The 576,716-nt window shown below is 41.3% G+C and overlaps 15 protein-coding genes across 35 annotated transcripts; 8 read left to right on the top strand and 7 right to left on the bottom strand.

The window, feature by feature from the left end:
* The first annotated feature begins 108,736 nt into the window (after positions 1-108,736).
* Positions 108,737-284,730, top strand: ptprsa (protein tyrosine phosphatase receptor type Sa). 13 transcript variants are annotated; one of them, XM_036520647.1, is made up of 39 exons: positions 108,737-108,991; positions 138,960-139,033; positions 180,010-180,194; positions 192,373-192,518; positions 194,143-194,284; positions 210,468-210,656; positions 212,936-212,944; positions 217,897-217,914; positions 224,612-224,722; positions 227,391-227,402; positions 235,337-235,606; positions 235,906-236,487; positions 236,617-236,753; positions 237,215-237,359; positions 245,043-245,351; positions 246,845-247,038; positions 248,188-248,214; positions 249,603-249,720; positions 253,485-254,078; positions 254,979-255,073; positions 255,268-255,521; positions 256,006-256,093; positions 256,750-256,977; positions 257,198-257,358; positions 258,013-258,024; positions 258,412-258,527; positions 262,612-262,659; positions 266,263-266,360; positions 268,723-268,846; positions 270,308-270,483; positions 271,678-271,797; positions 273,911-274,065; positions 274,305-274,590; positions 275,903-276,081; positions 276,305-276,431; positions 276,581-276,706; positions 278,464-278,618; positions 281,855-281,990; positions 282,195-284,730. In XM_036520647.1, the coding sequence occupies exons 3-39, from the start codon at positions 180,101-180,103 to the stop codon at positions 282,261-282,263; spliced, it is 5,850 nt and encodes a 1,949-aa protein (XP_036376540.1). In that variant the 5' UTR covers positions 108,737-108,991; positions 138,960-139,033; positions 180,010-180,100; the 3' UTR covers positions 282,264-284,730. The 13 variants fall into 13 exon arrangements, with proteins under 13 accessions (XP_036376540.1, XP_036376533.1, XP_036376532.1 ...); XM_036520640.1 differs by lacking the exons at positions 245,043-245,351; positions 246,845-247,038; positions 248,188-248,214; ... (1 more) ...; positions 253,485-254,078; positions 258,013-258,024 and having other exon boundaries at positions 108,738-108,991; positions 258,415-258,527; XM_036520639.1 differs by lacking the exons at positions 245,043-245,351; positions 246,845-247,038; positions 248,188-248,214; ... (1 more) ...; positions 253,485-254,078; positions 258,013-258,024 and having other exon boundaries at positions 108,738-108,991.
* Positions 284,731-295,960: 11,230 nt separating this feature from the next.
* tbxa2r (thromboxane A2 receptor) lies at positions 295,961-306,658 on the top strand. Of its 2 annotated transcripts, none has more exons than XM_036522257.1 (3): positions 295,961-296,130; positions 299,899-300,780; positions 304,008-306,658. In XM_036522257.1, the coding sequence occupies exons 2-3, from the start codon at positions 299,983-299,985 to the stop codon at positions 304,326-304,328; spliced, it is 1,119 nt and encodes a 372-aa protein (XP_036378150.1). In that variant the 5' UTR covers positions 295,961-296,130; positions 299,899-299,982; the 3' UTR covers positions 304,329-306,658. The 2 variants fall into 2 exon arrangements, with proteins under 2 accessions (XP_036378150.1, XP_036378151.1); XM_036522258.1 differs by lacking the exon at positions 304,008-306,658 and adding an exon at positions 302,136-303,451.
* Positions 306,659-309,336: 2,678 nt separating this feature from the next.
* Positions 309,337-316,490, bottom strand: gipc3 (GIPC PDZ domain containing family, member 3). The gene is made up of 6 exons (XM_036522691.1): positions 316,203-316,490; positions 314,973-315,158; positions 314,350-314,530; positions 310,533-310,642; positions 310,159-310,240; positions 309,337-309,488 (listed from the first exon to the last, which is right to left on the bottom strand). Exons 1-6 carry the CDS (start codon positions 316,488-316,490, stop codon positions 309,337-309,339), a joined length of 999 nt encoding a protein of 332 aa, XP_036378584.1.
* Positions 316,491-320,171: 3,681 nt separating this feature from the next.
* si:zfos-943e10.1 (GRAM domain-containing protein 2B) lies at positions 320,172-336,767 on the top strand. The gene is made up of 12 exons (XM_036522505.1): positions 320,172-320,343; positions 332,502-332,642; positions 332,879-332,939; positions 333,177-333,249; positions 333,549-333,652; positions 333,913-334,011; positions 334,272-334,343; positions 334,460-334,528; positions 334,629-334,725; positions 335,294-335,374; positions 335,950-336,049; positions 336,420-336,767. The coding sequence occupies exons 1-12, from the start codon at positions 320,252-320,254 to the stop codon at positions 336,529-336,531; spliced, it is 1,101 nt and encodes a 366-aa protein (XP_036378398.1). The 5' UTR covers positions 320,172-320,251; the 3' UTR covers positions 336,532-336,767.
* A 6,004-nt stretch (positions 336,768-342,771) lies between these two features.
* gpr35.2 (G protein-coupled receptor 35, tandem duplicate 2) lies at positions 342,772-350,219 on the top strand. Its single transcript, XM_036522721.1, has 3 exons — positions 342,772-342,853; positions 348,020-348,075; positions 349,223-350,219. The coding sequence occupies exon 3, from the start codon at positions 349,232-349,234 to the stop codon at positions 350,171-350,173; it is 942 nt and encodes a 313-aa protein (XP_036378614.1). The 5' UTR covers positions 342,772-342,853; positions 348,020-348,075; positions 349,223-349,231; the 3' UTR covers positions 350,174-350,219.
* Positions 350,220-355,483: 5,264 nt separating this feature from the next.
* Positions 355,484-357,210, bottom strand: lim2.2 (lens intrinsic membrane protein 2.2). The gene is made up of 4 exons (XM_036522672.1): positions 357,033-357,210; positions 356,525-356,665; positions 355,911-356,045; positions 355,484-355,554 (listed from the first exon to the last, which is right to left on the bottom strand). The coding sequence occupies exons 1-4, from the start codon at positions 357,208-357,210 to the stop codon at positions 355,484-355,486; spliced, it is 525 nt and encodes a 174-aa protein (XP_036378565.1).
* A 3,030-nt stretch (positions 357,211-360,240) lies between these two features.
* ftsj3 (FtsJ RNA 2'-O-methyltransferase 3) lies at positions 360,241-371,158 on the bottom strand. The gene is made up of 21 exons (XM_036521355.1): positions 370,984-371,158; positions 369,647-369,752; positions 369,270-369,316; positions 368,997-369,076; positions 368,514-368,613; positions 368,144-368,338; positions 367,887-368,002; positions 367,696-367,800; positions 365,399-365,499; positions 365,200-365,286; positions 364,867-365,022; positions 364,542-364,677; positions 364,223-364,419; positions 362,899-363,028; positions 362,675-362,759; positions 362,222-362,384; positions 361,903-362,000; positions 361,652-361,754; positions 361,277-361,460; positions 361,051-361,145; positions 360,241-360,917 (listed from the first exon to the last, which is right to left on the bottom strand). The coding sequence occupies exons 1-21, from the start codon at positions 371,048-371,050 to the stop codon at positions 360,650-360,652; spliced, it is 2,619 nt and encodes an 872-aa protein (XP_036377248.1). The 5' UTR covers positions 371,051-371,158; the 3' UTR covers positions 360,241-360,649.
* A 1,445-nt stretch (positions 371,159-372,603) lies between these two features.
* Positions 372,604-374,479, bottom strand: LOC118771099 (phospholipase A and acyltransferase 1-like). The gene is made up of 3 exons (XM_036518980.1): positions 374,341-374,479; positions 373,985-374,253; positions 372,604-372,705 (listed from the first exon to the last, which is right to left on the bottom strand). Exons 1-3 carry the CDS (start codon positions 374,477-374,479, stop codon positions 372,604-372,606), a joined length of 510 nt encoding a protein of 169 aa, XP_036374873.1.
* Positions 374,480-381,012: 6,533 nt separating this feature from the next.
* Positions 381,013-396,658, top strand: LOC118773370 (mitofusin-1-like). Of its 2 annotated transcripts, none has more exons than XM_036522283.1 (18): positions 381,013-381,036; positions 382,519-382,642; positions 382,792-382,927; positions 383,842-384,004; positions 386,837-386,961; positions 387,654-387,762; positions 389,400-389,507; positions 390,094-390,247; positions 390,634-390,701; positions 391,840-391,961; positions 392,473-392,599; positions 392,762-392,866; positions 393,580-393,682; positions 393,872-394,098; positions 394,239-394,394; positions 394,620-394,816; positions 395,347-395,481; positions 396,000-396,658. In XM_036522283.1, the coding sequence occupies exons 2-18, from the start codon at positions 382,528-382,530 to the stop codon at positions 396,067-396,069; spliced, it is 2,220 nt and encodes a 739-aa protein (XP_036378176.1). In that variant the 5' UTR covers positions 381,013-381,036; positions 382,519-382,527; the 3' UTR covers positions 396,070-396,658. The 2 variants fall into 2 exon arrangements, with proteins under 2 accessions (XP_036378176.1, XP_036378175.1); XM_036522282.1 differs by having other exon boundaries at positions 381,019-381,156.
* Positions 396,659-400,794: 4,136 nt separating this feature from the next.
* Positions 400,795-431,082, bottom strand: LOC118769774 (guanine nucleotide-binding protein subunit beta-4). Of its 2 annotated transcripts, XM_036517093.1 has the most exons (11): positions 430,994-431,082; positions 418,831-418,917; positions 407,598-407,708; positions 407,366-407,404; positions 406,918-407,024; positions 405,988-406,051; positions 405,559-405,721; positions 405,304-405,370; positions 404,705-404,906; positions 403,654-403,870; positions 400,795-403,378 (listed from the first exon to the last, which is right to left on the bottom strand). In XM_036517093.1, the coding sequence occupies exons 3-11, from the start codon at positions 407,652-407,654 to the stop codon at positions 403,272-403,274; spliced, it is 1,023 nt and encodes a 340-aa protein (XP_036372986.1). In that variant the 5' UTR covers positions 407,655-407,708; positions 418,831-418,917; positions 430,994-431,082; the 3' UTR covers positions 400,795-403,271. The 2 variants fall into 2 exon arrangements, with proteins under 2 accessions (XP_036372986.1, XP_036372977.1); XM_036517084.1 differs by lacking the exon at positions 430,994-431,082 and having other exon boundaries at positions 418,831-419,047.
* Positions 431,083-432,266: 1,184 nt separating this feature from the next.
* On the top strand, positions 432,267-440,742 carry actl6a (actin-like 6A). Of its 2 annotated transcripts, none has more exons than XM_036521248.1 (14): positions 432,267-432,404; positions 433,258-433,334; positions 433,630-433,804; positions 434,889-434,989; positions 435,275-435,372; positions 435,783-435,877; positions 437,257-437,363; positions 437,793-437,882; positions 438,129-438,190; positions 438,379-438,493; positions 438,584-438,664; positions 439,348-439,443; positions 439,640-439,726; positions 440,018-440,742. In XM_036521248.1, exons 1-14 carry the CDS (start codon positions 432,380-432,382, stop codon positions 440,096-440,098), a joined length of 1,290 nt encoding a protein of 429 aa, XP_036377141.1. In that variant the 5' UTR covers positions 432,267-432,379; the 3' UTR covers positions 440,099-440,742. The 2 variants fall into 2 exon arrangements, with proteins under 2 accessions (XP_036377141.1, XP_036377140.1); XM_036521247.1 differs by having other exon boundaries at positions 437,257-437,378.
* A 112-nt stretch (positions 440,743-440,854) lies between these two features.
* On the bottom strand, positions 440,855-445,429 carry mrpl47 (mitochondrial ribosomal protein L47). Its single transcript, XM_036522418.1, has 7 exons — positions 445,299-445,429; positions 445,035-445,177; positions 444,745-444,805; positions 444,451-444,547; positions 443,458-443,588; positions 441,504-441,599; positions 440,855-441,277 (listed from the first exon to the last, which is right to left on the bottom strand). Exons 1-7 carry the CDS (start codon positions 445,427-445,429, stop codon positions 441,169-441,171), a joined length of 768 nt encoding a protein of 255 aa, XP_036378311.1. The 3' UTR covers positions 440,855-441,168.
* A 274-nt stretch (positions 445,430-445,703) lies between these two features.
* On the top strand, positions 445,704-450,672 carry ndufb5 (NADH:ubiquinone oxidoreductase subunit B5). Its single transcript, XM_036522214.1, has 6 exons — positions 445,704-445,835; positions 446,278-446,363; positions 446,774-446,840; positions 448,991-449,052; positions 449,627-449,733; positions 450,422-450,672. Exons 1-6 carry the CDS (start codon positions 445,718-445,720, stop codon positions 450,540-450,542), a joined length of 561 nt encoding a protein of 186 aa, XP_036378107.1. The 5' UTR covers positions 445,704-445,717; the 3' UTR covers positions 450,543-450,672.
* Positions 450,673-452,076: 1,404 nt separating this feature from the next.
* On the top strand, positions 452,077-482,922 carry usp13 (ubiquitin specific peptidase 13). Of its 5 annotated transcripts, none has more exons than XM_036521426.1 (21): positions 452,077-452,293; positions 454,617-454,742; positions 457,323-457,383; positions 458,770-458,891; positions 459,625-459,767; positions 461,642-461,826; positions 462,023-462,117; positions 462,338-462,525; positions 462,847-462,918; positions 463,273-463,345; positions 464,956-465,081; positions 467,474-467,627; positions 468,151-468,325; positions 468,581-468,669; positions 469,527-469,649; positions 471,224-471,250; positions 471,540-471,683; positions 474,912-475,072; positions 478,244-478,436; positions 479,056-479,140; positions 479,766-482,922. In XM_036521426.1, exons 1-21 carry the CDS (start codon positions 452,183-452,185, stop codon positions 479,860-479,862), a joined length of 2,550 nt encoding a protein of 849 aa, XP_036377319.1. In that variant the 5' UTR covers positions 452,077-452,182; the 3' UTR covers positions 479,863-482,922. The 5 variants fall into 5 exon arrangements, with proteins under 5 accessions (XP_036377319.1, XP_036377318.1, XP_036377317.1 ...); XM_036521425.1 differs by having other exon boundaries at positions 463,273-463,366; XM_036521424.1 differs by having other exon boundaries at positions 463,273-463,378.
* A 4,392-nt stretch (positions 482,923-487,314) lies between these two features.
* On the bottom strand, positions 487,315-564,699 carry pex5la (peroxisomal biogenesis factor 5-like a). The gene is made up of 15 exons (XM_036521414.1): positions 564,194-564,699; positions 522,897-523,001; positions 512,689-512,800; positions 510,228-510,437; positions 509,467-509,590; positions 507,507-507,600; positions 507,013-507,042; positions 505,358-505,453; positions 497,591-497,707; positions 496,807-496,950; positions 493,663-493,733; positions 490,177-490,386; positions 489,097-489,265; positions 488,212-488,369; positions 487,315-487,516 (listed from the first exon to the last, which is right to left on the bottom strand). Exons 1-15 carry the CDS (start codon positions 564,221-564,223, stop codon positions 487,315-487,317), a joined length of 1,872 nt encoding a protein of 623 aa, XP_036377307.1. The 5' UTR covers positions 564,224-564,699.
* Between the last annotated feature and the right edge of the window lie 12,017 nt (positions 564,700-576,716).

Raw genomic sequence — 576,716 nt, 5'->3', positions numbered from 1 at the left:
CTATGGTTGCGGGCGGCCTGCGCCTATATTCTTTGCACCGTTTGTCAGCCTGTGTTTCTGATTCAAGTGTGGAGGGCTCAGATCACAAGCCTGCAGGCACATCATTGTGACGGCTGGTGGAGGGGCTTTAATTAAGTGCTTCTTGTGGAATGGGGTTTATGTTGTTATTAAGAAGATGTGCTTCTCACTGCTGGAGAATACTAATATGTAATAGACCAAACCATGACAAAGAAAGTCTACACTTTTACAGTGTATTTAGGTATATACATACCAGCTCCAATATGCACGGGCATGTCTGTGAGTATTTTTAAATGTCAGGGAATGATTCTGTCACCAGAATGACATGCCCCTCAGGAATGCTGGCCAGCTCTGTTTCAAATTAGATGTACCTTTTCCTGTCTTTGACCCATTGTGCCAGGATAGATTTCTCTCCCCGAATGTTCTCCATAATTTATTCATGGGTGTTGTCCAAATGGTTCTCAGAATTAATAAGGGTTTTATTCTTCCGTGCCTCGCTTTCATAAGTATGGGGAGTTGGTGGTTGGTGAGTGTATTCTCTATGGATGAAATGGAGTAAAATCTGAAAGTTAACCACCAAAGGGATGGACCTTTTGAGGGTGACACTGTTTATTTTATCTGTACAATGTTGTGCTGTTTCATTAAAAAAAAAAAAAAAAAAACTGTACAGCAAACAGAAAGATTAGTAGCTTGTCAAAGAACATTCATCTTTCAACCTGCTAGATTCTTCCTGTCCCAATTTGAGAGTTCCGGTCGCTGCTAGTGTGTTTAGTGTGTTTCTGGCAAAGATCGTTCTCTGACGCTGTTCCCCGAATTTATGAATATTCATCAGCAGTATGGAATGAAACATATTTGTATTCTGAATGATTGGCATTTACAACGATTGTACACATATCAATAGCTGTTAGAATCAGAACCAAACACGAAATTGTTTCACTGCTAATGCATATTCATAAGCACCTGCCTTCATCGGAACAGTTCTGGTTCAACAATGCAGGGGCAGAACTATCAATACTAAGTGCTGAGAGACAGATATCTTGCTAGTGAATAAATCATCTCTGAGCTTGTCACCACTCTGAAGAGCATTGGGAAGAAGACATTCTGGAGTGACAAAGCACCCTCTTAGGGATTTGTGTCACAAATCCACACTGCCCCAGGGGACTCTGATTACCCAGCTGTCACCAGTTAATTAAATCTTAATTAAAGTAAATCATAGAGCTTGTATTCTGAAACACTGTACTGACATGAATGTTCGCTACTGAGAGTGAGGTGAAATATCTCCAAAGCATTCTCACTGGGAAGCCATCTTGAGTTGGCACAGTAGTGTTTCAGCCCTTCTGATCCCTCTTTGGGTTGAAATGACTGCTAACACAGAGAGAAATAGAGAGGAAGCAGTGCACAACACATCCCGGTGGTAATAACTGAATCCTGGTGAGTGCTTGTGCAGGTGCCCCCCCCCCCCCACCCCCCCACCCCATTAGTGACACATCACTGGCTGGGGTTACTGCAAGTAACTGATGTGTTTAAAGTATGGTGTACATTTATGAACATTTCCAGGCAAGACACTGATATTGTCATTTTCAAGCACTTCCAGTCATACTGTCTGATTTTTTTAGGGCTTAGAATGCCTGATTGATCTCTTTCTAACTTATTGAATCGATCATCAGATGACATTAAAAAATAATTTACAAGTAACAAAATACTGTACAAGTCTAGAGTGGTACACCAGCCAAATAATGAGTACTCTCATCTTGGCAGCAAGGAAATAAGGTACAGATGCCTTCTGCCTTCATATCCACTGTAAGAATATTTCTCTCAAAAACATAGGAGTAAGATTTTTTTTTTAAAAAAAAGCAATTAATATATTTTTTTAAATTAACACAAAACCACCCAAGAACAGCTACAGCCATATGACTCAAACAAATGCTCGTGTGACATGTGCAGCCACACACCTGTAATGTTACGCCGGTGATCGGGGCACAAGCGCGGACCACAGGATGTTCCGGTTCCAGGCGATTATTAGAAAGGGACAGGCAGTTCGTGAATCCAGGGACAGGCAGGGTTCAAAACACAGGGAGGCAATCCGGGGGCAAATCCAAAGACGGGAGTCAGGGAGAACAGGGTCCGGAATCAGGCAGGTGAGTGGCAGCGATCAGATCAAAACGGCAGGCAGGAATCGTGGTCAGGAAACAGGCAGGATCGGCAATGAAGAAGTAAATCACAAAAACAAGCGCGGGGACGAGACAGGTGAAACACACTGCAACGAACTAGCAACGAGACAGAGACACGTAGGGAAGATATAGGGCTGAGGTGACGAGGAGATGGGAGGCAGGTGAGCAGGCAGGCAGGTGCAGGCAATAAGGGAATCAGGTGGGCGGGGACCCGGCGGGGAGCCGGGCGGGGCAGGAACACAAGGAAAACAAAAGCACAAGGACAGGGAAAACAAAAACACTGCGGCTTAAGGGGGCGGAGCCCTGACAGTACCCCCCCCCCCCTACGGACGCCACCGGGCGTCACAGCGGGTTCGCCAGGGTGTCGGCGGTGGAAGTCCCGGATCAGGGACGGGTCCAGGATGTCCCTAGCAGGGACCCAGCTCCGCTCCTCGGGACCGTAACCCTCCCAGTCCACCAGATACTGCCGACCGCGCCCCCGACGCCGAACCTTAAGCAGGCGGCGCACGGTGTGAGCCACCGCTCCGTCGATCAGGCGGGGCGGCGGAGGAGCCCGGGGAACAGGGCAGAGAGGACTGCGGGCGACGGGCTTAACCTTGGAGACGTGGAAGGTGGGGTGGACACGGCGAAGAGAGAGTGGGAGCTTAAGCCGGACCGCCGTGGGGCTGATCACCTTGACGATGGGAAAAGGACCGATGAAGCGGGGAGCCAGCTTGCGGGAGTCTACCTTGAGGGGGAGGTCCCGAGTGGAGAGCCACACCCGCTGACCCTGGCGATAGCGGGGTGCCTGGGAGCGGTGGCGGTCAGCAAACCGCTTAGCCCGAGCCGAGGAGCGGAGCAGAGTGGTGCGCGCGCGTCTCCAGGTGCGACGGCAGCGCTGCACAAACGCCGTTGCTGAGGGGACCCCCACCTCCTCCTCCTGGGCCGGGAATAGGGGAGGTTGATAGCCCACACAGCACTGGAAGGGCGACAGCCCCGTGGAAGCAGAGGGGAGGGAGTTGACGGCGTATTCGACCCAGGGAAGGTGCTGGCTCCACGCCGACGGCTCCCGAGACGTCAAACACCGTAGTACCGTCTCCAGCTGCTGGTTGGCCCGCTCGGTCTGGCCGTTGGACTGGGGGTGAAAACCAGAAGACAGACTGACGGTGGCCCCCAGTAACCTGCAAAATGCCTTCCAAAAGTTGGACGTAAATTGGGGTCCTCGGTCGGACACCACGTCAGAGGGCAGACCGTGCAGCCGGAATACCTGGCTGATGAGTAGCTGAGCGGTCTCCCTGGCGGAGGGCAGTTTGGATAAGGGGACGAAGTGCACAGCTTTAGAAAACCGGTCCACGACGGTGAGGATAGCGGTGTTACCGTCAGATGGTGGCAGACCGGTGACGAAGTCCAGGGCGATGTGGGACCAGGGCCGTCTGGGAACAGGCAAGGGTTGCAGCAGACCGGCGGGGGGTCGGGTGGAGGTCTTGCTCTGGGCGCAGACCGAGCAGGCGGCGGTGAACTTCCGGATGTCCTCCGTCATTGTGGGCCACCAAAACCGCTGGCCGATGAACGCCGCTGTGCGTCGGGCTCCGGGGTGGCCCGCGAGCCTCGATGAATGCCCCCACTGCAGAACCTGCGAACGGACAGACTGGGGAACAAACAGGCGGTTAGGGGGACAGGAGCTGGGGCCCGGTTCGTTCTGGAGGGCGGTGCGGACGGCGGTCTCGACGTCCCACAGCGCCGCTGCGACAACGCATCGGGCAGGCAGGACTGTGCTGGGTTCCTGGGAGTCCTCGGCAGGGGCGTGCTGGCGCGAGAGGGCGTCAGGTTTACCGTTCTTAGAGCCTGGTCGATATGACAGTGTGAAATTAAAACGGGAGAAGAAGAGAGACCAGCGGGCTTGTCGGGGATTGAGGCGTTTGGCTGATCGGACGTACTCGAGGTTCTTGTGATCAGTCCACACCAAGAATGGAACACTCGCCCCCTCCAGCCAGTGCCTCCACTCCTCGAGCGCCAGCTTGATGGCTAGCAGCTCCCGGTCGCCGATGTCGTAGTTACGCTCGGTGGGCTTAAGGCGGTGAGAAAAGTAGGCGCAGGGGTGGAGCTTGTTGTCGGCGGCCGATCGCTGAGACAGGATCGCCCCCACTCCCACGTCCGAAGCATCCACCTCCACCACGTACTGACGAGCGGGATCGGGCTGGGTGAGGACAGGCGCCGAGGTAAAACGAGCCTTCAAGTTGCGGAATGCCTCCTCGGCAGCCGGAGCCCAGGTGAACGCTCTGCTGACAGATGTCAGGGCGGTGAGGGGAGCCGCTACCGTGCCGTAGTTGCGAATGAAGCGACGGTAGAAGTTCGCGAAACCCAGGAATCGCTGCAGCTCCCTGCGGGAGGTGGGGCGAGGCCACTCCTCGACGGCGCGGACCTTCTGCCGGTCCATGCGGATACTTCCAGCCGTGATCACGAAACCCAGGAAGGAAGTGGTGTGCTGATGGAAGGCGCACTTCTCCGCTTTCACGTACAGGTGATTTTCGAGCAGGCGCTGCAGAACGCGGCGGACGTGCTGTACATGCTCAGGCAGGGAGCGAGAGAAGATCAGGATATCGTCGAGGTACACGAACACAAACTGGTTGAGCATATCTCGGAGGACGTCGTTCACCAAGGACTGGAACACGGCTGGGGAATTCGTCAGACCGAACGGCATGACCAGATATTCATAGTGCCCCGAGGGGGTGTTGAACGCCGTCTTCCACTCGTCCCCCTCGCGGATCCTGACCAGGTGGTAGGCATTACGGAGGTCGAGTCTCGTGAAGACGGTAGCGCCCTGTAGCGACTCGAAGGCGGACGACAGAAGAGGCAGGGGGTAGCGGTTCTTGATGGTGATGGCGTTGAGGCCCCGGTAATCGATGCAGGGACGGAGGGAGCCGTCCTTCTTCCCTACGAAGAAGAATCCGGCCCCCGCAGGAGAGGAGGAGGGGCGAATGAGACCGGCCGCGAGAGACTCCCGGATGTATTTATTCATGGCCTCGGTCTCTGGTGGCGATAAAGAAAACAGTCGCCCCCGAGGGGGGGACGAGCCGGGCAGCAGGTCGATGGCGCAATCATACGGGCGATGAGGGGGCAACGAGGTGGCGCGGGACTTGCTGAAGACAAGTTTCAGGTCCATGTATTCGGGCGGCAGCGCCGACAGGTCCGGGAAGTCCTCGGGAGCGGAAGCGATCGACGACACCGGGGTAACGGCATCCCGAAGGCAGTGGGAGTGGCAAAAGGGGCTCCAGCCCAGGATTCGGTTGCCCTCCCAGTCGATGTGGGGGTTGTGTCGCGCCAACCAGGGGCGACCCAGGACCACGGCGGCTTGCGGGGAGCGGATGACGTTGAGAACAATCTCCTCGCGGTGGTTGCCCGAGACGAGGAAGTCGACCGGGGGAGTGGCGTGGGTCACGCGAACCAGGGGAGCCCCGGTGATCGCGTGGGCTTCCAACGGCGAGTGCAGGGGAACGCGGGGCAGGCGCAGCTGGGTTGCCAGGTTGGCGTCGATAAAACTGCCATCCGCCCCGGAGTCAATCAGGACGGAGACAGCGTGGCTCTGACCTCCGACGAGCAGGGTGGCTGAAAATAGAGGAAGGGTCTGGGGGGAGTGACGCAGGGGGGTTACACTCACCTGCAATCCCCCCGCTGCGGGTGACCGCTGGCCCTTGGCCGGGCAGTTCGCCACAAAATGGCCAGGCTGCCCGCAGTATAGGCAGGACTGGGTGCTGATTCGCCGTTGTCGCTCCGCGGGAGACAGGCGGGTGCGGTCGACCTGCATCGGTTCGGAGGTTCCCGGGGATGGTGGTGCAGGGCTTCTGGCCGGCATCGGGAGGGGTTGTTCACGGACGGAACCGGGCAGGCTGCTGGACGCTCTCTCCCTGCGTCTCTGCGAAAGGCGCTGGTCTACGCGGATGGCCAGGTCCACCAAGGCCTCGAAGCTGGCCGGCAGCTCCCGAGTAGCCAGCTCGTCCTTGATGGACTCCGCTAGACCGTGAAGGAAGGCGTCCAACTGGGCCTCCGCGTTCCACCCGCTGGTGGCAGCCAGGGTGCGGAAGTCAATTGCGTAGTCCGACACCGAGCGACGTCCCTGGCGAATCTGCAGCATTTCTCTTGCTGCCTCGCGGCCCTGCCTGGAACGGTCAAACACCCTTCTCATCTCATCGGTGAATCCGGCATATGAGGTGCAGAAGGGAGCGCCGGCGTCCCAGACAGCAGTACCCCACTCCCTCGCTCGTCCGGTCAGCAAGGTAATGACGTAGGCGATCCTCGCCCGGTCTGTGGGGAACGTGGAGGGTTGCAGCTCGAATATCAGGGAACACTGCGAGAGAAACGAGCGGCAGGTTCCCGGGTCCCCCGCGTACGACTCGGGGGGTGGCAGCCGAGGCTCCCGGCCGGGAGGCGTTGGCGGAGCCGGTGGGTAGACAGCCGCTGGCGGAAAAGGTCGGCTCTCCTGGCCGAGCTGCAATTGGTGCAGCCGCGCAGAGACCTCAGCGAGGCTGGTGGCGAAACCCTCCAGGGACCGGCCGATGGAATCCAGCTGGTTCTGGTGTCCGCCCAATAGAGCACCCTGGAGCTCTAGGGCCGTCCTCAGCTGAGGTAGGTCCGCTGTGTCCATGAAGGCTAGTTCGTTCTGTTACGCCGGTGATCGGGGCACAAGCGCGGACCACAGGATGTTCCGGTTCCAGGCGATTATTAGAAAGGGACAGGCAGTTCGTGAATCCAGGGACAGGCAGGGTTCAAAACACAGGGAGGCAATCCGGGGGCAAATCCAAAGACGGGAGTCAGGGAGAACAGGGTCCGGAATCAGGCAGGTGAGTGGCAGCGATCAGATCAAAACGGCAGGCAGGAATCGTGGTCAGGAAACAGGCAGGATCGGCAATGAAGAAGTAAATCACAAAAACAAGCGCGGGGACGAGACAGGTGAAACACACTGCAACGAACTAGCAACGAGACAGAGACACGTAGGGAAGATATAGGGCTGAGGTGACGAGGAGATGGGAGGCAGGTGAGCAGGCAGGCAGGTGCAGGCAATAAGGGAATCAGGTGGGCGGGGACCCGGCGGGGAGCCGGGCGGGGCAGGAACACAAGGAAAACAAAAGCACAAGGACAGGGAAAACAAAAACACTGCGGCTTAAGGGGGCGGAGCCCTGACATGTAAGCACCATTGACTGGTCTACAATTAAATAACACATGTCAGTTACAATTAACAATCAAATCAACCTGTTTGGAATGACATTGATGAAATGAGATCTGCCTGTTATTATTGTGATAAATGGGAAGGCAGATAACAATCCCGAAATACATTAAATCTACTTAAGAACACAACAAACATTTCAGTTCTTTGGGGAAAAGTGAGGATGAACTTCCTTCCCTTCAGTTTTCACCCTATCACCTTTGTTGCTTTATCTTATGTGGGACTTCTGGGACAACTGCATGCCTCTATTCCTAAGCAACAGCAAACCACACAGCCATTATGTAGCAATAGGTGATTTGCTTTTTCAGAATTCAGATCAAAGCTGTGCTTTCCCATATGCTGTGTTTTTCACTTCCACTACACATTTCTCCTCACACACAGCCACTGCAGCCAATATGTGATCTGAAGCTGCCACGTTATTCCCAGAACTTTCCACCCAGCATATTGCCATCACTGAGCCCCTTCCTTGTATTCAAGAATTCACAAAGATACACATTTCTAAGAAATGTAAATATTATTCCACTACAGCTCTGTTGATGGACATCTGTCTTGATGAAGGTGTAAGCAGGTGAGACTTATTAGTGTCACTGTTGCCCCATATAAACAGCTAAAACCTTCCGGACCCATCTCTAACGAAGTCCACTTGCCTATGCCCCCCAAGTCCAGTATGTGATCACAATGTCTCCAAGTGTGCAGAGGAGAAAGAGAGAAAAAAAAAGAGACACAAATGAGTCATGCATTTGGAGATGAGTCTTGGATGTACCAGCTGTACACATTAATTCTTCGATGAAATGGGCAGCAAGTCAGGTTTCATTTCGCTGTACCGCTGTTTACTGGAGACTGCCTCTGGCTTTAACCTTGTCACAAAGAACTGCAGGGCAGCAGAGAGGAAAGAATTACAGAACCTGGAGAGTCAAGCTTGATCATTACTGTTTTCTTTAAAGTGCAGAAACAGCCTGATCTGTTAAACAGTGGAGTAAAGTCAATTGTGTTGCTTTGAAGTTCACTAGACATATTAATGTTTGCTCTTTTTCTGTTGGTCTCTTTTGTTAAGCTAATGATAACCATTTTCTTTGGCAAATAAAGGGAAAGTTATTTGCAGAAAGGCACAAAAGAATTGAAAATGGTATAAGTATTGTTTTCTCACGTATGCAACATTAATGATTTACTCACCATGCATGCATTTCAAAGATTAGAAAAAAGGATCACCATGGAAACAGTCCACCTTCTGAAAGATTAAAGAATACCTTTTCCATAACCTGATCTGCCCCCTCTTGCTACAGCAATTGGAAACATAATTTGAATCATACCTCGTAATACAGTTGTACTTTTTGAAGTGTGAAAATGCTCATTACAATCTCTTGAGTGTCCGTGCCATTGAAGGAGGCTTCCCTTTCAGCTGCATTTATTTTAATGATGTTGAACTCCAACAGGCAAACGAAGAAGCGAATGTTCTCAGAAAAGAGCAAGAGCTGAGTACAGCCACACCCCATGCAATGCAGTCATTTTTGAGATAACAAAGCTGCAGATAACAGCTTCATAATGATGTATAAAAACAGAAAGTAAATGAACAAACAGAGAAAAATGGTTCCCAGAATATTAAGCATCTTAATAACTTCCCTTATGCAGAACTCTCAATGACTGAAGGGGACTCCTTCATGATCTTCACAGTATTTTAAGGAAAAACAAGAATGGAAAGCAGACTTGAAATTACCAATATACAATATACAGCAAACAAAAGACAATGTAGCTTAGGTCATGCCAGAAGCCTATGTGTGCTCGCTATACACTGCAGTTGTAGTCTTTGGAGTCGTGGTTCACTTGAGCTCTAAATTAGCTAATTAGTTACATAATTGGACAAATTGAAGTTGCAATGACTGAGGCCCCTGCTTTCATGGGTTCTGTTAGTTCCTTTAAATCATTGGGTGATTTAAACATTGAAAGCAGTACAAATTTGCCCAGTGAAGTGAATAATTGCTTCAATTGTGTGTTACAGGGCTTGGGTAAAGCAAACATAAGGGGATCCCATAGCCCTCCAGGCAAGCACACGGTTCAGCCACTCAGTCACTGCTGCCTTGGGGTGTGGCTTCATCATTTGGAAAAGCAGGCCAAAGGGCCTTTGTGTGTATGTGAGTGGAAGAGAACAACAGTCGATCAGTTCCCCTCCTCCACGTCTGGGAGATATTCCAGTGGCTAGGTGCCGCTGTATGGCAGCCATTTTGCAGCGTGTTACACTGGTTGTAAAAATCATCACAGCAAAACAAAACCATTAGAAATCCCTGCAGTTCCATTTACCCTCTCTTTATGCTCTTAGGCCGTCCCTTCCCAAAACGTTCTGAAGAGAATGTGAAGCATCTGTTACTCTTGTACTATTTCTGTTAGAGAAAAGACAACAAATAAATGAGAAACAAAGGAAAGAGGGAGTGTCTGCAGGCCCTCTGAGGCCTATATTAACATTTGCAGACAGTATTGTTTAAATATTAATTGATGAGCCACTAGGAGTCCACTGCATAGAAAAGGACCAGGGGTTGCTTCAAAACACACCCTTCTGATGATGAGAAAAACAGAAGTGACACAACACCACAATTGATTTTGAGGGACAAAAAAAAAAAAAAACGAGTTTTCAGCACCGTTAGAGAAAGCGATGATTTACAGGATGGCAGTATATAAATAATTAAAAGCTAATCAACTCGTTATCGCCTTGTTGGTTTGGCAGTGGCTGCATCAGGCTGCGTGTGTGGGCTGTTATCAAGCAGTCTCCATGGCTGTCAGCAGAACATTCCTTTAAAACTCTCCTTCTCACCCCCCCCCCCCCCACTGCTCCAAGGAATATTGACCCTGACTGCTAACATTTATGTTGTGAGCCACAATACAGCCGATTTGCCATTTACAAAATACTTCCAGTGTAATCATGATGCATTTATCTCTTTTTGAGGCAACCATGGGGAATTATCAAAATATTTGAATGTAATGTATGTTTTGTTTTTTTTTTTTGTTTTGACCATTTAATTAGTTTCTTATGACTTTACTGTGAATAGCATTAACAAAAACTATCAGTAAGAATGACATGCCATGTTATAGGGCTTTGGCAGGGGGCTCTCACTCCATCCCTCTGTTGTTGCAAGGTGGGATTTCTGCATGGGCCAGGCCTGCTCACGAAAGCTGGCAGCTCATTTGTTCAGGGCTTAATTACAACAAGCAGCAATTAACAGCCAGCTGTTCTCAGCCCCCTGCACAGTTATGTTGAGGTCTGTATTCTCCTCCAGTATACGGAAGGCATGTGGAGGGTGCTATGGTGTCATGTGACCTCAATGCAGTGACACATCAGACAGAATTTATCCACCTCCGCACAAGGTTCTCTGCCGAATTTCACAGGTGGGCCCAGAGGGCATGCGTGAGCGGCCGTCCACAAGCCCTGTGAGACCGCAACATACATCTGCTCATGCTGATATGCTCAGATGGAGCCCAGACATTATGCAGTGGGCTCAGGGCATCATCATTGGTTATTGCAGGAGAACCACGCTTTCTCAAAGGTCTAATTCTGCAGCCAAGTGCACACTGTTGCGCTGGGCCTGATTGATACTAAAACACAGCAGCCTAACATCCAGTCCTGAGAGAATGGACAGGATAATCCCAGACACAGCGGTGCGCTGTCAGAGGGAGATAAGGTATCTCACAGCACAGAGAGCTCCACTTGACTTGTTGCACAGTGCAGCGATTCACCACACAGCATGTGCATGCATACCATGTTGAAAAAATGCTGCAATTAGAGTGAAATGCGTCTTGAAGAAGACTTCTGGTTAAAAATGACAATTTGATATGTTTTATGATCTGCATCACGTGCACGCATGATTGAACATTCCGCTTAATTTCCCATATTGAGAAATGCAAAACCATGTTGGGCAAAGAAAACCTAGCCTTTTTTCTTTTGTCATCCTTGGCTGGAAGGATTTATTAAAGTTATCTTTCATATGGCAGTGTTTTGTTTCAGTTGTCTGGCTTTTCACTCAATATTGAAGTCGTGAAGTCATCACTACACAAACGGCACATTCATATAGTCACAAGATGTTCTACTACACAGGTCTTGTTGTCTTTAATGAACAGGGAGGTGTCCAGAGAAATATAAACTATTTTGACTGGGCTTCTCTGCTAACTCTAATGAAAAGCTTGGATCTGTACAAAGACTAGCTTGCATCATTGAGGAGGAGGGACAGGATTCTAGGCATACAAGACATGGTTCAGAATGTTCAAATGTGCAAAGACTTCTAAAATCAGGCATTTTAAGCATTATATTGACTGTTAAGTGAGTCAGGGAGAGACTTGAGTTGGAGACTGAAAAATGTTATTCCTAGCCAGTGGTATGCACAGTACATACTGTTCTCTGTGTTTGTTATGCATATCTGCTTTCACCCGTTTAAGCTCATCTTAGGCACTGTTTTACATTCCATACATATTTAAATAAATATGTTAGAAACTTTTTTTCATGAAACTCATCTGTAGTATGTAATATGTTTGAATTTTTTTATTGGGTTTGTTTATAACAACTTACTGTGACTTATGTGCAGGCCAACAAGCTGGATCAGTGGCATAGTCCAAGAGCCAGGCAGCTGCACCTGCAGCCTGAGCACATCTGGAGAAAGCAGGAGAGTCTTTGGACAGGCGTGAACACAGGTCATACCGCTGTCGAGCTCAGGCCATTCAGCAAAGATTTCTGGCTGTGACCGCGGCGCTCCGGGCTCATTCATGGCAGGCGTCTGGGGTTGTCCTGGAACATCCTGGGGGGGGACACAGGACAGCTCATCAAGTGGGTTTAAATTAGAGGGTGAGTGCACTCCAGGACCTGCCAGCTGCCTCCGGCCCAGCGCCATGTCATCATTCCTAGGGCATCCAAGTATCCAGGACATGTCTACAGTCTTTTTTTTATTAAACCCAGAATACTTAGCTGTATATGTTTCTATTATTGTGACCAGCAAGGAGCTGGCCCTTCATTGCCTGAGCTCATGTGTGTTTGTTTGGGGCTCCTCTCAGCGGTGTGACATTGTGGATGGCCTAAAATGAAGTGATTGTTCCATTAATCAGCAGCCTGTATACTACCGTGGCTTTTGTCCCGTTCACAGCTCACAGACTGGCAACTTTTTCTTCATCCTCCCCAAAGAAAAACTCTTTGTTCATTCTCCTGTGGTGGTGACAATTTGTCCAAAGAAACAGAATAAAGATTTTTCAAGCTGAATCACAATGAATGTGCATTATAAAGAGGACATAATAAAATACTTTTGATCCATACTTTTCATACTTTTTGACGTTTGATATGCAAGTGCACTACCCTAACATATGGCAAAGATGTAATTGTAATAAATAAATAGGGGATTTCCCTGAATAAAGATGTCTTAAAAATGAAGATCCACCCTCTTCATACCTTTTTTCAGGTTAGTTAGTATCTGGGCAACTGGCTCAAGTCAGCTGTATTCTCATGGTCAGGTACAGTAGGACTGCTTGCCAAGACATGATATCTGTTTTCAGTGATTTTTGGAGTTTTGAATTAAGGTCCTGTGAAAATACTAAAGTGATTCTTGAAATAATGTGGAGGGTCATTGTTTTATTAAAGGCTACCTGGCCAAGTATCATTTCTAAGTTTTTAGCAAACCACAAAATTAGCAAACCACAAAAATGTAACATTTAAACTGCTAGTGGAGAAAATCGGTGATAGAAATAGGTATTGAGGGAACACCTTAATGCTAGATAAATTGAGATAAATTAAATCCCTTTAATTCACATGTGATCTGTGAGGACATAGTAAGCTGCATTTCTTTTATGATATTGTTTGTACATGATGATGAAATTGTATAATCACATTAATCACTTCTAAAGACCTCCTAAATCCCCATAAAATAAATATTGTTTATTAGGAAAATCTTGACATCTGCAAGAGCAAACTCTCTGATTTAAAGAAGCATTTATTACAGTTGATGCTCCTCCTCCTCCTCTCTCTCTCTCTCTCTCTCTCTCCATATTTAAGTGTGTGTGTATGTGTGTATGTATTTGTGTGTGTTTGTGTGAGTGTGTAAATTTTCCCCTCTTTGATCAACATACAGCACCACATATCTACAAACTTCAAACAGATGCTCAGTCTAACATGCACGGAGAAAAACCCAGCCATGTAGCAATGTCATCAGTGTAAACTCCACATTGGAGAGCAAACTGAAACCCTCCTAGAGTAACAGTAATTTTTACATTCAGGGCATGAAGACAGATTTTGCATTTAATAAACAAAAATGTATATTCTACACATTTCAGCCTATGCTTAATGAACTTTCCTACTAATATAATGGCATTAAAGTGGAACATTGCTCTATAAATATGAAAAAGAAATCAAACATAAACTCTGACACTCTTTCCTTTTATTCCTCTTCATCCTATTGACGAATTTTCGCAGTCACAAGTACACACCCACACAACACCCTCTGTGTCACTCAGAAGGTGAAAAGTCATTTTCTCCTTCGTGACATAGAGCTGTCACAATTAGTGCAGCAAAGGCAACTCATTAACAGATTCCTGTCTTCTCAGCAAAACCCTTGCCACCTGTAGGGTTCTGTTCAGCCGGCAGTGCTAATTGGTGCAACAGCAAGTCATAAATTAGAATCAGGGATACAGTCCATTTCTTGGAGAACTGACGGCTCAGGCCTTTTAGCGTATAGTCATACAACTGGTCCACACTGAGGAGTGCGGCCTTTAAACTGTCCACTAAACTAGAACAAAAACAACTCTGATGTTATATTTTATTCTTGGTGTGTTGTCTTTTGCTGCTTTTTAGTTGAAATTAAAACAGTTACACACAAAAGCACACACACACATACTGTACACACAACACACACACACACACACACAAAGCTCTGCAGCCCTTGCCTTTCAAACACATGGTGTGCCACTCTCTCCTCATCTGAGCTGTGAGCTTCATTATGATTCTTCAATCTTAGAATGCTCTCTCTGTTCCAGCAGCTGAAAGAGGCAGCCTTGTTTGTAGTGAAACTTGGTCTAAATAATAATCCTCTTTGCACAGAAGTTCATGGACTTTAGCCCTTGCCATACTTTGATTTTAGAGCCTCAAGCATTCTATACTATTATCTACTCTGACCATTCAGAAAGCTTATATTTACTTCATCAGGTTTTGTTCAAATCAAAGATTTGCCTTGGAAGCAGGCGATTCTGTGAACATGAGCTCCCAAAGAAAGCGATAAATGGGGATGTCAAACACAGCAAACAATTCTGAGCATTGAAATGATGCCAGGCAGCCATTGCATTTCCAATTTTTACTATATGATACAGATGCACAAAGCAGCTAATACAAATATGAAAGTGATAAGTAGGCCTATGTGAATGCACTGATGCTTTGTTTTATAAGGACAAGAGTTGTATCCTTCTGACATACGTCAGCTCATACTCAGATGTTAATATAAAGTGTAAAATAGTCAAGTATACTGTAAGACCTGAATGACTACAAGACTTATTCCATTTGTTTAAAATGCAGTTTTGCTGAAGTATTCTGTAAACGATGGCAAAACAAAGTGCCACTTCACTGTATTAATCTTATTCCCCAGCTACAAGATCATATGTGCTAGTGGCCTAATCTATATACGATGCATAGATACACAGTGATAAGGTAGTGCTTACTTAAATAAAATGTAAATTGTCTGTTTTTGTCTGTTTTGTTGGCACCACAATATACAGATATGTATCTGTATATATACGTATATATACATATATATGTATACTGTTTTATTGATGTTTATTGTTTATTTTATTTAAAGATAATACAGTAATGGCTGGGCTTCTTCCATGAACACCTTTTTTCTTCTTACGCTAGCTTCAGACAATGCCTATACCTGACATAAGACAGCACTAGGATGAAGTCACAAGACTGCTGTGACTAATTCTAATGACATTATTATGATAACAATAACTTATTCTAATAACAATAAGGCACAAGAGGTCATGGGGCTGCATGTCATGAATATTGATACAGGTAAGAGGTTTGGAATGAGTTAAAAAGGACTACATGCATTCTCACACACGTTCCAATATTCATGATAGTTTTAAGTTTCAGCATGGCAGTGCAGCACAGTGAAACAGTATTGAGGCAAAAATCACTGTGGTTTAATGTTCATACAACCAGGTTTTTATATTGGGAACTGATGAGAGGTAGCTGGCTGGCTACCTAACTGCAAAATGTCTATGCCCAGTCATGTCTTCTAAACAATGACATGTAGGCTTATCCAGGGATAACCAAATAATTTCAAGCTCTAATTTCAACCCCCAAACTTGATTGTTATAAAAACATGCAAGAGTAAGGCTTGTACCAATCTGAACACAGGTTTGCTTTTTGTTTCTAGTTACAGCTCCAACATGGCAACAATTATAAGGACATAATGACACAATGATGACACAAATTTTGAAATACTTCCTAAAATCTAAGACTCATGGTCTCAGGTTAACCTGGCAATACATGTGAAGGAGAAGTGCAACGCTCATTCAAAATAAAGGCAACATTCATACACATGGCTCAATCCCTTATGACATGAACAAGGGATTTATTTTGTGCACAGGTGTAAAATTTTTCCCTCACATTTTGGATTTTAGTTGCAGCTTCTTATCATGTATGAGATAAGCACAGCATACTTTTGTTTTAACCAGACAGAAAACAAATATACAGAAAAATGTTGTTTTAAAACTGGGAAATACAAGTATTGGATAAGCCATAATGATTCCAGTATTTTTGAAATAGACTGTTTAAAGGTGTCTATGGAGTTGCTATATTTTTTTTTATCTTTAATGGTCCATGCTCAAAGCACAGGTGCATCAAAGAGGATTTATTGGAACTGGAAGCTGGAAAAAAGCCTTGGTTACTGAAAACACAATACATGCAATAACTACTACACAATGAACCAATGTTCAATTGTATTTGTTCTGATCAAATAAACTGATGAGTGAAAACTGAACTATAACAGAAGTTTTTTTGTGATTTTTACTTATTCAAGAAAATATCACTGAAAACAACACGAAGGCTGGGATAGGTACTCAGTTACAATATTTCCCCTGTGTTCAATAGGTCTGTACAGGGGACAGGAATCACTTTTTATGTCTTGCTTTGAGGAAGAAGCACTACCCTGCAATAAGCCATTTTTGTATCATTTTGTTCTTTTTATTTTGATCTCTGTAGAAGCAGATGAAGGCAAAAAGACACATGTTGTCAAGAAAGGCAGCCAGCACAGGGATACTGGAGTAGGAGACACATGAGGTAGTCAGCACACATTGCACAGGGGACAGACTGCACCCAACCAAGAACATTGGGACACAGAACATTAGATTACCAAAGCCAGGAAACAGCTAAGGAACTAACCACAATAAGGCTTCAACACTGTAGCCACAGATATATGAACAATACTGCTGAACACTGGTTGCCTATTCAAAAAATGGAATCACTAAACAATGTATGAAGTTTTATTAACTAATTGGGAGATGGGATGCCCAACAGCTTCAGTTCTTCTTATAATGCTATTATACAAGTTTTGAACTGTGTCAAGTGGCTATTGAACCATTCTTCAAGGAGTAAAGCTTCAAGGTGGAAAGCTACTACACATTCTGTGTTCCAGAACTGATGTTTAGATCTGATAATTGGGGAGACGAAAAGTATTTGACTTCATCCCCGAGTTCATAAAACCACTATTGAATCTGTTTGAAGTGTGTATGAGGGCATTATTGTCTTCCGAAAACATCTTCCGAAAACAATGTTTGCACCATAGTGTGCACCTGGTCATCTGAAATGACTTTGTATTCCTTGGCCTTAATTCTACCATGCAGAGTAATATGTGGTATCAGTGGCTCCCATGAGTTGGCTGCATTACATAGTTCTTTCGGCTTGCTCCAAACATAAACCTGTCCATATGTACAGCAGGAAAAAAGAGTAAAAGACATTTCATCATCAGACCATATTACTTCTTCCACTACTCAGAAATCAAGGTTTTGTGCTCAGTATACCTGGTTATACATTGTTGTGCACTGGCCTAGATTACGAGTGGCTTCAGAATGGCAGACCTGCCTAAATATCAGCTTAGGACATACAGTTTTTTAGGCTGGGAAGAAACAGAGGTGTAAGTTTGGTTCTGTGGACATTTTTGAGTGTATTATATTGTGGTTTTGAGCAATTGTCCTGAACTACTCTGACCATTCCCATTGGTGAGCCTTGATTTGTGACCTCTGTTCCTCTTTCCTGATGTCGTTTTTCCTTGTTTGGCATTGCTGTCTTGATTTTTGATTCAATTCTACTAGACACATTAATTTTGCCTTTTCTGTGACTGACAAATCTGCAATTTGGGCAACAACTACTGTCTTACATATTATAATATATAATATATAATGGTGTACAATATTATATGTGTATTTCCAATATATTCTTGTTCTGAACAACACATTTCTCAATATATTACAACATATTTCATTTATGGGTGATGTATGACACAATGAAAAAACCATAGGGAAAAAGGATATTCTCATTTTTAATCCTGGAGATGTTCCTTACAAACAAACAGCTAGCCACTGAGCTGGATAAATATATTATGTTGTAATTGTGATTCATCTGTCTTGAAAAATTTGATACATGATTTGTGATGATCTCTAAACCTTTAACTCCAATGATACGGATAGAAAATTCCATATATTTCCTTTTTATTTTCTGATGTAAAGATTCCACTGAAGACTCCCATATATATGACTCTCCATCTACTTTCTTTCCCACTTTCCTGGGGGGATGGTGGTGGGGGGAGTAATCATTTCTAATGCTTGTGTAAAACAATATGACACCATATCTACAAAATGTGCAAGTGTGTTTCCAAGACAACTGCTTAACATAACTCGCTCTGCATACATAATACCTACAGTCTACATGAATAAATTACTTTTTAACTACAAAAATGAACTAAACCAACATACAAGTTGGGGCAGAAATTGTAAGCAAATTAACCAAAAAACTCATGTCTTACACTTGTTGACATTCAAAGACATCTAGATATATTGCAGACAATAGTCAGTAAAAATTATAAGATTAGCAGGCTATTTATGAACATAACAGAAGATTTACAATCGTACCATAATAAAAATGTAATGATACCAAAACTGCTACAAAAAAGTGTCATAATGTCATGTTGATAACTGTGCTCTGTCCTGGTATTCAGGAGCTAGACATCAGCTTGTATAAATAGCTAGCTGAATGTTTTGTCTTTTAGATTGCCTGAATTAACTTTGCTACTCATGTAGGCTACTACTTTTAAATATCGAATTCCTAACATCCTGTAAGTCTTAATTACATTGTCACACATTGCATAGTGCCCACAAATAATTTTAAATTGAACAGGCCCTTGGAATGCAAACTTAAGTCTTCAAAATCTATATTTTCTCATCACAAAAGGCACCTTCCTGTTGCAAGTAGAACTCTCCTCTCCTGTTGGGGCCCTCAGGGGATGCTCCGACTACTAAAAATTTTGTCAGGCTGTGGGGACCTGTTTGATGATTTGGGTCCCATGCAATTCCATGTTCAATAACCAACACTTCAAAAACTTTTCTGCTGCATTTCATCTAGGAAATATTGAACAAACATGTTCCCTTGCTGGTAGTTAATTGAGATTTGGCAATGGTCTGGTCTTCTTATCTATTTCCGATTTCGAAGTGCTTTTCGAAAATCGCCCCAATAACAAATTTGTTGCAGTGTTTTCCTCTGCTGACACCTTCCGCAAATTTGATATCTACCAGCAGGCTTCTATTACCTCTCCCAGAGTACTGAAATTTGCAATATCATTTCTCTGCCACAGTAACAAATAAGTTTGTACCCTCTGCCTGTGGTATTCCCTGGTAACCTATTTCCTCCCACCTCAAATCAAAATGTTATTGGATAAAGTCATTCTGTGAGCAGGCATGCAATTATAAATGGAGCAATTGTAAAAGTTGTAAATGCCTCTTAGCATGACTATGCTAAACCAGCTCATTCTCTGCTGAAAACCCCAAGACCCACCTGTAAAATAAATAAAACACAAACACACACACACACACACACACACACTGTTTCAATGCCTTTATACAATGTGATTCAGACACCTTTCCCTCTTTTAATAGATATGCAAATTGTCAGGCAAATTCATTATAGCATATTATTACTGATATTATTACTGATGGGCCCTCAGAGAACAGCATGAAAGACAAGACAGTTTACCCCAGTAATTAATAATTACATTACGGAAAAGTCAAGGGGTGACAATCGCCTATTCTTTATGGACACAGGGATTGTCTGTGCTGTAGTTTACAGAGCAGTATATGCTGTCACAGTTCAGAATTAAATTTTTGTGAGGGAAACATTTCAGATTAAACTAATGCCCTTTAAATCTGTGCACTGCCAAAGAATACTGGTTAATAAAACTGCAAAACACTCACTTTTAAAATAGTGTCAAGTAGTGTTCCTGAATTCCCCATTTGCCTGAAATTATTTGTTTGCTGTTGATTTTGACATATGTGCTTGACTTCCACTTACTCATCCTTTTGGAAGATTTTTGGATGCACTGTTTGATGCATAATCTAATATAAATTGGAACGTTTTTTTAAAAATAGATGCCTACACTGCATCATAGAGTAATTTTTTTTTTTATCAAATCCCTCTTAATGCTTCTTGTTTCCCCATTGTCACCCACTTGTTTTTGAGGATTTAAAGCTGTACATGTATGATCTGTAAAGAGGCTGAATGGTTGTGATAGCGTGGATCAATATGCTCTGTGTCTGAGGGGAACTGCAGGGATGAGGCCTGGCTGTGTCCATAGCTTGGTGTGACAAAGGCAGACATTAACCTTGCAGGCCTTTTCATCTCCAGAGCAGCACCAGGGGGGCAAGGTGCAGACAACCAGGTGAGCCAAGAGAGTGCTGGCACATGGTGAGTTGCATCTTTAGGGTATTTTAGAGAGATTTATGGATTATTAAGATTTGAATTCTTGCTGTGCAGCCTAAAGCCCCTCCCCACCCCCATCCCCCTTCAAAACTATTACGCATAAAAGCAGCCTGAGCCATAGAAAATGGAGAGTAGAAGGGGCTTGGAAGAAGAATGGCCTGTTGTAGGTCCAATTGTCTTCTCTCTGAACCTCATCCAGCCTGTTCTTACAACTCCCAGTCAGGTCTCATAAGAACACCCCCTCACCCCCCAATCCCCAACACCCACCGGTGTGTGTCCCTGTTTAACAAAAGAACAGACTAGACGGCATGAATTATTAGCCTTACATACAGGTTCACAGCTGCACCCCTGGTCATATATGGTGTTTATGGAATTTAGTGGACCAAGATATACTGTTTACTCTAGATGAGAATTTTAATTTCCCTGATATTGTGCTTTTTCTTTAACTTTGAGAACATTTTTAATCAGGCAGTAAATTTAGTTCATATGTTTTTGCACATAATTGCAAGCTTACTGAAATTAATTGCAAAGAAGAGAAAAAAGGGGCAATAATAGTGTAAGAAGGTGCCATAGAAGCTAGACTGAATACCTCATACAGTCAGTTTTGAATAAAGAAAATGTTCAATCCATGCTCCAGGTACCTGAAAGAGATATGCATTTTATAGCCTCTTGTTACTTAAAACATTTCCGCTGTAAAATGCCCAAAGGTCATAAAACTAGCTATGCTGTATAAAGATGATTAATAGAGTGAGGATTATGCAAGTCTGAGATCTGGTTGGCTCCCCAATGACAAGCGCAGTTGATTTAGAAGAATTTATTTGAAGACTTTATCCACCATGTTCCCCTGCTGCACAAATAAAGCGGCTCATTTCCTGCGGCAGCTTTTTGGTTGTATAAGCCAGGTCGGCCTGGTCCTGCAGGAGAGCAGGGCCTTCGGGCTCTCTCTCCTCCTTATCTCACTTACTCATTCCTCCAGTCCAACCAATCATCTGTTGAGCGGAGCAAACAGCAGACTATATTGATATCAGGGAAACAAATTGAATTGTTTGTACTGTCATTCACCCTTAAGGATACAAAACCATCCTGACTAACATGATCAAAGGGCACACGGTAGTTCCAGAAAACAAGCACCGGCAGAGAAGCATCCATGGGCAGCCACTTCCTGCTGGCTGCGTACCCAGCTCTGCTGCTCCCTGCATGGATCCATCTGGGTCTTTCTCTGTCTCTTTGTTTCTCTGCTGGCTGGTGCTCAGCAGCCCTGACCACCTCAGGATAAAGGCCAGTCAGATCTCCCCAGTCCTCATTATGCTGTGCTGCATGGTGTAGTAATGGGAAGAGAAGGAGGAGACACTGTGCTTACCAAGCTTTCTCTCTCTCTCTCTCTCTCTCTCTCTCTCTCTCTCTCTCTCTCTTTTCTTCCTCTCTCTCCCCCTTTCTCTATCACTCACTCTCCCTAAAGCTATAGACATGGGATGCTGGAGCTGTTTTGTTTTGTGCTGTTTTGTATGAGCATGTTCAAGCAATGATGAGAAAAATGCTGCTGAAGCTGGCTTTAAACCTCTATCCCTGCCACAAGGCTGAGCGTGTTTGATAAGCACCCAGTGAGACTGTGCTCAGGGTTCGAGCCCTCACTCCACAGAGCAGCACACAGTGTACAAGGTGGAGAGTGGGGGAGGAGGGTAGGGACACATGAGCAGTCAGCTTTTTTGGGAGGTTTAATGTAGGATCCATAGTGTGTCTTTTTGTGTTTCCTTGCACGTGTATGTGTGTGTGTGTGTGTATGTGTGTGTGTCCTAAACTGCCTTGTTATCCCCTCTACACTGTCCATCAGCACAGTGCCCCATCCATAAAAACCAAACAAGCTGCGCTGTCTCCAACTAAGTCACTGCACCGCATCTCAGAATAGTGCTTCTTTTAGCTCACACATATCACAGTGTGTTGTTACAAAGAGGGTGATGTCAGATGCTCTGGGCTCCATGGATCAAAGTATTCAGACAAGTCCAGCCATCCCTCTGGTTTGGTCCCAGTGAGTCAAGCCGCTGTGTGTCAAGGCAAAGTGCAGAACAACAAACATCTTGGCTGGCACTCTGGACTACAGTGGAGATATTTTTAGAGTGCTGGCCCTTTGAAGACAGAGAATGAAGTACAAACCACAGGCTGACACATTTGAATCCCTCCACCTCTTTCCTCCTCCATCTGCCCCCCCCCCCCATGTGCCGTATGTTGACTTGAAAGAATCTATGATATGATAGACCTGCAGTCTCTGTTTCAAAGGCATTGCAATGTGTCATGGGAAGCTGTCTCCCATTTTGTACAGCCTTTTTTATTTCACATATACTGTGATAGGTGGAAAAGCAAAGAAGGGCACATGTTGTCTGACTAAGTTCCGGGACTGAATGACATTTGTTCATTTCCATGTTTATTTTTGAATGTGGCTAGATTTCACTGACACTTCCTCAAGTAAATAGTCCAGCTAATCAGTCACCAGTATTGTAATCCAGTTGTAAGAGTATGAACAGATCTGGTTTCTAACTGTTTGTGTAGTAGTTCAGAACTCCTGGCATTATGAGCCTTTATAAACAGATATTTTATTTCCAGTCCATATACAGTAAGCTGGCACATCAGGCTTAGATATTCTCCTGGTCTCCTCTGACTGCATGTGGCTCACTTGCATTGAGAAAAAGTCTGACCTTGGAGAGGGGGGATTCTCTATCTGTGTCAGGTTAATTCAGAAGTGGACTATGAGTGTTCTCTCACTGTCAGAATGCAAAGTGAAACAGCAGAATGAAAATGTATCTGGGCTGTTACAGCCACATACATTTATGCCTAAAAGGAAAATGCACAACACTCCTTTTCACGGGATTTGTGGTCTTTTTTCTTTACCACAGTGCAACCAGATTAAACAGATGCATTCTTTCCACACTGCTATAAAAGTTTGTTATCGTATGGGAACCCTGTGAAATGTGACCATAGCACATGAGGGACATTTTAATGATTTATTTGCAAATTAAATGCAGACAAGTTTTCATGAATAAACAGTGTTAATATCAACATTGTTGTAGCATTTGAACACTATTCACACTTTTAAATAGTTCTCCATCATCTGTGTGTGACTTTGTGCTTGGTGATTGCGGTAAGAAGGACTTTTCGAGGGAGAAAAAGTATTTGTTCATTTTCTTTTTTTTTTAGCGGGGCACCTTCCCTCCATCACTGTTTCAGCTCAGATAATACAGAGATGGGGGTGACGCTGAGAGGTGCCTGACTTCTCTAACAGTGAAAATTTGTCAGGGGGAAAGAAAACGGTGGAAAAGTGTTAAGCATCTACAACCACAGACAATGAGGAAGGCTCCATTCTGTGAGAAGAAGACTGCAAATCAAGAAAGTCTGTGAGAACTCATGTTCCTGAAACTTTCAAGTAAAAAATCTTTGTAAATAGTAATCAGAAAGCGGTGTACAGCTCTGTACTTAAACAAAAATGACCACTCACTACTATTCACAAGTGATCACAAGTACATCATTCTTTTTCTGCTTTGTCTCAGGGATGCATATTATGAACCACAGGAAGAGCCGCTGACTGAAATCTAAAAAACTGAAAAGCTGAAAGCTCACCTTTTGATTTTTGTTGACTGAAAGCTAAAATCAATGGGTTACATGCAACATGTGTTGTTACATTTACATGGACAGATCACATGCGGAGGTACTTTGAACTGTGTGTATACAGTCTAGACTACATTTCATAATGTAAAGTGCCTTTGAACTTTCAGTCTGTAACTTGCTATCACAACTGACCTATTCACATATCAAATTGACTGGTCTTCATTGGTTGGGAATATATCAATGCAGTTGCTTGGCAGATTCAGTAGGAAAATAAACTGCTCAAAAACTGAGTTTGTTAATCTTAATTATCTTAATTTAATCCAAATTCCTTTTGATGAATATTAATATTCCTGACAAATAAGAACTCCAAAGAGGACAATGTTAAAAGATGGTCTGTCTGTCTTCCTTCACTAATTGACAGATCTCCTCAAAGAGCGCCAAGACAATCATGCCAGGCCTGTTTTATTCAAATTAGCTCAGTATTAAAGATTCCTTCAGCTGAAACCATATAAATTATACATAATGAAAGCCAATTAACATTTTCAGTTTGATGATTAAGTAACATTAAGAAATCAGGTCTGTGGAAGGAAGGAGATGCTTTGTTGAAAACAACTACCTCTAGCATTTGCAGCATCTGTGATCAGCAGCTTAGACATTTACAGAACGATTACTAGTGGTAGATGGCCCCTCAATCAGCCCAAATGCCAGGCTCACCCTGAATGTTAAGCACCTTCAACTCAGGCCCGGACATGTAACCCTCACAGCAAACTGATAAGGACAACAACCCATGGAAGTCCAAACAACATTTTGTTTTAGTTTTTCTGATCTTTTTGCATTTTTTGAGGATTGCAATGGATTGCATTTTTCTTTACAACCAGGAGACAATTCATCAATAAGTAATGCTACAGATAGCTTTTTGCTGTTTTCTATAAGAGAGATACATCATGAGATACATCATGCTGTTACCTAACTCAGACTGATGTTGATTTTGATTTCATTCAGCGGTCAGTGGCAATGGCTAATGAAATGACTGCTTTTAACTTTTACACAAAAAATCTCCAGGTCATACTAGATTGGTGGCTAATGCAGCATTAAATTGATCAACCACAAAAGCAAAGTAGATATCAGATGCTATCTTGTGAGCATACAAAATGAATTCTAATCTTCAAGTGTCCAATATAGGACCTTGCGAGTAGATTGTGTGACAAGCTGTCAGCATTGTTTCTTTAAAGAGGAACTAAAGGGTTCAATCAAATTTTTTCTGAGATAACTGTGTCTGAAAACTGGAAAGTTTCTAAAGTCAGAAAAAATAGTCAAAACTATTGTGTTGCATTGTGTTTGTGCAAAGAATAGGCTTAGAGAGCATTGAAATAAGCAAAGAAAAAAACAACAATACCTTACTTTAAATTTGTAAGTTTACTGTATTGTACTCAAAAAGTTTTGAAAGAGAAAACTACAATTGTCTGAGAACAGTGGTGCCAAATTGGCTACCACTGCAAAAAAAAAAATATGATTTGAAAAATTACTGATGTGAGCTTGTTCTGTTTTCCTACAAAGGTTGCCTTTAAAGGCAAATACATGATGATTCAAATGAGGACAACAATGTAATAATAAAAAACGAGACATATTAGATTGCTTTTTGAAATAACTTTGCTGACAACAAATGGAATGCACGATTCTGTATGTATTCTGAAAAACAAAAAAACAAGACACTCAGGGTTTTATTTTTGAGAATCTATTTCTGAACTTTCTGCACACTATTGGAAATGTTTCCTATTTAAAATAAAATCTGGAGATGAAGGCAGAATAAAAAACTTTTATAACATTACACTAAGGTAAGGTGTAAAATGTTAAGGTTTAATTGGTGCGATTATCTAAGGTGATAATCGCACCAATTATGCCTTTAATATATTGTACAATAACAGAAGGATCTATTTACAGTGCAAAACCTCTCAACCACTTTGATAAGTTTTTATTCTGATGCAAAGCCCTCTGGCACAACAGAAAATCCTAAGCCTGGTTTTTCATTGCCCCCTCACATTGTAAATCCAACATAACTGTAGTTACTACTACTAAAGGTATTAGCACAGGTTATTGTCTTATATAGTCTTGTTTTCTCTCTGCTAGCATCTGGATTATGGAAGTTTTTTTCACCAAATTGAAAATGCAAGAAGGAAAGTGAAAAAAAAGAAAGAAAGTAAATCTAAAGTGGAAAAATAAGTGCAAAGTAAAAACATTGCATTTGCTTTTAATTTATGGCAATAATCATTGCACAAAATAAAATAATGAAAACAAAATGAAATATCCTCTTTCAAATTGCTAAACCACTTTTGAAATAATTTTTTTTTAAATTAAGTTTTTATTTAACCTTTATTTTACCAGGTAGGGTCAATTGTGAACCAACTCTCTTTTACAGTGACATTCTAGGGTATTTTAATCAATTGACCTGATTCATAGATGTCCCAAGTGGCTCAGTCAGCAAGGAATTAACTCTGAATGTGGGCTGTAGCCTGAGTTTGAAATTGGTTGTGTCATCTGCTGACAAAAGACTAGGACAGCATCAGCATAAAGTGGTTTTGTTCCACTGGGGTTAGGGGTTAGGGGTGGGTAGGTCAGCCAGGGTTTCCTTGTCTTATTGCATGCTCTCAGGCACCCTGCAATTCTTCAGGCTCATGTTACTGAGGTGACATCAGTGTAGTAGTGCCTGTCCTGACATAATATTCTCACTTCATTGTGGTGCGCTGTGTGACTTGTAGTGCCAATCTATTGGCCATAGGTGAGTGTATGAGAGGATTGCATACATTTTGTCCTGGTGCTCCTGCACAAGTGCAGACGTTGCTGCAGTGAGACAAGCCTAGAGTACACTTAATGATTCCAAAACAGGGTTGCCTAAAGGAGAAAAAAGCAAAAATAAACAGTAATAACAATTCTACATATATGCTTTGATATTTATCTAAAATCTGAGTGATGAAAATAAGAGATGTTTTTGCAGTGTTATACGTATGTACTGAAATTATGGATATTTTCTGTTTCATACATAAACAAAAGTTTATATAGAATAAAAAAGATCAAGCAATAATCACATACATGGAGAGAGAAAAATGAAACTTACTTTAAATAAACAATTATAAATTTTCATAAAGAGAGGGGATAGCAACATTAATATTTAGACGTGGAATGTGTCTCCGTGTTAGCTTGCTGTCTTTAGATGAAGTACAGTTGCACTGATCTCTAGTTTTGTGTTAAATTTCCACTGCATGGTCCTTGTTATGCATACAGTGGCCTTTTCACTTGGTGCAGATAACATCTAAGAGCCAACAAATTCCCAGGAACTCACTGGCCATTCTAAGTAACCTCAGTAAAGTGTTTGAAAACCTGACGGGTGTTTGTCTTTGAACTGATCTTCACATTATTAAATTACTCAAGCTTAGCCTGTGTGCTGCTGTTGACTTATTTGAGAGTAAAGAGTAATTCAAAGATGATGAGTCCCGATGGAGAAATGCATTTGGTTAATGAATTGTTTCATGCTTTTGGACTATGAAACTTTTATTTTAGTACCAAATAATAATTGTATGGATAATAGCACAGTTTTTATATTTTTAGCATTTTAGGGTATTAATGAATGTGTAAATTTAAAGAAAAAGTAAATATCAATTTTAAAATGAATAGTCATAAGCATTACTCTAACCTGTGAATTACATTGCTGAATTTTCTTTTTTCTATTTAAACATAACTCATTAAATCATAGCAACTGATTGAAATTCAAATCTGCATGTCTAAAAAATAAAATATCAATTTATTCAATATGAAATTATTTTATTTGACGTATTACATAAAGGACTATAAAGAATATGTCAGGCATAATGCAACTGAAAATAAAAAGTCACATATTTTCTTCCTTCAGACAGTTCTCAGAATTAACCTTAAGTTAATGTCTTCATAGTGAAAAACATCCACAAAACAGTGAAAGTCTTATAAACTCAGGCTTTGTGCAAGCACAATACTCCTTAATAATTAAAAAAACAGCTAAATTCACAGCATACCAAAGCATGCAATTTGCTTGTTGAGCTAAACACCCTGACTGTTTTGTAATTGGTGATCTTATCAGAGAACTCATCATTCTTGGATATTCAGGCATTCACTCATGTTACTGAGCTGTGCTACTGGACTGTGGACTGTGATTGTTTTGTGGGCATCATGAACATGGCCTTTTAAAGGAGCAACCTGTTTTCATAGCTATGTATGTAGGGAGCTGGCTATAGCTAGTCATCTGTAGTAAAACATTATGATTGAAAACTAGATAACAATTGGGTTCAATCTAATTTAAGACTCAGCTTCCATTTTCCCTCTTGCTGGTGCATACAGTAGGAAAAAAAAGACAATAAGGTCAGTCATCAGTAAGAGTTCAGTTTTACATACAATTAATACATGTATTGCTACCGCAAATCAGAGAAAAAAGTAGAACTCTAGAACAACTAGTTTGCCAAATTGTATCAGTCTGTTTCAGGAGTATCCGCACTAAAATAAGTAAGTGCACAGTTTAAGGCCAAAAGCCAAACTTTAAAAAAAAAAGCCAAACTTTATTACAGTTAGGTTTAAAATCTTACATAAAGGTAATTCATTTAAAGACAGCACACCCTGGAGTCACCCCCTTTTGTCTGCTCTCCCCACTGCAGGCCCTGGCAGAACCTTGCCCCCTCCCTCCCTCCCGCAGGATAGCGCCCCCCACAGGTAAGTGCACACACTCCAACCCACAGCACACGGTAATCCCCTCACACCACACACGCCACAGGGAGCTCTCACACGTACACACACACACACACACTTGATACGAAACAGGCGTTGCTGCTAATCACCTCTCCCCCGAGCAGCAACGCTAAAAATAAAAACAAATCTTAAAACCAAACACAAGATACAAAAAAAGAATCCCAAAAACACCCTTGTGTCCCAAATAAAATAGAGTCCCTTGGCTGTCCGGACGGCAGGCTCCAAGTAGTTCCATGCTGCTGGGTGGGGTTACACTGCCTCTCAGATCTAATCCCTCGCCATCCCTGCAACTCCTGTGAATGTGAAGAGGGAACTGAGAGAACCAGCATAGCCACCCCTGGTCACACTCACACGTATTGTGCAGGACTCAATGTAACACATTCCTTACGAAAAGCAAAGCGGTTGCTCCTGTTATTTACGCCAGTTGACCAGCTGGGCAGCAGCTTCTCCGTGGCGGGTCTGAGGTCGACAACCTTCCTCCTCCCTGGGCTCTCTGCTCCGGCTATGTTCCGCCCTACCAGAGTCCTACACAAACACAAAAGCACAAGTCCAAGAAAAGAAAAAAACCCAAAGAAACTAATGCAAAAAAAGAAAATAAAATCCACAAAAAACAACTTAATACACACCACAACAGAACACTTCCCCCCACACTCCTGCTACCTTTCTCCAGGCCACTCTCCCCCTTTACCACCCCAACCAACTGCTTTTTAAAGGCTGCGAAACTCCCCAACACGACCAGCTCACAGGTGCCTGGCATAGCTTGCTTGTTATTCAATCGATCAATAATTGCTGTGCCACACCCACATGCAACTCCCTGGGCTGCCCAAACCACCGCCTGACAGTACCATTCTATTAATTGGTCATAAAATGATTGCCATTTTGGGAAATAATAATAAGTACAGCCTGATGAATAATAACCAAATTGTTCCCTGAATATCAATGTACATTTTCAAAGTTGATGCAAAATCTGTTGCTCCTTATTTGTGTTCTGACATGTAAGCTTATTAAACTTGGGTGAGTTTATTTGTCATTTTCTAGCTGCAGCTAAGTACCCTAGTATTATCTTGTATTTAGATGTTTATAAAATTGACAAATGATTTTCATTTTAATGTTTGAAGAGGTTTATGAACAGTTTTGCTCATGTAAGCATGTAAATCTTTCAATCCAAAAACAAAACTCAAAACGCAAAGAAGGTTGAATAGAGTCCAATAACAAAAGTGCGGTCTGGTTGTATTAGATTTTCATGGGAGATAAAAAAGCACCCCATATTTATTAGTTTATGACTAGCCCATAATACACAGACATTTCAGAGGAAAGGTTAAAGTTTGAAAGTAGTTTGGATGAGTAAAGTTCTGTTGTCTGTCAGGTTTTTTCAACTTAAGCTTAAGAATACAAAAAACAGTCTCCATCTGTTTTGAATGAAGAGATCTTATGTCAAATGTTACATGTGTTTTTTTTTATGAATGGCCATTCGGTCATTCCTGGTTCCTGTCAGAATACACTGAGCTGCTGATTTTGCCAATAATTTTAGAATTGTTTTAGAAAGTTTTTCAAAGGCATGGCATCCTGGTAGAAGTATCAAATCTGGGAACCTGCTTGATGGAAGCCATTTAGTATTGCGCTTTCTAATGTTGAACTTAGTAACATTTGTCAGACAGCAGAGGTGTATTCAGCATCCCCTATTCTGGTTATCAAAAGACTTTCAAAACTCCTTAGTCAAGAGAAAGAAGCTTTGCCTTTAATGCAAACAGTCACTTTGGATCACTCTGGCAGCCATATCGATTTTATTTTCCAGCCTCTTTGAAATTTAAGTGTGCAAACTACAGGTTGGCAGGCACCGGAAATGGATCCAGTACCCTCAACCCATTTTAAAAAAGTATCTGAAAATCTTCCTTAAACAACTAACCTTTAGTTCACACCTGTGCTCATGTTCACATTTCAGCCTAGGCTCTAATAGGTTTTCTTTTTAATACATTCTACAAAAGGTACATAAAATCAATTTCCAGACCGCTTACACATACGCTGCCAACTTGTTACAAATAGTTACTACTCCCACTTTCTGGCACCCCGTATAAGAGTTGATTCGATAGTGCTATGTTTTTCCACCACTTTCCATTTACATAAAGAGCACAGGAATACATCCTTCACCTCCTCCCCCACTCTCTCCACCCACCTATCGATTATCTTCAGCACATTAGCTCCACAGCAAGTCTAAAAAGTAACACCAGCTGGCAAGGTTCAACTCCTAGCATCCAAGCTTTATTCAAGCATTCTTTCTGAACAAGGTTACTACACCAGGCTGACATCTTCTGGTCTTGCAGTCTTGATAAGGCAAGTGGGTCAAAACATGTGTCCGAGGCCTCTGTGTCATGCCCAGGTGCACCCGAAGCAGCTGTAAGGAAGGTGCCTTGATGTGGTAGCTATACAGCAAATCCTTTGTAAGAAGCATTCCGCCCTGGCTATCTGATCCCTGCGTGGACTAGTGTCAGGCAGACAGCCTCTGGGCTCTGTAAGCACAGGCATTGGTCTGGATTTGTCTTGGGAGATAAAGAGAGGAATCAGAGCAGAGAAGTTCAGTGCAGGGAGGACAGAGTGGTGTCTGGAGCCTCCCTTTGAAGGTAAGCCAGCAGCCAGCACCCTCATATCCCTCATCTCATCTCCCTCCTTGCACCAAGGTATCTCCCACATCAAGTCAGCTACATCTTTTCTGATTACATCTGCTAAAAGGTACCAGTATATTTAGCAACTACATCAACCGAGCAGTGATCTGCCCAGATATGTGAATGTTATAGGAGTCCTTTGGGCTTATCTTTGTTCTGCAGCAGTTTGGGGGGGGGGGGTGTTGAAAGCTACTGTGTCCTCAAATGAAATTAGTATTAATTCAACAGAGTTGGACACCACAGCAGGCTGTCTTGGTTAAAAAAATGGGCTCTGTTTTCTGGTTATCTGGAGACTGCAATTGTGTAAAAATACAAAGCAAGCTTCGCCCTGATTCATGTCCAAACTATCTGCAGTAACCAAAAAGACTTAACTCTTTGCAATTTTTAATAGGTTATATTTGATCACAGGTTGGTTAAACAATTTAACCCTCCAAAAGCAGTGTATGTCTAAATGGAATCACAAGATGAAGAGGATAAGACATAACTTCACAAGCTGAAAATGTGATGCCTAATGGTATTCATGGTCTCCATTTATTGACGGTGCAGAAAATACAAAATGTCATTTTTAGCAAATGAATAAGTAAAATATAAAAAGAAAAAAAACATTAAAGAACACATTTATTAAAGAATATATTTAAGCTAAATTATTTTGTTTGTCTACTGAAAGAAGCTGGAGAGATTTTAGAGATGAAACAGTGAATCTTTGGAAGTCATTTTTTGATTTTCAGCAGTTTGTTGGAAATGAAAGAAACCTCTTTAATGTCAGAAAAAAACACTGAATGTGTCTTGTGGTTGATAGGCTGGGTTTTAAATTGATTTGAAAAGCATGTTGATGCATGAACAATAAAGGCAAAAAAGGTGGGTATATTTCTGACACTTTAGTTTCCTCTGAGCCATATTGCATTATTCTCAAAGTGAATGCAAACAGAGTAGAATAGGGTGTTATACCCTGCCTCCTATTGTTGGGAAGAAGTAAAGAAAGATGCAGAGTAACACAAAGAGGGGGAGAAGACAGAGAGCGAAAGTGATCTGGGGACAGCGTGACTTTGATCTGGGTGAGTCATTCAATGGCCACTCACAGGGACAATTTTGGCTCAGACCATCTTCTTCCACTGCTGGAAAGGTTTGTTTGTCTGTGTGTGTGTGTGTGCGTGCGTGCGCGCCCGTGCATGTATGTGTGTGTCTATATTTTTTTGTTTGCACGTGTCTGTGTATGAGTGTGCATGTCTGTGTTGGAACACGTGTGTGTGTGACAATGTACCACATCGGGAGAGTAAGCCAGAACATGCAGAGACTTTGCTCACAGGTGGCATTCAGATGCAGGCTGCAGGTTAATTCTGCTAAACCCTATTACCAGCTGCCCAGGGAGCTCTTTTGAGTATACTGCCGCCACTAGTCTGGAACCAATGTTCAGTTGCATTACGCTTAGCGTTTAAAACATTTCAACTTACTGCACATATTATTGCCAAGTTATGCACATTTTTCCAGGGTAGTATTTACAGAAAACTTGACTCTGCTGCATTTTAGTGCACCTATCAAGACTGGGTTTCATTTAATGCCCTGAGGATCATAGCCTGATTCCAGGCTGCTTACTGTGACTTCAACTTTTTTTATGCAAGGAAGGGATAGTACTTATTGAGGTCCCAATTGATATTCAGTGAAGCATATTCAACCCCAATGAAGAGAAATGATGGATACATCCAAAAGTCAGAGCGGGAGATAAATTGCAGTGTTGTCCTTGGTTTCTGGACACTGTACTGTTTAATTAGCCACTGAAATTATGTGTAAGGGGAACCAAAAATGAATAGAGATGATAATGGCAATCAAAACACAGCCCAGAGCCATTCCAAACATGACCATCAAACAGCAGCTCTGTCTATAGATGCTAGCACCAGTGGAGGAATAGGATGGGGCGGTTGTATTGAGTCTGAGGTTTGATTGGGGCCCTGGTCATTCAATTTTCTTGTTTTGAATAGTTACCATTTGGTAATGTTATTTTGCAGAACTGAGAAAATGTATGCTGGCACACATAGCTGGGGGAGCTTGTTGTAGTTGGCTGTATTTTCTTGTGTGTTTTTCTCTGTCCATGAGTTTGTAATTACCTGGCTATTGCAACTTTTTTACATGTCTCATCCTTCTGCTCACATAGAGAGAACAGCAATACCCTAAAAGAGAAAATGAATATCTAGTTATCTAAAAAAAAAGAAAACAGGGTATCATTATTTTCCAGTGAGTGAGAATCAGAATTGAATCACATCCAGTAAATAGCATGAACAAGACTCGCAGACTTAAGATTCAACAGGAACAATCAAAGAGCTGTCAATGACAAACAGGAGAGTGATACTTCAGCCAATGTTTTGCCAGACTGCCACTGATGACTGCCTGTGAGATATGCACTGATGCAGTATTAAAGCAAATCCACAAAGAGTGTGTGCTAGATATGTCTTTGGAACTCTGAGGAGGCTCTTCTGGCATTTGGATCGTTTGCACAGTGACTTTTACCAGCAACCCCCCCCCCCCCCATGAGTTCTAAAAGTATTGCAGCAACTTCCGATGTAATGGTTGGTAATATTGGAAAACACACATAATCTGACTTTATTTCAAAATTTCTTTTGATCACTTTGCACCAGAAGCAGAGCCTCTGCTGTCTATTTTGAATAGCTGTCTTGCGTCTAGGTCCAGAGGTAAACACACACAGACAATACGGTTCGACTTACAGACCATTTCTTCTGAAAGGAACAAATGCATGGAAATCTGTGCACACCAGCAGGGGTGCATATTTTTACCGTGAAAAAGTCAGCGTTGTTCAGATTGACACATCTGACGTGTCGGGTCTTGGTAGGGTCTGGTGTGTGGGCTAGTGTCTGAATGAGAACGAGAGCAGACACTTCTCCATTTCTCACTTGGGCAATCTGCTGTTCCTTCCTCCTCTCTGAAGTCTCTGTGTCATGGCTGTTTTCACTTACCGCAGCCCACTTTATATTCTTTCAGTCATAAACTCCAACACCGTCCCTCACTCTCACCATTCAACCTCACATTTTATTTTTCTATGCTGTACCTTAGTCAGGTAAGAGACCCTTCAATAGCCCTTCAGTTGCAAAATACACAAGTCTTTCATTACTGTAGTCTTTCTAAACCTGTGCAAATTCATATCCTGCTGCTTTTCTGTTCTCTCCTCCGTTTTCTTATAACCCTCTCTCTCCTCCATCCCCCCTTCCCTCTCTTCCATTTCCCCTTCTTCCTTCTCCACAATCTGTTGGCAAGGAGATTAAACCTTCTCCAGAGGATCTGCTCTCAGAAGCCTTGCGTCTACCAGCAGACTTTGTATTTATTTATTTCCAGGTGGGTCTTTTGAGGAGAAGAAAATTCCATTAGAGTGTGATCCTTTGATTTGCCGTTGCAGCTTGGAACTGCATCTTGGACAAAGGGGAACTGCTACACTATTATAAAAGAAAAATAATTCTATGTAATATCAAATCATAATTGCTTCCTGAAAGGGAGCTCCACAACAATCTGCAATACATCTTTTTTTGTCCTTTTATGTATCTGCAGAAGTGGGTGGATATGGATGTGCATGTATGCATATGTGTATGCACAGGCTTCAGTGTATGTGTGTGTGTGTGTGTGTGTGTGTGTTTGTCTGTGTTTGCTTGTGTATCCTGAGGGAGGGAGACAGAGGGAGGGAGACAGAGGCATTCAGTGAATAGTGAGTTCCACAAGGTCAAAGGAGGTGTCAGCTACTATAACATGAAACACCAGCCGCAAAAGATCTTTTACCGATGTCCTGTTGACTCACTGTTTCACCAGGGAAAGAGAAAGACAGCCATACTCCTAGTGCCAAGCACACATTTGCATACACATGCATATAAACATATATACATGGGGAGGAAGAAAAGGAGAATCTACTATTTTGAGTATTTTTTTTAAATAGGAGACAGGTTTTTAACAATAATAAGAAGACGGAGGAGAAGAAGATACTTTTCTCGGCAGATTTAGGAGCCACTAGAATGTGATTAACTTGAAAAAAAGAAAATGCAGTTACCACAGTTTAACAGTTTACACATGAATTGAAGGAATTTAATTAATAACATTTATTTAAGGTGCTCTCTTCAATACCTGTGGCAATTCTCTCACTGTTTATCTCCAACATCATTTACCCTTTAAATGTGTTAATCATCTGTATTAAGCTCATTCTGTTAGCTTTTGTTAGTTCATTAATTTTGTTAACTTGTTGAAGATACTTGTGGCCAGACAGCTTTTATTAAAACATTGACCCACCACTTAATTTTAATTGCTAATCGAAGCAAAGTTTAATTTTCGGACTCAAGAGAGGAAGGGCAGTCATCTCATAAGGGGTGTGTATATTTTGCAATTAGTGTGTGGGTCATAGTTGTGATATTGCCCTGGTCCGAGTAATAACGGTGAAGGGAGTCAGCTTTGTTGTAAAGGCTGTTCACCTGTTCTGTCAGGGAGAATCAAGTTTTCCTTCCCCATCCCCCATGATTACTGGAGGGAATCTCCTGATAGATTGGGAAGGCACTTTAGTCCCACAGCAATTAACTCTTCTATTCCAAAGCCAAGGTGCCAGGGTGATGGGACCTCTCAGGCTCGGCCCTGCTCCCAGAAGGAGCACAGAATCGTAATTCATTTCACATATTTATACGTTTGCCTTGTGTTCCACCTGAAAGGAGCCCTGGATCTTGAAGGTCTTAGACCTCTTGGAGGCTTGTATGGGTTTTCTTTGCTGCATTAATATTGCAGTGTTATAGTGAGAAATGCTGAAACAGGACACAGTCCTTGTGAGCAGGTCCTCTTTTCCATGGCACCCAGCACCACTTTTCAGGACTCCGCTGCTGAAGTGATCAATCGGGCAGGTACCTCTGCACCCCCACCCATCCAACCCTCCCACCGTTCGCCACCCTTTGCCTTCAAAAGGATCTCAGGACCTCTCCCCTCAAGCAGAAATCATGCACATTTGAGACTCCAGCAGTCCTTGCCACTTGTATTAACGGACCCGCAGGAGAGGTAAGCCACTTAAAATGTCGTCTTAAATTGTGTGCAGACATGAAGACAGGTGCAAGTCTCCCTGGGACTCAGAGGGGTCCATGCCACTCAGGTGCAGGAGCAGTCAATACTCAACAACAGCGGGGGCCATCAAACGGGTCACCTAACATGACTGCCAGGAGGGAGAAACGCACACATTTCACAGACGTCACGTGGCAGTTTGTGATTCAACAGCAGCTTTAAGCGCCGCCCTCTCCTGACTGGACATGTACACGTGCCAGTGTAGGTGATTAACCAGAGCTCTTTGTAGTCTGTGTGATTCAAACGGCAGAAACAGTAGGTGTCTTGCAGCATACATGGTACAGGTGGTCTACTTCAGCCATTGATGAATCAAGCTTTAAAACTAAAACAAAAAGGTACAAATCAATTCTGTTATACTGTAAGATTACTACTATAAGAGTAAAGGAAGCATGAACCTGAGTTCATAGTAAAAACTGTCAGTGAAGACTGCATATAGATCTTGAGGACCAGTAAAGATGTTGTCCTCACCATACTGAATGGCTGATTTAAACTGGCCAGTTTATTTGCGGGGGTCATAATACTTGCATTGTTAAAGAGACCGCCACACTCAATGTTATCAACACCCATTAGAGAATCTGTCTTTCACTGTCTTGGGGATGCTCTTGTATTGCTTGTGCAAGACTCCCTCTGAGATATCCATCCTACACATAAGATTTAATGTCATTTTTTCAATGCCTTTTAATTAGCTCTTTTGATGCAGTTATGGATTTTAAAATCACCAGACACCTTCACACAGGCTGAGTTAGATAAATCATTATAGCCACTCTGTTCCCCTCAGAAATTCATATGAGCCCTGTGTTTTCATGCACCTCAAGGGTTCTAGCTTTGCTCTTCACAGCGCTTGAGTTCATCGCCCATGACATGCCTGTCTATATTGGCAGTGTGCCTTTGCCATGTTGCCAATACTCTTTCAACTCAATCTATTATCCTTTACAGACCCTGAGACAAACCGCTATCCCTGTCATCCAATCACTGATGCCAATCTCTTTGCTCCTTCTTGTGTTGATCAGTCAGGACAGGAACCCAAAGCAGCTGGAAGCAACTCCATGATGTTTCCGGTCACACTTTATATTAAGCATAACATGATAAAACCTCCATAACACAAATATAACCTCTTCATAAATATGGTATTACCACTTCATAAAGGAGCTATGAAATAACGGTCATAGTGTGATATACTACATGGTTTTCATATAACATGCACTGCACTGTATGTCAGCCATAATAAAGCTCTGCAGTTGCTCATGTATGCTTTATAAAGCAGTAATGCCATGCATAAAGGTATTATGTATGTTTTTATGTATTGTTTCTCTCACATCACATCCCCTGTGTGTTCTTTCTGCAGAATCTAATTTTGGCATATATCTATTGATTGACTGAGTCTGCAAAGCCAACAAGCCCATAGTTTTCCAAGGCCTGGTATTGACTCCCCCTCAGGTCTCTGTTCACGTGCCTCCTTGCCCTCACACTTATCTGCATGAGAGTAAAAGGAAGATAATGGCTTATCTGTGGACTAATCAGATAGATAAACAAGAGCCCATAGCTCCGGCATCCTGAACAACATAATACAATCAATACCCCACTCTGCGTGGCATCCTTCACACAAAGACTGTCAGAATGACATTTGTCATGTACTAAGGGACACAGAGCATTGTTTCCCAGCCAAAATGGGCATTACACAGTAAACCAGAATCTCTCCTTACATCAGTACAGTGCCATGTACCCTACTAGTTTAAACTTGTCCAGTAAAGCATTTTAGAATAGCTAAATTATAAATAGATAATACGGGCACAGTTGTTCCTTAATTATAAAACATAATTAGGAATTGAGCCTGTTTTCACCCCCTTAGTTCAGATGATGATTATGAACTACACTTTGAATTTTATTATAGTCTATTTAATTATCTTATGTTAAAAACTCTTTAACCATAATAGAAAATTATCTGCTCTTAATTACAACAAAAACAGAGAGCATGAAAACCAAAAGATCGAGATGAAAACAGCTTTGATAAAATTTTTTTGACAATAATTTCATTTTTTGAATCCCTGGTTAAAGATTCAGCAATGAAAGTCATGCTGTCTGTTGTAATGTCCACCCATTGATCTTTTAAATCATATTCAGTGCAGCATAAAATGAGTTTTAACTACATTTCTTAACAGTTTAAACTAAATGTCACAGTTGCTGTCACACAACAACATGCAGCATTTTGTTCTGTATTAAGTTTTCCATGGTTTGAAATATCAACTCTATTTCAACACTTTATGTGAGTTAATAAATTTGTTTATTGTGTATTCAGGCACAATGTAAGTGCCTGATGTCATCACTTCTTAATTCTGCAGAGTTATTCCTTATGGAGTGGTAGGAAGCTGGTACTGTGGGATGTCTTCACATGTTTTTTTTTTTAATTTCACGTGTCTGTCTTTTCATTATAGTGTTAATAATTCAACAGTAGCAATGTGTATATAGCAATATACAGTATATACATATATACAGTATATACCAGAACCATATGCACCTGTTATGTATTTGTATGTTATGTTAAATGTGTATAATTCTAATGAGTACTTAAAATAAATGTTGATTATTATGTAGTTTAACTATGAACCAGGTTTTCAATGTAGACAAATTCAACATGAACTACCACAGACATTTCTCCATAATTTTTGCAGAGAGCAAGTCTGACCATGAAAACCAATGAATTGCAATCATGTCTGCAAAAATCTGTGCAGTAGTTTTTGACAACCCAAATATGTTAGCATTATTATCAGTGCAAACTATGTGCTCAAATACCCAACAGTTTACTGAACAGTGTACTCTTAAAATGTCGCATGATGTGTATCATGGACCGGACCAATACCTTTCCATAACTGACCATAACTGGCTGTAGATTTTATTAAAATGATTGAAATGTTTATTTACCCCCCCCCCCCCCATTTGATTTAATTTTCTGCTTGGGTGTATTGACAATAAATACAATAATATGGGACATGTGTCTTGTTTTGCACAACTCCAAAATGAAATTTGGATGATGTTTCTTTCCACTTTGTTTTCAGAAATACACAGCTCTAATTGTCTGAATGTGATGGGTCAATGATGAATAGCCAACAAAGAATGTGAACAAGATTGACTAAAAGGAATTACCACACCATGTTTTAGGCAGAGTATATAGTTTGTTTTCACAGATAATAATTTTGATCATTTTCATCCACTGCACTTGCACCTGCCTCCATCCACTGTAAACTATGCATTTTATTAAGACTGTAATTATCATTCCACTATGAAAAATTAGTGTATAATATTAATGTTGCTCTCAATGTACCTACTGCAATAAATGGTAGTAAGCATTTGCCATTTTTCAGTTCACATACACACATGCATCTTTCATAACATGGTCATACTGGTATTAAATGAACACATGGATAACATCATCTATGATTTGGCTGTTAGCTAGCCAAGCAGGGGGTGGGTGGTGCCAAGAGAAGTAGGATAACTTCACAATGCGGAATTTAACTTACAAGAAATGGCTACTGGTGTTCCAGGAAGTGCTTGCTAGCTAACTAACCAGCAATAGGTGTACTCGTTTCCTGATTGTACCACACCTGTTGCTCACTAGCTTACATTACATTCATGATGTGCAACACACACTACCCAATTAACTGCAGGAGACGTATTAGTATCAGAATATGGTATAACGTGCTTACAGTGCAGCTCTTCAATTACTCTAATAAATCTTCTACATGACTGCAATTCAGATGACTAGCTAGCTAGCTAACACAGAGTAAGCATTCTTGATTCATAAGTACATCTGTGTTAACAAGATTCACTATTAAAGAATATGTATACAAAGAATAACAGTATGTTGCATACACAAGGCTAACTAGCACAATAACAGATTAGCTACCACATATGGTAGCTATGTTGAGTTGCAAAGCATTACTAAATGGGTGAGAATGAACAAATTAGTAATAAACATTGCTTAAACTAAATGCATTGTATTTGGTAGCAGGCATGTTCTTGCTAACTCTTCTGCACTCAATTTGTCTACAGATGGGATATCAGCTGAGCAGGTCACTAGAACCAAATTACTGGGCGTTAAATTAGATAATTTACTGTCTTGGTCTGATCAAATTGATCACATTGTCTCAATGATGGGTAAAGGCATTGCAATCTCAAGGAAATGTTCTGCATATGTTCCATCTTCTGTTATGACTGATGTAGACCGATCACTTGTTTTGTCACATCTGGAGTACTGCCCAGTTGTTTGGTCAAGTGCTGTTGAGAAACATCTAAAAAAAACTTCAAATTGCACAGAACAGAGCAGTCAGATTAGCTCTTCATTGTTCTTTCCGTGCTAATGTGTGTGAGATGCATAAACGATTATCATGGCTAACTGTGGAGGCAAAATTAAAATCTTGTTTTCTGTTATTCATGCAAAATATTATTTGGAATGATACACCACACCTCTTTTATGAAAAACTAGTATATTAAGGTTTTTGTCATGGGTATAATACACGTCAAGTGAGTACTAGTCATTTGGTGGTGCCAAGTCCACAAACAAATTGTATGATGAGAACTGTTCTTTGTAGGGCTTCTTTTGCTTGGAATATGCTCCCAATCAACATCAGACAGACAAAAATAGATTTTCTTTCAAAAAGTCGCTAAAACAAAATCTGATGAATCTTAAACAGATGTTATTGCGGTTATTAATGTTTCTGAACCTTGGATTGTTTTTATTTCGTTTTGTTGCTGTATAATTGTGACAATTTTGTTTTGGTTTTCAGTGCAGGTTATAATGTTTAGGGTTTCATATGTAGAGTAATTGTACTTAATTTTTGAAGTTTTGACTTTTTTTTGTTTTTGTTTTTGATAGTATCATTTTTCATATTGTTTGTTTTAATTGATTTTTTAATTGTTATTGGTGTTGAGTGGATCCCAGGAAGACTAACGACCACTATGTGGAAGCTAATGGCGATCCCAATAAAGAATAGAGTACTGGGGTGGGTATATCATCACTGGTTCTTCGCTGGTGTTGGAAGTAAATTCTCTATGGAAAATTACAATGGGCTTCGCACACTATCCATCTTTACTCAAGTTCGGATTCATTTCAAGAGCTGGGAATTTCCTGAATTAACCTGTTTAGTGTGATGATATATTTGGGCTCATCAAATGTTTCAATATTTTCCAAAAATGTTAAGATTTAAGACTTGTAGTTCGTTTTGTAGTCCACTTTTCGAATGACATATCCAATAGAGCAATGTGGGGGGAATGTCCTGACAAATCAGATACCACCATCTCATCCAGGCATTGTGGGATCTTCGGTTTAGAAAACAGTCCACTTAGCAAGCGATGGGTGATGATGTGGTAACCTGATTTGCTAGCTACTTAGCTGGTTAGCTATGCTACCTAACGTTACACTGGCCTACACTCACTGACACCCTGTAGGTCTTATCTCTCATGCTCGCCCTGACCAAACCAGTGATATGGCCCTTAAAACAACTGAATTCCTCCACATGCCCTGATATATAATGGTTTTCGCCCTGCTGAAAACTTTGGGTCTCATCCTTAAAGAAGAGGAGAATATGGCAAAGCGACACCATTGCTAATAACGAGGAGCTTGCTATTGCTGATAGCGATGACTGCTAAAGACAAGCCTGCAAGTTAGCCACTATAGTGATAGCTAATAGCAATGTTTAGCCACACTCTAGCTAGCAAGGCCGGAGAGCGGGAATGAGAAAGCTCCGTGGTTTCATGGGACGTGTAGTTTTTAGCCCGTGGTTGTACTAGCCTATGAGATAAAAAATTAAATTACGTAAAATTTAGCTCGAAACAATGAAAATAAACAATATAAATCACAAGTTGGGATCACAATATATAATCCTGAAATCGATGGTAAGCTATAAATCACTAGAAGTACTTTAAAAGTTTGTATTAACAAAAATGTCTTTGACTAAAATGAATGGGAAATTTCATTTCCGACACCAGTGTGACGTAGCCACCTCAGTACTCTATAAAGCTACCACAGGATTGAGGTGTTTGGCCCTCTCCGTCACCCGTTGGACTAGAGATGCAATCCAAAGAAGAGGCTAACCGAAGTACCTAGGAGTCTGCAGAAGGCCTTCCGGAACTGCAAAGTGAACTAGGTACCATGACCTGAGATGACATCCTGGGGAATACCATGACATGTTGCAACAGGAGTTCAGTCTTGAGCTGAGGGGAGTTTAGGCAGGTGTGCAAAGTGGCATGCTTTGGAGAATTGGTTGACAATAACCAGGATGACAGTGTTACCTTGGGAGTGGGAGACCTGTGATAAAGTCCACCAAGATGTGAGATGAGGGTCAGGAGTGTATGGGGAGTGAATGGTGGCACAGGCGGAACAAGCTGCCACAAAGGATCAGATGTTCTTCTCCATAGATGGCCACCAGATCACCTTTGAAGAAACTCCAAGATCCTAGTTGTCCCTGGATGCTCTGTGAAGTATGATGAATGTTCCCACTGCAGCACATGAGCACAGAGAGACTTAGGGACAAAGAGGTGGCCTGGTGGTCTGTTACCTGGATCTGCCTTCCTTTGTTGTGCATTCCTCATGGTAATTTTGATACCACAGTGCACTGGAGCCACAATTCTGGAACTTGGGAGGATGCGCTCTAGGATCTTCGGGGTCCAGGGTCCAGACCTGTTGGGTCAAATTGCCTTGAGAGAGATTCAGGTTTCTGGCTATTGGAACCTGGGCGATATAAAGACAAAATTAAAATGATTAAAGAAAAGTGTCCACCTTGCTTGCAGTTCTTGTGGTCTCTCCAGACAAGAAATGGATGCTTGGCTCCCTCCAGTGTCTCCATTCCTTGAATGCCAACTTAACTGCCAACAGATATCGGTTCCCAATGTTGCAGTTGTGCTCCACTGACAAGAGTAGGTGGGAAAAGGCAGCACACAGATGTAACTTGCTGTCCTTATTCGACCCTTGGGACAGCACTGCTCCAGCCCACATATCTGAGGTGCCTACCTGCACAAGAAATGGGAGCTCTGAGTATATGAGCACCAGGGGCTGATGAGAATCGCTGCTTGAGGTTGTTGAATGCTCTCTTCACTTCAGGTGACCAGCTGAACCTAGTGGAAGACCCTGGTCAAAGCAGTCAGAGGAGCAGCAATGGAGCTAAAGTTCCAGATGAACTTCCTGTAGAAGCTGGCAAACGCCAGGAAATGCTGTACCTGTTTGATAGATCGAGGAACTGGGCAACTGCTTACTGCTCAGGTTTTGGTGGGGTACATCTGGAAGTGCTGCAGGACTTACCTTGTTTTACACTCCAGGACTTTCTGATAAGGCACTGCAGGACTAACCTTACACATTGGACATGTTCATGGAGGGACTTTGAGAATATGAGGATGTTGTCAGTAAACAAACACAAAGTGGTTCAACATGTCCCGACAGATACCATTGATGGAACACAGCTGGAGCACTGAATAATCCAAAGGGCATGGCTCAATACTTGTATTGACTAGTGGGTGTGTTGAAGGCTGTCTTCCACTTGTCTCATTCACAAATACAGCCAAGATTGTAGCCATTGTGGAGATCTAATTTTGTGAAAATGGTTTCCCTTTGAAGCAGCTCAGTGGACAGAGGGTAGCTGCACTGGAGTCCACAAAGGCTTTAACAGCATGCTCCTCACACCATGAGAGAAAGATTGCTGGCAGAACCCCAGAAAGAGCAGACTTGGGTCACTGGTCTCCTGCCCCTAGACCAGACCTGGTTTTTCCTGAGAGCCCAGGGCAAGAGAAGCAGAACTGGCTGGACCATTCACGGTAAAGGCAGCACTTCTCATGCATTCATCGGTCACGCTCAGACTGAGAGAGTCAAGTCCTGCCCAACTGCACGGGCTCCCCTGGGTCAAGTGTCAATGGAGTCCAGGGATGGCTTGAGAGTGCTCAGGTAGTGTTCAACTGATATTGACGCTACGATCTGGGGCGGTGAGCAATAGCCCTTGACACTCTCTCCTCTTCTCCCAAAGGCAATTATCCACCTGGATGGCCATGTTGATGAGGGACACCAGATCTTTTTCCCACTTTGTGGATGCCAGATCATCTTTAATATCCTCAGAAAGACCATGGTGGAATGCAGTGAAACTTGATGGTGAAGTCCACAACACCATGAGAGCCCTGGCAAATATGGAGAATTCATTTCACTGCCTCCCGACCACTAACTGGATGACCAAACACTCTTCTCATTTCCTCAGTGAAGAGCTGGATACTCAAACAGGCAGGCATCTTTTGTTCCCAGATGGCTGTGGCCCAAGCAAGTACTTTGCTGGTGAACAGAGAGATGTAAGCCACTTTCAAGCAGTTGGTGGAGAACATGAATGCTTGCAACTCAAAAGCTAGTGAACATTAGGTCAAAACCAGCGGTGGAAAACCCCGGCTTCAGAAAGTAAAAGTCCTACCATGTATTTGTTCTAGCCATTCTCTAAACAAGGTGATTTCACTAATTAGCTCCTCTTCCTGGCTGAAGAGTTGTGCTAATTAAATTCAGCTGGTGTAGTGCATGGGTGGAACAAATACGTGGCAGGACTTTTACTTTCTGAAGCCGGGGTTTTCCACCTCTGGTCAAACCCCCCCTGCACTTTCCTGAATTGCTATCATTTTGTCTGTGCCTGGCAGATGTGGGTCTTTGCTTAGCTAAAGAGGCAGGACTGGAGCAGTTGGTGGTGATTCAGTCAGTGCAGAGACTGTTGAACCTGCCTGCTTCTGGCAGTTTTGAAATGCCATAGGAAGGGCCTGCAGATTCCCAAGGATCTCTTGCAGCAGTTGTTCCTGTCTTCCCGTCGTGCCACCCTGAATTGCCAGTGCAGATATAAGTTGAATAACCTCTGCTGAGTCTGTGATGGCTCAGTCATACTGTGACAAAGAGCAGGGTGAACCCAAACTCAAGACTGAGCAAATACATGAACAAGGGCAGGGTATAAATAACAGAAAACACAGGTATAAACAATAAATAATCAACACAGATGAAACACATTAACTAAGAGAACACAGGAAGTTGTGACTATCTGTTGGCCACCCGAGAAGCAGCAGCTGCATTCCTGACAACCCATTCCCTACTCCTGGGATGAATATGAATGAATATTCATATGTGCTACATTATTTAAGAGAAACAATGTATTGTTTTCACTATGACTGTGATGCAACGTATCCTGCTGTCTTTGTGTATGAGAAAATATATCTGTAAGGACTCAGGCAGGGACTCAGTTGCAGACCAAGAGAGCTTCAGGTTGCAGGCGGGTTTATTAATGACGGCAGGAAAGTAGCGAAACCAAAAGCAGGCAGGGTCGAAAACCGGAAGGCAGTCCGTGGACAAAAACAGGGTCAGTAACAGAAGCAGGCAGGATCAGGAACCGGGCAGGCAAACAATCAGGCAAAGGGACAAAACGGCAGGCAGGAAACGAAGTCGAAGGGCAGGCAGAGTCAGGCACGGAGAATACAGAAATCCAAAAAACTGCGGGAACGAAACAGGTACGAAAACGCTGAGACGAACTGGCAAACAAGACAGGAACAAGCAGGGTAGAAATAGGGCTGGGCTGATGAGGAGATGGGATGCAGGTGAGCAGGCAGGCAGGTGAAGATAATGGGGCAATCAGGTGGGCGGGGACCAGGCGGGGAGTGGGGCGGGGCTGGAACACAAGGAAAAACAAAAGCACATGGACAGGGAAAAACAAAAACACCACAGCTAGGAGGGCGGAGCCCTGACAGTATCATCCTGTTATCCTCCATAGTAATGTGATTAATGAAACACATCCAAGATACACCTGCTCATCTCCCTGATCTGTTCATACGCTATGATGACAGCACTCTGTCTGAACTGATGATAGTCTTCTAGACTGAAATGTTTGTGCTTTACTGTCTACATTTCTGTGCTTTATCATGCATTCAACATAAAAGATTTTTGCAATGCCTCAGCAGCTATAGATTGCTTTTCACTGCATCCACTGGATCTGTTTGAAATACTTTTTTGCCCAATCTTACTATCTAGGGGAAAGCAGGTTTTGGACAGATTTACAGCTTTACACAACTTGGTTCCTCTTTACTGTTTGCTGTTTGTCAGAGTCAAGGGTCAAACACATTTCAGATCATTTAATTTAGAAGATGAACAGAAATTCAATTCTGTTATTATTAACTCATTAACATTCATTAACAATTAACTGAAAAACTGGTTATGCATAGAAAATTGCACTTGGCCATGGTCTGATGCGGACCCATCTCTTCAGACTCTCGATTCCACCTCAGTCCCCACCCCTTAACACCTGCTACTTGTATTACTTGCTGTTTATATGTGTAGTATTGTGACATGTTTTGGATTCTGTGATGTAGTGACTGGGATGTATGGTAGTATACATGGCTTCCCTTGTCTAGTCAGTTGCACAATTTAACTTGTGGTAGGGCTTAAGTGTTATGTGTTATGCTCACATTCATTGGTTTGGGACTGTTGTTAGCCTGGTCTGACACTGTTGCTCATTCAACTTGAATGAATACACTTCTGTTCTTTTGTGCCAGAAGTTGCTCTGGATAAGAGCGTCTGCTGAATAAATGTAATGTAAATGTAAATGTAAATGCACTATACCAGCGTGCCTCTACTGTAAGTAAAATTATTATGTAGTTACTATGTAATGGTATGTAGTCAAAGTCCTGTAATTATTTATAGTGCATAACTAACTAGTTCAGCCTTATGATTTAAGTCATTCCATGAAGTGACTGAATTGAAAGGAAACTGACCCCAACTCTGCTGATTATATGAAACTGAAGACCTTGCTACTAGCCTACCAGGCAGTGAAAGCCAGGACTCCTTCCCACCTTTAAATCATCTTCAAACCTGCACAGATTCTCTGCTTGACAATTGGTTATCTGTGAGATATTCCCTTTATAGCTCCATATCCTGAACTCACATTTCTATAGCCTTTGCAGTACATTGATCCAAAAATCAAGCTGCCCATTCCAAAATGAGACAAACAACAGGGTCAAACTTTTGCATTTATTTTACTCTCTCTGAGTATGGAGGATTGGATGTGTGAAAATTAAAAATTTGTCAATGTCAAATACATATGTGTAACAAATACTGTATATCAACATTAACAAATGAATACAATTACATTTGATTCTTCATTTATTGATTTTTAAGTGTATTTGTTGTCTTCTACATGCATATTTTCATGTGTATCTTTAGTTATTTACACTTTTTCTTAAGATTCTAATATGATAATGATAATGACAGCTGTGTGCAATTTTGAGTTACTAAATCAAAATTATGAGGGATTATCGTTTGATCTGAGATACATTTTACTCAATAATGAGATAATTTAATAAATTTGGCATCACAAAAGTATGAATTATTAAAATATCTTGAGAAAGCATCTCATATGAATTATTTATTAAGTCATAATTACATGTAAACATCTAATGATTATGGAATATTTGTATATTATACAACACATGTTGTCTTTTCTGTGCATTTTTTGCCAGTTATGGTGTTATATTGTAATGATCTGACTGTACAGAACAACTTGGTTGAGCACATTTGACACCACCCATTGAGAAAAAAATCATTGTCATATCTGAAGCAAAAAATAAAAATAGACTATAAATGCAAACAATAATGAAAAAAAAGAAAAATTAAAAGAGTTATTCATGAAAATATGTATTCTAATCTTGAGTGTTTGTGCTGATTTATTTGTGACCATTGCAACTCATCAGAAAAAAAGCCAGTTGTAGGCATGTTGGTGTGATTTTATTTACATCATGAATTATAATTTTGTTCATGTCAATGGTTGTCAATCATAGACTGAAACAGAAGGATTGATACAATAAATAAACAAACAAAAAACTGTGCACAAGCCAGTGCTAATTGTTCATTTAGTCAGTTAGAGCTTGTTGTAGTTCTTACCGTACAATTGGAAAAGGCTTCATCACAATGTTCTCCCATGACAACTCTGCCTTTCTCTTTCTCATCTTGAATTGTAAGGCTTTCATTCTTTTGCGCCTGGTGTACCTTACTGCAATCCCTCTGAGCCAGGTGCAGCAATAAGAAAGAAGAAGAGTTTTTTTCATTGAGAATGTCTGACACACAGAAATACTCTGTGTGAGGGAGCGGAAACTGTATATTGGGTGAAACTCTTCATTGTTACAATTAAATTATTTATAAAAACCATTATTGGCCTTATAGCCTATGGGCCTGACTAATGCCATGGCACAGGGTACAAACACAAACCGCCATGGCATTGCCATATCTTCAACACACAAATAGTTTTGATTTTTAGATTTTTTTTAAGCATGTGGTCTCCTGCTATTTTATGATATCTCATAGTCTGCTGGAGTGGAGAGGGAGAAGGAAACCCTTTTGAGGTGTGATTTCAGTTGCAGTACTTTGCACAAGAATAGTAGCCTATCTGAGCAGCTCCTTGTTGCTGTGTGAAATAAGCCTGAAGGAATCAAATGTATCTGGCAGTACAAAACTATGACTGTGATTGCAAAACATGTAGCATGTTAAAGTCTGGAAGTGTGAAAACTAATTTCAACACACAGATCATGTCGCTAATTTCATCAGTCCAGATCACAAGCATTGATACTTTAATTTGAATAACAGGAGGTAAAACTGGCACAGAGTATACTGATTACTCCTTTGAGCCTTCATTTACTTGATATAATTAGGGAAAACAAACAAAAAAGAACATTTAGCTACTTTGTTTCCCACTCAATCACGCTAATGGTTCAGCTAATTTCCCCAGGTGGCTGATACGATTATTGAACACAACATTTTTCTTAGTGTACATTTAAGTTTACAGTGAGTTGTTATGGAAGGACAATGTCTGACTAGGATTCAACTCAATCACATATGACAGCATGTCTGTAACACAGTAGCCTACCTCACAGCTGTACAAAAGGGAATTTGTTCTACACATAAAACAATCATATTTTCAGTATAAAACCTGCAATATGCAAAAACAAATGATTAATATGTATGTTTATGTAACAATGCTATAAATGTGTGTGATATGCAAAATAGATGTAAGAGAGTGTGGGCTGGAGGCCCAGGAACACAGAGTGAAGCCAGGAACAACGACTGTTGCCTGATACCAGTATTTGAAACTGCAAATTACAGTTCTGGGAATGGCGAGGGTTTCCTGTATATTTGTGTGTGCTGAGAGGGGTTACAGTATGCCATTTCAATTTTTCAGTTAAATGTTATATTTAATGCTTTGTGTTGAGTACAGAAGAGTCTCCTCTGTTTGTGAGAATGGTGCCCCAGAGCTCGTTAATCACTAATGATGGGGTGATGTCATCCCCTGCTTAGAGAACTGAGATAAATTTGCCCATGTCAAGGAAGTTAGCCTTCGGACTCTGTGGGGTTATTATGGTGTAGAGGAAGACTGGAGAGGTGTGTGGAATGATAATTATTTCTGAAGGGACTGAAGGGTTACAGAGGACTGCCCCACTGCTGTTTCCAGCCATGTGCAGTTTTGTGGGTCTCAGCAAAGGCGAACAGTAAAGAGATTGCTTCCATATTTACCATATCCTTCTTCAGAAGCCAGACTGCCTGTTAGATACCACCAGGGAATCCTTGGGGGATAACTTTTTTCTTTCTTTCTCCTCTAAAGACAAAGATCATAAAGCAAGAGAAAAGTGGTGGGGGGAGAGAAAGTGAGAGGTGACATTATAGAACAAAGGCTCAGAGACCTTGTTGAATAAAACGCCTTAAATGTTTGTGTTTTGCACTCACATTTCAATGGGCAGGAGAAAACTCTGTCTCTCTCAACTCGGCCTCTGGCAAATTATTCTAAAAGATCTACTGTATTAGTTGGCAATAGATGAAAAAGATGTTATCATATAATACAATGTATAAAGATGTCTTTATGGGGACTTAAAAGCTTCTTCAAAACAAGGGCATGCACATCCCATCCTCCTCAGATAAAGGTCACCTTTGATATGATAAAGACATCACCAGACTGTTTGGTAAGCTCCATAATTAAGAATCCCAAATATTCTTTGCACATCTGTATTAAGTAGAACATTTACTTGTGTGTTCAGTTATTACCAAACTGGCCTGGCCTAAATATAAGGCTGGGTTTTCTTACCAGAATCTATCTATCTATCTATCTATCTACTCACTTTAAAAATTAAACTTGCCTTATATGATTTTTTAATTTTATTTAAGTGTCATGCACACTATGGTGCCCTGCTCATGAGGGCTTATAAAACACTTATACAACAGCACATTCATTAGTAGTTTCACAATTCATTTATATTGGTGTGTATAAAATCCATATGCAAATGATATACATTACAGGTTTCAGATATAACACATTTTTATGTGTGTCCCATACATTCTGAATATATTATGCCACCTCAATGATCTCCTCCTTTGTTCATGTAGATAAATTGGAAATCTACCTCTAAAAATTTCAAATACATCCCTTTACCATGGGCAGCAATGCCCATGCCTGATGTCCCAATTAAATATCTCATACTCACTTTGGTTTGGATACCTACCATGATTTGGTAAGTGTGTCCTCTGACATTTTAACAAGTCTATTCCATAAATGAATATTTTCCCTTTTGCCTGACCGCAGATGGTTCCCAAGCTATATCGCAAGTATATGAACACATAGAAAGGGAATGGATTGCCCTGTATCTGTGGAGTATTCAGATTGGCTACCGCTAATGCTAAATGGCAAAAGGTGTTACCAAGGTAGAGTAGCCATCCATGGATGGAATATGCATTTAGCAGTTGCAGTGTTTAACCAGTATATTAGCAGGAAAACAGATAGGCTTGTGGAAAAAGTGGATCAAAAGCTGGGCAAGTATCCAAGGTATTGAGAAGGAGTTATGATGCCAATTAAGGATAATTCAACTACAATTTTATAAATGTACATGCCCTTCCTCACCTATACTAAAATAGGAATCCACAGAGAAGAGCAATTACCTTTTTTGCAAAACTATAAAACAAGCTAATTTGAAATTATTTTGTGGTTCCACAGCAATCAGTATTTCTAAAAAATCCCAGAATGCATCTCTTTGGCAAAGATGGAACAACCTTGGTGCTGAGAACTGGAGGCAGATAGGAGAATGCTAAAGACAATGGTAGTTAATGACATGGAGGCATTCAAAAAGTGTGGTTTTGCATTTGATGAGACTGAAACATGCAATGTGACCAATGGCAGTATCAGAGAATGATGTAACACCGATGTGGTAGTGAGGAGTGATGTTTGACACTGACAAACACCAAGGCACATATTTTTGATTGAGGAAACTTCATTGGAGTTGCTGAAGCATGTAAACACTTTTTGATGATATATTGGATTGCAAGCTGAGCTCTACCAGACTGAATGAGAAAATGTTGATTTTTTCCAGCATTAACTGCTGAAGTTGTATTTTTTTTATAAAGTGAATTTTTAAATTTTCTTTTACCTCTCGTCTTTGCATAGCGGTGGTGGTGGTGGGGGGTAATCACCTTATATTCAGGATTTATTGTATTTGAGACAATAAGCACAGATGTTTTTCTTCCTTGCAGCTCCCATCCACTTTGACCATCCACTCTCACCCAGAGAAGAATGAATTTGTTCTGCAACCCCAAATATTTGGTTGTGTTCTAAGCTTGCTGCAGGGCTTTGCTATGTCCTATATAATAAAAAAAAATGCGCACATGATCATCTCCCCTGACTCTACTAAATGCATTGCTACTTTTTAAAACATTCTGCTTCTGAACACTGAATCACATTTCTACACCTACCATGTCCACATCAGTTCATGTCATTCTGTAGCTTCCTCTTTCCTGGAAAACAAATGCTGTGTATCAAAAGACAATGGGTGGTCTTCTAATGAAAACAGTAATCACAGAGACACTATTTCAACTACAATGGTATCCACTGGTAACTGACAAAAAGGCAGTTATTTGAAAAAATCCAGCCTGCCATTTAGACATACAAATAATTCAGAAAATCATATACTCATAATGTCTCATATTGAATCTTTTTTTTTTGGAACTCAGGTAGTGAGTGCTCTCAAAGGTGCAATCGGTGCGCCCATCCCCAGAAGTGTGTATTGTGGATCTATGGATAGGAAATTAGAAAAGATATCATTTGTTCATTACTTATCCACACATGGTCTGGAGGTTGTGTAACTGTGTGCAGCTACATCTATTTAAATAACAAGTTTGGGTTCACTTTGAGTTTAGGTTCAGGTTTTAGGTTATTTTACTGGAAGGATTAATGATTAGGGTGACTTTAATAATTTGTCAATTTCAATATGAAATTAGAATTAGAGTTAGTCTTAGGGCTAGGTTGTTTCAGATAGAAATACAGTTACGGTATAATGCAAAGGAATGATGTAATTTAATTACTTTGTATCAATATTTACATATGTAGTAATTACAGATCTGATGCATAGAGGTAACAGTTTCTGAATTGTTTGTCTTGTTCATTTTTATTGTTTATTGTGATTGTTCATTTGTGGGATACTTTGTAAGTCTTTATTTATTTATTTAGTTTTCCCAAAATTTACGCTGCTTTTGTCCGATTTAGTCTAATGCCTTCCAATTCAGTATACACAGGAAAGATTGAGGCATGCTGTCTTCAGTCCTCTGAAGGGTTTTATTGTACTATAATGAGAATTCTAACTGCTGTGGGTCTAAAAGCTTAATTGACTGATTTGACAACCATAAGAATGCAGTAGTTGGCTGAGTCATGCAGTAATGGCTAATCATCTAATTGCGTGACAAAAGGAGGCACTACCTAATCTGATGCCCTTTTTGGTGGTTGATGGTCATGGCAAATGCAAAGACTAATAAGGGTAGAGTTTTCAAAGTTTGCTAAAACTGTTTTAATGCAGTTTTTATATGTTCAGTGGAGCAGCTGTGCATTTGTAACAGATGAATGTGGTTGATGATAAAAATGAAAATAGATTTAGCATTTTAATAGCAGCAAATACTGTAATTACCTCTTAGCACAAACAAACAAACACAAATTAAATGTGGTTTTAATATGCAGAGCAAAGAAAGACAAACCACAAAGGCAACATGGATCAGTGAACCATCAAAACATCCACAATTTGGCCATTTTCAGCCATGCTGTACTGTCTGAACTTGATTGTAAATGAGGTCATCTAAATGTAAAGCACCTGTACAGAAAATACAGTCACTATGTTGTTGACAAAGGCCCCCTCAAGTCCTGTCTGTGAGTGCAGACATGGATTGAGACAATGGCAAAGGAATTGGTTTGCAGGGTCATGAAATGGGATGTTCAATGAAATGTTCACTTTTGGATTTGATCAAAATTCAGAAAACACCTTGGACAGATGGTAGCTGTAAGATATTGAGTAGTGTGTTGTTTACCTGATATTTACATGAAAACTCTGATGGAAAAAAGAGTAGTTATTTGTTAATGCTAAGACAGTTACTAATATATTTACCAAGAAATTTATAAAACTAAGGGAAACTACTTGAGTAATTGTATCACTGACACCAGGATTACCGACTTTTAGCATGAAATGGCAAGTGTTTTGTGCTTGACTTGTGTAATTGCCCATAATTCTACAGGTACATTTTTTGAAGCTAGCATTTACTTTTAGGATTAGGACTACATATACAGTATGTGCACACAAATTGGAATACAGAGTTTGTTGGGGGCCTTCCACAAACTGACTGGGTCTGGTAAGGCTGTATATTTTGGAGTCACCTGTTGATTTCATGAAGCCAGACTTTTTCCTGGTGCCTTTGTACCATTGTTGAAATAAAACTAAACTAAACAGAACAACCCAATGCTGTGGTGGCTATGGAGCCCAGAAGACAGCAGGCCTGTGAGGAGATCCCAACAGTTGGCGAGTTTGCTTTGGCTACCTTGGATTGTGAGATCTACCTTACTTTACTTATGGGTTTCTTGTTTGTTTTTTTTTGCGCACTCACACAACACAATTACATTATGCTGGCTATTCCCTTTACAGCCATCTAAATCAAATTGTTTTGAGTCAGGGGTAGCTAGTTCCTAACAGTACCTAAATGGTGACATTATTTCTGTTCCCAGTACTGTGACTGCATACCTGTAAAGTTTCCATGGCTGTCTTTCATGCAAATTACTTAGGAAATGCCTTGACACTTACTATTTTAATTACATAGTAATTTCCAAGATACATTCCTAGTAATTAGTGTGTAGAAACACTATACAGGCACAGTAATTACTGGTAACAGAAATAATATTACCTTTTAGGTCCATAATAGTTTCATAAAACATACCTGCAGAATTATGGGTAATTATTTAGAATGCAAATCAAGCCATACAAGTCTTTTGGTTTCACGTAAACAGTCAGTAATTACCAGTAACAGTGATTCCTAGTTTCCTAGTAAATAAATTTGTTATTAACCGTATTTGCATTGTCAGTTAATAATCATTAATTTAATCAGTTCCCGTGTATTAAGCTGGTAAATTAAACTGGTTAATGTGCGAGTGCGTGCATGCGTGTGTGTGAGTGTATGAGTGTGTGTGTTTGTTTGCGTGTTTTCAGGACAACAGAACTTTCCATTGTGTTGTTTTATACATTTTTTCTTTGTTTTCTCTGTGTGTATAGGTATGTACATGCTTGTGCAGTGTGTGTATTTGGTTGGCATATGTTTTTGCATGTCCGAAAAGCAACAAACCATGAAAGGCCGTGGTATATCAAGAAAATTGAGAGACTGTTGTAGGTGTGTTTGGTACAAGGCATAAATAAAGTTTTCATATTCAAAATCAATCATTCAAATTTTGAAATTATTGACTGGCTACTAGCAAATACTAGCAACCAGTATTGTTGACACAACACAAAGCAGGTAAGTGGAGGTTAGGTTTATAACATAATGCCAGAACAATTCTTGATGAAGTTTTTTCTTTGCCTTTAGTTTTTTTTCATAAACCTCATTAAACCTCATCTTAGTTGTCACAGAAAGCCTTAGCTTCATAGCCAGCTGGCTGATTCACAGAGTGCTTTCATCAATCTCTACTTTGCCATCATGTAGTTACATTCCATTTTCAAAAAATAATTATGCGGTCCAAACATTCCTGCTGGAATTATAGGAGAAAGCTGTGCATTCAGCTGACTGAATTACCAAATAGCAGTTTGATTAAGACAATGATGTAGTTGCCACAGTTGTGCACTAATCTCTTCAGGGCAGACAGTTCTACTTTAACAATGAAAAACGAATACAGATTACACATCTGTCGTTGTTTGACTCAAATATCTTTATCCAATTACAAGAGATTCAAGACAGTCCTTATAACTTTAAAAAACAAATATTCACTAGTCATTGTAAAATTGAATAGACATATATCTAGTACTAATGATGGTACAACAATTATTGCTATTTATTAAACAGGTATAATACTAACAGAGGACAAAATATCTGTAACAGATATGTGATGATCAGCTCTTTGATTAAAATAAAAATATCACAGAGCATTTTTCTTTGATGCTTGCAGTTTGCTTAACCTTATCATATTATCATTTTTTCCATACTGATCTTACTTGATCATATTTTCATGTTCAAACCAGTTTCTATCCAATGTAAATATGATTTCACTTTAATGTTTACATGTTTCAACAATGTGATTCACTGACAGCTGGCCCAATGAAGAATGTGTTTCAGATGCACTTCTGTGTTGTCCCACCCACTTCAGGTTATATCCCACTACATTAAATTTCTGAGTACAATTATTACTGTGTGACTATTACCTCACTGAATACAAATCTAATTTTGAGTACAAATAGTACTTTCTCTGCAGACCCCTTTCACATTCTGCCCAGCTGGTCTCTGACCTAACTTTAGAAAACTAAAATGTTAATATGAATCATGGTGTGAAATTCTTCCAGCAGAGCAATCACAGTTGTTCATAGTATTTCTAGCGTCACTATATCACACAGTTCCACATAGAAGTGTGGCCATTAAAGTGGCCCTCCTTCTGAATTTAGTAACCGTCTGCATTTGTTATGAACAGTGAGAAGCCACAGCACCTGAACATTCAAACAGGAAAAGGCCATGTTATTTCAATTTTTTAACAATGCTCCTAAAAAAGAAATGGAAATAGGTTGCTACCACCCAGCTACAGGATTTAGCTCTGTCAAACAAACAATGCAAATAAAACACACAAAAATGTTTAGCACAGATGCACGGAAGGATGCTGGGTCAAGGGAGACAGCAGCATCATAAGCCATATGTTTTTGCCAATGGCTGTGAAACTTCATGCGTATCACACTGTAGCTCATTTCTTTGCACCACCTTTTGCCCAGGCCAGGAAAAACAGCATCAGAGATGCATAACCATCCAATCATTACATCTTATCAGAAAGGATTAGTGTTCAAACATGACAATATACACATTTGATAATCAGCAGGAGCGAAAGATAAAGAAAATCGTAAGGGGTTCTTGTTTAAATGAATGACTAACAGGTGACAAAGTATGGTAGAGGTGTCAAGCAAAAGGTGATTGCATCTCCTTCGTTACTGCCGAGCTCCTAAGAAGGAAACAAAGAGGCGTAATGTGTGTGATCCACCTGTGCTACCGCAGGATTAGAATAGAAAGAAGAATCAAATATTGATTGCTTTGTCAGGAACTTCATAACATAAACTAACATCTTTCAGGAAGTCATTGAGGCGTGCCTCAATGTGATAATTATGTTTCATGTGATTGAACTGCTGAATGTGTGTCAACAAGATTGTTGTGGCAGTAAATGCAGCAACTCACAGCTAGGTTGGAGCAACAAGAAGCATATCAACTCTGTGCCAAGAGCACTACATACATTTATTTGCACAAATGAAGGGGAACTTTTTAATGAGTGATATACCCATTCCAAAAAGATGAAATGCCAGGGTATTTGAATATGTTGTCAAAATTTCTGAAATGAATGGTATTTATATGTGTATGTGTGTATGTACTAATATGATATCTCTGATATAATGCATAACATCTGCTGCTCTTATAGTTTCACACAAATAATACACAAATATTTATGAACTAAGAAGGATCTGGGCTAAAATTTCAGAACAGCCTCTGTTCTTCTTGGAATTCTGTTCTAATATTTGAACAGTTTTTAGTGGAACAGTGGACGAATCTTCAAGAAAGGAAGCATCCGTTATTTGAGACATAAATGAAGTGGAAATGTACTCTGCTCTCCACATTCTAGAAGATTCCTACAAAGGTTCTATGTTTAGATCTGTTAATTGGGAAGGCCATGCAAGGTGTTTGACTTCGTGAATCCAGTGAGCAGTGTGTATGGGTCATTATTGTCTTGTAATATCAGACGGTGCAATATTGAGGAAACAATGTTTGCACTATAGGGTGCACCTGGTAGCCAAAATGGCTTTGTTTTCCTCTGCCTTAGTTCTACCATGCAGAGTAACAATCCCTCCCTCCCACCCAATGACTCCCTCGAGATGTCTGCCAATACCATGGCAGATCCACTATCATGTTTAACAGTTAGAATCAGCTAATGTGTTCTTGTGCATTTGTTTTAGTTACAAGTGTTTTCCGAATGGCAGCCTTACCAGCATACAAAGCACCTTTATTATTGAGACTGTGACTGAGGGGTGTAAATTCCATATTGTGGTCATTTTTGAGGCTGTTGTTTTGTGTTTTTTGCAACTATCCTATGACTTGTCCATATATCCCTCTCAGTGAGTTTCGACCTCCAACCACTGTTCCTCTTTCCTGATGCAGATTTTCCTTATTTGGTGTATTTTTGACATTGTAACCCTTGATGTGTTAAACAATTCACCTGTTTCTTTGGGTAATGCACCAAGGCAGGCACCAACTATTTGACCTCCTTGTTAGACCTCTCATTTGATGAGCTACTTTTGAACACACCTGATTTCATATCTATGAATGCCAAAAGGAAGTGTATGATTGTTCAGATATTGGCTGTTCATTTAATCTGTATATGGAAAAGAATTCCGTTTCAAAACTGGAATAGCATCAGCCTATACACAATAGCTTGACTCAGATATAAGTGCCAATTATTATTTTAAATTTATGGTCATTTGGGCCCTGTATCCTGACCTAGAATGTACTGACTGCAGACGGCAGGTCTGCTTAAGAGAAAAGCAAAACATCTAACTCTGTGTCAGTGATTATTGGAAGTGTGTCCATACGGAAGAAACTCTTGTATGTACTTTTACGCAGACTAGTAGGATAGATACTCAATTATGTATTCTGTATTTGTTAATGAATAGAAGGGAACTCAGGATACCAGCTTCTTAATGTTGAATGAAATAAATATGAATTCATAAATACAATCATACTCTATTATGACAATTCTACTCTATTAAAATAGATCAATCCAATCTGGTTTTAGTTTATCAGCAGCTGTAAAAGTGTGTAACATTTCAAAGAATGTGCAAATCACTCAATACTGTACTCTGCTGCACATATTAGTAGTTAATTGCTCTGCACCCCTTTTGCACTGATAATTCATCTATTTATTTCACAAAATTATTCTTTGTAATAGCTCTCCCTTTTTCACCAAGTCTCAATACTGATATAAAAATTATGCTGTATTCCAATGCCTGAAACAGCACCTCTATAAATATATCCAGTTACCTATTGTCACATCTTACTTACCCTTTAAAATGCTTAGCAGATTTTGAGGTGATCACCAGTGAAATGCAATGTTTCTACTGTGCTTGATCTTACACTAATGTACATAAACAACAATACATATTTCACAGTATTTATATTAACAATTCGTCAATGTACTCTCTAAGGCCTAGATGTGGGAATCTTAAACTTTGTCTCATGCATATGACATTGATCTTTCATTTGGCAGGTGCACGTGAGTCCATATACCATGTGTCAATTATTAAGGATCATGTAAACATGTGGCAGAAGGCAGAGGATCAATGTTGCCACCTCTGCAGTATCTGCATGGCATTAAATGCAAGCCAACTCCCTTCTCATTCCTTTCCTTTCAATTAATCAATGTCCCACCTCCAATACAACATGTGCAGCAACAGCAGAGCAAACAGGATTTTTGAAGAATAATAAAAAAATAAAAAAAATTGAAAGAACATTCCAAGTCTCAGCTGAATGGAGACACATGGCAGCAATATTGCCCATTTCTATCATGTTCTTGTCAGAACTGCAGCAACCTTTTCCCCAGAGCACACCAGACTGAGAGTTGGGGAGACAGAGAGAAAGAGAAGGAAAGCATAAAAATGGGCATAGAGAAGAATAAGTATATGTAGTCTTAAGAGACTTTAGGAGGCTGATGGGGACCTCCTGTGAGGTACCACCCATATCATTCTCTCTGCTCCTGTTTAGTGTCATTTGTGTGTAGGGAAAAGGTTAGAAGGAAAAGGGAGGGGTGTCTCAGGGAGGCAAAGTGTGTTTGCTCAAGGCTGTTCAGAAATCATGGCCTAGCACCAGCAGGGAATATAGAGGAGCCGTGCTCATCTGTTCTGGTGACTGTCAGAGGCTGGAGCTACTTGAAAGCAAACAGGCTGCATTCCCAGGGAGCGCTGTGCCATTCGCTTCCCTCACTGCCACCTCTATTCATGCCAGCTGAAGGACAAGCAAGGGTGAAGAGAAGGGACACACAGGCAACAGCGTCAGCCCTGACCAGATTTAGATATTGTAGATTTGCCGTACTACAGCTTGGATATTCTGTGTTTGTTCTAAATTTTTGGAGTTTCTGTCAGCTGATACGTTTCAGAAAATATTATGGACCCTGAAAAAATATGGGAATGTGAGAATGCTTTTTAAGTTTTCCCATATCTTCACCCATTGATATGAGCAACTTCCTGTCAGTGCCTGATTAGACTGCACTGCGCAAATTGAACGGGAAGTGAGAGAGATTTTAATTACTGCAGACAGTTTTGTATGGTTGTATTTTTCTTTGCCTTCAAATTAGGAGCAGTAAATACTACTTAGGGTGCCAGAGGTTTGCATCTCCTCTTCAGATTTACATTGTATTTTGACGTTTTTATCAGAGGATGAGAGTAAAGAAGTGAGTAGACGGTTTTTGAGTGTAATGAAACAACAGTGGGGAGATATCTAGGGTAAAAATAGCATGGAGACTGGCAGTCTTACCAAATCCCACGCCTGGGAAATGTGTTTAATTTAAACATTTATTCGCAAACTGTTTACTCAGGTTGAATGTTCACACTGTTTCCCAGGCAAGGACAACTTGCCATAAGTCTGATACTCATTTATGAAACATTTAACTCCATAGCCAGTAAGACACCTCACATTATTCTGTTAAAATATACAGCATTCAAACACTGGACAGTGCAAGAATATTTTTTTCCAGTAAGGCCAATGCTAAGGCACAGTACTGTAAATTTAAAACAGAGTGACAGAGCATAGCAGTAACAACCTGACATGTTTACACAGCAGTCATAATTTAATGAGTGTACTGTTTCACAGTTTATATAATAAAGTGGGATTTGTGTTTATGGTGTGTGCGTGCAAGTATGTATGAGTGTGTGTGTGTGTCTGTGTGTGTGTGTGTGTGTGTGTGTGTGTGCGCAGCTGTGCATATTTGTGTGCATATATGTGCGTGTATGCCAGTTTTGTTCTACGTGTGTTCAGTTTGCTTTGTATACAGTTTTAATTTCTGAGAGCAGCTGTGCAACATTAGGCATATTAATCACATAATAAACCCTGTGTTGCAAGAGCCAGGAGAAAGGATCTGTCCTGTGCAACTGTGTAGAGAGCTCTATCAACATCCCCTGCTCCCACTTCTCTCTCCTCCTGCCCACCCACAGCAGTGTTGATGTTGGCACAAAAACACATTAATACATCAAACTATATTAAGTGTGTTCTATCTTGGCATACTTCCCACTGCACATGGTATTTGATCCTACCTGCCAGGAACTACATTATGAAAGAAACTGTAGGCCTGCATGTTGGTAGAGGGACATGTAGGTAAGCGTTTATACATTTACCATCTCCATTTGCTTCTTCACTCCCAGTGTAACATCCCACAATACATTGCTTAACCTGTCTAGCCAGCACACTGCTTAACCTTAACCCAAAATTTGTTGTTACCAACAAGCTAGCTAGCAAAGAGTTGTAGTCTATCTAGCTATAGCTGTCTACCGAAAATAACACAGCAGCTTGGCCAGCTACAGTAGTTTAATACCATTATTGTGTAGTAATGAGGAATCCTTATTTTAGCTAACAATCATGTTTGTTATATTTTAATTTAGTGATAGAGTTCACATCTTAACTAGTTAACAAGCTAATGCCATCTGTAGAGCTAGCTATCTCTCAAGTGGGACCAGAGCCTCTGTTATTGTTGCACAACTCACTCTAAAAACCTTCTGCCTCCATAGGCAATTATGCTGGCTATCAGGGAGTGTCACAGCTGAAAGTGGTCTACTATATGCTTACAATCTACCACTTAAGCTGTCCTACACTGAAACAAGTGTTTGGCAAACAGTGATAGCCAAACAGTGGCGGATATAAACAGATAGCCATAATGATAATATACTTCATTGAAACTGCCTAGAAAAAACTGTTCCATGTTGTGCCTTCTCTCGTGGATGGCTTCTTGGAAAGGAATGGTTAAATTGAAAGGTAATATGCTAGAGTCCAACAATGAAAATCTTTTTGTTGTCATCATTTTGTTGGATTATTTTGTGAAAATAAAACAAGAAGAAATGTCTTCTTTTTCAAGAAAGTCAGCTCCATGATTGGTGCTGAGTAATGTGCAATCACAATTGCCTGAGAAATTAAAACTGGAGAAACAATGGAAGACTGAGCTAACTCATGTAACTGCTCTCTTTGAACAGTGAGGATGCTGTTTATTATTTGAGACTAAAATAGTCATAACTAGCTAGCTAGGGGGAGACAAGTTCTTCCACTACAAAACAGAAGATTCTTAAATGTCTGAGAAAAAAAAATAACAGCCTATTGTTGCTTAGATGTACACATGGAAGAGTTAAATCTACTATAAACTCTAGAATACAGGTTGGGGATGGGGGCCATTTGAAAGGTTAAATGCTTCTAAACTGATTGTTCCAAAATAAGGCTCCACAGGTCAGTTTAAGAGTGTAATATTTATTTGATTCTTCCCTCCGTCCCATACTGTCTCAGGGGTTTTGTGAACACTCGAGTGCTACAACACTAAGAAGGAGAGTTTTGAATCTTGTTGAACTGCCTTTGAACCACAGCTTTAGGTGAGGCATTTGACTTTGCCATCTGCCTGAAAAGTCCCCAGTGGAGGTCGGGTAAATATTCTCAGCCAGCGATTCAGTGCTGCTGGAGTGGACAGCGCTGTTTCATGTTTCCTTCTGGGAACTGGGCTTTCCTGCTGACTTTGTCTTTGTAGTTAACCCTTCTGAGCTGCAGATGTGCCAGACAACTTGCTTCATAAATCATACAACAGGCACTCTTGTTGTTCTCAATTCAGGCTGTTTTCAGCAAGACTCTTTTTGAGGTATGAAATTCTTTATTATATGTATTGCTAATACCTGAAGAAAAAAAAAGCTTACAAGCTAATTTATTTGAAGATAGGATATCTGCAAAATAAAAAGGTCTAATTTAATCACACAACAGATTAAAGATGAGAGCTGTTGAGTCCCTCTGGCCTCAATTTATTTTTAATCTTTTGTGAAGCACAAAAGTCCTTTGTGGCATCAGTGACTAGTACCACTGAGACATTCTCTCTGCTCTTCTCAAAAATATGGCCATAATGACCACTAGTGAATATGTGAATTGCTTGTGTGAATAATAAGGGTCACTGTTAATTAAGAGTCTAAAGTAATCATTAAGCACAGTCTGGTTTTACACGCCTCTGCTCAGTGCAATAATCCAAATCTAGACAGAAGTCCAGAGCACTTCTCTTTCATAGTGTCCCCATAATTCTCAGTGTCCTAGAAGCCCGCTGTGAATTAAATCTCCCTCACATACCAACCCAGAATGGAATCCCCCGATCTATTTTTGATACACCGTACACTGTGTGTACTCAGATGATTTTTTTTTTTATTAATATTACTTTTACTGCATTTGCCTGTGTTTGTGAATCTGACCTAATGCCTCCTAATCTCAGTCCTTCTGCCACAAATCGGGCTCTTGCCCTCTTGCCTTTGGAAACCTGCACCTGCCCTGGCTCGTTACTGGCTCCTAAATAATTCACAGGTTTAAGTCTTTTTAAATGTTTTATTCATGCTGTAAAGGAATGCATACTCCTAATTTAGCCCTGTTGTCTGGTTGCTAAGCAGTGATGTCATCCAAGCTAAAAGGCATCAGGTTGTTTGCTGCCACACAGTGCTGCGCACAAAGGTATTTCTGTTAGCCCCCTCCCTTAAAATGGAAAGCTATCGCCATGGCCACCAATGAGGACACATGATGACAAAAGAACTTTCTAAATCTTTCAGGTTAGCTGTACAGTTGAGTAAACAGCCTACTAGCTAAGGACATGATTGATTTCTATTCCTTGTGACTCCCATTGGTTTGCATTTTCATCAGATTGTTCCCACAATAAACTCTCAAGTTGTTAAATGGCAGCATTAGGGATATCTTATGGAAGATAGCTCTTCATGAGTCTCTTTATCTCCCTTTGCCCATCTTGTGTTGGCTCTTACGAATGTACAGGTCACAGCTTAGAGGTTATGTGTGGCACCTTCAGGAATACGTTAGTCAATAACTGTGCCTTTTCACTTTACAGTCCAGATTCTCACCTCACATTAGTGGACCTTGATGTAAAAAGATTGCAGTCCACTTGGGGGTTGTATCTGCCATTCATCAAGACAGATGATACAGTGCATTTTTTCAAACAGATCCTTCAGTATAAACCATGATATGGAGTCCCTCACTGGCTACAGTTATGCAGGTATTATGCAGGATTGCAACACATTTAGGCTAAATGTTGATCAGCATCTATATTTTCCTTGGAGAAAAGGGTCATCTGCAGTAATCCTGCTTAGTGACCACTTTCATTTTTTCACTACTCACTACCAGAGCTAATCATTTTGGCTGTGACTGGAGGGAACAGACCTAGAAACACTACTGTCATGGACTGAGTGGCTCCCCCATATAACAGTACCATGTTTTCCAACTATATGACAAAAAGGGTAAAAGTAAAATAGGCACAGCCTCTGAACAATGCCTGCTCCACTGCAATGTGGATAAGATTATAAATCTTATATATAATCTAATATATCTTGCGAGATAGTAAGGGCTGGCCTGAGACTGACTAAAGTGTGAAAGTATGCGACTTTAGTGGAACTTGAAAAAACATGTATGCATGTCAGTGACAAGCAGATCCTTGGCCAGAAACATAAATAAGGCACCAACTTGTTTTGTAAAAGATGCTGTCACCCATTAATTAATGAAGAGTGACATAAATCTTATTAATAATTAGACACCATTTTTGTGCATGAAAAATGTGCTGTAGCATAATTACGTAATGTGGTTGTGACAAGTAAATGGTTATGGTAATCCTCCTCATTCTAATGAATGCCTGCTGTGATTTCAAGATGCTGTTGAGTTAGTATTGATAATGTGTTAATAAAATGAATAAATGAATAGAAGATGAGCTATCCTGCCAATTTTGTAATTTTGCTTACAATAGAAAAAAAAATTATTGGCAGGCTCATGCACCATGAGTAATTACTGATTTTTGCATCTGAATTGCAGCAGAATTTTCCAGGAGGAAGTTTGCTTAAAGTTTCTTTCGCTCGTATTCATGAGCGATGATCCGCAGGGAGGAGTACAATAATTTGTCAGGTTATCTGAAGTTCTTACTTATCGTGTTCCCTGTGACTGTACAGTGTAGCTCACACAGTCTTATCTTTAATTAGATTAAATTACAGTGCTAGGAACTGAAGACTAAGTAGTCCCCACAAGAAAAAGATGATGATTCAAATACACGTTAAGAAGATCAGTTCAGAGATTATGTTACATGGAGGTGATTAAATACAGAAATACCTTAGCAAGAATTTTTCATGGTGTGAAATGATACAGTGATTCAGCCAGAGCAAGCAAAAAGCTACATCATCATTACATGCAGGAGGAATGGGGCAGTACAGTCAAAGCAGAGGGTAGACTGAGCATCTAATTTGTGACTGGCAAGGAGTGGCTGTTTTGGGAAGAAAACACAGCTTTTATACCACCTAATCTGAAACCTGTGCTGTCTGAGTGAGGTTCTATTTTTCTTTACTTGGGAGATTATGCTTTGCTGCCCCCCCCGAAACCCTCTTCATTAGAGGGATTACCTCGTTAGTGGTTGGCTGACACAGTCCTCCTGTGACAGTTCTAATGAGGCTGAAGAACACAGGAGTGCAAGGAGGGAGAGATGGAAAAAAAACAGCGTATGAAAGTGTTTGTCACTTGTTTCCAGCTGTGAACTGCACAGATGTATTAATCAAAGGGAACGTGCTGTGTCTCTTGCTTGACACGCATGCCATACCAGCATCCTCCTCCTGACAGACGCATTACTGCCTGGCACAAATGCTCTCAGCGCGGCACTCTAACAGCACCACTGCGTTGTGCCCACAATGTGACACAGGCAATATGGGTCCAATTTGGCCCTAAATACAAGTCGAAGGCACAACTGTGTATGCAATTACCAGGAACAGTGACAATTCATTTTCAATGTGTTAAGATGCGTTATATTATGAAATCAACACGCAATAAGAAGACTTCCAAGTAAAACTGTCCCAGGTACAAGGTCTAATGATCATTAAGTTTGGTGTTCATAAGGAGGCAAGAGAATGCCATTTAGACACTGTAAAACAAATCCTTTGCATACGAACCCAAAGACTGTGACAGACTTGTTTTAACAGCTTATTTAATTGCATAACACAAAAATCCACTTGAATGTATTTCATGTACTCTGGTATGCATGAGTGTGATATGATTAGGCAGTGTACATTAATGGGGAATCTACACTCATGTGAATCGGAGGGACATGAATATTCTACTAGGCTGTGTAGCACAAGTTCTGTTGGAGTGTGGGGATGTTCACTTTTGTGCTCTGAATGCTGGTCAAAGTACATGCTGCTATGCATATGGAGAGCTCATCAGAAAATAAGGGATGTCACTGAAGGAAAGATGCCCAGTCCATCATGCGCGGCTCGCTGCTTGTGCGTGTTGGACCAATTCCATTTCACTGGGATTATTGGGCACGGGGATAACTTTGTGTCACTGTCATGGTAGTGCCTTGCGTTCATGTTCAGCCTGTAGCACAAACGTGTTGTAATTGCAGTCTATGAGGAGAGAAAGACGCCAGTTAATGACCTATTGACTTTTTGATGTTGACACGTCAATTAGAACCACTGCTCACAAATGAAAAAATATATACATGGATAAGGAATGTGAACAGTATTTACCCTCCAAGAATGGACCACTAGCCTAACCACAGTATGGTCACCAGAGCTGGGGAATTATAGGTTGTTCTTCTTTTCTGATCTGAATACATTCAGACTTCATTGAGTGTCTCTGATCTGAATAGAGCATTTCTCTTCTCCTTGTAACTACAAAGACAGTCATCCATCTCTCTCTGCCCTGATTTCTGGTAAGATGGTTACATAATTCCTTGGGAACAGATTGTGGTAGGATGCAGACAGTCCCTGCACATCACTTTCAGCCCACCAGAACCAGCTACAATTCAATTTAGCACTGGAACAAAATTTTTTGGGTTGTGTATTCACCCAAAGCCTCATTTACATCCACAAGGAAAGGAAACAATGAAAGAAAAGAAAGAAAGAGGGCTGGCTGAGCCAGTTTACACTCTGGAACTAAATAAAGAAAGAAAGAGCAGCGCATCATCATTGTCTCTCCCCACCACCACATTCCGCTGCCACACTCATTTAGAATTAATATATTTGCACCATGGGGGACGGAGTCTCTTGTATGCTAAGTAGCACATCCCTTTCAATGCTATGAGTTCTGTCTTGAGGGCAGATTCCCCCTCATTCTTGGGCTATAAGTATCATCTTTTGATAATGCCCCCACCCCCTGGCCTCCTTCAACCCACACGCCCAGCTATCCACGCCACCTCTACTGAGAGACACACTCTCAAGTGAGAACACACAACTAAGCATGTCATCAGAAGTGTTCCATTTGCATTATTTTGCTCCATGCTGCAGTCAGATTTGGCAGTCTCCATAACCCAAATTAGACTCATTATTTGGTATTCAGGTGTTCTTAAGCGGCAGGGTGCACTTGTAGACTGTCTACCTGACAGCTGCTGAAGGAAAAACTCTAATCCTTCCACAGTCAGCGTAGAGGTTAAAGCACTTAAACTGGCATCAGCCTGGCCACCTGGGGTCTCTTTTTAGTTGTGTATTATAAATCTCATCAAAGTATTATCTATATTTTACCTTGCGTTATGAAGCAAGCGCAGAATGCCCATCATCAGCACTGATACTGGTCTGCATGTATTTCTGGATTTCCTTTTTCCTGTGATTGTAATCATATCATGTCCAGAAGCCCTACATTTACATTTATTCATTTGGCAGACTCTTTTATCCAAAGCAACTTACTTACTAACTTACATAGGTTACAGTTCTTTACAATGTTATCCATTTATACAGCTGGATATTTACTGAGGCAATTATGGGTTAAATACCTTGCCCAAGGGTACAGCAGCAGTGTCCCAGCGGGGATCGAACCGGCAACCTTTCGGTTAAGAGCCCTGCTCCTTAACCACTATGCTACACTGCCGCCCCCCTAGTCAGGGGATCAGGTGGTCTCTGACTCCTGTGCACTTTGACTGCCGCTGTAACACAACACAGTGTGACACTCTCCACTGTTCAGTTTAAGATTGAAGCCCTTTCTATAATTTACCAATCAAAGGCAAGCTCTTTGTTCCAGTTCAATATATCACAGAACACTACATTTTCTGCAACGCAGCAAACATTTCAATGAGTGTGATGCAGCTCCTTCATTAACACGTTCTCTCTTCTTGCAGAAGGCAAATTGCTTATTTTCAAATTGTCACGTCAAGGATTCACACACACTGGCCTTTCACAGCACATCTGGTCCAGAGCACAGATAGTGACACGTAGATGTTACACTTCACATCTGTAAAAAAAGAAAAAAAATACATCTTGATAACTACATCCCTGTCTTGTCTTAGGGTCTGACAAGCCCAGACAATAATTAGAGTCTGAGTGATTTTATTCAGGTCTCTTTATTATGTCTCTGCCCTCCTTCAAGCCCTGCACACAAATTAGTTTTCTTTTTCTCTTTAACCTCAACTTTCTTCTGTCATGACCTTGGTTCACAGCTAACTAAAAGGAGGAAAAAAGTAATGAATGCATGAGGAATATTTGAATAAATTAATAGGCCATTTTTTTGTATTTGCCAGACTGATTAGATCCCACCTTACACCCTGAATCTGAGGATTAGTACGGATGCAGTGATTGTGAAGGACACTAGTGACCCTTTCCCTGTGGTTTTAACACAAATTGTGACTGAGACCATTACAGGGAAGATGACATCATTCAAGTGGCCCTTCCTTCTCTCTTAGTAGGCTTCAGGCTGATGATCGACTGTCTGTGTAAACTCAATGGGTCAACAGGAACAGGTTAATGGCCACATGTGATGGCATGGCACAGCGAAATGAGGAGCCCACATTCTGAATTTAACACCTCTTTGGATGGAGAGTTTACCGCCATCATGGTCTTTCTGTAACTATAATGAGACAGAGAGAAGGGACTCACCATTTAGAATGAAAGAGGCACAGTGCTAAACAGCAATCTTTGCAAAATTACCCTCTGAGACAGCTGCTGTCTATTTGCAGGTCAGCTTCCTGAAACCTTCCTGATGAGGAAAGGAGGACCAGAGTGCTTTGATGCGTTGGGGTTTGCCCACTTGTGATCCTGTGTTGGACTTAAATGTCAATTCTCCATTTCAGCTGAGCAACAGTTTCTTTAACTCTCAGGAATGTGAGTAATGGGAACCTGGGAGCAGCCAGGAGACAGAGCACGCTAATGGACTCACAATTTCCCCAGAATGTAAATGTCAGTACTGTCATTATAGGATGGATTATTCTCACTCTGGCAAGCCTAGCACACATTTACTGTAAGTGCAACAACAACGCAAAAGGATATAGCAATTAATTGACAATATCACATATTTGGTTTGGGGTGGCATTTCCATGAATTGGCTAAAGACATCAGACAGACCAATAACAAGCATTGGCTTTTTGGTTGTGTTTACACCTAAGACAGCCTGGCAATTTTGAATGTCAAGACAAGGAATCTCACAAGGATGAATTCTCTTTCTGTGTTTACCCACTGTTTCCCTTTTCTATTGATTAGTGTCTGAAGAGTAAAGTTGTGAAGGTCCAACTTCATTTATCCAGGAATTTCAACATGCTGTGCGGTAAAAATGAAGACGTAAAACAGGTAAAACACAAATTCCTGCAGCTGTTGAACCTAAAGAGCAAACAAAGCCACCTCTCCTCTCATGACTTTCATCAAGGATAATTCGAGACAGACTACTGTTTCTGTCATACAGATTGTCGTCCGTCTGTAATTCTATATTCAAAGAAGATGCATTCTCATGTTTGCCAAATCCTATTGCTTGAGGAAGAGTGATTATGATTTTTGCTTTATTAATCACATGCATTTTGACAAGGTGGGAGGGTGGGGGTGTGTGCAGAGGAGAGCAGCTGTTACTGCCACACAGCCATATGCAGGCACAGGGATGTTTGTTCTCCTGGACGACAGACACTCTGGCACATCTGCCATGAGCTCTGGGGACTGGAGCTCTCCCTCTGCTTCCTCTTCTCTATTCCCCCTCTGTTAGAATTTTCCCAAGCTTTCTCTCTCTCTCTCTCTCTCTCTCTCTCAAGCGCTGTGATGTAAAGATCCGTTTTGCTTTGTGGTCTGTTTAATATTGCAGTTCTGTGTGTGTTTTTCTTTTTAGCTATGGTAGCACAAACATAACACACCCCTGCGATTACGATAGTGTTACTGTGAGACAATGCCATTTTTTATGATATCACAGGAACATCATAAGGGAAACTCAGGCCAAAGGAACGATCCTTTCCTCCATAACTAGCTGTTGGTCAGATTTTTTATGAAAAGTTGACAATTATTTTATCTGCATAAACAACATTTTCATGTAGGGAAACAAGTAGGGATTTGGTTTCTCAGTAGAATAAAAATTAAAAGCAAAACCCTTGGTGCCCTTTCAGATATAAATGCCATACCTCAGACTGAGTGCGTCCTAACTGACTGGTACCAGAAGCACTACCACTCCTCTGAAAGGAGGGCTCTGTCCTTAAACACCAGTTCAGCCCAATAGTTGTGGGAGCCCTTTGCTCACTGATCAACCTGTGTAACTCGCGCTCTGATTCAGCTGTGCCTTGTTTTTCAAATTACCCCCAGAATGCATTCCCATTATCATCGCCGACATGATAAGAATATTCTTCTCTGTTTTCTCTTTTGCCGGCTTTCTGGCGGTTGTCGATCATTTCCATTACAATCAGTTCCGTGAAAATATGCGCCTGACACAAACACACCATTAATTTTAATGATCCACTCTTGCTCCCTTCAATTACTTTTCATGAAATATTCAATGGAATCTCTCTCTGATTTGGGAGTGTGAATGCGCAGGGCCCAGCGGGAGACACACAGCACACACAACGAGGGACTTTTTAACTTTAACTCTCCTCACATGTCAGCCACCAGTTCATTGTTATTGTCATTCCCTCCCCTCATTTCTCCCAGCATTTTCTCCTACAATCAGTTGAGCCAGTTGAAGAATCATACGGCCATGCTAATCGTGAGGAGGTGATGAAAGTGAGGAAACAACCTTTGAGAAAGGTATACACAATGTTCATATCCCTGAAATTTGTGCAAGAAGAGAAAATAATTTTGTGTGAGTGATTTGTGTATAATTCTGGTAACGCTGTGCTTTTGTACTGACAAAGCTGAGATGGTGAGGTTGGATGGGCCCTGAAAATTGTTAGTGTTTTCCATTTTGTGGTATGGGTGTTATGCATTTGTTACTGCTGTAAACAACAGGGGTTTATAACTTGTTTTTACAAGCAGACAGTTTGCAAGTTAAAGCAATGTGTGGGTCTGATGTGTATGTTGTCAATGCAACAGATGACAAACATAATAATCTTAGATGAAAAATTTATTTTACGCAGGGATATGTGGGATCTAACAAGATGGAGGACTGCAGGAAAAAAATTAGGAACATTCTTTTTCTTGAATCAAATCCCAAGTTCTTATATATTCTTATATATATATAAAATATAATTTTTCTGATGGAGTTTCACAAAGACCAGTAGGATGTGGACTTGTAAAACTAATCTAGTCAGACACATCTGGGGCAGACGTGCTTTACTGCTCACTTTTCTCCACAACAGTGCTTGGAAGAGTTTCCAGCCAAGAGGACTTTCCATAGCGCTCAAGGGCACAACATACATACTCTATATAACTGTATCATAAATATAAGAAGACTTAATGAATAACTAGCCTATGCCATGAAAGTGATTTGTAAAACTGTACATAGCATGGCAAGTTGTTTCGGCCTAGGTACGGTCCAGTAATAACTGTGTTTGTCTGAAAGAAGACATGACAAGACATCACGTTGTTCGGAGTGGAAAAGAAGCACGGTCAAAAACAGACAAAATACCCACTGATCCATTTTTCCCTGTTAAAGGACTCTACTGGTTGGACCTGTCATAACAGATTTGAGTTAGAATCCTCTTTTTAAGTCTAGTAATTTATTGTGGTGTAAAAGGGTGATTATGGGAATATGCAGATGCTGAGTATTTATTATGCCCCTTTTTCTGCTAACCTATAAAACACACTATCAAAACTCTAAAATGAAAAAGGCTATGGATAGTTTCAACTGTCTTAAAAGTGTAGTGTTTGTTTCAGAGGAAGAGCACAATATCTGATGCTCTGTATTAGAGGGATATCATAATGCAGGTTGCAGACTGAGAAAAATGCTCTATGGTGTTTTTTCTTTCTTTCTTTTTTCAGTGACCAAACTTCATTCATCTTTTTCTTTGATATCCTTTCTTTAATGTGCCAGTGGGCAGCAGAGTGTAGCTTGACACTGAGACTAACATACCAGTTAAGGTGAACGCCGCTTATTTCCATGATAGACCTTAATTAAGGCATTTTTGCAGATGGACGTTGGATTGGGACTGTCATTCAGTCGAGCACCAGTGGTGAAGGTTCAGTCCAGCCCCTGACCCGTGTGAGATATTCTCATTGTGGTTATGGCTGGTACTGAGGCGTGAGGGAGGAGAGAAGGAGGGGAAAAGGAAAGACTAGCTCTAATACAGAACACAGATCCACCCCATCTGTTAGTGATGCACATCGATTGGACTTCAGTCACTATAATGAGTTTGGTGTTTAGAGTACAGATTACAAAGCATTCAGCCACACTCTTTGACAGACTCACATGAGTGCACACACACATGCGTGTACACACACACACACACACACGCACACACACACACACACACACACACACATACACACACACACAAGCAGAAAAAGGCCCTGACCACATTAGTGGTTTTCCATTCCTGCTGCCCAGGATTCTGCTGGCGTGTAATTAATAGAGAACAACACTATCGATTTCTCATTGAGCTCAATTGCCGATGCTCTTTGTGCTATGCTGCTACACCTCTCTCAGGAAAAGACATCTCTATCTCCCAATGAAACCACAGAGGAGCCTCCACTGGGAGGAAACACATAGAACTAGTCTGTCCTTTTTGGTAGAGGAAGGAAGGCTGTTTTCAATGTGCTGTCTCTTCACAATGCAGCTACATGTATGGCAAAGCACAATCATAATGCTCAACTCATTTCAATTAAACTGCATATGAGAGCAGTCTTAGTTATGACATGTGAGAAAATGGAAACTCACTGACAAGTTAGAATATGAATGGTTTGCACAATTTCTGACAGCAACTAAGGCTGATAGACTTAATATGGTTCATGGTACAGTATCTCTCCCTGATGGTTTTAAAGGTGTGGGATACAATATGCAAAGCTACAAATGAATGACAGAAATGACAGGGAGTGAAGAGAAGCTGCTGCACAGGATAGGACAGTTTTTCAGGATTACACAATCAGTTTTTATGGAAAAAAACCTCTTTTTTTTGCAAACTCTTCCAGTAATACAGCACAGCAGGTATTGGCGAGCCATGCCTGTCATTCCTTGGCTTGATTAACGAAAGATAAACTGCTTCCTGTCCCCATCGCCACTGAGTGCCACCCTCCTGAGCCTGCAATAAATCACAGTCTCTGGGGGGGTGGGGGGGGGGGGGGGGTAGAGAGGGGCAGGCGGTGAAGAGTGGGAGAGAAATCCCTTGCCAGTACACACAGCCACATCAGCGGGTCTCCTTCACAACCACTTTCCGGTGGCGTCCCCTCCATCTTAATTACGTGTGGCCGTTCTGTTAAAGGAGATAGCACTGTCAGTACAGATACGCTGCGTCACAGCATGTCCTCTCCATGGAAGGGTACATCTTACCACTTTATCTGCTTTATCATTTTGCCATAGTTTTCCTTAATTATTTGGACGTAAAGAGTGTTAAGCGTTAGGTCTCACACTATCTACTCTTTGAGTTGCATAGTGATGTGTTTTTCATGCTGGACAATATCAGAATGACTATGACCAGAGCATGCTTGAAACCGATTGTTCAAAAATGTAGAGTAGCTGCAAGGCCCTGCTGTTTCACGTACCAAAATATTATTATAGGTAAAAAATATCATAAACAAACTGTTAAAATCTGGAATGAAAAGAGAGAATCCCACAAATAGACTAGGTACATTGTAGATGAATTAGTCTGTACATGCACGATAAATACTGGTACATCTGGGAGAAAACCCTGGAAAAGTGTAATCTGGTTATGAGTCTCCCCTTGGGTGAATGAATGTATTTTTAAAATAGTGGTGAATTTATATGGGGGTAGACTGGTTTAATATACATTTACTGCATATCCAACAAGCCCAGGCTTGCAGCATACACACGTGCGGGCACACACACACACACACACACACACAGAAATGATGAGCTGGGCGGAAAGAGGGGCATAACAAACAGACAAAAACGCAGTCACAGACACAGTCAATGCAGGTCATTCTGACACACTGTCCATCAAAACACAGACAGACTGACCTGCATCTAGGGCTTAGGACCCATTCCCCTCCCCCAGGTGGTCATGAAAGGCAGACAGGCACAGCAGGTATTAGTGTGCAGAGCCTCTGCCAGGGCCCCACCATCAGGTCATATCACACTGACACATGCACCCTTGACAGGACAAGCCACGGATCCTGTGTGGCAGAGTGTGTTTCTTTACTGGCAGCCAAAGTGTCAGGGTTTGGGTGAGTGCTTCTGTAAAATAAGTGGAGTGCAAAATAATGGGGAACAAAGTATGACAAGTCTCAGAACCAGCCACCACATATACGTCTGAATGGATGGCCTGCTCTGTGTACGTTTGTGTGTCAACAAAAGGCTCACTGAGATATGAGAATATAATGAGGCTTCTTTTCATTTCTCTACAATACAATAGAATGAAAAAATGTTTTTATTAAACATGTTTAAACATGAACAAGGAAAAATGAAATACAATGTAAAATGTACAAAATGATGAATAATAATGAGCGCTACTTTAACTGTGGAACTCCTGATGATAAAATCATTTGAAAGTCAAATTATTAAATATTAATTAACAGCAATTTTTGCAACAGCTTCCCCACAGACCCACAGAAACTGAGGGAGTAGCCTGCCTCCACCATTTGACAGGTTCTTATCACCAGGCACTGCCCCTCACTTTCATTGCTCCTGGCTGTAGTTTGATTCCAAAAATGGACACCAACACAATAACATTGGGAGCCCAGCACTAACACTGGATAGCAACATGATTACTGTCATACAGTATCTACCCAGAAACGTCTTTGATGTAAAAAGGCAACCTATTTCATGCTATTTCAACCCATTAAAGTTGCTGTACCAAAAATAAGCAGAATTCATATCAAATTAAACTTGAAACCACAAAAACACATAAACTATATCAGAAATATTTACAATGCAGTATACAGGTATAAGGCGAAACAAGTGTACTTGTTAATTATGTTGTATGTATATTAAGCATGTTTTTTAGCCATGAATAACTTGCCAAGGAAGAGCCTTGGTCATGATTTTTAATCAGTGCACATTCGAAAAGGTTTATATTCCCCTTTAGGTTATTTGCAAGCAATATTGCTCAGTTAAAACAAAGGACCATTTTCCCTGTGACTGGTTCATTCAAACTCACTGCTAATTTCCTGTCCCCAGATTCCTACCACTGATAGCCATTCATCATGTTATTACTTATCGCAATAATTTTATGAATCCCATCACTGAATATTAATGCAATAACCAGCAGTTGTAGACTGTTTGTATGAAAAACCCAACATTCCTTAAAACTTTTAATGTGATTGAAAGGTGAGTCTGATGCCTCGCACAGCTGTTAAATAAAATGTTCTTGTCAATGTTTAGTGGGTGTCTAACCTATACAACTCATCAAAAGGTTATTTGCTATAGTATGGCACTGCTGTTCCAACAGATCTGAATATGGAGACTGGCATTTGACAGAAGATGTGATATTGGCATAAAGCTGTAGATGCATGGAAACAGGAGATTTGGGGATAGTGAATTGGATGTAATGTGAAAGCATTCACTGCCTCATCCATCCATGAAAATATACATGCAATCTAAAAGGTTCGCATATATAGTTTTGTAATAGGTTGTGTGAAGTAAGAATGGGGCAACGTATGACAGCCCAGCAGGTTAATTAGGTCAGACAACAGGCAAAGAGAAGATGATACACTGTTTAGGCAGTCTCAGTCCTTCCATCACCGTCACATGATATTGTGAGCACCTCGATATGAAGCACTTTACGGAGTGTGGTGCTGTCTCCAGTGATTCTGCTCCCACCATGTCCAGGAACCCAATCCAAACAAATTACGTCTTGTCATCTGTACTTGAGTAAACCACAACATCACAGTCAAGTGGTGTATTGTGCTGTGCCTGTGTCAGACAGAAAGAGAAAAACACAAAATAACACATGTAGCACCCTCTGCATAATGGACAATAAACACAAAGGAAATATTTATATCCCCCTGACATGAAGAATTTGGTACTTTCACCTGAAGGTTCCCAGAGGATGTTTTACAGTCGGCAGTAAGAGAAGTGATGGATATTGGAGCGGGCAGGCTCCCCACAGAAGTCTTTATACTCCTTAAACAAAGTAAACATCAATAAAAGCTCTCTGAACTGTCAGCATCTTGGTGTCTGTGTAAATGAGAAAAAGGCACATATACACCCATTCTTAACAGTAATGCGACAAATGCGCTCTTTACATTGCAAAAATTGCTTGCCTTGCAGACTAAAAAAGTGTGTGACTATTGCAGGGATGATATTATGAGTTGTCAACAGTGTGTTTCCGTGAGAACTTTTGTAAAGATGGCTGGAGACACTGGCCATTTGTGACAAATGTGCAGTGAAAACGCTGTTAGATGAAATTTTGATTTGATTAAATTTTGACCGAGCCAGTAATCACAGATAATAAAGACAATGCAGATTGTAAGTCCTATAAATACACCACAGCTGTGTGAATTTTCTTGCTACTCTCAGAGCTCAATAGAGCTTACAAATCCACTTTCCGTAATTTGTCAGCTGAAAGAAGCTGTAGTTCTAATAATATTTTAGCAAGTTTAGATACAGCTTATTTCACAAGGAGGGCTATTGAATGTTTCACTTTCTATGACAGACATCTTCCAAGGTTAGAAGAGGAGGACATTCTCTTTAACATTTTTCTTCTTCCACATGCTGTAAGAGGGACCCACAGTCCTGTTAAGGTCCATCCACACAGCAGCTGTCTAAAGCTCTCTAAACTCCATCTGAACAAAAAGAAGAGAAATTTGACCTGCTGTACCATTGCTCTTACAATCACTCAGGTTGAAAAAGAAAATTTAATTAATTTAAACCTTCATCTCAGAAGTTTAGTATCAGCCATAGTGTAAGTAAGGTTTGTATTCAGTGAACTTTGAATAAACCACATCTTCATCATCCTTTTCCTTTAGCGTGGAGGTAAATTGATCTTTTCCATTAGATGCCATTACTGGAAAATCTTTGTTACCAACAAAAACAAAATTTCCATTTAGATTGGGTTCTTGTTATTCAAGTGACGTAATGTCCTCTTCAGCTAATATCTGCCCTGCAATAGGCTCTAATTAAACAAAGTAGCATTTCGGTAAGAGTGTGTCTTTCAACCCAGTCTCAGTCTTTTTCAGATAAACATCAACCTACCGACAGATGGGAAGTTGCCTCACAATTAGTTTCCTGTTCTGCTACTAGGTTTCAAACTGCAGTCTTCCTCAGCAGGTCTACATTGGGAATGAAAATACTTATATTTTCATTTTCTGGCTGCACTCATTCCATTTAACTCCCAGTGACAGCATATCTTCTCTCTCCCAAGATGTCTCAGTATATTGTAAATAGGTGTAAATATACAACTTAAGATCATCTCAGGTGCTGAAATGTTGCCCATTGCAGAGTAAAATGTAAAGGTTGGCACCCACAAAAGGAAATCCAGTGGAGGTAAATTAGAATGGTTCATTTTCAAGGTCAGATTACGTGGTCATTTCAAAATAAGTCAAGGAAAATTAAAGTTGAAATTAAAAGGTGAGTGCTGTACATCAACAGTGAAACTGCACCACATGTCCTTGATGAGCATGTTGGGCCGGCAGGCACAGTGACTGCCTCTCCCTGCTCCTGCTGGATGCAGGCCAGAGTCTGCCAAGACTGTTCAGATGTTGCCATGCTGGCACATCTGGACCGGGGCTTCTGCCTCCTGGTCCCCTGAGTGGTGAGCACAGGGACACTGCAGGCAGGACACATTACTGCAGCTCCAGCTCTCCTCTCCCTGGCACCCCGTCTGTTGTCCTCCTGACAGCCCCTTGTCACTGTGACACTGAAACTTCTGAGTGCTCGCAGTTCCTTGCCAGCACGCCTTTGTCGTTATTTCTATACTTAGTGATTCTCAGTGGCTTAACCTTTCAATATTTTAATTTCTTGTTTCGTTCTTCTAAAAAAACAAGTACGTGAAAAAAATCACACTTGACAGGGTTTTGACCTTCTGCAATCAAATGAATTATACATGTCTATTGTGTCTGGAGTTGTAGCCCTTACACAGGAAACTGGGCTTTGCAAAATGCACGAGCTTAGCTCAAGGTAGCCTGGGTGAGTTATTTGACTTCTGCAAATCCTGTTTACCGGATATATGATGGGGAAAAAATAGCGACTTTCAGAAACTGCGCTGAACTGCAGTAAAAGACCTTTGTGGCTTTCAGGGGCTGACTTTGTGAGAAAGCGCTGGTATGGCATATCAGTGTCTTAAGCTTTATATTGAAGCCAAAGACTTTGGATTGAACTGGGATTTCTGGTCCCAAGGCAGACTTGCTGTCAAATTGTAGCTAAAAGTGTTAAATCCCTGTGAGAAATGCGACAGACACGTCTATATATTTGAATTAAGTTAGATGCCCAAGTGTTTATCGCAGCGTGAAAGGGGCTGCTCAGGAAACAGGGCCCTTTTTCTGTGTCACTTAATGGCTTTCACAGCACCAGGACAGAAATGAAAGACTTGCAATAAGAAAAAAAGAGGGTACCGCAGTACTTTTTTGCTGCAAAAATGGGTGCTGGTCCACTCTGCAGTGTTTGGGCGTAATGCAATGAAGGACTTAATAAAATTTGTGCTGTTACATCCATTACAGCTGTGGATACATTTGAAATGTGAAATGTCAGAGGGGGTCCTCATGTATTTCTTACACAAACACCAGCCTCAGGGTTAATCTAGTGAACAGCTTACTTATTTGTGAAAGGGGGGGGGGGGTTCTAAAGTATTGTATGCTAAAGAATACATTTTTCCCTGAGAGCACTGGAAAAGTCAAACATATTATAACTAAGGTTGCCTGTTTAAATGTTTTCCTGTGATCATGTTTCAAAGAGGAACATGAATGGAGCCACAGAAGAGAGTAATGCAGCGACAGTGGCAGTACATATTGTAAATGGCCTAAATGCAAAGTGAGTTGTTCAGTCATTGTTCTTATCTTCAGACCAAGCAGATCAAGTATCTCAAGTCTGTTTGTATGTCAAAGTAAATTCTGATGTTTCCTTGTGCTACTCCCGAGCTTGTGGTGGCAAAAGGTGGTTAGTATTGTGAATGAGAAAAGCAGCAACACTTCTTAATGGATTAAAATAGTTTTTATTTATACAGTAAATAGCAAGATATATTTTTATATTCTGTTTTCTGTCAAGCCTCATTTTAATTTGACATCATAGGAGGTAGAAAGGTTAATAAACTGGGCTTATCGTCAGAAGGTTGCAAGTTTCAATCCTGGGGTGGGATTCTGCTGCTGTGTGCTTGAGTGGGATAAATAACCTGAATTACTTCCATTACATTCAGCTCTATGAATGGACAATATGTACAATTTAAGCAATGTAAACAATTTCACCATTGATAAATAGGTGTGCATAGCAAATAAAGCAATATTATACCTATGTTTTATCCATGTTGTTGTCCCACACCTTTTTTTCTCAAATTCTGGCCAAGAAAAGGTGAAACAAATGTCAGTCTATGTCTACTGTTTTATCCTCCCCACCTTAGAAGATGAAAGGGTGCACAGAAGGAAATGAGAACAGCTGTTGATGCAACAGAACAGGATGGAACATGTGAAGGAGAAAGAGAAACAATTGGTTGCCACTGGATACAGCCTTGCAGGGGAGCGGTTGACATTGTTGCTTGTTTCAAAGACCCACTGTCTTCCATCACCCTTAACAAACCCATCCTTCCCAGCACTCACAGCCATTTCTCTGCCCCAGGAAATCCTTGTGGTTGGATGTGAGTATGAAAGTCCCTTTTAAAGCTGCTTCAAGGTGCAGACTAATTGGTCGTGGCCTCATAAGGTTTCCGGTTCTACAGTAATACTGTTCTTAACTCTGGCTCCGGTTTGCATGACACCCCGATCTTTCGAGAGACACAGTGACAATGACGTCATTGATTATGATCTGATCTGTCTGCTGTGAACTATTTCCATACCGGCAAAGAATGGAGGAGAGCAGTAACAGCGGTCTCTAAAAGCAGGCCCCTGTCCGTCTGTCCATGTCCGCTTTAGGAAGGATGCCCATGGCTCTGCAAAACGCAGAGGAGGTGGATGGCTGTAATCTGCTATTCCATGTAACCTGCTGATAGACAGCAATAAGAAAAGGGGCCAGTGAAAGAGGTGAGGGGGTCACCGGTTCACAGATCACTGGCAGGAGCAGCCAAACTGGAAGAATAGCAGCCTGCCATCCCCCATCAGGGAGGCTGACTGGAGAGGCAGTGAATAAAGCTGCCGATGACTGACTGCTGTGCTGCCCTCCCCTGTCTCCACTCCTCATGCCTGAGAGCCTTGTGGAACCATTACTTCAGTCAGCAGTCTGGGGGAAGCACAGACCACTCGCAGCATCTGCACGGCATGGGAGCTGACACACTCAACGCTCAAGGACAGAGTAAGGGGACTGACTATATCACCTCAGTGGCTGAGTGACTACAATTTACAAACAACTGCAATTATTCTGTGCATAACTGTAGGAATGGTCTGGTAAAAACAAAAAGGACAACTTGTACTCACCACATTGGCCCAAATATAATGTGGCTTTTTCCCAAACTATATGTCTTAAAACTGGAAATTGCCATATATTCACAGACAAGTCTGAGATGGTTATGCTACTGCTTAGAGATGAAAGCTGACACCACTGGCCACGGTGCCTCAAGTGGATGAAGTGTGCACACAACACATGTGATGTTATTTCCATTTTTTCACAGAGGTTCTGAGATAAGCTGCATGCAATCCTCCTATCCACTCTTGCTGATCTGACAGCATACACTATAGGTCCGTGTAAATGCATCACTGGCACGGCATTGCTGATTTGGCATATCTTGTACTAACGACAAACTGATGAAGGTTGCCTTATAATCAAGATCCCCCTATACAGAGTATTTTTGACATCATGACAAGAAATTGATTAACCGTGAAACCCATTTGCACTAGTTTGTGCAATACACCAGCTTGTGCATTTTGCCCACATTTATACAGTAACCTTTCCCTGTCTTGCCCATAAGTACGATAGCGATAACTGCACACCGCAGTCCATTGTTATTTATATTAGCCACAACCCAATATAGCTTTTTGAGATATTTATTGATAAGAATGGAAGGATTTGTAGTCTTGACACTGAATCCACTATAAAAGTAGAGTGAGGTCTTTAACCTTTAACCTCCTGCAGTGTCTCCAGTGTGACACAACTCAGATGCTCCACATATTCCCTGCATCTGGCAGTGAACATCAGAATTTTCATACTCTCTGTCTGATATGCATGATTGGCTCCATCCGAGACGGAAAAACGTTCACAACTGCAGCCCAACCTGGGCCATTTCCTCCGCCAGAGAAAAGGGAGACAGAAGAACAGCTGGGGTCTTGCGATGGGAGAACAGTGCACAGCTGTCATCCAATCCCCAGCTGCTGCTCAGGGCTGAGTGCTGAGGTACATACAGGAGGAACAGCAGACAGACAACAACCCCCTGTCCACTGCACTCACCTCCTGCTTTGTCCCTTTAAGGGCAGTGGACTGTCAAAATATTATAAAATCTCCATCATGTCTACCTGTATCCATTTTATGGAGGAGTCAAATTCTCTCCGTCATGTAGGGGTACATGTACCAAGTTATATATAAATATAAACATCTGTTTGCTCTTATTATCTAGTGGACACCTTGATGACTCATTTCAAACTTTTTTTTTTTTTAAGCAAGACTGCACTAAACCTGATCATGTATTTATAAATCTCAGGTGGGTGGGCAATTACATAAAGTAAAGTTTGTGAAAATATAATTGAAGTCAGTTACAATAAAAAATATTGCAGTATGGTAAAAAAAAAAACAAAAAAAAAACAACAACATTCTGTGATTTTCTCACAGAATCTGTGGAGACCATCTGTGTCCATCAGAGTGGTATATTGGGATGTTGGGTTCTGGGGAAATGCTTGATACCTGAGGACACTGAGGCCATTACACAGAGACACAATGGCACAATTCAGCTGGCCTCCCGACCCATTTATTTCGCCTGCAGGAAACTTAGATCAACAGAGACCCGCCTCAGGGGGTGAAGACAGGGTCAAGTGAAATGAAACCTGTCACTCATGCCTGTAGACTCAAGCAGCAACAGAACAGAACAAGCAAGAGCAGAGCCTCAGTACAGGGAGCACACCAAATCAAAGGAGATCAACTATACCCACAGTAAATACAAGCATGATATGGGTAGCACTTAACATTAACATAAGGTCAATTGACATGAATTTTATTATTTTCTTCAAGTAGTGCTTATTACATTATGAACATGTGGTTTGTATACAATATTATGTGTAAAGTTGAATGTAGTTTGTTGTGAAAACAAGAAGAGATTATTTATGTGACACATGTATGCTTGTACCATTTTAAGGATTTATTTTATCCAGATTTTCAATGTTACAAAAATTATAATGCAAGGCCAGAGACATTTACAACTGAATTTCCAAAGCATGACATAGTGGCCTAACCTCTGTTATAATATGGTGAGGGTTTGTCACTTTTTCAGGTAAAATACAGTGTGAAACACTACAACGACCTGATGTGTTTAATGTTAGTAAAAGCACTACAGAAGTATGTCAACCACTGGAGATTCTCGTTTTCTTGGTTTCTAGGTTATGACCATCAAATACAACCTGTGTATATATGTTTTGTATTTTTTTCTGTGTGTCTGCTGAGGCCAGGAGTGTATGTGTGTTTGTGTGGGTGAGGGGGGCTGAGTGGTGTAGCATGCCAGCATGGGGATGGGGTTGGCCCAGCCATTCTCAAAAAGGTTTACTGGGCAAAATTATCCATTGGGAGGCCTTGCACAGATGGAGTCTTAGACCCACTGAACTGCATTCAATGTCAGCTGCACTTTTAAAGCCAGCCCCAGGGATTGTGAGGCCTTTGGCAGAGTTACCGTCTGCACAGTACATCTCTTTAAAGGGCTATTCTCCAGATAAAGGGTTTCATGGAGGCATGGACAATGCAGTAGGAAGATGAACACAAGTGGTATTACTCTCCATTGTGTATTTCCAGTATCTGTGTTCATCCACGTGCCCATGAATATATGTCTACTCCTCTGCCTCCCCGCATTCATCTGCCTGTCTGTGTTCATCTTTAATCCTACATATAAGATGGAAATTCAAAAAGAATTATGTAGATGAAAGAGTTGTAGTCTCAAGGATGATGTAGTATCTTCATTTAAAGTACTTCACCACTCTTATTGGTTTGCCTACCAAATACAGACTGAAAACAAAGTGGGTATGTTTTATACATTTTTTTATTTTATTCTTGTTGTTCATGGTTCTCTGCACACTAAAACAGCATTTTTCAACAGCATCGAAGGCATACACCATACCTGTACATACAGTCTGCTGTTAACTTGCTCCGCTGTGTTGACTGTGACTGTGGAGTACTGTTCTGCTGTCTCCACATGGCTGCTGAGAGGCTGTTTCCAGGACAGCAGCCTTGTCCTGTGTGGCCTGGATCAAGTTCGCTTGGCTGACCATGAAAATGTAGATCCAGATTTACACCTCTTATACATCCTCCTCCAGGGGGAGCTGTGTGCTCAATTTCCGGGCATGGGGTTGGGTTATTTTCTGGGCCTTTCCACACAGTGGAGTATGATTTGTCATTGTTTTGCTTTGGTAACCTTAAGCCATTTTGTCACTGACATAGTTGCATATGACAAGAGGAGAGTCTGACACTTGCTCCAAGTCCTAATTGCTGACATTACACTTAATCCGCAGCAGCCAGCTCAAAATTTGTGTTACATTGGATCTGAGCATCAGCCTGTCTTTGATCACCACAGCACACCAGTGCACACACACACTGTTTGACTTTTGCTCATTAAACTAATTCCTTTCTGACCTGTCTCTTACTGGCTTGGTGCCACCAAGTGTGTTTATGCTTTAATGTTCTATCACTTCAGGTCTCATTACTGAAACGTGGTTCCATGGTAGTTCTGAATGCCTAATGGAAGCCACAGCTCTCAGTATACATCATGATATCTTTACATGATATCTTTGGTCAGAAAGAAACTGTCAGCTGTGCCCGCAAAGCAATATGCTATCTCATGGGTATCCTGTGATAATGTTTTAATTATTTTTCACATATAGCCCCTTTTTGACAGCTTTAATAATATCAGTTTTCCTCTACGACCAACATCTCCATGTCTCACCCAGTACTGTTGGCAGTTTCCAATATTTCCCATTGGCCCAAAATACACAATATCCCCATATTTCCACCTTTCCTGATATGCCAAGCACACATGGAGGAAGACTTCACTGAATTCAGTTGCTACATAATTTGGGCATTTGCAAAGCCTGAGTCATCTCCATATTCTGATGATCTATTCAAATTAAATTGACATAAAATTTACTGCCCAATTTTCCATTGTCTGTTTTCCACTGGAGGAAAATAGAGATAGGGGCCTTCTGCAGCCATTTGATACAAATACCAAATCATCTCACTGTTGTGAATATAATACCATTGTGTTTTATGTTGCTACTTTCCACTATATGGAGTAAGAAATGTCCATATTATGAATGTAAAAATGGAAAAACAGAGACATTAGAGATTTCAAACATTCTGTTCAAATGAACGAATTGATGTTTTGAATGTAACTGAACGGCTACACAATATTGTTTTTTCATTTTAGAATGGTAATATGTCCTGTTGTGGAACTAAAATTTGCCTCCATAAAGAATAATTCAAAAGCAAGACACACCAGCACCTGAAAAGTACAAATGTCATGTGAGGATACCCTAGTGAAATGTAAGAACAGTTAAAATGTAATGCAGTTTATGTTAATATTAATATTATATAATTAATATTAAGCCATGGGTTACATTACTACTATTGAACCCAGTGCAATGGTCAGTCTAGAGTTTGAGAAGCACATTTTTTTCAAATTGATATTTTTAAGCACAGATGTAAGCATTAATTGTGGGGCATTCAAAATCTATAACAACACAGGATGGGTTCCTAAGATTCCCAGCATTCATCACTGGAAAATGTATTCACTCTGACTCTCATGGCTACTTAACTCTCACGTTAATACATATCTGTGGTGTATTTAAACACCCAGTAGCCATACAATTTTGGCTAGAACAGTGTAGAGGGAAATTCTTGCTCAGCTTGGTCTGTGCAGCTATGAAAGCAGTTTAATTCCCTATTTGTAATCCTCAACACATTAATCATCAAGCATGTCTAATTCTAAACCACCCTCTGGTATTTTTCTGAAAGACTTTTTTAGTAATGCTCAAATGAAATCACAGCTATATGCATTTTCCCCCTCCATGACTTTATTTGCAACAGTAAAGTGTTTGTCATGGTTTAATTGTCTGGGAGGTTCCTAATTGTTTTGACAATGTTTATTTTTTAATTGCACAGCATTAATATATCTGTTTCATTAGCAGGATACTCTGCTTCCTTTTATGCCAAGCTTCTGTATTTGTAGGGTTAAAAAACATTAAACTCTGTTCAAAGCATGTTCCACACAGAAGATTCACTGAAGAATTTAGATCTCTACAGTAAATTTGGATGAAGGATGTGTGAAGGTAAATACTGTAACAGCAGTGCACCTATCCAAAAGCCAGTTTTTCAGCCAAAATGATTATATAACTTATAATATATGATTATATAACTTATAATATTCACACAGCAAACACCATTATCCAAGGCAACTTATTTAGCTTACATTACATATACTATTATCCATTTTAAAAGATGGACAGTCATTTAAGCATTCCAAATTAAGCTCTTCTCTCAGTATTCAAACCTGCAACTTTCTGGCCAAACGAAAAGTTCCTAAACGAAATGCCCCACTGATGTCCCATTATACTATAGAAAACAACTCCAATGCTCCAAGGCACTCATCTGCTCCCTGTCCTGCACTGCTGTGTGTTGAATATTTGGTGTGCTTAGACCAGGTGAGGCACATCAGCATGCAGGATGCATACTCTCCCACTGCCTCTGAAGGGTCACCTGGTCAGGCAGGGGTGCCCTCCAGCTCTCACATACTCGGCCCCTTTAGTGCCTTGATGTCCAACCCGCTTTTCGTCTCTGCTGCTCTTTTCTGTCTCTTTTTTTCCCCTGACCACATCTAACCTTTTCCCTTTTTATCTTTAACTCGCTTTTCCCGCAGAACACCAGTCACCTCCAGCCAAGGTGTTTATGGAATGTTTAATGCCACTAGCTTCACCCTCCCTCCCCTGCCAGTATATGACTAAAAGCATTTCTACAGCAACTTTGGCGTGTCTCTCCCCAGGCCATCTGTTATGGAGGGCTCATCGGAATATCTTTGAATCCTGAAACACAATTCCATTCAGCACGCTTCAAAAATGCAATTACAGGGTGACTGACAGAGGTCTGTTTTTTTTTTTTCTTCAGAATATTTGACATGAAAACTGTTTGCCAGGTGATGACATCCCTGGTTGGTGGGGAATAAATATGGTGCTTGATCCTTCTGTGGCTGCATCTTACAATTCATAACTTCAGAGCTTGTCTGCTTGGAATAAAGGATAAAGTTTTGAGTTCATTGGTATCTATTGACATTAAGCTTTGAAACTGACATGCTTTCTTTCATGCATTGAGAAAAAAAGCCCAGTCTGCAATAAAATTGTAGCTCCTTCTTTTGTATATTTAAAGAAGAGAGCCATAGCACAGCCTGTGTGAACTGGTTACTTAGCATCCTCTGTTCAGCAATTCTTTCATCTCAGTTTCCATCAAGGAAATGAGGAAAACGACAGTCTCCTAGTCTAATGTTTTAGTTTGCATCTCTATTCATTCTCAAATTCAAAGGCCTTTCAACAGAGCTTGCAATCAGTTATGAAATTATCATATAAGGTATGTGTGGGAGGCAGTGACAGAATGTTCAATAACCTAATGGTATTCTTTAAATATTGCCTGTAAGGTGGGGGCAAAATAAACATAATTTCTCACCTTTTTCAATGAGTAGGGATTGGTGGAGTAGGTAATAATTGAGTTTACTGGTGCATGAATTTTCAGTGCATGCAATCTGTCCATGAGAAGTTATTTCCTCTTATGCAAAGTACCCATGTTTTTTGTCAAGCCCTGTGTATTGTGATATTCTCTAAATGAATGAAAATCAGAATGAAAAGAAAATGTGATTATTGGGCTTAATGCATTCAGCTATAGGGCTGGCAAGATCTTTATACGCTTCACAAATTATTTGCTTGGTATGCGCTTTAAAATAAGAAAACACTCGGCAGGTTTCAAGGGCAATTATTCTAGCTTTCAATCATGTCCTCATACTTCGAATGTCAAGCACGGAAACCTCAGATGTCTGAGAGTTTTGGGAGGCATTTTAGAGCAAATGGCAAGATTCCAAAATATTTTAAAAGCCTGCTCCTTGTAATGCCTGCCACCAGTGCATTGCCCTCCTGTCGCTTCACCTGTGATGGATGCCTCTCTGCATCCATGTTTAGACCAGTATGGACAACACGATCTATCATGTGTAGGTGGTACCTGGGGTGTGGCGGCACTGTCAGGAAGAGGGGAGGGGGGGGGACATGGAGAGGGAGGAAACAGATCCGGCTGTAAATCAAGAAACCAAATGACAGGCAAGTGTATGAGAATGAAGGCCTCCCCACCCTCCATTGCATCCCAGCTCCCGGCCCCCAGCCCCCCTCCGCTCTCCCCATTCCACTCCAGCTCCCACCCCCACCCCACTCAATTTTGAGTGTTAAGGTATGGAGGGGCTGTGTATATGAGATTCTCTCAACCTTCCACTGGAGTGGAAGGTTGTCATGGTGGCATGTCACTGCTTACATCACTAGGTTTGCTGATCAGGTCTTTAGAATGAAGTCAATGGTGACATCATACAGAGGGGCACTGGTGATTCAACGAGGGAGAGATGATGTGAGGCAAAGGGTCATGCTGCGTCAGGCTAACAAGGACCATCCAACACCAGTGCAAATATCCTACTTCCATTGAAAATCCCTGAGAAATCTCTAGGCATTACCAAAAGTTAATGTCCCGCATTGTGGAGACAGAATGTCCTCTACAAGAACGAAGGCAAGCCTTGGCGGATGAAAAGCAATTGTGTCACTTAAATTAAAAGCTCATTCAATGCTTGATGCCCAAAGCAGGCACAGGAATAGTTAAATCACAGCAGGGCCTCTGTGGGTGGCGGACACAGTCTGAAGACCAGCAGGGGTCCACAGTGTGACGGGGAGGAGAGCTGGAGAGCATGGAGGTACTGGATATCCTGATTGAAAGGGGAGAGAGAGAGGAAAGGAAGGGTAGGCCAGCAACAAGGACTCTGTTGAAAAAAGGATATAAATGTTATAATTGTGCTTGATGTCCCTTTGCCTGCAAAAGGTTAAGGCAAACTCCACATGATGTAAAATTAATGAAAGAGAGAGAAAAATGAGGAGTGAGTGAGTGTTGCTGTGGGTTTTGTTTCAGTTTGCTCTTCTCTGCATCATCTGTGTCCCTGAAATATTTTCAAAAAGATAATGGACCCTACCCTCTAACACAGAACTAAATAATCTCTAAAATAGATATGACATATCAGTATGGTTGTAAGGAGGTAGTTCATTTTTTAATTTTTTGCTTTGACTCTGATAATTTGTATCAATAATGAATAAAGTGTACTGGGTTCAGTGGTTATTGAGGAACAGATATAGAAGACCACCCACGTGTCTCACCAGCTGAGGGAGTAATTGTGAAGCAAGGGCCTGTGGTTTTGCCAGTCACGTAGGCAGAACTCACACAGAGGCTGGGCAGTAGCCATCTGAGGAGCTCTGACAACTGTGTCCGTGGTAACATCAAAAAAGAAACAAAAAGCAGTTAAGCACTGGTGACACAAAGCCTATCTTTAGAGAAAAGGATGGCTTATGTGAGGGAGGAAACATGGTTGCTACCATGTTGTTACCTGATTGAAATGGCAGTTTCCAGCATTTCAGAGAAATTGACGCTGAGCGTAAGGTGGGGACCTGCTTCTCTGTAGCACGTGCAGGAAGGCACAACACAATGGATCATCGTAGGTGAGGGGTGGGGTGCGGCATGCTCCATCACTGTGTTCTGGATTCATTGAATTAGTCACGACATTAGAGATGACTCAAGTACTCCCTACGCAGGCATTTTCAGAAAGTGTGCTGCATTTTTTGTTTTCACTAATTTATGTATTTAAATCTGGATGAAAGCTTCAGTGAAACCAGATGTACTGTAGAGCAAGAATGTTCTCTAAAATTAGACTGACACAGCAGCAGTTTGACAGTTTGAGGGTACATTGCTATGTTCATGAATTCCATCTACAGTATGAGCCTTCATTTTAATTTTTTACCATAAAACTTTTCCCATATCGTGAACTGTATCTTGTGGTGTCATGGCAGAACATGCTGCAGTCAGCTGGGGAACCCTGAATATGTAGAGGAGTGGGGAGTAAACCACAACAACATAAATAAACTACCACAGCGAGTTCTGAGGACTCTATTTCATCAAGCCAACTAGTGGAAAGTTGAGTGACTGCCATTTAGTCAAGGCTAATTAACATTAAAGTATAATTCAGTACAGACATAATACATCTACCTGCACTCTTCTGACAAGTCTTCCAACTGAGTTTACAAACGAAGAAGACTGTTAAAACTCCTCAACAATAAGACTGAAAGACTGAGAAAATTACATATGGACAAAGAGCGCATACATGACGAGGCCATTGTAATTCGTTTTGAGGAATTCTTCAGGTTCACCACTCCATTGTAATAACATTATTGGGTTTTGTTGTATAACACAAGCATTTCTACCGTCAGGTCCTCTAACTCTTTTTTGTGTCATCTGTTCTAAAGTTTGTCCTTTCTCCTGAAAACAAGCACACAGTCACACTAAGGAAGTATTAGAACAAATAACCACAACACTTTCACGTATTCTTCTTGAATAGTTCCCTCCATCTTCAGTAAATATTTCAATCATATCTCACAAATCCCTTGTGTCTTCAGTTGGCTCGGGGATGCCCAGGGAGCAGTAAAGATTCTACATGTAGAATCTTGGCAGGACAGGTCCCATCATCTCCCGTGGCCTTCCAACTGCCCTTTCACACTAAGTGCTCTGTCCTTAGGAATAGTTGGCTTGATGTAACAGAGCTTTAAGATATAGTAGTATAAACAACTAAAAGACAGCTTGTCTGTATGAGGGCACAGGCTGAGCTGCTTAAAAGCCTTTCTGCCAGCTTTATTAAGAGGCCCAGAGGGTAGATTTGCTGGTGGTCTTAAAGCCCTCTCCGTCACATAACTTTGACCAGGAGGACTTCTGTAGATTGGAGATGTGAACTGCACTGCATTGCTTGGAGGCAAATGGAGGAGGAAGCACTTATAATGTAAGGATTAGAAGAGATGATTGTGCCTTGAAGGTGAGACGTTGTGCAGAACAAAGACAGAGGGAAAGGGATGAGGGGAGGAACCTAAGGGAGCAGTAGACCACATTAATGTGTCTGCAGACCTTCTTTTTAATTTTCACTGCTTTCATGCTCTTTCTAACAACTTAGTTCAGATCTGTATGTTGGATCATTCACCAAATGTATGTGCCAGGGATGGTTTACTAACTGTCTGAATACTGCCAAGTTAAAAAATGAATTCTGGGTTTTTCACATTTGTGGTGCATTTATAAAACAGGATGAAGACGTCATTGTACTGGCCAAATTCACACAAAAAGGAAGGAGCCAGAGTTTTCCATAAAAAGTTAATAATAATGAGGACTGTGAAAACGGTTTGGGGAGAATACACTCCACATTTTTGAGCAGAACTCTCTGAAATTCAAAGTTCTACTTTCCAGTGAACATGACAGCCTGTTATCTAAAAAGGTTTTTTATCTTTAAATAGAAGGGAGAAGGAAATCAAGAGTGTGATTACTCATACTGCATCCATATAAAACAGATATTATTGTCAATTCAAAAGATAGGTGAAAAGTCAGAAAATCAATTACCTGTTTGTTACCTACATACATAAATTCCAGTTAGTCTTGGGTGAGTTTTATTGCACTCAAACCACTGAAGTTATACCTCAGAATACAAGCAATTCTAAACAAAACATAGTACTGCAAGAATGTCAACCCCAAGTTTGTCTGTGGTACACTCATTAAGCTTTATTATTCCCTTTACTATAGCCCTTTTCTGTGTGAAATCTTTTTCATTTGTCCACAAAGAAATGTAATGTCATGAGGAAAGTACATGTGTTATGAGGAACATACATGTGTCATGTATCATGCATATGCGATTTTAGATATGTATTTTTTATTCTGTGACAACGGTTTATACTTGTCAGTACAATGGAGTAATCAAAAGTAGTTGGATGGAAGGGATCAGAAAAAGGTTAACTATCGGGCTTTTAGAAATCTTCTGTCAACTTAAATGATTTGCCAAACATCTTTGGTATTTTACTCTGCTCAAGCCTTGCAGGCACATGACATTTCAAATGTAAAGTCTGCTATATTGGTTTGACTGTTAGACAAGCTAAGCTACCTCCAACATTGCATATGAAACATATATCATCCCTTTATTAGAGACACTCACCTTGAGTGCTAACTAACATTACCTTGTGATCCCAGTTGTCTCTTATGGGTATGCAGGGTCTCCTTGTTTCACTGCTCTCAGGCACACTGTGACCTGTCAGTCATCTGTGAGTTGCTCTGATGATGTCAGTAGTGACCCACAACCCTCCAATCACCATCCCCTTTACTTTGGTGAGATGTGGGGCTTGTGAAAAATAGGCAATTAATTAAAAAATTAAACACGCTATTTTAAACACTCTATGTTTACTTGGCAACAGTGTCATTAAAAGGTTGCCGTTTAATTGCCAAGTAAAATGACCTGTAGTTGCTGTTAGTCTACTATAAGGAAATGAACAATGACAGCCAAAGAAACCCCAGTGAAAAGGGGGAAATTTAGATTTTTGATTCTGATATCAAAAATCAGAATTTTGATCCACTTATATGTCACCATCTGTAACCCTAAATTTCTGATGTGAATCAGTCCAAACATCTGGATATCTGGACACAAAATGTTAATGACTGACACAATTCTATTCCTACATAAATGTTTATATTCCTAAACAAAATTCCCCAAGAAATGAAATACACAGTAAAAGAAGCTCATGGTTATTAGTGAAAGCTATAACTGTAAGTAAGAAATATTTGCACCTTAACAAATAATCATACCAGTGGTGAAATTTATATCACAAGTCTGTAATTACACCTGATGTTGTAAGAGTAAGTTTACAGATTTCTGTTGTTCATTGTGTGTGTGTATGTGTGTGTGTGTGTGTGTGTGTGTAACTGTGCAGAGATTGGTTCAGAATGATCCCATCTGAGTAATTAGATTTGTTGATATTAAATTATTAACATATTATTGTTCTGGGATTATTTTTAATCAGAGAAGGAATGTGTGGACTTTGAAAATGAAGCAAAGGGGACAAGAATAGGACAGGAGAGAGTTTAAATGGCACTGCCAAGTTAGATTGAATAATCATGATTCAATCAAATCTTATTTAGAATAGCACCTCCTCAACAGAATTGTTAGAGAGCTTTGCTGAGTGCAGCATGAAAAGTGATGACAATGATATAAAGACTCATACACAGCAACAGGGAACTAGGTATATTAAAAGTATAAGACTGGTCTGCTTACAGCTTCCAACAGCTTAACTTACAGCAACTGCAGTGTTGCCAAATGCTTCCCTAAACTTACATGACTGGTCACTATATGGTTGGTTAAATTACAAAGATAAATTAATTGTTGCACTAGAATAAATAAAGTTGTGTACATGCAAAATAGAATCTTTACTAAACAAACTGAAACTACACTAAACAATACTATACTATGCTGAGCTGCACTATACTATATGGTGCTATGGAATACTCTACCATACTATACTGTGCACACAATATTGTAGTATACCATATGGTTCTAAACTTTACATTAAAGTACTATACTGTACTATGCTGAACCCGTACTAAAGTGTGCTAAACTGTAACAAGCACAGCAGTACTACACCATACTGTACAAAAACATAGAAAGCTGTAAAGTATACAATAGTATACAGAAGTATACAATAAACACTGTATAATACACACACAATGTAATATACTGTGTGTGTGTGTGTGTGTGTGTGTAAAAGTATTGTTTTCAATAATCCAACTTAACCCAACATTTTTTTGCCCAAATGGTTAACTATGTGAAAGGTTACTATACATGGATGCACCCATACACTTGCACCTGTGGGTGTATTCATTGAATATTTATACTAATGAATAATAAAAGGATAGTCATACTATCAAGGATAGTCATCTCTCTCAATACATATCATCATTCTTGAAAATCAGTAGCAAGCATACTGGTAATTAACCTGACACATTACATGTGGGTTTTTATAAACTTGAGGCAGTAGGGCTGATACCCCCCAATAGTTTTGAAGTTGGGGTGTTGTGCTGTGTGTCTCCACCTTAGAACATAGTACATGGTGTTACCCGCTGCTGACTGGTGCTGCTGTTTAAGGTTATAAAGCACTTACCATAACTCCGGGACAATCGTTTTCATCAAACTACCTAGCTATTTCTTTCTACCCATCATGCATCTGTTGTTTTTGGTGGTTGCTGTTTGCAGATGAATTAAACAAACAGTCATGCTGTTGCCACAGCTTCATAAATTCCTCATCTTAAGTATTTCATCTTAGCATGTTTTCCTTTGCTTCCTATCCTTCATATTCCATAGCTCTCTTGCTGATGTTTGCTGCAATTCCACAAGATATCTAAATGGTGATCTCAATTCCACTGATATCTCAAAAAATGTTTTTTCTGCTCTTTTTTTGTGGATATTACCTTATTATTGAATGTTTATTCACTGATTACTGGCTGTCTCTAAGTGCCTGTGAGAGCCTACTGTGAACAGAAATCTGTGAAAATATCAAGACTGCTTAATATCCACTCACAGCTCATAAGGTGCTTGAAAGGGCAACTATTGTCACTCCTAGGAGGTGACACATTACATGATCTGAGTTGTTAAGCCAGGATATCATTTCAGCTTGCACTGAGTTTCACCAAAAACCATGGGAAAGTAACAGCAAAGTTGGAAGGGCAATTAAAGGAGCTGTGTGAGGCTAAAACTGTACTGCATGTGCAGTGAATTAGGCTGTCAAAAATCTTTTTTTTTTTTTCAAAAAGTTTTTTTGCTTCAATCATGTGGGCTAAGTGATTAAAAACTATATAAGTTGCCTTGTTTAAACAACTGCTACCACCAAAGTGGGTCTTTAAGAGATATCACCAAAACCCTGTATTTGCAGGTCAAAGCATTTCTATGTCGATTTCCTTCTTATTACCAAGAAAAACTCTCAATGTTTTTTTTGTTGTTGTTCTCAGTAATAATAGTAATAACATCAGATAATGTCCCAACATATCATTTACATACCTTTACATTACATAATTGGCATTTAGCAGACATTCTTATCCAGAGTAACTTACAGTGGTTATAGTGTTTTTACAAAGTTACCCATTCTGGATATTTACTGAGGCAATTTTGGGTTAAGTACCTTGCCCAAGGGTACAGCAGTAGTGCCCCAGCAGGGAATCAAACCAGCAACCTTTCAGTTACGACCTCCGTAACCACTATGCTACACCTACCTAAACAACATCATTCTTCCACAATCACCTGTTTCTGAAGGCATCTTCTGCAGAGAGGAAACAGGCGTACCGCGCAAACAAACAAAGGATCATAGTCTTCAGTCCACATTCAGCCAATGGATCTGACAAATACATGCCATCATAACATAAAAAGCCATCAAATTTTAAGAACCATTGTTTCAGTTGCACTTTTACTGCTTAAGATAAAGCAATGTATGGAAGTATAAAATGTGGGCATACTGCAATGTTAAGTTGCAATTACTTGAACTTCCCACAAAGTGCTTGGATAGAAAAGAGCAAAGTAACAATTCTGTGGAAATTAAGTGGTATCAGAGCTCTGAAGTAAAGTTCTACTATTCTTTTGGTAATCTTTCACATCACGCTCACTCACTCCCACCAAGAAGGAGAAAGCCCAAATGACTCAAGGCCAGACAGAATGTTAGCACAGCATGAGTAATCAAGTAATGACCGAAATATAACAGAACCCAGGAGCTCCCGCTCATACTGTCTGACAGGTGTGTGTGAAAAACAGACTCTGCATCCATTATGCTCCCATCGTAGGATCATGCTGTGGAACAAAGGTGATGTAATTACCCCTAGCCTGTAGTAAAAACATTTCTTCTGAACCTTCTCTGAGGTTTACAGTGACTGCGGCATCTGTGTCCTTCTTGCTACAAACAACGAAACTAGTCCATCTGTTGTGTTTAGGCTGTTAAAGGGAAAGTTTGAATTGTATGTATGCTAAACATATATACACATTAAACTAAAGTAACAAACCTTTAATAAAATTAATTTGAAGGAGACTAAACTGATAAACTATGTACTGTTTTATTTGTAATGGTTCCATAGAGTGAAAATAATATTCCAGCAATTAAAATCAAAATGAAATTCAAGACTGAAGTGCAGTTATCTTTGAAAATATTAATTTACATCTAAACATTTTCTTCTAATTGCAAATGGTAACAAGTTAGCTAGACACATGTATTATTGATGCACCTTTCTCATAGTTAACAGGCTGGGGGTATTCAATTTACTGATATGAGTTAAAAATTAAAAATAATCACGATCTTACAGTGCAACTGACCTCTTTGCTTTTACAAGAAAAAATAAATGTAGTTTTCAGGCACACATGTTGGCAGGCACAGCCATAAAGAGAACGGTGATATTTTTGAAATTGCATTACACTGTTCTGTAAGTTAAAACAAAATAAAAAAAATGAAAAAAAACTCATTTGTATAAAAAAACAGTCACAACTCACTGTCCATTGGCTGGTTTCACTTCAAACAAAACAAATTCTCAGAAGCCACTTTTGTTGTGAGTCCTCCGGTGCACATCTGTCTGAGTTGTGTACACATTAAAAATGGACTTTTTTCTTTTTAATGTTGTTAAGCTAGTAGTACATTTTTATGTTTTAATATTTTCCATTCATTTTGAAAATAAAATAATATAAAGAAATCAAACTAATTGCATTAAGAATATACATGTGCTACTCAGAATTAGGGAGAAAGCCCACTGCAGACAGATTGAATACAGGTCCTAGCAGTCCCAAGGAATTAAACGTGTCATTACCTTTGGAATGTCTTTCATTTAGTCACATATTAAGACATTTAACTTATATTTAGGGTGCTATTTTTTTAAATGGTACTTTTTGCAGAATATCATACATAAGGCAGACTCAGTGTTTAAAGACACCTGCAGCATGGGGGATCAAGCTGAATCACGAATGTGCAAACTGTCAGAGAGATTATCAAAAGACAGTGAAACTGCTGTGTTGCCTGTTGTTTAAAACACCTACTGTCTCTTTTACTGTATCTCTTTCAAGTCCTGAAGCCCCATGGGCAATGTGCTAAATAAAACAATGCGTACTGCACTGCCACATGACATTTGGATCAACCTTAATCAAGCACTTTATAGTAGACATGCACTCTGCTAAATAGATGAAAATTTTCCTTAATATTATTCAATATTACTTTATTGTAAGTGATATTATTACTATATCTGTTTTAGTACCTACCAGAAACATTTGTTCAGTTTGGTGAGAGAAAAGCCAGGAGCAGAAGATTGTATACCAATAAAAAAAGTTCTCAAAACTCATGAATGTAACTATGGATGTTCCACATAACTCAGAGGGGGTGTGAAGCAACTAAAACTGACAATAGTTATATGGTAAAAACAGGCCTGGGGATACCTTAAAACCTCAGGCATTGCTCTGGCCATTCAGACATGTCCTGATGTGCTTTGTGGGAACAGCTTCATAGCATTTGTTTTTCTGCATATGTACAGATAGCTCAGATTGCAGCTATCTGTACATATGATTGGATTGACTATATATATATGATTGGATCGACAGTATTTTGCTAACTGTGTTTGTCTCTGATTAGAAATCAGACTTTTGTAATTACATTGTGTGCAATTGATTTTCTTGCCAATGGGAACATTTTGACAGCATCAAAAAGGCAAAGCCTTCACATTGATTGATTTTTTTGTCAGTCACACGTTAGTTGAACCTCTCAAACTTAGCATGAAAACTAATGTCTCCAGCAAACAGTCTGAAACCTCAATATATTTCAAAGCGTAATTTTTTTATTGTGTTTCTTGTTTCATTTGTCATTTTTCTGTTTAGGATGTACCTGTTTTAATTTTCTCATACTGATTTAATTAATTTGCAATAAACAGGGCAGATGCACATGTTTTTGATATTTAAAATGAAAGTTTACTCATTCATTATATGATGTCATTGTAATTAATGTATATTTATCACCCTCCTTTAAGGAAATGTTTTAAGTTAATTGTTGTAACAAACATGTTCTTGATTAATCAGGAGAATTAAGTTACCATCACCTTTGATCATATGAGACCATTCTCATTTAATTGAACTAAATTAATTTCTCTTAATATACTGCATGTTCATCTCAGGCCACCTCTGAATTGAAGCCGCAGGTGCACAACAAACAATCTAAGGACAAATAAATGGAAATAAACTGTATAAACAGAAGAGGCCAGATATGACAATACTTCAACTAAAATCACTAGAATCATATCCACATTGTATTTGTTACTACACCAAAGACACAACATGATTTCTTCTTTCCCTCAACAAGCAGTTCAACTTTTTTGTCTGTTTTTTGTATTTTTACTAACATCTTTTTTTCTTCACTGACCTTTCAGCTCTCTCTTTTAGCCTGACTAATTACTTAGTACTTTGTAATTACTAGTTACTTAATTCTTTAAACTCTGTAATTAAATGGCCAGCTCAACACACATATAAGCATATTACTTTGAAACATTCAGCTATTAAGGAAACAGTAACATTTTTATTATCATTTCTGCCTTCCTCACCTATATTATCTTCATTAACATCATCATTGACAGTCTTCATCACTGAAACAGTACAGTCTTCCAACGCCTTTATCTCTATGATTTTTTTCCCTCCATTGTCATCATCTTCATTAAGATCATGCAGACAGCACTGTGAAAATATTGCTTAAAGAGAATGATTTATGGCAAACCTGTGTTAGAAAGACAACAATGTGCAGTCCATTCCACAAAGCTTCAACAAAATTGTGCAAGTTTTGCAACCCAAAGTTTAGCTTCCATAACATTTCACGTCTAGTTTTATTTTTCTTCATTAACCTGGGTTATTGATATTTACTGACAATTCTTCTCCCTGCCTTATTGTGAGCAAAAACCTGATAGCTAATCCTACTGTATGTGTCAGTCACTTTCAAAGAAAAAGGACTGGAATGAATTGACCTGCTTTCATGTGAAGGCGAGGGAGTGGAAACAAAAGTTATGAATTTATACAAGATACTGAGGGGAACAGAGGAGGGCAGGCAATGTGCAGTTTACAGGGGGAAGGCCCAGTCCTCAGAATTTATGAGTTCATCGAAAGCTAGTGAGGTGTAAAATGGACTAAGATGATAATCCAGACTCTCTCACATCTCTCCACATAAGCCTGGACAGATATTTTGTTGCTATGATGTTCAGTCAAAATCTTCAGGTAACTGGAGAAATAGAGATACCAGGACGTTTGACAGGGATCTGCAATTAATTGCCTTCTTAAAAATATATAACGCATACACCCGAATTGCTCATTGTTGTCTATTATGAGCACAGGTAACTGATAAACAAGGTCAAATTCTGAAGGCTTTTGTGCTCCTTTTGTTTCCAGACTTCGTTGCTAGATATATTGGTTAGACTATGAAATCCTCACCATCATTTGTCACCATAGTTTATTCTGCATAAGGCTCAGAATGGGTGGACAACATGAGATACTCAGTAGGAGCAGAAGCCTCAATGATCCAATTCAGCTAGGCTACTGTATCATGCTGCACTATGTGCTATGTGGACACAAAGCAGATGGCCAGTGTGAAAATCTGTCAAGGAGGCAGGGTATATATGGCATACTTAAGAAGATGCTCAGTGAATGAACTGATGCATTGTGGGTACATAAGATCTCCTCTGCTGTTAAAATGTAAATCCTTCCATGTGTCCTAAGTTAAAGCACCTTTTTTAAGACTGAACAATTGTTCCCCAAGCCATTGATTCCCAGTAGAGGACTCTGACCTGTCCCACACCCGGGAATAGAATGCAACCTTTCTCTTAATACATTGATTTCCTGTTCAACACAAATTAACTGTTAATGTTGTGTGTGGGGAGTCTGGGGAATGGTGGACAGCGGAGAAATGTGATACACAGCACTTTTTAAATACCGCTGCAGAAAAAAGGGCACCTTTCAATTTAGCTGTGATGTGAGTATTGAACCGACCACATCACCGAGAGTGAATGAATTCAGTGCTGCAGCCTAGTTAACGTGTCTGTCAGTGTTTCATGCCAGCACTCCCCTCCAGATTTAGAATGTCTTAGGTTAAAATTGTATGTTTTCCTCTCTCCATTGAACATATTTCCATCGCTTAGATCAAATTCCGGTGCAGTGGTTGTCAAACTTTCAAGCTTTTTCACAGTCAGTCAAGCTGCTGTTATAAAATGGATATTTATTGTTTACTGTTGACACGCTGTCATGATAATGACAAATCTTTGTGTGATATTATATGATAGAAGTGTGAGTCTCAGAGTAATTTTTGTATGGTTTATTTCTCGTATGCCTTCTTCTCACTGAATACTTTTTCCATCTGGCTAAAAAAGTATGTGAGATGTGGTTTAGGGAAGTTGGTTGGTTATGTAAGAAAGTGTCTATGACAAACAAGCAAAGGCATTTATATGTGAAAAGAAGGTAAACTTTATTTTGAATACAACCAGTGCAGACAATTCTTCTCTACGACGACAATTCTCTCTTGGATCAGAGTGACAATACTCTTTTCACCTGCCAGTATATAAGTTTTTACATAGGCCTACAAATTTTGACTTTTATTTCCATTCAGTTGTAAGAGAGCTGATATCCACAAAGGTTATTTCAATTTCAGTTTCAGCATCATTGGTGTTTTGGCTCAGAGACCAATTAGACATAAATGCTGTTGATCAGCCCCGGAACCTCAGATATTGTTATGTATGAGGGAGAATATGTTTGTTCACACTTCTATGTGTGTATGTGTGCCTGTGTACACATGTGTATATTTGCATGTTTTTATGTTTGTGTATATTTGCTTACATGTGTGTTAGTGTTTATGTGCACCTGTTCCCGGCCTATGTAGATGTAAAATGGCTTTCTTTCTTGCATATGGCAGTAATGGTGGTGGTCATGGTGAGTGAGAGCAATAGGTTCACTATGCAGGATGAGGGGATCAGGGGTGGGGACTCAGGGGTGGGGACTCCTCCCCTCACAGAGACTGGAAAAGCCCAGCAATCGTCTCCAATAATTAAGATTCTTAGGTGAGCTCTGCTGCCACTTTCAATTGGCATGAACATGGCAGCCGTATAATAAATTGGCTGTGGTGGTTCAGCTCGGAGACACAGGCACAGATCAGGCTACATCTTGTCAGCTGTGCTTTTGTGTGGTTGGGGTGTATTCGTTACAAAAAGCAATGGCGGTTTAAACCAGGTCAGGGGAGGCTTGAATATGCATGGGGTGTTCTTTGTGGTACATGAGGAGCAGGCTTTCCCCCCTCTACTCCCAGTGTTTGGTGAAGTGAAGGTGTTTCTGAGGTTTCGATATTGTGTATCACAATAGCCCAGCAGGGAGGAGAGGTAGAAGGGATCTCAGGCAAAACTCACTCCACATAAACATCACAGCACAACTCTGAAAGCAAGCCTGCTTAATGGGATTGTTGGCCTGTGAGGTGCACCAACTGCCCTTGCTAACGTCCTGTGACACTTTGCTAATCACTGTAACAGAATTTATTTTGATTAGAATTGATAAGGTTAAAGTCCTTAATTGCACAGAATTGTGCAAGTTAAAATGCAATGTAACACAATCATTATTTACCAGCAAAGTTTCTCTAGATGAATCTATTTGTCCACATACTCATTTGCCTACAGTAACAAAAGTATAGTATTATCCTGTGTCCCTTTTGGTATTTTTTATTTTAGCTGATAAATGGACCCATCTGCTCAGCTCCTGTGTGTCTGTGGCCAGGGTTAGGCAGTTAGGATGAAAGTATCTTGATGACCTTTTCGAAGTCTTCAAGTCCTTCCACTGCTGCATCGGGCATCGACAACTAGTCAAATCATTTTTTTTTTCTATCTCTGTCTATACTGGACAAAAAAGACAAGAAGGCAAGTTATTTTCAGCTTTTAAAAAGGGGATGTCTGCTAAGACTACAGCAGCTATCACTCATCATCTCACTATGTCGGTAACCTTTTCAGCACAAAACAAACCAGGAACAGTTGCTTTCCCGTGCCTCGGCTGATCTGCCTCATTGTCAGGCGCTGCTCATAACTGATGCCTCATATTGTGTATCGGCCACCTCCCTGGAGTGTCTAATCTCATACGACTACATTATCTTCATAGTTATAGTCTATGTATCTATTTCTTCAATAATTTTCAATGCTTACTGCAGAAAAAGCCATCACTTTTACCTTGGCATTCACCCTATAGGCATGTGGGTTTATGTCTGCACCTTATATTTTTTTGGGAAAGAATCACTGCCAATTTTCTCCTGGAGCTAAACAGGAAACCGGAATTTTACCTGTGTTGATGGACAGTGAAAAGCAGGATTGATGGGCACATGTGACTGCATCTAGACAGTGAGAATGAAGTGTCAAACCATGAATTTACTCAAAATGTATGTTGACAAGGTTTACATGCCAACCTGTAGAAATTGTTGTCTTCTAGCACCAGGCATGAATTAACAATTAACCAACTGTCTCAAGGTTTGTTTCATAGCAACGGTTCTCATTAAGAGTGTCATCATCAGGTTCTATATTCAGCACAGCACCCTTGGGGTGGGCAGACAGCACAGAGATGTCTGACACTGATAGGATGGAGTAAAGAGAGATAGCAAAAGGCAGAGAGGGGAAACTGATATGACAAAACATTTAAATGGCAAAGAGCTTTGTGAGAGTGGTAGTAAGTGCTTTATACAATACAAAGCAAAGTGTCCCATCCTCTTTGCAGGCCCCTGGTCAAGTGACATTCTGCCAAGGTGACAGGGTTGTGTTATTGTTAGAGGTGGTGTCGCCACAAGGTCAAGTCGGATTGTTTAAGGTTGAGAGTATGCTAGAAATGCACCTGGATACAGACCGATGGCTCAGTGAAAGGGAGAGGGTGAAACAGCTGGAGATGCAACATTCTCTGTCTTTCATTCTGTTTATCTTCATCTTATTCTCGCTACCATTAGAACAGTGGAGAAACCATCTGCCAACCTACTGGTTCCTCTGATGCAATGTCCTCTTTGACTGAAAAGTCTAACGGCTTCACACTCTATTAGGAGCATTTGTCTACTGTGATGAAAGACCCTGGTATCAGTACGGTTGGCTTCAGCTTTTCCTCTGACTTGGGAAGTGGTTTCACAATGAACAGAAAATACTTGCCAAATTACAGCCATTTTAATTTATGTACAGAGAATCATACATATACACATACATATGTACAGTACATCACCCATAACAATGACCCCATGCTATTATCCACTTGGGTTAACTGCTCTTCCACAAGGAGCCCTAATGAGCAGTGACACAACACTTGCCACCGCATTAACAAGAGTTTGATCTGCTTATGCATGTTGAATGTTTCATGTTTCTAAAGTTGTGCATATGCTGCTGAGCCTCCAGAGTGTGCAAACAGCCAGCCCTTTGGCCAAAACTCTGAAGATAGCCTGTGGGCTAATCAATTCCTAATGTGGTCCAGCACATGCTTTATCTTAACAGAAGGCCGGTGGGTGAATGCTGCTCTGAGAGCCAGCCCATGTCTCCTGGTGTGAGAGCACAGTCCCCATCCAGCTTTCATTAGGGAGTTTCACACCATCCCCCACCTTTGATTCTTGTCCGGTGTTGCTGTAGATATTCTAACATGGAAGCAGCAGGAGACAAAAAGACTGCTCCTGCAGTCTACCCTCCGGCCCACCAAACTGCTGTTGAGTCAAAGCACATCCATCTTGAGAAAAACCCTCTTAACCTAATGAGGCAAGTGTCCCTCTATTGCTGGTGTTTATACCTCCATAGCCATAGAGCTGACACGGCCCATTTGACATCCCACAGTTCCCCCACACTCAGTGTTGTTTTGCCTGTTTTGTTTTGCTTTATTATTGCAAGTTTTTCCAGCATCATTACAGGCCAACTGCCCTCACAGCAAAAGCCTGAGCGGTCCCCAGATCTTTAGTCCATGGCAAATGTTGGTCAAATACATCATTCTCTCTCTCTCAAAAAAAAAAACAACCCTCCTCCCTGATAGTACTTAATCAGCTGACCTTCAGGAGAATATGTTCCTCTTAAGACTGCAGTGTCACCAGTGTTAATGACGAAATGATGTATTGTGTTGGGTGAGATAGCACTCTGTCAGCCACCAATAAGAATCCAGGTCCTTGTACAATCCCTGTCCCACAGGCAGCTTTAAGTGGCAGCGGTTCACCTGGCCCCTGAGAGGTGACAGACAACTTCAGCTCGGGACTAATTACAACCCTCATCTATATTTGCCCAGATGATTGACACATGAGCTTCCAGAGGAAGCCTGGGTGTAAAATGGGTGAGAGAGGGGTCAGGATGAGGGAGGGGACAGAAATAGAAGGGTGTACATTGAGGGCAGGGAAGGTATTTCTCAGTCCAAGCAGGACATTTAGCATGTCAGTAAAGACAATGAAAGTCAAATTTCATGTGTCTCACCATGCCATAAAGGAAACTGCATGTTGCATTCTCGGATATTCAATCACGTTGCTTAATTTTTCTTGGTTTAAATTGAAACAAAACTTTGCATTTCTGCTTGTTTCAAAAAATAATTTTGCCACTTAACAAAATAGCTTGAAAAAAAACTAACAACAGAATTCCTTTGACAGTTTGTTGAACATAAAAGCTTCTTAGTGAGGAAATGCAATGCTTGTTTAGGCTACAGTTTAGAGATTTATTTTTGTTAATTGTTTCTATGAGGTTTAATGCAATAGAATAATGATTATATTGTCTTTTTTACACAATGTTATGCTTACACAATGTTTGAAAAAGGTCAACCTCATATTAATTAAGACAAGATAATGTAAGACTGAAAGCAAATGAACTTTGGATTCAACCAAGTCATTATTTGCAAGCCTGATACTGTAAGTGTCTGTCGGTCTTTCTGAGCCGGAATTGCAAATAAATACAACTATTATGTATATGAATATGTAGTTTGTGTCTGTGTGTCAAAGATTATCAATAATATAGATTTAAGCAATCACAGTGGTTGATTTCAGGGACTAGCTGTCATGGAAGATTATTTGCTTTTGCTTGAAATCTTCCTTTGGTTGGTATTATCAATTTGCATTTTAACCTTTTGTTTATTGATAGGGAGCACTTAGCATGACATTCCTCAGATGTTATATTCCTATGGACTGCAATGCTGAAATTGCATGTAACTAATGGTCCATAAGAATGATCCATGTAAAGGAAAAAAAAAACACCTAAAGCATTAAGCAGGTTTGTAGCTAAGCATGACATCAAAACAATGCCAGCCCTGTTTTGGCTAGAGATAGAAGTCATTATTTAATGTCCTATATAATAAACCACTTGCTCAAATATTTACTCTAATGTTCACTAAGATTTAGGTGTGTAGTTGTAGGACCAGTGTAGAACCAGGCCCCCATTCTTTTTGACTAAGTATATAAGTATATAAGTAACATCAGGATATTGAGCTGCATTCCTAGAAAATGTTGTACAGAGCTGGGCTAAAACTACGAATTGTAGATGAACCAAAGAAAAATCCCTCACATCGAGTAAACAAAGATGAGGAAGCAAGAAGTGTATAAAAGTTAATGTGCTGGCTTACTTGGGACTCTTAGATGGCAGCTCACAGCTGATCTGTCTTTGCTGATTCTATCTCATTTGGGTATCTCCATTCGTCATTGTAGGTAGATCATCCTCCTCTGTCACATTCACTTACTCATGTTTGCTCTCAGGGAACCTTTAATTGGTCATTCGTCTTTGAACTCTGTGGCATATGTGTGCAACAACCAGTTCACTTTGGAAAAAAAAAGCTGGACAAGTAACTTTGATGCAAGAGCTGGCTTAAAATTAAACTGAAATTCTGAAGACACGCTTACTTTTGGAAATGAGTTTGAGATTCGTATAAGAAGCATGTGTTCATGTTTACCATGCATGAAAATAGACTGCAATTTGGAAAATGTACTCTTGTGCAAATTCTGTTTGAACACTAATATATAATCAGCAACTGATGATAATGTACACAACTTCATAAATAAAAGTTATTAATAATACAACAAAAGTCTACAATTAATGGTGTGGACACTGTGTAGGCAGTAATCGATGCCTGTGTGCCTGTAATTTATCCCAAATGGTGTAAGGATTTCATTTTGCTTGTCTAGCACAGTGTTCAAGTACCTTAAATGGTCATTCCATGCAACAATTTAGTTTTAATAGAGTTTTTTACTCTATGATAAGCAGTGATTAAGGAAAGCAATGTTATGATTAACGCTAATAAATTTAGCGTTACTGTTCAGTGAACAGTACTATGCTTTAGTGCACTTTGTGCAGATAAAAAGTGATCTGTGACTGCCTCTATAATCATTGACTGTGTAGATGAATTGTAGATCTATCCACATATTACTGTCCTTGTGTACACCAAGTCTGTTCCTCTTGTGGCCTCTCCTTTGTACAGGGCACCATGAAGTCTGATGTTCTGAGAGCTGGATAATAATACCATTGTTGAAGAGCCTTACTGATATTTGTGAGTATTTGTAAGTGGTGCACATTCTCCCAATTATCTGCTGAGACTAAAAAGATTAAATGTCGTGTGTCTTACTCAAAATCAGTTTTGTTGCCCTCCTCTGTACTTTTTTGAGCACTTGCAATTCCTTTTTAATGTGTAGTACCTGAAACTGAGAACAGTACTTTAAATGTAGCAAAATGCCATTCACAACTTAGAATTGCATAATATACTATGCCGAGGCCAGTTTTGCATCCACTTTGACATAGCTCCTTTAATCCCTACTGATTTCAGATTGATAATGACTTGCTCATGAGGTATGTTATGCTTTTTGAAGACCTAAATGCATGACATCATAAACCTAGTCTGAGTTACAACTGAGACTCATTTTGCAGTCTCCTCAAAAAAAATCTAGGAAATTTATTAAGCAGGCTCTACTTTTGTGAAAACCTTCTTGTCTATCCCTAGTGATCCTATGTCAATTATTTTCATTTATATTGAAAATATTGAGTGGGTAATAAATTAGGAGACACATACATTATAAGATTAAATACATTCACAGTGTTCATTAATCCCCTAGATTATTGTGCTTCCAACCATCTGCATGCTAAATACACTGCTATCCATTTGTTTTTGAAGTTAACTGGTAAAAGTGAATTTATCTAAGTATGAAATAAAACTGTTTGTTTTTCTATATGTTTGCAAAGCTATTCATTCAGTACTTGCAGCATTTATAACAAGATGCAACATCACAGATTGCAACACATTCACCTTCATTATTAGTTCTTTTCCATCTTTTGATTCAATACAAACTATATACAGGGGGTGGACAAAATGATGGGTACATCAAACAATTTATGAATATTTATTGATTAACAAGCCGTTGGGCCACACTTTGCCTTCAGATCAGCTTCAGTCCTTCTTGGAATGCTGTTATATAAGTTTTGAACTATTTCTAGTGGGGTATTGGACAATCCTTCAAGAAGGAAGAATCCAGTTCTTTGAGAGATGAGGTAAGGTGAATATCTAATCGCACTCTATGTTCCAGAACTTCCCATGAAGGTTAAATGATGTTTATATGTGATTGGGGAGACTATGGAGAGTGTTTGACTTCTTCCTGGTGCTCATCAAACCAATTGTGAATCCATTTAGTAAGGTGCATGGGGATGCTATTGTCTCTGAATATGGGAAAATTTTGAGAAAACAATATTTGCCTTAAATGGTTTTGTATTCCTCAGCCATAATTCTGCTGTGCAAAGTAATAAGCGAATCCAATGACTCACATGACACGGCTGTCTGTAACATACTGTATCCACCACCATACTGAACAGTTGGGAACAGGCAAAGTGGGTTGAATACTTCCTTTAGCTCTCTTCAAACAGAGACCCATCCAGATGTAGGAAAGATGACTCAAACCATATTACATTCATCCACTCCTCATAAGTCCAGGTTTTCTGCTCATTACACCTGGTTATACATCATGTGAATTGGCCTTGGTTACAAGTGGTTTCTGAATGGCAGCCCTAGTCCTAGTCCTATCATAAATATCAGGTGTGTGAAACTAATGGTGTAAAGTTTTCATTGAGACTGGATGACAGAAGTGTAGGTTCAGTTGTGTGGTCATTTTTGAGGCTGTTTTTTTTTTTTTTAGCAGCTATCCTGTTTGTCAATGCCTGTTGGTAAGCTTCAACCTGTGATCACTGTTCTTCTTTCTTGTAGCAGTTTTTCCTTGTTTGGCACACCTGCAATTCGGGCAGCAACGACTTTACCTATTTCAAAATCTGTTACATCTCTCATGTTGATTTTGAAACACACATTAATGTGCTAATTTCAAAAAATGTTTTATATCAGAAACATACTGGTAATTAGTATTGACATTAATATGAAACATGTGCAGACACTTTTTTCAATTGTGATTTAGTTACTTTAAAATACCAGTCCTTTTTCATTTGGTGTCTCCATTATTTTGCCTAGCTCCTGTGTGTCGGTAGGTTTCTCTTTAACAGGAAACGATGGCACCATTGTCATGTGGGGAGGTCGCCTTCAAATCCCCGGTATTGGTCTGTTCCATGCTACTCATCCACAGCACAGGATGCTTGAGAAGGCGGGCGGACGTTGCTTTTGAAGGCGTGGAGAGTGGTATGACTTCATCACGTCAAGGGAGGGAAGAGAAAAGGGGAGGAGAGGGAGGGGCCATTGGGAGTGGAGGGGTGGGTGAAAAGGAGGGGGTGAGAAGGGAGGGCGGGGGTGTCTATGACATCACCCTCCAGCTTCCAACGCGGCCAGCTGTGCTTTCTCGAAGCGGGGCTGAGTAGCAGTCCTGCAATATTACACACGCCGAGCAACCAGCGCTATCGGGGGGATTTTAAACATTATTCACTGCTAGGCAAAACCCAGCTCCCTGGATCTGCTGCAGGACGCCTATATACAGGATTATTGTTTATATATTTATTTACAAGGAAGATGTGAGGGGTCCGTTTATATGCACAGTAATAACGAAAGGAACAGCGTTATCGATAAAGGTAAGGACCGCTGTATTTGGAAGAGGGGGGGGCGGGGGGGGGGCGGTTGTCATACTAAATTCTTTTTTTTTTTTCTTTTCTTTCAGTGTATTACTTACTAACTAATGCCGTGCCGTCGGAATGTGTACATAATTCTTAGTCGGAATGCCTGCTATTTACTTTGCATTGCAGCTCCCCGAGTTGGTTGAGGCAGAGGAACAAAAAAACATCAAATAAGAGCATTAAGAGCCTAAGTGTCGGCACAGCCACTCGCACGTTGTACCCAGTCTTTGTGGATTGCGCTTTGCGTTTAGGGTGAACATTCGATCGCATTCAGCTGGCGGGGTTAAGTTGATGCTGATACTGCAAAGATGATGCTGGTACAGAGTGCAGGCGAATGTACCCGACGCTCCTGCCACCCTGCTAGGTTCAAACTGTTTGTAGCCCACCATCTCACTGTATGAGAATATATGAGGCACCGCTTCAAAAGTGAGACTGTATTCGGGCTGTTCGTGTTGCCCTCGGTGTGCAAATCACTACGTTTAAATGGTATCATTGAACTATTTTTGAAAAATCTTTATACTCATACCATAATGTAATGATGCTGAAGGGACATGACACGAGCTTTGTTTCTTCATTTCTATGATTTATTTAAGAGCAGCAGTGCTTGGTGTGCTATACAGAATTAGTTTGCGTTGTACATTTCATCCGTCATAGAATCTAAATTTTTCGGATGTTTATGTAAATTTAAGTCAATTTATTTTTCGTCGTACTGTCCTGACACTATAACTTAATCCATAACAATTACAATATGATTGATTACATTCACGTTCACTATGACATTTTAGTGTTTCCCGGGTGTCAATCACGTTAACTTTTATTCACACCGTTGCAATTCAACAAGGTGGCTTTTAACGAGCTTTTTCGTTTTCGAATATTTCAGTATCCGTTTAATTAGATTACTTTTGGCACAAGGTTGTTTTAATATTTTGTCTTTTTCTATTTCGCTACCGTCTTTTATATTATGAGAGGTGTTCCACTGGAGGATAGGTCTGCTGTCAAATTAGTTAATAGACATGAGAAGGAAGGAAGGCTATTCTCTTCTGGAAATGCAGGTGACATCCTGCCATTGCCGAATGACACAATTGCAGCAAGTTCAATGCCTGGATATTTGCCAATTAAAGGCATTGATTCGATTACCAGGTATCGGGTTATAAAAGGGCTTGACAACATGATCTGGTATATGAGCTAAAATGAATGGGGAAAATTGCACTTGTTCCACACTAGGTTGCTGCTTACTTACGCGCGTGCTTGCAGTCCAAACAGATGCCTATTTTTATTGCTTATTTATATTCCATTTTGTCGTATCTTTCGGCGAGAATGTCATCTCCTATTGACAGCGTCGCACTGAGAGTAAATCTATCGCGTGTCTCTGGGAGGGAGATGGTATACTTTTCCACTGTGCAAGTGTGCTGCTCAAGAGACCAGATGTGACTTTCTTACCTAACTAAAATCAAACGGATATGCACAAAACTTGTTCAGAACAGCGTTATCGTACAGGAACTGTTTCGGTGTATATTCATTTCCTTCGTCATATGCACAATGTCTCAGTACAGCAAAGAACTAACCACTCCGATATACCATCGGTCATTATTGCAGGATGCTTTATGAGAAATAATACAATTTATGCTGAAATGAACGGGGAGTGATACTGATAGGGTTTCACTACTGATTAAACCCAATCAATGAGACCTTTCATTAATGACGAGTTTATTCAGAGTAGCTATCTACGTTTGCCTTTCACACACACTAATATCCTGGTCGGGATGGGTGTAATAGGTACTGTAGCCGAGAACATTACCGAGCCTGGCCCAGAACTGTTTAAGAAAATGGGTTTATTCATCTTTCTTTCTACCGGTAGTAATGCAGTTATTGCTTTTTTATGATGGTTGGAAATGGCTTAGGGGTTAGCATTGTAATGTAATTTAATCGTGTTTATGATGTAGATGTGTATTACAATTTCCCATTATGCTTCATCGCATGAAAAAATGGAATGGGTGCGTTCGTTTGTGCGCTTTATTATAACGGAAAGGCGTGTGCGCCCTGTGTTAGGAGAGAGACATAGTACCGTCTTCACATCGACATGGACAAGCGTTTCAGTTAAAACCTTAATCGTGCAAATGCTTTGTGTTATTCTTTTAAGCATTTTCCTAAAATTAAGAGGCACATTAAAATAAGCTATGTCAACATCCATGAATGAGAAATTGTCTGATGTATACCATAACTCAGCCACAATTTAAACGCGCGCGCGCGCACACACACACACATACACACGCATTCATATTAAATTCATTTTACGGGACTGCTTAAATGTATAGCCTACAATTGGCGATACCCAATTGTTTTAAGGTATACAATTCGTATTTCAATTAAACAGACTTTACATGGAAACGTTACGCATCTTTCCAGAACACACACCTGTACACACACAAACTCACAAAGGCGCACTCTCATGCAAACGGCTTGTATATAGGAATGTTTTGTACAGTCACAGTGTGAACTCACAAACCTAACAAGTTTCTTACAAAAAATCAGGATCTGCACACACAGTGCTTGTTAAAATAATCCCTTTAGTTAGTTAAGATATTTGGTGTGCAGCTTCAGTTTTGTAGCTTCATGTTTCTCACGGGGCAAAACACTGTTTATGTGACATTGCATCTTGGATTTAATTTGTATGATTTGTTTCACACTTTACACATTGACATTAAAGGTATTCTGTTTAACACATCCAATGTAGAGGAACCTCTCAGAATTTCTGAGCATTCAGCGCTGTCTGAAGGCATAGTCTACCTCTATCACAAAATGCGTTTGTCCAAGAAACAGCTGCTGTAAGTAACGTCTATCTATGTTCCATATCTCGTTTCGCTAGAAGAAATCATTAAATTGTCTTCTCCCGGCATTTTCAGCGATGGCACCGCGTTTATGTACAGGAGGGCGCTCCACTTCTGTGCCAGCAGTGGTGACATATTTGCCCGAATACGCTCAACTCCGCTAAGGTAGAGGAAAAGAAGTGAAGACTTTTTTCATTTAGAATTGTATTCAGCCCTGCCTCTGGCGATCGAAATAAGTTCCATCACATTTCCCCATTCAAAGGTACTTTTGCTGGCTTTAGTAGCTCCCCTCGGTGGTCATACCGAATAGCATTTTATTTGCAAGAAGTGAGTGAAAATGTAAGGGACAAGCGACAGAGAAATCTACAAGGCTGTTCCTCAATTTTTAAAGAACACTTAACAAAAACAAATAATAGTAATAACAATGATAAAAAGACTATTTTTATCTCTTGGTGTAGATGTGATAATTAAGAAAACTTTCACTCCATATATCAAAACAAGTATTAATGTATATTAATGTGTGTTAATGTTTATTAATGTTTATTATTAATTAATAGAAAACCCCTTGAATTGCCCACAAGGTTTTTTTTTATTATTATTATTATTTTGCTGTGAATAGCACTGCATATGCAGACCTTTGTAAATTGTGTGTGTGCTCAGCATCATATATCATCTGGGCTTCAACATGATTTTTAATTTAGTCCTTTTGTATAATTGTCACACAAATTTACGAGTTTGCTATTTTGTATTGAAGTCTTAGCGAGATGGCTATTCAATCCTTGAGTGGGGCCTCACATTGCATGGCTTTGTGCCTATGAGATATGATACCACATTAGAGGCCAGCTCTGAAACTGCTGTATGTCTCCACCTCTTGTCTGGTATATAAACCAGCTCTTGTCCAGCTGTGATAGGGACTCATTAGGGATACGCTTGTGTCAGTGTGTCGACAGATTCATGAGTGTTTCTAATGGCTGGCAGTGTCATTGAAATTACTTTGTATGCTTTTCCAAAACTCAATACTTTTGCGAGTGAACACCATACAAGATGCCTGGAACAACTTTGATCCCTAGCCGGTAAGTTGAATTAGGGATGCATATGGAAAGGTTACAATAATTTATTTCTTGTTCGTAGACACTTGCGTTCAACCATTGCACTTCACCAGCAGCAAAGGCAGTTGCATGGTGAGGTTATTATAATTTAAGGGAGCTTTACATGCTGGTAGCAAACCAATACAGGAACTGGCAAAAAAGACAGCTTTTATTTCAGGAAAAAAGAACAGTCATTGAAACCACAACTAAGGAACTAGCTAGCATACATTTACTAATTATATAATTCTCATAACTTATAAGCTATTTAGTTATCTTTGGTAAACAATAGCCATTGGCTAACTGAGGAATTAGGCAAAATGTTAACAATAGCTGCTGTATACATATAAAATCACCATACAAAGTTTGGTGCCAATAATACTCACATTGGCAGTTTAGCAATGTCAATCAATGTATTAAAAAAACATGTTTTATAAAAAAGCAAATTAAGAGCTTTCAAACCCTGGTAATCAATGAGATATCTTAATGTTGCTTTGATGTAAAAATCAATTACCATGACTGATGGGGATGACCATGTATGAAGCAAGGCTCCAGAAACTGAGACTTTCAGTTGTATGAACCTCAGTGGTGGGCAGTAAACCTGAGGATCTGGACATATAATGCACACTTAGAAATGATGGGGCATGAGCTTTTGCAGACATATGTGCATTCTACTTATCATAACATTTTACATGTCCTCCAAAAGTACAGTTTAACCGTCAGTTGATATATTATTTTAAACCATATTATAAGGGTTTAAAAACTCTTTCCTAATGAAATTTTTCTCAAAACTTTTTCTCATTTTTTACATTACATATGATGGCTCTGAACAGAGCCTCTTGTATTGATTCAACAGATAATTACAGTCAGGCACATGCACAGCCCTGTTTAACCATCAACCAGCTAATATTTATTAGTAATATTCTCAGATAAGTACTAAAGACTAAGAGATAGGGATTCATTTTTAGCCTTCTCTTAAAAACACTTTTGTTTTCACTTGTCCTGATGTCTGCTGAGAAGTTAGGTTGTGGTGCTATATTTGTAAATGCTTTTCCTCCAAAAGCATGATGTTTGGTGTCTAGAACAGACAGAAGACCTGAGATCCTGGACGTAGGGTTACAACTGGGTGTGTTTGGTGATACGAGCATTTGACATCTTATGTAAACAGAGAGATAAAGCAGATGTTGAAAATGTTTATTTTTTTGTAAATTCAGGATATCTGAAATTCAGATTTTCACATTTTTAATGATAATTACCTAATTAGCACATTTGTTTACAGATATGCACTTTTCCTAAAAATAGGTAATACCAAAAAGTAATTAATCACTTAAAACTGACTTAGTATGTATATTAAACCGGCCTTACACCTTATAGTAATAAAATTGAAGGAAAATAGTATCCCATTTCGCCTAGCTCATTGGTCTTAAACTGAGCTTTCTGTTGCCTCAGACCACTCTGCAATGCATTAAAGTTCTGCACAGAGCTGGCTCACTTTTTATTTCCAGTTAGATAATATGCTAGATAAGTCACTGGCTAGCTAACTATCCACATCCTTTAGGCTGTGATCCTATGGTTGGCTAGCTATCTTGCAAACATTAAGAGGCGGTAGAGATAAATGATGCTGTATAGCTACTGTAAATGCCTTGGATTTGGTCAGAAGGTACAGTTCTACAGATTAGTGTAGAATATATGCAGGTTCTTACCTCACATTTGGAGCCAAAGGGTCATTGCTGATTTTTGACTGGAAGGCCTTCAAGGCAAAATTGCAGCTGCCCTGCTTGCCCAATAGAGGTCACTGCTGAGGTAACCCAGCTCTGCCATTCTGCCCCACATGGAGGGTTGGCTGCAGCTGACTCATGGCATAGCTAAGATTCAATCCTTAGCACTCCAACACACACCCCCAGGACACAAACTCTTTATATTTCTGCTCTTCTATCAGACACTTAGACTGTATGGATGAGTCACTTGCGACAGCCTCATTATTTTCTTGCATTTTTTGAACAGTTGCAGCGCTGCTGCAGTAAGTCTAGAAGGAAAAAAAAACTAGAAAGCTGTGTTGGGGGAGCTTTAACATTACCCAAAGGAACCACGTGAAGTTTTAAAGAAAAAAAAAACAAAAAAAACACAGGCTTTATGCAAATTCTTTTTGCTCAAAATGTGGCAGCCTAATTATCAGGAGAGAGCTTGTTAGTTGTCACCTTCAGATAAACAGCCAGGATTTTTTTTCTTTAATGTTTCCTGCAAGTTAGAGAATTTGAATTTCTAAGCAGGAAAATGTCAATGTCAAAATATGCCTCCTTCCACCACAGACACACTCAAACACCCTCAGAACTCCTTTCTTTTCTCAAAATGTGAATATCTAGAGATTTAGTTTTTAAGTCCTCAATAAAACCTGGTCTGTAATGCATGACAAATGGACTATTTAGACATTGTAATGAAAGGGTCAATAGTGAGAGGGTATCAAGGAAATATATAGAAGAGATGTATGTATTGCTGTTTGTACAACAGATCTTTACAGGGACACCATATCCTCTGTTGCGAAACAGGGTAGTTTTCAGAATGTCAGACAGAAATAGAGTGTGGAGTAATAATGCAATTTTAAAGTTTATTTACACACCTTTATCCTTTCTTCTAGTACATTCAACATATAGTTGCATCTTTTTGGGCTGTTTAACAGATTTGCCAGATTGCCATTGTGGAATACAAACATGTCAAGAACTATTTGTCCTTCGATCTGTTCTTATACTGTATAAGCAAATCTCTCTAATCTCTCTAAGCAATGCGCAACTTGACATTAAAGTGTATGAGGGTTTGAGGTGTATAGTTTGTACAAGGAGGTTGCACAGGAATGGGTGGTTACAGTATGCATGAGAGTAAGCAGACTGCCTTCTTTCATACTGGCAAATAAATCAAGCACATTGTCTTCTGTACATGTAGAGAAGCAATGTAACAAGGAGGCAATGCTTTTGTTAAGAATTCTATAAGCCTTTAGCTGAAGCCAAGAATGTTGTAACAGAAAGCACAGGGCAATGAAAAGGTCTTGCTTTGCACAGTAAGGTTGCACAATCAATAAAGAGAGAGCAATATAGTTGCTCCCAGTGACAGCCAGGCCAAAATAACTCTTTGATCCAGAATTTCTACTCTTCTTAATGTTAAAAAAAGTAATGTTTGTATTTCCCTCACATTCCATTCCATTCTAAATTACAAGGCACCCTGGCTAGACTGAAAATAGAGTAGAAGTGTCCCTCAATGCAGACCAGACAGCCAGATATACTAATGAGGGTGATTAATCTAATAACATTGTAATTGCACACTAATATGTGGGACATTGTAATAAACGCTGTTTTATTCAAAAAAAAAATTTAAAAGATTCACACAGATTCGGTTTTATTTATGTTCAAGGCAGTTTATTATTATTTTTTTGGAATAAAACTCACTTAACTCATCTCTGAGTGGCCTAAAGCAATTGCAAATGATTACTGCTTACTCTTACAGACAGGTAATCACCTACTTGAGAATTTGACTAATTGAAGGAAAATCAGGCCCTGAATAAGAAGTGTACAATCCACGAAAAGCACTCGTGTTTGGAAACATTTGGAAAGAGGTAATCAAGACTTAACTGAATATGCAAGCCCATAATACAGCAGTTCAATGATCAGGTGGCTTGAGTATCCTCATGTTTGTTGCATTAAAGCTTATGTGGTGAAACTGGGTCCACTTTTTTGAAGTGTCACTGGAAGGGTGATTGTTGATTACGGGGAATATGGGTGGATACATGGATGGATTAATAGATGGAGAAAACCACATTAATGACAGAGGAAGAGGCTGATCTGAGTGGCTTTGTGTTCCAGGAAGCAAGTGTGTACTTAAGTGCTGCAGAATTCTCTTTATGAGTCTCACTGAGATTCAGCAAAGGATCTAGACTAGACTAGATGTTTTGCCATCTGGGTTTTATTTTATTGGAATAGAATAATGGACATTGGTCCTATTTTCAGTCTCCATCTGACACATAGAATTGTCTTGAGCCTGTGATCCCACACACAAGTGATGGTCCACACCAGTGGTGTGCACCACTGTCGGCAATACCAGTTTTGGGTTTCCAATAGAAGACAACGCCCTCTTTCCTATTCACAAAATTGTCTCAGTGCTCTTGCCTGTGTGTGAACATGCTGTGTGTTGTCCTATGTGTGTTTTTATGCACTGTTTGTCAGCAGGTTTTTTTTTTTCACGTAGCTGTCTACTGAGCCATTTGTGAATGAGAAAGTCCATACTGTGTATGGACAGACATTATAGGTGTCTCTGAGGGTGTATATTAAAGAACACAGTACACCCTGCTGCTGCTCTGGTGATTCCTTGTGGATCTCACCCACTTCATGGATGAATGTGTACAGTTTTTTTCAAATGGGTAGAAATCTGCTGAGAAGTTCAGGGAGATAGTGGAATATGTCCCTAGGAAAAGAGTCCCTGTCTTCTACATGCAGTCCCTCAGTGAGTTACCATAGTGTTTCAGCTGGGTAGAGGTGTAGTTGAACCAGGAAGTAAAAAAAAAAAAAAACCTTCATTCTGGCAGGGTCTTCAGGGGAAAGGAGCAAGAGAAGATCGTATCACATGCCCCTTCCACTGAAGGTCAACCCAGTATTACACTCTCTCCTTACCCCCTTAAATTACCATATAATAAAACACCCCCAACATCCATACCCAACATCAAAGCGTAAGGGGGCTATAGAGTTTGATTTGTTTAGAAGCCAAAGACAGAGGTTTGTTTCCGTGTTGTCATCATCACCGTTATTTATTTGTTGACATAATATTGATGAATGATTCGTAATTACGTTGAATTTCCTTCTTTGTAATTCTATGACAATGAAGGGGTGAAGTTACGTGTAGTGTGAACGCAGGGGGGTGAATTAGTGCTGGGGATCTGAGCCTTGTACATTTCATCTGGTGCAATAATAAAATCCTCATACCCTCGCATTGATCCTTCCTAGAATAATCCATTTAGGCTCTGTGCATGCTCGTGTGGGGCTCGTGAATGATTTATTTCAGTGTGGAGAGAGTGGTGTTCAAGCTTCCGTTTGGCTGTAACAGTGGTCCAAGAGAAAGTGGGCGGGGGGGTGGGGTGGCGGTGGGGGGGCTAAGGGAAATGGAGAGACTCTAGCCTTTGTGGAAGACATCAACAAATACTGAACAAGGTTATATTCCTTGCACTGTGGTGATTCCTCAAAACACATTCCCCACAGGTTATGATCATCATTCTAAACTTTTCCCCACCATCCTTGCAATTATATTTCTCATTTGAATGTTGTATTCCTAAATACCTTGCTATCACATCCTGCCCTGTCTTGATTCAGTAAATATTCCCCTCTCATCGGCTCAAACTAAGCTTCATGAATCTAAATGGATTTCTCTACCTCATTCATAAGTCATTTATTTTAACCACTGCTTGGAGCTTTAATACGGAGTAAGATGCTTGGCTTGGATCCATGCATGTGTGTGAATTCAAATTCAGGATCCTTTGCAGCAGATCAGGATTTCCTTATTATAACTGTCAACCATGTTTCACCAGACAACATGGTGTGCAAATCCTTTCTCCAAAATGCAGAACAGTTAAACAGTAATTAAGCATGCACTAATTTAGAATGCACTTTCCACAGCTGATAGGTACTGTATGCAGATTCATACATGGATGTCAGTGTTCCAAAGGTCCCAACACAACCTGCTAAGGGTTAAACTCCACGCCAGTGAAGCTATGAGCAAAAGATAACACATCAGAAGTATATAGCTTAATTCGACATGAACGGTTTTCCCCACTTCGCTGTAGCAGGCAGAATTTATTGTTTGTCCAGTGACATATATTTTGGAATTGTGGTAATTGTTTTGCCTCAGTCTGAGTGATGAACTTAAGGTTATCTACCAGTAAGTGCGATGTTGACTTTGAAGGCAATGGCCTAGCAACTATGTGGAGGGAGGGCTTGAGAATGTTGTAAAAATGAAGAAAGAAAAAAGTAGATGACACGCTCAACAGTCCATCCTTATGTTTTGCATTTTCTAGGTTCAAAAGGAGTTCATCAGGAAGAGGCAGGGTTAGCACATAAATTATCTAAATGACTCACCTTGAATCTTTCAGGTGCATTATGCCTGATCCAGGATCAGCTGAAACCCAAATCATAACCCAAACTATTTTTTTCCAAATGTTTGAAACTCATTTGGGGTCACTATCTGGAGTAGACTCTATTTATACTAACATTTCACGTGGGTGGGGCCAATTAAATACCGGGACAGTCAGGGCTTAGTGGGCCTTGACAAACTGTTGTCTCTACTGGGTGAAGAGAAAGCAACAAAAGTTTGGTTTTTCATTATTTTCCCCACACTTGTGTTAAGCAGGATCTAATGGACAGTATCTGGTGCTATGTAATATAATGGTGACCTCCTTATAAAAAAATAAATAAATAAAAAAGAGACCCTGGACAAACAAAACTATGAGCAATAACTTTGATTCAGATTCAGATATGTCATTTTGAATAAACAAGATTCTTGAATTATTGGATATATTTTTTTGTTTTTCCCCACTTCCTGTCTTGAAGGCGTAAGCAAGGGTATTAGTAATGTGAGTGCTCTGCATGCAGTGGCTGACTGCCCATAGCAGAAGGAGCCTGTCAGATAGGTGCTGGAGTGAGTGGTGAAGAGGAAAGCACTCGCCTCCTAACCGCAGCCTCTTGGTGAGTCACCGTCCGCTGAGGGTCAGCCAGGTGGAGGTGCTGGAGAGACAGAAGGAAAAAAGAACTGAGGTCATAGCCCCTCTGCTCTCCTGCTTTTTAATTGCTCTGCAAAAGACACCCACAGCTCTCCCTATGGCAGGACACATCACTGGGGTGCAGCGTGTTTCTGCAGCCTGTTTCTATCGCTATTCTCTCTCACTAACATTCTCCCTGACTGTCTTTCTCCTGGTCTATTTGCATTGCCCTATGAGTCCTCTCCTTCCTCTGCTCTATCCTCCATTATAATGTCAGTTAGAGCTGTAAAGTGCCCTTGAATTTCTGCGTCATTTAGAAAATGGTGGGAGAGCGAGTGACTGAGTGATGAAGAGGGATAGGTGGGTTTTTCCCTCGTTGTGCTCATTGTATGTTTCCTAAGGCAGTCATTTGAGATCTAAAGGGCTGTAAAGCATTCATCAGCCCACCCCCTCATTGCATTAGCAGGCAGGCAGAGTTGGGGTAAGGTTATAGTGCCAGATTGGCATGCAAGAGTCACGTTGGACAGCTGCTAAGACTGGACACTTTCCTCCACTGTGTTCCTTAATGACTTAATGAACATGCAAGGCTGACATAGTAATTTTGTCAGCATCATAGCACTGGGGATTTATGAATCAGTAAATTGATATGCAAGTCAAACCTTTATTTCCAGTGGCAAAGACAATGCCATATTATTATTCTCTTGACACTCTGGAGAGGGATGAAAGAGACTATGTGTGAATAATGTCTCCTGCATTGTTTCAGGGAAAGTCCACTGGATTGTAGGGTGTCTCAGTCATCGCCCACACGCCCCTGTTTCTCTCATCCTCACATGCTGAAGTCTCTTATCAGATTCAATTTCTTCATTCGTCATCTAAAATGCATGGTTTTCAAGACACTTTGTCTTTACATTTTTTGTTAGAGACCTGACAGCTCGTGTTTATCTTGGAGATATTTCCACTAATCTGGACCTGGAGAAAGGAGAAAGAGCTGTCAATCCCAGTGGTTGTGGTAAATCAAGACCACGGTGCTTGAGCACAGTTTGACTGGTGCTTCATACCTGCATATCATCATAAGTTAATCCCCCTCCCTACAAATATTTTGACAGCATAATGGATGCAATTTTGTGATACAGTCTTATTTGTAGAGAACTAAGACCTGACTCACTGTGTGTATTTTTTCTGTATTTTGACAAATTTGGTCTAATTTATGGATGTGTAAAAAAGCTTCTGGGCAATCCATTTTCATCTGACTCTCCAGAGTACATCACCTGATCAAGCACAGCCCATAGATCAAGTATGCTTGTGTGGCCTTAACTGTTTCATGTAATTTATGACTCAGCTAGAACTCTTTGTTGTCTGCATACTTTTATAGTATGTGGATTCAGAGTGTGCATGTCAGCAGGGAAAATATACCAACCAGTCATCTTAATTACTCTGATAATTCATGACATTGTAATGTGTATGGCAACTAAATGGTGTTTTTAAGGGATGGTGTTTTTAAACACTTTTAGCCAAACACACTTGCATTAAAACAACAAAATGTATTTATGATTAGTCAGAACAGAGACAAATGTGAAATAAAATGTAAAATGTTTAAGTTGCCTAGGACTGGAAAAATCACTGCTGCTATCACAAAGAGTCATTCATTATGCACAAAACGACTATTTACAGGATCAGCAAACAAAAGGGCTAAATATAGCCAATGTATGCTCTCTTTTTTATTTTTATGTTAATTTGGATTACATTTGTCCAATTTTATAAGCATTAGTTGTATAGTGACTAGCCTAGCATCCTCCCAAGCTTAGATTCCCAGCCAATGCAGATGTTATACAGTAGAATCAGTAGTGTGAGCAATAAGTAATACAGTCTTTTTGATAGTATTTTTAAGAGGGATTTGCAAAGACTATGTAAATGAAACTTCAAGAGAATAGGCAAATTCTAAAAACTGGAACATCTTCATCATTTCTCAAAATAGTGTAAACTATGTCTATAGCTGCTACAGTTAAATCAAAGTAACCAACCTAGTAAGCAAAAGGTTGCAAGTTTGACTCCTAAGTGGGACATTGCTGCTGTACCTTTGAGCAAGATAGTTAACTTGAATTGTTTTATTAATTGTGTTGTAAAAATGGGATAATATGTAAAAATGTGAGCCATGCAAGTGACCCTGGAAAAAAAAAAAACTTTGACCAAACAAATGAATAATGTTATAAATATTGTCTCATTTTGAGATTCTGTGTTTACCCTAATTTCCACATATTCATAGACTTGTTATTGCCAGGTTTGTCTGGTCCGATCTATGGAGATTCCAGGGGACAGGCAAATATGTTGAGTGTAGAAGCATCAGGCTCTCTCCCTGCATCCCCCTTCCACCACCAAGTTTGTGTTTCTCTGTCGCTTTCTCTTTTCTCCTTTCTCCCTCTGTCTTTCCCTCCTGGCTGCTAATAAAAAGGACATCTTAGCAGAACCACATTAACAAGGCTGAACTGGCGTTTTCTTTCTCTCTTCCTCTTCTCCCTCTCTTTCTTTCTCTATTCCTCTCCACTCTGTGAAGATTGTCCTTCAGAAAAACAGGCATTGCATTAATCTTTAAATGACTGTGGGTTCACCCCAAGACTTCCAGTCCATTAGCAAGAGGAATATGTTTTGAGAGAGAGGGAGAGAGAGACAGAGAGAGAAAGAGAGAGGGAAAGAGAAGACGAGAAAGGAGAATGATAATGGATGTGCCTTTGAGATATCATCAGTACTAAAAGAAAATTATTATACCCCTGTAAATTGTTTGACAGGCCCCTCTCTCCACAAGCAAATGTTTCAAGTTACCCCTCCCCCCTGCCCTGCCCTCCCTCACTACTCTCTCTCAAGGTCAAAAATGTCCTAGTGCAACTACATGCAGTGTGCTCCACGCCCACCCCTGAAATATCCAGTGTCTGACATCATTACCCTTGTTGTGACAGGTTTTGCTTGCACACCGTGGAGCCATACGTCACCTGAAATGATGGACTGGATTTGCCAATAATGTCCACTGAGACTGAGGAGCTGTCCTAACAAACCAGAGCGCAGCGTCCTGTCTGTGAGAGCTGAGAGTGATCGATCACGCAATCGCAGCTCCTTGGCTCCCACTGGTACAGCCCCTGCTGCAGGGACCAGGCTGCTTTGAGGAGACTTTTTTGCTAAATGGAACTTTTAGGGGTGCAGCTGTGCTATGTATTGTCTCCCCATATTAAATGCTACATATTGTGTGCTCTCTGTATTTTTCCATGGTTATCTTCAGCCACAATAACGGGTTATTTCTTTCCCGCTGTGCTTTCCTGCCCACAGTAAAACCACACGTTTACTATTTGAAATTCAGACCTCATTGATTTGTTGTTGTGAATGTTTGTGCCTGTGTTTGTGTGTGATTAAAATAAGGTGTGCCATCCAGTTATTGAACCCAATACAATGTAACTGCACCATGGGATCCACCCCCTCACACACACACACCCATCATCATCTAATTAAATATAATGGACAGAAAACACCAGTCCATCAGGACTAAATTAAAGTGAAAGGAGCAGAGGGTGAGAAAGGAATAATCAACCAGAATAGGAGTAAAATGCAAATACCAACATTAATTAGTAATTACACAGTAAATTAAGTGGAGCTGCATATGTTCTGGTTCCCCATCGATGGGTATGCAATTACATCTAATTCCTCCCTTTGCACACCTGGAGGTTCAGTGTGTGATCAATATTGATGATATTAATCCCAAACTCAATACATCCATGACCAATTTTCATACAGTAGAGTCTACTTAATGCAGAACAAGACCCCCTTATCAAAAGAGCAGATGATACCACAATCTTGTGAGTAAGTTAAACCCAGAGTTATGCTAGTTTTATCCTGGTGTCTTTCAGTCAATGCACATAGTATTATAAAAAAAAAATTGGGACCTGTCATTGGTTTTCTATGAACCATTTTCAGTCAGACCTCAGGCCAGTTTAGTAATGTATCTGTTATTTCATTTAGCTGCAATTTCCTCCCTGTCTCTGAGGCCCCCTGTTTAGCTAAATTCCACCCAATCAAGCCCCAGTTTGCTGTCACCAAGGGAACCTGCCCCTTTGAAGCCGGGCCAGCTCCCGGTCCCACATCGCAGTGATCTGGGGTTCTGTTGGAGCAGCGTGCAGCGCTCAAGTGTCGTTATCTGGTTACATATCAGTCTGCTGAATATTCATGAAGGAGCCTGTGTGGTGGACTAATAAAATTTGTACATCTTAGAGTGACAACACTGCAGGGAGACGCTCAAACTGGAGGCCAGGACACTGGCACAGTGACTAGTGGAATTCATCACCTGACAAATCTCATTTCAGTTTACTGTTCCCTGTGTCCACACACCAGGCTCAGTATTCAGATGAAGAATGTCAGGTTTCTGGGCAAGGTGTTGCCATTGAGAATCCTATTGGAGAATGTATTCTTTTATGGTCATATTTCCCGTACAGCATTGGTAGAATTCTTTAAACTAGTTTAAACTGCCACAATTAAATTTTGAGACAAGTTACTGTTTAGTACAATGAAAATGCAACAACTGGCATATTAGTTATGGGAGAATGTAGATAACATTATTAGCTCACTTGTGGAGGAATTCTTATTCATAATTTGACATTCTCTTCTGTTCATTGTCTCCTTGCCTTTTTTTGCCACTCTGGCACTCTGTAAACTGCTTTAAACAGGGGCAACTGTCACCCTTGTTAAACAATGAACAATGATGCAAGAATGAATTACACTTAATCATTTTCATCTCTTGAAAAGATAGGACAGTTGTTGAAGCCTAGAAGGATCTTTTCTTGGCTTAGTCAATGTGGCACTTTCTCCACTAGTACTCTCGCTCAACTTAAGTGTGCAGACAGGAGGGAGAAAGTTGTCTCTCTCCTGCAGTAAACCCACAGTTCATTGGTGTGGAAGTTCTGCCTGCGAGAACGATTGGACAGGACACCATTAATCACCCAATGTTTTCCCTCCACATGTTGTGCAAGTTGAGAGGTGATGGATGGTAGATCCATGTCGCCCTGCAATACGTGAGAGGGCTCGGGTATTGACAAGCTCTGCCTCAGAGGCAGGCTCTTTAATGCAGTGGACACATTGCTACTTTGAAACACAAACTCACAGGTGCTGAATCTTAGCTTCATGGATGTTCCATCTATTTAGGACATTTTGAGTATGACTGTGTCATACCCACTGCAAAGTGAGATAGCATTTTTCTTTCTCTTTTCTCTACCCACATCTTTCTGCTAGATATAGTCATTTAATTTCAACTGATGGAGGGAAGATGGATGGAACTCTCCATCCACCCTACTTCCCCCTGCTGTTTCTCCACCATGGGGGTAAAAGATTACACTTTTCCTGCTTTAGGATCTTCCTCATGTTCTGTGCTCAGGACAGATGCCTCTGTCTTTGGGTCTGTTTTCTCTTTTAATCATGCTGTGTGAAACTGTGGAATCTACAAATCAATAGCAGGGTGTTTTATCTACATATGTTTTTTTAAGCATTGTGTCATTAAACTCCATGATCTAAAAACCGCCTTGTCAATAGAGAGTGCCTGTAGTTGTCACTTGAGGTACTCTAATGGACACATGCAGAATTTTGTCTACCTCCCTGATATGTTGTATTTTTCACTTTTCACCATTTTTTTACTGTTTACTACTTCAAGGTTTACTAATATGATTCCCTTTTGGTTAAAATTCCTGCTTGATAAATGTCTGATGTCTGTAACCTAGCTGTCTGGTAGAGTTCAAGCTTAAAGGATCTTGAAACAGCTGGCCAATGTTTGTCAGCACTGGTCCATGTTTGCATGGCATATCTTTTGCTGGACTACACTGGTTTGTCACTGACACCCTTGAATCCTGTTTCTTAATTCCTTTTGACACAAATGCAGTTTTTTGCCTGTAAAGGTTCAGACTGTGTTTATTTCCCATGCTTATAAAGAGAGGTTCAGTCAAGTCTGAAGAGCAAGATGGCAGTTTTTTTGGGTCGTTTTGCATGTAGTTTAGCAGCTTGTGTAATCTTTACTTCTTGTACGTTTTTTCTCTTATGACTTGGGATTCAAGGAAGTCAACCATTTCACCCAGTAACACATTTCCAGGGCACTGGAAATTGCCAAGTAACAAGACAGACATTGCGCCAAGCTAGATAACTGCACAAATAGGGAATAGTTGCATGGCAAGAACAGTGACATTGCAGAAGACAACATTGACTTCAATCACATGGGACTGTATTGTTTTTAAATCCTGCAAAAATTGATCATTGATGTGGAAGGCATGTAAGTTGCCCATGTTGAGATAAGTATCGGCAGTAGGTTTTATCAAGAGAACAGACATTGAAGTAGAGGCCAAGACCAGGACTGCAGATCACTTGCTGCATTTCCTTTAAAGGAAGCCATGTTGGCATGCTGGGGTTTTTTGCTGTTTGGTCCTCAGACACACAGGAGGAAGGCTGATAAGTCTGGCGATTAGCAAGTTTTGCTGTGCGTATGTGGGGGATTTTGCTCCATTTTTGCTAGCGAGTGAGAGAAAGAGGGGTAGGAAATGAAAGAGCGAGGATGGAGAATCCCCTAGTTTGACCTTCTGTGAGATAATTCCCAGTCACTCTGACTCCTTGTCATCTGGTAATTAATAATTCAGAGGAAGCATTATCTGCCCCATTCTTAGAAGAGAGAGTGTGTTTCTTCAGGAAAGAGCTTACCCACATCTCTTCTGCCTCTACTTTTCTTTCCCTCTTTCTCCCTGTTCCCCCTCCCTCCAGATCTATATTGCAATGGCAGAGTTTTGCAAGCTCTCACAATGGCTGTCATTCAAATAACCTTGGGCCCACTACAATTTGTTTATGTGGTTGTTTGATTTTGGCATGGAAGGCTTTGTGCAAAAATTACCTACACTGTGACATGATGAAACAGGAGAGGATGGTATTGCAGATGGAATACTGATAACAGAGGGCAAGTTGTTACTCCATGAGTCTTCAAGGACAGGTTCTTAGAGGTGAAGGAGGAAGGTGGGAGACACAGGCTAGTACATAACCCTGAGGGGCAATGGAACCTGGGCCTCATTAGTAGAGTCATGGACGAAGAGTAAAGGTCATACCCTAAAGGAAGACATTATGTGACCATATTGACCCATGTGTAATTTACTGTAGTTCCTCTTTGTAGGAGCCAAGGGGGTGTGACAGATGGCCACTCATTACCGGTCCTCCCACCATGTAGGAATATACAGCATGTCGATGCCTTGGGCTGATGTTAACTGAAAACAAAGAGCAACTTGCCAACAGAAAAGGTATGGGTCTTCCCAGCACTCTCCAGGTGGAATATCAGCCAGTTCAGAAGTCCAGCAGTCTGTGTTCAAAGGCAAAGCAAGACACATACACTAACCTGGCTTGACACATCCAATTCTTTGTTAGTTGACAGGGTCTATGTACAAAGCTGAACCAAATTGCTTTCAGTAAAGAGAAAAAAGGCCTTTTTCACTACAAATAGAGCCATAAGCTTAATGTCCTTGGGCATGGTATTGGGGACATATTGATCAGAATAGATATTGACTACATCTACTGAAGGAGTGTACTTCACAGCCTTATGCAAGGTTTGTGCTATAATACAGTTAAAGACAAGGCTGATAGGAAAATGTTCACAGTGTACTTTGGTATAGGTGACCTCCACATGGCTAAAAGTGTCTTATTGGTTCTTACATATGTTTTCATAATCTCGAGCAAAATTCTAATTGAAATGCTATGATGACGGCGCACTGCCATTTCTTCCCTGCCCTGCCCTATCTAATCCTGTGATGACAATCACCAAGGTGTCATCAACCAATGAAGGCAAAACAATGCAAATGCATGATCACAGGGAGATCTTTGATGGTTTACATGTAAATAGTGGGTTTTCTCCCAGCTCAGCAGTGAAATGTCAATCAGACAACATACTACACATCTTGTTGAAGGTCAAATCCCAGCCATCTCAGTTTCTCATTCTTAATTCAGCACAATAACAGGGCACAATTTGAGTGAGCCAGGTAAAGCATTGCTATCTTGTTATTTACATTTGTACTTTTTTAATGAAAGGCACGGGCCCCCTTGTGCAATGGCACAGAGTGCCTTATTTATAACATTGAGGCAAATGGTTGTGTGCCCATGAAAGGCACTCTGCTGATTAACTTGCCCTGGATGGCTTTTTATCTGTTACCGTTTGATGTATGACATCTTTTTAAGGCTCGGTCGAATGCAATCACGGGTGCTTTCATTGCACAGGCCCGAGACGATCCAGATTGCCTACTGTCCCCCAGGGAGGTGATCCTTCAGAAAATATTGACCGTTGGACAGTGAGCGCCTGTGTGTATGGGGAAGGAGGTGGAGGGGAGTGAAAGAGGGGCACAAGAAGGACAAAGGTCACTTGGTCTTGTTTGAAGGACCAGAAATTCCTTCCCTCTGATTTTTTTCTGCACTTGATTTGTTTCTTCTCTCCCCCTTTATTTATTGATTCTTACTCCAGGGCATTTTATTTTTCAGACAGGCAGAGAGCCCATCAGATTTTTCCCCTGTGTGTTACTGTACATATTGTGGTTGTTGGGTTGAGATGGATCGATAGGAAACGTCTCACCTGTCAGCAGCATCCAATAGGTTACATAACAATCACGTTAATGCATCTTTCATTGGGGGTTAATCCAACATTCTTGCCTTTGCACAATTGTAGCCATTTCTTTAATCTATAAAGCAAAATTTTTCAGCCTGAGTTTCTTCAGCCTTGGCTTTGGAAGTTTGAGCTCAGTTTTCACCCCCTTTTCCCTCCTTACCAGCTATCCTGTGTGGTAGGAGAGCAAAAGCTATTTCTTTTGTGTGAAGAAGGTAGCCAAAGAGAGGGATATTGTTCCCAGGTCTGAAAGCCTTGGCAGTAAGTGGTGACAGCTTCAATGTCTCTCCTGCCACTGAATGAAGTGGAATGGCCAAGGCAGGTTACTCACAGCGGTTTGTATTGTTGGGTGTGGAGTGGCCGTGGTGTTAGTCCTCTTCAAGCCTGTTGCTAGAGTGCTGGCAGGGAATTTCCTGTCTCTCCTTGGCCCTGAAAGAGCTTTTTTTTCTGCCAGAGCACAGCTGTGTGACCTCAATGGGGGCTGTGGTCCCCACTCTCTGGTCCTGAGGCCTAGTGATTGACAGTCAAGCCTGTAGTACTTTACTATCTAAATACGAAATGCTGCAAAGTGAGCAAACCTACAAAGAAAACTCCCTTACCTTTTGAAGCCAGACTAAAGCCTATTTTTCTCTCATCACATTCAGGTGTAGGTGGAGGAAAACATTGACACAGGGCCATTCAAAATGGTGATGTTCCTTTTTCTTGAGCTGTTGCAGGTATTATTTTCCCAGAACCATTTCAGCAACATTAGAGATCATCAGCTGCCCCTCAGTCATAGTGTACTCACCAGCTATTTATAATAATGCATATATTAATAAAAACAATAATAACTAAACTCTTGAATGTTTTCAGGTTTGGTTCTGTTTAAGTCCTGCTGGATTGAACTTGCAGTCCAGTCAGAGTCAGTATCCTCCTCCATCCACCAAGGCAAAAAAGAAGCATAACTGGCCATTTTTTCCACTTGAACCCAGTCAGTGTCCTATTGGACTAATGAAACTAAGAACAACCTAAGTGTAAGTATATAAGTGTGGAGTGTATCACAGAAACACTGCATCCAGAAATAGCTGAATCCAGTCTTGAGTATGCCCATTAAAGTTTGGAGTTAAAATGAGCAAGGTTATAATGAAATAATTTTGACAGTAAATAAGGCAGAAGAATCATACACGTTGAAGGAGCTGTAACCAAAAATGACGCCAAAAATGTTGGCAGACCACCAGTTTTAACAAAACCAGAATAATTATCTTGTCTTTAAGCGTTCATCATAATGTAGTTCACATAATGAGGGATGCTAAATCACCAGATAAAAAAAGCCTGTCTCAGGCTTTCACTGCTCCCAGAAGGGAAACAAAGACATACGAACAGCCCAGGAAGACATTTTTCCTGACACCTTAATGTTACAATGAGGTACTCTGCTCTGTGGAGAGCAGAAAGCCTGCTGCTCAAGACCCTTGCGCACAGCTCTGTGTCATGGGTTCAGCAGTCATCTATTATTTCGTCAGAGCAGAAGGCTGGGCCTTGCCCTTTTAAACACTATTTCTTCTCCTGGGGTAATGCCCCCCTGGGGTAGATAATAGCCAGATAATCCTCTTATCTGTGCCTGTGACTGGGTGGGAGGGTACCTCTCCTCAAATCTCTGCCTGGTGCCTCCCGGAGGGGGGCGGCATGCTCTGCGCAAGGCACCCTGCCACACTGCCGGTGACACAGACTATTTCTGTCACCTCCTTGGGGAAAGACAGGCACGACGCACGGGAGTACGGTCACTTCTCAGACACGGCCCCTCGCTTACGACAAACAGGGCTCACAGTATCGGCCAAAGGATTGCCAGCTTTCATTTTGATCACCGGGGCTTTTGTTGTAAAATTAGAAGCGTGACCAAATCGTTTGCAGAACAGGCGGGGAAATGAATGGGCTCAGGGTTGTTTGGCTTTCTTCGCTCAGACATGTAGTCTGCTTTACACATACTTAAACAGCCATATTTCCTGCAGCAAAGGAAAGGGGGAGCAGCAGGGTAAGAAAATAAGGCTATATGTCATGATGTGTGTCACAGAACAGGCATCTGTCAAAGGGCTAATTGTCTTTGCATATTACCTGTCAGTGCGCGGAAGAGCTCGATACGTGATGACAAGGTAGGGGGGATAGTTCACAGCGGGATTATCGAGCCCCATCAGTCCTATTCTTCTCTCGAGCGTGGCGGTGCTCTGGCAGCCCCGCACAAAGCCTTGGCCCCTTCCACGCTACACGCACTCCTTGGTTAATATGTTGAGCTGTGTTGTGATATAATATCACATAATACAATCTAATATGGCTGGGAGACAGCTGGACGGAGAGAGATGTATTAGTTATTGGACGAGGAGAGAGGTGCTATTTGTCAAAGTGTTATCTGTGGCATCCCTGAATTTGTTAAAGTCACAAACAAGTCGTTCTGGTGACAGACAAGCATGTAACATATAGTGAAACTGTATTTTTTTCTGTAGGTGTCAGTATGTATACACTATATCTATATATTACTGTTCTACTCTGGTAGGGAAGAGCCTAGTGCAAGGCTTCGCCCTTCATGGAATACAAATGAGAGCAGTTTAGTTCATGCACAGAAGAATTCATAGTCAAAATGTCTTTTTTGAACATTGCTGTGTTCATAATAAAACGGAGGAAAATTCAGAGGATGAAGAGCATGTTGATTACAATGCCGCTAGCTCCCTCTGCATGCCACTTACAAAGATCCCCCCTTTTCCATCTTCTGTTTAAGTGCATGTGGACTGAGCAGAGAGAGTTAAGGTCTTGAAATAGAACTGTTCGTGTCAATACCTGATGTATGCATTTTACTTCTTCAAGAAAAGCCTTGATGAGGGTCCAGTTATCGATGAGCCACATGCATGATCAAAATGAGCCGGCTGCTACTTTTCATCTGTTGGGTCCTTGCATTCCCTGTTGTGAGCTTCTAAATTGCTTGGACCACCTTGCGTTTTCATTAAGCCTTGCAGCTTATTCTCACAAACAACAATTCCTCTTTAAAAATTGTCTTCTCAAGGGACTTGTGGTTGTGGAAGTTCAGGTAATGAGGCTACCATGTCCAGATGGTGTCTGGTTGCCCCCACAATGTGAGGTTAACTGTATTGTTATCAGTTTTGGTAAAAACTAACCCAAATAATAGACTGCAGTTCAAGGTAGCAAGTACCCGTGAGTGAATGTTTAAAGAATGATTTTTTAATCGATGGCTGAAAAACTAAAATGATCTGTATTGATGACATGTCTCCTTTAAGCTGTGGTATACAGGGGAAGAAGCCCAGCCCTACTCTTCAGTTTTTTTCTGTGGATCTGTACAGGCTTCAATTGGTGGAGATTTGCTTTGCCTCTCCGTGGTTAAGATGTTGGATACGTAAGCATTTGAGGAAGACAGATGGAGAGCTAATTTTTCTCTATGTTTTATTTGTTTATTTCACAAAGATTAAAGACATAGAGCTTTCTCTGAAACTCTCAGCACCATGTGGTCATACTGGCTTAAGACTACCAGGCCCAGGGCAACCTTGCTTACAGATTTTATCCCGTTTTAAGAAGTGAGCAAATGTATCACATGAAAACTAATTTCCAGTGGCTCTGGAGCAATCGGATCATCACGCCTTTAAATCCCTGTTTAGAGGGAGATTTTCTCTTAATGGTGTTTCATGTCCTCATGCCAAGTGCAGTAACAACGCATAGAGTACAGCAGAGTATTTAGAGTCAGTGGGTGTAGGCTGGGGTCCAGAGAGCAGACAGAAAAGCAGCTGGACAGTGGGAGATTACACACAGAGCCTTGGGATTTGGGAAAGAACATTCGTACACCTCCTGAACAACCTAAGAGGTGCTACTAGGGAGCGGAGAATCCAGAATGAGTGGCAGGAGTCTGAACTCTGTGTCAACAGAGCACAGGGTTGGTGCCCTCCGTTCCTCTGATTGAGTCCTCCAGCTATGCTACAGGTTTCCTTTTTACTGAACAGTGCTAACAGTGAGAGTCCTACTATGGACCAGTGAGGCAGTTAATGGCACCTCTGACTGTAACCTGCAGGACTTTGTGGTCATTCCAGTGAGGCCCTCATCTTGGCTCCAATAGCAGTTTTCCCTTTGAAATAAAAAACCTAGGACTCTACTATAAGCCTGCTTCATCAGCTATATTTTTCAAAATCACTCTGTTTCTCAGTCACACAAATTCACTTCCACAGTCAAACAGAGGAATAAATTTTGTTGATCATTTGATGGATATGATTAACTAGATTATAGCTGCACTACCCCATAGCAGAGGGGTTAGGCTGAATGGTTCAGTATTGTGGTGTGTGCTGGAGCTATCCTGGTACACATGGGTGTCAGTTTGTTTTGAAAAGTGCTGGGGACAATGACAGGTTCGACGTGTTCACACCTATTTAAAGTGGTGGGGACGAAATGGGCCATGACAAAAAGTGGTGGGGACATGTAGGGACAGCGTAAATGACGCCTATGCTGGTACCCCACCATTTCCAGGTGAATTTTCAAAGCAAGAAGACTGCTACCCTAAAGCATTCTGGCAGTTGATCAAGTGGGTGGAGCTATGGGAAAAAACATTTCCCTGCTCCTCATCCTAAATCTCTAGCCACCGACACTGCCTTTGGTGTTATCAGACTGATTAATCTTTTGATTAGCTTAATCTACCAATGCAGAGATGTAAATAAAAAGTCCCCTAGAAACCTCAGGCGCTGGTAAACTACTTCAGCAATCTCAGAGTCAGCAGAGTGCTGTCACCTCTCCTGGCCCCCCACCGCCCCCTTCCCCCACCCCCTCCGTCTTAGCACATAGACACGGTGTACTCTCCGATGGGAGATGAGGTTACCAGGCACTGTGCATCTCCCACCAATCCCCTATGAATATTCTCAGCAGTCACCTTCTGAGGAGGTTGCAAAAGATCTATAAATTGTAAAAGTGCACTAACTGTACATTTACGACAAAGGATATGTAATAAATGGAGAGTTAAAAAGCAGGTATTGAAAATGCAAAGAAAAAGGAATCCACATCCACAAAAGGAATCCACATGAGGCGATCTACTGGCAGAGTGAAGAGAATGAATGGAACCTTTAAAGAAGGTCAAATGATAAAATACTAAACTCTGGATTCATTCTCACCTCAGTATGAAAGAGCATCCTGGAAATCTCATTTATTTGGTAAACGGGTTAATGAAGGGAAGGCATTCTTTCCATGCTGAATCTCATTTCTCCATTTTTTTCTCTAATGGGCTTTTTTCTTTGTCACATAATTAGCTTTTTTCATGTCTGGAAACAAACATGCAGTGCATTGAAGGAATGCAGGCAAATGAAACAGGCAATCCCTTACCCTAATTAAACGCCTATCGATTGTTAATGAAGAGATGTTATTCATTGCAGGTAGCTTGCCACTTTGTTTAGCATGGCAACTCGGTCTGTTATTGGAACCAATTAATTTGCGATTAGGCTCTTGGGGCTTTGACTGGGGTTTAATTGGTAGCTGTCTAGTTTGCTTTGTTTGCACAGTCAGAGAAAACGCCATCCAGAGCTTTTATTTCACAAAGGTTTAATTGTGACATTCCTGTAGAGAGGCTGTTACTTTACCTGTGTAACAGGGTTCTCCCTATCCACAGAGTTTATAGCACCACTTTGTCAGTATCTCTCTTTGATGGATCATATAACCTAGTGATCCAATGACTGCTGGTACCTTTTGGCCTGAGGTAGTTTGTTCCAGTAGAACAGCCCATGTTTGAGATATTGGTTGGGTTGAGCCAGGCTACTCCACTCACCTTCTATTCATCAAACATTTTTTTCCTTTTCTCAGCACACCACAAAGCTAATGTGCCTAAGTCACCCACATGATCAACCAAAATGACCTTGGGACGGCATTGTCACAGTATTTATTGCTGGTTTCAGTTAGCTATATTTGAGGTTGTTCCACCTCTGCACAAAAATTCAAAACAGACCTTTGCTTTGATCACAGCACCCTGTGAAGGAGGATGCAGCTGTGGGCCTCACTCTCTCCCTGCTGCACAGTGCACCAAAAGATTCATTTGGGCACCCTGCCCACACACAGAAACCCAAACCCTGCAGGTCCTCTTTGCCTCAGCTAATCGGTCACCTAATTTCCTTCCTTCTTCTCCTTTAGGTTCTCAAGGTTCAAATATGACTCAGTAGGAGTGGTGCATTTAAAAGCTAGAAGTATTTCAGAGCTGGACAGTAATAACATTTCTCTCTCCAGATAAAGAAAGATAGGGGAAGAATAAAGAAATGGAGGAGGTACCAAGAATATTACCATTTCTGAACACAGAGCAGTCCTAGTTGTGGCACTTTATGGAAATATGCTGGGGGTTAAGAATAGAGACTGAAAGGATCTAAAAATAAAATGGCATATATATCAGTTACAGCTGGAGTAAAATCTTATGTCCTCTCCCTTGGCCGGGCCCTGGCTGACTGGCGCCATTATTCAAAAAGACCCTCATATACAGCTCTGATTGAATATCGCTCCTGCCAACCACACTGTTTCAAGTTACACTGGGGCTGGGCACTGTGCTAAAAGGGTTTAAATTTTTAATTTGATCTAGAATAGAGAGCACATGTTTGGAGGGTAGCATAACTGTAATTTACTGAAAGAAACCACAGAAAGTTCTTTCCAGTTGAAATAAGGAAGAGAAAGACACCTGCAGTCCTTCTGTTAACCCCTATAAAATGAAGAAAGGCAGTAACCATATCAGCATGTGGATGTTTCAACTATACTCTCTAGATGGGAGAGTGTTATAAGTTTAATGTTTCAGTTTTTTATTTTCTTTTTTTTTTATTATCAAGACCAAACCCTGTTCCAATTCCCTATGAGCGCCAATTGCAATTACTATTCTGCAACTTACCAGTAGTAAATTTGAGCATTGAGAGGAGACTCTCACAGAGTGGTGAGTTTATAAATGAACAAAATTGTCAATTAAGATTGTCAATTAATTAATCTGATTCGAGCTTGTCACAACCTCTACCCTTGTGCTGCTAGCAGAGCACCACAGCATGGAACCACTCCCCTTTTTCATTCCAGAGAAAGCTTCTCATTTCCCAGTGAAAACCCTCAATTATCATTATCAACGGAGTGTTCCCTCCCCCCTTTTTAATACAGTTATTGTTATTATAATCACTGTTATTGTTCCTGTTATTGCTATGTGGGTGTGTTATTTACCAGGCAGCGCAAGTAATGATCTAGAGTAATTTATTAAATTTGCCATCAAAGCTGCCACTTATCCGCAATGGGGAGGCCGGTGGATGGGAGTGGTGCGCTATCATGCAGCTCATCCTTAATGAGAGCGGATTAGAGGGGATGATCCGGGCTTTGCAAACCCCTGCTCCAAGGCTGGAGAGGTCAAAGGCAGCCTGGAATTTGGTGCCATAAATCCTGCACTAGTAGATAGTAGTAATAATAAACTAAATGACACCCCGCTGCCATACCTCAGCAAATACCACAGTCAGCACCCCTGCATTAGTGTATGTTTATTTTCACATTGCTGCCCTGGCTATTTACGTGTTTCATTTTGGAATGAAATAAGCAATGTCAAGGAAATTTTCAGTTTCATGCTGGGCATACTGTGACAAATGTCACCCTTTGGGGGTGGTGGTGGGGGGGGGGGGTACATTTACAGATGTGATCAACCGCAGATCAAGTTGTTTCGTGCTCCATATACCAGCTTTGTAACCTTTTCTTCATCCCTCTTTTTTCTTTTGTTGAGTGTGAAATCACCATACCAGGGTCAGGTGAGGTAAAGATGTAACAGCACTAGGTGCTCACCTTTCACTGGGAGAAATTTGAGCCATCCTTTGTGCGCAACTTCTTTGCCGTTGCTTAAACGCCTTGCTGGTCATGGACCACAAGTGAAAGAGCTTGCAGGGCATGCGCTCATAAATACAAGTGTGAAATGATTTATTGTAATTAATCTGCTGTGTCTGGCTCACCCTGCCAGAACACATCTGTGGTAGGGTACGAGCTCCAATGTCACAGCTCCACTTACGGACATCATGATTTACTCTGAGACAGAGAAGATGAGGCAGACACTCATTTAAGTGACAGCCCCCCCGCCCCCCCCACCCCCCTCCCCCCCCACTGATCATCAAATTGCATATTATTAAGACTACTTAATGTCTCTACTACTGTTCCAAATATTACTTTATTTTATGTTATTATTATTAATAGCAGTGATAGTATTTGTGGTAACTGAATTCTTTCTTTTCAATTCTTACTTTCTGAATTCTGAATTTTTCTTATTATTTATATTTTATTGTAATTAACACTATTATTATGTAATCTGTGATAATTATTATCTTTTCATAGGCTTCTTGCTTTGCGACTGACTTGAAGTAGACATGATGAGTCCAGAGAAGGGCAGATATTCTAATTGAATATCTCAAAGTCTGCTTTGCTAGGAGATGTAGTGCAGCAATGCCGTCTGGCAGACATGGCTGTAATTATTATTCAGCTTTGCTGAGAGCCAGTTAATATAATGGGTGCTGTTGCACTTATCAGCACAAAACAGGCCCACTAATGAAACTTGAGTCCGAGTGGCTGTCGCTGGAGAGCCAAGTCTCAGGGAAATTTCAAGCAGAAGCAAGAGAGTTGGAGCACTTGTGAAATGTGGCTAAGAGGAGAAAGATGTTCCACTACCCAGCTCAAGAAAGCCAGACATGATCTGTGCTTCTATTCTTATGCAGCAAAGTTGTTATTCCATAAAAACAGACAAAACCTGTGTCGTCTCCCCGAGCCAAACATACATCATACATATATAATAACAGAGGGTGTGTGTTTGTGGTCCCAGTATGTCATCAAGAAATTAAATTTAAATTTTTCTTTCCTTTAAAGAGGAAGAAAACATGAAAAGTTGACCTTCCTTCAGCAGACAATGGATGGCTGTCAAGGATAAAGATCCTCTATCTAGAAGATATATTAGGGAAGCTGAGGTGAGCATTTTCAGCTTCACAGCAGAGAAGCTGCCCTGCCTTCCTAGGTTGAGGAGCGGGAAAAGGGTGAATATTAAGGGTAGAGCAGCGCTGGGAAGGTAGGACAAAAAGTTCAAGGCAAAAACCTTTGTAATGAATTTGTAATAAATAAAACACACAATTTTGAATTGACCTGAATGTTGCTGGTGTATTTTATTAGAAAAAAATCACATAAGGTTGACATGAAATCTTCCAAAAGGTTCCATTAAATTTCTCTTCTCTCTTACTGAAACATTCAATCCCCAATAAAGTGGGGAATTTAGATCAATGAGCTGTCATTGTTGAGATAATCACCCTTTTTTAAACCATCTGGATAATGCTAGTTTTTCTCTTTCACACTGCACCTTAAAAAGCTGTCACGAGTAAACTGTGACTGCACACAGTAGTGGATGAACTGAGTGATTTTTCATCATAGCTCTACCATCTCCAAATTTGCCATGCACCATGATGCTCTGCCATCTGTCGCCATGGTGACTACGCTTCATGCCAACATGTTGCAGGGTCATGATAAACATGCTGCTAAAATGACCGTGGAGGTTTTTTTTTGTTTTTTTTTTCCTATGTGTCAACCTATGAATAGCCTCTCCTCCTTGTCTCAGAAAAAAAAAGTTTGCAACTTAACAATGAATATGTTACATGCATCACTGGCTCCTCAACCCTCTGCATAGGGCAGTGCTGTGGGGGTGGCACCCCACCACCACAGCCCTGGTGTGGCTCCAGCCCCAGCTTGTGGAATGCCATATTGAGACTGATTAATGAAGCTCTGGACTGCAGGAGTGTCCCGCGCACAGGAGCGGCGGTGTGGCGGCGTGTGTGCCGAGAATAAATACTGTACATTACACATATTCCCTGTGCGCTCATCTTGGCAGCAAGTCTGAGAGGGCTCCGAGCAGCCCACCCCGTGCCCTGGCACCACATGGGACTGCTCTCAACCATCGGCTGCTATGATTGGATGGGCTCGAATTAAAGCCGCCCGTCAGGATGAGGAATCGTGTCCGCCTGCTGGCTGGTTGTCGTGGTAACAATGCCCCCAGAGGTTGCTGGGGCCTGTCTACAGGCTGTGCTGAGAGATCGGGGGGGCTGAGGGGAGAGACAGAGGGAGGAAAAAATGTACACTGGAGCCAATTGCTGACAATGCCACAGAAAAACAATGCACACACACAAACACAATGTCGTGGGCAAGAAAACCTGCTACATTTTAATGCTGCTGCTTTGCCTGATGACAATAATGCTTGTAATCACACGTTGATTTAGATATTCACCCTTATGTTTGTGAAAGGCTGTGAACTATAGGATTGATTACTTGTATTCTTCAATAAGCTGACTGGCTGCTGTGCTCAGCCAACAGAAAACACAGCTCCGATGTTACTGTGAGTATTGACTGAATATTGAGTGAGTGGGGTGACGCATGAAAGCCATCTCTTGGAGCAGATTCAAGTCTCACTCATTACAGATGTGAAGGAGAAAAGATCAGAAAGCCAAACGAGAGTTAATGCAGATTTGCTCCACTACACTCTACCAGTCAGCCTGAAGCTCTCAGGGTCTAATATGCGCATGGGCAATGAAGGTAAATATGGCCTCCTTCATTAGCCACTTCTCTTAAAAATGATCAGCTCTTTTAATTAAATTTCTCTTTTATCTTCCCCATTTTTAAGGTATACTTGATCTGCCTAAAGAAGACCTGACCAAAAAATAGAAGATATGAAGGGGTTTTGAAAACAACTGAACGGTGAGACCTAAATCCATGTTTCATACCTTAAGTTTGTATTTTAAAATTCACAATAAAATATACAGCCTAATAATAATAATAACAATGATAATGTAGGCGACAACTAAAGTGTCCTTATTTTGATTAAAATTGATAATCTTGATAAACTTTTGTCACATGATTGTTTATTGATTAAAATATTTATTAAGTGAAGTCTGATTATTTGAGAACCTCTCAGCAGTTAATATGAGGAATACACTGTTTAGACTATAGTGCGTGATATGAATATGACAAACTGCTGTAGCTGATAGGAAGGGACATCTGTGAGTAAGGCTGTCATTCTCAGGTTACTTCTTCCTGTTAGTTGTCCGCGGGGACAATCCATCTGTATTGTCAGGTCTGACCAGCTGAAAGAAAGCCATCATCTACCTGTTGAAGAAGGTTAGCGTTATAGATTTTTCAGAGGATCCAATTCAGGTCATGTGTAGAGTGAGATAGTGGGCAGTCTTTGAAAAGGATTGACTGTGAAGCCTTCCTGGAACCCATTGGATTGTTTCATTTGAGGCTTAAGCCCCAATACAGGATCTTGGTAAATATAACAGATTTCGGTAATAGACTGATTTGTTATTGGGCCCTTCCTGCACAGTCACACATTTTGCACACATTCAACCTTTTCAGTAGAAAGCGTCATGCTCATCATATTGCAGAGAAAACCCAGATGGAGGGTGGACTCTGAAAGATGCTGGTACCCAGCATCAGGCCACCTTCCTGATACAGGCAGTCCAGATGCTAGCACCGCCTTCAGGCCAAAACTAACACATGAACAGCTGCATATTCAGCAAAGTGATACTGATAACCCACTCTCAATGAGCTGCTTCATTTAACTGTGTTATTAGTGCACAGAGGGCTGGCACATCCAGACCCCCTCCACGGGACAGTGCCCTCTAAGGGCGAGGCAGGTAACACAGGGAGGTATGTTTACTGTGGGACTTAAACAATGGGAATGCAGGACCTGATCCGGAGCACATTTGGAAGGGCGGGATATGACGTGGTATGAAACAGGATACATTTCTGCACAGTCTTCAGAGGTTGTTGACTTTGTGTCTGAAACCATATCATATCTACAGGGTGGGAAAGTAGCCAGTGTAAAAACATCTAAATCAGATGAATCTGTAGGAGCTGTGCACACTGAGGAGTATAAGTAAGAATACCTCAACCTGAACAAGCACATGGAAGAGCAATGCTGTGGTAGCCTGCCATTTAGAAGCACAATTAAACAAAGCTCTATTAATTTTTATGGCTTGCATCAGAAGCATTTTGTTTCAATGGACAGTGTTTGCATGTGATGCAGTGTCTGACAAGCTGTTTAATGTGCCTGTAAGCTGGCCCCTGTGCTGTGGGCCATACACTCCACTATGCTGGCTTTACACTTCTGCAGCACACATCATAAAGAAACAGCAATAAATTACCATTATTCACTTATGAACGCTTCAGTTATTTATGGCTGTATTTAAAGAAATGTAAATTAACCTCAAGTCTTGAGGTAATGAATTTTATTATACTGGCATATATAATTTCATGGTGTTTGGGAATCAAAGGCGTATTTCTTTTTAGATTTTCCAGTAATGGACGCAGTTTAAGTAGTGTGTCGCATTTTTAAAAAACCAAAGAAGACAGACTCTTGTTTGTAGAATATTTGTCATCATGCCAGTATGTATCACTCGTATTTATTTGTCTTATTTTGGAAATCTGCTAGGGGCCTGAACATCAAATTAATAGGACCGAGACCATTGTGGTGAAAATGCCTTAGGACTTAGATTGGCTAATTCAAACCAAATTAATTAAAGTAATTGATTCTTACCCAATATTTGGAAAGCCTGGTTTAAAAATGTAGCAGGGTGGTTCATTTTCTACTACCTAATACAAAAAAAGCATTACAACAGAAAAAAAAACCCTATAATGTTCATTATTTCTAGGGCTGCTACACGATTACAAGGTTTGAGCAATAATCAATCAAAATAGTGCAATGTACTTTTAAGACTGTATTTAAAAGATTAATAGTTATGGCCAATTGTGCCTGAGGCCCCACATAATCCTGAGCGATGACTATCAATGGCTGCGCCCCAGCTTGCCAGACAGAGTTAGAGCTGGTTCAGAGCACAGTGCTGTGTGGGCGAATCTGTACTGTGAGAACAGGGCATGAAAGGAGTGAAAAGCAGAGTACCAGGGCCCTGCTTAATTCACGCTTCCGTTGTATAAGCGTTTCCCTTTTATTGACTCCCATTATTATCAGAAATGATCCCGTGCTGGAGTGGCTGAGGACACTATACGTCTGTATGCACCTGAGTGTGACTGCCTCACTGCTGGGGAGGAGGGTGATTTTGGGGAAAAGGTGGCTGATGGTGGTTGCAGGCAGCTTTTGATCAGTCTAAAAACCCCATCCTGACCAGGGACTGTATTTACTCACTGTCCTGGTGTTTACCAGTCCCGTTGACACACTAGGTAATTGGGCGCACAGGCCGTTACCCAACAACGCCTCCCCACATAAAGGAGCTGGCACGGCTGTACAGAAGAGCACACCCCTGGCATATCTCTCAACTCCATCAAAAAGATGGAAACAAGAGAGGTCAGCACTTTGTCTTAATTCATCTACTTTAAAAAGCCAGCATTGAAATCAGACTGTAAAAATCCAGTAGATGAGAGAAAGCGAGAAGTAGGTTTGGGGGGGGGGGGGGGTAGTGGGGAAGAAAACAAGCTGTGTTTGCTTATAGAAATGTACATGAACTATATGACATCCAGCTAAGTGTCCAGCTATCATGACCATTGCCTCCTTCAATGTCACATTACAAGTGCACAGATGATGGCCCCACCTCTGTGAACCGAGAGAGAGCTTGGCCACACCATTGTGGCCAAGTACACTGAGCAGAAGCCTCTCAATACTGCACAGTGAACAGATTGTGTTGAACCAAAAAAAGCAGAGAGCAGCTCGAGATTGTGGTAACCCCTTGATTATCCGTTGCCTTTACACCAGTAGTCATGAAGGCTGTGTCTAAAATGAAGAACAGCCCCCCCCCCCCACCCCACACACACAGACACACACACTCCACTGCTGGGAAATCAAGGTAATGAATTCATAATCTCTGCAGAGTCCTTTTGTAGATTTTATCAGGGTGTGATAAGAAGGCATCATGGCACACTAATAGCAGTCAGCCCGCTCCTCTCCCTGTTATAGACCCACTCAGTGTCTTATCCTGTGAAACCTTAACCCGAGGCTGCTGTACCTGAGAAACAGCAGTTTTCACACAGACGCTCCTGCAGTAGCTGTTATCAGAGTAGAATGTCCAGAAGATAAAGAAGGTAGGGAATTTACTTTTCTGACATAAGAGAGACTGCAGTTGAGTGGTAAGTGTTGAGCATAGCCCTCAGGGATGTCTGACTCTCAGAATTGATGTGTTTTCCATGAAACTCTGTGCAGTGGGCCTTATCCACAAGCTGACAAACACTCCATCATACAAAGAGTAAACAGCACAGGGAAACTTCAGGTAACTAAAGTTTTGATATCTGCTCCTCCAGGGCTGCTCTTTCTTTTAGAGCAACTGTGCTCAGATGAATTTCTGCAGGGGTAAAAGCAATGCCTCCCATTAACGGTTCTGTGTAGGCACCTGTCCCTTTTGGGGGCGCTATAATGATCCGCAGTGATCCGCTGGTGGTTGAAGATGTTTATGCCGCTCCCCTGAAACACCGACAAAGAAAGTCTGAGGTGAATATGTGACTTTTAAAGATTCTCATTTGTTTTTACACAAAATAAAAAGACTCTGCATAGTTAACATGTACAGAGTATGAGGTGATGCTGGCCTTTGGGTGTCTGAATTGAGGCAATATATGTAGAGGAGATAACAGAAAATACATTTGTGTTGCTCAAAAATGAGTGATTCAGGGGTCCAGATTTCAACAAAGATTTCTTCATATGCTGTCTTTCCCCATATTCCCCATATGCTATCTTGGCTTGTTTATTGTGGCCACAGGCCTCAGACATAGACAGAGAGAGAGAGAGAGAGAGAGAGAGAGAGAGAGAGAGAGAGAGAGAGAGAGAGAGAGAGAGAGAGAGTGGTTAACTAATTGTGTTTTCCACTTACATATTTTCCTTGGCCTTACAAGGGTCTGGTTTTGTGCATTGATTTACATAGGCTATGTATGCACACAGAACAAAAAAGAATACTCAATAAGGGGAAAAGGATAAAAGGTCCAGTGTTCTGGGCTCATTACAGTGTTATGGATTGCACATGTCAAACAGTAAGTGCTCCTTTATCATTTCTCACAATAACCCGACCACAGAGCGCATTTTCATACCCAAGTGAAATTTACCATGTTAAAGCCGCACGTCACCGGGGGAAAGTGGTGCATGCTTTAAGATTTATCGCACTGATTAAATAAGGCATGGTGAGTAAGAGGTACCGAGAAAATAAATATAGAATCACACAAACGTTTTATTCACTGTTTAAACTGATTAGCCCCACACCTTTTACACTGCTACATATCAATGGAATATTGTGTGTTTCAGAAAAAGGACCATGGAACAAGTGTACATGGATTGTTTACCACTGCAGAATTCCATTCTGCACAATTGTGTGGTATGATCCTACAGGTCTCCCTTGTTCATATTTTTCCAGAACAACCTAAGGTATCCATACACAAATTCACTGTCATTTTCAACATCAATGATGTACCATCTATCTGTCTGTTTCTATAAATGTAGATATTTGATCCATCAACTAAACTGAAAATAATTTCCAATTTCCATATCCAATTCCATCCTTCTTCAGGAAAGGTTGATATGTATCATCCATCTACAAGAAAGGCTAGGGGGGGGCATGGCTTTAGTTGTGACCACACACATATCATCCCGACAATGCTCTGTGCTGTAATGACTTGGAGCTGGACAGTGGCTGGCATCTTCAGGGCATGAGATGACATGAGCTGGCAGAGAAGGGTGCATCCTATAGAGTGCAGAATAATTCTCAGATGTCTTAGTACAAACTGACTGGCTGTGGGTTGGGTTGTCTGATACATACTTTGTGTAACCTCATGTTTAATATTGCATAGATGTTCCTTAATGTCTTTAATAGACTGCTGTCAACTTTTATTTATAAATCAAATTATGAAGTCCCACTCACTTTTACCCCTTATTATTTTTTCAAATATTTTTATTATTATTTCCACTGTAGAGCTGGAACCAGGCTAGTATGAAATGGAGCTTAAGGTGGCCATCCATTGGCAGCAGTCCACAGTAAAAACACAGTATTAGTTTGCTCTTGGTATACCTTACTGAACCCAATCCTTAGGGTTCATCACCAAATACTCATTGTGAGACAAGGCTAAGCCTTCTGTCAAAAATTAAGTAAAAAGGCCTAATTTGAATAAATTTAGGCCTTCCTGCATCAGCTAGCTGAGTATAATGTCCAATGCATCTCATCTGTTTTCCTCCCTAAAACTGAAAACATCTCATGTACAGGATTTATAACAACTACTAATTTTGAATCAAACATTTAAATCAATTCAAGACAAGACCTGGCAACTGACAACAGAAAAAAGGTATGCTTATTACTATGCCATTATTAGTGTATTAGATAATAGTAAAGATAGAAAGAACCACTTAGTCTGGGGTTATCATAGCAGTAGAACAGAAGATCGTTTGCTTGCAGTTGCGCTCCTGTTGCTCTCTACAATCGACGAGAAGGAGCTGTTGCAAATAAACAAAATGTTCGCAGGAAGAAAAAACACTCGAAACGGGACGCTGTGTCTGGATACTCTTAAGTATTTCTCCTTGCCTCCTCAGTCATGTCCCAGTTCTTCCATCCAAATCTCCGTGGTCTCAAATAACGCCTGTCCTCAGACCCTCATCTGTTTCCACTCTGTAGTGTCATTCAGAAGAGAACGGTCACGTGAACGTAGGAGGCTGTACTTCGCTCGTTTTTTTTTTTTTTTGGAAGTTGGGGTCTCTAGGGGGGCATCTCGCACACGTTTCCCCACCCCCAGCCGAAAAGAGGGGGTAAAGGAAAGCGAATCCCAGGTTTTAGCGCACTCTCATCTCATAGCAACCGACAGGGTACACGTACTGTGCGTGTGCATTTCAACTAATTATTCTACACCATCAACAGAAGTGCATGTTTTTAAAACGGACTATACCCTTCCCATGAGCATGACTGTAGTCTAAACAAGGTTACCGCACAGGGCATTTTCGTTTTAAGGATTAATTCTCGAACTTCCCATTTTAATGGATGCAACATAAACCGTGGAAGTACAGACGGAATCTTAAATCCTGGCCGGTGGCCGCATCAGCCCCTATACAATCGGAGGGGGGCGGCTTGGAAAAGGATAAACCAGCGTTACACAGGCAAGTGCAAAACGTCTTTAACTATAGGTTTATTCGAATTTAAAATCGGATAGTTAAGGATATTTGCATTTTTGCTGGTACGCATTTGTTCAAATAGTATACATACTTTGTGCGCATTGATTTTCCAGCATCTTTCCCACTAAGCAGTTCCTCTGTTGCGTTACACGTTCGTATTTGTTTAATGAGCTCTTGTTTCCAAAAATCTATAATTAATTTGATGGTACTCTCATTTTTAATCCTATTCACAACTTTTTAGTATTTCCCTTGAAAAGGACGTGCATTTTACTTAGCCTGAAACTAGTTCTTCCATTTTTGCACTTAAGAAACCAACATCAAACAATGTAAAATTTCACCTTATGAGGGGAAAAAAGTTGAACCTGTCTAATGCCATGTTGGAAAGCTATGGATCTGTAGCGTAGTGCCGTGCGTTTCATTTAGCTGCTTGACACTCGTTTTTGATGGTTTACAAAAGAATGTTAATGGAAATGCAGCTTGATCGTCTCACCAAGGGAAAAAAATCAGATTCACTCAACTTAATTTTGTATAGAAAGCGTTTTCCTTCACTGTAAGGGACATCGTTCCTCTGTTTAGAAATCGCCTTGCATCAAAAAGTAGTCTACAGTCATCCTGACGGGACTCTAAACAAGAGAGACGACCATTTGAAAGTAGTTAGTGAACATTATCGCATTAGACTGAGACGTTTACTGGTTGCCCTATAACTCAGAATTTTCTGAGACTGCGCTCAGTGTCCACCTGGGTCATTAAGATACTCCTTGCCGGGTTGAAAACTTGTCACCTAGTCGCACGTCTGTCGAACTTGTGTTGTGGTCATACGTGGAAATTTTTAGCTGCATTGAACATGTGCGAGTTGTACTGGCATGTAATAAACACGACGCGATTACTGTGGTGATTAGAGTAACTAAATATAAAATCAATTGTAAAACCATTAACCATTGTGAACTATATAATACTGTCTACCTGTGCTGTTACACATCTGTTGCGAACAGGTTTCCAGCTATCAAACAGTATTCGCAAGACCTTTTTAGACATTTGTAAGGCAGAAAACGTTACTACGTGCTTTATAACTAAACCTTTGAAGTCCACCAGACTGGAGAACGCAATGTGTATGAGCCTGACTTTCACAGACAATGCAAGCTTGTGTTTGAAGGTGGAGGCACTGTTCTTCGTTCACTTGCAACTCATATGCTTTGCTATCATTTCCTCTTTGGCTACGTTGAATTTAAATCTGTAATTTCTGGAATCTGTGGGCATGCAATTTCTTTGGTTTTACCCAGACAACCAGATGCCCCGGGGTGAGCGTTTAAGAATTTCGGCGTACAGAATGCAAACCAGTTAATCTATGCGATACACGCTGAACAAATTCAAAGTAGTCTACTCGGTGAAATAAAACCTCACTGTGAAAACTCAAACTCAAGACTTTTGTGTCGCTGTTGATCTCATTTGTTTCGAATTACAAAGGAACCAACATGTGTGACCCTGGTAATTTAATTAAAGCAGTAGCTACTTAAATGCATGGAACGAGTGAGTCCGTCATTATTTTGCCAAGCGCAACACAGAGAATGCGTTGTTTCCAGTTTTTGATTTCTTACAGCACTGTATTCTGCATTGCTCCCTCTGCTTCCTGGATGAAACACTGTCAAGTAAATGGTTTATGTGTTGAAAAGTGCGGCTTTTCTTTTGAAACAAGGTCAGTCAGCTGGAATTTGCATGATCTGGTTGTACTTTTAAGGCAGTCCGTTTTTGAATTCCTTGTATTTTATCCATTTAGATGAGTTCCCTGGAAGAATGGCAGGCACAGAGTTCATCCTGTAGCAAAATTTCCTACCAAGCAAATTGAAGAGAGAGAGAGAAAAATTAGCCCTGCAATTTTGGTTTGAGGAGGATAAATAGCCAGATAGACCAAATTACAGACTCAAAGACCGCATAGTGTGATAACATTTCCTTTCTGAGTGAGACTTGATATAGCAGATATTCACAAATTAAGGGAAACAACATGCAATTGTTTCAAATAAGGCTATGAGTGCCTGTGCAAGGATGATTTCAGTTAAGCAAAACTGAGTATAGGTTGCTAAATGAAGGAAACATTTCATCCAGAACATTGTTTATTGGGTAGACTTCTGATTTCCCTAAAGTTTTCCCTTTCCTTGAAAAGGAAATTAATTAAGTTGAGCCCTGATATAAGTTTCATGCAAAGGTTTTTGTAGGTGTCATCCCCAAGGTTTTAAAATTCATTTCCCACCAGTTATTACCTTCAGAGCTGTTTTCTTATTCTCTTCCACTTATCATAAGGCTGTTTTTTGTTAGGGTCAAAGGAGAGGTTTGTGCACGTCTTCAGGCAGATTCAGTCACATTAGATACTCTATCACAAGGAAATGAAAAAAAATGTGTTTAAGTTGGCAACTTTGTGGTATTACTTTACCTCTGTGCCTGTTAATTATATGGATGTGCATTGGGGTGATGTTGGCAGTTTATTTGATGGTTAATTCCATGATTTTCAAGATTTGAATTCCCAATGGCAGGTTACTCTGAATTATGGAAAGGGGTTAAAGTGGATAAAATTTGATGTAAGCTGATATTTTAGAGCTCCCAGAACTTCCTTCATAATTAAATAGTTGATTAATGTTTATACGGTAAATGTCCATCGTTGTGTTGGAGTGTTGGATTATTGTCACTTCCGTGACTGACTGATCAGAGAGTGTGTCTCATATGTGACCTGTCTTTGTAACTGCATTAATTCAGAAGAGTTGTTTAAAGGACAGTTCACTCTCTGTTGTGTGAGGACCAGCCCTCTCCACTGCAAAGGCAGATTTCTTGTCTGCTCAGATCAGTAGGAAAAATGGGAGGCTAGGCAGTAGAATGGGTCTGACCTTGAGGGGAGGGCAGAATAAAGAGGCGACACTGTGGCGGGGCCTGTTTTCCACATCTACTGCTACCACCCCTTTACATCCCATTCAGGGGATGCAAATTCTGTATATGTGTGTATGTGTGTTTTTGTTTTGAGGGAGTGGTGCATTAGGTAAGCCTGAGCGAGACTTCAGCTTGCTAACAAGACAGAGACACATGGAAGAGGAGTCATTGTCCAGGGAAGCACTTGGAAAAGCAGATTTCAGGCACAATCAATGCTGTTTTACAATTAGCCTCATACGGGAGCACAACAGACAAAAAAAAAATCGACAAGCAATTTGAATTAAACATAGGCTAAATTCTTTTGTACAATCACAACCCCCCTCCTTTTCTCACATTTTAATATAATGAGAACAGTTTGTGGTAAATCGAGAGCTTTGCAATTAGTCGCGCTGCTCTTGAACAGCAGACACTAGGGTAGCAGGCAGCTGTAGTGGCAGGCGTGCGAGGGCCCCTTGCGTTATCCACCAGAGAGAGAGAGGTGCAGAGCACCGACTCCTTCACTCTGCCACTAATTGTGTTTATTCCTCTTAATTTGTCCTGAGTACTAAATCGGTGCTCTTCAGTTCACGGTGGCTGTAATTTGTCGAGCAGTGAGGGAAAAAGCACTTTGTTTCCTTGAAAGGTGCCCTCCTCCTTTGGATCTTTGTTTGTGTGCTAAACGGTTCCTGTAGCAGAGCGGCAGGGGAACAGAGCCATGCCTGTATAGCTGCTGCATGTTCCTCTGACCGAGCTTCCCACTGCATGCACTGCAGTAGCTTTTCTGGTGGTGTCCCGTTGAGTCCCCTTCATGATTTTCTACTGAACCATCGAACTGCAAAAGCCACCTTCCGAGTAACATTTCCATACCGTCTCATTTCGCCTTACACCTGCAACTGTGCCCAAGGGGAAAAGCAATTACTCTTGCAGAATTATTGACCGCTTGTTCCGATGGGTTGTCCAACTGTGGCTGCATTGGCAGATTGCTGAAGGCGGATCTTGTTGGAGGTAAAGAATAGCCTGACCCCAAGAAGAAACCCCTTCTGAATGCTCTTAATTTGTGAAGGTTGGGCAGGGCCCTTTGGGGGTTCCATGGGTTATTGATGACCTCAGAGTAGATGCAGCCAACCAACAGGATTGATCCATTCATTTCAAACTTTGATTTCATCACATGCTCGGCTGCTCAGTTGTGTGGTGTAGTAGGCTGAAATCACTCCTCTCCACTCTCCTGGATTTCTCCAAACCTTCAAACACAATCCCCCCATCACCAGCCCCCACTGCTTCAGGCTGTCTGAACATCTGAGAGTCCCAGATAGGTTGCAGAAGACTGAACGTCTGTACTGATGAGATGCCAGGATTAAACCAATGATATGCTTTGGTTGTTTTCTGATGGTATGTAAACAGAACTGCTGATGTTTTTCACCCTGGGAGCAAAAGTACCCACATGGATTTCCTGGCTGTGCAGCCCAGGGCAAAGAGGTTTTTAGGACTGTAATAAACACCCATCTTGGGTAAGTGTAGCTTTTTTTCTCATGTTCTTGTGTTTGTTCCGGCCCAGTCTCCAGCTTGTAAAGTGTAATTACCAGCTGGTACTCCCAGATTGATGGGCTTCCCCTTGGGGCATCTTGACAAGGTAGGTCTGTCATAAGCCTACCCCCCCTCACCCCCCACCCTCTTTTCCTGAATTATGACCCATGTGAGGTTTGGGAAAAGCCTGCTACCCTAATCACACTGATGAGGGTCAGGTTTACACACTTGTTTTCCTATTGGGATTCACTTGCTGGTTTAAACAGCCGGGAGAGTCATACAGGTTTAAGGGGAAGGGTAAAAAAAGTGTCATTAAGACATAGTTTTTACTAATTGGACATTACTTTATGCATTTTGCCTGTCTAATGCCATGTGATTTTATTGTAAGTGTATTGTTTTTGGTGTGCTTATCAGCTTAGAGATATGGCACATGCTCACTTCTGATAATTCTTTTTTTAGTGAGTTTTTCAAATGTGTAAACATGTGGAACAGTCAGAAAATTGGAAAACTTGTCTAAAACAGCCTAAGGGGAAAGCAGAGTTTTTACAGCATTCTATTCAGGGCCTCCAAACTTGTATGACTTCTGAAGAGCTCAACAGCAGTAACTTGGGAAAAGCAAAGCACTGCATCACTTAAATAGACCAACACCTCAGTCCATGTCAGCTTGTTATCCACAACAAATACAGCTCAATTTTTAAGGGTAGACTAATGTCTATGAATCTGAAATCATACCATACAATAAAAAGTGAAAGCTTACTTTTTAATGCTCCACTGCTTCAAATTCAACCTTTTTCAATCTTTTTTAAAGAAGGTTCTCACCCTGTTTTTGTCTATTTTTGAAAATCAAAAATCATTAAACAAAGTGTTGCATTTCCTTTGTGTTGACTGTTCTTGTAATATAAGATCATAAATTTGGAAACAATGAACAGTGACGGGTTAGATGGATGAATATGTGCTTAAGTACAGTTGCAGCCCTGATGTGGCTGCGCACAAGATGTGCATGTCTCTGTGTCTTCTGAAGACCGCTAGCCTGGCCTGCTCACTGCGCTGTGGAAACATCAGATAGCCATGGAGGGACAGTCTGAGATGCAGGACAAAATAGGCAGTGTATCATAGGTCCAAGATGGCTAGGTGCTATCAAGACAGGGTAGATGTCACTTTGTGTGTGTTGGGGGGGGGGGGGGGTTGAAGCTGAAACGCCTGGAGGAAAGTGTTGGAGAGAGAGAGAGAGAGAGAGAGAAAGAGATAGGATTTCATGTGCTAAAAGCTGTTAATTCTCTGGCTTTTGTGTCAGGACAGAGAGCTCGGAGAGAGAGAGGCAGGCTGAAACCCTTTCAGAAGACTCTCCTTTGTTGTCATCTTCCCAAAATCACTGGACATCTGTTTGGGAGAGAGAGTGGGGGATGGGAAATGGGGTGTCAGCTGGTTTATATTTTGGGGCTTTGGGGTGAGGGGAGTGGTGTTGTGATGGAGTGAGGGGATGATGGTGACAGAAACAGAATGGGGGAAATGATAGGACTGGGGGTAATTGGTTGATATGAATAATTGCGTGTAATGTAGGAGGGAAAACAAGGCCCCAAGGGAGAAGAGGGGGTTATTGTACCCTCACTTGCATTTCTAGAAGGGGTTGAGACAAAGTGAATGAAACTTTGTGTTACAATATGCCCTCATGTTTGCATTAGGAACATGTTTGTTAACTTTTCAATGATAATAATTTTCAGTGATATCCCTGCTTTGAAACAGTGTGGATTTGATATTGATCCAATGCAACCATTAAATGGGGATTTATTTGTTTCGTATGAAGTAAGTGTATACATACCATGTAGACAGAAATGCTCTAATGGCTTGATGAGGATATACAGACAAGAGATTTAGCTTTGCCTGTGTTTCTGTTGAGTTGAGGTGTGGGAAAGTGGTTAGACTCTTTCTCCGGGCGTGTTCCTTGAACACGCACCACTGCAGTAGTTACTGTTTCTAAATTTTTTTCATCATGAAGATTTTTTAACATGAGCTGCTAAAAGTGTAGGTGTTTCACCAGATATGTATATACTGTATGTAATTGCATGGGGCAGCATTGACATGGAAAGTCACTGACACACTGCGGTGGTTTATCCAGAAGAGTAATGGAGTGTGTATTTGGAGAAGGCATTAGCTTAGGCACAAGGCTCAGTTCCCAGGTTTGCACCATCTTCACTAGAATCCACAAAAACGGGAAACCTACCAGTGCAGTCTTTAAGTTTATCAGCAGAGGCCACACTTTTACAGCAGAGATCAAACTTCACAGTGACTTTCCAGAATGTCGATTTGCAGCGAAAAGCTCCAGGGGACATATGGCAAGTGACAGCGGCTTTCCGCTTCTCTGACAGCTCCTCACAAAAAAACTTTTGAGCGCTTTTGAGACCTGTTCAGGGACTGGCAGCACCCATACCAACAGATTTACTTCCTATAATCTCCCCATATGTGATTTTCTGGTAGGCAAGAGGCTCAGTAAGTTACAGTGCTTTTTTAGTTTGTTATCTTGTTCACCTAAACAATAACTTACTGGACAAATGATCTTTTATAGCCCACACACCTTGACCAGGTGCACTGGCTCCTTTGGTATCCAAGATGGTGTGGACTTCCTCTCATCCCTTGCTATAGACAGACCTGTATAACAATGTGATGCAAAAATATAATTACAAAAAAGCTATTTTACAATATTGCTAAACACTATATATCTGTATAGTTTGCTAAAATTATGTTTTCAAACTGGAGGAGTTATCTTACAAATTAGCTTGAAAATGTGTTAATAATGTAACTAGCTGACATACAAGCAAGCTGACTAGCTCCATGTTTCTGTTTAGCTTCTGCTGTCTGGCTACCAATTCATGTGTCCAAAATATTAACAAGGTAGTTAACTATAAATAAGAAGTGGCTATCTAATGGGCATCAGGAGTAATACATTTGTGGCCAGTGTAATGTCCTAGCTTAACCTGACTGTACATGTAGTTTGTAACTAATGATATTGCTACCCGCCTGCTTTCTGTGTGATGTAATATGTCAGTGCTGCTGTTTTGTAAAGTACCAGAGACTGCTTGCTCTAATGTCCTAGATTTAATACTGTTGCTTAATACTATTCCATCTTTTGTGTGATCCCTGTCAGTGCTTGACAGGTAGAGAAAGAGAATTGAGAAATGTCTCAGACATATCAGAAAATGTATAATTTAGAGAGAAGGAGACTATTTTATTTTTGGATTTTGGATAACAGCAAATAGAAGAATAAGGGGGTAGCGCTAGATGTCTGAGGAGCTACTAAGTGAATGTCACAACAGGGAGAAAAAAAAGCATGTGTTTTCCGTTGTTAGGTAACACTGCTTTGCGTTGTGAGAAATCCATGTGTGCTAGCTGAGCGCTGTATTTATGTCTCCCTTTGGAATCAAATACCAGAAACCTCAGCATGTCCAAATATACAAGAATGCCGGTGCAGCAAAATTAAAGGAAATTAAATAAAACAAAACAAAAAAACCCAAACAAATTTCATAAATCTACAAATTCAAATAAAAGGGAAAAAAATCAACTAAATTTTTTGATCCACTGCCAGCCCTGTGATGTCTTGGGGTAAAAATCAATTATAACCAAAAATGAAAGGGCTTGCAGCAATATCCGTTGTGCAGACACATTGAAACCATTCATTTATCATTAATGGTCCCCATAAAAGACCAATCACAGGGCACAGTCATTAGAATGCTGCTGCAAAGCTCATTCAGCAGCTCTCCATGAGCAGGGTTTTCTAAAGGGCATGTTCTGTATGTAGTCAGAAATTACACTGCATCACTGGTGCGTAAAAGAGAATGCGAGAGATGCTTTGTTTCCCCGTCTCTTCACGGTGAATCATAGGGTTGTCTTTCAGATGAGAAGAATGGAAATATTTGTCATGCACACTGCTTCGGAAACAGTACACCATCCAAAACGCCCTCACAGCAGATATATGTTGCATTGACGTTTCAATGCATTTTTTTTTATTTTAAGAAAAACAAAACATTACAGAGGCCAGGGGTGTCAGTGGAAATCAGAAGAAAATTTCCACACTTGGATTCTTTTCATTTACTTTCCCAATTGGCATTTTTGCAACTCTCAAGTCCTTTGTGCAGATGCGCATGGGCTGCTACGCCTGGCATCTCACCCAGCAGGTGTGCTGGCTACAGATGTGCCGGTTTTATTCGGCGTTGATGCCTCTGCGAGTGCTCAGCACCTCTGGCTTCTCTGCCATGCATCCCGAAGGCTCCGAGCACCACGTGTCCGGGCAGACACAAAGCTGCCTTTAACGAGACTGCGCCCAGCTTTATTTATTTATTTTCACCCCCAGCATTTGAGCGCAGCAAAGCTGTGCTGCGGTAAGTATAATTGGAAAGAGAAATAATCTAAATAAATAAATTAACTCTTCTGTCTCACTGTCAGAGGAGATAATCCTGATTAAAACTGATACAGCCTCCAGAGAAAGACAACGTAACAATCAGCGAGAGATATTGTGATTTAAAGATTACGGAGTATGTGTGTGTGGGTGTGCGCGCGCGTGCTTGTGTGTGAGCAGAGGCTTTCTCTTCTTATATATTATTTTCATATGTGTGTGTTCGAGTGTTGTTTTTTTTTTCTTCCTGCAGTTATTATAATGGGTGGGGATTGTACCTCGCAGCAAAGCCGCTTTCCACTATCGAACAATAGTGGGGATTTGAGCTGGAGAAGCAGCTGATGGAGAGGACGGTGCTTGCTTTCTTTCAAAGCATCGAGATTAGAGGGAAGACTAATGACACCCGTCTGCTCCTCTTTATTAGGCCCTTTACTTTTTCCTCAGCGCTTTGACCTTGTTGTTTGGCAGCGAATACACCAAGAATAATACCCAGCTTTATCTTCCCATTGGGAATTTGAAGGGGGGGGATAAAGGCATGAAAAGTTTACTTGGAAATGAATTACTGTTATCTCTGGCTGTCTGTTCACCATTTGATCTGGAGCGATAGCGCAGACAAATAAAGGGTGCAGCCCATATTGGTGGATTAAAGCGCTGTGATAGGTACGTGGCGCAGATGTGCGCTGAGCTCACTGGAGAGGGGCCTGATTTCCATTGATAAGGTGTGAATAAAGGGGATAGGCAGATGGAAGTGAAGGAGGGAGTAGTAACACAACCCCATCTCTACTCATAGACTACGGGCGAACCATGGGGACCACCGTCAGAGGAGGAGTAATGTCTTTGTTCACTGTTGTAGCGCCAGAACGCGTAAGCCCTTGTGCTCAAGGTCTTCCCTTCGGCCTGGGGAACAGGAGATCTGTGTGCTCGCAGGGTAGGGGGGGGAGAAGTTGCCACCCGCTGTCTGTTTGCAGGGCCCATCTGTAGCTGCACCAGTTTGACAGCGGGGAAAGAAGGGGAGAGGGGGAGGAGGGGTATTTTGGATGGGCAGGCCCCGGGATGCAGCCGTCGCCTCGCAGCCGTCCCTGTGGGCTGAAGGAACAGAGATGGAGAGATGAGAAGCAGGAGGTTGATGGAGATCATAAAGATGACATTTGCATGCAAATAAAGGTGTGATAATGAATTCGAACCCCTTGCTCCAGGGGGTTTAATTATGGCGCAGTGAGCAGAAGCAGCCCCGCTGAGCCGGGGACTCCGCACAGTTTTCGCTTCTTGAGCTGGGAGGCTCGCAGATGAGTCGCACAGTACCGTGGGTACAATGGTCTGTGTCTGAGCTGCACTGTTTAATCACCAGGGGAGGTGGTAATGTTCCAGCCTTTGCACTGCCACCTGTGTTAATCCACACACCAGTCTGGGTTTTGTTGTTTCTCTGTTGAACAACAAAGGTTGTGAATGGTGTGGGTCACACATGGCATGGTAGAGGCTCACTAGAAAATCTGTTAATTTGTCTTTTGTGTGTGTGCACACATAATTGTGTGTGTGTTGGCGTGCATGAGCATGTGTATGTGAGAGTAGGCGGGTGGATGTATACATGTGTGAGTGCACACATGCACGAGTGTATGTGCATGTGTATGTGTTGGTCCTTGCTTTCTCTAAGCAACCTTATATGAACAGGAACCTCCCCCCCAACCCCCACCCCAGACTAGCACAGAATTGTCCCTCAAACAGGGATTTGGTAGCAGTGGGCTTGTCTGAAGAAATTTTGTACGTCGATCGGGTTTTCTAAAGCATTTCTTCTCTAAAAGGCAGAAAAAAAAAACACCTGTCCCCATCATTAGGTGCTTGGTTTTGTTTCATGGCCAAATGTAACATTTTACTCATCAGGCTGCAGGATTTGCCACTTGCTTTGTATGGAGGAAATAATCTCTCTTTAAACTAGGAGGCTGGGCTAGTAATAAAGGAAGGGGCCTCTACATTGTAAATCACAGTACAGGTCTGCTCAGCGGAAGTCTTAAAATGGAATCGGGTGGAAACAAATTTGCTGTAAAGAGTGTCTTGCATTGTGCACTCTGAGAGAGAGGACAGCTCAGAAAGTGATTGATGGTGGCCTTTCCCTTTGTATATCTCTAAAGTTATCTGACTCTTAAGAAGAAGGGAGAAGAGCGAAAGAGCCGCAATATATTTGCATGCACAAGGGTTATTCTGGGAAGGACTGATCTGTCCTGACTGTGCTGGCAGGTTTCTGTCAGTGTTGCCTTGAGAGATGATGGCTGAATTACATGACGTTAAAGGTGGGTTGCAAACCCTCCTGTCTTCCCTCCAAAGGAGATCTAAGCTCTTCTTATAGCTTTTGCAAGTCTTCCTGTGTTTTGGAATGCAAGGAACCAAGGAAGTGGTTTGCATTTCATCAGAAGGGATTGCAATTTGTCCTCTTGTGGACAACTTAATACAGTGATCCTGGACTGGCAGCCACAGCAACATCCCACTTTTGACATGCTGTTGCAACAAATATTCTCTGTGGAATTAAATCTTATGCTTGGATGTTCTTATGGGTACATGCCTGTCTGAGCAGAATGTAAGTCCACTTCTTGCTATTCAGGCCTTGGGATAGGGGTTTGTGACCATTTGATTGGCAGCTGTTTCCTGCATTTGATGAATGAGCATCCCAAACATCAAAGAATATTATTGATTTTTGTTGTTACAATTTGGTAAATATTGCACAAAACAGAAGTGAGTGTTTGGCAATGTGGTAGATCTCAAGGATGCTTTCTTTTTTGCACATTTAGACATTAAGTAGGTAGTTGGCAGGGGTCTGTCTTATTAATAAGATGGAATTTTCTTGAAAATTTGTGGAGTTGATCCCCCTGCTGTTTGTGAGTCAGCTGAGGATTTATCAAGGCTGTGGTTGTGGTTTTTGCTCTGTGATTCCATGGCAGCAGAGACCAGTGGCTTAGTCTGCATGTATGTGGGAATGCTGGCATGCACTTAATGCTGAAACAGTGAATGTGTATTGTGTTTGTCCCTGCATACAGCGCATACTGTGTGCGTGTGTGTGTGTTTCTATGCATGTGTGCATGTGTTCCTTTCTGTATGCATGCTGGCTGATTTAGCAGTAACGGGGTGGGGGGGGGGGGGGGGGGGGGTGAAGGTAGAAGGAGGACCGTAGAGCTCCCTATGCTCTACCCTCATTCCCTGACTAATGAAGAATGGTGCTGAGAGGCTGAGAGGTATGGGTTTCTCTGGAGGCCTCAGCCAGAGTACAGGGGTCCCACCACCAGTGTCCCATAGTTGCCACAGTATCAGAGGTGACAATGGCCCCTTCCTCTTTTGCTTGCTCTTTTATAAATGCTTGATATGAGGTGGGCCCTTCATACCCTGGAGAGTTTCTCAGGTTTCTGGTTCTCATAATCCCTCTGGTCAACATGCTTAACTGAAGTCATTTTTTGACAAGAAGTAACTTCATCTACTGTACCAGGTGTGAGTCGGTTTCAGATTGTAAAATAACAACCTGCACGATCTTTGTCAGGCTTGGAGTGGCTTGTTCTTGGGCTTGATGTTTAAAGCAGGATGGAGACTGATTTGAGAGACATGGTCACCAATACCTTGTGGACATTGAAGTATATGTGACATTTCACATGTTTGATGTCATAAAATAAATTTGATATGTATAATGTCTTACCAGTCCTTCTCATGTTGCATACCCCCTTGTAAAAACTTTTCAATAGGGTAATAACTAGCTGGGCTTTCACTATGGAGTGCAGAGAGATTTCCTGGTGGTATGATGGCAGCAGGGACACTGAGAGATTTTTAGCTCTGTCACAGAAAGGGATGGAGGGAGAGAGAAATAAGTGGAGAACAGCAGTGTATGGAAGAGAGGAATGAGGGAGGGTGAGAGGCCCCCATGTTTCAGCTTTGTTCTGGTCCAGGATGATTTGACTTTGTCATGTCACAGGCAGGTGCTACAAGGCACTGACAGCTTTTGGGACAGTGGAAGGATGTGTGGGGAGTAGGCAGAGCCATTTTCTCTCCTTCACTCATGAAAGATGAAAGCAAAAACAAGCAGCGTGGTGACTTTAATCCCTTTTACACTATACTTTCAGTTTCAGAATTTCACACACTACTTGCTAAAGTTGCCCACTTCTCCTTGTGTATCGTATGCCCATAGCAGCACATGGTGCACTTACAATCAGACAATGCAACACAACAGGAATAGGCTGACCTCACAGAGACTAGCTCATACAATTGTAATACATTAAAGCAGTGGCTTTTGCACTGTACTTACCATTCTCTTACAAAAACGTAGTTATTTCAGCCACTTAGTCGCAGGGTCATTTTTAAAGAGTGATGTACATTTTATTCTCCTCTCATTAACAGCTCTTGACTGAAGCAGCCCCATCAGATTGCTTTGAGAGGTTTCAATTTACAGAGGTTAACTGCTGTTTTTTGACATCAGTTGCTCTTCACTGTATGAGCACTGTTTGTAAAAACACTAAGTGAAATGATTTACCAAAACACTGATCAGTACCTTTTCATTGCAAAATTGAATTCATTACAGCAAAGCACTCTTAGATTAGGAGATAAATTCAAGTAGCTTTAAATCATCAGAAATCAAACATCAGATACCACTGTGCTGGAAGCTACAAGAGGATGCCAGCTCCAAAGGGTCATGCCAAGACTTTCCACAGAATAGGGGCTTCTGGTAGACTCTCATGAGCTGCACTGAGTGACTTTGCTAAGGTGAGAAAACCAAATTTTATATGAAGTAAAGATGTGAAGAAAAGAGCCCTGTCTCCACTCAAGCCTGCAAGACATGGTTTGGTTCAGGGGTAGATTTGCAAAATGAGAGAAAGGATACATGTTAGTCTGTATTCCACATAAGAAATTGTAAATTTAATTCAATTTTTAACGGATAAATGCCCTGTTAAGAGGAGCTTGTACAACTTTTTAGCTGGTATGCAACTTTAAATACTGTGAGACCGTGCATGTTGCTCCCTTAAGTTAACCTAGATGCTGTGTTAGTGGTCTTGTCAATGTCTGTACCCTTGCGGTTGCACAAATGGCAGGCAGTAGAGACCCTCCGGCTCTGCTCAGTGTTCTGCACAGCGGTCCCAGCCACTTCCCCTCACTCACACTTTTTGTGGCTCCGCTGTTGTTGTTTGCTCTCAGACTTCAGCAGCTGTGTTTACACTTGGACCACTGTCCGATTCAATCATTGGACGCAGGTTGCGAAACTCCCAGACTCACCGAGTCGGGGGGGTGGTTAGGACAGCTGGCCTCAAGTGCTACAGCTTCCGCCGAAGAGGCTCAGGCCCTGCAGTAGGCACTCAAGCCGGCCAGAATGGACAGTCCCAGGTTGAGCGCCGGGACTGTGTTCAGGCATGTGCATGAGATTTATTGTGTTCCTTTTTTTTTTTGCTGTGGAGGATTGAGGGGAACAGGGTGCTTTTTGCAAGACTGTGGTTGTCATCACTGTCTGTGCTCCGCTTCTGAACGTCTAAAAAAGAAAGGGTGTGGGATGGCGAATTCCTGCCGGATTGTTAGGAGTTTTCATCCCAGAGTCATAATGTTTTAATTTGCCAGCGCCCGGAGAGCGAGCTGTAAATTACAGTGTGCCTCTGCTGCGTAAACAGAACGCGTTTAGCATAATTGCACTGTTTGTGTAGCCCTCATCAAGGATAGGTATCGATTATCTCTCTCCTCTTTTTGTATTTTGCTTATTTTTAGTTCTTTATTCTGCTTTGAAATTTCTGCGTCATGCTCTGGTCTTTCTAGAGCTCCTTCTGTTTCTTGGATTCTGTTCAAATGGAAAACAGTGAAGCTGGGCTACAGCAACAGCAACAGTGCTCACATAAAAAGGCTTCAGACATGGCAGCTTCAGTGCATTTCCTTGTTCTTGAAAGTTTTGAGCACTTGAAAGCTACTCTCCTGGTTCACTGGCTTGTTGAGTTGGCTGGGAGTGACAGCTTTATTTGTGCACTGATGTACTGGGGGCCCTGTTTCTGGAATGTAACCCCCAGCTCTGAACAAGCACTAACATAGAATTAAACCGCAGCCCCATGGAGAGACAGTCATTGACCGGTCTCCAAACTGCACTTCACGACTTTCACGAACACACTTTTTATATGCACACATGCATATGCACATTCGCACATGCAGTAATTCTATGAGTTGCTATTTGGACAGTCCAGCACTAACTCACTGGCATTGACTGGACTGTAGAGAGGGTTGTGCACACACAGACTGACATGGTACGTGATGCAGTGCAATAGTGATGGTCTTGCACTTGAATTTGCTGCCTTGCTAATTTGCTATCTCAGTGGATGATGCTGTTTAGACTCATCATTCTGTCATTCATGCAAGTTTCATACTTCACTAAACAGGGGTTGAGGGAACTTCTTTTTTCTGATACTGGATATATATGCTCTACCTGAGTGTTTGTGGATGGGGTCCAAATGATCTGTTAAAATATTATTATCCTAGTGAATAATCCAATATCGTTGCTCTTTAATGAACAGAAGACAACACAAATCCCCATTCTGGTCATTTTCAGCTAAGCATTTTTGGGAAATGTTTACAGTTTCCATCTTCCTTCTGTTGCCAAGAGGCAGCCATAAGCTCTCTGTTGTCCTCCTCATGAACAGAAGAAGATGGCAGACGGAGAGATGTTTTGTTCTCAGTATTGATCTGATAATAATGAATGAATGTAGGAGTAAAGTGAGCTGCTGTTTCTTAATCATCTTCCACTGAGCATCCTGTGGATATCTCAAGCAGCATCTGCGCCCACGGCACTCTGCGGTAGACAGTCAGGATTTCCACTCCATGCAAAGAGAGAAGAATGTTGTAGCTAAAATCTTTGTGACCGATCTGCAGTTTTTCCACTTTCTACTTTTTTTTTTGTTGGCTTGCGGCCACCCTCCCTGCAGCATCATTGTCTCATTTTTTAAGATGCCCCTCTGCCGCAGCCCTCTGACCCATGGGGTGAAGAGCGCTGGGTCCACATAAACGGACGCTGAAGCTCATGCATTTTTCATGCGGGGAGACCTTTGCGCCGTGCAGGCTGAAAGGAGCCTGCTCGGCTCCGGCGCTGGTGCTCCGTCAAGGCCCCCCGGGCACAGCGAGCCTCCTGACAATGCAGCCAGCGCAGATCGGCGGGGCCACGGAACCCCCGCACAGGAGACATGAAGCAGCGCACGTCCAGCCAATTATCCATACTGCACAGATTACAATTAATCACATCCTGATTACAGTGGTTGATCAGGGGGTGGGGGGAGGGGATCTCACCAAAGCTCCTGCGTGTACATTTGTTGTTATCTCAGTGTGCGTTCACCATGTCTGCTTGCTGTGAGGGTTATCTGAATTAGTTACTGGACTATGTGTTTTGCCATTTGCTGCAGTCACTGGCTGTAGGCTTCCTTTGCCTTTCTCAGCTTGGAGTCGAATGGTTTTAATCAGCTCGCAGACCTGACTATTTGCTGTCTGTCTCCCTCACCCTGCTACTCATTGCTCTCTAGGGCCTCATTGGGGCATCCCAGTCTCAGGAGCTATTACAGTCCTGCTACTAGCATCACCTCTGCCCTGGCCTATAAATACACCATGCCTCTCTTCCTGGAAGCCTGGAGTTAGCCTGATGCTCCTTTCTACTCTCCTGTACTTTGCAAACGAATGACAGGCGGGAAGTCATTCGGCCCAGGGTGTCTTCCGGAATGCACGGCACGTGGTGAGGAGATGCCTCTGTGTGCGTGTGTGTGTGTGTGTGTGTGTGTGTGTGCTGGAGGCTTGCGGACACCCACAGATGTAGGATGGGAGGCTGGCTGGGGTGGCCAAGACTGCAGCAAGAGTATGAGGAGGAAAAAGGCAGTTGGGATAGGTTTTCTGGCAGTGTCCCTGTGGAGCAGACAGGTACAGGTCTTCACTGTTCTCCTCACAACTGAAGAGACACAGTAGTACATATCCACTTGGGCCCAGATTCTGTTGTATACTTGAGTGGAGAGTTTAAGAAAGCATTACACTGTGTTGCAGTTTTTTTGCTGCAGTAATTTTTTAATCACTTTTAGTTACTGTCAAACTCACGATACTACATTTCAAAAAAAGGTAACACCAGCTTAGACTTGTTTTTCAAAGCTGAAGGAAGAGCACATTGCGATTAAAATGAACTTGGGCCTGTGTGTCAGCGGTCTCTCCATCTCAGACTGGTTCCCTGGTCCTTCGGTGTGAAATCACTGTTCCCCACATGACATGGATTAAATATGGAAATGAATAGTGAGTCATTTTACTCCACTGGTAAGAAGGATATAAAACGATTAACGCCACCTTTGCCCGCTGCTTAAAGCATCTCTCTCACTGGGGTCTTTAAACATTTGCAAATAGTATGTAAAATAATGCAGGGACCCTTTTTTCTCTTATCGGCTCAGTGTCAACCTAAGTTCTCCACAGCGCGGGAGTTAAAAGAGTTTTCTCAAATCTATTTTTAGAAGGAGCCTTTGGTGATGATCAAAGAGAATTGCAGGAACAGGAAGAATTTAGGTTTTTGAAAACCCCTTCATTTGTGTCCATGTGTTTTGAATCTGGCAGACTTGCTTGCCTATTGTCTTTATGATATGGTCCCAGCCGAAGTTTCGTTCTAAAATCCATTTTTTGGGAATCCCCAAAATTACAAATCCACAGGACAGAGGAGTGCCATTTCCTTCTGACACAAATATTGTCCTTTGGAGTTCTGAACACTGCAGGGTTTACCCAGTCATATGACAGAACTCCTTCTGTATTCATGTGAATCACTTGCATTTGTTGCCTAGATCCAGGTGGAACTGTCTGTAGTAACAGGAGGTGCAATGGGATTTTAGAACTGTGTGAGTCATGTGTGTGCAGAGGCATGGTGAGGTGCCCATACAGTCATAAAATCAGCTCACACATACAGTATGCAGCCCTACTCCAGGCCTTGTTTTAGACCTGTGTTTCCCACTTTATTGTAACAGGTTGTAAGCCTCCACATTTTTATGTATTCATTTTGTTTTTATCAATCAATTGTGTGTTGATCCCTTGGGGAGCCAGTCACTATCTACCACTGTCTGCACTGAATTTGAAGCGAGGTATTTGACTTGCAAATGCATGCAAGCATAAGTGACTCGTACCACGTGTGAAATAGGAAGGGGATTCATCTCTGAGCCCGCGATGGAAGATTATTTGGGAAGCCCTCTTTTCGTGTACTGTTACAAGTGTGTGTGTTTGTGTTTGTGTGTGTGTGTGTGTGTGTGTGTGGTGGGAGGCAGGGGGGTTATTCTGCTTGCAAAGAGAAATGCAAGGACCATGTCGCTGCATCCGCCCAGGTCAGAATTAATGGAAAGACTGAAAGACTTGCTGTTCATGGTACAGTGGCCGTTACAGTGCCTTCAACAGCGGGTTTAATTGCTTTCAGCGCTAGAGTCGTTTAGTTAAAGCACGGTCACTGACAGGGAACATCCCAATAAATTCAACCCGGGCTTCCAGAAGCGCCTATGGTGAATTGTCAGGAGAAGCCTGCCTGGGCTAATGGCATCACAAATCTCCCAACATCCTGCTTTGTCACAAGCTATCTGCCTGCAATAAAGGGAAGCAAGACGGCAGGGTGCTATTAGCCTCCAGAGAGCGGGCATTATCAGGCGCACACTTCTGTAAACAGCAGTCTCCCCACGCAGAGGACGGGAGGCTTGCAGCTGGCATGGGGGTCTGAATCTAGATTGGCTTTAAAACCTTGGGATCAGGGCTTTCCTGAGATCCGGCGACGTGCCCCCAGCACGTGCATCACATTCCCATGAGGAGTACGTGAAGTGAAAAAAAAATGCATTCGGGTGAGGGGAAAGGGTCAATAGTCAGTAGAATGTGTGTGTTTCTAATGGCTGAAGTCCAAGCTGTCAGCGCACATCTGTTGCAAATGTGCAAGCATGCAGATATACACTGTAATTAATCTACCCCCAGTTCTGGAAGCTCTTCCTATATGTTAACCTGCTTTTTAAAGGTTAATGTAAGCGTTGTCGCCAAGGTTAATTAGCTCCACCTCGCTTGGTGGGATAAGAGGCTGTTTAATACATGTGTGTTGCCTGCTGTTGGGAAAATTCTGCTGTAGATTTAATTCCTGTGCTTGTGTTGATGTGTTTGAGACCGCTCAGCCCCTGTCATTGTCTGCGCTTATCTCTTTAGCTGTTGCGGGGGGCTCTCCTCACAGTAAGATGTGTGCAAATTGCATTGAAACGCTGACGGCGTGACACGTTAAACCTTTACGTGGCCACGTAATTTTGGCTGAGAAATCGGATGACAGGTGTAGTTTATTCATAATATGCTTCTCTGTCGTTTTCCACGTCAACATTCGTCTTCCCTACCTCATCCATCTCATTGTGTGCAGGTGGAAGCATTCGCTGGTACGGATAGTGCACACCCAGCATATCCACACACGCTTGTTAAAGTGTCCTTCGATAAGCGCCGTAATTTATTCTTACTGGGGCTGGAATGCCATGGAGGGGAAAGAGTCTGAGGCAGTGGAGCTGGTTAGAGACTTCTGGGCTGACTAATTGGTCTGTGGTGGAGGGAGTGGGTAGAGGGAGGAGGGGGTGGTACTAGGTAGTGTATGTGTGTTTTTGTTTGTGTTTGTGTTTGTGTGTGTGTTTGTTTGTGTGTGTGTTTGTGTTTGTGTGTTAGGGTGGGAGTGTGTGTTAGGGTGGGAGTGCAGGCTGAGCAGGGCTTGTTTACTCTGCGACAGCAGAGTGACAGCAGAGTGAGAGATGGGTGAAGAGGGAGAGAAAGTGAGAGATGAGGAGGGTGGTAGAGTAAAAGTGACAGACAATGGGGCAGTGTTATGAGCCCAAGTACATTGGGCCCTGGAGTGGCACAGCTGGTTCCTATTTCCATGGGGGTATAGAGAGACCGCAGCCAGCTGTACAACCCCCTCCCTCCTTAAACCCAGGGTCTGTGCGCCTCCACACCCGGACAGAGTGTATGAGTGTGTGAGAGTGGCGAGTGGCGAGGAAATTCCTCCTCTTGGGTCCAAATCACAGCTTTTTATTTTGGAAGAAGCCCAAATTGAATCCAGTGTGGTGGAGTAGTTCAAGCAGAACTGGTAGCGATAAGCGTGTGTAACACTACCGTGAAGCATGCTGTCCCCCTAACCCTGATACTCTGCTACCTCATGGGACACCACCAGACGCTCTGAATGGAACTTTGTATAATTCAGGAAAGGCCCGTCTTCCTTAAGCTCTGAAGAGCAGTGGTATTTTGGGGCCAACTGCAAAACTGCATTGCGCGGTCATTCCACCACTGCATGATGCACACCCCAGCATCATATGTCTTTTACAGGAGTGTTCCTGCTGCTGCCATATCTGCTGTGTGTGTATGTGTGTGTGTGTGTGTTTGTGTTAGGTGTGGATATTTCATAACATTATCCCCTTTGGTGAAAAAAAGGCATTTCAGGTGGATTTCAGAGAGGGATTTTCACAGCTTTGTTGCATGGTGACAGCCTTTGTGTGCCTGCATCCTATTCAAAGGAGATACGCAGGCAGCTAGAGGAGCCTTTAAATGCTGTAACACCTTTTGCATCACATTTGCGCATTCACATGTGACCTTTTCGAGTTCACACTGAGGGATCCAGGAGACAGTCCTTTTAATTTACATAAACAACCCATTGAAAATAGATGTTGTTGTGCCATTTAGGTTTCGGGATTACATGCAGAAAGCGAGGAAGTTCTGCACCCACCTCTTCTCAGTTTTAAAGGAGTTGCCCTTTGTTTTCCCTTCCCCACAGCAGCTGCCAGAGTTTTTCTTTTTTTATGAGTTTCAGCAAATGCTTGTGCGCTGTGTTCCCAGCTCAATAGACCAACATGTGAGAAGTGACAAGGGGACCGTGCAATTAATTAGCCCGGGCTATTGGCGCCATTGTCACCTCCTAGTGATTATTTCTCTCTCTAACTCACTCTTTTCTCCATCTCTCTTTTCCTTTACCACTGAAGTGACGCCTGCCATTTGAAGTTGCACAGGCAGGAATCCTTTCCTCTGTAAGTCTGGCCAGTGGCAAAGCTTGACAAGTGTCAATTCCATGCCCCTTAAGGTGTGTGTGTGTTTTTAATTGCCTTGGATACAGCGCAGGCTGCAAAGCCCAAGCGCTTGGTCCCTGAGGCCTTGTTACCGTTCACACAACACACACTCAGGCACTCTCTCTCTCTTTCACAGGACCACCCGTTTAGGCACGGTCTTGTCCAATCAGCGTTTTTATCATGACTTTTGCAGATGATGGGTGGAGTTGCAAAACACCTGCCGCTGTGCATTTTGTCTGTGTCGTGAATGTAAACATGTGTCTGTCCCAGCGATCATTTCTTTGGCAGTGAGATGTCCTGATGCTCACTGGCCTTGGTTTGTGAAAATCTTTTCTGCTCCCAGGTAGGGCTGTGCGATATGATGATACATATTGTGTGACGATAGAAAAACGTCTATCGTTTCATATTATGCTCTATCGTTTATTTTGTTGTGTCACAAATCACACACTTTACGGCAATATTTTTTGTCATTTGGACGACGCTTTGCGTTCTCCCACACTGCACAGATACAGGCAGGGAAGTGAACGTGACACAGAACTATAGTTGAAAAGTGTTTTCTATTTACTTTTTTATATTTTATACATTAATATTTTATATTTTGTTACATGCTTAACCATTTCGCACATAACTTATTTTTATGCTATTTAGCGTGCGTGTTACCTTAAATGGTTAGTTATGTTTTCATTAGCGTTATTATATCACACAGCCCTACTCCCAGGTTAGTTTGGCTTTCATCACTGAAATGGGGATGTGAAGCCTTGTGAAGACACGGGAATTGAGACAAAGTGTCCAGTTTTGCTTGGTTAGGGCCTCAGAGTCCAGGTGGAGAGGGGCATGCTGCTGCTGAGAAAGGCAGTGCAGAAGAGCGTAGGACTGAGCGCTTTGTCTCTCCCCACACAGACTACTGGTCTAAAAATAAGAGAGCCAGTAAAATTCCGGAGTTCAGCGCAGGGAAGGGGAGCACCCCAAGAGCTATATTATTATCTTTCGCTCCTGTTGCCATTGCTGTCAGGACCTACACTGGGAAGAAAATACCTCTGTCACAACTAGGCAGGCTAAGGCTGTTTCTGCAGTTTACCTGCCTGCTTCCATGCAGCGTAGGAATGCGCAGTTTTCTCAAGCGTAGTATGATCTTCACAATGTGTACACACACACAGAGCAGTAAATCAGGCACGCATGTACACACACACACACACACACACAAACACACACTCATTCACAAACAAACACACTGTGATATATTCTTACACATACGAAGTATGCGCAACTGTGTGCATTCATACATGTGTATACACACACACACACACACACACACACACACTCTCTCTCTCCTGTCACAGAGAGAGTGTCCCTGCCTCCGGAGCAGAGTCGCAGAAATGGCAGGGCTTCGCTGAGCCATATGGAACAGGCTGCATCTTGCTGAGCGATCCTGACGACAGCTGAACAGCTTGGGCTGCACTGGAGCGGCAGCCCACACTTATTTAACCACACGGTTTTTTTTTTTTTTTTTTTTTTTACATATATAAAAAAACCCAGCCTCTACGCTGCAAGGATTCTCACAAACAAAGGGTGGAGATGAAACGCTCATGTGTCTACGCTGTGGGACTCCTGTGTTCTGCGAGCCAGCACACCTCAGTGTGGCAAAGGCTGAATTCTTTTAGCTGGCAGTCACATTCAGATGGTCGGAAATGATGCCAGTCCTAGTGCGTTTGAGACAGTCTGAAGACATTATGGTTCAGAAACTGTAATTAAGGCTTGGAGCTCACCCTGCATGAGTGTTAGAGCTGGAGAGAGATTTGGCTTTTTTCTTAGAAGAGTCAACCAGTAGAAATGGCTAAATGGCAATAGTTCCCGGCACACCTCAGACCCAGTCTACCCTGCTGGTATCTGTTTTGAAGGACTGTGATGTGCCAAAAATGCTTGCTGAAAAATAGCTTGCCTGTATTATCATATGCGTGAGACACAGCCTTGCTCTCCACTTATTTCAGATGGCCTCCACTGTGCCCTCACTGCATACTGCGCCTGCCAAACATCAGGTGGTCTGCAAAACAGGCATGGGCTCCGAGTGGTTTTAATGGATGGTATTCAAATTCTTAAAAGTGATTTTGATTAAGTCTGCCCACACAGTTTCATTCACAATCAGCAGGCATGGTCCAGACCAGGGGATTTGCTTCAGCAACAAAGAGAGGAAAGCCTGGACCAGAGGAAATGAGACACTTGAGAGTGGAGTGTGGGTGTAGTATATGGTACCGACTTCTGTTCCACTGTGTATTTTTATGGCAGCCTAATAATGGAAAATCACCTCTGTTCATTTTGTTCAGGCAATGAACATTGATCAGCAGGGGGTAATTGCAAAAATAGCATGCCGGTAGTTAAAATTATGATTTACTTACACAATTTTGTAGATTTCGTACTACTTCAAAATTAGCAAAATTGTTTGGCTGTAAATATTCTCACAATACAGTATTGACACATATGAGTGTATCATCAGCGAAAGGCCTACCTGTGAATTTTCTGGGCCAACACCAGTATTTGCCCAGTGATATCTCCTGATTCCAACATAGATATTTTAGGAAGCAGACAGTGCTAACATTAGAATTTGCAGATTGTTTTTTGTTTTTTTTGTTTTTGTTGAAAAAAAAAAAAACATCCATATGGCTGACAGGCTCCAAGATGTACAATCACGTTGTACTGTTGCTAAATTTACCTTGTAGCTTCACTGCATTCAGTTTTTATGAACATATGGTGTAGTTATGTTTGAGTCACACTTTATATAGTGCTTCACAACAGCAGTCTGTAATATAAATCATATCGTTGACTGACACCACGTTGTAACCCTTTGATCTGATGTGTAGCTAAAATACAGATACAGCCACCAGTTCACTGGCCTCCTTTCTTGGGTATTTGAAAAACATTTAAGGAAAAATTGCAAGCTCATATTGCTCTGTGTTTTGTACTAGTACAAATCAGGAAATGCACAACAGTCAAGCCTAGTGAAAAAAGAACTGCAACTACAGTATTATGCCCATAGCATCTGTTAAGGCTCAACAGCATGTGCAACAAATAATGCAGACAATAAGTCAGGTGATTCATAAGAGGAATAAATTTATGCAAATACTCAAAAAAGGCATTGGACAAGTTGGATAGAGGGCTGGGCGATTAATCAAATTTTATTTTCAATTACGATTTTGGCTTCCAACAATTATGAAAACGATGATAATCGAGGTAAAACGATTATTGCTCCACATTATTTATTGAAATGTATATATATGTATATATATATTATTTATTATTTATTTTATCAAATTTTTTTTTTTACATTTTTTTTTTTGTTTGTTAACCCTTTCACATGTAACTTATTTTTATGCTATGTAGCGTGCATGTTACGTTACGTGGTTCATTATGTTTTCATTAGTGTTATTAAGCTTCTTATAGTTTTCAGTTAGCATTTGCTATATTTTGTAATGTTAAATCGCTGTTTCCTCAAAGCTAAAATTAGCTATAATTTTTCCAATCTAGTGTTATAATCGCACCGGTTTTAGCATAACCGCTAAACAGTTTTTTTGAAAAGTTCAATAAATGCACAATGTTTCCAAAGTCAATGAGTAATCATAATAAATAATCATGATCTCAGTATTGACCAAAATAATCGTGATTATGATTTTTGCCATAATCGAGCAGCCCTAGTTGGAAGAGAATGGATATGGGGGGGGGGTTTAACTTTATTAATACAGGGTACAGAACACTATTTAAATGGACCAGCCAGGTGTGTTGGGAAAGTGGTGTGGGAGTCTGGAGTGTGGTCTCTGAAGCTGTGTCAGGTCACAGGCAAGGACTCAGGCGCGGACCACGAGAACTCCAGAATCCAGGCGTTTATAAACAGACTCGAAGAACAAACAGGCAGTCCAAAACAGGCAGGGTCAAAATACCAGGAAGGCAGTCCAAACACAGTCAGGAATCAAAGCCGGGGACAGGCAGGGTCAAACCAGGTAGCAAGGAAGATAAGGTGAACAGGGCAGGACAGCAGGCAGGAGCAAGGTCAAAGAGCAGGCAGGGTCAATTCGGGGAACAGCAATCAGGCAGATAAACACGGCGGGAACGAGACAGGTAAAGGCACACTGCAACGAACTGGCAACAAGACAGAGACAAGCAGGGTAGATATAGGGCTGGGCTGATGAGGAGATGGGAAGCAGGTGTGTAAGCAGGCAGGAGGGGATGATTGGGTGGGCGGAGACAGGGCGGAGAGTGGGGCAGGGCTAGAACACAAGGAAAACAAAAGCACATGGACAGGGAAAAACAAAACACAATAGCTAGGGGGCGGGAGCACTGACAAGCTGTTGTTAGACCTGCTTGATATATCTTCTTTTGAGGCAAGGCATGAGAGAGAAAGGAGTCATTATGTAAACAAACGTGAAGGTGTGTCAGTCATGGAAGATCATCAGTGGTTGGCAGAAGATTGAATACTTGGACCAAGAATGTGGATGTCTCTAGATGTTCAGACGAAATGCGTGTAGGTACCTCTTGAATCTGGAACTGTAGTTTGTGCAGACTGCACTGGAGATGAACCCTTCTTGCTAATGCCTATGACGCCTTGTTTTATGCCTTATGCTCTATGACTGAGTTTAATGAAGTCTGGATTTTTTGATGATATGAAGATTTTGTTCCAGATCGAACCACTGGTTGGCTTTACACCAAATCTCAGTAACTCCTTACACTCCCCGTTTCTCTATGTTCAGTGCTTGTCAAACTTCTGCATGTGGTGTATGCCACTGAAGCAGGAGTGAGGGCTGGTGCAGCCAGCCATGGTGTGGGAGGTGAGAGGAACATTCAGAGCATAGAAGGAGGATATTAATGGTAGAGAAAAACAGAATTTGGGGAGGGGTAGCAGAGGATGGGGCTCTTTCAGATGCTGGAATGTGAAGAGATCACAGCATCAAAAATGACCTGCAGTTTCTGAAGGCCTTTTTCTTATCTGAATATTTGAAAACTCAATTAATTCTGTTCCCCAGATGCTTGTAGTTGCACAGCGTGGGGCTTTCTGACAGAGGGACATATCTGCTCCTGTATTACTTTTTATTATTCCAGATATGTAAGAACCTGAAGAGGAAGCTGGACGAGACAGGTGTGCTTTATGTAACACTGTCTCTTACACCTGGACATATTTGTTATTTGTTTGAACATTAAAAGCCCACTGGCTGTGTAAGCGACCAGCGAGTGCCGGTCTCTGAGATGAGCTTTTGCAAGAAGCGCTTGCGCTCAGCTGGGAGCACACGTCAGAGTGCCTTAGAGATCAGGAGGCAGAGGCCTCATCTATTCATGTGCATTATAGTTTTGCTCCAAGGAACATTGACAATCACTCTTTCACAGCAGAAATGCTGGCTTCACAGTGAGCACCCAAAGTGGGAAAACTCTGAGATTGTGTTTATATAAGATGTGGAATTCAGAACCAGCTCTGTTTCATTAATATGTACAAACAGAACAGACTGAAGAATAAAACACTGGACAGAGATAAATTGTAGCTGGATGTTTCTTACCAGCAGTGTTGTTTCTTAAACACTGGAATGGACAATATTAGCTTGTTGCACATTTCCCCCCCTCCCTGCACACCTAGGGTGTGCTTCCCAAAAATAAAGAGGCAGCCAAGAAGGAATGCCATGTTGTAAAAGTGCTTTAAAGAGCATTACCAGCTGCTTGACCTTTCAACTCTGACCGTTCCTGAAGTCTCCTGGTTGGTGTGTGAGTGGGGTGACTGTAGAGGCTGTAGAAAAGAAGCAAAGGGGAGAGAGTCAGATTGGGCCCTGACTCATTATGGTGTGTGCCTGTGCTGATGTTGATGTCCAGCAATGAGGAACACTGACGGGTTTGTGGGCTGCCCACATGGCGACTGGCCGCAACAATAACCTTGTGTTTGGTCCTCTGCAGAGGCCATTTGCAACTGCCCTTTATCAAGGGGGTGGCGTGAGAGGGGACAACATGGCCTGTGTTTTCTGGGCTCTTTTGTGGCTCTGGGGAATACAAGTGCATCAGACTATGCCACTACCTCACCACCCCCAGCTTCGAATGAATTGCCCCTCTTGGCACTGCCTGTCCTTTCTCATGTCACGTGACCACTGGGGCTCCACCCCCCTCTGCTCTCACATTCCAGAAGTGTCAGGAACTTTTGATGTGGAGAGCCACTGGATCACCACTTGTTCTGGCACAAATGTATGGAACACATAATTAGTGATTACCTTTTTCACAGGCTGTGGGCATTCTTCCTACTTGCTTTTTTATAATACACTATTTGTAAAAGTAAGCAGGTGTCCCTTTTTTCAGAGGTTAGGAGAGGGAAAGGTGACAGACATGAATATGAGACACTGAACTACACCTTGCCATCTGTTACTCTTATTTACTGCTCTCCTATGATATAGAGCCCAGAGCCCCAGTCAATCTAAGCATGGACACTTCATGTGCTAACCATGTTTGATTAGGTAAAGGCAGGACTTTGTAAAATTCCCAACAGTAAATAACCAAGTGCTGTTTTGTGTTTCTGTTGTAGTAGCCTAAACAGGTTAGAAACAGAATAGAGAGTAAGAGACTATCCAGCATCCAGTTTTCTCCATTCAGCTACCCTTCTGCCCATTAAAATACGTCTTTTGGGCTACAATGTTCCAGCTGGTGACTTAGAGACTCCTGAAAAAATACAGTACAGTACAATACAATACAACTTCAAAAATACAGAAACAACTTTTCTTGTTTCTGGTTTGTTCTTCTTAAATAATGAGTGTATGAATAGGCAAAAAGAAAGAAATTTCCCTTCCATGGCTTTCCTCAGCTTCAAAACAAATGTTGATGTCAGTTTGACAACAACATCTTACCAACTTCTTACCAAGGTTTTTTCCCCGGTTCTTCTCTCCCATTCAGATGCATACGAGTGGCCTTGACACAGACACAGACACATGGCGTGATATATGCACATGACTCTCTTTCTCCTGTGACCCACTCACACCTTGTGTAGCATAGATAGAACTGATGGATAGAATGTTAATGAAATTCTCCCTGCTCTGCTGTCAGTTCTGGTGACTGGCACCGTGATTGTCTCAGTTTCAAAGGAGCAATCTCGTCCTGGTGCCGGCCCGCACAGGCATGTTAAGTGGACAGGTTGCCGGCTATAACCAGAATTTAAGTCTGAATTTTTTATTGTTGTTAAAATCCTCCATATTTGAATGTCAGATTTATTTTTTGACGTTCTAGTTTCAGATATTACAATATGTATCCAATTTTACTCTAAGTCCTCTGTGACTCTGCTGGGATTTCTGTTCATCATTTTGTTCTTCCTTGACTCCTGTTTATAAGCTGGAGCAAACATTATGTTCCATCATATCTCAAAACCAAGCAAGCTGTGTAATTCTGTAGTTGGTCATTAGTTTGAGTCACACCGATGTGTAGTTTCTTGGCGAGAAGCCAGACATTGACGTCATTATACCGTCAAGGACTAAAGCATTTCGCCCCCCCATCGTCCCTGACAGATTCGTAATTAAATGAAGCGCATCCATAATGTATCCTCCCTGCTCTGAGTCACAGACGGACCGGCAGGCAGGTGATGTTGTCAAAGGTTGCCTGTGACCTCTGTGCTCGCATTGCCAGCATGGCGAACAAAACTGCGTTACTCAATGCCAGCCCCTCCCCGTGAGTACAGTGCAAATCTGCAGGAAATGTCCCTTCCTTAATGAAAAATACGACACACAATTCTGTTAATTTCATTCTGTGGTTTAGTCACCCAAAGTCACCTAGTTTGACATTACTTGCCACTGCCAGTATGGTATATTCAAAGGCCCACTCCTCATTTTTATGCACATCATGGCATAGACCTCTGCATTTAGAGGAATTTACTTCTAATCAGACAACCAATTAATACCACATCTAGACATAAACAAACCAAGAGCTCCCCAACAAAAAAATATTAATGGTGCTGTATTGTATGTCCAGGTTATCATGTGAGTTTGAGGTGCATGTATCCCTGGAGTCCAATGTAACAGATTTAAGCAGTGACACTACTAGTGATCTCTACTGCCTGACTGTACACCAGTTGAAGGAATTTTGAGAGAGGGACCTGGTACAGTTGGCGTGTCAATAATCTGTGTAACCTTCAGTAAAATGAATGAGTTGGTACAGCTTCACGAAGATTGCAAGTGGGTGTGGTCCTATGCCAACCATAGGCACATGTATGACTTGTTATTCCACTGCCGTTGATTCCTTCTTTCTGGTGGACGCTGGTCCCAGTGGCACTGTTATTTGCAAGCTGACACAGAGATTGTTTGTTGTTCATTTACTGTGTGGTAATTACATGTTTTAAGTAAGCCTCAACAGTTTATCTCACAATAGGGCTTTCCCATGTTTGTGCCAAACATGATGATTTCTGTAATGCATGTCTTGGTCTTATTTTTCTAAATGCTGTTTTTAAATCAGAGCTTTTTTCTGCAGATTTACAAGTGTTAATCACCCGATTAAGACCCTCTTTGAGTGCAGGTTTACCGAGAGATGGAAAGAGCAAGAAGAAGGGGAATGAGTCTGAATAATAGGCATCCAGACTCTTGCATTTACATAATGTTCCTGCAGATAAATGCAAATTCATGCGATTCTCCTCCAGAGATCTGCAATGCAAGCTTACTTTTGTAAGTATGCATATATGAGAGGGAGCAGGAGAAAGAAAGAGAATGAAAAAAAAACATGAAAAAATATTGCTGGCAAGCCTGACGGTATTTTTGGCTGAACTTTCTTTCTCCCTTCTTCCTGTTCTTACTTTGGAGTGTGCAGTGCTTGCGAGGTGTAAGAACGACAAGAAAGGTACAAAGACAATGACTCTGAATACAGCTGGCCTTGATGGTTAGTGAATACAAAAACACATTACTAGAGTCAACTGGAGTGTCAAAGCTGTGGACTATAAAAAGATGTGGGCAGTTTTACCTGTGAAGATGGAGACAATGTACAGGGTTTTTGGGGTACAGAAGGCATAACATGCTGGTGATCAAGGACTCAAATTACCATGGCTGTTGTTAAGAGAGCTGTAGAGCGCCTCAGTTTCAATGTAGTATTCATGTCACATACATACTACATTGTCCTTGGGTCCTGAATAAGTAACAAAAATTTAAGAACTGTTGCGTGTTTGTTTGCATTTTGAATCTGCCAGTAGAATCATACTGTAACAGCACAGGAACTAACATATTAAGTGGATGTACAGCTAATGCTGTAGGGATGAATAAAATGCAGTTTTATCTGTTTAAATACATGCTTGGAAGGTAATGTACATTTAATTGTGCTCTAAATTGCTTTTGAGATAATGTGAAATGATTCCTGCAGAGCAGAACTTTAATCTTTTTATAAACTGCATCTTACACAAAAGACTTGCATTTGAAACATTTGTATTGAAGTCTTAGGAATTCAGTCTAGTCTGGTCTAGAGAGCTAAGTTCTGCTGGCTCACTCCAATATGATTCTACAAATATATTGTTTCTGTCTGGCCAGAGCAGATTCCTTCATCAGGATCAATTGCATTAAATAATAGGCTTGGGTAAAGCACACCGCACTGAGTCCAGGATACGTGGCTTGATGTGGTGGGTAATGATTAACCAAGAGCACAATGTCCAACAGTTAGAAGTTATAAAGCCTGGTCACCCAGCATGTCACAGGACAATCAACAACACACTCATGCACAATTAAATATGTTGCATCACTTCACTTAATAGTTATGGCTCCTTTGTTTGGCAAATGGTGATTTTAAAGAGACGACAACAAAAAGTGAGCTCTGTGAGATGAATAATCTGCTTTGAAATGGTGAACTGGTTAGGCAATCGCTCTTGATTGACTTCATCTTAAACATATGTAGGGGAAGAGAATCATCAGGGGCAGTGGTTAGCTTCCTTTGTTTTACCCTTATTCTTCAAAGAAGAGAGAGAAAAGAAGCAACTGAGAGAAAACTGTGGAGTTATTTTGCAGTTTCCTGTTTGTTTGTCAAAAATAGCTTTGAAGTCCTCCAGGAGTCAGATAGTTCAAACAGCTTTCTAAGACCTGGCCTCACCTCAGTGGAGCTGTCTCCAGGCAAATTAATCAGAATTGGGAAATAAAAAAAAAAAAAATAGGAGTTTCTCATCAGGCTAGAACTTGCTGCAGCCTCCACTTTCCATTCCCCTGATGGTGATATGAGGAACAGCCAATTCTGGCTTCTTTCTCAGTTCAGCCCACTCGTTCACACTTATTTCTGCCACACTTTGAAACGTTAAGATATTTCTTAACAGAATTTTCACCTCGCTTCTCTGTATGGTGTTCAGACTCCAGAATAAGAAAGTCCCATCACACACCCACTCTTCAGTGTGATGACATCAGTTTGCCATCTGTTGTGTGGGGGTTCAAGCCTGGGAGCTGAGGGGTGATCAGTGGGTGTCAGCAAAGGAATTCTCTTCTTTTTTTAAGCTTTCCCTGCACGTGTTTGTAAACATGAAAGTGCCTCTGTCTGATTGAGCCCTGATGGACAGACATACAGCACTTCGTCCCAGTGCTGGGGCCAGCTGGCTCCTTCCTGCGGCTCTGTAGACCTTGTCGCCCTGTGAAACAGCGCGTCCTCTCGCCGTTTGGTCCCGATTGATTTTCCCGCTACATTAACGGCAGAGCGCTGCACAGTTTTCCCTCCTCCGCTTTGGTCCCAGAAGGGAGGGGGTAGGGAGGGCTAGATGCGCTCTTCGCATTTGCCTCAATCTCTGAGCTACTCGCCCCTGTTGTCGTGAGCGAATTATTTGCTCAAGCGAGCACACGCCGCGCTGGGGCCTGGCCACGTCTCTCGGCCGCGCCGCCCAGAGCGCAGCCTGCCTCCGTTTGCCTGCGCATTATGATGGATAAACATCAGCGTGGGTTTTATAATCATCCATGATGGAAGAGTAAAGCCCTCAGTGACAAAACTGCCCCTTTGCACAAGGGATCCTGGCCATGTGTCAAGTCAGAGATCTCCCAAGCCTCTGCGTTTTTATGAGGAAAACTCCTACCATGGGTTTGATCTCCTTCAGACCAGCTAATGGACAGGAACAAAGTCCGTGTGGCTGTGGAGTGTGGCATGGTGCTTGGTTGGCACAGCTGTGGCATGCAAGTATTTTTGTTGTCCTGGGTGAAATTGTTTCTGTAATTAATGTTATTTTTTATTATTTCAGCATTTTTTTTCCCCTGAGGCCTGACTGCCTGCCAGCCCTCCCTCATCCCTCTCCTCTGAGCTGAGAATCAAATGGGTTAGCATTAATAATGCATGAAAATATGCTGGGTTAAGCGCCTGCGTGTCAGAATGGGCAGCGCTGATTACATGTGACTGCTGGAATTCACAATACAAAAGTGCCATCTTGGGACCAGAGTGGAGTGAGAGGGAGGCGGGAGGGAAATATTGAAGGGGGTACCAAGGGAAGTGAAAAATTTAAGATACGCAATGTAGCGATACAGCCATTTCTCACTTGTTGCTGTATCAACATCCGGGGTGTCAGTCCGATGTCCAGCCTCTGTATTCTCACAGTGAAAGATAGGTCTAGAATATTCTACCAGTGTTCATAGGTCAAAATTCCAGCATGGAGGTCTTCCTTTGTATTCAGCTGCGGTGCGAAGTATGACCATGTCCCAGCCTTTGCAGGGCAGCTGTCTGTGTGCAGAATGCATTAGTGAGACACAGATTGCCGGTGGATGGAGGACTTTCAAGGAGGGACAGGGGAAACGAAGGCGAGGGCAGCTTTAGACATGCTGAAGATGCTGCTTCCCCGTGTGCCTCATTTCACTTCTCTCTACCGTTTTACTTTCGTTCTGTTGGCTTTTTTAAAGTGGGTGATTAACCCTGCCAGCAGCGAGCATTGGGTTTTTATCCATTGATCTGTATCTGTTTGAGCCTCGCCTGGGTGTGAAGTGCTGTCAGCTCCCCGGGAAAGCTCCCTGTGCATTTACTTGAGCTCATATTTTTGGAATGAGGTGATGGCAGCGAGGTAACGGCAAAGCCTTGCTCTGCCTCCAGACACAGTGTGTAACCTGTGAAGGCTGTGCGCCTCAGCGTGAATTTTACGCTTTTTACAATTTTACAAGTTTACAACTTTTAGTAGAGTTTCTACTTCCCTCCTTCAAGGCCACGCTTACATGTATGCGATACGGCTCTGGTTGAAGTGGATGCTTCACGTAAATCCATCTGTTGGCCATGTGGTACTGTGCTGATGCTGACATCCCGGAGGAATGCGGGCCAGTCGAGGCTGCATGATCTCCACGTTCCGCAGGGCGGCTGTGGGTCTGTCCTTCTTGCCAAACAGAGCTCTGCACGTTCTGCAGGTCTGACACACTTGTGTAGTTTACACCAGGACAGGGCATGGCAGGACTCTGAGTAACGGCTGACAAGAAGCCTGAGAGGGACTTGGATGTCCCTGTCTCCTTGGCTGCTCTCCACCCTTCCATGAATGCCTGCCCTGCCGAAACATATCAGCAGCTGTACTGTGCTTAAGCGAACAAAAGGAGAGAACTGACTCAAGTGTGCTCTGTATGTATCCCATTGTTGCAAACAATGATCTTATGTGTAATAAAAGCCCCCTTGAATGAAAGAGGCCACAAAAGATCTGCTGTTGAAATTTGGCACTCCAGTTTCTAATCCGTAGGTTGCAGTCTGAGCGAAGCGCCCTCCAGCTATGGGGTAGAGTCCATTAAGCCGGGTCTGCGCTGAGCACAGTAGCTGCACCTCACCTGTTTCCTGTTGCAAGCCATGTGCTCTACAGCTCTCTGACTGCAGACCTGTCTGCTCTACTGTTGGGCGCTCAGCAGGCTCAGGGTGTTGAAGCTCCGCAGGCGAGTTTCAGATTCTGGCCCATAACTCAGGGAGCTCCACGTCGAGCAGAAAGTGGGGCAGACAGGCGCGGTGTCGGATCCCGGCCCCGCCCGCTCATCACTTTGATCTCTCGTTGTGAGAGGTAGATGCGCTGTGAAAGCTCATCAGCAATAGCTCCAGCTCATTCCTCCTCGCTTCCTTCGTATTGAAATGTTAAAGACGGCTCTGCTGGGCTCCCAGAAGCCATTTGGGTGATTTCGTATGCATGTCTTTTTTTAGTTTTTACTTTTTTAATTAAAGTGTGTATAACTACAGACTATAATTCTGCTTGCTGTACTCCTCAGACATATCAATGGGACTGCTCCTGATGCCCACGTGTGCTGAAGGATTAATGGCAATTTGGCTAAAACAAAGAAACGCTGCCTGAAAATTAGCAGGCCACCTAAATAATTACAAGATCTGTGGATAAGCAAATAATGACAAGATCCTGGGATAAAACCAAACTAATTATGAGATGTGAAAAGCAGTTAATTAGGAATCAGAGACACCAGCAGCACATATCCCTGCGTCAGTGCAGCTGTACTGGGATGTCTTTCTTTGGTGCACTGTGGCAAAGGGAAACATTTCATGTCATTACAAAATGCCTTTATCTGTAAGTACACTCCAGCCTTGCTTTAGATAAGCTTGCACTGGAGCTGCATAGTGTAAATTTGGGTAGTTTTAAAGAAGTGTCCTTGACTGTTTGATATTGCAACACAGAAACAATAAAGAGTGTTTTTCATGCGGTTAGGGTGGGGTATGGGATCTTGTTTAGCAGTAGTCGAGTTGAGTGGACAGGCCTGCTAGTCTCTGCTGCACTGAGCAATCCTGCTTGTTTTTCTGTAAGGGTGACAAATTGATTTATGTTTCAATTTTCCTTTTTTCCCCACAGAGTGCCAAGATATCCTGTGTGAAGCCCCCTCCCCCCATCTCCTACTTGTGGGGCCTTGGTTCTCCAGCCAGGTCAAAGGTCATCTCTGAGCATGCTGCCCACCTGCCGCCCCCCCTGCCTACCAGTCCTGGTGCCCCTGGCGGCCCTGCTCCTGTCGCTGCTGATGACTGGCTGCAATGCCTTATGTAAGTCCCTCTACTATTCGCTTTTGTTGTTGGTGATGGTGCGTGCTCGCCAGAACGCAGATGGGATGAGGCCTGCGTGCCTTTGTGCTTCTCTGTCTGTCTGTCTGTCTGTCTGTCTGTCCTGCCATCGCCCTTGCTGTCACCAAGGGAAGAGGCGCGCCCTCGTTCGCTCTGAAGCTGCGAGGAAGGATTTGCTCTGCAGCGTTTCTCCCTGAAGATGGGTTTAGAGACGCATTAGAGAACAAAGCGGAGAGCACAGTGAAAATAAGAGACAGCGTGATAAATAAGTCAGAAAGGCTTCCCCCCGCTGCGCTGAAGACAGTGTCAGTGTTCTGAGCAGGGCCAGGAGGAGCTGCGGACGAGCTTTGCTCTCTGCATTCCCCTTCCGTCTCGCCCTGTAATGGGAGGGTTTGCCGTAGCGTGACGGGGGGGGGGACAGGAGTGAGGACACGTGTGACGGGGGGCGGTGAGAGCTGCTGCAGGGTGCACTTGGCCCACCGCCACACGGAAGGTCATGTGCAACGGTCATTTGGGCCCCCCACCAGAGCTCTCCTGCTGCACTTGGGGGCTGCAGTGGTAGAGCTGGGGCGTGACTGATGCCTATCTCCGCTTTTGTCTTTATATCAGTCCATACTCATCTGTCTGGACGTTTATCGTTAATCTTAATCTTGTTGATGTAGTCTCCTCCCCATCTCACTCTTTCCCTCTCTCCCTCTCTCTCTTTTTTCCCTCTCCCCCCATCTCCCCTTTGCTGTGTTTATTCTGCTGTTTAAATAGCGGTTGCAGGCATTTGACTGAGGCTGATTGATTTGGCGGTTTTGTCTCCCTCTCCCTCTCCTTCGCTCCCTGTGGTCAGTAGCTCCCTGCCCCATCCCTGTCAGCTCAGCCCCTGGGTATGGTAGCTCTCTTTGTCAATCCATCCCTGCCTACTTATGCCTGTCAGCAACTACTCACCTCCTTCAGCCTGGTATTTTCCTTTCTGTTTCCCTGCCTCTTGAACAGCTTTGTGTAAAACCCTGCAAACAGTCAGCAGAGGTCAATCAGCAGGTTTCCCACAATGCTTCACTGGGCCCCTGAGCTGTGATCTAATCCCTCGGCCCCCTTCCTCCTCCGTCCCTCCTGAGTCAGTCACAGGTCACCACTCTTCCCCCATTCCTCAGCTCTAATTGTCGACTCGGGCTTGATCCATATGCCATGCTTTGGTGGCTCAATCGCTTCTGGTTTTTGTTTTTGATTCCACTTCCCTGCTGCTTTTCTACATTATGCATCCCCCACACATACACCTCTCTTTTTTAATCACACCTGCCCACTGTCTTACAACTACAATGCCTGACTAGCACCGTGTTCAGGCTCACCCACACCACTGTTGAATGGCAGTTATACTCAACGCTGTCCTCAGCCCGGCCAATCATACGGCATCCTCAGCAAGTCCACCCCCATCCCAGCCTCCTTCCTCCCACATCCTAAGCCCTTTCCTGTCTCCTGTTTTAGACACACAAACAGCATGTGTGGGTGTGTGTTGGGACGTGTGTATGTGTGTGTGTGTCAGCTCACTCAATGATTCCTGATTTGCCTTTGTGGGAAGGATGATGTCATTCCCTCACAGTCTCTCTCCCTCCCCCTCGTCTTCACCCACCTTCCCCTCCCATCTCATAAATCAAAATGTGAAGGAGACATTTTTAATCAAAAAGAAAAAAAAAACATTGAATAAATCATCCCCACGTAATGAAGCCCTGGGCTTGTTTGTGTGTGTGCGTGTGTGTGTGCGTATGTGTGTTTGTGTGCTTTCAGAGGGCCTCTGCATATATTTTGCTAATGCAAGGAGAGTGACATCCCTCGTTTAAGGGGTTGGGAGAGTGGGAGGGAGGGGAGGTGCGCAGAGTCACCTTCCAATGCCAGGGGTTGATAGGGAGAAGCCCCAGCTGCCAAAAACCTGCCAGGGAGCGCTCTTTCAATTCTGCCCAATGCTGGGTTCAGAAGCAGCTCCCTGTGGCGTGGACCCAACTGGTCCCCAGCTTTCCTCCGGTGCTGTCGGACCAGACAGACTCTGGACGTCTCACAACTGTCCTCCACTGTCTGTCGGCTTCTTTTCTCCGCACTCCGGTCACAATGGCCTCTATCCTGCTGGCTGCTTATCAAGTGCAAGCACCTGTGCCAAGTCTCTCCTCTCCCAATTGCTAAGCAGACAGACGTGATCCCTGGATTGTGTGGTTGTTTGGACCTGGTGGCGGCGATCAGGGAGGTCCGGTACATGGTGGCGTCAGAGGCTGCGACTAGAATAGTTGAGATGTGGCAACATTAGCACGATCGCCTGCTCCCGGGAGAGAGATGGTGCATTATTAAAGGCCACTGCCTGCAGGGGACCGGGAGCAATTTCCACAGGGCTTTCCATTTCCTCCCCTGCTCCCCAAAAGCCGGGTGCCTCCCACATATCCAAATTCCTGGGCCTGCTCTAAAATAAAGCCAGCACAGTGCAGCCAGGGTGTGTCTGACAGTCTGACCGCATCACCCAGGGCTATTACACTGTCTGCCCTCTGACCTCCAACCACGGGACACCACGGGATGGTGGGGGAAAAGAGGTTTAGCCTGCCACACTGCCCAAGCTATTTGCAGTGGAATATGTTCTGTCGTTGTCTTCTGCACCTTTTAGATGTCATATCCTAGGTTATGGTCAATTCATGTGGTAACGCTAGGCAATTAGTCCAGCTGTTGCGTACCATGTTTTTATGCTAATATTCTAAGGTAAATCCCAAAACCACCACTGCAGTGCAGGATGCACAACTTTTGTCTTTATTGCCGCATTATACTTTCATTTTAATAAAGCACAATACTATATTTGAATATTTATTTCCTGGGTTATTTATTCTCTTCTCCTTGCAATCTTCCTAAGAGGCTGTGTCCTGCCTACGTCCTAGCCTACTCCTCTAATTGTAATTGACTGGCGCTGAAAGTGACAGGGGCAATTTCAATAATTTATTTTCCTTTGAAGCTGCCAAGTGAAAATTTCAGGGCCGTGGGGAGTCTTTTTTCCTCCTCCCTGCCCTGTCTCTTTAAAGGAATTGGGTTTTTTCGTTCGGTTCTCATTGCCCGTCTCACTCCTTCCTACCTTCTTCTAGACTCATCTGACTCACTGCACTGCAAGGTTGCACTGTTTATTTAGTGATTCACTTTTAACCAGTCTCTTTTGCCAGTGGTGATTAAAAAATAGCAACATGTAATGGTCTGGAAAAGGACGGTACAATTTTGTTTGTTTTCTCAGTTTGGGAACGTCATCTTTTTTGAAACATGATAATTTGTTTTGCAGTAAAGGTCTTTTGGTTTCAAAGCAAAAAACGAAATGAGATTGCCACCTTACAAACATTAGCATTTAGTTCCCATTCATTTCTCTGAAATACAACAGTCTGAATTGCCCTTCGGTGTGTTGACAGAGCTGTACTACCACAAGTAACCAGCAGATGTCCCCATAACAGATACTGTTTACCAATTTGATGCTTTTCTCCCCAGCCAGCCCTGTGTTCATGTAATGCTAAACAGTGATTAGTGATTTAATTAAATGGTGAAATGTTTGTTTGATTTCAGTGGGGTGGAGGAACAAATTGTCTTCATTTCCACTTGATTTTCATTATTGCCTGCTTTGTCCTACTTTTCTCAAATCAAATATTGTACTAGCATTCAAATTGACATTAAATAAATCAACCAAGTAGCATGTCTAATGTCATAGTATGCCAAAATAATTTATGCGTCATTTTACACTGACATTTACTTAGTATTGATGCACAAAAGGAATAACACTACAGTGATATATACATGGGTGTGTGAACAGTTTATGTGGTAGTGAATGGATAGAATCTGATGTCTATAGGTAAATGTTTAAAATCTCCCTGTTTTGCCTATTTGGTCTCGTAGGTGGCTGGACCCTGGTGCTCACATCCTTACTTGACCAAGGTCTTTTTGCTCTATTGAGTTTGAAACTGAAAGTTTGGTACTTTGTTGTTTGACATCTGCTGGTAACTTGATGCATGGGATACAGTTTCTGCCTCAGTTGAATAAAACCTCTCATAGATGAAAGGAATTTGGGCAGAGAATGGGACCAGATTGACTGGAGAACAGAATTTTATTGAACTATCCTAATCTGTGCTTTTGTGCTATGGGCAGATTTGTTGTGCACGAGCTGTTTAAGGGTGTTTTAATGGTAATAATTATCAGAGAGATGTACACTAATAAATGCCATGCTTCCCTCCTCTGCATGAGAGTGGGAAGGGGTGAAGAGGTGGTCAGTCCCTTTTCCGTATGTTTCACTCCATCCCACGGTAGAGCTTCTGATTAGATCTCACTGGAGGGAGTTTGACAGAGCGCTCACTTGATTGAAGGACATTTAAAGCCATTTCGACTCACTGACTGCACTGATCTCAGCAAGAGGTGGTCTTTGAAATTTTAATGTTCACACCACTCCTTTTCCTAAACCTTTCATTTTCACATGTTTTGAAGCCTGTTTATTTACAGATTAAAAATAAGTGTCATTTACGTTTTTTTTTATTTTTAAGAAGTGTAAGATGGATGTTAGTGCTAAGCATTAAGTGTTACAAAGTATTGATTGATTGATTCACTTGCATCATGTACCAGTTAAACAGTGAAGCTAGAAATTTGTGAGAAATTTCTGGGAATGACACGTGTCATATTTGATAAGGAAAGGGTAGCTAAACATTTCATCAGAGTTATGGCTGGCTGCTTGTGAGCATGCCCTGCAATACCCATGGTTAAAAAATAGTGACGTGACATGGTAAATTTGTGCCTTGAGTGTGTTCTCTTTGTCATTGGGAACAGTAAGGGCACCTGCAGCCTTGTAAATGGGATTCGTGCGGACTGACTCAGAACGAAAGGGAGCTGTGTGTCTCTGTTGGCCACATTTTCACTATCCCTGTCAGTGCATCAAGGATTGTTCCTGTGGCACTGTAGGATCGGGGAGGATAAGATATCAAAAGCAGTGCCGCTGAGGCCTTTATTATTGTTCTTTTGTTTCCACCTGGTGCCTGATTGCTCACTGATTCTTTGTTAAGTGAAAATTTCAGTGTTTCAGTCCCATGTGCCTGGGAGAATGTTTTTGTTCCTAAATTGTGTTGACTTGCATGATTTGCATTTTTGATTATTCTGTCTCTCAAAAGGGAGAAGCTCATATGGAGAGGGATATTAGAGTGATAAATCCCCTTTTTCATTTGAATCCATTTTTTAATTTGTTTTGCATTGAAGACGTTTGTTGGATACTAGCTATTAAATCAGAAATACCAAGTGCTTTGAATCTGTCACAGCAGCTGTGTGTTTAAAACAATGGTGAAGGTGTTATGATTTCTGAATGTGCATTATCTCCTGAAGTTTTGAATCAGTGACGTCCACGATATTTGTTATAAAACCAAATATCACTCTTATATAGAGGATTCATTGGTGAATACACTGTGTTTAAGTTAACTGTTATGTCTCAAGGTATCATAGAAAGTGTGCCTGCTTGCTGTGTTTTGTACTGCTTGCAGAGAAGAAATGAACTCATGCACACTGTGGGGTATATGCATGAAATTTACCTCAACGAAAATGGAGGCGCTGCTGGTTAGCAGTGTAGAATACTAGCCGTTTACCAACACCTTTGGCATTTGCCGTTGAAATATGTTTATCACTGTCTATATTTCTGATTTTCTAGCCATTAATATGGTGTGTAAAAGGACATTGGCTTACAGTGACATTTACGTTAAAATCGAACAAATGTCCATGTATGGTCATAAGTGGGTGGAAAGGGGAGTACAGTTGATTACCTGGTGCAAATAAGTATGAGTTGTGTGTTATTGATTGTATGTTTTCAGTTGTTTGAAATAGCACTACCTGAAGAACAGTTGTTAAATAAATGTTGTACACTCTCAAGCATTTAGCATTATCACTGTAGCATAGCAAAAACTTAACCAATATTAATGTTCACAGCTGCTAATTTTCAGTCACAGAGGCCTTCCTCAGTGTGGAATGAGAGATACAGTGTTTTGTCTTCCACCTGAAACATTTCATGTGAGTGAAATCAATTATACAATTATCCTGTCTCTAAAAATCCTGTGAAAAAAATAAGTCCAAATATACATACATGCAGAATATGTGTTTTTCAGTGTAATATTTTTTTTACATGATTAATTACAATATGTAATTGTATCTATTTGTATTTTTTCTTATACACAACCACTTATATGCAACCAGAACACAAAGAAAAAGCAAAAGTTGAGTGATTCCTCTAATAACTTTAAGACAAACGAGTAATAATATAGTCTATTGTAATATAAATGTTTCACTTTTTTGTGGAACTCACCATCAGTGGGAGATATTGCGCAGTTATCTTAGATTATTATATTAAGTTTTTAGACACTTTTCCTCCGACAAATTGCATATTGAACATTGTATCAGCAAAACGTACTCAATGTCATAGGTAGAGAGGAGCATAGAACATTCATTCTAGCTAAATAATTTATCCAAGTGATAGCTGAATTCACTGATTTTTTGACGATTGCACAGAAGGCACTTCTCGTGTCACTAGAGGACATTGAATTTAATCTTGTCTTGATCTGAAACTATTCAATGTTACATTTTTATTTTAGGTTGCACTTTATGTCCGAAAAATAGCATCATGAAATCAGCTTCTGATTAGCCAGCAGTGGACTGTCTGTGTCAGTGGTTGTGATGTGCAGTTTGCATACTGTGGCAAGCAGGGGGTTTCCAAGGAAACAATAAGCTTCACCAGCAGAGATGGAAAGTACACCCTGGTCTCTCACTCCACAACATAATTATGGTACCACATCCCCAAAAAACCCCCCAAAAGCCCCCCCCCCCCCCCACACACACACACACACACACACACACACACACACACACACACACACACACACAATAAAAGAGCATGCCCACAGACTCCTTACTCATATGGTTACACCTCACCTTTGAACACCAGTGGGTAGAAATTTCCTGCTGCAGTACCGCCATTGTTTCATACAGTGGAAGACCAGTGTCCTCCCCTCCCTTGAAAACCTCTTGCTTGCCTCAATACAACCACCATCACACCAAGGTTAGTGTAATGCTTACAAAACTTTCAAAAGGACACATTATTGAGAGGTGAGGTAGAAAATTATGCTGTCTTTAAAATGGTAAGATCAAATTAAATAATAGAGCTAATAATAAAATAATATAGCTAGTTGTGTCACAAATGCCCATCAAAACTAAGTTGCTAGCTGCCGGTACGTGGTAACATTACTCAGCTGCCACAGTATATTGTGTGTTTAAAAGTAAATAAGCATCAATGTGGCTCCCTTTCACTAGCAAGGATAATAAGGAGTTGATTGTAGTTTAAAGGTGCTGCAAAATCTGGATATTATGTTTCTTTGCCTACCTACATGTGGCAGCTTTTGCTGTCTATTCTCTGAACCTGCCCCCTGTATTCCAACAGCATTGGGTTTAAGTGAGATTGGTTTCTCTTCACCTTCCACACTTTCTCTCTGCTGCATTTATCATACATTCCCAGGATATTGGGCTCTAAGATGAAGTCCCGAGTCCTCTATAGCTGTCAGCAATTGCAGGTGAACGTTTTATAAAGGGAGTCAACAAGTGTCAAGTGCCTAAGTGAATGACATTAAATTGTTTCCATTGCCTTGAATCTTTAAGAGTTTGAGACCGTTTTGAAGTTGGCTGCCCTCTTAAACTTAATTTTCATTTCCCCTGTGAAATATTACTACTTGTTTTCTACCTGTTAACATGTACTTAGTCCTTTTTTTTAACAGTCTGTGCCCAAAAGAGTGGTTTCAATGGGACCAATTTAGGAGCCATTACAGGCGTACCACTTTTGGATGTAGCATTTGTGACAGGGCTGGATGCTGCAGAGGGTTTAATGGGGGAAAAACGGAAGGGGACACTGGGAATCAGAGGCCCAGGAGGCCTTCTCTCACCGATGTGACAGACTCCTGAATGTTTCCGCAGGCCGATGTTGGGTGGCATGCTGTCAGTTTTTTTGCCCACGTCGTCGCGAGCACAGCAGGCAGTGTTAGGGAGGGGACTTGATGGAAGACAGGGGGTGGCATCATTATCTTGCATACATGGGAGAGGTGTTCTGTGGTCCCAGAGGACGTCCCTGCCGCGGCCAGTGGGAGGGGTGCAGTTCGCTCATTCTGATTTCCTGTCTGACGTTCTGCCCGGGCATATCTGGGTGAGGAAATGCGGCATCACCTGGAATGACCCCCATCTACCGCCTCCTCCACACGTGGATCACAATTAACCTGTAGTAATAACAGCAATTAAAAGGCATCATTTCATTTTCACGGCCGCTATTCTTGTACCAGCTTGCAAAGACAGGATGGCTCACAGAGTCTTCATAGCCAGCAGACTTTACATGATAAATTTTTATTCCCTTGGCTTTGAACCTTGTAGACTAGTGGGAGGAAGTAAGGAAAATAAAAATCTCATAAACAGGTCTATCCTGGGGAAATACTTTAACAATAACCTTTTCCGGGCTTCCATTCGATCTCAACTGAGACCTCAGTTTGTTTCTCCTTCTCTGTTGGGTCTCAACAGCAGTCGATTAGCTGGTGCCAGGTAGCGAGTGTGTCTGAGAGAGGGACAGAAAATTCAACAGATTTGCGAGACAGGCTTGTTTCCATAGTGATGGCTCAGGCCAGATGAACCCCCGAGAATCCCGACCTGGTGGATTGTCTTGGTCCTGGGGCTGGGAGAGTGATACGCCTGGGCCAGCTCCACCACGCAGGGGGCCGTGACAAGGCGAGGCCCTGCTGAGATCTGTGGACATGTTCCTGCAGGGAACGAAAGTATCACAAGATGTGTTCATGGAAGCCAGTCCTATGAAAAAATCTGCTTTTCTACTGCACTGTCCCTCAGAAATGCGCAGAGTCTCTGGGGCAGACAGAGAAATAGTATGAGCAGACTGTGTATGGAAAAATAAAAAAAATCACAAACATTTTTTTTGTCCGCATTTTTTGTTTGTTGTTTTCCTTATGTCTCAAAATTAAGAAAGACTCCTTAAGTGTTTTTTTTTTTTCTTGGCAAAAATCCTTCTAATTCAAGTTAAGTATCCTGTAATTGGGCTTTGTAATATCTGACGGTAAAAGGAAATTAAGAGAGGAGAGAATGATACTTATAATACCATGAAATGTTCTTTTTCGCCCTCCAAATAAGTGTCAGTCAGCTGTGAAAGGTGGCTATTTTAAACAAGATGGATGACAAGGAGCTTTCCCCCCCCACTGTCCTCTGACCAAATCACTGAATGGGTTGATGCAAACCCATTTGGATCCTCCACTTTCCCAACTCTTTCCATAATGGACCCCTTTTAATGCTTCAAATGCTTTTTATCGATTATAGTGTTAGACATAATACCATTATTTGTCACCCCCACTGTCCTATGAAAAGAATGCAGAAAAACTGCAAATGGAGTTTCTAGGACTTTCCACATGCTGTGCAATAAAATGAGATGCTAGTGGTGCAGTTTGGAATAGGAGGCCCCCTCTCCTCTTATCTGGACAAACACAGGTACAAGGCGAAAGAGGATGACACATCTGCAAAACAAGGGCCTGCTAGCTCAGTCCGGTCACCTCCATGTCGGCAGCCTTGCTTGCTGCAGTCTCTGTGAAGATAGCCCCCTCACAGCTGGGGTTATTTCTGTCTGGACCTGGCTGCCCGCACAGACGATAAAACTCCTATCTGCGCTTATCTGTAAACTGCAGTAAATTTCTTCATTTGGGAGAGGGATGAGGTATGAGGTGGAGGGAGGGTGTGTGTGTGTGTGTGTGTGTGTGTGTGTGTGTGGTAGTCACTCCATTCTCCAGGTGTTACACGAGGTTGACATGTGGACATGTGGTGTGGCCCTTTTGTTTCGGCCTCTGTTTTTGGCGATTGGGGATAGGCTGGTTCCACAAAGCGCTGCTGACCCTCGTGTCCTTTAACACTTCAGCAGGTTGACAGGGCTGCTTGTGCTGACCGTGGCGGCTATTATTCCCTGCATAACTCCCCCGAGGAACCACCATGTCAAAACTGACAGCCATTTCTTTTTTTCCTCCTTCGTGCTTACTGCCGTTTGAAGGCTGTGTGCCTCGATAGTGCTTCATTCATCGCCATTGCCCAGCACTAGAGCCTGTGTCCTCAGCTGCACGTAGACTACAGCCACAGACCTACAGCATTATAAGGCATGCAGGGCTGTGGGCGTTAATTTACTGGGTACAAAAGGCTCTTCCACCTTCCCCATTTCCTTTGAACATTGCCAGTGATTTAACTGGTGAAGGGGGCCTGTACTAAGTTCCTGATTCATACATGTGGCAAAAGCTTAGAAGTGATAGGCCATTCACTTTGAAAATACTCTCACCTCTGTCTGATACTGTGGTTTAAATGACCTGGTTCAATGTGTGTATAGGGGCAGGGAATCCAATCAGAGCAACCTATTGTTTCTCAAGCAGTAGCTGTTGTAGCTACACTTCAGTTCTCCTTCACAAGCAAAGGGGGAGGGTCACAGTTTCAGAGAGGCCACACTGGGAAATAGAATTGTGCAACTGTAACTGCAGAATCCACATCCTAATTATATCCTAATTTGAATTGTGATTATATTGATCTGTCACAATATGTTATCACACATTTTGTAATAATTACATGAAATGATTATCAGAAAGGTCATGAATATTTTTGAATTTTCATTTCTCCTTTCTGGTAAAAGATAATAGAAGAGGGGAATGGTTTTCAAAAGAGCAGTATGATGCTGTAGCAAACCATCCTTCCACCAACATCACAGAGTGTGAAATTACCTCACAGTATTACCGAGTATGAGAGAGACAGGGATGCAGGTAATTCTGCACTTTCTGTATACGAGAGGTTGTCAGGCAGTGTCGCTTTCTTATACACTTTATGCTGCACTTTATTCATTCACTGCAAGCTGTAATGTAAGTGAGCTACAGTGGTCCATGTGAGGCACATTGGGTTGGGAATAGCCTTAGTCCCACCCAGAGAAAGCCCTGGAGTGGGGGGGTGGCGTGGAAATCAGGAATATCTGCTGAGATCTCATTTGAGGACACTTGCTCACACATTTCTTGGGAGAATGAATCGAACTTTTTGCACAAAAGCACCAGTGTCTTGAAGGTTCCTGTCTTCTTTCAATCCCAGTCCCTAAAATAAAAAATAGGCCCTCTCGTTCTTGTGTATTTATCACTACCTCGAGGATCAGGCAGCCTGTGGACTGTTAATAATTAATCTGATGTGTGCGCCGGCCGTTTGATCATCCCCGCACATCTCTGCGTTTTGGATTTTAACGAGTTCGCTGAGAGAGCTCCCTCTCATGTCTAGTAGTGTTGCAGCTGACCTCTCGCCCATCAACAGATGAGCTGAAATGACACATCCAAGGGAAAAGAAAAGCTGTGGTGTTATTTGATGTTCTAGGGACCTGCTGTATTGAGTCGCATAATAAACCAGATCCCTGTTTAGATGTACCCAGGATTCTGATGCAGAACAAATTAATTTATAAACACACCTCTGAGCATTAATCCCCACACACTTTTAAATGCTTGATGCTTTATGTCCTCAGTGCTTTTAAATGCTTTAAATGCAGCTTTAAACACAGTAGAGTCCATGGAATGCATCATTACCTTCTTATCCTTTATCTACTCCTATTTGCTTTCCTCTCGCACAGTTGGTGAGAGACGTGTGTGGGTTTAGGATGTGCATAGTGACAGGGGCATAAAAATCAAGACAGAAGCTCCAGCATTTTATTATTCATTGCTTCATTAAATTATTCATGTTGGCGTCAGCGTGTCAGCGCGCGTTGTCTGTAGTGTAATTACCGCCATGTTGATACATGGGCGCTTCCCGTTTGTACAAGCAATTGAAGGCCCTGGCATTCTGCAGTCCAGAGTCTTTGTGCAGCATGAATGTGTTCGATTCAGCAGCTGAGGAACTGCAAGGCAAGCTCGGCTCTCTTTCTCAGATGCTGTTTTCTGTACTAGCACTCTGCCAGTTGCTCTGATGTGCTCTGCACGCGTGTGTGTCCAAAAATGAAATTACACTCATTTGCAATTTACGAGCGGTCTGTAACGAATTGGGTTGGCTTCAGCCACACGGTCACACTAACACGCTTTTTCCCGGTCTCCCCTTCTCTCCCTCGCCCCCCTCCCCACAGCTCCCCCTAGGTTCACAAAGGTTCCCGTCGACCAGATAGGCGTGTCCGGGGGTGTGGTCTCCTTTGTTTGCCAGGCCACGGGTGACCCCAAGCCCCGTGTGAGCTGGAACAAGAAAGGGAAGAAGGTGAACTCCCAGCGCATCGAGGTGAGTCACGCCCTCCCAGCACACACACACACATGTCCACTGGTGTGCTGACAGCAAGGCCACTTCACCTAAAATTGGCAAGTCAGTGGGCACGGCCTTAATAAGCACACCATTTTCTGCTGGGTAAATGCACTGTTTTGTGCTTGATACCACTGAAACAATTGCAAGACGTCAAGCACTGGAAGAGCATTGCAGCAGTCTTTGTAATGGACTGTGTGGACTCTGTCAACTTCTTGTTCCAGTACACCAGTGCACTGCTGTGGTTGGCTGGTATTTATTTTTGCATAAATGAGCTGTGCTTTATTTATGATGTATGTTTGTTGTTTTTCTCTGTTGGAGCACAGATGGCTGCTGTAAAGTCTTGATTGATGCTCAGTGTGCCTTAATTAAAACCTCCTCACACTCACAGCGCTGACAATGCACTGCGAAGATGGAGCGCTTGCATGAGAGGGAAAAAACACTGCAGTGATGAACGAATAAATTTTGTTTTGCGTTCTCCTCATGCCGTACGTTACAGACCCAAGGGTATATTGAACTCTGGCTCAAATTATCATCTTTCCTGCATTTAAAAGTAATTTTGCAAGGGGTTAGATTTCATTTAATTTTCCCTCTAGCCTTTGCTTTGATATTGATCTACGCTCATAGACCAGCACATATACAGGGTGCTGTTTCTCAGGAATGTTCAGACTTCAGATGGATGGAAACCATGGTGAAAACTGCTGACGAACAAAGGCCATCACTTCTGCGTGCTACCAAATGTTCATGTCCCTTGTGCGCTCTGCCTATAACAGTCACACATGGGAAAGAGTACAACAAATAAAAAGAGAACCTCAACTATGCAGAATCTACACTGTAGATCTTTTTTGCTGCTGTAGTTGTGACTTTTTACATTATTTGCTTTGACAAAAAAAGGCTATAATTCACTCGTCAAAGTTAAATTCATCTTATACAGAATGACTTTAATGGTGCTGGCTCAGGCACTGCATATCAAAAACAGAAGAAAAATAAATAAATAAATCAAATAATTTGTTTCAAAAAACACAACGGTATGGAACCAACCTTGAACAAATCTGCAGCCAAACTACTCACTTGCCAAAAAGCATGACTCCTCCATCAACACACCTGTATTTAACCACTGCCAATTAAGGCAAGTGTGACTAGTTATCCATTTGATGATCCAATCAGACACACAACAACAGTTACAACTCAAGCAATTAACATGCTGGAAATTAAGCTGATTGAATTAGATCAGTCATTGATCTATCGATTCATAGATGGTAAATTGATTGGTACAGGGATCCCATTAAAATATATAAAAACGTTTAATAATTAACAAACAAAGACATTAACAACCATTAATAGTTTTTTAGGAAAACTGAAAACCCCTCATTCACAGTGACTAACACTGTTTTGGAAGATCAAAGATAAAATAAAATGATCAAGACTCAGCAAGGGTCATCACAGTCTCTAGTATATATTTCTTCTCTCCTAGAATGAAAAAAGTGATAAAGAGCACAGGTAGGCAGAAACAAGTAATGGGATTGCAACTCTGGATCCCGATTATGGATTCTGAGTTACAGTATTGGCACATGCCCTAACGGTGTGCGGCTCTTGCCTGGCGCAGACGATCGAGTTCGACGAGGGCGCGGGGGCTGTGCTCCGGATCCAGCCGCTGCGGGCGCCGCGGGACGAGAACATCTACGAGTGCGTGGCCGACAACAGCGAGGGAGAGGTCACCGTCACCGCCAAACTGTCCATCATCAGAGGTGAGCGCAGTGCCCACCCGCAGCACAGCCAGTGATGAGGTCACTTATGAGGTCCCACCACAGAAGCCTAACAAGACAGAGCCATTACAGGGCTGGTCCCTCTTGTCCCGATCATACACTTTAACAGATGTACGTGTCAGTGTGTGTGTGTGTGTGTGTGTGTGTGTGTGTGCGGGATTACCTTGGTTGATTCTTTGATTTACCACATATTTTCTCACTGATTGCGGCAGTTACAAAAAATTGTAAAGGACTAATCAGGCTTTGGTTTAGAAGACTGATGTGTTGAGATATTAATTTCCTTAGAGCAGGTCGTTTTTTTTTTTTTTCCTATGGATGGTCATTGTCCAAGAAGAAAGGGGCCTGATTAATTGCATACGGGGACAGTGTGTAGCAGACAGATGTGGGGACAGCCCGCAAGTGACAGAATCAAGCGGCAGATACTTAGAGAGTGAGTGACAGTATCTTTCATGGCAGGGAATAGCACAGGAGGGGAGGAGACAGATAGGAGAGAGCTAGAAGAATGGAAACTGACAGGGAGAGAGGAGGAAGCCATAACAGAAACATGAGAACGAAACCTTCCACGTGAAAACTCAAATGTCCTGTACTGCTGTACACAATGTAAATGTATTTTAATGGAATGTTAATGCATTGCACAAAGATATGCTTAGACTGGCAGTGTTGCCGCCTGACAATTACACTGTGTAATTAGATCATGTTTAGCATCATTGGAATAACATTTGTATAACTAAATTCTGTGTTTCTAAAAGGTAGAAATCCTTTTGGTTGATACATATATGTTAGAGCATTTTTTTCTGTACATAGTATGTACCCTTTGCTCAGATATTCAAAAAACTTCACACTGCAGAAATTTAGAAAGTATGAAGTATATTATAATGCCTTCCAATACATTTGCATTTGAATGTTTGTCAACATAGTTTGTAGTGTTATTATCTGCCTGGGAGATGCATTTTTCTCACAGTCCTTACATGAATAGATATATCTTAGAAAATGTTTGGGGCAAAGGCGTCTACTTTATCTAGACTCAATTAAGGACAGCACTGACGATCCTGGTCCCAGAGTGTTCCTACAATCCGGCACTGGTGTTGGGTATGGAATGTCTCCACCCTGCCCCTTCCGAGAGCAGCCAGGCTTCTGTTCTGTATGGACAAGCCTTTGGTTATTTATTTATTTCCTTTCTCCTAGTCCTTGCCATCTGCCTTATTACCGCTGAATCCTGGACTTGGCAGCTTGTGAGCTCCTGCCTGGGACTCAGCCCAGCAGAGGGTTATTGCTGGGAGCCCAGTTTTACATGAAAATCCGGGCTTTGGCAGGGCCCAGGCGGCTGCGTAAGACGTTGCAGGCCTGATGCTGGGGGAATTGCCTCCTGCCCATCTGCTCCAGGCCTGTCGTCACTGCGCTATCAGCAGAGCAGGACAGGCTGGGACAGGGCTCTGAGGGGTGGGCAGAGTGCTGCGATTTACACAGGAGCACAGGAGCACTCATGCACACACACACACACACACACACACACACACACAAACAGAGAGCGGTCTTTCTAAGTAAGAATGCAGGCAATCTGTGAAGCCCCCTCCCCCCCCATCTCCATGTGTACGGTGTGTCGGAGTCTCTCTCTACCCCTTCAGGTGGCTTCTGAGCAAGGGGAAGGCTTTGCTGTAATGGTCCCTGCTCTGTGACGTCTCTGCTCAGTGTTGTGCTTGAGAGCCTTTAAACAGCCTGAGGAAAGTGTGCCGAATATCTAAGAACAGCCATCTGCCTTTTGCTACATCTAGTCCCAGGAGAGCTGTGGAGGAATGAGGAAGAGGCACCTGTAATCGCCAGTACTCTCTCTGTGTCTTGCTCTCTTGCTACCTCTTTCTTTTTCTTTTTCTCTTTCTCTGTCTCACTGTCTCTTTCTCTTTCTCATTCTCACTCTCTTCACCTTTCTCTCTTTGTTGTTTATCTCTCTTTGTTTTCTCTTTGTCTCTCTATCCCTCTCTCGGCTTGCTGATTCTGGACTGCTCTTTGCCCCTGGCACTGGGCCCGACTTGGCATTCTGTCACCCCCTCCGACCCTGGCGCTCAGACACGGCTCAGGCCCGCACAAACAGCAGTCCAGCTCCAGCCATCTGTGCAGTCACCCACAGTGTCAAACCTATCCCCCCCCCCCCCCCCAGCCCCTGCCTAATCCCTGTCTCCCCCTTAAAAGAGGGCCCTTTGGCCCTAGGATCTGCATAGATAGGGCCTGTGCTGTGGACACGGCTGACCTTTCGCAAGCCCTGCTGTTGATTTCTGCGCCCTGTTCTGGACAGGAGAAACACTGGTGGCTTTCTCACATTCTCTCAGGATACTTGCAAGGGTTAAAAACGCTGGTGTTTGGTCTTCTGGGGGGCGGGAGTGCTTTGTGACCCTGCGTCTGCTAGGCGCGGGCGACATGAGTCTCGTTAGCACAGGAAAACAACAAACCCACGGTTAGTCTGGGCTCAATGGTGCTGGTGCTGGTGTGATCACGCTTGCTGTTAATTGGCCGTTTCCCTGGAGGGATTTTTGTTCCACCGCCCTCATGCAATTTTAATTGGACAGCACTGACCCTCCACTTGCAAAAAAAATATTTTACTGGTCCCCATCTTGCCACCTCCGCCTTGGCAGGGTTGCTTGAATTTTTTTTCATCCTTTTGATTAAATGTTATTATATAAGTTTTGTAATTCTATTCCTGTATGTACTTTTATTTTTTTATAGCATGGAGTTATTTTCCTAGTATGGCACGAAAGCAGCCAGTTTTCCTTGATTTCAAAAGGTGTACTGACACAGTCCCACAGTCCCACTGAAATCGTATATTTCCAGTGTTTTTCTTTTGTTTGACCTAACACTGCATTCACACATTTAAACCCAGCTGACACTACCCACATCCCTCATTCTTTCTGCAACCCAATCTACCATGGAAAATACTGGGTCCTGGAATCCCAGCCATTTTTAATTAAACGCCTCTGTGCATTAACTGCACCTCCCTCAACCCTGAGCAATAAATATTAAAGAATTAAAAGCAAGAGGGGCAGATGCCTTTGCTTACAGCAGAGCCCAAAGCTGTTCTTTTCTGCTCTCAGTGCAAAAGAACAGTGGATGCCCTGCCCCAGGGGGTGCTGGGTATTAGCAGCCATGTGTTTTTAAGGCTTGTCGTGAATGATCTGGAGCAGCGGAGTGTGACTGATTATTACTTGGTTTGTATTCCTCCAGAAAGCCTGTGAGTGGTGGAAGAAAATGCATAATCATGCATTAGAGTTGTGGGTTGTTGGGAGCTGGGTTGCTTTGTGGATGCCATTTCTCTGTAGTCATAGTAGGAGAGCTGCAGGGCATGCAATAGCTGTGGACAGGTGTTGTCGGACAGGTGTAAGGCCAGTGACATTTGGTCCTGAAGGTCAACGCCCTTCCTCAAATCGCCTTGACTCTTTTGCAGTAGCTTTCATGTGCATCACAGTTGCACTCAGGTTTCTTTCCTGCGTTTCTCTCACTAACACTAGTTTGCAAAGAATGACAGACACTCAATCAGAATGTGGTCATCTATTCAGGTGCCTGAAGAGGTCGTGGAACTATGAGTGGAGCTGATGTGTTTTTTGAGAGAGAAATTACACGAATGCATTCAAAGGTGAACAATGACCAATTGTTTGCACTGTGTGCAAGGGAGTGTGAGAATTGTAGACTGAGAGTCTGTGTTGAACCCTCCCCCCCCCATCCCTATGCTTACCAGCTTCTATGCTGCTGCCCTCCCCTTTCCCCTTCTTCTTCATTTCCCTCTCCCCCCTGTTCATTGATCGCCTGCTCAACCTTATCCCAAATAATCTCTCTGTCTGTGGCTGATCCGCAGTCTGTCAATACGGGGCTGTGATTAGCAGTGGCTGGAGAGACGGTGGGTGACACAGGGGCACAGGGACTCCTGGGGTCTCTGTCTCAGCACGCAGCTTCACCTCTGCAGCACACAAAGCCCCGGCGTTTATCGCACCCTCACGCACCCCTCCCACCTGTTTATCTGGTCAACCCATTTTAGAATTTTTTCGATTTTTACCGTGTAATGCCCGCCGCTAGTCACTGAGATTCATGATCCTTTGAGCCCTAGTGCTTCGAGAGTTTGAAAGATGGCTTTCTCTGGAAATAAAAGGTGATTCAAGCTCCTATCTAATCTGTGGCTCCCATTAGGTGATTAATACTCAGGTTTGAACATAAGAAGGAATCTACAAGATCTCCTGTGGACACCACGGATCTAAAGAAGGCTTAGCTGAAGCTGAGACTGAGCACTGATCAAATGAATGTGGACCAGCCGTGTATCAAAACAGGAAACTGCATTCTTACAGGAAACTGAGCTGAGAAACTGGCTCTGGGGATGCTTTCAGCTCTTGACACTTTGGAATCAAAACGTGGTGCTCAATGCTCCCATAATAATACAGATACTTTGCTTCAGTGATAAATTTCTAAAGTTCATTAGTACTGCAAGTGTTTTTATTTGCAAAACCAAACATACCATGCATAATATCGTGTCACTGCTTTGACAGACTAATGCCCTTTTGGTGCTGAAGCATGCTGCAGTGCTGAAGATAGTTACACTGCATTATGTTGTGTGTTGTGAGGATGTCTTCTCCAGAGTCAGTCTCGTTGTTAAAATTCAAAGCAGTTCCATTGAAAGCCAGCCATACAATACTTGCGTACAAACGAAGAGCATGCATAAAAATGGTATTTAAATGCTGTATGTTTATCACTGATTATGTTTGTTTGAAGCTTTTTTACATGCTGCCTTAGGTACTTACTATAATGTAATTCTGAAGAAAGGAACCCTTTCATCTTTCTGAAATTGCTCAGTCAGTTGTCAATAGCTATAATAGGAATATGCAGAATGTACTGTTGAAGAATTAAGGACAGCATGTACGCCAGTGTGTGTTTGTGTGCTTATGCATGTGAGTGTGCAGCTGATTGTTTTCAATTGATCATGGTCCTCTGTGGCTGCTGGATAGTTCCCCCCTGCCAGGGCAGGTCAAAGTCCACTGCACCCCAGCAACTGAATTAATCATGACCCTGATTGGCTGGTTAATGTGCCACAGTGAATTCTGCATCGACTGTAATGAATTGGCAGTGAATAGCAGTTAATGGATTTTGCCTTTTGCCCCTTTGCATGGGGAGAGGGGCTGGTGGAGGTAGCTGGGAGAGTAAGTCATGGACAGAGCAGGTGGACGGTAACCATTTGCAATAATGAGTAGCTGATGAATAATCAACACTCTGGAGAGCTGTGTCAACCCACTCTCACTGCTTTTGAACTACCTGCTGAAGCTCTCACCTTGAATTATCTCCCAGCTTCCGCCACTGTGTACCACACTGAAGACTGGGAGGAAGACAGGAGGTTGGGGGGGGGGGGGGTAAGAGGAGGAAAAACAATCTCTCAGGATAGGAGACGGGCACAATTTGATGAAGTCTGATCTCGGATCATATCAACAGACGTCCAGCTGTATTTGCCTTGTGTATTATCCACATTTCGCCTTCATAAACAAGCCTGTTCTCAGCGCAGCAGCCTCCTCTGCTCCCTCGTGCATAATGCATTCGTTTAGCGCATTAGGATCAGGCGAAATCTATGGACTCTGTCATGGGCATATTTGTGCAATCCATTATTAATGCTGGCCCATTTTAAAACTGGAGAGGTGATTGTGCGTTTGTTTACCTGCTCCACTACTGTGTGACACATGCAGGTACACATTATTAAAAGGAGCTGATACTTGGCAACCAAGCTTGGATGTGCCCGCTTGGATGGCCTATATTTATTCCACCAGCTAATGACACCCCGTGCATGGATGCATTTAAGGTGTAGCGGGTAATTGGCAAAAAGTGGAGAAGGATCTCTGCGGCAGTAAGGGAACAGATCAACACCCCCACCAGAAAGTGAGTGTCTGTTTGATGACAGGTTTCTCTCCTCTTAATTTCTGGTGGGCTGCCATCAGCCCGGAAGAACTCGGTTGATCCCGATCAAGTGTCGCTCCGGGTTTACGGAAACGTATGTGATGCCAAAATACAGGGTGCGGAAATGGAGACGAAGTGCGAAAGAGAAACGAGCAGGGGAGGCGAATGATTTGTATACTTATGGGCACCGGAGCGCAGACGTCGCAGCAATCATGAGCAATCAGCGCAAGGATTTCCCTGCCCCTTGATCGCCCATCGTGCGGAGGCTCGTGAAATAAAAGTGACAGGTCCCCACCCCTCTGCTGCCTTTCCTGTGCCCCCCTGCCTGGGGAAAGAGGGCTCTGAAATTTCACAGTTCAGCCTCTGTCTCACTGGCTCCTCAGAAGAGCCGCTGGGAGGAAATTCAGCCAGACGGGAGTTTATGGCCCTCCAATCCTTTGATCCCTGGAACCTGGAGAGCAGTAATCAGGCGTGATTGGTGGGGGATAAATGGCTGAAACTCGGATCTCCGGGGGCAGTAAGCTTTCCGAAATTTCCCCATCGATTCTAGTAATGCCTGTTCAAGTAGGGTGACCTCACACCCTGTCTGTGAGCTGTGGAGGAAATAAGAGGAGAAATTGTTCAGTAGATTTTTTTATTTCTGTTGTTTGATTCCCTGCTTTTTTTAGGAAAGTTGAAGTGGCCATTGTATGTTCCTCCTTATTCTGAGACGGAATAGAGTGTCTGTGCTTATCAGTTTACCAGATAAGTGCACTGGTTCACTGTTCTATTGTTTGCGGTTTCAAGTGCGTTTTTGACTAGTTGTATTCTTTTCTGATGTGGTGTCGACTTTTAAAACTCATCTTCCCCTGTTATTTAGCCTCATTCAGAGACAAAAAATGTCAAAGTGCCTGCATTGGCCTGAGCGCCAGGCGTCTGTGTGACTCAAGGAGTCAGAAGGCAGCGATCAATGGCGAGTCGAGAGCAGAGACGGGCTGGCAGCCGGAGCGGCGCCGGCGCGGAGAGGGCCCGTGCACCTTGGAGAGCCCAGCCCATGAATAAAGAGGAGCCAAGGGAGCGGCCCAGCCCCCGTCTTCATGAATAAACATGACCCTCTCTGTGCTCGGCGAGGGGAGTTTCGCTGTACAACACAGGGGTCATGGAGACGACCACCGCCACGTTTGATTGGCCCCCCCCCCGGGTCCCCGGGCGCACGTCACATCCGAGAGGGAAAGGGCCAGATTTCTCAGAAGCGATAGCTCCGTGGTTCCGCTCCATTTACCCTCTTGGCTCCCTGCGAAGTGCTCTCGGGGTAGGTTATGAAACCGTGGCACTGCCACGGCTCGGGTATGTTTGCAGGACATCATGGACTTCCTCCATTAAGTGTCATTTTCCTCACGTTCGCAGTGAAGAAGGTAAAATGGCGGGAGCAGAGGTACAGCGTGTGACGGCCATATTTCCCTGATTATGGAACTTCTGTTCTGGAGTGGTTCCTCAGGCTGACTGGATTCAACAGGAGCTGTTAATATTTAAGGAAGTATCACCTTCTCAGCCTCAAAGGGCATGCTGCATGCAAGTTGTGTTGCTTTAGCCTGGTGTTTCGCTGGCGCTAGATTTTTTCCTTACAGGCAGCCTTGGCACTAGACCATGCGATCTGAACATCTGTTCCTCAAGTGCTGTGCTTTCCTTACCCCGTTTTTTAAATTATAAACTTCTGCCTGTGATCTTGTTTTAAGTAACTGCTGCTGACTCGCTAATACACAGTGTTTCTGTTCAGCAGTGCTGTGCCAGACCATTGTGAACAGTGGGGACAAGGACTTGCAGGAACTCTTACCAGAGATATGCCTAGCCATCTTTGTGGACGGCCTACGGGGAATCTTATTTTGGAATCCTTCATTTTCTTTTAATGTTCTGTACCAGGTTAAGAAATGATTTCTGCTGTTTGTTCTCTGAATACCAGCCTTATACAATGATCAGGCTGGGAGATCAGGCCAAGTTGCTCACTCTTGTTCACTCAAAATGTAGCAGTTGTACAGTTGCTGTGAGACAGTAGTTATTGTTGCTCAGCTTTGGCCTTTCCTGTCTCAGGGCTGCAGCGTATTCTCTCATAAATCAGATTGCCGTCATCCCTTCATGGATTATTGACATCCCCTGCATCTTGCCCCTGAAAATCTACACACTTTTATGGTTAATATAATTTATTAATTCATTCTTCTTTTCTGCTCCCCCACAACTTTACTGTTGCATTTAACTGCACACAGCAGTTAGCCAGCTCTTAGTTATTGGTTTTCTTTCCTGTTTCGCATTTACAGTGGAGCATTCCTAATTATAAAGTCAGTAGGTTAATGAATAAGAAATGCACGAAACTAACGACACACTGGACAACAGTATGGTTCCTCCAGTTTGCACCAGCTGCACATTTTATCTAGTTCCTTTGGAGAGGGGGTGTGGAGGAACTCTGTGTTCTAGTCAGGGAAGCTTTGGCTCAAGGGTATTCGCAGTCCTCATTGTAGCAGTTCAGAGGGAAATGTGTTCTTTTGAAATCGGAATTGATAGGTTTTATTCCAGGTGAATTACCCCTCTCCCTTCGCACGCAGCCCCTGTCTTGGTTCCCTTGATCATGCTGAGTAAAGCCAGTGCCTTTCTCTGGCTTTTATGTGCATCTGAAAAAGTGTCAGAGAGAGTAAGAACTAGGAATGTCAAGGGGATTAATTCTCCGGTAGTTCCCTCATTTATTGTGAATTATAAAATTATATAGTGCGGTAAATCATAGCGCTGAGCAGGGAGCGTGTGTAGATTGCGGTAGATGCATATCTATGGATTTGTTTGCGAAATGAAACTGTGGCATGATTATGTTGACACGGAATTTGTAGCAAATGATTGCAGAAAGGCAAATCCGTCCTGTAATGAAATTGGACTGGCGGAGGTTGCGCATCGCCTCAGCGGGGGAAGAAAAGGCTGAGTGCGTAATGGTCTTTCTTCATCTCCTGTCTCTCCCCGTAGTTCGCCCGTCTCCCCCACGGGCCACGCTAGAGCCAGCACACGCGCGCTCAGGAAACTTTAGCAGGAGACATAAATAAATGGATTGAGCTTTCCCTTCCCCCCCCTCCATGCAGGCGGGGGATATGTCTGAGCTGTCTAGGACAATTACTTGACTCCTTTCCATGCTGTGTCTGTGGCAGCAGACTAGCACGGTGTATGTAGGAGTTTTGCTACCCTTTCCGAGAGACTAAGCCTCCCTGCTGGCTTCGCTCAGTGAGACTGCTGAACACACCACGATGCCACCTGCAACACCCATAACTCACCTTGGGCAACAAGCTTTACTGAACACGGCGAAAACAAGAGCTCTGGTGCTGCGCTGACAGAGGGACTTCTGAACCCTCGGTGTCCTCCCCAAGCCGTTTGGTGGCCAGCAGTGAAACACGAGTGGCAGTGACAGAGAGCCCGGAGCAGATCTGTGCGTGGCCTCTCTGTCTGTGTGGGCAGGAGATGGAAGGCCGCGGAGAGCGCTTGTCTGTGGCAGTGCCCCTCTTATCTCGCATCCTGATTACCCCAGTTTGCACGGAGTGTTCCGCCTCCTCTGGTGTCAGTGCGTCTCCGCACTCAGACACGACAAGAGCGCACTGTCAACAGGCGGCCCCCATCAGCGCCCTTGTAAGTGCCTCCCCCGGAGTTTGACGGTGACTGCGGCACGCGTGGCAGGGCCTGCTGGGGGGTGGGAGGCACCCGGTGCAGCTGCGGCATTACCGGAGCCTAATAAGGATGTGTCTGCACGCCCAGGCTGTCAGCGCGTCTGCTCAGCGTCTGCGCTGAACTCCGACTGCCAGGACTCGTGATTGGTATTCCAGAGGTGAGCCGGAGTCAAACTCCAGGATTCAGGAGCTCAGAAACACGTTGTTCATCTTTCATGGGGAGGGAGACAGGATGGGAATTGGTTTAAGTGGACTCTGAGAAATGGAAGGTTCATATGAGTGGTCCTCTGCAGTGCACCCCAGTACTCTATCAGTGATCTAATGAACACACTGTGTCCCAGCATCCAAACACTGAGCCTCTGAGCACACTGCCGCCCAGCTTTCTAATACTAGTCTCCTGAACATATTGAAACCTAGCATTCCATTTTTGAGCCACTGAAAAAAAACCACAGCCTAGGATTCTAGTACCAAGCAACTGAGCACACTGAAACCTAGATATCTAATAGTGAGCTTCTGAGCACACTGCAACCTAGCACTCTAATACCGAACTACTGATCTCATTTTAGTGCTAGTCTACTGAACATACTGCAGGCTAATATTTCAATACTTGTCTACTGAACACACTGCAGTCCACTATTCTAAAATGTCAAGCCACTGAACTCACTGCAGTCACAAATGCTTTACCATTAAATTTTATAATACCATTGTAAATTCAACCTATATTCCCCTGGAAGGAATAAAGAATAGCAATGGGCTGGTGTTGTCTCCCTTATATGAGCTTTCTAAATGCAGACAAGGGTGCACAGTGCATTACGCCCATTATCTGCCTCAAAGCCGACCCAGCGCAGCTTCTCTGTAAATGGAAGGGCCCGCGATGAGTTTTCCAGCACCACCGTTCCGGTCCCCCCCTGCGTGACAGTCCATGCTGACACCGCTGTCCAAGGTGACAGTGCGGCTGACCCAGAGAGGCCCGGCTCCCCACCGTGACCAGCTCCGCTACCTCCTCTCTGCCTGGCCTGTCGATTATGTTAATTGAGCTGCTCCCGGACTGGAAGCAGAGTAAATGAAATTGACCATCTCTAGAGCCCAAACAGCTGGGCCTGCAGATTAGTTAAATATCTATTTCTTTAAAGGCTATGGTAATGCTGAGGGATTTTTTTTTGCTCTGTTTTCCCTCCCTCTGCCTCTCTCTCACTCTCTCCCTATCTCCCCTCCCTTCCCCCCTCCAACCTCCTTCTCTCCCTTTCTGTAGCTGTGCTTCTGCACATGGTCCTAGCCTTCATCCCGCTCTCCCTCACTGCTCTCTGTTATATTAATGTGGAGTATTTTTAATCCCCATCTCTGGCAGTAGCTGGGGGTAATCAGGTTAACTTGATTATGCTGCTGATGAATTAAATCATTTCTCTAAGTGAAAATAATAATAATAATAATAATACGAGTAATATGTGGCAGGGGGTGGAGTGCTGGAAAATGCCACAATCCTAAGGAGTAAAGAAAATGCTAAGCCAAGAAAATGTATTGCTCTTAGAGTCTTTAGACTAGAGCTTCTGAGCCAGGGTGTCAACTGGACAGATATAACTGAACCATAATCCTGGATTTCTTGTAGGCCCTGTTCTCTGGGGATATATCATTTGAGACTATATTTGAATTGAGATTGTGGTGATTTACAGGTCTAGGACCACCCACAGGAGCAAAGTGGCAGAGAGTGAAGGATGGAGGTGCGGGTTTGTGTGTGGAGACAGTGTGCATAGGGCACCTCTCCTAAACTGAGGATTGCTCAGAAACTGAGGGAATATAACAGAGATGCAGAATACATCATATGTTAATCCTGTCCATTTCCCACTGAAGGTGGTCATGTAACAGTAGATTTGGTAGCTCACCGCGCTAAGATAACCGATCAGATTAAAGGCTTTGCACCTGTCGCTTGCATAATGGCATTAAACAGAGAGCCACAATTAAAGACAATTAGGTATAATTAATGTGAGGGTTGTTTCTGCCACTCAGAACAAAGGGGAGGGCAAGTTCTGGCGCTGTCTCTGCTGGACTGGGGTGAGACAGACGTATTGTGGTGCTGCCAGACACCCACTGGGGTGGTCTTCGGTCACAGTCTGCACTGCCTGACAGAAATGCGTCAGCGCAGCTTATCAGCCTCTCAGGATAGGAGAGTCAACTATCAGAGCTACGTGAACACCAAGCTTTTACAGGCGCCAACGAACCGCTGTTATTTGTATTCCGCTGCAGATTTTAACCAATGCCGTGAAATGTGCACAAAAAAAATAGGGGTAAAGAAAGGAAGCCATTATCAAAATGGGGAACACCTGAAACACACTGGGAAGAGGGCACTTTCAGCACAAACACATCGCTAATTTTGCCATGGTGAGGCGCAGATATATTTAGCATAATGGCTGTCCATTATGAGTCCCCCAATCAACGGTGCTGTTAGGATTATCAGCACACCGGCACTGACTGGATGTGCATGCACGTTCACCTTCTTCACAAACAGAGGTGGTGTCGAAGTGGAAAGGTGGCAGGATGGGCGCGGGAAAGGACATAATTAAAATCCACAAAGCGGAAGCGTTCCCCGCTCGATGCCGGTTCACCACACAGAGGCTGCAAGAGTCCTTCTGGCGCATAGAATAATGGTCCTGTGATTGACTGATTGGGTCCGAGTGTTGATTTCATTTGCACCAAAGATTTGTTATCGTCTAGCTCCTGCAAGCGTGAAACGCAAATGCAATGGCAGGCTGTCGGGGGGACAAGCCCCCGGGGCCATGAGGGATGTTTTTGCGACTCTCTCTCTCTTGCGCTGGCTGCTTCACAGTGCAGGGTTTATCGGTGGTGCTGATCAGCTTCAGGAAAGATACCCTTGTGATGTTCATGGGAAAGCGCACAGTTTACACGTCTCATTTATGCGCTGGGAATTTCGGTTCTGTTTTGTGGCGCAGATCAGGGTATCAGCAGTATCATAATTGCTGGGATCCCTCTGCGCACCGCCCTGCTTGTCTGGGACAACTCCAGGCTGTTCCATGTGTCTCAGTTTTATCACATCGCAAGTTTCCTGTAATTAAACTGCAGCCAAATTTCTCATCACACGTTTGCGGTTTTAATTGATGTGGTTGCGAGAGATGTCTGTAGTAAAGGATGCTTTCCCCTTCCCCCCTTCAAAGTCACTAAAGTAATTGCTCGCTTCTCCTGAAACATGGATAGGTGCTCGGTATTGAACGGCTGTAATGTGAGAACAGGAGCAAAAAAAAAAAAACAGTGCCTTGAAAAAAGCCCTTTGTTTTCTGTTTTCACAATTTATTGTCGCTTCCAAATTTAAAATATATTAAGGAGAGATTTTTTTCCAGCTGGTCTACACAGTATTGTACATCATGACAAATCAAAAGGAATGCCCAAAACATCCCAAATTTAGAAAAAACAAATAAAACTAAAACTTTGAGATTTAAAAAGTATTCATACCCTTCATAATGATATGGCTAACCTTGCTCAGGTGCAAGATATTGTCCAATATTGTCTAAACTCATCCAATTTGTTGATGGTCTCCACCTGTGTAGGAAATTAGTAGATCACCTGTTTTGAATTACTTCTTGAGCATAAATACCTTCCCTCTCTATAAGGTCAAAGAGTATGGTTGGATTTTCCATTGAACAAACCAAAATGAAGAGAAAATAGCATTAAAAACAAATAAGGATATAACTGTGGAGACGTACAAATCTGGGGAAGGACACAACTATGTTTCAAAGGCAGTGAACATACCTCAGACCTTAGTGAAGTACATCATACAGAAGTGGAAGAAATATAGAACTATAGCCACACTGCATAGGGCAGATCACCCCCCTAAACTTAGTCACCAAACAAGATGGCACAAAATGGCACTTGTGAAAGAAGCTACTGTGATGCCAACTGTCACTCTAACAAAGCTAAAGAAGTAAGTGGCTGCAGCTGGAAATGATGTCCATGGGTCAACAACCTCCAAGCCATTGCACAAAAAGGGCCTTTATGGAAGAAGCCCTGGAAAAAAAGCACATGCTTGCCCGTAAGGACTTTGCAAAACGTCTCTTGGAAGATACTACAAAAATATGGCAGAAGGTCTTGTGGTCTGATGAGACTAAAGTGGAACTTTTTGGCTCAAACACTAAGTGGTATGTGTGGTGTAATGTTAACACTGCACATCAACCAGGAAACCATCCGCACAGTGAAATATGCTGGTGGTAGCATCATGTTATGGGGGTGCTTTTCAGCAGCAGGTACCGGCAATCTGGTCAAGATTGATGGGAAGATGAATGCTGCACAATATATGGAGATTCCGGGTAAAAGCCTGCTTCTCTCTCCCAGAAAGTGTAAACTAGGGATGAGGTTTGTGTTTCAGCAGGAGCAAATTGGATTGACTTAAAATGAAGAAAATTGACGTCCTTGAGTGGTCCAGTCAGAGTCCTGACGTCATCCCCACGAACATCTGTGGAAAGACCTCAAATTGCTGTCCTCTGCTGCTCCCGAAATAACCTGGTACAGCTTGATAAATTTTGCAAGGAGGAATGGGCTAATATTGCTCCATCACATTGTGAAAATTAATATTAACCCCTTATCCAAAAAGACTGATGGCTGTCATTGCTGTGAAAGGTGGTTCAACCAAGTACTTAAGTAGGGGGATGAGTACTTTTTAATTGATATTTCAGTTCTTGATTTTTTTTTTATTTTATAATGGTTTATTTTATATCTTTTTTGGGGCTGCACTGTGGCAGGGTTGAGTGATTCACAAATAAAAAAAAAAAATCTCAGTGTAATGAGTGAAAATCTCAGGTGGCGGAAATTATTTGTGTGAAAAAAGGGTTGGGGGCTGAATACTTTTTAAGGCACTGTATGTTGGTGTGTGTGTGTGTGTGTCTATGACCATTCAGCAATGGCGGTGGTGGTCAGATGGAAAAGTACGCATTTGCAAATCAAAGGGAGACAGAGGGAGGCAAACTTGAACAAGGATGCACCAAATTAGGGCCTGAGAAACAGGTCTGCCTCTTTTCCCTTCAGAGATCGGTGGTATGAAGAGATTATACTTGAGCGTTCGTTAATAATCTATGGGAGGGATTCAGCATGAGGCCTAAAATGGCAAAAATGACTTGCACATTCTCAGTCTTCCCTGAAATATTTATCAATCTACAGTCGTGTCAGCTTGCATGTGCAGAGGCATCTGCAGGGCCCACATTCTCACCAGGCCTCTTGTTAACCCCTCCTCCTCATAAAGTCCATCTCTAATTACTTTACAGATCTTTACTTCTGTGGAGCTGTTGTCCAGGTCTACAGCAGAATCCACTACCTTATTCTTGACCTTGAGTTACGACCTTGAGACAGCCCCCTTTCTCCCTTGGCCAAATCCTGCTAATTCCCTTGGGATGTTGGGAGGCCTCTGATTCACAGTAACCTGGGTGGGGTCTCCAGGGTGTCATTCCCAAAGGTCACACATCAGGAAGACAAGATGTTATTTATTTCCCTTTAATTTACAGGTAATAAACGGGCAGTGTGAGTGTGCAGCACTGCGGCATCCTGATTTGTCAGATGTGCTTGCATGTACGCTCTTTGTCCCTCCAGATTGGCTGATGAGCCGGTGAAGTACTTCAGGTAGTAATAAGGCTAGAATCATTGGGCAGATGCTGCCAGGATAGCCTGTCATTTGCTGTCAGATTCCCTTGCCTCAGCTCCACTGTCTCAGCCATGCAATGTGAGTGAATGTTGTTGTTTCACAAAGAGAAACTCGGTTTACAGGCTTATCAAGATGATCCTAATGGTATATTGTCTTATCAAGATTATCTGTCTGCTCAGCACACATAATCCTATCTTGAAAGGTATAGCTGGCTAGTGTTGTCACAGCCAAGTACCCAGAGGAGACACTACATACTAGCAGATAGAGAGGGCACTTCTTTGAATCTCATGCTGTATAATCAACATTATTCAAAAAGGCACAGGCTGAGTGGAATTGAGATACTGAGACATTGACAATTTGAAGTGGTGTGTTTCCCATTAAGAGCATCTGCAATATCTTTTTACTCAAGGGTGAGCCACTTTCTGTGTTTAATATCTGTTTGCTGAAGTTTGTAATTCAGAGAATTTCCATGTGTGAAAATAGCTGTCTTAGGAGAGAGCTTTCTTGACCATCAGTGTTAAGTACTTACATGAGTACCTTAAGTACTGTTGAAGACAGGCTTCAAATAGGGGAGGCAGAGAGCAGGTGGTTTCCAGTGAAAAGTCATCCGTTGTCCCTTTGTTATAAACAAAGGTATGTGGTATAATCCAGTCTCTTTGTTGATATTAAAACTTACATGCAGAGTGCACAGAGGTCCTGTTATGCCACAACTTTACCCGCAATTAAGTTTGAAGAAATCTGCCACTCCTCACATGCTTGCAAATAGTGGAAAAGTAGCTAAGAACAGGTTTGACATGATCATCGGTCGAAACTTCCCTGCCTACCCCCCATTACCCCCGATTGAGAAAGATTGTTTCTATGAAAGGCCTTATCAGAAGTGCTTTGGGTGTATAGTGTGTGACTTCTGAGCCCCACACTCACCCTCCTTTCTTCCTGTCCACAGAGGACCTGCTTCCCCCGGGCTTCCCCAACATCGACATGGGCCCCCAACTGAAGGTGGTGGAGCGCACACGCACTGCCACGATGCTCTGCGCTGCCAGTGGCAACCCTGACCCTGAAATCACCTGGTTCAAAGATTTCCTGCCCATTGACCCCAGCGCAAGTAATGGGCGAATCAAACAGCTGAGATCAGGTAAGGGGGCGGGACTTCCTGGCTGCCAGTCTGCACTCCTTTTCATTCTCTTACAGGTCCAGCAGTGCTCCCAGGGGTTGCCTCAATTATAATTGTGGATATTATGTTATGTTGTATATTTTAGGGGGCCCTATCTAACAAGGGTTTATTTTCAGTATGTACACTATCTTTGCAAGTGATCCCAGCTGAAAAAATAGAACTCTGACTGAGGAAAGAGCTTATAGGGAGACAATTTATATGGCAAAATGTACTGGGTGTGGCTTTTACAGTTATTGTACTAACTGTGGTGGTAGTGAAACAGTGAAAAAATAGTGCTCCATTCCAATTGATCTGACAATATTGAAAGGCCTTGTGAAACAAAGTCTAATTATATGTCTAATTAAGTACAGGCCAGGAGGTGCCTGAGGCTCTTAGAGGTTGATATTTTAGGTCGATAATTTGTTACCACTAGAAAAAATCGAATCAATCTTATTTGAGTTAAGGCCATTAATGTAAATCAGGGTGGAGAGTAAATAAGAATGAGTGTGTAATGATGTAGTTATTGTCCCAGATGTGCACAGTTCAGTAACAGCCAGAATCTGGACACTTACTCATTGGTAGACAGAACATGAACAAAGACAGGAAGTGTACCAATGGTCCATTTGGGAATTGAAATAAAGTGGAGCAAAATGCAGACAGAAAATAACATTTCGCCTTTCTCAAAGATTTGCACAGGCCTTCATGGGGAAGCAGTGTTACTTCTGTTTGACTGGATGTTGTGAAACTTGCAGAGTGTCTCTTTTTCAGTGTCAGAGAACAGGGATCTCCCTGGGGAGGTATCTCAAGCTTCGAAGTGCTGTGATAATGTGGAAATGTTTTTGACTTCTTTACGAGGGGACGGCAGGCAACCTTGTGGGGATTTCAGTTTAGCGAGAGCCCAGCATTTCCACTTTCATTAATGTCCGGAGCCTCAACCTCTCCTCTCCCCCATGCCTGGCCCTCAGTGTAGTTGCAGTAATACTCATCAGAGGAGAACCCCCACAGTCCGAATATGGGGGGATGGGGTGGAGCGAAAACGGGATACCAGCCCCACCCTGACCCTCCCTCAGTAGCCGTCAGTACATGGGATTGGAGTTGTTTGTCTCCTCAAGTTCTCCAGTCTTAATCAGGCATTCAGTAAATGAGGAAGATTGCCGGGCTCCAAGGCTAGGAGGTTTACTTGAAAACGTCCACCTTCTTCCAGGGTGTTTGCATCAGCCACTCCTGGTTCTCCTTCACAGTAGATGCAGTATGAAGCAGATGCACAATGTGAAATGCATTGTACCATGGGCAGGGGCAGCTGGTGTCTCAAGGCCTGGGCAGGTTGAGGGACAGGTCCCTGGCCCTTGGTTCAGTGATACAGTCCTCCAGCTGTTGTCCTGTCTCCCCCTTGTCTGTGTGTCGTCTGTCTCAGCATTACAGTGTGTCTTTTGTTTTCATATGCATCAGAGTTTTAGTGTCTGTTTGCGCGTCAGATTTCTGTGTCTGTATTTGTTTTTGTTATATTAAAGCTCTGATGTGTCACAGGGGTTGCACATTGTGTCTTCAACGGTCTTCTGCTATTTCTCCATTGCTCTCATTACTTACCAACAAATGATCCCCACTATCCTAGCACTTTGAACTAAAACGCTTAACTTCTGTCAGACAGCCTTTCACATCCATGGAAATGATGCACATCATATACAGGGTGGTCCCAGTCCATTTCATCAAAAATGTCTGTTTTAACTCAAAAGCATAGCATTCTTTTCACATGTCCAAAAATGAACAACAGACAGATCTCTGCTGTTCTGCTCTGCTGAAACTGAAATAAGTAAAATATTACCATACAGTTATATATAATTTTGAAAGAACTTTTACAAACAAATAGATTGGGAATTTATGACCATCCTATATAATAATGTGTTCGTATACATTACATAACTAAAATTCAGACTGGACCAGACATTATTTTTTGCCTTTCAAAACTCTAACAAATTATTATAAACTGACCACAGTGCAGCTTGTCCCTCTAACAATATATAAACCTTAGAAATATCCCAATAACACTGCATAACTAGTTGTCTGAGTACTAGAGAATATCCTGTATGAATGTAATTGGTGTTTGTGAAAAACGTCAATTGAATGTGCTGCAGTCAAAGTGGGGAAAAAAAAACAAGAGTAAAACCACCAGTGTAACACAAAAGCACACTTGTAACCAGTAAGTGATCCCAACCCTTAATTTATATTGTTTTGTTTCTCCCTTTTTTGCTTTTAATTTCCAGAAACCTTTGGTAAGTGCCTCTTTGAGTCCAAAACTCCCCATTGCCCCTGAAGCAGATGGCATTTTAACCAATTTTAAAATGCATGACCCACCTCCTTTCTATCTGTCTCTCTCTCTTTCTCTCTCCCTTTCTTGATCCTGCCCTTCCTTCCATCTTTTTCTCCTTCCGTCCTGCTAATGTCCAAAAGGAAACTTTACCGCCACTTTACATTTCCCAGAGAACAATGAAACCGCGGGTGAAAACATTGGAGGTGTAATGACTGTCTCCCGTCCGTCACTGCCCTGCAAGGCCTCACACTGCTTTCTCATGCTGTATTTGTCTGAGAGACCTGAGCTCCTCATGGCATTTTTTGTGTGTCATTGAGGGGCACCATATTACTCAAGGATTTGTGAATTGATGTCTTTTACATGTGGTGTCAGGCAGATGAGCAGTTCACAAAGAACCCCCTCAGACAGTGAATGACACCTCTCTGCTGCCCCCTGCCCTCCTCCCCTCCCACGGCCTCTTGCCAGCAAGGTTGCAATTAAACCCAAAGTAACTCGGTGTGCTTTCACAATAACAAGCCCCACATTCCAAAAACAGAAATCATTCAACTCTTGGAACGCAGAGTCAAGGAAAAAAAAAGGAGGAATTGGATATTTTTGAAAGGAGATCCTGGAGCGACTCAGCATCCTGGCCAAGCCGTGAGCAAGCGTGTGCCCAGTGTGTGCGAGCCCTGGAGCCCGGCTCAGCACCCTGCCTCCCAAGCCAAATATTATTCCAGCAAATAGTTTGGCTCCCGGGCTGACGTCCCGCCTTGTACGCTCACTCTCAGGAAAAGGCACCTCCGAAAGCCTTGCCTTCACCTCCAGGCCTATGCCACTAGGGGTTTTTGCGAGCCGGAGCGGGCTACATTCCAGGTTTTACGGCTTCGTTGGGAGGCCCGTTATTTTTCCCTTCCTCTCAGTTTTCTGAGCTGTGAAGGCTAAAAATACCACACACAGTAAATTCATTCACAGCAACCTTGTAACTGGCACTGAAGAGGTTATGTTTCCTGCTAATTTTAATTGCTGGTACAGGAGTGTGGCATTAGGAAGCGGATTGGCTGGCAGTGTGTGTGGTTGACCCCCCGGATTCTGGGGCTGGTGCGGGAGGAGGCATTGAGCCACGGTTGGAGCGATCCGAGAGAGGTCTGTCAGCTGGCGCAATTTATGCTGATGAGAAAAAGGTCTGTGCCATGGAATACTCAGCAGCTATCAATTTAAGCTGCTTGGCCATCGTCTTGAATCTCTATTTCAGACAAAAAAGAGCTCACAGTTCAAGAGCCAGGTACAAAAAAAGGATTAATATTGTTTCTCTTGGGGAGACTGGGCTTTGGATACTTTTCAAGCATACAGCCTTGATGCTTTTGAAAAAAAAAAAATTCTTTTTCTTTTCAGTTTCAAGCAGCAGCACTCAGTGGTTTTCCATCTGAGGAAAGCATATGCCAGTAGATGATATATGAAACGTACCCAGGTAAACGTAGAGTACTCCTAGAGACTTTCCCCAGTGCCCAAGAAGGAGAAAAACAAACAACAAAAGCGGAAAAGTTTCTGCCACAGCAAAAGTTCCCATACGGGTAATGCTGTCCAGCTGGGGTTTTTGGCACGACAGTCCCCTGTCTCGGTGACGGACGTAGCTGGCCCAAGGGGGTGCCGTGATTGACAGTTCCGGTGGCAGGGGCTGAGCGGGTGAGGAGGAGAGCGAGGTTAGAAGTTCACTCCTGCCACACACGTCAGTCACCGGGCAGGGAGCAACCTTTCCTTACACAGCCCAGTGCTGTGTGTGTGTGCACACATGTGCACACTGAGATTTTCACAGGCCTATTAACACACCTCAGTATCTCAGGATAAACCATTTTGAATGTGTGTTTCTCATATGTAGGCACATGTATGAAAGCTCAACATCAGGGATTCATAACTGGAGATCTTTTCCCTTTTTTGTGAAACGTCAGGGCTTCATTGGCGTGACGGGCACGTCTCGCAGAGATGGGAAGTTTGCACTGATACTCCCTGTGGTTGTCTCTCAGTGGGTATGGGGGGAGCTTGACATTTCTCTCCTGTTCCCATGGTTCCAAACCACAGGCTCTCTGATGCCGTCAGCACAGCAGGCAGTCGGCTGTGGGCTGGGGCACTTTTCTAACAGTGCTATGTATCTACTTCAAAAAAATGTAATGAGAATTTGATTAGCAATTTGAAATAATTGATCAAGCACGTAGAGATACAAACAGCACATTGATTCATATAGCTGTTGGAAGAGAGCCAGAAAGACTGATGGACAGACTGGCTGTCAGGTAGTCTGCTGGTGAGAACGCCCTGGGGGAAGGAGTTAGTGGGGTTCTATCATCAAGTCCCCGCTGAGATGTTAAGGTCAGTCTGACCTTGTGGGGGGATGCTGGCACACCATATCCTGGCAACACAGATGGGCGGGGGCTTGGTCCAGGCTCTGTTATCCCTTTACAGAGCTGCCCAGAGGTGTCCTGCACCTGCTCTTTCTCCATGAAGGAGCACTCGGAGGGCAAAACTGCACAGCGTAAAGGAAAACACCCATTTTTTCCTGAAATGCTAGAGGTCGGCCAGGGTGAGCTGGTGTCTTGTTGATCCTGAGCAGATCTGCCAACAGTTCACAGGGACCATGAGTCAGAGCTGCAGACAAGGCATATAAACAATATCCAGATGTCACTGACATGTGGGAATGATCCTTGCATGGTCTACCAGTCAGAGCCAGGATTCTGGCTCTTGGGGTGTGGCTGTTTTACCTCACCACCCTTTCACTCATTTCACCCCAGATGTAGACACATCTGTTACATCAGGTGTGGAGCCTCTTTGAGACCCCCATTATCGATGTCCTTTGTCATATTCTTGACCGTGGGAGCTCTGGCATCAATTGAATATGAAGCATGAGGCAGACAATTTCTCACTCAGTACCTTTTTAAAAAACCCTGTCTATTTCAGGCTCATTTTGCTTTGCCCCATTTTGATTTATTTTTAAAAATTGGATGAATGTGAACCTAATAACAGCTTTCCAACTCTATCATTCTTTAAAGTTTTAGAAAGGTTTTGCAGGAAAAAAATCATTGTGCAGCTACGCTGCTCTCAAATTCTGCAAGATCCCACCCCCCCCCCCCCCCCCTTTTTGCATACTCTTTAACCAGACGTCCCAATCTTTCTCTTTTCCACCGCTGATTCCCGTTGGTGAACTTATGTGACAATCCTCGCTCTACAAACCCGCTTTATTAACCTTTAACCAATACCTAACCTAACCTCACCTAACCTTAACTAGCAACTCCTAACCCTAACTAGACTCCTAACCTTTATTATGACTCCGTCAAAAACAAAATATACTGCTGCCTTAAAATGCTAACCAATTAACAGTCCCATCCCTCTTCCCCTTTTTGTTGTTCGGATTTGAACTTTAAAGAGATGATAAACATTTTTAAATGTTTTGCCCGTTTGTCGGTAACTCTGCAGTGAGACAAAGCTTAGACCCACAGAGGGGATGGTCCATACTGATTTCAACAGTGTGATCAATCACATTTCTCCTCACCAGTAGAGCTCGGAAATTTAATAGAAGTGTCTCCTCCTGGAATAGTGCAACCATAATATATGTGATTGAAGTCAGCCTTTTTGTAATGCTGCATGCTGCCCTCTCCATTTACAAACATTCCAGAGAAGTAGACACTCAGACAGGTAGTTTAGTCATTCTGCTAAAAAAACTCATAACAAAGCATCTTACTGTCCAATGGCGTTCTCATCTTTACAAGTTGAGGCTCAGTACAAAGGCCTGTGGGTAAGTGATACATATCCAGGAGAGACAGGTGTATCACTGTGAAGAATCGAGAATCGGGCAAAACATCCTAAAGCACACCGACTGCCTCCTGATATCTGCTGGACAAAGGAGCCCTCTGTATTCAGAGCAGGAACAGAATACACAAATAGATGAGTTGGAAATGGTTGCAGATGTGTCTTTAATGGTATTTTCTGCAGTGTTGCACTCGTTACAGTGGAGACTTGTAAGTGTTTTTGAATGTAAATGTAAGGCTTTTCTCAAAGAAAAAAAGGCCTCTCTTTTTCCAAGTCATGGTGCTAGGGGTTTTGCTGTATTGTCAGGCTCACATGAGCTTGTCCACATTGACCTCTGGACCAGCGCTCTATGCTTGTGGCCTTCTGCTAACTAGGGCGCGACTCATGCCATATCATTGCCCCGGTGGTATTCCCGGGGGGGCGGCTTGCTCGTGCTTGGGGCCTGATCACTGTCAGTCATCAGGAGTCAAAGGGTTAGAGAGAGGGTGCTGGAGCTGGGGGGGGGATAACGGCCCCCACCACCCAGCTCTTCAAGAAATGACATGAGAGAGCAGCCACGCCATGGGAGGCACAAACAGACTTACGGGAGAAGTCTGGAATATGAACAGTGAGTCTGAGAGTTGCGGCCGCAACACTGCGCGCCAGTCATTGTTCTGCCCCAGTCTCACCAGAGAAGCGGTTCTGGTTACAGCACTGTCATATGCTTAGCTGTTCATTGAAATACAGTTGGCCAGGGAACCCTTATGTGATTTCATCGGTCACATTGACTTCAAGAAAATACTTATTGGAAGTGCTTATCAGCATGAATAGCAATGGCAATGATGAAACAGAATAGCAGGAGCCCAAGCTGTCTTGTTCAGGCGTTGGTTTGTGTTCCCTAATATTTCTAAATAGTGGGAGGAATAGATAAGAGACAAGAAACTGGCAAAGTTCCTGTTCCTTTGAGAAACCAGCAGCATGAGGTTTTTAAACTCTCAATTAACTTGTCTTATAATAACATAACCCTAATACTGAACAATAATAGAGAAAATGGTCCATCCATAAACAAATAACTCAACATATTAACATAATATTAACATAATATTTTATTAACATAAATATTTAACTAAACTGTTGTTTTCATTTCCTTGTCTCCTACAGAGGGTACCCCTATACGAGGTAAGACAAAAAACAGACAACGTATCAGTAACAGACCTAAACAACTAATGGCTAACCACTGATTGCAGGGGAGAAACTCTAAGATCTTTTTTCCAAAAAAAATCAGCCTTTCCATGTTTGTTGTTCTGTTTCCAAGGTGTTTGTCCTTTGTATTCTGTTTGTGTCTTTTGTGTTAAGTTAATTATTTCCCCACTTGTCTCAATCTGTCCTCTGTGTTTTGTTGTTTGATGTGTGTTGAGTTTTGTATTTGTTTACCCGTTAACATGTGAGTTACCAATCGCAGCTCAGTCTAGTGGGAGGAGAGGTGGGGTGGGGTGGGGAGCTGTTGTTTGGTTCTGTTCATGACATGTAAAGTCTTCTGAGATGGGGATCTTGGAGGATGAGATTTCCTGGTTAATGAATTGTTGGGTAAACCATTGAGCTGTCCCCTTGTCAGCCCTGATATGCTCTCTTATGTGATGCCGGGCAGAGCTGGGAGCTCATTGGCCACATTATGTATGTTAATGCAGCGCTGTGGCATTTCGGATCCTGGCAGGAGACTCTGAGAATGTCAGAGAACCCTGTATAAATTCCATTCAGTTTCAGCTCGGCTGTACTTCAGTTCTGCTTTGGTGGCACTCCGCAGTCTGCTTACCGCTGTTATCCACAGGAGTTCTCCCAGCAGCCCTAAAACGTAATAGAAAAAATAGTTTTCCTATAGGCCATCATTTAGGCAAATTTTACCCAAGTGTCACCCAAGTCTGTCAATATTATTGGGTCAATATTATTGGGGTAATATTGGGTGCTCCATTCACAGACAGACACATGGATGTACAAACACACAGGGCAGATGGCCTAACCTGGACTCCACCTAATGGTTGAGGAATTAAAAAATGCAGAAGGGTGCTCCATGATGTCCAGTGGTGACTGACAGAAATGGATCCCTGCTGGTGCTCCAAGCAAGGTGAAAGGAGAGGATATCAGGGCTGGTTATGATCTTATGAGCAGGCTGTGAAGAACCATCTTTGCTGTGGCTGATGGAGGTGGCAGATTAAAGGTCACACTCCATGATTTCCCTACCCCTGTACTTTGTGCAAAACAGAAATACACCCAGCCCCCCACTGCCACATTCTTTATTATAGTTATGTACATGCTCACCAGGCTGGACTGGTCACTCTGAGGTAAACCAAACGTCTTCTGTGTTGTCCTTTGTTTTAAAATGTTTTCTTTTACAGGAAAGGAAAGTAGGTAGGTATGCCTCCTATGGCCTCTTGTCAGTACTGTGTTTATCGGGTAAAGGGGAGAGGCAGGTTCACGAGTTTTCTTTTTCATTTGTTTTCATTCAGCACCATGTAAAGTATTGGTATCCACCATGCAAAGGACTCAAAATTTCAGTCGTTCATTTTTGAGTCGTTTTTTGTTTTCCATACCCAAACAGCCCTGAGTGAAAATGGCGTCAACCATGGCAGCTAGTGATATCTGCAAAGTGCAAAGTGATAGGCAAGCCCAGGCTGCCTGCAACACCCAGTGACAATAACACCAATGCCAAGCGATATGAAGCATGCATATTGCGTTGTGCTGCAAAAAAACTGAGAGTGACTCCTGAACCCCTCATTTGCATAATTGGATCAGTGATCCACAAAAGGACTTTTCCCCTTGGCTCTGTCATGGAGCTGAACACAGAGTCTCAGGGGCACAGAGCAGGGTCATGAGGACACGGGTGATGTACAGGGGAAAGGGGGCAGTGTGATGAGGGCATGGGTAACAGCTGGCCCAGCTCACACCTGTTTCCCACCCAAATACTGAGACATTGGTTCAGGGGGCAGTAGGATGAGGAGATCAGAACAGACGCTGGCACACTAGCATATGCAGAACTTTGTATGAGAATGCAGCTGTGAGGTACTGTACCTCCCCACGCAGTAAGCAGTGTGAGAGGACCAGTGAACGCACTGATGGCACAGAGCATTGTGGGTTTTTTTGTTTGTTTTTTTTTTTTTTTTACGAGAGCATTACAAACCAGCAGATGGAAGTTGACATCAGTTGCATTATGCCAGGCCCCATGCTGGCACTCTCACATTTAATGACCTTGGTAGTGTGTCTGAGCTGGCTTGTCTGACAGCAGAGAGGAGGCACCAGATTCGCGTATTCCTGTCTCCATCTTTCCAAGGTCTTTGTCCTCAGGGCTTGTTTAAAAAGGCTCGCTCCTTATTATTATTTTTTTTTTCCTTTTTTTCAAAAGTTTTTGAAGTGCTGGAGCTAGTCAAGTGTCTTAGTTGTTCATTCATATTGGAAGTTCAGTTTAATCCTTTTCCTGGGGTGGGTTCATTGCTGAACAGGCGTAAAAGTGTGGCCATATACATCAGAAGACAGAACCAGTGTCTGCCACAGGCACCACAGCTAAAGAAGGAACGGCGCCCTGTAACGAGACATGCACCCCTCCCCCAACACACACACACACACACAGACGCCAACAGGGCCGGCAAGCCATGTTGCTGATCCCATATACAAATCAATCAGCCCCTGCCAGCATGTTAATTAAATTACACAGTGGCACTAGATGAGCAGGGCTGTGTGTGTGCGTGTTGGGGAGTGAGCGAGTTGGTTGTGGCTGCAGGCTGTTGTTGGGATTAATCATCCATGCCCTCCACCCCCTTCCTCCCATCCCCTTCCACCCCCTGGTGGTGAACAGCACTTAACAGACAGCCGCATGTGTGTACGGTGCACGCCTGGGCAGTCCTCTCATTATCGGGCTAGGCTTTGTGCTCAATCAAAGTTACTTTCCCTTTAACCATGGAGCAGATCCTAAAGCGTACCGCTGCGCCAGAAACAGATTAAGATCAAGATGCAGTGAAGTTTGTGTGCCCCCTATTGATAAGGCCAGTTTGTGAGCTTGAGTGGCATAGTTGTTAGAGAAGAAGGCTTTTAACCAGGAGATCTTAGGTTCATGTCCCAGTCATGTCATTGCTGTTGTACCATTAAGAAAGGTATCTATATACGTCTATATACAATGTGTCATATGTAAAGTATGACTCATATAAGTCACCGTGGTCAGATACATATTGTAAGGAATGGGTGAATGAAGATGAGATGAGGAGAAGTACTGTGCCCATGCCCAGTGACATTGTTGCTGCGACCTCTTCACCCCCCCTACTGGTGCACTGTTACCTGGAAAGTGGTTTGGACCTGTCACTTGCACCAGCAGGATGTGCGTTACCTGTTGCTTTGTTTTGAGTGAGAGCTTCCTCTTTGCTACACACACCCTTGGTGACTAGGCCAAATTCTGCAGGTCCCTGCATCTCTTCTCTCAGACCTCTCCCCACCTCAGTTATCAGATACGTGTACAGCCTCTTCAGGAGTGAAGGCCTCAGTTCTTAGTATTCTTCTTTCCATTTTGTCCAACGTGATGTTGACACCCTGCTTGCATGCGCGGGGAGTCGGAAGTCAGTCTGGTTCAATCAGAACGGGAGGTTTCAGCCTCTTTGCGCCGTCCTCATTATCGCTCCGCTTGTGATTAAAATTCATGGCTCCGGGGTTGCCGCAGCAAACCCCGTTATGGATGCTCTCTCTCTTTTGTTCGCATTGTGCCGTGATGTAATGTTTATCTTAAAAGAAAAGCCATGCGTGATTTATCTTGCCGCCCGCTGCGCGGCCGCGGCGAGCTCCGTGCACGCTGCTTTATGCTGGAGCCAGATAATTCCCGGCTTTTGTTATGTTCCTCTCGCTCTGTCGAAGGCAGCCTGTGATGCCGGTGGCCATGTGGAGTCTGTGCAAAGCCACAGGCTTCTTGGATAGTTTTTTTTGAAAATGCAATTACTTACAATACGCAGCAAATAATAATTTAAAAAAAGAGTAGTCGGGAGGGAGGCAAGAGCGAAGACATCAAAGGCATTCATTTTGTTTGGATTCCAGCGTATTAGAAGTGCTTGGGGGTGCTTTTTATCATTAAACATGCTGCTTTCAGATGGTCGGGAAATGCATGGTTGAGCAATGAAAAGACAGAATTAGATTTCTCTTCGGTGTGGCAACTGTTGAGTGTGTGGAAAAAGAGAGAAGAAAATTATAGATTTACCGCAAGATGCTTTAATGGAAATAATACAAAGGAAAAATAACAAATCATGCCCATTCATAAGAATGAAAGAGCATTAATTAGGACAGATTAATTAAGAAAGCGTGATGCTCCTAGCAAAATTGAACAAAGGAGTAAGGGGAGGGGGCGAAGTGTAACACAGGAAGATTTGAAACAGGGGGAAAAGGAAAAGAAAACCATTAATTGGGTGGCAGATTTTTCCACCTCACACTGAAGATACAACAACTGTGGGAAATGGGGAAATTCAACTTGAAATAGAATAAAGTAGCAATATCATCCTCCCAACTCAGGCATTCTCTGTGTACTTCTCAGCTCCACTTTGAAATAATGGTTGCAAATGTGTAATGAAGTCAGCAGGGACTCCAGAATCAGCTGATTCTGACTAGTAAGGAGTTCAGCCCAAAATAGAGGAGTGTAGAAAAACCACCCTCAGAGTCTCTCAGTGTCGCTGCCAGTGGGATCTAATTGGCATGTAATTAATTCATTCTTCTGTATGAGTATGTTCTTGAGGACGTCTCTCAAAGTGTCTGCATGGTTTCACTGACAATGTCAATGATTGATTGTGAGAGCTAGTAGAGATAGTTGAAATCCATCACAGCCATTCACCAAAAGGGCAGCAGATGACTCATTTCTACTGCAAAGCAATCATTTGCGGTCTTGTAAAATCTGTGGCATTAAGATATCCTTATTTCCTACGGAATTACACAAAATTTCAGCCCTGTACTTCCACATCAGAAAAAGAATTCATCCCCGGAACAGAAAGAGCAGGGTTCCTTACAGTGTGCTGGAATCGTTGGCCAGGGGTTGCAACAACATCACAGGGTCTCAAACACCGGCCTCTGCGGGACACATAAGTAGGCTTGTGAGCGTGCTTCAAGCCCGCCTGCTGCAGGGTGGGAACATGCTGTGCCAACTGCACTTCAACAGATTCAAACCAGCCTTCCTGCGCACTGTAAGCTGCCCACCTGTTCTCTGTTAATGGTTCTCTTTTTTCCTTATGCTTACGTGCATTGCAGGCTTTGACTCAAATCAGGAGCTGGATAATTTGAGAATTTGGTTAATTACTGTAATTGCTTGGAATATCTAACCACAAGTCTTAAAAAGTACTCAGAATCAGCCCCAGAATCCCCCCATTAAGACAGGGAACAGGGTCTAAAATAAGGAGTATATTTGATGTTGCGTATATTTGATGATTGTGAGGACTTAGACTGTTGGGTAGCCAACGATTTCATCTTGATTACAGGATGTAATAAAAGTTTGATTAGGCCTTCATTTCAGACACTTATTATAGGTTGAAGTAAGTGTTAGAGAGAAATGGAGGGAGTGTGATTGTACAGGAGCAATTGTCATTATGTGAACCAGTGCATCGATCCAGATTCCTGCTATAGCTCAGTTCTTTCAATTGATCCTTGTACGAAGATGACCGAACGTCCACCACTGGGACAGTTAACAGAAGCTAGTCACTGACTGAACCCTGACAAGATATCAGGGTGTGGTGGTATAGACCCCTACCCCCCACGTGTGTGTGCCTGCGTCAGCCCAGGCGGAGGGACTGCAGATCGATTCGGACGGGGTGTGTGAGCAGGACGCGTTTGACAGGACACGAGAGGAGCAGAAAAGGCAGCAGAGTTGACAGCCGATGGTGTATTGATGCACCCTGGCTGAACAGTAATGAGGGCCGGCAGTCTGTTTGTCAGAAAGGGAAAGGCAGCAATCTGTCAGCTGCCCAAGCGAGGCGGAAACCCTAATTATATTATCATGGACTCTGGCCGCGGCTCAGTAACGAGGAATTATCTGAAGGGGATTGTAATTTTTTGTGTGCAGTTGAGCGCCGCTTATCCTTGTCTGTCCCCATCCCGTGAGCCGTTCTCACTGAGAGCAAGTCTGTCAAGATGTGGTGGGAGGGAGTGTTGGGTGGGGGGCTTGGGGGACACGTCCCTGTCAGTTAAGATGCATGTGCTTGTGGTTTAGGCATACATGTCAACACAGACTGCGATTATTTATAACACCAGCCTGCAGTTATTTTTGCTATAGTGTTATGAACACGCTATCACAGGAGAGCATGCTGTGTAATGGCTCCACATAGGAACTCATCACCACATGTTTCAAAGCCCAGCCCTGACTGCCACTTCTTCTGTGATTATTTGAGGGGCGATCTGTAAATCCCCATCATAATCTCACATGCCCTTCATACATCTCTCTTATGTCTGGCAAGGGACCTCCACCTATAACGTGCCATACATCTTCAAAACTACACCCACACCAAAGACTGGGGTAAACTAATGGCCATTTCTGTGTCGGCAAGTTTTTATTTTCCCTCCCCATTTGTCACCAGAAATGTAGACGTATTTTGCACAGGTATTTTATTTAAATACTGACTGGTTTTCTCTGTTAGTGGGTGGGGGAGGGGGTAGGCAGTAACTCACTGCACACTTTGACAGTGTTCAGAGCAGGGTACCCAAGGTGTAGGGGGGGAACTATACAAAAATGTGACACAATAATGAGGATCCCTTTCTTTAAACAGGAGTGTCTCATCATTGCCAAATTTCTAATGTTTTTTTTCTCCTTTTGTGCTTCTTTCTCTCTTTTTTTTTCTCTTTCTCTGTGGTCCTGCGTTGTTCTCTTTTGCAGGTGCCCTACAAATAGAGAACAGTGAGGAGACAGACCAGGGGAAGTACGAGTGTGTGGCGTCTAATGTGGAGGGCGTCCGCTACTCTTCCCCTGCTAACCTGTATGTGCGAGGTAGGGACCAACACAGTCTCGGAGCCAAGGAATCCAATCAGTCTCAAGGCAAAATTCTGCTGGCAAGCAGCTCAGCTCCTTAGCATAGGTAGTGTTACACCAGCAAACCACCTTTGCTGCGGTCCTTAACGGATTTTCCCAATGACCACCAAGAAAACGGCACCCAGTTCACCTTGAGTACTCAGCGTATAATGCACCAGAGGGCAAAACTTACTCAGTTTATGTGACATGCAATGGCCTTGTTATGGTTTTATATGCAAACTGTTTCAAATCAGTGAGTCATCAGTGGAAATGCAGAAGGTGGTGCCTAAAATGTGTAGGATGTGTACATATGTGTCTGAAACTTGGTGTTCTTCCAACTAACATTCCACTCTGATATGGCGTTGCAAAGTTGACTTTGGAATCCGTCATATTCATTATTTATTTGGGTCTTACTCTAAGCAGATCCATATCTTGAGCACCACAACAGTCCACTCTAAAAATACATATGAACACATGAATTGTTTCTTGTGGAACAGATGTTAATAGTAATTTTGTATTTTAAGAAGCGTACCATTGGTTATTGAAATATTATTGGAGTAATAAAATGTAAATAAAATGCCTATGTCAGGATAATGAGAGTCGTGCTCTTAAATTGATTGTACATCCATGGGTACAAAGTGCCTTTTACCTACAATAAACTGGGTATCCCACTTTACTTCCATCTGTCTTCTGAGGCAGGTAATAGGTCAGATTAAACTGTTAGTCCCAGGAAGGTGACGGTAAGTCAAATTTTGATTGGGTGGCTAAATGTAATGCAAACCAATCAAAATTCCCAACCCCCCTCCAAAGGAATGAAAAAGGTGTTAAAATCAACAAACCATGTCAAGTATGTGCTAGTAAATCTTATAGAAATGATATACCCCTCTCTGCATTATAACATCTTGTATATATTTATGACTGTTGTAAGAGTTGTGAACTTTTGGAAAGTCCTCCAAATAAGTGTACTCATGTGGCAAATATAGCTTTGTCAATAGGGGAGCTAGAATGTTTTTTATATGGGCAATAATTGGAAAATCAAAATCAAACACGCTAACAGAACATTATTCTCTGACAGAAGACAGTCTGAAGGCAAAGTTATTCTCTGCAACTAATGCTAGAAGACAATGAATCCCTTGTGTAGCTGCTTTAATAAATTGACACAGATGCATTTTAGACGTGTATTATTTATTTTCTGAATATTAAATAAGTCTGCTGAGTATGTACCAGCAGAGCACCAAATTACGTTGTTTCCCATGAATTAATAACAGGCCTTACATTTTGAAATGGGTCACAGATCTTTCCTTTCATCATTAATGTTATTATTATGCTTTTGAATGAAAAAGATGCCAGGGAATATGAACAAACCTAATACCAGTATGTAAATTAGGTCCAGACCCAACTAACTGGCTACGCTATATAAACCTCTCTTAAACTGCAAAGAAGCTAAGTAACGTCCAAGATCAGCCTCATGATGTCCCTATTACTTGGCAGCTGAAACACACCAGCAACAGCGTGGAAATGTTTACTTAATAGATCCGTTGTTGCGATCTTTTTTTCCCTATGATCTGAGGGTAGGTATTCGGTCCACAAAATGTTAACGTAAGGTTTTTGGTGGTACACACACAATGAGTGGACCATACTGCTGGGGGATTCCTGTGATCAGCCAGCACTGTGTCCTTTATTTGACTTGTCTTCACTACTGTGTGCAGGAGCATACGCAGTTAAGACTCAGCTGACCACCTCCCAATAGCTGTTAGCTGCAGTGCTGTGTGTTGAACTCTGTGGTACATTAGCAGACCGGCACAGTCATTCAGCAAGGCCACTTAGTCCAAACAATTGCACTGCATAATCATCAGTGTTAAACACTATGACAGATTATTCCAAGGGCATCTTACAAGGGTTCTGTGTTCTTTTTTTTCAGTTTCTGTTTTATGTCAATTTTAAAATGCAATGTACACAGATGTGTTTTAGTTTTAAGAATAAGTTGCACTTGAAATTAGCAGCTACAGTAGGGCCCTAACATCCTGAGAGTATATTTAAGTTTTCTTTGTGATTCCTCAATCAAGAGTGAGGTAGAAATGGGGCTTCAAATCAAGGCCAGACGCAGAGGGTACACCCGGTATTTAAAAAATACCCAGGATTGACGAAGACAAGCCATTTTGGCATGTTTAATTGTAGCTGCTAATTTGAACCCAAACTGTGCCGTTCTACCAGTTGGTTGTTTTTTGATTCATTTCTTTTTTGGGTTGTTTGATTTGTTTAGTTTGGTTCTTTTCCTTGGTTTATTTCCTTCTCTTATTAAAGCAAATCGGCCACCATGGGAGCTATTTAGGTGGCAGAAACCTGATTACTCTTCATTTTGATCATGAACTTGAATTTACTGTAGTGGCCGCTAACTCCTAGCAGGCAACAGTGCGGCCACTGGGGTGAATCTGATTGTCTTGGGTCAAAGCAGATTTAGAGGGCAAGTTTCTTAAACACAGATGTCATTTATATCAAAGACAGAAAGAGAGCAGAGGAAAAAAACGAAAAGAAATGTAGCAGCTAAAAGCCTTGAGGTGGCCTTTTTTACTCTCTCTGTGTTTCCCCTATTTTTCTCTTCTCCTCATGTCATTGTGTTCTGCATCAACCCCTTTACATCCCTCAGAGCTTCGAGAAGGTTGGTGTGTTTTTTCTTTTTTACTTTTTTTACCCACATTTAAAGAAACATGTTAAACTGAAATATATTTATCTATAAGAAAGGTAAATTTAAAAATTGAAAAAAAAAAACTAAACAAAGAATCAAACATGCTAAATATTAAGAACGATATAATTTAAGATTTGTTTTTATTGGAAAAAGAATGCTGAAAGAAAACCCGCTCAGTTCGGGTTTTGTTTTAATTTTACGTTTGCATTGTGGGGCCTTTTCTCGTTTGCATCCTTTGGTATTGCTTCTGCTCAGAAGGCTTTTCTGCACTTGTTGTCATGGAAACCCAGCACTTGGAAATAACAGGGCCTGATGCATGATGGGAGAATGTAACTACGCTTGCATGCCTGAACAGAATTCCTCTTTGGGCATCATATTTCTGCGTTACTTGTGTTTTGTTGATTTGTTTCATTCTATCTCCCTTTTGTTACCTAGCCACTGTTGACTCGACTGAGTTGTTTGTTGGCTTAAATTTTAGTTCTGTTGTGTTTTTGTGTTTTTGTGTGTTTTTGTTTTGTACTGATTTTTCCTCTTTTCAGTTTAGTGTTCAGTTGGTTGTGGTTTCTTTGTTTTGGTTCGTTTTCCTCCTAATTGTGCTGTTGCTTCTTAACTCACGAAATGCGTTCAACACTAAACGAAATAAGTGAACAAACAGCCAGTGTTCCTGTCGTCGTCTTAATAGCAATCCATCTCAGTGAATGAAATCTGATTGGGTTTGATTGCTTTCAGTAATGATTTCACACAGCTTTTTGGGGTGGTTTTACAGTGCCTTGTGGATCAATAGCAAATAAAATGGCTTTTGCCTCAGTAGCGCAGTCCTCAGTGCATGGAAGGCTGGCTCCTTCCAGGGGCAGCAGCTAGATGGGACTGGTCTGTTGACTGCCTGCCATTTGTCCTTTATTATTCATTCAATTTCATCATGACATCATTTGTCTGAATTGATTTTCAGACTGATGTGCGCAAGTAATGAAACCTCTCAAATTGGACAGAAACAACTGAGTGGTTTATTTTGAATGCCTGCATGATAATCCTGCTCCAGCATTGAAATGAAGGTGCCAAATTAATGACACCTGATGATGCCCGTTGAGCCTCTGAGTTTTCTTCCCAGTAACTTTGAAGGCATTTCTGTGTTATGGTCTATGGCCTGAAATCGCTCAGCTTTGTAAATCAGATATTCACTTGAATCACTGGGTCTGTGTTAAATCATATTTCGAAGTCTGCAATAAACTTGCCTGTTAATTTTACCTTGCTGTATGCGAATACCTGGAGCTTGGTTGTAGTCCAGCAGTTTTCAATATTACAAGTTTGACAACTTGTTTGATCAGGCACATTATTCACTTGGTTGAGTTCTGCATTGACTCCTTTTCTGTCTCAGGGCTGCTCTTGGCTGGTATTTCCAGCATGGACATCAATCTGTGGATGATGAGGCACAATCCAGATTCCAGGTCTCTGTAAAGCGGTCCTCCTGGCTGTGTGAAAATACACCAGGCATCTTGTAGCAATTGAACCAAGACAAAATGGGGTATTCAATAATTCACCGAGAGCCAAAGAAGACTGTTGTCTTCTGTCCATTGAGCATTGCCACTCGTGGTGCATCTAGGGGGCTGAGGGAAAAGGCGGGGACAAGCCTCTCTTTGCAGTTGCCGCCCAGCAGGTGAAGGGTATAAATAATGAAGTGTCTGGCTCTCTGGCCCCTCTCTGAAGACCTGCCATTTATTGGGAGAGCTTCGTGTTTCATATCCGGCACGCTCGGGGTGACTGCTGCATCCCCTCCATCCTGCTAAGCCAGAGATGAAAGAGTGCTCAGCTCACTGTAGCTCCGTTCCCCACCACTACCCATCATGCACCAGTTCTGCACTTAATTCTGCTACTGTGGTAGGCAAGAATTGAACGTGTGTGGCAGGCTGGTAATGAGTTGTATTGTTTAGTCATACAGGACTGGGAGGAAAATAATTACAGCCTGCAGTAATCAGCGTTTCTGTGGATGCCGAAGACCTGCTGCTGATCTCTGAGCACATTTGGCATGTGGCATTTTTTTTCCCCCAAGTTAATTACTCTGCCTGTTTTTCAAAGAGAATTCTGTAGACTAAACAAAAACTATAACTTGCTTTTTCAGAGCTACCATAGTGATACAATGCAGATTGGTCAATTCTTAAATATATTTAACTATATCTTAAATACCTTATATACATGTAAGATATATAAGATTGTATGTATGTGTGTGTCTGTGTCTGTGTGTCTGAGTACTTAAATCAACATCAATGGTAAAAAGGCACTGAACCATTTTGGCTCGAGCCTGAATTAATTACCAAGGTAATAGAATCTTTCCTTTTCTCCCCTCTTTCTCAGAAAGGGCTGGGGAGCCATGCCACATTGCAGCTTGAGAAACTAGCAAATCCAGACATTTTTGAAGAGTATTTTTTTTTCTTTTTATGAGCTATTGGGAGTCGTTATATCTTACCCCACAAAGACATTTGGAGTTTATTTCTGTTAGTCCTTTCACAGAAACCTAACCTATGTTGCTAATGATGCAGGAAGACTTGGCTGTTACTACTGGAATGTTTGCTTAACCTCCGGTTTTGCCTGCTTTCTTTTGCATCTGCTGGCATGCTCTGCCATGTGTTTGTTTGTGAAGTTGGGAATGAAAGCTAGATTACACCTCTTTTCTACAACTTGTCAAAACAGACAGCAACAATCCGGTGTTAATTTATTTGGAGGAGTCCTTGAGACATTTAATGCCCTCAAAACTGGATCCGTACTTTGAAAGCCAGTAGACATTTTCTAAAGATTTAGCTCTTGATGTTAATCCCTCTTGTGTGTTGAAACTAACATCTAATCTGAGGCCCAAATAAAGATAATCTTTTCAATCCAACTAATTGTATTCACTACCAAGCTAAGGATGACAAGTAGAGGGATCTGTAATAATGCAAAGCATATGTTGGCTACATCAGTAAATGCCTAAAACATTGGAAAGGTAATGCATTATGACAGTATCAAAACTGAATAGTAATGTAGTCTGGCAAAGATGAAATAAATTGGATGTTCTGCAGGGGGAAATCAGACACTTTCCGTTGTAATAATTTCCATTATTACAATTGACTCCTCCTAGCCCCTGCTGAGTCTACTTTGCAATGCAGCAGCGCGGGTGTGTTTAATATCTGCGGCTCCTCTGGTCTGTATGTAAATGACCCGTCTCTCATTCCCTGCTGAAAAAAAAAGGAATGCATGTTCAGCGCCTGTTTCTGAGGCGCCATAGAGGTTGTAATCTCAGCTTCAAGGTGACACTAAAGGCTGCACATTATTTTGGCTTCCCCCTTCATTTTGGGGCCGGACAGCCTCGTTTAGACTGTCTCACCAAAATGGCCGATAATGTCCGCCTTCTAAACTCCGTTTTGGCACACCTTTACTACCCGTAGAATTAGTGCAGTACTCTGGCGTTCTCTCTTGACTGCTTTTCACCTCGTCACTGTAGACCTTTCAGTTGTCTTTCTCTCCACACCGGGGCTTGAAATGGGATTTGTCGGTACCCTCAGAGTTTCCGTTACCCTTTCATTGCTGGGCCTGTTGGGCTCCTGGTCTTTGTGAATAAGGAACCTGTCCATTCAATTGGGATTCTCTCGGCCGGGTTTTTCAAAGCGGCAGTCGCAGGACAGCGTCACACCGCAGATCCAACAGTGTCATGCTGTGATGGCGCTGTCCCAATGTGCCAGGACTCTGACAGCCTTTGCATACAATACATGTCCTAACCTCAACATCCTCGCCACACCCTAACACCAGCTCATTGATGTCATTGGCAGTGTGATGAAAGAGTGCTGATAGGATGCATGGCCCAGATTCCAAATGATTGGTTGAGGGTAGAGGTCTCATCTCCTCATGTTGTTTCCTGTTTTTCTTTATTTTATTTTACAGAAGAGGTGTAAATTGATGCAGATATTTTGTAGTTTTGTAATTGGTTAAACTAGCAGCAGGACTTCTACCCAGCAGAATCTGATAAAGGTTAACTGCTGTGGTTATTATTGGGATAGTTTTGAACCAGCTTAAGTAAATTCTGATTTCTTCTCACTCTGCCTTGAAAGGAATAGGTGGTCACTCGGGTAAGTGTATATTGATTACAGTAAAGACATTGACTCCCATTTTGTACGCTGTTTGTAATGACTTTATGAATGTTGCACAGCAACATAATAGCAACAGATCTAGGCTTTCATGTTATGACTTCTGTTCCCATCTTGGAACAACCATGTCTATTTGAATGACTTTTTAAGTTTGGGGCTAAAAAAATGTTAAGTTGAATTTGAGCTCAACAGGGGCTGTAATTACCATTAAGATGTAAAAGCCCAGACCAGTGTCACTGGTGTAATATTCTGGGGGTGAAAGGTAGTATCCAGCTCACTTTAACCTCATTCACTCAACCAATAAAGCTCACAGCCCACCAACTGACCACTTGCCCCAGGAGAAAGACCAACAACAAACACAGATAACCTTTCATTCGGAGAGCTCCAGCTTGTAGCCTAATTGGACTACCCTAAAATGTTTATGTTTTCTGTCTATGAATATGGCTTTTTTAAGCCCCAAAACTATAGTGAGGACCTAAAGGGTGTGGCAGCATGGCTTGTTATGTACGGTGTGCAGATATCAGTGAGAGAGCTCGGCCAGGAAGCATTTTGTTTTCTCAACTTGACGCCTTGAAGAACACAACTGCACTGCGATACATTGTTTGTCGTAAAGATTGAGCATTTTATTTGTTTCCCTAAAGTGTTGCTAGACTTGCACCCAGGAATGGCATGCTATGGATGGGCTTGGGTAACATGTTTGGACTGTACCAGTGCACCTGTGTGTCAGGCTTTGTGGATGGTTGGGTGCACTCCTTAACTCTCTCCCTCACCTCATACAACAACCACGCCCATGCATGATTGTGTGAGGAAGTGGCTGCCCTCTCACAATTGTAAAGCTCTTTTTTAGGAACGAGCCAGTTTGAACAGGGGCAGTTTTTTTTTTTGAACCTAGTTTTACATTTTTGTTCTGTAGAATAGATTTGTTGTTAATCCTCAGCAGTGGCAGTGGAAAGGCAGACTGCTCTTTGTTCGCTACAAAGACTACACGATTGATTGGTTTTGAACATCAGTGAGTATGAGGTTCAGCTCCTCCACCGTGTTCCCTGAAAATGAAAAAGGTTAATGAGGTTCCCACATTCCCCTCCGAAATGTGCCAGCCGACAGCCGCTCCGTCGGAAGTGTCAACCACTGACCAAGGCATGTTTGATGGCAAGTGGAAAAACTGGTAAATCACTCATTTAAATCAGTGTTGACAACTTTTTAAGGTGTTTATCAGGACAGATGCGATGTGATTTGGATTAAATTGTTGTCTCTTATCACTGATTGTGTCTCAGTGGATAGCATAGAAGGTAACTGCTCTTGCTCAGCTCTTGTTAACACTTGAAGGTTTTTAACACATTAATTGTTAGTTGTCATACGCCTATTAGCATTAATTGGAAAGCTTGAATTATTTTGTTTGAAATTTTTAGTGACCCTTTTCGTTGAATTAAGACAGTGATTTTAAGAGGGCGTAAAACTGTGCAGGTGTGGTTTGTTTGTCTTGACCAACAGCTACAGCTGTTTACCTGTAAGCCAACAGATATACACATAAACGGGTACAACCTTGTATATGTGTTCTTCTCTGTTTTGTTATGTACAGTATACTGAATTCATTCTTTCCTTTGTGGAAAACCAAGGTTACTGGGTGTAGTGAGCGAATCCCATTTGGGTCGACGTGCTGTGTGTGGGATGCAATTCGTGTCATGATTTCGCCTACCCCCCCTCCATCTGAGACCAACGAGGGGGGAGTTTGAATCTTGGATTTCAAGCCCCGTTGTGTGAGATCTTGAACCCACTGAGAGCCATGCCTTTTCTTCGGTTTGATCGGAATCACAGTCTCCTTACTCTCTCTCCCCCTCCTCCCTTTTCGCCCCTCCTCTGCCTTGCCCCCAGCGTCTGTCCCCGTGTCCATGAGTGTCTGCCTGTCTGTCCTCGTGCTCCAGTCTGCTGTCTTGCTGCGCGGGTCTTGTTCTGCCTTTTCCTCTCCTTATCTTTAGTCTCTGTCTCTCCAGTCCCACTACCTGTCCATCTGTTGTTCTGTCTGTCTGTCTGTCTCTCTGTCTCTAAGCCTGCCCTTACACCTAAGCTGCCACACTTGTCCTCTCTCTCTCTTTCTCTTTCTCTCTTCCTGTTTTTATGAAGTCTGCATGACTAGCTCTCACACCCCTCCACTCACACCCACACCCACACAGCAAACACCCACTGCGCAAACCCCTCACAACCCTCAACAGACTTCGGTCAGCCTTTTCTGTCCTGTGAGGGACCAAACAATAACTACTGGACGCTTGCTTAATGGTCCTTATCCCACCCATTTCCCAGTGTTGTTAAACTGTCAATCAGTTCACCCTGATTGACATGTGGTAAAGAGTAGATTCCTGGTCTTTCCAACAAATAGTTTAATGTGACATGTACTGTATGATCAGTATACCAAGGAAAGCAAGGTCCAGTGATCTGTGTGAAGAGGCCAATCCACAGCCCTCCTCTTTCCCATCACATTTCCATACCATCTCTACTCCCATGTGTAGGTTTGGCAGCTGCATCAACGGCTCTGGAACGGAGATGCATAACCCTTATCAACCTAGTCTAGCACTTTACTGCTCCACATACTTGTTGTTTCCTTGCTGTTTATTTGATTCTGTTTCTTTTGTTCTTTTTTTCTTGATATCTGTAATGACTAAAACACTACGATTATCTATTTATATATTAAGTCACGTCCTGTTACTCTCTACATACTGTATTTATTTTGTGTTATTTCTGCCAGGATTGCGATGTGACAATGTGATCCTGTCACATTAGGTCACATTGGCTGGAGGAAAAAAAAAAAAAAAACCTTACACAGCATTGAAGTGGGTTTCCCCCTCTTCCCTCTTCCCACCCCTCCCTCCTCTTTCTTTCTCTTCTCTTTCTTCTGTCTCTTTTTCTCTCCAATCGTCTTCGTCTGGGCATGCTAGCGACCCTTCAGTTATATTCCTCTATGCATTTTATCTCAATTTATCTCTAATTTTGTTCTTATCATTTACCTCTTTATTTACTTCTACCTATTATGCATGATGTCTGTGAAACTGATAGCTGCATCTATCAATGGAACCGTGTCAGATCCTAAAAAGGCTTTGTCCAGTTGATCTACCCTAAACCACAAAAATCTGATTAAAGTTTCTCATCTTCAGCGATAGCTGTGAGGTGCAATAAAGCCTCAATCACTGAAAGTTGGAGCCTGCTTACTAATAGGTGTATTCACTGCAGTAAGATATTATGTAAAATGTGAGAAAAATACACGACAGGCTCCTACCTGCCCTTTACTTCCTATGGAATGGGAGGAGCTTGTGAGAGCTCTGCCCTGGTTGGATGTGAATGTCTGAAGAACAGAAAGTATTTTTTGCTGTGTGGCTGTGTTATTGTTAGATTGCACAGATAGCAAATGATAATGGTTTTGCAGAGGAAAGGGGTGCTAATTATAGATTCAGGTTTTTATTTAAGAATGAATAGTTATGTTAAAAAGATGAGAAACTAGTAATAGATTTTTGTGTATTTAAATGTGCTGTGATGGGTCAAATATTGGTCAATGGAACCTTGTTGCTATGAATTGTTGCTTTAATGTCAATCTATATTGTTGGTGAAGCAGTTCTGTTAGTTTAGTTTTTATCATTATTTGATTTTACTTTTGAAAACCTTAAATTGATTTGTTCTATTATCATTTATCTTTTGTTGTCTTTCTAGTCAAGGATGCCTTTGAAAAGAAGGGCTCATTTTCATCGGCTTGTTTTGTTACCTCTCTCTGTTTCGCCTCCTCCTCCTCTTCCCTCCTCCCCCCCTCAGTCCGGCGCGTGCCCCCTCGCTTCTCCATCCTGCCCACAAACCACGAGATCATGCCGGGTGGCAGTGTCAACATCACCTGTGTGGCGGTGGGCTCCCCCATGCCCTATGTCAAGTGGATGCTCAACTCCGAGGACCTGACCCTCGAGGACGAAATGCCAGTGGGCCGCAACGTGCTGGAGCTCACCAGCGTGCGCGAGTCAGCCAACTACACCTGCGTGGCCATGAGCAGCCTGGGCATCATCGAGGCTGTGGCCCAGATCATCGTCAAGTGTAAGGCTGGCTGCAAGCTTCTCTCGTGGGAACGGGGGTGGTTTGTGTTCACGGAGATTCACTTTACTGTATGGTGTCAAGGTTACTGATGACCACGGACCAGCAGGTAGGATCTGACAGCATGATATGGAGATTGCAAATATGCTGTCACATGTTGGCAGAGCTTCCAGTCGCATCGTGCCCGTTCGTCATTTAGAACCCTGCCGGATTTGTGTCTGTCTGAGGTAATGTTTAGATTTGACTGACACCTCCACTATCATGTCATTTTATGTCGTCCTTTTCTCTTTCCTCTTCCTCAGCCTTGCCCAAGCCTCCAGGGACGCCCATGGTAACGGAGACCACACCCACCAGTGTCACCATTACCTGGGACTCTGGTAACCCTGACCCTGTTAGCTACTACATCATCCAGTATCGAGCCAAGTCTCCCGACAGCAAGTTTGAGACCATGGACGGCATCACTACCACCCGCTACAGCATCGGCGGCCTCTATCCCAACACAGAGTATGAGATCCGGGTCTCGGCCTTCAACACCATTGGACAGGGCCCGCCTAGTGAGCCTGTGGAGGCGCGGACTGGGGAGCAGGCTCCCGCCAGCCCACCCCGTAACATCCAGGCTCGTATCATCTCCCAGAACACCATGATGGTGCGTTGGGATGAGCCCGAGGAGCCCAATGGCCAGATAAAAGGGTACCGGGTGTACTACACTATGGACCCTAACCAGCCCATGAGCCAGTGGCAGGTCCACAACGTGCAGGACAGTGTGATCACCACCATACAGAGCCTTACCGCCTCCGAGACCTATACCATCCGTGTTCTGGCCTTCACCTCAGTAGGCGATGGCCCCTTCTCTGACCCCATCCATGTCAAGGTACTCCAGGGAGGTAAGGGTCACACCCGACTTTGTATGTCTGATGAGATTAAGATGTTAAAGCTGCGGTGTTGCTGAAAAAAAGAAAGAAAGTTGCTTTAGGAGGGTTTGCTGATCGAGCCTCATCTGTGATTTGTTTTAGTCCCTGGACAGCCAACCAAGTTCCAGGTCGGCACGGTATCCGACACTAGCATTGAGCTGACCTGGGAGCCTGCCTACGACAAGGAGGGCATCATCAACTATGAGCTTCGTTACAGAGAGGGCAAACAGGGCAACCAGGTAACAAACCTCTCCTGTGTCCATCCCCCATACCCGCTCTCTCCTCAAGAGGAAAATACACTCATGCATGTACAGTAATGCAGCATGGCTCTGAAAAGCAGTTCAAAATGCAGACCCAGGCTATGTAATAAACTGCCTGTGTTGGACATGTTTTCCGTATCAGGTTTAGCTGGGTAGTTGTGACATCAGGTACGAACTGGGTGCTTGTAGAGGTAATCATAAAAATGGAAAAGGAACAATCTTTATCTTGAAGTGGTGCATATTTATTGAGTGTTTATAGTACTGCTGCTGTGCTTCAGTGAGCTTTCAGCATTTAAACGTAAGATACAAAAGAATAAGTCAATGGCTTCTTAAAGCATTCACACAGAGGGTGACAATCGTTACCTCTCAACCCTTTCTTCAGGTAGCATCATGCATAAGGAAGTGGGTTGGTGTCACTTACTGTCTTCCTCGTAAAACAGGTGACGAAAACATTTGGCCCCGCCTCCTCCTTTGTTGTGGAGGGCCTGCGAGCGAACACAGAGTACTTCTTTTCCCTGGCAGCCATCTCCAGCAAAGGCATCGGCGCCTTCACCAACGAAATCGCCCAGAACACCTCTCAAGCCAGTATGTCTCCTTTCGCTTATCTCTCTTTTCTCTTTTCCGAGGTTATGAGGTGGGGAGGGTGGGCGTAATTGCCAGAAGGAAGAGAGGTGTTGGCTTGTGCCCCTGGGTGTGACATCTGGTCAGAAACTACAGCTGTCTGCTGCCCCTCACGAACCCCCCAGGCTGACTTCAGCTGAAGGGTCACACACAGTAGCATGTTCCCACACGTCAGGAAATGCCAGGAGCACCAAGTACTGTACCAGGAGTACTGTGAATGCTAACAATGCGTTAGTGTCTCACGGTTGATCCCCCCCAACTGAAGCAGAAGTGCGTTTAGGACATGAACCGTTACGGCCTTACACTTTACAGACAGACCTATGTGTCTTATCAGAGGGGATTTGGGTTTATAAGAAAAGCTTTGCTTGTTGATCAGATATCTGCCTCTTTTTCTCCCCCTTACAAAAAGAAACTGGTAATAAGCACATTAAAAAGTGAATGTATGCCCCACAGAGAGTGGGAGTGACATATATCTGATGGGCACCCTGTGTTCTGTAAGATACCAACACCTTTCTCCCTGGAGAATGATTACAAAGTGAATGTCTTGATTTTACATATGAGTGTATGTGTATGTTAACATTTCTTGATCCCTATCCTGAAATGGCTTAACTGATGAAATTAATTACATGATCTTTGTTTGATTTACAATGATGCTGACAATATGTGTTATTTCTCTGAGAGGACAGGGGTGTAGTTGAAGTTAAGAAGGTGAAGGTGTGAGTGTTGTGTTTAGTTTAATGGATTCCAACCCTGCACCTCTATGTAAGGGGAAGGTGGTGTCACTGGCTGCGAGTACTCATATTGTTACCTTTCATTTGATGGTGTTCCACCTTGGTTTCTGTGTCACAAGTGTGTAATATGATCTACTCTACATGTTATGACAAGAAAACAAAACGAAGAGGTTGACTCCAGACAAGAGCAGAGATTTATTTTTGCATTTTTGTTATTTTCATTTATCTTCATTTTTTAATTTCTGTCAACAGCAAGTGCACTCTCTCCCTTGTAACTGAAACACATAGAATGTTATTGTCCTGGTGACTGCCCTGACTTTCTGTAGCATGGAGATTCTTGAACTGTCGGTAGCAGGGTTTACAGGGTCAGAGGGCAGCAAAGCTACTTAATCGGTAATCAACACACCTGGAAGACCTGTTTCTCAAAATCTTTCCAGCAGATACAGCCCTAAAGTGGCCTGCTCATTCATCCCTTATGCCAGTATCACAGCTGAATTATTCATATTCTGTTGCCTAAAACAACTTTACAAAAATGACATTATGATTTGGAATGCGTACAGGAGAGTCAGTGGAGGCTTAACTGATCAGATATGCTACGTTTGTAGAGCAGCCTCCAGCTGCCTGCATATAAATAGTTCAGACTCTTGATCCATTACCAGTCTACAAGAGCTTTCCCCTGATCTTATACATATCTCTTATGGAAAGTGCGTATGAATATCTCTTTCATTTCCAAACTTGGCCCTTGGCATTCAATTACAATGATTTTCAGGATTTGAATTTGGCCTTCGTTGCAGGGTTGTAGCAATTTGGCTTTCCTGCTTTCAACGCTGATTTTTTAAAACAGTGTTTGGAAACAGCACATGGAAAAAAACTGTTCCGGTGCTAATTTATGGGATTTGTTCCCTGTGTAGCTTTTCACTTGGGGAAGTAAGTGCATTAAAAGAAGTTAATCTGTTGTTTTGATCTGTATCACCTGTTAGACATTTACGTGGGCCCTGTTAATGAAATGGATTTATCAATATGTGCAAATTATCATTGGATATCTGTTATTAAATTAAAAAGTAATAAGGATAAAATTGGAAATTGCTGCTAGATAAGGATGGCAGGAAAAATATGACTTGGAGTAAGCTTCAGTCTCTAGAGAGTAAGCCTACTTAACCATTACCATCAGCCAAATAAATAATGAGAGGGCTAACAGAATCTTTATTTTATGCTGTCTCTCTCTCAGAAATAGGGTAATGCTGTCCTCTGTCAGATAGGCTGTAAGGACATGAAACAGGGCTTCATCCAGGGGGTAACTGAGCGATACTTGCTGAAGGAATGTCATGGCAGTTGGGGGACTTCTTTAACACATTCCTGTTTCTACCAGTGCAACGTTTTGGCTGTAACCAGCAGGGGGTAGGGGTTTGAGGGAGAGAGAGGGGCCTCACACAAGCCCCTTTTGTTTTGGTCCTGTTACTCGTAACAGTAAAAAGAGAGAGAGGACTGTGGGTCAATGCGCGCGGCACCAGCTGCATGTAGCACTCAGCTCCATCCCCCCCACCACCACCCCACCAGGAGCTGGGGACACTCCGCCGGGGGGGGGGAGACTGTCACTGCATCCCAGATCACTGCCAGACCAGGCATGACCCAACCTTCGGTTGTCCATCCATCCATCCTGTCTGTATGTGAGTCTGCCGTCTGTGTGTCTCCACATTCCTGTACGCGCCATGCGTGCCTGCCTTATCTCTGTCTTGCATTGTTCCTGTAACAGTGATCGCTGCAAATGGAATGGAACGGATACTCCTCTCTATCTCTCTCTCACTCTTTCTCTTCATATTTGTCTATTTCTCTTCACCCTTTCTCCCTCTGAAACGAAAAAAAAAAAACAACTTTCCTTGGAATGGCTTGATGTCACCTGGCTTATTTATTCTTTTGTTAGTTTTGTTGGTTTTCTTTTTTGTCTGTTTTTTTTTTCTTTTAATTATTTTTTGTTTTTCCTTTTTTAAACTTTATAACTGCATATGGCTCACATCACATGAGGGAGCAGCTTTTGGTGTTTGCTGGCAGCCGGTTGTAATGTGACAGTCAGCAGCAACACAACACACAGCCAGATTATTGCCAAACAAAATCCATTAAACTAACGGTAAAAGTAAGTATCTCTGGGACCCCAATTTAGCCCTCTGCTTGAAGTGAAGGACTCAAGCATGCCTGCAGGGGTCCTCCTTGGAGTATAATGCTTGGGCCCGGCTTGATTTTGACTACCGCCCGCCCCGATTTGTGCAAGTTCACCCAGCGGCTCCAAAATCAAAGCCTTTCATACAAGGGTCAGTATGATTTTGGGCTGCAGAGTCCCTCCTCAAGCAGCAGTTAAAACAGCAATGGATTTTCTCATAATGGAGGTCCAGAAGTTCACTCAGACTTGGCCAGTCAGAAACAAAGCAATGCTAAATGCCACAAATACAGATACTATCTTGTGGATTCCCTGGGAGGTAAGTGTCTGCAGTCTTCAAGCAGATTCGCACAGGAAGTCCAGTCTGCCTCAGCCCTTGGATAAAGCTGCCATGGGTCTCCTGTCTCAGCTTGGCTGAAGTTCCGATCCATCCCTGTAGGTCTGCATGACCACCCTACACTGTCTCTCCATCTGCAGGTCCCTGCAATACAGAGGGGAACAGAATGGCAGTCTTCATTGCTGTAATTTTGTTATTCATGTCAGCAGAGACTCTTAGGCATCTGAATCCTCTGAATGTGAGGCACAGAGGAATTGCCCATACCCTCCCCCGCCCCCTCCCCCCACACTCACAAATCGCAGGGCTTGTTAAAATTTCACCTGAGTAGATGGGGTGCCTGTGCGTGCCTCCCGGCAGGAACCCAGCGGAGCTGCAAAAGCAGAACGGGCTTTTAGAGGCTGACATGTAGCGCAAACATATTTTTCCTCACAAAGTACCTTCTCGTTGGAAGACAAAGCTGTCCTGGTTTGGCAGTAATGGAGCCTAGCAGGAAGAAATCAGGGGCGCAGCCACCCATCAGAAATTGTGCACATCGCTGTAGAGCCTGATCCTAAAACAAACAAAATGCAGGCCGCCTTGTGCGCTGTCTTGTAAAGATGTAAGGCTGCCGTCCTGCAGCTCTCCCATAGCTATGAATCCAATTACTCCAGCGCTGTGCCAGCAGCCACGTTCATTATAACACAGACCTCGCCGGAGCCGTGTGGGTATTGCTTGCCACACACAGACTTCCATTGTCTGTAATGAGAGTGGTGTGTTTACCGGTGTGCTTGACCGTGCCTTCCCCCTAGACGGTCTGATATATTCAGACACTAATGGCGTACACGTTAAAGACCATTAAAACAGAAGATTCAGACAGAGGGGTGCATTAAAATGTTTGCCGATGGACACGAGTCTGTAGCCACCCTCCTAACCTTGCTTGGCAGTCTGGACTTCATGGCGAATGGGAAAAGTAACATGTTTGATGTTTTGTTTTGCTTTTTTAACTATTATTTCTGGTAGAAGTGCCCTCAGACTGTTGATCCAGTGTTTGTGTGCAGTCAGTACAGCCTGACTGGTGGTCACTGTCATGGGGACTGCCTCCACCCACTGAACACCAGAGCCAATCACAGCGGAGCTGCTGTGAGGACATTGGAGTACTCTCTGCCCTCCGTATCTACTATTGGCCAGCATTTGTTCACATCTGGTCCCCATATTGGAATTTTACCTCATGCCCTTCCTACTCCAGCCTGGTTGCTGGATCCAAATTGGAGGTCCTCCTACAGTGTGTCACCTGTAGAACCAGCCAGAGAATCTTAACCATCTTTGCACTGCAGGAGGCTGTGGCTAACACCCACAGAGACTTTGAAACAAAGGGGGCTATTGCATGGGAAGGAGAGATAGACACTCCTGTTCTGGTCAGGTGGGCGGGGGCACCCCTGTGTGGTGGCAGTGCCTTCTGGGAAGCGCCTCCCAGCGAGACAAGGTTGAGACAACGTTCAGACGCGGCTTAGAAGTGTCCACACACAGAAAAAAGGGAGCCCACACCCTCCACTAGGTGGCCCCATTGGGAGCAGGAGAGCTGGGCAGCATGGAGTCCTGCATGGGGTGGGAGGTATGGAAGGGAGGGAGACCTTTGAGGGGGGGATGGGAAGTCGCAGATAAGAATCCCATTTCATACCGTTTAATTCATTTCACGCTTTGCCGATGAGCTGTACAGAGACCTCTCCATCGTCAAGCTTTGTTACACATTTAGATTATACCTTGAAGCTGCCAGCAGCTACTGGAGTGTTATCTCTCAAATTAAAGTGGCAGATTCCAAATCCCTGTATTTAGCCAAACAAGCAGTTTAGCCCCCCACTTACTATAATTGCTGTAGGTTTTAGATATATTGAAATATTTGTATTACCACAGTCATCTGGCAAAGAGTTTAGTAATTCTTTAATCATGGCAAATGGTGCCCAGACACACTGACATCAGAGACGAAAATAAACATCAGTATGGGCTCTCAAAAACCGATCAGCACACACTAAAAACCAGAGCACGTTCAGGTAAATGTCCAAGCCTCCACTGAATGACAAATGAGGAATCCATGAAATTCCTCTCTCAAATCTCTTTCCCATGTCTGATCAGCAGCAGCAGCTGAACAGGGTCATCAGAGGAAACACACTTCAGTCCTCTGTTATTTTAGTTGTCTCAGTTAAGTGTATCTGCGATCTGTAGCACTTGAAGTGGGTGTTTTTTAGAGGTGAGGATTACTGAGGAGAGGATGTCAGCGATAGAGGAACATCTTGCGAGATGGCTCAGTCACTGTCACATCTTAGGGTTCTTTTCTATCCCTCGATAAGATGTGGAAAATCAATCATGACATTAAGTTTTTCAAAATATAATCTGCTGGAAATAGATTATATGAAATGAATTACGGTAAAACTAAGTAAATGTGCTGACACGGAAACGGTCAAAAGATAGTTCCATGGCTGTGTATCACGCAAATCAGAAATGGTATTTATATTTAAAAGATATTCACTGATTAAGAAAATCAGATTGTCTTTTCACAACAAAGTGTGTGAGGCAGAGGTGCCAATCTTAATGAATGTTCTAGCACATTTTGTCTGTCTCCGTGGCTGTCTAGTGTGGATTTTTGCTGTCTGGAGGAGCTAGCCTGTCTGAGCTGAATGAAAGCACTGAACAGCCTGATGAACGGGAACACAGAGTGGCGTTTCCATAAACCACACAGACCCCTGTGACCTATGGTTGCACAGTGAAGGCGAGCGGTTGCACGGCAGAGGCAATGAGGTGATTTCTTGTGGAATGGGATTCTTGTAAAGGCCTGTGACAATCAGAGCAGAAAGGGTGAGGTTCTCCAAGCAGTTCCCTTTTCTCAGTCCTGTGGACACTCCGGCCCAAGAGACAAGTGTATAGTACAGTCAAGAGTAAAGCACAGGGTCAGCCCTCTCCCTCTGAACCAATGAGAAGTGCACGGCTCTCAACCTCAAAACAAGCTTTGTTTACAGCACTGTGCCTGGCGGCAGTGCGGGTGGGGAGTGCAGTCTTGGGTTTGGCTGGCGGTGGAGTCATGTTTGATGCACTCCATTGAGGGCGAGAGAGCTTGAACCCACCGACTCAGGGAATCTCCCTGTAATCGGGTGCTGGTGGTAAGAAAGTCTGTAAAAGTTAGTATTTGAAGGAAGCCAGGTACGTATAAGTGTGGAAAGTGCCTGTGTTTTTTAATGTTTATTATTCTTCTTACTTTCTGTTCTTGTTAATAGCCCAGTTATTCGCGTATGCTATGATTTGTCATTTTTACCTAATGTTTTCTTTCTTTCAATTCACTTCAGTTGCCATGAAATGCAGTCCTTATCCCTGCTTCAGTTGGTTTTATGCCACTCTTTTGTTTTGGAATGAAAGCTCATCATATTTTGTTGTTGCCTTTTATTTGAAATTATATTTCATCCTGATTTGTTCTCTATGGAATGCCTTCATTGTTCCTCATTTGTTTAATTTGAGCACATTCTTAAAAAATAATAAAAACATTAATAATGAACTGGGGCAAAATGAAACCAGTATGAGATGAGCATGTGAGGAAATGGCTGATTAAACAGATGTGACTTCCAGTAAGCATCAATGCACAAATGAAATCTATTTCTATGAAGAGAGTGGGCCTGTATTCTTTTATTCTTCAATTAAAAAAGGAGTCACGTGCGTGAAACGCTTAGCATTTTAATGCTGTATTCTGGGATAGGAGTCAAATTGTATTATCGCCCTTTGCGCAGCCACTTCGTGAAAATGCTCTGCAAGAGAGATTGAAATTAGGCTTTCATGTTGATTTAGGAGTTCACAGTTGTGTAATTTTTAATATGGTTTGGAAGAGCTCCATAGTGTTAAATGGCTTTTAAACAATTACAAATAAAGGGGCACACTCTCTCTTCAAAGAGAAGGTCCTGAAATATCAGTAGGAGAAGTAGGAGATGCAGGTTTTGTGGACAGTTAGCTTTGAATTTTTGGCCTGCAATCTGTAATTCTGTTGCGGTAAAGACTGGATATGTCTGAGCCAAATGCCTCATATTTATTTCACAGTATGTTTGGCTTTAATTAAAATTTCCTCTCTGGTGAAGATCTCTTTCTTAGTACTTCACATAAAGGACATTGGTGTGCCTGCTATTTACAGACTACCTGTAATATAAGTTGAAAGGTCTCCTTGTTTCATTATTATGAGATTTTTCATCTTTTTATTAATGAGTTCCATCGTCCCTTATACTTTTAATTTGCATTTGTCCTATGAATCAGCTTTTTTCTGTATTTATTTTGTTTGAATTTTCCTTTTAGTTTTTCCTTTTTTCATTTTCTTTATCTCTCCCATCTTTTTGTTTTTTGTTTTTCACCCCTTTCTCCCTTCCTCCCCCCTTCCTCCTGCCCTCCGCCCCCCCTCCCTCTCCTCCCCGCCTGACCAGAGCCCTCCGCCCCCCCTCAAGACATTAAGTGCAGCAGCTCCAGCTCCACCACCTTGCTGGTAAGTTGGCGCCCCCCGCCTGTGGAGAGCCAGAATGGCGCCCTAGCGGGGTACATAGTGCGCTACCAGGTGGTGGGAGCCGAGGCCAATGCTGAACCCATGGAAGAGCCGGCTGTACCCCCCTCCTCCGGAGAGATTCTGCTGCAGGGGCTGGAGAAGTGGACACAGTACCAAGTCACCGTGCTGGCCTTCAACACCATAGGGCCAGGCCCGGAGAGCCAGCCCCTGCTATGCCGCACTGATGAGGATGGTACTTTACCTTTTACTGTACAATCAGTGTAATGTGTGCAAACATACATACGTGTGAATAACCACACACAAAACTAATGTTCCTGGACAGCTGGAGACATAGTGAAGTGGTGTAAATGGCACGTCAGAGTGAAATTTCAGGTAGATTGAAAGTATCATCATCAGTTAAATGTAAAGACTGGCCCTCATCCCTGCAGACTGCAGCTGGTAGAGACTACATAGGCTGTCTAAGGAGTGGCAGTCTGATCACAGTCAACGACTGAAGCAGCAGATGAAAAAGGAGCACACCCAGCAGAACCGCTGTCAGCATGTTTGTTTTTCCCGCTTGCGGTGGCGGGGGTTCGTGAAGTGATGGATGTGTGTATGCTTTCAAGGCAGAGTAGAAACAGGGAGAGGTCCTGTAGGGCATGAGGGGGTTCATGGTCACCCGGCCTCCTGCAGGAAACTCATTTCACTGACAGCTGTCCTCTCGGGATTCCTCACAAGTGCAGCTAATTGCATCTGTTTAATGATGGCCCAGGCAGCATCCCTCGTACAACAGATAGGGCCCATCTCTCTGACAAGAGCACAGAGGCAATCCCTGTCCGCACACGCACCGGCACCACAGGCACTCGGCTTTCATCACCAGGGCTAGGTATTCAGTACCCCCCTTAGGACGACCACCTGCAATAGGGTGACGTCTTAGCTCAAACACTCTAGCCAGCGCTCCTTCAGTGTCTCTTGAGCTGTCAGGCACACAGAGGTGTTTGCAGCTGTCAGGCACACAGAGGTGTTTGCAGGTGTTTGCTGGTGTTTCAGGTTAATTGCATGTACTGGCAGTGTGTGTCCTCTGATCCTGGTGACACTGTGAATTTCAGTTCAGCTGAGCTCTTAATTAGGTCATAGGCTGAAATGAGCTGTTAACTGAATGCTGCATCAGGGTTTTGACATCCAGCGACAGATACATTCTATTAGTCCCTTATGAGAATTGTGTTTGTTGTGGTCCGTGTGTTTCTGAAAGATGCAGGTTCATAAGCTTGTTCCTTGCTTCTTTTCATGAAACATATTATTAATACTGATTCGTATTCAGATTGATTACAGTTTAGTTTGTTAAGATGTTGGTAATTAAGTTTTTAAGGTCCAGAGCAATTATTCAAACAAACAGTTCAAAAAGTGAGCCATCTGCTCTGTCTTGCAGGACTAGCCTGATATTTACAAAAAATATGTATACCCTGATGACATATTTCTCTTTTCAAGGACTTAAACCGGACTACAGTCAGGTGAAGTGGTACAAACAGCTCAATCCAAACCTAATTTAATAATAGCAATTGGAGCATATGCCAGCCTACACAGTGTGTCCCTAAGATCAGGGGAAATATTAGATATGACATATATGGTTGCCTGTGTTAGTGTGTGTGTGCATGTATGTGTGCAGGTGTGTACAGTGGATGTGTCTGCATGCTGGTGTATAGATTAGCTGTGGTCAGGTGTGTAAAGTTGTCTCTGTGTCCACAGTTCCAGGGGCACCCCCTCGACGGGTGGAAGTGGAGGTGCTTAACTCCACCGCACTCAAGGTGATGTGGCGTTCCCTGTTGCCGGGGCGACAGCACGGCCAGATCCGTGGCTACCAGGTCCACTATGTGCGTGTGGAGAATGGGGAGTCGCGTGGCCTGCCCCTCATCAAAGACGTCATGTTGGCTGATGCTCAGGTGAGCTCGCTTTGGCCGAAAGAGCTGTGTACCTCTGCCCCTCCTCCACCTGAACAACATTCGTTTACTAGTATAGATTTAACCCGCACTGTGAAATCGTGCATCTTGTCATGTTATCAGTGCTCATTAAAGGCATCCAACGCAAGCCCACAAAGTCTTATTCAATTTCACTGTGATTTTCGCTCTCCTCGTGCAAAACGTAGCTCTGTCCCACTCTGTCCTTTTGCTGTTGATCTCTATCAGAATTAAATAAATCCACTTTCAAAATATGATGACCCTAGAAGGTTTGTTCCTGATAACCCATGCAAAGGCTGGTGATTGCTTGTATCAAAAAGAGCACCGCATGAAGAATACCGGCTGGTGGAGCACAGGATTGAAAACAACATTGATAAGAAAGAATTTCCTGTAAAGCAGCTCGTTCTGCCATCAGAATTATAAATGAAGCTTGTGCAATGTCTGATGTACAAATGTTTGTCGTCGAAACAAGAGAAATTAAGTAATGTAAGTATGGCCTTTCTTTCAAATGTATTCATGCAGTGTCATACTTAAAATCACAGCCTTGAACCAAAACAAGAACAGCACAAAAAGGGGAGCAAGGCTGCAGTTCTGCAGATGCTAATTTATAAGGGCTCAGTTAATGCATGCTTTGATCCTTCTCTTTAATCCTTATGTTTGAAAGATGCCTTTATATCCTTTTGTACTTTGTTTAATATACTGTAAGCATACATTTAAAATGGTGCTTTTTTCTGGATTCATTTGTTTCGACATTGATGATCGACATTAATGTGATATAGGGCTTAGAAGGGAGAAGGATGCAAACCTACAAAAGGCAACCCTAGAGGTCTCACATCTGTTCCACAGTCTCACTGTTTGGTTTATAGTGTTTTTGACAAATCAATGAGACACCCCAATGCGGACTTATCAACGCTGCCATTGGTCAGAAAATCCTCTGAGGTGCTTCCGAAGCAGCAGCCATCCTGTTCTCTTTCAGAACTCGCCGAGCTTCTCTAGGTCCTTTTTCCTTTAGCTGCCCCCTTTTTGCCTCACAGTTTCCCTCAGTCAGACATCCCCACCACTTGAGTCGCTCTCACTCTTTCCTCTCTTCCTCCCTCCCTTCTCTCACTCCCCGCACGCCCTCTCTTGGGTCAGTGGGAAACGGATGATACGGCTGAATATGTGAGTATGGAGCGCTCGGGGCAGTCACACGGCACCTGCACTGGGTTTTGCATCAGCCTGGCTGTCCTCAATCCAAGGGCAAACTCTCATTTCACTGCAATAGACAGCAATCCCATCCATTAACATTTCCACATTCCTATTTGTAAAAAAATCATGTTATCCTGTGTTGTACGCCATGTGCCCACATGGAAGCCCTGTGTTTGGTTTTAAATGCCTTTCACTAATGAGTATCTTGCCACTTCTCTAACAACACACCTGTTTTTTTTTATACCACTAGCTACAGTATGTAGGCAGACAAAGAACAGTGCAGAGAGGATAGTGTGCAGGGTGATGCAATATCTGCTGCTGAGTGTGTCTGGGCTGCTGTTTGCTGTGTGTTGTGGTGGTGTGGTGCAAATAACCCCCTGCGAGGGACTTCTCTGCAGCAAGTCTTGAGAATAATAGTAACAACAGTAACTGTAATAATAACATTATTATGATCGCTATTATTATTATTAGCACAGTCTTGCTGATTAATACCGGTACTTCAGTTTAAGATACTCGTTTTGTATCTAGCTACATAGACCAAGGTTTTCCCCAAATGCAGATGTAGTGGAAAATGAACAGGGTTGCTTGCTCCCTCGTGATGGATTTTGTTGTTGTTGCTGTTGTGCCTCTCTGTTGGATCGCACCCCACAGGGCTTTTCCTCATTCTCCTTGTGCATGATCTGTGTGAAAATTACATTGAATGTGTTTTCTGCCTGAACCCCAGGCACTTGAACCCCAGACGTTTGCCCTGAACTGATCTCAGAGGCCTCACCCACATCTCCCTCTAAATGTCCAGCCTGTAATATTCTGTGTTCATTTGCCCTCTTTTGCAGAAAGAAAATTTACAGTACAGGCAGTAAACTTTAATTAAACTTCTCTCTCTTCAGAAGACACTTAAAACGAATGCATATTATGTGTTTTATCTATGTGCTCGCACATTGTATTAGCTTGAGAGAACATAAATTCATTGTAAATAATATTTAGATGGCAAAGTTGTGAGCTCAGTTGTAAGTCCATGATGAATTCATGCTCATGATTTACCAAACATTTGAAGGGCACAAAGGCCAGTCAATAATTATGACAAACAGGACTTATACATATACACAAATATTGCAATCTTTAAGCGGAATTAAAAATAAAAGGAACTGTGGAATTTGTGAACTATGGTATGTTCTCACTTTACCAAAAATCTAAGTGTAAAAATTGACCAGAGTCGATAGAGCTGTGAGAGGAGATTAAATGAACTACAGGACTCTACAGGTGAACAGGGAGAGATGTGGGACTGGAGTGTAATATGACATCTGATTGCTCTGCTATGTGTGTGTGTATGTGTGTGTGTGTGTGTGTGTGTGTGTGAGTAGGAGATGATCATAGGGGGACTGCAGCCCGACACCACCTACTCCATCACTGTGGCAGCTTACACTACTAAAGGAGACGGCGCCCGCAGCAAGCCCAAACTCGTGGTGACCAAGGGAGCAGGTCAGTGCTAATAACATTATTGCTGTTGCTGATGCTATTGGTGCTGGTATTCATCAGCTTTTGAAGTGCAGAAAACCTGGAAGAGGTTTTTTTTTTTCAGTTTTATATGTGGAGTAGCACGCAGCGCATCGTGAAGTAGCGTGAGCGCAGCACCTACATAAAAATGAATAAAGCAGAAAAATGTATAAACATATATAGCCACAAACATTTATAAGCATCTGCAATTACTAGATTTAATAAATTAGCTGTTGCCCACCATTTGTTTTTTAGATAAGCAGAAAAAAAACACAGAAAGAGAAAAAAAACATAAACTTGAATTTAAGTCACTGTGATAGCACAGGATATGAAAATATTTTGTATAAAATAGTGTCAGATCTTGTCTCATTTAAACATGTACCACAACTGCGGTGTGTTAATGCAGGACATTTAGTTGGACCAAAAGTATGTGTTATAAAAGGAATTATTAGATTTTTATTATTAAAAGGTATTAAAATGATGAACACACTTGCTCTTTGTAAAGAAGGAAACCAGCAGTGCATGGGGGCCAAGTGTGCAGTGAGCCCATATTCACCTCCCTGGGTCCTACTGGCACAGGAAGAAATAAAGCACCCCTGTGAGTAAACATGGCAGCTACTATGCATCCAAGTCATTCAGGATTTCAATAAGAATCCTTCCTGAAATCTGCTGAGATGACTCTCACGTTGCAGGACTAGCTTTAGTGATTAGTCTGATGACCTGCGGGTGGGTGGGAGAGGGTGGAGGCATATGGGGGGCATCATTGACAGAGTCGTTTTACCCTGCGTGAAGAAACCTCAGGCAGCAATCAAAGTCCAGGGCGAGTGTTGTCCAGCAGTGGCTCCTTCACAGTAAGTGGCTTCTGTAGGAAATAAGGCCTCACGCTGCCTCACTGGGGGCAGGTTTACAGGTGTCTGTAGTTTGTTTGGACAGCACTTCGGGGTCCTTTCATTCTTAAGAATTTCTTCAGAGATGATGGTGTGGCTCTCAGGTGCAGGTTAACCGGAGTGTTCTTTGGCTTCAGCCGGGTGTGGTTGGTGTGAACATTATGAAGCCCAGCGGGACAGAGAGCGGGAAGCCTCCTTTCAGAGCTACCAGGCTGGCTCGGAAATGTTGTGGTAGTACATAATGCAAAGCTGTTCAGGCTCTCCACAGCGCTGAGCTTCAAAGCCCTTCTGACAGGGCTTGAGCTTGACAGGTGTGCCTATTGCAGGTGTCAGAGTGTGACAATGGCAGAACGGCTGGCTGTCACTCTCCCTGAAGCCAAACACGGTGACTGATGCTCCGAGGCCACTGACTGCATCCCTCAAAGAGACCCTTTTCCATTAAACTGTGGAAAAACGGCTTAAGCTCTCAAAATAAATAAATAAAAACACAAAAGTGACTTAGCCCTACTTAGGTAAAGAACTTCATGGCCTTTCATGTGACAGTGGCAGTATACGCTTGGCCATGGGGCTCAATAATCAATCCAGACAGTTTCATGCTCCATTTCTGGGACATTGTGCTGTCAGACAAGTTAAGCTGATGCCTTGTAATATTGATAAGGCAGACCCTTTTCAAGCATTTACAGGCATGCTGCTGCATGCTAACTATAATAATCGCAGCTGCACATGCACAGAGCTCTACTTCTCAGTAGAACAGGCAACCTTGGATAAGCAAAGGCAGCACAATTCAACACTTTATCGCTGCCCTTTGTTTTGACATACCCCTCCTTCTTGCTCTAATTGTCCAAATTCTCATTAGTGCTCCCCCCCCACCTCTTGTGGGAGTGGAGCAGATTGTGTGCTGGCGCTGAAGTGGAGGTTCTCATCAGGATTACTTGGTCAGCCTTGGCTGCTTTGGGAGGATTCTGTCTGGACAGCTCACAAGCCCCTAGACCCTGGGGCTGTTCGGATTTTAATTGGGATATTTAGTACTTGGAAGGCCTGCTGGTGCTATCTGTGATTTTAGAAAGCAAGGTTACTGTATGTGTGTGTGTGTGTGTGTGTGTGTTTGTATGTGTTAGGGTTTTTTTTGTACCAAACAAGGGTGTTGATGAGCAGGACACTTGTCAGTGGCATTTATATAAGGCATTTATGGAGGACAGTCCTCCCCCCCGAATTTGTGGTCCATTTGATCTGGCCCTTTGCAAGTGGAAAAAAAAAATCAGGACTGCAGTTTAGAAAGACCCTTGCTGTCAAATGCTAAGCATCTCCCAGCATGCCTCAGACTGCTAAATTACCTATATGTGAATCATTTTCAATTAAATTTGCCCTCCAATGTTTGCCAGATTTTGCCCCTGCTCTGCTGGTATTAATTCAGCATAAAATTCTATGGAGCACTTTTGGCATTGAAGGCACTGCTGTTGATGTGAGAAGGGCATTATAGCCCGAATATGGCTCTTTGTAAGTTGCTGCAGCAGGTTAATCACCGTATACTTGAAGGTTATTCATTGTGCGCTGAGTGGTTCTCTCCTCACCTCCCCATCCTCATACTGGAGACGAGAAGGGCAGACAGAGAGGTAGAGAATTTGGAGCCAGGCAGGCAGAGAAAGAGGGAGAGGCAGAGACAGAGAGGAAATGAGTGCGAAACCCAATCCATTCTCAATTGGGAGCTGTGTGTCAACAGCGGCCATTAATGCCTGCCCTGATGGGAAACGTGCCTCTGTCCGCACGGTAGGGGATTGAGGGAGGCTCTGTGGGAGGGGGTGGGGGAGGGGAAGGCAGCAATCAAGGTGGCTGTGACCCCCCGTTCTCCACTCCATACAGCAGATTGCACCATGTCCCCTGTCACCTTCAGCGGTGGCCCCTGCTCAGGCACCAGCACAGTGCTCCTCCTCCTCCTCCTTCTCCTCCTCCTCCTTGTCTGCAGGCTCTCTGTCTGTAACAACCTGCTGTCTGAATGAGCCCAGGACACCCTGCCTTTCCACGTTATTGCCTGCTTTTGTGCCTCTCTTGCAGGGACACCTCTTTGATGTCCACTTATTGTTTTGTACGTTCAGTAAATGGCTTGAAAAGGCGGCCTGGTTTTGTGGGGGACCGGTTCTTTAATCAGCAGGATTAATGACACATTCAGCTCAGCAGTGTTTGGAGGCTAAGAGTCCCATTACCACCAACCCAATTTCCCCTCGCTCTTAAAATGGCCATTAAAAGCGGAAAGAGTCCAGGTGAAGTGAGTGAAGTGAGAGGGGATGGCGCAGATGTGTGTGCGAGCGAAGTGGCCAGTTTGCGTGTTCCTGATGATTCATCCATAGCCTTTGCACAATATTCCTGCTCCACATAGGCACTCTGCCATCCTGCCGTGGCCAGGGCCAATTTGGAGAAACTGAACACTTGTCTGGAGTCCTGTTCCTTTCCGAAGAAAGGAAAAATCTGTTCGTATATCTTGGGTGGAGGGGACAGGAGATGTAATGTGGAGATTAGAGTATCTGCCGTCATTGTGGAGCTGGTGCATTTTCACAGTACCCATCCATCAAGAGGTGCAGCATGTCTGAAACGACGCATCTTTCCCTGCACTGCCTCTGTCTCCCTGATTGGGCTCCTCCTGGACACTAATGGGGAGGGGAGAGTAATTTAGCTTCCAGAACCATGCTATGCTACAGCAGCCTGCATGTACTGAGGCACCGCAGTGCAAATTAAGCCACTGCAAGCCCAGAGGTGTCACAGTCAAGAGACAGTACTGCCCAAGGCAGAATAGGAAAGGTTCTGTGTAAATATGGCACTGCATGAAGTGGAACAGGTCACTAACCGCTCTTGCTTCTCTGCCCACAGTCCCTGGCCCACCCTCCCTGTTTGTCCGGCAGCAGAGTGAGACCTCAGCTTTGGTACAATGGAAGCCTCCGGAGTCGAAGGCCCCCGGGTTGGAGGTGCTGGGGTACCGGCTGCAGTTTGGCCGCAAGGATGTGACCCCACCGGCCACGCTGGAGTTCACGGCACAAGAACAGGAGTACACAGTCAGCAATGTGCATCGGGGCGCCATCTACATCTTCAAGGTCTCCGCCAAGAGCCACTCGGGGTTTGGGGAGGAGGCGTGGCAGGAGCTCACCATCCCCGAGGAGGTGCCCAAGGGGTACCCCCAAATCTCAGAGGGCGTCAACATCACATGCTGCTCGGTGCAGTTCTCCTGGTTGCCCCCCGTGCTAGCTGAGCGCAACGGCGCCATCACCGAGTACACCATAGCCTACAAAGAGGCGGGCAGCTCCGCCAGCCCCCGCGAACTCACCCTCCCGGCCAGCGAGTCCAGCTACACCCTCAACAGCCTCAATCCCAACTCCGCGTATGACGTGAAAATTCGTGCGCACACCAGTGTAGGTCCAGGGCCCTACAGCCCTCCAATCCAGTATCGGACGGTGGCCGTTGAGACAGGTAGGGCTTGCTTGTTTCTTTTCTCGGGGGGAAAAAACCACAAAACAAAATAAAAACCAACCTCACCTCCACCACCAATGAAAAAAGGCAAAATAATTTGCAGAGGGACACTCCCCTCAATCACCCAAAGGTAAAAGTCGTAAGTTTAAGTCAGTACTTTTAAAAGGGATGCTGATGTTGAAGGTAAGTGTTGAGTGGTCAGACACGTCTCCTGCAGCCCTGCCAGCACACGCACGCATCTAATGCAGCCTCACACACCCCCAGTATGCTAAGGTAGGCCTCTGGATTTAATCACCTTAGAGTTTATTTATCAGTTTCTTCAATTTTGTTTATTTCTTTATTTCATTTGAAATTTTTTTTGAGCCCCCCCCCCCCCCCCCCCCCCCCACTGCAGGATGGTGTGTGGCATGGCATCCCAAGATGCACTGCTAACAGCTGTCGGCATGCTCTGTTTTGGTCTGTCCTTGTACCTGCCGCGTCCATGTGGGTAGTGCCTATCCACGCTTGAGGGGTAGCCATTTGCAGAGAACAAGAGCCCAGCTTTGGTAATGATGCAGTGGTGTTGCCTAGAAGAGCTGTTTGGGCCAAGGGAGGTTGGGGCTTGTCATAGGGACGATTTGGTGTAGGGTGAAGTGGAGCGGTACTGCCACTGGGGCGAGGTAGTGTGCGATCCTGTCCTCCATGGGTCTGTGTCCATTAGTCATGTGCTCTGTGTCTAACCTGCTGCTGTTCCCCCTTCACAGCGATCACCGTGCACTGCTCACTCCGAAGAAACCCACAGGGATTTAATAACCCAAACGCCTTCTCTTTCTCTCTCTCCCGATTCCTCTCCCCTGGGAACTAAATCTGCTGCTCTCTTTCTTTCTTTCATCTTTGTTTTGCTTGTTTTTGCCCCAACAGATGTCCCAAAGAACTTCACGGTGAAGCTGGTCACCAAGACTACAGTGTTGCTGACGTGGAAGTTCCCGGAGAGTCGCACCCCATATCGCTGCAAAGTGAGTATCGGCTCACCGTCACAGCTTCCGCTGTCTATGAATGTGCCTCAACTCCATCAACTCCCCACACAGCCACCAGCAGCACTTCCAGACAGGAGCCCACATCTGAACTCCTCTGCAATTACTCGTTTTAACTCTGTGTGTGTCCCTGTGTGTTGCCCGTGTGTTTAACTTTGTCCTCCAAATCTGTCCAGATTGAATACAATTATCAGAGGATGGGTGTTGATGCCAGAGTGACCAAGGCCCTGATCACCAACCTGCAGCCCAATACCACCTATGACTTCAGGATTACCTGCCCGGAGGACAATGTAGGGGGGCTGCGGCACCGTGTGCCAGCCAGGACAGCCCCCCCGATCCTGGTCAAGAAGCCTGAGCTGGACCTTAACCGCGAGCCTGACAACACTCTCACCATTGTCTTCCCTGCCCTTGAGACCAAGGACATGATCAAGTGAGAGAGAGACCCCAGACCTCCCAGGCCAGAGACACACACACACACACACACACACACACATACACACATACACACATACACACACATGCACACACACACACACACACACACACACACACATACACACATACACACACATGCAAACACAAACACATATATACACACACAAACACATAAGCCAACACACGAAATGTGTATGAATAGGTTCAGATATAATCACGAGACTTCTATGAACACCCCTATATGCTGTTCATCATTCTTTTCCTTAGTATCAATTCAGAGTAAATATATGGCTGTTTCAGATGCAACATATGTGGTTGTGGTCCAAGGCTAAAATATCACCCTCCATAGTCAGCTGCCGTCTTTATTATAGGGGCCATGCGCGTATCTCTCTGTGGGTAAAACTCTGCAGAAAAATGTGGTTTATGTGTTTGATTGTGCTTCCAGGTGGGTTAGGGGACTGACTGTGTTGCACTTACAGGAACATCTATGTGGTGGTGGTTCCCCTGAAGAAAGGCAGGGGGCCAATCCGACACATAAAGAACCCTGATGAGATGGACTTGGAGGAGGTGAGCACCATGGCAACTGCCTCCTGAGTACCATTCACTCCACAATCCAATAAACAGCAGAAGCTTGTCAACCAAGAGCATTAAAGTGGGACTAGAAGGTGTCAAAGACAACATACATTCAAGTGAATTATTACAGACTGCAGATAGTCGATATATATCTTTGCGTGACAACAGCATTGTCACTCGGCTAAAATGGCTGAACACCAAGGAGGGATTTGTAGTGCTGTCATTGAAATATCCCCCAGGCCTCGTCCTGGATTGAAGGGAATTGCATTTCTGTAACAGTTCACACTTGGTTGCTCACTCAGTTGGTATGGATGACCTTGCAGTGTGATCAGTCGAAAACCATTTGCATCGTGATTAGTGTTATTTCATTATTTCATTCGAGTCCTTTGTGCCTTTTCAGAAAGAATAACCTCATTCAGTCTGGGCCCAGTTCCAATAGTCATCATGTCGATTTTGGACTACAGTTGATCGAGAGAATGAACTTGAAGCAATTCAAAATGTCACAGTGTAGTTAGGTCTGCTACTGCCACAATTTAGATATATGTGGTCCAAGCATTTGTGAAATTGGCTCTAGTTTTTATTTGGATGTTCCTGTCTTTTTACTTCCCTGTCCATCTCACCTTTTCCCTTACTCTCTCTCTGTCCATTAGCTTTTAAAGGACATGAGTCCGAAACAGCGACACATCCGCACCACCCGCCAGCTGAGGCAGGTGGACCTGCGCAAACCCTACATTGCCGCCTGCTTCAACCCCTCCAACCTTCCCTCATCCTTCACTCTGGGCAACCAGAAGGAGTACAACGGCTATGAGAACCGTGCCCTCGAGCCGGGCCAGGAGTATGTCTTCTTCCTGCTGGCGGAACTCAACAGTACCACTGGGGTAAGAGCTCAAGCCCACTAACATACCCGACTCTCACACAAACATATACACATACACACGTGCGCGCACACACACACACACACACAAAGATGCAGAGGGTCAAGTTACATTTATTAATGAGGATATAAGTGAGACTTTTGGTGTGGATTTTCTAGATGTGATACCATCATCCTCCCACATTTAGCTGTTTGCTCACCTTGCCTGTGTTTGCAATGTGCAGAAGATGTTTGTAGCCAGCCCCTACACGGACCCGGTCATTGCTCCAGACGTGGACCCGCAGCCCGTGGAGACGGGCGGAGATGGGCTGATCTGGGTGGTGGGGCCTGTCCTGGCCGTGGTTTTCATCATCTGCATCGTCATCGCCATACTGCTCTACAAGAAGTGAGTGTGGACACAGGTGTGGGACGGGGCCTGCGATGTGAGGCCTGTTGAGGAGTTGGCTGTCAGTCAAGAGAACTAAGCTGATCAGCTTTGCTCTGTCTATAAAAGGAGTGCGGTCAGAGGGCTGTTTGTCTCTTTGTTTTGAAGCTGAACAAAGTTTTTTTTGTTTTTTTGAAGTCAGTTTCAAACAGACGAGTGAAAGGTTTAAGTGATGGATGTGAATGGGTAAAGAGTGAAGTGTGGGCAAACGGTGCGCTTGAGTAGAAACTTTCGAAGCCAGACTTCCTGCGATGGCAAACGTCTGCTCCCTGACAGACTGACCTTGGCGCTGCCGGCCCAGCTGGCTTGGGAAACCAGAAGGAACATTTCCCCTGAATCTCCCCGGCACTCAGTGTCTGTTTGGTGGATCGTATTTCCTCGACCTGCCCTTGGCCCTGACATTCCTCAGCCCCTGTCTACCCATCCTGGATCAGTTAGTCTCCCTGCGGGCCAGCACAGAACCTTAACTGGCTGCTCCTAATGCAGATAAGCTTTATCTAGCCGTGCTCTGCTGCCCTGTGAATTTAAATGCTCTCTATTGATTTCCGTTTCCCTTTCTGTGTGCTTTTTTTCCTTTATATATTTATTTTAATCCCTTGCTTTCTTTGGAAGCAGCAAACCTGACAGGTAAGGCTGAGCCACACTTTATTGCTGTTTTGAGGGAGGAAAATGTCCTGTCTCAGCATAAAAATGGTTTTTAATTAGTTCACAAAATAGGAACAACAAGAAAAATGTATCAGTATACATTTCTCTCAGCCACCCAAGAAACTTCTCTGCTGCACAGAAGCAGTATGGTATTGATTAAGTATGTGTTTGTATTGTATCGTGTGCATGCTCTGTTACTCCATTTTACTCCACTTATGTATTGTGTGCATGTCGATGTGAGTGATTGTGTGTGTGTGTGTGTGTGTGTGTGTGTGTGTGTGAGCTCAAGCAGCCTCCCCTACATACACATAGTGAATCCAGGTCTTGGTTTTGTCTCTTCATGGTGGTCTTTGCATTCTCGTCCCTAAGCAGCAAACGGAAGGAGTCAGAACCACGCACCAAATGCCTCCTCAACAATGCTGAGATCACACCGCATCACCCCACAGACCCTGTGGAGATGAGACGAATCAACTTCCAGACCCCAGGTATGTACACATACACACACACACACACACACACACACACACACACACACACACACACACACACACACACACACACGCACGCACATTCACCCCTAAAAGACAGCATCTCACCTCCATAATCCTTTGTCCATCAGTACCTCAGATAGATTCAGGAGAGTTATTACAAACATGAAGGTCAGCCAGCTCCCTCTAGCTGTGAAATGCAGAGGTTGAAAGAAGTTGCAAGATGATTGGCCAATCAGCATGGTAATGCTTAACACATGCATCAGGCAGAGCAAAACCAAATAAAGAAAAATCAATGCAACATGAGAGGCCTCAGTGACCACCTTGTGCAAATTGTCCCTGTGTGTCTTATCTTTCCCGTCTCTTCATTCATATCTATATGCTCATCATTACTTGTTCAAGTGAGCATCAGATAAGCTATAGCTGTCACTCACCTCTGTTGTAGAAGGAAAATAGATTGCCGGGTGTTGGGTGGCTGGGGATTGGTAGATCATATCACCCGAGAAATCCGTACGAGCTCTAGTGGGGTTGCGATAGTAGCTGTTTTATTTCTACTTGACCACAGCTCCCGATTGGAAGGCGGCCGCCTGCTTTTGTCTCAGCTATGCCTTCCCTCTCAATCTGCCAGTTGTACACAAGCGCCACGTCCCATGCTTATTTTCTGTGGCCTTTCCCTCTAAACCCACCTGACATTTCTCTGTTAGTCCTGTCTGCCCTGGCGTCTGTGTGTAGGTGCAATGTGAGTGCGCTCAGCTCCCTCTCTGCACCTGTCACCTGTCTGTCCTCAGTCCGTGGTTCATCAAAAGGCTCTCTCATTTCAAAGGCCTTAATCTCAGAGACTGCACAGGGCAGCCGTCCCACAGCCCGGCTAAGAGATTCCCACCACACTGAAGATAAAGAGGCAAGGGGGAACTGAAAGAGCCTATTGAGAGCCTTGCACAGGTTCCAACTGCTGATTCATTTCTGTTAATCACCCACTTGATTAGACGTCACTATTTTCACGGGCTATAATCACAACGGCAAGAAAATGAGCACAATGTGCTTTCATCTTATTTGTCTCTCTCCTCTCGGTACATTTCCCCGTCTCTCCTTAAGAAAAGAGCCTCGTTAAAATAGCCACGCACATTCAACGCATTAATTGTGTGCAATTCCTTATGCCTTTTGCCACAGTCCCATTGAACTCTGCAATGTCATTATCTGTTCACCGAAAGAATTTAATTTAAACGGACATTTTAGCCCAATTAAGCAAGGCAGTGAACGCTTGCAACATTTCCATTAGCTAATAGTGGCCATTGTTCAAATGACCATACTCCAGTGCGCTCGGAGGAGCACTCAGCACATTGTGGCATATGCCAGGAACGTGTATGCATTAAGAGTGCCATGGGCATGCATTAAATATATATATATATATATGCGCGTGTGTGTTTGTGTCCACGTGACTACCCCTCCCATCACCATCCCCACCATGTCCCTCTATCTTAAAGGAATCATGGTTTGCTCACCAACTTCATTATTCCCACTGTGCATCCAGAGTCACTGGCTGATGAAGTAAAAATCTGTGAGTTTTTTATGTCCCAGCCAGTAGCCCTCTTTCCATTGTGTGTTGTCTCCCCCTCCTCCAAGTCTGTCTTCCTTCAGGCTCGTCTAATTGCCTCTTGGAGCTTGCAGTTTCAGTTGGGGAACACAGCCGTAGCCACGAGCCAGTCCGTAGCCAAGACCGCCTGCCCCGCCATGTTTCGAACGTCTCAGCCAAGCACTTAACTTCCCTCCAGGCACCACATCATTCAGCATGACAAATGCCATCTTTACGTGGAAGATCTGTGGACCCACCAATCTTTAATTAGTCACAGTAAAATATGGGCGAGATCTCACACGTCCCCATTGGAGCCGTTGTCTCATTGTGATCTGAGTTGCACATCACTCCTCGTTAGGAACAGGCCCGTTTCACTTAAGGCCCAATCTAAGCCCATTCTAAACAGCGGCAGCCTGAAAAGAACAGGTGGAATTCGGTGAAATTTCGGAAATTTCGGAAATTCGGAAATAGGTGAGAGGAGGTGCTTGTTTGTCACTCGCGTCACAGGGCACTGCTTCTCCAGCACTGACAGACCGTTAAGTTTGATTTTCAGTCTTTTTAATGATAGTCAAGTTTACATGGGCACAGAGGGCAGGCACCAGCTACCATGGCCCTCTGCTCCAGTCTCCCACCCCCCCTTTAGGTGGCTGACACAGGCCTGGCAGACTGCAGTTTAACCCTTTTGCACGTAACTTATGCACGTATCATATGCTATGCAGCGCGCGTGTTATATAGTCGTTACATGGTTCGATATGTTTTCATTAACGTTATAAAGCCTCTCATAGTTTCCACCGCCGCATTTGCTATATTTTTTTAATGTTAAATTGCTGTTTCCTCAAAGTTAAAATTAGCTAGACTTTTTCCAATTTTGTGTTCTAATCACACCGGTGTGCCCGTATGCGCGAAAGGGTTAAAAGAGGGGTATGCCTTTATAAGAGACCCCACATTAGAGCTAAACGTGAAGAGGAACTTCCTTCTTATCTTCCACTGATCATACATGGAGACAAGGAGCATAAATGAATCTGAGCACTGCTATAAAGCATTTTTGGTATAGTTTGCAAGACAAGTCAAGTTTCGGTTTTCAGCTTGGCTATTTGACTGTGAGGGTACCTTTTGGGCTCTTGCTGACCATTGTTTTATCTGACTCTGAGATCTGCTTTGGTGTAGGGTTAGCTATCAGTTAGTGGCCATTGAGCATCTTCTGTGACAATCCAATTGAGTCAAGTGGGCTGCTGATCTCTTACACTTCCTCTACCTGTGTGCTCAGGCAATGTTAAGCATTACCAAAATCATGGACCCCAAACAGTCTGCCTTGATCAATTTAATCCCATCTTTTTCATTCATCTTCAGGTTTTCTATGAAAACTCCTGCATCCTGCTAAGATGATGAGTGTGATTATGTGTAAAATTCAGCCATTCTGAACTTTGAGATTCTAAGGGACAAATTTAAACTGACCATTCCTAAAATGGCATTTGACATCCAAGTGCTTGATTCCCACATAAATTGACACTTTTCTTAGGGTACTTCCTAGATTGCAGAGCAGTATGAATAATTACATGCCAGTGCCACCTTGATTGACCAAGACAGAGTTTTTACTTAAGGCTGTGGGCAGCTGTGGTCCTATGCCTCTGCCCAAACTGTACTACACTGTTTGTTGACTGTCAATGCAGGTACCTGAGTCTGACTCCATGGAAGAGTGGACACGACATTAAAGGGACCCAGAATTCTCTGACCTGTTGTGTACCCTCTCATAATCGTCTCGGTTGCTGCACCACAGACAGAGCCATAAAACTGTGCCTGTCTCCCTCACTCGTTTCCCATGAATTCAGGGTGTCAGTGATGAAAGGAGACAGCGGCATGCATGGTTAAGGGCCAGTCCCTCTCCCAGGCACTTATCAGCAAAAGAATTTCCCAGCATTCATTTTTCTGAAGAAATTCAAGCTGCTCCTTTATTTCTCTGTGTAAAGCCCTCGCTCACCCCTGTTTATGAAAGCTCTGAATCATGAAACGAAATCAATTCTCGACCCACACTCCCAATTACAACTGTCAAACACAGTGCTTGATGGAGGAGGTTTCAATTGGGTAGGAGCGTGAGATGCCCCTGGCAAACAAACAGCCAGCACAGACTGCTGATTGGAATTTGCTCGCAGGTGGGAGGGTCAGCATGCTGAAATGTGTGCCCTATTTTTCTGTGCGCCTGAATGTCTGGCATCAGATCCAACGGTCAGGACCCCCCCCTGCGCAAGGCTCATGTAACTCAGAACAGCAGGGCTTAGCAGTGATATCTGTTGAAAAATGCAAACAATAACTTTGATAAACAGGGGCTGTTTGATTAAGAGAGAGTATGAAATATGTGAGTTGTTTTTTCCTTTCTTTTGTTTTTCCTTCTCTGCAGAGCTATGTTGGCCTTTCGTGTTCTCTTTTGTCTTTTTTTGGTTTGGTTTTTAATTTCCTCATCGGCGTTGTAAAAGACGTTTTCTTTCTTTTCATGTTTGCTATCCTTCACAGATTCTGGTCTGAGCAGCCCTCTAAGTGAAGCCGATTTTGACTATGAAAGTTAGTTCCAACGAATTTAGCTCCTGTGTTTGTCTTTCTGCATTTTTTTAGTAGCACTGTCCCACTTTCCGCACATTATTTTTCTGTAAATATTTACATGTTTTGTAATAATTTGCAGATTCAGCACTAATTTTCTTCACTTTGTAATGTTTGAATTGCTTTGTTTTTTTTTTCTGTTGCTATGTTCTCACAAGCTGTTGGCTGCTCATTAATCCACTGTGTAACCTCTGCAATCACAGCTGATGTAGAGACGGTTTATACTGGAGTCCTGTCTCTTCCATTCCCTCCCCTGCTCCCCTCAATGTTCTAATTTCAATCTGAACTGATGGGGTCTTTCTGGAGTCAGAGATAACGAGCAGAATTAATTAAACCCAGAGCAAACAATAGGCCAACATTTGATCACTTCCCTCCAGTGAAAGTAAAACAAGTAAAACAGGGTTTTCTCACAGCCATGAAGAGATTTCCTTTTATATGTAAATAAACATGTATAAATACACTGTGAAAGTTGCAGAGCCATCAAAAGAAATCATTATTTCCTTGGCTTATCGACTGTGAATCAGAGATTGGAAATGTGTAATTAGAGCCCAGCCTTTTTCCCCGTGCTCATTGATCTGCTCTTGATTGCTGGGGTAAAAAAAAAAAACAGCTCCACATTGGAGGGAAAGCTTTGGGAAAGGGGGTGGAGGGTGGTGCTTGTCCTTGAAAAGAATTTGCTTTGCAACTGGGCTGTGAAAATGCAGACTTGAGTTTGATATTGAATATCCTTCAAGTAAATCCACACAGTGTACTGTGCTTTAATCTGAGTATGGATAAGGAAGCAAACTTAGTGTGATCAGCTCCTATGCCTTCTGCTTACCACCAAGAACAATGCAAATTGCATATGCTAACAAAAAGGGAAAGGCATTGCTCCACTTTGCAGAGGAAAAGAATCAGACAAACACAAATGCCTAATTGGACCCCAGCAATGGAAATTGTTCAGTTGCAGTAGACAGGCACCTTAGCTGAGGGAGGGGCAGGCTTACAGGAGCTTGCGGTATGAGACACTGTAAGCAAACAGGCATATTGGCAGTTGATGTTGCACTTGATACCTGTGTTGAAGTCTGCTCAAGGACAATTGAGCTACAGTGGCAAAAAGTAATGTCGCCAGCTCTGAGACTCCCCTCAGATTTGTGAATTCAAGAGCCTCTGAACAGAAACTGTGTCAAACCTTGGACGTGATCCCAGGTGTACTTTATGTGTTATGACCAAATACATGGTGTGGATCGGGACAGTGTGGTTTGACCCCTGAAGAAGACTGACCTCAGGATGAGTCTCCTTCTGACGGCCAGGAGGAACAGACTCCAGAATGTCTGCTGCAGAACAATGGGACTCGATCGTTCCATTGATCCAATATGTGTGTTCAAACAGTGCACGTGGACTTGTGTTGATCTCTTGGCTAACCAGCACGAGCTGCTGTGTGAAGGTGACCGAAGGGAAGGGAAGCCGCATGTGGACAGTTTTAGACAGTATCTTGCTCATTTGCTCACATTTATTTAGCTTATTTTTAACATTTACACTGCTATTCTGTTGACCAATTGATAAACTATCCTCCACATTATGACATGGAAAGGAAACACAAACATAACACAATAGCATAGCCATAGATGTTATAGTGTGGTTTTTTTAATGTAAAAATGTTTTTATTTGGTGAAGGTTTCTGGTTAAAACACATTTTATGGAAGGCTTTTCAAAGGTTTGAGTGGTCAGTGGTTGAAACATTGGGTCACTGGTGATGTCTGTGGTCAGTCTGTGCCTTGGTGTACTCAGTTGGTAACAAGATGCCATTGTTTCAAGCGGCATTTTCTGTGTCATTTTCATCTTTTTGTGCTGAAAATTCCCAGCTCGTAGTCTTTGTAGAAACGTTTGTGTGACATAGCCTCTAATTTTTGTCTACTATTACTAATTAGAATCAGCTTCATGATGAGAGACTAAAACCATTTGATTAAAGGATTTGACACGTAATTTCAAAAAGCGGGGTACCATTTCAAAAATGGGAACTCGTTGCTTATACACATACTGCATGCTCAATTAACCTTGGAGACCTTTTGCAAAATATATCAAATTTCAGGAACTTTTGACCCCTGAATGCCAAAGTCTAAATTATTCCAAAAATAGCAACTCATTGGTGAAGAAGAGAGGTCTGGGAACTGTTTGTTATGAATTCTGCATTCTCTCAAAAACTAATTCCTGTTCCTCTTCCGTTATCTCCCATTATGTTTCTGCTCGTAGATTGTTTAGCCTTAGTCTATAGAAAACATGACTGCCTTTCCAAGTTTGATAGTTGCGGTGACCTCCCAAAATTTACTCTTGAGTTTGTTTTTTAAAATGATTTTGTTTGGGGGACTGGGAAGGGGTGTCCAAGTGCCTTCCCACTGTTTGTTTGAGACAGAAACAGAGAGGAAGATGGCATGTGCGACCGTGATGATGTCATGCTTGCTTGGCCTTGGCTGACTGAAGTGGAGCAGCTGATTGTGTCATTGTGTCTCGCACTGTCACTGTCACCGTCTCCGTCCCCAGGCCAGGGCTCGTTGCGCTCCCTCTGGCCCCACTGCACTGTGTCATTGATGGCATCATGTGAAGGGACGGAAGCAGGGAGTTCTAGAAGATTCCATAGTGTCCTAGGTTAAGGAAGCCAGAGCATATCTTTTTGCCATTAAAATTGGTTCATCTGTTGAGGATGGTGGGAAGGGCAGATCAGCTCAGAAAATTTGAGAATCAGGAGCCTGGCAGAAAGAACAGTTTCCCCTGAATGACATTGTTAGTCAGCCCTTTTCTTGCTTAGTGAAAAATGGGAGCGTAACTACATTCTGCAGCATTGATGTCTCACATCTGATAAAACTCACAAATGAAATGTTTCTCCCAATGAATGTAAAAGTATGTTTCAGTGGCAGCATTATGCCACAGTTATTACTGCTCTTCCCATCATTCTGTCTGAAAGAAAGTTTTTTTTTTCCTTAGAACAGGAAACAAAAACCATTACTCATCTTGTGTGCCCTGTGAGGAGTGAAGTATAGTTTGTGTTAACATCACATCTTGCTGGTACAAAACACTAAACTCTGGGGGTATTTGTCTTTTATATTATTTCCAAATCAAAAACTGAATGCTGTTGCCCTGTCGACATTGTAAAGCTATTAAAAGGCAGGTCTCTCTGAAGAATTGCATGGTAATTGGTGTGGGGTTTCTCTCGCACCTTAGCAATCACCCATAGGTCTTTCTTTATTTCCTCTGTATTCTTGCACCATGCCCCTGCGAGCTTTCTGGCAGAGGGACACAGTGAATGCGCAGAAAGAGAATATGGAGCCCTGGCCTGGCCACACACTGTCCTAACATCAGTCATTAAAGCCATGCAAACCGTGTGTGTGTCTCTGTCTCCCCCCACTGCAGGCTGTCTCACCGTCACTCTGTTCTTTGCCTCCCACCTGCTCAGTGCTCCCTCCCTCACTCTGATTCCTTCTGTCCCTCTGACTTTCCTTTCTTTGGGCTTGTTTCACTGGTCCACACCTCAATAACTGACAATTTTTCAACACCCTCCACCCCCCTCTCTCTTGTCTGTGTGGTGAGCAGGCATGATGAACCACCCACCAATCCCAATAGCGGAACTGGCAGAACACACAGAGCTGCTGAAGGCCAACGACAACTTGAAGCTCTCACAGGAGTACGAGGTGAGCCCACAAGGGATGGATGTGTGTATGTTTGTATGTGTGTGTTTTAGGGGGATGGGGGGCTTCAGTAAGGTCAGAAGGAGACAAGGCCCAGAGACTTCATACCGAGACCTGAAAAGGCTATTCTTTCATGCCTGCCTTCCATCTTTAGAGAAAGCCTGCCGTAGAGGGGGCTGGCGTCCGATGAGCTGTCTGAACTTTGAGTGCTGCAGTTATAAATGAAGCAGCCGCTGATTAGAAATCGGGAGTGCTGAATCAGCCCTCGTTTGCATAGTGCAATATCCTCTCCTGCCTGCACCTAAATCACAGTTTAATGAAAAAAAAAACATGAGGAGCAGATTAGTGGGACCTGGTGTGGACAGGAGAAGCACACTTGTATGAAAGCAGGTCTGTTCAGGGTAGGAAGTTCAGTAACGTGTGGGTTGAAGGACAGTAACACATACAGTAAAGATGATGTGCACAGAGCTGTATGGATCTGCAGTGGGAGTGGAGAGCGTGTCAGTGGGAGACTCATCTCTTTGACAGAAGTAGTCAGCCAGGCACACACAGCCAGACTTCTAATTGCTTGGCCACAAAAATGTTTCTGCACTTCCTCCGGAAGAAAGAAATGGCCATGTTAAAAGCAGAGGAGTCATTTTAATTTTGTTATTTTCTTGATGAATCACCACTCGTCTGGGTGCTTTTGCTCACCAAGTGGAGCTCTCAGGGCCCTGAGTGATTGGTTTGTGTTGGTAGCAGAGGAAGGGGGATGGGAGAAGATTAAACAGCAAGCGGCGCAGCAGTAAGGGTGAGGAGAGCCTGGCACACATTTGGGGGGGGGGGGGGGGGGGGGGGGCGCATGATATTAAGAGAGATGCTTCTGTGCGTCTGTGAACACTCGCTCCGGTGGCTGGGGGCAGTGTTCCTCACTCCATTCATCACTGCACCTCAACATTCCCTGTAAATGTAGACTTTTTATATAGGACTGCAGTGGTCGTTCTGAGTACTTTAATATTCAGTGGAGGCTTGCGGAACAGGGGAGCCTGTTAAACCGCAGATTGTGCCGGGCCTGTTTTTGACTGATCTGAGTGAATAACAAGTGTGTCAGTGTAAATGGGGATCAACCATCAGAAGCTGATTCCTTTTGACTTAACTGCATCTAATGTGGTACACTTAACATTTTAATTACAAAAAAATATTAACCATTTTTCATTTTTAGTATTCTCTCTCATAATGAAAAATATTTATAATGTAACCCAATTGCCTTGTTATAATTACAATTGTTTAATGTGAAGTATACATTAGATGCATATATTAGATACTATCGAGTAAAAAGGGAGTCAGCAGCACATTGGAAATCGTTATTTAACCTGGAACACTTGTTAATGAGGCACACAAACAAAAAACAGCTTCAAGTCTCTATTGGAATCCATTCATTCAATTAAAAAAAAAATTATATGCAGCACTTTTCTATACTTTTCAGGACATTACCTTTGAACACATACCTTTGTTCTATTACTGCTGATATATTAATGTGCATGTGAAACCTCTTGAACTTTGATTGTTTACTACACAAAATATCACAATATGGAATATTCATGTAGACAAGAGAGGTATAGTAGGAAATTATGGTAGGAATTGTAGAAGCTATCATTGTTGTTATTATTGGTTACTGGGCGTTATATATACTGAATATTTAAATAATTTGCATTCATTGTTGATGGGCATTGAAAGACATAATTTGATTGTTTGCTGTATTTAATTGTTATATGCCTAGAAGGGCCTACACTAACCTAGAGATGTAACCAGTTGTAACCAGGGAAACAGGGGGGATGGGAACAGGAGGGGGGGATCATTGCTCTATTATTTCAGGATGATGATAGTGAGCAAACTGTTCATACATCAAACACCTTATTGAGCTTTATTTAGCCCCACTTTCTGAGCATGGTGCTGGGGCCTAAATGAAAGAATCCTTCAGGCCGGTGCTGGGAGAGCGCCACTGCCCGAGAGCAAGCGTTGAATCATAATGGAATACTAAATTACCCTGACAAGGGAATAGAATATTTATTCAGAATTCTCATATTCGGAGTGCAGCTGCATTTATCACAATGGCATCAGCCTGGTTTGCTTTATTCCCCTCTCCCCCCCCAGGGGAGAGCTGCCACCATTATCAATATTTTTATTTCCATTACTCACCGTCCACATTAATGATCTTATCTTGATAAACCAACCTGCATGGCCTTGAGTATTTTAAGCATCAGGAGCCGACCAGCTTTTAATTACACGGCTCTTGCCTATTTTTTTCTCTCTCACACGTTAATACAGTAAGTATCCCATGTGACATACGCCTGCGGAGTGTCTCACCGTTTATCTGTCCCTACAGTCCATAGATCCTGGCCAGCAGTTCACCTGGGAGCATTCCAACCTGGAGGTCAACAAGCCCAAGAACCGATACGCCAACGTCATCGCTTATGACCACTCCCGTGTCATCCTCTCCCCCATTGAAGGTTAGGCCCACAAGGGTTTCTGCTGTCTCTTATAGGCGTCAAGGAGTCTAGTTCCGGCAGCCCAGTTTTTGTTTCTGTGTAATGAAACATAAATGTACAATCTGTAATGTTCTGGCTATTCTGATAGCACAACATGAGTAATGATGGTGTAATATGGGAAGTTTGCCCTCCAGATCTTTCAGAAAATTCTTTATAGGAGCTCCAGCATCATGACCAAACTCTCTTAGCATTCTTGTTTGGTCGGTTCATTTTGTGTTAATATTATATGATCAAAACAGCCTAACTGAAGATAACAAGAACAACAAATGAAACAAAACCGTCACAAAGGCAAAATTATATATGAAATTATAAATGCCGCAATTTTCATTTTACAGTGCAGTGATTTCACCAGTAGTCACAGCAGTAGAACAATTCTTGAACATCGTCATTCTCTGTTCACTTAGCTATGACTAAAGCCAAAATGACAAAATTGCTTTGTGGTACGTGAAATCCATTCTAATGCCATTTCCTTTCCTCCTGACTGTTAATTTCCAGTCCTCTGGAGTGTCTAGACTCCTGATAAACACCAAAGTGTTTCATGATATTTGGCACAGATAAGAAAGCTGTTGAAGCACCACACCAGTGGAAATAGCTCATTAATTTGTTCCCTTGGAAAACAGCACAGTTTATTGAAGTCTCACATTTTCACTGGTCTCCCCTCTCTGTTCCTCTCTTTAATGTGACTGTCATCAGAAATTTCAATCAGAACATTTACTGTGTTCGATTCACCGTGACGAGGTGTTGGACGTTGGGTGAGATGCAACAGGAGTGCTGCAGACAGCATCTGTCCTGCCACAGCCACATGGACCCCCCCACCCCCACACCGCCCCCCCCTGCTGCCCTTTGCGCCCCCATCCCACCCCGCCCCCCAGCCTCTCCAGTGCCAGCAGAGGGGCTACTTAATGGGAGATTTAGTGAGCCCCCTGCCTGACAGGCCGCCATCCCACACAAGAGGGATGGCGGAGAGAAGACTACTTGCAGCTCCCTGGGCTGATTTACTCACAGCCCTCCGTAATTCCATCTTGTAGCACACTCCACAGCAAGCCCTAAATCAGCCCTGCTCCTGCCTTTGATGCCAGTAAAAAAAAAAAAAAAGAAAAAAGGAGAGAACGGAAGGCTGAATCCTGGTGACATTTTTTTCTGAAGGATTGTTTCTATAATGGATTTTGTGGCCTGTGTGCGGTCTCACCGGCCAGATGAAGCTCATGGCGGACAGCTTTAGCTGCCCTCTGTCTCAAGACACACACTCTCATCATCCACGCAATAGGCACGTTCAGTCTTAATCCGTCAGTTTTAGTGTCTCGTGTCTATCTGAACCAGCCGTAATCCCACCATTGCAAGATGCAGGTATGTCCTGCACCAAGTGTGCTATAATTCTTTGTGTGGACATGTTCCAATTTGGCCCCTCTCTGTGTTGACCAGGTATCTCAGGGAGTGACTACATCAATGCCAACTACATCGATGGCTACCGCAAGCAGAACGCCTATATTGCCACCCAGGGCCCGCTGCCCGAGACCTTTGGGGACTTCTGGAGGATGGTGTGGGAGCAGAGGGCTGCTACCGTGGTGATGATGACACGGCTGGAGGAGAAATCACGGGTGAGAGGGACTTCCATATGTAAACCTACCACTGGAGTAATCTTCACAGAGAAATGAACTGGTAGTCATTTACAGCTAGAGCAACACAACAGAAATATGTGAAAGCGAATGGTGCTGTGACAAGACAATGGGCTGTGCAGTTAGAAATGGTTAAATATGAGAATGGATAGTGCAATGGCTTGTTGACTGGTTGATTTTGTGTATGTTAAAACATCTCACGCTTTTGTAATCTCCCTTGTCTTAAGTGACACAGTAAGGCATGTGTTGTAGCCTGAAGATGAACAAACTTGGGTTTTGACCTAGCACAAACAGACTTGTTTCATTTGAAATGCTCTTATGGGGAGGGAGCAAAGGGAAACAGGAAAAGAGCATGAAGACAGAATACCTGCTCTAAGCAGGCCAAATTTATCAGCCAGCTCCATGTGTCTAAGACGTTCCATTCGCTTTAGATGTGGGTGAGGAGCTTTGAGCAGCACCTTCGTGGCAGGATCCGTCACGGCGTAGGCCGCGGGCTCGGCCCAGGAGGTGGAGGTTTTCCTCAGGTGCTTGGGCACTTTGTCCCGCATTTGCATCCCTGTATTTATCCCTCAGCCGGAGCTCTCCAAATGCGGCGTACACTTCTTCTGCGAGCGCATTAAGACCCTGTCAGATGCAATCAGGGTGACTGGCTGGGACTGAAGTTAAGTGATGGGAAAGCGTTAAACCTGCACATTTCCAGCGATACCTGTCACATTGCATCAGGGCAGAGGGGGGCTGACACGCTGCGCTCCATATTGAATGGACCTTTATTTCCCGGCTGCACGGGGTCTGCGGCCGCACACCGCCCTGCTGGAAGGAAAACATTTTCCCAGCTTGATTGATTGCTGTCGCTGGGGGGGGGGGGGGGGGGGGGGGGGTAGGTTTATGATGGCTCGTGGGCCTGCCATTGATTTCACCCTTGTACTTTTATTTTTTCCTTCCAACCAGAGTTTGTTCTACACACCTGAATCTGAGGGAGTTTGCAATGTGTCTGGGTGCTGGCACGGATGGGGTTTGTGTTCTCCTAGTTGGGAGACAGCGCCCCCAAGTGGGTGGGAGTGGGCAGTGTGCACAGTGGCAGCAGCCAACTCAGAAACTTGCTCTGTCTTAACTCATGGCCTTGACTGTTTTGTGTGTGTGTGTGTGTGTGTGTGTGTACAACTGCTCTTTCTGTAGATTAAGTGTGACCAGTACTGGCCCAGCCGTGGCACAGAGACCTATGGGATGACCCAGGTGACCCTGTTGGATACAATTGAACTGGCCACCTTCTGTGTGCGGACCTTCTCTCTGCACAAGGTAGGAGCAGCTATGTCACCTGTGGATAGATCCTACACAGCTAAGTGGCTTCCATCAAAACCACACAGAAATGCTTGACTCCACTGCTCTTGCTGAATCTAGGTTTGGCTCCCTCTGCAAGTGAGGAGAACTCAGAACTCCATACCCACAGCTAGTGGAGAAATTAAAAGACCTATTGAGAATGTAATGAAAATAGAAGGAGGGGGAAACTAAGGCAAATATTAGGAAAATGAGATATGTCTTGTGCTTCTTGTGTATCTAAAAAAGCCTCGCCTCCCTCGCCCCTGGAGAGAGACTCCACTTGGAGACTTCTAGCAGGAGACGCTTTCCATTCTCAATATGCCCCAGCTACACAACAGCCTTGTGTGCGCTTGTAATGAATATAGCACACACTGCAGCTAACAAAGATGCAAACAAGAGGAGATGTGGGAGGGTGAGGGGATGCAGGGAGAGAGAAATTGTTTACGTTGGTGTGTCTGTCTTTCTTCAAAAGATTTTCTTCTCCTTCCCTTCCACCCTCTCCCCTTCATTCCCAATCCATCATCTTTTAATGTGTGTATGCCAACAAGGAGCACTTAGCCAAGACAGCGGAAGAAAGAACTACATACATAATTGGCGGCCTCCCTTTGCAGTCAAGGAAAAATGAAGGAAGAGGGAGGGACTCTGGCCATCTCTGTGGAGAATGCCTTAACGCATGCAAATGCATTAAGTTCTCAGGCCGGCGCTGGCTCTCTTAAATCAGGGGGCTGTGTTTTGGAGGCGACGGGGAACAGAGGCATCTTACATCCACTAATGGCTCCGATCCCCCAAAGTGGCACAGCATAAGCGCTAGCGCTTGCTCGATGCCTCAGTTCACAGCTTTCTGTCTTTGCATTTCACACCCTTGCTCTCACATTCGGTTGCCCTCCGCCCCCTGCTGGGGTTCGCTTTCCACGCAGGGACCCAGCTCTCTGATGTCATCGAGCTCCAGTGTTCTGCTCTCTGGTTACAGTCGAAAAGCGATTTCATTTGATTCGATTGGATTCACAGGTAGAAGGGGTGTGGTGCAGAGGAAATGTAAAAGACGCTCACACGCACGTACACACAAACACAAACATAAACTCACACAAGCACACACACACACACACACACACACACACACGGATACACATACGCATACACATACACACACACACACACACACTGGCAGAGGCACCAAACAAAGAAACGGCATCAATATGTATGCATATCCAGCAGTGGCACAAAGCCATCCAAAATGAAAAATTCTTAAAAAAGAGTCAGGCGCTGGTTATTGTGAAAAGCAAATCTACTGCAGAATACAGCCTGCAAGTGTCCAAAAAAAACTGAAACTAGGTCAGTTTTCTTTTAATTACATCGTTTATTTATTCATTTATTCAGAAAAACCTCTGTCAGGAAAGCGGTAACGCTACATTGAAATGCAAAATCCTCCTTTAAAGAGCTTCCAGGAAGAAAGGAAAACTAGAGGGCAGGACAATATGATTTTTTTCCTTTTTTGTGTTGAGAGAAAGCTTTTATTCTCTGCGGCTGCCTTCAAATCCATCCACGGAGCTCTGTTTACATATTCCACACCTCAGTGCGTTTGGCATATTGCAGTGGACACAACTGTGACAGGAGTAGGCATTGCGTACATACCTCATCCTGTAGTGAGCTTTCAGTGATGTTCAGAAATCAGAGTGCAGGACAGGAAAAGGCACCAATAAGAATGATTGAACTGAACTCTGAGCCAGTCACACTGTTCAGTAGTTCCTGGCGTCTGCCTTAAGCTGTCCTCTCCCTTTTCATTCATGTCTTCCCTTCCCTCCATGGTGTTTGAAATACTGTCTTGTCAATGCCAATTTTGCGGCTCATTCCTCCTCCCTTGTTTTCAGTTATGTCTTACATTCCAGCTCCATGTATTGTCAAGGAGTTTAACCCCATTCAGCATCCAGGGCTGGCACGTATTGCACATTACTGAGGGAATATCACTGTTCTCTCACTGGTCTCTCATACATGGGAGAGATTGAGTCACAGTTAAGTGTTAAGTAAGCCCCACCTCTCCGGTGGCGGAGGATTGTGACCGTGTCTGTGTTGCCAACCTCTCTCTCAAACCCAGAACGGCTCAAGCGAGAAGCGGGAGGTGCGGCAGTTCCAATTCACCGCGTGGCCCGACCACGGAGTGCCGGAGTACCCCACCCCATTCCTGGCCTTCCTGCGGAGAGTGAAGACCTGCAACCCCCCTGATGCCGGCCCCATCATCGCCCACTGCAGGTCAGACCCAGCTACTATCAGACCAGCCCAATGTCACACAGAACGCTCCATAGGGAAGAATGTGGTTCCTGATGTTGTATATTACATGTGCATTACAGATCTCATACATTTACGTGCAGTATGCTACACTCCATAGTATGGTAGACCACAGCACAGCATAGTCTGTGTGGTGTGTCCAGTGTGTATATAACCCATTTGACACCTTGACTCTGCTGTCCACTGTCACTGACCCCCCTCAGTGCTGGTGTCGGCCGCACGGGCTGCTTTATCGTGATCGACGCCATGCTGGAGCGCATCAAGCACGAGAAGACGGTGGACATCTACGGCCACGTGACGCTGATGCGTTCGCAGCGGAACTACATGGTGCAGACGGAGGACCAGTACAGCTTCATCCACGACGCGCTGCTGGAGGCCGTGGCCTGTGGGAACACAGAGGTGGCCGCCCGCAGCCTCTACACCTACATCCAGAAGCTGGCCCAGGTGGAGAGCGGCGAGCACGTCACCGGCATGGAGCTGGAGTTCAAGGTACGGCCACCCCCTGCTGCCGGGGCTGCTGGGTAATCCACAAGGAACCTCTCAGTGAAAAGCTGTAGTATGCCAGACGTGGAGGAATAGTGAAGAATTAATGATGACTGGAACGACAATGATATCGTAACTGAATACAATTAATACCTGATGATGCCAAGCAGCATTAGGTGAGAGGGCAAATACTCTGAGCTTTTATTAATGAACTGCACAGATTGCAGCGATTTGCTACATGGGTTTACAATGTCTGTTACAGGCCGCAAAGCCTTAGAGACTGTATCCTCTTACTCTGAACAAAGCTTCAACTCGTGAGGATCCTCTGAGACTGCTTACGCCGCTTTTCCGAACAAGTCGGCGCACGGCCCGGTACATGCGCGCTCCCGGACATAAAGTATGCTGGGAAATCAATATGAAATGAGCCTAAGTAAAGTAATGAAGCAGGAAAGTGTGGCTGTGACCCAGTTTAGCTGCTTCTGGCCTCAGCGGGGCTCCGTGTGAGACCGCGACTCTGCAGGTAATGAGGAGCCTGAGCCAGCTTGCACGTTTGATTCGGGCGTTCCGTCATTATTCTAACAGCTCTTCAGCTATTCATCTGCGAGAGTCTGTTTCATGCACCTCCAGGTATTCCTGTTAAAGGCAATCAAACAGAATGACTGGGGGGAGGGAAATGGAGGGGGGGGTAATCTTTAGGAAGCATCCAGCAACTGGCTCTGACTGCGATTTGGCTGAGGAAGAGAGGGGCATATCCCGGCAGACCTGGGAACAAGGAGAAACTGGATACAAGCAGCAACAAAGGAGATGGATGTTGGTCTGCGTACTACATGTCAGCCACTGCGGGGCAGCGATTTGCTCAGACACCTGACCTAAAAAGCAGCCTCTGTAGCCCCTCTGATGTTAATTGATGGGTACAGCCCTTAATGTGGATCATGATACGGTGGCATTGGAGGGGCGCGCTCCCGAGTTCTCCCGAGACAACAGTGACAGATTTCTCCACCAGTCTGTTCACCATGATACCGTTCTTTCACAGCAGTGCTTGGACCTCCAGTTGGATATTTGTAAATGGTTTTGAAAAAGCAAGATTATTGCCAGTTTTCAATGCTGTTCCAGGCTGAAGTAGATGGTCCTGTGGAGCCCCATAGTGTAGTGTGTGATTTATATTAGCTGGGAGACTGTGAACCCTCACATAGACCAGCGCAGGCTGATCTTATTTGCAGCAGTCAAGCTCCATGAAGCATCGAGTCAAAGTGCATGTCGACCGAAGAGCCGGAGATGCTGTCTCTCAATCCTGCCCGCCTCTATCCCTCTGTTACAGCGCCTGGCCAACTCCAAAGCCCACACATCAAGGTTCATAAGTGCCAACCTCCCCTGCAACAAGTTCAAGAACCGCCTTGTCAACATCATGCCCTATGAGACCACCCGCGTGTGCCTGCAGCCCATCCGTGGGCTAGAGGGCTCTGATTACATCAACGCCAGCTTCATCGACGGATACAGGTAAACTTCCCATAGCAGCAACCATTGACGTGCACGTGGACCATATGGAGGTCAGTGGGCATTAGTGGGGCTAAGAGCGCATAACCTTTTATAATCTATTCAGCCCGTCTTTATCTGTGCCATGTTGATTACCACCCAGTCCAGCTCCCTCCCACGGCTGCAGCAGTCTTGGTTCATTTAGCCCTGAGCCTGTTTTTGTAATGACCTGTATCCACTGCCACAGGCAGCAGAAGGCCTACATCGCCACACAGGGCCCGCTGGCCGAGACAACCGAAGACTTCTGGAGGATGCTGTGGGAGAACAACTCCACCATCGTGGTGATGCTGACCAAGCTGCGAGAGATGGGCAGAGTGAGTCACCCCCTCCCCCTCCCTCAACTACTCCACTCCATCTGCCCCCTACCACTGTGGCAGTCTGCTATAGGCTGCAGACCATTCTACTTCACCCGGTTCACCTAGGTGTTCATTCTGTGTCTCCCTGTGTGCATGTGTGACTACAGGAAAAGTGTCACCAGTACTGGCCTGCCGAGCGCTCAGCCCGATACCAGTACTTTGTGGTGGACCCCATGGCAGAGTACAACATGCCCCAGTACATCCTGAGAGAGTTCAAAGTCACCGATGCCAGGGTGAGTGTAGCCAAGGAGGGGTTTGACATCATCATGTCCATGTAAAATATATTGAATCCCTTCATCTTGCAACCTGGGGGGGGGTGCGGTGGTGGTAGCGGAGAAGATGAGGTTGGTTGTGTGCATCTGTAGGAAGATTCATCCAAAGATGGTTGTCAGGCGGTCATTCCGATTGCTGCCGGTGTCCTTGGCAACGGCGTTTCCATGGAGCATCCACCATTACATCATCCTCCAGCTGCAGCAGACTCGGATGTTTCACGTTAGACGCCAGCAAAGCACTTAAATGCCGTGGCCTCTCCTTGGCTTTAAGCCGCTACATTGCAGCAAGCAGCTCCTGCGGCGTTCTGTTCCCTGCAGGGGGTGATCATGTAAGGGGGGGTGATGATGACTTTTTAAGTCAGTAGACAGCACCCGTGTACTGGCGGGAGCAGTGAGAAAGGTGACCAGCCCAGGCTGTGTTCATTTTAACTGGGCCTAATTGTGATTGAATCATCAAAGCAGCCAGCTTTGGTAATCAGGTTGTGTTGTACATGTCGCTCTCCCTGGGAAATGAAAGGGAGCTTTAATCAAAGGTGACCTGAGTAAGGAGGGGGAGGGGTGGTGCATGAGGGAAAGCAGGGGGTGGGGGAGGGGGGGTGCATGAGGGAGGGGGGTATGTGTTGAGTATGACCTGCAGCACACTTCCTGTGAGAGATGCAGTCAAGTATTTAATTACACAACTCGAAGCAGAATAATGGCTCTGGGTCATTTGTTGAGTTTTCTGGGATTTTTTTCCTAGTGGGGTCATGAGGTTTTTTTCTTTAATATTTAATCAGTTGTTAGGAGGAAAAATGTTTTTTTCCACATAGGTCCTCTGTGAAGAGAACAGGAGAACAGTTAAGTGTAGAGAGACAAAAAACAGAAGCGCAAATACTGTAGAACTGTGCAGTGTTTGATAGAGGATGTAGGCAGCGCTCACTCTTGGACAAGCCTTGTGATTTCTCGAGCGTGTCCACAGACTCGGGTTCTGAGAGCCGAGGAGAGTCATGCTCTGCTCCCACTTCTCCGGCAAGAGGAAATTAATTGGACCTGCTGCTGTAAAAGCTAAAAATAAAGAGGCACTCTCCAGGAGGCAGCCCGGTCTGGGCAATGTGGGCAGCAGTCCATGTTAGGCCACACCGTCAGTTCCACAGCGCGCTCCTTTTCCCTGTGCTCCACTGCGGTGTATCGTATTTTGGCGGCTTCCCCGGTCGACCCGTCCGTCAGACTCAGCGACGAGCTACTTGAAGGCAGCGTGTTCCATCGATCAGCTCCAGATTACTCCATTTAACACTGTCTCCAAAAGAAGATGCTTGTCACGGCAGATGCACTATTGATTTCCCTTAACCGAGAGTTATTCCACCGAAAAACAACAGATTAAAATAGGTACAGACGGTGAAGAAACAGGATACACACTGACACTTCTACATCTCAAGATAAACAGCAGGAGAGGTGCATTGTGGGGAGTTACATCGGTGTTCTTGTAAATGGCGTCCTAGTTTTTATTTGAACCGCCAAACATAGATCGAACTCACTGTGGTTACTGTGTGATGTAAGCTCAAACCTAAACAAAGTTTTACCCAAAGAGAGTTGTGCTCAAGCAGAGTGAAGTATGACAAGTAAGGGTATACTGTCAGGCACTAGGTAAAGGATTATTGAAGTGTTTTTGCCAAATATCTTATGCACTTGGGTACGATTGTCCATCTTTACACCTCTCTTGCTCTGCTTCGCCTCCTCAGGACGGCCAGTCCAGAACAGTACGGCAGTTCCAGTTCACCGATTGGCCCGAGCAGGGCGTGCCAAAGTCTGGAGAGGGCTTCATTGACTTCATTGGCCAGGTGCATAAAACCAAGGAGCAGTTTGGGCAGGACGGGCCCATCTCCGTCCACTGCAGGTGAGCGCAGCAACCTACACCGAGCGATGGCATAGCAGAGCGAGGTAACCTGTGGCCGGTGGCCTAATTGCAGACTGCTCCACAGTGCACCACACCTCTTCTTAGCTATGTTATAAATGCATTAAGATGTGACTGTTAGTAAGGAAAATCTTTGTCTCTTGAGGAAAGACCAAATGCTGTGTAGTGGGGTTGTTCATACCCGTTAAGATTTAAAAATGAGGAAGTGCTAACGAGAGTGAGTTGATGAGCTAGGGGATTTGTGACTGGTCCATTATAGGGCCACAGACAACGTAATGATGTGATCAGTTTGGCTACAGCAGTGGCCCTTGGTCACCTTTGGGTTCCGAGTCCCCAGTGGAGCTCAGACTATGCAGTGTAGAAGATGCGGTTGTGCAGAGCTTAGACACTGATTCATGGTGATGTTAAAGGGATTACAGAGCCTCCTGTGGTGCTAATATTAAAGACCTCTGCCCTCTTATACGTGTCCCCTGCTTTTTAAATGGCTTAATGGCTACACCAGACATGACGTACGCTGCTCCCTTTTGTCCTGACGACAGCAACGGAGCTGGTATTACAGTGCCAAAGGCTCATATTTCATAATTAATACAGTCGAGTTGCAGAATGCCTTTTAGAAAAAGAAACACATTAAACAAGCACAGTGTCCTCACTGCATATAGCCTCTGCAACCCTTTGTGTGCCATTCACAGTGTTAGCAGGTGTGCTTTCCAAACAAAGTTGGGGCATTCTTCAGTTTTCCATTCTAAGTAGGTTTTAATCACCTGGTGAATAGTAAAAATTAGATCACAGAGGGAGGGAAAGGGAAGGAAAATTCATTTCATTAATCACAGAGCTCGCTTGTGCTTTTCCCTTAATGGAGAAAAGTTAGTTTAATCTCTGGCACATCGGTTGAAGTGTCTCAAAGGATTTTGTTTTACTTTTGTGTGTTTGCCCTCTTTAATGGCCGCCACGGCTCTGCTGCTGCCTTATAGCAGCACCCTGCTCTAATGTCACAGGACATTTAGTGTGCCCGCCGGGGGAGGCTCTGTCAGGGAGCTTTAATAAAACTGAATTATCCCCTGTCCGAGAGCAATTTAATAGGCGATGCACACCGAAGGTAAAAGCGATAATGCAGGCTCTGACTGACGCAGAGCGCGCATTGTTTTTCACCCTCCCTGACATTTAAGATGTTTCCACCGCGGTTATTGGGCTAGTGACACATCTATATCTGCAGGTGCATTCTGGGACTGAATGTTGAACTGGCTCCTGAGTCCCCTGAGTCACAGAGAGGTTCTTGCACTGAGGCAGGCGGGCACAGATAGTACTACCTGCATGCTTTCTGCATGTACTGCTGTTTTCTGGCTTTCACATGCTCAGCCAAGGCCCCCGCCCCTCACTCTTTCCCTTCTCCACAGGTCTCTGCTTTGTCAATACAAAATTGTTCACACATTCTCTCTATCACTCTCTCTCTTTCTCCCTGTCTCCCAAATTCCTATCTAATAGACCCACATGGTTTTGTTATTAATTGCCTGATTACTTCCAGTGAATGAAAATGTAAATCCTCTCTTTCACTGCAGCTCCATGGCTGTCAGATTTGAAAGTCTATCTATTTAAAACGGTTTGATGGAGCCTGAGAACCATGTGACAGGCCGTGACCAGCTTCCAGGAGAGGCTTTTTTTGGGTCTCTTGTAGGGGTTTAGTGGAGGAGGGGGTTGTTGGAAGGGACACAGACTGGACTTGGAGACAGTGTGACATTTGCTTTCCCCGGGGCCCCATGCAGTCATGCCAGGCTTTGTTCCCACAGCAGCCCAGATGGGTGCATTGAATTTTACATCGTACCTTAAATTGTTTTTCCCCCCTCCTTCAGTATACTTCCAGAATTAAGTTGTGATTTGTTTGTTTGACTGCCCATGTGAAATGGTTTCCAATTTCAAAAAGCAAGACTGCTCATTATTACTTTACCCTGAGGGGCAACGTGCAACTTTACTTTCGCCCTCGCCCTCATTTTCACATTCAGCATCACATACTATAAGGAGAAAAAAATAAATCTGTTGTCATATCAATTATTGTCCTGTCGATGAAGTAGAAGTCATTTCACACCAAAGCAGCTTACAGAGGCAGACCTGAAGTGTTCATGGATCAGAGCTAAGACTCTCCCTATTTTGGGAGCTGTCAGAGAGAAATGTTTGCACAGGGCTCGGAGAAAAGAGCTATGTGCACTGCCTGCATTTTCTCCAAATGAACTCAGTCCATACCAGACAACTACACTACCTACTCAGTGTTCTGGGGGGGGTGGCTCAATATAGTCTCCCTCCCATAGCCAAGCATCACAAGCCTCAGAAGCAGGTGAACAGCCCTCAATGGCAATGGGTGAGCTGGAAACGGCGGAAGCCAGAACACTACCTTAAAATCTATCATTACTTTCAACCTGTTCCCCCTTATCCTCCTTGATTAACAATAAAACAAATAATTCACACAATAATAAACACCAATGGCGTAATTAGAATAAATGATTATGCTCGCGAAACAGCGCAGATTGTCTGTAGTTTGTGTGCTCGCGAAAGCTACAATGTGAGATTGTTTAATTAACAAGGATGGCATTTATCAATTTAAATTACGTTAAATGCTCATGACACATCACAGCTTTTGTGAGGTCTGTGTTCTAAACGTTATTGTTTATTGCACTCAACCTAACCTAAAAGTTCATTCTCAGTAATTTAAATCGATTTAACTAAATTTAGCTCCGTTTTGTAATTTGAATATTGTAACACACAAAAGCTATAATGTGAAACATTTAAAAGAAAGCTTCGGGATTACTTGCCACTTAATTATTCAAATTGCCATCCTTGTTAATTAAACAATCTCATGCTGTAGCTTTTGTAATAGCACACAAACTACAGACAATCTGCGGTGTTTCGCGAGCTTAATCATTTATTCTAATTACGCCATTGGTGTGAATTATTCTGCAAATTATTTGTTTTATTATTAATCAAGGAGGATAAGGGGGAACAGGCTGAAAGTAATGATAGATTTAAAGGTAGTGTTCTGGCTTCCCCTGTTTCCAGCTCACCCACCGCCACTGACAGCCCTTGATGGTTTGAGTGACACAACTTGTCTTACAGCCAGGGTGGAGGCAGCCAGGTTGGAGAGGAGGACGGGGCAGGCTGAGACCATGTGAGAGGGGCATGCTTGTTCACAGGGCCCGCCGATGACCAGGTCTCTCTGTCCTCTCTTCCAGTGCGGGGGTGGGGAGGACCGGAGTCTTCATCACTCTCAGCATCGTGCTCGAAAGAATGCGCTATGAGGGCGTGGTAGACATCTTTCAGACGGTCAAAATGCTGCGGACACAGCGGCCAGCCATGGTGCAGACAGAGGTGAGTGACAGCAATGGCTTCAGCAATGCTTCTGTAGGGCCTCTGTAGCCCTAAACCAGGTCGTTGTCTCAGATTTAAACCAGGGTATATTATAAAGTGGATGTTATTTATAAGCCCTGTCGAAAGGACTGTAAATGCTTCTGCAGGGAAAGCTGTGTGTGCGGGATGATCACTGACTGTGACTGTTTTATGTTTCCTGTACAGGATGAATACCAGTTTTGCTACCAGGCAGGTTTGGAATACCTAGGAAGCTTTGATCACTATGCAACGTAAAAAGCCATCTCATCCCCCATCCTGCCGTCCCCCTCAACAGTCTTCTGAGCCATAGAAACTTGCTTGAAATTTTGAATGACAACATCACAAAAAACATGAAAATGAAACCAATTCAAATAAATGAAATAAAATAAACACCAATGAGACCACATCCTCTTTGGATAGAAAGGACAACAGTGGCAGTGAGGGAAGGTATTTGAAGAGAATCCATCAAAAACATGCATATGCCCTCACTCAGGAACTACACGGAGAAGGAACCAAATGGAGGCTCAAGCTGTGGGGTGGGAACGATCTAAGTGTCGGACTGCTAACCTTACCTCAAGTGTTCAGATGTGGTGGACATTATAAATATTTTGTGGACATCTATTACAAAAATGAATAAGTGAAAAATATTACAACACAAACAGTAAATGAAGGGAAAACAAGCAGACAAAGCTGTCTTAAAACAGATTAATTTTGACAGCCATCTTCTCCCCCTACAAAAAAATGAAGAGATTTGTGAGAAAAAAATGGAAAAATAGAGGAAATGGGGTTTGACACCATTAGAAATTGGGTTTGATGATCTTGGGAGGAGGTATTTGAGCATACAGATGTGGTATAAAGTGGCCATATGTTAATGTTAATTCTATGCTTTGCTGTGAGTGAAAGTTGCTCAGCCAAGGTGATCACCACATCCCAAAAGCCTCTGGTGTTTCCCCGGTACCTGAATCAGTGTCTGCACAGATGAACCACAGTAGAAGAGAGGAAGGCTGATAAGACGTGTGAGAGCAGTGGCTCAAGAGCAGAGCTGTCTTTTCATCCCCCTCCCAGCTTAGCTTCTGCCACCCTGCAAAGTCAGACTTTCAGAAGCTTGAGTACCAAACAGCAAAATGACCTCCGCAACATTTAAACTCCAACCTGCAGAGCCGAAGAGTGTCCAGGATCCATGATTGGTGGGGAAAACTAACAGGGACTCGAGCGAACGATGGTCAAAGTGTCAAAGCTGATCTGTGGAGTCAGTTTGATCATGACTGTGTGGGTTTCACGGGCGCTTGAGCACTTGAGGTGCGGACAGTTTTGGTGCTCTTGAAAACTGACCACAGAGTTAATACGCAGTTCTTGATCTGTCTCATTCCTTTCGGGCAACCTGGCTGTCTGTCCACGCGCTCTCAAAGAAGCAGCCCTGACATCATTCCGTGCTTGAAAAGAGCTGAGAGGTCATGACCATGTTTGTTTTTTTTTTCAGTAGAAGTACTATATGATTAGGAGTTTTTTTTTTTTTAACATGTTGTGCTGCTGGTATGTAGTGCCGTATGCAGTGGTGGGTGAGAGGGGTGTGCTTGTTTGATGAGTGGATGGAAGTAGCACTGTGAAAAGGATGGAAGGTCTTCTCCTTGGTTATCCCACCAGTTTCTCTCTGCTCTGTCTACAGTGGCCCACGTTCGTTGCTGACATTTTGTTGTCGCTATGATTTGAATTTGTATGTTTTTTTTGTATGGGATTCTGTCCATACCGACATGCTGCTTGTGTTTTGTACGCCGTGCTGCAGTACCGCACTGCTACAGAGCCGATGGTCAAATGTGAAGGTGCGGCATAAGGTGGCGGTTCGCACCCAGCTAGCTTACGCCAAAAGCGTGACCCAATGTGACACCACAACCCTGACAAGACCTCCCTTAATCTCCATGGTTATCAGTGTCTTAGCCCGCACCATAACTTCAGGGCCTCCCCATTACACCTCTTTGAAAGAACAAGGCAGGTGAAGGATGGGCTGGTGTCAGTCAACATACTGCAACAGAAGCTCAAAATCAACCATGTCATGAGGCTATGTCCTGCCTTCGCAAGCAGAATTCAGTCACAGGTGAGTGCTTGAGCTTGATTTCTTTCTGCTTGGTAGAAAGTCTCTACTTGAGAGGTGTGGGAATAAGTGGATCTAACTGTTAATATCTGTTACGCAAAGTAATGATGGAAACAGTGACCAACCAAGAGGAGATAATGCAGAGGTCTGTCCTAAAAGCTTGTTCAGGCTGATAGAATTAACCCCCGTCTTTTCCTGCTTTGATCTGTTAATAGCCTCATCTGAAACTCTTTAAGACAAAGCTTCAGATTTGAAGATAGAAGCCGATATTTTGATTTGGCTGCTGTGGGGTAACAAAGAAAATTTTCATATGGGTTATATACATACCATAAACCCCCCTCAATTAAAAGTGACAGAATGAACCGGTTTCCTTTCTAGGAATCAAAGCAGAGTGGCATTAGAATATCTACACACTGTCTGCTCACCTGATAAAGAGCCCCCTACACAACCACAACTTTTAACTTGGCAAGAGTACTTACAGTGAATTGTAAGAGAAGCTTTAGGTAGATATGTTCACTAAAGAGTCAATGGATGGAGCTGTGAGTAGTCTTTTTTATTTCCAAAAAAGCCTTATTGTTATTGTACCATTCTGAAACATTAATGTTGTACTATTATGATTATTGTTTTACTTTACCTAGCTTACTTTGTATTTTACTTTCATTTTTTAACAGAGATATTGTTCGCATTTTTAAAATTAGCAGGAAGAAAATAAATGCTTATTTGTTCATATTGTGTTCAAAGACATTATATTTTTTCACTGTAGAAATGTTAAGTATAACGTGTGTTTGTGTGTATGTATATATATATTTATAAATATATATACTCACACATACATCTATATTATATGGAGAATATAAATATATATCATCCAGAATGTTAGTATAAATTTTGCTTTTTCTTTTTTGTTTCAACTTTTTTTGTACCACTCATGAACTTTGAATTGCTCATGTGCAAAAAATTTTATAATTATTTTTATTTGTAATCATAACCTTGGAAAATATTGTGCGTTTCTCTGGAAACTTGCCAAGCACAATAGCTGCAACCCTTTTTAATTCCTACCACTTGGTAGAACTGTGCCGTTGGCAGAGAAAGGGTGTTAATTATTATTGATGGTAGTAATAGTATTAGCAAAAGTATTATGTTCAAAATAGTAGATTAACTGGTCTACTAAACATTGAATTTGAGGTATAATTAGATTATAACAAATTAATTCTTACTGTGCTTGCCAGACTTAATTCTAATGTACATTATGGCAATGTACAGGGCAGGAAGTTTAGCCCACTCTCTGTGGAATATTGTTATTTTTTATTTTTCATTTATACTTTATATTTTAGTTATGCCATCAGTTTACTCATCCATTTGTTAAATACCAGTTATGGTCCAGAATATATTACCTGTAAATACGCAAATATATTATGAGTATTTGTATAATTTGACCCAATTTTCTTTTTTCCGTTAACAAAACAAAAATAGAAAAAAAAAAATCTGCTAACCGCAAATCTCCTGGCCTGATGTCCTTGGCAACATTATCACTGCATTTTAGTCCCTGTTTTTTATTTTTCTTTTTGGAGTCGAATCATTGATACAGGCAGTGTTCTATGGTAAATCTTAGAAGAACCCCTGGTCTTTTGGCTGTACCTTGCTGTAATTGTGTGTATGATATTCAGTGAGAGTAGCCATGGATATCTGGTGAGCTCACTGAATCCCTGGACACTATCCTCCCATGCACGTCTCTGTTTCTCAGATCTAATTTTGAGATCGAAGAGATCTGGTTTTCTTTTCCCCCCTTTTCAAAACTAAAATTGTGTTTTCTGATCCAAAACAGTGGGGTTGGTCCAAGAAGGGCTGGGTGCCCAGTGCCTAAAAAGCCAAGGAGTAATCTACATGTTTCCCCAGAGAAAGGCAGGAGAGAGGTTTACCATTTTACATTTGCAGATCTTGAGTTGTTTGTTTAGTGATGCACTGCAAGGCATTGCAGCCAGTAATAGAATCATGCTGCATGCCTCCGTTCCCACCACTGCCCCTGCAAAACTGTTGTGTTGTATGAATTCTGTTTGTATGACATTGTCAGAAAGCTCTATGAATATATACAAACATACCACGTTGCTTTTGCATTACGGGACACAGAATGAATTGGTAATATATGTTAAAAAGCTGACAGACAAAAACACTTAGAAAATGGAGTGACACTTGGTCCTGCCAGCAGAGGCACATAATTCCACAAAGACACATTCTGAATTTGTCTGGGTTCCCAGCAAAGCTTCTGAAGGTCTGGGATTTTCACATGTGTATTGCCATCCGAATCACAACATGAAGAAACCCTATTGACTTGACCTAAGGATTGGTGAAGGACCCAAGCCAAAGCCAAGACCACGGGAGTCTTTGGAAACTTATTCAACGTGTTATTCTGTGACTTATTGTGAAAGTTGCCAGACTTGGGACAAACCTACAACAGCCAAACTAATGGAGCATTTGTTTGAGGGGGAAAAATGAAATGAAAAAAATCTTTAAATATATAAATACAACAGCCAACATGAAGAGAAAAAAGAACACAAACAAAAAATGTTTTCTTTGTATGAGGGCCAAGTGCTATCGCTTTCAAACTGTTACTTCTAACTGAAACAATAATTGGTTTAAAACCACTGTGTATGTAGATATGTTGACTTTGTATTAAAGAAGAGGTTGTCTGAAAGCATGGTTTGTCAAGTGATTTTATTCATTCTTGATGTTCTTGATGTAATTTTTTTACTTCAGTTATTTAATTCCAACAAGAATTCCACATATAATTTTCTAAACTGTGATAGTACACACACTTTTTTCTCATGATCACACCCTATAGATATTTTTGGTTGGTCCATATTTTTCTAAAACTCTTTGTGGCTGAGATTCAAATTTACGACATTACACAGACATTTGTTTAAAAGAGGCAATGTTCCAATGCATCTCTTGGCAGTCATAACATCTGACTGTATGAGTCAGCACAAGTTATCTAAATAGCATGAAGCTGCATGAAACTTCTCATTGTAATTAAAATGAGTTAAAAACAGACCACCTGTCTGCTGGTGTAAACTTAAGCATAAGAACGTCTCCACTTATCTTAGAAGCATGGTGTGTATGCAACCTGCATTAATGGATGGAAAGGCCTTCTGGCAGTGTGCCTCAAAATATCTTGCCACACAACTCTTTGATATTCCAACATATCACTTCCCTTCATAAACCTTTGTAGGGAAATAAGATATATTTTCTGTGTTCTCTTTGTACTCATGATACCTATATAATAATAATAATAATAATAATAATAATGTAATAATAATAACAAATTATTATTATTATTAGTAGTAGTAGTAGTAGTATTAATATTATTATTATTATTATTATATTAAATTATTCATTATACTAAAACAATTCCAAAAGGAATTATTTTGACTTAATTTGGAACATTTTTGGGGGTATTTGTAGATGTTGTCAGTGCACACATTTGTGTCAATACAGCCTCAGTGTCCATCAGCTGTGTTAAATTCTGAAATAATACCAGTTAGACAACAGCGCTTTTATGTGGGATTAACTCCACTGTTCATATATTCCACCCACCTGTTTCATTCAGATACACGGATCATCCCACAGCCAGAGAAAACAAAACAAAACAAAAAGCTATGTAAGATCACAGTTGTAATAATAGAGAGCATCAGATGCAAGTTTATTAAAATCCAGCTAAGAAAGCAATCAGTGAATCAATATGATGCACCACCCAAAAGCCACAGACATTCATAATAAATGGCAGAGCAGCATATTTGATTATCCAGAGCCCGTGGTCAGCCTTTGTTGCAAATGATGAATCAATTGTTAAGTCTGAAAACGAATAACCAGATGGACAAACAGGCTAATACCTTATGCCTTTTGTGTTATTTGTCTATTCTGAATTTATTGACTTCAGCCTGCTGCCCTGTAGGGTTTCTTTTACTTTTGGTTCAATATTCTTATTCTTATTGTTGGCTAAGTGTATGCTTTATATTTTAATATTAATATCCATTCCAGTGTTTTTATAGTTCCTCTGCAAAACTAGATATTGCATACAGGAAAGCAAAAATTATATCAACACATAATTTCTAAAATAAATTTCTGGTATGGATTAAAGGAAGTCAGATAACTGTGTGAAAATACAATTAAACTGATTGGGATGCCCTCTGATAATGGACTGTTGTTAATCTTCAACAAGGAGAAAAAACATTTAAGTGAATGTAAATGTTCCCATGAGTTGATTTTTTGTTTGTGGTACGTATTTTTTTTTTCTTCCAAGCTGGTTGTCTGTACTCAGTTTGTTTACCAATGAGAATAACTGCTTAGGACAGGGGCAAAAGGTATGCTTGCTACAGAGTTGAATACCCCCCTCAATATCAGTGCAATTACTCTAAGATAGTAGTATCCAGATATTATCTATATATGGCAAATGTCATTCCTCTTCACTTGTTTATGTTTAGTCAGAAGTGAAAATTTAAATTTGTGTTTGCAAATAATCAGGTTCAGGGGTTTCCTGCACCTCTTCTGTGATGTTATGTCATTTGAGTTATATGTGAACTGTAGTTTAGTTTGATCTGAATTGAACAACATATATTTGAACAACATCTTCAAATTATTAGCCTGCTTTGTATACACCTGACAAATGCTTGGCTTGAGTTTTTAGCTGTTATTTTATTTTGTACTATTTTCTTTTCTATTTTCTTTTTCTCCATTGTCTGCTTGTTGAGCTTTAGATGAGACAATAACAGGTGGGCACCAAGAAAGCTATCAGAAAATGCAGAACACAGCCACTTTGTCACTTCCAGTCACGTGTAGTTTAGGGAAAAGATAGTGCGAGCGGTGTCATTTTTAATGAGCAAACGTGGGTGTGAAAGGATGACTATATAATGAACGCCTTTATTCCATATGAAGGTGTTACTAGCTCTACATGACAGCAGCTGAAAACAATACTCCCATATTATCACCCGATCTACGTTCAAGTCAATTAAGTGATGCAATGTTTCGTGTAATGGTTGCAATGAGAATGCATCTAATGGTTGATCTTTTGGGAAGCGATTGAATTAAAACCCCTTTTATTTAACAGAAAGTTAAGGGCTGGGGCTGTTGGTGGCTGGTATTGAGAATAGAACCTTAGATTCCTCTTTCTAATATACCCTCTAAAACCCATCAAAACTTTCATTTCGATTTTGGTGGATATTGCTGTTTGCAGCGGGGACGTAGCAATGTGTGTGCGTGGGGAGGGGGAAACCTGTACTGGCAAGCCCATGAAGACATTAAACCAAACGTCTCATATGTTTCAGTGTGTATTTTTTATTAACTCTTTTTTTAACTTATTTTTTTTTACCTCAGACTAAATTAGGTGTTGGTTGCTTGGCAATCATGGGAGAAAGAGTGATTACTTTAGAAGAAATAGGAACGGTCGACGGCGGTACTAATGATCTCCTAAAAAAGAAGTGTAGTGCAAGATGTTGTTACATGGGTGTTGCACTTACACTATGAGGTTATTACTGCTGAAAATTTCGTTCTTTTGTGCTAATTTTCTTGTTTCTTAATCGTCAATGAGGCTGCTCTGTATATGTAACTGACTACAGAGACGCAAAAATTCTGTACTATTTGTAGCTTGCGTTTGCTGAACAGACTGGCCTATATGGCCTATAGTTTGAACGTGAAACATGCACCCAAAGTGTCCGCTACATTGTATCGCTACATTGCATATAAGGTATGGTGTTTTTCTCGTGTCATTCCAAATGCAGCCGTGATCTGAAATGTTCTCGTCTCTTTTCTTCTGTGGCTGTGGCTGTCTCTATGTAACTATAATGCAGAGCGCTGTCGGTTTCCCGTGACTATAGTGCTCTCTGGTGGCGTTTTTGTGAATGCGTCGTTTTATCGTCATTACAAGTGAGTAGCCTATACACTGTCAAATTAAAATAATTCTGCTATTTGGTGAAATTTATAATGGGGTTGGTTTTATAACTTCTGTTTTATACGTTGCTCTGTTTCTGTGTAACAATGCTGTGTTGGTATTTTGGATCTTAACAAAATGTACCTACACCTGTTGGTCATAATTGTATATAATTGTATATTGTATAAACGGGAATATGCTGTTTAGAAAGAGCCAGAAATTAGGGTCATCTCAATTCCACTCATTTAATTGCAGTATATGTAACTGTTTTGTCTGCAAGTGACATTACAGCAGGTTACGCTTCTTCCAAGGGCATTTCTTTGTCTTCTTGATTTCCGCTGAAAGAGTCGGTGCCGAGCTTCCCCGTGTTTCTTCTGCAGCAGATTGAAATGTTGTAAATCTGCATCTGCGCAAAAGTATTACTTACCTCCACGAGCCGGTGGCCTCATCAATCTCCTTCTCCTCGTTCACACCTCGGCTTGCGCAGAGGGATGGCACTGACTGATCGCCCTGATTAAAACCAAATCATGTTTAGCAAAGAGGGCAATCGCCAAGTACGCCTTCTTTTTTCCTGCCGTCACCTTTCAATGATGAAATAAAAACAATTCAGAGCTTGAAGTTGCCGATTGTGTTTACAAGCTATTTCAAAATAATACCTTTAATACCTTTGTCAAGCTCTGCCCATTCCTAGTTGCGACTGTGAAGGTAGCGCTCCGCTTAATAGAAAATAAGTAACAGTTTGGAAAATGACATGGAAAGTATGCTGTCAAGAGGTGCAGGGTAAATAGAGGCATTCTACTTATTCTTGGAAGGGAGCACTGTCTTATCCCATTGGATATTAATACGGGTCCAAACAGACATTACAGCCAAATAGTGATAAATTCTAACCGAATTGCACACAGTATCTGATTGGTTGGAGATACAGTCTATGGTTTAATTTCGCAGCTAAACTTTGAGCTGTAAGAGGCTGTAAATGGAGATAACAAACACCAATACAGACACCGAGCAGGATGACCTACCCATTTATCATCATCTGAAATATATTCTGCTGGTTTTAACTCCCTGACAAATTTTAACAAATAATGGTTGCTCTTCAGAGAGATATCTGTTGAGCAACTAGTGTATCTCTGTCAGTAAAACATTTTCACTGTTCTGTTACTAGTTTTTATGCTTTATGGTTACCCCAACAGTATACTGTAGTTTAACCAATAAGAACACTGTAAACATAGGACAAGACAGGAAAAACTATGCCTTATTGTCAATGCTGCTACAGTATATTCATGTAGGGACTTCGTTTGACTAGATTTTAACTGAACAGCAGGAAACCTTGCATAATACATTGACTACACTCCTAGCACTGGCCATGAAATGTTAAAAATAAGCACTATGAAAGCCTTTATGAAAGGTCTTCACACACTCTTCTGTCATCTCAACAACATATATGTCATTCACCCCTCAGAACTGGTTAGAGTGTTTGTGTTGCACTGCTCATCCCCTTGAACTGTCATTGCACTCGTGAGAGCCACTAGTGGGGACAGAGTCTCTTTGGGAATGTCCTTGATCTTAAACCTTTCAATCTCTAAATTTGGTCATTAGGAGTGTTTTAGTGTTTTAGAGAGCTCTGTGAAGTGCTGTGTGTTTCTGCATTTGAAGGCCATTTATGGAATTTTGTGTCTGTATACAACAGAAGTTAACGGCCTCCACTGTCAGCATTCACAGAACCCCAGAGCTGAAAAGGTTATCACTCTTTTCAGTATTTCTATGAGATACTGACAAGGTCACTTAAGGATACAGGGCACACAAAGTGTTAGCCATTTGCTATTGGTTGTAAACTGCATTTGATTTACAGAAGCACAAGAAACAAGCTTGAGAAACACAAGCTACCTGTGGTAACACATTCTCCAAAAATGAACCTATATTATATTGACTTTAAATGGTAACAAAACTAGTATGTAGGTAGGCTTTAAAACAAGCCCATCAAAAATGAAAGGATAACACATATTTTCAGATATTATCAGTCAAATTAGTGTCTCAGTCTGGGAAATAAATTGTGAGCTGCTTGGCTTCAATAGCATCTCAGACAGTTTCAGTCAAATATGTCTACCAAAGATCGCCCAGTAATTATTCATCTTCATCTTCATGATGCATCTTATCCTCAATAACTTGCCGAAGCAGCTTTGTCTGATCATGTTTACCAGAGACATGATAAAGGGCACCTAGAGTTCTTTGACAAAAAATAATAAACTCAAGAAGGGTGTTTTATATTTGATATTCCAAACTTTTATACCATTTACTTGGTGAAGGCAAGTACAGGTATGTTGCTACATTTAACCTAATCATTTTCCCAGGGTTTCATTTTACAAATTATGATATGGTTCCAAAAACCTGATTTCAAGCTCCTGCTCATCTATAAATATAAAATAGTGCTGGCATGTGTATTGTAATGTGATCTTGATATATTCTGTGATACTTTCCACTGAAGTACTTAACATGGTTTGAAGTTATGCATATGTTTGTTGGTGTTTAATGATGTCTAGAAGGAACTTGGTTTCTAACAAAATACTTTAAAACAAGTGTTAAAACAATCTTGCTCTGAATAAAGTGTCATGATAGCTGTTTGAAGGAAACTTGAAGGAAATGTGATTTTCATTGATGTAACTAAAATTTTGTACATCAAAATATGCTTGTAATGTAATGGAGTAATACATTCATTTAGTGCATATACTGTACTAAATTAATACATATAATATACATTTTATGTTATGTTTTCTTCTGCATGTAATGTTTGTCAGTACAGTTAATTTTGAAGGGAAGTTGAAGGGGATGGTGAATCTACAATGTACTGTGAGTGTAGGGGAGGAGGGCACTGAAGTTACAGTGGGAACTGAGGATTTCCCCTTCAGTTCAACATTACTGCTCATGCTCAGCAACGAATAGTCAGCCGTTTGTTGTGTTCACATGCTGCCACATAATGTGGACAGGATAGGCCCGAACCCTGACCTGCATCTTGGCCCCTGGGGCGTAGGGCCGGGATCAGGTGTTGTCATCCACATCACAGGTGCCCACTAGCAATTAGAAGAGGGAATGATGGGCTGCCCAGTGGGCCTGGCATCTGGCCCAGAATGTAATTACCAAGGAATTCAGTGATTCGGAGGGAAACGAAGCAGAACCTGTCTGTTTGCACACTCCTGTCAGCTGCTGGTTGAGTGACAGGTGCATTAAATTCTCGGTGCAACTCCAGCATATTAGCGAGACTCCTGTCTTAATTAGAGACATGACTTATAAATTTAACAGGGGTTGTTCCTGTTCAGGAACTTATTACTGAAATCCAGCTCATTCTTAGCAGGTCTATCTGCTGTCTAGCATGATATGCATATTGGTTAGATTGCAAATAACATCAGATTATTGGCTGTTTTTTTTACTGTCTAGTTACACAGCAAACTAAATGTCAGTTCTTTCTTCTCATAATGGATGTAAGGGGGCATGGTGCAGTCAATAATGCATGTAACATTCTGTGCCATTCATGTGGTTCCCTCTGCAGAGGGAATTCCAGCAAGTGCTGAGTGAGACTGAGCAGCCCCATTCCCTGGAATGTGTCTGGAACCTTCTTCAGCTCACTTAGGGGAAAAGATGGTACATATGTTAGTTTGGTACTTTACTGGAAACTTGCTCGTTTACTCAGGATCAAACAGTGATATGTTTCTCATTAACAAGAATGGCAAACAAAAGTTCTGTAAACGTTGAGCTCAAAAGTACAACTTTAACGCTTTCATCTTAATTTAATCCACATAAGGTTATTGTCTTTGGCTCCCCTCCCCCCCCTAAACTGTGCCATAAATCATTGCTAAAATATGTGGCTCAGGTGGTTAAAATGTAAGAATTACCAGATGGAATTTGTTATGGCCTATTTTTAGCAAACACCAACCTTTCTTGACCACATTAGTAGATTATAGAATAAGCATCAATTTATTGGAATAGTGTTGTGATCTGCTTCTGTCTTTGGGTTCTTACTGTTTTCTTACTTCTCACTTCTAAAGGATATTCTACACATACTGCTTTGAGGATTCCCTTCTAAATAGATGACTGCTAATGTGTTTCTACTGGGATCTCACTGGAAAATCTGCCAATCATACACCAAGACATGGCAACGTCTGAAACCCTGGGCTATCTCTGTCTTCTCGGCAGGCATCACCTGCCTCTTATCATGAGAGAACGTCTTAGCTATTAGGGATTACGTATGTTATATGTAGGCTATTACTTGTACCTTTGATGGAAAAAAAAACATTGCTCCTCTAAGCGTTGACACTGCAGTTGCCAGGTCTACATCTGGGATAAATTGGGATTGGTTTTACAGCAGATAGTAGAATGGCCACGGGTTTAATGTGTCTGCTATTTGCACTGGCAGTTTGTTCTGTGGTGTAAGTTTACTGCAGGCGTGGTGAAGATCCACTAATCTTTATGCAATATGAATGTACCGGTGTAGTCCTTTTAGTATCTCATCCCAGGGGTTGAGGGGTGAGTTCAGGTAGGTAGGTGCAGTTTTGTTGGTCACCCTGTACGCAAGCATCAAGGCCTTGAACATGATGCAGGCAGCTACAAGGAGCCAGTGGAGTGAGGCCATGAGAGGTGTAACGTGAGCCCTTTTTGGTGAAGCCACATTTTGTATCAATTGCAGAGGCTTAATAGTGTGTGCAGGTAGGCCAGCCAAGAGAGCATTGCAGTAGTCCAGTCTTGAGATGATCAGTGACTGGACAAGGAGCTGCGCAGCATACTCAGATAGGTAAGGCCTGACTTTCCTAATGTTGTACAGTGCGAATCTGCATGATCTGGTAGTCGTAGCAATGTGGTCAGTAAATTTTAGCTGGTCAGCAATCACTACCCCCAGGTTTCTTGCTGACCTAGATGGAGTTAGTGTCGTTGAGCCTAGCTGAACGGTGATGTTGTGCTGGATCGACAGGCTGGCTGGAATGAAATTTTGGCAAGCAAAGAAGGATTGGGAAACAAAATATTGTCTACCTTAGTTTTCCTACAGTTGTTTAACATTTGTGCTGGCTTACCAATAAATTCTGTGAGTTTGAGATATAAGCAACACAGGATCTTGAATGTGCCAGATGTCATTTAGGGCTACTCTAATACAGTATTCTGAAATGGCATTGTTATTGTTCTGTAATCATATTACTGTGTCTCTCAACAACATTCAGTGAACAAGAATGAAATATATTTATTACATTTTATAACATTCTCACAAAGCACTGAAAACCTTTAACTGTGTGGTGGGTTTTGGGTGGATTTTGGTAGTGTTTCACAGAAGTTGGGCCTGCAATGGTAGTGTCAAGCCTGCTTGACACTACCATTGTGACTGATGAGTATGAATGGAACAACTGCCTTTACAGCGACTACGATATATATATATATCTATGGAGTATATTTCCATAAATTCCAGGAAGGCGTTTCCATTAGTTGTTTTAAGAAGGTGAATTCGGCAGATTTGGAAAAACAATTGCTTCTATAAGCATTCTCTCTAGTTACGCTACAGGAGAGTAGCCTACACGTTTGATTGCTGTACTTTGGTCTAGCCTATCTTATACTGCTAAAGGCAGGGAATAATACCATACCATGGTGGAACTATTCACAATACTTACTTAATATGAATGCCAAAGCATTAACAAAAAGATCAAAACCTCATTCATACATTACGTTTCGTTGCAAAACATCCCATACGGTTGTGCAATGTTGTAAACACACAATATTTTGATGTGAACTCATTTTAAGTGACATGGCACTTAAACGTCATTGATACTTAGAAACCACTAATAGCTTTTCCATTGATTTTTGTATCCCTCACGTCTCGGCATTGTGCCCAGAATTCCAGTCTTTTCCTACGAGCCCTTCCCCTTGTTTCCGGGAATATAATGTGTGCGGTGCATGTGCGGTGCAAGCCCCAGCGTCGCTGAAGATACCAATCGACTGTTCCTCTCTGTCACTCGTTGGATGAAATAAAATGTGAAACAACTGGTTTGCATCTGTCTAAGCGAAGGGAGCACGACGCAGATAATCTTAGCGGTGCTGGTTTCTTTCCCCATCAGGTTGACTTCAGATTCAGCACATATAAGGTATGTTTACACCAATCGCTCCAGAAATGTCTGACGTTATGTTTAAAGTACATGCTCAAATTTCATCGCATCGATTTTCGGTTTATTTTATCCTCAGTGGGTGTGGGTCGATGTAGTACTTTTTAACTGCATATTTTAATTGTCACAGCTGTAGGGACATATATAACATCGCACCTTCGTGATACTATATATGTAAATATACGCAAATACTTTAGAAAATATATGGAGCCGTGTTCGCCTGTGTTATTATTTATAGACTGTTAGACTGTGTTTGTTTATATTGCGCAGTAAGAATTTGTCAGTAACTACTTCAAAAACATCTTAATTGTAGGTAATTTAATTTTGTTGTTACGGCTAACAATGAACAATTAGTAGTTAGTAGAACAGTACTAGTTGTATTGTTTATGGATTTATTGTAGATTTTTAATACATGCACTCATCTCCTATGTTAAAGTTGTATTATACACGAAAAAAAGATTTAAACTACTGTAATGACCAATAGCATAAGTGTATCCCATCACAACCATAAAATGTGTAATGCTATGGCAACATGCACTGTGTCATTATATTAAAATACTCATAGTATGTTGAAATTTTTTCACATTTAAAATTAAATAAAATAACTGTAATCTAGTGGCTCCCCAGAGGACACATCTTAGCAAATGTAAAATGTAATGTTATCCTTACCTCCATACGTACATTATATAATACCTGTATATAACATTCATCATGTAAAAACCTGTTCATCAGTTGCCATGATTACATGTTCATTTTAAACATTTCCTCATTTTGTCTCTATGGTTGATATGGAAATAAATGGTTAGCGCTGGTCTGGAATGGCTTTAGACAGTAGATACCATATTAGTTCTGAAAGGTCTGAGGGCTGAGGCTTGGATGTCTGTATCAGCAAAGGCATCCATTGAACTAATGTTTCACATATGTGGTACTGGACTGTTACTGATGTTAATAATCAATGTTAACTCTAACAGTGAATAACACAATGGGACTACAACACAAAAATCATTTTCAGGTATCAGTCATTGGACTCCGCTAATGTTATCCGAGATAATTAGGACCCAGTTGTTTTCCTGGCCAACCTGTGTACCCTTGTCCTTGGCAGAACAAAGCCAATTTGTTCTGCCACTGTGAGATCACAGTCATTTTTGGCAAATGACACAGCCATTTTCAAATGCAGGTCATAGGGCTCAACCTGCGCTCGGAGAGAGTGCTTTGCTAACTGATCTGTCTGGGACCCCCAGACACTGGGATTCTCTTGGTCATCCTTGTACATGATCCTTGTACATGATCCACCTTTTTCCATCATTTGACAGCTACTAAAATGATTGGATGCGCTACAGGGACTAAAGGTACTATATAAATCTATTTTGAATTGGCTTGTATTGTAAAGGTGGTACAGTTCATCCATATTAAATTTAGTTCAAATCCTCTTTTCAGTTTTGTTCGGAAAGTTTGGAAGGAGTTGGGAACAAGTTGGAAAGCTGTGAGGTGCAGACACTTGAGTGCATTCAAGTTGAATCAATGAGGCAAACATACCCAAATCACAGTAGCTGTACCAAAGTGAGAATAACATTACTGACAAGCTCACAGAGATGAGACAGTTTAGCTATTTATAAACCAAGGGTACAATTATAGAAACTATGGTACATCAGATTCAGTATGAAACCAGGCAAGTATAATTCATCAAGTGCAGTTGGATTTCCACTCTCATCGCTGATGTTCTCATTTGTACTGAAAGTTGTAATTAGCCTGAATAATTAGCTGAGTTAATCGTAGCGTATTTCACTTGAGTCCACAGGATCTGATGGCAAATCACAAATTTATGTGCAATTCCATTCAGATCAAAGGGCATTCTATTCACCGCAATTAAGCAGTACAATGCCATCACTGCACAGCTAATAAGTGAATATGCTTTCATAAAGACTTAAACTCTCCTTAAGGATATACATGCTGAATGAAAATCTCATGAGATTTTTCATATTTAAAACTACTGATATAAGAAAGATTAAGTAACACTTTAATCTTATTTTGGTCTTAATGGTGTTGTATTGAGCAAAGCCATATCATTTACAAATAATGGACTGTATAATTTTTACAGATTAAAAATGGAGGGCATTTTATTCTGTATTTTTTCTGTGCAGCTTCTGTTCAGAAAGCTCAGTTTTTTTTAAGAAAACAAGTGTACTGGTTTAACAGAGATTAATGATCTAACATGATTTTAATATACAGGGAGAATGATAGCCTTTGAAGATGACTGTTTTACCAATTAGTGAACTATGTGAATCATGTCTCTGAATATTATTAACATTACATGACATTATATTCTAAGAGCATCTCCTGGATGTCAACAATGTAAATGTATTGTTAAATGTAGTCATTTTGTAGGTCACTCTGGATTTGCTAAGTAACAAAATGAAATGTATACTATGATAACATTATGCGTTACACTTTGACCTCATGAGCAGACTTTACAATGTTGTACATATTTAAATGAAATTATGATGAAATGATTTGACATGCTTCAGGGACTAAAGGTAATATATAATCTATTTTGAATTGGCTTGTATTGTAAAGGTGGTACAGTTCATCCATATTAAATTTAGTTCAAATCCTCTTTTCAGTTTTGTCAGAAGGTTTGGAAGGAGTTGGGAGCAAGTTGGAAAGCTGTGAAGGGCAGATGCTTGAGTGCATTCAAATTATCCATTTTTGAGTCTGATTACATACTGTATTTTGATATAAGTATACATAGTGCAATGCATAGACTATAGCTTAGAATGGTTTGCAAATGCCACTTGTTGCCTGTTTTGAGTTTGCTGGTATGGCCTTAATGATTTCGAATTCTTTCAGGCTCTGTTTCCTTTTAGCTACAATTACTAAAGGATACAATCTGAAAGAGAATGTCATCTGTTCTTTGGTCCAGTCCCCTGTTTATGTTATGGACACAAGTCACACAACCCATTGCAAAAAGTCTCAATAAAGTTGAGCCGTATATGGCTGTGTCACTACTACATTCCTGAGGAGGAGATGGGGGCAGCAGCAGCACTTCTGGTCAGATTGTGCGATTTAATGGGGCATTGGGACATGTCACATGCACAACATTGTAAATGGAAGTTGTTACTCATGCCAACATCTTCTGAAAGGGAAAGGTCATCTGCTGTGTTACCATAATGCAATAAGAGGAAAATGCAGTCCTTATCATACTGCCAGTAGGGCTTCACTTATGTGAACATTTCTACAGGAAGTTCAGGAAGCAACATTGTTGATTAAGCTTTAGGCAGCAAATGGGGACAAACCATACAATCATGATCCAGGAAGTACAATGAACAATGTCTAAATATGTTGTATTAAGCAAACAAGTCTATGATTCACAATTTATTTAAGTGTTCTGTTTTTAACTTCAGTTTATAAGAAATAATTTACACCCAAATCAAAAACATTTTCTTATGCATTACAAACATTTTGTGAATACTCTACAGTTTGAGTGCAGTCAACAAGCTAGTTGTGATGAAGCATTTCAGTGGAATAGAATTAAGAAACATGGCATGGATTTGGGTCATGATATGAGTATGAGTAAGTGCTGTCATTCTTATCTGAAAACATGATTCCCATTGAGTGACCAAATAAAGTGTAAACTTTCCACTTCCGGGATATCTTAAGAAAAATGTAAAATTGAGGGGTTTGGAAGTTTTGTTTTCAGAACTGAGAACTTTGCCTCAGTGGCTAATCTGGCCATGTCTGTTCTGTCATCAGGTGGACATCAGAAGAGCTGAAATCTACTGCCTGAAACAGTTTGTTATCTCTTAGAAAGCTGGAAACAATCCATAATCTTGTATCATGACCAGGTCAGTCTCTACAAACAATGAAACTACTCCCATATGCTTCTCCATAAACAACCCGCCCTTCTCCTACAACCACACCATTGCCTCTGCCTATTTCTCTGCTGTGTTCAGCGGACTTGGCCTCAGCTCCAACCTGTTTGCCTTCATAGTGCTAGTCAAGGCATACCAGCGGACCCAGAGCCGCTCACGCTCCTCCTTCCTCACCTTCCTCTGTGGCCTGGTGGTGACTGACTTCATGGGACTGCTGGTAACGGGGTCCATTGTGGTTTCCTTCCATGTCACACATTTCAACTGGCGTGAACTGGACCCCTACTGTCACCTCTGCAACTTCATGGGCATGTCCATGGTGTTTTATGGCTTGTGCCCCCTGCTATTGGGGGCTGCCATGGCCGTGGAGCGCTTTGTCGGCATCAATCGACCATTTGCCCGCTCCGCCAACATGTCCAAGAGCCGGGCCCTATCCACGGTGCTGATGGTGTGGGTTGTTGCCGGCTGCATCAGCCTACTGCCTGTAATGGGCCTAGGCAGCTATCACATGCAGAAGCCGGGCTCCTGGTGCTTCTTCAACATCGGCTCCAAGCCGCTGGACCTGACCTTCAGCCTCATCTTCTCGCTGGTGGGGCTTCTGTCGCTGGCCATATCCTTCATCCTGAACACAGTGAGCGTGGTGACGCTGCTGCGGGTGTGCTGCAGCCAGGATGGCAGGACCCGCCGGAGGGACTACGAGGTGGAAATGATGGTCCAGCTCATCTGGATCATGATCATCGCCTCTATCTGCTGGTGCCCTCTGTTGGTGAGTGTCATACCTGCATCCATTTGACATTTGCGTACTTGAATCAGTGGTCTCCAGCATCTCTCTCTCTTTCAGTCCTGTTCAGCCCTTTTTTTTGTCAGGGAAAGGGAAGTCTGTTCTGTAAAACGGAATTCATATGGTCACCACCACCTGAGAGGAATGTTTTTGGATGTATTTTTCTTGTGACATTTTAAAGCTAATACAGATTAACATAGGATTGTAGATGGACTCTTTTCTACATTATAGGCAAATATATTATTGAAGGGGCAGAATGAATTATCAGATGAATTGGGTATATTACTGTAGTTTTTTCAACCAAGGCTTTGAGCTGCATTTTCGAGTTTTTCAAATATTGTATATGGTGTTGTAAATATACACACTCGAAATTACATTTAGATCATTGATCTATGATGATTGATGAACACAGGGAGTTCAAGGGTGTCTTGTAAAGAGAATTGGTTCAAAAGACAAGTCATTTTCCAACAGTAATAATGATGCATAATAATGTCGTGGGTATAAAACTTTCTGGCCTAGCAGGGTATTGCTACTGGATAATTGCACCCTATAGCATGCTAAGTAAAAATACAGCCAAGTGGCCTTTTCATAATCACAGGTATAAAACTGAAAAGAACGGTCAATATATTCTTCAGTTAAATCCAAAAATGTATCAGTTCAACAATGCAATTGACTGATTGCATCCGAACATGAAGGTGGTCGGGTTTATCAGGTATTCAATGAATAAGTCAGTAATCTCAGATGTGTCTGTATGAATGGATCCCTTCTGTTGTGTTAAGCATATTCCTTTTGAGCTTCAGAGCTGGCTCTTTAGTTTAGCATAGTGTGCTTTGTGTGCAGCCCTCCTTCCAGGAAATGTTATACCCCCCCCCCCCCCCCCCCCTATTCAGTTAGCGAGCAGTGCAGCATGCTGCCTAATGATAACCCCAGAGAGAGAGAGCAATCTCTGGCTGAGGATAGGGCAGGAAATCCGCTATTCAGGGTGTTCCGTTCCCTGTCCCAAACCGCGTTGTGACACGTCTTCCCTCCAGCTGCTGTGACACCAATTACCTCTCTCCTCATCCTGTTGGATCCCTGTATTGGTTCACAGCTGGGTGGGGCAAAGTGCACTACACTACCATGTTGGGCTCATCGCTGCCAAAATGGAAGTCTGGTGAATGGTCCAACCATGAACCTAAACAAACAGTTTTTGTGGTCAAACTTTGGAATAAACTACACAAGGGATCCTTAGCCAAATATTGCTTTGGGTAAAATGATATATGCAGCAGCCTGCCCATTCTGCTGCACATTCTTGGTGTGCCCACTGCCATTCTCTAACCCTTTTTGCTTCTCCTGGACAGATATACATTTTGATGAGCACTTGGTCCACTGAGGTTGTAAACCCAGACTTCCTCTTGTTCTTCTTACGGTTGGCTACCTGCAATCAGATATGTGACCCATGGATTTACATCTTGTGTCAGGAGTCGAGGCTAAGGCGAGTAATTCCAACCACCCACCACCTCCCTAAAAAACTAAATTAAAATAAATTAACAGCGCCCCCTATACTGCACTGTCCCCTGTTTGCTTTGGACTGAGACTGTCCTAATCCCAAACATTAACCAGGTTATCAGGACCACAGAGATGGACCCCTTGCCTGGGAAGCCTGGCCCTGCTCATCTGCCTCGCATCTCCCATAACCCCTTCATCTCAGGCATGCCAGCTATGAAGGAGTCATAAACTGCATTGACATTAAACCATTCCATTCTAAACAGCCCTGCATTCAAAACCTCATCATCTGAAACGTCGCAAATGTTCCTCACCATCTTTTGAGCTGTAACATGGTATTTCTGCTTGCAAGGATCATATGATGAATTTTCCCTTGTGTCTCTTCCGTTGTGTTTTTATACTTCTCGATGTCCATGTTTTATTGAGCACTAGGGAATGCTAGAAATATGTGTTGCTTGTTTGTGTGCCAGTGTTTGCTTGTGTTTGTTTGTATTTCAGTGCAGGTTGGGAAGGCCAGAGGCATGGACTCAGTGACTCACAGACCCACAGCAGCTGTGTTGTGTGTTAGTCACTGATTTCAGATGTTTACAGGGGAGAGATGCAGTGGGAGCTCCTCATACCCACAGTTTTGCAGGCTGGTTCTCCTGCTATTGTCACCACCCCTCCCATGACATGGCTGTGTTTACTGCAGCCTGAATTCACTGTGTTGGTGCATTCAGTATTTTTGTGCATTCTCTGACTCTGCACTCCACTTTGCTCTAACAGTGAACAAAGATACCCTCAACTATTGACCTTGGATACGTTTCAATATTTTACTGATCAGATGGTCAAAGTAAGGTTTGGATCTGGGGAAGAAATGGAAGGTACTGTGATTTTAGAACCCTAAGAGAAAGTACAACCTAAACAGGCTGCTTGTTGTTGCTGCCTTGAGAGCACTTAATTTAAATTAAATTTACATTGGTCTTTGCACAGAAATTATTTTATTGATAACCAAAGGAAAATAACATACACAATATTTCCAGTCTGCTACTCTGCAAAACTGTTTCATATGATTTAATTCCTTTTTGTCACTTCAATGAGTGACAACACAAAACTTGCATTAGCATTTTCAGAGACTGCATTGAAAACACATTTAGGAAATGCTTCATTGGTAAGCAGAACTTTTTTAAAAAGCTTTTAACTTCTGCTTATAACGTAGGGTACAAAATTATATTTTAGAACATGATTACACATATACACACCATAAAAACATTTGTAAGTACTACAGTACTACAGGAAGTATTTCTGTTCTGTAGAACGTGCATTTTTGTTGCAGTTGTTTTGAAAACAAAAATTTAAGAAACTCCTCTCTTTTTTGGAAGACATTGCAGTTAAGTCTGTGTGTCTTGAGAAATTTCTCAGTTTTATTTTTCAATCAGGACTGAACAAATGGTATGAAAAATACCCATGAGACAATGAAAACCAACAGCAGTAATAGGAACTCCCAAAGCAACCTGTGTGGACACTAATGGGTTTTGGTATAGAGGAAAACATACAGGACATGTAGATACCTTTGTGAAAGTGAACGCACTGATTGAGTCCAAACTACCCGAGGCTTGTACTTCCCAAATGATTTCCCATGAAGATACCTTTTCCTATGTTTGAGATAGCAGGGTGTGTGCACTTTAGCTGCTGCCCATGTGTGTGTGCGTACAACTGACTGCACTACCTGGGGCCTTCCTTCACAGGTGTTTATCTCAGAGACTGTGCTGTCGGGCAGCACACTCCAGATCAGGTATCTGCTGCTTTGGATCCGCTTTGCTACCTGGAACCAGATCCTGGACCCCTGGGTCTACATCCTGTTCCGCCGTTCCGTCCTGAAGCGCATCTACCCCAGGATGGACTGGTCCCGGGGGTCCATCATGACGCTGTACCCCAGCTTCACTGCATCCATGAGGAGGCTGACCCGTTCCTCCCTGGGAGGCAGGGTCAGCGATATGGATGACAAAGGAGCCCCACGAGGAGAGGACACACCCACTTCACTCAAGCCGCTTCCTCCAAATTCCTAACCCCTCCCTCCTATCTGATCCAAGCCACTCTGTCGGTCTGTGCTTTTTAAATGATTCCTCTGAGCATATCTCCTTCATGTAAACACATGCCTTTGCCATCAGGCTAAGTTTACTTTATTATTTTAGTTACAGTAGAATATGATTGTAAAGTAAGTGGAAGTCAATATGTAAAAAGGTCTTTTTCAGAATGACTGTAGTTTGTACTTCTGAGTTTGTAATGGAGAATGATGCCTCATAGTGTAGAGTTCTTATGCTTAAATACTTTTTTACCATTCTGTCCACCTGCTGGAGGTGCTATAACTGACATAGCTGTGTTCGGTGTTAAAGTATAAGTTGAGATTGAAGCTGACATCTGTTCTGGATCAAGATTGAAATGACACACTGTGTAGCTGGTTCCAGTAAGCCTTAGACTTGGACGAAGTTGAAAGGCTTTGAGAAAGCCCTGATGGTTGAAACGCCAAAATGATGAAGGGCCTGTTGGTTGTGTATAAGCTCTCATGATGGGTTACAGCTGCAGCAGAGCAGCTCTCAGGTGGTGGATTAGAGGATCAAAACAAAGTTGTTCCTCTGGAACATTGCATCTTTAATATAGTTCATCTTAATTTAATTAATTGATTTTAATAGCATGTATATCAGTGTATTTTAGGCTTAAACATTGCCTAATGAAATAAATAAATATTAGTAATAATTTTGTTAGAATTATAATCATTCCAGTTTTTTTTTTTGAGGCAATGATTTACAAGATTGTCATAGCAAGATAAATTGTGTATTGCAGCAACAACAAGAAGATCATAGGTATAGAGCAGCAAATCAGAGTCTAACAATGTCTAATAATTATATGTAAGAGCTACACTATTCTTAGGTATGTTATTCTTTGAGGTTGGAGTGATCTGAAAGCGGGTGCTAGCCATAAGGTATGTTTAGGTTCGGGGAACCAAGGTGATTTCTGAAAAGAATTGTTTGTAGTCAGCAGAAAATGTTGGAATATGTTGTTCAGGTAGTTGCAGGTATTCAAGCTTATTCCATTACTAGGAACGTAATGAGGAAAAAAATGAATTGGGATATATGGCCATGGAGGGGAGAACTGATCAGATGACCTGAGTTTGCCATGAGGAGAGCTTGGGCAGGTGTGTCAGCTGGGTCAGATAATGGACTGGCAGAAGGAAGGGACTGTGTTGTTGTCTCCCCAAGAGCACAGCACAAAGGTCTTGAATTTAATGCAAGCAGTGACTTAAAACCATTTAAGGGAGAAAAGGAGAGGTACAGTATATCCCTGGCAAATTCATGGAGGTGGAATATTACTCTGAATGAGGCTAGGTGGTCTGGTTGCACAGGTGGGGAGACCGACTACCAAACAGTTGCAGTTGTCTAAGCAGTTTAGCACAGGGGACGACGTTGAAGAAGAACCTGTGGCACCAGGTCACTGAAGAGATGTTGACTTTGAAGGAGCATTTATCAGTGAGAGTAATAATTAGGTTTGCAGGAGGGGAACAGTGAAATCCATTTCAAGGTATTGAGGAATATTGGAACAGGTGAAAGTTAAGCCAACAAGTAGGGTGCTTGGAAATTGTACAGTGCTTCAGGTGCACCACAAAAGCTCCAAGAAATCCCTGAGTGAAATGTGATTTAAGTATCAGCAACTGCTTCTATACCATTTGTACCAATATATAGCTATAGGAACAGGCAATTAATGCGGTTCTTTTATGTGTGGCACTGATATGTAGCTTTATAAAAATGCTCTGTTGCATGATCAAGTACAACAAGTGTGGCACAGTGGTGAAGCAGGTGGATATCTAACTCAGATGCAGCTGAAGGATCAATTTCTAGGCTAGGCACTGCCATTGTACCTCTGAGAAAGGTTCTTGAATTGCTTCAGTAAACATCCAGATGTGCACGGTGCCATGATAGCATCTGCTGAGAAAAATTATTACGTAAATACATAGACATTTGCTTTTGAAGACACCGTATATGATATTGTTGTGTAATACAGCAATCGAGTTCACCTTGTAACATTTTGTACTGTATATCTCTGCAAGTTAAGCTTATTATGACATGCTCTTGTTTTGTTAACAATAGTCACACACCACATTGCACCCAATTCTATATTGTGTAATGCGATACAGATATTTATTTCACGGCAGTCATTAAAATAAGTGTCTATGGTTGGAAAGTGATGTCATCAGGAAATAAATAAATTGTGTTCTAACAGGGCAGTCTCAGAAAGAATCCTCTAATGTTCCAACATTTGTCATTGGTAATACAGAGCGGAATGTTTAGAAAATATCGTCAGTACCCATGACAATGAATCTTTTTCCTATAGCAAAAATAAAGTGGCCTCTGTATAAAAGTTGGGTGAGGTTTAAACTTTCTTGCCTCTCATTTTCCTCTCATTTTCCTACCTATTTTGATAAGTTGAATACACAATATAGATAACATGGTTAAACTGGGAATTGAGCATCAATCCTTTTATTAGCATTTTTTATGATATACAAGTATATTTGCCTTTCATGGTCAGGTCTTCATACAGAGACAATACAGTAAACGCAATACATAATCCAATGAACAGCTAGAAGTACCACACTTAAAGCGCGTAAGAATAATTTTGTTTAATTGGACATTATCCTGATTTGCTATACAGAAAAATAAACACTGTGTACTTTTAAAATTACTAGTTCAATGACGTTTTTTCTGACATTAGCAATATTATTTACACACTACCTCTCACACGAACAATTTCATATAAGAAGGTTATAAAATATATATTTATATGTAGAAGAAATGAAAGTATTTGGATGAAGAATGTACAGTTTTTCTACAGACCTGAGATCTGTTTGATCTTATCATGCTGCCAGTTTTCCTTAGTTCTGAGCAACATATTCAGGCAACTGTCTTCTTAGCTTACTTATACAAAATATACTTTCAGGCTTTCACCAGATATTTCAAACAAATGTAGTGCAGGTAGGAGAACAAAAAAAGTTGCTTCTACAATGGAGCATGACTAAATCCAGGCTAAGGTCTAAGACTACATTCATTTCTATGTGAACACAGGAATTCAGTGAAGTATGAAGACCTTCATTTTTTCAGGCAAAGGTGAGGAACAAGGTACAAACACCAGGACCCTTAGCCATCAACTTAAGTAATACATACATTTTTGTCCAAATAGTCATATATGCCTGTTAATGTTAATGTATTTTTTCATAATTTTGGAAAAAAAGGCAATTGTTACAATGTTACTTATCATAAATTTATTTGTTCCTCTTGTTTGACTACACCATCAATACTGTGAGAATTGTACACAAGAAATTCCCATGACCCTAAGAAGACCGTAATTTTAGGAATGTGTTGGATGACCTTGTATAATACGCCCCACCCTCAATATAACTCCAAAATAAGAGCAGTTTGGCCAGGAATGTCTTCAGATGCTCACATCCTTGGGATAATCCATCATCTTCTGTCATCAAGAGTCAAAAGGAGCAAATGTTCTCATGCACAGACTCCAGCTGTTTTTGAAAACAAAACTGGCAATGTGCACCGTGCATCACATTCTTAATGACTGACCAAGCGGGCAATCCTCATGGTTCCATGAAAGAATTACTGGTATTTTTTACCCAACAGGAATGTTAAAATGCTTAATGTATAGTCTGCAGTATTTTTAGCAACCAGCCAGTTTTGTGTGTGTGGTTTTTTTTTTTTTTGCCTGTATGCCTGGCCACCTCTGATTGACATCCTGTTATAAGAGGGGGAAAGGGGACCTTTCTCGCTTTTCTGCAGTCTGGTGTTGGGTATTCTCTAAGGCTTCTTGTTGCATACTGTATGTGCAAAACATGCAGCAGCTCTCCTGGAGTTAATGAAAGAGTGATATAGGGTACCGTTACAACATTAATTCTGGATGCAGTTATGCAAAGCAGCTAAGGCTTTGATGTCTTTAGCAATATATACAAATTAATAAGTCTCACCATGCATCTGAAATTTAATGATCAGGGATGTATCTGAGAAGGAAGGCATTGAAGTCATCCTGGAAGTAAATCAAATTAAAGTAAAAAATATCCATACTGGTAATTTATATGAATACCCAACGAGACTGGCATTTATCTGAGGGCAGACATTTGCTAACTTCTTATGTTTCATTTGTTCCTGTGTGTCAGTGGAGGGAATGTTTTTTTTTTAACAATGGAAAGAATGATCAATGCTTGTAGCCTTTTCAGTTTATATTTTCCCATTCCCATGGTGATAGACCACATGCTGAAATAATGCCATAATTGCCAGTACTATTGCAATCAGGTAGACAACACCTGGATTATATAAAATTACTCTTCAGTCTTACTATCTGTGAACCTTGTTTTGTTGACAGCAATTTGATTTCTGACTGGGTCACTGAAAAGAGAATTGTAGAGAAATATTATTGTGAAGTCATTTTGGAATGATATGCAAATTTACATTAAAAAAAACAAATTCAGAAAACTCTCTGGAGCAAAGAAATGTAAAACGTGGAGATTGTCACCAATCTTGAGGCACGATCCTTTCTGGACTCACTATAGAAGAAAAGGATCAAAAATCACTTCTTGAATAATGCATTACAAGTTAGAAATGCTTAGTCATCCAAAAAAGACATCCTTGTAACTTGAAGGCAAAGATTAAAGTATTCATTTTAATGGCATAATTACAATAGATACCCAAACAACAAAAGGGCTAGCTCCGACATGTAGCTCTGAGGGCCTTCATCGTGGGTCTCCATTGTAGCTGTCACATACAGGTGTGAGCCCATTTTGTTTTATTGGATGTCAACACTGGAATGTCTCAAAAATAAAGGCCATTTAATCTATGGCTTCAAGCTGCAAGAATGCCTACGCTCTTTCTCACAATTTAGACCATCAAAGAAGCACTTTTTCCTCCTCTTCTTCTATGGTAAGTCAGCACTTTCTGAAATGACAGAAGCCTGTCACACTTTGGGTGCATGTTTGAAGCACACTCTAAACAGAGGAGCAGCCATTGGGTATGGCCTGCCCCACTACACCCGACCGTTCTTCACGTCTCCAATGGCTCCCCACACATCAAACAGGAATACATCAGGGAAGGCAAAGTCACCCAGCACTGAGTCCAAAGCCTCAGCAAAGTCGTCAGGGTTCTTCTTGTCTTTGCCTGCCTCTACTATGGTGGTGGCTGAAAAAGAGTTTTCACATCTGAATATAAGGGAAAGCCAAACTGGTGATTAACTGCCCCTCAAGCCTTAGATATTTAATTAACGTTGCTACATGTGGCTTGTGATAAATCACCTGTAGTCTTCAGATTTTAATCATTTGCTAACTATAAGGCCCCTTTAAAACTGGCTGAAAAGCACTGAAACACACAGAGGAGCTCTGGCTGCTTTGCTTGTGAATGTATGTCTCTGATGTACTGTATATCTCAAGGAAATTAAGTACAATAACATCTTTTGTTAATCTCAAAACCAGAAATTAATTCAACCAGTGATCTTTTCATGAAGACAAACAGACCTAATTTTCATGGTTTGCCCCTTTCCTCTAGACTCTGGCTGACATTATTGAGCAATGCAAAAAATTCATGAATAGAAAAAAAAAATAAAACATTCCTAGTAAGGAAAGCACCAGAATTTTATTAGGCCAATACTTTTGAATGGTGGATTGACCTTTCTAATCTCTAGGGATCAAAAGGGGTGGTGAGAAAATTGTAACTCATGTCATGTTGAGTTGAGAATTCCAGGGTTTCTCCTCTTTTCCAGCTATGCAGTAAGCAATCAAGCCTTGTAAGGAAGAGTCTGCGAGGTTTAGCAGTAGAGCACGTCCCTTCAGGGGCAGTAAAGCTGGCCACTTACCAAGCTCAGGGTCCCTGATGCCCATGTAGCTTTCCAGCAGGTCATCCACCTTCTTGGTCGCTCTCTCTTCAAATTCGTTGGGCTGAAAAAGAAACAAACCTCAGTGAAAAAACAAAATCCAGCAATATCGTAAGATTTCACATACCACATCACAGATTCAAACATGGATTGAGCAAAGGTTAAAATTAGCTTCATTGTTTACATGTGCAAAGATGGAAGTGTAAAATGAGACATGCTTTATGTTCACATGCTGTATACAAAGGCAAGGAGTACTGAGGGCTTCTCAGACACTTGATTCAGACTGTAAATTGTGACCTTATTGACCTCTGTCAAGCTCTGGCGATGTCCCAGTTTTAGTGGGTGTTGAAACTCACCACTTCCTGGACGGTTGCAGCGCCTTTGGACCTCAGCCGCAGAGTCTCCTTCCCACTTGCCAGCTTCCCCTCACTGGACTTGGGTGCCCTCGTCCTCTGACCAATCATGTCTGCACAGGGGATGGGAGACAGGCAGAGGTGAACATAAGGCTACACCTCTATGGGCCTGTGCTACTGATATACAGCTGTGTTGTGCTGTGTGTACTTTATGTTTTGAAAATGTTGTTTGCCAAAAATCAAGTGTTAAGCACCATTTTGAGACAAAGCACGAGAAAACTTTCAAAGATCAGGCAGACAAGGCAGAATCCATCAAAAGTGCCATGTCCAGTTATGGGAAGCAAGCCAACACCCTCAAAGTCTTTGCCACTGCTAAAAACCATGCGACTGAAGCAAGCTATCACATTGCTCATTGCATTGCGATACACAGAAAGCCAATCACTGGTGTCGAATACATTAAGGAGGCTTTTCTCTGTAGCTCAGAGGTTCTGTTTGAAGGCTTAGAATGATAGAATAATAAAAGATATTCCCATGTCAGCTAGAAGTGTTGAGCGAGGCTCATTGAAGAAATGGCAGAAAATGTCAGTGCACAGCAAACAGCTGGGTTAAAAGAAAAGGTATGTAGCATTGCACTTGATGGGAGCGTGGACGTGAATGACACAGCACGTTTGGCAGTCATGGCAAGATACTGTGATTTGACTGTAAGAGAGGAGCTCTGCTGCTTAAAGCCAATGTCTGACACAACAAAAGGTGAGGACATAGCCAAGGTGTTTATGGAAAATTTTGAAGAGCGGAGGATTGACATCAGGAAGATTTTTGCAGTGACAACAGATGGTGCCCCCTGCCATGATTGGGAACAGAGGGGAGCTGTCAGATTAATTGAGGAAAAAGTCGGTCACCCCATCATGAAACTCCATTGCATAATACACCAAGAAAACAAATTTAACAAGAATTAGTTAAGTTTATTGCTGATGAACAAGACGAGTGGGAGGCTGGTGGGGTTAATGACCTAAAATGATCATTACAATGTCCTAATTATGAGAGAAAAATGTTTCTTTAAAATGTTGTTGCTATGCATGTAGCCCATATGGATGGAATAAAATTCCAGGTCTGTTGGAAATGTTTTTTGATGTGGTGTCATAATTAAACTTAATGTTAAGCTTAATGTTGATATGGCACACTAATTAACAAGAACATTTCAAACTGGCACTTCATGTCAAAAAGGTTGCTGACCCCTGACCTACAGTATCGGTTGAACAGCAGTGCTTCCAGGTAAGGGGATAACTCACTCAAGACTTCTATTGCCAGGGGTGGTGCCAGTCCTGACAGATGTATATATCTAAGCAGGGCTGGTTTAAGTTTATAGATGTTAATCTACCATATTTAGAGATGCAAGGTCAGAGTGTGTCAGTACGTCCATGCAACGCCTTGTAATTGGCCTTGCTGCGTAGTACTGAAAGGCCAATGTATGCAAAGCTTTTAGTGTTGGCTTGAACACCCTCATGCTCTATGTGTGGCCCATTGTTAGGAATCAGCAGGGAATTCATGGCCAGAAGCAAAAGGAAGATATAATTGTTTGATGACCCAGGGAGAGCATTTAGTTGGACACCCTGATCATGTACAAATCAGCCTTGTTTGGGGAACCGAATGGCAGTATGCTTGGTGCTTCCTATTAAATAGTTTACCTGGGGATCATTTTCAAAACCATTTCCAATGGTTCCAAAACCATCATTTTTTCCTCCAAAAAATAGATTATTTAAAAACCCATTTGGATGTATATATGAAATGTATATATATGAAATGATCATTGATAACATAAGGATATTGGGCTTTCTGATAAGTGCCCTGGATGTTCTTTATGTCCATCACCTTGCCTGTGATCATAAGTAGGATCATATATCCCCTGTGGTTTTGTGAGACAAGACCCATAGTCCCTGAACCAGACGGTGTGTATGAGTCATTGCTGCTTAAAACACCACTCCAGTCTGAATGGCAATCTGCGTTTTCCTCATATAAGCTCTGATCATTTTTTTACATGCTCCGTGAAGTGTTCTGTGTGCATTCAGGAGTGTAATTACAAGCATTTTGTGTACGAAAGGCAATCCATCATATTCAAACATCTAATTAGCTAATGTTATAATGGTAATCAAAGGGCCTTTAATTATTAAAGGCAGCAATTTGCTTCCATTGGAAAAAAAAGACAGGCGGGCTCATTGCATGCACATTAACACTAATTCAGTGTTTGCTCAGGTTCTCAAGCATGGCAGAGGGATCCCACAAAAGGCAGAAACTGAGTCGTTCTATCTTAATAAGATGTGTGTTTGTCTTTAACCCACTGGGAAATGAAATGATAGTGATAAACAGAGGCTGATTGCTCACTCCCTCGTTGTCACTGAAAGCTTGCAGACTGTTTGCTCTCCCTGCATTTCAAAAATTGACAGAGGTTTTGATTAATTACACTTGGCTTAATTGGGTTTGAAAAGTCTATTTGCTTCCACACCAGATGGAATATATCATAAGCACTTTGATAATCTCCAGCAGAACAGATGAACACAATAGACTGTACCTTTCTAGGATGATTTATTATAGTGCAATATTAATACTAATAGCAACAACAATAACTGGCATATTAGTTCCAGTAATAGCAGTTATTAGTCTAACTGCATGGCACTGATAATTAATGAAGATGCATCTGGATAGCAGATTGTATGAACCTGTGACCTGTGAGTTCATATCAGTTGTACTATATTTTTGTTATTCACAATCCTGTAAGTGGAAATGCTGCCATCAACACTGCATTTGAGCAATACCAACGCCTAACAGGATGTCATATGATGACTACCTTCCTGTCTGCGCACCGTTTGATGAAGATTGGGAAATTTACCACAGTCGGGTTTTGGCGCCAGCATAACTCCTTTTATTCAGCAGCTGTATAGGGAAGTTCCTACAGGAATTAGAATGAGGAGCATTTTCCGCTCTTTCTTTTGATTTAATGGAATACCGCAAATTGTCTCATAGTCCAGTAAACCTTGACCACATACGGGTTTTTCCCTGCAAAACCTCCTAAAGGTATAGCATGTTCTGTAGCTGTTTGTGTCTGTGTGCGGGTGTGCCCAAACATTGGTTATAAAAACACACTATGTAGTTGTATAACTGGAAATACATTTTAGTCAGTGAAAGACAATGTACTGACTCAGAAGGTGCTACATGGCATTGCAGTTCTGTTACATGACCACCTTGTGGCACTGTTTTTCCAAAGTTTATTAAAAGTATTTTTATGGCAGGTCAGCTTTTGCTGCGTAAACCACGACTTGCTAATGAGATACCATTGAGAACCATAAATTTATCACAATTGTAAAAGATACTCCTGTACAAGTTGACAAGTGCAAAAACATGGCCCAAATTTTTGTCTGATCCAACTCAGGACTCTAACAACACTAACAAAACTGCACCCTTGTGTGAAACAGAGGTAAAGATGTAGGTTTAATTCCAGTCTTTCAACATCTTGCAGATGTCAATGATTTAATGGTCTGATTGCATATCTATCAGTTAACTCTCATTGTTTTTTTTTTTCACCTTAAGGGTTTTAGGAATTAACAACACAACTTTTTACACAACTTTGTGTGTTTGCACATTTCAGAAATGTTCATTTCATTTTGGAATTAATGCAAGTAATGCCTTGATGTATAGTGTTTAAGCCCCATATGAAAATGGTTTCAATATAAAGGCAGCTGCAATTTCTAATTTTGTTTGTTTTTAATTGTCATCCCATTCCTACCAGCTTTACACATGGTTCAGTCCTGGTCAGGTGCTCACTCACCGAATGCCTTCTTGGGCTCCACCAATCGGAGTGTGAAGGGCGTTCCTCTGCTCTGCTCCTTGAGCATCTTGGCGACCTCATAGTGCCGACATCCCACAATGCTCTGGTCATTGATGGCCTCAATGTGATCGCCCACACAAACGGTCTTCAGACGGTCAATGGTACTCCCTTCCTTTATCCTCTGTGGGCAAGAATGGGTTAGGATAGGGGACAGAGGTAACCTTTAATCAGTGACCATGTAGCGTTAGTACACTTGTGTCAGCTTCAAAAAATCCATAGCTTCTTATCTAAGACATATTAACTTTAACTGTGGCCATGCCAATGTAATTAACCATTACTGGTACCTCATATTATTATTGAAAAATGCTCTGATATCTTTTTTGCTGATACTTTTTGGCCTGCAGTCAACCTGGCAGCAATGCACTTTGATGTTAAATTTGAGTTATGTATTTTTTTTTTTTGTTTCTTGCTCAGCATTTTTGAGAATTTAATTTTTTATAATATTGTGTGATGACTGAAAACATGCAGCACTGGCTCAACTTCTTCTTTCAAAGTTTAAGGGCAAAGTGCATTGGACGTAAACTGCATAGAGACCCTTGTCTGTGATAGAAACAGACTGTTACCTTGATGAAAGCATATCCAGCACCATTGTCTGTGATAGTCAGGCCCAGGGCATCCTCAGTCTTGGTGACCTCCACTTCCTTTGTGTCCCCCCTCACATGGGCAAAGATGAAGTCCTCTAGCCCAATCTGCCCCCCTAGCAATTTCTGCATGTCCACCTTGTGGGAGTTGAGGGTACAGAACAGGATCTGGACACAAAGGAGAAGAACAGGAGCGCAGGCCATCAGCAATCTGAACCCAGCTCCATAACCCAAATCATTGAATACGGACAGCATGACACTGTATGTGCGTGAAGTCTGATGGCCACAGCGGGTAAAAGAATTCGTCAGCACATGAGGGCAAAGGAAGCTCTAAATTACCCAAAGACATTGCCTTTACTGCTAGCACGTTGAGAGTAAGGGGTCTCAGAGAACACAGTCACTTGGGTAATCGTAAGGGAGTCACTGAGACGTGACTGAACCTAAATTTAAAAAGATAAAATTTGGAACTCTTAAGGTCAGGAGGTAACAGCTCAGAGCAGCAGGTTTCTGCGTCAGAGAGATAGTTACAGGTTGCAGCAGGGGTGGCTGTGACCTCGCTGAAAGGTTAATTAGTGTAAATGTCTGTCAAGGACAAAGAGTTTTACTACCCTTGTTGTAATGCTGCTGTAATGGAACCCACATTGACAATGTCAGTTGGCAAAGAGATGCATTCTAATTAATACTGACAGAGCAGCACCAGCTGTCTATAGTTGTTCAAGGAAAGCTTGCTGATCACAAAGTGGATCAGTCTATCATAAATATTTAAGAATGAACGGATGATTATTAAACATGCACTCATAGCGCCCTCTTGGGTTTAACAAAGATACACTCATACATGTTATTCCAAGAAGCAATGGAATAATGCTTCAAGAATCACTGTGTAAACTGGCTACTTCTAATCAATGTTGGATCTAAGTAACAAACAACCTAACATCATGGTTTATATCAGGTCAACAAATATACACTACATACGAAAACTCTCTATTCACTGGTTAGCCAATACATTCTAGAGTCTTCTCAATCTGTATGCTGATGCCTGTGTACAATCTGAAGAATATAATCTATACAGACATCCTCTTTCATCTCAAAGAAACTAAATCAGCACAAGCAACACAAAAAAGTTACATTAAATGTCTGACAATATAGTTTCACCTCCTAGCTTATATTCATCAACAAGCAGCTTTAGCACCTGAAAATACATTTCCAGCCTACCTCAGAGGGGGAGATGTGGAATGCCTCGGCGATCTTGGCGTACAGTTCCTTAACGTTGGTGAAGCCGTGGATGCGGCCTGTCGGGCTGCCATGGGCCAGCTGGGTGTGGAACACAAGCCGGGGCCTGGGACAGGGGGGTGGCCCAGGAGGGGGCGGTGGGGGTGAGGTGGGAGGTGGGGGAACATCTTCCTCCCCAACGCGTTTTGAGTCCTGTGCTTGTGGGCTCATGGGTTCTCCGTTCTGCATTGGATCTGACTCTCTCTTCTTTTTCCTGGACGCCTGCTGCATGCTGCCGGCCTGAGACAGAGAGAGTCTCCTAGTGCTGGATCCCACCTGCTGAATTAATGATGAACATGGCCAGGTAACGGGATACAAGACAGTGTGAGCCTTGCAGGGAGGAAACCCGACACTACTGGGGCAGGGGATCTTGTTTGTGACACCAGAGACGACAGCAGAACCCTGGACAGGGCGACAAACACATTATACCGCCAGGCACCCTAATAAGAGCCTCGCTGATGAGACTGTAATGTCTGTCTGGCAGATGAGATGTTCTTTGCACAAGGGCCTTGAAGGATCTCACAATGTCTGCATCTGGAGTAAAGTCCTGATATCCCATCAACATCCAGTATCAATTGAAATAATTAGCTGGATTTAGGTGTATATTGTGCTTGTGAACATGCATACTCCTACTGTATGTGTATTGCCTATGAAAAAAAACAGACACAATGAATAGTGGATTATTTCTGTCACCTGCTCGAAGGATGAATTTAGTAGTGATGAATAGAGGATAGGGAGTAAGTCTTTATTATATTTGCATTTTATAATAATAGCATGGCTGTTATTGAATGTTACTGGCGTAACAGTCCACTGTTAGTTCAGTGAAGAGTATGTAGCCCCACAGAGAAGACTTACATACATTTTCCCAACTTCTTGCAGGCAAATAATGCATATATCCTACATTTTACATAGAAGTATTTCAACTCATCAAGATTTGTAATGAAGTTAAATATTTAACAATTAAATAAACTGCATTTTGTTGAGAGGAACTGAATTCTAGTTACTTTAATGCAGATTTAGTAACATGCTATTAATATCCACCAATCAAAGCATCTTTGCACGAAGGAGGCCTGAATGGGCAGAACTATTGTGTGGGGGGAGGAAGGGGTGTCTCCCTGCTCCCTGCCCACAATGAAACCAGAGAAGGTCTCCAATGAAAATGACAGCATGGCAGTCAGTGAAGTGTTACTAAAAGAGTTCCAGCCACAATAGTTACAACCTCTGTGAATGTACTGTACAGTTCCATCTAATGTCGGAGGTTTAATCTGGAGAGCTCAGTAATACTAGTATCAGCTTAAATACCATCTATGTACGTTCTTTATTTTAACAGTGACCAAAAGATACAATACAACTGTGTCCAACTAGACACCTACCAAGGGAATAAAACAATAACTAATTATCAGTAAGTCTAGGAACAGCAAGCTTATGGCCAAATAGTGCAGTATATATGTTCAGGGGGAAACAGTTTCATACAAGGATATAAACGCATTATGAACTGCATCCTAAAGATTGCTTGGAAAAAATATCATTTGTATATGTGACCTCAAATGAATGTGGCCCTTTGTGTTCTCTCTGTGGTCTTTGGTGTTCTCTTTATGGGCCTTCCTACAGTGAAGGCCTTACATCAGTTCCCCCTCGTTCATTGCTTTTACCCAAGCCAAGGTGTCCCTTATCCCAAGGCTATCATAAGCACATAGCAGCCTTGAACTTAACTGATAAAAGCCTAGAAATGTGGAACTTGAGACTTAGATCAGAAAGGGAAAATATTTGTATCTTGATAAGGAGAAACAGTTACTCATAGGTAACCGAATATAATATAAAGTGTAGAATAAAACAGAAGATGTTTTTTTAGTTGCAGCTTTGCCATTGTATGTTCATATCTCATCTTGGTCATAAGCCTTGTTCTTTAGAAAATTCAGAACGTAAACAGAGGACAAATGAACTAGAACTTGATCTTGAGGTTTAAAGAAGTCTTGCATTGTCCTTCCATTATTTCTTATTCTTAATAATGTATATAAATATATCTTAATATATAATGTGATACAGACTGTTTGTACAACCATACACATAAATACAAAAAAAATACATAAATAAATAAAATAGAGTAAAATGAATGAAAATGATGAATACTCAAACATTTTCAATGGTGTTAAAAACATTCCATTTAGTTTTTTTCCCAACAAGAATGAAACCTTAAAAGTATATAACCTACATTTAATTAGCCTGGCATGGAAACATGTTAAAGTACATTATAAATGTTTCAAATATGTACTTCAGTGTCTTTCCAGCCTCCCTCAGAAAAGGGTGTATAGTGATGAAACATATGGGTTCTTAAAGATCTTTCATATCCACCATCACAAGGTTCTGACCAAATTTGCATTTCTATGTAGCATGAGTTTGCTGACATGCAGTTTTGATCTACAAGAAAGACAACACGCCACCTATGTTATTTTACACACCTTCCTTTATTGCAAAACTCAAATGTCCTGAAAAGTCAATGATTCTTGAGTCAGTTCATTGTAGCAACAAGGAGGGTTCACTGTAGCCTTCTAAAAACTATATGTGAGAAACAGTCAAAACGTAGTCAGACATTGTAAGGTGTTCCATTTCAATACAGCGTTGCAGTTTCTGTGGCTCTCTCCACAGGAGGTTGAGATCTGTGAAGAGCTTTCATTTGAATAAAAAGGTAAATTGTTATCATACTTCCATCCTCAGCCTAACACTGTAATCTTCAGGTCTGTTCCCAGAGCAAAGAGAATGGCATGAATAAAAAAAGATTGGTTCAAGTTGCTACTTACCTCAAAACTTGGGACAATTTGTGTCATGAGCAGTTGTTGGCTCTTATCTTTGAAACATTGGAATGTTATTGCATATATGTCATTGATATATTCTCATGTGTTAGACTGAAACCTTCTGCTGGAATTAATAAATTTTGTACTAAATTTGGGTCATTTCAAATTTTTATGTATTTGCATTGTTTAAGTATTTTTATACTTTGCAAAGACTACTATAGTGGGACAAATGCAATTTACAGTGGTTACAGTGTGCTCCACAAAGCTGAAAAAGGAAATAGGGGTGATAGGGGAATATCTCAAACCAGTGGGAAATCTCTGTTGTTTGTCTGTGCTGTTCTTTCCACATATATTTTGTTTTAAAGCCCCTCAAGACAGACTTTCACCTGTGGTCCAAAGAGTGCCATTGCATAGTCTAACTCAGCCTGGCCAGATGCATGCCAAACAAGCATGCTACCATCTGGTAAAAGTGGATTTGGAGTATTCTGGCTTTATATCAGCAGAGCTTTCAGAGATCTGTGCTGGCTGAAACTAAAATGAATCAAACTTGCAGTATACTGCAAAATGAACAATCAGTTAATGGCCAGCTACACCCATGTCTTTACATTTTATATTTTCTATAGTTGTATGTGAACAAAGAAAGCAACGGATTAACACAAACCTACTCTACAACACCAGCGACATGATCTGAGCTCATAAAAAGGATCTGGAGACTGCATCATGCACTGTATGGTGAACAGGCAGAAATCTTCAGGGATTAACTGTTTTAAATGGGGTATGCAGAAACCACGTGCATCACAACGCAGATATGATAAAGACAAAAATACACGCATTCAAAACCAGCCTATACATAATAACTGTCTGTTAATCATTGATTTCTGATAACCGCACAGCCACAAACACCCCACCCATTCCAAAGTAGTCATATTTTCGAAAGCAGAAGTCTCGCACACCCCTAATTTGGCAATGGGCGGAACGAGGAATCGAGAGCTACGCTGTGATTGAAAGGCGAGCCTGACATGACAGTTTTTTTGCAGGATGAGGCCGTCTCTCATTGGCCACTGGCCTTGGTCCGATTCAGACTCATTTTCTTAATCAGCATCAATGGAGTAGAGGGACAAAAAAAAACTAAACAAACCCAGAGTTAGCGGAAGAGTGGCGGCGTGTGTGAGGGGAGACAGGACCCCAGCAAAAGGAAGAATGCTGGAAAACAAGAGAGAAAAATTGAAAACCTTCCTGAAGAAAATAGACGAGAAAGCCATATTCAGAATAAAGCACTTCATGAAGGAAAGGTAAGAGACGCACTGAACCGTTATGTGCCATATGGAAATAGCAAGAGGGCGGGCGGAGTTCATAGTCTTCAGTTATAGTTAGCTAGCCAAATATAATCTAATAGTCAGCTATCTTATTATGATATACTATGTAGTTTGTTATGTCGTTCGTTTTAAAATAAAGCTGTACACGTGCCGCAAAACGTGCTGACAGAATTCAAGTGATAGCACTGCCACCCGGTCTGAGATTTCTGTGTTTAACCTAAATATAGGCTATACTGTACACGTCGGCATTTTGCTAGCTGAGTAGCTGAGGTTTCTGTTTTGTGTGCCCGCAGGACCATAGTGCCAAAAATTAAAATACGATTGCGAATTGTGTTAATCTGTTCCGTGTCCATTGAGTTATAGAATTGCCATCACATGTCATAAAGATGTTAATTAGCTATATCATTATGAATGTGTTGGGTTTCTAATTAGCTAACCGAACACAGTACAATCTTTGTTTTGATGTTTTAATAGCTGGATGTCGTGGACAGAAGTGGACTGAGTGTACAGTATGTGAGTGAATTGGGTCACTTTAGAATAGATACATTTAAGAGCTCGGGAATTCATCTAGAATCACTATTAGACAGGCCTAGATTTTCCAAGAGGAAACGCCGCCATGTGATTTATTACAATAGACCGGGAACGCCCGTCATTTCTTGTAATATTAGCATGCTGAGCAGAAACACAAGCTATTATTTCATTTCATTTACTGTAATGTAACAACAGACCCCTCTGTGGTACTGTTCTTGTACGTGATGAATGAGCTGACTCATTTCAAGGAGACACTGAATCGTAGTGATTGTTTTTAATTCTGTATTGATCGGTTTAAATATGAAGGAGTGTTACAACATTCCATTGTTTCTTTAACATTGTAGCAATGTCATGATGTGTCCATGTCAACACAGCAATGTAATCCGTGCACACCAACATTGTTAGAACATTGTTGGATGATAACATATAGATTGCCCTAGGGACTGAAAACTGGAGAGTCCACTCCTCAAAATTTGGAATATGAAACATTTGTAATCTAGTTACTTCTTGTAGCTGTAGGTCAGTTTCCCCATCACTGTGCACTATATTCACTGTTTGCTTCACTACAGGGACCATTACATCATTGCTTTGTCTATATGGGTCAGACTGACACTATTTATTTCTCCTGATGAGGGGATGATCCAGCTTGCAGATTGTCCATTGTGGGTGTTACAGCATCAGAATAGCCAGGGGATGTGTAGGGCATGTTGTGTTCAGCTCTATTTTTAACCTGTGTGGCTAAGGTACACATGGTCTCCCACTTACATAATGGTGATACCCTTTCTGTACTGTAAGCTCAGCTGTGTCCATACTAGAACCATATCAAGGGAAACAGTGGGGCCCGGTTTGGGTGTGTCCATTAGCTTGTCTGCAGCTCAGTAAAGTAGGGGAGCTAGAGTGGGTTAAAATTGTCTCACCCAGTGGAATGATCTCCATCCCCTAGTGTTATTGAGACTGGAATTTGGAGATAATGATTTTCCGTTAGGATAAGGACTCACTCTTGGGATTCAGTGAGAAAAGCCAGATGATCCTGAAACAGTACAAAGAATACTACTTACATTTGCAGATCGCAACTGATACAATCATTAGTGCAATAGTAATCTGCTGATAGACAGTGTTTGTATATTCCCAAGCAGGACTAAATCAATGAGCAGGCTTGTCTCAGTGGTGGCAGATTAGTCGATCACATTTATATGAACCACATATAAGAGAAGTGGTTCTTTGAAATCAATCCAGTTATTCATAGCAGCAGTACAACACTCCTGTTAGTTAAGGAAAAGCATGGGTATTCTGTGGAAGAGATCACAAAAGGATAATACTTTTAAACCAATTCATTTGAATGTGCTCCCAGCTGATGTAGCTAAGAAAATTAGCCTCTCTGTGCTTTTAGTTTCAGAATAAGACATGGTTGTTGGGGAGAACAAAAATTTCTATGATGAAACTCCAAATACATGGGGAATTCTTAGTGAAGTAAATGTGGCCTTTATTAATTGTACTTAATATCATATTGATTTTGTAAAAGTTGAAGTAGCCATAGCACAGGACTGGGCGTGCCCGTTTGTCTGCAGCTTAATGTAGGAGAGGACATATAGAATACTAAGTCTGCAGTATAGTGTAATAAGGTGATGCAATAGTGAAAATGATTTCCCATGAGGGCAGAGTTGAAGGCCATCTGAAGACCATGTCTGAGATACAAAATGCTATACTGAGCAGGGAGGGGCTGCCTTCCATGTGACTCCATGAGGATGCTCTCTGGAATGAGAGGGCATGTGGTTTCAGGCAGCAGGGGTACATATTAAGTCTGACTGCAGGCTGATTTGAGAGCAGATACAGTAACAGAAGGCACATCTGGAGCTAAGGGGTCAGCCCATGACTTTCCTCACATTGTGGTAATGAGCTGTGTCTACTTCTATGTCTACTGCTAGCCTCTCCACACTTTGGTAACAAAGCCAGGTCAAAAGCATCCAATAACATTCAGTCTAGTACCTTTAATCTTCACAGGGCTCTGTTGAATTTCACAATAGACCTCCCAGATCCACTTTCCTGTCCTGAAAAAAATTGCGCAACAGCAAATATTGCCTCATCTATAAGCATATATGTTTCTCATACAATATTTGAACTGCTTTGAATAAGTAAACTTGTGTTTTGTTGCTCTAAGCACTGGGTACATAGTACCTCTGTTCAGCGCAGGGTGTTGACCACGCATGTGAGCGCTGGGTGGGGAATTCCATAAAGGCTAATGTGCTGTTGCCAGGCATCATGGGGTCTGTGAAGAAAGGCCCTCTCTGTGTGGAGAGGTAGCGCTGAGGAAGTAAGTGCAATATCTGAACCACATGACATCCATAAGCAAGGTTTGTGTGTAAGGCTGGACTGCTGCCCACAAGTGGCGTGATGTTGTGTGGCCTCAGTGATTGACATCGAATTCTCCCTGGATGTTCCGCCCACAGATATGGTAATAGAGCCAGCCATGTGCACACTGACCTTCCTGTTCTTTGGCTGGCAGGCTTGCAGTAATTTTGTGTTACAAACTACTGTAGCCCGAGTGGACTCTACTGTATGTCAAAATCTAGAATTTTGTAGTAAAAACTACACTACTTTTGAAACACTACAGAAAATAGCTGAGATGGTTGAATGTCTTCATGTCTGCCTCATCTTTACTGAAATGGAAAACAAAAATAATTCGTAGTCACTTATTGGCTTATTTTTGATGTACACACCTTTTTTACTTTAACTCTTAACAAGGTTTAAAGTACAGTCAATTTCTGTTGAAATAGGTTTAGATTTTTTATTTTTTTTGCAGCTACAGTGTAGTTGCATATCCATACATAAAACAGAGACACTGATGCTTGGAGGTTGCTCTCTGATTAACTGATACAGTACGCATTTTGTGTTTTGTCCAGAAAAGGTTATAAACTTAACAGCATTAACCAATGAAGAAGGCAGTAATATAGTTTATCTGTTGACTGCTCTGTGTGTGTGTGTGTGTATGTGTGTACGTGCATGCGTGTGTTTTTGGCTTGCTGAAAATGTGTTTCAGTAGACCTTGCCTTCTGATCTGTGAATTACACCTATGTACCTGTTGAAGCATAAAAATGTGCTTACTCTCATTAAGGAGTCTGGAGTTTATATGGTAGTGGAGTTTGAATCTCAGGCTCCATTGGAGCTGTAGAATATTTGATTATAAGGTGTTTTTGCTGTGTCCACACAGGGATTTACAGGTTACAGTTGTTATTATGAATTTCTTTATTTATTAAATTACTGTCACACTACTCTAAAGGTCCATCTCCACTTACTCTGCATTGCTAGAAGCAGCTCTACTGGTAATACTGGTGTTTTTCACTAGATGGCACATTTTAGCTTCCATAGGCAATTTCTCAGGGGCAGTGACAATGTCAAGGGCCGTTTGAATGGGCATTGAAAGTGTACTCCTTCAAGGCTATATTGCACTAATAATGGACTTACATCGGCTGACTTACATTGGCTGAGACAAATTCTTGTTGGGGCTTACTTAGTTTATTTTGTCACCATTTTGTTTGTGTTGCTTCCATAGCTGAGTGGTCTGAGGTGATAAGAATCCCTATTGTGTCACACTGATAACCTGTACTTAAGATTTCAAGCAGTGGTGAGCATTGCTACATGTGTCAGTTTAGACAAACATTCTATATAACCAGCACTTCAGGCATTTTGCAGTTTCCTCAGGTTGACCATGGCCAGATAGTGTTACACAATAATTGATAACACACATGTTTGGGAATTATAGGTTATTTTTTCCACCTCTTGGAAAAAAGCACTGCATGGCTTGCTTATCTCATATGTAATGAGGCTCCATCCTGAACAGACATTATAAATAGCATATAATCTAATTGCCATTACTTAGATAAGTTTTTGCCTGGCCTCGACTAATTGTAATAAATAGTTTGGAAGAATGGTCATTCTTATCCCATTTAAAATGATACCTATGGAAATTGACTATATAAGGCTACATTGAGTGTGCTGTGGTTTTGTGTACGGCATGCATTACATAAGTTGTAAAGACATGTGGAAACTCTCTGTTCTAGGAAGATGTACTGGTAGGAAAACTTGAGCATGTGCTGTGCGAGTCAGCTGTAAGATGGTAATGTCACTGCATGTTTGAAATATCATCCATCACAACAGCTGCCATCCCATAATGCACCTGCATGCTGTCACTCCCACAAGCTGTTCAGTGCCTCCCAAAGCCAAGCCTCACAAGGACCTACTCTACTGCCTGCCACTCCTTAAACAATGGACATTGGATGGTGTCAGAATGAGAGAATCCACCATCCTTTGTGCCATAGTATTATAACTCATGCTAGTCTGCAGACTTTCAGTATGTGACAGAGCAGAGAATACAAGATTGTTGCAAAATGACAATCTGATCACCTAGCCACCTCCTATGCTGCAGAATACTACACCCTGTGGTCACGTAGTTGCAAAAACTAGGTCATGCATTTTTCACAGCACAGACCACCTTGGTTTGCTGTCTATTCGTGGTAAACATTACCCCGTGATTGTAGGCACATGCTTTTCACATAGGGGTAGTAGCAAGCCTTTGTCCTAATTTGCAGGATCTGGTGTCCACAGGTTTTCATAACTGCTTGAGCACAGAGAAGGAACTTTGAACTGAGTGTCTGGCTAATATATTGCCTTGTATTTCTCTATTAAATAATGCTATGATCTGTGGACTTGGGTGATAAGATAAGGGTTGTAAAAGATCATTATTAGTAGCTTTATAAGGCAGTCTAGTCGGTAGACTTTATAAAAATCATCCCGTGAAGAACATGGAAATACAGTGCTTACATAAGGTTCTTCTGCTGAGTCGTCTTTCTGATGTGACCCAATATGGCCATGTGCATTTCAGCTGCTACGAGCTGCCAAAGTATTGCTGATGCTGGAACATTGAATGTTGATATTGACCTTGACATTGCCACATCACCTAGGCCTACATCCATTTATATTACGATTGTTTGTTCCCCACATTTGTGTGGTTGCTTGCAGACGATGGAGAGAGTAATACTGATGCTTGCAATGTTTTTTTTTGATTAGTGGTGTGTTTTGGAGAGACCAGAAGAAAAAGAACACAGTGAAAGAGACTGTTCATATCAGACCCACCATTTAGCTCGGGAAGCAAAGCTCAGGTTTATTTCTAGCGTGAGCTCTTGATGATATCCAGGTAAGATTTTGCTGCTTAGCTTACAAAATGTAAGCAGTGAAAGCCTTTCAGGCTCTGTTATCTTACACAGAATAAAGGCGACAACACTAGAGTTGCCTGGGCTGGGGCAAGCCTACTGTTTACCTGTGGTTAGCCAACTTAATGTTGGCCCGGGCCAATTTGCTGTGGAAGCACCTCTGGCTTGCTTCACATGCAGTGACCTACCCTGAACGAGGATCAATCACAAAAACGTGTTTTGACTGCTTACTAGTGTACTGAATGATTTTCCATCAGATGCAGTTAGCAGGAATCACACAGGATTTCATTTTTCCTTTGCAACAGACAGGATTGTTTTCATCAGTCTTCTCAGTCACCCCAGTCGGGTTATTGAATATAAATGGCAGCACAGTGTGATTCAGGTGATGCACAAAAGGAAACAGCATGATGTCATTCCGCAGTACCTGCACGATCATCTGTTTCCAAACCACCACCATCCGACATACTTCCTGGAAAGTGAGTTTATTGTGCTTGCTTCCCGACTGCAGGCAGATGTCAGTCAGATCTGCCTCTTGTGGGCGCAGCTGTAAAAAGCAACCTTTGGACCCTGACCGCCCACAAACCCCAGGGCTTTGTGAACGAGGGTAAAGCAGTCTGTTACGCCAGGACCTGTTTAGTCGCACAGCGGTGTGGTTGTGGCCATGGAGAGAGGACGAAGCTCGTGGCACCATCAGGTCCGTGTGGACAGAGCTGAGCCCCCTCTGTTGGAGGACATAGCCAGGTAGGAGGAGTACAGCTCAATTCTTTGAGATTTCTCTGCATAGCTGTGTGCTGGAGCAGGATCAGGGGTAGAGTGATTTAGAAGCCGGGGGCACAGAGGTGCAGACCCCTGCTTGGAATAGAGTAGACAAGGAATGTTAATTATTCACTCCTTTTACTCCCTTTACCTTTACTAGGAGAGCATTCAGAGCGCCTGTGTTCATGCATATTTATTGTTCTGCAGTGACTTGCAGAACTTTTGTGGTTGAATCAGAGGAGAGGAGAGTAAGAGTGAGTGAAACTCAGTTTCCCAGCACACAGGAAATGAGTCAAAGGTCAAGGTCTGTGTTTGACAGACAAGTACATGAGATAATATTAAAGGCACCTGTGTGTGTGTATGTGTGTGTGTAGGAAAGACACTGCTCTGAGGCAAAACTGTTGTGCAGTCAATGGGAAATCTTCTGTTTTCCTTCCCTTTTACCTCAAAATTCCCCCTCAATAAAAATTTTCATTTCACACAGTCGTGCCCTTTAACTCGGTTAGGCCCCAGACCCACTGACAGGTGTGGAGGTGACAAAAAGAAGAACTTGATGTTATAAAATATAACTGAAATTAGGTTTGGTGTAACTTCCCTCTGCCAACACCAAGTGAAATTGGTTGTTTAGAAGAGGAAGGCTGGAAGACTTAGAGTGGCCAATGACCAATGAAGGGAATATTTTGCCATATGATTGCTTTGTCTGGGATTCTTCTCTGTATAATCTAGTCTTATAAAATACTGTTCCGACAAATGCTAGCAGTTGGTTTATCAAGGCTTTTTAACTGTCTTTGGGTCAGTGTTCTGTCATAGACTGTTCTTTTTTAATTTAACCTGTATTTATCCAGGAATGTCACCTAAGAACAAATTTGTTTTACAATGGTGTGTAGGTATTAAAACGGATTGCTTAGCCAATTACCCGATTGGGAATTTGGCCTGGATACTAGGGTTTACACCCCACTCTCTGTCAGCACATGACATGTGATCTGTAGTGACCACCGTGAGGCATTTTTATGTCTGATATGAAAGACAGCAGCACTTACCAGCTCTTAGAGCACAGTGCACCCTTCACTGCACAAGGGTATTGCTTTTACAATGTCCAGAGGAAAGAGCACCCTCTATTGGCCAGCAAACACTTCTGACTCTGGCACTTCTAGCTTTCAGCACTAACCAGGTTTCCACAGGGCTCCTATGCAGTGCTAATGGGGCTCTGCCCCACCGGTGACAAGAGAGCCCCAGAGTGGCATTCTTGCTTCTCTTGCTGTTAGCAAGTGTACTGATTATTACATTGGTTTTTGTCCTCATCTCTTTGGTGGCAAAGACAATCAGGTCATAGGTCTTTTGTGCTTTACTGGAGAAATTCCAGCAGTGATTGAGATCCTCTAATCTATACAGCAGCAAGGGCTGGAAAGAGTCCAGTCCTGTACCCTTCATGATACTGACCTTGGACATTATATGATGGGGTTATATGTTGATTACCTTGACTGGATTACTCAAGTCCTCACACAACCTGCTTTGGAAAAAAAGTGTTCCAGCTGCTCAGAAGGGCACAAACTGATTTTTTCCTCTCATTTTCATAAGTAATGCTCAGAAAAGTATGGACCTAAAAGGAGAAGTTTGTAGTTTCTACTTTCCCATCACATGGGGATGTGCATGACAAATCATTAATTTTTTGTTTCCTTTATCTGAAGTATGTAGGACACACATGAGTAATCCTCTGCAGTAATGTTACAACATTACAGCATTCCTGGCTATTTCACTTGGAAATGTTTATGCACACCAAGTGCAGGCCTAAATCTTACAGCATACCAACAGATTTAGCTAATACAGCAGCTCTGAGGTTGTAGCACGTGTGATGTCTTGTTTACTCTCTGGTAGCACCCACACCAACGAATAGTCCACGAATGTCACCATGTGCTATTTTCTCTGAGCCTTTCCATTCAGACTCACAACAGCAGACTGAGGAATGTACAGAATAATTTTCTTTTGAGGTGTAACTGAAAGCAAACAGTCTTCTGAAAGATGTTTTTGATTACTGTGAAGCTGAGAAATAGTAATTCTTGAGATGTGGCAACCTTATCGAGTCTTATCTTGGGCAGTTTGAAAAAACAAACCCAACATCGCTGTGGTTTGTGTTTGCTGGTGGAAATTTCCCCACTGCAGTAAAAGTTTTTCCACCCTTCCTGTTCATCATACTGTCTTTCTCGTCACTCCGTGCTGGTCCGCTGTATGCAGACCAGCTATGAGACTCCTGTCACCTGACACCCCTGGCGTTAGCCATGGCAGAATAGCGACTTGGCCAGGGGCTTGTTGTAACAAGCCCAGTAACCTGAACCCGCACCTCACACAATTGTGTTGGGTCCCTCTATAGGAAGCCTCAAAGCCAGCCGACACATAATGACTTTACTTAAACCTGTATTGAAATTTTAACCCAGTTTCTGTATCGCCATTGCGTATCATTACAGGTGATGATGTGGGGGAATTTATTTGTTTACCTCAGGGAACACGTGAGAAACAACCAATAAGGTTTTTGCCGTATTTAAATGAGCAAACCTAAAGGGAGGTCCCAATATTCAGTGGCAGGAGGTGAGAAGTGAGTCATGTACCAGCGTTGAATGGTCTGTAAAATTAGATATTTTTCTTAGTAGCCAGAGGATCACTAGGAAGTTGTCTGAGTTGCATGCATAGGTATTTGTAGAGAAGACAAAAATGTAGTACTGTTCTCCTGTGCCGTATGACATCACTGAATTATGAGGAACACAATTTGTCCTGAAAAACTCCCAACTGTTTCCTACCTGCATGCAAAAACATAAGTTTTGCTTTGTGAGAATGTAATTCTAGACATTGTGAAATGATTATAGTGTGTCACATTTGAGATGAAATGTGGTGTGATTTGGAGATAGTCCAGCCCTACATGAAAAGTTTTCTTCCCCCAAGGGGAACACACCCCATTGTCTTGTAGATATAATGCTATATTTGAATGTCAGGTGCTGCCTGAATAGTGTTTGTTTTTCCCAGGTGAACTTGGCAAAGTGAGTAAAGAGCAACATACTTACCTTAACCTATCATACTTGCACTCACTCACTCACTCACTCACTCACTCAGTCAGTCACACACACTCTCACTCACTCAGGCCCTCCTGCCTAGGCTCACTGCATAAGTCAGAGAGTACCTTTTGAGTCTGTATTGAGCTCACAGCTCACAGTCTAAAGGAATCTTCTCTGCTGGCCATTACCAGCCAGTCAGTTCTGTTCATCTGACAGATGTGTAGTCCTTCTGTCTGTGTTGCCCAGGTTCTGTTCTGCATATTCTTTGTACTCTAACAGTTCATGTACACAATATGTGTGTGTGTGTGTGTGTGTGTGTGTGTGTGTTGGATGTAGCTCCGGCTGTTGCTATGTGCAGAAGTGTGTAGCACAGCTGATAGGTTGACTCAGGGGAGGGTGTCACATCCCCTTTGCTGTTAGCCAATCGTATTGGCCTGTTGAAAGACAATGTCAGCAGCACAGCTTTAATAGCCGTGGAGAGCTGGTGCCAAAGTGAGGGACACATTACCATACACCATGGCTCTACAGGAGATCACCAGACGGAGGTTCTCTCTGGACAGCTCTATGTGAGTAGGACTGTAGTACCTCTCAGCCTCCATGCTCCCTTCACTCATCTTGTAAACTTGTGCACCTTATAGGCAGGCTATGTTATTTGGGTCACTAGTAATCTCACCAGTGGAGTAAATGTCTTAAATGTCTTAAAGTAGGACTCTATGGAAGAGCAGAGTATAGCACAGTGACCTTACATGAGCCCTTCATTCAAACCATACATCCTGCAGGGCCAGATTCACAGCAGTGCAGATCCTGCAGGCTTTGACAGTGGTATGGCTTGGTTGTACTTATTCAAAAATGTGAAATGCAAGTGCCAGGATCAGGCATGGAGGGTTTCAGGTTTCAGTGGTTTGTTTGACAGTTGTATCTTTGAAGTTGACCATCTTGGTGTTCTCTGCTCTCCAGAATGCAAATCGATAACCTCAGTGTCCCTTTGGAGCCTGCTGCCCTAGAATGCAAATCAGGCGGCACCTAGTTGCGGTGCTGTGAAATAACCAATGGACTATGGTCCTCCATTGGAATTAAATTGCACTGTAAATAACCCCAATGAAAAGGATTTGCTGGATTCTGCCTTCTAGAATCTTGAAAAACTGGAAAATAATAATTTGGATTTTGTTGTCAAGTACATTTGTCAAAATGGGGCTTTACTTGCAGCACAGGCTGTTGGCTTGATTCATATGACTGTGATTATTGCTCTGTCTGATGGAAGGATTGCCAGGGAGGTGAGACGTGTGGTATTGAGACAGGAATAAAGTGATCTGTTGGGCCCCTTCCTGCGTCCCCATGCAGTAGGTAACTGGATGACCCAATAGTTAGAACATTGTATCGGCTCGAGGCGCCTCCTGCCGAGCACCTGCTGAAGCGAGATCTGTGTGTTCAAAGTTGTACGCTCAGTTGCTCTGAGCGTGAGTGTGAACAGGTGGGTCTCCCCAGAGGCAGGAGAGTAAGTACCTGATAGCTTGAGCCAGGAATGTGCCCTCTCAAATGAGTGTTGAGGGAAGGCGGAGCTGCACATGCTGGCACCTGTGTGCTCTCCTGACGTCAGCGGCTGCGCCCGCACACATGTGAGGAGTGAGATTTCCTCATCGCCCACAGCAGCTGCTGTGAAATATCACACCTTTTCACTTTAAACAGACTTCCTCTTGGAATAGGTGACCGTTCATTTACTCGAGCACTGCTTTCACTGGGGGGCCTGTGCCTGAGGATTGGGGAGAACTGCTTCAGGAAACACTCAAGACTCATCATTTCATTACTTACAGCAGACTGTGTTCAGAAAGCACTGGCTCCTGTCCTGTTCTGCATTTGAAATACAAGGAATATGGCTTAAATAGAACAGAGAAGAGTCACTACCCTGCGTTTGATTATGCCAAGTACTTTTGAAAGAAGTTTGAGTTTTCGTTTTTCTAGAGGATTCCATGTGTACAGGTGGGTGTGGAGGACACATCTCAAAATCGATTGTTAATGTTGTGTTTTTGAAACGAGAACACTAACTTTCTGACATATGGAAGTAATTCTGGTTTTGTTCATCTGCTGAAACATGCATGCTCTTCACCACACAGCACTCTTTTCCACACTTGAATCATCTGGGGTTGGGAGTTAACATCATTACTCCATACCACTGATAAATGATACATTTGTTCCTCCAGGAACAAATGAGAGAGTATCTTTTGTAGCCCTGTTGTTTCCAGGTGAAAGCTTCTATATCCAGTTTGCCTTTTTGTCTGAGCTGAGAGGCTCTAAAATGGCTCTGATTAGACCTGACAGTCTGGCAGGTGAATGAGACTGCACTGAGATTAATGGTTCAGCACAGACTGGACTGAGGTCAGTTGTTAAGTGTACACTGGTGAATGAATGAGACTGTACTGAGATTAGTGGTTCAGTAAAGATGGATGATGAGGGAGACTGGACTGAGGTCAGTTGTTAAGTATACACTGGTGGATGAATGAGACTGTACTTAGAACATTGGTTCAGTGACGCTGGTAGATAAATGAGACTATACTGACATGTAATGTAAATGTAAGTGTATGTATGCTTCCTCCTCCAGCTGTACGGTGGATGGTGGAGGAAAGGTGAGAAAGGGGAAGAGCAAGAAAAAGTTGGAGCCACGGAAAGCACAAAGTCTAGAGGAAGCCCAGCTGGAGATCCAGCAACACAACAAGAACCTCGCCAAACAGACCCTTGTCAGGTATGCGTGTGTGTGTGTGTGTGTGTGTGTGTGTGTGTGTGCATGTATGCGTGTAAATTGCTTGTCAGGCTATAATTGATAACTCCATAGTTATAAATAAAAAATAAAATAATAATGAAAGGTTCACAATAATGGAAAAGATTAACATTTTTATAGTTGCCTTTCTGTTGCACAGACAATGAACAGAAACACTGTTGTACAGACAAAATCAAAATTGTGCTTTATGGTTTCTGCAGGTCGCAAACGTTTGACTCGGACAGAAGCTTTGAACGGACAGAGGGCAGCATTGGACGAAGTGTATGTTCAGTTCACAGTTCCACCCTGATAAGCAATTACCAAGATCAGCTCTCATTGTGGGAGACACCATCCTTATAGCTGCAACATGTACATTAAGGGATAATGCATTTCCTGGCAGAAAGCAGTGACAGGTTTAAACTGTCACTGTGTCACAGTAGACAGCAGCTTCCTACTTGCATTAAACCTATTCTACTTTTTTAACGTAATGTTTAATTTTCCCCTTTCTTTCACTTTCAGAGCTTTATAAAGCACAACAAAACGTTCCACAAGCTGTTTCCAGATATTTCTGAAAGCGAGGACTTAATACATGGTGAGTGAAATGGAGAGGTTCCACATTCAACAATCTCCACCCCAGAAAACGTGTGGGCACGCAAACGGCAGCCCACAGAAAGCAGCCAGCCAAGCTACATGTAGAGATCTGTTATATTTGTTGTGACCTTTCACTTACATAGCTCGCATGTAGAGCAACAGTGCAGGTAATGGCATGACAGCGCCTTGTGTGCTGTAAGGCGTAGCAGATGGAAAAAGGCGCTATCAGGATGACGTCATGCCCTGACTGGAAGTGTCAAGAACAGCTTGTGTAACCCGGCTGTGTTGTTCCCTGTCCAGCCTACATCTGTGCCCTGCAGAAGGAAGTGCCCTACCACGGCAGGCTGTACGTGTCCGAGAACTACGTGTGCTTCTACTCCTCGGTCCTCCTGAAGGACACCAAGGTGAGAGCTCACACTGATCTGTGACCCTGGCCATAGACTCATTCGATCTTTGACCTTTACTAGTTCACACCTTCATTCCATCCTTCCACCTGGGTTTGTGTGTTAAGTGGCACATCTTAAATGGTGTTCAGCATGGCCCACGCTTGTCATAATCGGACAGATGCCTCATTCCATGCCTGAATTCCATGCATTTTTTGTGCTCTAAAGTGCGTAGCTGACTGCGCAGAAATGAGCTGTGTTGTCCTTGTGTGGTGCTGCAGGTGGTGATCCCCGTGTCGAGTGTGCACTTCCTGAAAAAGCAGAACACAGCCCTGTTGGTTCCCAATGCTCTGTCCATCCGCACCAATGAAGGAGAGAAGGTCAGGGTCAATGTAATAGTTCGGGCACTGGGCCACACTGTCACAGTGCACAGTCCAATCATAATCTACGTCTATAAAATGATAACTAGCAGAAAAAAAACGGTAATAAGTAGTCATCAGTGCATGATTCTTGGCTGGGAGAAGTGGTTAGATAACATATTAACATGCCCTGATAAATATAAATACAGTTAATAAATGTAAATAAATGTTAGTCCATAGCAGGTCCCATGTTTAAATACACTGTTCTCTGTTTCTTTCAGTATTTGTTTGTGTCTCTGCGAAACCGGGAGGCATGTTACAAACTCCTGCACTCCATCTGTCCTCATCTGGAGGTGCACAGAGTAAGTGTCACCATTCTGTCCCACTCTTTCCCCTCTCAGTCACTGGGGTGCTTAGGGGATCGCTTCCCTGCCGGTTCCTAATCTTTACTGTCTGGTCTCTTCGGTAGGATGGGAGTACCAACAGCAGCCCGCTCTTCTCCTCTGCAGAACACAGCTTTGATCAAAGCAAGCACATGGTAAGGCCCACCGCTCATTCAGTCCCTATGTGTCAGCTACTCACTGTCAGCATTGTCATAGTGTGATAAAGTTGACCAGGCCTTCTGGTCTTCTCCACAGAACTCCAGCCAGTCCAGTCTGGAGGACAGCTTTGACCAGCTGGACAGGGGAGACTCCAGCTTGCGTCTGGGCTCACCCCCTCCCAGGCTGACCAGAGGTGAGTGTCTTGCTCAGTGCTCATCTGCCACTGTAGTTGTGGAGCAGGCAAAATTTAAGGGCTTAAACATCAAAATGCATTGTTATTGAACACAGCGTACACTGTACCTCTACGCCCTCCCCTCAGAATAAAGATCACTTGAGTTCCAGGGACGTGAACTTTGAAACCTGTATATTTGGTCACTATAGATATTTTTACCGTTATGATAAATTTACAGATAAATAAATAAGATTTGTTTTTCCCAGTAAAAAAAAGGCTGGAGCCTTTGAAAGATTGTACAATGTGTTGTGTATGTTTTGTGAAAGAGCCAGCTTTCACTTCTGCAACATTCTGCTTTTGACCTACTTAAATGCGCACACTGTTTGCCGTAGAAGATAGCTTATCTGCTTATTCTAGTTTGTAAACCTGGAGACCAGGTACCTGTTCTTTTTTAATGAGGTGGTTTGCACAAGGTTTACCAAAGCCATCTATATTCATCCTGCTCCTAGCAGCTGAAGTTTGGTCCTGCTGGCCGCTGAAGTCTCTTGCAATGCTCTTAGCGTAACCATGAGTATTTTTGTGTTCTCAGATGCAGTGCCTCATAGGAGCTCCACCTTGAGGACCTACACTCACAGGGAAAAGGAAGACAGCTCCACGGAGGAGGACACAGGTATCCCATTATTTTTTGCCCCTGTAGCCCGCTGCCAACCATTTCCCAAACCACTAATAGACTAATTCATTTCTGATGATTTACACACACCTCACTATATATGTGTGTAGTGTTTATTTTTGTGCTGAAATATTTTCCAGGAGTTTTACTTGATTGTGTCTTTGATTGGAGTCAGGTAATAATTTTTCCCAGATTTTTTTCCCTTTGGAAAATCTCTGTCCAGTGCTTTGTGAAAACCGTGGTTGTAAAATGCGCTACATGAAATAAATGTTGTTGTATCTCACATGCATACACACAGACACACACACACACGTATGCACGCATGCATACACACACACACACACACACACACCGTACAGGTCAGGATACGTTCTGGTCCTGTCGATTCTGTGGTATACTTTTATGATGGCTCACATTACATGAGTGGCTTTCTGGATTGTTATGTGTTCATTAGTTACCCCTGTGGTGGTGAAACATAGCAAAGAATGGATGTGCATTACTTCATTACTTTCTGGGTTCCTGTTCTCAACATTTTGCCAAAACATACAGTTAACTGGCTCCCTCCGTTCACCTAGGTGGCTCATGGGTTTGGACCATGGCCGAGAGCGTCAGATCTCACCTCATCCAGAGAGAATCCTGCAGTCTCAACACCCTGCTCTTCATCTACCTACTGCTGTGAGTCTTGAGCCCCTCTGCCTCATCCTGCACTGACACCCTGACACAGAAGCACTGATCTACTTAGGCTTTCAGAAATATGTTCCTCTCTGTAATTTAATACTTATGCTGTGCTTACCATCAGAGCACATCTTGTATATCTTTTAGTGTTCTTGGTGTGCATTCAACAGTTATGTTGGGTTTCAGGATTTTAATTTGGCGAGGCACATCAAAAATACATAGGAGTACAAGACCTGAGTGGGTTTTGGATTTGGTGGACAAAAATAGGGATAGGAACAGGTTCATCAGGCATGTGAGCTGATTGGGGTAATGAGCGTGGAATGTGTGGTGTCCAGCGAGGGTTATTCAGAGCTGTTGTGTTTGGCTGCAGAGTGGTGCTGCTCCTGCTGTCCTCGGGGTACATCGGCCTGCGCATCGTGGCCCTGGAGGAGCAGCTGACCTCCCTGGGGGCCCTGCCACAGTTCTCCTTGCAGAACGGGTAAGCCTCCTCCCCTGCATCAGCAAACATCCACCATGCATCAGTCATCACGGTGCACATGGTGTCATTCTCACACAGGCCATGTTCCACCTGCAGTATGCAGAGCAGCTCTACCTAGGGCTTTGTTTCTCACACATTAGAGCAGGTGTGTGTTCTCATGCGATTGTGTACAGTCCTTTGGGAACAGTCCCACCCACATTTACCTCATATATGATCAGACAGATAAGGCATAAAGGAGAATCCGCCATGAAATCTATAAGTGATGGGCATTTCCTGTGAAATCCAGAGAAGCTTGGCTTGTGTCAGCTTGTCTGTTCATAGCTTAGCGTCCACAAGTCAACAGAATGTGTTCAGGCTTGACACACTGCTACTTTTCTGTCTCTTCGTCATCTACCAATATCCTTCCTGGAACATCTCAGCAGTAACTTTGTGATAGCCTGATACTGTAATATCTTTTGTTTCTGCCCTCCATGCCCATCTGACACATACAGGCACAAACACACACACACTTTACTACCCCATGCCAAGAAAAGTTTGGCACTCTAGTTCCCTGGTAATTTGTGGTTGCGCAACTTCTAAACTTGTATTTTGCCTCACCTTCTGTGAGAGCTTTTAAACCACATGTGAATTCCTGTAAAAGGTGCAGCTGTGTTACGGAAGTTAAAGAAGACCACTTACTTTTTGTGTGTGTGTGTGTGTGTGTGGTTATTCACTCACTGTCATTTTATCTTACTCAGGTACGATGACACATAACCCTTTTGCCCATTGGAGAAATGGAATGACTGAAGATCAGTAGCGGAATATCTACTGAAGATAAGATGTCTGAAACAAAATGTTTCTCCTCTTCCTGGTTTGTAGCGGATGACAGCAACTTTTAAATTCCCAAATATGTCTCCAGCAGACACAGACACATTTTTACAGCGGGACAGAGTGCCGTCAGTATGTAAAGCTGTCCCATCCATACCTCCGCTGCAGTCTGCTGCCATGTGGAACCAAAGACAGCTGGGCTTCTTGAGGGAGGGGAAGAACTTGAGACGTTTATCAGTGCAGCGAATGTGCCAACCATTTCCTTTTCTGGCATATCAGTGGACTGTCTTATTTAGAAGGGGTTCTATACATTGAGATCTGTATGACATCCACTAAGAGACACTTTCTCTTTGGTCATGGTTCAATCAGATTACACACAGAGTGCAATCTTTTACTTTTCCTTTCGTCCCTTAAAATTTCTAGTAAGTACAAAGCCATGTTGAGCCAGTGACACCCAAGCCACATGGATGGACATACCTTTTTATCAAGCTTTATCTTTATTTTATCATGTCTGTAAAGCATTACCTTTAAACAGGAGATGCTTTTAATCTTTTGCATATCTATGTGCTTATGAATGTGCTCCATTACATCTCAGTAGATGTAGTAGACAAAGATCAGTCAGCATGGCATGTATTTGAGTTCGTTCATGTTTACTGAGTTCGTGTCAAACTCTTAATCAAAGGGTTGCAGTATTAACCCTTGAATTCATATGATTGAAAGCATTTAATTACTCATGCTTGGAGTACAACTAAGTGTTATTGGGTGTAACAATTAATGCACGAAAAGTATGGTCAGGTTTTACGTTTTCATTTACATTTACTCATTTGGCAGATGCTTTTATCTAAAGCGGCTTACAAGTGAGGCAGAGTACAACACAAGTAAAAAACCATAAGGAGTTAACAATATTAGAAGCACTGCATGACCAGGTTTCAATGGTTGGCCAGACAAAAAAGCTTTTTTACTAATTCTTTTTCCATACATGGGTTTTTGTATACCTTTATAATTTATATAATATAATTTTAATGTATACACTATCGTTCTGATCAGGTTAAACAATTTTAGCAACATATGCAAAAACTTGATGCAAAAACAAACATTTATTCCTTGTGTAACTTGTATGTCCTAAATGGCAGTTCTGTTCAGAAGAACAAACTTTAAAGTAATTTCACGTTCTTACAGTTTCAATGTGAAACTTCTTTCAGTTTATGTGAAAGCAAGAGCAAGATACTACATAGAACTGCTTATTACATGTGGTATTTGACTGAACTAATCACTGTCAGCTGTCAATCAGCTCAGATTTACTGGAAATTCAACTTCAATTCTTGCTTACATTATTAAGCAATTTTTGTCACTATGGTCACCTTTCAAGCTGTGGTGGTCCAAAAAAAATTTTCAAATGCAGCAGTGATAAGAAAATTATAACAATGCAAGTGAATACCTCATTTAAACAAGTTAAGATTTGAAGCATAGTATCATTGTTTTCATTTGCAACAAAACCTTTCAACTGAGAGAATATGCATGCAGGACACACAGAATATACATGCAGGGCTATAACCAGGGTGCAGCTCCAGTAATCAGTTGTATTGAAAAGACACTATCAGAGGAATATACTGTTTAAGTGTTTTACTGTTCTTGGAATAACTGAAATGCAAAGCTGTGTTAACACCACAGCATCTTTCAACTGCGCGCACTTTAAATGTGTCGATGCTGTTTTAACCCAAAGTAGCCTTGCCATGCAACAGGAGATGAGGGTGATGTCCCTGTTAGGCAATGATGGACGGTGCTATGGCCTTATTCTCAGGGGTGCTGTGAGGATAACCTATAACCTATTGCTGCCTTCCCCTTGTCACCACATATATTGGGGCTTCCATGCTTACATTTTGCATGTGTCATCTTCAGGAAACGTTGCTCTTACCATTGAGAATTTCAGAACGTTTTAACCGTAATTGAATTGAGTAATACTGTATTATGCTGATGTACTTGTATTGATTGCCTTTGGCTCTTTACCTTGGATGGATGCAATTTATTTATAGCCACAATTTCTCTTTTGTTAAGTCTTCCACGAACTTCAGGTGAGCTCAGTGCCATGTGACCCCCTCCCCCCATGTGTTTACCATTTTTCCAGTACACAGAGACAAAATGCGCTGTGAAAGATGGCAGCAACAGTTATCTGAACCCCATGTGAAGACTCAGAGTTGGTATCTGCAGGGTCTTAACAGAAGCAGAAAAGATGGGCAGGGAAGGGCATATGGATTATGCTGAGCTTTACTCGTATGTGTGCTGCTGTTCTGTGGCTCCAGGGGGCGGCACACCCCCCAGAGTCTTTCAGTTTGATGACTTTCAAATAGACACAATGCAAGAATTTTGATGAAGACCATACCATTTGTATTTCTTTTTGCACTATTTTCAGTGTTGTAAATATTTCTTGTAAGAATTTAAATGTGTTCTATACATATATGTTGTTTAAAACATTTATTTATTTCCATTCTGCTTAATTCAAAGCAGCCTCTGTGAGACTAGCTTTGGTTTTGTTTTGAAAATAAATCAAATATTGTAAGAGCGCTTTGTGCTAATGCAATGTTTACCAGAACAAATTATTGAAGTACCTTGGTTAAGTACTCTGAAGCAATATAAAATCAATGTACTCACCTCAGCTCCAACACCAAAGTTAAACACTACAACACTACACCACTCTGCTGTCTCATCATCTTGTACTGCTTTTATGAACTCCCTGGTCCATTACATTCAACCAGAACTCATCTACAGATATACTTCTAAGGATCCCTGACTGCTTTACTCACCTCTGCGTATATAGCAGCAATATTCGGTGTCACCTCACAACACATCAGCTAAGGAGGAGAAACATGTCCTATTTACACTAGTTAACTGATGACATGATGACATTTAGACAAATGCTTTGCATCTTAATATGTTTTGTCATAACTTAGGTGTATAATAGTATTGTATTAATAATAGTAATATTATCCATAGATGATAACAACATAGGCATACAATATGCATTTTGGCACAATTGCAAAATCCGTTTTCTGTCAACGACATACAAGCCGTACAACCTTATCTCACATTTTTTGTCCAACAGACTAAGAAAATGGATTTAATGGGATTTTTCCTAGACAGCCAGATGAATGCAGTATTAATAGACAGTTTTAAGGGTGTGAAAACTACATACGCAAAGTCCCCAATCAAGACAAATGTAGTGAAGGCTACCGTAACACTTTTTATCTGCTGTAAAGATACAGAGTATTAGACTGAAAAGAGCCCATGGTCTAGATGATCTAGTGAATATCAGACAGTATACTAATATTGTTTTCTGATGGTACTGGTTGTAAACAAATATGACAGGCTGCCTCAACATTTGAATGTAGAACAGTATTTAGAAGTTCCATTAAAATGTGATCATTTAGTAATTTAGAAATTCCAGAAATTTAGTAATTACAGAACAGTACTTAGAAAGATGTCAAATACAAGATTTGTATGTCAAATACAAATGATTAAACACACACATACACACACACACACACTTCAAATTAAATTATTTTAAGAACAAGAATGTCTTTCAAACAACATAGTTCTTATCAACCTAAGATTTGGAATGGAATGTTTCTGTTTATATTAGTGAGATAAATTTAAGCTGTCAGTTGTGAAGTTTTAACACTCATTGATTTGTGAAATGTCTATACAGTCAAATGTTTAAATGTTGTAGACATGGGTTTCCATATAATGAAAGTGTGAAGGTTGCAGTTGATGTGGGTATATGAGTACTTCTATTTAGCTTGCCCCCCCCCCCCCCGACACACACACACACACACACACACACACACATCACCACCACCACCATCATCATCATCACCACCATTTGGATGTACATCATAATAAAGGGTAACTTTGGAGAGGAGGGTTTAAAAGCCAGGGAAGAGAATTAGAGCATGTGGCTATTGTGAGGCTGTGTATATGTTAGCTCAGTTGTGTGAGCTAGACCTTTTGTTTTGTTCACCTAGTATTAATGTAGTTTAACATTGTGCATCATAATGTATATATTTCCCTTTTTTGCTAATATAATAATTGCATATATAATAATTGCTAATATAATCCAGTATACATAAATTCCCTTTGTTACCCTGCACCCAGTAAACACCTATCTTGCATCAATATTTTTGGACTCCGGTGTTTCCCAGCCACCTCCCTTGGCTGTGTGTCCCACTACCTCCAGACAGACAGGGTTGTTTAGTTTTAATTAGCTGTGTAGTAACCGTTACTTGGAACTTAATATTTTCCTTGAGGACTACATTGGAAATAAGTGTTTTATAAACACTTTCATGTGCTGTCTCCTGGGCTCATCTATACATCTAAGCAAATATATACATACATTTTGTTAACCAAAATTACATCAATCAATCACTTTACCATATGGAACAAGAATGTGAGTTTGCTCCACTTAATTTACCAAGAACAAATGAAAAGTCTAGTTCAATTTCAGCCCAATTTACCTGTCACCAGGTTTTTTGTTTATTGTCTGTTTATTGTCTCAGATTCGAAATTTAAAATATACTCAGTCACCAAGAATGGCACTTGTCAGAACGGCTAATGTGATGCCAACTGTCACTCTAATGATGATTTCTCAATCATCTAGACTAGTTGTGTAGTTTCATTCATGTATGAAGTAGTGCAACGTTGCAATATGGTATACGTCCAACACAACATTGTGATAACGTTGTAGAAAGTGTTTTCCCCCTACCACGACCAAATCATCTTTACGCAATATTTTATATTGGCTTAAATAAGACGATCACAAATTCTTGTTCCGGATCCCCCACCGATCATTTCATTTGGGGGAAGTAAGTTCACATTGGAACTAATCTTGGCTAGAGGTTGTGTTCATCACATTCAAAAGTAACGCTATAAAATACCAAATTATCATTTGTTTTTCCGCGCTTTGGCGTTTTACCCAAGAGTATTCACCTGGTTGCAACGCATGACTTTTAAAATGATAACATTTTATCTTTATGTGACATTATTAAGATTTACATCTACATTCATTAAGGATGCCGCATGTGTCTCCAACCCAATGTTTTAAGATTACCGACTGTACAGTATTATTCTAATTCAATTCTAAATCAAGGCGTTGTCGTTACTACATTAAAAAAAAGAAAAACCTTCATTTTGAGGGCTTGTACAACATCAGCCAATGCATGGGATTTTTGACCTTTGTGCAACCATAATAAAAGTGGTCATTGGGAAAGTCATGCCTGCGGCACAAACTCAACAGGGATGGGTAGCATATGATTAAAATAGCGTGAACCGTATACTTTACGCCCCAGCATTTTTGTTACGAGTTACAAGTGAAGAAAACACGCCCACATACAAAACCCCCACAGGTTGGTAGTCCGCCCTCGTTTGAGGTTGCAAAGAACAGGAAAGCTCGCATTCTGCGGAGTCTGCCATTTGTGAGCTTTAGGTGCTCCTGTACAGCAGAGGAAACTATTGCATTTAAATCTAAGGTAAGTTTCATCTCTAGAATACCGAACAATCGCTTTACCCCAGACTGACCCTGAAAGAAGTACAAGTATGGCAATGCCAGGCATGGCATATACACACACGACAGAAGCAATTAACAGCAGCAAATATTTGCATGGGGTGCGAAACAGACACCCAGGTGTTGTAGCCTAACCTTTTTATTAAAGTTACGTTTATAATAATTTTAAAGATGTCGCTGGCAACACAGTATCTTATTTTACCGATATAGAATATGAATTTGGTGTGCTGTACAGTTATCCTGGCTATATTCTGTTCATTCTAATGTATTCTGTACTTTTCAGGTTGCTCAAATTCAGTTAAACAAAGGTAAAAAAGTAAAAATATGACTTTTTAAATACTTACTTTTTAAAAATGTATTTTTAAATATTTACTTTTAAAAATATTACTTCTTTATTTGAATCTCAATTTATTTTATTTCCAATGTAAAACTACATCCCTGAGACTGTCACGGTCCCCGTTAGAACGACGATCTGTATAGGTTACTTTAGGCTAATACATCACAAAAATTACCTAAACTCCACCGTAGTACTGTGAGCTCGTTGTTTGAAGTTCGCCTAATATTCGCACTAAAAAGGAAAGATCTGCGCAAAATAATCTCAACCCAATCACGAGGATACGTGCGAACCGCTCTGCTTTCGTTTTCACTGTTTCCATGTAAGTTTGTTAAATATAAAGACGCACGTAGAACCACTGTAGAAAACAAACGTAGACATTTTCACTTCATAAAAACTTCTAAATGCGAACCATAGTTTTTGTGAGCTGTAATAAATGTCAGTGGCGTTGTGGATGCTTTTATTGAATTAGAGACGTTCATGTCAACATCTCTATCAATGCATTACTGTAGTGAACAAGTGAAAGTAAGAAGAGACAAATGAACCAATGACTGAGTAATAAGTATTGAATATGAGTATTACAACATACGATTCAGAAATCGTATTTCTGAATAAAAGTCGGTTTGGAAACACTAGCACCTTTGGTTGTAGAGGTGCATTGGTTTACAGTGGTTTTAGGTGCGTTTTTATTTTTCCCAAATTATATAAAAGGCAAACAAGCAACTTTCCAAAAAATTCAACAGGACACAAAGTACACCAAAGATAAGGGGAGATTTGGGAAAATAGGATATTTCCTCCCCGGTCATTATTTAAGTTAAAATTAAAATTAATTAAAAATACCTGCCTTCCTGTCTGTCTCTTTCCTCAACATACTGTTGTAACCAGGCCGTTACTTATATAGACTAACCTGTGCCACCCTCAATTAACAGGTGAGGGCCCTGAAAGCAGATAACCTGCACTAGAGTTGGAACCAAGTCTCGATCCACAAAATTCAATGCTGTATCGCTGAATACAATAGCGCATGGAAGGCCGATGTGCAACTGCAGCCCGCTTGCTCTGGAGCTGATTCCTCTTCACTCATTTTCCAATCCCTTTTTAAAAAGATGCCAAGTTCAGTTTTGCCGTTTCCTGTGATTAGTATGTAACAGGTGTGGAAGTCACGTCATCACTCAGCTTGGGAACCAGGAAGAGAAACAACCTGACAAGACGCAAATCCACGTGGTAAAGCCAAATCTGACAGATAAAATTTAATATGTGCATAATTTAAAACGCTGTTAGGTAATAACACTAATCGTTACTGCATAATTTAAAATAGCATTTGAAATGATGCTGCCTGCTACTACCCCGCTACACTGTAACTTACAACTTTGCAAAAGTTCGCCAGTTTGAAAAGGCTCTCAGTAGGCCAGGGCTGGCGCTATGGGGGTGCCAAGGGTGGGCATTGCACCCTCAGACGGACCTCAGAGCACCCCCAGTTGTCTCCTTATAACCCGATGTCTACATAGTATTTATGACTTTTCGTGCACCCCTGTGGATTGCAATTGCACCCCTCTGTATTTTCTCCTGGCTCATGTAGGCTCACAACTAGACTGTAACAGGCTGGCTTCATGATACATTAAATTAAGCGAACAAGCATTACTCTTTCTATTAGCAATAGCGAGTTAGTTTCTTACGTTTTAGGTAGACAGTTAGTTATGCAAAATATTTTGCTTATTTACATACAGCTAAGATAGCTAGCTAGATAGCTTAATTATATAATGTTGTTTTTTATTTTATGTAATATCTGTGAATATACATAACTGGTTTCTTACACTATTATTGTACTATTAGTGTATTATTTTGTGCAATAAATCAATGTGGACAAAGGGTTAGCAGTGATTGAATCATACGTAGCTGCAGTACATTTTGTCCCATAAAGTAATGAGAGGAACTAAGTTTATCAGTGGTTGAGTTATAACTATTGTGAATTGAACACGCTTTCACACCAGGGCAGCTGTCCTCTTTGGAAACCAGTCAACCATGAATGCACCAGTGGTTTCAGATTTTCAAACAAAATGGCATATTACACAAAGGGAACCTGAGTAAACACAAAACACAGTATTTTAATGTTTATTTTGTTCCTTCAGTGAAAATAGTTAACATCCAACACCCCTATCACCCCTGTGAAAGAGTAAATGCTCCCGTAAACCTAATATCTGGTTGGACCACCCTTGGCAGCAGTAACTACAATTAAACGCTTACTATAATTTGATATGAGCCTTGTACATTTCTGTGAAGCAGTTGCAGAACTGCTTTAATTCTGACAGATTGGTAGGTTTTTGAGCATGAAGTGCTCTGTTCAGGTCCTGCCACATCATCTCTATTGGATTCAAGTCAAGACTTTGACTAGGTCTCTCCAAAACTTTAGTTTTGCTTCTTTTTAGCCATTCAGATGTGGACTTGCTTTTGCGTTTTGGATCATTGTCCTCCTGCATCTCCCAATTACACTTTAGCTTCACGCACAGATTGTTGGACGTTCTCCTTAAGAATTGTCTGGTACACAGCAGAATTCATACTTCCTTCAATGACAGCAAGTCGTCCAGGTCCCAAGACAGCAAAACTTCCCCGTATCATTACACTGCTATCACCATGTTTCACTGTAGGTATGATGTTCTTACAGTGGAATGCTGTATCCACCTTATGCCAGACATAGGAATTCTTTACAGGACCATTTACAGGACCACATCTCCTGCAAAACCCCCCAAAGGTAATGTGAGTGTTTACCTTTGGGCTTGCAGGAGGTCAGGAGGTTGCAATAGACATCTGGATACCTCAGTTACCATGCAACACCCACCAAACGTGACCATTAAGCAACTCAACCGGGGGTAGCAGCAATCCAACCCTTGTTGCTAGTCTCTGGTCAGCAGGTCACGCTAAGGGCAGCTGCATCCTGGTCTCTGGACTCTGTCTGCTGCCAGGCAACCTACAGCACAGCCATACTCAAGACCCTGTTCATCTCTTGTCAAAAGTATGGAATATGGTCATCCTCAGGTGCAACATAATCATGTTTGGTGTCATTTGAAAGCTAATTTCACATGCATGTCAATGATGTATATAGCAGGGAGGTACGATGGGTCCATAATAAAGATTACAACATGTGGCACAAAAGAGGACAGTGAGGAATGCACTTATCTTCGCATTCCTCAATCACTAACATCCCTCGTACCCCCCTGGTTACGACAGTATTTGTAATTGCTGAATCGTGACTACACTGTTGTTTTCAGAGTTTACCATATTTGGTCACGGCAATAAAGTCCAGATACCACATTTGATGTTCGGGTATATAGGGGGCAAATTGGCATAGTGTGGGGAGACTCGTTAGCACGACCTCCTGCGCATAGCCCATTCATTATTCTTTGCCTCTCCGTTGTACTCTGTCTTTTCTATCACAGTTGTTATTTTGGATAACCATACATTGTAACAATAAATTCATTTATCGTAACTCGATGCTCATCATCCGGCTTACTCGCTGCAGCTGATCACTGTACGGTAAGATAACTGCTAATTACGCGCTCATAGAATCATTATGCTATTGGTATACTGCGTCGTCCCTCGTCTATACAACTAGTGCCATTTTAGGCCAAGCTCAGGCTACAGGCATGTATGCATCTCCATGAGAGACTGCAACCCGTATAGAGCAACACTACGTGAGACCAGAGGCTACAGTCCCTTGGTTGCATATATAAGCATTCTGTCTCAGGCATCTGAGCAATCTGGTTACTAAATTAGAATACGTTAACAATAACAAAATTGGAGTCAGATGTATTAAAACAGTTATATTTAATGAATTCTGTTCCCGAACCGCCAAAGGTAAGACGGCACGCAATCCTTCGTCACTCAGGTACCTCTGTCGTTGGTGTGTTCGAATGAGAGCTCTACAGGCAGCTCTACACATTTGATCATGGCATTGTGTGCATGTAGAATCTTTGTGGTGACTACTTCTCTCTGATGCTAAGGTTCAATATATATGCCATTTAAACTCAACAGGGCTGGTTGCAATCAAGCCTGGCTGTGTTCGGTCACCTGAATCTAATTATCAACTGAAATTTTGTTGATTTCTTTGTATCAAAACTAAGGGGGCATTTACTTTTTCACAAGGGCAATATGGGTAATTGGTGACTTTTTCTATTAAATGAATGAAATAACGATTTTAAAACTATGTTTTGTGGTTTCACAGGTTTCCCTTGTCTAATAATAAATTTTATTTGATGATATGAAACCATTCAGTGAGAGAAAATGCAATAAAAGAGGAAATCTTTTCAAAAACTTTTCCATGCCACTGTAGAGCCTGTAGAATTTATACAAAATCAGCTATAAGGTACAAGGCGCTAGACAACATCTGACCTCCTGACCGCAGTGACAGAGGCTGTAACACAGGCCTTATTTATCTTTGGACATTACTGCATATGCCACAGTCTGGATTGCCAGTAAGGATATTAGAGCTTACTGGAGAGTGTCTGACATCAAACTCTGCGAATACCCACCAACTTTTCAATGTTTTAGGTGAAGAATAGAGACAAATGGCACAAACTGGTTCATTGCGTGTGCTGAAGAATGGCGGGAGAAAGGAACACAGCTTCAGAAACCACCATATTAGTCTAAATGTTACAAAATAAAACTACTCAGAAGAAAATATAAATGGATGAATCTAATAGTGATATTATAGAAATACTGACTTCTTGCAGGGGGGTTTGAATTCATGGATGAATTCTCTTTTACTTCACTGGGGAGGAATTTAATGTAACATTCTCACCTTAGGGAGAGCTCTCTGCTTCTGAGGTGGCTTGGTGCACATCACTTGGATTCCAACTAAGGTAAGGAACAGCTTGGAAGTAATGTACTGAATAAATTTGGGGTTTACTAGGGGTTTAGTAAAATCTTTAAGCTGTTACTATTTTTTATTTCTAGCTTTTCCTCTCTGATCATATGAATAATTTTGGGCTCACTGTCACATATAATAAGATTGATATGTAGATTACATTGATACATGGAAGAATTTTGTCAAGGACAAGAGAGCAAGAAGAGAGAAACCTTGTTAAAAGCATAATTATTTGACATTTGACACAGGAATGTTGTTGACGCAGGTTACTCATATGTACATGAAATCATGATTATTTAGTTAGACTGCTTAAAACACCGCAACAATAGTTAAGTGTGCATTATGATGCTCTGTGTGACATAAATCAAAATTTAAGAAATGATTAATAGCATGCTCATTAGTAACTGAATGAATCATTGGTCAAATAATTATATTGTTACAGTGAGCAGAACAAAAAAAAAAGTTGTTTTCAATTGCCTTTATTTATCTCCATCGAGATCTAACTTATCTGGTCCAACGGATAATACAAAGTAGACTGAAAATCATCCTTTTATTCTATTTTCAGTATTTCCTAATCCATAATACATGGCTAAGATACTTTTTTATATGGTACAGGAGTGACCATGAATGTGTTATGTATGTGTGATATGTGTATGGTGCCTTGGTCAGAATGCTGTAATGTCAGATGCACTCAAGGTGATGACATAATGCAAACGCTTTATGTATGGTTGTTATGAACCTGTATTGAATGTTTTATAATGCTAAACATGTTATTTGCTTGTGTCATTGGCATGAATAACATTCAGGAATGCGTATTAATTGTGTCATTTCCACCAGAATGAAAAAATAATGTCCAAACAAAAATGATGAAACTGTAATCTTTATTAGTGGACGTGTCTAACCCATGGCCCGAATTACAAATATTTCAATAAATCCCAATCTATAGATATATGTAAAATAATTTCACACATTTATGTTGAGGTGAACAGTACGTCATAGATTGGAACCAATAGGATGTTGTAATGCGTAGTCTGTCATGGTCTTGAAGAGGGTCATTTGTGTTTATGAAGAAGTGATTTTCATGTAATTGGAATACCTAATGAAGACTGACATCACTAATTACATGTTTTAATACCTTTCAGCCTGGAAAAATGAGTAACTGCAGTCTAAACATAACAGCAGAAGTTCAGATATTTCAACTGGTCATCTCCATCCCCACCTTCATCCTGGGACTTGTGGGTAATGTGGCTGTCCTGGCGATCCTGTGCTGCAGACGAGGAAAGACTTGGAGCTACATGATGGTCTACATTGCAAACATGGCCTTTGCAGACTGTTCTGCTCTCATCTCCCTGCCTTTCAGGATGTACTCATATCAGAACCCATGGCCCTTTCCACATGACTTCTGTTTACTTTTAGTCTCCACTTACTATGTGAACATGTATGTGAGCATCTTCACTGCTACTGCCATAAGTGTGGTTCGATATGTAGCCATAAAGTATCCGTTTAAGGCAAAGGTAATTATGTCTCCACGGAAGGCACTAGCTGTGTGTGTATTAATATGGGTGACCGTTTGCTCATTTAGTGCCACCTTCCATTTTGTGGATGCTCCGAAGAACGACACTCAGCTTAAGTGTTTCCAGAAAAATCGATCCAAACCTTTGCCTCTTTCCTTCATTCTAGCCTTAGATGTTGTGGGCTTCCTTTTGCCATTGATTACCATGGCCTTTTGCTCTCTTAAGGTCATTCACACTTTATCAAAACAAAACAAAGTGAGCTCACGAACAGAGAAGATTCAATGCTCTCGTATCATTGCTGCTAATTTGATTGTTTTTTTAATATGCTTTTCGCCCTTTCATATTGGGTTCCTGCTCAAGTTTCTTGTTGAGACACACTGGCCAGAAGACTGCAACTTGTTGGAGAGCATACATAACTTTGTTCATGTTTCTTTCTGCATTGCCAGTACAAACTGTTGCCTGGATGCTTTCAGCTATTACTTTGCGACCAGGGAGTCCTGGAGGAAGATCTCAAAATGCTGTAATACAGAAGTGAAGAGTCCATCGGTTGCACACACATCAGAGCGCTTGATGAATTAACAGTGTGGCCACAAGAAATTTCAAGGATCATGAAAGGCTGCATTACAGCACCGAGTACATGTTCTCTGCCAATCCTAAGAGAAATTCTCCTCTAACTTGTACAACCAGACATAAGCTTGTTGTTGTATGAGTTAATATTTCCATACCAAAACTGTATAGGTGAGGACTCCAAATGGGTAATATGACGGTATCATGTACATGTATCATTGCGTTCTTGTATTTGCTTGGAGAAGCAGTGATTTGTTGTTGAAAAAGTCTTTGGTAGGCTTTGAAATAGGTGGGACATATCCTGTAAATTTCTGTGCATATCAAGGATTCAGGAATAGTGATTTTTGCTGATAGTGCCTATGATGTCATGAAATTATATTTTTTACAGTTTTCTTAATAAAGAGCAGTGACAGGCTCTTCAAAGCAGTGGAGTTGCGAGCTTTTTAAACTTACTTACAAGATCACAATAAATGCACCCACAAGAGTCTTCCAGTAACAAATAATATGCAAACCCTTTGTAAAATGTTAATACACAGGGTATCTGTGCATGTATTCTGATACTGGTCATGTGTTGGTTTCTTTTCTGGATACAGATAATACTACTACTAATAATAATGGTTTTCTGGTCATAGTGGACAACTACTGTACAACTGGTGTAATATTGTCATCTGATAATCAATAACCTGATTATTCTGCAAGGAAAATCATTTATTTATAAGCAGGGTTGGGGAGTAACAGAATACATGTAACAGCATTACGTATTTAAAATACAAAATATGAGTAACTGTATTCCGTTACAGTTACCATTTAAATTGATGGTAATCAAATTACAGTTACATTTTAAAAATATTTAGATTACTGAAGGGATTACATTGGATTTTTTCATTTAATTGCATTTATATTTTCATTTAATTCTATTCAGTTGGAAAATTTATCCAATGATAGGCAACTCCAGGGTATATCTCCCATGTGCCCCTCACAAAAAAAAAGAAGAAAAAAGCGTGCAGCCTGCCTGACTCACAAGACAGTAGAATGTGAGATTTCACATGTTCAAAACTGCAATTGCTCCAACAGTTTTACATTATGTATATTCTACATTAAAATGTTAAGATACTCCTTTCTCACTTACAATGTATTTAGGGTGGCTTGTGCCTTTTCTAACTCATGTTTTCGTGTAATGTACATTTTTTTAAATTGTTTTTGAAACTGCGATGAAATGCCGATAGACTTAACATGGGGGTGCCGTGTTAGCCACCACAATCCTAAGTGAACATTCTAAAAATAAGCATTCAGAACCTTAGCTGGATGAACACTCTTTAAAAAAATGTTAAAAATTAAAAACACAGTGTTCAGAAAGTAATCCAAAGTATTTAGATTACGTTACTTACCTTGAGTAATCTAACAGAATACATTACAAATTACATTTTAGGGCAAGTATTCTGTAATCTGTAGTGGAATACATATTAAAAGTAACCCTCCCAACCCTGTTTGTAGACTACATGGATTAAAAAGTCTCAGTGATCAGTTTATCAGGCAGTGATCAGTGATCAGTTTATTCTGGCAGGCAATATCTGCAAGAGGGATTTTGTAATCATGGGCATTATCAGATATTTTAAAGTGACACATTTTTGCTTCTCCCATTTTACAACTTCAGTCTTTCTCAAATGTAACCATTTATCATATTTTTTTTTCTTTGGAATCTCAATTTCAACAGAAAGAAAAAGTGGGTTGTCGAATATAAATTGAAATGTTATTTGAAGTGGAACCACCGGATGTGATTTTAACACGATACCCGTTGCATGACAAATTGAGACATGAAAAGACACAAAGACAGCCCTCAGTGGACTAAACAAATGATTAATACCTGAATGCAATTTATTCAAATACATTAAGCAGCAATGTGGCATGAGACTATAAAAACAGGGTCGTAAGGATTTTATTAAAATGTGCAGAAGATGAAACAAATGAAATAAAATAGCAGTGAAACAATCCAAGTATGCTGATGAGGAAAAGCAAGCCCAAAGAAATAAAATTACAGATAGAACTGAGCAATAGGGGTGAGTCTTGACTGTGGCAGCCAGGACTTTTTTTTTCAGCAAATGCTTCTCAAGTGCCTCTCTGACCTTCCTTTTGCTCATTTTCAGCCAGTTATTTACATTCAACACCCTCTCAGTTACCAGTTCCCGCTAGCCATAAAATGGCACCACTGTACACAAATGTCTTTACATGTAAATGCACAAGTTGATGTGTTACTGTTTGGATCATCTTAAATGAATGCGTTCCAGCCATCATCATGGCAAAATGGAACTGTGGGAGAGGTCTGTAATTAACTGTCCTGTTGCTAGAAAAGAAGAACACCACACAGAATTAAAGAGAAGACAAGTGGGTGCAATTCTACACAGCATCATGCTGAAGAGGCTTGCATGTGAGAGGGTAAAGGGGGAGGTAAGCAACTGTGTATGTGCTGACGCAGGTTTATGATTTCTCTCCTCTTCCTAGGGCTGGTTATTGCCCTCTTCATATTATCAGTCTGTTGCTGTTTGCTGTTCGCTGTTCATCTATCTATTGTGTGTGCTTTTTGTTAAAATGTAACCCATATTCAGCCAAGAAGCTCAGCTGCAAAAATACTTTATTTTTTTACAACAGTGGCCTGGGGAAAACTAAGAGAAGAGGATGCAGGATATTACACAACCATTTAATAACAGTGGTGTTGATTATATGGCCTGATTAAGAGAGCCAGATAAGGTAACTGTCCTGGCTAACTTCCCTCACAAGTGCCATATGTAGTGACCACAAGGAGTTGAGGCCTCATTTGAAAGACCATAAGGAGTTGTTTTAACGCCTCATTTGAAAGATGGGCATTGGTTTTACTGGGTCTTGAAGACAGGTTTTTTGTGATTGATATGCATGATTGAGTGCTTTGATAGAAAAGGCAGGGAATTCTCTGGAGAGTGTGGGTTTGCTTCATGATGTTCTTTTAAAAGGAAAGACAGCTATTTTGGTAAGAGCTTGTTTCCTTTAGCTTCATTCTTTTTAATGACCTGCAGGTTAGTAAGATGTCTACACAGATGTCTTTTTTTGAAATTTGCGTCTTTATGGTTAACCATTTTATCACTACAAATTTGTACATTATCCTCGTCTTTGGTAGTTGTTGGGAGACTGGTGCCCCTAGGGGATGGTATAGAGTTGCCTACCCTCAGATATGTATGTTTGTCTTACCAGTTACTCATGTCATTACAACACACAAATCACAACATTAATTGAGCTGCTGATTCCAATAAGTTAAGCAGAGTATAAAAGAGGGTATAAAGGTGACGGAAGGATCATTCCTGAATGAGCTGCAGAGTAGAGCTGTGTTTTAGGATTTCAGCCCTTTTTGTGTATGCAGAATGTCTGCTTGTCAGGTGAATCATGTGTCTTTATACCTCCCAGACCTCCTACAATAAGCAATATCTGCATGATACTGCAGATCTCACTCTTCAAAAACTATTTTAACAGAGGGCAGCTGGCACTAAGCCAATATTACCTTGCTTGTGCTTTTGGCTATAGCGAGTTGGAAGCAATCTCATTGTATTGCAGGGAGGCAAAACTCCCTCTCATAGTATTTATATTTAATTAAAAAAACAATAGGAATTGTGATGTGTCTGACCTATATTCATTGTCATGCAGCTACTAGATCCCCCATTATTTGGGAACATCAGAAGCCTAATCAGGAAATGGACAGATACTTCCTATTATGATCCACCAGAGAAGTTGAAGAGGTTAGTTTGAAAATGATATCTCTCATCAGACACACATAAACACACACAGGAATGCTGGTGTGATTTAAAGGGTGGGGGGCACTACTGAAAGAATGCATATAATATAGCATTAAATTAAACAGAAGAAATGATATGGAGGATGGAAGCTCAGCATTGCTGGGCAGTTTCTGGATCCAGGATGTTCCCAGGCCTGAGCAGCAGAGAGGCACTCTGGGGATGGACTATGGGTACTTGAGCATTCTTACGCAGTCCATCCAGGAGAAGACTGCAGGTGTAGCTGAGGGTCTACAGTACAAAAACGAGTGCTGCTCCTAAGGCTTCTGCTGCACTACCTCAGACTGCCCCAGGTAGGGGCTTGACTTTAAGAGTTTTGATGAATATCATGTATCAAGTTGACCCATAGGAAAATGACAGATGTGAGGTACTCTTACCAAGGTATGCTTAGAGGCGTGTGTGGTGGGAGCCATGGACCTGAGGTAACAGGAAACAGTGAAACCTACACAGTTCCTTCATTCCAATACACTGAAAGTCATTTCAATGTGCTTAGCCTACTTAGTTAATGTGTGTTCAGAGGCCTACACTTATCAGCAGCTTCCTCTTCAGGAGCATACAGCACACTATGCAACATGTATGTTCATCAAAAGTGATCTTAATGTTCTTGAGTGAGATTAGCCTTGGGAAATAGGAATAGGATAGCTTACTTTAGAAAGCTTATCAGAAAAACATGCCTTTCAATGAACAACCAGCTTTCACTTTGCTCACACTTTGCTTGCAGGCTTTTATTGCAATATCCAGGAGAGGGACAGTCTGGATGTACAGAAACAGTTGATCTGTTACATCAGTTCTTCTTTTCAGCTCCAAGCTTGCTCTCCTCTCAGGATAGTATGAACTGATTAAACAGTAAGCCCCTTTATCACTCTTAAATCAATGTTCAGATCTGTCCCTTGAATCCACTAGTTCAGTGACTAATATTATACTGAGACTCTATTACTATGTCTTATCAACTTGATTACTTATTTTATCAACTTGATGCAGTTTATCTTCAAATGTGGATAATTGCCTCATTTCAGCAGTTGGTGTGTGGGGGTGTTCTGTCACTTTAAGTTCATGAGTAGGAGCAATTTACAGCTGTAATGGGGACGTGGTGTAACTTTGCCAAAGCATGGCAGTTTTTATGCTGTCTTGTTCCAAGCTGTAAATGTAGAGTACTATGTGTACAGCAATAGGCATGTTGGCATTAATTATAATATTATAACCATATAATAATTTAACTGCAAATGCATAGGGGAAAGAGAGCTACAGCATTAAAGTAATTGTATCATACAACAAATTCTTGCCAAAAATAATTATGTTTGGTGCCGTTATTACAACCACTTTTCTATATCCGATAGGTATAGTGTGTCTAGGCTAATTTTCAAGTGTACAAGATGTATTCAAAAATTGTTCTGTGACAATTTGACCCAGTTCAGTTTCGGAAACCCCACTAATATGAAGCAGATGTTTGGCCATTTTTATGCAGCTGTGACAAAGTGTTTTAGTTGACTGTTGAGTGTTTGTGCGATCAGCTGTCCGCCATGTTGTTTGGAGCTGGTGCAGCAACGTTCTTCTGATGGGCACAGATCTGGAACACTCCTGAAACAACAAAAAAAAGATCAATTTGCTGTGTCATCAATGACTGATATTCTGCCTTTGTTTGATCAATCTGGTCAAAGCTACATATTCTCATATATACATTTGAAAAGCAAACTTATTGAAGAGTAAATTTACATGAAGAGCAAGTTGGAGGACAGAGGGACTCCAATGTACCTCCTCACTATTCAGCAACATTAAAACATGAGCCTATGATACAGTGAGCAAAAAACTCAAATATCAGATGTCAGAGGTATGACTACCTCAAGGTTGTTACATTTGGAAATACAGATATGTAGTCCCTTTTTATATACAGATATAATTAACAGATAGAGACAGGTCAGGAACAAAAAGTTTACCAGCTGCAAAAGTCAAGATGATGGCCACCCAACCCAAGATGTAGGACCAGGAGAAACGCCAGTCTTGGAACCTCTTGCCAAAGTAATGGACGGTTATCCCGGTGTAAATTGAGAGGGCCAACACAGCAAGAAAACCTGATTAGATAGTGATTGAATGAAACAGAAAATGAAGGGAAGTTTTAACAAAGGGAATGGCATTAATATCAATAGACTGCATTTGTTTCGTTTATAACATAGTGACTAGCAACATAGGCAGGTGCAATCAATATCTTTCATAATCTAAATTAATGTAGACCTTATAAAATAAGATATAATAAGAGGGTAGATACCAAAGGCATCCACAGTGAAGATACTGTTGGGATGATAACAAAAAAGTTCATAAAGATTAGATTTAGTAGTTGTTAATTCAGAACTTTTGAACTTACTCTGTCTGTACAATATCCAAGTCTTCCTGTCTGATGTACAGCTGAAGCCTTGTTTTAACTTACCATCTCTATTCTTTCTTCTTTCTCTTCTACTGCACATTCTAGTAGATACCCGTTTACCCCCATTCGCCCCACCAACACCCCCTCCCACAATCGTTTTTTCACACCCTGCTGTCCTCCATCTCTCACCTGACAGCATCAGTGCTATCCCTCCAGTCCAAACTCTTCTGCTCTTAGTCCCATTGGCAAAGGCGCTGACACCCAACACCACTCCGGCAAAGCAGCTCAGAACAGACAGCAGCATGAAGGCACGCGTTGCATCCCAGAAGGCTGTGCGGCACAATAACATGCCAAGTGTGACATAATGAATAAAATACCACATAAACCCTTACCCACTGAGTGATAAAATAACGGTGCATTAATGGTTTGGTCACAGCTATAAATATTTATGACAGAAAAGACTGCATTCTCTTGTCAGATCCACTCACATACCTTTATGTTTCTGTACAAACCTGTGATTGATGAACATGTGATTTATTTCAGTAGGGTATCAAGAGGAAACAAATTATATTACACAGAACATCTGTATTTAATGCCATTATAGAACTCTTGGTTAATTTGGTCACCACCTGTGTAATGCAGTGTAATGTAGTGCTTATACAAAGGAACCCCCACAGCCCCCTACACCCTTACTCACCTACACTGATGGTGTGGGCACGGCACTTATGATTGATGCAAAATCTCCAGAGCCCTTGATTGGCTGGACTGCCAGAGTAGCGATACTGCATCCAAAAATCAGTCGCCGTGGAGATAATAAGCAACACCAGGGCAGCCACACCACAGAGTGTGCCCCCGCCAGCAAAAGTGTACAGCATCAAGAAGCAGCCTGGTATGACAGACGCCACAACTGAGGGATGAGAGAGGGCGCACACTTTAACACTGTGTCTATTTAACATGATTCCATTAATTCTTACTGTAAACTTTAAAACAACGAAACCATACGAAATGCATTTAAAATTGTTGGCTCAACAGAGAGGAGTATCATATATAAGGTTATTGTGGGAGCAAAGTTTAGAAGGCCGCATTTAGGAGACTATGTGGCACACTGATCTTTATTTTTTCAAAATCCTTAATGGTAGATTGAACTGCCTTCCAGCCTGAGGTTATTGTTGCCTTGAATGGTCTCTTAATATTCTGAATTCTGCCATCTTAAGTTATTCATGCTTTGTTTAATGCTTTCAAGTTCCTTTTTTTTCTACAAAAACACCTTCAGGTGTAATATATCCTAATCAAATGATTAGTCACAAAACTACTTAAACCCACAGTTCGGCCATCATGTTAACCCTACAACTCTCCTCACTTAAAGAGGTAGCCTTCGACATAGCCAATTAGTCAAAATAGTGCACACCTGCATGAAGCATAAGATCTCACTGTACAGTATCTGGAAGTTGCCAGTTAAAATGAGTATGACCTCTTATTTTCGATTAAATTTTAGGGAAATGCTAAAATGAATGTGTTCTGTCCACACAGCACCAAGTATATCAGCACATTGCATACACACGCTAGGTAACTGAAGCACTGGCAACTGCAGATCTGACAGACCAGGGCATGGCACTGAGACCATATTAGGCATGATTTTACAAATACACATGAGAGAAAAAAAAGCTTGATGACAAAGATCATCTTACTAAACACCAACAACACCAACAAAATCTGCCAACAGCTAACAATGCTGACCAGGCAAAACAAAACCTATTGTTGAAAGATTAATTCCCAGCTAGCACTAGAGCTGATCTTGTGATGTGGAATGATTTGCCATTTTTTGTTATTTTTTGCAAGTCATGTAAAGTCAACATTTCTAATGTGTTACTAAATTGAATGATGCTAGTTCTAATAACTACTAAATACTGACAATACTTACAGACACAAATAGTCATAAAAGCTCACTGCGCATAAATAGTACTGACAACACAACTCGTTACACAACTTTACATGCTCTGAGGACAAACGGCAAAGAAACAAAAAAAAGTATTGCTCCCTGGTAACTTGTAAAAGCACCTTTCTAGATTCTGTGTAAATCCACCTAAAGCCAGTATAATTCAATATCCACTCAGTTACCTGTAACCAGCCTTTATGTATTTGATATGCACAAGCACAGAGTTTCAGATACCTCTCTGGTTGTTGGGTTTCTCACTCCACAAATGCTCATTTCTGTTTCTGGCTGTGCCTGTCCTTTTAAGCCCCCCACCCGGTTCCCTCATTGTTCTTACCACAATAGATGGAATGATCGAGCGCAACATGTGAGAGGTGGTAATCCCCCCTGCTCTCTGTGCCCCCAGCCTCGCTCTCCAGCCCTCCCCATTGCACTGCTCCTCCGCTCCCTTCCCTCATCCTACCGTCAATTATGTTCCCTTCTCCTTACAGACAGCCGCTCCTTGACCTTCACCATCTCACCGTGCTGCTCTCATGTTTCTGTCTCCTTCCCCCCACACCCTCTCTGTCTCCTCTCCCTCTCTCATCTGCCCTCTCAGAGAAAGTTGCTAATCAGCTCTGGCAGCGCTCGGCATCATGGGACTCTCTTTTGTGGCGAGGGACACAACCCCAGCCAGGGCAGAGGACAGCATGTTGAACATTGATGGCCATGTTCATCTTTCCCCCACCATTCGGCCTACTTCCATACCCTACACAGGTCTCTTCCTCAGCATACCTTTCACAATGACTCCATGGTGGTGGTTGAATGTGGTGGCTGCACATCCTTAAATTAATTCTTGGTACCTTTTGCTTTGATAACTGCAGCGAGTCTGTTTGGATAAGTCTCTATCAACTTCTTGCATCCTTTTCCAATTCTCCACTTCTTTGCAGTGGAGCTTGAGTTCTGTTAAACTTTGAGGGGACCTCTTATGAACAGCTCTCTTCAGGTCAGTCCAAAGATTTTCAATGGGGCTGATATCAGGGTTCTGACTAGTCCATTTTAGGACATTGATCTTCCTTTTTTCAGCTATTCCACTTTGGATTTGGCTTTGTGCTATGGGTCCGTCATGCTGAAAGGTGAAATTCTTCCCCAACTTCAGTTTTTTTGCATAGGGTAGTAGCTTACTCCCGAAAATCATTTGGTATTTTGCATTATTCATTTCCCCACAGCCCCACAGCATGATGCTGCCGCCACCACGCTTAGCAGTAGTGATTGTGTTCTTAGGCTGATGGGCTGTGTTGGCTTTGAACTAAGGCCAAAAAGTTCTACCTTAGCCTCATCAGACCACATGACCTTTTCCCACACGCTAACAGGAGATCCAGAGTGCCTTTCTGCATAATTCAGATGAGAATTGCTGTTCTTCTTTGAGAGAGGTGGTTTCTGTCTTGCTATCCTACCCCACAGCTCAGAATTGTGGAGAATGTCCTGGTGGTGTCATATTTAATACATTTCTTGATTATGGTTTTTACAGTGTTCCATATATTTAAGGTCTTTGATATCTTTTTATAACCCTCTCCTGATTTGTACCTTTCAACAATTCAGTCCTGGATGTTTCGGCAGCTCCTTTTTGCTCATAGATCTGCATTATCCAGCATTATAGAACAGATTAATCTGTTAGCACTCATTTTATAGTTACTGTCCTTATAAGGATGTGCAGAAGGCTTTCTGACCTAGATATGCATATGAAGTTCAGAAGCCACAAACCAAAAAAGCACTTTTAGTAATTGCTATGTGATACTGCCTCAACTCCAAAATGGTGTACTTAGCAATAATGTTAAGGTGCACAGAGTCTTTGAAATCAACATAAATTAAATACACAGTGAGTCAATTATTGAAAAGAGAATTTAATCCATCCTGACATAAAGACAATATTTACAGGTTGAAGGCATACTCTAGATTGATACACATGGCTAGATGTGTTAAATGTGTTCTGACAATAATTTGCCCTTGACATTGTCCTTATTACAACCACATAGCTCAGCTGGGGCTCAGGGCATCAGAGAACACTGTTGCATCTTAACTTCTTGACTGCAGTTAAGGTGAATATGGTACAAATTGTTTCATAGTGGACTGGGATGTCAAGTGAAATTACCTGAATCAAAAGGTAATCCTTTAAACACCTGCTAATTATTTGGCTGTGAGAAGCAGCCGAATGGTACAGGCTGGATGGTAGAGAATCTTGAGGGAGGCCACCGCAGAATTGTGGGTACCCATAATCCTCCGGCCTCCGGTCCACTGCGGCCTTCTCATTCACAGCATGCCTGTTCACCTAAGAACAGCCACCACATGCTGCAGCAGAGCAACATTGTCAAGAGGGGGTCATCTGGGGGGTGAGCATGGGGTTATTTTCTGTTGGGACGTCCTTTTCCCCCCTTCATCCCCTTACCCCCTTTCTTCCCCTTTCCTCCTTTCCCTGCTTTGCCCCCCTTGCCCTTTTGCCTCTGCTCCTTCCTCTGCATGCCCCTCATGTCCTTCTTCATTCTGCCGTCCACCACGCGGAACACCCCCTTCACGCCCGCTGGCCGCCGCACCTTCTTCCCCGCTCCCTTCTTGGCCACCACGTAGGTCACCTCTCTCTTCTCCTTCCCCACGCCCGCCTTCCTGTAGATGCTGAAGATGCACAAATGCAGAGGCAGAAGGAGAAAGGTTTAAAAACATGTTTTTTTATGATACAATACATGAGCTTGAATGTGCGTCTGCGTGCGTGTACATGTAGTGGTGTGCACAGCGGTGCGGTTATCACCTCTTGAGCTGGGCCATCTTCTCCCTCTCAGAGATGTCCACGGTGTTCACCACAGCCTCAGCCTTCTTCTTTGCTTGCTCCATCTTCTTCAGCATCTGAGAGACAGTGGGTAAAGACATGTGAGACACACAGACCTCTCTCCGCCCCTTTTCCTGAAAGCTCCGCCCTCCCTCGGCACCCCTCCTCCCACTGCTGTCAAGGTCCAGCTCTCCCCCGGCTCTCTCACCCTCCTCTTCTTGCGGGCCTTGGCCTCAGCCACCCTCTTGATGGGTCGGGCGTTGATCTCTTTCCAGCGCTGCTTGTACTCCTCCACCATTTCCCTGGTCACCGGCACTGGCTTCCGTCTATGTTTCTTCTCATCGTCGACGAACCACTCCGGCAACTCCGTCATGTACTCTGAGCACGAGAACCTGAGGACACGTGCGCGCACACAAACTGTGACAAGTATTTACTTACCAACACACACGCGCTCTCTCATACACCAACACATACATACAATGCTGCAACACACTTCCACACACCAACAAATAAAGATCAACGCGGTAGTAGAGTGTGTGCTGTGCGTAAGAGACCACTGTAACACTGTATCAGAACGGCTTACCTGTTGAAGGAGCCATCCATCAGGTCTCTCTGTTTTTTCTTGGAGGTGGCGATCTGACAGCCCAGAGCCAGGCCCTCTGGATCTAGAATGCGAGCACGCTTACCTGCAGACACAGCGAAATATACAGCAAGATATTAGACTTTGGGCATGATGACCAAACACGAGGCCGTGATTCATCCAGTTTGACCTGACTGGCTTCCAGTCTCCCGTTTCATCGCTACATCCCCATGCTCTTCTTCCTTGTGACTTACTCGTGCTCTCCACAGGCACCACTTTAAAGTCCGCATCATCATCTCCTCCTGCACCCCCACCAGACCTCCCTGCATTCTTCTTCATTTGGGCGATGTCCCTGTGGAGGCAGAACATCCCCACCAGTCCATTTAGAACTTTCCAAAGACTTTGCTTTGATTCAGCAACTGAATTTTGTTTAATCCACACAGTCAACAACAACTGTTTATATTTTATAAATGACATAGGGTAAATAACTATTTGAGAAATTAAGGGATTATGATGATACAGCATAGCTCTTTGACTCCGTCCAGATGGGCAGCAATTTGAATGACTTCTGACCTCTCGTCATCGCTGCTGCTGCTGTCGTCGTCAGAGTCGCTGTCAGTGTTACTCTCCTCCTGATCCTTGGTCATGTCCTCTGCTTCCTGGAAAGGCCCCGCCCCTTCCTCCTGCTGCTCAGCAGATGCATTTGCCTCTTCGGCCTTTCTCTTTCGGCCCTTCCCTGATGAAAAGCAGGGAGTGTGTCTCACAGCTGACATTACAATATCCGACTGCACACATCACCAAAACGCAGAGCATGCCTAACTACTGATGTTACTGAATCACAGGAGATCTCACAGCGAACAGTACAGTACCAGAGCAAGTCCTACAGAACCATACCATAAAGTGCATCTGATATGATATAGAACCACAGTGCATCTCACAGCTGACAGTGCAGAATCAGAGCGCATCTCATGGCTGAATCATTAGGTAGAGGCAATTCCAACACTGCATTATCCTTTCTGTACTCACCACTGGACTCTCTGCTCTGCAGCCTCTGTGTCTGCTTGATCTCGGTCTCTGCATCAGCATCCAAATCCAACTCTGCAAAGATGTCCTGAGCCACAGAGGGAAAATCAGACGGACAGGCTAATTGTCATAGGGTACCATTTCTCTGGAAATAATGTCTGCGTAAGTGAAGCATTTCCAGCTCGTCTGAATGTGTGTATCCGTATGTGTTCAGGTTTCTCACAAACCTTGCTGAACCACAAGGCAGTCTCACGGTCTCTCTTCTCCTCCTTTCCCTCGAGTTCCACCAGCAATTCATTGCCCTGGCCTTCCTTATCCTCTTCGTCCTCCTCCTCTACTTCAGCACTGAAGGACACCCTGCAGAAAACGGAGTAGTGCCAAAAAATAAAAGAAAAATTCCTTGGAAGGGTGACTGTTCTGTTTATGATAGTTTGCCGATGTAAAATTGTCCCAAAATGACAACCAGAGCCAAACTGGCACAGTGGAACTGTGGACAGGAAACGGTCACTGAATAAACAACTGTGATTCACACATCTCCACACGACAACCAATCACATCACTTGTGTGTCACTGGACACCAGAACTGCCACTGAAGATGGCCTTCAGGCATGGATTAACTCCTTAGACAAACTTTTGGCTTAAAAGCTTGCTATGTCTTTAAAATTGTTCTGTTGGGAAAAGGTACATTTGCTGTAGCAGCCTCCTAACAGTGGAAGCTGTAAGCCCAGGTAAGTTATCAATAAGCTTCCTTTCGTAAAACTAACTTCAAATCCTTGATTTTGTGCACATTTTAAAGACTCTTAAAACATTTTGGACAATGCCTTCTTGACTAGAACCTAGCCCATGGAGGAATGACAGGACCTGGATAGATTCCCAAGCTAGTTTCCGTGAGAACAATGAATTGGAGAACAGTGTCTGAACTCTACAAAACATCACCAAAAGCCACTCTGCAAATGGTTACCAATCTCTGACATCCAGATATATCACGGTTACCCCTAAGCACCCTCTGTAGTGTTCTAGATTGAATTTGTTCTGTTGCTGTGGGCTCATCATCAGCTGATGGCATGGCTGGGGTCAAAGCCAGCTCATAGTTGTCCGCCTTGACTCAAATCAAGCGCCTTAACCAGTGAGTGACTCAGGAGCCCAAATGACATTTTCACAAGACTGACTAAACAAGTAGTATTAGTTCTGTGACTTACTGTATGTATTAAAACTAACAACTGTTTAAATACCCACAGTCACAAGTGATTTAACCTTTGTTAAACTGACAAGTCAATCACTTTCCTGGCTGCCATAAATCACATAGAAAGCCATTTCCTTTATATTTCATTAACCAACTTCGATATCTGTTTTGGCTTGGTTTTGACCCTGTGTCATCAAATGGCAATGAACTACTTCAGCTTTGCTAGAGGAGTAGCTTCTTTTGTGTAGACCATACTCTTGCCTATACGTTTTCAATAGTGAATGGTTATCAAAATCCTACCTACAATAATGAGCAAGTACTAGGTATTGAAGTATGGAGTTGTAAATAGAGCGAGAAAAAAAAATTACTTTTTCTTGGGTGCTGTCTCCTCCAGTTTTTTTTCTCTTTCCTTTATTTCTTCCAGGTCGTCGGAGTCCAGGTCAGAGGCCAGGGAGACTCGGTCGCTCTCAGCGTCGGAGAGGTACAGGTCCTCCTCACCTTCCTCCTGCTCTTGCAAGAGAGCGTCCGCGCCCTTCATGTCTCCCTGTGAGATCTCCCACAGAGCCTGAGAGAGACCGGGAAGTTCTGATGTGACTGATCAAAGACTCTGGACAAGCATCTTCACCAGTGCCCGAAACATGCTCTCTGCATCACACCCACTCCCAGGTCTGTTGTTGCTGGTCGTACCTTGGCCTTGTTGATTGCGCTGAGTGAGAACATGGAGGAGTCGTTGCCATCGGCAATGGAGACACCTGGCAGGTCCATCTTCAGCTCGACTCTCTCCCTCTGCTTCCGGCGCTCCTTCAGCAGCTTCTTCTTCTTCCTGTTCAAAGAAACACAATGTACCTCAGCATGCTTTCCAGAGCTTAACAACCCACTGTATGTGGGCTGGCAACCTGTGGCTGTAAGTCTAGAAACCATGATCCCTACTGCATACTGCCCACCGGTAAGTAAGAAGCAAACATGCACAACAAAGCATGGGCCAGATGGACACAACTCAGGCCTAACTCACCGCCGCAGTTCTGCCAGCTCCTCGGCTTTGAGCTCGGCCAGCTTCTTGTCCATTTCCTCCTCTTCGTCCTCATCTTCCTCTTCCTTCACATCAGAGCCCTTTTTCTTGCTTGCTTGCTTCTCATCTGCATCACTCTCCCCTTCGCTGGAGCTCAAGCTTAAGAGGAAAAAGGGGGACACAGTCAGACACAAAGTAACCTCAACCTGCATTTATCCTAAATCCTATCATAAAGGAGCGTGGCCGTAAGACACTCAGGCTAAAAAAGAGAAGGAACCTGAAAACGCTGTGACATCCATTATATGGCAGACAGACAGGCAACCTAATAGTCCATACCTGATTTCCTGGTCAAGTTGCTTGGCCTCCTCCTTTAGTTTTTTGGCCAGATATCGCCGTAGCTTTCCCCTCCAGGACAGCAGAAGGCTGGTGAGCATTAACAAGAGGGATGACTCACATTTGTGAGAATGGGAGAAGGCAGCATTCTGTTCAAGGACTTGTGACAACAGCAGTACAGCAATGATTACGAAACACTCACCGGAGCTCCTTGCGGCCAAGCACCTTGATGTCACGACAGCACTCTTGGATCTCTTGCGTTGTAGAGGGATGAGAGGTCAACTCTGGGTTATCGAAAGATATCTGAGGAGAGGAGGGGACACAGCTGATTACGCATGCATGGAGGCTGACAAGAATTAAACCTCTGTTCTAATTTTTGTGACCAATTTTTTTAGTGCTTGTTAAATAATAGACAGGATTACCATGTACAATAGCAGGATGTACAAGACACAATAGCAGGATGATTACAAAAGCAAAACCCACAAACAAAACAAGACCTTTTCACAAACTGTCAGAGCTTGCTTAAAAAAAGAAGGGGGTGAAGTAATGTGTAAACATGATATCTATAACTCATTCAAAGCAATGAATTATTCAAACTGCCAACACGTTCTTAAAAACATCTTGTAGAGCATAAACATCCTCATTAACCCAATGATGATAAACATATGGCTGGAAATGTATCAACAATCTGTAACTGTGCTAGAGAGAGGGTTATTTACAATACATTACTTGCAACACACCAGCAACAAACCATACAAGTAAACAATTGGAAAATACAGGACCAAACTGAATAGTAGCTTTTTATCATTTATAGCAAATATGATACTCTATATCCTATGAGAAGCTACTAAAGCCATCTTGGTCTGCTGCCACAAGACTAAGGAAATGACGTCTAATGACGTTCTTTAATGCTTTCATTAGAAAAGACCAATGGTACAATTCACAGCCCGGGAACAAGAGGCCACTCAGACATTATAGAATGCTTAAGTATGTTCAGATGAATGTAATGCATGGGTCTCTATTACTCCAAGTGACTGAAGCTCCACAAAATAATCTGAAGCTGGAGGAATAGGGAGCACAGAAAAACAGGGAAGCTCAAATGGCCTTGAACATACACTTTAACTGCAGCTGCCCTGCCCTGTAAGACAGCTGCAATATGTTACATGTCTGAAAAATCTGAAGTTAGGCAATGCTTTAATTATGCTGAACATTTACAACAGATAAAATGTTGATGTTTATTCCAGGACAAATACATTTAAAAGCACGCCATCTCACTGGAATTACATGGGCCAAGGGCACTCGTTTTGAGTCATTATAAGGGACAAGGACAGATTTCCCCCAGGGGAATTTGTCGCTGGATAAGTGGATGAAGGTAGTAAATATTTAAATATTTAAAACTGGTGTGAATGAGGTCCTATGCTAGAGAAACAACGTAAAACATCATCGGCATGTACAGAAATTTTGTGCTCAGCTCCTCAAACTTCAATAGGTGAAGTCAATGGAACCTGACTGACTGCTTGTGCTGGGGGTTATAAGGAAAATGCAAACACAACAGCCTTAGCATTGGCTATGCTTTACAGAAAAAGGCTTGGAAAGGTAATATACTGTTTGAACCACAGCAAAAGGAGTGTTATAAAGTGTTTTTCTTATTGAAATAAAACCAGAGCCAAATCTAATCTTTACTAACACTGCCCACAAATAGTCCCACTCAAGGCTATCAAACACTGCTGGTTTAGGATCAGATTCGGTGACATGAATTACATGTAGTAACATCTTACATTTTAAGAAGCCAAGCTACCTTTAGAATAGAATAGAAGAATACAATAGACTTTATTGTCATTGCACGGTGGGGTACAACGAAATTGCAGGTGGTCTGCAACAGTTTTATTTTCAGAGCCAGACATCTACTTGACATTTTGACATCGGTGTAATACCAAAGTCTGGTGCAATACATAAATTCAGGACTTCTGCTTTTCCTTTGAAAAAGTGCTTTTGTTTATTTTCAATTATGGTGATTTGGTTTTGCAATTCTTTCGCTTTGATATTTTCTCAAGAAATGGGGTGAGTGGCAAATGCAATGCTGTTCCATCTTAAAAGAAAACCTGTCACCTTTAACATAGACTGTGGAGTTTTAAAATTGATGACCAGAGATTCAACTATAGTGCTGGTGGGAATGTTTTTGATTTGTCTATATCTGGGTTACAGTTTGCTGACACATCCTCCCACTATTAGCTGGAATTTCTAGGCTTAAATGGTACCACTGAGAGGACAGCACCTAAAAAAACTACTGAGAAAGTTTGGATAATGGGCATAGAGACCAGAGCAAGGCACATTTTATTTACGGAACACCCATGTTTATGTATACAAAAGCTCCCAGAATGAATCAACAATCTGTAAACAAAGCTTCCTGTCATTTTTCAATTCTCATGCACCCGTTTTGGTAATTTAGGCAACATGTTAAATCTCAAGTCACTAAATGCCCTGCAGCCTAGCCCTTACCTCACTGGCTTTGCTCAGGAAGTCCACTGGGTTCTCAGCTCGGAGGAACTCGGTCACTGAGAAGCTGTGATAAAGGGTCAGATCACCATCTGTGTAGCCCTCCGCCTGAAAGACAGCACCGTCAGCCCCATGAAGACTCCCTGATAGGCAGTCAGTCACATTAATGGTTACAGACAGACACAAACACATACCTTAGGTTTCTTCACAGGTACCAGCTCCTTAACAGTCTTTGCTTGAACCTCCACCTCTTTGAAGGCGTGTTTGGGGTCAAAAAATTTACCATCGATTTTGTCAGGAGCGAGGTAGCCTGCGGTGGATGATTTAGGGGAAGAACATTGTACTACAATAGCTGAAATATTCAGGAAGCAGCTAACACAAAACACCATCTATGCACATTCTGAACATTGGATCAGGTCTTGAAGAAGGGGGTTTCTGACAGGGAGCTCACCTTGGCAGATGACGAAGATCTCAGCAGACTCGTTACGCGAGGCCTGGGGCTTGGTGGCCTGGACCTTCTTGAAAAACTGCTGGAAAATCCACAGGAGGGGTTGGTAGTCCTTGGAGCGGAAGACCTTGGTGACAAAGCTCCCCCCCTTGGTCAAGAACTCGCAGGCGAGCTTAAGGGCCATAAGAGTGAGGTGGGCTGGTGAAACAAGGCAGAGAAAGAACCAATGAGAAAAACTTGTCAACAATGCTCACACTCACACACACACACACACACACACATACACACACAAAACTGGGGAATAGCACGCGAAGGAAAACGGTGTTGAGAAGGAGCTGGGAATAGAGGCGATGAGTGGGGTTCTGCTCTTTACCTTGGGAATAGGCATCGTGCTGCCAGTTCGCTCCTACATTGGGTGCTCCGTCATTCAGAACAACATCCACCTTCCATGTCTGCAGTTCCTTCCTGAGAGCCTGACAAAGATGGATCATTTCAACAGCTGTGTGACCAAATCTCTGGGTACACTTTAACGTATGTGTTTTTAACACCTGCAGTATGTTATCACTCCAGCAAACACATCAAGGTAAATGAGGACCAATGAATTCAAGGGTAAGGGATGACTATTCATTCAGAGAAGAATTGTATTTACTTTGCTGATTTAGCTGGCCAGATAAAATGGCTCTTTAAAAAGAACTGTTGATTAGAGATGCAGTTATTTTCAATAATTTAAATGCATTCATTTTATTAGACACTTTCTCCTGCCTGAACTTCCAACCTTTAGTCACTCATATTGATTAGTCTCATTTATCCAGCATGTTCCTTACCACCTAAATACGTCTTTCTGTTGCCCCCCTACCTGTCGGCACTTCTCAGTGGTGATGTCCTCCTGCAGTGTGACCACATTCGGAATGGGCTTAATGGGCACCAGGTCAACACCTTGAGAAAAGCATTGGTACAGTTTCTCATTTACAGCAACACGACCAAAACTTCATGATAAGGCTAAACACCATTCTAAATAGTAAACACTGGAATAGACTAGGATATCAAATAGGATTACGGAGAGGGAGACATCAAAAGATATGGAAACACAATACTGAAAACCTTGCAGTCGGGAGGGTTCTGAACTTACCAATGATGAGACTTGAAACTGGCATAAACTTGGAGGCGACCTGCAACCTGTGATGAGGTACAGCATATTTCAGAGGTTTCCAGAAAATTTCTCCTACAATCACATCATGTATTCGACAGTGTCAGAAGAGACACTCTGGCTATTGTTCTTCCAGAGTACCTGTTTACATATTAAAGACCTCTGCAAATACCTCAGATGATTATAATATATCAAGGTGTGCTCTCAGATTGCAGCTGCATTGAAGGGGAATCAATACATTACTTCAGAACATATTTTACAGAAATCATTCTTAGCTGATTTGAATCAGTCCCATCAATTACACTTCACTAAATGTGGAAATGTCACACTCAGTCACGGAGTGTTTGCGATCCACTCACCATCCACCAGGAGCAGCACACAGGTCCACCAGAGCCCGAGCCTTCTGAAGGAACTGAAATTTACGGTTCAGCTGAATGAGCTTGAAAGATGAGCGGGAGCGATAACCTAAGGGGGAAAGCCATCATTAACACTGGTAACAGCACTAACCAATTCAATCAAAGCAGGACAGGAGACGCTTTCTGCAGGACACCTAAGGTAATGGTTTCCTTACTTAACATTAAATGCAACAGAATGGAGGAACAAGGTGACACTAAAACTAGCTGTACAGCTGTGACTGAAAAAATAAAATAATGTATCTTAATCTGCAACTACCGGAATCGCTAAAATATTATGAATTTTATGAAGTTTAAGTATTGTCAAAATAGGACAACTACATTATAATAAAAGGTATTACAAAAACAGTTTTCGTCTACATTTTGCAATTTATCTGGACCCTCCACACCACAGTGCATGTGCTGATAAATTTGTAATAGCTTTATTATAATGTAATCGTCCTATTTTGACAACGTCAGATTATATTTTAGCGATTCTGATAATTGCAGATTAAGACATTTTTTTAATACCACAGTCAGTGTGGTGGCTTTGGTGTTAAGCGTGGTGTAGTCCTACTATAACGTTTGCTACATTGAGGTTAATATACAGACGTATACATGCACTAGTTATTGTAGCAGGTTGGGAATAACGCGTGTTTGAACGTGGTTAGTAGTGCCCTGTATATACACGCGTCATTCTGATAACTAGTACATGTATGCCTTAAGATCAATGTAACAAACGTTACAGTAGGACTAAAGCACCCTTGACACCAAAACCACCACACTTACTGTGGTAAAATCCCACCATAAATTAGAACTACACAGAAGAGAAGAGAAATGAGGGTTCGTGTTTGGGTAGGGGGGCGATGTGTAGTGTGAAGAGTAGTTTTTTTTCTAGCTAGGAGCTGTCCGGACAAATTCTTCAAGAAGGTGAACAGGGCTTACAAAAAATTTCATTGTTAAGCCGTTAATAAGCTTTAAATGACATGCTCTTAACACATTCTTTACTGGCGTTAGAGCGCAGGATATTAAGACATGTCTAGAAATTGTAATACCTGACACAGATAACCGGATCGTACATATTGCTGCTTCGTTACAGCTCACATACGATGTGTACCGACGCTAGCTAACACATAAATTACTGTACATCTGCGGGACATCTTTTGGTAAAGACAGCGTGCTACAGAAGGTTATTGGCAACAGAGATAGCTGTTGTTCGAAATGTAACAATTGCCTAGTTTTTGCGTCAATCCAGTTTGCCTGCAGTCTAGCAATTTAGCTAGGTAAATATGCAACTAACTTACCCGTCTCCTTTGCTAGATGATAGAATTTATCTTTCCTAGTCTTCCCGACTTTTAACTTCTTGCCCATGTCTGTCGCTGTGGAGGACTATAGATGTAAAAATACGCTTTTCTGCCGAATAATTTAAAAACACAAAAGAGCACACGATTTCTGACAAGGTCCCGAAAACAACACGTGTGAACAGTGTACGCATAAAATTTACGTCACGCGCACAACGTGTCGTCATCAATCTGCCGGTTTAAATGAAACTTTATTTATACCTTTAACACTTAACATGCCAGCTTCACCGCCGACGTCTAAAGTACATACGGCTACAACCTAAGGTCAATAACACAATACTTGTCCCCGCGCTTGGATATCACCAGATGTTTTGAAGTGGTGTTTACTGTTGTCACAATGATCCCTTTTAAACTGTGCTCTGTTGCTAAATGGTTTCAGAGAATTTCATATTAGGATATTAGGAATATTAGGAAAAAAGACAGTGTTTCAGATGTTTTGCATGTGTACTTTATTTTTCACAACCTTTAAAATACCATACTGAAAAGCCCTTGAAAGTTGCAAAGATTAATTGATAACAGTATAATAATAATAATAATAATAATAATCAGCAGCAGCAGCAGCAGCAGCATTTGAATTCCAAATAATGGGCAACATCAATGTATAAATTTATATGAGTTCCACAGTCACTGTATATCATTCCCCTCAAATCAAATAAATAAATAAATAAAATTTTAAAAAATCCTCCTGATTTGCTTAATTCATCTTGCTTGTTAGAAAATATTTATATAAATTATATGCTGATGCTAATATACACTATTATAGGCGTATGTCAATTGACCAAAAGCAACCATGACTTTTAAGAATGCTCAACTGGATTACTGCAGTGGTTCCAGACTGAAGGACATCAGCAAATAGATGTGCTTTAAACCACCTATTTTTTCAACAGCCTATGTAAAAGGCAGACCTCATTTTACAGCTGGTGTCAGTTGTAGTGCAGCATCTGTCCGATTGGCTTTCCATTTGGGGCAGGCTGCCCTCTACTGGCCCATGTGCGCCATTTCCACTGTTTTTTTTTTTTTTTTAAACTCCCGTCTCAGCACAAACCAAGCCCTGGCTTTCTTTACTTCAGCAGGCAGGCCATTTCAGATTTAAAAACATCTATTGATAAAATAAAACGCCAATCCATCATAAACGAAAGAAGAGATATTACCAGAAAAATCTGTAAAAAAAATTAATGTTGTGGAGATTTACTTACCTGTGAGAATAGATTTATTAGCAGCGGTTTATAGTATAAACAAGGAGCTTAACAGCTCCTTAACATCTTAACGGCACAATTCTTGAATTGGCAATTTGATGTCCATCTAAAATATGTACAGGCTGCATGCCCTGCCGTATTGCAAAGCATATGAACTTTTATAGGTTTTGTAGTTATATTTTCAGCACACATTTTTGTATCAATCCTAGTCCCATGGGTACCGTGTAAATGTTATCCTCAGAGGGTCTTTTACACAGTTTGCTTAAGAGGGAAGAGTGGCCAGAAGGCCAAGATCAGACTAAATGCAGAGAATAGGCGGAGCTCACAGGTGAGTGTTAGGAGTGCTGGGAGGGGGTACATGAAGGTGTCAGTCAGGCCTGTTAGAGGAGCGGTTGTTGATCAATCCAAGAACAGAGAAGGCACCTGCAGCCGCTGTCACCAAACTGATGGCTCCGATCGCCTGTGATGCCTACAGAGACACAAAATCAGTATTACATTGGGGTTATGTTATGTGAAAAGACAGGTTTGAATTTGCACTGGATTACTCTGTGAATTTTGCTTTCTTCAATGGAGTTCAGGAAAAGTGATAGTAACAGATAATGTTTGAAAGCGAGGTTATATTTTGTGGCTATGTAATTTGAAAGTGAGGAAGTTGTTGAAAGATAGATTGTATTGCAAGAGGTCAAGACAGGACAGAAATGCAATTCATCGGAGAATGTGAAAGATACAGTCAGCCTGAGACACTAAAAAACAGCATGAATTTATCCACCATTTCCTCTTCTGCAGAACAGATAATTCACTGATCTTCCTCATAGAAACAGAAGCATACTTAACCAACAGCCCAGTGAGTTGCAGCTTGCCATTTTTGCCTGACAGAAATGCTCAAACAATTGTTTAGCAGTGCATGAAACCTTATGGCTGGAGGTTTCGGCATTTGTCATCAAACGGTAATACTGACCAAAATTCCCCCAAGTTGTATTTGCATGTCATGTAATCTAAATCTTAAAATCAATCATCCAGTCACGTATGGTTTTGGGAAGTGAAGTCGAGCAATCTGGCATAAATAGGCAATGTGATGTATATTATGATGGTATATTTTGAGGTAATTGGTCAATTGAAGTAGTGCAACATTAAAATGTTTATCATTAGAGCAAACAATGATCATTGTGTGAACTCTCAACATAATGGTTATTATTGTGACTGTAGAGAAACATGAAGCACAAAATATTGCTTCTTCTTAGAGTACTGTACAGCTGCATCAGCTCAACTTTGTTGCTGGTGTTATGCCATGTATTGATGAATTCATCATTTACATAGTCAGCTTCATTGAATGAAGCACTGAGATCTTGTTTCTGAAATGGTATTCTGCATAATGTACACCATAGGATAGGAGAATTTTTTTTTTTTTTTTTTTTTTTGCATTGTTCAAGTGATGACCTTGTGAGATACCACAATTTTTATGCCTATTCCCTATCGCTTTCCAATATCACATTGCCTTATTTTTATGACATATAGTTTTATTTTATTAATCCTATTTTAAGATTATTTTTATTAATTTTGTATTAATTATTATTGTTCCTTTGTAAAGTACATGCTTTAATATCATAGATGTATTGTATGTTTGCCATACCAATAAATCGAATATGAAAGAACCGATGAGCAAGACAAAACAAGAGAGTTTGTGTGTGTGCATGTGTGTGTGTTTGTGATAGAGAGAGAAACAGAATCACATAGAGAGAGAAAGAGACCTGTTCAGACACCCCTTCCCCATAGCGCAGCAGAGTGACAAAGTGCTCGCAGTTATTGCCCAGCAGGTCATATGACACTTCTTGCCCAATGAAAAGCTGGGCTCGGTGAATGATGTCACAGACAGGCAAGGGGGTGTGGTTGTCATCATATTTATTGTTGATTCGGAATGAGTTGCTCCCCACCACCTCCTTTAGCAGCTGCATGCGGACAACTGCTTTCCGGCTAAAGACAGACTTCACACTGGACACGGCCGTTGATTGGCCCTCCTCTGTGAAAGGAAGCGTGTATGTTTTAGGTGAAATACAGTTGTGGTGGATGCAAGTAGAGCAAGGCAACAGTGTTAGTAAATACTTACCCACTGGTGTTAAGTTGACGATATAACCATCACCCAGATACAGAGCCCAGTGCTGATAGGCTGGTCTGAAGATCTCAATAAGGTCACCAGGCTGAGGTCTCTCAGGAGGGTCAAAACGATCGGGTTCATTTGACGCCATCTAATTGAAGAGACATTGGGGGTTGGGGAAGAAAGAAAGAAGGCCATTAAATTATTGGGGCTAACTATTTAAATTCATCAGACACCAACATATAGCCACATAATTATGACAATCTGGAATGTATGTTTATTTTAACACTATTCTGTGTCTAATCCCTAAGTCACATTTAGTGTTACAGACAATCCTATACAATAACTTTTGCATTTTTGTGATACAAACCAGTGACATAATTTTTTTTACTTAGTCCATTAGTTCATTTACTTAGTTCTTACTGGAGCACCAAAGAAAGACTGGGCTAAACACTGTGAAGAATAGTCCCCTGATGAACTGAAAGTACAGTCAGCTCCCTATATCTGCATATTGGACAATTGTATACTGCATTTTATTGGATAATGTAATTGATTGTAAGTTAACTGATTTGCTTAATCCTGTTATATGCATACTCTTATTAAGAGCATAACATCATAAAAATGATCAAGAATCAACATTATTCATGCTTTGAACATATTACTATAAGGCCCATACTTTCAAAAATACCAGAAAAGTCAATCTATTGTACAATTGTTTGCTGAAATAGAACACAGACTTCTGCTACTATTTCTGTGCACTGAGATAGCAGAAAACCAACAATTCCACAAATTTCAAGATGAGTGAATTTTCCAAATTAGCACACCCTTTTCCCTTTGATTTTTTATTTGTACAAACTACTACATTCTACTACATTATCCTTTTTGTCATTTGCCAGTGAGTTATAGGAATTCATAGTTTTAGAATAGCAAACATATGACTGTTCATGTTTTAGTAGCTGTGCTGCTTGAAAACACAGATCTTGTTGTTCTTGGCTTTTTCCTGGTCACTTTAATGCATAATGTATGTGGCTAGCTGGTCAAGAACTCAAGGATGCTCCCATTTTTTGGACAAAAGTTCAGACAATGCATATACTTAATACTTATATGCTAAACTCTTAATATAATCCACATAAAAGCAGTAGGTACAGTGGAATTTGATCATAATTCGAGGAAGGAAGAGGTTTATGTTGTTATCCAGAATGCAGTTGCATTAAATTTTCTGTATTAAAGACAACATATTTTAACTTTGAGCAACACATGTAAGCAACTTGTCATTGATATGGGTATAGGAGTAAGTGCTAATTGTATTTATTTTACTTGAAGCATCCCATTAAACACTCAGTGTTACTTAATACAAGATTAAATTTAAGAACTTAAGGTTACATGATTCCAGATACTGATACATAGCTCCACTTTTAGTCACTGTACTTTTTCAATGTGTCTCTCATTATGGAACATTACAGGAGATAAAAAAATTTTATCCACAAGCCAGAGAATTTGCTCCCATAGCAATATGCTTATTTCCACTCTATAACACCAGAGAATGCTCATGTCATTAAAATCATAGTTTGTGGACTAACTGGTATATTCAGTCTAACTGCTATGGTGATTTATTCTTGCTTGACGATCATAACTGTATATCACTATTACTTACTCTTGTAAACTATTCTCATCTTACAAATTATCGTGGTGTGCAGCAGGCTGAAATTACCAAAAAATATTAAAATAAATAGTATAGGTAACATGTATGTCTGAATAACACTTCCAGTAAGTAAGTGTGTAAGTGTAAAGACACGCACTTCACTGTGCAAAATCTAATATTTTGGAAATTTGAATGGTTAATTAATGATATTCTGACTTTTTATGGGATTTTTCAATTCTGAATTCTTGATTTGAATGACTAATGTTCTGAGTTTCGTGAAAAGCCTAGCATTTTCAATTTTACCTGTTACTGTGGTAACTATGGCTCTGATACAGTGAATACACTGCTATGAATGCCTTGCTATAAGAACAAATATTAAGTAATCATTAAATTAATAGTTGAAAGAATCCCATTTTTATGATATTTACTACCATACAAAGGTCAAAATAAGAACATAAAAAATAAAAGGTATTTTGAAGAGAAGTGGGATTCTTTATTGGTAACCCACATAAATAATGAACTTCCAGGTAATAATATATGGTAGTGTATGTTATTTTATATATTATGTGTGTGTATCTGTGTGTTCTGTACTCTGCTCTAAAATCCTTCTACATCGGCACATGGAATAACACATTCAATGTTTACTTACAAATAAAAAATTCAGATCAAAAATATTTGTTGTCCCGCAACCTCAACTTAAACCTCATGTTTGAAATAACAGGTAAATAAAGCTGTAAATGTAAAGAGGAGACACATAAGGAAAATCTGACACTTTAAAAACATTCAGCAGGGTCACCGCACGCAGAGGTCTGCCAAAGAAACTCACCTTGTTAATTTTCTCTCTGCCTCTCTGCTCCAAATCACACAGCCACTTGCTCTGCAGATAGCAAAAAAGCTCCCAGTAACAGCCGTGACACTGCCCTATCTCTCATTGTCTGTTACAAAGGGTTATGCTTTCATCATTCCACCCATTTCCATTCATTTAGGAACTGTCTGAGTTCAAATGGATCATTATTGCTCTTTTACAATGGTGCACTGCTGGTAGGATGATAGCACTGGTTGCCATTGGTGCCTGGGTGAGACAGAAGGAACGGAAAACATATAAACTCCACTGGATGGTAGCTCAAGCCTTTTGCCATTTTCAGCAGCTCTTGGAAATACATTCCTGTTGCCCTGTGCAGTAGTGAAACCCCTGTAAGGTTATATGTGCTTTGATTACATTGTCTCCATGTTCCTGTGATATGAATGGATTCCCATTGTATGAGTCAACAGAATGTTCTGGACATGTGGGCTATAATGCGAATAGACAAAGACACAACAATGTATACACATACACAGAAACACACACACACACACTCACACAAATAATATGCATTGGCTTCCATGCCACGCATAGTGACAATAGCACCTAAATAAAGGGGAAATTGTCAGAAGAACAGTCTTTGAGGTTACTGTTGCCACTGGCAACGGCAATGAACTGAAATTTTATTTTCAGTAAACTAAGTACAGTAGATTAACATTATACTTTACTGACAAATCATAGGTTATTTGGCCTAACAAGAACTTTGTTAAAAACCATTGGTTTACAAATATTATTCTAAAGAGCCACGTAACTCAATTAATTGTGTTAACATGTGTTAATCCCATGATTATCCTGAGATCAAAAACAAAAGAAAAAAGCTAGATGTTTAACTGCTGGAAGAATATTGCTCTGCATTTATCATTACTAAACAAAAATGTCAATTTTATAAATTAATAAATAAATACATAAAGAAATAAATACACCTGTAGATATATGTAGACAAAATAATTACAGATGAAAATACAAATCTGTTAAAAATTCATTCAAAAATATTTATGCATTTATTCAAATTATTTATTTATTTGTTTTTATTTATCTTTGTATATTAATAGATATTTAATCTAATCATACTTTTAAGATTAGGTCTTGGGTTGTGTCAGGTACAATAAACTTTGACAGCAATAACCTATATATAATTTTTCCAAGGATACTCACATGCTGTCTTGGATTCTTTACATCTTCAATTAATATTTCTAAATCTATCAGTTGGCATGTATCCTTCCTTTTCTCTATGTTTGCTTATTCATTAGTCAAATGTGTTGCAAGTTCAAAGATGCACTAAAATTCATCATGGGAGGTGTCTAAATGTTGAGTCACTGAAAGAAACAATGTTTATATTATATGGTTACGTTATAATTCAATCCAACTATTTGGAAATATTTCCTTTTAGAGGCATAGTTTGAGCTTTGCACTTCAATTATGCTCTATTTTTTGGAAGGTCTGACAGGATTTTCACCTTCACTGAGGGTGTTTTTGGCTCTTTTTTGCTGCATGACTTCCTAGGGGCTTATACTGACCCCGCACATACTGGACACATGGTGGAGGAGTAGACTCTTCAAGAAGTTCAGCAATGTAGCTGTCTGTATGAAATAGGAGGAGATACACTATGTGAAGAACTGCCACCACTGGAGGGCTTGTGAGTCACAGCAACTTTATCCTGAGCCATGCTGCAAAGTCACCAGGCTGGATGGACAGGCCTCAAGTGGTTGTTACTGTAACAGATTTTTAAAAGATTGGTAGTTAAGTGTCATGTCCAGAAAATTTTTAAAAAATTGAGTAAAAATTGACTGTGATCGATACTTTTTCATTGTTGAGGGTTGAAAGATAAGATGAGGGGTTAGATATATTTAGAAACTGTAGTGGATTTTACAGTCGAAGGTAATCCTAAGGGGGGCGGTGGTGTTTTGTCAGCTACACAGAAACCTTTGACTGGGCATTCATTTCTAGTGTGTTGGTGAGGGTATTAATGTAGAGGATGTGGTTAGAGCTGCTGATGTCCTTGTGCTTACCAGTAACGTGTTAATTATACAAAGCGTGCGCACTGATTCGTCAGACACATTGTTCGTTATAACATCCTTATTATTATTGTTCGTGATATCTTTAACCAACCGCCCAAGGGATATGTTCTTGTTTCTATTACATTCTTGTTAATATTATCATTAGACTCCTACCGTCGTCACAAACGCTGGAGTTTTCCAGTGACAGTCTATGGCCGAGATCACATTTTGGAAAGACCTAAGATGTCATAGTACCCTTCGCCAATCAGGGGAGCAAGGTTGTTAGTGTAATGGTTTCGCTTCACTTCGTCTGCTTTAAAAGCAGTAGTCATCAAGTTCCTTGAGCTTGTGAGATAATAAAACTGCGGTGGCTAAAAACGTTTTTCAGAAATAGGCTGAACAATGTGATCTAGAAAACAATTGTCATTTGTTCAGGACATACACAATATATCCATAATACTTTTTAATTCAACTGTTTAAACAAGGTTTTATTCTATACCATTTAAAGTCTAAATTATATGTTTCATTTTTGTCCACGAGTACCCTGAATGTTTTCTGGTATTACAAGATCAAATATGTTCACCGATTTATCAGACACATGCAACATAAATCATGGCATATTTCTCCAGCATGCAATGCCATGTGAATGTTGCATGCAGCTGTGGAACAGGTGGTGGTAAAGGATTGAGTGGGATTGCAATGCGGTTATGGAGGACCTTACGTGTCATTAAGAACTTCTTTGTTTTCAGGAGAGTGTGAAAACAGGTGATACAAACCACTGTGGTGAAAACATTGCACTGCTTACCGCCGTGGCTATATTTATGCAGTGCTGCCCTAGCCTGCTACTAACATGTCCCACATTTCCACGTTACTACATACAGCTACGAGTTCATCACGCTTTCCTCTTTCTGGAGTCAAGCGTCTTTGGAAAGAAGGCGGAGCTAGAGTATCAGCTGTTTCCTTCTGATAGGAGCGTTGTCTGAGGACATGTTCGTACAGTTTACCGATTTGTAGAAGCCGCATGTGATGATCACAGAATCATAATGTCCTGTGAGCGCGTCTCCAAGCCAGTACTGTACAATACATTATATTGTAACGAATTAGTATAGCGTATACAATATATGCAATACAGTAATATAGGGTATATATTACATGGTGTGTTCTTATCAAAAAATCTGATAAACCGAACTGGCAAAGAGAATAACAGTCCAATCTGAAAGATTCTCAGTATATTCAACCCCGTCTTGCTTACGTTTAATAATACCCATTTACCACGAAACCACTTACATTTTATTTTTAAATAGTGTTATTGTATAACATTTTATCATGTTAGTAAATATTGTTGTCTATTAACTCAGTAATTTGACTCAACACATGTAGTTGTACTCTTCATTCAGATTAATTCCTCATTTGAAAAAACAAACAAACAAAAAGATCTCTATGTTTCAGTGGACCTAAGAACCAATAATACATAACTGAGAATTCATGTTGATAAGAAGAATATAATATTCACCCCATTAATTGGTGCCACCTGTGAGGATGGCTACAACCACTACACCCTCTACATCATACAATGACAGCAGTATTTTTCAATAAAAATGATAATCATGTCAAGAATTGTTATCACTAAAACTGCAAAAATATTCTGGGGCATTAAGATACAAATTAGTTCCGTGTTGTTATGATGTTTGTTCTTAACTTCAGGGTTTATTAGATTTAAATACCATTCGCCAATGCCCTGCAGTCACTTTCAGGTATATCACTTTTCTTCAAGAAAGAGCTGATACTCTAGTGCCAGAGTCATTCCAAACATACCTGCCTCCTGAAGCCACAAAACATTCCAAACCTTTTGGATGGTGTGGTAATCACGTCAGCCCACCTGGACTGCAGGTGGAAGCAATTCCAACAAACTCTGATTTTGGCTTCAATGTGGAATAGATTCTACTTAGGGCAGAAGGCACGTGCAGTGATCTGCATGAAAACTCTTTACATGGATACAGCCACTGGCTTGCAACACTTAACACGCGACTGTACGCAGGCTGAATTTGGCTGCATGCAATGGGAAAGACTTTGCCCGGTCTCACGGGTTGCCGGCAAGTCGGCGATCCACACGAACCATTTCACTGACTCCGCCGCACACTATGACCTTTAGTAACTCCACCCCCCTCTCGTGTCCCTGGCAAGCGTGACAGTGAAACAGATGAAAGGTAGTAAAAGGAATTCAATTACTAACACATTGCAGACACAACCAAGGTCTAGCAGACATAACTAATAAGATAACATTTTCTTTTGATATGAAAAGGACGATATAGACGCAAGTCGTCAAGGTAAGGCGAATTCATTTGTCAAATACCTAATTTGGTTAACTTAGCCATCTAGCTGACGAAGTTATGGCCTCAAAATATTGCAAACTTGTCTTTGACATTCTGACGGTCTGACATGCACAGACACACAAAAGGATCATAAGCTGTAAAAACTAGATCGTTAATATAAAACATATTTAATTGCGAAATGTTAGCTAGCCAGCTCGGTACATTTTATGTGTGGCCTTTTCATCGCATAGCTAGCTATTCAATATGGCTAAACATTGCATGTAGAATAGTTGTAGCTAACGAGTCAGGAACTGTTAGTCTGCTATTAACTACCGAAACGGGAACCTAGCAATGATATCTGTCTGACAGTATTGACAGGACCGCTAGCCTTTTTTGCTCTGATGAGTATTCTCCCGTGTTTACAATTTGGCTTTAAATGTCAGGGAGCAAGTTTAACTGATAGCTGCCCTAACTTTGTCGTAAAATGCTTGCGAGGGATCTTGGTTTAACATTGTCATCCAAACGTTTTTGTTTACGTTTAACCAAAGAAAGCAATGAAGATAGTCGTCAAAATTTTTTAGTTTTTAGCTAGTTTCTAGCAAAAGCTCTCAGAACCAATAGTTACCCACAGTATGTATGTGACTTGAAAAATGACCGTTAGCATAACTTGTCAAAAGTGTTCTTGACAACAAAGACAAAAACTATACAAGCTGTGATGTTTGTCAATAGCTAGCTTTAAAATATAGCTAACTATGAAAACGCACACAAAAGGCAGTTGTTATGCATATGTTATTTAGTATTTAGTCCATATCGATGTAAGTTTAGAGAGACAAATTTTAGACGAATCGCATTATGCATTAACATTTGAAGGTCGTTGCTATTTGGTAGGTATCCCTGTATGCATACTTGCGTAACACGGAAGCAAAAGGACAAATAGTCAACTAATTCATGCACTGAAAGTCGATACCGACAGGATTTTTTTGTGTTTTGTGTCTGTGCTGTTCCTCAAGCCATTGAAATGCCGTTACTGCTTTGGGTACTGTGAAAACTTGAGCTATCAGTAGCACTGACTGTAGAACTGGATAAAGCTGGCGTAGTTTAGCGATAGAATTTCTCGTAAGATCCTCCTTTACCTACTCTAATAAACAGATATTTAGCAGTGTTCAATAAACATATGCAACTTTTGTAAAACATTTCCCAAAAGCTCTGATCATTTGCAGCCATGGCTTGTTGTATTATACATTATAAATGTTTTATAATATTGTAGAGATGGGGAATGAGATGGACTTCGTGTAATAGCATGTCGAAATACAATTTTGAATATGGCTACTGTGCAAATTGGATTTCATAAGTAATCAATGTGTGTACTCTTTTCAGGAGGTCACCATGGATCAAGGGGACTTCTCACCACTGAAGCACTTTGTGGTTGCAAAAAAGAAGATCAGCACAGTGTTTGAGAAGCTACTGGACTATGTAAAAGAGGGCTCAGCGTTTGTAGAAGGTGAATAGAGGTGACGCAAGTCAGTCTGGATGTGCTGTAATTACACAGGTTGACATGCTAACTGAAAATGGTGAAACCACATCTGTTTGTTTTGATCTTGGTTGTTTGTCTTTGTTTAAAGATCCTGGTTGTTTGCATTTTAATTGCAGACACGTGTCGGAATGAGGACTTGGCACAGATTGCCAATGAGGACCAACTGGCTCAGATGCAGGCGTATGCTGGGAAGCTGGCGGTGATCAAAGACGTGCTAGCCCGTAGACATATGAAGGTTGCCTTCTTTGGCAGGTAACACGACAGTGTCCTGCTTAGATCTTTTTTGTAGTATGTAGTCCACTTGTTTGGTTTGGGTATCATGTAATATAAACAGACACAATGCAGTGCTGTTGTAAAACAGCAGTAGAAAATAGTAATGGTGTTGTTCTTAGTTAATGTAATTTCATAATGGTATTTGAGTCCTATGGATTATAAAATGGAAAGTCAAATGAAGACACCTCACTTGATAGGCAGATGTGGTTGGAAAGTGGGAAAAGTGGGGAAAAAATGAAAAAAGTCAGTATGAAAGTTGCACTGCTTAGAGACTGTATGATTGGATCATCTGCATACCTGTTTGATGCTAATGGGGCATAGGTGTAAAGCAAAATTAGAAAAAAGACCCCTTCTTCACACTATAATCATGCAAATGTCATAAAAGCCTCATCTAGAAATATATTTGTGTATTAACTGCTAGATTTAATTGGGGAACATAATTCAGTTAATTCAGTCAGCCTATGTTCTAAACATTCTTTGTGATTTTTGCCATTTACAGCATAAAACCAGTATGTATTTATGACTAAAAAAGACAACTGTATTGCCAGTACACAACTTGCAGCTAGTAACATTTATCATTTTAAGTAAATCTACTGGGCATGTCAAGCAGGAGCAGCTGTTACTGTCCCACAGTCTTCACCTGAAGGTGGAGAAATCTGCCTTATACTTGGTGACTTAGCTGAACTTTTCTTTCCTGAGGTTAAAGAAGTGATACATTGACACTTCTCAATAATGGTGGTGATTCATACCTGTGAGGATGATGCCAGTTCTTCTGTGGGCATTGGCCAAACAGATGTTCATGAGGTTAATGTTAAAGCTTGTGGTACGGGTGACTGTGTGCTCCATCAGATTGCATGGTTGAGGACGGCACGTGTCGTGTTTTTATCTTTCAGGACGAGCAATGGAAAAAGCACGGTGATCAATGCCATGCTGCGGGACCGGGTCCTGCCCAGTGGCATCGGGCACACCACCAACTGCTTCTTGAGCGTGGAGGGCACTGACGAGGACAAGGCCTACCTCATGACCGAGGGTTCGGAGGAGGAGAAGAACGTCAAGGTACGACATTTACTCCGCACACCTACTGTGTAGCTTGTGCAAGCTGAATTCTCTCTTTTCTGGCTCTGGAAGAATCATGTTTTTATTTCCAGTGCGCAAATAAAGGGGCTGTATTTTTATGCCTGTAACAACAAATGTGGGTATTAAGTGGTGGGTGTGGTTGATATAACAAAGAAAATAAAGTTAAACATGGGAAAAATGGTACTGTAGTGTAAAAGCATATGCGCTGAAGAAAAAGGGTGTCAGCCTACAGTGCTGGCCAAAAGTATTGGCACCCCTGCAATTCTGTCAGATAATGCTCAATTTCTCCCAGAAAATGATTGCAATTACAAATGTTTTGGTAGTAATATCTTCATTTATTTTGCTTGCAATGAAAAAACACAAAAGACAATGAAAAAAAAATTAAATCAATTATCATTTTACACAAAACTCCAAAAATGGACCGGACAAAAGTATTGGCACCCTCAGCCTAATACTTGGTAGCACAACCTTTGGACAAAATAACTGCGAACAACCGCTTCCGGTATCCATCAATGAGTTTCTTACAATGCTCTGCTGGAATTTTAGACCATTCTTCTTTGGCAAACTGCTCCAGCTCCCTGAGATTTGAAGGGTGCCTTCTCCAAACTGCCATTTTCAGATCTCTCCACAAGTGTTCTATGGGATTCAGGTCTGGACTCATTGCTGGCCACTTTAGAAGTCTCCAGTGCTTTCCCTCAAACCATTTTCTAGTGCTTTTTGAAGTGTGCTTTGGGTCATTGTCCTGCTGGAAGACCCATGACCTCTGAGGGAGACCCAGCTTTCTCACACTGGGCCCTACATTACGCTGCAAAATTTGTTGGTAGTCTTCAGACTTCATAATGCCATGCACACGGTCAAGCAGTCCAGTGCCAGAGGCAGCAAAGCAACCCCAAAACATCAGGGAACCTCCGCCATGTTTGACTGTGGGGACCGTGTTCTTTTCTTTGAAGGCCTCGTTTTTTTTCCTGTAAACTCTATGTTGATGCCTTTTCCCAAAAAGCTCTACTTTTGTCTCATCTGACCAGAGAACATTCTTCCAAAATGTTTTTGGCTTTCTCAGGTAAGTTTTAGCAAACTCCAGCCTGGCTTTTTTATGTCTCTGGGTCAGAAGTGGAGTCTTCCTGGGTATCCTACCATAGAGTCCCTTTTCATTCAGACACCGACGGATAGTACGGGTTGACACTGTTGTACCCTCGGACTGCAGGACAGCTTGAACTTGTCTGGATGTTAGTCGAGGTTCTTTATCCACCATCCGCACAATCTTTCGTTGAAATCTCTCGTCAATTTTTCTTTTCCGTCCACATCTAGGGAGGTTAGCCACAGTGCCATGGGCTTTAAACCTATTGATGACACTGCGCACGGTAGACACAGGAACATTCAGGTCTTTGGAGATGGACTTGTAGCCTTGAGATTGCCCATGCTTCCTCACAATTTTGCTTCTCAAGTCCTCAGACAGTTCTTTGGTCTTCTTTCTTTTCTCCATACTCAATGTGGTACACACAAGGACACAGGACAGAGGTTGAGTCAACTTTAATCCATTTTAACTGGCTGCAAGTGTGATTTAGTGATTGCCACCACCTGTTATGTGTCACAGGTAAGTAACAGGTGCTGTTAATTACACAAATTAGAGAAGCATCACATGATTTTTCAAAGGGTGCCAATACTTTTGTCCGGCCCATTTTTGGAGTTTTGTGTAAATTGATACTTGATTTGACTTTTTTTTCTTTCTCTTTTGTGTTTTTTTATTGCAAGCAAAATAAATGAAGATATTACTACCAAAACATTTGTAATTGCAATCATTTTCTGGGAGAAATTGAGCATTATCTGACAGAATTGCAGGGGTGCCAATACTTTTGGCCAGCACTGTATAGGAGGGCAAAAATACTTAGCTTACATATCCTTTGCTGTTTACAGAGCATACAATAACCACCATGTGTAAATAAACAGGCAGCAACCCCATAAATTTCACATGAGTGGCTGTTTTACATTAGGCAGATATACTCAAGTGCATTAGTTTTTAACTGTCAGGATTCAAAGCCTCACAGTCCCATGTTAGTATGTGTGTAAATGAACAGTTTTCTACCCTGCCTGCTTGCTTAACTTACACAGTAAATCATTAAGCCTTACAAAATGTCAGTCAGTGTGAAGTTTACCTGGGCAAAAAACTTGAAATGTAATGCATAATCCCTTGAGAGTACTTCATCTTAATTTCTCTGTAGTTAAGATGTGTGTGGTTGTGTTTTGCTTTTAGTGATGAAAGGTAGGCTGTGAATAACTTTCTTTTTTTCATATTTCAGAAAAAAAGTCATTTAAAATGGATATTGCTTTCTGTAGTGGTTTAAAGACTTAATTTAAGTAGATTTAAGTACACAATTATATAAATATTGTTATCAAAGATGTTGGAAAAAACTAAAGGAAACGTATATATCTCACAGTAACCTTGTCAAAGCAGACAGAAAGAGCTCCAAAGAGGTTCAGTTGGTTAAGACTTTTGTTCTTAATGTCTGCAACGGGACATTGAAACATGGTGAAAAATGGTGAAAAAGCATAAAGAAAACACTAAAATGAAAAAAATCAGACAAAAGGACAATCCTTCCAGAGATTGTCCTTTTTATCCTCAAGTATAGTTGACAGGCACTCATTGGTCATCAATGTAGATAAATGAAGCACTTCACTCAACATGATTCTAGCAACCCAGAGGGGTATCTGAATTTCACACTGGACCCATGGGGGAGCTCCATGGAGGTCAGGTTGAGAAAGCGTCCCAAGTGATTCGTTGTCCTGAGTCTGTCCCCCTCCTGCCTCCTGCAGACGGTGAATCAGCTGGCTCATGCGCTACACATGGATGAGAGTCTGGATGCAGGCTGTCTGGTGAAGGTCTTCTGGCCCAAGGCCAAATGCGCCCTGCTGAGGGATGATCTTGTTCTCATGGACAGGTACAGTTCCTGGAACCTCAGTGCTGCTGAGTTCAGACCCTGGTGGCAAATACTGCCCATCCATTAAAGATTAATGCCCACACACTGTTGTGATACTCCCACAACAAAGAACAATGCAAAAGAACCAATGTTCTGACCAACCAGGCCCTCACCCTGACCTTGGAAGAAGACCCGATTGATTGAGACATTTCTTTTTTCACTAAAGTATTGTATGGCAGCATTGCACCACTGAGTAGGCATTTATTTTTAATTGACAGTATGTTCACCTCACTCTGCGCCTATAGTATAAAATTTCAATATTTGTCATGCAGCTGCATACATAAAAGAGAGGAATTCTGCTTCTGTCTTAATTTGCTTTTTAAACCACATGCCACAGGTGTCAGGTTTAAATGAACAGCTTCAATATCATAGCCTGCATTAATATGCGCAATGGGAATACTAGGATTCTTCTGTATAAATTAATTAAATGCTTCCTGGTTGGATACAAGGGTGTGTGAAACATTTGTGCTAATATTCTTGTTTGTTTAAGTGAAGGAAATTAGCAGTGTGTAGGTGTTTCTGAAGAGGCTGCACTGGGAGGAGTGGTCTCTCTGAAGTGTGGTTGAATGAAGGTCACTAGGAGACCCTATAATTGGATGTAATCTGTAATTGAGTGAGGGGCTTATTGGATGACATCAATCTCATGATTGCAGCCCGGGGACTGATGTCACAACACAGCTTGACAGCTGGATTGACAAGTTCTGCCTGGATGCTGACGTCTTTGTCCTCGTGGCTAACTCGGAATCCACGCTGATGAACACGGTGAGAGGCTGAACAGACGAAATGAAAAAATTGTGAATAATCGTGTCATCTGTCCAGGTCAGTGATTTAATCTAACACGGAGAATCTATCAATCCCAGTTGTTCTGCATTGATTCTGTGACTCTGCTTTTATTCAGATGCTTTAGTCGACATTGTTATGTGCCACTCAGCATGTAGTACTGTATGGTACACTCACAGATTTTCTATATATGGATTGGATGGTCAGCTCAGTGCCCATCATTTAAAGTTCTGTCTCTGCCATTATTGAAGCTACATGGATTCTGATTTGCTGGCTCATTTCTAACATTGAAGAAGATTGATTGATGTAAAACAAAACATTAGTCAGCAGTAGAACACAGACAGCACTGGAACCTTCTGTTACCAACCAGAACCTCCTAGGCAGAGGACAGAAGGAATGCAGGATCTGAATATCTGGTGATAATATAATCTCAATGAGACAGTTCCTTCTACATCTGTGGTATTTTTAACAGAAAAGGAAGAACAATTTAAAATTTGTAATGAACACAGTACAGTAAGGCCATGTCTTAGAAAACATCTTTCAGCAACCACACAAACTGCAGTGACTACACTACTAGAGTACTGTTGTTTATTTCGAGCCATAGTAGTATAGTGAAAGTCTACACACATTGTTTATAACCCAGTGTGTATATTTTACTCACCACTGGTCTTCACAGTTCAGTGCATGAGAACATCAGGCCCAGCCCTGCATAAGCTTACATAGACCACTGACTGGGTGCTTCACATATGTAGTGCTTACATTTTGTATATAGAGATGGGGCCCTGAGCATTCCCTCCATTGGTTAACATGTTTGGGGCACTAGATTAGACATGTTTCAAATATTTATTAAAGAATGTAAAGATACAGGGTATTTGAATTCACGAATGTGTCTCAGTATAAATATAAATATAAATTGCCTTTGAGATGTCAGACCTCTTTGTAGTATAGCAATAAACATGACTTAAACAGCTTTCCTCACAATTACATGAAGAAAATATGTAAAGCCATATTACATTTAAAAAATCAAGATTTTAAATCGCATTGTCTTCGAGTGAATTGTCTAGAAAATTAATATCACTTTGTTTTGAAGTTAGATTTGTTCTGGGGGACTTGGAATACTTTGATTACATCTAAAAATAGCAAAGTATTTAGACACAGTTTAAAAAAAGTGGAAAAAAATAGAAAAGACATAAGAATGTGATTGAGGTCTTGACCAGACTCTGGTAATGCAGGGCCGAGCCTGCAGTCATCCTCTGTCCAATCTGAAGTTCTGTTAGCTAAAAAATGCCTCATGAAACATCGCCTCCTCGGGCACACAGTCAGTCACAGAGCCTCATGTCCATGCCAGGCCATTCACAAGTTCATCACAAGTGAATGTGCCTCACTGCTGCTGCATGTTGCTGTGCTTGGGCCATCTGGCCTTCAAATGCAGTGATGCAGTCATGTTTCGGGTCACCCACGGCTCTCTTGTGTACGCTTAAATGTGTGTGTTACTAAACCATCAACTTACTCGCATGCTCACCTGCAAGTGTGAATATCAGGTGGAGGAGTACCTGTAGTGAACATACACTGCCCCCATATTAAGCAGTATTCCCCTTGCTTGTGTTTTCCTACATAAGGAGAAGCACTTCTTCCACAAGGTGAATGAACGTCTTTCGAAGCCCAACATTTTCATCCTGAACAACCGGTGGGATGCGTCTGCCTCAGAGCCCGAGTACATGGACGATGTGAGTATCTCAGTGGTGGTGCACCGTGCATGCACTGTCACTGAATCATTATGAGTAAGAAAGCAACAAATCCATAAGTCGGGTTTAGCTGAATATCTGTGTTATTTCAGAGCTGCGTCTTGCATATCTGAGGCTGACATGGGTTTGCCTTTTGTAAAAGCTAACATTTTGCCTTTTTGGCTCAGTATGACTGGTGTCTTCTACAGTGAGTTGCATCATAGGAAAAAATGGGGGTATTGGGTATTTGGCTTAATCAGAAAATTATGGACTTGGCGCGTTCCTCAGATGAACTGTACTGAACAAGAACATGATCCATGCATTATTAAATTACGTTAGGTGCTTTGCAGACAGCTTTATCCAGAGCAACTTGCATATCATATCCATTTGTAGAGCTGGGTATTTACTGAAACACTTCAGTTTACGTTACTTGCTTAGTGATACAACAGCAGTGTCTTACCTAGGAATCAAACCAGCAACCTTTGGGTTATGAACCTGGCATCCAATATGTTTGCTGAACAAAGTGCACATTTAGATGTTTTAGAGATCATTCACCCTGATCTTAAAGGAGCGTGGGGTGTGTTCACAGGTGCGAAAGCAGCACACAGATCGCTGTGTCAACTTCCTTGTGGAGGAGCTCAAAGTGGTGGACCGCGCGCAGGCGCCCAATCGCATTTTCTTCGTATCTGCCAAAGAGGTGCTCAACTCTAGAATGCAGCGCGCCCAGGGGATGCCAGAGACCGGTGAGCACTCCTGTCAGCCAGGGTCACATAACATGATCGGCCCACTACACAGGGACCTCTCTGAGAGCTCGACATGCCACGCAGGACAAAATTAAACACTAGGATCACGCGCCGCTGAAATTAGAAGTCTGTTGACCCATACTGTTAGTTGTGAGACAACTGCATAGGCTCTGTTTGCTGACAAAGCTCTCACTACACTCAGGCCTAGCTCACTGTCTGTGCCTGGCACAAAAACATGACACATAATCTCCATGATCATCCATAACTGACCTGGCATTTGTATGCAGTGAGCCCTTCGAGGCTCTGCTAGCACTGTGGAGATGTAGCAACTCCTCAATAACATCAAGCTCAGATGCTGCTCCTTAAAACGAATGTTATTGTCACAGGTGGTGCTTTGGCTGAAGGATTCCACGAGAGACTGAAGGAGTTCCAGAGCTTTGAGAGAACATTTGAGGCAAGTGCAGAGGTTTTAAACAATATGCACTGCTTTAGCTTGCACACTGATTTCCTTTGGCCATGCAGATGACTAAAACATGTAACTTTCCCAAGTAAAGGAAGGTGCAGAGAATTCTACACATTTCCACAGATCTGTTCTGCACCTCAGTAGTGGAGAAGACTGTGGTACCAAATTGAAGTGACATATTTTTCCAGTAACTTTGTTGCTGAAATGAAATCAGTGTGAAACAACAAACAAACCACAGCTGCTTGAATTACAGTTCACACGTGTGAACACTGAAGACACAATTGATAAAGATTTAGGGGAATTCCACTGAGTGTAAAGCTTGGTATTCTCTGGTCTCTCCAAATCTAATAATGCAGTTGTGGTGTGGGATGTTGGGCGAAAGCCAATAAGCGAGGTAATCACATTCTTCTTTCCCATTTGGCAGTAAATGGCTTTGCTCTCTGGTCTCCACAGTAGGGACAGTAGGCTCAAGCCTGTGCTTTGTATGAAGGAAATAGAGATGTGAATTGTTAGACTAGTCTAAAGTTCTCTTGAATTTGAACAAAACTGGCCAAAATTACGGAAGTGGCATCTTGAAAGAGGATGCAGTGTACCTAGACGTTAGCTATCAGGTGCTCTAGAATCACTGCAACTTTAAGTCATAGGTTAGGAATCGCTTGTGGGCTTGGAACAGAAAATTTCCTTTATGTCTCTCTCATTTTGCTGTTGTTTTTCATTATTAATATCTTAACAAATGGAGTGTGTATGGATGCTGAGTATTTCTCTTGCGAAATCATAGTTATCTGAGTATTTATTTGACTTTTGAAATGTTTATTTAGTTCTGTCACAGTCAAATAATATGGTAGAAAAGACAGATGGGCTTCCAGTCAATGTTACCATAACAAGATTCCTTCTTACTTTTGATTCTCGTTGATTTCTTGTCTTATGATTTTGCCATTGCTGAATGTGCATATTACTGTGAAGTGAAGGAGGGGCTGTTGGATGCATGGTACTGATCTGCTGATACTGCTGGCATCTCTTATTTGCACCGGAGGTGCTTGCCTTGGCCTCCATTGTGTTGTTTGCCCTTGAGTTGCAGCAGCAGGTTGGTACCTCAGCTCTGTCACAGTAACGTGTTGTGGGCTCGCAGGAGTGTATCTCGCAGTCAGCAGTGAAAACGAAGTTTGAGCAGCACACAATCAGGGCAAAGCAGATCACTGAGACTGTCAAAGCTATCATGGACTCCATCAACATCGCTGCCGCTGAAAAGAGGTGAGTCTGACTCCCTGCTCCCCTGCCATTCTGAGCTATCATTTCCTCCAATTCCATTTTGAATTGAGTTTCCCGTTAACCTGGATCCCCACACAATATACCCAGCCTAATTCAGTCTGACATTGCAAACAGATAAGACCCAGAAAGAGAACATTTCTATCTTGCTCATTTTCCACACTTAGCCCCATTTACTATAATAGAATACCATTGCTTTGGTAGCAACAGCACAAACACATAGTTTAAAATGTCAGAGGATAGCAGAAGGCTTCTGATGACCATCTGTGTCTGAGGACTACATCTGTACATGTCATAGATTGGTTAGAAGACACCGTTATCCAGGGTGACTTACTTTGCATATGTTTTTAATTTTAACCTTGATTATGATGGTGTTTCTTGCTCAAGGGTACAATAGTTGTGGTCCATCCGGGCCACTCGTCCACCTTGTGCCTACACTGCATTAAAAACGGAGGTTTCCCTGTGTCTCAGGACTCCCCTATTCTATCCACTCAAGGGTCCTTTCACTGGAGGACCGGGAGTACCAGATGGACCGGCTGGACTTTGTCCGCAGTCAGCTTAAGCTGCTGACCGAGGACATCAAGAAGAGGATCAAGGCTGTCACGGAGCAGGTGGAGGCCAAGGTAATGCCACGATTCCTGGTTGAGGCTGAGGAGGAGCACAATGCTTCCATACTGCCATTTTTCTCTATAGCGCAAATTACGCTCTCAGCCTGCTGCATTTCCTCCTTTACACAAGACGTTTTACACTGCGCTCCCTGTGCTGCTGTTGTGTCTTGTCTACAGGTGTCCAATGCTATGGCAGAGGAGATATGCCGTGTCTCTGTGCTGATAGATGGGTTCCAGTCAGATTTCCATCCTTCCCCACATGTGTTGAAACTCTACAAGTCTGTGAGTCTTCTGGAGCTCTGTGTTATGGCATCCCGTTCCAAACGGCTTGGCAGTCATTGCTTATAGTAAAGTCAGTACTTACAGTGCAGTACAGTTGCTTTATGATGGGTGTTAATCAACTGCATGCTCTCTTTTAAATTAGAACAAGACAAGCAGAGAGTAACAAGAAATATGATTTGTAAAAGGGGTACATTTTAAATAAGAATCATAGCTTTGCTATATGCTAAGAGGTAAATATCTTTACGAGGTTAAGGAAAGCCAGGTCTTTGAATCACATCATATAAGCAAGTCACTGAAGTGCAGAACGTGTGTACTCATCTCCTATGTGAATGGCCCAGCTGGATTCAGTCTGCTTGAAAGGTCTGGTTTCAGAATAATCCCATATGTCATTCCACAGTTACCTGTTGTGTCACAGTTGTATCTGGAGTTATGTCTGGGTGTTCGAGTGCTACAGTCTTAAGAAAGAGCCTCGCAGATGATTCTAGACTAATTGCTTTTCTAAAGACCAAATTGCAATGTCAATGCAACTTTTACCCCAGAAAGATTTTCAACATTATGTTTGACGTAACTGGACTCGATTCCATAGCCATGCTGTTATTTTCTTCTTCTTACATCAGTGACACTTCTGCAGCAGAGAGAATGTTCCCTTTTGCTCTGCCTGTCCTGCACTCTTGATCTTCAAACACATTCCCCCCCATCACTGCCATTTTCAGGAGCTGCTCACACACATTGAGGAGGGCATGGGGAAAAACCTGGCCTTCCGCTGCTCCAATGGCATCAATGCGACCCTTCAGTCGTCCCAGAAAGACATGATAGGTATGCAGAGAGATGCTATAATTAACGTGCGCTGGGGTGTTATATACCTACACGCATCACAAGTAAATGATTGAATGATGTTTTGTAGAATGACAGTCTGTTCTCAATGCCTTATTATGGCATGTGAGCAATAGAACATGGAACTCTTTGTGCAGAACTGTACAGTCCTGTCTCACGTTCTCCTGCCAGACACTGTGCAGCCTCTGCTGCCCCCTGCTGTCCAGAGCCAGCTCCACCTGCTCATCCCCTGCAGGAAGTTTGACCTCAGCTACGACCTCAACTGCGCAACCCTCTGCTCTGACTTCCAGGAGAACATTGAGTTTCAGTTCTCCTTGGGCTGGACTGCACTGGTCAACCGCTTCCTGGGGCCTGCTAATGCAAAGAGGGCTCTGATGTTAATGGATAAGAACTTCCAGGTAATCTTGTAATGTCTCATTTACCTCAGACAATAAACATTAAATGACTATTCTCTGTAGTGGCAGTGACCGGTATCATGTACCTGCACTTTCTTTGTGTGTGGCAAATCGACCAACATTCGTACTGCGGTTCTCTGCAGATTCCTCATCCTCTGCCCACCACCCCCACAACCCCCATGGGGCCCCACCCCCAAGAGCCAGTGGTGTCCCAGGAGGAACTCATGCTGTCCATGGCCAATGGACTGGCCTCACTCACCTCGCGGACCTCCATGAGCATGGTCGTTGTTGGAGGAGTGGTGGGTACACTTCCCTCCCTAGCCCAGGTCAGGGCAAATGAACCCAGGTCAGGGCAAATGAACCAAGGTCTTAATAAGCGGCTGCCAATACTGCTCCTCTCACAGGTCCTGGTACAGTGATGTACAGCCCGAGGGAGCATTTCAGTGGTGTGTGGGTGGGGGGGGCACTGTGTCAGAGCAAGACTGAGTACTGGTGCCCCTCTCTGTCTGGCTGTCCTGGAACAGGTGTGGCGTACGGTGGGGTGGAGACTCATTGCTCTGTCCATGAGTCTGTATGGGTTGCTCTACCTATATGAGAAGCTCACCTGGACCACCAAAGCCAAGGAACGGGCCTTCAAGCGGCAGTTCGTGGACTACGCCACAGAGAAGCTGCAGATGATTGTCAGCTTCACCAGTGCCAACTGCAGCCACCAGGTCCAGCAGTGAGTATATTGACCCAGTCGGACTATCCACAGGAACCAGAGAGATGGGGCTTGTTTGCATGTACCGGACACATATGAGCCAGATTGCCTGAGTAGGTTTTAGCAGATTAGTGTGGTGGGGGTTGCAGGTTGTGTGCATCAGGCTTTCCTGATCAAGACGACTAGCTGAACACTTCAGTGTGCTCTCTGCCCATGGCATGGCCAGGAACAGGGCGACGGTGCAGCAGAGAAGGTCAGTCCGTTTCGACCATGTGCTGCCTCCCTCCTCAACCTAACCTGTCTACAGTGGTGCATTTCACACATGTACCTCCAAGCAAATGGACCCATTATCCATATCATTCTCATTCTTGCAATATTTTCCACTGTGCACACTCAAAACCAACACACACTTTCAGTATGCTCCTGCATTTCATCATAACCACCCCTTTGTGTATGTTGCTTTGACATGCTTGTTTTTGATGTGCATGTACACATGCTATTGGCAGACGGATTAATACTGAATAAGCAACAGCTGACCTTTGGCTCTGCAGGGAGATGGCCGCAACCTTTGCTCGGCTGTGCCAGCAGGTTGATCTTACGCAGAAAGAGCTGGAGGGAGAGATCAGCAGGCTGACCACCAAGATCCAACAGCTGGAGGCTGTGCAGAGCCACTCCAAGGCCCTCAGGTCTGTCCTGCTGCGTGTGTGGCCCACCATCGATCTACTTTCGATATGTTACCGTTAAATAGTGATATGGGGGGGGTCCTTTGCTTAGTGACAAAGAAGCAGGGTTTGTAGGCTGAAAAACACTGCCAATGTACCCTTGATCAATGTGCACTGTGTTAAATCACTTTAGTACATACCAGCTGTATCAATTGATATGTAAAATATATCAGGTTTTCCACTTTGCTCTGGAAAGGCTGTCTGCAATGATAATATTTTATCAATGGTTCAGTCCCACTCAAATGAATCCATGATCACTTAGATGAGGAGTGTCATCCATTTCCCAATATTTTTTCCCCAACTGAAAAAATTAGGTTATGACAGTCATAATGAATTTGTGAATTGTCATTGCAGATATTCTCCACGTGGTCACTGTAATTCCTCCATTATTTAGATTTCTGTGGAATTCCACTTTTAGGTGAGACCAGATGATGTATGGAGGCAAATGGAGTCATGGTCTTAATGAATCCTTTGTTTTTCAGACACAAAGCAACGGAGCTGGAAGCAGAGTTGGAGAGCTTCACAGCACAGTATCTACAGCCACAGCAATAGAAGTTTGGGGAGTCCTCCTGGCGCACACCTCAGTCAAAGTGCTGGGCATCAGATAACCAGCTATTGTAGCCACACTAACTCTTCTTTTGACTGCTTATGTGGGCAGTGAATAAAATAGGTCCCCCCTATCCCATATCTTCCCATGCGATTTCACCCAACTCTTGTGAACAGTTGCCTGTTAAGATATGCCAACACCTCAGATGTAATACCTGGATCTATGTGTGAATATTTTATAATCCCTGCTGATGACAGTAAAGAAGTGCTGTACAATATGTTGCATTTACACCTGTGAATAAGCCATGAAAACACTTCACTAACTGAAGATATTTTTTTACAAGAGGTAAACATCCCCTTGTAAAAATTGAGGATATGAAATATGTCACTGATTTTTCATTGAATGTATTTTTTACTTTGCAATCTGTATTTCAATATTGTGGCTCTATTACCTCCATTGTGAATGGTTTGTAAGAGGACATATTTGAATTAAAAAAATATATTTGATCTGAGCAGTGGGGCTTTTTCCTGTTGAACTTGTCATCCCAAAGAAACACTCATTTTGCAAGTCTGGGGAAAAAGAAAAAATGTTTTTGATGAAGCAAAGAAGAAACTTTTTAATTCTTCTGTTACAGTTTCTATAAATTTAAATAAAAAATCATACTTTTGTCATTCATCACTAATGGTTGGGGAAGAACGTCTGTATAAACTTTATTTAATTTATGATTTGCAAGAATTTAATAAAATTGTCAAGTTATATCTGCCTTGTCTTTTTATTTTTGCTTTTGCTTCACATATAATCAGATAAATTTAACAAACCTTAATGAATGTCAAAATAATCATCTGGTTGAGGAGACTATTTCATGCCATAATTATTAGCTTTTGGGTGGACCCCACCATATTAAGTTTTTGTTACAAAAACAGCTTTTTTACACTGAACAGATTTTAAATGACCCTCTAATATAGTGAACACACTGAACACAATAGCCTTGGTTAAAAGCTTTTTTTATTGGTTACAATATCAACTCATGGCAACATATCAGTATCACTGAGCCACTGTACAAATACAAAAAAAAATCTGGTGTGAAAAAAAGACTATAAAAAGTTATTTCATAGCAAGTGATTATAACTTCACACAACAGCACTGTAAGAACTCATGGCACTAAGTCCCTGGTTTTGACTGGCTCAAAAACAAATATAAATAAAATAAAAATACAGCTGCAAGCAGCAGTGAACAGGGTCTGAGCAATATCGCTGTCCGCCATGTTATCAATTCCATGTTATAAGTGGGGCTGGAATACTATTGGCTAACCATCAGATGTTCATTTAACAGTATGCTGTTTTTATTCTCAGGAGGGCTAACCAATGTCTGCTCTTAATCAGGGAGCTGCATGGCTTTGTTTTTAGCCAAATGTAATGGAGAGGATGCACAAGTGTCTTGTGGAAAGGCTAATCACCTTCAACATGACAGCCAGGCCTGGGAACCTAGGGATTAAGGACATCAACTCTCGAGTTGTAAACAGCAGGCAAGGTGATTGGCAAACCAGAGAGCCAGCTTTGTGACTTGTACATCTCCTCTGTGCAGAAAAGGCTTGACCATCAGAAATGTCTCCTGCACTCTCAGTTTGAAAAGCTACCATCAGACAGGCATTTCAGAATGCCAACCACACAGCCACATTTTTAAAAACACATTTTACCCTGTGCAAAAAGCCTCTATGATATAGACACAGTCTTCATTTATAACCTGTTTCACATATTTTCACCCCACCTTTCATAACCTTAGGCATCATGAAGAATGGAAATCAGTAAGAATATTCTACCATCTGCAAGAATACTCTCACATGATGGCTGCAGCACACGCATACTTGAGTCATGCTCCCCATTAGTACCAGAGTCAAATTTTAAGATGAAAGGGATATATTTTGCACAGGCAGAGACACATACATAACTGACACAGCCTAAGATGTGTGAATGTTAACTTAATATACTTTAAATTTTACACAAATGTTCTGAGGCAAATCCAGAAGAAATATTTCCATAGCTCTGGACTGAATTAGTTCAAACTTGGGAAATGCTGCATAAGGTGGCATTCACACTCACACACCTTCTGATATAACTTATCTATGTCAATTGGACTTCAGATCTTTGAGATGTTTAAGCATTTTCACTTCACTTAAAATGGACAAAAACAAAAGGTCCAGTGGCAAAAATGTTCCTTGTCATGAGAGGAATTTATGTACCAAGTTTAATGAGTCTGCTAAAAATGATTCACTGCTTATGTACACTCCAGTGCTGGAAATTAAAGCACATATGGCAATCAACCATGTAACCAATCCCATGGTATGTGTGCGCACAGAATCAGGATACATTTATGTAACTACTAAATTACTAATTTACTGCTCAGTTACTATGCAACAATATTCCTTCACAATTTAGGTAGACTATACCTCAAAGATCTTGCAAACCATATTCCACATCAATTGGGCTTCAGGTTCATGAGATTAAGATATTTAAGTGTTTGGCAAAAGCTAGGAAGCTAACAGCAGTGAGATTTTTTATGATCAGATTTGAGGTATGGCCAAAATGTGTATGAAACAAATCTGACAAGGACTATTCACACATCAATGCTCAGGGGATGATATTATTCAAGTGCTTAATACAATGTACAAAATAGCACAAATACAGTATGTTGGCAGTCATATATATATATATATATATATATATATATATATATATGACAAAAAATATTCCTCTTGATAAGACAAACATTCCATGTTTCAGGACTGATTCATATCGATGAATACTGAAATTTTTTAATATAAAAAGACTAAACTAAAAACTAATTTCTAATTTATTTTAAAACGATGATATTCTCTCTCCCATAACAGATGACATTCACAATTGGCACACTGCTGAGGCATAGCCTACAGTAAAAGCTGATAAAGAGTGACCCAAAAGCAAATGAGCTGTGTTCATTTGCATATTACAATACATATGCTGCAATCTGATTCTGATTTGATGTAACACTGCATTTAAGTAATACGGCAGCAGTACATAAATCCATCCTAGATCCATCAACTTTAATGCAAATCCAATTACTTCATGAGTTCATGTTAATGCATTTTATAAATAATTCAAAATGGCAAAATATTAAAATCAAATAAAATCCAATACGGCAGATGTAATCTAAACTGTAAATATGTTCCTTCATAAATGAAAAATGTTTGCCAAATTTCATGTCTATATGTCTAAATGGTAAATTTTGAGGAGTTTTAGAATCTTTCCAAAAAACACTGTAAAATCTCATATGGCAATCATAGCATTTTACCTATGGGCACAGAATTTGCTGTGCACAGACATCCCATGGGAACTTCAGTCAAAGTTCAGTCCTGTCCAGTTTAATCAAACTGAAAAAATGGTATAGGCATTTCTGTATGGTCTCTTGACAAAATAATAATAATAATAATAATGAATTGGAAGAATAATAACAATCAGATCTTTTATAATACGGTGCCTTCACACTTTACCTCTACTAAGACTAAGAGCCACAAGGCAGTGCTTTATTACTAAATCAGTATCAATGTGGTGCTGACTAAATGAAAGGCTAACTATAGGAAGCAGAGTTGGGACACCTTAATCAAAGCCGAGATCCTTCACATGTTCTGCATTCTTTACAAAATGGCTTCCACAGGCTTCACTTTTGGACCATGCGTCCAAGTACTGAGTTTGAGGCAACCTTCAGTAAGAGTGCAGCGTTTTCACAAAGTGTTTTATATTAAAATATGGTCTTGACTTGTGTCAAGTTAAAGGAAGTGCATGACTTCATTTGATGTTCATTCTGTTACGTGAACCTTTGAGATGCTTTGTCTCAGCCCATAAAAAATGTGTACTGCACAAGCACATTTAATGTGATACCTTTATTTCATGTTAAAACTGTAAATACTGTTGCATTTTACAAAGAACACTGCAATAATTGCCGGCCCATTTTTTCCTACAATACAAAACACGTCCATTTTTTTATTATTAAGGATTGTAGTACTTCCATTGTGGTGAATTGTTCAGGGAGAACTGATCTTAGATGAATTGATCCATATGTTGAAACTTCAGACAGATGCTTATCTTAAAGGATTTTCTACATAGGTGCTGTGCTAGAAGTTAAAATTTAAAATGCTTCCTCTAATTCCTTCTTTGTACAGACATACAGTACCATATGTGGGTGAAAATAATCACGAACCAACTGGCGCTTATGTGAAACCACATACCACAGAGCTAGCTGTTATTGAACGTGGAGCTAAAGGTGAAACAAATCTCTCATTTGTATGTAAATAACACAGTAAGTACCCTGCCCTGTTTCACCTCGACTGGGCACTTTTTGCTGGGCAGCTAATTAAATTTGCTTTGTGTGTCGGTCTTCAATTTCACAACTTTTACTGGCACTTCAGTAAGCAGAGAAACAGTCTACTAACAGGTCATCGTTTCAGGTCTCCAATTCACAGTTAAATTTCTTCGGGAAATTTGGCACAAATGTAGCCTCAAAGCACAAATCAACAGGTATGTTTACCAAAAATTACAGTAAGAATTCTTTTAACACTGAACTGCAATACATCTCACATCACAGTCACTCTTTCTGAATAACCACAATCTATATGTATCCATTTCTTTATAGGAAAAAAAGTGAAAAAAGTACAAGATAGAGTAATAAAACAACTCCAAACTGCTAACTGTAATCACTAAATGATTGTAAGGATGTTGTTGTAATCAATAAATACAATAAAAAAATTGTACTAACTGTAGAAAGCAACCAATGTATTTGACTTGATACAATAATTTACAGGACTGACTGGGATCTAATGAGCTGTATTTTGCAATTCAGTAGCAATTTTATCTACCACGACATAGTTGTTGCATCATACCCCATAGCTTCATTTAGTGTTTCTTACAGAATGGAATTTAGTCTGTACACCTCTATGTGAATGTCCCATTTGAATACTTTCCCATGTTGACATTTCAACTGGCACATTAGTAAGGCAACCTACTTTCAGGGCATTAGCAAGAGGGTCTGACTGCTGATGACACACTATTTTCACCCCCAAGCAGACATTCGGCTTTTGTAAGAATGGAGGAGGACTCCTCACTTTTTTTTGGCGCTCCACTTAAGTGTTTAATGCTCTGTGAAATGCGACTTATTTCATATCAAATGGGCTGCTGGCAAAGCGATCCAGCACGAGGCAGTGTCGACACCGCGCAGTCGACTTAGGACAGGACACCACACTCTGCAGGTGGGAGAAGAAAAAAATAAAGGCAAGCTCTAGCGAAGAGTGGTGCTGAGTGAGGGTGGTGTGTAGTTTCAACACTAAGGCAAAGTGGGGTTCAGAGCAATTTGGCCACAGTCCAGTCAAATACAAACCACTTAAAAAGGCAAGTGCATTTAAATGTGAGCCTGCACAGGGATTTGCACATAACACATACATGTGCGTGCATATTACAACACATGTATATATACACATTATACATACATGTATATGCATACATAAAATGTGTATATGTTCCTATTTAAGATGTAAGGCTAAAAACTGTGTGCTCAGTCAGTTATCAGCACTTGTGCAATTCTATCTAGATCTGACTACTGTGCCTCCACTTAAAATGATCAGTGCTGCTGTGACTGTTCATTAACGAACAGTAACAAAAGGCACCCTCCTACCATGGTACTCTTATGGAGAGGTGGCACTAAGATTTTTTCCGATGTACAACAACAAACTAACTAACAGGATTACATGGTGCAACACTTCATGGAATGGCAAAAAGTTGCATGTGTTTCCTTGGTTACAGTAGGACTAAGGATGCACTGTATAGTTCTCTGTATAAAGTGTTCTTTGACATGTTTGCTAGCAACATGTATGTGCTGGGAAACCAGTATGTGACTACAGAGGTGCATTTACAGTCTACGACCCAGCGTTGGCACTCCACGCTATTGAATAAACTACACTTGGAACCAGGCTATACGTGGTCTTCTTACTAAGGTTGATTAAGACAAAACCCCAACAAACAAAAGTATCAATCACACCAACGTCAACAGCTGCCACAAGCTGCTTCTTCTAGTCGTCCAACATCATTCTAATTTGCTGACTGCTGCCACTTGGCCTTAATCTGGAACTCGAGCAGTCCAAAAGCTCTTAGGCCGTCTCTGGTGTGAAAGGCTGATCAGGTGGGTCAGGGGTCAGCACCTGCCCTGGGCTGCGCCCAGTGGACTGGTGGGACGGCAAGGCACCAGGCCTCTGACTGCTCCACTGAGGGGGGGAGGGTGGACACAGATACCAAAGCTTCATCTGTGTGCCATGTCCACACAGGTGTTGTACGCCACACTGCGGTTCTTTTGAAGTAATTCCGCATGATGGAATACTTGCCTTGGAGCAAACCAGTAGATAAAAGACTAAGGTAATTCTACCAGTGAGCTGTTCAAGGCAACAGGCCACTGTGTCTCTGAATGCAGTGGTATTTGTTTGCGGACTGGCGTTCAGTAATGAAGTCCGCAACACCGCAGACCACCAGCATCGCTTCCAAGCAACTTCTACCGGAATTTATGTAGGGGATGTCTCCCTATAAATGTGAGGAACACCCACTGACTGATGTTCCAGGTAAAGTGAAGTCTGTCAGTGGGGACATGCCTACAAAATTTAAAATATTAATTCTACTGAAGGAGTTTCTGTGCGTGCTTGAATGCTTGTGTATAATGAAACCTACACATGCATACTCACAGATCAACATATTCATGTGAATAGGTAAAAGTGATGCTACTGGCATTGACTAGTACTGTGTGTATGTTGTGTACATCAAAATTGTAAATAAGGCAAAAAACAATAGAAGGGTGGCCAATAAACTTAACAAAAAATACATACATATACATTATATATGCATATATATGATGCATATATTCATATATATACACATATTACACAATGACTGGCTCCTAGCTTCTTGGTAACCATGGTAACATGCTAATCCCTGTCAAAAGTCAAAGGGTCACCAGGGGTTAGTCTCATCTCTTCGTTTGATTGGACTATGTACTGAAAGCTTTGTGTAGTAAGTCAATAGAAAAAAACACTTGTAAAAGTAGAAAGAATGTTACTTTCTCACAGCTGTGGGCTGCAGCAGTGACTCCCCGCACTGGGCGGGGGATGCACGGTTCACCTTTGGTCCCACCCGGCACATTAATTCCAGATTCTGAGGAAACTGTCCCAAGATCCCGTGGCAACAGCCATGCCATCATCCGTTACTCCTAAACAGCTGACCCGGTTATCATGACCAGCTAGGACACCTGCGAGACACAGACAGCGCCATCAGCAAGCAATCACACAGGGTGACCTTTTGAGAAGAATTTTTACAGAAAACACAGAGCCTACAGTTTACACTGAGACTTAAGTTGCATTCATGCTGACCATTGTAGAGTCATTAACTTGGGTGTAAGATGTATGTAAAATGTATTAAGATATTGTGCTGTGTACCTTGCACAAATGTGTTAAAGAATAGACCATCCCATCAGTTACAATGTGTAGCCCTCCAGTGTAAAAGCATCTGCTGCCCCCTGCTGACCTGCGCGCTCTCCTTTCAGAGTGTCCCAAACGTTGCAGTTGAAGTCGTCATAGCCAGCTAACAAGAGGCGACCGCTTTTGGAGAATGCTACGGAGGTGATCCCGCAGATGATGTTGTCGTGGGAGTACATCATGAGCTCTTGGTCCGCCCGCAGGTCAAACAACCGGCAGGTGGCATCGTCTGAGCCGGTGGTGAAGGCGTTTCCATTGGGAAAGAACTGGGAGCGGACAGAAGAGAAGGCCACATAAGTGTGAATGAAGAGACAAATCATCAGTGAACAAAATGCGCCCCCCTAATGCTCTTTTGAATATCCATGCAATGGCACCAGGACAATAGAGCAATGGGAAATAAGCTCTATATAAGGTTTTAAACTACCCACACAAAACCAATATACACTATATGGACAAAAGTACACGTGACCATTACACCAACAGGGACTGTAATGACATTGTATTCAAATACATATACTTTAATATGGAGTTGGTCCCCCTTTTGCAGCTATAACAGCTTCCACTCTTTGAAGACTTTCCACAAGATTTTGGAGTGTTTCTGTGGGAATTTGTGCCCATTCCTTCTGTAGGGCATTTATGAGGTCAGGCATTGATGTTGGACGAGAAGGCCTGGCTCACAATCTCCATTCCAGTTCGTCCCAAAGGTGCTCGATGGGGTTGAGGTCAGGGCTCTGTGTGGGCCAGTCAAGTTCTACCACACTGAACGCATCAAAGCATGTCTTTATAGTCCTTGCTTTGTGCACTTTGGCACAGTCATGTTGGAATAGAAAAGGGCCTTCCCCAAACTGCTGCCACAAAGTTGGAAGCATAGCATTGTCCAAAATGTCTTGGTATGCTGAAGCATTAAGATTGCCCTTCACTGGAGATAAGGGGCCTAGCCCAAACCCTGAAAAACAGGTGTGGCCAAATACTTTTGTCCATATTGTGCATCAATATAAACCATATAACTGCATTGTATATACATATGTCTGCAGCCGTTTGTGAACTGTAGTGATGCCTCATGTCAATCTCAACGGGAAAGAGAATAGCGGTGTACTCACGCAGACCGCGTTGATGTCAGACACGTGGCCGGTGAAGGACTGCCTGCACATACCGTCCCTGACATCCCACAGCTTGGATGAAGCATCGCAGGCACCCGACACAAAAGTCTTGAAGTCAGGGCTGAGTGAGAGGCTCATGACGTCACCAGTGTGGCCTGTGAACGTGGTCGCCTGCTGTCCTGTCTCGATGTCCCATAATGCACTGCAGAGAAGGCAGAGAGGCCATGAAGGATCGGGATGTTGCCCTTGGACACCTGTGTGCTCCCTCTACTGCTGGAAGTACGGTATGTCTAAGTGGGAAATGCTTTGTAAGGTCATTGGAAACACATTTTGAAAGTGTGGAAGCTCTAGACTGAGTAATATTGTCCCCATCAATAAAACATAAATCATCATAACCCCTATGCAAACCTGTGACAGAAGAAATCATTTTAGCCGGTTTACTTCTACTTTTTCATCTATTTCAAGATACTGTACTATCAGATCATTACCAAAATCTTTTTACTGTATAAATACGCCAAGTTGTCATGACAGCCCCAAGAGTGTTATAAAGGGAGGTCTGTGCTGGCTTTGGCCTGCAGTCTCAAGAGTCCTCCACTTACCAGGTGGTGTCCCCAGAACTAGTGACAATCTGGCTGTCATCCAGAAAACGACAGCAGGACAAATAGCCTGTAAAAACATTGGGAATGGAATATTTAGGGTGACATTTTGGGGTTTTGAAAACAAGAATTCCAACATAGCCAGAGTTATCGCATAGTCTGGCCAGTAATGATCATTCGTAGAGACGATATTTCCTTTAAAGTGGGCTGTCCAGTGGGCAGAGGGAGATGCCCTTTATAGGTGGAGTGACTCTGTACCTGTGTGCCCTGGCAATTCTCTAGTGACTCGCACGTTTCCTTCTCGAGTCTTCAGGCTGTATATGGAGCAGATGTTGTCCAGGCCACCACAGGCCACATAGTTGCCAGAGGGGGCGTAGGCACAGGTCATGACCCAGGAGGACCTCAGGGGAATGGCGTGCATCTGAGAACAACCAAAACTTTCAGAGTCAACTCCAAATGTTCTGTGTGCTGTGGTTATCAAAAGGACAACAAAGAGGAGACCATAATAAAAAGAATGCATTGTTATTCAGAGTGGAGGCTCATAAGCTCTAGCCTGACATGACAGGACGCCTCCTGGTAACCAAATGATGCCGCACCAGACCACAAGGCCTCATTCAGATTACTCTGACGCCTGTTTCAGAACATCAACATCGGGTGACCTTTTCTAAAACCTAGCAGGGTTCTCACCTTGTTTGTCGTGTAGCTGTCCCAAATGATTAATTTGCCATCCTGAGAGGCACTGACGAGCAACCTGGAAACAAAGACATTGTGAGTGGCCAGATGTAACACGGCAAGTGTAAACAAACAAACAAACAAAAAAAAAAACGTGCAGGCCGGTAGACACCCGACCAGATGCAAGATGAAAGGCTCAACGCCCAGCTGCCATTTGTAACAAGGCCCGATCCCCCGCGCGCATTCTCTCCTCCCCTGGTGGATACCTCCTCATGTCGCCATCACAGCAAGTGCAGCTCAGGATACCACCCACTTTGGCTGAGCCATTTCATGTAATATTCATAAAGCGCAAGCCATCAGAAAGCCCATCCCGTTATGAGAGAGAATCCCCCCCCCCGTTCCCCAGCTCTCCTCTCGCGCATTCACTGCTGCAAGCAGGCGAGAGGAAGTGCGCTGGCACTCAGCTGCGGCCGGCCAGTGCACGATAACACAGCACTGCAGAGCTAAAATGTCAACCGCTGTATATAAAACAAACACAGGCTGTTTGTCCTCCCAGAGTCGGATCCACACTCTACAATTTAATAACTGAACCTGTTCCCGCACAGACGTCGATTGTAACTGCTGCTCTAAAATAGCCTGAATGTGTCCTACAGGATTCTCTTAGTAAATAAAATGATTGCTGATGTTTATCATAAATAAATTTGTCTTGTAGTGTTGGGGTTAAACCACATGTACACTTCTCGTGGACACCAATTCAATGGATGTTCATCCGTGCGTTTGCTTTTTCATTTGTTGCCAAAAGGGCTGTTAGCATTTCAACTGCTTAAGGACTTTGTTGTCAGCACTGTTCTTAGATTATGAATCAACAGGGTTTCTGTGGTTGGGAAAGACACTGGCACATGGCAGCAAGCCCATTTAAGTCCATCGCTGATTACTGCCACTGACCTGGAGTCAGTGCCCCAGTGCATGGCGTAGATCTTGGCTAGATGGCCTCTGAGGGTACGTCTCGTCCTCATCTGAATCCTTCCCACTGAATCCAGACCAGCTGTGATCTGTCAAGAAAGAAACTATAACATAACTACATTGTCTAAATTCAGGAGAGAAATCTACATCTACATCTACATCTAGTCATTTCTGTTCATACATAAAATAAATGTAGATATAATACCTGTTTTAAAAAATCTGGTTATGAAACCAAAGTAGCTTTTTATTTTTTGTAAGGGACAACACATTAGGTTCCAGACAGTGTTAAATATTTCAGTGCACTTTAAGTGCATTCGCCATGCTCGGATCCCAGCTGTGATGAGCCTCTCAGCCTGCCTGCAAATGTACACCAGTGTAGAGGCCAGTTCAGCCCTCCCTCCAATACTGTGACACCCCTGCAGGTCCTTACCTGGGAAAGAGTGGAATCGCTACAGGCTTTCCTGGCATCCTGAAAGGAGACGGGAAACTGGTTGACACAACGTACAGAAGAATCCGAGAAACAGAAACTGGGGGGAGAGGAGGAGAGGGGGCAGACTACACCCTCTTGGTGAAATCACGGTGTGCATATACAGCATGCCTGTAGTAATGCTTGTATTAATCTGGATGCAACTCCGGTGCCGGACCAGCGGCACGCATCTTACTCGGATTTGATTCCGCAGTTGCTCCGCTTCCTGCCGTAGCTGTTCCAGTTCGCTCATTGTCCCCCACTGATGTGTTCAGTCCACGATCCGCTCCACAGAACCAGCTGACACCTGCGGTGCAGACAGGAGCATTTCAGAGGAGAGGTGGAGGGCCAGCGCAGAGAGCATTTCACGGATGTGCATCTTTAGATGTGTGTAGACTAACTGGTCTATTGGGTTGTTTGAGCTTTGCTGTTTATACGATGGGCCGGCTCTGCCTGTGCAGCATACAGAAGCTAAGAAATGGAAGGCTGGTGCCATCTGTGTAACAGAGCAGCAGGAAGGGCCCCTGAGTGCTCAGAAAAAAACTAAAACACAAACAGCCCTTTCCGACTTCCACTAGGAATGTAAACAACACGCATTTCTGACCACCAACTAGGTGATGGCTGAGAAGGGTGAATAACGATTGCTTTTTTTAGCTTTTGATATGATTTTGTAGATAAAAACTGCACCAATTACTTTATTCAACACAGACCACAAGATAAACAAAAATAACAACGAACAGAAACAAATGTAACCAGCTTGACATTCTTTTTTACCCAAACTATCAGTGTAGGCTTTTTTGTACAAGAAGGTTTTATTAATGCCAGTTAACACAAGCTGTCATCATGCTTCATTGGAGCAATCTCCATCACAAGAAGCCTAACTGGTTTGAAAAGGCTGATGAGTAAGAAACTACGACTATATACAGATATAGTGATTTATATTACTAGCTAGTTTCTTCAAACGTCTTTCTTAAACATGTTTTTCCATACAGTAGGCTACTCCTATGCCCTCAAATGAGAAGCATGGAATGGGAAAGAGAGAGCCCCAGCCCTCCTATGATATCATCCAATATCACCCAGTGACGTTTAACAGTACTCTCAATTTTTATAAGCTTGGGTGAAAAAAAAATGTTTGTCGATGTTTAGGTTTTACCGTTGACACACCTTTGAGCTTGTGACTGACAGTTGCTCAATCGACAGATTGTGGAACCAATCAAAACACTCACAGGGTGGAAGGCATAAGATGATCCAACAGGCACATGTTAAATCAGACAGTGCAGGACACAAAAACAGCCCAGACTCGTTCAAACAGTGCCTGAGGAAAGCTTATAGCCCAAAGTGTGTAGAGCTTTCTCTTTGTCAGGTACTAAATCCATGGTCTATCCCGCTGTTTCCTGTTGTTAGCATAACATAATCTAATACATTGTTTTCTTTTGCAATATGATGCTGCTGGTCTACTCTTAAATTTTACTTTCTGTTTAATTTGCTACCGCTCATGATACTGTACATGCTTACAATTTTATATTACACATTTACAGCATAAGTTCCTCACTTTGGTCACTAGTTGGTTCAGAAGAATACAATAAGCACAGCAATTAAAAAAGCATCTTAAAATCGTGCATAACCAGACAGACTCCACAGTGGAGAATTTCTGTCCTTGTGTCAGGGCTGTGGTCTGGCCAGTGTATCCCACAGGGGTGGGAAGGGAAGGGGAACCCATAATCCTCAAAGGTCCTGAAGATGTGTGCTGGCACTGTGGGACCAACCCATACATAGGATGCTTTGGAGAGGGGACAGCAGGGCTGGGAGGAGCACTGCATGGGGTGTTCAGTCATCACTGAGGGCTAAAACGCACAAGGCCCCATTCTCTGACGGGCTCTTCTCTTCAGAGAGCTGGGAGTGAACCTCTGAGAGCACACCGGAGAGCGTTCGCTGAGGTCAGCCACCCTGAGAGGGTAAGAGCACGTATGTGACCCCCTCCCCCCTGAACAGTTAGAGAGGACAGCGCTTAACAGGGGCGAGACAGCTGGGACACTTTTGGCAGGGGCTGCTGCTTACGTCATCTCACCTCCTGACGCAAGCCTCCCCGCGGAGCCCCCACTGACGTCAGTGTGTTACTGCTGTCAAAAGACACACTACACTTTCGCTGCACTTTTTCCCTTCAGTGCTACATAGCACAGCCTGGGTGACACTGGAGACCAGTCTACTTCTCTGAGGGGCTGATCTGCCACAGCTGAAGGAGGCATGCCTTCATACCAACTGCACATAGAAAAGGAAGCAGGCTTTGCTCTTGTTGAACAAAATACCAGTTTATAGACATGGTCAGTATTAAGCCTGGTCATTCATAAATGAGGTTTAGTATACCAAGGTGCAATTCACCTATTGTGCTAATGGCCACATTCTACAATGCTGTGCCTGACACCCCTGTGGCATTAGGCTGTATTTAACCAGCTTACTTCAAGGGGCAGAGCAGAATCCTTCTTCACATTTCTTGTGTAGGAACATGTCCTGTTTCTGCAAACAAAAGACTTCCATTCTCAGTCCATGTACTGCACAGCTGAAAAGATAACGTGGTTACCAACATGAAATCAGACACTGTTGTCACCATTATTTTCCCTCATTTTAACTGAACATAAGGAGCTCACAAAATCTGGAAACTCCCCTATTGTTGAATTTGGATCACTCCTTGTCTGTTTACACTTTGTGTATTTAAAGGCTAAACCTTTTACTGCGAACGCAGCCGGAATCCTTGTTTCTACCATTTGTAAGGGCAGCTGAAGAATGAGGCACTTTAACAGAGCTTGAGTGTCCTTCCTGCAGAGACAGTGAGGAGATGGGCCCAGAGGGTGGTGGTGGGACAGTGACAAAGGGGAGGTCTGTGCTTGCTGTCCTTTGTTCAGTGTGTGTGGCAGTGCTGCTTGGCACTGCCTCGCGGTGCCGAGCCTTGCCGCGTCCCTTTGCTGCTTCCCAGTGACAACGACATGCCCGGCCATACCCCCAATGCCCACGGACGCACCGTGCCCCGCTAGGGTGACAGGAGGACAAGCCAGTCGCAGGAATTTCCTGTACACGTGGTAACGCTACTGAGTCAGCCTGGCTGCACTTCCATTTGATATTAACGATTAGGACTCAGGGAACAAATTTTCCATAGAATAAACAAAGACTGAAGAGCTGCATAACTCTTCTGGACTATTGGATGTTATAGTCAAATCTGTATATAAAAAGCAGACTCGTTTTTCCAACTAATTCTCAGGAACACCTGAGAGGGTTGTACAGAAATAACTGTATACAAAATTATGGCTGCAGGGGACTCTCACCTGTGTCTCTGTGTTAAGGCCATTCTGATTTATTCTGATAACCCAGAAGGTAACATTTTCTCAATCTGCCCCATGGGATCCACTGTGCCTTCTGGATTTCTTTGCCACTGATCCGCTGATTATGTTTGATTAAGCTGTATCAGTTGATAAATACGTATTTGTATGAATCTGACACCTGACAGATATTTGCTGAAACAAAACACGTGTTTCTGCTAACAGTGAGATAAAACTAAATGTTTAATCTCTTCAGGGTTTCATCATAAGGATTTCAGTGTGTGTAATGGCTAGTTAACTGACCTGCTATTTAACTAAGATGAAGACTAGAAGATCAATAAGATGACAACGTATTACTCATTTAAGGGCCACAAATGAGGAAAAATATACTTTCACTTTACAGAGCTACATCACTCTTTCACAAATGACTGGTAGCAAACCCTGACAGGTGCAATAAAATCTGTCAAATCAGCATTCAATTAACAGGTAACCCTATATTAATTGTTATTAACAGGGAGTTTAGCGCTCAGATGAGACTAGCTAAATAAGAAATACCTGTGGAAGGCAAAAATCAGTATTATAGACCTACATCACAGCAGAGAGTCTTGGAGTGGAGGTCACTGCTAAATATATTTGCTTTTGTGCTAGAACTTCCAGTGCCAGGTTGATGGCGGAGCCCAATTCACACCAGAGAAGAAAATGGTGTGTCTGCAGTGTAGTGCTGCACTGGATTTGATTTAGAATCAACCCGCCTAAATGAGACAATACACACCAGCCACAGCACTGCACTGGACTAGCACTGGCAAAGCTGCTTTACAGTCTAGACGCATAAAAGTACATAATGACACTGACTTAAGATTTTATGGCTCTCTCTCATCCTAACTGTGTTTTCTGCCAGTGTGTGCCCACTGTTGCTTCTGTGTGAAGACAACCCTAATACAATTAATTAAAACTAGCATCCGTTAATTCATTTTTACATCTCATTTGAGAGTGGTTAGGGCAGCTCAAAGGAGAGGAATATACTTCCACCCCCAGCCAAGACAGTATCATCACTTGGGAGCAAATATCTGCAGCAGAAGGCAATTAAAGACCCCCAGGAGCAGCTGGAAAAGGAGCTTGCAGTGCTCAGCATTTTGGCATCCACTGTGAATTATTACTTATACAAGAGACACCGAAATGAGGCTGCACACCATTTACATCCCTGGTGTCTACTGGCCTTAAAAGACTTGGAATGAATTTCCAGCATTGGACACATTCAAACAAAGGGACACCTAATAAGAAATTCTGTTTCCACATGACCACATCTGCCATTTACCCTTTTATCTACTTGCCATGAGCTTTGCCTTTAGCAAACCTTATCTTCAGCGAAATCAACATAACCACACAGGTAAAAATATGATGGTACTGTTACATCTGGAATGACCACAGCAGCACTTACATTCCTTTTCTAGGCATGAGATGATACTTTCAGCTCATGATACGATATGGTGCTCAAAATATGAAATTATTTTGAAACAGTATTCCCCCAAGAAATAATGCTGATATTAAAACAAAAACACGGGAAGATTTTTTTCTTTAATTTCTTCACAAATCAAAGTCCTAGCCATGGCAATACTTATGATGTGCGACCTGGGTCTTAATTTCAGACCCACCAGCCTGCAAATGTGGGCGGATTTTCTTTTTGGGGGATTAAAGTTGTACGGTCACTAGCCACTCTGGTGGATAATTTTTGCCTAAAAAATACAAACATGATCAGGGCCAATGTTAGTAAAAGAACCCTCGTAAAATCCCCAAAATACAGACCCCTTTAAGTCCAGTTCCTTTTTTTTCCCCACTGTAAATCAATGGCACGACTCCTCTAGCATCTTCCAGTTGTGCAGTCATGTTGGTCATCCCTTTTTGTCCAATCGCAAGCTAAGAACTACAGTAAGATGCAAATATGCGAAGATTCAACAACTGGCTAGTTTTGGTCTAAGAAGCAGTTACTAGAGGCTGACTGATATGGGTTTTTTCAAGGCCGCTGCTGATTTCTTAGACACAGGACTTAAAGCAACATTTTTTTTTTTTTTTTTTTAAATTTAATTTTTTTTTTTTGGGGGGGGGGGCAAGGCACGCACATTTAATGTTACCACAACAGTTTTAATTCAAAATTGTAAAACAAAAAAATATACATAAAATACATAAAATTTTGTATTACTGTGCTCAAATTAAAAGTGCTACCTTTTTTCTTAAATACTATTAAAAAGGAAAAGTGCAACTTCAATAAAAGTTGGTCGAGTAGCAAGATGCTGTGTTACAACTTTGTCCAAGTCATCATCATACAATCGGAGCAATACATTGAAAATTCTGTCCGTGTCATGGTTTGTGGACTCGTCAACGTTCGGTTAAAACATCTGCTTTGACAGCTTGTGCACTAAACATTGCCTAATGTGACAGGCAATGTCGTGAGAGGATGGGTAGCTGGCCTGTGTATTTGACACACTAAATTTGGCTAATATCTTATATCCAGATTAAGGTGTAATATTACAGTTAATCTCTTTTTACACTTACTAGAACTCCTCTAAATGAAGTTTTATAACTTATTTCCTGTGAACAATAGGAGATGACCTTAGGGGATGGGAGGGAGTCATTAATGTTTCAATTTATTTGGCTAGCAAACAGCAGATAATACTGTAGACTAGGGATGCACCGATTTAGCGGCCATACATTGGTATCGGCCGATATTCACCTTGTTGACTGCCATCGGCCTATCGACAAATAAGATGACATTCACTGATGGCAGTGGGCGATGTTTATCTGTTGTGCCGCATCAATTTTGTGCTGGCTAAATGTTATGTTGGTTATCTGCGGCCTGTCTCGGACAACAGTAGCCTACCCAGCTGCAGATTCGGAGAAGATCCAATAGGTGGTACTATAATTAGCCTTATTCATATGGCGGCCATTTTGCTCTTATGTCACGCTCAGGGTGGGAGCAGGGTAACTCTTCAGTCAGCGTCTATGGCAAAGTGGACCAAAAGTTTGACGTGTGTCTGCATCTACCTTTTGAAGAAATAAAACAAAAATGGCCAGATGGCTCAGCAAAGATTGATAAAAGAATTCAAAAGAGATACAGTTGCTGGATTTAAAGTTATATCCACTAATGAATGAATGACCTGGTGCACTTAACACTAACTAACGTTAAGTTTCTAGCTACCTAGAAAACGGTACTTAAGATCAGAAGTCAATACCTTGCCTTGCAGTACTAATGTTAAAATTAACTATTTGTTCGTAAGAGAGATGATGAAGCTGTATTGGTTTGATAGCTAGCAAAGTGCGTGAAAGCCTGAAAAGTAAAAATACCGCCTTACAAAGACAAATCTAGCTAGCTAGCTAGCTAGCTACAATACAAACAAAACAAACGGAACTAGCTAGTTACTATCACATTCTGATGACAAATGCAAATACCACCTTGCAACCAAACACATAGCTAGCTACAATAAAAACAACATAGAAAGCTATATAGCTTGCTAGCTAATTTGGCTTTCATGCACTTTGCTCAGCTGTCATATTACCAAGAGCTAGCTAGCTATCAAACTAATAAAGCCTCATCACGTCTCTGCTGACTAAATAGTTAATTTTACCACAGACACTGCAAGCAACCTGTTCTGACAACTTTAGTACTGTTAGCTAGCTAGCTAACAGTTCAGTTATTTTTTTATAATGAAGAGTTCCTTGTTTCCCTGGCACAAAAGGGAAAATAACAAAAACAAAATAAACAAGCCAAAAAAAAAAAGAAAAAAAGAAACATCGGTATCAGCATCGGCTATCAGCCAAATTGTTATTTTAAACATCGGTATCGGCCCAGAATTTCACAATTGGTGCATCCCTACTGTAGACCAGCGTTTCCCAAACCTCTCCTGGAGGACCTCTTGTCCTACATTTTTTAGATCTCTCCCTGCTCTAACACAGCTGATTCAAATGATCAACTCATTACGAACTCCTGAAGCTGCTTAATAACAAACCGATCATTTAAATCCGCTGTGTTGGAGCAGGGAGAGATCTAAAACATGCAGGACAAGGGGTCCTCCAGGAGAGGTTGGGGAAACGCTGCTGTAGACCTACAGGTTTTTTGCCAAGAACAGAAGAGAAAATGCTGAAAAAATAAATACAAACACAGAATGTGCCACACTGAATCTAAGACCTTCCATCAGAGTTGGCCTGCATAGTCATCACCTCTCAATACTTAAAATGCAATGAAAGCAAGAACAATTTTCAATTATAGACAGTGCACCTCTGCATTTATTACCAGCACTACACATTTTTAGAGGGTAAAATTTTGGTAAAATGCTCCTCTGCACCAGTGTGCTAGAATGCAGAAGTCAGGGGCCCCTGTTGTGCACTGCTTGTCGCGCAGCAGCACTTCCTGCAGATTGTGACCTCCCCCCTGCCTTGCCCTCTCCTCTCCAGGAAGGGAAGCAGGAAGTGACCTGCTCCAGAAGATCACGCTGCTTTTGTTCTAGAACTCTTCACATCTCTTCGCTTCTGTAAGGGAATCATTGGGTTTCTGCGACTATGAAAACAGGAAACAAGACTCTGCAGCTGAGGGAGGCAGCTAAAACAACGCAGCTATGATCCTATTCATGCCTCAGCTCCCACACACCTCCACACTGGACAGCCTCTTCACACACGGAAACAGGGCTGTAAACACGGACGCTTCAGCTCCAAAATCACTGGAGAATCATAGGCAGCTGTTCCTCTGACTACTGCTGGGCTCTGCCAGGAGGACCACTTATAAACTGTTAGCGCTGTTCGATGGGAAGTAAGGCTTAAGTGACCAAAACAGGATTTGTTCAGGCGATCATATGATCTCATTGGGTTCTTTATTTTTCTACTACATTTGCAAAGATAATATTCCACACTGATTCAAGGAAAAAAATGTGCATCTGTGATTTCCAGTTACACGCAAATGACGTTTGATTTGAGAAATGCTCGCACAACCGACTTTTTAAAAAATATAAAGATAATTAACCAAACTGATCTAAGGTAGAGGGCGACCAATCAATACTCAAAACACAATACTCGTACCCAGAGCGACGTACAAGATGAATACACATAAAATAACCTGTTTTTTAAATATATATATTTAGAGTCTCATCTAAGAACCAGTGACAGCCTACATTTTCTTTCAATAAACTATTTCTTCTCAGAAGAAAGTCTTCAGCAACACAGCAAACAAATTTAAAAATGATTAATAAGAAATCTTCAATAAAGATATATCCTACCATGTCAATTTCCCAATGTCAAGACCACATCCAGTCATCAGCAGGCAGCTAGTTCTATCCCAGATTAATTTCAGCAGATAAATCAAAACATTTATTTCACCTGATAGGCATGTTAAAATCCTGCATTTTGACAGAGGCTAATCCAAGCACGCACCAGCTCTAACTCTGACAGGGTGACAGGCCAGGAGTACTTTGGGCAGAGATTTGAATCACCACTTGAATTATTTAATAAATCTGATACTAACAGCCATTTGAAATAACCTAAAAGTAAAGGCTCTGAACATCTGTTAATTCAGTACTTTCTCTGAAAAGGATAAATGTTTCACTCAAATCACATATTATGGCTATTTAGTAATGTTGGAATGATTGTATTGCTTAGAGTAAGAGTTCACTTCACAAACTTCTGTTCAATATTTGAACATTAATTTTCTTAAACCAGAATTCCTAAGCTACCCACTCATACCTCAGTGTTGTTACTCATAAATACAGGAGGGAACAATTATCTGAAATGTCCACAAGAAGAGCTCTGATTCTTTTTTAAACATACAGTCACTTAAGAAAACTAAATCCATTTTTCAAACCCATCAGCAGCTAAGCTTTCCTAAAGATATATTTTTTTGACATCATCAATCAGCAGTGCTCTCAACATACATTAAGAAGTTACAACTTGTTAAAAGAAACATTCAAAAAGCAGCAGTGGTTGTTACTGAAGCATCTAGTCTATTAAATGTGACTGCAAGGAAACACACTATCAAAACATAAGACAGACTATGCAAAGGCTAGCTGACCAGTTGATTTTGAATATTCCAAATATCCAGAACCCACTGCCAAGAATTTCTGAGCTACAAAATGAAATGACCATGTTCCGTGACAGCAGATTTCCAAAAGCTCCACACACAAAAGAGAGACACTTCTAAATGGATTGGCTTGTTTCATACAAGCTGTGATTTGCAGGTTGCTTGTGACTACACAACAGTAAAACAACAATTCAAGCTACAGCACCCATTAGCTTCTCTTATTGGCAGTTATTTTCATTCCTTCTGACAAATTTCGCAACAATTAACCTGAAATTTGCCCCAGGTGATCTTCCAGGGGAAGGTTTTCATCCCCAGACAACAAATATGGCTAACGTGCACCCCCTTTGTCATTTCATTGGTCCTTCAGGGCCTGGTTCACAGGTAAAACCATACCTGCTCTATACCATCCCAAAGCCTTCTGTATGAATGCCAAACATTAATATAACAAAAGCAAAATGCTATCACTGGGAATATGATACTAGGGTCTAGGGCTTAAGTGCTGTCTTTGTTTAACAAACACCATTGCAAACAATATTCCAAGGTAGTAATTCCATTGGTAATAATGCTTTCCACGTTAAAACTTTGTAGTACCACTTACGATACTAAACGTCAGATAAATAACACAACTTAAAGTCCATTAATGATGCCCTTGACATTTTTTGTTTAATGTTACTGATTCAATACTACACATTCTTTCACAAGGAAGGAAAAAAAGTCCAACAATCCATGTAGACAACGGGAATGTTAACATTCTCCATGGTTTTAAGTAACATTTTCAGGCAGCATTTTAATGAAACGTGTTTATATATAGTCTCCCATCCAGAACTGACAAGATAGTATTTGTGAACAACCAACCAATATCTGATGCAAATAATTTAATAGTAATATTGTGAACTGTATCGAACAACTAATTTAAATGCATCTACTTAAACAGAAACAGCATATGAAATTTCACCAAAATCAGCGCACAGTTGACATTGGTCGAGAATTTATAGCTACACAATAGTTACAATTCTGAAAAAGTGAAAAAAGGGAAAACGGACAAACAGTGGACAGACTGACCGTTACAGCTATTGTAGCTGATAAGACTGATATTTTGAAGCAAACAACTAAAAAAGACCGGCACCAGTGACAGGCAGTTTATTGTTCCTGTACAATAAAAATGATAATATTCGGCTTCATAAAAAGATAACTAACCAATCCGAGGACACCTCTTACTAAACGCAAACCCACTGAGACTTTGGCTGCTCCAAGTTCATCAGGGGGCACAGGAACACATCACACTTGCTACCTGCAGAACTTGCTACAACGTTACATTTCTCAGTTAAATTATTGTCACTTGGCTAACTACTAAATCAGCGAGAGCTAGCAACTATATTAGAAAGGTGAAATTATTATTGTAAAATGACAGCACTGAAACGGAAACCTGATAGCCACTAGCTAGTTAGCCTACCACCTTTCATTATGTGCATTCCTACACCTTTTCATATGCGTGTAATCACATACTGTGCATGATTTACCAAACGTTACCTATCACACTTGTCACAATACATCTGGTAACACAAGAAATGTACATAATGCTGTCTGTAGCTATAAGTACAGGCTCTCACTTGTCATTGTATCCGTAGACTCGACTGCAAGGCCGCGCTCGTTAGAAATTAGGTATATGCACACAGAATCGCGACGAGTGAAACAGCCTGCTGGCATAAACCTCTCTGATTAGCTAGATAACGTTAATTAGCCAAAGAGACGAATGAGCAGAAGAGACATCTGTGTCTTTGACAGATAATTACAGAATCTAACTAGCTAGTTGCCCAAGTTATTGGCTAAGAAGTGATGATGAAAAACACTTGGCAAAGTAAAGACGTTTCCTGTAAGACGTGTTTGGCTAGCCAACAGGCTAAATAATGGATTTGATCTTTCCAAAGGCAAGACCAACATATAGCCGCACTGTAGTAACTATGCCCGTATCTCACAATGAAGCAGGAAATAAAGATCTCAAGAAAATGCCAACAATAAGAATCATCTAGCTAGACTAGATTCAACACGCATGTTATTACCTGAACTCGGCTTTTGAGCAGTCCACGGCCTTCCGATCAGTTCTTTAAAATTCCACCTTCAGATTCCACACATGGCCCCTGCAGTAACTGAAATGTTGAAATATTTCAGTTAATTTTGTCAAATTTTGTAGACGTTTGGGACTACTCAACATTAACTGATACAAGATTTGACTCAATCTTTGCCCAGCAATCTAATCACCACACCCATACAGAAACTGGGAACATGGCAACAGCCTACGCGGAGGGGTGACCAGAAAGAATGGGCATTTTCCAGAAGATCTGTTTTTACATTTTGAAACTATATATTTACATATTTTGAAATAGTATCCTATTTAAAGAGAAATGTTGCATTAACCACACTAGTTTCACGACCAAATGTAAAGAAATATGGGGAAGAGCCGCCTTTCAACTGCCTTGGTGAACCTACAGTGGAATGGTATTGTCTGTCAGCTGCCTAAACAAAATGAAAGCAGGATGGGAAACAGGAAATGTATTTTATCGTTGATGAACAAAATACATTTACACCGGAGAGTAACATGTTTGGCATCATGTTCGTACAAGCAGTATAGTTTTGTTTTCCACACTGTTGTTGTTTTCATAGATACGTCCATTTAATTTTGTTAGCTCCTAAAACATTGAGGTAATCTCTCCTCCCCAGTGTGGTGCTTCGGGTCGTGCTCAGCAATGGAGAGATGTTGAGAAAGAGCTGAGTGCATACACTCATCATGCTCTTTTTAATATATATTTTTAACAGCCGTAACAATTACATATATAATATTTAAAACACAGTTAAATCGGCTGCTGTTAGCGGGTATTCTTAAATTTAAAAATTTAAGCGTACTATATGTTATTCGTGCAATTCATTCAAATTCACGATTTTAAATCTTAAAAAGAAAGTAAATAATGGTCAAATTTGTTACTCAAGCGACATATCTTTAGAATACCACCCTAAAGCCAATAAAAGTTTGTAATTTCACAAGATTTATTTTGTCGTTAGTCACATCTTTCAGTCAGTTATATATGTTAAGATAGAGAAGAAGTCTCTCTGGGTTGCTACAGTTCCTTTACACAATCATTTCAGATTTGCAGATATTATAAGATGTTACATAAATGTGATAAATTATTTTACTTTCCCTGGCCTTCTTGTGGTTATAGTGAAGTTGCAGGAGTGTGTCCTCATGTAACACATACAACTACCCCCCCTAGAATGTTGCAGCTGTTGACAGGAATGGAGATTACCATCAATTAAGACACTGACCATATGGGTCCAAGTAGGCTGCTGTTCAGAAATGTAATATTAACACTCATCTACAAAAACAAGACTTACAGTATTTGACAACTTTTGTATCTAAAATATCTGTGTAGTAATTGTTCAGTTTTCACCCTCTTCAAAATGCTTTTGTCGAACAGTCATACAGTGTCTTTTGGAAATGCATGGGCTACAATTGACAAATTATGCAATTCATAATAATATGAAGAATTTCTTCATTAGTATGATAGCACAGTGACTATACAAACATCTGTTTGGTTTTGAAGTTTCCACGTTTGTGAAAAACATTAATCAATATCATCAGTCTTTACTGTTAAAAAGCGCATTTTCATTTTGACATAATCTCTCATAAAAGTTGAGATGATGTGTCAAAGATGTGCTGTTTTTGTTATCAAGTTTCCTAGAGAACAGTGGTGTTGCATGCATTACAGATTTTACTTGCATACACAAAACAATCTCTCAATTTGGTCATAATGTTTGATGACTCATAATTTTATTATATGAAAGGTACATTATTAATATGGTTTGTGTAATACAGAGACAGATGGGCCCAGCCCCTGTCTACTTTAAAAGGATAAGTAAGGATTTAAAAAGAGGACTTTTTTCCATTAGGAACTCCTGAATTGTTAATGTGACCAATGAAAGTGAACAGTGGGAAAGGCTTTCCCTCATCTCTGCAAGAGCCATAATCAATGAGGAGGAGATCAAAGCAGTAGAGCCCTTGGTTTCCTTTAGGGTTGGCACAAGGGGGTCAGATTAACTCTAATTTATTTATTTATGTATTTATTAGGGGGAAAAGTCATTAATTCACAAAGCAATATATTCACCAGCTCTTGACCTGTTGACTAAATTCACAGTATGGGTTATTTTGAAAATTATAATAATAAATGCTGCCAAGGTTAATTGTTCCTAGCATGACCTAACAGGAGTAGCAGGTATTTCAGTCAAAAACAGGATTGCCTAAAGACTGTCTTATAGTATTTACTGAAATGCATACAAAGGACAATTGTTGGTATCCAGAAGCAATTGTTAAAATTGTGGGGTAGAGTGATATAACAAAGACAAAATAAAATATTTTGAATTCAACACTTATAGGAATCATTGTACTGACACCCTCTGGCATTGTGTTGAGTATTCAGATGTACCCCGCTAATGTCTTTTTCTTTGTAACAAAAGTTAAATCTTGTCTTTCGACTGCAGTTACAGAGTGCAAATATCATATACTTGCACTGTATGTTATGTAGTATCTGGGGAGAACAAAGAAAGCCAGCAAAAGGCAGGCAGATGATAAAAAAAATATCATTATATTATATCTTCTGGAATCTTTTCTCTTTCTTAATTTAAATGCTACTCATGCCTATAAGGTGCATCATCATAGTGTGGAAGTAACTTATTACTTAGACATGTTTAATCTCAGTTACAATGTAACAGGCAGCACATTAACTTTTTGTTGCATTTCAGTCAGCCCCTGTGGTGACTCCCTTAAGTAACAAACATTACATTAGGAACCATTTCTGTAGGGGTCATGTGATGAGGTAACAAAGTATCTTATTAAAAGCCCCAAAATTTGTGAAGCTCACAATGTAACTGCAGTAAAGCCCAGATAAGAGAGGTGATGCATCCTGCCTGTTGTTACTGCTGCAGAGGTTTGACCATGATGGATGTATGCAAGGATTCCTTTGCAAATGTCATATGAATCAGTGTGTTTAGATATTCCCTATAGAGGTGTACACCATTAGTCACCACCACCATCCCACTTCACATTGCTATTTCAAGCTTCAACATGCAAGTTAACATAGATGGTGTTCAATTGTGTTGTGTTACTTCCTGGATTTGTTACCTTTTACTCAATAATAGTCTCTTAATTTTGTTTTTGTTATCTTCTAACCAATAATATTTGATTATATGACTTTTGACTTACTATACAAATGTAAACAAAGTAGAAACTACACCTGGAGTGTTTACTTATCCATGTCCCAGATTGTTAGTTTGCTAATTAGACAGTTTTGTTGTTATCAAGAGGACACATCATTTGCTGCATCGGAGAATGAGGCAGGGCTTTCCTTTTCCATTCACCCTGGGGTTTTTTGCTGTACAGTTATCCGTAGTTACATATCACAATTTTCTAGTTAGAAGTAAATGAAAAAACATAAACATGGGAATAAAAGAAATACCAGTTATCAATCTTTACAAACCAACAGCTGCAGGAAGATGTTACATTCAATTTTCCCACATGACTAGCTAGCTGCTAGTAAGTGACCAGGTGCAAGTTTTTTAACTAGAAAACTAGCAGTGGTGCTGGGTGCTAGGTCTTTACCCCCTGTGAGAGAAGTGTTGAAGAGGACATCTGGTATCCTTTTGTAGCTACAGTATCTGCTCTTCAAGGTAAAGTAAGTAAATACAGGTTATTTTTTAGATGGACTTGTGTCTGCTGGGGCTGTTGGCTCACATGTCAATGTGGCTGACAGAAACAACCCATTATTTGCCAAATTTAGATTCTGGTGGAGCATATTCAGGTTGTTCAATATGATAGTTTATATTTTTGTAGCATTTCCACAAATTTCCACAAACCGAAGGCCAGGGCCATATCAAGGCAAACAAATCAGAAACTGTAAATAGTGGTTTTTCATTCAAATTCAAGACTCTAGAGTGGCTCTCCCATGATATTATTTTGTTTTATTTTATTATTGTTATATTTTTATTTTGTTCAGTGAAGTTCCTACACTGCTCATGCATTATATTTTTAAAAAGCATTTACACAAGTATACCAAAACCTACACCCACTTCAGCAATGTACTACTGCCCCTCACTCCACCCCTGTATGCCACCTAATATGCCCCCAAAATATGCCCCATCCATTCACAAAGTTCCATAGTGTGGATCTTGCAGGTTTCACAGAAACTGAATGAGATTAAATGTTTAATGCTATTGCTACTGTAAGTAACAAGCTAGCTTTCCCAGTTAATCTTAATCATTATAGCAATATCACAGAGGAGTTACAGTTCCAAAAGATGTAAAAACATACCTTTACTTCTTTACCTTCATATTTGTTTGCTTGAAATTGCAAAGAAAAGACAGAACACTCCCCTAGCAAAACAACTTTACATTTAAGAATGATATAAAAATAACCCATCTAAAAATGGAACTGAAAACCAAACTGACTAAACAGTAAAGTAGCCTCATATTAGTCTCAATTAAACTAATCTGTGAGGGCAAGTATTATTCACCACGAGTGACTATGCTGTCTAAGCATGATGCTCCTAGTGCTCCGGCATTTAACATAACCAGCAGCTGAATCTCCCTCTCTCTGCATGCACGCATGTATGCACATGTACACACATTCCCATGCTCTTCATCTTCTGGATGTACCAGCCAGCAGATTGGACTATAATACAGAGTTATGTGGCACAATAACATGAAACGCACTATGTTCTTACAAGGCCTTCTCCCACACAGTCCTTTGCTGGTCCATTACTTTGCATGTGCTCACTTCTGAAGCTTGACAGTCAGTTGCTTTCTTAGGATTTAGATATTCTCTCAAACATTTGGTATCAGAGCTAGAATTAGAATAGGCATCATTATTTACTGTTAAATATGGTTTTCTTTCCCATGCATTTGTTTTTAATATTTTAGATCATGTCCCTCATTAAACACTGGCAGTCAAACACAATGACTCACTCTCTTGAGGCCTTGGGCCTGGTTTTCACTCACCCAACTTAGCTTTATGTGTGCCCTTCTGAATATGTCCCAGCATGGCGATTTGCACTTCGACTGACAGAGTCTTTCGTGCTGCTGGTCTCAAATGAAACTTGTCTCTGTTGGCTATTCTGACACTGCCTGCACCTGCCTATAGCATTATCTATAATTATTTATAAATGAGCGAGGTCCCTCACCACATTTGTGCATTTGCTCATTAGCACTGATGCCAGAGCTTTTAGTATTCCTGTTTTGAGGCCACACCTATAATGACTGTAGTGAATGAGAGCAATGACTGTACAGCATTGGAGGTAATTTTTGTGTTTATTTTGTACCATAAGCTATACATGTTCCATGAGAACATGACTGTGCCATCTAATGTATGTATGAATTAATACTGTAAAGACTCTGGATATGGAATTTTAGATAAGGTAAACATGCACGTGTACTGTAACTGTTCAACATATGCCAGTGTGGATCAGGTTACTGTAGAAACACCTTCTGTGTACCATAGGTATAGCTAACTTCCAGCTAAGGGGGAACAGTGGAGATGTGGAGGCTTTTATCAGAAGGCATCTCCAGTGCTCAAACACTTATTTAACAGACTGAAAGAAGGCATTATGTTTTCATTTTATTTCTGCATATGTAAATTAAATATATTGTAATATACTGAGAAATATTTTGTTTACACCAGGAATAGAATTGGTAATATAATTTAAATATATTAATACAAATAAGAATTATATTGCAATACACCCAAAACTGTAACAACATACATATTTAAAAAATTTATTTATTGAGCTAAAATATTTATTTGCTAAAATATATTGTCAATATATGTATGGAATATTACATTTACTTATTTAGCAGGGGACTTAAGGAAGGGGCCTTAAGGATTTCAGTGTGTGTTTTAAGTTTCACATCTTGTCTATAATATTGTTTCAGTTAACATATCTTAAGTCTCCTTCCTGACCAAAATATGCAATATGCAATATTTGTTATATATTATCATGAAGTTTTGGTTAGTGACTGACAGAGACACCTTAAAACAGCTTTTTTTAAGCTCAACTATTAATTGTCAACTGTTAATGTTAATGTTAACAGACTGTTTATATGTTACATGCAAATACTAAGCTAATGCATATGCTATATAATGACACAATGCACCACAAAAGTCTTGTCCTAGCACCATCCTTGCTAGCACCATCCTCTCTACTCCATCCCTCAAAGCAAAACACTCAAAAAGGAACTGTTACCTTGGCAACAACAAATCATTCTGCTAGTTGAAGCAATGGTGGCCAGTTGTGCAGTTGTAGTGAAAACAAACCTATTTCAGCAGCAGTTGACAAAATAAGGAAGTTCTGTAAGATTTCCTTAATGCCATATTGGTAAGAAAATTACAGTGACCATACCCTGAAAAACAACTATGGCTGTTCCATTCTGATGCCAACATTGCCTTACATGGCTCTGACACTGATGCCACCAAACATGATAATGCACACAAATGGTGTTCAACCCCTTTGCCAATGCAGGCTGCATATGTGTCCCTGAATGCACCAGTGTGCATCTCATCTGTAATCATAATCTGAAACTTTTTGGATTGCAACAAAAGGTTGCTGTGACTTTTTCATGCAAACGGGCGCCATGCCTATTCAAATTCTTCCACAGGTTGAGGATCACTTGTAAAGCAAGCTTCCTCCAGTGAAACTCTTGAGCTTTGAATCTCTGATCAATGATACACAATTACAGCTGGCGTGGAACACCGCCGCAGCATACAGTGTAAGGAAACTACAAAAACCTGTTATCAATTCTGTGCTCCAAAATAATTGTATAAAACACTAGGCCTAACCTTGTCATGTATTGATGTCTCAGACAGACTAATGGTACTTTCACCAGACTGCATTTGATGGAAAGGATTTTGGTGGAGTTGAATCTTGCCATATTATTAGTGTTTCCTAAATTAATCAGGCAACCAAAATTCTAGACAGAACCATTCAGCATTGCATCTTTCTCCAGTCATGTTCTGGAATTGATTGCTTGGCAACAGAAAAGGCTGGGAGAGAAAGAAGATCCCCCACTAAAAAAAACAGAACATCAATAGCTCTTTCTAAAATTAGATGAAGAAGATATAAATAGCATTGCAGGTTCCCTGCATGCATGTCCACTGTCTTTCTACCCTGACAGGTCATCTTTTGTGTTCATTCTGCAGCTGATTTGTTTTGCGTGATTTGCTGATTTGTTTCAATGCTGAAATTAAAATCAGACCCTGGAATGACACAAGGCCTTTGACAATTGTTTTTTTTTTTGTTCAAAGCCCTCAGAAGACATATATTTCACATAACATTTACTGTTGTATTAGTATTAGTCTATCGCTAACAATACAGAGTAGATATTGCACACCAAAACTCTAAAATTAGTGTGGATAATTTACTCTGCATGTGTAACATCCATACCCAGACTCTATGACATGAGAAACAGAAATTATACATTTTAAGAATCACCATTTTAACAGGAACAGCAAGCCATTTATAGCACAAATCTGCAAAGATACTGAATTTTCTTCATCTGGACAGCAATTACAGCATAATAGTTGCTGAGCTGGATGTGTTGCAACAAGACTGTAGGTTGACATTCTTGGTGTGGCACTGCTGATGTAACCTTGAGTATGATACTTAACCTGAATTACTTCAGTAAACACCTATGTAAAATGGCCTGGGTAAGGGAGCCCCCCCCAAAGAAAGAAATAACAAATTAGAGGTTCCAGACAACCATAAGGCTTTAAAGCTGAAAGGGTGGTGACTGTGGTAAATATTAGTTGAATAAATTAATACTGACAAAATGGATACAACAATTCTTTGAAATTAACCTGAAATTACACAGAAAAGCATTTACTATACTGCATATGACTGGGCACACGGAGGAATCTACAGTCATAAGCAGACTGCCCACATCTACAGTCTGCACTTGATAAATTTGTCAGATGAGAGATGAACTTGTGTGCTCTGTGAGAACTTATTTACATATGTGAAAATTGTTGACAGTGGCCTTAACAGGTCTCAACCAGCTACTGTTTTATACAGAAATAGAAAGTATGTTCAGCTGTTCAGCATTTTGGTTTATTCAATCAATATGTGGGAATGAACATAATAATTACCCTCTGCCACCATGATAGACATGTCTGGGTGTGGCCAGGATCCAGGAGTGTGCACAAGTGTGCACAAATCTAAAGACCTTGCGTGAATGAGTGAATGCTGTGAATAATGATTTCTGTGTTCAAGACACTTCTGGTTGCCTAGGACAAAAATATTTCATATATGATGTAATATCCCACATCTTGACAGTAAAAACATGACAGTGCAAATGTGTCCAATTTGCAAAATGTCATGGAAAAATATAGTTTTTCATATTATTTATTTATTTATATGTACATTTATATATTTACTTTTATGAAAGCTTTATAATAATACAGTATATGGATGAGTGTGTGAAGGCACCAAAGACCATATCAAGTAATCCGCAGACCGTATATGTGTTTGCCTGACAAATGCAGGATGAATACGTGAATGCTTCTGACCCCAAAAAAGGAAAAAAAAAATTGAACCATTTTGGCCCTAATGGCAACCTCAAAGCTATAACAAATAAAACAGCATGAAAATATCAGTGTAAATGGATTTACAATAAAGAGGTTTTGTAAAAATGACCAGTCCAGTATTCATCATTATTTATTGTGGGATTTTGTTTGTACACAAGCAACACCCATAGCATATGCACTTCACTTTACTTCACTCACTAGGCTTCATGTCATCTCGTTATCAAATACCTCCCTTACGGGCTTAGCGCACAATAATATTTTGGAGTGTTATTGTAATACACTCTTGGAAAAAAACTGCTAGGTGGCTTAAAAGAATATATTTTTCAGCTACTTGTAAAAAAGGAAATACTGAATATTATATGAAATACTAAAAGTGTGGGGCACAACACCTGTTAACACTGATTCAGTGTAGATGGAATGAGAGTACCGTTTTTAGGTTATGCTGCATTTAAACCAAATGTAATTAAACACACATGTACACACATTTAAACCTAAAAAGGAGAAACCAGTGCAGTCTTATCCACCAGACATATCTCCAGGGGAGGCTGGCCGTTGCCCAGGCAACCCTCGCAAATGGCAACTGACGTCAAGTAGATAGGAGAAATACCACGGAGAGCAGGAGCTGCTATGCATAATGGATCATTCAAAAAAGGCTTACTTGGAGAGCACTAATGTGACTTAAAAGATGTGAGGCTCTCATGCAGCATCTACCTCTCACAACAGATTATGGGTTGACAGATTAGAGTTGAAATATACTCACACCGGAGCTATGTCCTTGCCTTTCACTGTGGCTGGACCATTTGAGCCCATTTACCTTTCTCAAGGCGCCCTCAGAGTTTCAGTTGCTACAGCTCGACACATGACACAATTACGACATCAAACCACAAAAACCACCACTAAATCTGTGTCCTTGGCTATGCAGAGCTATCTGATCCCACACCATTGTTTAAATTATTTTCAGGATTACGATACATACTTGGAGTACTTAAATTTCTCTCTTCCAAAAGCAAACAAGCACAGTGCAAACTAAAAAAAGGACATTCAAAGAAATATGTACCAGAATTTGCTACTTTTTCAGTTGTGGCTTATATTGCTAACTCATTCAAACTGAATCTAACCAGTATGTTAAAATATTTAGGTTAAACATATTAGTTAGCAAGACAAAATGGCAATCAAGATTTCTGGAGACGCCACCTTATGATATATCACATTTATCAAAGTGGAGACATGACACAGAGACATGTTTGTTTTAATATGTTTATATGTGTGATCATCTTCCACTCAATTTCAAGCGGTTGCTCTGTTCTGTTCTGTGTTCTGGTTCCTCTCTTGACTTGCTGCTATTGTTGGCCCATGAAAGAGGCACTGTCACAGTAAGGTCTTGCTGAAGTGTCATCATCTGTGCAGTGATAATGCTGCTCACGCTGTGTTAAAGGCACGCACATGAGGAGTGTGATGCTGATAATACGCCACTGCATTCAGAGGCAGTGCTATGCCAAATGTGTGCAGCCAAGTGTAGAATACGTGTTGTGTAGGTGTCTTCTGGAATAGTAACCGGAGTTTAATTGTGTCACATACACACTAGCTCACATGCTGTATAAGCAAGATAAACACTAGTATTTTCAGTGCATTTTGTTAAATATTTATTGAAAATTTCATCTAGTTCCAGGGTTGCTCATTTTGGTCACTCTAGGTATCTGATGCCATTGTAAATATTCATATCACATGCATGAATGCATTTAAGATAAACAATGTGCATCTTCAAAAACATATTCTGTCATGGTAGGCTGCCATGAGCTTTGTTGACATCTATGAATGGCACTACATTTCACCCGACGTTCATACTGGACAGATTACTTTTACACCACAGTGCAAGTTAAATGGATGATATGCTGTGGGAGGTGTTCAAATTTCTGTTCAAAGTGAGGAAAGCACACTTTTAACAAAAACACAGCAGAGGGATCTTTCGGCAGTTACCTCAGAGTAGCAGCTCTAATGGAAATTAACTGTGAGGAGAAGTGAGAACAGGGCACAAAATGGAGATCCAGGGGAATCCCAGTGTCCTACTCAGACTACAGGGGTGAGGCAAATTACAGGATGTGTGTCAAGCTGCAATAAACTTCATTGGAAATGAAAGCTAAAACAGCCTAAAAGTCACCTTGATTTATGTTAAAAGTTATCTTATCTTCAACAAGTCAGCCGGCAACTAACCGTGCCCTTCATGATTTGTAAGTGTAAAAACAGTGTGGTTGGCCAAATGTAAACTTGTGGTCACACTGACCAACAATTGAAATAGGTGAACCGTACCATAACCTACAAATGAATGAATGTGTTACATGTTTTATAAATGAATAGCCATTTTCACATGATTACAGTACACTTGCTTCATAAATTTCACATTTTAATTCCTTCAGGCTGTTTGATGCTGCCAGCAGTATTACATGGACAGATGTATATAGGTTGTTCTAAAAAATTGTCTTTACAAGAAATTCATAAGTTCATCAGTGCTTCCAATAAGCACAACACTCTTACAATTATCTTCTCTATTGTGCATGCAAATATTGTGCCTTAGCATGTGTCAGTAAAGATACATTTTTTTCTGTACCATACCGATTTCACTTGTGCACTTTTGTGGAAAATCAAATGTGTCATAAACCCAAGAAGTCAGTAATTTCTAGTATTATTTTGGTGGATTACACTTATATCTGGGACCTAACACGGTTTTATGCATTTCTACTAGATGTGTCTGAAGTACAAAGGGTAACTTGTTATTTTCAACAAATCAGTGTGACACTGGGTGACTGATGTACTGCATGTATTGTTTTATCATGAGCAAAATACACATTCAGTATTGTTACTACTTCACTCTTTTACCTTTGCTGAGTCAGGCAAAAACATAGAAAAGATAAAAAATGAATTGCTCAGAAATGACCAGAAAACTTGTGATCTGGTGAAGGAAATACTTATAAAAGTCCAATGACACAGACATGTGTATCTGCCACGTATTGATGTGTTCTTAGTCAAGATACTTGAAAAAGATCTGAAATATCCTTTTGACATTGCACGACCCCATAGACTGTAGCAATACCACTGAAACAGGTTGCTGGCCTTCTATTTTTTCTAATATTGCAAACAGTGTTATCCCTAAAAAAAAAAAAAACATGTAACAATGTGCCATGCATTCAGTTCCATAAAGCAGTCATATATGGCTTCTAACAGTTAGGTATTGTACTGAGACAAACATGTTTCCCAAATATAAACGACCTGTGACATCTCCAGTCACTATGCCCCTCTATGGGATAGAAGGCAACAGCTCTAGGAAGTGATTGACTGTCAAAACACCACACCTTACATTAAGCCAGACTCCAAGCTTCTACAGACCTCTGTGCTTGTAGAGTTTTTGCCATTCCTGAGATGCTTGGTATGTTGTAAAGATCCCCATACAAACTGCCTGTGTAATTGGTCTGGGCAACCACAGACTTAACTGTCTACACATTTTCTTTCTCTTTCTGGAGGGGCTAACATATATGAATCGGGACACCAAAAATAAACACAGGAAAACAGAAAGGGAAAATTTTATGTGTTGCAAAGAGATGAACACTAACCTTATACTGTGGTGAAATGTTCCAGAGCAAAGACTTTCCCAAGTTAAGTCCTTTTGTAGACGGATCGCAGGCCAACAGAGTGGTTTCAGTTCTTCCTATGCGCTCAGTGTGGGTGGAGATGTTGCAAGGAAGAGCCGTAATAAACCATCAGACAGCTGATCCACAACAAAGCAGCTGGGCGGAGGTGGGGAGAATGGGAAGGGAAAGAGGGGAGGGAGGTAGTAAATCTCTTAAAGGAACAGCACTTTTGACATTTTTGTACACTACGTCCTGCCTGGTTCGGCAATAATTTCACGTTCTGTAATATCAAGTGATTGCTGTTGCAACAGTCTGGCCTCTGACGTAAAAAAAAATTGTGAAATGTGCCAAGAATTTAAGTAATACAATTACGCTTCTCTCTCTTCCAAATATTTTCCTTATCTATGTGTTGCTACCTCTCATTCCCAAGGATCTCTGTTCTAACTTGTAGGGCTGCATAAAATGTAATATTAACTATCGCACAACTATTGTATGTAAGCCTGTGAGACTGAGAAATTTACCATCTGACTTAATATGTATCTTATTCCCTACATACAATGTTGTATGATGATTTGCCAGTTTAAAATTTTCCATCTCAATAATTAGATATCAGTACTTTGTGAAATATTCTACATGCATAATGGAAAAGAGCTTCAAACATATCCTGGAAATGACAATAAACCGAACGCCCATCTAAAGCGAATTTCCTGAAACTAATTTAATTTAATCACTTAGGACAAACTGTGCATTACTGACCAAGTGAGAAGAAGCATATGCTATTATATATTGATGCCCATTTTAATAAGCAAACAGCACAGTTTAAAACTTTATCTAAATATGAAGTGAGCGACATATTTCATAGCCCACACATAACAGAGCCGGACAACGTTATGACTCTTTCTCACACGAGTCACAGCTCTCAGTGTATGAAATAAAACACACGTTAAGATAACTATTGTAAGAGGGGAGACCAGCCACCGATTCTTCATCTCAGTCTTCAATCACGCAAAGACTGACGTTAGCTACTGAACTATCCCTATCTGTGCGGTTAGATTGACACGCATCTTTCAGCACCTTTACCGTTTTGCATCACAAACCTTATAACGCTGCATGGCTTCTCAATCAAACTTGATAGTGACATTGGTATTACGCACCAATAACCTTGCGGAACAGAGGCGGAACCAACATTTTCTCTATTTTGATTGGCCGCATTCGCGTATGGCGCCTCATGTTCGGCAGCTCCCAGTGAATGTAATCAAAGGGGGTACATTTCTTTTGTTGGAATAAAAAGGGTTGGGGGGGTAGTGTGGCTTGTTAATATTGATAACATTGGCAATAGTTTCCTTTTTCACTTAACCAACTGAAAGGATGAGTGGAGGAGTGTATGGTGGAGGTAAGTTTGATTTGGGGATGAAAAGAAATGAATGAAGCCGCCACGTTTTATCCCGCCACTAACATTAGGCGAACTAGACTAGCTGTATAGCTTGTTAGCTAGCTGGTTAGCTAGATAGATAGATAGCTAACTGTCATTCTGGAAGATTTGGCTAACATAAAGCTTTTGTTTTTTAGTTTAGAATTTAGCCCGTAGTGTCGTTTACTCAAAGAATACCCTTGCTGTCGGGACTGGTGTGTGGTAACGGCCAATATTGAGGCGTGAGGAATACGGATCTGTGCTGAAGGGGAGGATTGTGGGAACTTTGTAACTACCGGTAGAAAGGATGCTGTTGGCTTTAAATGTACAAAAAAGGATCACTTGTGGTTAATTAGAGCAGTAACTAGCATTTCTGAGTGAGTGCTATTATTTTAGATTATAAAGTAAATATAGCTAGCTATATTCAAGCTAGCAAGACAGGCGGCTAAGACCATCGTATCAAGCAGCTGTACGATAGAGTGAGCTATTTGCCCAGTGCTTTCACATAAATGGTTCGTTAAAACAAACTTAATATGATAGCTTGCTACGTTTCTACATTTTTCAATTCTGTAGCTAAGGTAGCCATGTACTTGGTAGTGTCACGCCAGAAATGTAATGTTGAACTCATTTAGTTGAACAAGATTTGTTGGTGTTCACTGTCGAGCCTGATGTAGGAAGAATCCGTTTTGAATGGCTTGTAATAATCTCACTAATCTGGAAAAAATATCTCATATTATCTTCGTTTTCTTGTGTAGATACATACATACGTCATGTAACACAATTTGAAATGTACAGCCTCATTAATTATAGGCGTGTTTATTTCATTGTCCTATAGATGAGGTTGGAGCCCTGGTGTTTGATATCGGATCATACACAGTAAGGGCGGGGTATGCCGGAGAGGATTGTCCCAAGGTAAGAGGAAAAAGTTGACCTAAAACACATTAGATTTACATGTCTTTTTTTTTTTTAACCACAGAGTCCGTCTTTGGGCTTTTGCGTTATTCTCTTTTATGTGGAGGTTCATTTCTGTGGGGTTCAGCTGGTATTTTTTGTCTGATGTCTCTTTAAACCTTCCAAAAGATTGATGTGAACAGTTAAGGAGGTCAGGAATGCGATAATTATTTCTTCAGATCACCTCAAAGGAGGCCAGATGAACATGCATGGAACGAACAGTGAGTGTTATCATGTTGCTGTGTTTGATCCGCAGGCCGACTTCCCCACGGTGATCGGGGTGACCCTGGACAGAGAGGATGGCAGCGTCCCCATGGAGACGGATGGTGATAAGGGCAAGCAAAGTGGCACCACCTACTACATCGACACCAACCAGCTGAGGGTGCCACGGGAAAACATGGAGGTCATGTCCCCTCTGAAAAACGGAATGAGTACGTTCCTTTTGACTCCTGTTTTTGTGTGAGCCATTACTGGTGAACAGAATGTCATTGGCATGTGCAGCAAAGTGGATATTGACAGAAGGAGGATAAAAATGTGATGAGCATTTAACAGGTGTGAAAGGAGTTGACAGCGGCATTTAAGATTGGGCACGATGCGGCTTGCAGAATTTGAAGGTGCAGATGTTCAGTTGTTGAGTAATTTATTTGTAATATAGAGCTCTCCAGAGTGCTAACATGTTTATACCTCTGTCGAAATGAACCACAAAATCTGTCAGGAGAACAGAAAAAGGACACATCAATTTTCCTTTGGTTTTGTGGTATTTATTGGCTTTCATCTTTGAAATGTAGACATCATGCATATTTTTCTATAGATTGTTATGTGTTCTAGATAAACTGCAGGTACCTGAAAATGGACAAACATGGCTCACAAGTGTTAAAAGCATATTGACGACTCAGTTCGGATGCGGCTAAATGCATTTTAATACACTCTGCTAATGAGTATCCTGGCAAAAATGGCATTTAAAGGACACGGTGTGAGCTGCACATGTTTACATTTTTGACTGGGATAATCTGTAAACCAGATAATTCATAACTAAATAATCAAAAGTTGTCTGAATGTTAGGTCAGTTGGTAGAATTGACTGTAAATGGTGGATTTAAAAATGACTGTACACAAAGTCGAATAACACCATCGTCTGAGTACAGGACTCTGTCAGACATACTTGTGGGTACGATAGTTAGGAAGATGTAATGCTTTCACCTTTTTATCTGTAAACTGAGGAATTCAGGCCAGAGCAGCGTACCAGAGGCAGGGCAGAAAGGTGTCGAGAGACAGTGTGACAGCAAGGGTGAAAGCTACTGCTCTAGGGCTGGGGATCGTCTCCGGCACCCTCACACATAGTGGTGGCTTGGAACAAGACCACATCATCTGGAAATACCTGTTGATAAACAGGGTTTTTTCTCCCATCTCTCTCTCTCTCTCTCTCTCTCTCTCTCTCTCTCTCTCTCTCCCCCCCCCCCCTGTCCCCCCCATGCGCTCACTCTTCTTCACTCTTGTACTTTGTCTCTCCCTCTAGTTGAAGATTGGGACAGCTTCCAGGCCATTTTAGATCACACCTACAAGATGCACTTCAAGTCAGAGCCCAGCCTGCACCCCGTGCTCATGTCAGAGGCCTCTGTGAGTGCTTTTACAACAAAAGGACTCTACATTCCCATCATAAGAGTCAAAGTTGTCATGGCATATAGCCTACATAGTGTTAAATCATCACCAATCTGAAGTGTTGTAAGACTGATTACCACATAGGTTGTTGCATCAACGTCACTGTGGGTGGGATAGTATAGTGCTTGCAGTGATTATTGTTTGAATAGTCTGTTAGTGGTGCTTGTCTTTACATCAAGAGTACATGCTATGCATTCAAAATGCCACTTACTAGGTGCCTTCTTTTTCCATTTATTTCCACAGTGGAATACTCGAGCCAAGAGGGAGAAGCTGACAGAACTGATGTTTGAGCATTACAACATACCGGCATTCTTCCTGTGCAAAACTGCCGTCCTGTCATCGTATCCTTTTAGTGTCACCTGATGGAGGGTAGGACAGCTGGCTTTCCTGAAAGAGGACATTGTGGGAGAAGAAAGGAGGGGCTGTGGAATGAGATGCTGTGTCAGAAGCTTATTTTTGAGTTAATGATGGGACAATTAGAAATTTGTGGGCTGAGAGCAATGAATCTCTTGGACTGATACCTTAATGACCGGAAAATAGAATTGCTAGATGCTTTTGAATACAGACATTTCCTCTGATAAAAACAAGGAATTGCTTTCTCTGATCAGCTGGTACTAATGGGAAAATGAAGGCCTGTCCATTCAGAACTGAAGCAGCATTTGTTACAGAAGACCAGGCAGGTTCTGTACATTCTGTGTTTTGTCTTGTTTGACCAAACTGCATTTCTTGTCCTTAACTTTAAGTGTTTCAGTTTTGCAAATGGGCGATCTACAGGTCTAGTATTAGACAGTGGAGCCACACATACAACAGCTATTCCAGTGCATGATGGATATGTCCTTCAGCAAGGTAAGCCACCTCCCTAACTCTGTCTTTACAACATGTCCGCCACACTTGTACACGGGTCTTCTTTTACATTACATTACATTATTGACATTTAGCAGATGCTCTTATCCAGAGTGACTTGCAACAAGTGCGGCATCGAACCAGCAACCTTTCGGTTCGGAGTCCTGCTCCTTAAACACTAGGCTACATTGCCGCCCATGAATACTTTTTATGTTAAAGGAATGTCAGCTGCCAAATAAGTAGTTTGGCCTTGATGTGTTTGTTCTTTTATAGTCTCCTAGGTGGAAATATTGATAAATTGTTTGACATAACAGCACTTTGAGGAATCTGTAGTGCAGGAGAGTATCCAGATATCACAGTCTGTGTGCCCAGTCCTTGCCCTGAATAAGCAGTCAGAAATACAATCTCGGTGTCATTGAACAGCTTTTCTGCATGATGCATTCAGTGTCCAAAGCTCTGTCATTTGTGTAGGTGAGATGGAATTATTTTTGGTTGTGATTTGATTCTGAACCGCTTAATGTAAGTGGGACTCTCGTGTGACTGTGCCTTCTCGGTGCTGCCAGAGTGAACCATATGAAATTTGGTAGCAGGAAGATACAGTAGGAAAGGAAATGGGACACTGGATGGACACTATATCCATTTCCCCTGCATTCATCTCTCATGAAAAATAAATCTCTGCGCTAATTCCAGCCATCCCCTTGGCCCAACCTCAGGGGTTGGGTTTCTGCAGCAGGGCCATCTGAGTCGGAACTGCAGTGAAATGGAAGAACATAGTGAAGGACAATGGCCTCAAAGCTACAATATGTAATATGGCGTTACTGAGAAAGAAATCAAAAGCGCTTGTTACTAGTTCAAGTTATGTCTGAATAAGGTCAACCAAATAAAGTCAACCAAATGGTAAAACATTTCTAGCAATCCATTTATTTATTAGAAGGGATTTCCTCTGCTAGGGAGTTGTGCTTTTAGTGTGGTGTACCACCTGGGGCACATGATGTGTTGAGTCTCATGGCAGAGATACTCTGATGGTCAGCAGGGCTGTTGAAAGAAAATGTGTGCATGTAGCACACTTGCACATATGTTGTAGAACAACCTCAAAGGGCATCAAATGAAAGGCACTGGAAGAAAATGTTAAATTATAACTGTGACACATTATTGGGACTTTCATTCATCTTAATCTTTTTGGAAAAACTCAATAAGCATTTGAATTTGAGTCTGGTGGAAGGTGTTTAGCTGGACGTACCAAGCACATGCAGTATAACAAGGCTGATACTGGATGGTTCCGAGCGGCTTATTTGCATCACTTCAGATGATACTGATTATGGTGCTTGCAAGTCCTGATGCCTTAGACCATGACACATCACAGTTCCTTTCTGCCTTTACAGGGATCGTCAAGTCTCCCCTTGCAGGAGACTTTATGAGTATGCAATGCAGGGAGCTGTTTCAAGAGTTAAACGTGGAAATAATCCCTCCTTACATGATTGCTTCAAAGGTGAGAACTGCTAAAGTAAGTTCAGACCATTCATTACCACACAGTTGTCTTCATCTGTCCTGGTGTTTTCTTTCAAAGCCTGGTGGTGGGGTGTTAGCACATTTAAACCATGTATGTTTTACACAGGTTTGTGAATGAACACAATAAATTATTGGTGATGGTGCACATACTTGTCCCAGAGCATGCAAGCATGCTCTCATTCTTGTTTTTAACTTATTTTATTTGAGATACAGTATTGCATATAATTAATGCAATGTAAATTGGTAATGTCTACTATTGCAAATACACCTGGCTGGAAATTGTCCCCTCCTCCATTAAACTTGACTACCTGTGTTCCCTTTGTTTTTGGTGTACTTCTTTATGATGTACAGCTGTCCTTACAACTCCTATTTGATTGCAAACCACCAACCTGAGTGTTTGTTCCTGCAGGAAGCAGTACGAGAAGGTGCCCCTGCCAATTGGAAGAAGAAAGAAAAGCTACCTCAAGTCACCCGATCATGGCATAACTACATGTGTAATGTAAGAGGGGAGCTCACAAAAGGAACACACACATAAGTAGTAACCATTAACTGAAATGAGTCTTCATTTTAGATTGTCACACATTTGAATGTCATGTATACAAAAGCAAAACAAACAAAAATGCAGCCAATAGGGCTAGTGTTTAAGTGTTTATTATCTGCACTGCCTGTTAATGTGAGATTAATGTTAACATAACAGTTTATATACACCTTTATAGTGACTGATTTCCTCTGCCTCCCTTTCTAGTCAGTGATCCAGGATTTCCAAGCCTCAGTACTGCAGGTGTCTGATTCACCTTATGATGAACAGTGAGTCTGTTTTCTTTTAAAACTAGTTGAAAATCCTTTAGCTGTGACAGTTATGTGACTGTGTGTGTGTTTATGGCAGGGGGTTTAACACTCATAGATGAATTTAGAATGGCCCCTGAGCCATTTCTCACAGTAATGGAGGAAGCATTTGGTGACATGTTCAAAAATGTGTAACCTGCTGTGTGCAGAGTGGCAGCCCAGATGCCCACAGTTCATTATGAGCTGCCCAACGGCTACAACTGTGACTTTGGAGCAGAGAGACTTAAGATCCCCGAGGGTCTGTTTGACCCCTCCAATGCCAAGGTGAGGCCACGTTGTGCATGAAAGCCTCAGCCATCCTGTTCTCCTCATGAGAGGCTGCACGTTCTCATCCTCCACTGTTCCTCTCTGCAGGGTCTGTCTGGGAACACCATGCTGGGGGTAGGCCACGTGGTTACCACCAGTGTGGGGATGTGTGACATCGACATCCGCCCGGTGAGTACTGACCTCAGAACCGGCCTCTCTGGGGCCAAAGCATTTCACCGGTTCTAGTAAATATTTATTTTTAATTTGCTAATGTTAATTAATGTGATTAGTGATGGTGGAAGGCTCAGTGTTATTTTATCTGATCAGACATTGAGATATTTTTTACATATATTTAGTTTATTGAGAAAATCAAAATATAAAACATCACAGTCATTACAACAATCAACATCAGAAAGGAATCCCCTCATTACAGAGAAGATCCCCTTTAAGGCATGCATTACAGTATATACAATCTAACTATGGAGCACGGCATAAGCTATTTACAAGCCTGGATGCCAGGCAGAATAACATGTTCACAGAACATAAGTGCATCTGCTCCAACAGTCCATGTACTTACAGGGAAAGAACAATCATGCATTACATTGCATTGCATTAAATTAGTTCAAAGCATCTACAGCATAAAATTTTCAACAACAGTAGAACACAGTAGGTGAGGAGTGGGTGGTAGTAACCAAGCGATGAGATTTTATTATGGTTGGTGTGAACTGTGAGGGGGGGATAGGAGGTGAACTTTATTGTAAGAGGGTGAATAAACCTTTCCGTTTTTCACAATGTCGCCTACATTGAGATATACCTTTTTGAATTGAGTGGTAAGGTAGCAAGTATGCTTAACTGGGTTGTCTGTCTTCCAGGGCCTGTACGGCAGTGTCGTGGTTACTGGTGGAAACACATTGATCCAGGGCTTCACAGACCGTCTCAATAGAGAGCTTTCTCAGAAGACACCACCAGTAAGTTCTGCTGAGGCTAGGTCTTCTGCTTCAGCTTTCATAATAACCTCTCACTCTCTTTATCACACAGAAGGATGGTGAAAGAGTAAGCTTTGATGTGAACAAAATGCTCCTCAGAAATGCTGTGCAACATTTGATCTTCCAGCTAAAGGAAGTCCTGTGTTTAACGCCCACATGTCATCTTTCCTGTGTTTAGAGCATGCGTCTGAAGTTGATAGCCAACAACACCACGGTGGAGCGCAGGTTCAGTGCTTGGATTGGAGGTTCTATCCTGGCATCACTGGTAAGTTCAGACTACCTCTCTGATGCTCTCACCTTCTGCACTGCATAGCCCTGTGGGTGGCCTTTATCACACTTTAGCACACTGTGTTCTGTAGTCAGCACTTGCACTTGAGGGTCATCAGAGAGCTCACAGAACCTGATTTTTAACTAGCCTACTTTTTTCTGTTACTGTGCAACTCATCACTTTTAATCAATCAGGGGCATGCTGTTTGATGTGTTGTTGTGTGAATCATCAGTCATGGTGAGTTGCCTTCAGTGGAAACTGAAGTGGTGTGTAAATGTTCTTTCCCAGGGAACCTTCCAGCAAATGTGGATTTCAAAGCAGGAGTATGAGGAGGGTGGAAAGCAGTGTGTGGACAGGAAGTGCCCTTAACTGACCACAACACCCCGCTGCCTTTCGAACTCAAAATAACTTGGATTAGTTTAGCCTTTTCAGTGGACTCAGGAACACCCAACAATATTCAGTTTTGTAGGTTTTTTCCTTAATGTATAAACAGCATACGAAAAATTGGCTTCCTTTATACCTCTGAGTAGAAAACATGGTGTAGTAAACATATAGAGCAATCAAGCCTACTCCTGGTTTTCTGCTGTTTTCCTACTACAAAAACACAGCTGTTAATGTTCTATTGAATCTTCTGCTTTTGTTATTTTTGATAGAACTTTTCTAAGTCTATTTTGATATACTATTCTTGGCAGGAATTATTTTCAAGCAATTGTGTTTTAAGCAGTGGATCTTACCCTACATTTCATCAGGTTAAATAACTTTTCACTTGTCAACACATCTGTTCTGCTGCTGTTGTTGGGATCATCGTAATGACTAAAACTCTTGCTTCCAATAAGATGACGCACTGTACAAAATGTTGAAAATTGCTCACTGCAAATGTTTGAATTCCATATTTTATTAGTTTGTATAACATGTTGAATGGCCATTGGCTGTCTTCTGAAAATAAAATCCTTTTTAAGTGATGCTTGTGTAATTAAAATGTAAAGCAAACCTGTATAACAGCACTGATGTATTCAGAGAAATTAACAGGAGTTACAGGAAGTTAAGTCAATATTTTCAATCGTACAACAATAAAAGGACATTCACTAATTTATTTTGTAAAGAAATTTCATCAATGCACATGTGTTACACTAGATTCAGCCATATTTACTAAATGAATGTTGATGTCAATCCAAATTCTACATCATAAGATGAGTGGTTACAAAAGAAACCACCTTAGTTTTTCCTCTACATCCACACAGAGGTGGATTCAGTTGTTATGATCAAGTTATTATACTAATTTAGTTCTGATTCATATGTTTTGGGAGTACCAACTTTACAGTATTTTACAAAAATGCTCAAGTAAATACTTGACAGTTATTCAGTGCTTTATTTTGCATCTAAGGTGACATTCTGTACACTGACATATATATATATTTTTTTTTACACATTTTTTGTTTTCACGCCTTTGCAGACTGCTCTGCAACCTTCTTCATTAGTTTCCTCTGTCTGTGTATTTCCGCTCTCTTCCCCCTGACCTTACGACGCAGGTACTGCTCCACACGAAGTCTTGAACAAAAAACGGGAAACACATCAAGAAAATTGAGGCTTCCAGTTACAAAACAACTTCCTTGTGCTTTTGCATATATACAACGCACAAGAGTACAAATTTACAAGTGCCAGTACTTTTTCAAAAAGGATGCTTACAAATATAAAATATCGAAATACTAGAAATTTCACAACATTGGTACGCTTAAGCATGTCAACTGCTTGTAATAGTAGAGATGTCAATTACCTTATGTAGGGGTTCACAAACTGTGGTGTGTAGAATCGTTTTCTTTTGTATCCCCGGTTCATGTACCAAGGAATAACATGCTCCTTAAATTTGTACCTTGAATACAAAAACAGAACCATCATTTATTTGCTTTCAGTATTTCCTAGATATTTATCTAGAAATTACAATGGACAGAACAATTTAACTGATTGGCACAGCTGGATTGTTACAAAGGAATGAGATCTCAGATGTAACATACAGTGCATGTAAAAAGTTTACACAGCCTTATGAAATTGCAGGTTTTTGAAATGTAGAGTCAGAAATAACAACAATGTAAATGTCAAGAGTTTTTCCATCTGTAATGTGATCTTCCAACAAACAAAAATCCATAGAAAAAAATTGTTAATTATTAAGAACATTTTAAATAAAAAAACTACAACACCCTGATTGCATAGGTCTGCACACCCTTTCATAATGGGGGCTCTAGCTGTGTTCACCACAGCTAACCAATCACATTCAAAATCATGCCTGTAGGTAAATAGCATACACCTGCCATCAATGAAAGTGATTCTGATTAAACCCAGATAAAAGTCAGCTGCTGTTGTAGGATATGCTTGAATGTTTGGGGTTCCATCCTACTAGGAGAGCCATGGTCCGCAAAGAGTTGCCAAAGAAACTGCGAATTGTTGAAATGTACCAATCAGGAGAGGGATATAAAAGAATAATCGAAGGTACTGGATGTACCATGGAGCAAAACTGTCAAAACCATCATCAATAAGTGAAGAAAATCTGGCACCACAGAAACATTGCAAAGATCAGGATGACCCTCCAAGATGAGAGGACGAGGAGAAAACTTATCAGGGAGGCTACCAAGAGGCCAACGGCAACACTGAAGGACCTACAGGAATTTCTGGCAGGTACCAGTCGTTCCTTACATGTGACCACCATCTATCGTAGTCTGCACGTCTGGGTTATGGGGTAGGGTGGCAAGATGGAAACCCTTTCTTACACAAAGGAACATCCATGCCCGTCTAAATCATGCCAAAACATTCATTCAGTCACCCCAAACCATGTGGGGAAAATGTGCCATTGTCTGATGAGACAAAGACTGAACTTTTCGGCCTAAATTGTAAAAGATCTGTTTGGCGCAAATCCAATAAAGCTCATAGTCCAAGGAACACCATACCAACTTTGAAGCATGGTGGTGGTAGCATCATGCTATGGGGCTACTTCCCTTCAGCTGGGTCAGGGGCTCCTGTCAAGATAGTTGGGATAATGAATAGATCCAAATGTCAAGATATTTTGGCACAAAACCGCTGCTGGCCTCTGTTAGAAAGCTGAAGATGAAGAGGAATTTCACATTCTAACATGACAATGACCCAAAGCACACATCCAAGTTGACCAAGGCATGGCTTCAGAAAAGGACAATCAAGGTCTTGGAATGGCCCAGTCAGAGCCCAGGCCTCAATCCCATCGAAAACCTGTGGAATGACCTAAAGAGAGCTGTGCACAGGAGATCCCCTCACAATTTGAAGGAACTTGAACTTTTTTGCAATGAAGATTGGGATAAAATTCCAAAGTCTAGATGGGCAATTAAAGAGTCTTAGTCACAAAGACTTGCTACTGTAATAAAGGCAAAAGGTGCTTCCACAAGTATTAGTTGGACAGGGTGTGCAGACTTATGCAATCAGGGTGTTATTATTGTTGTTGTTGTTATTATTATTAAGATCACATTACAGATGGAAAAAGTCTTGACATTTACATTGTTGTTATTTCTGTCTTTACTTTTCGAAAACCTGCAATTTCATAAGGGTGTGTAGACTTTTATATCCACTGTATAGTCCTATAGCCAATGAACAACATGTTGACATTAAGTTTTGTTAATGCAAAAAGCAGATGAGGAATCAGATGGTGAGGTATAAAAATCCTGTTCCTCCCCCATAAGATGATATGAATCAGACTGCCCAGGCTTTACCAATATGTCCTTCCAAAGATATCTCTTCTCCAAGCTCCAGGCCGAGCCCTCTCCTGACCAGTCTGCAATAACCGGATGGCATTCTCCCTCTCCTTCACTACTGTGTCCAACCGCGTCATAGACCTTTCAACCTGAGACAAAATAATTAGATACGACCCCCCCCCTACAACTAAACTATATTTGTAAATTTTCACAAATGAGAAATGGTATATGAGAGATCACACACACACACACACACATTACATGGTTGTCCTAAAAAGTGATTATAAAATAATAATTATATGTATGGACAGAGCAGTCATATTCTGGACAAATAATGAATTTTACCACCGAAAACACAATGGTCATTTATTCACACCCCTGTAATTAGCATTTTATCAATCTTGCTCTGGTATGGATTACAATCATAATATTCTTCTTGGACTGTTTCTGGGGTTTGGGTACTTTTTGGTACCAGAATTGCTTCAAGGTTCACAAGTTCAAAGGTTCAAATCATGGAGGTTTGATTGGACTGAGGTGTGGAGACTAAGATGGCCATGTGAGAACAGTTTGTGTTCTGTTGACTATTTCTTTCTAGCTTGGAATAATTGCCTTGAATCACTGTTTTGCTGGAATGTCAATTTTCAGCCAAATTTCAACATAATGGCAGAGGGAATCAGGTTTTTAACCAACATGTTCTGATGTAGATTGCAGTTCCTAACTCCCTGAAGTCTATTCTACAAGGTTTCCACCATTTATTGTTTCCAGAACACATTACATTTGATGCACTTCCTAAATAGTTGGTCCTGAGGACCCACTACCCAAGGGGTTGTCACCAGACTCTAGGAAGCACCCAGGCAACCTGCTGATGCATCACAACACCTGGAGCTATGTTCTCCTTGAAAAAATAATACAATGTAAAATATATATTTAGAGTGTGAAGAATTTTTGCTGCAGTCCTCAGATAAAGTGTCAGTTGTATTAACTGACAGCTACAGACTTCACTGTAGTTACCTTCTTTAAACGCTCTGGACTAGGCATCTGAACCCTCTGTCTCTTTGCTTCTTGTTCAATAGTCAGCAACATGTTTTTCTCCTTCAGGAGCACATACCTGAAGAGACATACAATTATAAGGACCATCATCTCATCTATGTTTCCTTCAAAGCAGTGCATAACTAAAAATTAAAAACTATTTAAACAAACATCTGCTATAACATATGTTTTCCTCAACACGCTAAAACCCACATTTTTTATCTAACATAACAGATTACTATTCAATAAATAATTCAGACTAAATGCAAAGTTTACCATAGTTTATGTAAATCCTCATTACTTTTTGTCCTTAGTTGCTTTGCAGTCCAAGGCGCACCTGAAAGACAGCAGAAAGGACTTATAATGTCCGCAGAATCCACCTCATAAGAGGTGCTATCTAAACAGTACCAGTTGTACAGTTAATAAAAATCTCAATGAAGTGCATCACAGTAAATTCAAAATATCAACAAAAAAAATATATTATATATATATATATATACACACACACACACACAAAGTACTCCCTCAGAGGCAGGTTCCGCCCTTGATTACTCGGTTCATCTCACCTGACTTGACTGTTGCTTCGCCCCAGTTTTCAGGAGTATCGAAAAACTCATCCAGACCCATTCTGCCTTGGGATGTGTGCAAGGACCTGCTTTGCACGGCGATGCCCACATGGCTTTGAGAATACGAGCAGATGAAGCTTTGCCTTGCGAGATGAGAAAAAGATCGTATGAGGATTCTCGGATATAACTGGATCCACAGAACTAGCCGGCTTACATATTCAGTTTCCAATACCATCTTTAATAGGCAAGCAGTTGCATAAATACCTGAAAGGACAAGGCGTGAATCTGGTGAGAGACAGTGCTGAATGCTGAACTGGAAATGTAGAAGTTATCCTCAATCCCGTCTGAAATTGCCTGCACAGTGTCAAAACGCGGTGCACTGAGGTCGCAGCCATCTTGAAACAATGGCAGGTTGCCTACCCAAGATGCAACACGATATTATGATTTTAGTATATTGTTGTATCTAAAGTCTCAATTTTAATATTTTAAGGTCAAAACATATGTTATATGCATGACTGAAATGAAACACACATTTCAATGCATTTTGAAAAAAAAATCTTTATTTTTCGATTCGCCCTAAATAAATATGGCGACTTTATCGACATTCATTGGTCAGGCACCAATCACTGACTTCCTTGACATTTTTTTTTTTTTTCGTGAGCTCACGAAGGCCCTCAGTTGCAATGGTGGGCATGAGTGTCCTTCGGTCTACTGCCGCTTTTGCGGCTAGGCTGAGACCCTTTAAACAAGTGCTTTCTAAAGGAAATTTGCTCAACAGGACCGCATCACAGGTGGAAAAAGGTAAAAGACAAACTGGAAACGTTCACCTGTATGTTCAAATTGACTAGCAACCAACCGTGCAATCATGACCTTGCTGTTGGTTTAGAGGCTCCTTTAGCTACAGCAGCTAATTGGCTAGGTAGACAGCTAGGTCTTAAAACTAGCTAGTCAGAAAAGCTAACGTTAGCTAGCTGCTGTATGCATCTTAAGTACTTTTTAAATTAGCTAAAGTACTATGTTTAAACTGATCAATTAGTGCTGGCTTGCCTTTTGTGTGTAGCTAGCTAGCCAGCACTAACTGTCTAATTTACATGCCGGTCAGGCATTGAATGTCAAATGTTAAAACACACGCCAATATTCTAATAGACATTTAACGTTAGCCATACATTTAATCACAAAATTTACTATGAAACGTAGGTTAGCCAGCTAGTTAACATAGTGGTTGTCATCCTTATCATTGCAGTGGCGGTCCGTTACGGGAGCCATGGGAAACGGATGTTTGTAATCACGCCTAGTGATTTCTACGACAGGAGATTCCTTCACTTACTGGTATGTACGTTTCTTTCTGCATAGCTACATAGATAGGTATTTTCAAGGGCACTGTCTGTTTTCTTTACATTCTGAGAAGCTGTATTGGCTAAACCAAAATGACCTCATAAGGCCTTGTCAGTTGGCCACAGAAGTCTAAATGCACCCCGAAGAGTCAGGCATAGCGAATCATTTCACTTTTTCAGTGGCCTGTTAACGGCCTGCGTTGGATTCAGTTCCCAGGTAGTATACTGTTACTTCAAAATTGATCTGACACCAGTTAACACTTTGATTTCTGTGGATTTCACAATACAAGTAAATGCGATGAATGCCATTACTTCACACACTCTTCTTGAATATTCACCTTAGCCTCTTTCTATGATGTAAAAAAAAACAATGCAATGATAATACCTTTTCTTTTTCTTTTATAGAAATTCTACATTTTGCTGACTGGAATCCCAGTTGCAGCCATTGTAACCTTCGTGAATGTGTTCATTGGTGGGTTTGTATAGGTTATTTTTTCTTTGCATACAGGTCCTTCTCAAAAAATTAGCATATTGTGATAAAGTTCACTATTTTCTGTTATGTAATGATAAACATTAGACTTTCATATATTTTAGATTCATTACACACAACTGAAGTAGTTCAAGCCTTTTATTGTTTTAATATTGATGATTTTGGCAAAAAAGTAAAGAAAAACCAAAAATCCCTATCTCAAAAAATTAGCATATGTCATCCGACCAATAAAAAAAAAGTGTTTTTAATACAAAAAAAGTCAACCTTCAAATAATTATGTTCAGTTATGCACTCAATACTTGGTCGGGAATCCTTTTGCAGAAATGACTGCTTCAATGCGGCGTGGCATGGAGGCAATCAGCCGGTGGCACTGCTGAGGTGTTATGGAGGCCCAGGATGCTTCGATAGCGGCCTTAAGCTCATCCACAGTGTTGGGTCTGGTGTCTCTCAACTTCCTCTTCACAATATCCCACAGATTCTCGATGGGGTTCAGGTCAGGAGAGTTGGCAGGCCAGTTGAGCACAGTAATACCATGGTCAGTAAACCATTTACCAGTGGTTTTGGCACTGTGAGCAGGTGCCAGGTCGTGCTGAAAAATGAAATCTTCATCTCCATAAAGCTTTTCAGCAGATGGAAGCATGAAGTGCTCCAAAATCTCCTGATAACTAGCTGCATTGACCCTGCCCTTGATAAAACACAGTGGACCAACACCAGCAGCTGACATGGCACCCCAGAGCATCACTGACTGTGGGTACTTGACACTGGACTTCAGGCATTTTGGCATTTCCTTCTCACCAGTCTTCCTCCAGACTCTGGCACCTTGATTTCCGAATGACATGCAAAATTTGCTTTCATCCGAAAAAAGTACTTTGGACCACTGAGCAACAGTCCAGTGCTGCTTCTCTGTAGCCCAGGTCAGGCGCTTCTGCCGCTGTTTCTGGTTCAAAAGTGGCTTGACCTGGGGAATGCGGCACCTGTAGCCCATTTCCTGCACACGCCTGTGCACGGTGGCTCTGGATGTTTCTACTCCAGACTCAGTCCACTGCTTCCACAGCTCCCCCAAGGTCTGGAATCGGCCCTTCTCCACAATCTTCCTCAGGGTCCGGTCACCTCTTCTGGTTGTGCAGCGTTTTCTGCCACACTTTTTCCTTCCCACAGACGTCCCACTGAGGTGCCTTGATACAGCACTCTGGGAACAGCCTATTCGATCAGAGATTTCTTTCTGTGTCTTACCCTCTTGCTTGAGGGTGTCAATGATGGCCTTCTGGACAGCAGTCAGGTCGGCAGTCTTACCCATGATTGCGGTTTTGAGTAATGAATCAGGCTGGGAGTCTTTAAAAGCCTCAGGAATCTTTTGCAGGTGTTTAGAGTTAATTCGTTGATTGAGATGATTAGGTTAATAGCGTGTTTAGAGTACCTTTTCATGATATGCTAATTTTCTGAGATAGGAATTTTGGGTTTTCATGAGCTGTATGCCAAAATCATCAGTATTAAAACAATAAAACACCTGAAATATTTCAGTTGGTGTGCAATGAATCTAAAATATATGAAAGTTTAATTTTTATCATTACATTATGGAAAATAGTGAACTTTATCACTATATGCTAATTTTTTGAGAAGGACCTGTATTTGCGTTAAGTTGCTTTTGATGTTGAACAAAGTCCTTACTGTTTCCACAATTATGGGTGGTATTTTATATGGGTCCCAAATGAGGATTGGAGGGAAATATTAATGCCATATATTAAATTAAATAAGCTAATTCAAATTTGGATGTCTAATAATTGATCCATGGTTTACTTTGTGTATCTGTTAAAATGGCAGTAAGTGAGTGTGGCATGTGTCACAATTAGTTTAGTGACATAGCAGTTATTGTATTGACATGGCTTCCATATTACACTATTATTACACACTAATACATATTACACACTATTATTATTGTGCATTTATTCCCAAATAAAAAAAATAAAAAATAAAATTGAAACCAAATAAACATTTGTTTAATATGTAACAAATTTATTTGTTTTTATGAGATCAGCAATGTGGCATGTTTTGAAATATTTGCTGACATGGTTTATGAAAATAAGCTGACTACATATCCTTTTCAAAATAAATTTTCATTTTTTTTAAACAAGGTGAAGCTGAACTGGCTGAAATCCCAGAAGATTATGTCCCACAGTACTGGGAATATTACAAGGTGTGTGGCCTTTTTGCTGTTTGTCAAAGAACTTACTCCACATTTTACAGAGTACATATCAGGTCAACTTTTTCTTGGAAAATCTCAACAAAATTAACTACCCATGTGTGCTTATTTGTGTGTTAATCTCTTTGTCAGCTAAAAGCAAAGCAAAACAAACAAAAAATGTCATCGGCTTGGAGTAAATTTGTAATTGTGTTAGGCAGTAATAAAAGTGTTCTTTTTGTGTCAGTAAAACTGTCATCATTTCAGTATGTTTCTATCTATCATCACTTTCATCAGTCATTACTTGCTAGGTATATTGCACTGCTTGTATTGGTTGTATTGTATTCTATTCTATTGGTACTAGGTGTATTGCATTGTATACGTAACAGAAAATGCCTGTGAGTTAATGTGAGATAAAGTGAATTCAGATTTGCTAAACCTAATTAGATGGCTTAAGCAGTCCTTCAGGAATCACCTTTGTGGCTGACAAGTGAGGGCTGTTTTTTTTTTTTTTTTTAAACAAAATCAGTGTGATGAGGATGACACTGCAATTGTGTCCATGAGTTGACCCCACGTTTTTCCCCTTAAGCACCCCATCACCCGGTGGATTGTGCGGACCTTCTATGATCCTCCACAGAAGGACTATGAGAAGATGATGGCGCTGGTCCAGATGGAGGCTGAGAAGGCTGAGATGAGGTAAATGTTCAGTTTAAGCATTACATTGACCAGGTTTTACATTTACATTTACATTTAGGTCATTTGGCAGACGCTTTTATCCAAAGTGACTTACAAGTGAGGAACAGCAAGCAAGCTACAGTAGTGTAGGAGACCTTGGAGTAAGCTTTAAGTGAAACCTAAGCAACTAAACTCCGCTAAATAAGTCAAGAAAAGTAGAAAACAAAGGTAAACGAGGTGAAAACACAAGGATAGACAGGCAGAGGAGACAAGTAGTGACAGGAGAAAGAAGTGCGAGGCAGAAAGTGCGCAGAGATGGAATTGTGTTAGAGTTGTTAGAAGTGTTAGGAGAGGAGGTGCTCTCGGAAGAGCTGGGTCTTCAGGAGGTTCTTGAAGATAGAGAGGGATGCCCCTGCTCTGATAGCATAAGGTAGCTTGTTCCACCAGCGGGGAACTACATATGAGAATAGTTTTGCAGGGCTTTTTAATTTTTCCCATCTGATTTAATTTGTGGTGTAATTTCATGAGTGTGCCTCAGTTGATTTAAGTTGAGCCATTCTTTCGGGCACCTATATGAATTTTATATTTTTGGCCTTTTGAAGGTAGTCATTGCCACGCTAAACTTAAGAAATTCATGTAAACATTGTGCCTCCCCGTATCCTGGATCCATTATTTCTGTTTTAATACTGTACTTCTTGTTCATCTACAGGCTAACCCAGCTTGAAGTCCGCAAACACATGCGCCACAAAGGAGATGGCCCCTGGTTCTTTTATGAAACCACAGACAAGAGTCTCATCGACCACCGCCCCAAGTCTACTCCCGACCATTAATCCAGACTTGCAGTCAAATCAGCAATAGTGTGGGTTGTCTAAACTATCAGCAACCATCTGTTTGTTATCCTATGTAAATGTTTGTATAATTATTCATTGGCTGAATTAAAGTCCATTTCAGTATACGAAATGTAGTTGTGTACAGTCCCGTGGGATTTCTGCGCTTTTGCTATTCACTTCTCTCCACTTGAAGGCAGTGCTGGCAGGAGAGATGGGGGTGTGATCAAGAGTTGTGGATCTGCTGTTTGCAATGAGAATTTTTAAATGAAAAAGATATAAATCATGTAGAGTCGTTGCTCTGCAAGTTGGTGTGTTTTTGTGATTTGACGTTGACAAGAGCCACAACAGAAGAGTCCTTTAGGACCCAGAAATTGTGACAAAACTTAAGTTCTGTTGTTGTTATGACCATACCAAAATGAATCTGCCAAGCTTGATATGAGGTCTTCAAATGCCTATGGCTGAAATCTTTAAAACTGATATACTCCAGGTACTACTAGGCTTATTCAATCTGATATCCAGGTCAATTTAATATGCATACATTTCCTGAAAGACAAAAAAAAAAAAAAAAAAAATGTATTCAAGGTGGGTGGCCATAAGTGTGAGTTCTATACCAGCACGACTGGCATAGAACTGGTGAGGGACAGTACAGTAAGTTGACTTTCTAAACTGCTTTTTTTTTTTTAATAAAAAACGCCTCCATTCTCACCAAATGGATATGTTAAATGACCATTCCAAAATACAAGCTACACAACATTCTAATGTATTACAGTACATAAAATACGCCATGCCCTGATAGTCTGATATTTTTATAACACCAAGCCTTGGTGAAGCATGCATATAAAGTCATAGGTCAAATTAGATGGCGGTTACCTATAACCTATTATGCCTATTAAACATACTACGTTTTAAAAATAGTGGTACAGGGGACAAAGAGTAATAATAATAATAAATTTATAGTATATAGTAACATAGTAATAAAATTTTAAGATTTCTCCCATAAGTGTCCCTCCGGTGAGGGAAATGTCGCTAACCAATATCAAGCAAAATATAAAACTGACATGGCTCCTTGCGAAAACAGATTAAAACTATTTACCTTAGAATTACAAAGAGTGACGTATCACGACTACAAAATGCGATTGGGAGTTTTATACTGATATTTCTTGCAATTCTAAAACATGTTATAACCTATTACTGAGTGTTGCGACCTAATAATGTAACTAACGTAACATAAGAGTCAGGCTGAAATAAATATATATTTTTTTTTCCAGTCTCGTGCAGGTAAGAAATTACATAGTAAACAAACGATAAACGTGAATCTCGGCACACATAAACCATGACGGTAACATTGTGAATTACAGCAGACATCTAAGGCAATGTATTTTCATCGCGCCCAATTAAAATAGCTTTGCAAGAAACATACGACTCCTTAAATATACACCTAGCTCCTATTTAGCCAATATTATTTTTGTTTGAAAATTATCTCCTCCCCCATGTTTTGTGGCGTCACATCCCCGGATTCAGAAGGAATGTCGGCGCTGTATGATTTAAAAATAGCATCATCTGCTTTCCTCCCTGACAGCCTGTTCTAATGACTTTCTCGCAAGCAACAGCATTGTGGGGCTAGAAGCAGGAATGCGAAGATGGCTGCAGACCTAGGAGAACTGCTGGTCCCTTACATGCCCACCATCAGAGTTCCCAGAACAGGAGACAGGGTTTACAAGAGTGAATGTTCCTTTTCCTACGATTCTCCCGTAAGTCCTTCTTGATTTAACTGGTGTTGTTGTTGCATGGACTATCTGCGAGTTGTCCCTACACACGTGAATAGCTGCGCAGTAAACTGGGGGGGGGATCGAGGGGTTCCACAGCCACCATTCTCTTTGAACTTGCGCGGCCATGGAAATAAATAAATTAATGTGGCTAATGTTTACATCGCGTTTTGGGCTGTGGGAACAATCCGCTTTGCCAAGTGTATTGTTTGGCCACAGGTCAGTTTTTATTTGTGTCAAGACAGACGAGTTAAACTTCTCAAATGACTATATTTTGACTTGGATGTTGCTGAAATTTCAGCTAACGTCACACCGCGATGTCGATGGAGCAGGAATTGCAATTGGTGATGGAAATCGAAGCAATAGCTGTGACTCAGCTATTTGAAATGGATAGCTAGCTAGCTAAATAACATGGGCAAGTCTCTACCAATATATTTGCAGAGGTGCTCCAGAAATCCTAAGGTAATTTTCTTATCCCCAACATTGTGTATGTAGAAAGATACAATACGGTAATGTACCCACAATTCATCGACTTCAGAAGCTGTTTGTAACATAATCAAAAATAAAACAAAGGTCTCTCAACGTCAAGGTTTTAACCATATGCACTCTAGCAAAGAATTGCCACTTGCGACCTGGAACGTCCACCACGTTTCACTTATCTATAGGCTACAGTAGAGTCAAATTGCCAAGGCCATGTCCCTAATTGGTTATCAATATTGACTTCATGTAAAAGCTTTGCGTGTTAGTGATACTTTCAGTTGTGCATTTATGCATAATTATTTCTCAGTTGAAACTATTTTAAAGGTGACTCAGCTGTCTAGATCTCGTCAAACTGAAGACAAGTTATTTTTACCCCTTCACAGTTAGAGCTCGTGTATCACATCGAATTACTTTAAGGTTGCTCGGAGAGTTTTATGAGCTATACACTCCTAGTTCTGCATACAGAGCAATGAAAAAGCTGAGCTGATTTTAGATGCTGTTGTTTCATAACTTAATGGAAGTGCCAAAGCTAGCAATAATATGAGGAGCTTTTGAAATTCAGCGACTGAATGGGATACACAAACCTGAATGGACTCTGGCTATATGGATATTTGCACCAAACATGATTTTGATTGATCTTGCATTCTTTGCAGATTCGCAGTGAAGCTGTTTAGTTATGGTTCATCAGTAGACTTTATTATATTTGAAAGTGCAAATAATAGCTGCCAGTGGTCAATGCTTGTGCCAATGTGAATACATTGAGTGTTTCATAAATAATGTGAGCTTTTCTTTTTCACAGCAGTGTGCTCATCAGTGCTAGATTCATTTGTTGATTCACCTCATTCAACTCTCCATTTACTAGCTTCTTAAATTTAAACCTGACTAGGGCAAACTGAGTAAGCTTTCACACAAAAACTATTTGTGTGAGTGGGAAGTGATACAGTGTTATTCACCTCCTTTTGTGCAGTTCATCACAAACTTGTATAGAACTAATGTTGTCTCCGTGTTACAAATAGATGGAGTAACAAAGTGCCATTAGTCTGAGGCTGGATTGCAGGTGTTTATTCATTGTGGATGGGCAGCCTCATGTGCGTATGAGCCCTCATGCATTTCCGCCTCTATTCATTTTCTGCAACCCAGCACACTCCAAGCATTTGTGTGTGGGGAGGACTCTCAGTAGAAGGCACGGGTGGCACGGTTGCTGCTTTGACAGGAGCCACTTCCCACAGTATGTGATCTGTGACATTTAGCAGACCTGGCCATTCTGGCCAAAGTCCCTCATGGCTTTGGAGAGGGAGTCTTGGGTCACAGTTCTCTGCCCTGTCAGAGTTTTAGGTAGGTTGCGGAAACATTTCAGGGACTTAGTCCATGGGGGACAGATGATTTATCAGGGGATCTGGCACCCCAGGTTTAGATGAGCTCTAGGTGATATAAGCACTCCCTCAGGATGGAACAGCAGTAAGCTCAACAGGTCCGTCATTATCTGTGTGTGCCACCAACTCCCTGATTTTTAGCAGACTAAATTAAACATCCGGGTAATTTAATACAACCACAAAAAGGATTAATCAGAATTTTAGACCAAAAATGCCAACCAGGATAACTGCAGTCATAATAATATTCGGTGATCTTTGAAAGGCTGTTACTGGTGAATGTAAAAATGATGCTCTATCCCTTACGGTCTTCTAATCTAATCAGTCATCTGATTCCTTATCTATATAGCTATTGGCCATTGTGTTGATCATTTTCTCCTTTTCCTCTCTGTCTTTTTTGTCCTTGGTCTGGATATTACTTGGTCTGTAATTACCCCTCTGTTTCTGTGCTTTCTCAGGAGTCTGATGGTGGACTGTATGTGTGCATGAACACATTTCTGGGGTTTGGGAGAGAACATGTTGAGAGACATTATCGCAAGACCGGACAGAGCGTTTATATGCACCTCAAACGCACTGTTAAAGAGGTAAGGGCAAAATAGTGCCTTTCTCACTGATCTGTGCTTAAACCCTGTTTTACCATTACAGATTTATACAGGAAATAAATGAGTCACACTCTTTTTATGCCTACTGTAAAAAAAAGAATACAGCTGTGCAGGTCTTAATTTATTTTACTTTCTCTGAAGCAAGCCACTGATATTTTTTGGGGGGAAGGCTACTGACATAAACAAGGTCCTACAATACATATTAGATACTTCTCATTGGCAGCAGCCTCCAGGAAGTTTTTTTTTTTTTCTCAAATGAAACAAAACTCTTTTAAATATAGAAGCATCAGCACTTTCAACTTAATGCATTGAGTGGAACGATGTGTGTTTGCCATCCAGTTATTATTCTGAGTATGATTTTTTTTAATTTTATTTATGCACAAGCAGATTGGGCCAACCAAAGTGCCCTCACACTATCTCTTGGTGAATTCTGGACGCTTCTTGTTCAGAAGTTTGTGAGGATTGCAGCAGTTCCTTTGAGCACTAGCATAAAATGAAACCAATCTCAATCAAGACTGTCTCATGAAGTACAGAATTCAGTGAAAACAAGGCTTTTTGTAGACAAACCATAATTATTAATTTATTGAGCATAGCCACATTGATGCTTAAAGCAAAAAAAAAGTTCCAGGTCAGCATGTGGCCATGATCAGTATCTCATTGTTTCTCTGTGGAAGTTCAGTCTTGCACATTATGGGTTACAAGCCTGTAACGTGACTTGTGAAAAGGCAGAAGAGTGAAATAAGGTAGTAGTACTCCTGCTGCTCCATACCTGAAAAGGTGGTGAATGAAAAGGCACTTTGACTTTTTTGAGGTAGTTAAATATCAAACAGGAGCATTATGTACACTTAGAGAAAGATGGGTGTAATTGTGTTGTACAACTTCATCTAGATGATTTAAGTTGTGCCAAGGAATTCTCAGGATGCTCAGAGAGTGCTTTGTGGTTTGAACAGTGTCGGTGTTAGTGATGTAAGTATGATGTAAGTCAGTCTTCCATCATTATTGTGTCATCTTCTTTATCTCCACCTTTACCTCACACGACCCATTTAGTGTCTGCTATGGTCACTGAGACAACAGTTTAATCAATGTCCATGGAATAGGGTGAGCCCAGCACCTTCACAAACAAAATAACAAACCTGATTTACTAAAACTAAGTTCCACTATTACACTGCATGGCCAAGTCCATTGTGTCATGATACGCACATCTTTTAGTTAAAGATGTATGAATGTATTGACAAATAGTCAGAATCAAATTGATGCGTTTCTGTCTATCCGTTTCATAACGTAGAATGTATTGTGAGGGAAATGGGGACTGCAGCTACACCTCATAGGACTCAGTCATAAAGGTGTACTGAAACTCATCTTTTAATGTAGCAGGATTAGGTTGCCTTTCCTTTTTCTTGCAAGGTAGTGCCTATCATTGTATCATTAGAATTATTTTAAAAATTTGTGCTATATTTGTATGTCCATTGTACTACGCTTCTATACTGATTTGGTAGCAGCTTGAGAACCAGTGACCTGGAATGTTCCTAAAATATTTTAACTTAAAACACCATTTGTTAATATTTCAATATGTCAGCGCTGTTTTGATGTTTGTTGCTTGGCGTCTTTCCGGTGGTTTTCTGTTGACTGCCCTTGGTAATTAATTAATAAATTTCACTGCATTTTCATGCCTTTTATGCAAATGAAGAATCCAGTCATTAACTTATTTGTAATTTAACATTACTGTGTTATTCTAAAATATGTGCATACGACCCACTGGACAAATTATGCTGGTAAAAAAGAATATTTGAAAATATTTGGTGGTTGTAATTACCCTGTTATGTATGTTATGTGTGTTCCAATTAAAATTAAAGCCTTACTAACTGTTAAATGACCCCAGATAAGCTGACAGTTGGTACTGCTATTTCTATGTGTGGAAGTGTCCAGAAACAGCTGGCTGCATTCCTCCATATTCTGGTGTGCTGCTTTCCCATGATAGCAGCTGGTCTGAGAGCTTGTCAGCATTCTCTCCTTTTTGTTTGAAGTCTCCATTGGTGAAAAAATGACTGGGGAAACACGTAGGTCAGACTGGATGAGGTTCTTTTTGAAAAGGTCTGTGTCCGTAATAGTCATTTAAACTGGGTATTTCACTGATTTCAGTAGTAGTTTTGAATCTGACATTTCATGTATAGCATATCATTACATGGATCACTATTGCTATGCACTTTCTGATGATAATTATTTGAGTACGACAAATTAGTTACGTGTTCAACTGATTTTGTGAAATATGTTTTTTATGTGCTTTGGCTTTACATTATATGGAACCAGTGGGAGTGATTTGGTGTAAATATTGGTAAATTGTTAAGATTAGTCAGCATTGTTATGTCCTAATTGTGGAGGTCATTGTAAATATAATTGTGTATATTATATTGTTTTAGTTTAACTGCTTAACTGTTTAACTGCAAATGGCTCTTTAACTGTAACTGTCAATTGTGAGTTGGTTGTGACGTGTGATTTTTTTCACAGCAGTAGCCTTTACAATCCAGGTCCATAAACTCTGATGATGTTTGTTGTTTGCTACAGAAAGCCACAGGTGCTGCAGGAGGTGCTGTGCCAAGAAGAAGAAATGGGAAAGTATTTCTAGGTAAGAGTGTTATTCATAGAACTGAGTATTTGAGCTTTCTGTTCTCACACATACATCTCTCCACCGGGGACCTCTTCCTAGCTCCTGTCATTCAGACCCGTCTCAGATTAATCTTTCAGGTGGAGCACTGGAAGTTGTTCTCATGAAAAAAGTGTTTGTCTTTATTTGTCTGAGGAGCATGCAGCCTGGGGTCTAGTACAGTGCAGCTAAACCAGGTGACAAGTCTGATATCCCCTGCCACTGTATCTGAACATTGATGGGATTCCATGTTGAGTGTCCATAGTGCTGCCCTGGGGCAGTTAAATTTAGCCCATTTATTTGTATATTCAGTTAGTAACTGTTCTAAATCTAAAGCGCCACATGCCGGCTCTGGCCTACTCCCCTTCTGGGTTGAAGGAGTTGGTTTACAGCGTGCTGTCCCTCCTGTCGCTTCACTTCTATCAGCTGCCGTGCTCAGTCAACCTCCCTGAGCTGACAAATGTCCACCATTGGTGGGTCAGCGTGTCTGGGGCGGGCCAGGTGGCACTCACCCTTGCTGACTGTAGCTCAAATGATCACTGCCCCTCGCATCCCCCCACCACCCCTACAAACTTCCACTTACAAGATTGGGTGTGCAGTGTTAGGTCTCCCCTCCCTCCCAATGCACGCACAGCATTCCATGGCATGCGTCAGACAGATGACTCTGCCTGCTCAATTGTGATCATGACACAGCGCTGCCACTGGGGTCTGACCCTGTTTGGGCCTGTTGCTCCTGGAGGGTCTGTACACAGTGGGCTTTACTGGCCCACCACATGTCATAAACAATATCTGCGCTCCACTCCCACCTGTTTGTGATAAGGTAGTGGGCTGAATGGGGGTTTGGCATTTCCATACCAGTCCAGTGACCTAATCAGGCTGCAACTCTCTTCTGATGTCATGGAAATGGAGGACCTCTTGTTGTTTTGTTGCTCCAAACAAAAGCCCAAGTGGATAGGATGATGGTGCTGAAAAAGAATGTGCCCTTGTTATGTTGTCATTAGCTAGGCCTCTGGTTCTGCTAATGGTTATTCACACAGTGTAGACACATAGAACATTAAACAAAGCATTGGTTCATAGGCCAGCTAATGGACTTTTTCCCCTCCTGCGCAGTCTGAATGGATACTTTGAACGTTTGTTTAGTGTTTTAATTTTGCCTCTCCATTAAAAATGACACTTTCCTGTATAATGCGTTTATGTAGCTGGATTACTAGAGCAATGTTGCTAATGTGTCCCATTCAGCAGCTGTGACCTTTGATCTGAAACCAGCGACCCTTTGATCACCAGTCATGACCCGTCAGCTGAGACCATCTGCTCTGAATGCAGAGTATCACTGTGAACATAACTTGATGTCTGCTTCCTCTTTTTAAGATTTAGAACTAAACTGTGATTTTAACGGGGATGATTTTGAATATGAAGATGAGGCCAAGCTTGTCATATTCCCAGACCACTTCGAGATTCCTTTACCAAATATTGAGGAGTTGCCTGCACTGGTCAGTGGGTGTATGCTAATGCTCTCTGTTTACCCTGCATGCAAAAGGGTTCTTATAGCTCTTGCTCTGTTTGTGAAGTGTCATCTTAAAAAGATTCCTTGCATGCCATATTTGATTGTGATAGTGATTTTTCTTTCATTATATTATTGTATGTTTCATCTCACATCTTTTAGTTTTAAATAGAAATTGAATAATTATTTCTTACCTGATTTTGATCTGCATCTTGGTGTGTGCATATAGAACTTAAAGCTAAGGTACTTAGGCAGTGTCAATCAAGTAGCTTCGTCTAACTTCATTTAGCATTTGCTGAATGAATGTAATGTAATGTAACTAGTGTTAATTATTATCAAGAACTACTCCATAACTGGAATTTAGGAGAAAGATATGGAAGTTGTTAATTACAAGAAGACTATGATGAAACTCTTCTCAGTCTTCACCCTTTTGTATTCCCTCTAATTGGACAGTCAGCTCATGACAATTACATCAAGGACATGGCCATCTCAAATCAATAGCACATTATCTCTACAAAGGCAACTGATGCTATACGACAATCCCATTCAAAACCTGCTCATCTCAAACCCTAGACCTTTGACTGTGAGCTAGGATGGTGTTTGTGATGCTTTACATTTCATCAGCCCTCCTGTGTGTGCTCCGTCAAATGACAAGGTAGAAACGTGATACGGGGGTGGCACGTTGAGTCTGGGGATCCCAGTCATCTTCCTGTCCCCTCCAGGTGACGATAGCCTGCGATGCAGTGCTCAACGCAACATCCGCCTACAAAAAACAGGAATCTGATTCCTGGGAGGAGGAGATCCAGGTGTCAAAACATGCCCGGAGTCTCAGACAGCAGGACAACGGGGTTCGAATCCCCCCCAGGTACAGTAACGCTCATAGAGCGGCTGTCCCATGGAGCTCTGCTTATATAACTGCTTACTATCACATATTGTTACCACACACCATAAATTTGCAGAATCTGTGTCACAAAAATGTTATAGGAGTAACATGTAACAGAGGTAGAATATTTGTATGGTAGTTGATTTTTATGACAATTGATCCAAGCTATGAAGCCATGATGTACCACAGTATCACACAAACTGTCGCCTCCTCTCTGGGGGTTTTGTTGCCATAATACAAATGATGTACCTCTTGTTATTCTGAACACTACTAAATTTGTGTTGCTTGTAAATATTCATGTTGACTGTGAGACTGTATGATGATTTTACTTGTTGAATGCTATATTTACTCCACTGACGAAAAGAAGATCTCAAAGATGTATGAATATGGCAGGAGGTGACAGGAAAGGTTATTCTTCTAAATATAACCTGCACAGATAACAATCGCAGACAGACACACATGTGCAGCTGCATGTTCTGTGTGAACTTTGACCTACACACAGAGCCACAAGGTTCAAAACACACATAAACATCAGTGGTGTGTTCAGCCAATCTTTACAGGGTTTATATAAATAAAATCGATTAATACAGTCATATATTCATAATAAAGGTGTACAATGCCCAGATATGGATGTTATATAATTTACTAAATTTGTGTTTAGCAATGATTTGGTGATTTCTATTGAAAGTACTGAATCCAGTATGTATGGGTATGTAGGTTATTTTCAAGACAGATTTATGTTTTAATTAGGGCTGTAATGAAAAATTTGAAGCTTTGTTCATTGAATTGGCATTCGATTGTGAAATTAAGCATTCGATTATTAGGATGGGTGCTCAGTTGCAGTTTTAAGGTTATTGCTACCTTAATACAAGAAATTTAGATGTTGAAGCGGCCTTTTTATTATAATTTAACAAACAATTTTGCCAATGAACTGTGGGTGCCAGGTGTAACAGACCTTTTTTCGTAGACAGAATTCCTTCTGTGCTACGAAACGCATAAATTCATTATGAAACCATGTAACACCGTAACGCGTTTTGTCCATAAAAAACACAAATGCGTTAGCATTGTGTGTACGAAATATTGAAGAGAGCACATACTTTCGTGCACAGAAAACAAAACGGATAATTCCTGTCATTAAATGAATTGACTGTGGTGCTTTTCATTTTGTGGACAAAGGAAACTCATTTTGTAGACAAAAGTAATTCTGTCCACGTAATAGATGTCCTAGGCCAGCATTTATGCTTTTGTGGCATGAAATGCAGAATGCCCTATACTATCATCACTCCGTGCCATCGAATGTTCATTTTGTCCACTTAATTGTTTTGCTATATTACTGAATGATGTGCACAAAAGGGATTTAGCACACTATATTCCGTGACTCCGCAGTTACAGAAGGCATTCCGTCCATGTTGAACTTTTGTAGACATCAGTGTTTTGCTTAAGTACAAAATTAATTATGTTCATAGGCTATATTACTGAAGGTATGATGTGCACGAAAGGGGTTTGGTCCAGTACATTCCGTGAGTCAGCAGTTTACTGAATGAATCATGTGTCATCGCACAGGAATAATTCCATTATAATTACACTAAAGCAAATTCTGGTTGAACTTTTGTAGACAGAACTGTTTGTTACATTCATTTTGTGACTTACGAAATGCCAAAACAACAGACCAAAATGATCATGTCACATCACAGACATTCGAAGCGTTGTTTGAAAAAGGCTGGCTAAAATTCGATTGGCAAAAAAATGGCATTCGATACAGCCCTAGTTTTAATGTGTAAGTCGACTGGTAACGCAGTGAAGTAAGATGTAATGTGTTCCCTGTTTTGTCTTTATTGTTTCCAATCTCTCCTTAGTGGCTGGAAGTGCTCCAAATGTGAGATGAGAGATAATCTATGGCTGAACCTGACAGACGGAGCAGTGCTTTGTGGGAAGTGGTTTTTCGATGGCAGCGGGGGCAACGGGCATGCACTGCAGCATTACAGGGAAACCAACTTCCCTCTGGCAGTCAAACTGGGCACAATCACTGCAGACGGAGCGGGTCAGTACTGTTTCATGGGCTTCAAAGTGCTGTTACAGCGTACAGGGAGCCTATTATTCTCAATCATTGTGAAAGCAATTTGTTTTAGTTAGTCTTTTTTCGTTTTCTAAATGGGAACTGTATGGCTGATTACTCCACTCACCAATATGAGTGGCGTACACATCACATTAATCAACCTTTTTTTTTTTCTTTTCAGATGTTTACTCGTTTGATGAAGAGGAGGCAGTGCTGGACCCACATTTAGCAGATCATTTGGCACACTTTGGTATAGATATGTTGCAGATGCAAAAGGTGTGCTTACTGCTGTCTTCAAGATTAAACCTTATTTGTCATGCTTTACTGTACAAAAAACAGTCACAGTTTCCCACTATGAAATATTATTTCTAAATGACTAAATTTTAAATAAGTCACCAAGCCTCTCCTTTCAACTTCATTCTTGTTTTTTTTTAATCCATGGAAAATGTGCTTTGAAATGGAGTGGTGTGCTTCATGAAGTCTTTTTCTTGCACAGAGGGAAAATGGCCACACAGACAATGAGGTGCGGCCACGTGTCACTGAGTGGGAGGTGATCCAGGAGTCTGGGCTCAAACTCAAGCCTGTCTACGGGTCCGGTTACACAGGCATCAGGAACCTGGGCAACAGCTGCTACCTGGGCACCACCATGCAGGTCCTCTTCAGCATCCCAGAGTTTCAGAGGGCGTAAGTACCAGAGGGGGTCATCAAGGAGACGTACAGTGTCAATGCAATCGAAAGCACACCTCCAATGTTGTTGTGTAAATAAACCTCCTGTTAAAATTCCTGTTTCAGAAATGGAAACAAAACCTGACTTTGAAAGCAATGATGTATGTTTGAGATTGAAACCATTGCTGATTTTATGATTTTTCTAAGAAATTAGATAAATTGCTTCAAAGTGGAGCAGGAGAAATTTTAATGAGTGAATGTAATACCAAGCCTTTCTGAATTTGTATGATAACTTTTTTGCTTTATTGTTTCAAAATGATTGCTGTTGTGATTCCACAGATATGTTGGAAATCTTCAGCGGATATTTGACTACTCCCCCCTGGACCCCACGCAGGATTTTGCCACCCAGATGTGAGTGTGCAGATCTGTCTTGATCTAGCGGCAGATTAACTGTCACGCACATAACACAAGCTCCTAGGAAGTGCATCTAAGAAAGCAGTCAATGGATTATTGATGTTGTAACCCATGTTTTTCGGTGTTGATATGTGGTGTGAAATCATTCTGTTGACACAATTGAAAAAGTTTAGTGAATGCAGAACCTCACATTAAAATGGAAATTGTGTACAACTGAGGAACAAAGTAAACTTGGCACTTTTGTGCGGATCAGATGTGAGTCGTTGGGTAAGCTTGTGTCATAGTCGGCCATGATTTTGTCAGTTAGTTGTAAAAGTTTTAATTTTTCATGTTTTTCACTTTCATGTCCAGGGCGAAACTGGGTCACGGACTGCTCTCAGGCCAATACTCCAAACCTCCAGTGAAATCAGAACTCATAGAACAGGTGATGAAAGAAGAACACAAGGTATTAGTCTGGGTATGTCCAGTGTGATATCTGGGTTTAAGCATGGAAACTCAGGAAACTGGCACATAGGATGAAAACTCATGAGTTACCTACATTCATAAAAGCTAGGTGAAAGAGACTTGTGTTCCGGTTACTTGTTTGCCATATTGAGTAGTTAATTAAGATATTTAGGTACATTGTACGTACATGAATGTTAACCACTTGCTGTTTATTCTTTGTGACACTGACTTTTCATGGGTGGTTTTCTTGAAATCTTAAGAGCTCAAGCCAAATTCAAGCATTGTATCTGGTTAATTTATATGTTGGAATTTTTGCACCCATATCAATAGTTTTAACTAGTCATGAAAAAAACACAATACATAGACTCAGTGTATTACTCTTATTTTTTATTTCTCAAGCATTAAAAATATACTTGCAATAACAATATGTATAGTCTACATGTTGCCCTGTGAACACATCAGTATTTTAAAGAGGGATCTTGAACAATTAGAGGTGTGATCCAGGCAAGAATGGATATTCTAATTGGTCTATATCCACTCTTTCACATTTGTTGTACTTGTACTGAAACATATGTTGAGAATCAGTGATGATGCATATGGAAATAATGTTGAAAATCCAGATATTAATATTTCCACATTGACAAAACAGCTAAAAGCCAATGAATAGATAGGGTGTGTGGTAGGATTTAAAATGATGCAATCGTGTCTATTCTTGTTTAAATAAAATGCAGAAATACTTTGAGATCCTAGGTTGGCAGTGGATGAAAAATGAAAGAAGGGCAATGGGCTACATCAATGTTGCACAAGCATTTTTCACTGGTGTCTCAAAAAAAACACATTTCACATGGAATCACTCTTGCATATTTTATTGAGTAATTTGACATATTTAATAATCAAATATGTCCTCTCAAATTGCTCCCATGTAGGAAGCGTAGTTCTGTGCTATTTTCGTATTTTCTCCTCCTTGATATCTGTCTGTGTACCAAGTTCCACCGCATGTAATGTGCATACATGTTCATGCGTGTAAGAATTGTTTGTGATTTTATGGTATGAGAAATTGAAGTCTAGCCGATGTACAGAATTCTCACTCTGCTGTTACTTGTGTATATAAGCTGTAAGCTTAAGCAGACTTAGGATAACCTCTAGAACATCTTGTTGAGTTTCTTCCTCTGTCCCAGTATTCCATTCAATATGCAGTATGCCTTGAGGTGTGTGTGTGCTGTGCAGTAGGTAAAGCACGTTTTAGAAATCCCTACAGCCTGAGGAATGAAATCACCATTCAGCAGGTGAAAAGGAGCAGAAAATGTGATTAACTATTCATTGCTTTGAGAAAATGCTGTGTAAATATTGTATCATGGACAGTATACATAACAATTCTGTAATGGATTTGGCATTATATAAAAATATATCTAAGCAAAGTTTAAAGCTTTGGTTTTTGGATGCTGTTGATACCAGTGAAATTTTGTCACATCCTTACTTGACAGCTGTAACCAATGGGAGTTATGATTCTGATGTAATGAAAAGTTCTCATGTTGTTTGTAATGTTGTGGCTATGTGCTTCATGTGCTTGACTGTTTGTTCTCGTTCCAGCACCAGCAAAAGGGGATCTCTCCACGCATGTTTAAAGCCCTGGTCAGCAAGGGCCACCCTGAATTCTCTTCCAGCAGACAACAAGATGCACATGAATTCCTCCTGCACATGATCAACTTGGTTGAGGTATGTGATAACCTGCCAGACTACAGATCTCGACTTTCTTGTTTTCTCCTGTATGCTATGTGTTTGTACACATACTTTTCTCTGCTGGAGGAAGCACATTACTCAAGCAGGTTTCCTTTTCTGAGGGTGGGTATAAATATAATACTGAAAAATTCAAAAATACAGAATCTAAACTGTTGAACCTGTGTGTATCAGGCCTAACATTCTCAGAACTAAAGCAAGAAGATACATTTCTTCAGCTTAGTCAGTGATTGTCTAAATCAGGTGGTTCATTGGTTCGCTCGAACAAAAGACTGTCACCGTGATCCTCCAGGACAAGGGCTGAGTTCAACACAGCACAAGAGTTTTCCAAATGGTTAAGAGATTTTATCTTATTTTATTTATTTTTACTGTTTTAAACACTGTACATAGTACTAAACCATAAAGCACCCATGCAAGTATAACTGGCAAATAGCTGTCTTGTCCTCAGAAACAACTGTTAAAGGTGTTCTGTTGACTTAGAAGTGTACCTAAGGTTTTTCTCTAAAATAAATGATTAGTTCAGTCTATTTCTGTTATTTTACATGTGTAGATCATTAAGAATGGGAACTTGAAATGTTTTTGAATAAAAATAGATAAAATGAAACTTAGGGAAAGTAATTTGTTGGATGTGTCAGGCAAGCACCAAGTAAATGGCCTTTAAAACCTTGAAAAATAAATGTTTGATGTGTTCATCAAGGCAGTTTCTGTTGGTTTAATTATTTCCAAAAAGGAACCCATGATGCATTTTTAAAGTCTGTATATTCATGAGGAGAACAAGGACAATGATTCTTAAAATACAGCCTGTCTTTTCTGTAAAATATAACGGCAAACATAAACAATTGTTTATTATGGGATGAAAACCCCGTTGGAGGTTGTCTCTGCTGTGTTGGTGTAGCATGACCTCTGTCACCTGGTCCTTGAGGTTTTCCATGAAACATGCACTGCTGTGTTCAGGACTGGCTGGCACACACTTGTGCTCTGAAGTGACTGCCTAGCTGGGTTAAAATTAGACCACCCTATCAATTACACATGGCAGATAATGCTTCCTATTTATGCCACCACTGTTAAACATGTTCGGGCTAGAAACTGCTGTAGCTTCTACTTATTTCATTTGAAGATAATAAAAAATATAACACTTTTTTCATTTATTCAATTGATATTTTTACAGGACTGTAGATTTTGCCGGACTCCATCCCACAGTTGTCTAGAATTAGAGTTAATGAATGAAATTGTATCATACAGTGTATCCTTATGTTTATGTCCACATAGATTGAGCTACCAGTTGTTGCTGTTTAGAAAGGGGCCAAGGTGGCTGAATCTTGTGAGCGAGGAGATTTACATAGTTCAGCACTATCTTTGTGTAGCTCTTCAACTTTAGTCTGTCATATTTAGCATGTATAGGGGTGCATGAAAAATACATCTGTATTTTACTGATTTGATCCATCAGTGAATGTAGGCTTGCTTCAAAACCGTTGGAACTAATGTGTAACTGGTACCATTGAAGGATATTTTGGTAGCGCCTTATAATGGAGGAGCTGCTGAAGGGAAGTTCTTAACAAGCTGGATCTTTTAATTATAGCTCCTCTCCCATCTGTCTCCTGAAATAAAGGTGTTTAATCAGCAATGACCCCTTATCACCCAATTGCTCTGCTGAGAGCTCACACTTTTTAGTTTTGTTTGCTGAATATATGCAGTCTGGTGTAGTGGGAGGTAGCAGGGATAACAACCTGAAAGATGTCAGTTTAAACCAGCACAGCCACTGCTGCTGTAGCCTTAGGCAAGGTACTCATCCCGTAGATACTTGCCTCAGTAAATATTCAGTTGTACAAGTGGAGAGTGTAAACATTCTAAGCTATATAAGTTGCTCTGGATAAGAGTGTCTGCTAAGCAGATGTAATGTTATGTATGACATTAATGTGCTTTTAAACGTAAACTAATTTCACTACCAGTTCTTGTAAGACTGATATGATGTCTGCTTTTTCTGCATGTTTTTACTGGAAAACACTTAGCCATTTCTCTGTTTTATAACTGTCCTCATTGACGTGTGGGAGAGTGTTGTTTTAATGACTTGTGCTAGAATGAATATGTTGTTTGTTTTTTTTTTTACTCTCTTGATTTCAGTACTCTGTGATTGGGATGCATTTTATCTGATTGTAATCTGCTGCATATTTTTTAAATTCATCTTGTGCTGGCTCAGCCTTCTTACTGTCTGTCCTCTGTACCCTTTGCATTGCACCCCCCTCTGCACTGCAGCCTGCACTGTTAAAAGGTATCTTATATCATAATTGTTTGTTTGTGCTACACAGCACTCTTCGCGACTTTCCGCTGTGTGTCTGATCATGGCATTAATGCTAGGCAAATATGTCTGCAGAGAAACAGTGCAGGGTCAGAGAACCCCAGCGACGTGTTCCGCTTTTTGGTGGAGGAGAGGGTCCAGTGCTGTCAGTCCCGGAAAGTGCGCTACACACAGAGAGTGGACTACCTCATGCAGCTCCCAGTCCCCATTGAGGCTGCCACAAACAGGGGTAAATGGACAGTATTTCCTCTGGTGCTGGGCATTCACTATATGGCCAGAATTACAGTGGATTTTTAGTTGAGTTCAGAGCAAGAGCAGCATGTTGTAACCTGTTACACTACAGATTAGTTTTCCTGTTTAAAAAAAGCAGGCTTTACTGGAGTCAAACAGAATGTTTTGCAGGTGTTCTGCATGCTGTTTTGCTGGCTCATTATCAATATCCTTAAAGTGGTGTGTTCAAACACAGAACATCCATAGCTAGCATCGGAGCACAGCACCATAACCTCTTGTAAAGAGGTAGGGAGGACACTTTTGAGTGCTTCAGCTGAGTATCTTGTCAGTATATAGAATATGTGTGCTTCAACTGAACTATTAAATGGTGAAAACATAAACCAGCAGAGCCTGCAGCCTTTGGAGGCTGGGCTTACCTCATATGACCGTAGTAAGATATAGTTAGGCTTATACTAAGGCACATGATTGTGAAGTGAGCTCAGATGGTGTGCTCTGTGTTTGGTGTCTTGGTTGTATTACAGAGGAGCTTATAGCATATGAAGCCAAGCGGAGGGAGGCAGAGGAGCACATGAGGACCCCTCCAGACGCAGTGAGGGCCAAGATCCCCTTTACAGCCTGCCTGCAGGCCTTCACTGAGCCTGAGAATGTGCCGGACTTCTGGAGCTCTGCACTGCAGGCCAAGTCTGCAGGAGTGAAGTAAGCAAGGTCCTGGACTGAGGTCTATCAGTGACACCTGTCCAGTTGACAGGCCAGTCCATCCAGTTCAGAAACAAAATCTGTGTAATTTTGTTTTCCCAAATATATATATGTGTTCAAAGACAGAAATGGGTATCAATCTGAATGAAAAGGAAGAATTATCTTCATAACAATTACTGACTAAAACCAGCAGGTAGAGGTTTTGCTCCATTTTCTTGAAATGCTGTTTCTAAAGGGCTATCCTCTTCTTTCTAGGACATCACGTTTTGCCTCGTTCCCAGAGTACTTGGTTGTGCAGATTAAAAAGTTCACATTTGGGGTGGATTGGGTCCCCAAAAAATTAGGTGAGTGATGTGGAAGGAGAAATTAAAAGAGCTTAAATGTAAGGTGTTAACTGCCATGTATATATTTTTTAATTCCTTACTGTCTTCATTTGCATTGTCTGCATTTTCAGATATTATATTTAATATGAAATGAAATTCCTAAAAAGCCAGCTGAGTGATCTACAATCATGTGTGTCTTTAAAAAATCAACACCAACCTAAATATTGCAAAGCCTGAACTGAAATCCAACCACAACCATCTACCAGATTCTTTCAGAGACCATGACACAGGTATCCAGCAGAGGGTACTGTAGTGCTGTGGCTGGGATAAGGTGGTACAGCGTGGTGGGATTCAACACTTGTAGAAAACTACTTTGAGATTAAACTATTTAGCTGAGTAGCAAGGCTAAGGTACACTGTAAAATATGCTGAGGAAGGTTATTATTTTTGCATAATGGAGACATGGATCAAAGGAGATGAACCTACTTTATAATCCAGGAAATCACTCTAGCAAACTGCTATTATGCTAATTTCCTGTGAAACCAGTCACAATTGCATAGCAAAGCTCCGCTGTACTTCCAAAACAAATTCTCTCTCATTCTCTATCTCAGAATTGAACACCAGGTGAAATGAGAAGGGTTTAATATCCTTGATATTGTTAGATGCTGTTTTATTAAATGCAAAACCCAATGGGAGAGCAGCAAATTTATACCAAAGTGCAACATTGTCAAATCTCAGTTGTGGTGAGGCTTGCTGTCCTGTGTTCAGTTGACACAGCAAAAGTGACTGCTTACAGGTCAGGGCTGGATGGCCTTTGTGTATTTTTTTGATTTTAGCAGAGGGCCACTGCATCTCATCTCCTGTGTAATGTCTTCTCAGACCTCTCTATAGATGTGCCAGACTTCCTGGACCTGTCTCGTCTCCGTGCCACAGGACTGCAAGCAGGAGAGGAGGAACTGCCAGACCTTACGCCACCAATTGTCATTCCGGAGGACACAACAGGTACAAACCTGCCCTCCCCACTGACACTGTCCCAGCCTCACAAACACAGTCAGACTAACTATCAAATGCTATTCTGACCACACAGGCAGTGTGCTCACTCTATGGACTGTGTACCAACCCAACAGATAATGCCGCCACCCATTACTGTTGAGGAAAATCAGTAGTATTTGGAATAGCCCTTCTTGTTCTCCTGTGTGTTTCTCTCAGAGATACTTTCCTATCTTAGTGGAGGGCACTCCACTGTCAGTGTATAATATCGACCTCATTATTGGTATACTGGTAATGGTAAAAGGTTATTAAACAACCCTGAAAACTTCACACATACGTTATCTCTTTTTTATGAAGAATGAACCAGCTGGGGGCAATTGTTTATGTCTCAGAAATGGACTATAAATGTGAGGGAGTAGGCATATGTACTCTTTCAGAATTTGTTATAAATTACAGTGGTTGTGGGATGGGGGGGGGTGCAAGTAGTGTAATTCATACTGCAGTTGTAACTTGACCTATTTCAATCTAGAACACCGTGCTTTGGCCTGTGTCTGTGTATATAGATCATAATTTAACATCTGAGACCACAGCAGGCTACATAATGATTTCTCTGTCAAAAGCAAATCTATTTGCATTCTTCCAAAGCTACTAGGTTTTTGTCTGTTCTTTTGGCGAGATATTATAATGCCTTTTTAACCGTTGTCAGTAAGATTTTAAGAACCCCAGTATTTCAGGCAGTTGCACTTTGTTCCTATAAGTAATTTCCCTTATAGTTTTGACATTTGCACATTTTGACTGAAATTCGATTGCATCTCATAATGTGTATGTGAATTGTGGTACACAGCATATTTGTTCATGTTCAATATTTATTTATCTTTGGTTTTACTCTGGCTCACAGTGAACTCTATATTTTCACTGTTATTTTTCATATTTGGCTTGTGTTTTTATATTTTGGCTTGATAGAATTGATGCCAAATCAATAACAGAACACTAAGCAGCAACTCTAAATGTGAAAGTATAAAAGGTATTTACATTTGAATTGGGGCATGTGTTTGCTCCCTTTGTTTGGTCATTGGCAGATTAACTGAATGTATTTGCAAATACACATTTTTGCATTTTAATATTTGAATGGGCCCCAATGTGTTTGTACTGGCAGCTCCACAAAAATAGCAAGTAAGCATTTACATTTGGGCTTAAATACATTTGACCCCTAGACTAAGCTGTTACTGGCTGTGACATCTGAATGCAATTCAGCTAAAAACTATAACCAGTAACACAACATTATATTATATAATTATCAAGGGATTACAGAGAGAGGATTAGTTGTACAGGTGCATTAAAATTCTGTTTGAACTGTAGTCTGACGCCAGAGTCCAACAGCAGGTCTATAACTGAAGAGGTATGTTATTGTCAGTAAGGTTTTTTGCACAGCAGATGCTGTACTGCTCATGTAGAAAAGGAGAGTCCATTTGTACTTTTTGCGCTTCTCCAACATCGATAGGTAGAGATGCACATAGAATATCTTTTAAATGCTGATTTTAATGAAGATGATTCTGTTTATTTCAATCAACTTTTTTCTCCCCCAGACAGCTCAATGAACAACTTCATGGATTGTAAGTGTTTCTCTTGAGCATATTTTCATCAATATATTGCCTTTTATGAAATTATGTGCTCTCTGTATTTAAGCATGATCTCTTGAAGTCAAGCTTTTGGGTAGCTGTATTTTCCAGTCAGTTATTCTCTGTAATTAATAAGCTGCAATGAGGTACTACAAGAGCAGCATCATCTAACTCCTCTTAATGAGGCCCAAAGAGAACACCGTGCTGCAGAGAATGCTTTTTAGACATTGATGTCGGTCTCTTTTTTTTTTCTTGTCTTTTCTCTTTTCTTGGTCTTTCTCAGCTCCAGAAATAGACGAGTCCTCAGTGATGCAACTGGCGGAGATGGGCTTCCCTCTGGAGGCTTGTCGGAAGGCAGTGTACTACACCGGTAACATGGGGCCTGAGATGGCCTTCAACTGGATCATAGCCCACATGGAGGAGCCCGGTAAGAGCTACTGTATGGAGGGCTGCTCTCACTGAACCCTCTGTAAACCCTTCCCACGTTAGGGCGGTCCGCAGCCCACGGTGCCCCAGGGAGGTTGGTGTGAGCGAGCCAGAGTCATTTATCACAGTGGGGAAGCGTGGCTAAGCTGTCAGGGATGCTGTGCCACCCAAGGGCTGTGTCACCAGCGTCTCCTTTGTGTTATCTACAACGTTTCCCCCTTCCTCTTGAGTATTCCTGATAACTATTAATCGGGTGGAATGTGCTTTTATTCTTTAGATGCTACAATAGTCTGTTTCAAGTACTGGTAGAGGAATGCTTTTTGAATTATTTTTGATTATTTTCAGATTGCCCCACGTTATTCAGTGTTTATCCTGTGTTTGCTGACAAAACTAGATTTGAATACAGCCAGACATACTATTATGCTTGTTGGCTGTGAACATTTACAAGTACAGCACTATGCTTTGGTGAAATTAAAGGGGGAAAGAATGTCTATTTTCATTCATAGAAGTCATTCAATAATAAAAATCAGTTATTCAATAATAAAAACCCCGAAGGTAGACAGCAGTGGGGTGAGAAGAATGTTTATGAGAATTTAGATGGATTTTCAATTTCACTGTTTTTTTTTTTTTTTTTTGGTCTGTCACATGTCTGATAAGGGGCATTCTCAGCCTGTTCCATGTCCTCCTGTCTCTTTCCTGCAGCAAGTGGCTGTGTTTGAGCTGTTAGGGGAATGTCAGTGCTACAAGCTTAATGGAAGCTGGCACAATTTGCATTTAACTAATAGTGTTGACTTTGTAAATTCTCCCTGCCAAGATGCAGATTTGGTAAGCTGAACACATGTTTATTTGCATGATGGAAACAGAACCACTATGAGAGCCCAGGAACTCCAAAATCACTAGTGTTCCCCAGCTGTCAGTCAAATTTCCAAGCTCTCAGTGAATTATGGCTGCTTGTTCGTTGTTGGCTCTCTTTAGTTTGTTGGAATGATTCCCCTTCATTGTCTTGTTGGCTTGAGGAATGAGGAAGTGGCTGCTCCTTAGTCACAGCAATTTTTCTGACAATGCCCGAGTCTCTCCTCTGAGGCCCAGTCTCCATCTGCAGCAGGGTGGAGGTGGAGCCTCCTTCCAATCGGGTCCATCCTGCTTGACTGCAGCTTCCATTGGGCCTCTGGCTACTTTGACTTTGGCCTTACATTAGCCCTGCTCCTGCAACTTGACGGTGTCACACTGCCCTGTGCTGTTATTTCCCATACATCTTATTTATCATCATAATATGGAATCATTAGGTATGTTTGCCTATTAGAGGGAATATTGGTTTTTAGTGTGGCTCTTAAATCACACTCCTGAAGACGTGAGGAGCCCTAAGCAGCAAAAGGCTTTCAATTTCTCCACTAATAGACACAGTAGAGGTGATGTCAAATGTAATCAGGTATTGACAGTGTCAAAGTAATGAGAAGACTGCTGAATCTAGTACGGCCATAAACCTTCCATGTAGGGAGTATTTCACTTCGAATGAGATTTGCTTCAATACAGTCTATCAGAAAGCACATGTTCATTTTTCCATGCAGAACCTATTACAACTGTGTATGAAATGTCAAGCAATGAAATATTGTAGAAAACAATCTGTATTATGTCCCCAGGGCATCTCATTGGTGAATGGATCTCATAATAGATATGGAATTTTGACATGGTCTGTCTAGTATGTGTTAAAGGTGACTGAAGTAGTATGTATATCAAAAATAACTAAAATGGTTAATCAGCAATTCCTCCCTTGGAATATTTTCTTTTTATGCTCCTAAGCATGAGATGTATTAGGAAAGGTAATATTTTCATCACCGTTATTGACTATTACAGTAGCTGTGATGTGAGAAAGTTGCTTAAGCGCAACCTAATGAAAATTTAGGGGCGGCTGCCATTGTGACTGAGAAGGTTCTTATAATTTAGAATTAACATGGTACAAATTAACAGCTCTATGAAAAAGCATTTTCATGTGATAACAGCTACTTCTAAAATACCTTGACGCATAATGATTCATTTTATGGTTTGTCACACATGTCAATTTTTTTATTGGTCATAATTATAGTTTATTATAAACCTTCAGTCAACTCATTTAGTGTTTGCTTACTGTGTAAATCACTGCATGGTGGAGGGAAAAGTATCAACAGCGCTATTATAGTATTCTAGGCTTAAAGTCTAGCTTGTATTGACTTAAACAGTTTGGCTTCCATTCCCAGGTCTGAGACCATGGGTTATGGAGAGCTGGGAAACCTGCTAGTATAGCCTGCCTGGACAGGAGTTTAGAACAATAGATCCAACGCATCAGGTTTGGGTCACACTTCTGTTGAGACACTGAGCAAGGTTCCTGATCCAAGATGTAAAATCGAAAGCACATAATATGTCTTAACACATCATTTGGTAAACAGTGGGTTAAACTGTCAATGAAAAAAGGTGCAGAGTTTGGAAATGGTATGTACTTCCTGCTTCATGCATGAGTTGAAGTTTTATAAGAATGCTTTCGTAAGTATACTGTATGCTTTATTCCAAGAATATGACAGGACTTTCAGAGTGCATAAATAATAAAGATGCATATTGTCTGAACATTTTAGAGACTCTTGGGTTCCCCCATACCCTTGGACTGAGACAGGCATTGCAGTCATATTAATGCATGTGTGTAGTTCATTTTCACTGACCACTGGTCTCTATACACACTCAAGAAAACTGGCTTGACAGAAACACCAAAATACTGCATCAGTAAGAATATTGCATTATGCTTGTCCACAAACATCATGAAAAATACTTTACTGTGTGCATGTGGACCTGAAAGATGCTTATGCATCGCAGTTATTTGGTGTTTTATTCTGTTCAGCTTAAGTCTAAAGGCTGTTCCACGTTGTGCTGTAAGCAGCAATGAGGTCTGATCAGTTGTGTAGGGAATCTTCTCTTATGAGAAAAATGCAGATTGAATGTTTATTTGTCTAAGCAAATGTTTAAATAGTGATTATATTTTTTGTTAATGTTAATCAAAAAGATCAGCTGTACCCTGATGTGAAAGAACATTTTGCATTTACTGTAGTATGCTAATACATTGTTTACTTCTAGTATATCATTAATGAAATAAAGTGGCCAGTTTCTCAGCAGTGCCCGCATATAAGATTTTGGCTGGATGCAGATGGTTCCCTGCTTCTACGGTCTACCGTGCTGACAGGAAGTTTCTCTACTTTTCCTCTAGACTTTGCAGAACCCTTAGCAGTGCCTTCCATTGCCGAGACCAGCCCTTCAAGTCCCAGCCAAGCCCCCTCCCTGGACAACCAGCCCCCCGAGGAGAGTGTGGCCATCCTCACATCAATGGGGTTCCCTCGACACCAGAGCATCCAAGCCCTCAAAGCCACAGTGAGTATCTGAATCCCCGTTGCTACTGATTCGTCAGTCAACTTTTAATGGAAATATCTGGTCAAAAATCTAAAGTTTAGGCACTCCTGAGTGGCTTAATTGGAAAAAAATGCTTGCTGTCACATGTACAAGGTTGCACACTATGGCCCAGGTTTGAACCCAGCCATGTCATCAGCTGATGATAACCAGGACCCCAGAGCAATGGAACAAATTACCTTCGTAAGGGGGAAAAAGCATGCAATGTTCAAATAAAAAATAATCTAAAATTGATTTGTTTGTGATGCTTCAAACCATCAGTAAGGCTAGAGCCATCTTCCTCCAGTTGATGGTACCAACTGGTCTTACTAGCAGCTAGTGCTTTTCATTCTAGTAAGTAAATAAACACACAAAAGCCCATAGAATAAGCTGTTTTGTTGGCATCAGCAGGCGGAAGAGTGGGGGTGTAGTTGTAGGTTTACAAGACAGAGTTCAGCATCGTGTGTAAGTAACTGATACATATCAGATCGAATATCAAATTTCCCCTGTAGTAATGCCAGAGTTTTGAAAGCCTTGAAGCTGTAAGGGCATTTCCCATTACTTGACTCCAAGAAACTATTTCCTTAGTATTTTGTTTTCAAAAAAGCGTTTTTATGTTTTAAAATGCCTATCAATCCTCTCTATTCACCTTTTCAGTTAACACAACGATGAAGTAAAATTATGCTTAAATTTTGAAAATGAAACTAACTTACAAGCCATCTGATTTCTACACTAAGTGTATTAATTTAATAATAATGACTGGTAACTGCTAAGAATTGGCTAGAAGTAGAATGCCAACTTGAATTCTGAGTGCAATTTACCAGCAAAGTCTAAAATCCAGATTAATATCAAGGACTTAATTTCTCACATGTAGTTCTAGGGACACATCACAAAGACTGGAATAAATGTGAGGATCTACAGGAGCTTCTAAAATTTGGATCAAAAGTTGGATTGCTGTCTGTAGTGCTTGAGAGCTTGGTATTCATTCCATCTTAAGTTATAATTAACTTGGCAGATCTACTTCTTGGATTGACTTATTTGATTTTAGTAGCTCTTCCATGTCTTTAGTATTTAGAGGTTTGTCCTACATGCTATTTACAAATTGATTCTGTTGTTGCATCTGATTCACAGTCTTTGCAAGATATTAGTTCTTCTATACTGTTAGACAATTACTGCAATGCATTACAGTGGTGAAGTTACAGTATAGTGCTTAGAGTTATTGTTAGTATTTGAGCGTAATTTAGTATGACGCAGCACTTATAGTGCAATAAATACAATGTTTCATGTAGCTAGAATAATCTGAGTGTGTGCTTTGTGCTGTCAACATAGGCCTATAGGCCATAACAAGGGTTTCTGCCTTTGCTGTTCAAAACCTGCTTCATATTAAAGGAAGCCATTCACTCAGAAACAACAGCATACTGAGTAGTTATTAACACTTGCTAATATACCTGAAATTATTATTATTGCCTTATTTTTTCTGTGTAGATGTGAAGCTAATGGTATCTTTCCTCTTAATCCCTTTCAGGTATGAACAAACTGTTTTTCAAAAAAATGGAATTATTCATATGGTAGTTTACCTATCTGATTTTGCCACTTCCAGCAGTCTCTTGTTCTCAATGACTCAAAACAGGAGCAACGACACTCTGTTTATCGATGGAACTTCAAATGTGCTACATAGTTACACACAATAGAGATACAGTTGTGTGCACATTGGATTGGCTAGCAGCCAATGGTCAACATCCATTAAAATCCTAGCAAGGCTGGTAATATACAAGCCAGGTGGCAACCCTAGATACAGCATAGACATCTGATTATTGAGTCTGTTGTTTTTACCTCAGCAATTATTTAAGTATAATTGCTTGTAACTGCCATGTGATAAAACCAAGGATGGCTTGAAAACATTTTGAAATAAAATATTTTCTCATCAGTGATAAATATGCTCACTCTATAGACACCTTCACACATTATTGAAATGTTGTGATTATTCTAGACTTTTTTTTCATTCTTTGCCTGTTGCTTTGAAAAGTATAAATGTGATCATGGAATATCTTGTTACCCAATCCACTGAAGAACAAATCTGTGCCCAGTGTGCATTTAAAAAGTGCTGGGTGTGTGTGAACAAGGAGATGTGATGCAGAGGGAGTCTGGCGGGCATTCCAATAATAGCCTAGTGGCAGGGAGGGAGTGTTCACCTCCGTGGCCTGCAGTACTCCAAAAAAAGAAAACGACATCAGTCTGCTGTCGCTCTTAGTGCTGTGGTGAATCAGAGTTCTAATTCAGTTCAGATTTGATCTTAGGCCAAATCAAGATTTTGACCACACAAGGATGGCTGTAATCCCAGCATACTTTGTAAGGTTCTGAGACTGTTATAATTTTACTACCATTACTACTGTTCATTCCATTCAGGGAAATCATACCCACTGCAAGACTGATGTAATATAAAGTTCCAGACCTTAGATTAGATAAGCGTTAAACATTTGTTTTTGTCTATTCATGAACACAAGTGCTTCAACAATGAATGTGTCTCAGGGGATTGCTACCAGGTATCTGTTATACCTGCCATTTCACAGTCTGCTTGCTGAAGCCATATTAGACTGTAGTTTTCACTTGCCTGATAGCTAAATGGGGCTAGGCTACATTACTGTTTTTTATGAAGATCTCCTGAGAGAATCACGTTGTTAGTATAGGTGGTGTTGGTGGGCCAATGGGGGATAGTACCTCTCTTTATCAAGGACATATGCTCCAGTACAGTGATGGGGACACTGCTTTAAGAGACAGCATCATTCAAAGGAGATGCTTAACTGAAGTCTTGACTCGTTGCAGTCATTAAAGTTCACATGGTACTTATCTTAAAGAGTATGGCGTTTGCTTGTATGCTGTATATATTTCCATTTTTTGTATTTTTGTGTTTTCAGTTTGGTTATTTTGGTCTAGTCATCAAGCCATCCCCCACTTTAATTGGTTTAATCAGTCCATCCCCCTCTACCTCAGCTATTGTGTAGTGAAATCAGTGAAAACAGCAGTGAAATCCATGAACGGCAATCAATGTTAATAATTATCATGATTCAAATGTATTGATATCACATGCATACCAGCGGATGCATTTTGTCCTGAGGACCAAGCTGTTTGGAGAACCTGTGTTTGTGTGTGTTTCAGAACAATAATCTGGAGCGGGCCCTGGACTGGATCTTCACCCACCCTGACAGTGAGGAGGGGAGCGAAGCTGCCTCTGATATGGCTGACACAGAGCCAAATGACAATGCCTTCTCTAGTGCCAACGCCCACAGTGACTCCACGCTGTCCCCAGACCAGGATCCCGTGGGACCTAGGATCAAAGATGGACCCGGACGTAAGTGCCCTGAGTTTTGCTGGTACTGGGGCTGCACACATTGAGTCCTGAGCTGTTTGGGCAAAGAGGCTGCAAGGATTAGGTCCTGAGGTGTGCTGGTACTAGGCATGCAGACAAATGCAGAAAATGACTAACTTCATTATTTTCACTGCCCAGCTCCACTGCACACCACAGCTTTTATGTTATCACAAGTGTCAAACCAATAACCAATAAGGGGCGGCAGTGTCGCTTAGTGGTTAAGGAGCAGGACTCGTAACCGAAAGGTTGCAGGTTCGATCCCCGCTGGGACACTGCTGCTCTACCCTTGGGGAAGGTACTTAACCCACAATTGCCTCAGTAAATATCCAGCTGTATAAATGGATAACATTGTAAAGAACTGTAACCTATGTAAGTCGCTTTGGATAAAAGCGTCTGCTAAATGAATAAATGTAAATGTAAATAACCGTTTAGAGACTCCTACTTGCAGTCCACAGTGAAGAGCTAGTCATTTGATAGTCATCTCATATTGGGATTCCATCAATATTATATAAACTGCTCATGCATTATTTTGTGGAATCATCCAAGCTTTTGTAAGACCCTCCCTGTAAAACTGTATCATTCCTTCTCTGTATCTGCACAGGGTACGAGCTCTTTGCCTTCATCAGCCACATGGGAACATCAACTATGTCTGGGCATTATGTATGTCACATTAAAAAAGAAGGAAGGTAAGGCAGCCATTCCAAAGTCCATTTTGTTTGTTACAGACATAGCGCTAAAAACAAAACTGCTTCCAGGGCACCTTGGGCAATTTCAAGATAATTGTGTGCTTGATACATCCAGCAAAACACCTTCTCATGGGGGCATTTTTCCAGTGGTTATCAATTAAGTGGCCTTTAATTAAAGCCTGCATTTAGGATTGAGCTGCACACTTATGTAGTATGAAAAGAAACTGTGCTGGGCCTCATGCGTGTTTTGACTGGCCGCTTCAGTCTCACGCTTGACTGTACCCTGTAAGCTATGGGCCATTGTAATGATCAACATTTCCCTGATCAAGTGCAGCATTCACCTGCCCCTTGTGTTGTGGTTGTTTATTTTGGTACCTACACTAATAGGAATGCAGCTATTTAAGGAGTCCTGTGCATTCTCATGTTGTTGGTAAAATATCATGTGTCATATTATGAATGGGATGAAAAAAAATGGCAATTTGTGAGTACCTTATTCAGACCTCTCCCCCATTTGAATCATAGTAAAGGAATAAAGCTGAAGTAGAATCTTTCTTTGCAACGATTTATGAAAAATGTTCTTATTAGGAATTATTAGTGATATGTGGTAATTTATTTTTTTCCGCAGATGGGTGATCTACAATGACCATAAAGTCTGTCTATCGGAAAGACCTCCAAAAGACTTGGGCTACATCTACTTTTACCATCGACTATCGAGCAGCTAGGCCTGAGTGCCGCGCACCAACCATCAAAAAAAAAAATAAACCGCAGTCTTCTAACAGAGGAAGAAACAATGAAAACATCAACACCAGACCAGCAAAGGGGAAAAAAAACTTGTGGTCCCAGCAAGTCACTCACAGCAGCAGCAGAAAGGCATGAATGTGAGACTGATCAAAGAGGGAAAAAAGTGGTTTTGTTTTTTTTTTTTTTTTTTTTTACTGAAATGTTATTTGTCAAAGGTAGAGGTAAAGAGGAGATGTGTGCAATTTTAGTTGCTGAAATCAGGAGCATAATATAAATAATAATACATGTCAGATTTTAACATTTTATGTTCTATGCCTTCAGCTCTCGTTTCAGTGTTAAATACTAGAGCCTTAATTTTATCCCTTATGGGATATGCTGAGGAGAGTGCATACCATGGCCAGCTGCATAATGCTCTGAACTGGAGCAAATCATATGTACCACCTAGTCACTGGGAACATGTTGCCAGATCCAAAGAGTCTATGCGAAGCCTATTGCCACGGTAATGCTTTGACTAAGAGATAGTGCTGAGGGACAATAATGCATTTGAATGCCCTGCATTGGGCAATGTGTGTGGATGAACACTGTTCATCTGTAGGGAACGCTGGACACTTGGGTCAATAAGCACCTCGGCATTGCTTTGACTGGTATATGTGAAATGAGGCATATAGCTTTAGGCAGGGCGTAGACTGAAATGGGCTGTGTGCTCATGAGGGTGTCTGACATCCTTAGTCAAGGATGCAGTCCTCGCAGCCAAATGGGAAAGATGGATGAGGAAATGAGATGGCTGAGTGAACAGATTCCTTTTGGCCAGTGTGGCCACTTGGATTAGCTGATGGCTGTCCAGCTTGGAAGGCCAGTTTAAATAAGGAAAGAAGAGATGCTCTGCTCCAGTCTTAGGATGGATACCCCATAGCAATTGTTTTGCTGGCATTACATTATTACATTTTACAAAGCACTTTTATTTCAACAGAAGTGTATTCTTTTGTTTGATCTCTAAATCGGGATTGCACACATTACCTTGACCCTTGTCCCTGTTTATGTTTCAAATGAATGTTTCTTGTTTCTTTTGAATGTGGCAAAAGCCTGTGAAAGAATGTAGTGTTGTAAACCAAATGGTGTTTACTTGCATTTTCAAATATCATTCAGATTTTTTCAAAAAGTTTGAAGAATAGCCTGTTTCATAACAAAAATGTATGATATGCACAGTATGCACAAACATATGGCCTACAAATAACACAAGTTTATTTAATTGTTGTGGTATTACATTTATGTTTGAAACTCTTCTCAAATGAGGAGGCACCTAGAAGCGCACTGTACCTTCTGGGAATATAGCTAATAATGCTAAATTAGCATAAAACGTGTTCATAGTACACGTTCATAACACATCAATACTGTGAGAACAAATTTTGTCAGCCTTTCATGCTAGATTCAGTAATTTTATTTAAAAATTACACCCAATATATCCAAAGAACACGAAAAGTACAGCCTTGTCCTCAGACAAAGAATAAATTCACTAAAGCCTGGTATTTACAAGTGGACATTGTGCTAATGTGGTGGAACAGGCTTGAAACCAGAGGGCTTCTCTGTAAATAAGGCAGTCCGAGTGGTGACAAACAATTACCCCACCATCTTTTTCAGTCTCTAAGACTTGTCTTAACAGCATCTATTTTACATGGTGACAGTGTCCCCTTACAAGCCCCTGAAACCGAATGTATTTGCCATACAATTAAGAACTTGATATATTGCTTTTGTTGTTAAATATTATAGCAATATGCCATGAAGACTGGATGAGATTTTGTCCTCTTAAAAAATATGCAGTTCATTTTTTAAACTGGTTTTATTTACAGTTCAGAATGAATCTGTGAGATAAATGGAATGTATGCTTAAAAGTGCTCATTGTTACCAAACACTCTACAGATACCACTCTCGGATTTACCATACCATGATCCATACTATGCTCAAGAACAAACTTTGTGGCCTCACAAACACATTTCACGTGTTTCTTAAAAGAAGGCAGAATATCATTATTATTCTCTGTCTTATTCTCAGTTAAAATGTAGCTGCTGTGTCTATGATATCATGCATTTTTAAATCCACAGGTGCAGTATGAAGTGTTGATGTAATGTGGACTGCAGAGTCTACAGTGTAAATGAATGGGGTTCTGAGCTCTGTTGTGTTGACTAGTGTAAGAATGTTTTGATATTGAAAACTTGAATCTTCCCTGCTTGTTCAAACCATTTTGGAACATCCATATGGTACTATAGTGTAATTCACATCTCTCTCCTGATGTGTTGAACGAAGCACACTCCCTTTATTTTCCTTCAAACCAAATCAGTGTTGGTCACATTTCTTGGTGACTACTTGCTCTGTATGCTGTCTATGCATTTCAATGATGATTACTGTGGTTTCTATGCAACTCGTCTTCTGCTCTCTGTACCTGGACTGAAATGACTCATCTTTCTTTAGTCTTCTCTTGTCTTCTTTCTTGCTGTTCTCACTGTCTGGGTTTCATCTTGCATTTTTGCTTTGTTAGTAGCAGCACTGATTGATCTGGGGGGTGTTGTATGCCATGCCTTTTGTCAGCTTGATCTCCCACTCTTTCTTTCCCACCATCTATATTCTATATCTTCAGTACCTTTGTGTTACTTTGCATCTTCCTTTGTGCATCCGCATGTACACTAAAAGTTGACATTTGGTCCTTAAATTTGTACAATGGAACTTTTATTTTTTCCAACGAACTGAGAAAAATGGTACTTCACCTGTTTGTATTTTATTTAGTCTTTTGCAAACAATATTGTGCCAATCTTGTAGTTTGTCCTTACGTACAGTTTCCCTAGAGCAGCTATTTATAGCCAGTTTTTTTACCAACTTCATGCTGCCTCTGCAAAACTCAAATGTATGTAAAGTATCTTTCTGTCCCAGTGTTGCTCTGAACTGTATACTGTTATCAGTGGCAATGCTCGCACTATTTTCTTGGTAAGGTTATTCTTTCGGTAAGGGGGTGTATGTGGAAACCTCCATAGTACAAATAAATCCACTGGTGCTGCTTACTTGTAACCTTAGGGTGGTTCAATAAACTACACACTTACTGATGTTTTTATCATTCATATTCATTGGGTGTCATTTTCCTGCTGTTTCATTTGGGAACCGCAAAGGACCATCACTGTAGAAGTTCTTCAAGTAGCAGAGCAGGTTTGTTGTCCTGTTTGAATCAGGTAGGTTCTGACACTATCTTGACCTTAGTATACCAAGCCACACTCTTAATTATGTCTTGCATGAATCTGTGGGTCCCACACGTTGGTATTGAGCTCCATACTATCATGTTGTTCAGGTCCTGGCATAAAGAAATCCATGTTAAATTAAACTGCAAACAGACACAAAAGATGGAGGCAGTCTGAATGTATTACAAGGGTTTATTTGAAAAGATATCTTTAATATAATATGCCTGAAAACTGTCTTGTATTTAATTAAGTATATCGAGAGAGTAGACAGTATGCATTTTAAGTACACTATAAAGTATTCTATATCTAGGCCATTCTGTGCATCAAAACATTATTTAATGTATACATTGTGTATATTTTAACATATATAAAGATCAAAAGTGCATTGCAATGAGAAATATTTAACTTTGCTTTATATATCATGTATATAAATACGGAAAAAGAGACAAATATTATGAAGACCATGCATAAAAATAAAGTCAACTAGCATTCAAAAATAAATATATATCCAGCATGCGATTTTAATGAATGATCATTTTTGGAGCATGCTTTCAACTAAGTCATCACACCTGAGATGGTAGATAGTTCTAAAAAAGATTTTTCATTTGACATCCTAGATCAACACATCACTCTAGAATCTACTGTATTCAGTATATAATAGGGTAGGTAAGCAATTAATTCAAAATATTTAAAAAAATAATTTTGCTCTTAATTACCATATTGTCATTTTTGTTAAAATGCAAAAAGTAGCACAGGCCCACCCCTTTAGAAAGCTATGATATGGAGGTGATGCAAGTTTCAGATTAATGTAAAACATCTGTATTCAATAAATATAAGTAGTTTGACAAAAACAAGGTTTGACCAGTAACAACAGGTGTGTGGAAGGTTGTCACATATCCTTGATAAAAAATATAGTAAATAAATTGTGAAAATAATCCTCATTATCATGATGTACCCAACTGACCTATTTCCATCCTGCAGAGTGCATGACACCAATGACTGCATTTGTGGCCTGTGTGTATATTATGTGATATGGTGTGCCTAGTATGTAATGGGTGTGTACTGCGTTGTGTCTTTGGATGGATATTATCTGGGTCAGCAAGCAAGCGAGTTTCAAACCAAGGTTCATGCTGCTCAGATAAACCCTTACCACCAGCATCGTTACCAGTTGAGCTAAAGGCAATTTGCCCCTAATTCCATCGGAAACAATGCTACCTAATCATGTCTCGGGGAGTGACATAACCATTGAAACCGCTCGGCTACCTGCTACCTGATGGGCTTAAAACAGGCCTAACACAAGCTACTCATTTCAGCTCTTCTACAAGTACATGAGTAGAGCTTGGGTCAGTGCTTTAGCTTTGTGATGCTTGAGATATTATAGTGTCGGTGGTTTATTATGACAGGGGTTGTGAGACTTTTAATCACATATGTGAGTCACATATGATAGTTACTTTTGCCCCTTGCCTAGTAGAATCTCGTTCTATGTGATTTGTGATGGGCTGCTTAAACCAACTCAGTGTTTGGAAAACCATGTCCATTTACATACAAATGGGACATCTTTGTACTGATTACATTGTTTCACTTGAAGTTAGTATGTGTTAACATGTGAATCTTGAATCTTGACACATTTATATATTCCATTTGTGAATCCAGTGGGCAATTTCAAGTGTTCATTCTTTGTGTGTACGGAAATCAACCGTTACAACTCACAAATGCATGAACAGTGAACATAAATTCAAAAATAATTTTGCTGCAGAGACTGGTACAGTAGGAGCTGACACTCTGAACATCCAAGTAATGCACATGGTCTGGTGTACAGAATGATACTAAAAGAGTCTGACCCCTCAGCCATAAAGTTACAAAAGATAAAGGCTGTGTTGAAATCAGTGACAATTTGGAATTTGCCACCCCCCCCCCCCCCCCCCCCCCCCCCAACCCCACAGACATTTTATTGTATTCCATTGACTGTGTCCCTATGAAAGGTCTCGTTTTAGTTTTGCTGACTGGTCAAACCTTCACCTCACATACCACAAACTGAGGACAAAGGTTCTCACAGTTGGAAAAGCAATTGTTGCCAAACTTTGCTTTAGTCTCAACTGCAGATCCATTTCTTTCAGTACAGTCATCATGAACACACCATGACATCAAAGCCGTACAGTTCTGAAGATTAATTACCATGGTGATGGCTCTGCTGCTATACCCTGATATCAAATGTTTAAACAGAGAGACAGAATTTCTTTTTGGTCCATCGAGTCAGATGGGGGGAATGGGGGGTGATGGTGGTGGTGATGGGGGGAATGGGGGGTGGTGGTGGTGGTGGTGGGGGGGGGGGCGGGTTGGGGTGAAAGATAACACAAAACTAAACAAAAATCTGCACAGCAGCATAGCACACAACCTTTTGCATAGGATCCTTAAATCAAACATATTGCCTTTTCAATTCATACACACACCTGAACTCAAGAGTGTGGCACTGTTGTGCAATTGGACACTTTACCTGTAGTGGCTGTGGGATTTAGAAGCATTTCCTGAAGTATTTTTCAAACCGACACCTGTGAGACTGCTTGGCCACTGAGACACTTCTGTGGTGGTGAGAGGGAGCTGTTTTTGGGAGTAAATGGAATTTGTGCTCTAATCCCCCCTTCCTGTCAACTGGGCCACCCACTTACATTAGGGCAGTTCAGAAGAGATGACACATTTTATTCACTCTTCAGGTTACACCTCATCTGTTTGCCATCTCGAAACCATAGTCTCAGGTCGCCACTGAAGTCTTTTTGAAGTGTTTGTACTGGGTATGTATGTTTTCAGTGGGTACACATTGAAAGGAGTTTGCTCATTCCATGTCTGAACAGGGCATGTCAGAAAAAGCTTCGTATAATTTACAGCACATTGTAGTCTTTGAATATCTTTGGCTCAGGTGCCGTGTTTGAAAGACACTCTGGAAAACAAAAAGCTGAGTGTTACACACACACTGTCCAGATGAGGTTAAGCGAAGACGCTTTGTCAAACTCTTTTTTAGCTGACAGATGGTGAAATAAACACAGTTTTCTGGAGTAACCGGCTGACTAAGATTTTCAGGAGAAGTACGGGTCACAGTTCCGGTGCAGTCCCGTCCAGTTCTATACACGTCTGATGCCTGTCACAGAGAAGGGTTTGTGAGCAGAATGAAAGGGAAGGCTTTAGACACCACAGGACGCTGAGCATGTGGTCCATCAGACTGAATTCCTGCAGGGGGATTAAGCGCACAGGCAGCTGGGACTCCAGAGGGCGCAAACATACACGAAGAGTCAGAGCAAGTCCGTGATTACAGAAACGCCATTATAAAAAGGATGGCAAAATGAATTGTATGTCCACATGCATTTCCAGTAAGGCTTTATACACTGGCTTGCAGATCCCAGTAAGTCAGACAAAATTAGTAAATGCTATAAAATGGAAAGAGTTCCTTTTGTTCCTGGGTGGGTTTTTCTTTAGTGCAGAAATCAGAAGAGTAACACTGTAAAGGTTTGCCATCCCCAGACAGCTGAAGTCACCAAGTTTCATAATAGGAAAATGCCTTTCATGCAATTCGTGTAATCTGAAAGAAGGTAAAATAAAATATCGGAACATTCAACGTCAGGAATACTCCAAATTGAATGCTCTGAAATGCACTCTGAGAAAGTCTGAATTGTGAAGGATTCTGTACTAAATGATCGATTGATATGAACTCTCCCAGGTCTGTCTGGGAAAAAAAGTTAATGATCCTTATAGTCAGAAATCCAAACAGGTAGTCTCTATTTATTTGAACACATAAACTAATCTTTGCTTCTGATCACTCTCAAGACCCACATGCATTGGAAGTTATCAGATTGCTAATCTCAGGGAACGTAACCCTGGTTTGCTTCAGCGGCAGTGACTGACGCATTCTACGTCCTACTGCAGTTCCAGTTCTACTGGATGAGTTCATTTTAATTGAAGTATTCTCTAAGGCATACTTGTACAATCTCCGCCCGTCCTTGTGCTCTTAAGGGAAATCACGCCTTGCAGTGCAAATCCATCGCAACAGTCTCTCTTCAAGTACATACCCGATGCTGCAAAAGTGCTCGCCAGAATGTCTGATTCCACTTCATGCAAAAAAAGAAAGAAAAAAAAAACAGAAACAAACAGGATATACTTCTGTAAATATGTATACAACTTTGGATTCTTGGCTTTTTTTTCAGCATGGATCCTGGATCCTGCTCAAATGTCCAGGTTGAAGGCCCTCATGAGTAAGTCCAGGTCTCCGATGTTGGCGGCCTGGAAGAGTTCGGGCTGGTCCATCATGGAGAGGGCTATTCTGAGGGCGGCCCAGATATTTCCAGACATGACCTGATGAGAGAGCTGTCGACTCCTGGTCTTCCTCTGAAGATTCAGCGCTGTCAGGAAGTTGCTTGCTGCCTCCCTGTCAGTGAAGAAGTGAATGTTTTTGTCAGATGGTAGTGCTCATTCAGAGTTCACTGTTCTAATGCCACACGTTGCACACCTAATCAGGAGTTTATGAGCGTCCTTTTATGGGGATATTTTGTTAACTTAAGTCTTAACTGTGTAGACTGTGTCGTCAATCCAAGAGTGTGTGAGGTGCAGTATGCATTCTGCGTTTAAGTTTCCAGCATCCATGTGTTCATATGTGCTGCCACAGTGTTGTCAGGGAGACAGGTGATTTTCACACACAACTGTAAGAAAATGGCCTCTACACACACTCCATACTTTACACATGACATGAATGGTGATGTCAAGCCTTATTGTAAGCCATATGGGGTTCCTTCTATGCATGATTCATGCATTCCTAATATAATCTGAGGCCAAATAACAATGAGAACATATTCAAGGGCCAAGGCATTTTCACGCTCTGATTGTAAAGGATCTCCACACAAAGGGAACACTGAAGACGGAACAAGCATGTCACTGTTGCTATTATGCTTTATGAAAAGCTGCCTGCTTGTGATTCAGTCCCTTCTAGCAGAACAGCATGGCCTTGTGGATTTATTCATCATCACCACAGAAAAGGGAGAAGGACAGGGACAGTGTGATTCCTGGAGGTCACAGAGCCCATTGACAGATCCCCTCCCCCCGTTCCTCCCTGTTCTTGTCACTGACCTGTGTGCCCCCAGGTTGATGCAGCTGATGCCAAGGTTGTACCGGGACCTGATGAAGCCAGGCTGCAGTTCCAGGGCCTTGGTGTAAGCCTCCACTGCCTCCTCGCTACGATCCCCATTGGCCAGAGTGGCTCCCAGGCGGTTCCACAGCAAGTAGTCCTGGTGACACACCCAGAGAGGACACAGAGGTAATGCCACTCTTAGTGTAATAGACAGCACCATCACCTTGGAACTGACACCCTATTTTGCCACTGAAAACAATGTACAGTTGTCAATACTGTTTTTGTTGATGGGGAGTATTTTGTGCACAGTAAATTTCGAGTTGAGATTGGATTAAACATTTTTGTCCTGGATTATGTGATTAATATGTTAAAATGCCATGAACACAGTTGTACTGGTTCTGGTGTAATTCCTAGAAATAATGAGTGAACTCATAATATTTATGTTTGCAAAGCTAAACCTTTGTCAGTGGACTCTGTTTCATGGGCTGGCATGTAATTAACCTCCTTGAGCGTTATGATGCTGCTTAGTAAGTGATGTGCTGTATGAAACTACTGCAACAACAGGCTGGTGTTACTATATCTACTGTCATATTCAGTCCTGATTCCTCTGCAGGAGAAAGAATATAAACAGAGTAAATTACTAGAGACCATTTGCAATTAGTGCAAATGCACCTTACCTTCAAAGGCAGCACGGAATAGAAAGAAGACTAAAGCAATATACTCACTTCATCTATGAATAAGCCAGTGTCAGTGGTGCACTAAATGGCCTTTCACAGTTCAGGCACTTGAGGTTTGAAGGAAAGGTGTCACTGTTTTTGTGACGGCATGTGTGGTTTGCCTCCCAGCTGTCACAGGTTTGTGTCAAGATTGACTGGGCGTGTTACCTCCGGTCGGACGGACAGGGCTGCATTGAAGGCTTCCACCGCCTTGTTGTACTCGGAGCTGAGGTTGAAGAGTACTCCCAGGCCCGTCTGCAGGTCTGGGTCAATAGTGTCTGAGTTGTGCTGGACTGCCTCCAGGAACAGCTCCTTCACATCAGCCAGCAGGGTGTTGCTGCATCAGAGAGATAGGCTCATTAGAGATGTGTGGCAACAGTGCGGTGCGGCTCCCCAGAACCTCAGCTGTGGGCTGTGAAGGAAAGGAGGAGCTGCATCTACTGCAGCATGAGATGCCTCAGTCTTTTGCTGGACGTTGAAAATAAGAACAGTTTTGTTTATTTAGAGAAGAATAATCTTGTATCACTTTATATTAAGTAGGCAAATTATCAGTGTAATGGCATTGGAACTAATCTTTAACCACTATGTACAGTACATGCTGTTACAGAGTAACTGCCGTGAAACAACTTTGTAATTACAGTCTATATTAGTACATGCCCAAAACTATAAACTCAACCTTGACCCCTAACACAATCCTAACTATATGTAATAACACAAATGTGTGTTTATGTAGCAGGAACACAGAACTTGCTTGCAGTTACATGGTAGGGCATAAATTCTGTCCAACAATCTTGAGCAGTCTTGGTTTTCTCATGTCACATGAGTCAAATGAAGCAGCTCTTATCTGTTTAAATAACAAGTGAAATCTTATTGTGTGCATCCAGCCCTGGAATCCTGACTTATATAGTATTTAGTATAATACAAGCCCTAGCAAAGGGACAATTTCAGTATGCCTACCATATTCCCCCCAACAGTGGTTACAGAACCTTGGACAAACCTCCTCTCTGCTGGGATAATATTCACTATACTGAAACAAATAGGTGCTGAAATAGCCTGTCTTTAGATGAGTTATACATCAACAATTCTCAACGTTCTTTTTTTTAGAGTGATACACAATGATGAAATGTTCAGCAATAAATACACACAGCTACTGTCCCCAGCCATACTGTTGTCATCTAATCCCTGGTCACGGTGAGGACGTGTCCCGCCACAGGAACAGCGGTACAGGAATCCCCAGTGCCGTCTTACCTGGCCACAGTGGAGGACCGGGACAGCCTGCGCTGGGACCCCGGGGAGCCCTTGAGGTGGCTCTTGTTCTTCAGCAGATGCTTGTATTTGGGGTTGTGCCGCGTCCAGCTGAGGAGGGCCTCGCAGGCTTCCTGGCCCTGGCCGCTATTGGTGAGGCTCACTGCCAGTGCCAGCAGGGCCGTGAGGTTGTTGGGGTGGAGCTCCAGGCACCTGCACACGCAGCCAGGCAGAACACACTTCAAAGGGCCGCCAGGCTGACGGACTCTCATTAGCACAGTGCTACCCCAAGGCACATGCATGTCCCTCATTATTCCTGATTAAGGTCTATGAAGTTACTCCTCTCTTACCCCACCATGCAGCTAAGCCTGTATAACTCAACCCAAAAGGTTTAGTCTATATTTTTGTATATAATTTTTTGGGGTATCTTACTGCTATTTACTGTTCTGTTATTGCTTACTCCTTCAAAGTTGTACTTTACATGCAATTGTTTTTTAAACAATGCTGTAACCCATGGGAGAGTTTGTAAACTGCTTACAGGAAAGTTCTTAATAATGTGTTTTAGGTCACAATATGCTAAATTGAAAGTTGAAATTGATGTCCGCATCAGCCAAGCCATAACATCTGAAACCCCATTTATTTGGTCTTGATTAGCACCAGGCACCAAGAAAACATACTGTTTTAATAGACTATCACTGCTTTTCCATGCCATTAACTGTGTACATGTTAGCCTAAATTATTTTTTCACACACATTTGTGGTTTGACAGCATTCAGTCATACATCACATATTTGGCATCAGGCATAAACAGTGTACCTGTATTTGTGCAAGAGGCTCGTCACAGCTGTCAGCCTGTGGCTGTATATACCCTTGTCCAGTGAACACCAGGTGCTTAATTTTCTAAAGAAGGTCCTTGCCTTTTATTATATAGCTTTTCTTTCAATATACTGTTGATCATAACTAAAAGTCATCAGCTATGGTTTGAAAACTTTCTTTGCTTGCAGCCTCTGATTCTATTATTACTTTTTGAAGGTGGTCATAGAGATTACAGAGACTCGGAAGGACAATGAGGAGCCAAAACAATGTTGAGATGTTGGAATGATGAATTTCTGACATTTGGCAAATTCTAAGAAACTTGTAATCCAGATAAAACCACATCATTCTGGGACCACTTGTTATTGGTTCCTGCTCTTGCTGAAACAGTACCTGTATTACACAGCTGCATGATTCACAGTGTATATGAAAATAAACTGTTATCAGGAGCAAATAATAAATTATTTTCTTCGACCAATCTCTTGGGAAACCTAATCCAGATTTATGTAATGGACATGATGCTCTTTCAATAATAGCATCTTTGTGGGGAACAAACATATTACATGGAAGTACACAGAGGAGTGTTGTTATAGGTAGATGTATTTTTTTTTTAGATTTTTTGGGAGCTTGTGCAACTGTACAAGCTGTGGTGGAAGGGGGGAGGTTTACTGATTGTAGGGTGCAAAAGTACATAAATGAACCTGTGTGAATTTGAGTTTTTCATTCCTAGTTACACAGAACATTGTATGAGGTTTAGGTTTAATCTTTGTCAGCAAGGAGTAAAACTGTCCAAATGCTCTAGACCCTTATACAAAGCTGATGAGATTGCTTGTTTACTGTGCTGAAGCATTATGATTTAAAAAAGTCCTCATGTAATTCAAGAGCATAATATATTAAAAGAAGGGTCATGTTTCATTTTAGCCTCCCTGACTCCATTGTGAATCTGAAATATTGATGTGCCTCTTTCCATCTTCTTCCTGTGTGCTTTCACCTTGAAATGTTGCTACAGAGATTAAGCAATTTGTCACCTCCCCTCATGAAAACAAACATATTTGTCCCAACAAAAGAACCACCTTGCTACTTGTTCTGCTACTTGTTGCAGTAAAGCCTAAAACTATAATTAACCCTGAACCCTATGCATTTTAAAGAAAAGGAGCAACCAAATTCTTCACAAACTAGTCCAATATTGGCAATTTAGGTTGTATATCAAGGGTAAGCAACCCTTTGAGGTTTGTTCAATGAAAAACTTAAATTAGGTAGTTAATTATCTGGATCAATTATTGGGTTGAATTAATGCAAGAGACCATGCCCAGAAGGCACTCAGTAATTCCTTATTTACATAGATCTGGAAAAGCTTTACGGTTGTTGTACTCCAGTAACAGAGTTTTTACCCCTGTTATATAAGATTACAATGGAAAAAAGAGTATACAGAGCTGTGGCAGGTTTATTTAAAAGTCTGCAAGGGGCTGAAATAAAACCCGAGCCTGACCCATGCCCTCTATTACCTGAACCAAACCCGACCCGAAGATGATAACTTTATCTGTTACCCGACAAGGCCTGACCTCATTGGGGTGGAGTGGGGGGCTAGTAATTAACAAAACACTGTTCTGTAAGCCTATACATTTGAATTATGGCGTCTGATCATGTTCAGGAGCCACTGGATGTTCTTAGAAAATACAGTAATTGTATTTGAAAATATATTTGCAAAAATACACATCTGTTCAGCATGGCACAAATGATATTATGCAGGTTCTAATACTGAAGAGGCCAAGAATAAAATACTATTCAATCGATGTGTACCTATGATCTAAAACAAATTTTTCATTATCATGGTCTGGTCTGGTGTACGGTTGTTTTTTTGTTAAATGCTGGTGACTGCAGGTGATGGTGACACAGTACAAAAAGAGGCTATGTAAATGTGTATACTGCATAAGAAATTTGTTAAGGTGGGAGCTGTGATATTTAAAGTATTGATGGCCTGCTCAAAGCCCATTTTGCCACAGAAAACCTGGTTTAATACATGTTTTTTTTTTTTTTTTTGCTCAGAGTTTAATTAGTCAAAGAATTGTTCTAGGCCCTAAAACAGTTCAACAAATGGAACTCATTGAACAAACAATTAACCTGAAGCAATCTATACACTAATCTTTTTAACCACTTGTTATGGTGAGCAAGTAAATTTGGTGAAGTTGAAAGAATTTCTTTACACACATTATGTTTTTACAGAAACACCATTCTACAATACATTTTTACAAGGTACTCACAGTACATAACTGTCAAGAGATGTCAAATCAGATCAGAATTTAATTAGCAGGTCAATCGAACCTCATTAAGAGCTCAGCTAGAATGACAACTAACATAAACAGTAGATCCCCAGGACCAGGACTATGATTAAATAATGGCTAATAGCAAATATTAAGTAAGCAGACCGACTCTGCTGGTTTCACCTTATGTATAAAACCTGAAACAAACATTTGAATTTACAAACAAACAACAATGTAGTTAATTTTTTAAGGACAGATATGTGAGATGTGATTGAAGACTACCAGTTTACGTGTCATGGCCAAGCATTGCGTCTGTCAAATAGAGGTTCAGTAGAAGAGATGGGATTTAGTATGGTTATGGTATGGTTACACTGCTTTCATAACCCCAGGAACATCATGCAGGAACTCCTCCTTACCTCTGGAGGGAGACAATTGCTGCCTGCTCATTCTCATTCTCAGCCTGTGTGGTTCCTAAGACTTGCCATGCCTGGAGAGACAATAGGGCAAAATATTGAAAAGCTGGTTCATCACCTGGGCTTTAGAGTATTCCATAAGTGTGTTTCAGGAAAGTTAAAGCACAGTTCTACAATTAAACAACGTGCCTGTAATGCTTTGAGCTCATCCACAACATATCTAGGAGGTAAGAATTGGGAAAGCAAGTATGCAGAGTTATGGGCTGGTGGGGCACAACCCATTGCTATACAACACAGAAAGTTAGGTCCTGTTTGCGTTCACAAACATTTCTTTCTGTGCCATCTTGCCTCATTTAAACATATGGAAAGCATAAACAATCAACCATATAGTAAATACCCAAACTTAGCTTCACTTTCCTCCTCTTTCATTCTTCTTTTTTCGTCTCCATCTTAATTTTAGTGCTGCATTACATCATCAAATATGTTGCGATACCCCAGTTTATGTATCTCACCATTGGTGTCTACTTATATTCAGCCAATTGACATATATGTTCATTATAGCCAATTGAAAGTTATGTTCTGGCCTTGGCTGAAACAAATGACAGGCATCTTGGTTGTGCTTTAAAGCGTACATACTTTTATAGTATACTTTTTATAAATATACTTGTAGATTCACATTTGCCATCTTTAACATCTTAATGTCATGACATACCGTAAAAAAAAACCTGTGTTTAAATACCTCAACGTACTTATACCTCTTTTCTACATTCTATATATGTCAGAGCTCCGCCCCCTTAGCTGTGGTGTTTTTGTTTTTCCCTGTCCATGTGCTTTTGTTTTCCTTGTGTTCTAGCCCTGCCCCGCTCCCCGCCTGGTCTCCGCCCGCCTCATTGCCTCATCTCCTTCACCTGCCTGCCTGCCCACCTGCATCCCATCTCCTCGTCACCCCAGCCCTATGTCTTCCCTGTGTGTCTCTGTCTTGTTGCTAGTTCGTCTCAGTGTGTTTCACCTGTTGCGGCCCTGCTGGTGCTTCTGTCTGCGGTTTCCTGTTCTCGACCCTGCCCGTATCCAGACCTCGTTTTTTGCCTGCTGCCTTGCCACAATTGCCTGATTGCCTGCCTGCCCGGTTCCTGACCCTGCCTGCTCCGGTTTCCGACCCTGATTCTGTTCACGGACAGCCTGCCGGTTTTCAACCCTGCCTGCTTCTGATTTGCAATTTGCCTGACGATTTAAATAAAGACGCTTGGAACCTGAAGCTCCTGTGGTCCGCGCCTGAGTCCTTGCCTGAGCCCTGACATCTTTTTTGTGTTGTGCAATACCACTACATTTGTAGGATAGATTTATTTATTTATTCAGTGTTACAAAACCATACAACAAATTCTGTCATAAAAATTACCATCTCTTTGGATCAAAATTAACAAATCATAGCAATTAACCTAATTTAGTATTTTACAAACTCAATCCAAAATATTACACTTTGATGTGTCAAAATCTGAAAGAAGATGATCTCATTCTCCTCAACAGGTAAGATTGACACTAGACCAAGCTACACAAAATAATTTAGGAAACATCTGATTGGCTTGTGTTGAAATAGTACCTGTTCAGTTTGTGTGAGATAACATGGCCCAATTTGTGTAATTTTGCTTCATTCTGACATGAACAGTTTTAATGGCAGACCTATTTTTGCAAGTGTTTCTACTGATAGAGAATACATATTTAGTATGTGTGAGGTTTGATTGATTATGCAGCCAACATAGCACTTGACAGAGTCTCACTTGGTCATATTTCCCAAAATTATGATAATCACTAAGCACATCTCAAATTTTATATTAATTCCAGAATATTACATCAGAAAATGAAGATATGGAGAGCAGTCTGCTGCCTTGAGATATGAAGGAATTATGAACTCTACAGATTACTGAAGTGTCTTTTCTTCCATGGCAACAAAGCATTTTCTCAAAGGCCCGGAGTCAACAGCACTAAAACCTGGGAGACAAGCTCATCTTATTTGCCAGTGTAGCAATGACCCACCTCCTATGAGACATCAAATGGTAATTGGAGTGATGACAAGAATCTGGCATTCCACCAAATTCATTAAGTGGACTTAATGATTTGTCCTCTGTTATTACTCCATCCAGAATTAATTGGTGTTGGGCTGTTTGTTTAACTTAAAAGCTGAGCCACCCAGTGTGTTGCTTTTAGGAGAACCATCACACTACATTGTAGTCTCTCTTCAACTTCTCTTCAGGCTGCCATATTTGCCTATAGGGTGCCTATGGATATTTTAAGGGTCTACAATGAATAATAACCATCAGTTTGTTTTTACTGCCGTTACTGTGTAGTAAATCTGGGTTTTTCATTAATCTATGTTATCTTGTTCTGTGCTGTGACATTGAAATTCAATTAGTGATACGTTAAAAGGCTATTAATGTAACAATCCTGAATGATTCGAAATGAGGAGCTTGTGGAATATCCCTAAGGTTTTTGACAGTGAAGAGACGATCACTGGATCATGCAGAGAGCGAGCTAGGAATCAAATTAGTTACAGTGTGAGAGGGGTAATCTCTAAGTGGAAAAAATAGCACATTTATGGGTATTTTCTGGGTCTAATCTGCATAAAGTGTTGGCAACCCTTTTTCTGGAGAAGCAAATCCTGCAGATTGAATGGGTTCATACTTATTGCCTTGAGCATATCATCATCTGTCTTCATTCAGGTAAACAGTTGATTTAAATATGTAATTAGGAGTGGGGATGGAGCCAAAGTCACACAAATTTAAAATATGACGACTACGGCTACCTCCCGCTTACCTACATTGATCTTCTTTCCTCTTTTATTGTTATGAAATAAGCAATGCAATCCAGCCCTGAGAGACTGTGAGATGACTCATTGGTTAAACAGGATGGGAACAGTTTTACCCATGTAAATGTCTGCCTCTCCATCAGTCAAAGCCCTGTTTGCACTCAACCAACAGTCTTCCCCAGCTTCACAGGGGTATTTACAAGGGTTCAATGGACCTGTGATTGGTGAATTTGTCTCAGACCTTGGCTTGAATGGAGACTGTTTTCTTCTCAGTGGGAAGTGTGGGGATATGTTGATGGAGGCCCTGCCACGGCTCTCCTGCTCCATGTCACTGTGTTCTTTCTCACCTCAGAGTCCTGCGGGTCCTGCAGGATTGCGGCCTCCAGCAGCAGGACAGCATTGGGAAGGTCCCCCTCTCGGGATTTCCGCAGCCCTTCCTCAAAAGCATTGGGCCAGTCTTTGTACGGGTTGTCCGTGTGAAAGTAGTAGCCCTGAAACCAAACAGAACCCTCCATAAGCTGGCTGTAGCGCTTCCTGCATGCATACAAATGCAAGCAACTGAAGACAGTTTCAATATGAGTTCAATATTCAGACATATGCATCTTTCCCCAATAAACACCCCCCACTATGAATTGTATGTAAAGAACAAGTCTGACGCTCTTTTGAAATGCTCTATGAAGCATTTCATTCTGATATTAATGTTGGACCCTATTTCATCACGACAAACACTTTATTTGGCTCCACTGGGATGGGAATATTATAAAAAGAAAAATAATCTAACCTACTTTTAATTCAACTTTAGATTGCAAATGTTGACACATAACCAATACATATGTGAAAGTAACATATGGCATAGAGTCTCCCTGCGCACAGCAGTAATTACAGGATTTTGCCAGCAGTCAGCTTTTATAACCCACAACTACATTGTTTCAATTATGTGATTGTTAATTCAATTTGAGATAAAGTGTTAGATTAGTATGATCTACATTGCACACATCTGTAGGATGTTTAACTATTACTTGGAACCATCTGCCATAAGATGGTATACTTCCCTCTGTCTGCTGAGTCAAATGCAAATGTCATGCAAAGATGCAAGCACACACTGCTATGTCAGACAGATCAGTGAGGCACCTTCTCATGTGGAGAAACGCTGGAAGGGATCTGGACTTGTTCACTCTCTGTCAGCCAGTTTCTGCGGGCCAGTTCTTCCCACTCAGCCTGCATCTTGTCCCAGAACTCAGTGTCAGACTGGGGGGGGGGGGTGTGGAGAGAGAAGAGAACAGAGTTTAAGAAGGTGAGTACACAGGGAAAAGAATAATGAGCATAGAGAATGCTGTTTCCATCTGCCTGAAGGAGTACCTCTACAAAGCTCTCCCTCAGAAGTGACTCCTGATAAGCCCTTTCAGTGTCCATGTGTGCACAGTGTTTAAACATTCAAAGTCAGTATCGGTGGGCCACTAAATTTATCACTCAGCAGCCACCTGTGGTGCTTTGAATAATGAATGGCCATGCATGAATACTAATAGATGTCTGAGAGCTGAGGCCCATCCATCCCACATCTCACTTACATGAGCACTGAGCCTCTGCACTTTCCTGATTGAAACCGTACTTAGTTACCGCTTTCTGCGTTTAGTTTTTTTTTGTGACCAGACAAGAGCTACACAAAAAGCATTGAGCCTGACACCAACTGTAACAGAAGAGGAGATCAATCATTTCGTCTAACCTGAGCTGTGAAGGGACAAGGTTCAATAGACAGATGGCTGCTCTGTGTTACCCCTTGCTGCCTCTCCCCCTACCTGTGAAATAATTGGCCGCGTGCAGCACAGTCAGTCCCCAGCCCATCTCTGAGAGTGCACAGTGGCAGTGTCCATTAGCCTTGGTATAGCTCATGCAGTACACTCCACTATACAAGACTAGATTACTTCTGGTCTGGCAAACACAGTGCCACACTGAGAAACACAACTACTTTCAGAGGCTTAGTTTTGCTGATACCTCAAGCGACAGGCACTGTGTAGATACTGTGTAGACATAAAAGACACTGTTCAATGTGCTAATCCATACAACTGTATGCCTCTCTCTATAGCCAAAGCAGTGATAATGGTTCATGAGTCACTGTTCAAGTGAAATTCATTTTGTGCCATTTTATTCTGCTTGACCTTATGTCCAATGGATAATCACTCCTTGAAGCTTTGAGAACAGTACTTAAATTGGTGAGTGGGTGCTTGCAGATAATTGATGACCCTGTGACACCTCTACACATATGCAGGCCTGTAGGTCACAGATCATAGGTCAAGAAAATGGCTCTATTGACTAGTGAGTGAATAATATAAGAGAGTTGAATCCTGCTACACTCTCTTACATTTCAGTGAGACAAACATACTGCAGTTTATTTTTCTGTCTGTTCCTTAAATTGACTGTACACTATATGTCTGCTATGTGGCTGTCTTCTAATACTTCTATAGGTTTTTCATTTTGATGTAAGTAAAACTTACATACATCTGACTATGTATTGTATAGACCATGTTTTGGCCAAAACATAACCTGGTTAACCATGTGGCACTTTTTGACACTATGAACAACATGGAAAATGCAAATTTCAGTCCTTCTGTGTGGTGTCATTGCATTCATGCTGAATTCATACCACAAGGAACTGACTCCATTGCAGTACAGTACAGTAATTTGCACAAAAGAGGTATGGTTGTAGACATAGGTATATGGTGGAGGTAGATCATTGTCACTTCAGCCTGGTGGTGTTTTTCTGTAGGTCTGTTGTTGTCCTATTGCCCTGTATATTGTCACCATAGACATCATTTACACTGGGGACGCTGGGGACATCTCCCCACTACTTTTTGTCGTGGCCCATTTCGTCCCCACCACTTTAAAAAGGTGTGAACCCGTCGAACCTGTCGTTGTCCCCAGCACTTTTCACAACAAACTGACAACCATGATTGTCACCATAGTTTAGAGAGAGTTTTAAGTGATGAAGCAATCACATAAACAAAATTGTGCCTTAGGTAATTTTTCAATGAAGCAGACATACTTGATGTTTCATTCTTAAGACTGGCGATGTGATTAAGCAAAACTATCCCTTTTGAGATAGCTTGCTGGGTTGTTTAATTAAGAAATATTTCAACCTGTGCAAAACCAGAATCACTACTTTATGCATTTGAAGCCCAGCTAGGGACCCTATTAATTTCATAAGCTATCACACAAGGCGCAGCTACTACCAAGCAAGATAGCATGCAAACATGATGACTAGGTCATGGCTCACCAGTAGAGCATATTGCTGCTGCCTTGAAATTTGAACAGTTGAACTTGAACAAGTTCCACAGAACATCTATTGCATTGAAATGGTCTAAACAGCAATTCCTTCTTCAAATATATGAAATGTAGCTTAAGCTGATATTTCCAGTGAGGCTGACATCTTGCAAACATTAGTGTAGGCGTTCATCACAGCAGAGCTGTTTGTCCTGTGCATCTGTCACCAATAGCTATGGCTTCATGTGTGTGATTAGGTCTGAGACATATTGAGGAGAACACCAGTGACATGCAAGCTGCTGGACAGGGGCCTTTTGTGCTGTAGGGGTCAACACAGGCTGCCATTTCCTGCTGGGAGTGAAAGGCACCCAGTAATTGGCTGCTGTTGTTGAACAAATTGCCTGATGGATCACAGGCCTCAGGTGCACTGATGCAGCTCTAGGCCCAGAGCAGGTGGGGAAGAGAATTAACCTTACACACTTGTCACACTCATATTTGTATAGTGGCTGTGCGTTGGAGATTTCTGTTTGAAAATCAGTGGCAAGATTTCTGCATGAAGGAAGAGCATTTGCCACTGCTGTAGTCAAGAGCACTGCATCTATGACAAAGGACCAGTGTTGAGAGCCTGAAAGCAAGACCAAGAAAGGTGCCAAGACTCTAGATTTAGACTGTAACAGGAATTCAGGAGAACAGAAGAAAGTGAATTGTGTATAGTAATTAATACTTCACTATCCATTTAATCTTTATTTTATCCTTTTTATGTCTTTATGTCTGTTTAATTCATTTTAGGTGCAGTAAACAGTAAAACTGAAACTAAAAACCACTTAAAAATGGTATCAATCAGAATATGTATCATGTCATATCAGAGTTATGGCTGATTTACCGTGCAAGGTAATAAAGGAAAACATGTTAATTAGGTGATGCAATTTATATAAACTATTACATTTCATAACATCGTAACTAAAGCGGTACAGACCTGGGGTTAAATTATGATTGAATTTCCACTATCTCTGAGAGTAGGAATTACAAATGCAACAATACTTTACTCAATGACAATTTTCCTGCAGTGGTTACAGTTCCCCTCCAAAGCAATTAGACATGCATGACAAAAAAGTAAAGTGCACTGGAGTTAAGCGTGCCCTAGTACATCAAGCTAAGCAGGATATCGTAGGTATAACTCACTTCAAGTCATTGCATATATTACATAGCATGGGTACATGTCTTTTCTAACAAGAAAACAACATAATCAGTTACCATCTTTTTAAGAGATAGCCCCCAAGAGATCTCAAAATGTTTATTATAACAATAAAATACATACAATTCCTTTGTAGCTTCATTCTGATGGCATATGATTGCAGAAACATCTAACTCATTATTCAGGAATCCGTCTTCAAGGTCTTGACGAGAAATGTTTCAAGCAACTATAACCAGTGTGTATATATTTTCATTTGCACTAAGCTACTCTTCAGAGAAAACATGACCTTGGCATAAATATTTTCTTGGCATAAAAACGTGATGTTTTGCACACAAATCGGCCATGTTGATTCCTATGATTGTCAAACGTGCTGGAAATTTCTGGGCTTGCTGTGTAAGCTTCACGTCTGGAGCCCAATCTTTCGCTGCATTAATGGATCAAGCCCCTCTTGCCTGCGGGTGACTTTAATTCCAGTGACTCTGATGAAGTGTGAATGTGAAATGCAATGCACCATGCTCACTGCCTGCCAAAACATGTCAGAGTAGCATATGAATTAACTGGGAGATTCATTGGTTAATTAATAAATACATCATTGTCAAAAGAAGTAATTATAAAAATGCAATTTGCAGTGATTCCTGATTTTGTGTAGAAGCTGGTCAAATTTTCAAGGGATGTTGCAATTTGGCACACAAAAGCAACTACCTAGTTCTACGATTAAAGAAAAGATGACAATCCATACAGTAGAAGGACAATCTTTTTTAAAGTAATCTTGCTAAAAATTTCAAAAAGTTTCAAAATGCAAAAAATTTACATACGTGCTCTACCCAATAACTTTTTTCAGTTATAATAAAAACATAAGCAGTATGTACAAAGATTGAGGATATCTCAACAATGATTTGACTCAATGAGTCAACTCAACTCCTGATATGGACCCCGAGTCTTCTTCACCTGGACTGCTGCAGCTTCATCCTTCATAATTCATCCCAGCATTGTCTGCTTAGCTGGTTCACAGTTTCCCAAAATATCCTAGCCTCTCCTGATCTCTGTTCACTAGCTACTAGTAATAGCCCACATCAGTTTCAAAATGATTGTGTTAGCTTAGTAGACAGGGAGAGAATTGCCTCCAAGTCTAGAAGCAAATATGAGACATGGTCCTGTTCACTCCAGCAGGGTCACTATCTTCCACTGCAGACTGAAGACCCAAGTCTTCACAATACATCTTGACTCCCCAGGTAGTTGTATGTTGTAAGATTTACATTACTTGCCAAATGTTGATTTTGTGTATAGCACTTTGGGGTATCATTATTGCACTTTGACATGTTGTTGGAATTTTGAATAGTGTAGTACTTCATTTCTACTGAGAACAGCACTGTTGAGTGCAACACTGTGTGATGTACTGAACATGTTCAGAAGAGGCCTGGAATTTCCTGTGTGTGATGTTGTTCATGTTGCCTTATTATATGGGTGGTTGTTTTGTAAGTTGCTCTGGATATTTTGCTTTGGGGGTGTTTGTTGAATCCACTACAGGTGAATCCGCAGTTAGTAGAAAATAATAATATGATTCATTGTCAGGCCTTTTCCTGGTTTCCTGCTGTCCATACACAACACTTGTTTAGTTGTGAATGAACATGTTTGGCAATGGAAAGCATCAATTTTAGTATATGGGACAGAAGAAAGGCATTATGACTTGCATATTCATTCAAATGAATTCACATTCATTATTACACTACGGTAAGCCAAAGCTGTGCAATTACACAGACGAGCTCCATTGTAATGGTTCCGTTTCTGATCCCAGCTGTTGTTGATGTCCATCTGAGTAAAGCTGTCTGCAAATCCACAGGTGTCCATGTTGCTGTCAAACCATATCTTTTTATGAAGCCTAATAAGAGGCTGTTGCAAATCAGCATACACATATGACATGAGTACGCTTTTCGATCATGTAAATGGACCTTGGTGTTTGAATTAGACATGGCGAAAATATCTTAGCCTACATCAAGTAAACTGATTCACTTATAAGATATTGTACCAGTAATGAATCTGGCATTGTTAAATCTTTCTTCTTTTATGCAATACTTCATGTATACTTCATGTATTTTATGTAATACTTTATTTCAGTTTTTGGCTTGGAGTAATAGATACTTAATTTATACCAATAAATGCCTTTTTAAACCAAGATATTGTGTCATTATTTCTTATTATGATATTCATAATGTGAACAAATTCATTTATGTGCACTATCGTCTGTTCTCATGACTGTGAAAAAACAGACCAATGGTCAGTTCCCCACACCCTCTCGTGTCTCATGACAGCCAGTGAGTAGTGTTCTTTAGTCTTTCATATACCTTCAATCGTTTCCTCTCGTCGTGTGACAAATAGTTTAAAACAAGAGGGCAGAGAGGCACAGAGATGCTTTCGCTCATTTACTGAGGTAAGGAGACTACAACATTAGAAACAACCCTGTTATAAACACTGTGACAAGGAGTAAAACAGATATGCCTCTTCTCTTCATCTGAGTTGACATGCACAAAGAAACATGTGAAAGGACCCTGGATCTAATAACACACAGCTCTCTGCCTGCATCTATATTTAGGCTTGACAGTCACCCGCTGGAACTTGCTCTCTGTTCAGAGACAGTGGCAGTCCCTTCCCAGTGGCTGAGTGAGGACCTTCAGATGTTAAAAGGTGAGCCACTTCATACTGTTTTAATCAAATCTGAGGCTCACGGTTAACTTGATCCTGACTTTATCAGGTATATGTCTATGCTATCACTACCTCACAGCAAAACACCCTTTCTCAGAGCAAAGTCAACCTGGTGGCCTTTTTCTGTCACGAACAGACAGCACTTTTTTTAAATGAGACTGGGCTGCCTTCATTAGCGCACTGTGATTGCCATAATCTGAAATGGCTCAAGCGGTCATGCCCCACCCACTTTAGTGCTCCATTTATCAGTCTCTATCCAAATTAAATATAAGCAAAGTATTCCGTGAGCTCCTTTTCTCAAAGGCAATTTCCATTTTATCTCCCCTTCTTAATGGTTTTATATTAAGCGCACCACAGCCATAACTACTCATCTGTTCTATTCTTGCTGGATGGACATTTTAGAGCTTAAGTCCTGTTAATTTGGAGTCTGTACTTTTTAAAGTAGACATTTGGCTATTACGAAGATTGAATGGATTGGTAGCTAACAGATTTGATACAAATAGATACTTTCAGGCCACTTAGGCTCTCCTTTTTTAATAAGTATAAAGTATGCATACTCTTGGCTGTTTAGGAAATGATGAATCCTAATAGTAAGAGCAACGGCCACAAATGGCCGGGCCATCTAATGAAACAGTTCTCTGTGTGCAAACCAGAGCTCAGGCCATGATCGAAGTCCTGGGTTGTGTTTCCAATCGATCGCCCATTTGTCTGTGTGCATTTCTGGATGCCATTACTTATCGGAACTGCTAGACTCTGGCAAGAAGCTTGTACAAAACCCCTACTACAGTGCAGGTTCTGTGGCAGGACAAGATGCGGCATCATCACTCCTATCGTGTGGCGATGTTCTGACGGGGCCTGAGAGCTCTTCACAAGTGACCCTTTCAGTCGGTCACAGTCGTCGCGTATTTGCTCCATTATTCATTGGCTGCACCGATGTCTGTGTGTGCCGCAGCTTGCGGCACTGCGCGACACATGTAATACAAGCAGACCTGTTTCTTTTACATTCCCCAATGCAGGAAGTGCCAGCTCTGTTGAGACATTGGTCTCGTGCAGTTACAAGCCAAGGAGGAGAAGGTGCTGAATGAGTCTGGTAGGGGTTCCAGGGATAGTGCAAGAAATACATTGTTGAGGAACCTGAAATTCCATGAAATCCCAATACACTTCTTCAAAATGTGGTGCATGTAGTTGCCTAATGGAAATCACCCGATCTTTATTTATATTTTATTCTCTCATCTGGAATACTTGTCATTCATAGAACATTCTTTGTCGAAGTACAGGACTTCATGATCAAAAGCCTTTATGTGATTACAGTGAGTGTAACTTCAGATATGTTAACTGATATGTCTGGTATGGAAAATACTGACCTACTTATTCTCAAGAGGGTGGGAAGTTGTGCCAAGGTTTTCACATCATTTTCGAGGTCAGACATAGCACATGCAGATCGTATTTCCATCAGGCATTTGATATTCAGCCAAACAGACTAATGCTTCCATTAACTCTCGTCCCTGTTTCCATGGTGCTCTTTGCATGCGACTGTTTACTGAATTCCTGAACAGTCAGGCTATGTTACCATTGGGTGGGACTACTTCCAGACAAAGAAACCCACCAGGCTCATCACAGCGCATAGGCATTGCATACAATACAAAGGGTTAAAACCCAGCATTGATGAATTTTACATCCACACATGTGGATCAAAACCTTTGAAAGACCACTGGAAAAAGCAAGGATGGGCAGAGCCTTCTTACCTCCACAGCTGCTTTGGCTCTCTCAAACTCCTCCTCCAGGGACTGGTTCCTGGACAAGAGAGCACTCCCCCACCTTTGGTCCTTGCTTAGACGGCCCTGTCAGACACAGCCAGACAGAAGGAGACAGACCCAGGTGTGAGGTCAGCCAGCATGGCCCCTCCCCCAGCTGGGAGAAATCCCTGCCTCTGCAGCTCTGTGACATGCCCAGGATGCTCAGGAACTAGCATCAGTGCCCCCATCAGCAACTTCCACCCCTTCATCTGATCATAAGCATGTTGTGCTCTTCGCCTCTCCTCATAATTCTAATCCCATAGATTCTATTAGCCCACTCCACTATGATTAAACGGGAGAAGTTCAGCTGAGATATGACAAATATCAGTAGACACATAATATCTGAACTGTAGTTATAAAGTCATGCAATAAAATGCAATACCCCCCCCCCCCCCAAATAAATTGCCCAAACATTTCATAAAACACACGCAGAGGAAAAAGAAAATTGAGTAAGCCCTATTGACCCCTATGCTAATATAATTCATAACAATATTCATTGTGTCCCCACCAGTGCCATTACATGTGTTACAGAAGTGGATTAAATTGGCAGTGGCAGTGGCCCCAGGGTGGTTAATCAACTACAGATGTTAAAAAATTCAATTAAGTGCATGATCCACTCAGGAAAATGTCCTGGAGGCCCCAGGTAGGAGGATCACTGGTGCTTCAATCTGCTGCAGTTGTCTCTCTGCATGCTTCTAATGACAAATGTGTTCTGTCAGACCTCATGTCAGCCCAACAATTACCTTTAACATTACATCTTCCATACACAATCATTAGAAAGGCCTTGTTAATGCGAGATTTAATTAAAGTTGTTGAATTATTTATTTATTATCCCACTAAGCTGAATTTGGTCCTCCATTCTCTCTTCTATTAAAAAATCCCCTGTAAAACATTTCCTGTCCATCTTTGAGTTTGCAGATTATGATGAATGTCTTACAGTAGTTATGCAATAGGAGGGTGCAATGTTCTTCTGTCACTGTTGCAGAACCAGCTCTTATACATGACCTTTTCTGTGTAATCTAGCTCTGTAGAGCTGTGGTTGCAGGTGCTGGGAGTGTACAATGGTAAAAAACATTTGGAAGGGAAAAAAGTTGCCCTTGATAGGCAACTGTTTCAGTCTCAAGATTAGACAAAGCATGCACCATGGATGACCAATGTAACGTTTGCTTGTGCATTTTTCACCATATCTGGGACTATTTTTTATTCCCATATCTATTACTTAGTTGCATGTTGAAAAAGTGATAAATGCCTTAGCTGTTATGCGAGACCTACACGGTAATGGGTTCAGCGTAAGGCAGGTGAATAATTCATGAGCTATTAATTTAATAACAACAGATAACAACAGAAAGCACTGGAGAAACAGCATGCTCCAGTGTGAAAGAAAGTATTTGACATGTGTGCTCTGTTGCATGACAACATAATTTGAATTCCTCTGATTACTTGAAAGCTTGTGCATTGTGTAGTAAACACTTTCATGTTATTAATAAGCAGGGCTACAGCGACATTATACTCAATGAACTATACCGGACTACAGTCATGCCATTCTTAAGCAGCAAATGTTTGCTCTTCATATTTCCAACATAAAAGATTGTAGAGAAGCTTACTTGTCTTCCACTAACATACTGCATGTTGAGCTGAAATAAAAGAATTCTAAGTATTAGCAGAAAACATAGAGGTAACATGATGTGACAAAACAATGAATTTTTATGTAAAGGTTTACTTGTAAAGGCAGGATTTTCCACACCAGCAACTCTAGGGTTCATGCACTCAATTTTCAAATTTCAGTCAATCAGTTTTCAAATTTCATAGTAGTGGTACACTATACTTTGTCAAAAATAAATGATCTGTTGGAATAATCATAGCTATTGCTTGTACTCATTGGAGGACCAATGGGGACTTGAATCTCCCAAGACACTCTCTCTCTTCCCTCAGCATGTTCTATGACATTTTCCCAACACTTCGCACAAAAAAACATGCACACTCATCAGTTGTATTGTAGCGTGTGCTTCAAAGGAACGAGGAGCCATTGTTGATATGAAGAAAGGATTGCTGTGAAAATACACTGTGGTAATTCAGAGAATAATGCAAAAGCATTTACCTGAGAGACTGGGAGGGCTTCCACTTCTACATTGGCATTGGCTTCCAGTGAGTTTTTTGCAGCTGACTCAGGCTGCATTTTGTAATCTGTGGACCTAAAAAGAGATGGCACAGTCCACAGTGTGCTTTCCCTCTGTACAGACATTTCCAGCTGTCAATACCAGTTGCCTAAAATGTTTTGCGTACTTCATTTTTAGTCATATATGTTAGTAATAACTTCCTCTGATACTTTCATGACAATCTTGTGTTCAAAAGGCTACTTGTAGAACACATTAACAACAGAATACCCTGGGGATCATTTCCATCTAAAAGCCTTTTCAACATGTTACAAAAAGCTTTCAGTGTTTTATATGACTGGCATCATTAGCATAGCCAGCAGGATTTAACTCTGGGTACATCCATCATCAGTTATTACCGCTTACATAACTTGGTCTATACGTCATCATCCAGGTACATGAGCAGGATCATTGGCTGCCATGAATTGACTAAATTACAGTATACCATTATGCAAAAAATAAATGTCCACAGTTTTAGAGATTGGAGTTGCCATTGTGTTCATAATGTAATTAATACTTTCTATTATGGGATGCATAATGGAGTTAAAAGAAGGAATTCAGATTTTTTTCTATTGGTCTGGCTCTGCAGTGTGTCACAAGTGCTTGTCACATACAGACGTCAAGGCTCGGTGTGTATTCAGACTTGAGTGTTTCACCCTGCGGACATAATCACCAAGCGCAGAGCCCAGGTGATTGTTAGCAATTGTCAGACAGAAGCACAATTATTGTAGGACTCAATGATTTTTTTTAAGCTTTCATCTTTATTTTTGTCTGATTTAAGATTTCTTTTGTTGCATACTGATGCATTGAATGAACAGACCAACATTGCTGGAAAAATGAACACAAAAGTCTACACAATGTATCAGCATAAGTACTGCAACATAAAAGTGTATATGAAAACATAAATATGTAAATAAAATATAATATTTCATTTTTCTTCAAAGCAAATAATTTACTAATAATAAAATGCATAATAAAATCATTAATATTTATCTTACAAGGGTCAAATTATATTTATAATTGACATACTGTATGTCTGAGTATTGTGCTATTTAGGGTACTAGTTAAGATATTACTTAAGTTTTAAATTGCTTAAACATTGGTGCAGAATATTGTTTGTGATTTATTCAGGATGCACATACTGCAGCACTGTTTAAGCATGCTACCGTCTTGCATTTGTCACTAATGGAAGCTGCCAACAGTAATAATGACAATCATGCTATATATCACTTGCTGGTGACATCTCACCCTCTGTCTGGCGTGTTTCAAGCAGTCTAAAAATGTCACCTACATGAAGGAACATTTGTAGCTATTCAATCTCTCCTGATTTTTTCTTGTGTCTTTTTTATACTTATGGGGTCACTGAATGTTTCCTTTTGCATATGCTATACAGAGTGCTGACAAAACAACAAGTCCCCAGTACGTGGAAGTCAGCTTTTTATTTCAGGGGTCACAATACCGCCTCTCATGCGGAGAGGCTGAGAGGTGAGACATGGTGAGTCAGAGGAGCTCAAACATAGTTCATGTCCATTTTTAGTATTTAAGGCCTGCATTAGCCTAAATTCTGTGCTAAGTTCTCTGCTATTGCCTTTATTATACCTATAAATATATAGTCTGATGCCTTTTAAATCATATTGTACAGTAATCAGAAAATTCTTATTCTGTTTTCATGTTTGGACTCTGTGTTTCTGCCTATGTTCTCTGAAGTGCACTCCATAGTGCCCAACCACTGAAAAATGGCACTTTTTTCAACATGTAGCATACAATATGTCTGCTCTATGTACCCATTAGATTAAAAAAAGTTTCTTTTGAAATCTTTAAAGCACCGGCACCTGTGAAGCAGATTGAATAAATAATATTCTTCACAGACTAAAACTGATAAAATATGGGACAAATCTGCTTTACCACAGGAATTCATTGGAGGAATTCTTTGATGAACGTCTTCTCTCCAGTTTCCACTTCCTGCTACCATTTCTCTCTGGATGGTGGTTCAGCTCCTCCCATTTTTCCAACGGAGAGGAAATATTGACTGATATCAAACCAGGAGGAAACAGAAATGTTAGTTCTGGCTTAAATCACAGTGGAAACACGTGAGATTCATGACAAGTAGTTAACTTATGCCAGATTAGACATTTGAGGAAAAACATTCAGTACAGCCTTGACTAGAGCAGTGTACCACAAATTCTGTAATGCTATGCCAATTTAGAGAAATGTGAAGACCACAGGGTGAGTGAAAGCTTTCCCATGTAAGTGATAAATGTGTGGTTCGAACCATCAAATTGTATTAATCTTGCCACTTCTAAAAGCCAGTCTTCAGTCCAACTGTTCTGCAGGTCCCAACTGCCTTTCTCAATGACAAATTTAGTTTTATTTTACAAATGCGATTAATGTGTGAGCCATTCCTAATGCTATGGGATTAATACCCTTGATGAAGCTATTGAATGACTGTATGACCCTGTGTGTCCAGACCAATACACACTATAGAGCTGTCCCTGACTATCTGGACAGAATTAGTAGGCAGATCTACTAGATTCAGGCCATAAAGAAACATGTATAATGATCACAGGATCCATGGCTAGCATACTGTAAGTACAGACTTAGCAGCAGATCCCTGCAGAATGAATGAGGTTTAAGTGGAGGAGTAGAGAGTTGGCGGAGGTCTGTACCTGAGTCCAGAGATACTCTCTCAGGTGTCCGAGAGATGGGGATGCTCTGTTCAATGTCCACCTGGATCAGCTCTGTGTCGTCCTGCTTCTTCTTGTGGGGGGTGCACTTGGGGCCCTCCCCACGTGATGCCAGAGGACTTTTTTTGTCCTTGCTATTTCTCCTTTCACCAGGTTCGCTGAGGTCCAACAGATCCAAGGTTGAGGACAGGACTAGGGAGAACAGAAAAGTTTAGCAACACAAATTTTGCAGCACAGCACTTGGAATTAACAACGATAAAAGTCGCACCAACTCCTGCGCTTTCATTGTCACACAGCAGTCAAATACTTTTTTACTAAGGAGGTTTTTGGAGGATATCAAAAGTGCATCTCTGTATCAACCATTAGGATAAGGTCTTTCCCTAGAGCTCTGTTTTATTTTAAAGGGAGTGATCAGTTGAAACAGGGTCAAGGGTATTCTGTACCAACCCATTCCACCGGGCCTCTGGATACAATTCCAGAAGCCCCATCCGCCTGTACTGCTCTGATCTAATGGCATTAAAATACACAGATGTGATGGGCAGAATGTGAGTGGGCACTGGGCATTGCAGCCTACCAGGGAGGTCTTTGATTTGGTCAATTAAGCAATCTGAAGCCAGGCTATCGGACCGGCAAGGACAGCGTCTCTTTTTATATTGCATTCTCTTTTTCCCTTTTCAGGTCATTGAACCCTAATCATATTTTCCCTTCTGGTTGGAGAAGTTATTCCCCTTTTCACTTTAGAGTCATGGATTGACACATAGGTTTCATTACCATAAACTGCTGCTCTTTAAGCACTAACTGCAAATTAGCAAATCAAATTTGAGAGCATCTTTAGCCCCTGCACTGATGTAACATTCCACTTTCTTCAAGTTAATTAATTCTTTAAGACTGCAAGAGAGCATGCTTTCCAAATGTGTGATTGAGCTTGCAGTTCCTTGGGCCTTTTCTGCAAACCAGTACGTCTTGGCATATATAGTGTTTTGCATAATATTACAGTAGATAAAGTAGATACAGTAGATATGTGGCAGATAAAGTTTCTGTCAAGACTACATAAATCATAAATTTGTATGTCATTTTGTGTTAACAGTGCTCTGCATACAGTTGTAACGGTTTCTTTAATTTACAGGACGCTTAGACATCGGTGGATTTGTAATTACTCAATAGGAGGGTATAATGCAGTTCTGTGACTGTTCTAGAGCAGTCACATAAATGTGTAATGAAAGTATCAGTGATGATGATTGAATGTGTCCTTCATGGTAGACAGTGGCATTTCTTGTACATTTATGAGTGCTCTTACACAAGTGTCCTGGCTTTATTCCCACCTCATAAACAGGCATTTTACAATATCAGTCTTGGTTGCTGCCTGAAAATCCAGATCATTGTCAGTGAAATACAATGAAACCTAAACAATTAAGACTAGCATTTATTATGAACAACTGGACACAAGATTTATAATGCAGGTAGACTAAGTTAAGTTTTTTTTCTTGGTATGTCAGTATTCTACAAATGACACATTTTAGAAATGAGAAATCAAAGCAGGCAGGAAAACAGACGGGAGACAGAGCTGGTTATCTGGAGTGTTATCAACTACAGAAGAAAGCCAAGTTTTCAAAGCAATAAAGAAGGCTCTGAAGCCCAGATTCTTTGGTGCACCTAAATCTTTTTCTAGTGACAGGGCAGGCATGTTACTAAATCCTTCATATTGCTTCATTACATTGTCTAATGTAACAACTGCAATATTGTTGCAATATTGTTACATTGTATATTTGTTATACATATATTTGTTATATATATATTTAAACTTATATATATATACTGTATGTACATATAATAATGCATGTCACTTTAACATATACAATGTGAAGTAAGTATCTCACAGAAATGATGATTACACTTAGTGTCACTGCACTTGATTTTTCTCAAAACGCTGTCCATTACTGTGTAGATGTTTTTCTCTGGCTTTAAAAAGTGGATTCACTGACCTTTAAAGCTTGAAATTGAATATCTAAATGTCTGTCGTATCAAACCATATGAAACCTGTTTGAATGAAACCAGCAGGGCATCAAACATGAACTCCAGTTTCAAAACAAGGTCCTACAAATCAAAGCTTTGAGGCATCCATTATGCATTGCTGATCTGTATCCAGCCTCCACCTGAGGTTTCTTATTCATGCTACCTTGCTTCTGCTCACAGAACAGCTTTACCGGTATTATATTCAGTGGGTTGTAATTTATCCTTACCAGGACACTGAAGATTTTGTTTGTGTGGTAAATCGCTTTTACTGTAGTGTACACAATCGATTTTTTACAGGTCAAGCAAAATACTTGTGGGGAAAAAGTTATTTTCTGCCTTTTGGAAACCACACACTATTTTTGCTTCCCCTGGTTAATGTTGAGGGAAACCATGCTATGTCTGTTTTAAAATTTACAGGAGGAGGGGTTACCTGCTGTGTTGGAGGTCACTGGGCGAGCAGTTGCATCGCACTTGGTCTCACAGAGAAAGTCATCGATGGAGGGGCTCAATAGGGGGCGACTCTCTTGTTGCTCGCTCACCAGCTGCAAAGGGAAGCATAAAACAGTTCTTAAATCTAGACATATATTTCAACACAGTTTTCCCTTGAATGGGTGCATGACCCTCAGCATTAGGTAGGCTCTGTGACTGAATATTCCCTCAGTGCTTGTGTGTTGACAGAGCCACCCTCACAACTGCAGCTACGCTCCCCACCCCCCACCTCCCATCATTAATTAGACATTTCCTCTTATTTAGCTCGATCTGAACTGGTAACTGAGGCATGCTGATTAAGCTGATGGTGACCTTTATGTAAACCTCCTAATGCTGTCTGCAAAAACAGTTCACAGTCCTGACATGCCATGTGTCTGATGGCACCCTCCACACCTGAGCTCACACTGGACCAACACTTCTTGCCTTAGATGGGGCCATGCTTCATCAGCAATCAGTCATCCTCCTGCTCTCAGGATGCAAATTCATCCATAAAGGGCTGCTGAGGAGCAGCCTGTTATGCATGTGTAATAGTACTGCCATTAAAAAATGTTTACCATGCTCCTTTACTCCTCTGCCAGTTCAACATTTCTCCTGTGGTGCCCTGAGGCAGGGTATTAGCAGCCAAGCCAGTAATGCTGAATCAGAATGAATCAGAATTCATTCAGTAATAATCATATTATATTATGATTATATATATATATATATATATATATCATATATATATATATATATATATATATCAACTATATAATATCATTATATCTAATCAACTATTTTTCTCCCAGCAATGGCTTCAATAGGATCTGAACCTATTGGTTCCCCTACAAATCTGTGCAAACCAGTGTACTGTAGGTCATTTTGTTGAAACCCACCCATTGAGGTGGCTTTTTTTTTTGTTTTTGTTTTTACACAAAGTCTGCCTGATGCTGCTTTGGAAAACATTACATCCCCCCTCCCTGCACTCCAGAGCTTGATTCATCAACAGAATGGTAATGAAAGCAATAAAAAATTAATTACCAGCTAAGAGGTTACACAGTCAGGAGGAATGCCACAGTGTGCTTCATATGAAATGCACAGCATGTGGTTTCATGACACCTCCGTTTGTGATGAAGATGCCGAAAATAATGACAGATGTTTCCGGAAACACCAATCGAATTTAATGGTCCATTTGATTTTTATGCATTTTAGTCAAGTCACAAAAAATATATAATAAATAATAAAATATAATATAATAAAATACTGAACCAAATCAATACTTTGACCCTGTTCTTAAATTCTAAATAGGAAACCTCTTCCCAAACATTTTGCATGTTTCTATTTTGTCATGTATCCCAGTTTTTTTCGCATGCATGAGAGTTTCTGACTTGCCATTTCTAGACCAGTCAATTAGTCTGATTCAAGTTAATGAACTAAAGGACAAAAGAAAAAGGACAAAAGCTCTTTTTTTGAAAAATGAACCATTCCTATTGCGTTTTTGATGAACAGCACTATCTTTGTACAGCTGCAACTTACTGTTACTGTTGGTTTCTGCATGAACATTTAATACATGCAAAGTAATATATAAAGAAAAACTGATTTGCTGCATCAGACTCCACTAGCTTTTTATTAAACTTTGATTTCCTAATAATTGCTACAGTCATTAAGCTCCAACAGACATAAAGAATATTCATTAGAAAAACATGCTTCCATCGGAAAAAGTTTGCAGCACCTTTAAAATGCTGACCTAGCTTGGCTAATTGTCCTTGACTGGTTTGTTCTCCTTGGATGGTATGTCGGAGATTTAATTGCTTGTGAGACAGCCTGTTACCTCACTTCAACTCAGCCCTTACCAGATCTACCTATCCAGAAAGTGGAGACACTGTCAACAACAGATTTTAATAGTAATAATATTAACAAAATATCAAAATTGGATGGATTATTAGATTTTTTTTTCCTTTTGTTACCACATAATTAACAGAAAATGGACAAAATGTCCATTTGGGTGGACAAAATGATTGCCTTGCTTACATATTTTAGATCTGTAATCTACTTATATTGGACTACCAGCAAAATTTAACTTAATATATCTTTTACGATTCAACATATTCTACTAAATGCCAGAAAATGAGCAGAAGTAACCTAGAACTGGTCTTCTTCTTCCTCAGAAAATAAACAAAGTAAGATTTAAAGACTGTGTTTGGAAAAAATATAGAATAACATAAAATGGGTGAGAATGGAAGAAAAAACTGAAAAGCATAAGGACAGAATTCAGCTGGTCAGACATACTTGTTGTACACATTACATTTGTGTGGATTTGGCCTCTCCCTTCTGGCAGACCCGCCCAGTCAGACAAACATCAAACAACCAGGTATCACGAGCGGCATTAATATGTGCCAAGACATGATACATGTAACTATGCTATGGAGAAGTAAAATAGTGACACTGAAGCTGGTGTTTTATAACAAAGCATGTGATCAATGAGTTTGGGTATTCTAAACATGCTTAATGGTCAAACATTCATTCACACATTTACATAAATAACCACAAATAATATCCCCAGTCATGTGGTACAGCATTCTATAAGAAAAAAATCTCCATGTGTTCTGTACTACATGTTCTTTTGACCCTGAGGTAAATGAATTGCTGGCAAGATCTCAGGTTTTCTCTAAACAATAACTAGCTATTTAAAAATACAAAATGAAATAATGTCATTGTAACACATTTATTGGCACAGTTGGCACAGTTAGAACAGCCCGAAAGTGTCTCAGACCACTTTGCCAGCTAACTACCTAGCAAACTAAAGGTCCAGAGTGCAATTATTTCAACATCTTCTCTGTGGCAGAAGGTGTAGAAAATGAGACACAGTTAATCAAGGGTGAAGGTGAATCCAGCCACTGGGGATGCACAAGCCAGGCATTCTTAGTGCCAATCCCAAGACCGGATAAATTGGGGAGGGTTGCATCAGGAAGGGCATCCGGTGTAAAACCTGTGCCAAATCAAATATGCGGATCATAAATCAGATTTCCATACCAGATTGGTTGAGGCCCGGGTTAACAACAACCGCCACCAGTACTGTTGACCGGCAGGGTGCCGGTGGAAACTATGCTACTGTTGGGCAAAGGAGAAGGAGAGAGGTATGGCATGTCTGGAGGCAGTGGGAGAGGAGGAAGGCTAGGAGTGTGGAGGTGAGAGTCGGAACCTTAAATGTTGGCACTATGACTGGTAAAGGGAGAGAGCTGACTGATATGAAAGAGAGAAGGAAGGTAGATATACTGTGATTGAGTTGGTTTGGACCTGTGTGGAGGAGAGATGCTGGGTATATTGGGAGAAGGATGCTGAAGATGGAGCTGTCAGGCAGGAGGAAAAGAGGAAGGACAAAGACGAGGTTTATGGATGTGGTGAGAGAGGACATGCAGGTGGTTGGTGTGACAGAGTAAGATGCAGAGGACAGGAAGAGATGGAAACGGATGATCCGCTGTGGCGACCCCTAAATGAGAGCAGCCGAAAGAAGAAGAAGAAGAAGAAGAAGAAGAAGAAGAAGAAGAAGAAGAAGGGTGAGGGTGAAGCACAGACGAATGCCCAAGCCTCACTTAGACGGTCTATGATTGAAGGACAAAGTGTGTCCAGCATTTTCAGATGGATAAAGCGTCAACTTACAATTTATGTTGGCTCTTCTATGAAGATCTGGAAGCTGCATAAATCTGCGCTGTAATAGGGAGGGTATGACTTACCCTTCTGTGAAGACAGCCAGCTCATTTCATCTGAAAATGCAATTACTAGGCTAGCTAGCAAATATGAAAGTTCATTTTATTATAACACATAAGTCTATGGGCCCCTGAGTAGCTTAATGGTTAAACTTAGTGGTCAAATAGGTTTTTTTTCACCAAGGATAGGGGTGGGTCAGCAGGGGTTTCTCCTTTCGCCATTCCCAGGGGCCGTGTGACTCATCAGGGGCCTGCAGGTTGCTTAGATGACATCTGTGTCCATCCTCCAAATCATTTTGTGAGAAATAGTCACTGTTGGCATGAGTGTATTTGAGGATTGCATTCCTTACACCACAGCTGTCCTGCATGAATACAGTGGTTGTCGCAGTTACATAATAGGAAATTCCAAAAGTGGTCTGTTAGACATTTTAGGTGACCTGTAAAGAATAGGAAATGCCTGGCAATAGCTTTTCTATAGACATGGGATATATTTTAAAAAAGGGATCCATAATAACTGGTATTAATCTTTTTTATTTTGATTTTACAAGTCAGGAATTTAAGTGGTTGCCTGGAAGACCAGGAACAATTAACAGTTCTGTTCAAAACAAATCAGTATTGAGAAGCTGTTTTTATCCTGTTTCTGAGTAACCCCTGAGAATTCTCTACATCACTTGAAAATTAGCATTGACTCCCAGATTAACTTTATAAAAAACTCTTCCTTCTCATTCTCACCCCTTTCTTATTTTTGTACAAATCCTGTGACATTTTGTACTGTAGGACATTGTGTTGTAGGATTTGAGAAATCATCTTGGCAACCTTCAGCTGTTTTCTTTTTCTGTTTACAGCAACACTCGTAGTACAGAAATGCAACTGACCCACTTCATCATGCCTGGGAGGGACCGAGGACAAAACTTACCATAAAGAGAGGTTGGATTATAATGAGGGAATGTTAACAATAAAATTGCATTTTTGTATTGGTAAACATTTTTTACAGACAGTAATGGATGCTACGTTACAGTATATGTGCTAAAGTGGGCTCAGCAATGGCAGATAGAGCAATTTATGCCAAGGGAGACAAAGATGAGGAATGGTTTTGTTCGTTCAAATTCATTTTCAAACACAGAATTTCCTTCTGCTTAACTGGCAGAAAAGTATAACCCTTAATGAATAAGGCGAACGTCTTCAAATGTCTTTAGGACCTTGCCAGATAATTAGATGATTTTCCCTTTATTTAACTAAAATAATTTTGCACTTTTGGCACAAATATGAAAGGACTGCTGACATTAATGAGAATTATTAAGAGGATGGCCACCATCCTGTTAATTAGAAAAAAGAGCTCAAAGTAGCACTGCAGGACAACTGCTTTGAGAGGAACAACAGCCCCGTTCCCAGGCCCAGTTTAATTCATTAATTCATTGCAGGAGTATTTTATTCATGGGTCTTCTTTGGGGTTAGAAGATGCCACTTCTCCTGATGGCAGCTGTGAGCGGAAGGAACAGAAAGATTAGCGATTCGGACACTCATGGCAGGAATATTGCTCAGCAGTGCATCTTGTGTAAACAAATAAGCAGCTCTTACTTGATGTCCTGTGTGACAATATACATTTTCAGCTTGTCCATTTTAAGGAAGGGCTGAGTTTACTGTCAACATTCCAAAAACGGCTTCAAATCATTACACGTGCATTCATAATCCTGCCAGCTAGGTAATAATATTTTATAATATTATTATTATTTTTAGTCATTTATCATCCCAACTTTAAAAGATTTCATGTTATGGCAAGGGCATTGATTTTAGGATTCTAAATTAGTTGAAATGGAGAGTGAACCTGAAATACCTAGGATAGTAGTATACCATTATTCCCCCAATATGAATTCTGTCCTTTGTGTCTCTGGCTTTCCTTAAGGCAGCTACAGAACTGCAGTCAGTGGTCTCAGAAAACACTGGGAGTGAATAATGTCTTCCTTCAAGTTTATGCAACTTTTCCAAGGAGATTTCCCAGAGAGTAATCCATTAAATAAGCTGCCAACAAAAGCCCGTGGAGCGCACATAATGATCCCAAAAAAGATAAGCTTCCCCGAATGCATCCAGTCTATTTTGCATAGGATAAGACAAATTGAAATGCCCTGATCTAGTCACAAACCCCTTGAAAAATAATCAATCTTCTCTCACCGCATCATTATTTAATCTCCATCTAATCATATGGGCAGGATGAAGCCGTATATTCTCCCAACTTCCTCAACAGGACAGTTTTCTGTCCCTAGGTAATATTTAGAATACAAAGTCCCTGGTCCCTGGTCACCAGTAAACATGGATGAATTACTGCACTGTGGCTGAAAAGAAGAAAAGTGCCTCCTTTCCCTCTTAATGATTACATGGTGGTTTGAAGCAATGTTATTTATACATGAGTTGATATACGTTTTATAAAATGTGTACAACAAATCCTTTCAGAAACTCACTGCTTCGGTTTAGACCTTTTTCATAAAGGAAACATCCTGAAACACATCAGTGATAGCCAATTCTGAGCAAATAAACTGACCAGCATTCTGTACATAAAGCCAACAGCAGTGTGCGCCTTTATTCCGTTAAATTTTTCTTCATTGAAAAGTTGCAAAGTGACTCAATAAAGCTACAGTGATCAGTCAGAGCCAACATTACATGTGCTCCCTGGATTCCTATAATCAGGATGGTTTTGCTACGATAAAACCTTCTGTCCTCCAAGATGAGCACGTGCCACTGAGATCTCAGCATGTCTGTCTCAAGCAATTAACTGCCAGTGGACAGAAACTCAGTTATAATGTTGGTTAATCTTTAGTTGTACCCATTAGCATGGATGACTTCCATGTGTTTGGTAATAGTAAGCCTAGTGTGTGGACGAACCCACCTCCTGCACTGTACCAGCCCTAGGGCTCACAGTTGCACACAACTAATTTTAGCAGAGGAAACAATTTGATCTCATCAGTTTGTACCCTTTTTATTCTCCTACCCTAGGTGAGGCACTTGGCCACTTTGTTTACAAGTGCTCACAGGGTAATCCAGAAATTATGTCATGGAAAACTTCAGCTAATTGTGCCGCATGGGCTTGATGCCAAGAGAGATGTCTTAGATGTTGTTGTCAAGGGAACCCTGAACCAGTTAAGCTCACAGGGGTGAGGGTAAGGAGTGGTGGTAGTGGGAGAATGCTACTGGCCTTCAAAACAGAAATACAGTTTAATATAATGTTGAAATAAGAGGTTATCTTAAGTTTGTCTGTAACTGAAACACACTATAAGGATATATGTGTCCTAGAAAACAAAGGATCCATTTAAGCTTTTCCATGCAACAGTGTGTCATGTAAGCTGCACCTTCAAAAGAAAACAAAGAACAAATAATACACAGACAAATATTGTATGGTGTAAATCATGCCCACAAAAGCTCTCACATCCACAAATTTACTCAGAAGGTGATAGCTCAGGCATGAAATATGTAGCAGGTGTTGGCTGACACACTGTGCAGCTGGTATAACCTGGAGGCTGGCTCCCATAATGCAACGGGTCTTCTTTCCTACTGAGGCTGCACAGTCTCTCAAATTTTATTTATATGGAATAAGTTATGTATGTCTAATTTTGTCTAATGCTAACATGACATTCTGCCATGTGAGCATCTCTTAAAAACGATAGCTAAAATATATACACTTTCATGTCAATTAATGGGAATATTCCTTTAATAAAGATGATAATATGCTAGATAACAAGGGGGACAATACAACAACAAGGATAATTAATTTTTTAGAAAGAACTGTTTTAACAGATGTACTTCTAAAATATACAATAGAATGTCATTCATCTGAAAAAAAGAAAAAAAATGACGGCAGGGTCAACTTTTAATTAACATTAACAAGATGTTACATTTAATGATAGTATAATATAAACCCTGTAGCGTGACATACCGTAACCTGCATGTCCAAATAATTAGAATGCCACTTGAGCAGTACAGTAATGATTAAATGCAGGCAGGATCCTTTCTCCTAAATGAATAGTGATTGATGAGAATTTTTTTGCTGTTCAGCTGTTTTAACAGTCTTATTCATTTATTTACTCTGACTTTATATTTCGTAAAATATAATGCAAAGGCATAAGGCATACGGGCAAATCATCAGGACTTTTGTTGACCGAAAGTTGTGTGATAGGCATGGTGGTGTGTGACTTTTGTGTAGTATGCTATTTTCTGCAAATGGCAAGGTAGTGATAATACCATTTTCTGAGGATGAAAATAAATGATCAAGCTCATATTGCATAACATGCACCAAACTAAAGTTAACAAAATGCACAATATCTATTAGCTATTTACACTACTAGCTAACAACACTTAATCTACAGTCTCCAAGCTCTTGCATACTTTTTTCCTTCCAAAGCAACATACAGCTGACAACAATGTGTGTAATGTGCACTCTTGCAGAAGACACACCAAATTAGTGTCAAAATGTATACTGTATCCTGTTACAAAAGAGAATAAAGGCTAGAAAAATACTGACATTGCCTGCATGAGTACTCTAAGACTCCACTCTGTGGTATTTGAAGGTGGCAGACAGAGAACCATTGATCACATTTTGTTGCGGGACAACTGTTGTCTGTATTGATCTGTCCCATGTGTTTAACTGAAGTCAACAGCGGTCATCTGGCTTCCTCAACACCACAGCCCCTGACGGTCACCATCTTACCAGACTCTCCTCAAAGCTGTGAAGCCTGCTCTCCTTGCAGTGAGACTGATTCATGATCACACATTCACACCCACTACAGGATCTGCCATCTTTTCGATTACATGATCTCACTGAAAAAGCCATTTTGTATTGTCAATAGATTTAAATGCACACACAATATTAAATTGTAGAGCAGGAGCCTTATGCAGGACAATGTCTGCAGCTCACTTTTGACTTACTGGCCATTTATACAGCTGGACATTTACAAAGCAGCATAGATCTACAACAACCTCTGTTGATTTAAACTTGCATGACTTTGGTTCAGTTCCCTATCCACCACTCAACTAAATTATCATACTGATGTTTTCCTCATACATAACCTAATACTTTACTGCTATCTGTGAAAGTGATTAAAAGGAACAAGACAGAAATATAGTAAGTGCCTTTTAAAGTGCTTCTAAAGGGTCAAGAAATATTTAATAATGCTGAATGACAATGTTACTAATACTGAAACTGGCTGGCCAACTGAGGACCAAGCACTACAGCTAGTACTGGTGTTAAAAAAACTGAGAAACAATCTGCACAAGCATCTAAATCAGTGTCTCTATGTTTTAATAAAAACAGCACAAAGAATCATGCTGACATGACCGAGGGGTAAAAGTAAAAACCAAACGTCTGGACCTTGGATTGGCTGAAAATATTAAAAACAGTCAAAATAGCAATTAAATACTTCTACATTAAAACTTACAACACATATGCAGAAATCTGTAATTCCAATGGAGTTAAAAAATATCGCAATAGAAAAGGTAACAAACAAATACACGCACACACAAGTCGAGCAGGTAAAAAAGCACAACTTAACAGCGTAATACGGAGAGTACACAGGCAAGCAAGAGTTTCACACAGATATTTGCTCTAGCCACACTGATGACATACGACTGCACAGCAAATCAAATGACACTGAAACACACAAGATATTTACGTCTACAACGAGTGAAAGAGCATTGGATTAATTTGGTCATAATCCCATGCAGTTAATATGTTTCATTTTAGAAATGCAGACATAAAGAGAAAACAGATTTAGCTGCTTATGAGGTGTAAAAATGCCTATAATAGTTTATTTGAGGTGATTTCCTTTCCTAATATGGCAATGAGTGGCAGATCGGAAGAGATAAAACTAAAGCTTGCTGCACAGGGAGGACCCACATTGCCCTACTGTTAGCATTGTGATCATTTACTGGGCAAGAGCATGTAAAAAGGCAAATGTATCTCTTCTGAATTTTAATGAGGAAGCATATGGGAAAATAACAACTGGGGCTTTTCTGTTAAAATTAATATTAACATAGCCACAGCTAAATCAACCTCTAATAATTCTAGTTTACACTCTGTTTGGGAAAGATAAGGGGCTAGCTGCAAAATCTATTTAATTAGGTGCACGCAGATAACAGATGGTGGAATGTAATACGTGATGTGGCCATTTCAACTGTTCCATTTATTGACTATTTTCCTCTCTCTTGCAGAACAAAATATGCTTTGCAGTGAAGTTATGCTCCCTTGAATCCACATTTTATACCCCATAAAGCAGCTCATTATAAAGTAAAAAAAAAAACAGCACACTGCATTTTGTTGATTTTTTTAAGATGTGGTGTTCATGGTGGAAAAAACACTATGATTCAAGTTATGCTTTAGAGTGGAGGTTAGATGTGAGATGTTTAAAGCCTTGTTGTTGATTTTTATAATCACCAAACTAGGAAATGCTTCCTGTTGGGTAGCTGCAATGGTTCTGCCCACCTTGGTTGTCACAGTGAGGAGGGGTTTTCCTTCTGAAGACGCCTTACTTGGTATCTCCTTCAGCACCATGGCAACAGTCTTATCTGCAGCCCTAGAGTCTTTCCCCTATAACAGTGAAATCAACAATGACTTGTGTCAGGACAATTTGTTAATGTCTGCAATATTTTTCCCCCAAGGGCATCTTAAAATACCTTAACTTGATGATTATTATTAGTTTGACCTATCCAACAAAAACAACAGCATCCATTTCATAACAAATCCACAGGAGGCGAGGACTAAAGAGCGGTCACCACAGAAAGGTTAAAATGCTGTTCTGTCACGCTCTTAGCTGTCACGCTCTTAGCTGCAATTTATTATTATATGGCATATCCAACTACGAATGTAATTTAGGAGCAGGATTGTCTGTTTTCATTGGTTTGTTGTTCTTTGTTGGTGACAGAGACTTGTGGCCTCTCTGGAAAATTAGTCACCTTTCAGTGTGACCCCAATGCCCATGGGAAGGTTTCGGTATGAGACTGCACTGACTGTAACATTACCATGTTACGTAAAGGGTCAAACCCATGTCATTAGAGAATTTTCTCCCTTTTCAAGTGTTTCTTTTGCCCTCAAGATATACACAAAACCCATAACTCTATCAGACATACACTGCTTTATCTAACATCTTACATCATAGCTGGCCACCTCTACAGACATGGTTGAAGTGAAATCGGAGAGAGCTAGTTACATTATAGTAGCTTATCCCCATTAAAAAAATCCAACAAGGCACAGTATCTGCAAATTGAATCTATACAGCACACATCTCCAAAACTAGTGATTCTAAATGGAGTCATTTAAAGGATAATTAAAACTGAAACCACTGCAATTAGCTTAATCAAACCCAAGAAGCGATTGATGCTTTTTTTATCCTTGAAATTAGGTGCACCTAAGAGTTTCACAATCCTTTCTTGAATGTGAAACTTTTTTTCCTTCATTTGAATTCTGCCTAAAGTAAGTTGTCTCACGTCATCATGTAGCAAATGTCTACATATAGCCTTGAGGGAGTATCTCAAAGGAGGTTAATGGACTTAATAGACCAAAAAAGGCCACCTGCGCCCATGCTCTGACTCTGTAAGCCATAGTGCATGTAGAACAAATATACAGTGACAAAGCCACTGAGAGAGCAGAATTCCCACAAAGAACAAATAAACTTGTGGAGATAAAAGAACAACTTTATCTTGGTGTTGTATCAGTCTATATATTAGCTAATATATTATGCAGTTTCAGACTTGTTTAAATCAACTGTTAGTTATCTGACAAGATCTATCTTGTCCTCAACAATGCATTAATGATGTGTGAAAAAAAGCTAATTTTCAAAGCTGCAGGTTCAGATCTGAGAACTAAATAGGCTGTGTTCAAGCCTCATTACTTGCTGGGTCTGAAATTATCCCATATTCATTGCTGATTCACCCCAATGAGATGAGTGCAAATTGGGCACCAAATTTATTAGATGGTAGCATTTTTACACTAAAGGTCCAAAGGAGAATTGTAATCATTTATTATATATAGTACAGTCAAGTATATGCTGTCATGAGTATATAGAGGATCTGTGGACAGACATTATACAGGATATGTATGTCATGTTGAAAGTGTATGAATTAAAACTGAAACTTGGAATAATGAGACTAGAACTGAAAGTAACTATTCTAAATGACTTTGAGTCTTATAATTATATTATTTCTAAAGAAACTTGTGCTTAACATTTGTAGGGGTGTATACCTATCACAAAAGGATAGTCATCTGGGTACTTGTAAATGAAGTATGTCTCAGTTGCAAAATTTCAGTTCCTCAGTAATTACATGGCATGCATGGCATGTACATTTTTCCTGATCAAAAATAAGCTTGATTGGAATACATCAAATAAAAAAGGAGTGCGATGAACCTCGAAGCAGAGTTACAAATGGAATGCAATCAGCCAGTTGAAATACTTTCATATTATAGCAGGACCAGCTTTCTCTAGTTATGTGTAAGCAGTCAGTTTAACTGTGACAATGCTGCAAATCTGTGCCAAAACATCCTTTCCATTCTTCGGGGGGTGGCAGTGTATGGATAAGCTGCCAAATGAGCTCTGTGAGACAACTGTCAATTTGCACCATATGCCTTAATTGTTTAAAATTTCCATCTGTACGTAGACTGCCAGAAGGAAGCATATGCACAAGAATCTTGCTCAAATGTTTCAGATAAGGTGGTTATTTATTTCATTATCATTTCATTTCATCCTTGTTGACTGTGGCACCTTGTTTGTCTTCAGATTGTGAGGCACACAGTCTCTTTTTATCTACAAAAAGCCACATTTGTTTGGATTAGGTCATTCTAGGGATGCAAACATTTCGAGAGTCATTGGTGTGAGAGGAAATAAGGTATGTTTTGCTCTTTGCAAATTTGTGTGAAATTGACTTGATTTATGACTTCTGTACATATTCAACTACAATAGTGCTTATTCTTCAGTAGAAACTAATTTCAGTAATAAAAGAAATATGCTGTATAGGCAAGACACAAAACATATAATGGCACAATGTTGAATGTTCACAGTTTCCTGTAGGTCATGTGGTTTTAAGTCTGTTTAATTAAAAGATTAGCCACTGTTGGGTCCCTGGTAAATCGTTGTTGTTTTTATTTTTTTGTTTGCAGCGTAAAGATAGTTACAAGTCTTCAATGATAGATTGGAATCAATTGTCCTGAACTAATAGATATGCTTTGTGGAGTCATATCTTATTTTCAAAATGTGTCAGTGCACTACCATCCCAATGGGAGCTGGCTTAAACAAATGCTAAATTAATTACACGGTCTGTTGGTCTGAAACTACCACTGCTCTGCTTGAGGATACAGCCTCACTAATGCAATTCCAGAAGTTTTGTAAAAACCTGGAGATGATTTGAAATGTCATTGGATGAAGTGATTTACTTTGCTCTTCTGTAAACAACCTCTGATCCTTCACCAGCTTTATAGAACATTGATGAGATGTTCACCCAGAGACAGCTTGTCAAATGTAGCTGCTATACATGCAGCTGGGGCCACACAGGTCCCTATAGATGCTGTAAGAGTCCTATTTAAACTCCACTACCAAGCCATGGGAGAAGAGCCATTCTGCTGCACAACTAGAGCTTCTTTTAAATTGGTTTCCTGGCTTGGAGCCTAAGATGTCCTGTTACAGAAAAATAGATGATGCAGGTATACTGCAGCCTACCATTTCAATTAATAAGCTGGAAATCCAGAAATATGATGAATGACTTTTGAAAGTAGGAATACGATAAAAACTAAAACAAAAAGACTAATTGTATTACTTTAATGCTGGCAGATTACTAATGCATACCTACACAGCAGAAACGTTATCTGATATTTTATGTATAATTATGATTTGTCTTTTTATCCGAAAGCTTTTGAATTAAGGAAATTTGTTTTCATATTTAGAGCCTCCCAATTCCAATGAGAGAAAGTGGCACATGTTATCTGAAAAGAACATGACCCAAAATAGCAACATCAAAGACTCTATCACCTGATTGATCAAGAAGCATTCATTGATCATTAAGAAACATAATTAACACATTCTTTTAAACCCTGCAAGGAGAGGGAGGATTCAGTGGTCCATGTTTTTTTTTTTCAGTTAGAGTACAGTGAGAATATTTTCAGTTGTTCTGTGTGATGCAAATAATGAGCATATTGCAATTACTACAGCATGGGGAGCTGGTCTCTGCACTGTGGATACTGTCTTTCACATAACCCCAGTGTGGCTAATGCACCTCTGTTTGATGCATCTCCAAAACCGCTACTGGCACCCTTTTTTCCATTTGTCAGATTTGTGCCCAGCTTCAAAGCGAAGCTGAATAGCTTTGACTCCTCTCAGCCGGAAAATCATCTGGAGTTCGATGTAAATATGAGCCTGCGTTTCAAGAGGAAAACAGCATTTTGGTTCGCTGTGAGAGGAGAGGCGAGTCGCTTCTTGTCCTGGGGATGTGCAGGGCTCAGTTAATGAATCCCGCAGAGAGAGGTGCTGGGGAAGTCCCCGCTGAGCTGCAAAGTTCAGCTGCCAAATGGGCCCAGATTCCTCTCCAAAGGTCCCGCCTCAGAGGGAGGGAGAGCCTGTCACACCTCTGCCCCGCACATCCTGTCACATATTGGCTGTCTATGGCCTCTCCAGCACCCCACAATGATACTGGTACCATCTCCAGACCCCACAAAGTCTCCTTAATGGTCTAGCTAGGTATCATCAGCAATACTGATAGACACCACAGTATTGTGTATTTGCTATCCGTCTGTATTCACACAATGGAAGTCTTGAGAATCGGTATTGGCGGTACTGAGAGGCAGTCTGTCTGCTAAGCGCTCAGGCAGTAGACCTAACTTTGTGCTTATGAACTTCGTGCCCACTCATGAACTCCCCAGGCCATTGGGGCCTGACTTAAGATCATATAACCAGCACTGGAGGTTTACAGAGAAGGACAAATTACTGCAGTGTTGAGTGCTACAAATCTGCTGGCAGCAGTTTTCAGAAGTCTTGCCTGACATGCCTGTGGGCTCTGTAAAGAGTCACATTTATCACTCTGGTGCTCCTAGCAAAAAGTCCTGGCCTCAAACCAAGACTGGACACCACTTGAGTGTCATGCTTGAACTTAAAGACAATTACGAAGCTGTAGTATAAACTGCAAAAAGATGCATTAGTAATCAAAGCATCAAAGCAATGTAATTAGTCTGAATTTATGTACCATAGATACTAAAGGCTGTAATTTTATTACACAGAGATATTAGATTCCATGGAATTAAGAAATGCTTATAAAATCTTGAAACAGACCACATGAAAAAGGATATGCCTGAAAAACTTTATGTTGAGAAAGCTATTTATGAAAAATAGAGATAATTAAAATCCTATATTACTGGTTGTCTCATCAAACTCATGTTTTTGAAAACCTGCAACCTTTGATTACATCCTAACATTCTCACTTTGAATCACTAAATATGGTCCTATTTTATATGATCACACAAACTTTTGTCAGTTTATGTATTAGTATGTTCATTAGTATTATACCCCATTTACAACCATTTGTCATGATGTCATAAGAATTGCATTGTATGTACAATATTTCTGGGCCATATTTCCTTAAATATTCATATTTCTGAGACTTATTATTAATTGCTTGCATATTCTGTAAAAAATTCCTTTGCAAAGCCATAGCCCCAATTGTTTATTATTTTATGCTGTGATATACACTCTATAATCCTGATCATATACAGATGAAGTCTTTGCTGCACAGTTAGTGGCACCTTAGTTTTGTACTCACTGAAAAATGTGAGCTCTGGGAAGTTTATTTCATCAGGAAAGACAGTGATGCTTAATATACTGCTGGGACAGATGCTTCTATAAAGACAATCTTTGATGCCATTTTAAATCACTAAATCAACAAAAGTTAAAAGTAATTGTTAAAAACAGCTCCTCTGGGTCATTTTCAGAGGATACATGTGTCACTGTTTGCAACAATACAATCACAAAGAAGGGGTAAATAAAAATCCATCCTGCTGAATTTGTGGTTCATAGTGGGAGTAAACTGTGCAATATTTATTGCTGATATTTATGGACATGATGAAGATTAAGATATTTGGTGATCCAAGATATCTGGGTCTCCAGTGTTATCAGCTTGCAGTTTGTACTTTATCAGTGGTTGATTTATATTTAACTAGTGTCTACTCGCATGATTGAACATTAACTAAGACCCATTAGATTTCAGTCTTTAATACTGATGATGCATTCCCTTGATAAGAGAAGTTGAGCTCATTCACTTTTATATTATGAGGGAATCTGCAGAAGATTCATTTGAACCACTTAGGGGCATCTGCAATGCAGAATACTTCAGAAATTGCAATGCAAACACACAGGTGTGAGCACTTCTGATAATGGATTTGAACTTTTAGCTTTTCAGCTTTTTGAACTCTCCTTTGTGAAGGGACAGGGGATTCACAGAAAGCTTCACATTTGCAGATATTTATATTTTGAGCAGTAGGTAAATTTAACCCCCACCATTTTCAGTGTTCTATCACCAAATGAGCATTTGTTACAATCACACAGTTATTGCATGTGTTGGGGGTTACCGAAGCTAAGATATCAGGTACGCAGGACCTCATGAACACTAGTCTCATAGGAATGGTATTTTAGTCTGTTTCTATCCGAGCCAGTGCTGACTACTCTTGTTGGGAAATACAGTATGTCCTCTTAACCCCCACCTGTTGGTGAAATGGTATATTTATCTCTTTTTGAGAGTTTGGCACACCAAGTCTGCATATAGTGCTATTGTAATGTTCTGCATCCAATCAGTGCAAACAGAAGTAACACTTGCACCAGTAGGGATGGCAATCCTCTAAAATGGGAGAGGAGATTGAAATCCTGCAGGTCTGAGAACAGCTGAGTAAACTACTGTTCCCACAGGGTAGATAATGTCACAACTAGGAGACTTGAATGCCTGCTGATCCCAGGAGAGTTCTTCCTTCTCCCAGCAAGCTCAGGAATAGTAAATAATGAGGGAGCCAAGCTGTGCTTTAATGAGGATGTATTCTGCCTCTGGTCAATAGCAACACTCTGCCCGTCATCCTGCCAAGGAGAACTATGAAAAAGCAGGCAGGACAACCAAGACATGGCGTTAAAAAATCACCTCAACAGAGTCCAGTATCCTGCAAATTCTCAAGTCTTTTTGAATTATAGGTTCTTGTTTTTCTTCCAGGACCCAGTCACATACACAAAGAGTCACTGTTTGGACTGGGTCCGCAGAGTCAGAAAGTGAGTGTGTTCTGAAAGCCTGGCTTGCAATCTCTGTTCCAGTTCATCCCAAAGGTGCTCGATGGGGTTGAGGTCAGGGCTCTGTGCGGGCCAGTCAAGTTCCTCCACACCGAACTCATCAAACCATGTCTTTATAGTCCTTGCTTTGTGCACTGGGGCACAGTCATGTTGGAATAGAAAAGGGCCTTCCCCAAACTGTTGCCACAAAGTTGGAAGCATAGCATTGTCCAAAATGTCTTGGTATGCTGAAGCATTAAGATTGCCCTTCAAGGAGAACCAAGGAGAACTATGAAAAAGCAGGCAGGACAACCAAGACATGGCGTTAAAAAATCACCTCAACAGAGTCCAGTGTCCTGCAAATTCTCAAGTCTTTTTGAATTATAGGTTCTTGTTTTTCTTCCAGGACCCAGTCACGTACACAAAGAGTCACTGTTTGGACTGGGTCCGCAGGGTCAGAAAGTGAGTGTGTTCTGAGGTACACAGCAATCTCACCTAATATCAAGGAAAGACATAACAGTGAAGAAGGAAGACTGGATTCAGTGTGGATTCAATGAGATTGACTAAATTAAACCCAAACACCATACGTTACCTGGGGAAGCACAGAGGAGGGGTGAACAAGAAAAACTCTTTTGTCATTGGTTTGACGTGCTCTAAGTAACTCCACATCCTAGACTTGAAATTCAAAGTAGTTTAGTAGTATAGCTTCCTAGCTAGTAGAGTTAGTGATAGGTACACAGCTGCTTATTTAATCTACAAGACGCTCTCATGTGTTTCACAACACCTAGTTATGAAGTCAGTTTTAAAACACTTCAAATTATTATTTTTAATTAACCAGCAAGTAATGTTGCACAAAGAGCACATCTTCACTACGTAGATATATTAAATGTATATTGCAAGTACTTCAAATGAACCTGGCAAATATTATAAGAGGGATGCAATAGAATCAGGGAACTTCAGTTTTATGGGTTTAATTGTGAAACTTATTCAAAATTTGTTGTGGACAATGTATTCATTGTGAGTTTTTCTGGCATCTGAATTTTTCAAGTGGGTGTGTTTTAATTGGCAAAGAATTATTAGGCCCTCCAGTTCCACATCAGTGTTTCTCCAGGGTTCCATTCGGTTTGAATACATTCTTTAGGTGTTTCTTCAGTCAAAACATTTTATAATTTGAAATGTTTAATAATGGAAAGTTTGGAAGATCAAACTCCCTCCTATTTGTGAAGCTTGTGGCCTGTTTGTATTAGCATCTACCTTACTGTCCCTTCAAAAATAATTTTTATATCCAACTGTAGAGCTTGAAAAACCCATTTTTAAAATCAAGCCAAAAAAAGAAAGAATATGTTTCACAAACAATGGTAACATACTGCAAACACACTGACTAAATACACTGGGATGTCTGCCTTTCTATGTCTACATTATTCTTATGATCTCATAAATAGTGTTAATATTGGCGTTAGTAAGGAAAATTACACAGAATTCATACTTCAGCAGGTGTTGCAGACAAGCATTAATACATTGCATGATGTAAAAACATAAGCTTACTTCAAATAAGTAAACCAAGTATAAAAATAAATAATAAAAAAACTTGATTAAGCTAAAGTAAGTTTTCAAAAGTGCCTTCAGAACAGAATGTACACTTTCATACTGTCATAATGTTCCCAGCTGTTCTTTATTCAAGTGCAGGACTGCATTTCAAATACAGAGGTCTTAGTGGGTGTCTTTTATTCAAATAAAGCACACTATGCATTCTGTCCTTAAATAACTTGACGTGAATCTCAAATGTGTTAGATCCATCTTAATACCCTTAACCTGTAACACAGTAGGGATTCATAGTAGAGTAGAGCAGAATAGGCCGCAAAAAACAGCTATCTTTGCCTTTCATAAAGCTCTGCTTTGTCTCTCCCATGAGGCGGTTGCTCAGAAAACTATCGAACTGAAAACTGTGAGGAATAATCACAGCAACATTCATTTAATTTAAATTCACGTTACAAGATGCAAGACACAACTACATTATGATGAACACCTCAGAAAAAAAAGGTAAATCTATCAATGATGCTTTTGGCTAATCATTCTGCATGCTGGTATACAATTGATCCCATCAATGGAATTCATCACAAACCTTTCCCGTTTTGAAGAATGGATGCATTGACATTTTGCCAGACATTGTACATATTTCTGCATGTCATTCAGAGAAGAAAGAAAGAAAGAGTCCTGATCTTCAATGCATGAGATGAGATCCCCTAAAGAGAGAGAACTGTCTGGTACCAGTCTGATTTTAAAAATGTTCCAAATGTTCCAAATGTCTGTCTGTATGAGCTATTTTAGTTGTGTTCGCCATTTCCTTTACAAGAAACACAAGTGTCCATAGTTCTAAACCACAAAGCTTTTAGAGGCATTTGTCTGTCTTATGTTAATAGGTCTTTCGTAGTTGAGATTTTGAGAATTCAGTGATAGACAATAAGGGGGAGCAGTTCTTTCCCTTCTCCCAACCATCCTGAGTAGGACAGTGGTCAGGCCACACAACTTGTGATGCCAGGGGTTAAGAGGTCACCTTTGATGCACAGTATGTATCTCCTGTCCTTGTGCAACATCACCATGGAGAGAAAGACCTCAGATACAGGTTCCTCACTTTGTGAGTCAATTAGCTGAGATCTACATCTCCATTGAAGGAGAGGGTTGGCTCTGATTGCTAAATGAGCTGCACTGAGACACCGCTGCAGGTCATGTCAATAGGTCAGGTGCTAGGATGACTACCCATATAAATGAAAGAACCTCTTTGATATTTGCAGATGACTTCATCCTACTTACAGTGACCTTTCAGGTTTTCCATCTACTTGCTGAATGGGCTGCACATGCTACAGCTTCAGTAATCCCCTCTCTGCTCAGCTAACAGAAAGAAAGCTGTGGTTTGGTGGTGAGTAAGGGTGAAAGTAAGCTGATATGGTCAGGTATTGTATATTGTACCATTATGGAAAGCACTGCCAGTATACCATCCTGGAAAGATACATTTTCCACAATAAGGTTGTATTAATTAACAGTCATGATTTAAGATCACAAAAATAAATTAGCAAGTAAAATTCTCTGAATGTAATCTGTCACTTAAATGTACTTTATCCACTAATGCTGACACTGTACAGGTGAGCAGAGTTTTTAAGCCAGCTCTATTACTGTACAACATGCAGGAAATAGTAATACTGTACAGTTATAATAAGGGCCATGTGGAGTTTCCTTTAATTAGTGCCCCATCTCATGTTAAACTGTTCCATGGCATCTCTGTTGGAGGATTTACTGAAATTGTCCAAAAGAAGCACTTTAGAACACATTGAAACATGTTTTCCAAAGTCTTATTTGACTTTTAAATCTCTTTGGGAAACCAACAGTCTTTATCTTTGAAAATGAGCAGATATCACCAAAACAGTCAAAAGCCCCAATGACAAAAGTTAACCACCTCTAAAGTCTAAACTGACATTCAAAGTCCTCCAGACTATTCTTCTGGGCCCACTTAAAGTTTGACCTTTCATCAGTGCTATTGAGAGCTGCTCTGTCTGAAAACCTTGTGGTTTGAGAACCAACACCAAAGCTAAAAATATAGTTGCTGGTTTTCAGGCACAATACACTACTTTCCTTCTCAGTGGAGCTAGCATGAGTTTATTTAATGGCACCTAAATCTTTCAATGTTATGCCTGAAGGATTACTTGACATTCTCTCTCCTGAATTCCAAAACAGCATTCTTCAAATACAGCTTGTTTGTATAATGCTACATCTGCACACTGTTTCATAGCACAATGTCCTGATTAGATTCATATGCTGATATGAGTAATTCTTGCTTCACACACATCTCACCCAGAGTGTATAGTTCAAATAAACCAAAAAAAAAAAAGGTGACGATCAAGAAAATATAAATGTGCATACAGTACAGGTATAATGTTACATCACATCTATAGTTGAAAAGTAACTTCCTTAACCAAGCTATTTGTGTGTTATGTGGACAGTCCCTATAGTGGTGTTTGTAATTATGACCATACTTCCCAGGACGCTGTGTTAGTTCTGAGAGTACAAGCACATCCAATATCTAGTTCTGCATGTGCAAGTGTAAGTTCCTGGTTTTCAGTTAATGCTGCCCTTACAGAAAATGCTACTGTTTATCTTCATGAGCTGTGACATTTGCATTTCACAATCAGAAAGCAGAAAACAAAATGGTTTTCACTACCATGCTTCATTTGTGGTGGTTAAATGCTTAATTAAGAGGAATGTTCTTTTGAAAAACACAAGGATGACTTTCTGAGATGTTTAGACAGTTGCTGTAAAATCCATATCCACCTGCTTTCTGGCTCCTTCCTTAGAGCAGCGTTTCCCAACCCTGCTCCTGAAGGCACACCGTCCTGCATATCTTCTATCTATCCCTGCTCTACCTACCTGACTGAACTCATCAGTGGCACTTTTGATTAGCTGAACACACCTGATTTAGTCAAGCAGGAAGGATACATAGAAGATATGCAGGACAGTGTGCCTCCAGGAGCAGGGTTGGGAAACACGGCCTTAGAGGGCCTTTACCCTTGAAAAGATGCTTCAGAAAACAGTGACTGTATAATATGTAGCAAATCTCACTACCATTGGCAGACATTTACAGTGACAATAATTGTCTAATCAGATTAATCATAAATGTTGCTGAAGAAGAGGCTGGCTGCAACCAGAGCCAAATACGACTGACCTCGGGGCATGCTGATTGTCCAAAAGACACAGTCGAATTCGCAAGTAATTGAAATGAAAACTCACGTAGGGATTGTACTGTCTCTGTGCTTCAGGGCATGTTTCTGATGCTGAAACCAAGAGGGCACCGGGTACAGAGAGAACACCTTTCTGAGGTGTTTTCCAATGGCACATTCCCACTGCAGTTTTTTTTGCTCAGTATTTTCTGACAGAGCAGTTTAAATATTAAGAGCCATATATAATATTCCTCTAGCCCTGCACAGAGAATAGCGATAATTACTCAAAATTCACCAGATTTCAAAGATTACTTGAGAAGAGCAATAATTTGAAATTCCCTTAATTTCAATGATCTGAGCTGAATAAGACAGATTTTGCATTCGAATGATTTCTATAACCACATCAGCAGGTTTACTCTCAATAATAAAATGAAAAAGACAGGCTAGCACTGATTAGACAGTAGCTTCCAATCTTCAATAAATGAAGAATAACAGTAAACAAATAAGTGAATACATCCACTTGCTACCTTTCAGAGCATGTTACTTTCCTTCAAACAGTGCTAAGACAATTAGAGAGGGGAAAAATAGATGATCACAATAACATTAATGATAAAATATTATGAAGCTAATATAAAGTTGTTATGGTCACTACAAGCATGCCATGCCCAATTTTTCATTTAAAATCCTGGTGGCATCACAAAAACTACATAAACTAAAATAAGGCTTAAAAAGGGAAACTACAATCTAATGAGTGCTGGCCTACATTTTAATGTTTTAACTTTGGAAATTACCTTGGACAGGAATGCCCTGAAAGTCTGAAAGACCTTGAACTGGGGGTCGAGCATGTTTTACCTTTGTTCATGTACTACTTTCAGTGATACTCTGAATTTAAATTTGATGAATAACCCAAGGTTTTTTATGCACACTATTATTGTCCAAAGTTTTTTTTTTAATACAGTAACTTATATTCTACACATAATCCAGTTTATACACAAGCATTTAAGGTTCTGTACCTTTCTAAAGAGTATAATAGCAGTGCTGTGCCCAAGATCTGAGCTGGCACCGTTGTGATTCCATAAGTCCAGTTAACCTTCACACTGCTCCAAAATAATGACCTTACAGCTATGGTTCTCCTCACAGACAAAGTATAATAAACATGTTATAGCATGAGGTTAGTATTTATCCATGATTTTACTGATCACTGGTTCCAGCTGACACTAGATCTTAAACGTGACATCAGCTTTTTTCACAATTCTTCTGATTTGCCTTTGATGTATTAAAATACCCAATAACTGTTTATTATGACCATAATAATATAATGGGTTGAACATAACGATAACAATAAAGATAACACACTGCAAAAAAGAACAATTTTGCCATCATCAAGAACATGTGGTCATGACACACAAGCTGGACCATACTGCTGTACGGCTAATTGTGTGAGTGATTAATTATGCAGATTTATGTTTACTTCAACACACCTTGCCACTGCCCGATCCCCCACTCTCTCATCACCATCTGGTGCTTGCTACAATGTCACTGGAAGCATTTCCTTTAATTCACCCACTGACTAACAACCTTGAATCTGACTGTTTCATTGTATGTGCTAACAATATAAATACTTGACCTTGACTCTCGCCCATGTCTGTAGTACCACTGGCACAATGGAACATGCAGGGGAGGGGGGTGATGACCCAGTGAAGTATGGCTGAGGCAGGCTGCACTCATCTTTAAAACTGGGAAATACTTGCACAAAAAGCCCAGGGCTCATTAAGCGTATATAGTTCACAATGAAAGAAGAACAGCAGGCCTGTGGTTTAAAATAATAAAAAAATGCCAACAAGGCAGGACATTACTCTTTTGAGAGCATTTTGGGATTTGGGGGAAAGGGAGTGGGAGGGGGATCAATGCACATAGTTGGATGGATGACAGTGAAGTTTTGGCAAGATTGCCACATGTGTTTTTCACAGTTATTCTGTGATCTCATTTAATGCAAAAAAGTTCCTTCTTTTGAGAAAGCAAACTTGGCTCACAATTTTTTTTCTTGCTGGAAGTAAGTCTAAAGTTAAGCAGTTCCTCTCTTCTGTGGCTTCCGGTCAGAGCGGTGAGTTTACTGTGTGGTTTTGTACCTCTGTTTTAAGGGTGGGGACCAGCAGACTGCAGCAACCCATCACACAGGCCATTCATTTCACAAGGTATCGAGACACAGTGCCAGAGGCTGCCATAGAGTGTTTGGCATTGGAAATTATGGTTTTTCACAGAATCCATGCGATGATTTACTTGGGTGTAATTCAACCAGAGACCACAGTTTGCACGCATAGACAAACAGTTAGCTATTTACAGAAATCCTCAGATCATTCTGAGACAGATGGATGCATTTCAAGAAAGCTTTAACAGAATATTGATTTGAAGGTTGCTTCTTGGGAGTGATGTAAACTTGAAGCTGATTCTAACCAAAACAAAAGAATTGATTGTAGATTTTACAAGAAAGAGGGAGAAATAGTGATTAATGGGTAAGCATTGAAACTGTAGACTTTAAGTTTTAGGGGTTTAATGACAAATAAGTGAGTTGGAAAGAAGCTGTTTATCAAAGCTCAGAGTATACTATTTGCTTACTCTATATGAGAAACTGAAATCTTTCAGTGTTGGTTGTAAAATGTTATACTGTTATACTATAAAATGTTGTTACTAGTGTAATTGGCTGTTTGTCTTGCTGGAAGGGAAACATGAAGAAAGTCGAGTTTACAATTAGCGGGTCCTCACGGGAAAAACTGTAAAATGAAAAAAAAAAAACACTGTTATTTGGAAGATGTTATACCCACTGCGCATCCTATTGTTCCACTATCAAAGTTATTTTTGTGCAACATATATTGTGTCAAAACATTCCACCAAATGAGTATTTTATTTGTCAAAGGGGTCAACTGGAAGTTCATAGCAGGTGGCTGTTGACCCACTGAGATGCTGTTTAAAAAGCCCTGATACACCCTGCATAGTTATTATTGTATTTTTAATACAGCTCTTGCTTTATTGGCAAACCACATGAAGTGTTACATATATGATGTGTTGTTTGTGATGTTGTCTTATTGGTATACATGTTGCAATGTATATATGTATGCAGAATACTTCTTTATGCACATGTTAGAATTACACACTGAGAGTTAACACCATTCTCTGGGATGGAATTCTGATACAATCTTAAGTTTGACCTGAGACATACATATGCAATGTTCATTAAGACCAGGTTAAGGAGCAGAGCTAGTATCACCTATATTGGACAGAGGCAGGGACCCAGTATTGGATCCATAAGGATGACTGAGGTCAGGTGACTTGAATTTCTTCAGGAAATATCCATAAATTTGTCTCTAGTCAAGAGAGTATCTAGAACTGTATCAAGCCTGGTCTTGTACCTCTATTTCCACTCCAAACCATAACAAGCTAGTCTGTGCAGTTATAACTCTGAGCAGAAAAATACTTCCTAGTATCAGTATGAAATTTACCTTAAAGGAATACACATCTATGCCCTCCTGAGATGGTAACAGAACATAAATGTCAGATAAAAGTGTCTGCTCAGTAAATTAATAATTCATTAAAATGTCATTATTTCATGCACTGTATGTAGTCAAAATCTGCTATAATCACCACTCATTGAAAAAAATTGCACATTTTCATGTTTGCATGTCAGCGGACAGCCTTAAAATGCTCAATAAATAAAAAGGCAAAGGGTTTGACAGTTTGACAAAAAGACAGTAAAATCTAGGAAAATAGATGAATAAATAAAAACAATTGTAGATGCATCAATAAGTAAATCATGCGTTTTTACATTTCGTTACCGCTTAGCATATTTATACATTAGTGTATTTATTAACTTACATGTACTTGAAATGCTATTGCACAGTATTTACTTTTAATTTTTGCAGGTTTGGGCCTCCATGGATCTCAGTGACCTTTTTAACTGGAGGGTCCCAGTGTGGTTTTTACTCCAACATCTGTAACTCCCCATTGCTCAGCTCTCTGACTGCACTCTCTCCTCAACTCTGGCTCCTCTGTGCCTTTTTAGTTCAGATCAGTTGCTGGGATAATTGTACACAGAGGAACAAGGGAAGAGAGCTGTGGGAAAGAGACAGCCTGCACGTCCTCAATCTGAACCTGCCATTACCTAACCAGACTCCTTGCTTCAATCACATCCCTTTTTCCAACTGACTAAACAACAACAGGAAGTCCGTTCTGCTGTCAATTTGGCACCTGAGAGGAAACTCTCTGCCTTTTTGACGCTCGATCATCACACGCCTCCCCTTTTCAGCTTATGCCACAGTTTTAATGAATGGCTCTGCCATGGGCTGCTCTGCTGGGAGGGTCCCCTCCCTGCACTGTGCCAGGTGTAACCTGATTACCTCGCCTTAGAAATGGCAATTCATTTTCATCAGTGACCTAATACGCTCTGTCCTAGTTCCAGACTGTGATTAGGTTTCTCAGTCCTGGGTGTGAATCTACAGTGGGTGCACTTATAACAGCATGGATATGACCAAGTCGGATGTACCAAAACAAAACAAACAAATAAATAAATAAACAAATCGGGCTACACCACGTTAATCAAAACTCCTGACATATTGGGGGTCAAAATAAATAGCTGTGATCGGCTCACCATCCAGATAGCAAAACAGGGGTATTTCTTATGTCTTTTATAATCACCTTGTAGTGCACCCAGATCAGTAAAATGATTCATTCTGTATTATCTACCATCATGGTCACACTGACTCAGGCTCCACTAACTATTAACTATTATTTGTGAACAAGAAAATGCCCCCATAATGCAGTCAGCTTCTTCCATCAGCGAGAAAGTCACAGAGTTTTGTGAGAGTTCAGATCTATACAAAGGATACCAAAAATATACTGTATGAAGATGTGGTGATGACACATCTCTGGTTGGTTTTTTTCCAGAACTGGCATTTAAGTGGTTTGCAAGGAAAACAAATTTCAGCCTTTCCAGGAAAAAGGAGTGGGCAGCTTTGGTGAAAGTTAAGATTGTACTGTCACAGAAAATCACCGGTGGCCGAACCTAAAGTGGCTCGGACAGTGAGTGAGTGGCATTGGAATATCACATCAGATGGTATCGCAAGCTAATTCAATCTTGCTGTTGCGTGTGCAGCGCATTCCCAGTGGAGGTTTTGTGAGTCACCTGGAAGAATGGCGTTGCCCCAGCAGCGGGCCGGCACTTGTTACCTTGAGTGACTCTGTGCAATTAAACCGGCTGAAAACAGCATCAGACCAAGACACGGGGGAATAAGCCTTAGTGCTCACATCAGCGCTATGTGTGCCTGCCCCTCCACTTCCTCGACTCTCCTAAAACTGGAAAGTTAGTAAATAGTGGAGATCAGCACCCCAGTTTACTCAACACTGCCTACTTTATAAGATTATTATTGTACACAGGTATAGACCAGTCATTTAATTGATTATATACGCAGATACAGTATGTACAAACATTTATTATTCATTCTCGCTCTATGTACATTTTGTACAGTATATGTATGTTTACTTGTTTGTGTGTTTTGCTGACACTTTTCTTCTGTTGAATAATGTATGCGCAAATATGTAATATGAAGATAACATTATTTTTAAACACAGATATATTACAACTAGGCTGTTGGAACACATTCCACAGGCACATAAAATCACAAGGGAAGTGTCAAGATTGAGTATGGCTTGTAGCTTTTTGTACCTGTTAGGGGCTTTTCTGTTACTTTGATCAGAGTACTTACAGGGTGAACCTGTCAAGGTAATTGGCCATTTTTGCAGCGACTCAAACAGCAGCTTGAATTCCATTACCTTTTCCTCCCTTTCAAAACATTTCCCCATTAATGTTATAGATCTGAGTTTTAATCTGTATGGACAAGGACTGATTTCAATCAAACACTAACTGCATGGTACCCTCACTATAGGGCTAGGACTGTGAAATTGTGTCACTTCTATAAGAATAGTAGATTACATTATGTGACAATAATGTCATGTAATATTTGACATTATTGATTTGGGATTGTGAAGTGTCTACATTGCAATCACTGTGCAAACTTAAAAAAAAATAATTTGTCTTCTGTCAGTTTATTAATCATTGTCTCAGATTTACAGCTGCCCATGGGATAACTGCACTGTGGTAACACAAAGTCAGGCTAAGAAGCTGTTGGACTTCCATGGGGCAGCTAGATCCCAGCGATTAAGGAAACACTTTGAAAACCCATCCGCTCAAATGTAGAATGCCAGACATTAATAGTCTACTGCAATCACAGTTCGCCCCTCTCTCTCCTACTGCCAACTGTGACTTGATGGAAATAGAACTCATTTTAATAGGGAGGAACTACGCTGAAAAAAAAATGAATAACACATTTTGGAGGGCACTGCCAGTTTTTGTCAGTAAGAGGTATTTTCAGTTTTAATAACCTGAGCTATAAAATATGGGTAATTCAGTGTTGAAGCAAGCAGTTTCTGACAAGCGCTGTAAATGGTAATGACACTGCATTAAGATTCCTGATTTGCAAGCCATATAATACTATGGGAAGTTATACTTTAACTATTGAGGTAATTCTCATAATAAATAAGTAAATAAATGAATAAATAAATAAATAAATAAATAAATAAATACCCTCTTTACCCGCCATGTTAACTAGGGCTCAACAAATGGTCCAAGGATACCTCTAACTAGACAGCTCTAGTCGTTAGAGTATCTGTTGCTTTCATATACTTAACCACTTGAATTTTGATTTAGATTTTGGCAAAATATATTTGTGTGTTTTTCATTTGTGTAGGTTATTTATTGTTGAATCAGAGCCTAGATGTCATCATGGGTGTTGGGGTAAATGTTGTTTAACTTGTTTAGAGTATGTCCTAACAGTCCTACAAAGGTAAATGTGGGGCTTAGAGGTCCAGTGACATACAGATAGCATCATTCATTGAGCTGTAAATGGTGCCTCTCAACACTTGAGTGCTTTTGCAGACATTACTGTGTGTGACAGTCACCAGAATGTAAAAACCTGAAAGGGACTGGGCTCAACATCCTGCAGCTAGAGTTCCTGCACAGGAATGAGGTGATTCAGCTATACCATAATGAAACCCATTTACATTTTTTTTTTTTTACATAAAACAGCTGTTTGCTCCTGTAGAAAGGGATGTTTAGATTTTTATCAGATACACATCTGATGTTCCTCTCACAAGGTCAGAATGGTACAAATGTTGCCCAGGAATGGACCTAAACAGATAACTTATCCATTGCCCATGTTTAATGAATCATCTCTTGTTGCTTGCAATGCATGACATTTTAACCACAGCACTGCAATGTAACAACAGCATACACTACAAGGCCAATCAAAAGAAGAGCTATGAATTCACTTCTATAAAGTTAAGTCATTACCCTTGTTTGTGTATGATTCTGTGATGTTAACTGATGAAACGATACACTGCATGATGTACAAGAACTTTACACTCCCAAATTTAGCTTTGCATATACAAATGCAGTCACAGTATGTACAAAGGCCTATTAAACATTTTATTCTATTAAACAAATTTAAACTAAACACTTTACGCCTTATTCCATTTTATAGATTGTTTAAATGGAATGGCACTTCACAGATCTTGAATGGTTCATTGTTTTCTGTAGTGTGTTGTGATAAATTGTGGCATATTTATTCCACAAAGAGCAGTATGCTCATAAGTGTTTCTATAATATAGTCATCGTAATGGACAGCCCCTCTTCCTTTCAGCACCATAGACAGCTCTCACCCACTCATGTCCAATCCATCCATTGCGCATTGTCCTGTATTCTATATAATATTTTTCATGCACACCCTGGCAGTATGCATATAGTTTAGGGTTGATCGTTGTTGGTGCCCATATGTTATGTGTATTTATTTTATGTACATTTGGGTATGTATGCATCCATGTATGTCTATATACATGTATATATTTTTTCCACATACTAAAACATTAAACATAAAAATACATCTTTTATTTGACTCACTGATTTGTCATAACCTAATAACATTATCAGAAAATCCATTCATTCTGCTCAAGTCATTGACTCTCTTAGGCTGCAGAAACCTTAAATTCACCCAGACAGCAAGCCAGCTTTATTAAGTGTACATGAAGGGTGGCAGAGGGGTGAACCACAGAGTCAATATGGCAGAATGATGTCACCCAAACATTACTTCATAAAATACTGTTGTAGTACATTGGCCAATTATGATCAGACTCCACATATGAGTGTTATTAGCCCCAGCAGACTGTATTCCCCTTTAACATCTGCTACAGAATATGGGCATGGTTGACATTGCTGTACCTCACATAAGGGTAGCATAACAGAGAATCATCTTTTCCAGGAACCCTAACACAACAGCAGCATATATATATATTACAGGGTGTTTCACATCCTCAGTCACTAAGGGCATCTTCTAATGGCCAGGCTGTAAGTTGAAGTGACACAAAAAACCCATGTCCGGATGTTGCTCCTTTAAAGGGGTAATCAACCGAAAAATCAGAATTCAATATGTCATTCCTCAACTCTGAAGCAGCTGGCATTCTTATCCCTACCTTCTTTTATGTCTTTATTTGAACTCAAACTGAAGGATGCCCGTTGTCTGTCAATGTCACCCAGAGACAAAGCTGCTTACATTAGCTGATTTTAAATGAGCTGGATGATTCCACTCATGCTGTCTGCTTGCTCTCAGCCCATCCCGGTGACATGAGGGTCACTGCATTTACAGTTTGTGTGAGGGCTTTGCCTAAGGGTGACATTTTGATGACATGCTTTAGTCTTGGATTACTGGGTTCAAATTGAGGCAAGAAAATCAGAATAAAAAAATCCAGCAAAGCTTTAAAGTAATGAAAAGTCTATCATATTATGAGTTTCTGCTAAAGCTCTGATTAAAACTTTTTAACAGGAAAGCTGGTAAGGAAGAAATTACAATTCTCTACTGAAGAACACCACAAGAGACTGGATGCTAGTGAGAATTAGTGCTCCCAGTCTCATGTCCTGCATATCAGGTTGATTTGCACTCAGTCACAGGTCGTAGATGGAAGTAGAGCATGTATCAGCAGGGGGTTCCCAGTAATGTTCACTTAGATCACTAAGACTTCAGCTTTCAAACTATAATGCCACATTTCAACAACAAAGCAAACTCGGGCAACTTCATTCATTACTGACAGGCATGTTCTTCCGTTGTTCCTTACACTTGTAATTACTGTAATCTATTAAATCTCGCCTCAGGCAAACACACAGCACTTCCAAAGTCTCTGATGTTCGGTGGGATGTTGCTCAGACTTCCTCAGGAATGTACAGGGGCCTTGACAAAGCATTCCATTATCGTCTAATTCCATGACAGTGCTTCACAACAGCTTGCTATTCCTGGGCCTTCTCCGTAACTCAAAATAGCAGAGCAATGCCATAGGGGAGCACTTCCACAGCAGAGGCCTGGGGGCTACTCTTATGTATTTTGCACAGCGAATGTCATCAATACACACTGCCGATGACTTCATAGCAGGGGATTGCAATAATGTGACACCTGATCTGTGTTTAAGGCCGAGTGCACATTGATCCGATGGCATCCCCTCTGTACTAGCTTCTATAAATCCACTGCAGGAGGTTGGCCCTACCTCAATCATTGATTCACAGGTGTAGGGTTGCAAGAAGGCTTTGAGCTTCACAGGGAACTTTGATCCTCTGCAGACATCCCTTTTTCTCCATGCATTCTTCCCATACAAGTTAACTCTAGCATAAAAGTCTAATCAACAAGGCTCAGGTCTAAATAAATACGAGTTTATTGTAGGATTTCTATTGGTTTTGAAGGGGTGCATGAAAATGTATTCAAAGAATGAGAAATCACTCTGTGTGGAGTTACTGGAGATTCAGTCCGGTTGATTTTTGATGGACAGATGGCAGCGGCACCTTCCTTGCCATGTAAATGCCAGAGTACCTGCGCTAATCACTGAAGCTGCACTGAGGGGTTCATCATGAAAGGACATTTTCCTTAAATCATCCTCATAACGCAAGAATAATCTCTTCTGTCCGATTAGGCATCGCTGATTACACAAGGAGCTGAGAGATGTTGGCAATCACGCCATTCGTCTTTGTCCTCGTGTCAGCATGTAGCGAGAGATTACACAGCTCTCAAACAATGAGCCATCTGAGCTCAGACAGTGGGAGGGGAGGATGGCTGACGTGCAATCTTCAGACCTGTCTCCTGAACCAACACAAACTCTTGTCAGTGTGAGTTTACTCTAAACTGTTTACAGAGCATTAATATAATCTACAGGACTGTATGTGGAGTGAAGTAATGGGATTCTGAATAAACTAATTGAAAAAGGGTACCGTGACAACATTTGGGAAATTAGCGCCACACTGGAGAGCTTGAAAGCTTTGAAAGCTAATACCGTACATGTTGAACCTTTAATTAAAAGGAGGATATTGCAGCTTTACTGAGGGAATGCAGGAGAACTGCTGAAATTGTTTTTTTTTTGCCTGATGGTATTGCCTTTTAATTGCTAATTATGGAGAGTTTACGCCATAATCTGAGGCACCCGTCAGAGGGATCACTAGTGCTATCTCTGCAGGGATTTGGAGAGGGAATAATAAGTACTATACTGGGCCGGTGCTGTTTTTCTCTTAACACTGTCAGTCTTCCCTGACAGTAGGATTCCTCATCAGGGCGAAGGTCATAACTGACCTTTCCTCTGACTGGTTCTTTAACAACCAAAAGATTCACTGCTGGCCAGAGATTTAATTGACAAGATGTGTTGCTGGAAGATGAGGGATGGGGTATGAAGTGACAGGTATACGTCATTCTGAGGAGCACCTGACAGGTTTTTGATTTTACCTAGGGGAAGAGGGTGCTCATTTTCCTTTTAACGGTAACACTTGTGTTTTCTATAGCCATATAAGCAATATTAAAACTGTTTTTGTTGTTATACCCTACTTTCTTGATGTTACGATGAGAGTGCTACAGAATGTTACAAATTTAGTAATGTCATTTTCAATTCCCAAAGTGGAACCATGTTACAGTTCTGACATATTATTTCTGTTGAGTGAACACCGCAAATGGTTTTCAGACCGTTTTCTCTGACCTTTTAAGTTGACCACTTTTCCTCCAAATCCACCCACAAAGGAAATGAAAGTAGTTGTGCTAGCTGCCCTTACACAGTCTGCAAGCAAACACTTACCTCATGAGTGTAACAATAGCTGCAGTGCTATTAGTAGCACACAAACACAGGCCTGGCTTGTCTTCAGAGCTCTTGTCCTTGTGGTGAGATAGGTTAGCCACACATGGCCTATAGCTTGCTTCCACTTAACAAAAAATGGAAAATTTTACCCGTCTTAAATTCCCTTTATCAATTTAAGCGCTGTATGGTTATCTAAATCCAATATTTAATGTGCTCGGATTTTTAAATGACAGTTATACAATGTGCTTTATGTAACCACTTAACAAGTTCATTAAAACTGAGAGCTTACATAAACACATCATAAATGAACGTTCATACAAGCACTGCATCTTCACAAAATTTAATAAAAGAAGACCTGAAATTAGTTGCTTGCATGCATGTTACATCAGAAATTTAATAAATAAATTCATGTGTGCATGTTTCAAGCACTTAGTATTTGTATTATTTATATATTGTCAAATTGCACTGCTTTGTATGACTCCATATATGGCCCAATATTTACAAAAATTGTTTTCAAGGTATTATGATACATTTAAATTCTAAAACATGCTTTATTTTTCACATGCCTATATTTGGAAAATTCACAGTTTTAAGACTCTCCAACTCTAACACATTTATGCCAATAAATACACCTAATAATAGACATTAGGAGGCACTGAATTGCAATTTATACTTAAATTGCATTGCCAAATCCTCTAAACTAGTTGCATTTTAATGAGATACATTTAGGAACATTACATTCCGAAACATTACAGAACATTCAGGATGGGAGTTTTTACAGCCCTGACAATCTATAACCTTTAATCTGTGCTTCTAAGATACAATATACAGTATATTCACACTAGGAAATTTTTGGCCATGTAAGCTGGCAAGGATCATAAATAAAGAAAAAATACAATATGCTTTAACATGTAAGATAAATTCTCAGGAAAGGATTTATTGTGTTCAGACTGTTAATTTGCTGAGAGCACCTGCTTGGAAGATGAATGTGGCTGACTGGAAAAACAAGCTGGTTCAGCAAGTGGAATCCCACTGGCACCAGTGCGTTCTGCAAAGAGGCATCAGGGGATCTGAGGGGCCATCTGCACGGTGAGCAGCCCAGCCTAATCTTACACAAGCCCCAGACTGGAAGGTACTGGGGTCACCCTTTGATTCTCTCTCCTCCTCTTTCTCTGTCTCTCGCTGTCTCTTTCTCTCTCTCTCTATCTATACATATATATATAATAGATGGATATTAACAGACACACACACACATATACATATATATACACACACACGCACACATACATATATTTATATATGTATGTGTGTGTATGTATATATGTATATGTGTGTGTGTGTGTTTGTGTCTGTTAATATCCATCTATTGATTTGTTTGCACATTTAAAAAAGAGCTGTGGCTTATGCTGGCACGCTGATAAAACCTGGGTGATATAAGGTACTGCATGCTGATATAATGTTCAATATAATGCAGCCTTCTCAGCTGAAATATTTAGCCCCCCAAAACCTCACAAAGGTTGATGGTTTAAAGACCACTGCAGTCTGAAACACTTGTGTAGGACAAACTTTTGGGTTGAGTCAGCATGATTGTCTGCTTTGCTAAGTCATCGCTGTTTTTCATTTTGCCCCTGACTGGTCCTTAAACAATGAATATGTGATTAATATTGATCTTTGACTTTCATTCCAGAACAGAACTTTGTGCCAGAGAACAAAGAAAGTGTTCCTCTTCAGCTCCAGTGGGACTGAATGTCTACAAACTATACTAGATCTGAATAAAGTCATACTTCTGAGCAACTGTTAGAGTACATGCAAAATTAAGACCTGGGAGAAAATTTCATAGTGGTTTTCTTTGCCCCAAATGGTGTATGACTGCTTTTTTATTTGTGGGATAAGCTGTTTCTCCCTCATTTTCAGTAGCCACAAAACATCAAAAAATGTAATAAAATTCAGATTTTAGTAAATGTTTTCTGTCTGCAGCATCCATCTGATCAGAAATGGTGCAGCAGGTAGATTAGACCTAACTGTATTAACACATTGACTTCGGTAAAGTGTGGTGCTTCAAGGAGCGCATATGAGATGGTGAGAGAAAAGTTGCTTTACATGTTGAAAACAGACACTCTTGCTCAGTTCCTTTGCCCTCAGATTTGCCACCATTACAGCTGCCCAAAATAACACCAACATTTGTTCCCTCCAAAACTTTACTTTCATTAGTTTGAGTTCTGGACAGAGTGGTGGGGGCATCTTGGGCTGGCACTGCTTTGGCGCACAGTGTCAGCAAGTGGAAAGACAAATGTGTGCTGAAGGCCACAGCGGAAATACATTGCCACTGGTTTGTCCTCCCCTTCCATCATGGTCAGTAAACCGTGGGGGCTTCAAACAGCTGCGCTGAGAATGGAATCATTGTAACCCCTTGACGTTTGGCGTGACGTTTGAGCATGCCCACCAAACACTGTGCTCCCAGAGGAAAGTCACAGCCGCTAGCATCTTTCATTCATCATCAGCTTTGAGGGGGGAAAGCCAGGGGGGCCCTGCGCCCTTTGACCTCTCATCCTTTGTGCACCTCCCCCACCCTGCCTCCATCAGGAGTATCAATCATGTGCACACCAGCCCATCCCAGCATGCATAGGCAGCTGGCAGCAGAGGTGGAGGTGCAGTGTGATGACAGCAGGAAAGAGGTCATTGACCTTCGTATTAGAGGGCCATGGGTTCAGTCTCTCTGGTAGAGCTCCACTGCAATACCCTTCAAAGTACTTCGCTCTTATGCCAAGTTATTCTCCCTCTTGCATTGGGGCTAACTGTTCATAAATAATCACAATAAGCTTGTGGTGGTTTAAGGAGGTGCACATCTGCATCCCTATTTCAGATAGATGGATTCAAATTTATTGTCATTGTGCAGAGTACAGGCACAGAGCCAATGAAATACAGTTAGCATCTAACCAGAAGTACAAAAAGCATATACAGTATATATAGCAAGCATAATAAATAGCCAATGGTATATAAAACTGGTATATACAACATGCAAGATATGAGGTATAGGAGTGAGGTAGGAGATGTAAAAACTTAACGCAGAGAGATCAACTGCAGCGCAAGGACAGGCAATGATTCAAGTATTAGTCACATTACTATACTATACTATTTCAGTGCTTATCACAAGCACAGAATATGTATATTTCAATCATTGAATAAATGCAACACATTTCAATAATCTGCCGATGAGACTGTGTAACTAAAATAAAACCAAGTGTAGTTCAATGCACTGTATTATCAGGTCTCCAAATGAAAGCGGATATCAGGTGTTATAAATAAGGCACAACCCTCCCATTACTGGTATTCAATTGTTTCGCATCACAAAGCAGTTTATTAATGATTAATTTCTGAATTAAGTCAATATCATTCTTTATCACAACTGCGTCTGAAATCTTATTGCAGAACCCCAATCCACAGACATTTACTGTCAATTTTGTGCTGTACAACACTTCTTGTGTCACAGTGCCTCAATAAAACATGTTAAAACCCTATTTTACTTTTTTGGAAGCAAGTGGAGGGCAGACTGTTCTGAATCAATGTAAGCTGGGGCTCTGCTGGTGAAGGATAATTGAAATAGGATTTCACTTTCTCCATGAAAGGTTTGTATGCTTTTTTCCCCTTCGTGCAACCCAGTTTGGAATCACCAATTGTACATTAGGCATGTCACACTGTAACCTCTGCACTTGCATGGAAGTGTTTAAGCAAGATAAGTGCAATCCCCCAATACATTAACATGTAGTTAATGGCTATATTTCACACCACATATGACGCAGTCACACAGAGTGAAGTGGGTGCCAGTTGGAGGATACAAGTTATTCTATTGACATCATCCGAGCAGGACAGGAAATGAACTTTTTCACAGGGTCATAGGGGCATTTTTAGTGCATTTTTTAAAATGTGGTTTTGGGGTCTACTAACCATAATCTTTAAGTTTCTCTGCGGTTTAAATGCAATGTCATCTTCATTATTCTTCTAGCTACCCAGTCAATATTCCACTTCTCAATGGTTGAGCTTTTCATAGCCGATATATTAATGTTATTCACCACAACTAAAATAAGATGAGGTGAGTTTGGAGGCAGGGCAGGGCAATCCAGTTACAAAGGCCTACTACGGCCAGTTTCATTTGGGTTGTGCAAATACAGAGAGAGACTGCAAAGAGAGAAAAAACTAAAATTTGAATATATATTTTAGTCATTTCAAATTCACTTCATTTTTGGGACACTTTGTGAAAATTTAGGGGCATTTAGCCAAGCACCTGTTAATTTCCAACTGTGCATTCAAGTAACTCACAGGCACCTGAGGTATTGCAGGGTGCCTGAGAGGAGCGAGAGGAGGAAACCCTGGCGAGTCGTACCCACCATCCTGGATGAAGCCCATCTATTCCACCACTGTGGGCTCCTGATGATTGTCAGCAGATAACACGGCTGGATTCATACCCAGCCATGGGGCTGAGTCACCATGCAAGATGAGGGTCTGGCCAGCTAAGCCACACAGGTGCATTTCCAAGAGAGGTTTTTTACAGGTGATGTTTTACAGCATTTTCTTTTACACTAAATTCACAGGCTTGATCAAAACGAAATTGTACCACTCTCATAGTTACGTCTGTGTTTGCTCCTGTGGTGATGATTTGGATCATCTTCAATTCCCACATCTTCTCACCAAGGAATCTCAGTAATATGTTATGTAACAGAGTTGTGAGTTGAATATTTTTTCTGTCACAAAGAGCCCTATAAAAATTAATATAAGAAATTAGAACAGCCTCTGTTTGTTTGTTTTTTCTTTCAAATCTCTGCAGAGGATTTTTCAGAATTACTGGTTTCAGTTCATTAGTAAGAGGTGACAGGGATGTGTTTCCTTATCTCCACATTGTTGTGGTTGATCACCTCACTGGTATTAGATGGCACTAATTGGTACAGTATGTGCAGCACTGTGTTAATTGCACAATAAGACTTAATTCCCTTGTCTTTGGTCCAACTGCCATTGTCTGCAATACTCAAAATTCTGAGAGCACGACTGCAAAGCTGAGATCAGGAAAGCCTGAAGTATAAAAGGAGAGAAACCTTGTTTTCTACTTTACAACTGTGAAACAACAACCACCTACTTAAGTAACAGTGAAGTAATCTTATACATAAGCTGGCCTTAAGGACGCTGTAGGTCCAATGCTGTGATCAATATAGATATTGCCCAGAGCCATCTATAGGTGAGGACTCTCTGTTAAATCTCTCTATCCACATGCTTGTCATGCTTTTCAAAAGGAGGGCTCTTCACTGCAGTGCCCCACAGCAATCAGCTCAATCTAAATTTATACCTCAACTGACTACACAAATGGAACAATGCACAACTCACTATGGACCAATCTCCCAACCCTGTGAATAATCATTCATTACATGGAACACGATGTCAGACTTGGACGATTCACTCAACTGCAACCCACATATAACTACATATTCAGCTGATCAGGTGGTTCTGGGACAAACAAAATCATGCTTTTGGTCCGACTTTTATGAATGGGCTTCTCAGAGATGGATGATCTAACTCATTCCCCTCCCACAGAGCAAGTGAGGTCTGGCCTAGTTTTCCAGAAGAGATCTACATTGTACCTCAGGGGAATATGCACAGAAAAACAAGCCTTCTTATATTCGAAAACTGAGCGAAGCCTATAGTCTATAGTACAGAATCAACTGCTGAACAAAAACACGTAAGTATAAATGTTGTTGTATTATCTTGCACACAACTGCTCCCAGAGTAATGTTACATTAATACTTAACACAGTATAATAAAATGAGTGAATATATTCTCAGAAAATCCACATATACAATATTATTGGAGGAATTTCTATAAAAATCAGTGCAATGAACCATACAAGCAACTCAAAATGACAATGCTAACCTTTTAAAATAGTTTGTTTTGTTCTGTAATTGCTTATGTTCATAACATTTCAACTATCTTCCACCTCCCTCAGAGCTAGAAAATAGAGTAATTCAACGCTTATTATTTGCATTATCAATAAAAGATGCATTATCAAGATTTACAGTATTTATAATTTATAATAAACAATTATGAGAATGTTTAATTATTTAAATGTGGAATAATTTATGCTTGGCTGACTTAAATGACATTTGCTAAGTCAAGAGGCCATAGCAGTAGATGCAATATGGAGCAGTATTCCATGACATCTACCTGGAGACTCCAGTTAGTGGGTCTCTGTAGCTGTTTCAGCCTTTTATCAGTGCACACAAACAGTAGATGCACATCAATTGAAATGTTTACGGTTATTTGGACATATAGAGTGTGATTATGTAGAAATTTGTGTCTGCTGAATTTAACAACACCATAAATTCATCTCTGAGGTCACCTTAACATATGGGTTTTCCTGAAGGCTTACACATGTATTAACAGATTTTCTCAATAAATGTTTTCTGCTCAGCACATTTCCTGTTCCTTATGGTACCTAAGCACAGTACCATAGTATGAGTCTTTGCACCACATGATACCCAGCTGGTGAGGGTCAGTTGCGTATATTACAGTGCTTTCTAACTTACAGTCAGTTGTCTTTGTATGGTGTAAACAAATCCTGCTGTCAAACAATAAGATCTCAACACAGAGCCCTCAGTCTCAGAGCTGTGTAATACAACAATCAAAATGCTGATAGCAAAGCTGGATTCTTCTCAGCCAAATCTGAATCTGTTTTGTGCTTTGTTTTGGCTGACTCTTAATTTGCAGCTCTGTTATGCATACTGTATGAAAAGACCTATATTCATTTCCTATAAAGCATTTCATCCTTAATATCTGTGGACTTCCTACATGCATATAAAATGCTTTCCTCCCCTTTGTTGTCACAGTAATGGTTCCTTCATTTTTTCATTTGTGTATACATTTGTGTGCTCTGTTATTCGTTGGGTAGAATGTTCAGAACCAGCTGGCAATTAGCATTAAATGTATGGGAAAGAAGGTCTAAAAGCACATTAAATTCCTGCGAGGACAGAGACTGAAATTGGACACTCACAGTGCTGCTTACATTCCATATTTTCACTCCTTAATCCACTCTCATTTCTGTTTGACTGATGTGTTCTCCCAAACATCCGGACAGCTAATGGACAGATAATGGTTATTCTAACCCTCTATATAGAAACGCTTGACTTCCTGTCAAATCAAATCCAGAGGTAGTGATTCTCAATTCCTCCTGACATTTGAAAAGAGGAGCCATTAAAATCATGGGAGAGGGATTGGTGCTGTGTTTCCATATTTTTGATTTCCTGTAAAAATTCATACTCAGTCCACTAGATGTATTTACATTGATGAAGACAGTCGTGTGTTATAGATCCATTGTAAAACAATCCTTTTTAATGGGATCAATGCACCTGCCAATGTATATGCATTAGGTATATGTATATGAATATGTATTATGTACCATGTATATGTATTATACATTGGTTTTACATTGTACAATATAATTGCAAGTTACACTTGGTCTTTGCATTTTTTTTGTTTTGGTTTCTATGGGAAGTGCTAGATTTATCAGAATTTCATGACTGTACTCTTTAATGTTCAAGGGGTTGCATCTGCTCTTACCTAATTATAATTCACCTGTGTGTTCAAGCCTTAGTATACTGTCATGTGCAATAGCAAGATTACAGTACACTGTAAATTATACAATGCTCTTGAAAACATGAAAATAAAACAAGTCACGCATCATCACCATAAGGGTGAAGGTTGGGGGTGGAGATAGGAGTTAGGGGTTGGGGGCTGTTGACCATTTTCTTGATTGTCCATGTAACCATTGCCACTGTGTGTACACCGCAGCAATGCTTAAACAGTGAACAGACAGAAACCAGGATAAATTCTTATTCTACAGGCTGAGGAGGATCAGGAGGTGTCCCTTACAGAATCAACAGCTTTGCCTTTCAAATATGCTTTGAAATATCAAACATCTTCTTTGGAACAGATATGAGAGAAGCACAGATGATCACATCTGACTTCTAATGCATCTACTGTAACAGATTTTAATAACCATACAATGTTTTATAGAGTATGTTAGACATAGGCAAGTGAGGCCTCATGGATCAAATTACCCAGGGTTTAACAAATTCAGCTAACTGCTTCATCAGCTTTTGACAATCCTGACTAAACTGGAGCAATCTGATGTGAAGGTAATGTGAAAGTAACTTGATTGTTTGATTCCATCAGCCATTAATTAAGCCATTTGATCAAAAGGCTATAGCTGGGTTGAACCGCATGATTAGTGGGTTCAGAGTTCCAGAAAGCCCTGCTTGCCCCTCTGTACCACATGCATTACCATTACATGCATTAAGATGTAGTGCCTTGATACAAAGAATGTGCTTGATCTGGATTGTAAATCTTTAGCAGATGCTGATGTTGTTGAATTTTCCCCCATGTCAGGAAAAGCTGAAATTTAAGGTTCAGCAGATTTTCACAGAAGCTGAGTACTACCACTCTAATAAAGACTGCTCCATTTGAGAAAGACAGCTAGGCAGACAGAAGTTTCTCTGCATACATATACAGTTTTTCTCAAACCATTGATATATGTGTCATGTGAGCTGAATATACATCTACCAAATACTGTGACTCAACATTGAAATGTACCATATAAAGATGGCAAGTACTATTTCATGCTTGATTGTTCTCTGTTTATATTGCACAACTATGAAGTGTGTAACAAGCACCTCTAAAAGAGCACAAATGGGTTATATTAAGTTGAATTGTAAACAACTGGGCAAAATGGTGATCCCTTAATTCTATAGCACATTAAAGCAGATTACCACATGCAATCCATCTTGTCAATTAGGGGATGCAAGGACATATATTTGATTACATGGTAGTTTAATCCTTTGGCTGGATTGAGGTTTAATTGCAAAAGCAAAAATTCTCATCATAGTACTTTCAAAGCTGCTGTATGTGAAGGATGTGTACAGCACAGATAGATTGTTGCACAACTTGCACAAGTATATTACTGCACTGCCCATGTGTATGTTCTAATGTATGGATTTTATCTAAAGCATTGATGGCAGTCGTTTCACATTGCCATTGCATAACCACTTGTGTTGGTATTGCATTATAAATCAGTCTTCAATAAATTGGACTACATTCAAGGCCATTTACATCTCCCTGGATAATTAACTTTCTACAAGGTTTTGAGTACAGCCCTTAGATAACTGTGAGAATATACAAACTTCAGCAAAGATAGTATTCACAGACAAATGGGAAAGAATTTTGTTCATTATACACTCCTTCATGTTTCTGACATTAAAATGAAATTATTGGAAAAATATTTACTTTCAATCTTATCACCCTGCTCAATAAAGGTAAGAGCATCACATCCATTGTTTTATAGTGGCCTTGGTCTGTCTAGTGTAAAGAGCAGCAGAGAGGTGACATGCAACCCATACAGAGCGCCAAGACAGAGGAATTCTCCTGTAAACCAGCTTATTATTTATATATGATACCCTCCAAATAATTTCTGAACTCCATCACAAAGTGTCACAGCTGCTAGTTTCTATGATAGAACCAAACAAAAAGGGTTTGTCTGCATTTATAGCTCCTTAGAATGCAAGCAGTTCTTTCCCATGACCTTCAGAGACAGCTCTGTTTTGCTCTGAGCTAATGATAAACTACTGCAAATTCAAGGAGCGAATAACCAGAGGCTACTGTTATATGTTGAAAGAATATTAAATAATCTTCACACTATTATAACAAACAAGAAAACTGTTCTGACACACTGTAGAATCCTAGAGTAGGACTAGGGTCAGGCACATAAACATTAGTTTACCAGTAAAATCACTTGTGGACAGTCATGGCTTCTGTGGGGGTAGTCAGTTTTAAGGTTCTACCAGAACAAGTGGTTTGTAAAACATTCATATTCTCACAATTTGTACATCTAGCTGGCTTCACTTTAATAAATGCACTCGGTATTTTTATATTGCGTCTTCAAAATGCAGGACACCTGTTGGGAATTGACGATGAAACCATATTGCATAAGTTTTGGTAAAAGTGGTCTGTTGTTCAGTAGATTCAGTGACTATAGTTCTGCTGAAAATGAATATGAATATTGAATATTTAAGACCCACTTCTTCTGGCAGAAAAAAGGCCATCCTGCATTTTTATGCAGCCTAATTTGTCATAAAAATACTAATTTTATTGAGATGATGAACAACCTCCAGACAGATATTTGATCTGAGTTAATATCTTCATTGTTCAATAATATCTCCTTAAGGAGGCTCATGTTTTCAGATTAGTGGGGTATTCACTAAAAGTAATTATGTAAATGGAGACAATAGCACACTATCAATTAAAACACTGTTAGTGGCTATTAACAGCTTGTTTTGGGACAAGGCCAATTTCTACAGGGGTGTCAGGATCTGGGAGTATAAGGAAAGAGAGCATGGTCACCTTTAATAAAATTAACAACATAAATATTTGTGATGTTGGCATGATTTGCTTTGAAAGCAGTATGAATACACATGTTCAAACCCGAGAGCACTCATGACAATGCCTGCTGCTCCTGCCACCTGTTAAAATGCTCAATAACCACTTCTGCAACTGGCAGCACCCTTGATAAACAGCATTCAACATTTCTTGTGCAGATCCTAATGTGTTCAGACTGACACACAAAATCCCACAGCCCTCTCTTGCTCAGGTTAGAGTTAGTGCTGATGTTCCAGTTTAATAAATGTATTCACTTTACTTGCATGAGTCTGGAAGTTCATTTGCTAAAACTCCTTAAAACATTTAGTAAATCTGACCCTTGCTTTATCTACTATAAGTCAGTATTGTTGGCTGAGGCCATGCAGTAAGAGGCTAATTAGAGAGAAAACGGTGCGGCCACCAGCTCAGATGGAAATATGCACAAGTCTTTAAACCATGAGAGATGACTTGATTCTGTGAACGGTACTGTAAGGTAGTGTCATTTCACTAAAAGTGATGACTTCAGTAAAAATCCTAGAGCCACTCTTTTTTTTTTCAGCGAGCCATTCCCTTGGCAGCAGGGAACTCCCAGCCCGCTGACTTGTGCAGCAAGCTGTCAGCTGGCACTTGTGCTTCCAAGGGGACATGGAGTAAGGCCCCATTCACACTGTCACAGCACGGAGCCCTGTTCTGTGGCTTTCATTAGGATGTGCCCACACTCCGAACAGAGGCCACCATGAACTCCTGTTCACCTTCTCAGTGACACACGTGCCCTACTTCTCCAGCAGGCTCTCTACCTTGCCGTCAAAACAACCTTCTTGTTGAAGAAGTAAACTATGGCCTCAAAGCAAGTGCTAGTATTTCAGTGTCAGGGAATATATTATCTGATTTAAGAGGGTCTTTGAAAGATAAAACAATGAAAAAAACAATCATAAGCATCTCTGAGCACATGTTTTAAAAGGGCTAGGATATTGGAGAGGCAGATACTCAATGGGTCATTGGATATATTTCCCTGTGAATGACCATGTCCTGTGCAATTACAGGGACAGGGAATTGAGTTCAATGGACTTAATCACTGTATAATGCCTTGAATATCCTCTCTAAATTGTTAATCCGCTATTTTGATTAGATTTGGGTATCATGTGTCCCCACTCTGCCTGAAAAGACTTCCCATGAAGTCTAAGGCAACTGTCTTTAGAGGCTGTGAGAAACATACACATACGCAATCACTTGTAGGGCAGCACGGTTCTTTTGCAGTCAACCAGCGGTAATAAGTTAGCTGCAACATCGACTTATCACTGAAATTCTATCAACTTTCTGTGTCTGTTTGAAAAGGGTCAGCTTGCCTGAATCTGAAGGTGTTTTGTGCAATTGCAATGTGTTCTCTTTCATTCTCGCCAGCAGCCTCTCTCTGGGCTAAATTACTTTTCTGGGTCAGCAAATCACGATTCACTTACAGTAAATGAAAATCAAGCATTTTTCACCACAACAAAGATGTGCTTTCAAGTCAAAAGAACATTAAGAAAATGTTTTTATTTTTCTGAGTTTTTCCAATTTCCTGTTTGGTTTGCCTTTGTTTTATTATGTTTTTAATGACAGGACAACAGAGGCCAAAGCCAAATCCTATGAAATATTTTATATTGCCTCTATCCAACTGCGACAGAGGTAAAGCTCTACATTTATAGGGATGGAGTTACATGCAATTCAGGGAGAAAAATATGTTGCTTTCAAGCTCCTAATTCAAATCTTTTATTAAGTCCATTCTCCAGTACTGAAGGGCCTAACTACATGAGAGTTGGGGCCTAACTTGGTAAGAAGAAATATTAACTGTAACTCTAGACATACTTTGCTAGACAGATAAAGGTGGACTAGATCTAGACACAATAAGTAGCATGGAAAGCAACATATTAGGGAACCAAACAAGCATAGGTGCAGGACATGTCATTTTATTGAAAAATGAGTCCCTGGAGAGCAGAATGGAGAACTGCAAATTTAATCAGATAGCAACTTCAAAAATGACATAAGTCAATCAGAGGAGCTGGTCTCTTCAGCCCATTAAAGCTCATCACAACCTGTCAGTCAGTGGTGGTGTTAGAAGGCCAATCTATGTCAGCAAAGATCACACCCTGCCTACCCACACTACATGAAGCTAGAATATTTATATGGGTTGATTCTATCTAGTCTCGTTCTTTAATATTATGTATTTAGTGAATATTTTATGCTGTCAAACCTCTTGTTTGACAGGCGAGACAACAGTACATGTCAAATATCGAAAATCATATCAGAGCAAAGGTGTGACATATAATGGTTGCTGTGCTTGTGATTAAGTATGCCTTCAGTGACAGAAATGTGGTTATTGCAAGAAGCAACAACAGCACGAGGATAACACATATTTACTGTGAACATGTATATATAAAGCAATAGGGTTTTGCATTGCAGCTTTTAACCTGTGGCAATGTTGTGTGAGTTGAACGATTTTACTGCCTTTGAGATGACTGTTTTTTAGGGACAAATAAAGTATTGCTAAGTTATGTGGTTAATCTGACACAATTAAGGCATATGAGTGTGTGCTGTACCATACAGAGCCATAGTCACAACTAAAGCATTAACCATAGCTGAAATGCGACAGGAGTGATACTTAGGGCTCCTAAGTAGTTTAGTGGTTAAGGTGTTCATTTTGAGCACAAGCTGAATTCTACCTCAGGGACAGGGGTGAGTTGGTCAGCCAGGTTGTGGTTGTCTCACCACTTTCAGGCACCCTGCAAACCATCAGGGGTCTGCCAGCTGCTAAGATGACGTTAGTGGTGTAGCACCTATCCTTCAACAAGCACCCACTTCACTGTACTGGACTATGTTACTTGCAGTGTGAAAAATAGTCCCTGGCTGTGTGCAAGTGTAATGGAAGATTGCATTCACTTCACCTAAGCACTACTGCACATATTAAGAGGCTAGTGTGGTAAGATACCCCTAGTATACAGCTGACATCCAAAGATAGGGTTTCAAAGGGGGAAAGGCAAAAAAAGACACATAAATGATGAAAGTATTGGCCATGCCAATATCTGCTGTAATAAGAGTCAGCTATATTCATCTTTCACAAGGCATTATTAAAGCACCAGATATTGTGTCCCAAGCACTCACTGCACCCTGTAAGGATTCACTTGTAGTCTCAATTGCAACATTTTAAGCAGGTTAAATTACACACGTGAATAGCATCGATAATAAACTGGAATTTTACTGATAACAGCTGTACACATAAATCTCATGAGTGTAGCACAACATGTATTTAAATAACTGTCATTAGAAATTCCTCAAATTTCCTGTAACTAAAGTAACTTGAATGTGCACATATTTTATTTCACACAACTTATACATATACACAATACATACAGCAAAATGGTGTCATCACATGAACTGAGCTTTGTGACAAAAATATCAGACCATGGTTTCTCTGTGCTATTGCATCAATCATAACAATCTCCCCAGAAATCAAAAAAGTGCACTTAATTAGATGGGGTTGAAAGGAGAGCATACATTGCCACAGCATCCACGGGAGAGGCAACACACGGAATGGCAATCATTTCAGAGCTGGGGAGAAACGCTATTCCACGACACAGGGCTGTTTTTCTGGATGTGGAAAGGACGGTACGGAGGGCACGCACTCTCCCCTCGCACCAGCTAATTAGTAGGAATAAGCAGGATTAGAGAGGCCTGTGCTTTGCAATGGAATTCAGTGGAGCACCATGCTTGTGCCTGCCAGAATCCACCTTGCCAACGATATCAAGCGTAAGATAGCGGAATTACTCACACCAGCAAACTGCAGTGTGGTCAGCCATGAGGACCAGATTTAACATGGCATCAACAATGTGCTCTGCCAGAAAAACAAGTCCTCCCCATTCTCTAAAATAGGCCCCAGTTGGTTTGAGAGATACGACCGGAATCACGACGCACAGCAAATGGGCTTATTTATGGAAGTGCTCCCATGTGTCATACGTTCTAGCTCTCTGATGGATTTTTGTTTTGCTATAATTGCTGTGGGAGGGGAAAGGAAACAAAATGGAAAAAAACAGAGCCAACAGATAGCTTAGGCAAGCTAAAACAGGCCATTTCTGTTATTTGTGTTATTGTGTTAGATATATCCATGGCAGGCATCAGTTTGCTTGGATACCACAGCATTGTGTGCCTATCCACAACCCAGATCTGCAGAAATATGACAATGTTGTTGCCCCTTAATGAAGTCCCTTTGCTCCATGACAGCTAACTCTTTTGAGTTATCATAGCCTGCATGTCCTGTACTGTGGGATACTTTGAGGAGCACAATGCTGACAGTACAGATTAGTCATCAACAATAGTAATGGTAATTACTTTAGAAATCTATCTTTAAAGGTGATGGATAGCAGATATGGAATTATGCACCAGGCCAAAGAGCATATCTCCCCAACTTTAAGTGAGAGATATTACTTCAAAATGCAGAGTTCATTCAGTGAATGAAAGGATAAGAGAAGTATTTTAAAAACTAGTGTATATTCACTTAATGATTGAGATGTTGAGTATTTTTGGCCTTGCCCCTGGGTGCCTTGGGATTAATAAAGTATTTCTTATCTTATCTTATCTTATCTTATCTTATTTTACTGTAAAGAACTTAGTTGCCCTTCCATACTGAAATATGTCAGAACTGAGGTAAAATCCTTATACAATCAAATCTAATATAGAACATATTTCAGATGTACTCCTAGGACTCTTCTTCCACATACATAGTTGACAACTGCAAACTTCAATTTTTAAATGATAATCTGTTCTTTGTAAAATTGTATTTGGTGGGGAGGGCTTTTCAAATGATGTCAGACTTCAGAATACCTTCAGAATGTAAATTAAATACATCACTGAATTAAAGTCCTTACACTGATGGAGGCTAAAAAATGGAGGCTAATAACACCGCGGCTTCTAATTTTATGTAAAATACTGATCAGTAACATTGTCAAAATAACTGAATTTGTTATGTGTCTTTCTGGAAGCCAGTACTGCAACAGAGGGGAAAATAAAACAGAAAAGTCTGTAAAAATGACTTGGCATTTCTTAGTACGACCTGCTGAATTGGCAAAGAAAAGGAAGGGATATCTGTCATTTCTTATTCCTACATGCTAAAAGGGTGTGTGTGTGTGCGAGTGTTGAGGGGCCAAACACTAGCAGTTTGACTGTAAAATACCGGAAAAGGATAGAGAAATAAAACGTGTGACTTCAGATAATTTGTCCTGGGGCTAACCTTAATGAGCGTTATTAACACTTTCACAGATAGTGCACTAAATAAAATGCTGCACAAATTTCATATAATTTAACGTTAAAGATTACAATAGGTTATGAAGGAGAATCCAGTAACTTCAGTACAATAATTGCAAGCATGGCTAAATGGACACACGTACTGGCACATACACACGCACGCACACTCACACCTACACACACTTGCACACAGTAGTCCATTTATTATCTGTGAAGGTGAACATTGTCACCAGCTCGGAAGTAAACGGAAGACAAGCACAGATCTGCCCAATACACAGAGGCCATGAAAATATAGAATGTAGACGGTCATTACTGGCATGCAGTTTCAGTATATACCCTTTTGTTTGTAATGCTGAGTACATTTCATAAATGGAATAACACAGTAAAGTGACACTGGCTTGTAATGGATCAAACTGAAATAGAACTAAATCATTTTATTAAGTGAAACAACAGGAAGAAGTGCTGTACAAATATCGTACTTATATTTACATCCTAACAAACCTACACTTTGCCGTTTTCATATTCTTTAGTTTGATAGATAAATCCAATGTTCACTGTTCCAACATCTGCTTAAATGGCGTATGTCACAGTGATGAAGTGCAATGCAGTCGGCCCTGCATCACTTAGACACTACATTTTGAGCACAGCTTAATGGAATCTGGACAGTAATGTTAGGAGCGACTATAAGTAACAGGAATACTGTCTTTCATTTACCCATCTGTATTCACAGCTGACAGCAGTTTCACATTTAGACAGTTTCATGAATTATAGCACTACATTTTCCTGATAGCTTCAACACGCTCCCGAGAACAAAATGTTATTTCCCTGTATCTATACGTTTTCAACGAAGGTAAAATGTTCTTTCGTGATCTTCCTAGATGTACTGTTTAACTTTTATGTGACAGAGTCGAGCATAAAAAATCACCCACAACTTAGTCACATACGGTCGTATGCCATAAAATATTAACTTCTTTCGTAAGGCAGGGTGCGCTGAGGCGGGTAGTCTGCAGCGCTTCAGATGTTACATAACTGAAGTTTTAGACTGTACAGTGCTTGAACTACAATTTAGCCTACCTTACAAGGGCTTTGTTACCATCTGTCGTACACAAAACTGCATCGAATACTGTTCATCTCTGGTACAGCGCAGACTTAAATAGATGGTCCAGAGCCAAGTAAATCGACGCGCAAATCCCTTTAATACATAGCATATATAGTCAAGACGCTCAACAGATTACACAATTTTACCGCCCGGGAAGTACTGCATGGTTCCAAACACTTTTTGTGTAGCTAACTGATTACCCGTATTGAATTTAGCCTACTTGTAAATCTGTCAGATGAACAAATGTGTATTCACTTTAAAATAGGGACGAACATCGCCAGGTGTCGCCTAAATTGTACTTAACTTTAAACTCAGTGCGATGGACTCATTTTACGGCGTCGCTCTTGTTGCAGAGAGGAAAAATGTAAAAGCACTAAGTTCTCTTTTAATTGTATTCATACTTGTCGCTATTGCAGGTATATAGTTGAACTTTTGTGTCCATAAATGTACATTGTCATACTGAAATAATACACCACTTGCTCATATCAATTTATCTTCCATTTAGTATTATCGGCCTTCACTTGTTGTATCAGCTAAAGGCTTATTTCATTTCACTCTGGGAATTTAACCGTGTGTTGTGAAATCAAGGGGAAAACTAGCCTAGGGAGAGATGCTGTACCTGAAACAAGGCTTTGAGATGCATGCGATCTCGATGGCACGCTGTTACTGTAGTCTACGTCACAGTTTGTTTTCGCTGTTGAATAAATTCTTATCGCTATTATATTAACTTAGCAAAAAATAAATAAATAAATACAAAAAGTACCAAGTTGGAGGCAGAATGATATATTTTGTGCAATACATTTAAAATAACGTGCAATATCTAAAATGGCATCAATCTTTAATGACCCGCCTGTTGCCTGTCTGCGTGACAGTTTCTCTCATACCCACCTCAGCTTCGCCGCGTTGCATCCACTTTTAAATACAGAAGCACATAAACAACCATTCTCCAGTTGACCATGTTGTGTTGTAATATAACGTGTATTAACCTAATAGTGCGCAGTTAATGCAGAGTTGTTGCAGGTACATATGGTGACAATTCCTAGAGAAGAGAACTATGAGTCAAAATCCAGTGTATTCAAATGACAGAGCACGTTGCTTTCTAGGCAAAGGAGGAACTGAAGGTTAACACTGCACGTTGTAGTGTTTACATCTAGCAACAGTCAGACGATGTTAGAGTAGGATAGGCTTGTTATGTTAGTTCATCATGAATCGCTTCAGTGGTGGATGTGATTTAGTCACAAGAACAACTATGCTCAGACCGGTGACTAGAATTTACCGCCCCATGCTCTATTCTGTCTGACTAACTCTGTAATTTCGACACACGACATAGCTAGTATGAAGAAGCCATTAAGATTTGTTTGAAATTGAAAGTAGAAAGTAAATAGTTTCCATTGCCATACGTCGCTCATGCTGTGAAATCTTATGAAATCATAATTAACAAATGATTGTACCATTCGCGTCTCTCATATCATTCTAGAATGGGACATTAAAATTATAAGAATGTGCAGGACGTGCGCATACACAAAAATGTAACATTAATGGCCTGACCTTAATTCATTGTTGTTGGCTGAAATTAGCGACGTGAGTAGTTCTTCATCAAAATGCAATTACCTTACACCCTGTGAAAACGTCCTTGATATGAACTGCTCTATTCCTAAAGCAAAAAAAAAATCCAATTTTAGCTAGGTCCAGACTAATATTAGTAAAATCCCCTCGTAAACATTTCTAGCATGAACACAAGAAAGGTACAAAGAGAGAAAAATGATCTTACCTGCAAATGGCCCTGGTACATATTGAGCATAAAGTCAAATCGCTGCTTCCTCAACGGTAGATGTCAGTTAGTAGAGCACTTGCAATACAGAAACGCTGGAGGTGTTCATATGTGCAAAGTGCTGTTGAAGTGGAGGTGGAATTCTGAGGCTAGTCGGGTCAGAAGTGAGCGCACTGAAAACATGCAGGAACAAGCTTGAAACGTTGTGTGAGCGGAGCTGTTCTTGCATCAAGTGCTGAAAGCAAGAGTTCTCGCTATGTTTTATAGGCGGCGTTTTGACTGAGGGAGACAGACCTGAACACAGGCTGGAGAAGTAAGGTGCTGGACAACGCGTCAACGCTAGGCGCTCCTGAAATCTTCACGTTTCTGCTTCGTGGATGCTCCGCTGTAAATGGGGAATAACTTAATCTTGTGTTGACGTTCGCATTCGTGTGCGAGTTGCCCTGTATGGATTTCTCTCTCTCTTTTTTTAATTGTTTGGGCGCTTCCAGCTTCCTTCTCTTATTTCTTGCACTCCTCTCTGACGCTTGCCCATTCCTCTCGGTCTGTCCCAACCCTCTCTTTCTGTGAGCTGTTGGAGCCGCCTCCTTCACTCACGTGCTCACCCTGAGAAGGACACACAACTGAGCACGGAGAACAGTCGGCAGGATTCTGTTTATTAAAATGAGACTGACAGCGTCGATTGAAAACCTGCATTTTGCAGAAATGGGTATTCTCTGTCAGAAAGCATTAAATTACTACTACTGCTAATACTATGACGGCAGCACAATACATACAAATACCTAATAGTCTATAAAGAGTCAGAGTTCATTGATTGCATGCAATTGGCCTCAAGAGCATGTCAAAGGTTATGAGTGTTGTCAGTAATGCAGGTGATGTTATCCGCACTAATTCATGTTAACATGATAATGTATTTAGCATGATGTATGCCCTGACCTAAAAGGTCTGTTCATAGTTTTGCTGCTCTGGGTCACATATAAAGTGTGTGTATATCCTTTATTAATCCAGCAAAGTGTTAAAACTGTAATTAAGTAGAGAGAGAGAAGTGTTCCCTTCCGTGGTGGTTGGTGTCTGCTATGGTTGGTTTCCCTATCCTCTTTGAACAAACAAATGAATGATGCCCAATGGAAGATATGTACTAAAAGGGGTATTTAACCACTGTTGTGCTTTGCTTCTAACTTTGAAAAACTAATTCAACTAAGTGCTACATTTTCAGTGCTTATACTTTATTACTAGTTGACCACTATATATTGTGTAAAAAACACATGCTTAAAGTCTTTCTTCTAAGACAAAGCTACACAGCAGTTCATTTGAATGTCCCTGCATTTTTTCCCCAGTGGAAATACAATTATAGTAATCATAATTATGACGTGATGATATGTAGGTACGAGGTAGCACACAATCTCAACTACAGTGAAAAATATCCCAGCTCTTATAACAGGAATGAGAAAAAAAACTGATTACTTACATTGTTGTCAAGGTCAGTTCACTCTTGTCAACCCATAGTGCAACAATTCAGAAAATAAATATAGTATATTTGTAGTAAATAAAAATAGTTGTATTTTTGAAATTTTGAAAGTGCTGATATGTACAGAACAGATTAGCATCATTTTTATTGCAGCGCAGCTGCCTTCTTGAAGGTGACTGGAAGGTATTTTAACAATGTTGTTGAACAAGGGAATATATAAAAAAGGAAAGTGGGAACCAACCAACAAGACAAAGATTATGCAAGACAAGCTTGGAAATGATAAAAGTGCCACAGAAAATGTCTCTGCATTTGGAATAAAACCTCAGCAGAGGACTTCTCTGGAGCTGCTTGACTGACATTAAGTGTAAATACAGCTCTTACAATTGAAACTGAATAACAAGACTCAGACTACCTCTAATTGGCAGAAGGCTAGAGAGCTAGTGGTCATTCTCCTCACCTCTTATTTTCGTGTTTATTTTACTGCCTGTGGTGTTCAAGCATGAAACTTGCTTACTTTGTCCCCAGATGCCCTATTTGTGCTATTACCAGCTAAGACTTTGGTTGTTTCACATTGTACAGCTTAATTAAACTCACATATGTGAGTTCCTAAGATTGCCCAAGCCCTCTGACCCCATTCCTTGTTAATTCCAGTGAATACGGTCAGTTTGTTCTTAATCAGTTTAGCATGGGCAAGTTCGAATACAAGTTGCTGGAGACATCAGACAGCGGATGGGGGCACCAAAGGTTGTAAATGATGCCAAGTGGGAACAGTTCCCGTTGACATTCAAAACTACACCCACACACAAATGCAGACCCTTGCCCATTACATCACATGTGCTATGATACACAGCTGATACAAATCTGCAATCAGGAAACACTGAGACTGGCTTAGGTTAATAATAGTCTATATAAAAAAAATGTTGGTGCTATAGTGGTGCATGTGCTGGCCAGATGCAAGTGAAAACATTGGGGGTAAGGCATTTGTTAAACATATGGAGGCTCAATGAAAAGAGGAATTCTACACTGTTTTACACTGTGCTGAATACTGACAGCTTTGTCAGCATTCAGCGCAGTGTTGAGGTCACCCTTTTTAATCCTTCAGTCCTCATAAAATCACATGAATGCATTTTCAACACTTCATGAATAACAATAATAAAATAGGTAGCTTGCAAATTTCTGTACCCCTTGTCCACATCCCTACAAAAGTAATGAATCATTCTAAAAACCACCTACTGGAGCTAGCTAGCAAGTAACAATAGAAGTTGTGTACTACATAAGGTTAACTTCAACAGCTATTAAATTGCCTTTGAGGGCTGCAGAGAGAATCTGATGTTATTGACATGTCGCTGAAAACTCACATATCAAATAAATGGAAACCAACATTCCAAATATGTCTGAATTTGGCAAGCACTTCAGACCCCACAGCTAAGTAATAGAGGAGAGTAAGGGCCCTGACAGAGGAATTTGAAGACCTGAAAATTAACTCCTTACTATCTATAGTAGGTACCCTTACACAAGAAAATAACCTAATATTTGCAAGCTTGTTACATTACTGTATATATTTAGTCAGTTTACTAACATAAGCAGATAGCAAAAGATTTGTCAAGCTAATGAAAAGTTTCAATGACTAAATTTATAAATAATAATTTTATTGTACCTGGCTAAACATGACATACAGTAGTATCTGTCAAACCAGTAGACTTGATACAATTTATACAAATTTATACAAATCTTGTAGTTTTAGCTAATGGCAGAAATTTTCAAAACAGACATATCAACATGACCAGAATTTCAGCAGAGTAGTAGTTGTGGTTCCTTTACTAATTCAAGCTGCTTTAGTACTGTTTCCTTCTATTAATCACATACTGGTAGTTCAGCTATCAAATTTATTTTGCTCCTGCTACACTCCAAAGAGTTGTCTCTCCAGCATTGCCAGATCTGTATCTCAGAGAGTTGCCAGATTACCCTCCAGACGTTGTTTTTAGACAGACGTTCCTAGGTGTACACAAATCTGCTTATTTCCCATGTGTTTCCTTCATTGTAGGCATGTTCGTCTCATAAATTATATAATGTTTGCTAGTTGTCTGAATATTTGTAAAAAAATGACATTTTTTACTTATATTGGTAAAAAGCAATGGGGCACTGTAAACTTCTCTAGATCTGATCACGAGATTACCAAATTGGAAGCACTGGCTCCTTATATAGCAATCTTTTAAATTGCGCTAAAAGACCAACATGGGTCCAGACCTTAATTGTCTTCTTTGCCCACTAAAGTTTTTAAAATTGAACCCAGCAGTGTTTTACAGCAGCATGTCCTTTGATGCCAATTGTACTGATTCTATGGATTATTGTACTGTAGTCTGTATGTGATAATTTAAATTTTCAAACTATCTAATCCAAGAGCTCTGTGTCTGGCTAGTCTAATTAGATATTGTGTAAATAAGTAAGACCTGTGCTTGAGGCACCAGGCCTATACTTGCAGAACGTGTTGAGAAATTCAACAAGTCAGCAAGAGTCAGAGTTGGCTCTTCCAGGGCATGATTGCGTGTCGTCTTACAATGGAGTCAGAGTCAGCAGTTCTGAGGCATAGCTTTGCGTGTCATTCTAAAGCGGAGACAGAATTGGTCTTCCTAGGGCCTGACTGCACATCATCTATGAAAAAAAATAGAACAAATAGATATAATAAATAGAACGAGTGAGTCAATGTCTGGAGGACAGGACCAGATTAACTTTATTTTTAAAATGAAAAATAAATAGCCTAAATGTCTTAAATGTGTCTTACTGGGCCTGAACTACTGCAGCATGAATAAATTATGCTTATTTGCTGTGAATACCTCAAACTCTTTCTCATCTCTCTCTCTGAAATCTGCATACCCGGCTCTGAACAACGCATACAGCATCAAGGATCACACCTGTCTGATGCCAATGAACAGTGAAGAGGACCTGAGCTTGATCTGCCATCCAGCCCTGTTGCTTTCTACCATCCACCCACAGCCCTGAGGACACAAGCAGAGTCCCCACATCCCATCTCATTGCCCAATGGCAAACTGACTGTCACTTAATGACTCATTAATTACTCACTTACATGTGTCATATCTGTTCTCACATATTTCCAGGAGTACATCTCAAGTTCCTTTTGCAAGGGGTCAGGGAATAATATTTTATTTTTCATATTCAGTCTAATAATTCACTCTAATTTTTTCTGTTTTGATTCCCTCTGGAAATAATGCTCTATACAACACTGATTACATGAGGGCAATATCTCAGATAAAATGTGATTGATTTATTGATGATGATATGTGTGGAATTCAGAATATTAGATACTTGGATTTGAAAGTAAAATTAGGTTAAGGTTAAAGGCTTGGAAATTTTAGCAGCAAGCTATGAATGTGTACAGTAAACTGATATTTGCAGTGCAATTCCCCATAAATACATGTGTATGGTACTATCAGACAGGTGTGCCTGAGTGTCCCCAAGTTTTTGTGGATTCTTCATTTTGCACTGCTATGCTTTTTATCATCAATGAATGATAAATAGATTTTCATGTTTTCTGTGATCGAGTAAAGCTAACATTTAAATATGCTACTGTCTGAATCAATTTTGAAGTGCCACAGCAGGTCATTACCATGTATTTCCATTCTGTTCTGACATGCAGTATGGCTGGGAGATAATTGAAAGCAGAACAGTAAAACTTTTGCTTTGTGCCAACGAGCAAACAGTGTGGTGTAATTGGCAAACAACATATTTATTAGAGAAATCCCACAAGAATGCAAAACCAAATCAAAACCTTTTCCCTTTGCATCCATTTCTAAGTACAAAGTACATACACTGTGTGCATATACATACATATATGTATATATATATATATATATATATATATATACACACACACACACAGACACACACACACATATAAAGTGAAAAGTATTCAGACCCCTTTACTTTTTGCACATTTTGTTGTGTTATAGACTTAATCTAAAATGGAATTAATGCATTCTTTTGGCCACCAATCTACACACAACAACCCATAATGACAAAATCACATTTTTTTTAGAATTTTTTGTAAATTTATTAAAAATCAAAACTGAAGAATTCAGACTGCTTGCTGTGGCATTCCAAATTGAGCTTATTGGCATTGACTATCCTTGCGATATCTGTAGAATTGAATTGATAGGACATGATTTATATTTTGATTTGAAACCACTGTACACACACACACACACACACACACACACACTTACATACTGTACATATATACATATGTACATACATATACGCATACATACATTTGGGATTATACTGAATCCATGATTAGATTTCATATTCACTCCCATATATTTCTGTTTTTAGAGAGCTTGGGATTCATCTGAATACCAGCATTTGGTGAGCATAACCTAAATGCCAAGTCTCTGACTAATGTACGTCCATGTGTTGCAAGGCATAATGCAAGGTCAAAATGGCAGTTCATTCATGGTTGTTATCTAAAACTGTGAATATTGTAGTCTGAGGAATAGAATAAATATGAAATATATTGGAAAATTGTATTTTCTCAAAATGGTTAAGATAAGAAAAAGTACATAATACTGCTTTTATTTACGCAGTCTTTATAGTTTAATGTTTTGCTGTCCATAATTGAATTGACTATGCCACATAAATGCAACAGATCTCTCAGAAATGTAAATGCATTTCTGCATGAAAAAAGGTAATAAATCCCATCTCTTTTCTGGTTCCTGGACCTGTTCCTGGCTATGGTGTTTCCTGTTCCAGCAGTGGTATTTCCTGCTCCAGCAGAGTATGTCTAGTTTTCTTTCACAGTAAAGTTGTGGTGATTCTTGCTCCAGTAGCTTTGGTGCAGCTTGGAAGTTCTGGGTAGAAGTGAATAGGGGCATAGGTAGAAGAGAAGAATATTTCTGAAATGCATTTTAATGGATTGTAATGACCAGTCACTGTCCCAAATCTGTATGAATGGAATATTTAATGCTTCTGCTAACAGGGAAGGCTGGGACAAATTACATTGCCATGGACTTCAGTGATACTCTGGGCTGAGTCTGAGTATATGGTGCAATCCACCAAGAAGTTTGTAGTTAGTGGATTGACCGTCCCACCTGGAGGAACCTAAAGAAATGTTGACCAGACAGAAAGACGTATATGAAAAGTATGTGTCCCAAAGCCCACACAAAGCTAGAGATCAGAGAATTCTTGGTCCTGGAATCATTCTGTGGATGGAGCAATGTTTGTCTCTGAATAGGATATGACATTCCTGGTTACACCAAGGAAGCTGTGGACCTTGCAGATTTAGAAATTGGAACACTATACTCTGTACTTTAGAGGCATACAAACACCATGACTGCTGTTAAGTCCAATGGTGGTCAAGTGTGTAGTCAGACCAGCATTTCAGCAAAGCCAAATTCTTCCCCCAAGACTGCTAATAATTTGACCTTGTGAAATCATCGTGGACAGAGAGGGCAGATAAACCCAAAGTGTTCCCTCATGAAGCTGAAGATGTTTTATGGTATGTTTTTAGGCACAATGAGGAGCAGGATGACACAGAGTGACAGTGGGAATCTAAAGCTGTGGTGAGAGTCAATGCAAGCTGTTCCACTGGTCGACACAGACAGAAGTCACATGCTGGTGTTCAGTATGTGAGTCCTTAAAGATGCAGGACACCCAGAACAGAACAGCAGGCCACAAAGAATTCATGGGAATAAGATCTTATATCTTACAGCAGAGCCAGCACGACAGAAGGAAGGAAAAAGTATGGACACATAGGTACAGTTCCTAATCCAACACTTGAGCAAAGTGCAGATTTCAAAATTCAGCCGTAGTAAGCATATACCACATTAAAGCCCCTTTACAAGGGTTTAACAGAGAATGAGGGGAGGGTTGTTCTGGGGACAAAGTTAAACATACTGCTCGTGGTAGGAAGGGCAGTACAGTGCCCATAGTCCTCAAGATAAACATTGATGCCCCAGTCAGTTGCATTGGAATAGGTGGTGTGGGTGCCTTGGAGCATAGCCATAAGGGCCATGGCTATATTCTTGTATTCATGTACTAATCATGTCACTAGGTACCCTCAAGTACTCTCTTTACATAATATGAAAGATAGCTAGCTAATGCATTTCTGGAGTCAGACACAGTATGTGGGTTTGATTTTGCATTGAAGTTCAAATAGGTACACCAGCTCCAGCAATACAGGGGATAAAGACCATCCTCAAACAAACTCAGATGGTGCCTAGTCATCTGTACTTGATTGCTGACGTCTATCCCTCAGGCTATGACAACCTACCACACACCACTGTAGAAACTGTGGATCCATCTCCAAATCTCTCGTGTTACTACAACCACAATGCTAATCTTCTCTTAGTATCCACAACTTTACATCGATTTTTCTTGGTGGCCAGGTTCTCTCTGTACTCTAGGTCTCTGCGAATAAATACTCTGCAGATGTGCAGTCGTCCCTCTTTTAAGGGCCAGAGAGAAATTTATTTTGCATTGGGTTTGCTTTCAACCACATTAATGTGGTTGTTATAATTTTGTAGCTGGTTAGTATTGCTGGTCTGGAGACTGCAGTCTGTTCTATGTTAGTGACTCTGGACCAGCTGAAGGGACGCTTTTCCCTTTTTGCCATTTGTAGTACCCTTGAATGAAGCATACATGAGTAATTGCATCTCAGGTGCATCTCAGATGTCACTAGCTGCTATTTTTATGACAAAACATATCTTTGAACCATTATGTATCTTTAAAAATAGAAAGCTTTTTTTTTGCGATGAAACCTTACAGTACAGCTGCTTCAGCAATGCACAGTGCACACAATTATTTATAATAACTGTTGTAATGAATGATAAGTATTTTTTTCAGAATAGACTATCAGACTGGTTCTAAAAAGGAACAAAGATTGTCATAATTCACCAAAGCCAAAGAAACTAGTCTAGGCTGGTGGCAAAGTATAAACAGATATATTAGAAATATAGTGTATGGTGTCAGAAAAAAACTTGCAGTTACTCCAAACTGTAGTTACCATTCACAGTTCTTTGTCATTTGAATAAGAATGAAGTTAATTACATAATTGAAATATTAATAAGATGGGGCCAGAATAGAAATGCCAGTATATTAAGCACATTTATCAGCTGAACAGGCATGTGAAATAGATGTGCCTTATGTTAAAAATGCATAGCTTTGTCAAAGTGTCCTTGTATAAATAGTGGATGTCCAATTAGATTTATTGTCAGATAATATTGATATACAATCCCACTGACTGTAAACCTGCTCTAAGAACACTATTTTTATTATACACTAATCCTAAAAGGTGAATATAGGATGACCATCATAAGCTAATTGTTGTCAAGTCTCATTTTATGAAGAATTGCACTTGTTGAGATTGGGAAAAAGTGCAACACATTAACAATAGGCAAAATCAAACTGAATCTGTAAATTTTCCATCTATTTTAATTTCATGTAGTTTTGTGTAGTTTTATTTGAGCAGTGTAATTTGTTGCAGGTTTGAGGCTTATTACCTGTCAACACAATCCTACCATAGTGCATCACATTTGCCTGTTTTCCTGTTGCCTGTTGCCTGATTGTTAGGGCTGCGATGTTAGAGACTGCACACTCTAGTCTGGTCATGAGACTCTTTGCACTAAGGGATGATTCTCAGAGAACAAATGTGAGTGTTGATGTCATTCAATGCAATAGTGGACTGCCAAAAATGCCGTTCAGGGCAGAAATTTCAAATGAGTTTGATTTCTTTGTTATCATTGTTTCAAGTGAGAGCTCCATAGTATTGCAGTTCTTTGAATATACTTGACCTGACCTGACCTGACACAAAGACAAAGGCAACAAGGTCTATTTCTGCTTCTCAACACACTGAAATTAGGAGATAACACCAAAAATAAAATTATCTGATGCCAGTCTTGCAATATTTTACATCATATGGCAATGGGAATGGGAGATTACAGACCTTTTTACCTGTGGTTTTGATAACATCATGTTACGTAAGTAAAGAATTTCCAATTATTTGTAATGCGCTGAGAGATTCAACGGATAAGAGCACATGCAGGGCTATCAGTGTTCTTGACTGGCATTAAAACATAGTAGAGCAAAACAAGTGAATTTAATATTGAGTAAACTAGCTAACTCATAGTTTGGTGAAATACTAATGAAACGTGAAAACATTTTGATATTCAAACAAATTCATAAGGAAACAAAATAGCTTACAACCATTCACAGTCTTGATGTGAATAGGCACATTGTCATTGTCCTTGTCCCCCCATAATACATTAGCATTACACAGCACATAGAGTCTGATGGGTATTCAATATGGCATCATATCTCTGTTATATTACTGACTTTTTTCTTGCTGCCACATTAAGGTTAGCTTAGCATAGTCAACAGCACTATAGCACAACTGTATTGCTGCAAATCCAATTAACACCTGTGTAACTGGGCCAGATTGATAAAAAATAGGGAGTCAAAGGGAGTACAAAGATGAGGACAGGAACATAATTAATTTTGTTCCTGTAAAATAATTGTTTCTTCTTTCTGTCTTGCTGGTTACACAAGAATTTCTCCTACAATCCAGATTGTTTATATGGGAAATTTCAACCCTTAGCCTCCCTGCAATGCCTGACATGTTTCGTGAAGGTTCTGAAATATTCAGTGTTTCCATTTGTTCCCTTTGCTTCATCATTAAAATGTGTGCTCTGCATGTTATTTATAATTTATACGGCTCAAAATTTGATTTGAGGAAATAAATAAAAATAAAAGCCAACACAAGAACTCAATTTACGTCTCATGTCAGCATTGTGTTTTTTAATTTAGTTTTCATTACAACCACAGTTAAGGAAGAATGTACTTAAACCACTACCATAACTATGCTTTAGATGGCTGCTGCACACAGCATAACATGATCTAGCATGATTTTAAACAACTGCATGGTATTCAAGTATTCAAGCTGGATTCATAATCTTCCTTTTGTTATTCTTGATAATATCATCCGTGTTCCTTTTGAGGCAAAAGAATACAGCTGATCACACACAGCTGATAAACAGGTGCCATTTGGGATTAGAAATGCTGTTGATTCTCACACAAGTGTGGATGCTGTGGTGCCAACAGTGCCTGTCCTTGGTTGGAATTTATGTAACTAAGGCAAGTGAGGATGAGAGAAAGTCATGCTATCTATCACTGTAATGAATGCTGTCTAACTCCCAGGCTGAACTCTGAGAACTCATTTCATTCACCACTGATGCCTTAAATTACCAGGGATGACAAGTAAGACAATAGGACTGTTGTCACTCCTTATGACATCGTCAATGCAAATGTTGGTGGAGCTGTATCAATAGCCCTGGTCTGAGTGCCAGTTGTGCTTCTGGCTAAGTGAGAAAAAATGATAGAGACAATGCAAGAATATACAAATATACATGTGGATATCAAAAAACAAAACAAGATTCTACTTTCAGGATTACTTAATCCATGTACTGAAAATACTAGTATATGGTTATGACAATTAATGCATAACCCATGGGTGATGTGAAAGGGTTGTGTCTGAGAATATCTATTGTACTTTGTGCCATGGAAATCTTGGGAGTACACATAAGTACAGGGACAACGCAAATGACTTTTCTCTGGAAAGAATGAAAAGTAAGGTTAATCAACATTTAATATGTTGGCACATTAAACAAGCACATCAGTTACGTAAATGTAATAGTGCACAACTACTGTTGGGATACAATGACAAAAAGCTAAGTGAAAGCTAGGTCAGTACACGATGTTCTCATTCTCGTTTAATGCAGTCACAATGGGTTGTTTATTGCTGAACAAGCGTTCAGTTTTACTATGGGATAACTGCTAATGTGCCTCTGAGGGACTGGATCAGACATTTAATGCTGCTGGGAATTTTGAGTAATTATGCTGCTCCTTGAAAAGACTATGTCATGTTGGCAGTAAATAAGACAAATCTAGATCAGATGCCTGAAAGCCACAGCAGGAAGATGGGCAATGCATCACCTCCAACTTTTTAACTCAGCAGATGTGAGACTGTGCTCCTCTCTCCCAGAACCTGTCACTCTATTATGCTCCTCTGGGCTCCTTGACACCCCACCCTAGTGAGTGCTGGAAAATTAATCTGAGTTTGCTTGCAGCCCTTTTACACACATGTGCATGCACACATGCACACATGCACGCATGCACACATGCACACACTCACATACACACATACACAAACACACATATATTCTGTCTCTCACTCAGTCACAGGCTCCTTAACTGTAAATATTCTGACATGAACATTCAGGAAAGAATCTCCATCCACCCCTTTTGTTAACAAGATGAGCAAACATTTGCCTCTCCTGAAGTGAATAAATCAGTGAATCATTGAGTTGCCATAAATAAAACTATACTGGCAGTATTAAGCTGTGCGATTCTGTCACAGTTCATTGGGTTCCAATTCAGTCTTATGAAATGGTGATTGAATTGAGTTAAGGCACATGGTGACAATGATCATATCTGCATTTCCAGACATGAGCTGCTTCTGTTCCACATTTGGGGCATATATTGTGTCCGATGTAAATTTCAAAGGCTGTAGTAAAATGACGTTTTGGCCACAAATCAAATATAAATATTGAAGCTGTTGCAAACAGTGTTAATCCTTTTTTTCTATAGGAAGAAGAAAGAAAATGTGGGCAAAAAGGTCAGCCAGGAATTGCAATTTATTGGATTTACAGTCCTTGAATGTATTTCCCAATTATATGCAAAAATGTTAAATCATCTATCTGGGGTAAACCCAAGAACTCATAAATCTCACAAATTACAGGGAAATATCAGGTGAATAGTAAAAGCCTCAAAATGAGTAGATGAGAAGTGTGCAGCACTGTTAATGAACTCTGAAATGACAGTCAGCACTGAGGAACATCAATTACAATATAAGCTCCACAAAAACGTGGTTGCACCAATTTCCTCTCTCAGGCTACATATTTCCATGATCGGCTTCATTAAGCGTCACTGTTTCATAAAATCACAGCTATGGCCATGTGATGCCATTTCAGTTGTCAAGTTTTATAA

This window comes from Megalops cyprinoides, chromosome 2, assembly GCF_013368585.1.
Source record: "Megalops cyprinoides isolate fMegCyp1 chromosome 2, fMegCyp1.pri, whole genome shotgun sequence".
Lineage (NCBI taxonomy): Eukaryota > Metazoa > Chordata > Actinopteri > Elopiformes > Megalopidae > Megalops > Megalops cyprinoides.
Note: the sequence above shows the minus strand (reverse complement) of the source record. Positions and strands in the feature narration are given on the sequence as shown.

Coding starts and splice junctions, on each gene's coding strand:
- ptprsa (XM_036520647.1), top strand. CDS start 180,101: ATGCTGCCCACCTGCCGCCCCCCCTGCCTACCAGTCCTGGTGCCCCTG. Junction 249,721..253,484: donor CGTGGTGACCAAGGGAGCAG/GTCAGTGCTAAT, acceptor CTCTGCCCACAG/TCCCTGGCCCACCCTCCCTG. Junction 268,847..270,307: donor CATCCTCTCCCCCATTGAAG/GTTAGGCCCACA, acceptor TGTGTTGACCAG/GTATCTCAGGGAGTGACTAC.
- tbxa2r (XM_036522257.1), top strand. CDS start 299,983: ATGACCAGGTCAGTCTCTACAAACAATGAAACTACTCCCATATGCTTC. Junction 300,781..304,007: donor TCTGCTGGTGCCCTCTGTTG/GTGAGTGTCATA, acceptor CTTCCTTCACAG/GTGTTTATCTCAGAGACTGT.
- gipc3 (XM_036522691.1), bottom strand. CDS start 316,490: ATGCAGCAGGCGTCCAGGAAAAAGAAGAGAGAGTCAGATCCAATGCAG. Junction 315,159..316,202: donor TCCACATCTCCCCCTCTGAG/GTAGGCTGGAAA, acceptor CTTTGTGTCCAG/ATCCTGTTCTGTACCCTCAA. Junction 310,241..310,532: donor CTGCAACCGTCCAGGAAGTG/GTGAGTTTCAAC, acceptor TTTCTTTTTCAG/CCCAACGAATTTGAAGAGAG.
- si:zfos-943e10.1 (XM_036522505.1), top strand. CDS start 320,252: ATGCTGGAAAACAAGAGAGAAAAATTGAAAACCTTCCTGAAGAAAATA. Junction 332,643..332,878: donor GCCAAACAGACCCTTGTCAG/GTATGCGTGTGT, acceptor TGGTTTCTGCAG/GTCGCAAACGTTTGACTCGG. Junction 333,653..333,912: donor TCCTCCTGAAGGACACCAAG/GTGAGAGCTCAC, acceptor GTGGTGCTGCAG/GTGGTGATCCCCGTGTCGAG.
- gpr35.2 (XM_036522721.1), top strand. CDS start 349,232: ATGAGTAACTGCAGTCTAAACATAACAGCAGAAGTTCAGATATTTCAA.
- lim2.2 (XM_036522672.1), bottom strand. CDS start 357,210: ATGCTGTACACTTTTGCTGGCGGGGGCACACTCTGTGGTGTGGCTGCC. Junction 356,046..356,524: donor GATAGCACTGATGCTGTCAG/GTGAGAGATGGA, acceptor CTATCTAATCAG/GTTTTCTTGCTGTGTTGGCC. Junction 355,555..355,910: donor CATCTTGACTTTTGCAGCTG/GTAAACTTTTTG, acceptor TTGTTGTTTCAG/GAGTGTTCCAGATCTGTGCC.
- ftsj3 (XM_036521355.1), bottom strand. CDS start 371,050: ATGGGCAAGAAGTTAAAAGTCGGGAAGACTAGGAAAGATAAATTCTAT. Junction 369,753..370,983: donor TCATCTAGCAAAGGAGACGG/GTAAGTTAGTTG, acceptor TTTCCCCCTTAG/GTTATCGCTCCCGCTCATCT. Junction 361,146..361,276: donor AGGCCCGCAAGAAGAGGAGG/GTGAGAGAGCCG, acceptor ACTGTCTCTCAG/ATGCTGAAGAAGATGGAGCA.
- LOC118771099 (XM_036518980.1), bottom strand. CDS start 374,479: ATGGCGTCAAATGAACCCGATCGTTTTGACCCTCCTGAGAGACCTCAG. Junction 374,254..374,340: donor CGTCAACTTAACACCAGTGG/GTAAGTATTTAC, acceptor TTCCTTTCACAG/AGGAGGGCCAATCAACGGCC. Junction 372,706..373,984: donor GGGAAGGGGTGTCTGAACAG/GTCTCTTTCTCT, acceptor GTGTCTCTGTAG/GCATCACAGGCGATCGGAGC.
- LOC118773370 (XM_036522283.1), top strand. CDS start 382,528: ATGGATCAAGGGGACTTCTCACCACTGAAGCACTTTGTGGTTGCAAAA. Junction 389,508..390,093: donor AGCCCGAGTACATGGACGAT/GTGAGTATCTCA, acceptor GTGTGTTCACAG/GTGCGAAAGCAGCACACAGA. Junction 391,962..392,472: donor ATCGCTGCCGCTGAAAAGAG/GTGAGTCTGACT, acceptor TATCCACTCAAG/GGTCCTTTCACTGGAGGACC.
- LOC118769774 (XM_036517093.1), bottom strand. CDS start 407,654: ATGAGCGAACTGGAACAGCTACGGCAGGAAGCGGAGCAACTGCGGAAT. Junction 407,405..407,597: donor AACTGCGGAATCAAATCCGA/GTAAGATGCGTG, acceptor GTCTCCTTTCAG/GATGCCAGGAAAGCCTGTAG. Junction 405,371..405,558: donor AGAATTGCCAGGGCACACAG/GTACAGAGTCAC, acceptor ATGTTTTTACAG/GCTATTTGTCCTGCTGTCGT.
- actl6a (XM_036521247.1), top strand. CDS start 432,380: ATGAGTGGAGGAGTGTATGGTGGAG. Junction 433,335..433,629: donor CCGGAGAGGATTGTCCCAAG/GTAAGAGGAAAA, acceptor TTTGATCCGCAG/GCCGACTTCCCCACGGTGAT. Junction 439,444..439,639: donor TTTCTCAGAAGACACCACCA/GTAAGTTCTGCT, acceptor TCCTGTGTTTAG/AGCATGCGTCTGAAGTTGAT.
- mrpl47 (XM_036522418.1), bottom strand. CDS start 445,429: ATGGCTGCGACCTCAGTGCACCGCGTTTTGACACTGTGCAGGCAATTT. Junction 444,548..444,744: donor GAGGATTTACATAAACTATG/GTAAACTTTGCA, acceptor ATGTCTCTTCAG/GTATGTGCTCCTGAAGGAGA. Junction 441,278..441,503: donor TTTGTGAACCCCTACATAAG/GTAATTGACATC, acceptor TTTTTGTTCAAG/ACTTCGTGTGGAGCAGTACC.
- ndufb5 (XM_036522214.1), top strand. CDS start 445,718: ATGGTGGGCATGAGTGTCCTTCGGTCTACTGCCGCTTTTGCGGCTAGG. Junction 446,364..446,773: donor GGAGATTCCTTCACTTACTG/GTATGTACGTTT, acceptor TTTCTTTTATAG/AAATTCTACATTTTGCTGAC. Junction 449,734..450,421: donor GCTGAGAAGGCTGAGATGAG/GTAAATGTTCAG, acceptor GTTCATCTACAG/GCTAACCCAGCTTGAAGTCC.
- usp13 (XM_036521424.1), top strand. CDS start 452,183: ATGGCTGCAGACCTAGGAGAACTGCTGGTCCCTTACATGCCCACCATC. Junction 462,118..462,337: donor ATATGTTGCAGATGCAAAAG/GTGTGCTTACTG, acceptor TTTCTTGCACAG/AGGGAAAATGGCCACACAGA. Junction 465,082..467,473: donor ACATGATCAACTTGGTTGAG/GTATGTGATAAC, acceptor ATATGTCTGCAG/AGAAACAGTGCAGGGTCAGA.
- pex5la (XM_036521414.1), bottom strand. CDS start 564,223: ATGCTCAATATGTACCAGGGCCATTTGCAG. Junction 493,734..496,806: donor AGGACCCGCAGGACTCTGAG/GTGAGAAAGAAC, acceptor TTGTCTCTCCAG/GCATGGCAAGTCTTAGGAAC. Junction 488,370..489,096: donor CCCTGTCCGTCCGACCGGAG/GTAACACGCCCA, acceptor GTGTGTCACCAG/GACTACTTGCTGTGGAACCG.